General features: G+C 32.6%; 15 protein-coding genes and 1 non-coding gene across 18 annotated transcripts; 5 read left to right on the forward strand and 11 right to left on the reverse strand.

Annotated features, from left to right (window-relative positions):
* Positions 1-2,747: 2,747 nt before the first annotated feature.
* LOC147065953 (retinol-binding protein pinta-like) lies at positions 2,748-19,376 on the reverse strand. The gene is made up of 7 exons (XM_085955504.1): positions 19,147-19,376; positions 12,424-12,576; positions 11,766-11,925; positions 8,298-8,559; positions 5,948-6,058; positions 4,011-4,119; positions 2,748-3,243 (listed from the first exon to the last, which is right to left on the reverse strand). Exons 2-7 carry the CDS (start codon positions 12,560-12,562, stop codon positions 3,092-3,094), a joined length of 933 nt encoding a protein of 310 aa, XP_085811630.1. The 5' UTR covers positions 12,563-12,576; positions 19,147-19,376; the 3' UTR covers positions 2,748-3,091.
* Positions 19,377-22,940: 3,564 nt separating this feature from the next.
* Positions 22,941-35,033, reverse strand: LOC147065954 (retinol-binding protein pinta-like). The gene is made up of 7 exons (XM_085956180.1): positions 34,917-35,033; positions 31,226-31,383; positions 28,068-28,227; positions 26,984-27,245; positions 25,575-25,685; positions 24,608-24,713; positions 22,941-23,216 (listed from the first exon to the last, which is right to left on the reverse strand). The coding sequence occupies exons 2-7, from the start codon at positions 31,362-31,364 to the stop codon at positions 23,065-23,067; spliced, it is 930 nt and encodes a 309-aa protein (XP_085812306.1). The 5' UTR covers positions 31,365-31,383; positions 34,917-35,033; the 3' UTR covers positions 22,941-23,064.
* Positions 35,034-59,394: 24,361 nt separating this feature from the next.
* Positions 59,395-68,291, reverse strand: LOC147065955 (retinol-binding protein pinta-like). The gene is made up of 7 exons (XM_085955540.1): positions 68,114-68,291; positions 67,235-67,396; positions 65,837-65,996; positions 63,356-63,617; positions 61,595-61,705; positions 61,358-61,463; positions 59,395-59,609 (listed from the first exon to the last, which is right to left on the reverse strand). The coding sequence occupies exons 2-7, from the start codon at positions 67,371-67,373 to the stop codon at positions 59,458-59,460; spliced, it is 930 nt and encodes a 309-aa protein (XP_085811666.1). The 5' UTR covers positions 67,374-67,396; positions 68,114-68,291; the 3' UTR covers positions 59,395-59,457.
* A 5,632-nt stretch (positions 68,292-73,923) lies between these two features.
* Positions 73,924-274,105, reverse strand: Pka-C3 (Protein kinase, cAMP-dependent, catalytic subunit 3). The gene is made up of 7 exons (XM_085956179.1): positions 273,189-274,105; positions 126,084-126,252; positions 113,390-113,499; positions 76,354-76,599; positions 75,192-75,373; positions 74,428-74,505; positions 73,924-74,260 (listed from the first exon to the last, which is right to left on the reverse strand). Exons 1-7 carry the CDS (start codon positions 273,346-273,348, stop codon positions 74,135-74,137), a joined length of 1,071 nt encoding a protein of 356 aa, XP_085812305.1. The 5' UTR covers positions 273,349-274,105; the 3' UTR covers positions 73,924-74,134.
* An 11,546-nt stretch (positions 274,106-285,651) lies between these two features.
* On the reverse strand, positions 285,652-324,013 carry LOC147065957 (uncharacterized). The gene is made up of 19 exons (XM_085956181.1): positions 323,571-324,013; positions 321,712-322,015; positions 314,674-320,697; positions 313,471-313,592; positions 310,783-310,932; positions 309,878-310,059; positions 308,528-308,582; positions 308,196-308,378; positions 305,064-305,295; positions 303,912-303,984; positions 294,954-295,168; positions 293,996-294,179; positions 293,231-293,446; positions 292,859-292,973; positions 292,610-292,766; positions 291,232-291,432; positions 289,890-290,116; positions 287,914-288,099; positions 285,652-287,480 (listed from the first exon to the last, which is right to left on the reverse strand). Exons 2-19 carry the CDS (start codon positions 321,968-321,970, stop codon positions 287,241-287,243), a joined length of 9,021 nt encoding a protein of 3,006 aa, XP_085812307.1. The 5' UTR covers positions 321,971-322,015; positions 323,571-324,013; the 3' UTR covers positions 285,652-287,240.
* A 658-nt stretch (positions 324,014-324,671) lies between these two features.
* Positions 324,672-340,377, forward strand: NC2beta (negative cofactor 2beta). Its single transcript, XM_085956183.1, has 3 exons — positions 324,672-325,018; positions 326,956-327,119; positions 339,799-340,377. The coding sequence occupies exons 1-3, from the start codon at positions 324,778-324,780 to the stop codon at positions 339,949-339,951; spliced, it is 558 nt and encodes a 185-aa protein (XP_085812309.1). The 5' UTR covers positions 324,672-324,777; the 3' UTR covers positions 339,952-340,377.
* A 4,276-nt stretch (positions 340,378-344,653) lies between these two features.
* LOC147065959 (dolichyldiphosphatase 1-like) lies at positions 344,654-353,332 on the reverse strand. 2 transcript variants are annotated; one of them, XR_015071671.1, is made up of 6 exons: positions 353,067-353,332; positions 352,690-352,790; positions 350,517-350,695; positions 349,583-349,810; positions 348,374-349,252; positions 344,654-346,116 (listed from the first exon to the last, which is right to left on the reverse strand). XR_015071671.1 is itself a non-coding variant. In XM_085956182.1 (5 exons), the coding sequence occupies exons 1-5, from the start codon at positions 353,170-353,172 to the stop codon at positions 349,123-349,125; spliced, it is 744 nt and encodes a 247-aa protein (XP_085812308.1). In that variant the 5' UTR covers positions 353,173-353,319; the 3' UTR covers positions 347,765-349,122. The 2 variants fall into 2 exon arrangements, 1 of the variants encoding a protein (XP_085812308.1); XM_085956182.1 differs by lacking the exon at positions 344,654-346,116 and having other exon boundaries at positions 347,765-349,252; positions 353,067-353,319.
* A 249-nt stretch (positions 353,333-353,581) lies between these two features.
* LOC147065960 (coiled-coil domain-containing protein 25) lies at positions 353,582-358,978 on the forward strand. The gene is made up of 4 exons (XM_085955298.1): positions 353,582-353,775; positions 353,856-353,947; positions 354,098-354,244; positions 357,490-358,978. The coding sequence occupies exons 1-4, from the start codon at positions 353,703-353,705 to the stop codon at positions 357,802-357,804; spliced, it is 627 nt and encodes a 208-aa protein (XP_085811424.1). The 5' UTR covers positions 353,582-353,702; the 3' UTR covers positions 357,805-358,978.
* A 1,103-nt stretch (positions 358,979-360,081) lies between these two features.
* Positions 360,082-368,343, reverse strand: Tgt (tRNA-guanine transglycosylase). Its single transcript, XM_085955299.1, has 6 exons — positions 368,131-368,343; positions 367,274-367,571; positions 363,741-363,984; positions 361,897-362,065; positions 361,006-361,200; positions 360,082-360,257 (listed from the first exon to the last, which is right to left on the reverse strand). Exons 1-6 carry the CDS (start codon positions 368,260-368,262, stop codon positions 360,102-360,104), a joined length of 1,194 nt encoding a protein of 397 aa, XP_085811425.1. The 5' UTR covers positions 368,263-368,343; the 3' UTR covers positions 360,082-360,101.
* Positions 368,344-385,689: 17,346 nt separating this feature from the next.
* On the reverse strand, positions 385,690-391,914 carry nop5 (nop5 ribonucleoprotein). The gene is made up of 5 exons (XM_085955802.1): positions 391,693-391,914; positions 391,288-391,364; positions 387,895-389,043; positions 387,586-387,697; positions 385,690-386,227 (listed from the first exon to the last, which is right to left on the reverse strand). The coding sequence occupies exons 1-5, from the start codon at positions 391,735-391,737 to the stop codon at positions 386,039-386,041; spliced, it is 1,572 nt and encodes a 523-aa protein (XP_085811928.1). The 5' UTR covers positions 391,738-391,914; the 3' UTR covers positions 385,690-386,038.
* A 9,765-nt stretch (positions 391,915-401,679) lies between these two features.
* On the forward strand, positions 401,680-405,439 carry mTerf3 (mitochondrial transcription termination factor 3). The gene is made up of 3 exons (XM_085956187.1): positions 401,680-402,422; positions 403,341-403,555; positions 405,162-405,439. The coding sequence occupies exons 1-3, from the start codon at positions 401,821-401,823 to the stop codon at positions 405,437-405,439; spliced, it is 1,095 nt and encodes a 364-aa protein (XP_085812313.1). The 5' UTR covers positions 401,680-401,820.
* On the reverse strand, positions 405,127-420,673 carry LOC147065964 (endoplasmic reticulum-Golgi intermediate compartment protein 3). The gene is made up of 8 exons (XM_085956186.1): positions 420,509-420,673; positions 420,258-420,416; positions 417,906-418,051; positions 416,680-416,738; positions 416,432-416,597; positions 415,545-415,734; positions 406,524-406,725; positions 405,127-405,591 (listed from the first exon to the last, which is right to left on the reverse strand). The coding sequence occupies exons 1-8, from the start codon at positions 420,597-420,599 to the stop codon at positions 405,456-405,458; spliced, it is 1,149 nt and encodes a 382-aa protein (XP_085812312.1). The 5' UTR covers positions 420,600-420,673; the 3' UTR covers positions 405,127-405,455.
* LOC147065965 (reactive oxygen species modulator 1) lies at positions 409,212-412,950 on the forward strand. Its single transcript, XM_085956188.1, has 2 exons — positions 409,212-409,474; positions 412,577-412,950. Exons 1-2 carry the CDS (start codon positions 409,344-409,346, stop codon positions 412,683-412,685), a joined length of 240 nt encoding a protein of 79 aa, XP_085812314.1. The 5' UTR covers positions 409,212-409,343; the 3' UTR covers positions 412,686-412,950.
* A 1,504-nt stretch (positions 420,674-422,177) lies between the features above and the next one.
* Positions 422,178-433,372, reverse strand: verm (LDLa and CE4_CDA_like_1 domain-containing protein vermiform). Of its 2 annotated transcripts, none has more exons than XM_085956184.1 (5): positions 433,300-433,372; positions 428,033-428,165; positions 426,547-426,677; positions 424,627-424,776; positions 422,178-423,631 (listed from the first exon to the last, which is right to left on the reverse strand). In XM_085956184.1, the coding sequence occupies exons 1-5, from the start codon at positions 433,352-433,354 to the stop codon at positions 422,475-422,477; spliced, it is 1,626 nt and encodes a 541-aa protein (XP_085812310.1). In that variant the 5' UTR covers positions 433,355-433,372; the 3' UTR covers positions 422,178-422,474. The 2 variants fall into 2 exon arrangements, with proteins under 2 accessions (XP_085812310.1, XP_085812311.1); XM_085956185.1 differs by lacking the exon at positions 426,547-426,677 and adding an exon at positions 425,783-425,895 and having other exon boundaries at positions 422,224-423,631.
* Positions 433,373-513,984: 80,612 nt separating this feature from the next.
* On the reverse strand, positions 513,985-542,829 carry serp (chitin deacetylase-like protein serp). The gene is made up of 5 exons (XM_085956189.1): positions 542,760-542,829; positions 530,264-530,436; positions 527,496-527,745; positions 515,874-516,195; positions 513,985-515,011 (listed from the first exon to the last, which is right to left on the reverse strand). The coding sequence occupies exons 1-5, from the start codon at positions 542,809-542,811 to the stop codon at positions 514,183-514,185; spliced, it is 1,626 nt and encodes a 541-aa protein (XP_085812315.1). The 5' UTR covers positions 542,812-542,829; the 3' UTR covers positions 513,985-514,182.
* Positions 542,830-555,030: 12,201 nt separating this feature from the next.
* Positions 555,031-555,102, forward strand: TRNAG-UCC (transfer RNA glycine (anticodon UCC)). The gene has a single exon. It is a non-coding gene; the product is annotated as a tRNA-Gly (tRNA).
* The last annotated feature ends 21,614 nt before the right edge of the window (positions 555,103-576,716 follow it).

A 576,716-nucleotide genomic window follows, 5' to 3' on the forward strand; every position in this document is an offset into this window, starting at 1 on the left:
TACAATGAATTTTATTTGACCTCGAACCTTGAAAAACAACACTGTAGAGCAGTCAAGTGATTCTCATAATATGCGGCCACCAGCGCTTTAAAGAATAATATTTCAAAAATGTATTTATAAAATTATGAAATTGGTTGAATACACAATATGACTTAGGTATCTTAAATTTCTTTAAACGATCAAATGATAATTTCGCTTTTTCAGATGATGACAAATGAAAATTTCATAGGACTACAAACGAGATTAATATCATTTTCAGTATTTAATTTAATTAACTGGCCTAACTTTAAATATGCGTTATTGGAAATGAGTCATTACTAAGTACTTATAAACCATTTTAATAAAACCACGGTTAAAAAATTTTGGTCGAAGTTATACGTTTACCAAGAATCAAGTCAATTTAAAGAATTGGCAACAATTGCTTTATAAATATTGTCGATTTTTCCTCAATGTCGATCATTCAGTGTAATGCACTTCATAAAAAACAAATATCGAAGCCAGTTGACAGATGTATACTCAGAAGCAGCCATGCGGCTCGCATTGGAAAAAATGAGTACCTGAGGAATTTCCATTTGCATTATTTTTAAATAAATACGTATGAACTGAAAATATATTCAAATGTCTTTTATTCAATGGACTGGTTTATAAATAAATTGATCCATTTTTTTAGTACATAAGATTTAGCTTTAATTTTTTCAATCACAACAAATTTGGTGCGGCCACCAGACGTTTCCACAGAACTGTCATTGTCAATTATTGTGCGACCGCCTTTATAGGCCTGTGATAGGTAGGGGACCGCCCAAGATCCTGGCCTGTGGGCACTCTTCAAGATGTGGGGGCCATGCTTACCATACTATTTAAAAAAAGTAATTTTTCAATTTTGTGTAACATTTATTATTTTGCCCGTGTGCCCTTCAGATGTTTTGTCGGTGCTTGTCCATCCACGCGTGTTACGTGACCGGCCTATGATATGCGTTAGGTTTTAATAAATTTGATGATTGTAGCGTAGGTCCATGATTATAGCGAAGTCACCTGCCATATTATGACATTCTAGATCTAGCACATTGGGCTGAAGATCTTTATTAATATACTGCTCACAGAGAACAGTAGCTTTTGGGAATCATTGACAGTAAAGTTAACACGCATGTCTCAACAGGTTTGATATAATATATAGACAGATTTTGTGTAGGTATTTTTTATCAATTGGCTCTACAATCATGTATTGATCTTGACCACCTCATGAAGAGGTTTCTTAACAATTTTTGTTTTTTTACGAGAAAAATTTGTTAGTCACTTGCTCAACCTATTAGGTCCATCATACTCTGTGTCCAAACAATGGAAATTGAAAAACAAATTGAAAAACTTCAAACATTTTTTGTCAGACCTGAGACTCGAACCTGATCTTATAAGTCTGACTCGTAGCCGCTCGGCAATCGTGGGCCGTAGGTAACCATACAAAAAATATTTTGACGAAATGAAACAAATAATATTGTATAAATTATTACTTCACCAGTATATTTAATTTATTAAATTATTACAAAATAACATTAAATTGATACAAAAAAACAGGAACTTTATAAATAGTATTACATCATAGACTATAGATTAGATAGATCTAGACGCCACCCGTTGCATTGCTAAATGAAGCTACGTGTCGTGCGTTTGGTTTGTGGGCGAGCGAACGCATTTGCCTACAAATGTTGGAGACCATAGACCATTTAGCTAGTGCTCGCACTAGACGCTCAGAATGAAAATATAATTTTCTATTTTTTTACGTTATAGAGTATTTTTAAGCGGTCAAAATGCAACCAATTAGGTGAAGATATCCATAATTTAAGTTATTTTAAAGAAACACTAGGTCACTGATATTAAAATAAATAATAATATACAAATAAATTGTCACGAACATGTATCAACTTACCTATGAAACGTAATACCATCTTCTTGCTTATCAGTACGGCTACCATATTTTAATACAACATGCAGAACCACTTTTCCTATTTAATTAACTAAACATATTTACCACTGACTTTATGTTTAACACAAAAAATAGCAAATTTAGCAACACGTACTCGCAGATTATCGACGCTGCGTGAAGCGAATCAGCACGATTTGCCGGCGATACTTTTGGAAACTAACTAAAAAAATAGGTAGACCTTTTATCTTACTCTAGCACGTGTCGCAGAGATTATAAGGGTGCCGAATACTTTCTCACTCGCACTCATGCATCGTTTTTGTTCAGGCTTTGTATTACATACTATCGTATTGTATAACTCCAAACCAAACAAAAGCCTTAAAAATTTAAAATTTCGAGGATCTTTGGAAGCTTAGTCTGAATATTCTGATAAAATCTGTATACATTATGAGTTCTTTTTACTCATCCAAGAAATTAATATTGAATGTTCATATAACATATTGTATTATTTCCATAAAAGCGTATTATTTTAAACATCATCATTTTAAATTGCTAATAATGTCATACTTTGGTACATTAGAATCATTAGATGACCGTGATTATAGTACTATTTAAAATTTATTCGTTTGACAATATGTGCATAAATATTTAATTTTATTAATATTTCACATTATAATAATTATAGTAAAACATATTCGGTAACATTTACATTAGACAAGCAATTTTGGAGAACACTTTGTGTATGTACTGTATTTTATTTTATAATATTATATTATTATATTACTTCAACGTCTATCCTTATCCCTTTCTTATCAAGCCTAACCATTTTTTTCTGACGATTCAAATGAATTTAGTGCTTGTACGAAAAATGAAAGCCTCGAGTACAAGTATTTGATTTTAAAAGATATAATAAATTTTATTAATGGACCCACATTCGAGTTGTTCATAATATACATTATATTATATTCGAATTATCCATTAGGATGTTCAAAATAGCATTTATAAGATTGAGCGTATTATGCGTGTATCTACAATATAATATAATTTTTAATGTTACTTATAAGAAATGTGATACAAATATTGTGTGTACTGAAGTACACTTTTTTCAAATGTGGAAATATAATATAACGAAACGCACCCCTAAAATTTATATACAACTATATTATTTATTTTAATTTAATCAACCGTGAGCTGTCTGAACGATCCTTCTATTCCGAAAATAGTCTCTACAGTTTTTGGTTTTTCTGGTCTCTTAGTTTCGTCTGTTTTATAATTGAAGTCTTCGATGAACCAGTCTCTATAACCTTCGATTTTCTTTTTCCAATGATCTGTAATTTAAAGAATCAATAATAAATAAACTGGTTCTAATGATCATGGCCCCCACTAGGGCTGACAGGACTCTAGCTTGAGGGGGGGGGGATCGCCATGGCGGGTTGACCAGTTAAGTGAAAAAAGTCTAATCGGCGCTATTCCACGGAGAGTATTTTATTTTATAATTATTTTATTGTGTTGTCTAACTAATAAAAAATACCATTTATCCAATATGGCGAAGGGTCGCATGTTACTTGGCTGTCACAAAAGGGGGTATCAACCAGTGTTTCATAATGCAATGCCGCGTATTAACAGCTCAATAATTATTCAAGTGACTATATTTAGAAATATAAAAAATCACTAAAAATAACTTAAGTTTACCTCGCGGAACCTTGGATAACACTAATCTAGAACATTACACTACCCCTAAGTTTAACCTTAGCGATAGATTGGGGGGGGGCGCTAACGTAGCATGGGGTCCGTTTTAGGATGTGGGGGCCATGCTCATGATCATGTATTACATAATATTATGCAGACATTACCTTTTGAACTATTTACTATAAAATTTTAAAACTAGTGGTGTAGTCCTAAATAAAAAAAGTACAGGGTCGCTGTTTATTTAAAAACCAAATTACCCACTCCTTCATTTTTCTTAGCACATACTTACGTAATTTTTTATCTGCATCCGGGAATGAATGAGATTTTATATTGAGTTTTGCACCACTAACAACCACGTTTAACGCGTTCCTGTACACACAAGAATGAATAGCTTTTATTTACTTACCAATCATGTCCTGAATTGGACCTCCATCTCCACCATATTCCTGTGGTAATATCTCTTTCGGTACATGTTTATAGAGAGATTCCATATCAGAATTATTGTGAGTAAAAAGCTAGAATTAAAAATATTAATGTTCAACATTAAAGTTTTATTTTTTATTACCCTTGAAATAAACTCATGATTTCATTTTCTTTAAGTATTTGAATTAGTCTATTTTCTTGTGCCCGTATAAAAAATAATAATTTTTCAGAAACGTTTTATTTATTACTTTATGATGCTGTTCCATCCTGTTGAGACTTTGAAAGAATGTTTTTCGTTATTTTTCTAAATAAAATATAATACCTACATATTCGTATGTACTATTAAATAAATATCGTCTTAATGGAATGATAAGTACCACGTCAGCAGGCAATGTAGTAGTTACATATTTTATTTCAACAAATGATTCAGTTTATAGGTTTGAAAATCATATAGATATATTTTCATAAAATTATTATAAAAATGATTTTTCGGTCTTGCCGCCTCCTGAATCCTACCACTCGCTTTTTTCGACTGGTTTGTAGCTGTCAAAACCCACGCATCGAGAGAGACCGTGGTGACAATTGTAATTCGTGGGGTTACTGCCAAAAGTTGGTATGTCTCGAAATCATGTTATGCGCATCTATTCTACACACAAGACTGCTTTCGGCCGCTATCTAGGGTAGGTTTTTATTGAAGTATTAGCACTTATTGTAACAATTACAATAACCTTGTTGTAATTGTTACAATAAGTGCTAATACTTAGATACAGACCTACACTAGATAGTTGCCGCAGCGGCCGAAAGCAGTGTTGTATATAGAATAGATGAGATGGAGCAATTGCAATTTGAAGTTTGACATCCCCTCTAAAATCAGGTAAAATGCTAATTCCTTTGTGTGTTATGTGCATGTTCTGTATATCAGATGACCTCGATTCTTTTTCTAGCATACATATTTATATATAGATACATAATCTGTTGTTAAGACTAAATTCCTAAATTATCAACTTACCAACTTTTGGCAGCAACCCCACGAATTATGAAAATTATTGTACATAATATGCTCTCTTTCAAAGTAGCCTGTATTGACCTATAATATTAAGGCATACCTTCATATAGGTATTATAATAATATTATAATTTCGTTTGTTTTCTAACATCAATAAGCATGATATTTATGCCTTCTTAATTAAGGCTAGTTACATCAAACTGGCGCTAAAAATAGTTTAATGATTCTATTTTAGACAACAAATTATTTTTTTAACTACCAGATATTTCGGTTATCACACCTTTATAATAATAAATACCTGCTTATTTTACTGAAATTGGCGTTTTTGTATTAAGTTATTATCCGATTATATAATTTTACTCATTTTACTTATTTTTCAAGAAATGATTTTTTGTGTGAACTATTTTGCTGACAACTTTGTTATCACTTCGATTATCTTATATTATATATTTGACTCGATTCATCTGTAACAAATATGTAAATATACATGGGAGACAGGGAGAATACTCACATATTAAATAAGGCAAGGGTGAAAAAAAATCTACGAAAGCTCTAAATTTGAAATATATTGGTACACAAAAATAAAGAAATCTTCTATTTTAATCGGGTCGCGAAAGAAAACAAATGATAGGATAATATTTTGACAGATATTTACGGGGTAGTACTAGCTTATCGAGTATAATAGACAGTATTAATAGGTAGGTATTACAATTAATTTGTGACAGATCGTCGGAAAGGTAACTCAATAAAAAGGTCTAAATGTGATTTTAATTTAAATATTGTATGTTGCAGTGCTAAGCCTCATCCAATGATGCTGACAGGTGCCGCTGCCACCCGGTATTTTTTTCTTGTACATAATTATTTGAATAGATAATATTATTATATTTAATTTTTTTATGTAATGACTATCCTTACCCTAGACTTATTTTTTTCATTCATGAACATCTTGATTAAACTAAATGCTGTATCAAAGCCTGGAGGTGTGTTAATGTGGTGAACCCCCTTTTGTCTCATCGGCATACCTTCCTGTAAATAATTATTTCATAATTAAAAATAGAATTAAGTACAAAAATATTATTTTTAATATTTGAATTTTCGATTTTACCATTAAACAGAAATCAAATCCAGTTTACTGGATAAAATTCAAATAATATTTTAAATTTTATTATATACTCGAAAAAATACTTGAATGAAGAACGTGTAATATTAACATATTATTTCCACTATAATAAGGTTAATGATTTACAATGACTTAATTGTAAATGAAAGTGTTAAGTATTAAAGTATAAAGCCGCCTAGGGGAAAAATACAATTTTATATTTAAATGATATTTAACTAAATACCTAATAATTACAAGATAAAAAGAACTTTTTGTATACCACGTTTTTAAATTATCTATTGAATCATATAAACTTGAGAATTCTATGTACCTATTAATAATTTAGGACAAATAAGGCAATTGTCAACAAATAATTTTTTGCTATTTTGCAAAAACGAACAAATATAGAATACTGAAATGTCATTTTGATTTCCATAGGAACGCACGAATATATTAATAATTGCTAGGATCACCCCCTTAGCAACCAATAACAATGGATTGGATTACGGATTTCTTCCAAAATAACTTTTCATACAAAACAGAATTAACTGAAAATGAATTCAATTCTACTTAAAGATGGCTAAAAGTATTAAAAGAATGCATTGACATCGTGTTCTGATATATTCTGAAAGTTTCAAATGTCTAGCTAGTCGGGAAGTTAGTTAAAAATTTATTGCAAGATTTGTACTGGATAAACAACCACCGGACAAACAAGAATACGAGCTAAGAAAAACGTGGTAATAAAATGGCGCGTCTTTAAAACACATTTTTTTAATCATTCCGATAAGATGTACCTACTCTGTGTGGGTTATTTTTATATGCTCTTCTCGCTACCTCCAATACACCTATTTAATTGATTGTTTTCTCTTTTTCAAATCTGTAACAGCCAATGAAAGCCTTCCATAGCGATGGCTCAGTTCCATAGTGCTACAACTAGAAATTAGTAATTTTGAGTAATGGCTGATCAAAGTTTATACTTACCTATGCTGACTTATAGAAAAGCGACAATAACATCGGCCCTACGAGGATAACTAGTAATTTTTTCGAGTTGAAATGTTGTGAAACTATAGAGGAGCAATATACATAATATTACGAATACAATGGCTAACATAACTCAAAACTTGAAATTGTTGACTTATCGTACTATGGAACTGAGCCATCGACTGATGTTCTTGTTCAATATTGTGTTAATTTTTATCATATTATGCTATCATATCAATTTTTATTTCATTTAAAAAAAAAAGTTCTTACTTCTTCGTTATTATTGGGTATAGTTATATATTTCGTTATTTATTTATCTTTTGAAAAATGTTTGTGATTATCTATAAACTTGACTATAATCAAGAAATCTTTTCATAATTTTTCGATAAATATTTTATGAGATGAAAATAGTTCTTCAGTCATTAATAAATGCCAATTTCTATAATAATTATAAAAATACATGTTAAAATAAATTGAAATTAGCGTCAATAATGAATAATAATTCAAAGTACTAATGCATTAGAATTGACAATCTTCAATCTCCATCATTTAATTTATAGAGATAGTTATCATTCAAAATATTCTGCGGAATGACGAAACCATAGAATAAATTTGTTGTCGTACCAGAATGTGACAGCACGTGATGTGTCACAATGTAATTGCAGTTTTAAACTCATTGTTTCATTGTAGTCACCCAAGCATTTGATTAGATTAAGACGAGATATAGCTTGCCAGCGATTAATATTAACCAATGCCCATACAGAGCACCTTAAAGTTAAAAGGTATGAGACACTTAGTAATTGAGTGGTAATAGTTGTGCATGATTATCAAAATCAAGCAGATATATTGAGGTTTTTTAGTATAGAGTATTTAATAAATAATAAGATAGGACAAAAACGAATGTTTAATTTTTCCTTTGGGTGTTCTGTTTTGTCACCGTTCAGTTTCTTCATGTTCTGTTTTGTCCGATTACCCTTCAAAACTCAGTTGATTGAGACAGTAAAAACACAACTATATGTCGGCAATAAAATGAATATATAAATATTATATGAAATTGATAGTCTACCGACAGCAGTTTGGTTTTTATGATCGGTATCGACATTGTTTTGGGGTTAGTGTTTTAAATAATCAATAATATATATTTTTTTAAATAATCAGAACTGATGTGTTTATTATTAGACAAACCTGGTTAGATGTTACCATCTTCTTTATACTAGTTGGAGTCATCTGCACGAAATGATTCATACCAACATTTTTCAAGTCAACAATAAATATTTGTCCAGCAATTGTCGTGTTGTCATCTTCAATCATCATGATGGCTGAAAACATGTGGGCGAGTCTCATGGTGTCAAGAACTGATATTTTAATCGCGTCATGCTGCCCTGGTCTGACTATGGACACTCTCGGTGAATCTGGCGAGGCCAATTTGACAATGGGAATATAAATTCTGTAATATATAAAAAAAAATATCAGTTTTCATGTTATGGTTCCAAATCAAAGTATTTTGTTAATTCAATTTTATTTATTTATTTATTTTACATATAATGAACATGACAAATTATAAATCCAAAACGATCACGATATGACATAAAGTAAGTGTTAACAATCTTGAAATAAAAATACAGGATAATATGAGTAAATAATAAAATATTAAAAATACATGGAAGCACACAGAGTGAACTAGGTTGATAGACAATATCTTAAAAACTTATTAAACAACTTCCACCTAATTCACCTCACATAAGTGGAATATATCAATAACCGAGGCGATTTTATTAAACACTTTTATTGCCCTCTGTCAATACTAATGGTAGGTCAATTCTGCACCTTGGGAGAACAAACAACGGATGTCCCCGATTTCTAAGATAATTATCAGATATATACAAGTCAATACTACCAAGAATGGCAGAGTTTCCATTTACGCCACGTATAAGTCGGAAAAATATGTAGTTAAATAAAGGCCCTTTCTAAATTCTAAGCTACAGTATGTAAGCATACCTAAGCGAAAGTCAGTCGGATAGAGCCACGGATAATATCCATACAGCAGTAAATAAAGTAGTCTCAAAAACCTCTTCTGGAGCTTCTCCATCATAAGTTAGTACTTCAACTTATGCGGGGTCTAGACGATAGACCCACTCTCAAGTCTGCTTCTAACTAAGCAGTTATAGAGAATTTGTAATACTGTAACGTCCGAAAAAACCCGGGAAGTACGCAAGACAAAGCCTAACATTTGTAGCACCTTTTTACAAATCGTATCCATATGACCTCTAAACGCCATTTTACTGTTAAACGTTATGACAAGATCCCTTACATATGATATTTACGAGAGAACTCTGCCAAGCATCGAATGCTGGTTGATAACCGTTTCGGGCTATAAATCTGTCTTCAAAATGATAATAATATTAACTACTACTAATTTTGATAGAAAGAGACACTGCAGTATGTTAATGTATTTTTTTTCTTTCTATGTTATTCCAGGAATTCTCTATAAATTATAAAAATGTGTGATTCTCGTTTCTCGAGAATAAAAAAGGCACGTGCGAACAAATAATCACGAATCAATCTTTGCACATTTTCGGTTCGGTAACAATACTGATTCGATATAACTAATACAGAGTTCAAGTTAATATAGTTTTTTAAATACAAATAAAATACATTAAAACTATGAACCTCTCTATAATATTTGAAAGAATCTATTAAACTAGGTATATTTAATGATAAAATAAGCATAAATAGATTTACTTACTTATAAGTGAAGGTTGTTACCTATTCAGATTTTATGATGGGAGTTTTTAATTGAAAAAATATTTATTTGTCTCTCTTGTGTTCCTTTACGTTTTAAAACGCATCCCTGATGAATTGAAATCCTTTTTATTTTATTTGCTTTATTTACTTACAAGCTATACACATTTATATTTTTATAAAAATCGATGTTTTTTAAAATAAATATAAATAATATTAAAACGATGAATTAGTCAAAAATCTACACGGTGAACAATTGAAAACTTAATAATCTAAATTTTAATAATACATAAGACCATAAATATAATGTAATAATAACGTTATTCGTGACATAAATATGTAACAAATTCACATTTTTTTACAATTCTAAGTTTATCTTGGCTTAAAAAAAATATTTTTAATGTTTTCAGATATCTACATATGTATTAATTAATACAGTTGAAATTGTAAATTATCAAAAAAATGTCTCAAATTGCAAGCTTCGTATTTTTCCGCTAGGTGCCTCTGCTGGTATAAGGATCCTCTTCACTCAAAACTTTGAAATTTTGAATTGTTACCCTATAGGTATAACTAGAAGAGTATATATATGCTGATAAAAACAAAAATAATATATTGTCACTTGTACTCATATTTACTTTTTGGTTTTTTTTTTAGTGTAATGAAACAAATTCTCCTTCCCCAGTGTGCCAACGGGTAATTTTATTTTTAGCAGATACTGATCTAAGGTGTATATATTATAAGATAATACATTATTACATACATTAGACTATGAAAAGGCGTTTGATTCCATCAAAAAATTCTCAATTATAGACGCCCTTAGCAACCAAGGAATTTCCAGACGCTATATAAACATATTGAACAGTATATACAGTGATGCCACAGCATGCGTGAAACTCCACAAACGGTCGTGTAAATTCCCCATTAACAAAGGTGTCCGGCAAGGTGATACCATTTCACCTAAACTATTCACCGCTACTCTTGAGGACTTATTTAGGAAACTTGATTGGGAGGAAAAAGGTGTTCCAATTAATGAGGAGCACCTCAATCACCTGCGCTTTGCAGATGATATTGTTATACTCTCACAAGACCCGAAATACCTCCAAGGTAGAATGCAAGAACTCGCGGATGTCAGTCAAACGGTCGGTCTAAAGATAAATGTCTCAAAGACAAAAGTGATGAGGAACTGTTTTTCGGACCCTGCGATTATCTGTATTTCTGGCACCCAACTCGAGCAAGTCAGCAGCTACGTCTATCTCGGACAGCAGGTGTCCATAGACGGAAGCATGCACGATGAAATTGCTCGAAGAACAAAGCTGGGATGGAGTGCTTTCGGACGTCTGAATATTATCTTCAAGAGTGACCTACCATTATGTCTTAAGCGTAGGGTGTTCAACCAATGTGTGCTACCCGTGCTCACGTATGGCTGCGAGACGTGGACCCTCAACACGAGAGATGTCCAAAGGCTAAGAGTCACACAGCGAGGCATGGAGAGGTGCATGTTGGGCATCACGCGAAAGGACCGTAAGAGGAACGAATGGGTTAGGAAGCAGACAAGAGTACGCGATGTAATAGACGTTGCCAAACAGCTGAAATGGAGATGGGCAGGGCACATTGCTCGCCGAAAGGACGGCCGCTGGACAAATGCCGTCATCCAGTGGTACCCAAGGGGTACGAAACGGCCACAGGGTCGCCCTAAAAGCCGCTGGATTGACGAACTGGTAAAGTTCGGCGGAAATACGTGGCAGCAAACGACACAGGACCGAGAGAGTTGGAGAAAGCTTGGGGAGGCCTTCATCCAGCAGTGGATTGACCCCGGCTGATGATGATGACATTATTAGAATAGGCAATCAGAAAGGTCACATTGACATTATAATAAAAGTGTAAATTAAGATAGTAATTTGTTTGATTTACCCTAATTCCAACATTTCTTGCATTATAGGTTTCATGGGATCGATGCCTATGGTTATTTCTGGTATAGCAGACCTCATCGTGTAATATGTGTCTAGTTTTTCTTTCGTTCGCTCAAGGCTAAATTTACATCCTCGAAGAAAAGCTATCAACCATTGATCATCTAAAAAAATTAAAAAAAATCATATAACTTAGTCTATTTAAATATATTATTAGGCATTGTATGTATCATGCTGGATTTTCTATTATTAGTGAGAAATATTTAAAAGCAGATGACAATATTCCACAGGTAATAAATATAATAAAATTATATTTCAAAATATGGCTGTGAATGTATATGTTATGTAAGTATTAAACACATAGATCACTACGTCGGTGCAATATCAACACAAGTCAAAATATTGTATAGTTTTGAGAGAATCAATGTCTAACCTGATGTTCTCTATTTAAACTTTAAATAGTCGTAATAACAATTTAATAGACATCTAATTATAAAAATAAGAAGGAATGTTTTTTTTCTGTTTATGTACTTATATATAATATTATGTAGTATCATTCATCAATATTCATGTATCTCCTTCTTGAGAAACAATCAATATAATATGTATTTAATATATATAAGTACGAGTAGGTATCTAATAAAATAATCTAATTCACTCACTATTTCTCGAATTGATATGCCGTTGTTGTGATAGCCAGTCCTTTATAAATGTGATGTCTTTGTCTCTCCTCTCTGCATCTTCGCCTAAGTCAACCTTTGCTAAAGCAGCTAGTTCTGGGGAAAGCTCCCTGATAACCATGTTTACCAATTTATCTGCAAATATTACAACATATATCTAAATTCAAATAATTAATGAAAGAACGTTTCATAAGAAGACACAATAATATTTTATCTCTCCATATAAGGTATTATGAATATGCTCTACTATATAGAGATCGAAATGGACCGGAGCGCCGTTCCGGTTCATGAAATCCCCAAAATTATCACTCCGTCTCGCGAAAAAAATAATTTCACCGTGAGTTAGATGACCATATAATATAAAATATAACACACATATATTTATGAAATATACAGAAAATTAGATACCCAACTAAAGATATTTTCGGAAAATTATATGGCTCTTCGGTTCTATTTTTTTCCATTTCGAGTGCTGCCACTCTTCATAATTAATAATAGATATCATCATCTACACAATATGAAAACTTAAACGTTTTTGTTAATTTAATTAATTAATTTATACAATTTATTATCATGGAAATAGTTTAAAATAACAATAAATAATTGTCACCAGCAGATACCTACTCCTAATAATTTATTATTATGCAATCTCTATTATTACGTTATAAGAATAATTGTGGTATCATCAACAGCAACTAAACCCAGGGCTCGAAATGAACCAAAGCGCACCGGAGCGCCGTTTTGGTTCACACAATCCCCAAAATTATCGCTCCGACTCGTGGAAAAAATATTTAAGCGGCATCCTATATGCCAACAGAGAACCTAGTGGAAAAATACTAAGCTTGCAATTTGAGATTTTTTTTTTTGATAATTTACAATTTCAATTATATTAATTAAGATTTATTAAAAAGGATTTCTAGTTATACACATTTATATTTTTATATTATTATTATATAAAAAATTAAACCTACGAATTAGTCAAAAATCTAAACGGTAAAAAATTGAAAACTTAATAAACTAAATTTTAATAATAAATATAACCATAAAAATGATGTAATAATAACGTAACCTATGTACCAAATATGTGACAAATTCACATTTTTTTTACAATTGTAAGTTTATCTTTGACTTAAAAAAATATTTTTAATGTTTTCAGATATCTACATATTTATTAATAAATACAGTTGAAATTGTAAATTATCAAAAAGGATAAAATTCTCAAATTGCAAGCTTCGTATTATTTTTCTGCTAGGTTCTCAGTTGGCATATACTATATAGGATCCCCCTTAACCGTCTGAGTTAGATATGTCATATAACCAAAAATCTAACACACGTTTTTTTCATAAAACACATACTATGTTGATTTTCATTTTTTTTTCAATTATATCATTAATTTCAAGAGCGCATTTACAGCCTGAAATGGAATGCCATTTTTTTTCAACAAAAATTACTTAGCTTGGACAGAAAATACTTTCGACTGCTCTCACATGAAGTATATTACATCGTTTTCTCTCACTCGACATCGCTCTAACTACATCATATTTTCTGTTAAAACTATCGAACCTCACGCTTATTTGAGAAAATGTTTATACTTACAGTTTTAATAGGAATTACGAACTTCAATCTCAACAGTGAGAGACTGAAACACGACGAGATAATCAAAGCAGCTCGATTTCACGCCATGACCTTGTTTATTTTTTTTTTTAAATATAATTATCAATGCAAGCTATGTGACTGTCTGGTATTATTCGTTATGACATGAGTGAACTCGTGGAGTAATGAATCCATAAAATGTAAAAAAAATGCAAACAAAGCAATTAAGAGAATAGCAAATATTATTTATTGTTAGATAATATTTTATAAATTATATTTTCATGCCAATTCATCAAAAAAATGTAAAGTAAAAAATAAATAAACATGGATATTGATTGAGTTGTATACAACAATTTACATAAAAATAACAAATAACATGAATATTTAAGAAGACGACGACGAAAGTCATGTTCAACTGCTTTGCGGGCCAAAAAGAGATCCTCATCAATGGCACTCAGCTCGAAAAGGTGAAAAACTACATTTATCCGGGACAACAAGTGTCTATAGATGGATGTATATTTGATGAAATTGTTCGCAGAGTAAAGCTAGGCTGGAGTGCTTTTGGCCACCTGAATAATGTCTTCAAAAGTGACCTTCCACTGTGCCTAAAGCGCAAAGTGCTCAACCAGTGTGTGCTTCCTGTAATCACATATGCGTGTGAAATATGGACCCTAAGTAAAAGAGAGATCCAGAAACTTAGAGAAGCACGGAGAGGTGCACGCTGGGCATATCGCGAAATGACAAAAAGAGGAATGAGTGGATAAGGAAGCAAACAAGGGTTTGCGATGTGATAGAGTTCATTAAAAGCCTCAAATGGAGATGGGCTGGAACATAGCTCGAAGAAGAGACAATCGTTTAACAAATTTAGTCATCCAGTGGTATCCAAAAGATACAAAAGTCTGCAAGGTAGACTAGAGGCCGCTGGATCGAGGAAATGATAAAGTTCTGCGGAAGTACGTGGCATCGCAACGCACAGGACCGAGAGAAGTGGGAGCAGATTGAAAAGGCCTTCATCCAGCAGTGGATAGATTCAGGCAGATGATGATCATTTAAGAAGAAAAAAAACCATAAAATGCAGGTAATAACTAAGGTGCTCAAATGAATATGGCAATAATAATTAAAGTAAATTAAAATGTAGATAATTATTCTATCTGCGTCATAATACGTAAATAAGTATTGTATAGACGTCACAAAACTATTAAAAACAAGTTATTGAACATATAAAAAATCTATAAATCATATTTTTACTAAGAGAATTTTAAAGTATTGTTATACAGGTAAGTATACATATTACAATTCGCAATAATAATTACACTTTCAAGGTATATTTTTTTAAACTAATTAATTAGGTACCTTTTAAAAGTAGTGTATTCTCTGGCACATTACACATTAGACAAGCAACCTTTTCACAAGACTGTTTGCAAATCAGACCTCGCCGCTTAGCTAAAACAACCACTGTTTGAGAGTAGGTTTATAAGTTTAGGAGAGAAATTGTATTAACATATTTTTGTTTTTAAAAGAAATTGATGATAGCAACTTGCTCAATCTATTAGGTTCCAAACACACATTGAAAACAACATGAGAATTATTGCCAGACACAGGATTCAACCTCATAAATGTGGGCGATAGGAAGAAGGCGATAAGTCAAAAAATCGAAAAACGAGTTAAAGACGGCAAATAAACAATAATACACATGAGAAAAACGATAACTCTGAATTGGTTAATTCCTACCTTTACCTAATTAATACAAAATGGTCTAAATATTAATCTTGTTTTGGTTGTCCTGAAAAGTCGTTCACACACAGAAAACACAGCGTAACCGCTCGATAATTGTGTGTATTCCACATACACACATTACATTTTATAATTGTGCATAATATTTTTTTTTTTATAAAATCTTACGTAAACCAAATTTTATGACATGTGTATTTCCACAAAGTGGATATACTTTCTATCGGTGTTGGACAGATTATTAATTGATTATTGAATTAAACACACCAATAAGATTACATATGGTGGACAATTAACTATATACATAATGCTACAAATATCAATACTTGAAATAATGATCTTTTCATAAGTATATTATAATATAACATTATGTATGCTACATAAAAATTCTCATGAATAGCCATGGTTTGTGGCAAAGTTTTTGTGGTCATCCTTGTTAATGTTTTACTTATCAATTTGATCGACTTAACCTCAATGATAAAAACGATTGATAGGGCACTGATAATAAAGTCAGACATTCGAGACGGATTTAATTGCCATTTTATTATCTCCCAGTGTTAAATATATTCAAGTACTTTAATATTTATTATTTAAAGAATGATGCCTAAGAATCGTTATATTATATCAATAGAATAATACTACGTATACATATATGCAAATATGTTGAAGAAAACTTTTTTTCATGAAAATTACAATTGATTAATATGTAAAATAATGAGGCACTGGGAGAACTGGACGCCAGGATAAGTGGGCGCGGCACTGTCAAATGAAATAACATTCATTAACGAAATAAATAGACTTTCGTTATGGTTTGATACAGAATGTAGGCAAGGAAGTTTCATAAGTTTCTATCTTCTACTAATGGTAGTTTTAATTCATTTTGCTCTTAACATAATGTTTTTTATTGCGGATTGACAATTATTATGCCTGAGGTTTTATATAAAAATAAAATAACTCTCTTCTCGTTGGAACTTAAACATATATGCACAATTAAATCATTATTTACTTGTGCATATTTAAATTCTCACCAAGTATTTAATATATATTTGTAAGTACCTAGGTATAATTCACGAACGTCTATTTATTTTCGAATTTTATTCGATTGCGTAGCGCCCAATTGTCCCGGCGCCGAATCGTCCTAGACCCAATAATGATGTTTATGAAACTAGCATTCCGGATCGCAGATTTATTATATCAAAATGTGCACTTGGGGCCTCATATTTCGCCAGAATTATAATAAAACACACTGTATTAGTGTCCTACAAACCTCAAAGAAGGTTTTTATTCAATGATCCATCATTGATTAAATGAATAATCAAATAAATTTGTAATTAACAGTACATTATTGTGTGTCAATACATGCCGCTAATTATTATTTTTATTATTTACAAATAATTCTTACACACAGTTAATGTTATTAATGATATTATTGTATTTATAAAATTACCAATTCGACTACACCAATCTTCTGGAATCACTATTAAAGTGTTTCTATTTCCAAAAAATATTCGTTAAAAAATACATGCCCCATATAATATTATCTAATTATAGTAGGTAGTTTAATTTCATTTCTGTCACTACGAGTATGCTCTTGAAACTCTGCAAAAGTAACTTTATCAATTTACTTTTACCACACATTCATTTATATAAATTAAAACAGGTAAGTTTTTTTTCTTCTACAAAAAACGAACAAATATTCGACCAAGGTATTCTAGTTAAACATGCTAATATTTTATAAATAATAATTAGTACTGTAATACGTACAGTTTATTTCAAGTTAATTATAATATTAACATAATTATTTTAGAATAGTAAACATGTATACGGATAGATAATATTTATTAAGCTTTTAATTTAACTATAATCTGTATTACGATAGTATATAGGTATACTTCCAAGTAACCAGTGTCTTTTCGTCACATTTTCAAAAAAAGGCATTTGTGTTACTTATATTATTGTCAAATAAAAAATGAAACTAGATCTTACATGTCAAATCGCCATTATCGCGTTTTCTTTCGCGTTACTCTTTTATTCACATGCTTTGTCGATCATTATATATTTATTCACTTTAATAGTATAGTTAGTTTGTTTAGGTACTGTGGAACATTTTAGTTTTTATTCTTGTTTTGTTTCTACTTTTAAAATACAAAACATTGCAATATACCAATCGTTGTGTAAATCGAAATAAAACACTATGTGTATTAAATTAACTCCACTTAATTTAATAATATACACTCAGGACCAATTTCGTCCGCTTTAAAGGGATATTTTCAACTTGTACTGGCTTATTAATTTTAGATTTGTGTAGCAATCATACCACACAGCAATAAATGAGAGACATTCTTTAATATGTGTGTTCTGTTGTCAAAACAAAACAATAGAGCAATACTATTCATTGTCCCCACAAGGGAAGGGCTGATAGGGCTCTAACCTCGGTCCGGAAACTTGTACGGTACTAAGTTTTATTTTGTCCACTGATAACTACTGACAGTCATTATTTTGTGGATATATTATTTTTGTTCGTTGCAGTTTTCTGTTTTATGAACTATACACTAAAACTGTCATTCCTAGTTTTAGCAGAATTATCTAATTTTCTTTTAACGTTTTTTTCTATTTTCAAAGCATGATCCTGGACATTCCGCAAACGTTGTAGATAATCTATTTATATAATTTTGAAGCCTTATTATCCTTTATATTTATTATAAACATTTAATGACTGCATAAAGAATTCTTATTACATAAAATAGTATTCTTTTAAACCTCTTGCTCTAATGTTTTAGAATATAGTCATATTTCAGTACATAACTGTGCAGTGGTGTTAAGATTTTTTACATTTATTAATTTTCAAACGCATTTATAAAACCATTAGTATAATTTATGACGAGATAATTTTAGTAAAATATTTACGATAAAATATTACATTGATAATCTCTGTGATCCCAAATTTGACAAGAATTAGGCATTTTATTATTAAAAAAATGGGCAAAATTAACACATTTGAAGATAATTCTAAAGATATTAATTATAAACTATGTCTTTGACCATTCAAATGTGATAAACATTATATGAATAATGTTTGCTTTATAATAATTATTGACCTAAGAATAAGGTAGTGTTTTTTTGAAATACGCCATTTCTTTTGTCATTCCCCAGTGGTTAAGCTACAACATGTAGAAAAAAAAATGATAGAAAAATAATATAAACATGAAATTACGTCCGAAAAAGCTTATATTCTGTTATTAAAATATCGAAACAAGGATTAAAAATTAATTTTGAATTAAAAGTCAACTTGGCAACATCTATCACGATTATGGAATAGAATACAGTGCTATTATAAATCTCACGTGATAGAACAATAATATATTAAATGTATCCTCATACCTTATGCTTTTGTTCTCACGTTTAAGGTGTGTTCAGTTATCTTCTCTAAACGCTTATAATATTTTTACAAAACAAATAAACAATCCGGCTGCTACTATTTATCAACCGTCTTAAATGTATATTCACTTGCAAATAGTACTCTGTACACTTTATCGGTCACTTTATATTATCAAAACACAACCACACCACTCAAAAACACTGCATGAATAATATATATTAAAAATATGTACGAAATATAAAACATAATTACTACTTCCTTGCCTTACAACCGGTTTTTTACTCTTATTTAGTATAGCGTCAAGGTCACCGTCCAAATACAACATAATACACGTAGCTACTTAATTTGATTGTTAGTGCGATCATAGTTATTTTTAAATTCGCACGTGGCGAGGTAATGTTTGTAAATATTATTATACGTCATCGTCGACCTACTAAATTGACAATTATTTGATGATTATTTTTAGTAACTATCACCTTTGACTAGGGAATCCAATCTCGGGATCCCGGACAATTTTCGATACCTATGAATCCCGGGATTATTAAACATAACCCCGAAACCTTCAGTATTGATTTTTTCATTAATCACAATCAATAATTAGTATGTACTTATACAATATTATGTTAGTCACGTGTATGTACCTGCACATGTCACAGGAGGAATCGCCGCATGTTCACGGATAATAAGAGTGGTACAGAGTCGTCAGTAGAAAACTATAGGCCGGCATGCACAGCATGATTTCTCCAAAAATTGAGTCATTTATAATGAATGAACAGCATGGATTTAGAGCAGGCCGATCAACGGAAACCAACCTGATGGTATTCACTGATTATGTGTCGTCAGTACTAGATAGAGGCAGTCAGGTTTACTGTTCTTACAATGATTTCTCGAAGGCATTTGACAGAGTCGATCACGATATTCTAATGGAAAAACTCCAACTTATTGGATTGTCGGATCGATTTTTGAAGCTATTCGGGAGTTATTTTAGGAACCGTCAACAATACGTTTCGTACAGCCTTTATCAGTCACAGACCTTTTACACATTTTCTGGTGTCCCCCAGGGCTCAAACTTAGGGCCATTGCTGTTCACGATTTTTATAAATGACATAGCATTGGTAATTAAAAATGCTATGTTTTTGTTGTTTGCTGACGACTTGAAACTCTTCATGGAAGTTGTCACCTTGGACGATTGTCGTCAACTCCAACTTGATATAGATAATATATTAGATTGGGACAGACGTAACAAACTGGACTTCAATATTGATAAATGCAATGTTTTATCGTTTACTAAAGCCTCACGAGTATTGTTTTTCCAGTACTCGATGCATGGCAGAGTTCTCTCGCGAATATCATCTGTAAGAGATCTTGGAATTACGTTTGACGGTAAACTGACGTTTAGTGGTCATATAGATACCATTTGTAAAAAGGCGCTAAAGATGTTGGGCTTTGTCTTGCGTACTTCCCGGGTCTTTTCGGATGTTACGGTACTAAAAATTCTCTATAACTCCTTAGTTAGAAGCAGACTTGAGAGTGGGTAAATCGTTTGGGCTCCGCATCAGTTGAAGTACGGCCTTATGATGTAGAGAGTCCAAAAGAAATTTTTAAGACTCCTTTACTTTCGGCTGTATGGATATTATCCGTGGCTCTATCCGACTGATTTTCTCTTAGGGATGCTTACATACTGTAGCTTAAAATTTAGAAGGGACCTTTATTTAGCTACATATTTTTTCAGACTTATACGCGGCGTAAATGTGAACTCTGCCATTCTTGGTGGTGTTGGCTTGTGTGTCTCTGATAATTACCTTAGGAATCGAGGGCATCCGTTGTTTGTTCTCCCACGGTGCAGAACTAACCTGCCATTAGTAATTCCAATTGGGAGGGCAGTAACCATGTTTAATGAAATCGCTTTGGATATTGATATATTCCACTTACGTGAGGGTGAATTTAGGTGGACGTTGTTTTATAAGTTTTTAAGATAGGGTATATCAAAGTTCACTCTGTGTGCTTCCATCTACTTTTATTTTAATACTTATTTTATTTCTTATTTTATTACTTATTCTCTGTATTTTTATTTTTAAATTTATGAACACTTATTTTATATCATGTCGTGAACGCTTTGAATTTATAATTTGTTATGTTCATTATATGTAAATAAATAAATTTGATTTGATTTGAATAAATAACCATTTTTGTTGTCATACGAAGTCTCAACAACATCAGAAAAATAATAAATTCGTTCATTTAACCAGCTAGACGCCAATGATATTCTGGCACACAAACGGCGTCTAACCGCCAGTCCCACGGACGTGCAGGTAGGCTGTTTATATGCAGAGTTTTATGAATGTTATCTTTTGTAAAATAATTTTTTAAAAAATCAGTGTGTGTACTTATATACGCGCGTTAGAAGTTATACTTCTTTGGCGTTACAAACCAAAAACAAAACTTGTGTTAAGCTAGATTCTTCGACTAGCTCTTAATTATCTTGTTAAATTACACACTCAAGAAAAAGGACCGCTTATTGGAACGCCGTTGGTTGGGGAACACTCTATACACTTTAACTTTTATTACTAAATTATGTAATGGTTTCTCGTTGTTTTTATTTTTAAAGTACCAACTCTGACGTTTAATCGTTTGTTTACGTAAGGAATTGCAAATGACCGACAACAATAAATTGGCTGCCTAGGCAACGGAACAATTCTAAACTATAACATTATACTGGATAATCGTCACGATTGCAGTATCATACTGTGGCGTAAAGGTAGTGCGTCCGGCTGACAACCGAACAATCGGTGGTTCGAATCCAATCGAGTGCGTTTTTTTTTCGTGTGAAAAAATAAATTATGTGTTACATGTCACACGCCAAAAATACACTCTGATCTGATTTCCCAAACGCGCCAAAAGAAGTATAACTTCAAAAATAATATTAACTATCGAAAAATCACCAATCCCTGGACCAGTCCCGGGATTCCGGGATCGTCAAATTGTAATCCCGAAATCCCGGGATCAAAATTTTGGATCAGGATTGGATTACCTACCTTTGACAATACATAATTACGTAAATAACTGGTGAAATACAAAATGACCGAGGTTTATGTAATATGTACACGGTGTTTGGTCAGCTTCAGGTTGAGTCCGAAACAAAATGGTTTCACTAACCGCTCACTAACAAAATGATTTATTAAATGTAATACTTCTAACATTCTCATCCGCCTATTTTCGAAGGACGAGGAATAACCGGCTTTAAGTTTTTAACATTGTTTCCTCATTAGATTATCGTCGGGTCTGGTGCCTCTCCAATGCTCAAAATGACCAGAGAGCACCGAAGCGCAGTTCCAGTTCATGAAATTTTGCATAATTATCGCTTTACCTCGTGGAAAATTAGATATCCGGTTACGGATCATAAATTATTAAAAAGTAATTAAATCCATAAGTGTATTATATTTTAAAGTTTAATACCGAAGTTTTCGGTAAAAGTCGAAGTAAATAATATGTATTACGTGTTTTAAACCCAGTTTTCGCCTGCAGCGCTGACAACATTTGCATGCCACAGAGGCAGATATTCTACTTTACCGTCTGAGCTTAGTTATTGTAGGTATTTAACAAAAAAATCTTACATTTATACTTATTTTTATAGTTATAATATACATAAAATTAGATAAATATATTAATATTATCAGAAATTTATTGAGTAAAATATATAGTTATATAGTAAAATTTCCTATTTCGAGCGCTGCACCTTTATCGTATTGTAGGTGAAGAAGTTCATCGGTGTAGTTAAGATTACAAAAAAAGTGAAAACAGTGTTACAAACGACTATTTATTATTTTATAGCGACATAAAATACAATATATAAATTATAGATACATAATATATATGTAGGTACCTAAAAAACACAAAATAATATATCAAGTTTTTTTTTGTTAATCTACATTCAATTGTCTAAATGACCCATCAATCCCGAATAGGTCCTGGGCAGTCCTCGGTTTTCCTGGTCTTTTGCTTTCGTCTGATTTGTATTTGACATCCTCCGCAAACCAATCCGTATAACTCTCAACTTTTTTCTTCCAGTAATCTAATAAAAACAAATATAATTAATATATATAAAAATACCACCATAATACTCGTATTAATAGAAAAATAAGAGTAAGTAATTGATTACGCTTTCATTTTTTAGAATGAGATTTTTTAAATTATCGGTTAACGTTAGAAAAATATTGTTTCAAATATGGCAGCGTGTTTTCGAATTTAATAGCGGCTGCCAAATTATTTATATAGATATCTCTACAGAACTTAAAATAAATATTGATCAATAATAGCACTGATTACAGTAATACAAGAATGTAACTATTATCGCCTGTGCACGTGTATGGATTTACTTGCGCCTATAATATGTATTTTAATTAAACTATCACGATGATAACTGTTTACACGTAAAAGTGCTGACTATCTCTCCAATCTCATTCTTCAAACCTAAGTGAGACGCTATGTTCTCATCGTATGGTGCTATTTGACAGATTTAGAAAGGTTCGGACAGGTTAGGTCTATTGGTTAGACGTCAAAATATTCTGTGTGGTGTATGTAGTTCGTATTTCTTCCGGCAGGTTTGCCATTACCGTTCTACTGCGCATGTGTACCACCATGCAAGTACCAATTATTGCGTGGAAATTTGGAAGTTTCTTAACTTTTTTGATACACGCATGCAATCTTGTACTTGTAAATTATACTCCGTTTACACGTGCATGGATTTATTGCTGACAGTACGTCATTCGTGGCCATAATAAGAAGATGCACGTGTAAACACGTATTATCGCGTAAGTTGCAAGATTGTATGCATGGTTAAAAAAAGTTTGGAAGCTTCTGAATTTTCACGCAATAATTGGCACTTGAAATGCAAGAAACACTTTAAATATAATCCCATAAATAATAAATTTTCGCCAAAATGTCTCTTATGCCCTTTACTTAGTAAACTTGATATTTTAAAACGTTTTTCTTAGGTCGTATTCTTATTTGTCCGGTGGTTGTTTGTCCGGTACAAATCTTGCAATCGATTTTAAACTAACTTCCCGACTAGCTAGACATTTGAAACTTTTAGAATATATCAGAAGGCGATGCCAATGCATTTTTAAATACTTTTAGCCATCTTTAAGTAGAATTAAATTAATTTTAAGTTAATTCTGTTTTGTATGAAAAGTTATTTCGATACCATAATTGGTTGGCAGGGGTCCTAGCAACTAAATTATTAAATAATATATAGGTGCGTTACTATAGTAATCAATATGAAATGACATTTCATTATTCAGTGTTTCTATCAAGTACAATTTTTTTTGATCGTTTAAGCCAGTCAAATATGATTCAACAGAAAATTTTAAAACTTTGTATATAAAAAGTTATTTTTATCTTGTAATTATTTAATTATACTTATAATATTCTAATCGTGCTTATTTGTTTTATAATAATATTTACCAATAATATCTTGAGTTGAACCTCCACCTCCGTTGTATTCTGTGGGAAGAATTTCCTGTGGTACATATTGATATAATTCCTCCATATTTTCATTGTGGACGAACATCTGTAACGATCGAATAAAAATAAAAACACAAAAATCAGAAGCAGTATGATGTGCACACAGAACAGATTAATAAATAGAAATGTAAAAGCCATCGCCGTGAACCAATATTTTGAAGCAGGGTATTTTATGGCGGTCAATCCGTAAAAGCCTAATATAACAAAGCATGCCGACAGCACTCAATATTCGATGCACGTTATATTTACGTAACAAACTTTAATGCATAATATTATTATTATTATTACACAGACGTGCCAATTGAAAATAACATATTCTAACACGTGTTTAAGATTATTCAATATTTTTCCACACTCAAGATCCGTTGCTTGTTATACCACACACAATGTGTAACATTTGATGCATTTTAACTTCTGACCAATATAAATAAATCTAATAAAATAAATAAAAGACAAAATTAGTAATGATGACCAAAAGCGATTCTCATCAATGGTACTCAAATCGAGCGAGTCCGCATCTACGTCTATCTTGGATAACATAATATGGACTCCATAAAATCTTTTTTTTTTTTTTTTTTTTTTTTTTCCGACCATGTCCGATCCTGATAGGATCATATGGGCCTCCACAGAGTGGAGGTTTGTATTGACAGATTTTGTTTTTTACGAGAAATGGATGTCAGCCACTTGCTCAACCTATTAGGTCCATACCCTGACACACAAATCAAAAAAATATGAGAAGCGCCACGTGACATGGATAGGTGTAGGTATGTTAGGCATAACGCAAAAAGACTACAAAAGAAACCAATTATTGCTAAGGAAGCAGACAAGAATACGTGATGTGATAAAGGTGTTATTGGGTTATTTATGTATTGTGGTGATAAATGATATTTTTTTTATTCTTACTCACTCTGCTTTTGTTTTTTTCGTTCATGAACATTTTCATTAAATTAAAAACTGTCTCAAATCCTGTTGGGGTATGAATGTGATGACTTCCTTTCTGTCGTATGGGCATGGCATCCTAAAACATGAAAATAATATATGCCTAGTTAATATTAATTGTTTGGATAATTGGCGCTCGACTGGAAAATGGCACAACATTTTGCTTGCCTCTTCTGTTACTAAAACGTTGGCAGCTCTTGTGGTGCAGTGCGTAAGGCGCTGGCCTTCCATCCAGTAGCTCCGGGTTCGATTCCCGGTGAGGTCATAATATATTTACATACTTAATATGTAAATTTCACAAGCCTGGGAGTTTTTCCGCTGTAATAATGGGCTTCACGGTCTGTTGTGGTGTTTAACAAACAACAAAAAAAAGACGAAGTACCTAAGTAAGAAAATTATTATTAATAATATAATACTACTAGAGGAATCTAGCGACAAAACTATATAAACTAGTATGTAATAATAAGATGAAAGTGTTCAACGAACGCACGTTTGGAACAGTTTATCTTTGATTTAAAAATATATAGATATATTTTTAATGTTTTTATATAGGTACGTATTGATTATTTAAAATACGTTAAGATGTATTTTGTTTAAATTAAATGCAATTTATTCTGCACTATAATATGTAGGTAGCTTCACACTAATATGAATAACTAGTATATGACAACAACTCATAGCCAAAATCGTTAATACAGTAAAAGCTCAGACACCTGACACTGCAGTTTTCGTACGTCGACGCAAGTCTTACTTGATTCCAAACACATTCAATTAGAATCTTCATTTATTATGTATATTGTAACATAATATTATTACATAGACATGCGTCGAAGTACGCTAACTGCAGTGGTGTGTGTCTAAGCCCTTAGTAACCAAAGCAAAACGCTAAAATAGTCAATAACTTTTTTTTTTATTTACAAAGAATGCTGCCAACCCTGAGATTTTTTATCGTTTTAAAATAGATATCAAATATTATTATTGGTAAAAAGTTCATACGGTTTCTCGTAGTATAGTTCTAGTTACTATCATAGTATTATTTTTAAGTAGTATACAGTTTTGGAAGAATATAGGTACCTACCTCGAAATACAATAACACGGACGTGTCACATACGAAAATGTCATGTTCTACGGCTTGAGACCGTGTTTCACAAAATAAAGATTGCTGCGCCAAAATTTGTATTTAAATATTTTGTGGTGGACAACCAAGTTAATTTTAATTATACAACTTAACACTCAAAACGTTTTTTTTTTAAAACTATGATAAAACGTATGCAATGAATAAAAACTATAAAGAATATAATATAGCCTCGAACGGGCAATGATGGCATCGCCGATATTGCATAAATGGACATTGAATTAAGTAATTTATTCTCATACCTGGCCACCAGCCACCAATTTCTTGACATTCGCAGGTGTCATCTGTGACATATGCCCCAAAGTAACATCACTAAGGTCAATGATATATCTTTGACCAGCTATTACGGTGTTATCATCCTCCAGCATCATAATATCGGAGGACATCTGCATCATCGACATAGTGTCCATTAAGGATATCCGGCTGGGGTCGTACCGGCCTGGTCGGAATATTATCACTCTGGGACCACCGGGTGTTCCAGTTTTTTGAAGAGGGAGGTACATTCTAAAACATAACAATAAATTGTATCAATGTTGTCATAATTATTCTTCAATTATAATAATTACGTTCCTATTGAATGGGGTAGAAAACATCCAAACGGTGAACTTAAAAACCGGAGGATCGATGATTTAGTGGAATGCTGTAATGTAAATCACAGAAACGAGAAAAGTTAAATCATCTTGCAAGGTCCATTATCCATTGATAAATTGATCCAGGTTTGTGATAATGTTTTTAATGATATGCGATTCGCCGAGTACCTATAGATCAAGGTTCTCCGATTTCCCTTGATTTTTAAAGCAACACATCTAGTAGGTACCCAATAACACCACCAAAGAACGTCATCCCGTAAGAATAAAATTCCATGTAACGCTTAAGACCCCGGAGCCATTATTGGGCAAACTCATATAAATATGAGACTCATTGACTACAAGACAGCAAGCAAAAATCTTAAATTATTTAAGTTTTGTTTCGCATCCGCAATATATTAAGACGGCGCGTATATGGTACATGATCTAACTTGTTGTTGGTTGACTAAAGTGAAATTCTCTGTTCTATTTTTAGAAGATTGCATTTTTGCTCTCGACAGATAAGCCGCGTCAACGATTTAGCTTTGCGATTCACGCGGTACTATCACCACTGATTTTTTCTTTGTATATTTTATAACAATTTAACATCATAATATAACAACCACAATCTTAATCCATTAAGTAAACATCACCGTTCTCTAAGCAACCCTCCGTGGTGTTATCAATCCGAAGGAACAAACAGCAGACGTGTCATCCTACATCAAACACAGCGAGAGGGAGTACTAACAGCTCCACTTACCCACTTGATAATATTTCTTGTTGGATCGGACTCATTGGATTTTTGGCCAGTGAAACTTCAGGTAATGCAGTTTTCATACTATAAAAAGTATCGAGTTTTTCTTTTGTCCTTTCCAAACTGAATTTGCATCCTCGTAAAAATGCTATCAACCATTGGTCGTCTAAAAAACATTACACTGAATTATTCATTGCATATTTTGTCACACATTAAATAATTTGGCAAATTGGCAATAAGAAGGCGGTGATTCTAGCTACATTATCTATGTTTAAAAATCTAGTGAGCAAAATAATAGAGAATCTGGGCCAATTTCCATTTCTAAATAGGTATACCTACATACATAAATTATCATTGCACTAAGAGTTTGAAAAATATTAATGCCTATTGATATTGATGAAAAAAATATGTTATGTCACTATAGGTAGATTAGACCAGACGGGGACAAATGAGGCTCTTCGTTGGGTTAAGTGCGGCTCCCAATATCTCTTGATAAAAATATATGTATTTTTCCCCCATTATACTTGTATTTTTGCGAGTTTTCCTTTCTAAATGTTGTAAGTGACAAGATGCGCGTATATAATGCAACTGAATTTGAAATTATGTATTTAATACAACGTGAGAACGTAACTATGGTGTGGCTCTTTATAAAGTTGTCTCAAAATTCAGACAAGAAGTAATTTTGATAAAAAAAACACGGTTTTTTTTAAATATTTTTTTTTTATTGATTCGCGAATGGCCTCCACGGCTTTGCTGGCACATACGCTTATGTCGAAATTTTCCATAACCGCTTTGCATAAATGTGGCTGAATTTCGTTGATACGGATATGAATAGTAAACCCTATAGGTCAGTTATTTTGACCATAAATTTTACATAATGCCAGAAATGTAGCTCGAATAAATTCATTATTGTCGTAACAAATTTTAATAATTTGTTTACGCTGTACAAATGTGTACTTACATTTCCATGATGATTTACCAAACAATACTGAAGACAAATGTGAACTATGGTGGGAATCAGGATATAAATGGCCGCTATGACGTTTAAGAATCTATAGTACAAATGTTATCCCTTTATGTACCATAAACATTAAAACACATAAACAACTCTTCAAAAAATACATCTCTTATTTTTTTGTAAAATGTAGTAGTCTAGAGTCTAGACTAAGGAATCCAATCCCGGGATCCCGAATCCCGGGATCCCGGGATCCCGAGCTATTTTCGATACCTATGAATCCCGGGATTGATAAACATAATCCCGGGATTTCGGGATTGATTTTTTTTATCAATTTTTATGGAAAATATAACAGAAAAAATACTTTTAATACAAAATAACTACATTAGAAATAAACTGAGTTTGAATGAAGTTTGATGTGTAGGTTGCCGATTCATTTTATTTTTTCACATAGATTATTAAAAATGAGAAAGATTGGTAAAAAAACAATGCTTCGCACTTTTAACAAAGTAATTCCACCATGATATCATACGTTTTACTGCAGTTTCATATTTGGTTGACTAATTAGATTTATGAAGCGGAAAGGCCATAAGTACGCCATGATTATTTGCTTTACTATTTTAAATCTCGCTGATCTATTCATTATGTCTTTACTATCAGAAATAGCAATCTCATATTAAATTCACATTATTATTTATATTACAATATTATTTACTCCATTAAACTTGTGTATTTCCAAGATTTAACGTATACAATATTAACAATAAATGTCTTAAATAGTATAAATTTTACTAGATTTATTTTTGACCGATTTTATCAATGTTATTTGTAAATATAAAAATTTTATATTAACAATGGAAAAAAATCCCAATCCCGGGACCAGTCCCGGGATCCCGGGATTGTCAAATTGTAATCCCGAAATCCCGGGATCAGAATTTTGGCTCGGGATTGGATTCCCTAGTCTAGACTGTAGTTTTGAAAACGTTATGGAGTTATGCAACAAGTCTATACAAGTAATTATGCCAACGGCGTTATAAATGAGAAAATAAAGTTTAATCGAGGTCGATATCGAAACTAAAAGTCAACACCGCACCGCACTGGAGGCGGTTAAGGATATATTTCAAGGTTTTTTTTTTTAATAAGTATATCACACATTTTTTTGGATATTTTTTTAAATTAAATAATTATGTAAAATGAAATTTGCTGCAGGTGTTATTTTACATGTTTTACATACACTGCAAGTGGATTTTAGTATTAATATCATTACCACAATCAAAACCAGCCAACCAAACGAAAACGCACCAATGCAAAGACTTTAATCGTCCGGAGAGTGGAAGTCATTCGTTTAATTAAACCAATGGATCAATAATAATATAATATGTGCATTATTATCAAAACACGATTTTTTTTTAATTACCCTACTGTGGGAATTAAATTTAAACATAATTAATACGTTTTGTCTATTAAGTCATTGTAAAGTTCTAATTGTGATGTAGGTACTCACATGAATATTATATAATTAAATTAAATTATCAGTGACCTCCCATAATATGTGGAAATGAGAGTTTTATCCTGCTTGCTCTAAATGTCAGTAAATATGGATGATAGCATTTTGTCCGTGTAAAATAGCGAAAAAGAAAAAATAAAATAGGTACCGCAATGCAGGCAATGATTTTATACACGCATTACAACCAAACATCGAAGGGGGTGGTATTTTAATTATATATTATAAGAACGGAAGTTTGCCTGGGTCTTAATATTTAAATTTGAATAAATTGAAAATTGAAATTTATAATAACCATGTGGATAATTTGTGTATATTAATAATAATAATAATATTAATAAATAAGTGTATAATTATCTCTTGAGCAATAAATTGTATAATTTCGTGTATTAAACAGGTCTCCGCGGATCACTTTTAACCCTAAGCTTTGTGTTTTTAATATACTTTATGCTGACACATAATACGATAATAAATTCACCCATATCACTCTCTTACAAAAGCCATAAAGAACGAGTACTCCAAACAACAAAACTCTTCAGATCTCTTTCATCCACTTTCTTCAGAGTTACACTACTTAAAATTGAACAAAGTTTTTCATCTGCAATCAATAATTCATAAACTAAGTTACAGAAAATGTATCAGTGATTGAAAAATATAAAATAAATTAATTCTTACGGTACAATAAATTATTTCAACTTAGCTTACCTGTTCTGACAGTCAAATATCCTTGTTTGGAAATCCAATCTTTGATACTTTGAAGATCTGTTGGCGTTCTAGCTGGATCTTCCCCGAGTTCATTTTTAGCCACCTGTGCCAGCTCTGGAGAAAGTTCTCTAATATCCATGTTTGTTTTTGCTTAAAATCTGTAACGAAACTCATTCAAATCAAACAAAACTTTAAAGTTTACCTCAGTTCACAGTTGTATTAATTATGAAGAAATTTGTATGATAAAAACGTAGTACCTAATCGAAGGTAATTTGGTGTAAATTAAAACCTGTTCTTATCTGCATTTTTATATGTAGATATGTCGTTAATTATAGGTACAGACGAATGTGCCTACAATATTTCTTGTTATACCATGATTTAACATTTTTACTGTAATAAATTTTCAACACTGCTTTACTTCCATATTATGTTATATAGCACACTAGCGAAGTTAACCGACTCTAGACGGAGTTAACTGATAAGTCAACGAATTGAATATCAATATGTACACACTTGGAGAATGAGTAGGTACTATAATAAAATAATATACATAATGAAAAAAAACGAATTGAAATTCCGCCTGGATCAGATTAATCAAAAATATTAGTAAAAAGGAATAGTCTATTTCTATTATATTATATTAAATATTTTTGTCGTATAAATATTTCTGAATCTTTCATATATCATCAGAGTACAGCGCTAGTGTTTTTTTATAAGTACTTAATTCGAATTATCGGACCATTTATTTAAATAAATAAATCTGTCTGTTTGTAACGCATGAGAGAAAATATGTACCGATAAATGAATAGAAGAGGGCGAGACAGGGAGAAGACGTACCTATTAAAACATATTATAACGTGTGCGAAAACATACGTCACGTGAACGCAAGTTCTAAATTTGAAAAATAAACTTACACGAAAATAGAGGAATCGTTTATATTAATCGGGTCGTGAAACCAAACAAATGATTTTGAAATTGAAATTGAAGAGATTTTGAGAATTGATAAATCGATGTGAAAGTGTTAAAAAATATTGTTGACATGCAAGCTATTTTTCTACAAATTAATAAATAATTATTTTAGTATCGCAGTATACTAGACTTTATTTTCAAAGGTTACCTACAAATTCCATAATTTAAATGAAAGTAGTAGCGAATGGTGGGCTGTTAATATCCGATATAAACAGTCCACACTAAACTTTGTCAGTCAAACGTACCCACATCCTAAAGCGGGCCCCCATGCTAAGATCTATGGCGGGCCCCCCTACCTATCGCTAAGGTTAAGGGCAGTGTGATTATTTACAGCAGTGTTTCTCAAATGGTTTCCACGGAACCCTAGGGTTAAGGGTATTCCGTGTATTTTTACCGATTTTTAAATAAATCCAGTTGATTTATTGAGTTGTCGGCACTTAGCATAAATTATGAAACAATGATCGTGACCTCATTTTGTGGTAGGTACCCAAGTAACATGGAACCCTTCGCCAATATTCGCCAGAAAACACACTAAACAATTATATAACAAAATTCTACGCGTGAATTATCATTTAATTATATCACATCAAATTATATCGCACAGACACATATTTATAAATGTTAATAATCATTTAGGAAAATAGCACCGCAGGCGACTTTTTTTACTATTAGAGCAAATTTGTGGTATGTTTTTCTCATTTAACTGGTCGACTTGCCACGCCGGGCCCCCAGGCTAGAGCCCTGTCAGCCCCCCCTTGTGGGGGCCATCGGTTAGTGTGCACTATTTATGTCGAATCTTAACAGTCCACCTCCACCCCTCGCCACTGGATCGAAGAATACATCGACGCTCAGTATTTTTGGGATAAAAGTGTAATTATTAAATTATTTTAAAATAACATTAAAATAATCGTTTAAGTCTTTACAATTTACATAACAGATAATAGGATATCGATAATCTACTGAAGATAATCCTTATTTGGGATATGTACATAGTACTAAGATACTAAGTTTACACTTTTACCTGATAATTATTGCATCAATAGATAATGATTATATTCTATGTACATAATCTTTAGACTTTTCTTTTATATTTTTTATCACTACAACAGACCATGGCGCTTACTGATAGTAGTGAAGAGAAGAGGAAGAAGGGCATTGTAATAATCACAGAAACACTCAGGTTTTAATACTTGCAAAAAAATTATCTTTCTTGTGGCGTTTTTACTAGCATTTGATGCCTCCAACAGCTTTAAATGTCCTGAAAATACACTGGATATTTTAGTTATTTATTGTCATGCGCATCAAATTTCTAATACCTATACTTAATGCAGGTTAGTCGGTACCTATTTTAGTAGTGTGAGAAAACAACATAATTCAACACGTTGAAACAATATGACCATTCGTGGCCTTAGAGTGAAATGGTACATGAAACAAAACTTGAACGCCGTTGACACAATATAATATATAGGCATTTGTTATCAATTTTGAAAAATATTTCTTTTAAAATGTGCGGTTTTTACACTATAGACATTTTTGCACTATTTTCGATACGCGAAAGAAACGGTATTGACTTCGTTCTTGGTAGAACAATCTTATTTTCACAAAATCTAGCACTTTTTCCTACCAAATAGCTTGTTTTCGAATCCCGTCTGGCATGTTTTTGTCAACTACAGTTGGCAACACTGACTTAAGAGGGCCGAGTTATACTATGCATATTCCATATTATAACAAAACCATATTTATAGTTTAGTTATTGGTTGTGTGACTAGGTATTTAATACTATTGTAAATATATTTTTATTTAATATACTAATTAAGAGCTAGGTAATTAATGTCGATCAATATATCGAGATGTACAGTGTTACGATAAGCTGGCAATTTTGCAGTAGATCAAAATTAAATATTATTTTTATTGAATTCACGTAACGTATATATTATTTTACTAACACACTACCAAATAAATTTGAGATATTGACATGGAACTTTTGAGATGTTGAAAATGAAATTCAAAATTCGAAACAATTTAAAGGTCCATATTTAAACAATATTAAAAGGTTATATCGATTATAAACATATAACATGATTGTTCTCAGAGAAGTCAAAGAACGATCTACTTTTATGAAGATTGGGCTATAAATATAAAATAAATAGTACCTATAACATTTTTCAAAATTTCGAACTGTGTTATAAACATACATTTTAGAAAAAAGTCTTGTTTAGCTTAATAGACAATTGATGGCTCAATCGATTTGGGCTCGTACCCCATTCGGTCCAAAATTGTAAGATATCTTTTTATATATACACATCTAAGACTGTATATTAATAAAAAAATAAATAAAAAATATCCATCATCCATATATCATATTATTATGATAATTTATTTATATACCTATCAATAAATGTGTCGCTGAGTTTCAAAACCCAATATAACACTTTTTTGAAATAATTAAGATATATATATCGTTGGATTCGTTATTAAAATCTCTACATGAAAATTTTATCGCCTCTTTCAAAAGCCGCTACGATTAACTGTCATTTATGAATCAAAATCAATGTGTCTATCGAATCCCGCTATAACACTACTGAAACATTCAAAAACCTTTTTAGTTCAAAAAGTTTTTATTGATTTTCTCAACATAATGAAAAAGTGTTATAGGGGGTTTTGATACTCAGCGACACAAATAAACAATTTAATTAAAATACACTATGTACATGTAACTTACGTGGCTTTTCACAAGATATTAAAAAGTTGGAAAGCTTATTTTTACACACTTTGTTATTGTGTATTTTATTGCATTTGATAAAATTGTATTAACACTTGAAAGATGTTCATGGCAACTGACAAATATCGCCAATATAGAGACGACTATGTTAAACGAATGTGGGTATTATTTATTACTATGTGAATACACTATTAAACGGCCATAATGGCAAAGCACCGCATAAAATTTAATACACATGCCGGTAATATATAATTTAAATTTAATAACACAATAAAATTATAATATTATGTCAACACTAGTATTTAGAAATTAAATGTAGGTACTTACATATTTATGGACATTATATACAAGGTCACTTGCTCGAACTGGCTAGAGAAATTTTCGAATCAATCGCCCCAAAAATTGTCAATATTCCTTCATTCTCTTCAAACGTTCCAATTTAAAAATATACGATATATTTTTTTTCCGCTAATAAAAAATAAAATAACTACTTCAGCCTTTTTCCATTTCTTTTATCATCATTGCTGGATGAAGGCCTCCCCTAGCACCCTCCACTCATCTCTTTTTTTATTATTCGATGCTACGTAGGTACATCTACCGAATTTTATGAGTTCTTCTATCCAGCGGGTTTTAGGGCGTCCCTGTGGGCCTTTAGTGCCCCTTGGGTACCGCTATTTGTCCAGCAGTTGTCTATTCGCCGAACAATATGTCCAACCCATTGCCATTTCATCTACATAGCTGTCTCTATCAAGTCGGGCACGCGTGTCTGCTTTCTTATCCATTGGTTTATTTTGTGATCTTTACGCGTTATGCCCAACATACATATCTCCATGCCGCGTTGCGCTACTCGTATTTTTTTTTAATTTCTCTTACATTAAAGTCCGTATTTTACATGCATACGTCAACGTTGTTAACACACATTGGTTGAACACTTTACGCTTTAGATGCAATGGGAGGTCACTTTTAAGGACACTATTCATGCGCCTTAATGCACTTCATGCCAATTTGGTTCTGCGAGCAATGAGATATCAATGTCCTGAGCGTTTGTTGAAAAAAAAACGTAGTCCATAGACAATGATCTTCCTTTGACAAAAATATTCTGACTGGTGCTGTCAGCGAATGGTCGTTTGAGGTTGTGTTGATTTCATCTGCCTTGTTTTGTGAGCTTTATCATTATTTTAAAAGATTTTCTACCCACTAATAAAGCAAAATCTACAGAAAAACTAAGATCTGGCACTATAAAACCGTCATACGCACAGTCGTTGCATACGGGTGCGAGTCATGGACAATAAATATGAAAGCAGCTGAAATGGTGGACTGCTTTGAGAGAAAGATCCTGAGGTGGATATACGGACCCATGAATGATGGTGGGGAGTGGAGAATTAGGTACAACACGGAACTATACCGCTTATACCAAGATTCAAAACTCTCCACATTGGCAGGTCATGTCCAGCGCATGCTTGAGTCACGGATACCGAAGAAGATCCTCGAAGGAAACCCAGGGGGGAAAGACTAGTGGGAAAGCCACGCACATGATGAGGTGATAATATTACAAAAGATACCAACCAGCTGCTAAAAATTAGGAACTGAAAAAGACGTGCGGAGGACGACGGTGGAGGAGGCCAGGGCTCGACTTGAGCTGTAGCGCCATCGAAAAAGAAGAAGAATAAAGCAAAATTCTAGGATTTACAAACCTTGAAAAAATTGTGTCTCCCCATAATCTCACGTTTTATATGATAATTTGAAACAGAAGTAAATAAAATGTCACAGGACATTGATCTTTATTTTGCTTTTTTATTTGTAAATATATTTTCTTTACTTTTTTTTTCTTTTAAAAAAATAATTAAACTTTCTTGCTATTTTAACTAAACTTAACTTATTATTTAAATACAATAAACCTTTTTAACAAAAAAGATAGAAAGTTTTAATTGATTATCTCAAAACTAACATTCACTGACATTGATTTTTCTTTCCCTTACTCTTCAGATGCGATGACGTCTTTCATGAAGGGATTATTAATCCAGAGGTTACCTTTTACAGTGTTGATTTATCATAATTTAGAATATGACTCTCCAGTTGACCTCAGCGGAATCGAACATTCTTGCAAAAATGGAAACATTTGTACATCTTTCTCTTTTACATGACTATCAAAAAAGCCAGGTTTATTTTATAACATATCTCACAATAATATTATATTATGTAAATTCATATATGTATTATATACCTATCCAACGCATACTCAACGAACGGTAGATGAAATTCGCTGGTTTAGGCGACATTTCTGTTCCGTGTCGACCCACGCCGTATCAGCCGACAATAGTATGTCCAAATTGTGTAATTAATTAAGTATATTAAATACAAGCCTTGTGTAATGTGTATAGGGAAATAATTCTAGGTGAATAATAAAAAAAAAAACACGTGTCATATTCACCAATACATGATAATAAATTTTTTGGGTAGAACCAGTGATATCCCGCAGGCAGGCAGGCCTTTGAAGAGGCCTCAGAAACTTTGCGAAGACGAGATTTTCATTGCATTTATCTATTCAAGATAGCCGTAAATAAATAATAAAATATAGTAGGGAAAAAATTTACATAAACATTAAGAGTGAAACTTACTTCAGTGAAACGGCAAATAATTTTCCGCAATAGGTGGGACCTAATTTCGCAAGCGTTGCCAATCGGAGAGCGATAGTCGACCAGTGAGCACGTCAATTTGTTTTGTGATGGCGTCGGAGGAATTAATTCTTAAGTTTCTTCTTTAGTCGTATAAAGATGACTAAAAAACATTACGTTTTTACTCGAAAAACAAAACATGTCAATGAATATATTATTATTATTTAAATAACAATAATCATTCCATTAAATGGACGCATTTTTAATTTTTATGACAAATTATGTGTTGTTAGTCACACGTCGTTTGCACAATCTGCGCGTCGCGTAGTCACGGTCGTTTTAGACCATGCCTCAGCTGAAGTATAGCCTTAAGGCAATACAAGCTTAGAGGTGGATATTTGAGACTGTGTTAGGGCAGAACTTTGACTATGGTCGTCACTATATAGGTATACAATCAGATTCAGACATGACAATATAAAATAAACATATTACGTATGCAGATAACATGTTTTACTAGTATTATTGGTTGAAATGGTATGAGCATTAATTCAATGCACTGATTAAATTATTCGCTGGATTTGCCATTCATGGCATTGTTATTTTTGACAACCCTAATAGTGATATTGAAAGTCACCTCTCAATGATTGCCCGCATTCATTCCGATAATTAATTATGATTGATAGCGAACTGATAAGTCTCCAGAAGACTATTTTATAAAATATATGTAACACATTATTATAAGCACCTGTGTACTTAATAATATCAAATTGTTATCACCTATGTATTACTGATCAGTGATCACGAATAAAATACCTGTAACATAAACTTATATTATAAGTTATAATAATATTCTTTTTACCGTCACAATTTTTGACATTTCTTTAAATAATTACAGTCTATTACCAAGTACGCATTGTGCTAGGAATCTAGGAGTGATGTAACATGTAACCATGTATGTGGGCCGCTTTTTGAATTGCTCCCAATAGGTAATATGGAAACATGTATTGGGCTATTCAGAGAGAATAAACAGTGTCCAACCGTCGACGGGTATCCTCAGGGGCGGCTTTACTTTAAGGGTTCGTAGGAACCATCCCCACATCCCTATAATGTAAAAAATACACGTCCGATATTTTTATTATTAGATATAATATACCTAGTTCATGATTAAAATTTAGTTTATCCATATAAACCCGTCCCTATTTTATAGAGATATTTATTATTATTATACAAATAAATAAAGAAATGATTATAAATTATGTAATAACATAATGATTGTAAAAATTAAGAAAGCTATGGCGTCTATTTTTCGCTGGCCTTGGGTATATGACTCGGTTCCATCCCGTCGTCGCGGTACAAATCTCGTTCTACAAAGGATGAGGAAAGCTTTTGAATAAAATTAATTCAATATAACTAAAAATTGAAAAAAAAAATCTTCTTATTTTATATAAAAATAATTTTATTTTCTTTGACTTAAGATTAAATACATATTACTTAGAAGATATAAGAAATAGCGTCCTTTTTTAAATATACCATTTTCTAAAAGCTGATGCTTTATCTACTAGAAAGCTCTTTAAAAAAGTCCATAACTGAGTGTATTTTGAACACACCTCATTTTCCGGATTAATTCGCTGAACGAAGAAAAGGACACAACTAGTGTCCTTTTTACGAATATTTCCCAATAACTACGCTCTCCCAGTCAAATCTCGCCAAGATAAATGACATTGCTAATTTCACATCTGTAGCGGCGTGACTTCGAAAAGAGACCCATAGATGGAGCGGCCCATTGACCAATTAGGATTAAACTCTATATTAACTCCGGAATTGGTATCTATCACAGTCTTACAGCCAGTCAGCTTAGTCTGATTAGCTCTGACCCTTTTGATCATACAGGTCCTATATTTTGAAACTAAGCACCTTACACTATCGAGATTCGTTTCTAGTGATAAGTGTAGTTTCTAGTTGTCAAAATGTGATACCTACCTGAACTGAACTAATGCTTTAGCAAGTTCATCATGTTATTTGGTCGAGCGCGTCATCTTATCTTGTTAATCTGTTTTCGTGTACCGTTTGAAGTATTATTTGTTATTGTTGATTAATCTCTTTGAAGTCTGAATAAATACTAAAACCGGAAGTGTTTCTGTTTGATAAATAAAAAAAAATGGTGTGTGTACTTATGTACGCGTGTTAGAAGTTATACTTTTTTAGCGTAACAAAACATAAACAAAACTTGTGGTAAACCAGATTCTTTGATTAGCTCTTAATTATCTTGTTAAATTACACACTCAGGAAAAAGGTCCGCTTATTGGAACGCCGTTGGTTTATTTCTATACACTTTAACTTACATTACTAACTGATGTTTAATCGTTTGTTTACGTAAGGAATTGCAAATGGCCGACAATAATAAATTCGCTGCCTAGGCAACGTAACAATTCTAAACTATAATATTATACTGTATAATCGTCACGATTGCAGTATCATTCTGTGGCGTAAAGGTAATGCGTTCGGCTGATAACCGAACAATCGGTGGTTCGAATCCAATCGAGTGCGTTTTTTTCGTATAGAAAAATAAATTATGTGTTACATGTCACACGCCAAAAATACACTCTGATCTGATTTCCCAAACGCGCAAAAAGAAGTATAACTTCAAAAACATACTATACTTCCTTAATAATTAGTAAAGAGCATTTACCTGGAAAGTTAAATAAGTAGTTGTTTAGATGCCTTTCAAAATTATGTATTTTCGAAAAAAAAATACGTATTAAAATTAAAAATTTACTTAATGAGTAGGTATACATAGTTGTTAATTATTATTCATTTAACAAAATGTGTCGTTAACCCGATCGCCGCGGATGGGACATATGTTGTTTTTTACATAAGCTCTGATACTGGGCGGATGTCGCAACTGTTGATATCGAAAATTGAAATGTCGGTAAAGTAGGAAATACTTCACGCATAGTATTAATTTTTGTACTGAAAAATGCTCTGATTCGTGTTCGTACCGCCATATCGATAACTCTGTCAAAAATATGTTGTTTTAATTTCATAAACATCGATCTTTCGAACCCCTTCGATCTATCGAGATTCGCCGGTCCGATTGCATCAGTTCAAATCTACGCGGTATTTTTCGCGGCTGCGCAGTAGGTATACAAAATATATTTCATTCGAGTTGAGTGTGCGCCGAGTATTTACCGTGTAAAGTTGAATTCACCTCGATTTTTACATCATGTGCGGGAATACGAAAAAGACAACCAAAAAACGAAAAGAAATTTGTCGTAATATTTCTAAAAATGTACTTGAACTTGTGTTCTGGATTATGTCATTTATTACTCATGTGTCTCCCTAATTGTTTCAAAGTCATAAATCGAGCTCATTATTGAAAGTCGTAAATATTTAGTAAAGATGCGTCCACACGGAATGAAAAAATATATATTATTATATTTTAGAGGATTGCAAGTTTTATAAATAAATTACGAATTACTATGAAGGAATATATAAAACGTATAAATTTTTGCTAAAAAAACACACACGGGTAGGTATAAAATATAAATCATGGAATATTGACTTTTCAACTATATTACATATTATCTTCGCGTACAATTTAATGCTTATAAATTTTTATAACCTTACCCAAAAAAAAGTTTTTATAGCACTTGGAAAAATTTACGAAATTTAAAAAATAAATATTGTTTTTTTTACAAAACATAAAATGACAATCACTAACATAACACAATGCTCAATAAAACTGAAAAGTAATCTACAAAATCCAAGTTTCACTAAAAAAAAACAAAAAAATTATTATAATATTTTCAACCAGTGTGGACTCACCTTTACGCTTAAATTATAATGGCCCATAAAACATGTAAAATGCTGACACAATCTATGCCACGAAATAAAACTGGTGACTACCATCCAATTTTAATGGATTTGTCATCAATAAAACTTACACTAATTAACAATAATTCATAAGTCACCAATAAAAGCTATTATTTTCAATAATTTTTATGGCATTTTTAAGTGTTTTTAACACGAGTAAAATAAAATTAGTCAGTGATTAATTGTCTTCATCGGCGCACTTGTTTTGAAGTCAAGTGCTTTGTCATCGAAAATGGCTACAGAGTTTATCCGAACAAAGCAATACAGTAGTTTTGTTAAAGTAAACACAGCTAAATTCAACACTCTATTATGTGTTTTAGTGTGGCACTTGGATCCTTATGTATCTAGGCATGATAACAGTTGTAGCCACAATTTTTAACTGCCGTATTTATTATAATACAGCGAAGAATAACATTTCGAAAAACCTACCGCGGACAGCACATCTTTTGTATGGAAACTTAACGCGCCGATCGGGTTAATCTATTATTTGTTGCCAGGTCCCTGGGTAGCTTTGTTGTTTGAGTTGCTTCGTTTTAGATACAATCCCCCGCTTTGATATCCCTGCAATGTATTTGTGATCTTCCAAAAACCAATCCCTGTAACTCTCTAACTTTTGCTTCCAGTAATCTGAAACAGTAATACCTCAATAGTTTTACTGATACGCATATGTCTCAGGACTCTCAGGTACACTTCATACACACTCAAAACAGATTAAAATATAGTTGATGAATCTCAAACTGTTGAAAGGCGAAAAACTATCATCTCTATCTGGTAACAATAATAATATGTGGGTCATATTACACCTATATAAATAGTGTTATGTAGTGAACACCTCATTATAATATGAAAATCTTTTTGCATATATTTGTATAAAATCTTATTTAGGTATGGTCAGTGGCGGCTCGTCCATATGCACTGCGGAACTGCAGCACCCCCAAGAAAATTGAGAAAAATGTATCAATTTATGTATATTATATGAAAATACGAGGGTGGGTCAATAATTCCTTAGAAAAAAGCATTAAAACAGTTTTTATTTTTGTATTTTTTTTTTATTTCTCAACATAATCTCCTTGGAGCTCAATATACTTGGTTAGACGTTTCTCAATTTTTTTTAAACCGTCAGAAAAATAAGTTTTCGGAAGGTCCTCAAAATAAGCATTTGTCCGATCGATGACTTCTTCATTTGAAAAAAAACGTTGTCCACTTAGCCATTTTTTTAAGTTTGGGAAAAGGAAAAAGTCACTGGGGGCTAAATCTGGCGAATACGGTGGGTGGTCGACCAATTCGAACTTCAATTCTTCAATTTTAGCCTTTGATCGTAAACATGTGTGAACACGGGCATTGTCCTGATGAAAGAGGATTTTTTTCCTGTTTAAATGAGGCCGTTTTTCTTCAATTTTGTTTTTTAGCTGGTCCAATAAAGATGCATAATAATCCCCTGTTATTGTTTTTCCTTTTTCCAAATAGTCAACGAAAATAATTCCACGTGCATCCCAAAATACAGTAGCCATAACCTTACCAGCTGATTTTACGGTTTTCGCCTTCTTTGGACATGGTTCGCCTTTCGCAATCCACTGCTTTGACTGTTCTTTCGTCTCGGGAGTATAGTGGTGTATCCATGTTTCATCTACAGTCACAAAGCGACGAAAAAATTCATCCGGATTGCGTTGCATGAGCGACAACAGGGCTTTAGAGGCCACCACCCTATTGCGTTTATTGTCGACTGTGAGCAAACGCGGCACCCATCTTGCAGAAATTTTTTTCATGCCCAATTTGTCATGTAAAATAGAAATGACGCTATCTTTTGAGATCCCTGTAACCTCAATTATCTCACTCAACTTTAATCTTCGGTCACTTAACACCATATCGTGGATTTTATTGATCATTTCTGGTGTAGTCACCTCTACAGGACGTCCTGAGCGTGGTTCATCCTTTGTTGATGTACGACCACGCTTAAATTCATTTAACTAGTTATAAATAGTTGCAAGTGAAGGAGCAGATATGCCGTGAACTAAATCCAACTCATTTTTTATTTCCTTTGCTGTTAACCCTTTTATATTAAAATGTTTAATAACAGCTCTAAACTCAATTTTCTCCATTTTCCATTTTTCCATTTTTTAAATGTACGAGAAACACACAACAACCCGACCAATCTGATTGAAACTTCGCAGCATACTGAATCGGTAGTGCCGCTGCATGAAAACAAACCGCTTACAGTACTAGTCGCGCCACCTGTCGGCTTTTCTAAGGACATATTGACCCACCCTCGTATCAATGTTATTTAGGCATGAATTAAGCTCGCGCACCGATACATCGTACTGCAGTACCGTTTTCAAACGAATATGCTCAAATGGGCGAAGTGGTGCGGGGAGTAAAGAACGCAGCTGGAAGCTTGATCGGTACTGTCGGTCCGATAGTATTCAAAGTTTATACTTACGTTCGTGAGCACGCGCGGCAGCGGATGAAAGAAATATAGCTTTAATGATTTATTAACATTGTTAAAATTTATTTCTGCAAGCAATTTATGCAAAATTATTTATTTTAATTACTTATTAATATAATCAATAATTTATATTTAATTTTGATGTTATTAGTAAAACATAATCCAAATAAATATTTTTTTATTGTTAATCAACTGCAGCACCCCCAGATATCTTATCCATGAGCCGTCACTGGGTATGGTCCCAATATTGAAGCTTGATTTGATATATTAAATAAAAAGGAATTCAAGTTATACACATTTATATTTTTATAAAAATCGATGTTTTTTAAAATAAATATAAAAAATATTAAAACTATGAAATAGTCAAACATCTCTTCGATAAAATGTATAAAACTTAATAAACTAAATTTTAATTGACCATAAAATAATATCTAATAATAAGACGGGATCGTTTAAAAGATTCACATTTTGAAACATTTTTTTAAATTGTATGTTTATCTTTGACTTAAAATAAAAAAATACTTTTCTTTTTAATGGTTTGAGATACATGTAATAATTAATATATCTTAAATTGTAAATTATTAAAAAAATACATCTCAAAAGCAAGCAAGCTTCGTATTTTTCCTTTAGGTGCCTGGTAGGTAGATGATTAGCCTTAAGTTGATAAAATGAGACTATTGAAAACAAATATAAAAAAGTTTTTTTTTCTCTTTTATTGTGTTAACTTCCAATACATGATGAAACTGCATTGTATTATTGGTTTATTTTTTTGTACTTTCATATAAATCAATGAAGAATTGAATCATCAATCAAATGAGTGGATAAGGAAGCAGACAAGAGTTTGCGATGTAATAGAGTTTATTAAAAGCCTTAAATGGAGATAGGCTGGACACATAGCTCGAAGAAGAGACAATCTTTGGACAAATCTAGTCATCCAGTGGTATCCAAGAAGTACAAAACGTACGCAGGGTAGACCTAGAGGCCGCTGGATCGATGAAATGATAAAGTTCTGCGGAAGTACAGGGCAACGGAATGCACAGGACCGAGAGAAGTGGAAACAGCTTGAAGAGGTCTTCATCCAGCAGTGGATAGATTCAGGCTGATGATGATGATATAAATCAATAATAATTGGGAGCCTTCCAATAGCCACAAATATGTTATTTCACTTACCAATCATGTCCTGAATGCGGCCACCATCACCACCATATTCAGTTGGTAAACCTTCCCTTGGAATATACTCGTACACCTCTTCTAAATTTTTTGGGTGAACAAATATCTAAAACATTCATCAAAACATTCATTACTGAACAATTATTATTGGTCATTTTGAGTATTGTTTTCTGTATATTGGTCTGAACTGTGCCTTAGTGTTATACTGGGCGTATTAAAAAAAACATTGACTAAAGTAATATTTTTAATTCTTACCGTTCTTTTATTTTTCTCGGACAGCAGCAGCTTCAATAGATTAACCAACGTATCAAAACAAATTGGAGGATTTATATGATGACTTCCTTTTCTTCTAATCGGAGAAATATCCTGTAATTATTTTTAACGCATATTAAATACTGAATATCAATTTGTTTTATAAATAAATATTAAATCATATCTATTAGACCTAGAGATTTTTTATGTACATTAGGTGAGATTACCATAAGATTTAATTATCTCTTAAACCATACACGCAGGGGCGTCTCTACCTGAAGGATTCGTAAGGATCATCCCCACATCCATAGCATGTCAAAATATACGTAAAATATTCTTATTATCGGAAATAATATACTTACTTCATTACATGATTATATGAACTATTTATTTAAATATTTATTTTATCCATCTAAACCCGTCACTATTGATATTATTCAAATAAACAAGCCAATGATTGTAAATTATGTATTAAATAACATAATGATGATTACGCGGTATTAAAATAATTAATTTAATAAAATACGCTCTATTTCACAACACATAATATGTACAAATTAAGAAAGCTATGACGTCTATTTTTCGCTGACCAAGGTGACTCGATCCCATCCCGTCACCGCTGTACAAATCTTGTTCTACAAAGGATATGAATGCATTAGCGTTCAGCGTTAGCAGGGGAACGAATCAAATGACTCCTAGGTGAGTAAGAACGCTCGCAGTAAGTCATTGTTCAAAACTGATAATGTTAAGTCTATAATAATTATCATTAATAATTAAGCTAATATTTTTAAGCACGCTTTTTCGGTGTGATTAAGTAACGTCTCAGATAATCATAATATTTATTTTGAAAAATTACTCATTTCCTCATTAATAAAATCATATTATTATAAGTAGTTTGGTGCATAATGTATAATATGAGAAAGTGTGTCGGTATGTATATTTAGTAATTAATGGCTAAAGCCCACCACCTATAAAGTCGTCGAGCCGCCACTGTCTACCGTTCTATATATATACAGGATTTAAAACTCAATTAACCATACCTGAGCCATAGCCACCAATCTCTTCATATTGGTCGTCAATTGAATTATATGCCCCATTGTAATTTTCTCCATGTCTATGACGTCTCTTAAACCAACAATGGTGCAAGTTTCATCCTCCAGCATCAAGACGTCGAAGAACATCCTGTAAATCTTTGCCGTATCATCCACGGACACTTTGGATGCATCGTAGTAGCCAGGTCTTATTATAATAGTCCTTGTACCGTCCAACTTATTTGTTTTCAACATGGGCACATAAATCCTATTAGAGCGACATTCGATATAGGGATTATAATACCGAATAAATATATCAATACCGATATTTAGGTATTTCTTATTGAATACTGGTATTCATCATCACATATTATAGACAAAAAAAGTACCTATCAATAAATATATGTATTAAAATCTATTTAAAACACTATTTTATAGCAAACTAAAGTACCTACCTACATTTATTATTTTGATCTTAATAAATATGTATAGAATATACTCAATATTATGTATATTAAAGGGTTTGAAAAATGTGATAGGGATTGTTTGAGACTTTAACAATTATTTATTAGGTATCTAATAGATTTTTGGATTGACACAGATAATTCTTACGTCCAGGGAAGAAACGTCGATGAAAGAAGGAAGAAGAACACGCAGTGACAAACCAAAAATATATTACGGTGATAATATAGATTCTTGAGTGTGTCGAGAATATTTTGTAATTTGAATATTGTACTGTGACGTATACAATGTTCGAAAGCAATCGATTGTAGAATACTGAAATAACCTACAAAATACATAATAAGAAAACACATTAAAAGAACGTTACTTAAATAGTAAATATAAGCTTTTCTTTACGAAATGTATACATACCCTAGAGATAAAATGTATTGGGTTTTAGGGTCCATGGGATCTAAATACAAGGCATCTTTTGGCAGTGTGGTTTTCAAGGTGTACAAGTTTTCAAATCTACTTTTCACTTTTTCAATATTGTACTTGCTTCCTCGCAGAAAAGCAATTAGATATTGATCATCTGAAAATAATTATATTTTAAAATAGTTTTAGGGTTTTTTTTTACTTTTGACTCTAATCATTTTAATCAAGGGGGACTGATGAATGTTAATATTGTAAACTGATAATACCTAGGTGTAGAGTTTTAGCGTATTTATTATAAAATTAGCAATAATGGAGTTCTACCTACTCGTTGCTACCTAGCTCATTTATTATTTTATATAAACATTAATTACATAATGAATTATTATGTTGGTATTTTCATTACACAGCCATATTGTTACTAAAGTATAGCACACTGTCTATATTACGAGGATGTTTTTTTTTTAAATTGTTTTGTTGTTTCGAAAGAGAATTTTAAAAAATCGCTTCCATTACCTGGTCACTTTAAAAGACATTATTTAGATCGTCAAAAACACCCATAAAAATAATTAAATATAGTCCACCTAAGCCCAGTCGCACATTGAAAATCGTCTTGACTGGGATAATAGTCGTAAATCAAAACTGAGCGCAACATGAAACTTTCTTATGTACGTATAGACAAGGCCATGCAAGGACGGTGACGTCACACGGCAAGCCAAAGTGAATGACGAAGTACGACATTTCGGGATTGTACCTACGCTGCACGTTGGGTGAAAATAGTTGCATGTCACTCCAACTATTTTTTTTTCAAACTAAAAGGTTGCAATCATGCGGTATGCGGTGGTAGACTTTGTTACATAATATTGTGTTTTGTGAATAACGATTACGTCACATCGACGTATTCGACACGTTGCTGACGGACGATTTTAGATGTGCGAGCCGGCTAAATTTGACAATACGTTAGATAAGTAACTACTTGAATGGTTTTGAAATAAAGTTATAGTAGAGTTAACAAAAAACTTGTATAATAAAGTTCTACCACGTAAACGCCAGTAAGAAATAAAAGAAATTACTTACCAAGTCTAGCCTTTAAATGTGGTTGCTGAATAAGCCATTTTTTGATATTTTCTACACCTTTGTCTCGTTTTTCTTTATCTTCTCCAAATTCTTCTCTAGCTATTTTAGCTAATTCGGGTGAAAGTTCTCTTATATTGGTCATTTTTCTATAGAAAAATACGCGCAACTTATTTACATATTATAATATATATATCAAGGTACCGACTATTTAAACTATCCGAACTGTCAATAACTTCTCAAGATGAATTATTATCTATCTTGTTAAGTTTTCATGTTAATAGCTAGAAATTACTATTTATTTTAGTACATTATTATTATTGTAAAGGTATAAACATAAATCTGAATTTGAAATATTAAAAAAAATATATAAATAATGTAAGAGCATTCTTGTGGCAAATGGCAGTGTATCGTACGCCCAAACAGAATACTTTCAATAAAACGCTATTTCAGATTTTTGGTTTCAGAAATTTCTGATCTATACGAGTTTATAGTCGGCCTATAGGATTGTTCAAATAAAATACATAAATAAATAATAATAAAAAAATAAACAAAAACGATTGCCAATAGTAGCTTGATTTGGAAGAGCGCTGATGAGCAGGTATTAAGGGCCAATAGTTAAAATTTGTTGTAATTAGTATGTCATCTAGTAGTATAGTGGACAATGCGCACGGGGCGTAAACCCAAGAGATGCAGGTTCGATTCCTGCCGGGTGTCTTACTTTGTGTTTTTCGAAATTATGTATATTCAAAATACCAGCTTTTTGACAATCAATTGTATAACACTTCACCCGAATTTCTTTTGTATCAATAAAATACGAGTATTGATAATCTCATAACATTTAAAATGACAATGTTGCAAAATTAGTCTTAAGAAACAAACACTAAATTTTACGCAGGGTATTGCATAAGGATTTTTAAATGGTGTTGCGTAGTCTGTATTTTCAATATTACTTAATTTAACAAATATCCATTCGTATTTTTACACAATATTATTATCTAACTGTGTAAGATTTTTTGAATTAAAATACGTATAATATTATGTATACCTAATATAAAAATATATTAGGCTGAGAAGCTATAAACATTATATAATTATAATTTAATTAAAATCCGGATATTTTACAACGTTTTTCTTAGCTCGTATTCTTATTTGTCCGGTGGTTCTTTGTCCGGTACAAATCTTGCAATCGATTTTAACTAACTTCCCGACTAGCTAGACACTTTAAACTTTTAAAATATATCAGAACACGATGCCAATGCATTTTTTTATTACTTTTAGCCATCTTTAAGTAGAATTGAATTCATTTTTAGTTAATTCTGTTTTGTATGAAAAGTTATTTCGACACCATTATTGGTTGTTAGGGGTCTGGGGTCCTGGCAAATAAAATATCAATATATATGTGCGTTACTATGGAAATCAATATGACATAAGTACAAATTTTTTTGATCGCTTAAGCTAGTCAAGTCAAGTTTATATGGTTCAACAGAATTTAAAAACGTTGTATATAAAAAGGTCTTTTTATTTTGTAAATATTTTAATTTAATAATGGGGTGAAAAATTAAGTTGATATTGATTAGCATAGTAATGCAACCGAGCGACTTGGAAAGAAGGATGTTCCAATGGCATCAAAAGAAAGTTTTCTTTGGGGCGTGCGCCTTCCAAATGGTACAAACAAGCGACTTGACTAATAATGATTGAAGCAGCCAGATCAGCTCAGGATCGCTTCAGGCCGAAGAAAATTTTTGACAAAGCCTTCCATTTTCGTAATTGCCTTCCCCAGTGACGAGTCAAATTATTAGAATACTATGTATTAGTAAATAGGAAAATAAAACTCAATTAAACCAATACTTGCCTTGCCGCCCGGAATAACTACCAATGAGAGCAAATGTGGTGTGTGGTGTGAGATTTGCTATTTGATAGTTAAACATAAAATCAGTACCTATATTGGAAATAGTTTCTATCTGTTAAAAATTATTCTTAAAATAAATTAATAATGTTAAGTTTGTCCACTTTACACGCAAGAAAATCGACATAGAAAATACATTTTTAAAAAATCTGAGGGTACCCAAGTTATACCATCACATGCCTACAGGTAGGTTCAATCACTTCGATATAATTGGATATTATGCTACTGTAGTCCGTTTAAATTTCTTTGAAGCAGCTTGTTTAGCTTTCCCACTCCACATGCAATGTTGTTAGATAAGCAGTAATTATTAGATCTAAGAAATATGAAAAATAGCTGAAAATGTCCCTCTGAGGCGGACGAAACCGGTCCTAATTTATTGATTAAAAGTGGAATAAGTACTATAACAAAAAAAATGTGTTTTATTAAATTAAACATCAATAGATCTTAGACTACTAGACTAAACTCGGAAAAACTGAATGTATCGTAAGTAAACAGAGAAAATATTTTTTGAAAATTCTCAGGACACCTAAGTTGTTCTGGTAGTTTTTTTTAATTCGTAGCAATCAATAAAGAAAAATTTGTTAATTAAAAAATAACACTTTCTGATATTAGAGAATAAATTATCATTAACGTTGTTTGTATGCAAGTGAGATAAAATGGGACGTTCCTTTATTTTTTAAATCTGGTATAAAATGAGTAGATATCAGAATAACACGTTTTGAAATTAGAATGTTTACACGTCATCAACATAGTACAAGTATATCATAAAATACCCCTTATAATTTTAATATACACGATTATAATTATTAATTTTTGTATTTACTAAAATGCATTTATAGGTATGAAATAATAAACAATTATGCTCTCCTTTTGCTATGCAAGGTGACATAGCCATAATTCAATTTAATTTTTTGTGGAATTTGAAGCAGTCCAAGTATAAATATTACATGTTCTATACCTCGTTTCAAAGTCATACGATATATTGCAATTATTTTATTGATCTTACGTGGAATATCACAATTAAGGATTCCAATCTCGGAATCTCGAGCTATTTTCGATACCTATGAATCCCGGGATTGACAAACATAATCCCGAAACTTTCGGGATTGATTTTTTATCAATTTTTATGGTAAATAAAATAAAAACGAAAATATAACAGAAAAAATACTTTTAATAACAAATAACTACATTAGAAATAAACTCAGTTTGAATGAAGTTTGATTTATACCCATGTCATTGTGTAAGTTGCCGATTCATTTTATTTTTTCACATAAATTAAAAAAAAAAAAGAAAGATTGGAAAAAAGCAATGCTTCGCACTATTAACAAAGTAATTCCGCCATAATCTCATACGCTTTACGGCAGTTTCATATTTGGCTGACTAATTAGATTTATGAAGCGGAAAGGCCATAAGTACACCATGATTTGCTTTACTATTTTTAATCTCGCTAACTCATTCATTAAGTCTTTACTATCAGAGACAGCAATCTCATATTAAATTCACATTATTATTTATATTAAAATATTATTTACTCCATTAAACTTATGTATTTCCAAGATTTAACGTATACAATATGCATAATAAATGTCTTAAATAGTATAAATTATACTAGATTTATTTTTGAACGATTTATCAATGTTATTTGTAAATATAAAAAAATTATATTATCAATGGAAAAAAATGCCAATCCCGGGATTGTCAAATTGTAATCCCGAAATCCCGGGATCAGAATTTTGGCTCGGGATTGGATTCACTAATCACAATAATTTTAATTTCCTAACTTGAAAGAAAACTATTCATCAAAGTATTCTGATTTTTTGCACGAAGTATACCTACTTACTAGAACTTTTTATGTATCCCTAATTGGTGGGTTTGGACTTATTACTGTTTTATGAATATTTTTATAAAAAATTTACGCACTTTATTTTTAACACATAATTTTTATAACATACCTACGTCGTTTTTTTAATCCTAATTAATTTACACTTATTATGGAAGGTTACCTTTACGTTTCCTTCATTACATTTAATATAAGACTAGTGGCGAAGGGTGGAGGTTGACTGTTAAGATTCGCCATAAATAGTGCACACTAAACTTTGTCAGTCGTACGTTTTTTGTTTTCATTGAAATAGGACTACAATTTATAGACGGTGTTGGTTAGTTTTTAACATTCAATTAAACACTACGAAAACCAAGCTCAAAAAAAATACTCGTCTATCTTCAAAAAATCTAACATTATGCAATTAATTCATACATAACTTTAGATATTTTATAGATAGAATAATATTTTTATCTATTATAGTTTGGCTTGGGCAGAGCTTAATGAATTTAAAAAAAAAATAAACAACAACAATATATTGTGTAATATGTATTCTTAATTCAACTAAAACAAATAAGTATGAATGAAAAAGTGTGCATAATTTTGTCGTATCACCCAAAGTACACTAACTATGATAGTTTGGTTTAGGCTGGGTTTAATTGATTAAAAACAAACCAGCACCATCTGCAAATTGTATTATTAGTTCAATGAAAACAAATACGTATGATCAACAAAGTTTAATGTGAACTTTTTATGGCGGATCTTAACAGTTTACTTCCACCCTTCACCACCTACTAGGTACCTAAGTTGAAATTAATATATCATAAGTATTATGTTACTTGATTATTTCACGTGTATTATTTCGTACTTTGTTATCTTTGTGAGTCATTAATCTTTTACGATTGTGCTTCTGTAACGCCGAAAAGGACGAAAAGGATAGCACACGACGTGTGAACTACAAAATAATCTTTTAAACTTCTTTCTTTTAATCTACTTTCTTTTAAACAAAAAAAAAACACTTGTTTCACAACTAATTATGCACAGAAGTTATAAAATAAATAAACTTAGTAATAGTAAAAAAATACGGCATTTATTATAAGTAGTACCTATCTTTACGGTTATTATCAGTAATTTTGCAAAATAGTATTTAAAAAAGATATATTATGTAGTATATACGGATTACTTTTACACTGCACCTTTTTAAATAATATACTCGGCAATACTAAAAAAATCAAAATATATTACACGACAATAAATACACAGAAGAAAAAAAAACTATAGGTACGGAGTATTATAATAAGAATGTATCTTAAACGACTGCTTGATTTTGTGTGAGAGAAAGTCTACTATAAAGATCGTAAAAATTCATAGTTAATACTTCCTTATTGAGTTTGAAAAGCATGAGAAATTTGGCAATCGTTTTTAAATCTGAATACAGGGATATTAAAAAATGAACGAACCTTCGTCAATTATTTTTATCTCCTGCAAAAAATATCGAAAATATAAGAAGGAATACTAGAGAGCGGTCATATAATATACGTGATTAATTGTACGTGGAACTAGCCATATATTATAATTATCGTCAATCCATTTCTACATTTAGAATTACATCTCACCTAACCTAATCTGATACAACCAAAATCACAATATCTCCATTCCGGTTTAAACGTATAAATATATTATTTGTAGATGGTTGATGTCTGAAGATGGAATCCGATAATTACATATTGCGATATTGGTATATATACCAGGGATCGGGTTGCAATAACTAAAACGTGACAATGCTTAATGAAAAAAGTTATTTTTCTCTTATGTTTTTTTTAATATTGGTTTCAAAATAATAAAACACAGATTCAACAATAATAATTACAAGATAAAAAGAACTTTTTATATACAACGTTTTTAAATTTTCTGTTGAATCATATAAACTTGGCTTGACTAGCTTAAACGATCAAAAAAATTTGTACTTGATAGAAATAATACTGACATGTCGTATTGATTTCCATAGTAACGCGCGTATATATTAATAATTTAGTTGCTAGGACCCCAGACCCCTAGCAACCAATAATGGTGTCGAAATAACTTTTCATACAAAACAGAATTAACTGAAAATGAATTCACTTCTACTTAAATATGGCCAAAGTATTAAAAAAATGCATTGGCATCGTGTTCTGATATATTCTAAAAGTTTCAAATGTCTAGCTAGTCGGGAAGTTAGTTAAAAATCGATTGCAAGATTTGTACTGGATAAACAACCACCGGAAAAACAAGAATACGAGCTAAGAAAAACGTTGTAAAAGTGACAGGCACGATTTCTTTTTTATATATGAATTCTATTCGTTTTTCGATGAGTAATTGTTAAGAAATATTGGTATCGGTAGTAAGTACTTGAGCTGAAAGTTTAATTGGTACAGCAATCGTTATGTATGTGATAGATGTGGATTCAAATCCCATTAGGTCATAGATTTGTTCAAAGATTTTTTAGAAATATTATCATGTATCTGCCTGAGGCTGTTCCATGTTATGCATGTTTAATTAATAATGACATAATTCGGTATTAAATCCCATTCACTCGTATGGCGATAGAATGTAAACGACAGCATACACATATTCAAACAAAACCACACTCAGAAACACAAAATTACAATGTTAAGTCAACGACACTAGAAGGGCACTGGTAGATTCTTAATCTATGCCCGTGTATCTCAATCAGCTTGTGGATGGTTGAGAACCCCCATTACATACAGGACGCATGTCTCAATAATAGGCTCAGCAGTTTTGATTTATCCGCATTCACATAAATGAATGGCATATTATATTAGAATAATTTAGCTTGGAAAATTACTATTTTTTTACATTTAGATACCTACTAAATATATTGATTATTTGAATATAATATATTTTATTATTGCAACTAATAGTTACATATATTATATTTCATTGAGAATTATGTATATAGAAAAACAATAATAATAATTTAAAACTATTGATATACTATGTTTCATCAAGAATAAATACAATACCTCTTCCAGTCCTCTAGATACCAATTTCAAATACTTGAATATAAATTTGTTCTATATTGAGGTAAGACCCAAAAAATAACATTTTTTTTTTAATATTTTCTTACCATCCTATAGCTCTGTTTAAAAATTCAATACTAATTTTTACCAAACTTCGAACGTCATTAATTTATTCATGTTTTGTAACTTACATTTTTAATTAGTTTCTCCACAAAGTTGTATAATAATTCATAATAAATTGACATAGCAGTAAACCTAAACATATGACCAGCGACAAATTGGTGACATGAAACCAGCACTGCAAACTCTTAAGTTTTCATAATATACCTAAATTTCTACAGTCAAATATCAGTAATTTATTTATTCGAACCAAAATATCATTCAAAACAGATACTTCAATGTCAATAGTATTGTAAGCACTTGAATGCACACTGAAGAAATATTTTCATAAAAATCAGAAACTGAATGAATCTTGTTATTGAATATTGAACAACTTAGAATATTGTAATAATGTAACAATGGCAGTTATTCTCATTTAAACGTTTTAAAATTCTGTGGCAATATAATTTCATTAGAATCCAGTGGCGAAGACTCCATACTACGCGATTATTTGAAGCCTACCTTCTTGAGAAAAATATTTTTGAATTGCATATTGACTTATATATAATCACTTGATTATATATTCTATAAAATAATTTATTTTACCAACGAGAGATCTCTTATGTGTAGGAATGTATTACACAGATAATTTCAAAATAATCTGCAATCTTAGAGTAAATAAAGGTCGGATTATGTTTCAAATAATTCTCATTTTTTTCATATGGACTTTACGTTACGTATCCCCGCCCAATCTATCGAATTGTATGAACTAAGGGTAAGCTTCGATCGCAGAGCCTAAAACTAAATTATTAATAATTTGATAATTGAAAAAATATTTTCTATGGTGTTTAATCGAATACGAATATAATATATAGACTGTTTTTAAAATTAAAAATAACTTTTATCTAATGATTTTTGATGTGTATAAATGTTTTGAAAAAATACGTACTTAATTTAAACTGATCGCTTAATTTTATGTCGTCAGTGAGTTTTTGAAGTTTCGTTAAATTAGTGTGTCGTTGTCATTAGTGTGTACCTATTTATTAGTAGTAATATCGTATTATCTTCTCATTTTTCGTAAGCATACCTGACAAGTGTGTTATTTTTATCAGATCTCCACAGCCTACCTCTTTCCAAAAGTCACCCTTCGCCACTGTTAGAATCTATATTATATATTATTATTCGCATACATTCTTTACGTTTACGGTATCAAATAAGAATATTTTGCAAAAAATAAGTAAGTATCTCAGTCTCGTTAGTCTACCAGGATTTCTTTCGATTTCACGATCCATCCCTGCGAACTAGCTACATAGGTAATTAGGGATAGCAATAACGGTATTATAGTATTTTTAAATACCAAAATAGCGGTTTTAAAAATCAGATAATGTATTCTGCAGGCACCAAACTAGAAGACTCCAACATTCGCACTGGATTAGCCAGTTCCTCACCGGCCATGGCAACTTCGCCGCCAGACTCCACGAGTTTGGCTTCATAGTAGATGGGCCGGGTTGTACCTGCGGGCATGACCACCAAGATGTTGAACACATCCTCTGGGATTGCCCGCTTACGAAACTCGAACGAGCGGAGCTGTTTGCCAGGATCCGTCCTCACACGGGCCCAATTGGACATGGAGATCTGATAGCAACCGAGGCCAACTTTGCGACATTTGAGAAATTTGAAGCATCGTATGGGGAGCGGGATAGTCCCGACTCTTCTGTAGACTCATCCATTTCAATTCGTGATACTCAGTATGCGGATACACTCGGCGCTTAACGTCAGCGGACAGCAGAACCAGTAAAAAAGAAAAATCTTTCTTATCTTTCTTCTTTAAGCACTACGGTGCGTGGTTGCAGCATCAGTCCCGTGCGGCTCCGTCTCGGGACGGAATGAGCACTTAAAATCACTTCTTTCAGACACGTTTATAGCATCATGTAAAACGGCCGTGCATATCCACGGCTGTACATATATGACAGGTGGTGGTGGGAACTTTAATACCGGTATATTCGGTATTGAAAGTGGAAACAAAATGTACTAATTAACATAGAAGGTTTAACTCATTTAGCGCTAACACCGCGACTGGCGCGTTTGGAGTACGTAGCCATTAGATATAATTAACGTTTTATTTAAATGTGGTAATTAAAAGGTCAGCAGTGATTGTGTTAAGACTGTATTTTTTGTCGGTTTCCGTCCTCGTTTGTATAATTATTAGTAACCTCAGCTCTACTGTCGAATATTTCATGATGGGATAATAATTATACACTATAATAGACTTGCTTGTCGCTAATTTTTCTACTAATGAGTAGCTTATACAATAATGAAGAAATATAATTTTGTTGAAACAGTGAGTAACAATGTGTTTAGTTTTACTTCTTACGGGATAAAAGTTTAAAAAAATTCTATGTGTAAAAAGTGCAATAAACTAATAAAACGTGGGGTGGAATTACCAGTGGGGCACCTACACATTTAAGAACACTTCGACCATGTCCGATCATATTAGGATCATATTATGGGCCTCCACAGAGTGAAGGTTTGTATTAACAGATTTTGTTTTTTTACAAGAAATGGATGTCATCCACTTGAAGACTCCTAATATAAATTTATTGAAAGATCATTCGAAGAAGAAAGTACCAATAGTTAAACTACAAGGTGTTTGTAAACATGAGTATCTCTACCTACTGTATTTTACCATTACCTACATATTTTTAAAGGTTTACATAATATGCATAATACGTACATATTTTTGCTATAAAATATAATTTTTTAAAGAGATTTTTATATCTACTGTTATTGGTAGATACTTCTGTTTTAATTAGTTAAAATAAGACGCTCATAAGATTTTGCACGAGAAATATCTATGGTTTTGATTGTAACATATGGATTTTTTTTCGACCATGTCCGATCCTAATAGGATCATATGGGCCTCCACAGAGTAGAGGTTTGTATTAACAGATTTTTGTTTTTTACGAGAAATGGATGTCAGCCACTTGCTCAACCTATTAGGTCCATACCCTGACTCACGCAAATTGAAAAACAATATGTGTACTTGCCAGACCCAGGATTCGAACCTGGGACCCACGGCGTGATAGTCCAACGCTTAAGCCACGCGGTCACTGTGGGCGTACAACATATGAATTTAACTACTTTTAAATTTACTGTTGTTTTGAAACTTCTTCTTCTGTAGCCATGTCCGCTAATTAGCTTGAGCATAATATGGATACCACACTGGCGCTCACCAGTCTTTTTGTGTCATTCCTGGTCATGCAAACATCCCGTAGCTTTTCCGTAAAGGTACCTATACTCTGTAGATAGTATTACACGGCCTTCCAAGACGCTGAAATCCGATTGTTTTGAAGAACAGGCAAGCCAGGTTGAAGTTCTCAGGCGTCCGCAGAACTTGGCCAAACCAGATCCAGCGTCGCTCCTTCACTCTCAGCATGATGAAAGGCTGCTTGGTTCGCTATCTTATATCCTACTTACTCCTAAAGTTATACCTACCCAGTATCCTTCGCAAACAGTTTTTCTCGAAGCTCAGTATACGGTTTTTCTGAGCCTTCGTAAGCAGCATCATCAAAGTGCAAGTATCAAATAGGCGGCATCTGTTTTTAACCTACAGTCGTATCCCAGACATTCCTTACCGAGTTAAATGTTACATCCAGGGAACTCAGAAATAATGGGAACTGAAATACACAACGGGTAAGGCGAAAGCAGGTAACTGACTCGAGTAAGGATGAATCCGAGTTAAACTTACACACGTGTCTAGAATACGTTTAACGTCGAATACTAAAAACTGCTCTCGGTTTATGCATTTACGCTCATTTAATGTTGGTGTATTACACACACTATTGCACGTGCACAATGCGTGCTTCATTTTCGTAGGACACTCACACATTCAAAAGCCTGCTTCACCATGCGGCGTATTGAATATAGCCTATTGGTATTCTATTTATTATCTGTTCTGTGGTTACATCAGCCATTCACAGTCGGATAGCGACTCTCTGTAAAATACCTACGCCCATGATGTGTACTTAGGAGTCATAAAAAATACTCTATAATATTATACCAGAACTGCACTGTCATTGGTTGGTCGATTCAAACGCCATATTTTTGGATGTAGTGACTTTTTCAACATAATCTGATATTCTATAGGTGAACATAATGTAGAACTGCATAAAGTAATATTCGGAAAAATAGAAATGTTTTTATTGTCAATAACTACGAGAGCATGACAGTAATAATGATAATTAGGAAGAGTGGTGATCGCTGAATGAATAATCAATTTCAATCTTTTGTATTTTATTTTAACATGAGAAAAAAATACTTATTTATTATTTGAATAAGAATGTACTGTAAATTAATAAAAATTCTAATCTAAAGCCAGCTGTCTGAAGGATCCATCGATTCCAAACAGGTCTTCGGCAGTTTTTGGTTTTCCTGGCCTCTTGCTTTCGTCCGACTTATATTGCTTTCCCTCCACAAACCAGTCTCTGTAACTCTCCATCTTCTTCTTCCAGTGATCTATAAAATACATATACAAATGAATTCTTTTTAATCATGTAGAGCAATATTTCTCAAACTTTGTTGTTTCATTCCACCATAGAAATCAGTGAAATCACACATAGATTTTAGTCACACTTGCATTTTACGCATAAGCGAGACCTAGGGGCGGCAGGTTATATGAAAGTATGGTGAAGCAGGCAGGTTATATAAAAGTATTGTGAGGCAGGCTGGTAATCAAGTTGCGGCAAAACTTCAACGTTAACATTATTATATTATATGGGTACATCATAATGATGTTTAAAAGGTCGAAGTAAATCCTCTGTGATGCCCTGCATTTTTTTATCGCGTTGCTATTTCTCGTAAGTTGTCGGCTATTGTTGGCCTGCTTCATTCAGTTGTATGAGAAAACCGATTTCTTGCCCCTCTTTTTATTTAATACCTCTATGAGCGAGACCAAAGTGGCAAACCATCCACAATGTTTATAGTGATATCATTATGTAGATTCGGTTTTTACTGTATAGGTTCTTAATCATTGATATTATTAACTTTTAATGTTTTATTTTATAATATTTTCACAATCTGTTATATAATTTATTATTAAGTGAAACTACTTCACACAATACGTAATAATAATAATATGTTGTTATGGAACGGCGGGATAATTTTCATATAAACACCTATTATATTTAAACTGATTTTATTAGAGGGTAATTAATAATATATATATATATATATATATATATATATATATATATATATATATATATATATATATATATATGATATATAATCTGCCATATATATATATATATATATATATATGGCAGATTATAATTTTTCAGACAATAACATAGTATAGTATGGTTTCGTATAGTGAATGCAGTCGATCATTGCCGACTCAAGTAGAAAGCCGATACATTCACAACGACTGGTCCTACTTTTTCCGCCCCTCCCATTGTTGTCTATGGATGACCTATCATTGCCTGTCATTATTCTATATAATGCTCATACTGACGCGTCTGTCGTGTTCACACAGGGAATGGTTTGATTTGAATAGATGAGTTACATGATAAATAATACACTAGCATTAACACACCTTCTACAAATGTAATGCATAAATCAATGCGACATATTTTTTGGAAATCGATATTACCAACGGTTTTTGTGTGAAAGACTAATCTGACTTTAACAGCTGATGAATAACAGGAATGTATATTATTTATAAATAACACGGATAGTTAATATATTTGATTTGAGAATTTTTTATAAATCAATTTGTAATAAGAAAGGTCGAATTATTAATATGTCAAGCAATCTGGTATCTGATTTTGACAGCTGAACAGTGGACCACTCGTTGCTTATGCAAAAAGTTATGCTCAGGCTTTATTAATCTAAAGATGGCGCTGAGTCGATGCGTCTTTCTCTAATATTGAATTTAAGCTGAGTAATTGTAAAGCTATTTTATAGAACAAACATTGACAAACATTGATATTACCTACGTATGGCATTTTCAGACGACAATATCCATTAGAAAGCAGTCTGCAACAATGAGCGATAAATCAAATCTTAATCAAACGCATTCCCATACATTTACTGTATTGCTTACTAACATTTTATAAGAATAATATAAAGATAAGCTCAAATTGCGGGGCTATAACAATGTATTAAAACAAAGCGCGCCACTAATTTAATTATAATATTGAAGTAAAAATCTAAAATGTGTAAATCAATTTAATTATGGTTAATTATTCACCGTTAAATCTTACCTGCTAAATCTTGAATAGGACCAGCGTTTCCACCATATTCTTCAGGAAAAATTTCTTGTGGTACATATTTGAATAACTCCTCCATATTTTTATTGTGGACCATCGTCTAAAAAAAATATATTATTATCATAAATCAAAATTGTAAAGTATTAGTTCTTCACAAAGATATTATACCGAATTGTTTCTGTCGTATCATGTACATATTTTAATTAATAAGGGAAATTTAAATGTACTTACTCTGTTTTTATGTTTCTCACTCATAAACATTTGGAATATTTTAAAAACAGTTTCAAATCCTGGTGGTGTATTTAAATGGTGTGTTCCTTTTTGTCTGACGGGTATGGCATCCTAAAATATAAATACATAGGTACTTATATTAATAATCATAGTTAAACGAGATGCATTATTTTCTCTATTATTATTTAATTGTGAAAATACATAATTATCACCTTAGTACCATCGTCATTAGAGTTTCGGAACCTGGCCAGATTTCGTTATAACAAAATCCTGGGATCGACAATTTTTGAGAAGAAAAAAAATAGTGTACATAATATGGTCAAAACCTATCATAAAATATATAGGTACATAATCAATGTGTAATATAGGGAACTGAAATACCTAACGGGTAAGGAGAAGCAGGCAACCGATCTCGAGTAAGGAAAAATACGGAATAAATTTAAACATGTGTCAAGAATACGTCATACGTCGAATACTGACAATTACTTTTGGTTTATGCATTGACGCCCATTTAATATTGGTGTATTATACACACTATTGAACGTCTATAATGCGTGGTTAATTTTCATAGGACAGTCACACATTCAAAACTCTGCGTCAAAATTTACTGTATTGGTATATAGCCTATCGAAATTCTATTTATTTTCTGTTCTGTGGTGTAATACGACAATGTCACACGATTTCAACGCCCCAAAAGAGTTGCCTTAATAAACCGATTAATTAGAATACTACAAATAAGTGCCAATATAGCCATGTATATATTGTTATACTGCTTAGATATAATACGTATTGCATTAAATGGTTTATTGACTTATATTATATTTGCCATATTGTTCTAATTTTAAAATAAAATGGGTACACTGAAAGAAAAATAAAACTAGCTTTAATGTAAAACCTCGTTTATAGCACATATTGAAGTGTGGACTTGATAGTGCTTCACGAAAGGCATACAACATCCTCGGTAGTTTTCCACAGTTATTTTATATTATTATAAAAACGCGACACACCACAAATGTCTTGAGGTTAATTCCTCATACATTAACACTCGAAGATTAAAATACCATGTTCGAGCACATGCATAGGCCTCCACAGGATGGATTAGTTAATTTCAGACATTAGTTTTTCAAATTCAAATTGAACATCACAAATTATTACAATTCATTTAAAGCGTAGACGACAGAGCATATAAAAAATAAGTGTTGAACAATATGGGTACATGAAAACACACCGAGTGAACTAAGTAGTAGACTTAAACTCATTATCACGTAATTGCAGTATATAAATATTCAAAGGTATTTGATTGAACACAGTTTTTGCTCTCCCAATTGGCATTACCAATGGCAGGTTAGTTCTGTACCTTAGTTCCTTAGTACAACAAATAATATAACGGATCATCGGCATCACACAAGTCAATCACAACTACCAATAATGGCAGAATTTCCATTTACATCGTATATAAGTCGGAAAAACATGTGGCTAAATATAAATATCTCCTAAAGTTTAAACTACAGTATGTAAGCATTCATAAGAGGAAGTCAGTTGGATAGAGCAATGGATGATAATATATATAGTACATACAGCCTAAAGTAAAAGAGTCTCAAAAATGTCTTCTTATCCCTCTCCACCATAAGGCCGTACTTCATCTGATAGGGGCCCAGACAATAGACCCACTTAACTAGAATAGACGATAGTCATATTCTACTAACTGATTATTTATTAATCTAGTAAAATATTTTAGGTTTATAGAATATCTTAGTTTACTTGGCCACTCGCTACCATCCTTTTAACGGTAGATGGTGTCATCTGCGTAAAGTGTGCCATCCCCACATTGGTAAAGTCGAGGATAACTCTTTGGCCAGCAATTATGTTTTGGTCATCCTCCAGGATCATAAGGTCCGAGAACATTTGGCTAACTCTCATCGTGTCCAGCATTGTGTATTTCGACGGGTCATAACGACCTGGTCTGATCAGGACAGCTCTTGGAGCGTCTGGTGCGCTGGTATTCAGGAATGGAAGGAATACACTAAGAACACAAACAAATAAACATTATTTTTTAATTAGATTATTATAAAATAGATTAATTAAATTTTACTGAATCCTGCTCTATTCTTCTAGGATTTATTGTTTTCATAATAATATAAAATACAGTAATATGGAATTCACGACAGAACCGGTCAGTAGATTTGGGCGATTGACAGTCGCTAATATTTAACGAACGTCTCATGCTACAAAAAAAATATTCTGTTATCATTCCGGTTTTCCTTGTACCTTGCCTTATCCGAATATGAATATTTATTCGAAGATAAAACACCTTATATTATGTAACCTAAAATCTAGAACACATAATCAAGTGTGTCATGTATTATTATATCATATAAGTCATAATAATGTAAAACCGAATCTTGTGCAGATATTCTGGGTTTACATTAACAATGAAAGTAAATCTTTGTATTATAAAACCCAAATATCTGTCTTTTTTAATGAAAATTATGAAGTTTGCAGTTACTTCACTTTTACATTATCAAGTTCATGACTTTTGCAGTTATTTCGCATTTAAATCTCAAAATTGAAAAATTTGCACTTGTTATGGTTTTACACTCACGGTGCGGTATATTCAACTGCTCCACCTACCTAGCGGAAAAATACGAAGCTTTCAATTTGAAAAAATATATTAATAATTCTCATTTTAAAGTGTTTTAATGAATCAAGAACATTAAAAAAATATCGTATTAGATTTCGGTTGCCATCGTGTGTTCTACCTTTTTTATTAAATTTTTTGGGGTAGTCGCACAGACTCATCGCATTACACAGCGAACTCAGAAATAATGGGAACTGAAATACCTAACGAGTGCGGAGAAGCAGGCAACCGATCGCGGGTGTGGAAGAATACGGGATAAACTTAAACACGTATCAAGAATTCGTCATACGTCGAATACTGACAACTGCTCTCGGTTTATGCATTGATGCTCATTTAATATAATATTGAAGTTTGCAACACACACTATTCCACGTCCATAATGCGTCGTTTATTTTCGTAAGACTCACACATTCAAAACCCTGCATCAAAATGTAGTGTATTTGAATATAGCCTATCGGAATTCTATTTATTATTTGGTTCTGTGACTTTACAGTACACTCCAATAGATTATCTCTTGAGAATGGCCTCTGCAACGTTGAAGAACACATCGTGACAACTCAAAAATCTATTATGATACGAGTAACAAACAACAGTGAAAGTCTCAGACATGAAAGTTAAAGATAAACTTTAAAAAAGTTATAAACTGTGAATTCGTTAAGGGACCCCAAATTATTATGTTTATCATAAAAAATCAGTTTATTAAGTTTTTTCTAAATATTTTTGAGTACTTAATTACAATGTAGTCGTAAGTCGAAAGAAAAAATAATTAGTAGTTATCTAATAATCTGATGATAGACCTCAGGGAACAAAAAATGGTACTGTTCGGTTATCAGGAATACAGCGGCAAACACATTTTGAAAATAGCCGATAAACTGGATTATTTGTTAGGTTAACCTAACCAAACCTAACCTAACCCAACCTAAACTAATCCAAACTAACAAATAATCCAGTATATCGGGTAGTTTCAAAATGCGTTTTCCGCTGTATTCCTGATAACCGAATAGTACCCAAAAAAATAATGGGAACTGGCTTACCCTACCAGGTGTGGTATAACAGGCTAGAGATCTCGAGTGTGGAATAATATGGGATAAATTTAAAAACGTGTTAAAGAATATACTATTTTTGATAGTTATATCTGTATCATAATATGCATTTTAGTTTGTCACGTTAATATAACGTGCTTTCAAGCTTTGGGAACAATCGACATGGTTTTTTTACTTGGCTTCTATGGCGGTCAGGCCATAAACTACCCTGCTTCATAACTTTGGTCAATGGCGATAGCTTTTACAGTTATAATAATCTGTTCTATGATAGACCTCTATCTCATCGACAAGAGTATGCGGTGTGATAGAGGTCGCCTATGAAATGCCAATGGGCGGTACATGTCGCTCGCTGAGTGGACAACTGCTGGACAAATGCAGTAATATAAATGATATCCAGGGGATACTCATTAACCACAGAGATACCATACAACCTGCTAGATTGACAAACAACGTGACTGAAGTTATCTAGGGACCGGGATGAGAATGAGGAGCTAAGGGAAGCCTTCATCTAGTAATGGATGGATTCCGACTGTGGTGATGATGATGGAAGAATGACATTACCCCAGACTTAGTAATTCTTGTAGTATGGGGTCCATGGGGTCTAAATTGTTAGAAATTTCCGGCATGGCAGATTTCATTGTATAATAATTATCCAATTTTTCTTTAGTTCTTTCTAGACTAAATTTACATCCTCGTAAGAATGATAAAAGCCATTGATCATCTGAAAATGAAAATATATTTTTTTGTAAATTATTATTCTACTTTTATACTAAGAATTAGTCTGCACATCGGTCGAATTACACTACTGTAAACCAAACTTTATTGATCACAGAAAAAGAAATAGCGCGTACCCCCAATATAATGTAATAAAATGTAATATAGATACTTGGATTTAGTACCCGAAATCATGAGATATCACACAGGTACGTAGAATAAAATGGTAGGAGTGCATCGGTTGATTTGTTTACTAAAATAGAATACCCGGTTTTGAGCCCCATACACCAATTATTATCTCTCTCTTTGGTCGTGTACTCATGGCTGAGGATCGTGACCACATTTAAATTTCGCCATCCTTTGAGCGACCAAGACTTCAAAGGCATAAATTGCCTTTCGTTCTCTCCACGACTCGACTCCGTATAGAATTATCGAGAACACTAATGTTTGTACAAGCATAATTTTTGTGGCAATCGATCCATCCTTCTCGATCTTCCGCTTCTCTCAGGGCAGAATGGATGGTGCCCCGAGTCAGCTCTTTCACTTGGTCGCTCCATCGCGCAGACGCTCTTTCTCTGCTTTGCCTTCCCTGGAGGATACCCAAAACTACCAGTCTCTCCAGATTGTCCGGTCCGCGCCTGACAATATGTCCAAAAAACTGCAGAATTCTTCTCAGACATATTGTCGAGAGCCGTTCCTTTATCTTCAGTCTCTGGATGATTGACTGGTTCGTCCTGTGCTCCGTCCAAGAATTGCGAAGCATTCGGCGCCAACACCACATCTCAAAGGCATCAATTGCCTTCCGTTCTCTTGCCTTCAGGGTCCACGACTCGACTCCGTATAGAAATATCGAGAACACTCTTTGTTTGCACAAGCATCATTTTTGTGGCAATCGAAATTCCCCGATCCTTCCATATAGTAGTAAGGCGTGTCATCGCATTTTTTGCAATCTGTGTGCGCCTTCTTATTTTCGCTTCGCATCCGCCCTTATTCGCATTCGAAATTATTATAAAGAGGCTGTTATTAAAATTCTGCACCAAAAGAAGAAGATTTGAACACAATAGGTAATTACTAATAATTAAATGTCATCATTGATAATATTTTCGAATAATCCTTTCCAATGTGAAAAACCAAAAACTATCCAAATATATGTTTTTGGTGGTATTATATTGGAATGATCCGTTATACTGTTATGCAAAATAACACTTTCAATGTGCATCCTTTTAAATTGGAATATGTACTGACCTGTTCTTGCATTTATGTGATTCTGCTTCGAAAGCCAATCTCGAATACTTTCGAGGTCCTTTTCTGTTCTTGAAGGATCTTCATTTAGCTCTTCTTTAGCCAGTGCGGCTAACTCAGGAGAAATATCTCTTACTTTCATTTTCTATTTTTATTTGTAGGTACCTACCCAAAAAAAGAAATAGTGTATGTATGAACTACATGTAGTAATTATTATATAGTATTGTTATTTACTATTTGAGTTCTTAATTGAATCCATAACCATACATACACAAAGAAACGGTTGACAACCTCATAAAATACCTATATGAAAATGTATTATAAATTATCACATTATTTTATTGTTACCTACTGTGCTAACATCAGCTTCAGTTTATATTTAGTTATATATTATTTGCGGTGTTGTCAACTTGTGTATGTACAGTCTTTTACACTAACTTTATACAATTGATTAAAAATACCAAATAAAGATGTCACTATGTTTTATCGTAATATAAAGCAAGCTAATCAAGAATGACATTATTATTATCAAGCATACATTTTTATTTAGGATCTCAACACGCCAACTACAAAAAGATATAGATATCTACTGACTAGAAAAATAATAAAATAAGTACATAATTCGTAAAATGTTAAATACATAATGAATGTAGGTACTCGTAAATAATTCATTGTTGTCTACACAGAGAATATTAACTTTCCTAAAGTAACCAATCCAAGCATACGAAAAATGATCTGAAATAGCTTTCAAGTGGTGTATACAAAAGGTTTAAACCTTTAATCTCTTTGGTTTAAATTTTATTTTAGATATATTGCAATAAGTGTTTTTCTAATAACCACGTGTCGGTAATTAAATAAAATGATTAAAATGTCCAAGCTTACCTAGATATAGAAATAGTACGGCTTAAAATAAAACTGGTTTACTCTTTTATATTATTAATATTTGGTAGGTAGTATTAAATCTTGCACTGAGTATTTTATGGTTGTTGAAGATACAACACAATCACAACACGAATTTTAATATTTCAGGTGTAACTGAGTAAAATGACTGAATAAAGATACCTTGTTTACATTAGAAACAACTGAACAGGTGCGTTTGATTGATGTTAAGTAGGTATATGATATTAAGTATTTATTAAAATCAGGGAAGCGCTAACTAAAAGGGCCATAATCGTTTATAAAATATATTATCATCGCATTCTATATCATAAAGATGTCACAGAATAATGTTGATTGACCATGTATTAGACGGACAATGATAAGATACGGTTGAGGTGGTTGCTTGGTCACAAAATATGAAAAATACGTAATATATATAGGTATTTTTTCTTCACCTTAGACCAGGGGAGGGCAAACTTTTTGGATGGAGGGCCAAATTCAAGAATTCAAAATGAGCGGCGGGCCGCAAGTAAAATACCATTTTTAGATATACACTATTTATTATCACGAAAAATAAACATTACAAAAAAAATAATGGGAAGAATGAAACTGTTGTACATTTTTGAACATTTTTTTTAAATTCAGGTGTTAATTTTGTAGTTGATATTCTCAAAACTGCTTGTAAATGGGCATCGGAGATATTTGATCGTAAAGAATTTTTATTGATGTTCATGATCGAAAATGTTTGTTCACATATATAGGTTGATCCAAAAATAACGAACATTTTTCTTGCATAAACTTTACGTTGGTCGAATTTGTCTGAATTAAGGGCATTGTAAAATTTGGAGATTTCTTCGCGACGATGCAATTCTCTTAAATCAGTGTCACACTGCAGATCAATGATCTCAAGTTGTATTCTGTCGGCACACTATCAATATCTATTGAAATCGATGTTCAACGTAGAAAATAGTGGTTACATAGTGTGAGACGAGACGCAAGGAAGACGTACTGAGATAATACATTTACGAAACAACAAATTCTTCAAATTTTAATCTATTGTCAATATTTTTAAAAAAATTATAAAAAAGTTATTCATAATCAGAAGTACAATTAATGATGGTGGGCCGCAAAAAAATATCCGGCGGGCCGCAGTTTGCCCTCCCCTGCCTTAGACCATGTCCGATCCTCATAGGATCATATGGGCCTCCACAGATTGGAGGTTTGTATTAACAGATTTTGTTTTTACGAGAAACGGACGTCAGCTACTTGCCCAACCTATTAGGTCCATACTCCGACTCATAAACAAATTGAAAAACAATATTTGTACATGTCAGACCCAACCTTGAACCTGAGACCCACTCTGACTTATAAAACCAATAAAGCATAGGAAAATCAATTAAATTGTAAATCACGATTGCTGTGTTTTTAACACTCGAGCAGTTACCGCATCGGCTTATAATGTCGTGGGTCCAGGATCTGGCAAATACATACACATATTGTTTTTCAATGTGTGCTTGAACCCGGAGTATGGACCTAATATTTTGAGCAAATTTTCTCGTAAAAAAAATTAAAATCTGTTGATCCAAACTCCACTCTGTGTAGGTCCATACGATCGTCTTATGATCGAACATGGTATAAAAAACACATGGTGGTCTCCATACCTGACAGCACTCCGGGCATTAACGTACATAATAAATACTATTACTGTTTATAGATACGACTGAGTAAAAATTCTTATGAATCAATCACTGTGTTCATATTGAGTGATTCATGAAGGTTTAGTGTGCTGTGCTACAAAAGACCATTATTACCAAAACCAAACGTACCTACTGTTAAGTGACGCGTGGTCTCGTGGAATGTTGTTTTGATAAAAACGCGTAAACGTTTACGATGTGGGATATCCATATTTAATTTTATAGCGAAGTTTATATTTGTGGGGAAGCGTTTGTCTGTGCACATGCATTTCGGTGCAAATTTTTCAAGAATTATTGTATGATTTGTTTGACGGCAAATTTATATTGGTCTGTCATTTGTGTTAGTTTGAATATGTATTTATTTATTTTTATTGAAAAAAATTATAAGATTTTTAAACAAGTATAAATCACATAATAAATATTAATATTATTTCATTCACAAAAATAATCTTGCCATTTTTGGCAATGGCAAAAATTCCGACTACATCCTTGTTTATTTTAATTGTTTGCTTTATTAGTAATCCTGATAAAAGTATGATTAATATACCTAATAATAATAGTATTAATTATTACTGATGAGATTAGATATTAATCAATCAATTTGTATAGCTCTGTCTATAACCGTGTAATATTGTAATTGTAATATTATTGTTATCTACGATAATTTAAAAAATACTTATCTACACGACTAAAATACGTGTACATAAAATAAAACAAAATGATTTTTTATATAATTATTTACATAATAATTCTGCCAAGTGCCAACCAGTGGCGTGCGGTCTACAGATACCGTAGATGCAGAGCACCTCCAGAAATAATCTATAAAATGCATACCGTCTAGTAATATTATGTATATTTTATTGTAAGTTTTATTAAACTAGACTTGCTCTAATTGTTATAATATACTAGTATTAGAACATTAATATTTTTAGAATATCGCAGAGATAACTAATACTCCACAATAACACATATTACTAATTAATTACTATATCGCCGCCAACCAAAACTAAATTTGATAACATGTTGTAAATAGTAAATATGTACTCCGAAATTGATAAAACCATAAATCTGTAACTAAATTCTACTTTGTTGTTCATAGGGCAAGCAGTTCTCGCCACTTCCCTCGGTCCATTGCCAACTCTCACACTCCCTGCCATGCCAGGCCTACAGCGCGTAAGTGTAAGACTAAGTGTCGGCTTTTGCGTTTTAAATCAAGGAATTTTAAACCGACGCCCGGCTCTCGTGAAATATTTAGTTATAACGTCTTTGGACTTGCTAACAATTTTTAATAAACCATTCGTTGAATAAAAGAAATGAACACAGAAGGGGTTCAATAAATCAAGAAGTGGATTTATTTAAAAATACAAAAATTACTAAAAATTCGCGGAATACTTACCATTAATTTTATTTTACCTCATGGAACTAGTAGGATCCGCAGAATACCATTTAGGAAATGCAGAGCATCATAGTGCCGTAGTTGTAGAGCATCGTAGTGCCCTAAGCGTTAGCGATAGGTAGGAGGGGCCGCCAAAGATCCTTTTCAGGATGTGGGGACCATGATCATGCCCTATTCAATCTTCCTTAGTTGGACCATAGATTGCTCAGAAAACTAAAGACAGCCAGTGCATTTTCGCTTGCCATCGTTACTGTCCAGCATTCTGATCCGTCTTATTATAAATTCTTTTCAGGATTATTTATATGAAATTTATTACCAATTTCAATTAATATTTATTATTTATTTAGTATTTCAAATGATATAGGGTTTCGAATGAAATTCAAAAATACTTTTCATAAAAAATATTCATATATTTTCAAGTAATAGTATACATATTTTGCTTTCAAGAATTCTTTAGTTATTAGTAAATACCTAACATATAAATAAGTAATATTTCACATCAGTTGATCGCTCTTACAAAAAGTTCATGACTTAAAGGCACTATCACAGATACAACTGTCACCCCGTCAATGTTTTAACGCGCCGCAACGCCTCATCATTAAATCATATCCTCGCTGACTTATCAAAATAGTTAACAAAACTCCCAAAAACTCACACTGGGCTCCCAATGTAAACTATTTACAAAAATATACAATGTGGCAACACTACACTAGACATTGGGTAGATACCACCAGAAAACGTGATGGCAAGAAATTAAAATTCATTCATTGGATAGATACAATGTGGATGAAAATTAAAGCTTTTAGCCTGTTTTTAAATATACAAGACAATTTTTCTAAAAACAAACCAATATAATGAGATTTGGTTATAATAATATCTATTATATTATCTGTTAATTTATAATATTAGACTGCATAGTTTAGTAAAATACATAATATACCATCAAAATTAAAATATAATAATTAATCATTGAAACCTCTGATTATCACATTGGACTTATTACATACACTCAATGAAGATGAACTACTTACTGATCTGTTGTGATAAATCAAGTCTAACTTTATTTTTATGCTTATAAATCAGTTTTAATTTTGTCTCTGCTAAAATATATTTTATTTAATTTAATAAAATATTGACATGTATTCTGTATAGGTACCTACTTAATTAACTAAAAGCAACCAATATTATCAATTCATCTGCTGTTGGATTATTGATCTAGGATCTTGACTATAGTTGGAATAAGAACGTCAATGTAGTACCCCTGCAGTCCTGCACCAACTCGCGCCACAGTTGGCAGGCTTATCTCTAGCTGATAGCCAAGCTTATTTACTATCAACCATTTAATAAAAGATATAAATATATTATAAACATTTTAAGATAAAATGTATATTCATTAATATATTGTATGATATCATATTATTATATTGAGATACTGTCTTTTAAATTAACATTGGGAGCCCTTTAATGGTAAATACTACTAATTAAAATATGGACACATGGTGAACGGAGCAACCCTGTTCAAAATTATAAAATAATAATATTAATTAAAACACTAGAAATACTATGTTAATATTTTCTAGAAGCTATAATTATAACTTGGTGATCGACAACCATAATATTATTGATGCATACTGTCTGTTAGCCCCTCCCAGTAGGTAATAAGTATAAATATTTTTAGTGGTAGGTTTGGCATAACAGTTATGCAAGAATAAGCCCTAAAATGGATCATAAAAATCAATAATATGTATTACTTATTATTTAGACTAAAATATATTTATGGCATTTTAATAATAAAAAAAGTTTATATATTTGTAATGTTTTTTTGAAGAATTTATAAAACTATAAATTATAATGAAACTATCACAAAAATCTACTAAAATTGTTTGACTAAATTAAATTTATATATTGTATATTAAACAATTACACGATTACAATACACATAGAAGATTTTACATTTTTCTTACGAATCAATGTATATTCCATACCGTAATTATTATAAAGCTTATAAAATACATCAATATTTACATTGTATGTAGCAACTAGATCTACAATAATAATAATATGTCCAAAACACACTCTGCTATATTATAATTATTTATTAATAATTCTTATAATTAACTTAGATTATTATGATTACCTTTGGCTACAAATTACAAACATGTATTTTCAGCTATAAAAATATTATGTTTCTACTTAAATTAGTTTACAATATTATTTACAAAGAAAATTCACATAAAATAATGCAGTTCACATAGTACATTCACGGACATGAAAGAATCAATAAAAGTTTTAAATAATATTCATCACATAAATGCTTAACACAATAACAATGTATGGCTTCAAAATAATGATTAATTTAAATATTGATTTGTGAAAAAGAAAAAAAATAAGAATGCTATTAAACCTATTAAGGTAATCATTAACCTTGCATAGAGAATAACTAATTAAAAATTGTACGATAAAAAATCAATACATATAAAAATAGAATCAATCAACTTGTCCTTTTATAACTGTGCGAATGACAATATTATATTTGTTTATCCATTCACTAAAATAGTAGAAATATTACAATACAGTCACAAAAGGGGAAGTTGTATTGTTAAAAATGAATGATTTTGGTAATATGAGTTTCGACCTTATTGAAAACATTGGGTCATTTTTGAGCAAAATTTCCCAATAAATATAAAACTTTGTATTAAATTATTATGTCATATTTTTTTTTTAATTGAAACTGCATTAGTAAACATTCGACACATTTCGATTTTAATAATACCTACATATAAGTTTGTAGACTATTGTTTTATTTTTCATTTAAACCAATAGTAACCGCGTGGTAAGAATCGATACCTTTTATTAAATATTTAAATTATCAAACTTTATTATTTATTTAATTGGTAAGAAATGGTTTCACTAGGCCATATTCACTGAAACAAATCAAAAGTCTTCAAAGAGATGCATTTCTTCTTTATCTAAGGAACGAGCACCTTTCCAATCCGTTTCTGGGTATTCGTCAAAGTTACTGGTGTCTCCTTCGTACATCACTTGAGGCACGATTGGGGGCTGGAAAATAAAATACAATAATTTAATTAAATATAATTAGTTAAAGACATAATGAGGCGCAGACCATCTATGATAAAATATACAAAGTTTTGAAGAAAAACTTATATTTTAAAAATGTAGATGTCGTCAGTGTCTGGTCCAAGGGATAATAATAAAAATTTTATTACCTGCATTTTTCTTAGTTGAACATCATGCCAATCCAAATGCTTGAACCATCTGTGCCTTTTGACATCATCAGATCCACACTGAAAACAAAAACATGATAATTATGAATAATAAGTGTATTACAACATTATATTAATTGCTACAACAATATTCCGGTGTATCAAAAAAACAGTCAAAATTCATGTAAATTTGAATTATGTATACTGATTACGATGTAATATTTATTCTAATGGATTTAAGTTTTGTACTATTCCATTGACAGTACAAAACTTTAATCTATTAGAATTTAAATTCAAATTCCATCAAGTACCCTCGGTCGAATTAGAGTGATGAGGCAGAGACCGTACTGTTTCTTAACTATTAAAAAAACTCGAGAATAGGCATAATAATTATTATGAGATTATATTTCAATTTCCTGCTTTTGATTTGTGAAATCAGTTATTGGTACAGCTGTTGGCATTGTTATTAATTAAATTTATATTATAATATTTTTTTATTTTGCCACAATATATTTAATAAATAATTACTACATCTAATAATTATATTAGATTAGATTTTCGTACATTCTGATTTGTAAATTATTTTTTTCACTGGTAAATATCATGTACCTAACATTATTTTTCAATACAACATCATCTCCATACAAATTGACTTTTTTTTCGGAAAATTTGATTTATAGCGATATTTGCTAATTCGAAATCAAATTTTCAGGGTCCCTTGGCACTTCGAAATATCGAGGTTATACTGTTTAATATGTTTAAATTACCTTCATGTTTCCAAGACGTTTGGTTCTATCTGGTACTAATAGCCGCTTGATGAGGTCTTTGGCTACCAGATCTAGATGACGGGCCCACTCGACCTTTCCGCTAAGGATTTTTTCGTATATCCCAAATGGATTGTTGTCATAAAATGGAGGGTAGCCAACTAGCATTTCGTAGATTAAAACACCTAGAATAAAAAAAGAAAGTTTAGAAAAAAAAAAAAAAATTTCTTTCTCAAAGTTCCACCAATATCAATGGCCATTATTTGTACATGGTCTAAGTACCTAATTTTTCATAAAGAATATTATATCAGTGCAATGAAATCTAATTATGGCACGGTTACAATATTAATGCTCGATTTGATATAAATAGAAAGGATTTCATGTTATACGCATTTTTATTTTTTAAATCAATTTTTTTAATAAATACATAATAATATAAAAAATATTAAATCTACGAATTAATCGAAAATATTTTTTGGTAAACTTAATAAAATTAAATTTCAATAATATCAATGGCCACAAAATAATATGACATAATAATAAAATCACTTCTTGTAACGTTTGACTTTTTTCTTTTTAGATATGACGTATTTATTTAGTTGGGTTTGAAACTTTGGTAATCAGTTTATGACTTAAAGACTTGGTTAAAGATAATTCTAATAGATGGCAGTTGCATCTGAAAGTTACCTCCATTTATTTTAATTACATACTTTAGAATACAATAGTAATTATAATAAATTAAAAATCATTGCCCTTTAATAAATAAGTAGCTAATGAACCTATCTTAATGTTATTGTAATGCAAAATAAAATTTTATGACAGCAGTGTAAAAAAAAAATCGATTTGTGCTTTGACTTATTAACACTTTTCTCAATAGTTTCACATTGTATGAATTTAATATAGGTAGATGAAGTTCAATTGACTGCCGGTTTACCATTTGGAGCAGTACATAAAGACTAGTCTTCTTCTTCTTGGTCGTACACTCATGGCTGAGGATCTTGACGTCATTATTTGAATTTCGTCATCCTTTGAACGACCAAGACTTTCCATCCTTCTCGATCTTCCGCTTCTCTCAGGACAGAATGGATGGTAGTATGAGTGAGTACGATATAGATATATTCCTGCTTTGGAAAATAATATTTAGTAAGTAATTCGGTACACTCACCTAGTGCCCACCAATCGACAGCCTTATTGTGTCCCTTCGACTGAATAATTTCAGGCGCCAAGTATTCCGGAGTCCCACAAAGCGTCCAAGTCCTATCGACCAACTTCTTTGCGAACCCAAAATCAGTGATCTTCAAGTGTCCGTCTCTGTCCAACAAGAGATTCTCAGGTTTCAAATCACGGTAGACAATAGACTTGGAATGGAGGTAGTCCAGAGCGCAGACTATTTCAGCGGCATAGAAATTTCCTGGAATAGAAAACAAAAAAATATTGTAATAATGGTTTTAGATTTTAAAACGAATTAAAGCTAAATGGATCAAGGTTGCTACGTTTTACAAGAATTGTGATTGAGGTTGACTTTGATGAGATTTCATAAAAAAATATTTACTGTGCCAAAAAGTTAATATTATAATATTATAAATAGTGGAGTTGTATTAAATTATTTTTTATTATGAAGATTATAACTATATGGAGGTAACTAGCGACAAAATAATATGAAACATGCATTGATAATAATTGACATAGTAGTAATAATAAAAATAATTACAAGCTAAAAAGAACTTTTTATATACAACGTTTTTAAATTTTGTTTTTAAATTTTCTGTTGAATCATATAAACTTGACTTGACTAGCTTAAACGATCAAAAAAAATTGTACTTGATAGAAATAATACTGAAATGTCATTTTGACATGTCATATTGATTTCCATAGTAACGCACGGATATATTTTTTAATAATTTAGTTGCTAGGACCCCCTAACAACTAATAATCGTATCGAAATACTTTTCATACAAAACAGAATTAACTAAAAATGAATTCAATTCTAATTAAAGATGGCTAAAAGGATTAAAAAATGCATTATCATCGTGTTCTGATATCTTCTAAAAGTTTCAAATGTCTAGCTAGTCGGGAAGTTAGTTAAAAATCGATTGCAAGATTTGTACCGCACAAACAACCACCGGACAAATAAGAATACGACCTAAGAAAAACGTTGTAATAATAACCATAAAATACGGTATTATAAAAAATCGGATATTTTACAAATGCACATTCTATATTGGTTATCGATATTTCTTTTTGTTTTCAATGTTTTTAGATAGATACATATTCCAACTTAAGCTGTTAACTATCAGAAAAAAAGAATTAAAAATCGATTATCTGTAGATAGTTGCCTCCAGTAAAACTACACGGTCTCTATCTATCAGTGGCGAAGGGTCGAGGTAGGCTGTTAACATCCGCCATAAATAGTGCACACTAAACTTTGTCAGTCATACTTATTTGTTTTCATTGAACACTAATAATAGAATTTGCAGATGTTGGTGGTTAGTTTTTCAAATTCAATTAAACCCTGCCTAAGCCAAACCATATTAGTTTACATTGTATGCTATGGGCGATACGACAAAAGTAGTGCACACTTTTTCAGTCATAATTATTTGTTTTCATTGAATTACGAATAAGTACATATTATTACAAATGGGGTTGGTTAGGTTTTCAAAATTAATTAAGCCCTGCCTAAACCAAACCATAAACGTTAAAAATATTCTTCTATCTATAAAATATCTATAATTAGTATGTATGGATTAATGTTAATGGCATAACTTTAGTTATTTTATAGATAAACGAATATTGTTTTACTATTATCCACTATGCCTTGAATTAGGCAGGTTTTAATTGAATTTTGACAACTAACAAACACTATATACACATTGTAGTCTTAGTTCAATGAAAACATATCGATACGTTTTTTTAAAAGTTTAGTGTGCACTATTTATGTCGGATCCTAACCGCCTATCTCCACCATTTGCCACTGCTATCTATATAATGTTATTTTATTTATCTTTACATAATTTTCAACATAGATGTCTTTCTTATTTTATTTGGTACCTACCTTGTTGATATAAATTAGAATTTTAGTAGGTACCAAGTATTATTTTATAGTATCGTTTCGTATCATAATAATATGCTCTTAGAAAAACAACTGACCAAAACATATTGTAAAGATCAAACATCCATCTCAATAAAAATAGTTGTGGAAATGTAAAAATACACATTTGTTTATCATTCTCTAATCGTTGGCACACGACACATTTAATTCCCACTATGATACGTCGCTATTTTCGTAAACAACATAAATAAAAGATGTGATTGACAGCAACAGATGTCTCCAGCCTTCAATTGAATACATCGTTCCAATCATATTACTACACCTCCTTAATTATACTACTATGACCATTTATTAGGCACCTATAATTTTAGTTACATATTATATGTACAGTAACATAAATGAAGATATCATTAGTAAGACACCTAGATAGTCATATTAAAATATGTATCTAATAAGTATTTTATAAATAGTAATACCTAAGTAGGTATAATAAACAACCACGTATATAAAATACATTCCGTAATAATATATTTTTTCTGTTTTGTAAACGTCAAATCATCTAGTAAATATCTATGAAACCGCAACTTTTTATATATTATATACTTACAAGATCTTAGAATTTAGAATTCTTTTTTTATTGTAAATACATACATTTACTAGTTTAGTCAAATTAATATGCAAATTTTATTTGGTGAAAAGCTTTCATTTCCCCTCATTATGAAAAGAAGCATAGGTACATACATTGTAGTATTGTGCAGTACGTACTTGCGAGTGCCTGCCATCTATGATTTATTTAATAAAATATTATTTCATAAACTTTATAAAAAAATAATTACAAGATAAAAACAACTTTTTATATACCACGTTTTTAAATTTTCTGTTGAATCATATAAACTTAACAATTCTATGTATTAATAAATACTTTTTTTTGTACTTGATAGAAATACTGAATAAATATAGAATACTGAAATGTCATTTTGACATTTCATATTATAACGCACGTATATATTAATAATTTAGTTGCTAGGACCCCCTTAGCAACCGATAATAGTGTTTTACTTTTTACGATTTTTTTCCGAAATAACTTTCCATACAAAACAGAATTAACTGAAAATGAATTCGATTCTACTTAAAGTATTAAAAGAATGCATTGTAATCATGTTCTGATATATTCTAAAAGTTTCAAATGTATAGCTAGTCAGGAAGTTAGTTAAAAATCTTCAATCGTCCAATACAAATCTTGGACAAACAAGAAAAAATTTGTACTGGACAAACAAGCATACGAGCTAATAAAAACGTGGTAATAATAATAAATTATACAGTGGTCAAAATAGCTCTGCTCATGTGTATAAAGTCCTCGAAATTATCACTCAGTCTCGTGGAAAAATTAATTATAGTGTTCCAATTTGTGAATAATTATCAAAGAATAATTAAGTTCAATTACTTTATATACCTACATCCGTATAATTTAAAGTTAAATACGTACCTACCTAACTTGGCAGACTCATTGTAAATTTTTATGACGTGTCGTAAATCCCATTTTCGCCAGCGGCGCTGACAACTTTTGCATACTACGTGTAATACAATCATTTTATTTGACCATCTGAGAATATCTTCAGTAAAACATCGAACGCTGCAGTTCGTATTTTTTTCATTTCGAACGCTGAATATAATGTATAAGTAAGTGTATAATATAGTCAAAAAATGAGTTTAACAAACTAGAAAATATTAGAACAGTCGTTCTTGATGTATAAAAAATATGTATTATGTAGGCACCTACATACATTGTATGCTGTCCATAATAAATACATAATTAGTATTGAGAGATGTCAAAAAAGTATTATTGAAACAATACCGGTGTCGATACGTATGTCTTGGAAGAGATAAATAATTTAATAAAAGATTTCACAGACAATTTTATTCGGTATAAGTATCGGTATATGTACGTACCTATTTTCTTTCGTTATGACATCCCTAGCAGTAGGTAGGTTGTGGTACGTTAACATTCAATTTATTATTCCGATGAAATAAAAATGCAAAGGCGGTATTTCGGGTCTGTCACGCCAGACTTTAAGTCGTCTGCCAAATAAATGACAAGTTCCAAGTATTGGGAAATATATTTAGTTTTTTTTTATATGCAAGTAATACTTAGTTGTACAAATATTGCAGGGGCGGAATATTGTGTATTGTCTAGTATCTAATTATGTTTAAGAACCGTTCTGTGACGAGTGAATTCTCTCACCATTTCGGCAGAAATTCTAACGAAACGTGTAATGATTTACGAACATAATATAGGCTGCAAGATTTCTGAGAAAATGTCGGAAGAATATAATAATTAAGATTGACAGATAGCCAAATTTAAAATAAAATTATTCACAACATTGTCGCTAGATTTCAAAATCAGCCAAGTCCATAATGGATGAATTGGAGAAAAACAGCTTTTTAGTTTTCTCAAGTACACAGTCACAAGGGTGAAAGTATATATTATTTCGAGTATAGAATATTTAAAATTATTAAGTTCAACATTTCGATCATGCAGAAATGTTAGAAAGCAGTTGTTCTTCAGCAAATCACAAAAAAGTCAATAATACCTAAAGGTGGACTTGGCTGATTATGAAATCTAGCGACACAAAATAGTAGGTTAATACTAATAATAGTTGGTACTTTTCCCATTATTTTTCGTTTCACTGAATCATAGTACAACTATTCTAAATTAAGTCAATTAGCATTTCAGAATCAACTTGATAAAATAATTCACATTTTAATGCATTATCGTGGCTAGTTGATGGCATGGGTATCTCTAACAACTGTAAATGCATACCACAACTTGTCGATGGTAAAACAAAAATAAATAAAAGACTGTAATAATTATAATATGGTGGTGATATAGAATTGTAATACATATGCCATAAAGAATAATTAAAAAATTAATTCTATTTGGAAGTATTCATTTGCTAACAATTAAAAAAAGAAATTATCGGTTTACGATAACTAAAATATCATATTTGCAAATCATCGATTGCAGTTACCCATTATAAGTATTTATAATATACTGCGCCAAACACAATCCACTTCATTCGAACCGTAGCAAACAAATAATAACTGAAAGTGCGATAAGGAGACCGTCATGCACTGTTCTCACCACACCAATTCCCTCGGTTATGATGCAGTTTCACTACGATTAAGTCTGGGTACCCTATGGCGAGCGATCGGGTGCCGCATTATATTATATCCTTATTGGTCTACGAAGTCTACACTTGAACAGGAACGGACCACCAGATGACTGGAGGCTTACATAATGTGGCTGTAAGTGCACATTGAGGCGATTCTATGGCGAGCCAATAAACCAAGCAACATCGAATGCAAATAGCTTTGATTTTATTTTCCGCAATCAAAAATATGATGTAGGTAGGTAGCTACGCTAACAAATAATCCAGAGAAATGTAGAGGGCAGGCAAATGTATGAAACGTTTACTCTATTACAATATTATGTTTGTTAATCGATAGAAAATCACCAATATAAAAAAAGCTGCTCTGCGGCTTCCATATCGAGACATACACGTCACCGTGGTCGTTTCTGAAACTAAAACCATAGCAATACCGCCAGCATGCAAAAAAAGCGCGTGTCATAATAATATAATCGCATACAGCGCCGTGACCTAGGTACCTAGATGTCAATATAATATAGAAGGCGCACATGCAGACCAGACGTTATATATTATCATATTTTAAATTTCATACTTTAGGCTACATACATATTTATGAATTGTTCTTGAAGTTATATTTCTTTTGACGCATTTGGGAAAACAGATCGGAGTGTATTTTTGGCGTGTGACGAAGTTGCGGGCGCCGATATAACACATAATGTATTATTATGATTATATTCATTTCGGTCTCAGGGGTACATGCGCATGCGCATAGTGTCATTTAGTTAGTCGTCCAATACAACCAAGTAAACAGCACGTGTTGTAAACATAACCAATATTGTGTTATAATAAATATATATGTTTATAAACAAATTTCTGGAGACTAACATTCTACACTGTTAATTTATATTCATAAAACTTTATTTATATTGGAGTGTATATTTATTTTTCATTGTAAAGATTGTGTATCAAGATTTGAGGCTATATTTATGTAAGTATTATTTATGAGTAAAATTACATATCGATAAATAAATAAATTTTGTGAATGTTGAGTTGGTAAATAATTCAAAAAATATATTAAAATTTGATTTTTTATTAATTCATCATGGGCACTTCTGAATCGATTATAACCGTTGTATGTCAAAGATGAGTTTTGCTCCAATACAATAATTCAATTACAATTATCATTTGCTATATGAGACACAGATGAATTGCGTACGTTTTCGTCAACCTAATCCACTGTAATATTAATAGACTCAGGTAACGGCTTATTTTGTTTTGTTACGCCAAAGAATTATAACTTTTAACGCGCGTACGTAAATACACACACCGATTTTTGAATTGTCATTTTAGTTAAATATTCTACGTCTTTCCTTTTCCCGTCCAATGATCAAACAATAATATAAATATATTGTGTAATAAACTTTAAAATATGTATGCATAATAATATATACTTAATTGAAGTTCAGTTATTATAATATATGTGTCTATATATAATAATTATCGCGTGAAAATTATTTTAAACGTGTCTTTAACGCATTATTAATTCGAGATTCCAGTTGAATGAAATTAAATAATGCGCGACGTCTAAAATAAAATCGAAAAGAAAACAGATTTTATATTTGGCTCTCGCCTCTTATCTGTCAGGTGTAATTTTATTTCGGGAATACTTGTATAATTTGTGATTTATCGATTTTCATTGGATTATTTATAGGCGGAGCGTTTTTTCCCCGATACAACGTGCCCGATTAATAAGGTATTTATTTATTGACTTCCCGATGATCTTCGCCAATATTCAAAATAAACACTCGGCCATAATGTGTTTAATGTGATGAAAGACATCGTCTGTATTTATTATAAACACCAGTGAAAGTGCAAAATCTTATTTGGTTATACAAACAGAATATATCTGCACATACCATGTGGAAGGAGGTACATTAAAGTAGGCTACAGCAAAATATCAAAAATATCCTCGAATCGCTAGCGGGAATTGTTATATGAAAATGTCATATTATACTCTATATCTAAACACATATTGATAAACAACATATAATAAATTTAACCAAGCAGAAGAGATATGAGTACAGACTCCCCGAATCTAAAGGGCTAATCGCGTAAAGCAGGGATTTTCAAGTACTCTATCATGCGCCCACGAGCTCATGTGTATATTATTTTATTAATATTTCAACAAAGAGCATAAAAAATCGAAATAAATATCGCGACTCACTGACGCAAATCTAAACGACTATTTAAAATAATACGAATATCCACATATTATATTAATTATGAAAAATTGACGCAACGAATCCAATTCTTTTTTTTGCATATGACGTTCATATAAATTTTTATTAACAAGAAACATAATGACATATTTCTACTACAACTATCTGTTTCATTATATTTGAATAATGTTTTTACATAACATTTAAAACTTCATTAGTTCAGGGTTATTGATCGAGAATTATTAAAAAAAATAGAACTATATAATTTATTATATTTTCAAATATATAATATGTACTTGATAATCATATATAACGACCACTCTGAAGATGGGTGTATTTATAGCCGAAACAGATGTCCACGTAAATAACTCAATTAAAATAGAATTACCAAAAATAGCTTCCAAACCATTAAAATGCGTAAACGCCAGTTTAATTAATGTATATTATGTACCCTGTCTAAGTTATATAAGTTTAATTAGAAAAAAATGTGCCCGCCAGTCCATTTTTTGACTATAATAATTGTGCTCCAGATGAAAATAGGATGGATGTTTTACCCACTCTACATAGGTACGTGCCTCTAAGTTATTTTTTTCAATAATTACTTCAAACTTTTAAAAATAGAATGAACGTAGAAACGTTCATTTTTATTTTTAAAAAGGTCAAAAAACAGTGTGTAGGTAGTGAAAAAAGTTTCATCTCTTGCGGGGTTGGCTGCTTTGTCTTTATTTACAGGGGTAATTTTAAATTACCAAGGGTGTATGATAGTTCATATTACAAACGATTTTTGAGAAAAATGAGGAAGACGACTCTGCTTTCTTTTGTCTCCGGAAAAAGGTGCTATAATTTCATTTAATCTGTCTAGCTAATTAATCGCGTCGTCAAATCCGTGAAAAGTTAAGATTTAGATTCAATACTTCGTCATATCATAATTATTTAATAGCCATAAAAACAAATATGTCGGTAAGCTGTAGGTGTTAGCTGACACCTTCTGTTGACGTGAATATTACTGGATAAAATAATTATACTTACAAAAAAATAACGAAAGCCTTATAATTATAAATTAACATAATCTGATATTAATTCTATGACTTCCGCCTTTCTGTATCCTGTTATTGAAAATTAGAGGTTCGTGGATTATATAGTGTGTATTTTTTTCGATTCCGTCGATATTAATCTATAAGGTAACATTTTGATTTACTACAAGGGAAATATGGGAAAGTCAAGGCGAGAAAGCAAATGATTAATTTATGGATTTACATTCAACCTGTATTAATTTGGGTGCGTACATTTGGGTTCAATAATTCACTTGGAGACTATTTGAGCCACTCCTGCTCAATTCGAACAGGGTCGCATCGATGCCCATGTGTACGTGAACGAATTGACAAATGATTGGAGTGGCAAGTTATACTAGATAAAAAACAATGGTGGCTTAGTGAAACTATTCTCATTAGATATCTGAAACGTTGATAATGGCATCAAACTCCTCGGAAATATTTACCATCATTGGTTGAAATCAAAATGTATTAATTATTATAAAAGTTTTAATAGGACTATAATGAATGTCCCGACTCGTTTTCTTCTGGGTATGCTATCAATGCAATCCCTGTCCACCCGAAGAGTGATAGTTCTTTTAAAGCATTTCTTTTTACTTCTTCGTGGGTTCATTTACAATCCGTATATACTGGCAAATATTAATTTTCATGTTCCCACCAATATCACTCGTAACTATACGGTCTTCAAGATACCTCGTTGCAGGACAGATGTTATGTTTCATGATGCTGTATATCGTGCAATTAACTTATTTGATGGCACCATAAAGGTTAATTTATTTTTTATTAACTATTTAATGTTTGTGGACGTGTTAAATATGTTAAATTTATAATTGTATATATTATCATGTTTCTTTAATATTTACATAATATACACATGCTGTCTTTTCTACTTTCTTGTTATTATTAGTTGTTATTTGTAATTAAGATATGTTTATAATTTTGTATTTATTATGTATTATGGCGCATTGGCCAATTGCTGTAATGCTGTAATACTATTTTTCTAAATAAATAAATAAATAATTTTTGTCGAGTTCGCGATGTCTAGTTTACCTCCGTTGTCTTTGGACGTCACTCCCTTAGTGAACAGCAATGACACGTGCAGAATTTCGAATTATATTTGAATTATAGGTAGGCACATACTTACCTACTTAATTTTGTGTAAAATGTTTGCCAGTAATGTGGTGTATTTTTAAATGTATCTGAAACCGTGGACTCGCAATATTGTCTATTGAAGCAGAGATTGCATTTAAAATAAATTTAGTGGTACATATATAATATCTTGTTAGTGATGTATCCATACAACACATTTCTTAGATATTGGAGTCATGAAAGGATGATAAAAAAATACTCGTGGTGGCATTTTGGCGCTGCCTAGGGGCGGCATTTTGTCTAGGGACGTCACCGAATTTCCCCATTGGTATAATTTTCTTTATCGGCTAATATAATATATCACTTACATTGCTGCAGGTCAGGCGTGCCACCGAGGGAACGTACAATATACAATAAGTTATAACCGTCCGTTTTCCCAAAAATTCTGCGTCCGAGTAGTTTTCCGAGAAATCGGAAAATTTCAACGAGTGCGGCCCGGCGGCACTTTGCGTCGCTGAAATATGATTGTGCTTAATAAAGTCGCCCTCAATCATCGGGCAGACGCGCACGGTACGCAGAAAAACCATTTATTGCGGTACCTACGCATCTCAAAATAAGATGCCACGATTTTTAAATTATTTAAAAACTGCGTTTCGTGACCGTCAAAACGAAACATTAAGTTAGACATTAAGACAGTTTATTAATTGTGTGTTGAGTGTACAAATATTATAATAATAATTTAACAATAGTGAAAATAAGCGATTTTTTATTTAGCGGTCAACTTAATTACCACCTACCTAGTATTTAACAGAACAGTTATGCAGTTGAAATAAATTATTTATTAAAATAACACGATTATAACGAGATCTATTAAGGTTCAAATAGACTATATGACGATCGGGCACATATATGCTAAGAGCGATTTAGTGTCTATGATCATATCTATGCCATTCCGACAATTATTATACATACATATTGTATGACAGCTATGACAACGCCAACATAAGAAACGGGTTTTTCGGCATCTATATGACCGATCGTCGTAGAGTATATTTGAGCCATTACACTGAGTTACAGCACAAAACAATTACACTCATCCATTCTGCTCTTCCGGTATTCCGATTTTCTATTCCAGTTGATTACTGCAGTCTTTCTACAGGAAACTAAGCCCCCGAATTTGTTGACATCCTGCACTACATTTAACTTCTGGTGCACTAAGCGTGGAATGCTTCGTTAATAGCCGCGTACGGACTGAGCGAGCATTGAAGTTAAGCGCTCTCCACCGAAACCCGCCCCGCACCACACTCGGTCTTAATCGAGCGTATCACGGGACCCTACAATTGGTGATGTGAAGCATCTGAAACAATTGGACTGGGAGTGTCCTGGGAGAAGATACCCAAGACTTACCTTGCTACGCTCAAAGTGAGCTCTGACTGAGTTTAATGAGTTTATTTTAATGCAAAGTGCCAGGAAGAGAAAAGCACACGTAAATTACGAAAAAAATGAAGTTACATTGTGTATACAGCAAAGAAAACGAAGCTAGTCATACGGACAGCAAAAATTATGCCTCGCCATAGATTACGTAAAAGCCTCGCGAGGCAAATGCCCGGCCAGTCAGTACGCGATTCGCCGAGGCAAATGCACGCGCCGCCTCGCCCGAGCGTTGCCGCGGCCGATCCAAGCGTTGTCGGTTTGTCGATGCTCAAAAGTGCTTCGTCCTACAACCTCGCGTAACATTAATATTTAGTCCCGAGCTGCCTCGCGCAGTGATTTTCGCGAAGCAAATGCCCGAGGCAGCTTCGCGAGGCTGCTCGCTCAGCAGTACGCGGTTAATAATTGATATTCCATACGTGACATATAGCCGGTCCATGCGTTGAGTTTTATAGATCTGACGGCGTTAAGCTCATCAAAAGCTTATAGACCCGTTATTGTAGTAACGTCGCCAAATGCCATCCTGATGGGACCAAATATCTTTCGCAAGATTCTATGCTCAAATACATCATGTAACTTCTAGGAATCATAATGTTAATGTCCACGTCTCCGGTCCGTATTAGCGTATACGATTATTGGAAAATAATTCAAGATGCAATTTTGAATGAAAATTGGTGACAATTATTCAATTCAATTAAATTAATTTATTTTTTAGCATATTGTGGAAATTACAAATTATTAGTTTAAGACGTTCACAACGTGGCATGAAACATTGTTATAAAGAAGAAGAAAAAAGTAATAAAAGCGATTAAAATGAAAATATAAAAAGATAACAATATAAACATACAAAAGCAGTGAAAATACTGAAAATACAATTATACATATATAGAAGTTCAAAGAAGTACCTACACCGAGTTTATTAAGGAAGCCCTATTTTAAGAATTTATAAAATAGCGTCCATCTAAACTCACCCAAGTGGAATATATCAACACCCGAAGCAATTTGATTGAACATAGTTATCGCCCTACCAATTGGCATTACCAGTGGCAGGTTGGTTCTGCACCTTGGCAGAATAAACAACTGATGCTCACTATTTCTAGATAGTTATCAGGGACATACAGATCATAGCAGTATCAGTATAGCATTGTTCATTTATCTAATAATAAAAAACATGATTTACCATTATCTATGATATAACAAATAATAATATATAACTACATGTTTTTGTAATTATTCATTTATCAAAAAAAAGGAATTTGTAAATTCATCGCCCTAATTTTATATGGTCGGTGAGTTTTTTAAAAGTTCATAGTACTATTTAATAAAAAGAACTGTAAATCGAAAATATTGAGAGGCACCCAAGTCATAGTCAAAGCGAAATGTCTTGCCCTATTTATAAATGTGAAAATTAAAAACAGAATGTGTTGAAACACAGATTGGACAAATGTTTTATTTTAAATTTTTCTTCTGAATTAAGTACTTTTTCTCCAAAGATTACTTATTTAAAAAAAAAAAAGTATTATTATTTTCACCTGACCCACCTATTCGGTTCATGCGTGAAATCTTTATTCCAGGGTCATTTTTTTTATAAAAATTGATTTATTGAATGTGAAATTATATATTCGTTTATTATAGTTTATTGGCTTGGAAATAAGCATTTCCATCACATTCAAAGAATGTTTGAATATAATTATTATTTTACTTCTATTTTGCAGGCGTCCACTATTCGACACTTACTAGCGTCCACCGTGTCTTTCCTTTGCATGCCTTCTGCATCTTTCTTAGTCCAAAAGCTCTTCTAATATTATCCACCCATCAAGTGAGAGGTCTTCCAATACTCTCAATACGATATGTCGTCCAAGGCCTTTATCATAGTCTTCGCTAGGTAACTGTGCAATCCCTTATGGTTTATACTAAGATGGCTGGCTTAATGTTTAAAGTGGCAATTCCTGTGAGTTTCTTTTATCCGAGAGATATCTTCATTTATAATTTCATCCCTTTTCAACTATAGGCGCGACGAAATTTCGAGGTGAATACGTCAATTTGTTTCGTGATGGCGCGGGGGTATTAATTCTTAAATCGTGTAAATGAATATATTATTATTGTTACTAATAGAACAATAAACAGAACATTAAATGGACGCATGTTGGATTTATATGACAAATTATATTTCGTCATTTGCACCCGCGACCCGCAATCCGCGCATCGCCTAGCCACGATCTTTTTAGACCATGCCTCAACTGAAGTATAGCCTTAATGAAAATGTTAACATTAATCGTGCCTTTGCTCGCTGTACCACCCTTAATTTGTTGACTAGGCCAGCTATTAGAGGGCATACCCCAGACATCTCCATATATCAAGGGAACATACATTGATCGACACACCCTTGATTTTAAAGTATTACGGTAGATCAAAGGTAATGACATGTTTTAGTTGACATTAAATATTACTTATTGTTTTATTTGGCTTTTTAGATGATAGGTACTACCCTTATATAAAATAATTACACAATAAAAATGATATTAGTTTATTTGAAAATGAATGATTAAGTACATAATATAAATCATTCCTTGTAGTAAATTTTAAATAAACATTCTCTTCAAAGCACTCAAAATATATTATTTGTGTCTTTCATTCGCCGAATCTACGAATTTATATTTATTATCAATGCTTTCATGTTTACCGTAAACATATCTTAGAAGTCGTATGTTTTTATTGAAGCTTTAATATTAAAAATAAAACAAATTTCATTTTAAAAATGTAAACACGACTAATACACAGTACGGTAGCTATTTTTACTAACCTTATTAAAATATAGAACAGGACGAACATATTTTATTTTTAATGTTTCCAATTTTCGCAATAAGGCGTGGAAATTATAGTGGTTTAAAGATAATTATGGTTCAATAGCGCACACTTTATTAAAAAGAAGTATTCAAAATTTTAATTGTCTTCTTTTATAACATATTTTTATCATATTAAATACATCAAAAATCACTTGTATTTATAGTAAGAATAATATTTTTTTCTGTAGTGAAAATAATTAAATTTCAAAATGTCCAATTTCCAATTTATTCCAATAGCATAATTTGTCAGGTCAGATAGATTACAAGGTTATTCACCTTAATTAGCAGAGCTTTTAATAATATTATGTTTTGTTACTGTGAGCAGTCAAAGTTTTCGTTAATATTTGAAGAAGCTTTTCCAAAGTTCAATGTACTTTCTCAACAATTTCATTAAAAATTCTCTGGCGACATCTACGATAACTTCTTTGAGTAATTATCGTTGGCATAAATTAATTAATTAAAAATATAGAACAACCAAACTCAATTGGATAATACATAAAATCTTAAAGATTCAATGTGGCACGCATGGTTGGACATATTTTATATAAAAGATAATATAATTATTAGTCTCTTGACATTCTTCAATGGTTTTGGATTTGAATATTACGATGAATGATAATTATGATAAAAAATAAATAATACCTATTCCAGAATAGAATCAGCTTATCTGTAATCAATGGCTCGTGATTACTTGATTTTTGTCGAATCTCGAATTCAAGAAAATAACTTTCTCGACAATTCGAGATTGCTTTAATAATTTCTCGAGATTAGAGATATATATTAATACTAGCAGTATCACCCGGCGCTGCCCGGGAGTGGAATGGTTTAATATTTGAAAATAAAACTTCTAAATTTAATACGTAGAGTGCAAAGGATTGAATTTTATTTTATTGATTTTTATTTTTACCATAATATAGTATATGTTTGTACATTTATTGCATTTAAATATCTTAAGGCATTTTAGTTGAGGCATGGACGGTCTAAAAAGATCGTGGCTACGCGATGCGCGGATTGTGCAAATGACGCGTGCCAAACGAAATATAATTTGTCATAAAAATCCAATATGCGTCCATTTAATTTTATGTTTATTGTTATATTACCTATAATAACAGTATATTCATTGACATGTTTTCTTTTTTAAGTACAGACGTAAAGTTTTTTAGTCATCTTTACACGATTTAAGAATATTTTCATCCGACGCCATGACAAAACAAATCGACGTGCGGACACCTCGACGGTCAGACTTCGATTGGCGACTTATGAGAAATTTCGTCCCACCTACTGTGGAAAATTATTTGCCGTTTCATTGAAGTACGCTCTTAAGAAGTAGTACATTTCTATATAATATAAATATCCATCGATAATATAAAAATCCAATCCATCATTCCAGGGCTTTTCGATATACAATATTTGTGGCTTTTCCATTTGATGCCAAAATATATAGATTTTTACTACACCCCATTCTTGATGCCGCTACATACAATAATTGTCCGTGAGTGAAGCATTCCGATCTAATGTGGCAGCATCTAACTTTGCCATTTGACCTCCGATCGAGCTGAATAAACAACAAACATTCTAGCGACATTTTCAATAAAAAATGGGGGTTGCAGCATTAACTTCTACGTTTCGAGGCCCTGTACGCGGCGATTTTTTCCCGCAAAAACCGTAAAACTGTCCCCGGGGTGCAATGGGTTATATGAAATTTGAAACCCCGACCACGCACTCCGGCTCATCGGCCTCCTTCTGCTGTCTTTGTCGAAATCCGACCGCGCGTGTGGAATATAAAAACATCCAAATATATTTTTCAAATTATGGTATAGATTAACTATTACATGAGCAAATTTTGTGAAATATTTCCAAAAAAAAAATCGCTAGTCGAGAGTTTTTTCTAAACATATTCCCACTGGGTTTTTTCCGATCTCCTGGGAAAAACCGAATTATCTTTTTATTGGCAACGCTGCTTCTGAATCATATTTTCTTAAAAATATTTCCGTTAAGAATTTCTCGACTTCTCAAGAAATGAGAATCTCGAGATTTTTTCAAAATTTTTGAGATTCTCCGAGAATCAAGTTTTGTTATTATTTCTCGAGGCGTGAGTTCTCGATCGCAAGCTCTAATGGGTATCGATATTCGATATCGATACATTAGTATTTTACTATCACCTACCAAACTTTTGTTATTTGCCTGGTACTGCACCCTGTGAGAGTATACGTGTTGCGGTACTTGCGATTTAACAGTGAAAAATAAAATTAATGCAAGTAGTGAAAATCTAAACTTCTAATTATATAAGTAGGTATATCAATAAAATGTACCTTGTACACTCTACGACATTGCGTTATTATATTATGAATTGTTTAAAATTTATTCACTAGGGTCGCACTGTAAAAAAACTTTAAAATTTCTAACACAGATGCAACCTGTGTTAGAAATTTTAAAGTATTTTTATTCAAGTAATTACATTATCAAATCGCACATAATAGTACGTACGTAAGTCAACAGGAGGCTGCTGTTTTTATTTTATTTTTGATTAACATTTAAAAATCATGCAATTAACGCCACCGACGCAGAGAATATTATTATATGACGTATAGTTGCCAGTTTTGAAATCGCCATAAAATTTAATGCAACGATGTCATATTATTCCTTATGTGTTTATGTGTATGTAGTAATGTAGTATGTATAGTATATGTATACGCTTTGCAAATGAATATATTATCTTAGTAAGTGACCGTGACCTTCCTTACCCATAGGTATTAGTCATGGAATTGAAGATACAAGGTCACCCAAATTAATTATGCATCTTATTTTCATTGAAATTGCTACCATTTTGATTAAGAAGAATAGACAACAGAAAGTATTGCGGTTTTATGATTTTGCGAAGCAGTGACGCCCCTTGGCAAAATACCACCCTTAAACACATTTAGAATACCGCCCTTTCATTTTTAGTTTAAAATGGTCGGGAAATTTGTTAGATACCTGTTTACCTATTTTTCTTAAAAAGGCAAATATACTAAAAATCTTTAAATAAAAATACACACCTCTACTAAGAATTAGACCACATCCACGACACCTACTCTCAAAAGTGATAGTTTCAAGCATCTGTGGGGCGCTAACAAGTTTAGAGACACCCCTGTGAAAATTTTGCTTGCAACAAACCGCCATTTCAAGATATATTACAATACAATGATCATTATGTTGTCAGAATTGTTTATGCTTTGATTATTTTTAAACTTAGATGTCGATACTTTCTGACAAAGCTACCGCATTTTCCGCTTCTTTGAAAACTGCCACTCCACTCAAAAGTTTAAATATTTTTATTTGTTCCACCCTCCATAACCTTCCTACCCCACGGGACGTAATCGCTGTGAAGACATAAGCAATTTTATAGTACTTTCACTAGTCACTTTTGTCGAAATGAATGATCTATCTCTCATTCATGGTGAGAGCATCTACAAATAATACAATACTATAGGTGCTTTCATATACACCCGATCCTCTTTTTGCACGGTTTAAAAAAAGTACCGATTATTTTTTATTTACTTTTTTGCTTTCCAGTTTAAAAAAACAAAACAGAATAAATATACGTAATATGTATGTACATATTTATCAAAAAATTGCATTGCAATGGACTGCGCACCACTGCTGCATACAAATGTTGTCACCAGATGCCGCCCAGACATACATACGTACATACATGGCGCCAATAGCCAGTCACTTCGGGTTCGATACGAGAGTAGCGCCGCGTGCTTCGGCGTCAGCATCATTAAATATTTCCAGCGATGATAGTGATTTTTCGCCAGCAATAAACGGGCACGTTTATTGTCAAGTAGCGACACTAAATGAATATATTTCTCTATGCTAAATTTAATTGAAATCGAAGACTATGTATTTTTATGTACAAATAATTTTTGTATTAACAATAAATAAATTCGATTTATTTTCGAGTTCAAGAATTTCGTATTTTGAGTCGATTAAGTAATGGAACTTATTTACCATTTGTGTATGGGCACCTTATCTTTTTTTACACGGTTTTGTTTTGCACGGTAATCTTTCATATTTTTTTACGTCTAGTTATGTCAAACAATCCATGGAGGGAAAGCGACAATAATATTCGTGTTCGCGATGGACTAGGTATATTGTGGGTACTATAATAGTCTTCCGTGTATTATTTTTCGCGTGTTTATTGTGGATACATTTACGACTAATAACTATGTTGTTGATGTATTAAAAAACTTACACTAATTATATGAATCGTCATTAAAAGATTCTGTTCAACATTTACTGGCAGCATGGGACAGCATGGAACAGCTTTGTATAAAAATAGAGCATGTGCTATTGTTGTAAGATTATTTATGATACTTTTATTTCCAATTTCACAAAAACAACACATTTGCGTCAATCAAAAAAATACGACGTATTACAAAAAAAGACAAGAAATATATAAATAATTAGGTTAGAAACGTTTCATCAATGTGTAACTTCTATTTTATAAATGGTAGATATAATATTAAATTCCAGCTATTTATTTTTAAATCGTTTTGATAATGCTCTGATAGTTTTGACAGTTCGGACAGCTTTGTACAAAAATAGAGCATGTGCTATTGTTGTAAGATAATTTATGATACTTTTATTTCCAATTTCACAAAAACAACACATTTACATCAATCAAAAAAATACGACGTATTAAAAAAAACAAGAAATATATAATTAATTAGGTTAGAAACGTTTCATCAATGTGTAACTTCTATTTTATAAATGGTAGATATAATATTAAATTCTAGCTATTAATTTTTAATCGTTTTGATAATGCTCTGATAGTTTTGATAGGGGTGTGGTAGTCTTGTATGATATCGTCTTAAGGCGAATACTCCACTTACCAGAGGCACCTAGTGGAAAAATACTAATCTTGCAATTTTTTTATATTATAAAACATATTTTTTTATACTCTATTTTATACTTTTTATATCAAAGAAAACTTAATACATGATATTTTAATAATAAACATGGCAATAAAATAATATGTAATAATTAGATGGGACTCTTCAACGAATTCACATTTTGTAACGATTTTTTTTAAGTTTATGACTTTCAATAAACAATATTTTTCTTTTTAATGTTTATTTATAATATATTTATTAGTGTCAAAACTCTGTCAATTATTTAAAAATGTTTCAAACTACAAGCATCGTATTTTACTGCTAGGACGTGTCTTTGGTATGTGGAGTATTTTTACCTTTAAGAACTCATTTCCGAAATTTTATATAACATTGCCTACTTACATAATATATAATATAATAAATAAATCACCCACGTATACTGTTTTAAGCATAATATTATTGTTGTTTTTCTAAACTTATTATTAAATTAATAATTTATTATTTTCGTAATTGGTAGGTACATGTTAAATAGGCCAACGCAACGCTTAAAACGAACCTCTGTAATAATGATCGTTACGCTGCGCATGCGCTGTAATGCGCAGATTTTGTGACAAACATTTTCCGCGCCGTGTAGTCATTTGGTGCATACAAGAAACTCAACCCTTAAGGCTATTCAGTTGAGGCATGGTCTAAAAAAATCGTGGCTAGGCGATGCGCGGATTGTGCAAATGACGCGTGCCGAACGAAATATAATTTGTCATAAAAATCCAACATGTGTCCATTTAATGTTATGTTTATTGTTATATTACTAATAATAATAGTATATTCATTGACATGTTTTCTTTTTAAGTACACACGTAAAGTTTTATAATCATCTTTACACGATTTAAGAATATTTTCATCTGACGCCATGACAAAACAAATCGACGTGCGCACACCTCGACTATCAGTCGCCCATTGGCGAGTCCAGGCGACGAGTGAGAAATTTCGTCGCACCTACTGTTGAAAATTATTTGCCGTTTCACTGAAGTACGCTCTTAACGCAACCTATCGAAAATTAAGAATCAGCGTCTACTCAGTAGGTTGTCTTTTGTGTTAGTTTATTTTCAGATTTCAAATGAGTTTTTATTGTAGGTACTTTACAAATATTTTAAAATGACATCTCATATATCAGTTTGATACGTATGCAATTCAATTCAGTGGGCGTGTGCGAGATCGAGTCCGTAACGTATATTAACATGTATATATTTTACCGCTCGCCGTGACTATTAAAATAAAATTCTGTGCACAAATTTCAAATGTAACGCAGAATGTTACCAGTTACCAATTACTATTTTTTGTGCATTTTATTTTATTTTTAGCATGGGTTTTCAAGGACTGATGTTTGGCCGAAATTCAAGATCACAGATAGTGCCAAAGTAAACAAAGGTTTTTAAACAATAATTTTCTGATAGCCCACAGAAAATTCTGAACACATTTTCTGGGTTAAAGATCAAAATGTGCTGCAAACGATGCCAACATCGCAATGAAAACTCACCGCAATGCACACGGCGACGTCAGACGCTGCGGTTGGAAAATCGCCCAATGCATTTAGCATCATTTTTCCATGTCGGAAATGCGCCAGTCACCAGTTTTTATATTTGGTTTAAAATTGTTATTATAATATAATATTTGGAATAAGACGGGGCCTAATGAATTTAAAAAAAACTCAGAAACAATGTGTAATAATTATGTACTTATTCTTAATTCAACGAAACCAAATAAGTATGACTGAAAAATTGTGCACTATTTTTGTGGGATCACCCATAGCATGCCTAAATATTGTTTTGATTTAGGCAGGGTTTAATTGCAATTTAAAAACTAACCAGCATCACCTGCAAATTGTATTCTTAGTTCAATGAAAACAAATAACTGTGGCTGAAAAAGTTTAGTGTGCAGCCTACCTCCACCCCTCGCCACGATTTATTATATTATAATGAAACGTAATTTTATATTGAAAATAGGCACAGGCTATTTACGACATATAATAGAATATATTGAATATTTTTCAATTTACAACCTTTGTTTAGTCAAACAAAATAATTGATTATTCATCTAAGATTAATCCAAGTCAAATATAATATATTGTAGGGAGATTGTACTAAAGCATTAAAATCCACCATTCCTTAGACTTCAGAAACAATACCTAGTTTACCATACGTTCACATAAGAACCTACCCTAGCTTTTCATATTACATTATTATTACATCTGGTGTATTCGTGAAATTATATTCATTGTTATAATTAACAAATGCTGACTAAACTATCTAATTTATTAATTAAGAGAAGTCCAAAAACCGATAAGTTATAATTTCAATTAATATTAGTTGTAAGGATTTTGTTGTGTGTCATCATAAACTTGTTGGTTTTATATCGTATTTAATTTATAAATTAGAATAATATGTCCATATCTAATATATGATATACACTTTTTTTCAATAAAATTGGAAATAAAATCAACATTTTATTTATATTAATGTTTTTAAACATATTATAATACGAACGCCTTTTTTGTTACATTTTGGACATATGTTTAACTTATCGGCTTTTGAATAGTATAGTAAGTCACTATTATACAATTTATTTATAAAATACATAGACCATTAATCAAATATCTTTTTATGATTCAATATGGTGTTGAGTGCATAATTAGACACGATATTAATCGGGTATAAAACAAAATTAAAACAGATTATAATTTTATTTCATTAATTAATTGTATAGGTACAGTTTGATATTGAAACCTATTTCATCATATCTTTCAATAAGTATTTATAAAAGTATCCAATTCTAAATTTGGTTGATTAATATTATAGACCATGGTATTGTAAGCTTATCAAGTTATTATAACACCATCAAAGATTATAATAATTATTATAGTAATATTTTTACTAAGCCGGTTCATTTCCACGTGAAATACGTGGAATTTGCATGGGCGCAAATTAATCGAACAGGTGTTGAAAGTAGGACAAAATTGATAATATTCTAATATAATGCAGCCGTTTAAAATGCTATGATTGCACTAGATTTCATTAATACACATATTAAATGCCCTCATGGTATGAACGGCCTTAACTCACATTTATATCAAAGTAGAGTTAATATTGGGAGGTTGTTTGTGTTATACAATATTCCTTATCAAAAATATTAATATTAGACAAGTTTTCACGATTCTTCTAAGGTCTCTTGTATAAATAGCCGTTGTCGATGTTTTCCTAAGGTCTAAGTGAACGAAAGACGTTATGATCTTTCTATATATTAAATGAATAAAGAAAGTACTTACCTACTATTTATTTTTGATTTGTACTTTTCAAAGATATACTGTAATCACCATGTAGATATACTCAATCATGTAGTTAAAAAAAATTAGTTTTAAGGGAGCTTCACAGGTCATACACTAAATAAATTCGATTGACCTCTTGGTAGGTATCTTTATTTTGAAAGATAAGAAACGTAAATACCCTTTTCCGCATGGGTTCATGTTTTGATACTTAAGCGCGAATTATATTACGGTGCATGTCGCTGACTATCACGTGACGTCACAGTAAGCTGCCGCTACGAGAAAAAAGTGTGTAATATCGTTTTTCTTGGTGTTTAAAATGTTATCAGACTGATGATGCTCACATCCCGTAGCACATTTTGAATCTTTAAACTAACATTGTCCGTTGGCAAAATCCGCCGAAATCACCATAACAATAATGAGGTCACCTCACGTTGAACTGTACTGCATCGACACCTGCATGACTCAGTGAACGTTGTTAGGAGATGGTGATCGTTCAAAATATTCTGTAAAATGAAGAAACCATATCGACTGTGTTTAGGAAAAAGGGCGTAACCCTCGATTTTTCGAAAAGTGCTTTTATTAGATATTAACAATGTATACAACTAAATACACGTTCTGTAAAAGGGAAGTAAGCTGCAAATGCCGATTTATTGTCTAAATTCAGGTTTTAATTGGGCTTTAATTAAGTTTTATTTTAAGGAAAAAAGCATTTACCCGCAATTTTAAAGGTTTTCTGTAATAACTTCTTTAATTATTAGTAGATCGAAAAGATATTACACCAAATCATCAATCATCATGCATTATATTGCACATGCATATTAAACCAAAATCATTCAAAAAACGTTTTTTGCCTCTCCTGTAAAATTTGTTCTGTGTGGGTTACGCCCTTTTTCCTAAACACGGTCGATATTATACTAAATGTGTCGCCGACAGCGTGACAGTAGCGACATGCACCTCAATTTGATTCGCGCTGTAGAGTACGAAACAGATCTTCATTGTCTTTATTATAGTAGAATACCATCATATTATATTCGTTTATAATATTTGTTTATTTTATAATATTGTATCGTTAACCACAATAAAAACCACCCTCAAAAATTAGCCCAACATTTTTTTATAAACAATTAGGTGTACATAGGTTTCTTTTATGTTTCAGTTTAATTTAATCCTTGCAGTAAATATTGACATTTTAATAAATTACTCGATTATTGTTACACAAGTTTTCCTTTGATACGAGTTAGTGTTGTTTGATAAAGTTCGTTATTCATGGAAAGTTTTATTAAAAAGAGATGAAAAGATCGTTAAGACAGCTTCTTATCATTTTTCATCATAACATTTGTAGATATTTTTATAAGATAAATGATTTTGACATTGCAGCAATAAAATTGCGACGATAAACAATACAAAATATTCAAAAATTTGACCTAACAGCGTTGGACAAACGAGATACATAAATTATTCAAAAATTCCTAGCGACGCAATTCACAGGATTGGGAAAATTTGAAACAGCCTGGAACGATCCTCACCCAGTAGTGGATAGAATAATGCTAAAGATTATGATGACTAAAGCTTATATACTAAGCAGGGTCATGCCAAACGGGGGTGTTAGGGGTGCGAAATACCTGGGCGGCAGAATTAATGGGCGGTATAAGTCCGACAGAAAAATTTTGAATGATATTATTGAAAATATATATTATTCCATTAAATTAAATAAACTCTATGTTTTCAAAAAAAAGTCGCAATTTTCTTTCATATTATGACTACTGTGCTATATCGATACATGTCTATCGACTAAAGACACTTTAGTCGATTAGTTAAACTATACTTTAAAAAAAAAAAATTTTTAATGGTTAAATGACCGCGTGGCTTAAGCGTTGGCCTATAGTGTCGAGGGTCCCAGGCTCGAATCCTGGGTCTGGCGATTACACATATTGTTTTTCAATTTTTGTATGAGTCAGAGTATGGACCTAATAGGTTGAGCAAGTGGCTGACATCCATTTTTCGTAAAAACAAAAATCTGTTAATACAAACCTCCACTCTGTGGAGGCCCATATGATCATATTATCGATCGGACATGGTTTATAAAAAAATATGACAATTTTTATAACTTATATTCTTCTTCCTGGTCGTGCACTCATGGCTGAGGATCGTGACCACATTTAAATTTCGCCATCATTTGAGCGACCATCTCTCAGGGCAGAATGGATGGTGCCCCCAGTCAGCTCTTTTACTTGGTCGCTCCATCGCGCAGACGCCCTTACTCTGCTTTGCTTTCCCTGGAAGCTACCCAAAACTACCAGTCTCTCCAGGTTGTCCGGTCCGCGCCGTTCCTTTATCTTCAGTCTCTGGATGATTGATTGGTTTGTCCTGTGCTCCGTCCAAGAAATGCGAAGCATTCGGCGCCAACACCACATCTCAAAGGCATCAATTGCCTTCCATTCTCTTGCCTTCAGGGTCCACGACTCGACTCCGTATAGAAATATCGAGAACACTCTAATGTTTGCACAAGCATCATTTTAACAACTTATATATTATGATGAAAATAAAAGAATTGTTTCAACTTTTCTTTTAATTCCGTCATATTCCACTATTTTATTATGAGGGGTGTCAATTTTGGGCTGGCACCCGGACGACAGCTACCCTTGGCGCGTCCCTGTACGTAATTATTCAACAGTTTATTTCGCGAATCCACACAATGTGTCTGCTAAATATTTTTCTCATTTTATTCACGTAACAGCAAGTGGGATTGGAGTTCACGGGCGGGTGAAAAAAAAAATAAACACCAATTAATAAAGGCACAGAATCAAAATAGAAAATAAGCAATCATTATTATTAATGAACTATTGACTGCAATTCGCATAGGAGTTTCATTGAAGAAGTCACCTAATCGACAAAGCAATCCTTTAGAATGGAGCGTAATAAAAACATGCATCTTTTCATTGATTTATGAACGTAATAATCATAAAATGATTGTACAATGTATCTGTGACATCATTGTATTCATTATAGGTAAGCTGATAGGCGGACATCTTTTATAGCACCCATTCAATTCATAAAGTAGCTACATAATACGTTAAACGATTCATTACTTTTAATGTAGGTATCATACAATATCGAATAAAACAAAACAAATATAATATAATATAGTAATATTCCAAAAACAATAATAAAAATAATATCTATTCGCTTATAATAACATTGTTATGATTTAATATTTTGAAACGGCGACTATACTGTATTAATTATTTTATCCACAGTAAAGTTGTAGTATTTTTGATAAATTCAGATTAAAATATTAATAAATGCCACATATTATTTAGTCAATAATGATGCAATTTGCAAAAAACGCACTCATCTTTGACAAATACTTATTAACGATGCGCTTATTATTATAGTTTTACATTGAAGGTGTGTCTTAATTTGGATATCACAGTTGCAGTTGGCAAATACATCAGTAAGCTTAGAAACTTTTAACTTTCTGACTACTTAGTTCTACGCCGTTTTATTTTTATATGTTTAAATGTGGTATATTATATGATAAGTTTTCCATGCATTGCTCTTGTTATATGCGAGTGTAGTGTCTAGATGAGTGTTTTCCAACCATTTTATACTTGCGGGCCGGTGAAATTTATTTGGTGTATTATTAGTTTTTAAATCATATAATATAACATAACTAGAATTATTTTGATTGTGAATATAAAAAAGAATATAAGACGAAATTATATTGTTAATAAGACGATCAGTAAATAAATTGTTAATAATCAATCTACTAGAATTTTAATATATTTTCTGGAGTCAATATTTTTTTTAAATAGTGCAAAAACTGCTCCCACATATATTTTCTAGAATCAGAGACGCGTTTCTCTAACGCAACATGACGCAACCGATTCGTGAGAAAATTTAAAAGGGGGTCCTCCAAGTTAAAACCAGAGACAACTTTAGATTCCGTAGTTTTTAGTAGTAATCGTAGAGATTTTATCGCCTGCGGCGTTAATGTCACGTCATATGAAATGAATGATAGTATATATTCAGAAAGCTTGGATTAAGTCATCACATACTTCCGTTCTATTCGATTGTACCTAAATATAAATCCATGAAAACTATTTTTCAAATACTAAATTGGTAGGTATTCTGCTGTAAGTATGTACCTACGTATTATGATTTGTAAGAAAGGAGAGTGTTTCAATTAAACCATGTTTGCATAATATATACAAAATAAAAATTATTTGAATGCATGGATTTATTTGAAAATTAAAATTAGTTTGTTCATTTTTATCATAGGGGCCTCAAAATCAGTCAGTGCGTCGGACCTACGTCACTAAACGCGCCACTTGCTAGAATGATTAATAAACGTGGCTTCTCTGTTGTTTCAGAGAGACAAAACGCTGCATTGACATGCATTCGGTTGCAATGTTTCGTTTTTATTACTGACATAGCCGAAAAAAATTAACACGCTATGAAAAGTTAGTTAAAAATCCGGATGATAATTAAACGAATTTGTAGTTTGGAGATTTTTCGTATTTTGAAAATGAGAAACAACTATTTTTGAACCGGCAGAAAATATCTGCGGACCGGCGTTTGAGAAAACTGGCGTATAAACTTAACCACATATTGACCAGGGATTTGATAGGTCATGTTCAAAGTGGTGATAATGCTGCAGATGCCCGCATGAACTTTTATAACTTTCTTTATATATATATCATCATCAGCCTGAATCTATCCACTGCTTGATGAAGGCCTCTTCAAGTTGCTTCCACTTCTCTCGGTCCTGTGCATTGCGTTGCCACGTACTTCCGCAGAACTTTATCATTTAATCGATCCAGCGGCCTCTAGGTCTACCTTGTGGACGTTTTGTACTTCTTGGATACCACTGGATGACTAGATTTGTCCAACGATTGTCTCTTCTTCGAGCTATGTGTCCAGCCCATCTCCATTTAAGGCTTTTAATAAACTCTATTACATCGCAAACCCTTGTCTGCTTCCTTATCCACTCATTCCTCTTTTTGTCCTGTTATGTCCAAAACCTTTATATGAAAACAAAAACTTCTTATATATATGTATATAATAACAATTTCCATATTACGAGCTTTTCTAATAGGTAATGTTAGCTTTTGCTACAATATTGACACTTCCTGCATCTAAAAATAAACACACACGCAGTAAACACGTACGACATGTAATGCCATATTAATTATTATTAAAATAATGATCAACCTTCGCATCCTTGTTTCGTGTTAATCAAGATAAGCTTCAAAATATCATTTTGGCACACATCTCTCGGCGCGGCACGTTGACGTGACGTCACGTCTGGAAATTAGGGATTGATTATAATTCGCCGGATGCACGTGTTTTAACACACCGGATATATGCAAAATGTACACAGTATAACAACCGGATCAGGAATAAACTATAGTAAAAGAAATAACAATTTTTCAGAAACCATAGATTATAATGAAAATAAAATACCGTTTCTGATTTTTTGATAGATTATTTTACTTACTTATTTCGGACACACGGTGAGCTTAATTTGTCAATTAAAATTAATTAAAATACTTCCTACCAGATAAACTGTGAATATCATGGAAAATGGTAAAAGATAATTTATATTCTAAGGACAGATACCAATGGCGAAGACTCCATATTAGGCGATTAATTAAAGCCTACCTTCTTAAAAATAAAATGCATATTGAAGTATTTATATAATCACTTGATTATTATATTATATTCTATAAAAATAATTTAATTTGTCAACAACATCCGCCGTATATGTGTAGGAATGTATTATACAGATTACAGAACAATATGAAAAGGTTTAAAAATATGCCATAGCACGCCATCTGTCAATGCAGGATTATTTGTCAAGGAATGGTGATGTTTTTTCGTATGGACTTTACGTTATATGATTTCAGTCAGTCTATATATCGCATTGTATGAAATATGGTAGGCTCCTATCGCACAGCCTGAAACCTTTGCGCATAATATTGTTTTCATGAGTGCACTTTGTCCAAAATAATTAATAATTAAATAATAATAAAAATAATTTCTATTGCATTTAATATTTAATATTATATAAATAAATTTAAACGGTTTTTAAAAATTTATCTAATGATTTTCGATGTGTATAAGAAAATACGTAATTTAAATACATCGGTCAATTTTATGTTGTCAGTGAGTTTTTGAAATGTCATCTCATTAGTGTAATGCTGTCATTAGTGTTTACCTAATCATTAGCACTAATATCGTATTATCTTCTTATTTCCCGTAAGTATTTCTGACAAGTGTGCTCTTTTCCTCAGATTTCCACAGCCTACCTCTTTCTGAAAGTCATCCTTCGCCATTGATAGATAAATATTATATATTCAAGTATTTCTATCAACTTATCGCAGTCCACTTACGTATTAGAAAAATTCACAGTTCATCATTTTACCGTCAGAACTAGCAATAAATTTAATTAACTTTGGCAACTAAGAGACATTTTTAATTACTCTGAGAAGTACCATAATATAATATCAATTTCGTGTCACATAAAATCTATTTTAGAACTGCAATGTGATATATTATTTAGCCAGCCAAGAAATCCTGCAAAATTACATATTAATTCATCATTTTCCCGACATAACTATATTTTCAAATGTAACATTTTAAAAAATGGTGTTCTTAAATTTTATGCTAACAATTTAACCAGGTTAAATTTTCTATTATTATAATCATTATAAACAGGTCTACAAATGATTGCCAACAGCAACAAAGATTTTGTAAAATGTTGTGATTGTTCCTCTTCAAAGAGTGCCGGAGATGGTGAAGTATCACTAACTATCTATTTGTAATCACACATTAGCTATTTTCTGTACAGCAATAAACAATGATAGATATACAATAGCATATTAATTTTATATTTTTCCCATGCGGAAGGAATTAAAATTCACCATATACGTACAAAAAAATATTTTCGTTTGTAAAAAAATATCTAATATCAATCCTTGATATTTTTGCACTTTTCAAAATGTCAACCTTGTTAAATTTTCAAGTGTCTCACGATATTTTGTAAATAAATTATACTCCCAATATGTCTTGCAAAGGCTCGGTAGCTCGTTTTTGACTATTAATAGAAATGAAACGTAACCGGAAGTCTATTGATTTAATTTTCCCGCTCAACAACATTATGTAAATGCCCCGAAATGTTACATACTTTTTTAGATAATCAAAATTGCAATGCAGATGTTCTGTTTTATTTTTCTATCAGATGCAATTTAGTAGGCAAATACGTAAGCGAATAAATTATGTAACGGATTTTATCGGGTTTCGGCATTATCTACTTCAGTGCAGTAAACTGTCAAAATGACAAGCTTTGGCTTACATAAATTATTCTACGGATATTTCAGGAAAATGTATGAATGTCGCATTATCATAATCATTCTCAACATCTTTAAAAGCTCGGCAATATATGGTGAGTCCTGGCTCTCTCGAATAACTCTCAATAGTTTCGTCTTATCCAGAATCGTGTCCGAACATACTATACGTACACAGGTGCTATTAAAAACCACCGGAATACATCGGAAAAACAAAAGAAAATCGAAAGTATATATTATATTAGAAATACAATCATATTATCGTAATATAAATTCATAAGTAGATTAACAAGTAAGTGCTCGTAGACATCAAATCATACATATCAATTATATTTGATACCAATCAATATCAAAATATTATTCTTGTTGAACCTAATAATATTGTAACATTACTGTCTGCAGTGCTCCACAAACAACGCGTATTTCTTTGGGCCCAATGCTATAAGGCCATATCTGTACGGTGCGGCAGCTGACGGTGAACTGTGATACAGCAAAATAAAATACGTAACTATCCTGAATTGCTGTTCTTTAATTTAGTGTCGCGCCAACCACACCGTCCAATCCTGCCAGAATTCTATCTCACCCTGGGCGAATACCATAGCGTTATCCATGACAAGGTATCTGAACGTCCCAAGTAACAACACACTGTAGGTGAATCGCGTATTTTAGAACAGAGCTTCCCAACACGTGTGCCGTGAGAGATAGATGAGAGGGCTGCCGTACCTTATTGCATAATACCTTATTCATACTGTAAAATTCAACCGCCCACTCAAGGTCCTTTAATTTGGCGCGATGACGCCGGCATTAAAATGATTTATTTAGCATTTTATGGGCTAACACATGCATAGCTAATGTTCTGTCCACAATACTCACTGGCGCGCCAGTAGAAATCAGATGCATAATGTAAACACTTACAGTCGTGCCAATTTTAATTGGATTGTAGGTATGCATATATTACACAAAATTAATCGCCGTCAAACCTTTTACTATTGCTAAAGCTCAATTTTGCAGATAGATACCATATTATGAACGTAATATGGACTTGTAAAAGTTTCATTAATATACATATTAGTGACACCGGGAAACTTATGAGGTGTATAATTCAAAAAGAACATCTTTGCATTTTTTTGAATAAGCATTGAGAGTAGTTCTTTCAAGCATCGACCCGGACATAAGAAAGTTGTGTACATAGAATCTGTGCCCAACTATGTATTATTTTAATTTATTATTATTTTAAATGACGATTCAATGAACACGTCTTCCCAGTTTAAATTTTGTTTTCTCGTTTTACTGTTAATATGTGTAATAATCAGTGTATATTTTTTATAAATTACAATTAACAATTATTGTAAATCGATAAAGAATTTTCATACGTTACACTATAATATTTACAATATAATATAATGTAGATACATATTATATATTATGCTATATAATAAATTAGTGATAGTCCGTGACTTCTTCCGTGTGAAATACGGAAATAAACATCAGATTGACAAAATGAAGAAATATACCAATAATTGACCTAGACGCGGGCACCTCTACCTTCACTCACCTCACCTCATCACTCCGCCGCTGCTATCGGATTACTTTACATACTCGTGATGAATTATTGCACTACGTACTTCTAAATAGGTAGCAACAATATATCATATTATCTGGTCTCTAGTTTAGAAGCCCACGATGGATGATTGGCTTACGCGTCGACTTATAAAGTCGTTCCAGATCCTGGGTCTGGCGAATACACGTATTGTTTTTTTTTTAATTTGTGTTTGGAATCAGAGTATGGATCGAATAGGTTGAGCATGTAGCTAAAAGTAGTAAAAACAAAAATATGTTAATACACACTTCCACTGTGTGGAGGCCCATGTGATCTTATTAGGATCGGACATGGTCAAAAAAAACATGTAGAAGTTTCATATAAATATAGAGACAAACAAAGATATATTTAATCCTTTCTATGCCGCAATTAGTTAATTGATGGTAATTAACATAAGAATTGGTGTAATTAGGGCGTGCAAAGACGCTTTGGGCACTTAACTGGTTAAAAAAGAATCTTGAGTCAAAGCGCACAGAAAAACACTTCAATATTGTATTATTAGTTATCATCATCGTCAGCCTGAATCTATCCACTGCTGGATGAAGGCCTCTCCATGCTTATTCCATTTCTCTCGGTCCTGTGCGTTGCGTTGCCACGTACTTCCGCATAATTTTATCATTTCATCGATCCAGCGGCCTCTAGATCTTCCTTGTGGACGTTTTGTACCTCTTGGATACCACTGGATGACTAAATTTGTCCAACGATTGTCTCTTATTCGAGCTTTATGTCCAGCCCATCTCTATATGAGGCTTTTAATGAACTCTGTCACATCGCAAACCCTTGACTGCTTCCTTATCAATTCATTCCTCTTTTTTTCCTTTCGCGTTATGCCCAGCATGCACCTCTCCATAGCACGTTGTGCTTCTCTAAGTTTCTGGATCTCTCTTTTACTTAGGGTCCATGTTTCACACGCATATTTATTATGTGATTACGGGGAGCACACATTGTAGGGAAGCAGATCGCCCTGGTAGTTGCCGACCTCCATTAAGGGATGACACAGTATGAAACAGAAGATAACTTCCGTCAGGCATTTTTGCTTCCACAAACCATGTGAGATGAGCGGTGTTGATAAAGTGATTATTTTTTTATAACAATACATATGCATACTTTATGAAATTCTCTGTATCAGTTTCGCGGAATATTCGCCGGTTATATACGACCCAATATACTTTTTATCGCTACGCGTATTCTTATTAAGCCCGGCGCACACACGGCGAATCTTTAAAATACACAATATAACACTTCCATTACCCTGTGTACACGCCATAATTCACTGAAAATTTTCAGAATATGAGATTACCGCCGCTCTGTGACGTAACATTATCCACAAACTTTGACATTAAGCCAAGCTACGCTAGTAATACGGAAAAATAGCTATGACATCGCGGTTCGTTTTCACGTAAATATTCACAAACACAGGGATCTCTAATATTTTCTCATTAGCCGGGAAATTATTTCCAGTGTTGTAATCGTTAAAAAAATGACATTGTTGCCCTTGGCACAATTTTTGTAACCGACTAATTATCTACAGTATTATAATCTCTTTAAAAGAGTCATATAGCAGAAGGGACTATCTGCAATTTTTTCTGTTTTTAAGTTTTGCTCTACAAATGCTTTGAAATGAATTAATCTTCAATGTGGCAAAAGGACACATCTGTAAGTGCACTTACAAACACTAAAAATTCCGAAAGAGCCATCTGAAAATGTGAAAAAATAACGTACTAGATGCCAGTTGGTACTTTTAACACAGAAAATTTTATTATACATATTTATTACACAGATTTATAATATATGCCACGTTATACATCACATGCGGACCATCAAATATGCACCTTATGAACAATATTTAGTATAGCTTGGAATTGAAAACAGTGTGTCCTCTGGTGGACTTCTGCAGCTACTGTGGCCGCATATGAGAACCATCGAACATATATTTGACAACCTAAAAAACACAATCTCACAATAATGGAAAAATTTAATTTTTTACTACCAATCTGAACAAGACAAAATCAGACATCTGACAAAATTGCAATAACATTTCCATGGCAAAAGAGGCCATTTGCATTATATTGTCAAATATCTAGGTTAAACCGAATATGCTTAGATTATAGAAAAATATAGATAGAGCTATTGCAAGTGTCTGTCCTTCAAAATATGACGAACTTTTTCACGCACTTGCCTCGCCCCATTCACGCTTCATCCGCGACCCTTTCCTGGGTTATTCGAAAATATGTGTGACAGTGTGCGTGTCGTAGTGTTGCCAGATATCGAATATTTATTCCAATGTTATAATTTTACAAGCGATGTTTTTATAAATTATATTATGGCAACACTGGCGTGTTGGCTATGCACTTGGTAAAACATTACTCACTAAAATCGGCTCATGCGGAGGGCTTGCGAATATGATTATTTTTTTCCTTAAACTAAACAAATAACACCCCAACAGGTTGAATAATACTAAAATTTTATGTATACCAGTCAATTATTTTGTTTACTAGAGTAAATTGAAATCTTATTTTTGTTCTCCTAAACATTCTCGAAAATGACAGATGGTCCCTTTTGCTATATGACTACCGCTATATTATGTCGCTATCAAGGAGCACACAATTGCCTACCGCGTGTGGTATTTATAACAGGATACGGATCTTGAGTGTGGAAAAATATGAGATACACTAAAAACACGTATTCATGAATGTGTGATTTTCAATAGTTACATCTAGGGAATCCAATCCCGAGCCAAAATTCTGATCCCGGGATTTCGGGATTAGAATTTGAGAATCCCGGGATCCCGGGACTAGTCCCGGGATTGGCATTTTTTCCATTGTTAATATAAAGTTTTTATATTTACAAATAACATTGATAAAATTGGTAAAAAATAAATCTGGTATAATTTAAGACATTTATTGTTAATAATGTATACGTTCAATCTTGGAAATACATAAGTTTAATGGAGTAAATAATATTGTAATATAAATAATAATGTGAATTTAATATGAGATTGCTGTTTCTGATAGTAAAGACTTAATGAATGGGTTAGCGAGATTTGAAATAGTAAAGCAAATCATGGTGTACTTATGGCCTTTCCGCTTCATAAATCAAATTAGTCAGCCGAATATGAAACTGCCGTAAAACGTATGAGATCATGGAGGAATTACTCTGTTGATAGTGCGAAGCATTGTTTTTTTCCAATCTTTCTCTTTTTTATTAATTTATGTGAAAAAATAAAATAAATCGGCAACTTACACATTGGTATAAATCAAACTTCATTCAAACTCAGTGTATTTCTAATGTAGTTATTTGTTATTAAAAATATTTTTTCTGTTATATTTTCGTTTTTATTTTATTTTCCATAAAAATTGATAAAAAAATGAATCCCGAAAGTTTCGGGATTATGTTTATCAATCCCGGGATTCATAGGTATCGAAAATAGCTCGGGATCCCGGGATCCCGGAATTCGGTCTAAAGTATAATTAATAACAAAGTAAAGTTTGTCACGTAAACATAACACGTAACATTTGATGACAGTCGGTGCACTTTGTGTCCATTGGTTTTATAGTCTAAACTCTAAAGTAATAAAGCAAACCCTGCTTCAAAACTGCTGCCACATCCGGTGGGGTAAGCCAGTTTTCAATAATTTTATGTTCGCTAGTCGATATTAATATTGATAGTAAAGCTCGTTTAGTGAATAAATAATATTAGGTTTAATATTTATTGCGGATATGTTACACAATGAAACACATTAATACTCAATAATTATTGAACTACGAACATAGTTTATATAGCTAATAACAATGCAAAAGTAACTAATTTTTGGGCTCACGAAAATATCTATAAATTTAGTATTTGATAATGCATATAAATTAATGAGCGACTAGCGAGTATACGACCAAACCTGGAGCTCTACAACCGCTTCTAAGAAGAATGTATAAACTTAGTAAACTCCGATGAGTGGGTCATGTAACAAGAATATACAGTGCTTAAACCCAAACTTTTGTAGTTGGACGATGTCGACAAAGATGCTAGAGCACATGGTACTGGGAGACACGAGAGATTGAGGAAATTTTTGGAGGAGGTTAGGACCCCAGAGTAATAATATAGAGTGGCTATTATTCGGCAAAATGAAGCCGTGTTTCTTGCGTAGGTATAACGCATTATCATGTTGCTTCTCGGTATGGCTACCAAATATGAAAATAACATGGTTAACCATGTTTTCTACTAAATTAACTAAAAATGATTCCTACCACTAACTGTAACACAAAAACAATCAATTTCAGCAACACGTGCCGGCGACGCTTACAAAAAATATTTACCTAATTCAGCCGTTGAAATTATATCTTACTCTAACGCATAGTGCGGAGATATAGGCGTGCTGAATATGCTTACTTACTCGCACTTATGGTTCGTTTTTGTTCAGGCCTTGGGTAAACCTAAGCTTTTGTAGTTGGACGATGTCAACAAAGATGCTAGAGCAGATGCTGCTGGGAGACACGAGAGATTGATGAAGTTTTTGAAAGAGGTGCCCTGCCCTGGGTTGGAAATTATAAAGAATTCAATTTATTAACTACACTAGTAGTATTAATAGGAATACGTTCAGTGACATCCATTTGTTGCTTTTAATCAGTATTGAAATGATGACCTCTTCGTTGTTTGTCTCAAATTGTAGCATGAACTGCCTACATAAAATCACGATCAATGAAACGTATTTTATTATTTCTTCTCGGCTAACTTAAATAATTAACAAATCATCACATAGTATTTGCATATCATCTTCAAAAACATCTTCCACGAAACGTACTCACAAAATTTATATTATTTATACAGTCCTTAATCAGTGCATAACCTGTTAACCTACTTGATACCACTGTATAGGTACTACACTAAAGTATCATTTTTTATTACCTCAATATTGGTCTTCCTATTTCAATGAATGGTCAATAATTATTGGTTTATTCCATTTTTTCCGTCATTAAACAACATTTAAATATTTTGATCCAGTCACAGGTTTCCAACCCGCGACTTACTGATTTAGAAGCGGACACTCTCCATTCCGGGTGTAGGTCTGTCATTAAATCTGACATTTGTCACAATAATTCTGTTTATTAGTCCGTAGTATTTTTTAACTTTTGAAGTGGATTATGATGATTTTTTGCGAAAACAACTCACTTAAAAACACATTTTCTTCATTAGCAAATAGCAAAAGTATTTTTAGGTTTATTCCTGAAATCTATTTTACTTTTTCGATCGCCATAAAATAAAAATAAAATACAACACCGTTTGCATGTTTTTTTGTTGTACATAATTTCCTCCTACAAACTATTGTATGTACCTTATAATATTATATATATATATTTTTAGTAGGTACATTATAAATATGTGATATTTTTCAATCAAAAAGTAATAAAGATACATATTGTATGTATAAAAGTATTAAATCATTTTCATAAAATATTAGATACAATTTGTATACAAATATCGTCGGTGTTTTGTAAAAAGGGCGAATCAACCATTTTGGTGAAATCGATATTTTAATGAAAATACAAAATGTACCCCACTGGCTTTGTTGTGTAAAATAGGCGAATTTTTATCTCCACAGGAAATTACTTAAAAACGATAATCTCGACTAAAATTAAATTAATTAAAATTACGAATAAAAAGCGAATGTGAGATATTAGGCTTTTAAAATGTTATATAATAATGCCCATTATAATGACAGTATTCTTTCTAAGCTTTATTATAAACTTGTTAGATATTTATAATCATCCACAGGTAATAAACAAATAAATGTCAAAAGTTTAAAAATCCTCCTCCTGTACAATAGCATTTTGGTTAATTTGCCCTTTTCACAAAACACCGGCGATATGATGTTAGTGAGATATAAAACAGAATATATTATTACGATCTCGGTAATTAAGTTATTTTTTTGTGTAGATACAATGTTCACCATGGTAAATAGACAAAAATATCTAGTAAACTATATAAAATTATACACTCACCAATTTAACTTTCAAACGTATCGAACAATTTCATTTATCGTATCAAAATAATTAATTCCATGTCATTCTAAATTACCATAATAGTTCCACAAGTAACATTTAAACTGTTTGGAATTAATTATGACTATTTAAAATTGGTTCGAAATTCAATTATAGTAGTCGGCACGAATAATATGTCAAATTTCAGTCAAGATGCCTCTCATAAAATTAATTTTGGGTACTCACCAGTTGCGCTACTGAATCGTCCAGCGTTTCTCAAATATGAGAACAGCTCTCCCCCACAGACGTAGTCGAACAACATGTATATGCACGTGTCATCACGTGTATACCATCGCCTGCAAATAAAAAATATTATGAATAAATATACTGATTTAATAAAAAAAAATACTGTCTCTTATGATTGTTGGTAGTTTTGAAGACTATAATCCAGTGACGTCCCTAGCCAAAATGCCGCCCATAGGCAGCGCCAAAATGCCACCCCATTTTTTATACAGTATTTTTTATCATACTTCAACGACTCCAATGTCTAAGAAATAATGTGTTGTATGGATACATTACTAACAAAATATATACCACTAAATCTAATTTAAATACCATCTCTACTTCAATAGACAATATTGCGAGTCCACGGTTTTCAGATACATTTAAATATACACTTTTCAAAACTCGCGAGTGACTGGCAAAATATTTGGATAAATTAATTAGGTAAGTATGTACCTACCGATAATTCAAATATAATTCTCAAATCTGCACGTGTCATTACTGGTCATCAAGGATGTGACGTCCAAGGACAACGGAAGTAAGCTAGACATCGCAAACCCGACAAAGAAACACTCCGGTTGAACATTCTACGTTAATTTACATTTTGTTTCCAACCAGTGAGCTAATTTTTTTATTGGAGAGATATTTCCGCGATTACTAAGTTTAGGTACCTATTTATATAATATACCTAATGATTCTTCGCGATTTGCCGCCCTTCGAGTAAGTGCCGCTCCCAAGCGACGCTCAATCTGCCTACCCCCACGGGACGTCACTGCTATAATCAAACGATCAGAAGCGTACCACTGTTATCGTCGTAATAATACATTGGTAAGACATGTCAACCAATATATTAATGTAATCGTGAATAATTATTGACCAAAGCAGAGCTAGTTAGATTTTAACATAGCCTCTTCGAATTCATATACCTGTGATGGGATGATAGATCAGTGAGTTGTCCTTCGCCATTGCTAACACGAACATGATTGTTCAAAAATGTAACTTTCTCAGGCTTCTGGCCAAGAAGGCATGCCGTAATCTCGGAAATAATTTTAAAATATATTACGTAATCGTTTATGTAACCGACCGTAAATGAAGTACATATTATCAATTACCTATTCCTCGAATCGAAATTATATTATAGTTCCTGTTCCTGCCATCCCCCGTAAAGTACCATACGCCCTACTGTCACAGTACCTATATCCACATGACACGCTTAACTATTTACGTTTTCAATCATTTTTTGGTACTGTTCGGTTATACGGAATACAGCGGAAAACGCTTGAAAATAGCCGATAAACTGGATTATTTGTTAGGTTAACCTAACCAAACCTAGCCTAACCTAACGTAACCCAACCTAAGCTAACCCAAGCTAACCCAAACTAACAAATAATCCAGTTTATCGGCTATTTTCAAAATGCGTTTTCCGCTGTATTCCGTATAACCGAACAGTACCCATTTTTTTATAACTTCGTTTACACTAAGTATTATTTGTCAGTATTCGAGTAATGTATACAGCACACTTAATAGGTATATTTAACCAGGGCTCGAAATGGACCGGAACGCACCGGAGCGCCGTTCCTGTTCGTGAAATCGGTAAAATTATCGCTCCGTCTCGTGGAATAAATAATTTGACCGTCTGAGCTGGATAGGCCATAATATAATAGAAAATCTAACATACTTAATTTTATGAAAAAAAACACATAAACTTTGATAACTTTACTATGTAAAAATCTTCAGAAAACTGTCGAGCGCTCCGGTTCGTAAATTTTTCCATTTCGAGCGCTGTATTTAACTATGTATGCCTTTGAAATTATGATTATTTTCAAGTTGTCTTCCACTAGCGAAAAGATCAATAATCATATTTATCGGTTCAGCAAGCTTCTCGCCATAATATGATGTACCTATCAAATAAATATTTGGATATACTAAATCAAAACCGATCGTATTTTATCATTTCTGTTTTCGTGCTGGTACACATATTAATTTTATTGGAATACCACATTTAAGGAGTACAAAAGTCACTGTCCGGTTTCTGCATACAAATTATTAAAAATACAAATTTAAAATATTAACGTTAACGTTGAATCAGTCGTAGTGATAGTGATACGTATTTAGAAGGAAGATATTATGATTGGTTACATGTAAGTTGTACGTATGCAGTTCATCGTGGGAAACTTATTCGTGCGCCGCAGTACGTGAAACATGAGTTCGTACAACATTTTATCAAATGACGAGTTCTTCGTTGAACATTTCACCGTGGAATACATTTGTACGTACGTTACAAAATGCGGTGATAGTTTTTAAATAGTACTGTTCCAATTAGATTAACCCTTGCCTAACCTAATCTAACCTAACCTAGTAAAGACAGGCGGCTCTCGTGGTGCAGTGGGCTAGGCGCTGGCCTTCCACCCGAGAGTTCTGGGTTCGATTCCCGGTCATGACAAAAACATTTATGTGTTTTTCTCAAAGCCTGGGTGTTTGCGATTGTTCAAAATTACTAACAACCACCTTGTACGAAAAAGCAAGGACATGGTTATTAATAATTCAAAAAAAAAAAAACCTAGTAAAAACATCTCATAAAATTTGCCACATGTTGTAGCATACGTACAAATATACTCCACGGTGAAATGTTCAATGAAGAACTCGTCATTTGATTAAATGTTACACGAACTCATGTTTCACGTACTATGGCGCACGAATAAGTGTCCTGCGGTGAACTGTTTACGTACAAATTTCCGGATACAATTATGATTAGGTGGGTGGGGGATACAATATCTCAATTCAAAAATGAGGACATGGCCTCTTTACCTGACATAAATATCAACAAAATAATTTTACGTTTTTGTTTCGTGCATTTTAATCACCAAAATTTATTTAAACCTATCTTCCAATAAACTTTCATAAACTTCTGTTCCATGTAGCGTGTCGCATAGCTTATCTATTTTGAATGCTATCTTTATGGTTAACGAGGCAAATTAATTTGTCTATTCTAAAAGTCATCCTTGTATTGGATGCTAAAGAGTATTATGGCAATAAATACAGTTTAACAGATTAAAATATCGAGAATTTCCGTAACTTAATACGCGAATATATCAAGCGATCGGTAGATACCGTCAGAACAACAATATATTATTGAGCATACTTTATAAATCCCACGCAAGCAGGTCTGCTAATATGTTGGGCGCCAGTGGACTCAAGTCTAGATTTAAATTTAAGCCAAAGAATAACAATATTATAAATTCAATGCCAAAGAAAATTATTATGGTTACATTTTAATTATTTATAATATACCTATTATCATTATAAAGTTTCAGTGTCATATTATTATTTCATTTTGATTTCTTTGTGAAACACGTGCCATATTTTAAATACTTTTCGATTTTATTGAAGATGGGTTTATTTATAACACGAAATATCTGTCAACATAAATAATCCAATTATCGTAGAATTAACATCTTTTTTAAACCATAACAATAGAGTACCATTACGTCAATGCTAATTCAATTAAGGGTCATATTTAGTGACATATTTACGATAAAAATTTATATTTTATAATCTTTGTGATCCCAAATTTGACAAAAATTGGGCATTTTATTATTCAAAAAATGGGCACGACTAACACATTTGAAGATAATTCTAAAGATACTGATTATAAGCTATATCTTTGACCATTCAAATATGATAAACATACTACGAATAATGATTGCTTTATAATAATTATTGACCTAAGAATAAGGTAGTATTTTTTGAAATACGTCATTTCTATTGGCATTTCCCAGTGGTTAAGCTACAACATACGGCCGTAGCCATAAATTGACAAACGATAAATGAAGAAGGGAGTAAGATCATGGTAACGCGCGTGTTTGAACATGTACCGTTTAAAAAAAATCGGTTAGGTTAGTCAATACTTATTATAAGCAAACATTATTCGTAGGATGTTTATCATATTTGAATGGTCAAAGATATAGGTTATAATCAGTATCTTTAGAATTATTATCTTCAAATGTGTTAATTGTGCCATTTTTTTTAATAATAAAATGCCTAATTCTTGTAAAATTTGGGATCAAAAAGATTATAAAATATATTTTTTTATCGTAAATATGTCACTAAATAATGTTAACATTAATTTTATTAATGGTTTTGTAAATGCGTTTAAAAATTAATAAACCTAAATAATCTTAATACCACTGCACTGTACTGAAATATGACTATATTCTAAAACATTAGAGTGATAGGTTTAAAAGAATACTATTTTATGTAATAAAAATACTTTATGCAGTCATCAAATGTTTAAAATAAATATAAAGGATATAAATAGATTATCTACAACGTTTAAGGAATGTCCAGGGTTATGATCTGAAAATACCATAAAAGCTCCATTTTGACCTACGCTGAGCATGTGGGCCATTAATAGGTATTATTTTGTTTCCACTTTTACACGAGTCCACAAATTATTTTATCCCTCATAATTTTTGCAAGATTCGACGTAATGAAGCTGTGACGCAATATTAAAAAAATTTGCGTTTCCATTACGTTTTAATGTTAATTTTAATGTAGTCGTATATTAAATTGTACAAACCTAATCTGAAGATGATTATTGAATTGACTAGAAACAAATACCTGGTGGTAGTGCCACCTGACAGCATTATTATAGGTGGCTCGAACTCTTTCATTTGTCAAGCGGCGACGTTTAGAGGTGAATTTAGTAACAATACATAATACAATAATAGAATTTGCTTTATATTGCTACCCATTGGCCGATATAAATAGTCAGTATTATCAGTTATTTTAATTAAATTTTATTGTATATAATCTTTTAGTTTTAAACTATTATTTTTGAGCACAAAAAGCTACACAAAACCGTCTTATAAATTTGTACTGAGTCTACCTGATGGTTCTTCCTCGTCCATAATGTTTCTATTTTTTGATTGACTGTGTATTCGATAACACACAATGTTTTATGTAAACGCCACTTTGTTGATTTTTTAACACTTTCACTTTGATTTATTCACTCCCGAAATTTATTTAATTTGAATCGAGCGTATACATAGAGAAATTGGCAGTTTCAAAAATATATAGTTTTGAAAATCGTTTATACCTATACCTTTCCGTTTATCTGTCACAAATTTGATTATATGTAATTTAATACTTTTTATATACTCGATATGCTAATTATTACCTACTTCACTTTTAACGTGTGTCAATGAGAGTATCCTATCATTTTTGTCTTATTTCACGGACCAATTAAAATGAATGATTCCCTTATTTGCGTGTCAGTTTATTATTCAAATTTAGAACTACGTGTACGTTTTCTCTCACATTACGCCTTTTAGTGCGTCTTTTCCCTGTCTTGCATATCGCCTATACATTTATATATGTTTTCTCTAATGCATTACAGATAGACATAGACATATAGATAAATCAAGACAAGTATATAATGTATTTCAAAACGCAGTAGGTACCTATAGCATGTAATCTAGTATTAAACACACCTGCAGTATCTCGTGTCATCTTCAGACAAGGTTGATCCACTGATGGATGAATGCTACCCTAACTTCTTCCACTCTTCTCGATTCAAAGTTTTTCACTGCCATGTATTTCCTTGATGAGTTCGTTGATTGATCAGATTTTAAAAGCGATACTGTGGTATTTTAATACTTTTTGGATACAACTGTATGACTATTTGTCTAATGCAATAAAAATAATAATGTAAATATAAATATTTAAAGTAAAGACACAATTGAGAAAAAAACTTATCGTTTTTACATACTCAAGATCAAAATGCAAATAATTTGCAAGGTCTCAATAGTTTTGTATCTTCGTGAAGTCTCCTTCGAAGAATGGCATTGAGAAAAATACATGTAAGTAGATCATATTACAAATGATTTTGCAAAGTCACTCACTGTGGACCAGCTCGATTGATTTCCTGATCGATGCAATGTTGTGGTGAATATAATTAGAGGTCGATGGAGCATCTAAAAAAACGAGTAGGAAGAAAATAGTGAGACTAATCGTGGTATTTTACATTTTAATTGATTTCTTTTGCCTCCATTACGTGCGGTTTTATTTGTAAATGTCAATTTCAGTGTAGCCTTACGAGAAAATATCTTTAATATAATTACTTACATATAATTTGAGGAAATAGTAGAGATTTGTTTATAAAACAAAGATTATCTATTTTTTTATCAAAATAGTACCAGTGGGATACACAAATAATTATTCCAGACAGTTTCAATAAGTACCTTTTGAATTATAAATTTGAAACTCGATTGTTATAAAATGTATTAAACTATGCAAACATTGTTGTCGCAAAAGTTTCGACTATTCTCTAAAGTGTAGCCTGTAGAGCAGTGATTCCAAACGTGGAGCGTACGTCCCACCGGGGGGCAATTTGAATGTTTTGGGGGGCAAAACGGTCAACAAAATCATTTGAAGACGAAGTATATCACAAAGATCGCACTAATTTTCTTCCGAGTTGTACATGTAATGTACCTAATATACCTACATATTATATTATACTAACGAAAGTCAAATTAAAAATATTATTGCCTATGTGCATTTTTTATTTGAAGCCATTCATTTTTTTCAGAATTAGTTATACATATAAGATTTTGATAAACCGGGGAGCATGAAGATTTTTGAAGCGTTGAAGTGGGGCTTAGCAGAAATAAGGTTGGGAAACACTGCTGCAGAGACTTAATTTGGTACACAATTTAGAGTAAAACGCATATTTATTTTTCACAAAAATACAAAATTTTATAAAATACGAATTGTTTAATTTGTTATTCTAAAACGTTGAAAGAATTTATAAAACTATATTATTTTATCGATAAAAATATACAATATCCTAACTAAAACTTAAGACGCAATAGTTGTTTTTAACTCTAAGTTATTATTTTTCGGTGTTTTTTTGGATTGCATGTTTTATTACCTACTAGATATCCCTAGAAATGGCAATAGATTGGAAATGTCGCTCGGCGACTGGAAAACCGCTGGCCAAATACCGTCATACAGTCGTACTCAAGTGGCACTAAACGACCACAGGGACGCCCGAAACCCCGGGTTCGGTGGATGTATGTGGCACCGAAGAACTATGGACCAATAAGAGTGGAGGGGGGTAGGGAAGGCACTCATCCAGCAGTGGATCGATCCCAGCTGATGATGATGAGATGTTACCTGTAGCGTTATACTACACCAAAGTAATAACACTGTATTACCCTAGCACTTCTCCTTAATTACTCTACACATAATAGTAAATCTGAAAACGTGTACCTACCCACTTGAGATTTATTTGATAAACATCGTAAGATTTTCCACGCGTTTCCACTTATATAATCGCTTTTACTGAAATTAACTATTGCATAATAATTAATAAATATCGACAAAGGTCATGAAAAAATAGGTAGAAAAATTATTATTACTATCCTCTTATACTTGAGGGTAGGCTGAAAAATTCCCAGCCTAAAGAAAAATACACACATCAAAATATTCAACAAAAATATTTCAAATCATTTTTAATTGTTTAATATAATCTACTGCACTTTTACAAACGATCCTTGGAAGTCGATATCCCAATTATATAATATCTGTATTCGTTAAATTACGATGACAGAATTTTTTGAATAAATTTATATCTAGACGTGATATGTTTTACAAAATTAAACATAGTTTTACAGCAGTTCATGACATTTCAGAGTAAAAGATATCTTCAACACCTTGCCGTCCACCTTTAAACATGGTTGCTAACTATAGGAACGGAATAGATTCCTATAATGTATCAGACATATCTTCAAAAATTTATTCGGTTTACAAACAATTCATAAAAAAAGCTATCAAACAACTGAACATAGTGAAGTATTATTCATTTTCACAGAAACACACTAAATTTAAGGCGATACATCAGTGAAACGGGAAATAATTTTCAACTATAGGCGCGATGAAATTTTGGACTCGCTCGCATTCTGAGAGAGAACGTCGAGCTGGAAACACGTCACTTTGTTTCGTAAAGGCGACGGGCGTATTAATTTTTAAATCGTGTAAAGATGACTAAAAACGTTACCCATTTACATTAAAAAGAAAACATGTCAATGAATATATTATTATTGTTACTAATAGAACAATAAACAGAACATAAAATAGTACGTATGTTGGATTTATATGACAAATTATATTTCGTTTAGTATTAGTCATTTGTACCCGCGACCCGCAATCCGCGCATCGCCTAGCCATGATCTTTTTAGACCGTGCCTCAACTGAGGTACAATCTGAAAGAAAGTTCAGAAAATACCTGCTCGAGGCTGCGAATATTTCAGCCTGCCAGTATACTCACTTGATATTGCCCGGTATAAAAATAATTGCGTGATAGGTAGCTAATTATATTAATACTCCATTAATTTTATCGACTGTTAGTAAATAAACGTTAATTTGTTATTATTCGTGGGGAATAAATCGTGAAAGCTTATTGATTGAATAATAATATTAATATTAGGTACGTCAGTCGGAAGCTGCAGTAATAAAGTTATACCTACCATCTCAACCATAATTAAAGCAAACAAAATGGTTTTATATTACACCAGCTTCTTACGTCAAACGATAACTTACTTTATATAAAAACAAAAGCTCACGAAATATTTGCAGCTATATCTTTTTTAAAAGCTCATTTATAAATAACATGTAAAAGAAAATATAAATAAATAATATTACTAATTATGTTGTAGTCTCACTCCAACAATTATGCAATTTCTGCATTCAGCATTGAATACTTATAGAATATCTTAATATTTAAGTTATCGAGGGGTGTTGTATGAGGTGATCTTACCCCCGATGTTACGTATATTGTTCTAATGGTTGCGTCGTGTGTGACATAATATGTTCGGGCAGTGATGGATAGAAACACGAGTTGGTATTTTCTTGGTTTTATATTATGGCAATAAAGTTCGGTAACACGGCACTATGAAATACATTATATGAATTCTACTTTGAGTCTAAAGGTTTAAATTATACTTTAGAATTTAGATATTAAAAGAGACGCGGACGAGTGGCGCGTGTCGACTACATTTTAGGCAAGCTCAAGGACGACTGGGTTTTTGTTGCGTCATTGTCTATGGTCTATAAATGACCATATTATACAACAACATGACAGTTGTAGGGTTATACAACCTCTGTAAGTAAACACGTTGGTAGAATAAGTCAAATATATGAATGAAAAAAAAATGAAATAAAAGTATGATTGATTTATCTATCAACCACACACAATGTAGAATATATACATAATAGGTATACATTTGCAATTAATGAGTGTACATATTGCCTAATATTAATATCGAAAAATGGATCCCAAAAACACTTAAATAGAATAGTATAAAACTTAAATCAATTATAATTTAAAAATATATAAAATAAATAAACGTTTTAATAATATTGACATATTATATATTGTATATAACAACTGATATATTATATCAGTTGATAACTTCCATATAACTCTAACTATGTCATTCCAGCGCATCTATTCTGTACATAAGACTGCCATAATAGGCCGCTATCGGCAGCTATCGAGGGTAGTTTTTCATTTTTTGTATCTAAGTATTAGCATTTATTGTAACAATTTCAATAAGTTAGTAGTAATTGTTACAATAAGTGCTGTGTTTTAACAGCACCTCTTGGCTATGTTAAGGCTATACCTCAGTTGAGGCATGGTCTAAAATGATCGTGGCTAGGCGATGCGCGGTTTGCGAGTCGCTGGTGCAAATGACGCATGCCGACCGAAATATAATTTGTCATATAAATCCAACATGCGTCCATTTAATGTTCTGTTTATTGTTCTATTAGTAACAATAAAAATATATTCATTGACATGTTTTCTTTTTAAAGTAAATGGGTAACGTTTCTAGTCATCTTTACACGATTTAAGAATTAATACCCCCGTCGCCATCACGAAACAAATTAACGTATTTACACCTCGACGTTCGCTCTCAGACTGCCAGCGAGTCCAAAATTTTGTCGCGCTTATAGCTGAAAATTATTTGCCGTTTCACTGAAGTATCGCTCTAAATTTTAGAGTGAGATTGACAGTTTTGACTATTTAAACGGCTAACTTATTGTAATTGTTACAATAAGTGCTAATACTTCGATACAAAAAATTAAAAACTACCCTCGATAGCAGCCTATAGCAGACTTGTGTATAGAATAGATGCGCAGGTGGACTAAACCGATCATGATAATTTAATTAATATAATATACCTACAGGTGTCCGCCATAATTAATTGTTAATCGATAATATTACCCAAAGTGATTATTTTATATTTCGATCATTCTTAGTTATTCTAAATATACTTATTCGGTGGGTCAATTAATACGAAAATTCTCTTGAATAATATAATTGAATGAATGAATGAAAGGAGAAACAATAATAGTTTGAAACAATGCAACCAACACGTGCCAAAGAGTAAGTTGGTAATCGATAATAAACAAAATAATTTGGATGAACATCGGCATTCGGATGTTACAGCTTATTAGATCAAATGGATAAACATTCTAAATTCGAAATTACTAATTTGATTTATGAGCTACAAACTTACAATAATGTATAATTTTCGAAATTACGCACGCGCTGATCTGTCCGGTGTATTCTCTCGTGGGACAAAATAATTCAATACAATTACCTGACAACTATCGGAACGAATGCCAAGAGATACGAGTAGTTGTATTTGTAGGTCTCCATTTACAATAAATATTTTGTTCATTGCTATATAGAGCCTATATGTTATCTCAAAGTAAAAAAAGACTTACATGACTTGAAAATACCTAGTAGGTGTGAAAATACCGTGTAGGTACTTAGTGACGTTAGTGGTTATCGTTATTTCATTTATTCACCTTCCTGTATATGCAACCTACACTGTTTCTGGATTAACAATAATACTAAAACTAATGGTCATATGCATAGATATAGTAAAGAAACCAATCTGGGTGATTCTATATAAAAATGCTACTAAATAAAATAATTTAAGCCAATGAGGATCCTAAAAATCGATAATTTTGAACACATTGCACTACCCGCTATTTTTATTGTTTCAAACGGGACGAACCGTTCTACGACCATGCCGATGGCATAGTACACTTATTGCATTTTCAATCAATTCCTGATTCGGTCTTGGTTTTATTGAAGAACTCAGAACAACTTTTGGTGGGTTATAAGAAAAAAAATTAAAACCTGAATAAAAAAAAATTTACCACTAATATCGCCTGGCAACATCGACATTATATATCTTTGTGACCCCTAGAACCTATTCCAATTGTCAGAATGCGTTCCGCATATTATGTATACGAAAATTCTATGGGATCCTGCACTATTGATGGCGTGATGTATCTAAACTACATCAACAAATTAATCAAAGGACATCATAATACATGCATGTAGATGCCGAAAACCGAAACCCGGGGTCACTAAAAACGATTCAAATGAAACAGTACAAAAGTTATATTAATTAAAATTCAAATTTATTTTATTATTCGATTGTAATTCCAATATCATAAAGATGGTGAATTCATTATTTTTTAACACTGTCATTACGCGCGGAATATCGGGTCAAATTATAAAATTCCAAACAGCATTTTCCGTACAGTATGCCGATCAGAATGTAATTGCTTTGGATAGTGCGGCGCTGTTTTCAAATAATACAAAGCACGGAATTCGTGGGACGAATTCTAATCGATTGATCCTTCGCTATCCAACTGCCAGTGAACGCTTGGAATGTCATTTTGAATTGAACGGCCTTGCGAATCGGCTAAATTAATTTAATTTCATGATTTTTCTCAATAGGATTTCATTAAATATAGGTACCCAATTCAAATCAAATAATTACAATTTACTAATATATAACACAAGTAATGGGGTTAATGACTTACAAAAAAACTTTGACTTTTGACCATCAATGAAATAATACTGTTATATATAATATTCAAATTATATTTATTATCATAAATGACTATGTTTATGGGACCTTGTGAATATGTATATATTCGCTCCCAAGGAAACCACTTAAATTATAGTTTATTTTCAATACTTTATTTAACTATTCTATACAAGATCATTGACTTGGCAAAAGCTTCCTTGTCTAATAAAATGTCTGACAAAACCGATTCTATCGATTTCAAAAAAATACATATTTAAAAAACCAAAATTTTGCATGGTAGATTTCCATTCTACATACAGTATGTAGCATTAAAGAAAGATGTTATGTATGTTAAACTATCTAAAGGGTTTTTTTTCTAATGTGTTTTCGAACCCAACCAGGAATAGTAATATTGAACGGTGTCATATCATACAAACTATAAATATATATATATTTTTTTATTAACTATATAATGTTTGTGGACGTATTAAATAGGTTAAATTTATAATTGTATATATTATCATGTTTCTTTAATAAACACATGCTGTCTTTTCTACTTTCTTGTTATATTAGTTGTTATTTGTAATTCAGATATTTTTATAATTTTATATTTATTAATGTATTATGGCGTATTGGCCAATCGCTGTAATGCCGTAACACTCTTTTTCTAAATAAATAAATAAACAATAATAGACTTATACAGTTTCTTCGTGGAATCTGTCAAATTATAAAATAATAGATAATAATAAAACATTCCAACTTACAGATTGACGATGAAGGGATGTCTGATCTCTGCGAGGATACTTTTCTCGTTCTTGACGTGCTCCACCTGCTTCAGCCTGATGACGTCAGCCATCGCCAATATCTTCATCGCCAGGTAGCAGTCGGCTGCTTTGTCTCTGCAGAGGCATACTCTTCCGAAAGTCCCTGTGCCTGTCAATTAATAGAAAATGCCTATTAGAAATGTATGTATATAATATTATCATTAATGTGTCTAATAAACTAACGTTGATATAAAAAAAACCATATTGCCATTGAAAACTTGGTTATCTCCGTTTCTAAGACATTGCTTACAGTACGTAAGCGTTCTGCTCAATACATAAAATATTAGAAAAATGACTACGTACCAATTTAAAAAGGGTGTATAAAAAAATAATTAAGTACACACAGAAATAAAGCCACCAACAACCAAATAATTTGGACTATAAATATAAAGAATCTGTTATGACATTTGAAATTATTTGACATGCGCGTGAAGCATGGTTAGGTTGATATGATTGTTACCACAGATATGAACATCGCTCAGTTGCCATTCCGATTCTCTTATTCACACTATATAGCGGACATGCTTATGAACATTGTGCTTATTTACTCGAGTGTAGTTATAAACGGTTTAACACAAATTGTATAGGATTTTCAACTAAATAATAATGCCGAAGTGTGGTACTGCTGTCTGCTTATCTACTCATTGTAACAGATTGCTTTTTTTATACAAATAGATGTCATAGCAGTAGTGTGAAGTTCCCTGCAATGCGAAGTCACCTGTAGCTAACTTCATATCTGGACCAGATGTCTTTTTTTGCTTATGTTTCATACATTTAGGCTACATCTATATAGAAGAAGGTTTTTAACATATTTGCCAACAACTCAAAAACACATTGCCAAAAATAATTCTTATTAATTGAGTTAGCATTTACTTGGTAGAATTCCATTTTACAAGGAATGAAAATATAATTAATATTAAATTCTACAGGTTTTTAAAAAAGGTTTGTCGATAGCTATTTCGGTTGTAACACCATTATCAAGACTATTCAGATACGCCGCTTGCCCTTGCTTAAATACTACACGTGTATAGATAGAGACAGAATACATTCTCTTACTATAAGTATTTGAATATACGCACGTTATAAATTTTACTTTTCTAAATTCGATGTAAAAACAATAAATCTCTCATTATTACGTAACCCATTACTCACGTAATTTTTAAAATAATAAATCAAATAATGTTCGTAATTCAAAATCAACACGGCGTTCCAAATTTGAATTTCGCCGAATGACAAACGATCTCATTTTCACCTTCCCTTCGTATATGCACCCACGTTTGCACGTTGCAGTGCAAAAACAAGAAAACATAATCGTTTCCAACCTCACTAATTTGTATAATTGTCTGTTTAAGTTTGCCTACTTATGTTTTTTTCGAGGTTATGTTTAATAAGTGACGCCAAATTATTTCGCTGCATTTGTGTTCAAGTTCATTAATCAATCATATTCAATTTATTTTTTATGCAGAGTTTAACGGAATTTATTTGGGTCAAGTTTGAGTACTTAACAAGCTATTATGGATCGTTTAGTGATTCTCAATAAGCATTTATCATCCTAAAAAAAATACAATGAATTTATAATAATACTATTTTGAATTCATTTAAATTTCCACGTAAAATAAATAGTTTTAAAATCAATACATCAAAAAAAACAAATACTTATATTTTTATACTGTATCCATTATTACAGCACTCTCAATACTGATATGAAAACTAATATATTAAATAATTTTGACTTGAAAAACAGATCTGTATAAATTCTGTCACAATAAAAATAGTATCTATGATTAATTAAGTTTTCAATGTTTATTTAAATTCATATAATTCTCCACAATTTTAGCGAAAGATTATAATTTTTTAAAGTTGAGAACTGAAATATAAGTAAGTAGTTATATAATAATATATCAAATGTCGGAAATATCATAGCAATTGAATCGTATAATAATTATGTACAAAAGCTTTATTATAACAATTGAATTGGTAAAAGTTATTTATGCATATTAGTAATTTGTTTTTAATTGATAGTTATTTTGGGTGACATAATATAATTATAACACTAATCTTGCTTGGACTTGCTATTTGCTTTAAATTTCTGTATGCGTACAAAGCAAAGGCGTATTCTTGAAATTGCGTTAAATATTTCGCTAATATTTGTATCATCTACACGCGCATCGCGCATGATTTTGTCATAGTCAAAATTAATAATAATTCGTCTATTCAACTATTTCATGCAATCGATTGTTGACAAACTAATACGATAAATCATAATTTAATATACTTACCATAAGTTATTTTAATGTTACTAAATCTGTCCATATGGTAGCAACAGTTTCATTTTTGTATTGTTTTGTTCCGAGATTTAGTGAGCGACTCGAGCCGTGTTGCCGATTTTATCATGATGCCAACACTGGCTAACTGTCTACTTTACTACGATAACAAAGAGTGTAGAAATCATAGAGGATTCCGGAACTGAAAGATTCAGAAACTTTTGGGCGAAATGATTGCGAACTTTTTTCAAGTCCGCAACCGATATTAGATCTCGCCGCCCACAGCGAGATTTGCCATTGTCATACGCCTACTGCGAGCCGCCCATCGACCATGCTTTAAAGATATTCTGCAGATAATTCATGTTAACTCGATGTCTGCAACTCTCGAAGTACCTACAGATTCTGTTGACACGGTATTGTATGTAATTCCAAAACGGTTCTCAAATTTTCTAGAATAAATAAAACTCGATCAGTTATGGGTGGTAGCAGTACCTACATCGATAATTTTATAATTATTTTATTACAAATCGAAAATGCTAATACAAAGGTTAGTGTCAACTTTGAAATTAACAGGAAGGCAGTTTGAAATAGGAATTTGATTGGTTTCATGTTATACTTTCCACTGTTATTTGCAAATGTATTGAAGATTACATTCTAAACAATCTAACCTCATATTAAACAACCCATACGTTCTACTTATAATATATGACCAGTAGATATTGTGATATGAGAGATGAAGAATGCCTATATCATATTTTCAATATGTGTATGGACGTACGTTATATGAAAGTATGGTGAAGCAGGCAGGTTATATGAAAGTATGGTGAAGCAGGCAGGTTATATAAAAGTATGGTGAGTTAGACTGGTAATCAAGTTGCGGCAAAACTTCCACGTTAACATTATTATATTATATGGGTACGTTATATTGACGGTCAAAAGGCCAAAGTAATTGCTCCGTGACGTCCTGCATTTTTTTTTATCGCGTCGCTATTTCTCGTAAGTTGTCGGCTATTGTTGGCCTGCTTCATTCAGTTGTATGAGAGAGCCGATTGCTTGCCCCTCTTTTTATTTAATACCTCTATGGTATGGACCCAGAAAATTTACTTGATAACTTAAGCAATCTACATTTCTAATAAAAAAATCTGTTTTAAACCTCTTGTGAGGCACCGAAAATCAAAATGCAGTTAATTTAGTTATCAATGCGTACTATTGGAAAATTGATTATATTTCACACAGTCAACAGAATTCGGGGTTCATGAATCAACGTTCTCCATTTTTATCTACCCTTTGCAAGGTTTGTGGCGGATGCTATGAATTTTACAGTGTTCCTTCATCTAATGACTCCATCTCATCGATAGTAACCTATTGTTAGCCTATTTACCAGTTGGCACACTACTGAAAACAATTAACCTTTCAGGGCTTTCTGGGTTTCGGCAATTGTATGTCCAAATACGATACATTTACATATTAATATAATATGTTAACTCTACAGTGGATAACAAGTTAATTAGGTACTTCATTTATGTATGAATTATGTTTTTGAATACTGAAATAATTTGTATTAATTAAATTTATTATAAGTTTAAAGTTTGAGGATCACATAGTATATTCTAAGTACAGTTTGAGTACTTTAACAGATGATAAACCTTCGTTAATGAATTTTGTGGGAGTGAGTTGTTACGACAGATTGTTGAGGTAATCTCTCCTCTGTTAGAAATATATTTCTCGGTATTTTTGGGACAACCGTTATATTATTAATTACAAATATATTGAATGTAATAAAAAAACACCATTAATATGTTAAGGACCCAGGTGACCTACAATGGTTTAAAATTTTTAAAAAAATGTAGTACCTTCTGGAATCTGAAGTCTGAAAAATCTTTATATTAGGAATATAAGTATATGGCATTATAATTTTTTTCATCATATAAGTCAATATTTCACGATCACATAAAATATATTAATACTATAAAAAATAATTTATTGTAAACGTCGTCATATTAAAAAAAACATGTTTGTTAAATCAGATGTCCATGGTTATATAAATTTTCAAATTATTATTATGTCAACACGTACATTATAATGAGTGGTAATATTAATTAATAATAATATCAAGTAAAATATGTTCGGTAAAGTTTCCATTGAAGTCTGTAATTGACTAGTAATTTTGGAGAAATTGAGATCTTTTTATATTTTCCGGGATTTTTGAGTCTTTATAATTATATAATATATTGCAAAATAATATGCTGTTTTCACAATGGAGAAGTGGTAAATTTATCGTAATAACTCTTTTAGATTTAGTGTTAAAATATACGGTACCTATCTGTGTTTGTATTTTCAGACAAATTGGATGATTCGGAGATTCTAGAATTTTCCGGATGCAACAGCCAACGTAATAATCTTTTCTCTTTCTAATGCAGCAGTCATATTATTTACGTATCTGCCTGACGCATACTATCTATTTCGTCATGAAAAGTTTAATTTTTCGGTGATCTTATTTCATCACCCACGCAATGACGAAAAATATTGATCATTCCATCTAACGGTAGGTACAGTCATTTGAAACCTTTTATTAATATTACCATTAATCCATAAACACCTACGTAGTAAAATTTATCAATTAGCGATTTTGTCAGTCAATATAATTCTAATAATCTATAACGTCCTTAATTTTCGTCACACAATAATATAATATGTACATCAGAACCAGTGTGTCTTAATTCAATTTTTTTTCCATAAAATTGGTACAAATGTCGTTTCTAAATTATCATATCATCAAGACACGATTCACATTTTGAGTATATTTATAATATATTTTATACTTAAAATGCCTAAAAATCAAATAGACTTAGTAAGTCCATAAATGTCAAGCAGCTAAAAATTGATAAACTGCATTATCCTGAAAGTTTTCATTTTCGACTAAAGGCGATGTCAATAAATAAATAGTATTTCAAGTTATACACAATTATATTTTTATAAAAATCGACGTTTTTTAAAACAAGTATAAAAAATATTAAAACTATAAATTAGTCAAAAATAGAAATATAAAACTTAATAAACTAAAATTTAATAATAAATATGAACATAAAATATATGTAATAATAAGATGGGGTCCTTTGACATATTCACATAAAAGTTTATCTTCGATTTAAATAAAAAATATTTTTCAGATACACAATAGTTATAGTTGAAATTGTAATTTATCAAAAAAATGTCTCAAATTGCAAGCTTCGTATTTTTCCGCTATGTGCCCCTGGTAGGTAAAGACATCGCCTTAATATACACTGGCTCTTAGGTACGGGGTCAGATATGGGACAAGGTACGGGGTAAACCAACATTTTCAGTTCAAGATGAAGCACATGGCCCCCTACACAGTGTGCCTTTATTATGTGAAGTACACACCTTGAGATCATCAAAGTTTCAACCCAGTCACAGCACTGCAACTTGAGACTATTAAAATGGGAATTTAAAAAAACTGATAAATTATAAGCTGACCCTTCTAACGTAAGTTACATCTGTTACACGGTATGCGGAATGATAATGTGACACATTGTTCTGTTATATTACTTAGGTATTTTAATTCGATCAAATCTTTCAAATCTGATATATCTTTTCCAAACCACTACTTTAAAAGACACCATCTAATGGTTTCGAACTAAATCGAATTGCTGCTTGCCAAAAATATATTTTATTTTATGCGATAAAAAACATATACGTAAAGTAAGTTGTCTTCCCCTGGTTCAGATGAGTTAGTGTTGTTTTTATAGACTGATTCACACCAGAAAGTGGTCGAATTTATGAGGAGTCATCAACTTAAATCATATTGCAAACTCAGATTTCCTTGATCCGTATTTTTTATTCGTAAATTCTTAAGACATCGGTGGAAACATTCAAGTTACACAAATCAGCAGCGGAAAGTTTTATGATGTTATTTTAGATTTTTTTTAAATATAACATTGTATCAATTCCATCGCTACGTAATCGTTAATTCAAATTATTTTTCTATTGTTTTTTGTTCATATGTGTTTAAACTATTAAACATGAATTGAAAACACTAATCATTACGAAGGTACTTACTTACTTAGCGTGTTGCTGAGCTCTCCCGAATATCTGTGAGAGGTATAATCTGACCAAGATTTAAGGTCCATTTTTTTTTTAAATCATTGTCTCCACTGAATATTGGCCTGTCAATTACCTACGTGGTCGCAGTCATGATTTATTCTGGATTGGAACCGTTTCCTCGTGTCAAGCCTATCAGGCACCATTAGCTCGGGGTGCAAGACTAGTAAATGCGCTCCCTAAAGACATAGACATTTTCAATGATGTACTTTGCATTTTATTTTTGAAACTGTATTTTTCTGTATAAAATTGTATTTTTTTCGTTCTCAAAAATTATATTTTTCTGTATTAAATTGTACTTAAGTATGTTTTGATTTTTTTTTTTTGTTATTATTATTGTTATTATATATATATTTCTTTTTCTATATTCCCTTCTCTCTTGTGAGGGTAATGTTTGACTTATAATGTAAATCTCATGTTGTGTACGTCTTGAATTTAGATTTGTTATGTCCACAATGTTTTGTATTCTTAAATAAATAAATAAATAAATAAATGACCGTAACATAAACAGTTGAGTTCGTAAGCAGACGCGACTGTTCTTAGTGACGAATGTGATCACGAAGAGGCACCTTGCTTTTTCTCTATTATCTTATTATGATAAAGCGTAACAAAATAGTATGTAACTGAGCACTGAATCAAAATTTCTATATATGTACCCATATAATAATAATATATATTATGTAAGTTTTCTATAGTAGTGATAATATGTGCTTACTATTTTAAAAGCAACAAAATAGATCCTATCTTTGTCAAGTTAATTATTGTTTGTCGAACGAAACCTAAATCTTACCTACATTATATTCATAATATAATGCATGTAGGTCTATTCTATACTTATCGACCGCTAAAGTGATAGAGTGATAAATACGACAGCTAACTAGGGTAGGTTTGTATCAAAGTATTAGCACTTATTGTAACAATTACAACAATAAGTTGGCTGTAATTGTTGCAATAAGTGCTATATCTTAACAGCACCTCTCTTGGCTGTGATAAAATTTAGAGCGAGATAGACAATTTTGACTGTTCAGATGGCTAACTTATTGTAACAATTAATTATAATACCTCAATACAAATATGTAATAAATACTATCACTTCATCACTTTAGCGGTCGATAGTCGCCTTGTGTATAGAATAGACCTGCTGGTCACAATATCTACCGTAATCAAATATTTATATACACAGTCCTACATTCACTAATTTAATAAAAAAAAAACTTCTTAAAATTATATAGACCAATTTACGAATAATAAATGAAATACTTAGACATATGTAAATGAGCATTATAAACGGTTGAATATTAAAGTAGCATTTTTAGCAAATAGTTGTGAATTTATTTCCTTTCCCTAAGTGAGACGGGGTGACGCCGGCGCGTCTGAGGCGTCGCTCGTGGCGTCGGCCACAGTGACCTACTAAATGAGATAGCATTCATGTATGCATACAGTGCCCGTGAACTCTCACTTAATAATATGTACATTCTTAATAAAGGCATATTGTGATCTCGGAATACAGATGGAAATTTTATTTGTTATTTTTATACTTCACCGAATACATGCATATATTATTTATTATTCATTATTCTGTATATTGTTATTTAAACACCGCTTTTTTATCAATGATTGGCTGTAATTCATTAATGATTATATTTCAAATGGATATAAATAAGTGTAAGCTACAGTTAGTAGAATAGTTATAAAGTAGGTTCCAGTTTCTAAAGCCGTGGGTGAGAATTCGAATAATCTGAATATACTCTACTCGCAAAGAAGTCTGTTAGTACAAACACCAACCTGCAATGGCCCACATACTACGCTTATGAGCTAAAAGGTAACTTACGTGATTGAGAAACTAAATCAATACCTATTAGGAAAAAATAATCTATCTTGATTTCAATTCAATTCAATTCAATTCAATTTATTTATTTTTAACATATTGTGGACATTACAAATTATAAGTTTAAGACGTTCACAATATGACATTTAGAAACAAAGAAATATAAAACAGTATTACATAAAAAAGAGATAGATGGTATGTTATTAAACAGTAGAAATATGTAAGTACATACAAAAATATTAATTAGATAGGTACATGGAAGTACACTGGATGAGTTAAGCAGACCCTATTTAAAAAAAATATTAAATAACGTCCATCTATACTCATCCTCACGTGGGTGGAATATATCAACACCCGAAGCAATTTCGTTGAACATAGTTATCGCCCTCCCAATTGGCATTACCAGTGGCAGGTTGGTTCTGCACCTTGGGAGAATAAACAACCGATGTTCTCTATGTCTAAGATAGTTATCAGGGACACACAGGTCAACACTGTCCAGAATGGCAGAGTTCTCATTTATACCTCGTATATAAATATACCTCAATTAATTTTTATGTCATTCTGAAGTCTCTCTAGGAAACCAGTTAAATACCGTAAATACATAGCTTGGAAAAGCCTCCGTAACATATATATTAGGACTATCTTCAAACATTTTTTTTAAATATAATATTAACTATTTTTTCTCGCGACACCCGTTTTGCAGTGCGTAAGGCGCTAGCCTTCCACCTTAGAGTTCTAGGTTCGATTCCCGGTGAAAACACAATATTTATTTGTTTTTCTCAAAGCCTGGGTGTTTATGATTGTTCAAAATTACTAACAACCACCTTGTACGAAAAAACAAGGACATGGTTATTAATAATTCAATAAAAAAACTATTTTCTTTTTTTTTTGTGCAAAACATTATAGTACAACCATTAAAACTAACTGCTCACAAAATATCACCTTCTGATAACTCCATATTAATTACTTTCTATGAAATTTGTTCTTTTTTTCCTCTTTTAAAATTCCAGGCACCCCAGACACAGCCGCTCTTATCAGAAAAATTACTAATGTCCTCAACTCAGGAGTAACATGGATGGACATGATCAATGCCAAGATTTCAAGCCCTACGCAAACCGTTAAAAAAATTCAATCACCACTATTCCCAACAGGGTTCCCGACAAGGCCGCCGCGCAGACAGACCGCACCTCCTCACTGACCAGAAGACAAACCCGCAGCATCCATTACCAATTATTACCTGTATGATAAGCGACTAAAAATAATGAAGTGTAAAGCTATGCCTTCTTTCGTTTCTTCTCAAATAAAGTACTAAACAATCGCCAGATAGCTACTTAACTGTAAGACTTATAAAGTGTAATATAATAATACTTAATACAATTATTGTATGGAAATAATTAATAATCCCATAAAAATACTATTATGAGCATAATATACCATTAATATATTTTCGTTCCACAAGTGTAAAGATATCCTATCTTTTGTCCAAATACAAAAGTTTTCTTTAACAATTTTATAATCTTAATATATTCAAAAAATATATTATATATTATAAAAAAAATACGCTTTTTCAAATTACTCTTATTCACGCAAAACTGTTTTTTAGATTACTTATATTCCCTAGTCGCAATTTAAATTATGAAAATATAACACAATTTCGTTTTCCAACCGGTTAATGTTTATTTTTGCATAAGTTAACTGGCTATTGCAAGCTCCTCGCTGTATTACTCAGGTCAGGATAATAATATAGATGTTAGCTTTTCATCGCCTTATTGAGGTACTTACTGTGTACGTTTACGGCCAGAATAGTATGATAAACAAAAGCTCCCTAAAGATTTGCATAGATACTTGCGGAAAGCTGATTTTATGTATTTTAAGGAATATAATGACACTTCATCTTATTTATTTCATTAGTTATATATTTTCTAAATTATGTAAGTTTCATAATAGTGTTTATTATCATCATTGAAAAATTATAATTTTTAACAGGCCCAGAAACATAAATTACTATTCTATATAAGAAAAATCTTTGACTGAATGGTTTTTGAGCAGACATACATACTATTCGAAGTAGGAGCTTTCCAAATTATGCATCAGTGAAGACTCTTTAATTCTTAAAAATGAACAGTAATTTAATTAAAGCTATGATTAATATTATGATAACGTTAAAATAAAATTGTCCATAACAACATCCTTAACTCTAAGTTATGTATGTAATATATCCACTGTCCCAGTTTATTCCTCCTTGTACAATGGACTAGTTAAAGCGACCCTTTTAATATAACCTCAATTCTTTGAAAGACCAAATGCTCCGTTTACCTTACTAAAAAATAATTTGAATCATGTATATATTAATTATTCGTTTGATAAACTTAAAATAATCATAATTTCAATCATTTCTACGACTAAATAGTATAACAATTAACAGGCTGAGCACACATCTAGGCTTTGCGAGATTACAACCCTCTGTTGCCAAGCGTCAGTACTGGATATGAATTGTACATCCTTTAAATGCCTTGGTTATATTACTTAACTCGGAACTCCTCTCCATTCCCTACGCATAGACCTTTCAATTATTAATTCATTACAGTTTTATATTTTATGATAGTATAGATACATAGATAACTAAGGTACTACAAACCGAACTGGAATATGGTGATTAGGGTCTAGGACGATTTGGCGCCGGAACAACTGGACGCCACGCAATTCGAAATTAAATAGACGTTAGGTATTTTTAAAAAATATTTAATATTATTATTTACATTTAAATTATTATATTATGATTTAATAATTTAATAATTTTAATAATAATAATTTTAAATGATTTAATCGGGCATATATTTAAGTTCCAACGAAAAAAAGAGTTTTTTATTTTATATAAAGCCTTAGGCATGGTAATTCTCAATTCGCAATAAAAAAAAACATTACGTTAAAAGTAAAATGAATTAAAACTACTAAGTAGTAGATAGAAACTGATTAAAATTCCTCGTCTACGTTCTTTATACGTGTCTACGACAGTGCGGCGTCCAATTGTCCTGGCATCCGGTTGTCCCATTCCCGATAATTACATATTATATTGATTAAATGTCACACAAATATTTATTGCAAGAAAAGTTTATTTTAATCAAAAGAATCTATCTTATAAATTAATAATTGTCAATCTGTAACGTTCTTTACGTGGGCACAATAGACTAATGTTCATATTATTTTACATACTAAGTCATTATCTTACTTATGAAATACAAGCACTTAATAAATTTCTGCGGTGGCAATTATGATAGAAAGCGGAAACCAACTAAAACAACATAAGTGTGATAAATCACCAAAAATACAAACGAAACACGCCCAAGGCCTTCTTAACTCAAACAATGGCGTGTTCCGATGAGATAGTCGCGTGAACGATTATTAATTTATATGGTCCCACGTGCTTCTTTACATCAAATGTAATAAATGTTCGGTTATTTTGGATTAAGTAACCACCAGAACTTAAGCTTAGAGAGCGATTGAATCCTTTTTCATTTCAATATATTTAAGACGGTACTTCAGTGAAACGGCAAGTAATTTTCAACTATAGGTGCGACGAAATTTCGGACTGGCTGGCAATCGGAGAGCGAAAGTTGAGCTGTGAACACGTCAATTTGTTTTGTGATGGCGACGGGGCAATTAATTCTTAAATCGTGTAAAGATGACTGAAAAACCTTACCCATTTACTTGAAAAAGAAAACATGTCAATGAATATATTATCATTATTAGTAATAGAACAATAAACTTAACATTAAATGAACGCATGTTGACTTTTTATGACAAATTATGTTTTGTTCTGCACGCGTCATTTGCACAATCTTTGCGTCGCGTAGTCACGATCGTTTTAGACCGTGCCTCAGCTGAAGTATAGCCTTAAAATACAAAGATATTAGCCATTTATTGGAGGTATTGGAAAAATACAAGTAGGTATTATTTATTAGGATCTGCAATGCATAACCGTTATTTTAAGAAATGAAAATGAAAGCTCATGTAAAAAAGAAAATTGAAACTAAAAATAATGTAAGTGTTTTCATACAAAGTACATATACCTAAAAGGATGGTATTTGAGTTCGGAGTAGCTCGGTGGTCAGAGTCCTCACTACAAGCGTAACACGTATGTTCGAATCCCACTCGGTTCAACATTTATTCTAGGATATAATGTATGTTTGGGATGAAGTGTGTACTGTGTAGAGATGAGTGATGCGAAGGGTGAAGTATGAAGACTTAAAGTTTCTTCTGGAGATATCCATTAAATCGTGATTGCCTATTTATTAAACTCCTCACGATTGAATAATGCTGACACTAAGTATCCCATGACTTCGGTGAGAAATGAATTTTAACATAATACATATTAATAAATATTACTGAGGTAAAGGTTTTTATTTGTAATTCGTAATTAGATTTGTGTGAAATTTGTATGCTAAAAATATATGTTCAAAACAATCTTATTTTCGCCGTTAGCATTACTCACTGAGTAAACACAAACCTATACCGCTGACGGCCTGTGAAAAATGTAAGTATATAATAATATTTCGCGATCGATTCGTAAGTCACGGATTTTGCTGACAATGCTTGTTCTCACTGGACTCGTTGATCGCTACATATGTTTCTGAAACTTTTCCCAGTAATGGAGGTTTAACTAATGAAGTTACATTTTTAAATTGTGTGTCTTCATAATAGATAATTAAATGACAACATTATCGTTAATATGAATAAAAATCTTATCATCTCAAACGGAACGTTTTCAAGAGATTTCAATTAGTGGTAATTCATGATAATTAATAAAATGTATTTGTAATATAATATTCATTCTCAACAAATAAAAAAATATTTTACGTCATAAAGTCATGTAAATTCTCGTACTCATACTTCATAAAGCTCGCCATGTGAGCGAAACACGTGTCATAAAAGAAATTTTAAGGGGGGACGTGCGCCGCGTAGGTCAAAATGGAGATTTTTTGCTATTTTCAAAGTATGATCCTGGACATTCCTTAAACGTTATAGATAATCTATTTATATAATTTTGAAGATTATTATCATATATATTTATTTTAAACATTTGATGACTGCATAAAGTATTTTTATTACATAAAATAGTATTCTTCTAAACCTCTCGCTCTAATGTTTTAGAATATATTCATATTTCGGTACATCCATGTGCAGTGGTGTTAATATTTTTTAGATTTATTAATTTTTAAACGCATTTACAAAACCATTAGTAAAATTAATGTTAACATTATAACACCACTGCACATGGATGTACCGAAATACGACTATATTCTAAAACATTAGAGTGAGAGGTTTAAAAGAATACTATTTTATGTAATACAAATACTTTATGCAGTCATCAAATAAATGTTTAAAATAAATATAAAGGATAACAAAGCTTCAAAATTATATAAATAGATTATCTACAACGTTTAAGGAATGTCCAGGATCATGCTTTGAAAATAGCATAAAAGCTCCATTTTGACCTACGCTGAGCATGTGGGCCGTTAAGTATAGGGAATAAACTATAATATTATAAAACACCAATATTTTTTATATAAAGAAGCATTAAAATCTGCTACTGAAATTGGAATTATTTAAACTAAGCACTTAAAAGTGAATACGTCGGTAAGTCAAGATTTTGCCCAAATGTTTTGTAATTCTTATTCAAAAATTAACATAAGTGGGCTCTGAATATGGTTAAATATGCATAATGCAAGTATTTACTGCCTCAATATTTTACGATAAACACTGACGTAAGTCTAGAAGACGTGATATTATTACATGACTTTACTGTTTTGTCTCATGACAATTTATTAGTGTTTATAACAAAATGTTGCCATGATAATGTTTATTAAATATTTTATTTTGATGCTACTTTGACAGTAATATATCGTACTGTGGAATGGGCGTCTACTTGAAAATAATTTTCTTATTGACGTCAATAAACTAAGCGTCTGTAAGAAATACAACATGTAAAACAGACGTTAAAAAGTAGTTCTCAGTAGTTGTAAGTGGATTTATATACGCCGCAATCATATATTTTGCGGGAAAAAGTGACTCGCGTAAATATATGATTTATTTTTTTGCAGACCTACACACGCACTTTGTCAAAAGCTTGCAATATTGAAGAAATATTCAAAAACATATTATGTAAGTAAATAAAATATGTAATCTTTTTATTTATCTATTCAATGAGTTTACATAATTGAGAACATCTTCAGAAACATAATATCTGTTACAAAATATAAATTTCAGAAATAAAATTCTATCGCATATGACATGAATCCATATCCGACGGTGAGCTTTATCGATAAAGCTTTAGATACAAGTGCTAATTGTGCAGAAGTTTCCTAACGTATGTTATACCAATCTCATTCGTCATAATTTTCTAATATATTTTAAACAAATTGTGCCAATAAGAAAGAAGAACAAAATATATTATACAGATACTGCACACTTATTATATTAATACTATCGACCGAGGGTATTTAATAGAATTTAAATTTAAATTCTAATGGATTTAAATTTTGTACTGTTTCATTTGAGTCGTTTTTGCGACCCGGGTTTCGCCTTTAGGCATCTTCAGGCACTATGCGCACTCACCAAAAGGCAAATACACACTTAACTTTTGCATTGATGTGTATAGTGCCCGAAGATGCTGAAAGGCGAAACCCGGGTCTCAAAAAACGACTCAAATGCAATAGTACAAAACTTAAATGCATTAGAATTTATAATTGATTTTACATAGTAATCATCTTATATTAATTAGAATATACTGGCAAGTAGATAAAATATTTTTGAAAACGTTATTTGTATTCAGGATTTTTTTTATCATCGACATCACCATCCCCTAGTGTCTTTCACTCCTCTCGTACCATATTAATCCTTCACACATCTACTTCTGCCAAAGTTTTTAGTCCATCATCAGATTGCGTTTGTCGAGCACGTGTACTGTATCTACTTGCATTTCATATTTATTTTTTATATACTTAATGTCTTTTAAAACGTTATAAGAAGCAATACTAAAACGTATCTATATAAACTTAGTATAATCAATAAGATGGTTTCATACGATTTATCTGTTTTGTCATTATCACCAGATGGCATACGAAATCTCGAAACTATTCTTTGAAAGCTACCAAGCCACTTCTAATGTCTCCGTTTTCATTTTTTAAATCGCGGAAGTCGTGAAAAACAAAACCTTGTGTGCCAAAATCGTAAGCCGCGAAATAATATATCATTATATTATATATTTTTTTTGATGATAACATCTGAAATATACTTCAAAAAACCACCGAACTAATAGAACATTTAGATACATTCGGAAAACGCCTTGGAAATAATATTAATAAAATAACAGTATTACCCACAGTCGTTTCTGGCACTGCGCCCTTGGTACGAAAAAAATGAGAAAGTTTAACATATTTGTTGTATCTGGGCATTTTGTTTTGACAGGGCGTAAGTAATAGCAATAAAAAGAAATTTATTTTATTTACCAACTTTATACTTATATACCGCGTCGCTATAAATTGAAAAAATAGACATATTATTTTATTTTATATCCTCTCCAGTCACATTGTATCTAGCTGTAATAAGCTACAGTGGAAAATATTTTGAACCTTTGCTTACTTATATCACGTTTACACGTGTATGTATTATCGCGGCCTTAACAAGAAAATGCACGTATTATCGTGCAAGTTGCAAGATTCTCTGCATGGATCAAAAAAGTTCAAAAGCATCTGAATTTTCACACCACAGTTGGAATTTGTGAGATATCTCTGCCTTCGCAGTAATTGCAGTAGAACAATAGTGGCGAACCAGCTGAAAAAACGAACTATTAATTTCCAATGTGTTAGGGATCTGAAAACGACTGTCCCATAACAAGGAGTTATAATGCAATTAGATCGCCAATTTTAGATCGAAGACGGCACGAAACGGAGTAGATTCCGTATTTCTCATTTTAAATGTTAAAAAAGCTCTGTCACCAATTTTAAATACATTTCTTTGTTTTACAAAAATAGTGATATCAAAAAATCTAATGCTACTTTGAATTTGTTGTTTGTTGTGTTCGTCACGTTTGATATGATATTAGTGAATTATTACAAATACGGTGGTGTATTTTACAACGTTTTTATTAGGTCATATTCTTATTTGTCCGGTGGTTGTTTATCCAGTACAAAGCTTGCAAAAGATTTTTAACTAACTTCCCGACTAGCTAGACATTTGAAACTTTTAGAATATATCAGAAAACGATGCCAATACATTTTTTTAATACTTTTAGCCATCTTTAAGTAGAATTGAATTCATTTTCAGTTAATTCTGTTTTGTATGAAAAGTTATTTCGGAAGAAATCCGTAATCCAATCCACTATTATTGGTTGCTAGGGGTCTGGGGTCCTAGCAAGTAAATTATTAATATATACGTGCGTTACTATGGAAATCAAATGACATTTCAGTATTATTTTTATCAAGTACAATTTTTTTGGTCGTTTAAGCTAGTCAAGTCAAGTTTATATGATTCAACAGAAAATTTAAAAACGTTGTACATAAAAAGTTCTTTTTTATCTTGTAATTATTTTCTTTTTAACATTCAGTAGTAAATTTAGTACCTATGTCTGTTGAGTTTAATTAAATTAAACGGAAAGAGAGAGAGGGTGAGAAAAATCTCCACGACTTAGATTTAAATAAAAAATAATACAGTGTTTTGATTAGTTTACTGCAGTATACATTAATAATTAAATAAACTTAATATCAGTGCGATAATATACGTATTTATATTTATTTAATATAATATAATAATTGACTGACGCAAGTAGGTATCTACAATAATTTGTCTTTGTCGCAATGAAGTGAATATTATATTTTATAAATAAGACGTAATGAAAGGATTTACATGTTTATACTGTTTTTGTATGGATTTTATCATTCAGCCTTACTGATAGAGATTCCTAAATATGTCCAAGGTCCGCTGGATTGATGAACATAATTAATCTTCATGGCATTGATCTACGATGGACCCAGATACATGAAAGCAATAAAATATTAAAAGAACTGGTGCTAAAGCCAGCATCAATTCGTTTTATCTTGTAATATTTTCAGGCGAAGGTCTTGAATAATATGCAACATGTTATAGACATTTTATTTGATTTTGATTTGTGTTATCGCAAAAAGACCGTGAAGTGAAAGTAATTCATCCTTGAAACTGCACTAACTACTGTAGATAGGTACTACTAAAATTGAATAACATTCAGAATAGAATGACGTGATAACAACTTAGTAGTTAGTTTGTCTATTCATATTTTATTTAATATTTTTCCCGCCTTAAAAATGTTTTCCAAAGTGACTTCCGATTTATCGAATTATGTACTGTGGGCACACCGTTATTAGATGTGCATACAAAAAATCGACCCCCAGTAAAAGAGTGATTCGGAAATTTGAGTAAAATCAATCTTGAGAATTCTTTTCTGGAAATCCCAAATCAAAATTTCACCATTTCGGGAAATCTCGAATCTCGAGATTGAGATTTTCTTGGGAAATACCCAACTCTAATTGTAAGTCAATAACTTTAATACAGAATTCACTACTAAAATGTATTTCGTAAAATACATTTCCCTTCCGTAAACATACCAATGTTATAATATAGAATGACATAAAATAAAATAAAAAACACATGTGTTAATATTTATACTTTTTATTCAAATAGCATCCAATAAAGTCAATTAATTCGGCAGTAATGAAAAACAGAGCCAGTCTTTCGATTTTTCTCAACTTCATAACGGCGAAAACAAAAATATTTTCAATATACTGAAAACACCACTTGCTACACATTATTTGACGGTTTATTGAACTAGCTAAGTCTTCTCCGCGCGTAATGTGACAGCATTTCGTATTTTACGTCATAATAAATAGATTCTGTTTCTCGCTTCAATGACACAAATTTTAGGACTTTCTGCTTTTGGGCAAGAAGATACGTTGTCATTTGCACGTACGCCGGATTAATATACAAGAGTACCCAAGTAGATATTAATTAAAGTAGATACTTAACATGACAAACAAAATAAAATTACTATTAATTGTATATTTATCCTATTACGATAATGATATAAGGGTTTCATATAGGGATTGCAATACCGGTATTCAATTATTTATCGATACCGAAATACCGGTTTCAAAAATCCGAAATACCGGTATTTTCAGTATTAAGAAACCATATACGTTTATGTTTTCGAAAATGAATTAATGTTATTTTTTCATTATTCACTACTATATTGTATAAATTTATGCTGCCAAAACGCAAATATATTGACTGAAACCAACAAAAGTTGCATAATATTAAAACAAAATCCCTTCATAAACCTTAAATCTTATAGAATTGTCGCGATGAATTAAGATAGATTGTAAAAAAATATTATTTCAAATATATGTTAATAGTTATATTTATTGATAGGTACTTACTTTTTTGTTCTATAATAAGTTTTGATGAATACCGGTATTCAATAAGAAATACCAAAATACCGGTATTGATATATTCATTCGGTATTGCAATCCCTAGTTTCATCCAAGTCGTTGTTAAAAAACTGAAAGCTCGATTAAGGGACGTTAACCCCTAATTTATATTACCTATCATCAAAATTAATCCATTAAGGATACTAATAATCCGATTTATTTATGTGGTCTATGAGGAGTGACTATTTTAGATTATAGATACGTGGAGAACCACGACAAGTAACAAATAGGCGTCGAAAATGAGAGATATCCTAGACACAGTCAAGATCCACACCAGATCGCAGAGCCAATAACCAACGTAAAAAGCAACCATAATATTTATATAATAACATAATATTATAAACTGATTACGAGCATCTAGTCGGTGAAGGGCCGATTTTCGATATAGCTATGTAGTACAAATGGAGAAGAAATGCACATTAAGAAAAAAAACTGGTAAAACAGTCGGTACTTTTGTACAATAAATTATTATGATATTATTGTTAATATTGTATTGTATTGAAAATTCGTTAAGATTCTGCCAATTAAATTATATTGTATACCGAATTTGGCAAATTAACATATATTTTTATTCACAATAATCAACAAATCATAATCCTTGAATTTGATATATTGGACTAGACGTTGTATGTACACAATTATTAAATTTAATAACTCTTCAAATGAAAAAGTTCTACGTGAATTATATTATTCCATTATTATAAATAACATATCCCTGAAAGTTATTTTCACAAAAATGTCACCGTAATAGGTACTTAGGTAATACTTACATGTTTCAGCATTCTAATAGTATTTTTTTGAAGAGATCATTTGCTAAGCTTGAAAATGAATATATACTTGTAGGACATTTACAAATGAAGAATAATTTTAATTTCAACGTATTTATTTATTTTCAACACAGTATAATTTGTTCGTTCAGTATATTCACAGTATTATAATATTTAGTTAAATTAGTGAAAGATTCAACGAGTTATAAACCAAATATCACAGTAGAAAGAACACACATACATTAACGTCTAATATAATAAATAAATAAAAACTATTGTGGAATTTTGGTTTTATTTGTGATCGGTAAAAATACAATAATGTGTTTTTTTTTAATTATTACTACTTTTAAGTACAAGGTCATCATTCTCACAATAGTTTCATTTTATGTTTGAATAATTTCTGAGCGATCGTAAATTCTTAAAACAAAGAAAATTGGCAACCCATACTGACTACGTTCATTACGACTGATTTTCCAGGAAAACTTGTGTTTTTTTAAAGCGAATGAAACACTTAACAGCGGATGTAAAATGTTAATAAACTAGACGAGACAACAATATGTAAAACTGAAATAAGATTATTATTGAACGCTTCAAGCACTTACTTGTGTAAAAATATAGTAAGTAGGTATATCTAACACCGCTTTATTTTATTTTAAATTTACCATACCAATCCTCTATTCATAAAATGAATAGTTCCTTTTATCAAATGAAGTTGATGTTAGGTAGTTATGTTTTCCCTGAAGTTTTATAATACTGCCTTTTTAAAAACCGATTTGTATAAGTATCCCTATTGGCAATGTTCATCTAAGAAAATAATAATTATATAACACATACATATAATAATTAAGGTAAAGTAGGGTAACTGTGAACGCTTTTTAGGCTAGTTGTATTTTTATAAAGCATAAAATTAAATTGGGTGAGTTTTTTTCCAAATCGTTTTTTTTAAAGCAAGAATTTATATATTAAATGATTCAAAAGCTATGAATTCTAATTATTAGTTAATAAAACAAGCATAATAAAGCTATTTTTTTGAGGTTATATTGTTAATTGCAGAAGATAAAAACTTTTTTAAGTAAATAAAGTACAGTCAATTTTAGCCTACTTTCGTATAAATGTCATATTGTAATAATGAACAATACAGTTCTTTAATGGTAACAATATTAAATCCTATTATTATGAATCTTGTACTCGAATAAGTTTTGAAGGATCGAAGATAGACTGCTTTTAATATGGTCTTGGTACATTTGTGACATATAATGTTATTGTTAAAAATATTTTTGCGACCCATACAATATTATCAACCCATTCATGTTACCAACCACTGATCTATGCGCATAAAACCGGTTCCAACCAAAATTCAATTATACTATATAAATACATATAATGTATTGTGTTTTATATTAATTATTAAAACTTTAAATAATATCTTATTCCCTCACTTTATTAATGTGTAGGGAGATTATTTATTTTAAGAGAACAACATAATTAGCAATCAAATATGCCCATTTTATATCAGTAAGTTTATTAAATTTAAGCTTAGTGTTGTTATTATAATTACTTACGAATGTTAATTTAATACTTATATTAGTTAGATTGTTACTGTCTTCAAAATAAGTTATTAAAATGCCATTAATACATTCAAATATGCATACAATTATAGGTATACTTCAGACTGGTATATTATATAATAGATTGTATATTTATATTATTGATATCACATTGTTATAGAAAGTTACATAAGTTCCTTCTCAATGAATACAAAAAATGTGAACTATCTAAAAGTCAAATATTTTTAATGGGTAGTAAAATTGTATTATTGACATTAAAAAAGAAATTTAATATCAATAAAATAAATGTACATAAAAACGAACATTATAAATAAATAGGTAAGCAAAATCGATGACGATCTTTAAACAAAATGAATAGATACAATCAGTGCAGTTTTATTAACGGTCAATAACATAGAGCAGTGGTTCTCACAGTGTGTAATAGTAAAATTAAATGAAATACATGAATTTGGCACTTATTCATGTAATACTTATTGGTTTCGCTATATGCGGCACATGTATGTATAAAGTTTCATTACGAGGCAATGTATTATGACATAATAAACTATTTATTTAAAGAATAATTCACAAGACTTAGGAATGTATCATTCTTTATTGAACATATCTAATTTGGACACACATCAGAAACATACCTAATAGAAAAACACTTAAAAAAATATTGCGCCAGACAGAGCTTGAACCTGCATTTATTGGATCCCGGCGACGATATTTTCTTTTTTTATTGGCAGGGCCAAAAATAAAATGGCGGCTCGCGTTTTGGTTTGAAGTCAGCTACTTTGTTTACTTAACCTATGTAGGTACGCATTTCTCGGTTTTTACGAAATAATTCATTTTAAAAATAATCATTAATGTACGTTCGGCTTCTTTCATAAAATTAACAAGGAAGTCACTCTCCACATATATATCTTATTTTTCTTTAACCATATCCACCCCTCAGTAGGAGCCAAAGAGGTTATAATTAATGTTGGAGCATATATCTGCAGATGGAATCGTGTACGCAATTAAATAATTGGGTGAACCTAAAATTATAGTTTAACGTGATGGTTGAAGTTATCTTTAAATGAACCAGCAATGTAAAGTCACTTGTAGCTAACTTAATCAGGAAACTAAAGGTCCTTTTTTGCTTCAATTTCATACATTTAAGTTCCATCTATATTAAAAGAAAGCTTTTTTTCAACATCCTTCAAGTATCCATTTATTTTTATTTTCACACAATATTACTATTAAAAAATATACATATTGTATTCATATTCCCCGCTGATTGAGAATCAATAGAATAAACGCGATGTCTACTTCGCAGCCTCATTGGTTCAGCAAAAGCCAAAACCAGTTCTGCGGCTGATAATATGAAATGATCAACAAAGAATCGCTATCTTAAAACACCTCCTTTCACTTTCCGTTTTGCCATTATTTTTTTTCTTCTTTCAATGACATTGTGAAAGTCTATTTATGGTCAGAGTGCTCTATTTATTGCCATTTAAAATAATAATATATTGAAAGATTCTTTTTAATATTCAATATACGAACTAATATAGGTAATATTATTTTTCAATAGACAAAAACAAAAAAATCTGACGAGTTGATTCAGAATAATATCATTCTAAACTTCGGGTAAAATCAAATCACAAGTATACCATATGGTATATTATCTTTACAGTATTATGCCCGTTTCAGACGGGACACCGTTGTCGTGCTCGATATAATATAGGAAGCCTTTGTATTTTGTTTATGAATGCCCCAGAGCTAAGGAGTCGACGCGTGTCCGGTACCGTCGGCCGCTACATTCTCAAGCCGCCGATACACTTGTTTTTATTACCGCAGCCAGTGTTATGTTCTAATTTATAACGCGAAATTATGCGTTGACTCATTAGCTCTGGGACGTTCATAAACATAATACAAAGGCCCCTTTATTCGAATACAAAGGCCTCCTATATTATATCGAGCGCGACACCGGTGTTCCGTCTGAAACGGGCCTTACAGTGCACAATGATGTAAGTTATGTGATAAAGTATTAGTTCTATAAAATGTGATGAAATTCTAAAATTAAAATAAACAGTGAGTTTATTAGTGATTGTTATTTCACTCAACCATAGTAGCATGTCTTCTTACCACGAAATAACAGTAAAAAATAATAATATGTTGCAGATAAATCGTACTTAATGAATATGGGAGTAACCTATAATATTTCTTTCAGTTATGTATATTATCTTTTTAATGTGGCTCCTTCTCACTACCTAACCTAACTTAACACTGGAATAATATAATATGTATTTGTATCAATCAATCAAATAGGTAGGTAGTTGAAAATTCAATATATATATTGTTGTATTAATTACTAACACGTATCGTTTGTTTTCATATATATCATCAGTTAAAATTAAATAAATAATGGTAGGTACACATGCAAAAACATATTTATAATTAATTACTAACAAAGCCCCAAAAGTATAATATTAAAAAAATAAAGCTTATTGGCAAAATTTTTGATTTCAAATATCTCAAAATAATGTTTGAATGGAATAATACATAAAAAAAATATTATTTTTAAAATCAAAGCTCACGTCTTATGATACCTTATATTATGATATCTCATACAGATTCAATAACAACTTTCATTTATTACGTTTTAAAAGATTTTCAGTTATATAAGTTTTACGGATGTTAACGATTCTACCTAGATATTTTCTAAAAATATATTGTGCACACCAATATTATAATATATCCGATTACTATGAACTTTTCAGATCCATCTGTCCTCATGCCAGCATCGCTGATAACAGGTGGGAAATATCTACACAAATGAGAGCCAATCAAGACAGACAGGTGCAGAAACACCTGTTGCCTGCAAACCATGCTGATATCCTAACCAGAAGCAAGGCAAAACATCAGTAGCTTAGCAATAATCTATAGGTATATACTTACTCAATTATTATCCACTACAGTGGATCTTTTACGTTTGGTAAATTATAATAAGGTACTTATAAGTATGTTTATAAGTTTTTTAGTAGGTAGCATTTTTGGAATTGCCAGTTGCTAATTTTGAGCAATGCAGATATATTCTTAAGAATTAACAATAAATGCTAATTTTGCCAAAATCTTGTTAATATGAATTCGAAATCTTATATTGCTACATGGTTAATAACCTAGTATGCTAATTCATCTAACTGTCTTTTAATGCAAGTGGAAAGATTTCTATCTTATCTAACTAAGTAAAAAACACAAATATAACATTGTCAATCTTGTCATGTAAAAATAAAATATTATTCTGATGATTAATTTTAGTTTTCCATTACTATAAAAACTTCCCTCTTCCCAAATAGGACTAATATACTAGAGATTTTTTTAATATTGTGCAACAACTTATTCATTATATTGATTCATTTCACTTTATCAGAGTTTTCAATTAACCGACATTGCAGTAACTACTATAACAGTGGTGATTTCCTTAGACCACATTAGGGCCTCTATTCATCAAAATGAGTAGTTTTTACAGACTAATGCTATTCAGTGTTAAGACGCGAAGGTGGCTTATCATAGATGAAAAATTTCGCAAGAAGCCCCCGAACTCTAAAAAACAAACAATAAAATACATGTAAAGTATGCATTCGAGCATCTATCTGTTAACGTAAATTAACAAAATTCAATACAACTTACTGTGTACGTTTTATACAATAGTTGATTTGTTTAATTTCTACCGTAGGGGACCTTTATATCAATCCGCGCATTCGACCTCCACATACTTTAAAAACTGCCAATGCAATAATTATTATCTTAGTTCCACAAAAAACTCACATGTTACAATATTATAATATCTGTGTTTATAGGGGCGATTATACTTAAAATCGTTATAAAGTATTTTCAAATCATCAGCATCATCAGCCGGAGTCACTGGACTGCTACCATTATTCCCACCACTCTTCTTGGTCCATAGTTTTTCGCTGCCACGTACAACATACAACGAAGTTTATGAGTTTGTCAATCGATCGGGTTTAAAAGCGTCCCTGTGGACGTTTAATGACCACTATATGATGGCATTTGTTCAGCGGTTGTCTAGTCGCCGATATCAATCCATTCATTGATTTCTTTTCTGTTCTTCCCTATTTTCAAATATACTTATATATTATGTTTGTATGTAACCATTTTTGTCACACTAGTTATTCCAATTTTAAATACATCTAACAGAAAAGTTTCAGTGTGGTATTTGCTGGCAAGTAGTAGAGCTAAATAAAATTGTAATAACTTTTTTACATAATATTAGTTAGGATAATTATATTCCACTTTTATTTCATTTTAAATTCACGACCAAATATTACCACAACACCATGGGAAGCAGTGCCGGGCAGTTAATATTGTGATTAAAACAGCCAATAACAATAAAGATTAAATGAATTGAAATCTGCTGTTAATTGACAATATCCATTATAGGGGGAATTCTTGGCAATGTGTAGATATTTTTTGTACACTTAAGCCAACTTCACAGTGGTAGATCACTTATTGAGGTCGCCAAGAGTCGTTAGCGGTTACTTTATCTTTAATTACGGAGGAAAATGCGAAATTGTCAGATTTTTTTTGCGAACGCGCAAACTTCTGGGCAATTGATGATTCGTAATTTCGAAACGGCCTACTGGCAAAGTTATTTGCATTTCAATTTACTTCTCGGGAGTTAAAAAGATTTACAGGTCTGTAAACTGAACTAGGCTTGTCTCAATCTCGAACGAAGCACACACTTCAAGACGCTTATCGCAATGTGAAATTATTTCACAAATACTAAAATGACAGTAATAAAATAATTTATATAGAAATGTCAAAGTAGACAATTATAATATTATTAAAAATCACATTGTAATATTATTTTTGTGAGTTGGAAACTACGAGTACAATACATGTTAAGAATAATGCCATTATTACTAATAATTACAGTCGTACCCATTCAGTATTTCCATATTTTTAAACATACTTAAAAGTGTGTAAAACATAATTATAGTACACGTTATCTGCAGTATATTGATTTTTTCATCGATATAAAAGGTCCTTTTATAAATCATCTCAATTAAACAATCGAAACTTTTACCTTCAGAAACACACGTGATAGTTTACTTAGATATTTTGAGTTGCCAATTTTCCACGTGTTACCCAAATCATTAATCAATTAATTATAGTACACATACTGCTAATTGCATAATTGCTTGCAGAAATAAATTTTAACAATGTTAATAAATAATTAAAGCTATATTTCTTTCCTTCGCTGTCACGCGCGTGCTCACGTACGAACGCAGAAATGGCAAAAAACTGTCGGGCCGGCAGTACCGATTAAGCTCCCAGCTGCGTGCTCCGCTCCCCGTACCCCTCTTTCGCCCATTCGAGCATATTCGTTTGAAAATGGTACTGCGGTACCGCGGTGTATGATAATTATTGGATGTATCGATGCGCGGGCGAGCTTAATTCACGCTTAAATAATATTGATATTTTCATATAATATACATAAATTTATTTATATTATAATATTACATTTTTCTCAATTTGCTTGGGGGTGCTGCAATTCCGCAGTGCATATGGACGAGCCGCCACTATATAGGATGCGCATAGTTATATAATATTATAAAAAAAAGAAAAGGAAACTTATTATAGTTATACAATTATAGCATAATTAAATAATAAAAGATTACATATTCATGTATGGTGTGCACACGATTTCACGAAACACTAAATATGTATATAAAAGCTTTGAACTCTGAACTAAAAAAACGCAATATCTTCGTTTTAACAATTTTCTATTTTTTTTTAAAAAAATCGATAAGATACTAATTAATAAAACACTAATGTACGAGTACTTTCAAAAATGAATATCGTAAAGATATCAATGATGATAATATGTAAATATGACCTTTTAGTTTAGGTACCTAATGGCCAATAGGTACATCTACGAATCTGATTACGTTTTTTGTCAGTGTACAATTAACACATCGGGGTGAACGAGTATGGTAATATATTGTGTATTTTGTGAAGATTTTAAATGTAATAAATATGAAAATCGTCAACATGTCATGGCCATTATTACTTTTCAGAGGTAATAATGAATAACTAACATAGTTATTTTACTAACTGTATAATCTATAAATTAATTAAAACAGATATATACTGACGTTACTGATGGTAATGTATATATTTTAAACAAGGACAGACTATATTATCAATTTTCATTTAGACTTCTAACCTTTCTGGTTAATTTAATAATGATTTGAAGCTTTTGAACAAGCGGTAATACACATCTACAATATGACAGGTAATAAAAGCATTTTCACAATAAATACGAACAAAAAAATATAGCATGTAATATTATTTTATCATGCGACGTTTTTGTAAAACCTAAATAGGTAAGTATGTAATTAGTTTTGAAGTTTTCTCATTTCTTAAATACATATATTTTATCCATGTCTGAGCTTTTCAATATTCAGCAATGGGATATATTCACTGTCATATTATCTAATAACTATTTGTTTGGGAAAACGTATTTCAAAACCTATATATAATTCAATTGTAGGTCAATTGGCTAGATTTTCTAGATATTTTTCGGGGATCTCAAGCAATTAATTTGCCGCTGATAGCAGCTTTATCCATACTCAAGGAAAAATAATTCGTCTATCATTAATTTAACATAATATATTTAATTTTATGCTTATATTCATTTCGGTCTCAAGGGTACATGCGCATGCGCATAGTGTCATTTAGTTAGTCGTTCAACACAACCAAATAAACAGCACGTGTTGTAAACATAACCAATATTTCTACACTGTTAATTTATATTCATAAACTTTATTTATATTGGATTGTATACTTATTTTTCGTTGTAAAGATTGTGTATCAATATTTGAGGCTATATTTATGTAAGTATTATTTATGAGTAAAATTATATATCAATAAATAAATAAATTTTGTGAATGTTAAGTTGGTAAATAATTCAAAAAATATATTAAAATTAGATTTTTTATTAATTCGTCATGTGCACTTCTGAATCGATTATAACCGCTGTATGGCAAAGATGAGTTTTGGTCCAATACAATAATTAAATTACAATTATCATGTGCTATATGAGACACAGATGAATCGCGTACGTTTTCATCAACCTAATCCACTGTAATATTAATAGACTCGCGTAACGTCTTATTTTGTTTTGTTACGCCAAAGAAGTATAACTACTAACGCGCGTACATAAGTACGCACACCGATTTTTTTTTTATCTACCACTTTTATGCTAATATTGTAACATGTGATTAATTATTATTATGCTTTCATATTTTAGTACATCATTGTATCTTTTCTGATCTGTCGACATTCGCACTCTCGTGTCGCTAATAAATTTCTAATAACGTCACCTCAGGAAGTTTGAACCGCGGCCAAATGATTTCTATGAAGTGTCAAGTGGCGAGAGGCAACGTCTGCTAAAGCCACGTGACAGGCCGATGCGAATGTAGCAAAACAATTAAACATACACTGATAAATAGAGACAAATTGCTGATCGGTACAATTTTAGACTATTGTAGTTGTGCACTGAACTTTTTAACGTGTGTGTGCTTGAGTGTTGTTTGTTTTCTTTCTGTCTCTTTTCCTCTTAAACTTTTATGAGTTTATTTACATCTGACATAGATTATTAGCTTGCCAAACCGATTAAATATTTTACATTTAGATTGATAATCAACCATCTATCCGCATTGTATATTAAGCAGTATTGCTATAAATACACCAATTCATAATTTTACAGCGGTTAGTGTTCGCATCTTTTAGTTAGGTACTACAAAGGTGTTAAATTATAGTATTTCTGAAAAAAAAACTATAGTATACTGGACCAGTATTTTTGGTATATTTGACCTAGTATAACTTATTCGCTCACGGTGGCCGCGCGGCTTAAGCGTTGGACTATCACGCCGTGGGTCCCAGGGTCGAATCCTGGGTCTGGCAAGTACACATATTGTTTTTCAATTTGTGTGTGAGTCAGGGTATGGACCTAATAGGTTGAGCAAGTGGCTGACATCCTCGTAAAAAAACAAAATCTGTTAATACAAACCTCTACTCTGTGGAGGCCCATATGATCCTACTAGGATCGGACATGGTCGAAGAGAGAGAGAGAGATAACTTATTATTGTACATTTTTTCTGAATCAAAATTATAATATTGCACTATAAGTATAATAAGGTCAACAAATCCGATATGGTATACCTACAAATATTAAAAGCTTTCTAACAACAACTAAGTTTTTGTTAATACCTCAAACTTAAAAATACATAAAACAGCGTGATATTATCCTTGTCATAATGTAATTAATGCCTAAAAACTGTAGCGTTAAATGGTAATATTAATACTTATTTTAAGTACAACTAAATACGGTACAAGTATGACGTATACGTAGGTACATTTATGTTAGGAAAAAGTGCAAAATTTCTAATATAAAATTTATATTAGTAATTGATACTCAGGTGAACAATCTCCAATAATTCTCCTGTGCACCTAATTAGCTACTAACCTCAAGGACGGAAGTTGTAAATATGATATTAATATTTTAAAAGCTCCGCTGCCAAGTAAAATCTATTAGAGTGCAAATTTAACATGACGCAACTTTTTTGTGTAACTACGAAAGCTCCGCGTGTATTCAGTTAAAAATAAGCACTTAATTGTCACAGTTTGCCAAGATCATAATATTTTGGCAAACGACGTCAGGCGATATACGATCTTCCAACACGCCTGTCATAAACGCGGAAAATTACTATTACATATTGTTATAATATATAATAGCATCTATACGCGAATCTATTTCATGACGTAAAACAACAAACTAGGTACGAGTATCATCCTAGGACCTAGACCAGTGATTCTTACGTGAAATTTAACTGTGGCTACACAATTGACATTGACAATTCTATCGAAACGTCTGGTGGCCGCACCAAAGCTAAATTTTATTTCCTAAAAAATCGATCAATTTAAGAACATTTAATAAAAGACATTTGAACAATTTAGTACATATCTATTTATTTAAAAAATAATGCAAATGGAAATTCTTCAATACCCCTTTTTTCCAATGCGAGCCGCACGGCTTACATCCAAGTTTACAATCTGTCAACTGGCTTCGATATTTTTTTTTATGAAATGCATTACACATAATGATCGTTCACAGTATACAGCAGTAAGAAAAATTGACAATATTAAATAATAAAGCAATTGTTGCCAATTCTTTGAATTGACCTGATTCTTGGTCAACGTATAACTTTTTTTCAACCGTGGTATTATTAAAATAGGTTTTAAATACTTGGTCATGACTCATTTCCAATAATGCATATTTAACGTTAGCCCAGTTAATTAAATTTAATACTGAAAATTATGTCTGTGGCCGCACATGAGAACCACTGACCTAGACTATTAAAATTGGTCGTTTCATGATCATCGTCATAATTCAAAGGCGTAACAGCCACGAGGGGGACTAAGACCTCCTCAATATGTGGATTATATTGTTCGTTTATCGCATAACATTGGGTTTCCAGCGGCTCCTTGGGTAAATTTGGAGCTGTAACTTTTTTATTTTAAGCCCGCTTATAGAATATCATCTCGGCTGACTAGGATATGGTCATAAATCAAAACGGGGTGCAATATTACAACTTTCTTCCACGCACACAGGTGAGATCATGCTGAGACAATGAGGTTACACGGCTAGCCACAACGAATGAAAAACCAGCTTCTGCCAAGTGCGACAAGCAGATGTTTTTTCCCTTCAAAAATTGTCGCACTGACTCTATGTGCAGCAGTACATTTAATTACATGTGTTTTGTGAATGACAACAAAATCACATCGACAAATTCGACGTGTTGCAGTCGAGACGAGTTTCTATGTGCGACCGGGCTGATAATTATTTTACACTGTCGCACTGAGGAGAAAAATCTTATATTTGTATGAAAAGCATAACACAATATGAATTTATACAATGAACAATCATTACATATTTAGACTATTTAAATAAATAAACACGTCAAGCGGCATGCAGAGATGCTGAGTGTGACCGACTGAAGGCTCAGAATAGAGATTCCTGGAGATAGTTATGCAGTCGGCCATGGACCTAATCATAAATAGTATTAGCGACATCTATACCTATATTAAAATAAAACGTTAAAAATATGTTCCTATTCTGCCAAGGCGTTGTGTATATTCATTTTTCTTTTGGTACCTACCAATTTAACAACAATTTTGGAATCACCATCAGAATGGGAAAAGGAGATAGTCTTCGCTAAATACCGATATATTTTAGGTAAGGTCAATTAAATACGCAGTCGGTAAGTAAACTTTCTGTTTTACCATCAAGATTCAAAATTATTAGAACATAACTCAAACATGGAGGCGTTTAGCGGTGATATTATACGATGTATTTATATATACATGAAGTTCTTTGTACTGTCGTGTATGGAAACTCATAAATCTCGGCCGCAGTGAGATTTCATTTCGAGTACCAACATTTCTCTAGCACCGCTGGACTAACTAAGCGACCTATTTCTCCCGCGAACCGGTTTTTCCAACCTCTTATAAACGGACGGACCACTTGAAGATGTGTTTAGCTGACTTCACTAGTCGCTACCTATTTCTATACATATCATATCCGTCCCAGGATGGAATAAATAGCCACGGTTATATGTCGTTATATAAATGGTATTTTAAGAAAGTCACTAGCTACTTTTTCGTCAGCGTCCGTGTCTCCGTTTCATACGTCATTACGGAAAGCACATAAAGAATTGGAGACCCTAATTTTAAGACATTTAGTTTAGTACTGAAAGCAATCCAACTGAGTCGAAAACAACGATCTACTTCCTTAACTAATAATTGTCTTCTTATTTAAAAACTTGCCCTTGATATTGTATATCTGTAGTAAGATGGCAAAACAAGATATCCGTTTTTCTAAATTGTTCAGGAGAGCAATTTTAAATTTTGAAAGAAGTATAAACAATGGACATATATTATCACATTTTGACACAGCTTATTTCTCCCAACCTATAAGACCTACACATACCATATTTTGATATCTTGTAACGAGTCTGAAGGTAAAGATAACCAAAAAACGGACATACTTATCATGTTTTTCCATCTTACTACAGATATTATCATCGTAAGTATTAGATTTATAGAATATCATTGCGTGTTTTTTCTCCTTCTTTCCTCAATATTTAGCATTCGTTGCAGAGGCCATATATTAAGAATCGCCTCTGCCGTAACGAGCCTGAAATGTCAAATAAAGAAGAGAAAATAACAAAATAAATGGTAAAGAATAATTGAAAAATCTAATACCGTAACCAAAAACTGTAAAAATTTGAAATATGTAAAGCAATATTTAATACTTTTTCAAAATAATTCAATAGTGGTCAGGCCCGATTTTGTCCGATGCAGTGGAACAATCTCAAATGATTAGGAACATAATATTATAATCAAACAGCAATTATTATATATATATATTGTTAGCTGTCAATTATTGGTGGAAAAAATTGTCTTAATCAAAATAAAACACAATAATGTAGTTAATTACACTTAGTCTATTAATAAACAGGAGCGGTTTCATCCGGTTCAAAGGGATATTATCACGCAATGTAGAAAACACAATACAGATACTTCCTAACACTAACAAAGTTTAAAAGATTTTTTACGATAATTGAACATAAAATTATTCTCTGTTCATAAATAAAGCAATTAAATTATCATAGGTTTTCAGAAAACATTATAATCGTAATTAGATACTGAAGTAAATACTAATATTTTTGTATACTAAAAGATTAAAACTAAAGTTTTTTCATTGAAGATACGAACATCATTCGAAGAACTTCTAACATAATTCAATTAAATTTACGTGTATTTTAAAAAAATACTATATTAAAGTTAAGTAGATAATACAAGTCCCATTGACGCAGGAGAAACTGGTCATGATAATTATTAATTTAATGTGAAATACCTAAGTGTCGACTGCATAATATTGTGTTTTATTTTAACCCAATGTTTACGGGCCGCACAAAATTGTGTTTTTGCTAATTACTTTTAAAATTCAAATTAACACGTTAATTACAAAATTAATTAAAAGGGCCCGTTACTGAATATCTTCACCAAGGACAGGTTCACAGTGGTATATTGTTTTACTTTCTTAAAAATTGTATTTTACAGGATAATCGGTATTGATGTTGTGGTTATGTGGTTGAGCATGGTCTATTATTATTATCAATGTGGAAAATTAATTCCTATAATTCTAATAACTTCCATAAAATTATCACCAAACAACTACATCTGTCGGTCGCTTTAAGCATCGGTAAGATATTATAATAAATGCATTTAAATAGGTGATTGAATATTAATGGAGATATTTTTCCGAATGATAAAAGTCATTATAATATGGATCGGTTTGAAAAAAATGTTTGCAGTAATTACTACAAATGACAGCCTCATATGAGCAACGCTTAAATGAGTCTATAAAAAACAGATTATCTCCAAACCAGTTTGTTAGTGAAACTAAGGTGAATTTTATATCGGTCCAGAGGTTGGATCAAGTAACTTCACGTAAGTCTTCAGTTGGTCGAGCCTATCATAGACAGCCTATTAATTGTGAGCGCAAGTTATACGATTAGTACAAAGTATATATTATTGCTTACATATAAGTAATTTGTTTTACCCATACTATGTAGGGATGGGACAAGGGAAAAGGAGAAAATAAAATCGAAAAAATATCCATGTCCTTGATCTAATGTCCAAATGCACAACAACACCCCATATGCGACATGTTGTGAATAAGATTAATTAGTTTTAAGTTAATTGAAGATTGAATATCTATGCGGTGGTATTATAATATAAATACATTATAATTATTATTATAATATAATTACATTAATAAATATAAACACATTATATTATAATGTAGTGGAGTACAATTCCGGGAAGTATATACTGATAAAATGTGTCACTGCTATTGCAATTCTAACAAATTCTAAGACGGGGGACAGTTGATTAAAAAGACAACATTCAGGATTCTTAGATATATATAGTACGTTACGGAAAGTCATAATATATGCCTTGGGTTTAATTTAAATTAGGTATGTAAATAATTAAAGTCTAAGTTAATTAAGTCCGTGTGTGGATTTTTCTCATATTTATTATACTTCAAAATTAATTTTTTTCATTCACATTCTGCAGATGACTCTCACATTAAGGCTATACCTCAGTTGAGGCATGGTCTAAAAAGATCGTGGCTAGGCGATGCGCGGATTGCTGGTCGCGGCTGCAAATGACGCATGCCGAACGAAATATAATTTGTCATATCAATCCAACATGCGTCCATTTAATATTCTGTTTATTGTTCCATTAGTAACAATAATAATATATTCATTGACTTTGTTTTCTTTTTAAAGTAAATGGGTAAAGTTTTTAGTCATTTTTACACGATTTAAGAATGAATACCCCCGTCGCCATCACTAAACAAATTGACGTATTCACAGCTCGACGTTCGCTCTCAGAATGCCAGCGAGTCCAAAATTTCGTCGCGCCTATAATTGAAAATTATTTGCCGTTTCACTGAAGTATCGCCTTAAGTGATATAATATAATACGATAGTTGAATAACTTATGATAAACTTATAACTATTTTTATCTATCAAAATAGAATAATGTTGTTTTTCATATAATTAATGTTGACGTGGTGGACCTCTATTATAATGGTTTCAAAATAAAGTTTTTTGCTAATTCACAATATATGAGTAAATTATGTTGACAGCAATTTCGTACTACATAATTATAATATAAGCGATAAGAAAATTTATCATAACTCAAATATCGTAGAGTAAACAAAATACTTTGTTTTAAAACCATCGTTTGATGAAAGTCATCGTCCAATTTTTAATAGCACCTAAGAGATGAAAATAACTTTAAAGTTTTCTCAAATTTACATAATTAGTATCCATTTAACTGAACTTGCGTCAAGTAAATTGACAAACCACACTTCTCTTAAGTGCCGATTGCTAGAAGCGAGACAGTTTCCATTTGCAACTTAGCCTCTTAATTACACAAGTCTGCTGACCGATAAACGAGGAAGCGGTATGAAATCTGGACCAGAAACTTGAGCCCCAAAGCCATGCCAAGTGGCAGACGGAACGCGTCTCATGATAATCATAATAATTACTACCTACTAAAGTAATTTTCTAAATTTCACTTAATTTCGTTAATCTTAGCTGTCATCGCATCATATTAATATTCTTTTATCTATCCGGTCCAATTCACACGATATTAGAGATCAAAGGTATACTCACTAAATTAATTGAATTAACAGTGAGAAACATAACATTTAACAATATTCATATTATGATTTTAATATTTAAAAAGAAAACCTATACGTTATTACGCATTATATAGTTCAGAAGTATGTACCATAGTGGCATATTAAATAAAAATAATATTTTCATTAAATATCAGTCGCGAAGGGTGGAAGTAGGCTATTAAGATCCACTATACATAGTGCACTATAAATGCGTATTTGTTTTTTATTGAACTAAGACTACAATTTACAGATAGTGTTGGTTAGTTTTAAAAATCAATTAAACCCTGTCTAAGCCATACCATAATAGTTTTAGTATATTTTGGGCGATACAAAAAAAATGTGCACACTTTTTCATTCATACTTTTTTAGTTAGAATAAGAGTAGGTACATAATATTACACATATTGTTGGTACATTTTTTAATTCATTACATTCATTAAACCTAAATTAAATTTAGTAGATACAAAATATTATTCTATCTATAAAATATCCAAAGTTATGAATGATTTAATCGGATAATTTTAGATATTTTATAGATAGAGTAATTTTTACTAGTATCTTGGTTTTCGCACGGCTTAATTGAATTTTAAAAACGAACCAACACCATATATAAATTGTAGTCTTATTTCAATGAAAACAAATACGCATGACTGACAAAGTTTGGTGTGAACTATTTATGGTGGATCTTAACAGCCTACCTCTACCCTCAACCACTGGTAATTATATAATAAATTTAAATACACAGCCAATAATAAAATAATGATAAAAAATATATTTACAGAGATAAATAAAAATAAAGTGGAAATTGCTTATAATATAATTTACACTAGGTCGTAGGATGTATAAATTAAAAAATAATAAGCTGGCATTTATAAATCATGAAAAATATTGCCAATGATCTCCCAATAAAGTTGGTACCGCTGTACAAAGGATTCTCATGGTTCAAACGTTTCGAAGCCCAATGTATAATAATATAATAACATATTGTCATAATATGCCTTTCCTCCATGGTACAATCGTAATACCATCAGGTATTTTACTATCGTATTTATTCAATTTTAATTGCGAGATCCTATATAGCTTTTCTTGTTGTTTGCCCTGGAAACCTACACCAGGTGAGTCAAATATTCAATAGGTAGTCATGTCTATGTAACATTAATTTTAAATGCATATTATTGCTGAAACGTTTAAATAAAATACACTTAGGTAATTTTGTTATGAATAGTAGACAACTGAAATATAAACAAACTGATATGATTATCTTATATACGAGTACTTAAGGGAATTATTTACCTTATGACCGTCTGATCTTCCAAGATAATGTATATCATTATTCGCAGCTTTTCATAAAATTGTTTATCATAAGTTTAAGTACAATACATATTATAATGTTTTCTGGACGTGGGCGAACAAAGGAGATGCTGAGCAACCCACGAGGATTCCTTACACTCTTATTGAAGATATTGGGAATGTGTTTTTTATACAAGTGGGAGCAATTTTTTTATACTACCTGAATAAAATACTGCATTATTTAGGATATACATACATATAGATTGATAAAAAATATATCATCTTGAAAATAAGAAAAAAACCGCAGAAAACATATTGGATCGAGTGAGACACAAACTCACATCTCTCATTTTACGGGTGAGTGGAGTGCTCTAGCGTTTAATAAGAGTTCTTCCAGCTGACGTGATTTGACTCGCGCGCAAAACGCGAGCGCTCGCCAGACTCTCAAGTACAAGAGTGTTGCTCCTTCAGAGAGCCTGTGATGTTTGCCGCCTTTATTATTTATTATTCCCATTCAAAAAATACTTACATCACCTAGATTGTATACTGCCAAGAATATATCGAGGGTATACTTGCAGAACGCATTAAGTGAGTTTTTGCTGTTTTTCTGTTTTAAATGCCAAAATTCTTAGAATTTTACGCTCTACGTTCTGGTAAAACGCACTTAGTCATAGGATATACTGGTAAGAAAATAGAAACTGCATTAAGTCATATTGTTATTTTTTTATACTGACAGAAAGCATTATATGACCTATAATGCGTTCTGTGTGTACAAAATACAGGATTTGTAACATGGCATATGCATTAAGTATGACATAATGCATTCTGTCAGTACAAATTTTGTCAATTGATTTCACTATAGGGCATAGCCCATACCTTTGCAATTTTAATTCATCTGTCTTTAGTGATTAGTGAAACAATACATTGAACCATTTGAAGAATTTATTAGAATGGCTTCGTCTCAAAGAGCAAAACATAATATATTAAAGATGTGTTGGAGTTGTTCTTATGATCGCAAAAAAGATTACATTCTAAAAAATGTTGAGATTAAAATTCCCGTTGATAGAAAACCAAGGAATGAAAAAAGGAAATCCAGACAAAACTAAAGAGTTATTTCTTTTTCAAGAGTGGACAAAAAGTCAGAGTGTGAAAATTTTTTTTAGAGTACTTTACACATTTTAAATAGATCAGTAATTCACGCATTTAAAGGACAAGAAGACGTGGGAGTACAGTTTACGTTACACGATCGTAGAGGTAAACATCCCCCTATTCACAAAACAAGCAATGAGAATTTAATCCATATAAAGTCTCACATAGAATCCTTCCCGTTTATGGAGAGTCACTACACGAGAAAGGACATATATATATATATATATATATAAGGTAATATTTAGACAGTAAATTAACAATTTGCAAAATGTATAGCCTGTGTAAAGACTATTGCACAGAAAAAGGCGTATTACCAGTGACACAGATAACCTATCGTAGAGTGTTCGTTTTTCAAACCAAAAAAGGACCAGTGCACATTTTGTAATAAATACAAAGTAAGTTGGCCCGAAGACAACATCATAATGGAAGAGGATTTTCAGAGTCATTTGAATAGGAAAAATGAATGTCATTCTGAAATAGAAAAGGATAAGGATATGTCCAATAATGATTCCTTATTCATGACTGTAACATACGATCTTCAGAGTGTGTTACATATACCATCCACAGAGGTTTCACTGCTCTATTATAAAAGAAAATTAAATATGTTTAACTTAACTATTTACGAAGGTCCAATGCCGAATAAAGGATTTTGTTTGGCTTGGACCGAAATAAATGGAAAGCAAGGGAGTTGCAAAATAGGAAGTTGTCTCATGTGGTATCTCAAGCAGCTTCCATCGAGTGTAACTGAAATATCTTTCTTCTCCGATACATGCGGAGGCCATAATAGAAATTTGCAAGTATCTGCTCTTTTCTTGAATCTATGGAATGCGATTCTATGCATAGTGCCATAGAAAACAGGCAAAAGTTTGCGTCGATTTATTGTGCCAATGACTGGTTAAATGATGTTTGAATGTCTCGTTTCATTTCGAAAAAGAAACCATACAAAGCAAGCGAGCTAAAATATACTGACTTTTATAACCTCAAATTTTTATCGAATCAGTTAGGTAATAAAAAATAAAAACTTGGCGTAAATTGGCTAAAAATGAAATGTCTTAAATATAAAAAGGAAAAACCATTTACCATTCAATATAAATATAATTTTAGTGATGTGTACGAAACAATAAACGTTTTAAAAATTAGAAATGCTTCGCGTATCAACCAAATTTGTTTTGTAGAAATCGAAAACATTCCACAATTATAATATAAAAATCCATTAAAAATAAGTTGTGCCAAAAAAAAGGATTTGTGTGAAAAAAGTGTAATACCGGACATTTTTCATTGGTGGTTTCAATAGTTATCTGCCGAGAATAACAGCCATCCAGACTTACTTCCGGAGCCCGATATAAATGATTCCAATGCCGAAAACGATGCATAATAATCAACATTTTTTTTAAAAATATTAATACTGATACTAATCTAATTGTTTTCATGTATGGGTGTAAAGTGCAAGGAAATGCAAATAATGTCAATCAGAATTAAGACTAGTCGTAATATGTGACATACTATCTAATCTGCATACCCTTCAGAGAAATGTTATTGTAGTTTACGGTGAATAATTTAATTTCAAAAAAATCTGTTTAAAAATTATTGTGATTTATTATTATTTTCATTGTATTTTTTCTATATTTTTCTAATTTTAAATAAACAATGTTTAACATAAATGATATTATTTTCATTCAAAGTATTATTTTAATTTATATTATACCAATCTAATCATTGCATTGTTATCATTTATCTAATAATACGTCGAAGTTAGCGAATAGTTACTGACAGAATGCATTATGTCAGCGGTCACATTACAATTACATTTTTAAAAAAATATCCATACAACTTATCAACATCAAATCTTAATCAAATCTTAATTAAGATGTTAATATCGTAAGCTATTTTTTTTTTCATATTACTAATCAATACAGCTAACGTGGTGAACGCCAAGATGATTTTCCAATTAAAAACTTAACACGGATTGTAGCAGCGTAGGATTGGGATAAAACAAAGCCTCTATTATACAGTGAACTAAATGCGGGAGCAATAATGATAAATGCATACTAAACACAGTAGTTTATTATTCAAATTTCTACTTAATCCCATAATAAATAATATGTTTTTTTTTGTATTTAAAAAAGAACAACTACAGGGGTTTTTCAGCATGTGTGGTGAGTAACCAATTACACAACCTTTAATTTCAATCAAACCACAGGAATCCTTTGGTGACTCAAATAAGGATACTGAATCCGTGAGTCATATTGAAAGGCATTTGGTTGTTGAACCCGTTCAGTTGAGGATGACAGTCGCGTGGGTCGGTCCCCGTCTGCGTCTGGAGCCGAGTTGTCTGAACCTGATCGCTTATTTCGTGGCTCATCTTTTAATACGTAGCTATATTTTTTTTGAGATGATGATTCGACTTGATTGAATAATCATAATGTTTATGTTATGCAAACAGTATCAAAATAGATCTACGCGCACTATATGTTTAGCACATGCGACATAGATAACAATATAAGTATAAGAAATAAATATTGACTGTAAATCTCAGAAAAAGGTTTGGATAAGCTTTCTAAAATGAATGACGATGTTTAAAGCATTCACTTAAGACACCTCAGCTGGGGCACGGTCTAAAACGATCGTGACTACGCGACGCGAAGATTGTGCAAATTACGCGTGCAGAACAAAACATAATTTGTCATAAAAAGTCAACATGCGTCCATTTAATGTTATGTTTATTGTTCTATTACTAATAATAATAATATATTCATTGGCATGTTTTCTTTTTCAAGTAAATGGGTAACGTTTTTTAGTCACGTTTACACGATTTAATAATTAATTCCCCCGTCGCCATCACAAAAAAAATGACGTGTCCACAGCTCGACTGAAATACCTAACGGGTAAGGAGTAGCAGGCGACCGATTTCAAATACGGAATAATACGGGATAAACTTAACAACGTGTCAAGAATACGTCATACGTTGAATACTGACAACTGCTCTCGGTTTATGCATTGACGCTCATTTAATATTGGTGTATTACAGACACCATTGCACGTCCATAATGCGTGGTTCATTTTCGTAGGATACTCACACATTCAACAATCAGCGTCAAAATATAGTAAATAGTATTGAATATCATGGCCCATCGGAATTATATTTGTTAATCTGTTCTGTGGTTGTGCTTTAGTAAAACAAATAACTTATAAATAAACTTACATCAATTTCAATTTGATTTGAGACAATACCGAACACAATATTCTGACATATCACTTATATTTGTATGCCACATACCCTCTATTTTGTCATAAACTTAAATGAGTTTACTCTTCAAATTATTATTCCGCGAAAGAAAATACCTACCTATCATGGAAGTAATTATTTTTATGTGTATTGCACAATATTCTCACCTGATTTTGGGTGCTTTATTCCATTAAGGTTTCGTTGGTCAATCGATTCTACAAATCTTCTCCCCTTTTTCTATATATTATATGGGAATTGGAACGGTTTGTGTGGAAAACATCTGCACGTGTGCGTACACTATCTATACGACGACAATTTTATTATTGGCATTGCAATTCAATTTTTAAATTTATTTATTTTACATATTGTGGACATTACAAATTATAAGTTTAAGACGTTCACAACATGACATGAAACAGTATAAAAAATAAAAGTAATAAGAGGGATAAAAATGAAAATATAAAAAGAGAACATAATATAAACATACAAACGCAGTGAAAATACAATTATACATCTATAGTAGTTCAAAGAAGTTACACCGAGTTAGCTAAGGAGATCCTATTTTAGGAATTTATAAAATAACGTCCACCTAATCAATATATCAACACCTGAAGCAATTTGGTTGAACATAGTTATCGCCCTCCCAATTGGCATTACCAGTGGCAAGTTGGTTCTGCACCTTGGGAGAATAAACAACTGATGCTCACTATATCTAAGATAGTTATCAGGAAGACACAGTTCAACACTGCCCAGAATGGCAGAGTTCTCATTTATACCTCGCAATCAATCGTATTATATTTTAATGCAAAAATGCTTTGAGATAATATTTCATAAAGTTACCTACGTTCAAAATTTACAGTTGATTCTGTTGACATTTTAATGTAGGTAGCTTTTTTACACGTTCGATATCAATAATCTGGATCACATTTGCGGTTTTTTTTTTTTTTAGAATTATTAATAACCATATCCTAACCATATCCTTGCTTTTTCGTACAAGGTGGTTGTTAGTAATTTTGAACAATCACAAACACCCAGGCTTTGAGAAAAACACATAAATGTTTTTGTCATGACCGGGAATCGAACCCAGGAACTCTCGGGTGGAAGGCGAGCGCCTTACCAACTGCACCACGAGAGCCGCCTCACATTTGCGGTTATAAAATGGTATGGTTTAATGAACGCAGCATACAAAGCGCATTATAAGAGATTAAATTCTGATATATTTTGTTCAAGTATATGAATATTATTTACCTCGGGTTAATATATTATAATATTGTATTTTGTATTAAATATTCTGCAGTGCTTTTATTGTTATACAAACAGGCAGAACACCACCTATTGGAAACTATATTACTACTTTACTTTGCATGTAGCTGCCATGTCGATAGATTTAATACCGAGATTTTGTATAATACCATTCTAAATACGTCTTCCGATGTATTTATTACATGAGTTTATTTTAGAAATATAAACAGGACTAAAATACGTTTTACGAATGTTATGTTATTATAATGATCTGTTATCTTCGTCATGCCACGCAACTCATTTCTTTCAATATGCCGCTTGACTTTAAATATTTTCATTAGAAAAGGTGTTCATTCTTTATCCCTATATAGTTTCCTTATATTATAAGTACATGACGAGGAAAACACTTAATTGTAAAAAAGGTGTCGTAATGGTCTAAAATACTTATCCAGTATTTATTATCATTAATTGAGTTAGCATTTACTTGGTAGAATTCCATCTTACAAGAAATGAAAATATAATTAATATAATTAAACTAAATTAATTATATAATAAACCTGTAGAATTTAATATTAATTATATTTTCATTTCTTGTATTTATTATCAAATGATGAAACTCTCGACGATATGCCTGAGAAGAATTCTGCAGTTTTTTGGACATATTGTCAGGCGCGGACCGGACAACCTGGAGAGACTGGTAGTTTTGGGTAGCCTCCAGGGAAGGCGAAGCAGAGGAAGAGCGTCTGCGCGATGGAGCGACCAAGTGAAAAAGCTGACTGGGTGCACCAACCATTCTGCCCTGAGGGAAGCGGAATATCGAGAAGGATGGAAAGTCTTGGTCGCTCAAAGGATGGCGAAATTTAAATGTGGTCACGATCCTCAGCCATGAGTGCACGACCAAGAAGAGAGAAGATTATCAAATACTACCTTCATTATCAAAAAAATACCATTGATTATGATTTGTAGATAAATAATTATGTCAAATATAAAGGGTGGTAATAGAATATAATAGGCGACGTTAAACCTGGATTGGCCACATGCTGCGGATGCCTCAAGAAAATTTCAATCTGGCATGCTTGCTTATTATATAAGCCAACCAGATTCTGGCGTCCTGAAAAGCCGTTAAATATTACCATCAGACGACAGACTGTATACGGCGAAGTTGTGAGATGCTGGTGTGACCTGGGAATATGCAAGAAAACTGACGAGCTACAGCGATTCTTGGTGTCCGTAAGCTTCAACTAACAGGCGGATATACTCGATGAAGAATAAGCATATATGTAATAAGTAAATAATGAATAATAGTAACCGTCGCTAATGGATGGGTATAAATAAATTAAATTAAAAAAAAATATCCAGGAACAAAAAGAAATGACTACAAAATTGTCACGAGTTCGACAGGGCTGTGGCATGGACCTTATGTTCAACTGATTGTTATAAAATTATAACTCATGGTGTTTGAGAACAGAATATTCTGAAAGATTCATGGTTCAATCTGTGAAAATACTAATAGAGCATGGAGTCGGTTTAATTACAAACTGTACAGCGTCTGCGATGAACTGAATACCATGAAATTTATAAAAAAATCCGCTGGGCATTATGGTGATAATCGACCACAAATCGTCATTAATTTAACCTTTCATAGTCTACAAAGTCTAAGCTCTAGTAATAAAACGGAATAGAAGGGGACCCCAGACCAACTATCAATTCAGAATTGATGTTGGTGATAATTTATAACTCGTCGACAAATTTCTACCATAAATCAATGTACGATTTATTAGTTTTGATGAGTTGATGCCCGAATCAAAATATATGTGTAATATTAGTAACTACATACATTATAATTATATAATTATAATTCCAGATAGTAAAAGTTTTTTACACTTCATCAAAATGTAACCTTTTGTAGATAAACTAATAGGTACTACACCCATTGTGATAACTAGGGAATCCCGAGCCAAAATTCTGATCCCGGTATTTCGGGATTACAATTTGACAATCCCGGGATTGGCATTTTTTCCTATTGTTCATATAAAAATGTTATATTTACAAATAACATTGATAAATCGGTCAAAATTAAATCTAGTATAATTTTTACTATTTAATACATTTATTGTTAATATTGTATACGTTCAATCTTGGAAATACATAAGTTTAATGGAGTTAATAATATTGTTATATAAATAAAAATGTGAATTTAATATGAGATTGCTGTTTCTGATAGTGAAGACTTAATGAATGGGTTAGCGAGATTTAAAATAGTAAAGCAAATCATGGTGTACTTATAGCCTTTCCGCTTCATAAATATAATTAGTCAGCCAAATACGAAACTGCCGTAAAGCGTATGAGAGCATGGTGGAATTACTTTGTTAATAGTGCGAAGCATTGTTTTTTTCCAATCTTTCTCATTTTTATTAATTTATGTGAAAAAATAAAATGAATCGGCAACTTACACATGGGTATAAATCAAAATTCATTCAAACTCAGTTTATTTCTAATGTAGCTATTTGTTATTAAAAGTATTTTTTCTGTTATATTTTCGTTTTTATTTTATTTTCCATAAAAAATGATAATAAAACCAATTCCGAAAGTTTCGGGATTATGTTTATCAATCCCGGGATTCATAGGTATCGAAAATAGCTCGGGATCCCGGGATCCCGAATCCCGGTTGGATCCCTAGTGATAACTAATACGAATTTGTGAAAATCAATGGGAAAAATAATTTACTGCCTATAATACAAAATACCAGTGTTTTTTTATTAGTTTTACTTATCTTACAGAGAATTAGGTAATTTAAAGTAATATTTTTTCTGTTTACACATTACGAATATTTGAATAAATAAGAATGTTAATTCCGCTTGCAGACTTTTGAATTCTTGATAAGGAATCCAACCCCAAATATACAATTATCATTATAATGTTTAGATAGCTTGTAAATTATGTTATTATACATACATACAAAAGGGCACACTTTTAAGAGTTTGTTGTATTGTTAAAACAGAAATTATTTTAATCATCACAAAAAAACATCGTTTGTTTTTCATTCAAATGAACAATAACACAATTCTGGCATCGAAAAGATAAAAAACAACTTGTCGAATATAATAATGCAAAGTCAAGGTGATCTGTCTACCAGTCAGGCATCGAAAAGAGAATCAACTTTGTTTCTGACGAGCATAAACTTTCCCATACTATGCAATGACAGCTGATATGTGTGTCAGTTTGTATTGGCTATGTTTATCGCTAGAAAATTAATAGAAAACTATCGGAAACATATGGTACCATAATACATATAAGAAAAATATATTCTGACAATGAATTCAGACTTATAGTAAAAATAATTAAATTTCGCTCCAACGATGGACGAATGGTAACATGGCCGCTTATATGACATCGTGGGCCTCAGATTGAAATCCCGGGTCTGGCTAATTCACATTTATTATGTTTTAATGTGTGTTTGGACCGATAGCATGGAAAAGTGGCTAACATCGTTATATCGTAAATGGATCTGTTAAAAACCTTTAAGGTTATACTTCAGTTGAGGCATGGTCTAAAATTATTATGCATATGACGCGAGTCGAACGAAATATAATTTGTCATAAAAATTCAACATGCGTCCATTTAATGTTATGCTATTGTTATATTAGTAATAATAATAGTATATTCATTGACATGTTTTCTTTTTCAATTAAATGGGTAACGTTTTTTAGTCATCTTTACAGGATTTAAGAATATATTCCTCCGACGCCATCACAAAACAAATTGACGTACTTATACCTCGACCGTCGATCTCCGATTGGCGACGAGTGAAAAATTTCGTCCCACCTACTATTGAAAAGCATTTGCCGTTTCACTTATGTACCTATGCTCTTAAAATTTAAACCATATCGGACTGTAAAGCCAAATGGTATTATAGAAGAAGTATTATATTATAATTCGAGGCTTAGAACTAAGAACCATAATGACGTATTAATAAATGTTTACATAAGTAAAAATCGTGTCTTTATTATTTTTTCTTGGATTCATAAAAACTATTCAAGTAGGTTTACTAAGTATTAATTATCTACGGATAAAATGAAGAGCCATGATATATTATTGAAGATTTATTTGTTATAATACAATTTACAGACAACGTTTTCCTTATATGTCATTCTGATCATGATCATTGATCCAATTCAAATAGATATGAATAAAATCAGATGTCATAACCTAGTTTTCATATTTTGGCTATATTAACTAATATAGTTCGCCAGACTACTAAATTTTAATATATAGTGTTAATTCAAGTATTTTCTATTTTTAATTGACGATTATCGCTTTTTTATCTCAACTTCCATACTAATACTCTCATGAGTCATCATAATAGTGGTGATTTTTTTTGTATTAATAAACACTTCGGTTTTGTATCAGACTTTCGATTAAACTCTTTTGTATTAATCAAACCATACTTTCTAAGAAGTGGCACAATGACTAACATAAGTGCTACGATTTTATATCGTATTTAGTAGCTGTTTATAATTTCCGTCCATATTAAATCGTACAAATTAAAAAAAGTAATTTCGACAGAGATTGTTTGACTGACAGTTCGGGTTTTAAATTTGGAACAAACAAGGATCGTAAAGATGTTTTCCCGATGCATTGTATACGAATGGAGCGTATTATTTGATTATTTTAGCCAGAATAAACAATCAGCTTCTCAGAAGATCGTGCCTGTTCCCTATTAAAATTTTCCCTGTTTAATACTTTTTCCTGCAACCGCATAATAAGTTTTAAACGCTTAAAGAAACAAACAACATTACCAATAAGGTTTATATTGTTTTATTATCCATGAACAACTTTTAATACAATTTATTCTAATAGTAAAAAGTTTAATGTTATGGTTTCGAAATATTTGCCTTTTGATCAGCATTCTGACTACCTCAATCTTTTTAATTTGCTTATAAATTTACATATTTTAAATTTTGTCTCTCTGTTTGTTCCATTATAACTCAAAAACTACTGAATAAAATTTATAAAACTTACCGCATCCATCGGAATACGGTCAATATGTTTTACCAATTATTCGAGTTCGAGTCCCGCCCGGCACCAATATTTTTTTCTAATAATGATGTATCTATGGGTATGTACCTACTATATATGATAAACGGTCGATATTTAATTATGTTAGTATTTTTTAATAACTATTCCCTTATTTCATACACCCTGAAAACCGGTTTTGTCTTACGAATTATCTAAGTTAGGTACATAATAAAAAAAATAAAAAACATATGTCAATCTCTTATATTATGTACCTATTTAAATATTCAGTATGTATGCAGAGAGTGAAGGAATGTATATACATACTGCTACTTTAGTTGATTTTGGCAAACTTGTAAAACCACGATAAAAGTTCTAAGACAATTGAGTGTTTTCAAACCTTTTTACACCTACGAACCGGTAAAACTAGGAGAAATAGTTCGCGTTCCGCTATCTCAGATATAAATATTAATTATATAGTATTATTTCGTGAATTAGCTTTTAAAATGTACTTTATAATAAGTAAACACAACATGCATATGTATGCACAACAGCCCGAACAATTCGAATTCAAAAATACATGTAAGAACCCGATAAGTAAATAAAAGAACTTCTGGATATTTGAGAAACCAATGTATAGTTTTATAAAAAATACTGTGAAATCTATAGGTGCATATTTAGCTAGAATAGTTGATAACCGTGGCTTCAGTATTGTATCCAAGAGACGAAGTGCTGCATTGATATCCATTTAGTTTCTTTGTTTAGTTTTTATTAGACTAGACAAAAAATGAATATGTATTTAATTCTTTTGACTGAAGATTTACTCGGAATTTTTGGCAAAGGCATTTTAAAGTGGAAGTCAATTATTTGCGGAACGGTAGACGATTTCTACGGACCAGTACCTGTCTGCGGACCGACGTTTGGGAAACACTGATTAGCGTATACAGGTATAAGGTATTTTAATCAATACTGAACAATTTCATAGAGCACAGGGTTCAAATACTTTTTCGAAGTTCATCGACACATCGTTATAGAAAAAAAAGATAAAAGGAAGGTCATTAAACTTTCCATTATTGGTGGTAACCAATGACATTGGTAACATCAAACGGTAAGAATATTGTCATTTCAATATCAAATGTTCGAATGCCATTTTATTTTCTCCGCTCGGGGCGTTTTCACACTGTTCATCTGTAATTTATTTGATGATATTCGAATACAATCTTCGAAAGAGAGTTTCTGTCGATAATTCAATTTACAAATTGATTTCGTACGCCTCGCCAATATTGTGAGCGAAAACGAAAAGCAAAAATGCCCGCTTCCATATTATTACCGAAAATGTAATCTTATTCACTTTTTACGCCTCGTAGACATCTGTTATTAGGTAGGTAGGTACGCAGATAGAGCTGTACGTTATGTAACTATTTCAAGTAATAATAAAATGGCTTTGAATTTCAAATATCATTGACTGAAACATTTTTTTTAAATCAATGATATTCGAAAAACTGTAGATTTTGTTCTTTAACTAAATTCACGCTTAGCTAGAATAATTAAAACTCGTTAAGTGCAATAATTTAACATTACACTTAATAAGTTTTACCTCTGATATGACGTTTGATACTTTTTATATAATCTTGTAAGTCATAGTAAATCACAATCTAAAAGGATCATAATATATCTATCAAGTATGACAGCACCATACAGATTGATTTTTTTATAACTTTATAACGTTTTGAATAAGTTAAATTTATAATTCTTTTTATTATTTTAATATTTACAAAAACAAAACTAACTGCCTATAATTCTTTCGTGTTATATATTATTTGTTATTATTAATTAAGTCTTTTTTATTTTATTATTTCATACTGTTTATCATTTTATATTATATTTTATTGGCAAACAACTGTAATATCATAATACTCTTTTTTATAATACTTAAATAAATGCTACCTCCACAGAATTACGGTTGTATTAACAGATTTTTATTTTTAAGAGATATTGCTGCTAACCACTTGCTCAACCTATTAGGTCCATTAATGGCGCCATCAAACCATGACTGCCCAACACCATGCCTTAATATCTTAATAGAAGAATCAGATTTTTTATGACTGGGAATGTTTCAGAATCAGTTACTCAAATCTGACGTCGCCTTGCACTCAATGCCTTGACTGCATTTACACGACACGAAGTTAAATGTGTCTATGGGAGAAAGATATGCTCCTCTAGAGGGAATAAATCTGGATAATTATACGTAAATCATTATACAGTATCACCTTCGGTTTGCAAATATTTTGTGCATTGTTTACCATAATATAATGCCTATTTCATTGCTATCAAACAATACCACTACAGCTGTAAATCACTTTTGACGTACTCACGTTGAATGATTTATTTATTCACTAAACTTACGAATATATTAAGTATTCCTTTAATATATTAGGTAGGTATTAGCTATCAAAATAAATCATGATCCATCCCACGCCATCAATTAAACAAAAAGGGCAATAAAATCTATCATCTGTCATTAACCTCAATGTTTTGGCAAAAACAATTCGAACAAGTAGACAACGACCGCCGGAGCAATAAAACTACCCGCATTCATAAAAAAACAAATGATGCACCTGGATATATCACATATGTATATTTACATATTCGACATATAATATAGTTGTATGATATATTATAATATATGAGGTGAATCCATCGTCATTGTGGTCTCTAAAAGAGGAAAGTTGACGATGCAGGTCACGCGCTAGACATCCGAAGGTACTTGAACAAGTTGTAAGTTCAATATCACGCGCATTGGTTTGGTTTGTTTTATATTGAATCTTTATATCGCGTAGCTTTTTTAATGGTAGACGGAACGCCGGCAGTTTTGTATACATTCGTAATTTAATAAAGTATGTCATGAAATGTATAAAAATAATTTCTTCTTTGTGTATGTATGATTATGTATTTTTACTTTGATTCATCAAAAATGTAAAACGGCTATTAAATACATTTTTTTCATTTTATACTCACCTTGGAGAATGCATACCCAATTCAATTTTATATAAATCAATGAATAAACTGAAATTTACAACTGTCATTATTCACCTTCACCATTCATTGTCACCTATTCTCGATTACTATTATAACTATGAGTTAATTTGCAACCATTCAGTATTATAATATAATTAAAAGGTGTTTTTTATTATTTTCGTTCATTATTCTTACATAATTTAATCCGTGCATATTCGAACTATACAATCTGAATCTACCAATGCTAAACGACCTAGATAACCAAAATTCTAAACAAGAATCCACCTATACAATGTCTTAAGGCTATACTTCGATTGGGGCACGGTCTAAAACGATCGTGACTACGCGACGCGAAGATTGTGCAAACAACGCGTGCAGAACAAAATATAATTTTTCATAAAAATTCAACATGCGTCCATTTAATGTTATGTTTATTGTTCTATTAGTAATAATAATAATATATTCATTGACATGTTTTCTTTTTCAAGTAAATGGGTAACGTTTTTTAGTTATCTTTACACATTTATGAATTAATTCCCTCGACGCCATCACAAAACAAATTGACGTGTTCACAGCTCGACTTTCGCTCTCCGATTGGCAGCGACTCCGAAATTTCATCGCACTTATAGTTAAAAATTATTTGCCGCTTCACTGAAGTATGCTCTTAAGTAAATTATTATCAAATGCTCTTAAGGAAAGTAAAAGTCGACTGTTAAAAGGAAAAAGGACTTAACCCACACAAATCAAATTTTACGACCATGTCCGATCCTAATAAGATCATATGGACCACCACAGAGTGGAGTATTATATTGACAGATTTTGTGTTTACGAGAAATGGATCTCAGCCACTTGCTCAACCTATTAGGTCTATACTCTGACTCATACACAAATTGAAAAATGTGTACTTGCCAGACCCAGGATTCGAACCTGGGACCTACGACGCAACAGGCCGCGCGGCATATGCATGGCAAGTGCATGAAGATGATTATGTTGGCGTTTAATGTTCCCAACCTGATATTAATTATTGGTATAATCAAAGAAACCCCGATAAAAATGATAGTTAAATCTTTTTTCCCGCTTCACTTCCTTCTTTTAAAAATAATTTATATACTAAATTTAGATAATAATTCGACATTTGCAGCTAAAATTCTTTGGACACCGTGTCTATTTAGCCATGCTCAATGTTATTATCGAATTATCGAATAAAACCTATTTTGAAAAAAAATGATAGATGATGGTTAACCCTTTTTTCTTTCCACACTCGATATTATTCTGAGGTCACAAAGTGCAGGTGCTAATAAACTTTTTTTTTTACATGAAATGGTTTATTAAGACATTTTTTTAAACCCATTGCGTATTTGCTCTGGATCCATATAGAGTATAATAAATGAGTATAATCTTATTCACGTGTAAGTATAGTAAATGCATATTATAATGCTGTGGCTACAACTTTTATTGATTCAGCACAATTAAAAAGAGATTATAAAACGAACACCGGGCCAAATTGTAGGTAGGTATACCCACGCGGCTGTGATAAGAAGTGTTACGAAATCGTTAAGTTTAACTTGAAATCAGAGAGTGAAAACTGCGTCGAAAGTGGATCCACATTTGACTAAGTGATCATCGAGTGTGGCGGCCCATCCAAAGAAAGCAACAGTGAAGTGAGAGAGTTCGGCCGGTTGCATCTTGACCCAGTTTCCCCGCGCTGCCTCAAATAAGCCCAAAGAGACGACTTACGCGGGGTGGAAGAGGGGGCGAGGAATGAGGCTGCTCCTCTTATTATACCGGTATTCCGATAGAGGAGAAGGGGACAGAAGGTGACCGGGGGACTCTTACTTTCTAAATGATATTGAATTATTTACACAGATGATCGATTGGAATTGTAAAATGCATCGAAAATAATTCAAGATGCGATTTTTGCATATCTCATCAGATTAAGCTGTGAATAAACTGATAAACTTTTCTAAATTTCATTTCGTGAGTAATTTATTACGACAAAACGAGATTTCTTTGCTATAAAATCGTTCTTGTCATAATATTTTTTAATCTTAAATGCAAATGCAATAATTCATCAATGACCCGTTACTTTTCACTTGTTGTACATTTATTTTATTTCAAACAGAATTATGTGTACTGAGAATATAATATACAAAAATAATGTAAGTAACTGAATTACACACCCTCGAGTATGCAGTGTTGAAAGAAAATTTACATAACGTGAAGGAACCATTCAATAATCCATTGAGCAATAAATAGAATATAAGTATGTGATGTGATAGACGTCGTCAATAGTGACGTCCTGTAGGGGTAGGCAAATTGAGCGTCGCTTGGGGGCGGCAGTTACTCTAAGGGCGGCAAATCAAGGAGAATCATTTGATATATATATAGAAATAGCTACCTAAACTTAATACCTAATAACGAAAATATCTTTCCATTAAAAAAAATCAGCTCATTAGTTGGAAACAAAATGTATTAATTTATATAAAATGGATTGTAATTTTTTGTCGGGTTCGCGATGTCTAGTTTACTTCCGTTAGGTACCCTTCAACGTCCATGGTGACCAGAAACGACACGTGCACGGTAAATTGCGATAAAAAATACTGTATAAAATGGGGCGTTACTTTGGCGTTGACCATGGGCGGCATTTTGTCTAGGGACGTCACTGGTCGCCAAACTATTTAAATAGCAGTAAGCTGTAAAATAATATATACCTTCATACAGTGACACAACATACTTCTCCTGTTCTGCTAACTTATCAGGACGTGTCAACGTAAATATTGTCACATGGATAGAATAAACGAATTGAAAAGCTATTCTACATAATAAGATTGAAAATTCGTTCGCATTCACGTCTTTGGCCTAGTATGCTAACTAGTATATTTTAATATTAAGCTGTAATTGTATGTTGAGTCGTAGTATAACTATATGCACAAACGCCACTAAGGAGTATTAATTGGATCGACAATTTGGTTAAGTTTTGGCGGAAATATGTGATAGAAAACTCTGGGATTGGAGAGACCTTAATTTGGCATTAGCTCGACAATAAGCTACATAATAAAGGTAGCAATGGGTATAATAAATTCATTCAGCCTCAATTCAAACCACTATGTTATAAATTATTATTTTTTATAGATAATCCAGATGTATTTTGAGCTCGAAAAGTCGCCTTGGTGTAAGATAGAGCTATTTCACAAACATTTTAAAGACGATTTTATTTGGCCACACTACACTTCAAATACCTACAAAATTTTATGTTGGTAAAAAGAATTAAGTGATATTTTGAGAGAAATATTACTTTATTGAAATTTCTAAAGGGTCTCTACTGTGCAATAATATGTGTATTTAAAAAGACTTCAAACTTTTAAATGCACGTACCTCGATGTAGAATAGGTCTATTCACTATGATGATAATATTAAGAATAGGTAGTACTTTACAATGCAATCGAGTCCGAGCGATATTACATAAGTAATAATAAATCTAGACGAAATGTAAGCGCAATCACGTCATGTTCCATTATAATTGCTCTCAAATGGCCGGTAGATGCAAAGCATAATGCACAATCTGCAAGTAGGGATTGCAATACCGGTATTTCACTATTTATCAATACCGAAATACCGGTTTTTTAAATCCAAAATACCAGAATTTTCGGTATTAAGAAAGCACACTCGTTATGTGCTGCTAAAATTCAAATATATTGACTGAATCCTAAAGAGGTGAAATAATAATAAAACAAAATTCATATATAACTGTCGCGATAAATTATCATAACATTATTTCGAAATAGAAAATATTCGTGACAAATGTTCAATTATTCTATAATTATTGATGACTGTACAAGCGTTGAATTTAAGACGCTTTTCCTGTAGCCGGACTTATTTGCTCTTAATAAACTAGACGTCTTTTTGCGGGCTTTAGTTAAAATTATCAATATATTCTAATCTAATATATAAAAATTAATATTTGTGTGTTTGTTTGTTCGTATTTAATGCGCAGCCATACCGTTCATCCGATTGCGATAAAACTTTGTAAACTTATTGCTTGCACTTGCGGGAAGAGTATAGGCTATACTAATATATAAAAATGAATGTCTGTCTGTCTGTATGTCTGTCTGTCTGTGTGTCTGTCCCGTATGCTTTCCTATACCATTCATCCGATTGCAATGAAATTTTGGTAAGTGGTTGTATGCATACCCATAAAGGTTTCTGAATTAGAAAAATCATCATCTTCTTCTTCTTCTTCATTATATTTTCTTTTATTCGTATGGTTCCTATACCATTCATCCGATTGCAATGAAATTTTGGTAAGTGGTTGTATGCACACCCATAAAGGTTTCTGAATTAGAAAAATCATCATCTTCTTCTTCTTCTTCATTCTATCTTCTTTTATTCGTATGGTTCCTATACCATTCATCCGATTGCAATGAAATTTTGGCAAGTGGTTGTATGCACACCCATGAAGGTTTCTAAATTAGAAAAATCATCATCTTCTTCTTCTTCTTCATTCTATCTTCTTTTATTCGTATGGTCCCTATACCATTCATCCGATTGCGATGAAACCTTCATCAGTTGTTGTGGTATCACCCGCAATGGTTTTTGAATTAGTACAACCATCTTCTTCTTCTTCTTCTATTCGTATGCGTTCCTATTCCATTCATCCGATTGCAATAAAATTTTCGTCAGTAATTGTGCCAACACCCGCAAAGGTTTCTGAATTAGTACAACTATCTTCTTCTTCTTCTTCTTCTTCTTCATTCTATCTTCTTTTATTCGTATGGTCACTATACCATTCATCCGATTGCGATGAAACCTTCATCAGTTGTTGTGGTAACACCCGCAATGGTTTTTTAATTAGTACAACCATCTTCTTCTTCTTCTTCTTCTATTCTATATTCTTCTATTCGTATGCGTTCCTATTCCATTCATCCGATTGCAATAAAATTTTCGTTAGTAATTGTGCCTACACCCGCGAAGGTTACTGAATTAGTACAACCATCTTCTTCTTCTTCTTCATTCTATCTTCCTTTATTCGTATGGTCCCTATACCATTTATCCGATTGCGATGAAACCTTCGTCAGTTGTTGTGGTAACACCCGCAATGGGTTTGAATTAGTATAACTATCTTCTTCTTCTTCTATTCTATATTATTCTATTCGTATGCGTTTATATTCCATTCATCCGATTGCAACAAATTTTTCGTCAGTAATTGTGCCAACACCCGCGAAGGTTTCTGAATTGGTACAACCATCTTCTTCTTCTATTCTATCTTCTATTCGTATGCGTTCCTATACCATTCATCCGATTGCAATGAAATTTTGATCAACTGTTGTGCTCACGCCGCAAAGGTCTCTGAATTGTTACAACTATTTTCTTTTTCTTCTATTCTATCTTCTTCTATTTGTATGCGTTCTTATACCATTCATCCGATTGCGATGAAATTTTGACCAGTTGTTGTGAGCACGCCCGCAAAGAGTTCTGAATTAGTACAACCATCTTCTTCTTCTTCTATTCGTATGCGTTCCTATACCATTCATCCGATTGCAATGAAACTTTGGTGAGTTGTTGTGCCCTTGCCCGCAAAGGTTTCTGAATTACTACAATCATCTTTTTCTTCTTCTATTTGTATGCGTGGATTTACTGCTGATAGTGCGTATTATCGCGGCCATTACAAGAAAATGCACGTGTAAACACGTATTGTCACGCAAGTTGCAAGATTCCATGCATGAATCAAAAAGTGGTCGGAAGCTTCTGAATTTTCATGTGACAGTTGACAGTAGACAGATAAACGCAAAAAACGAACCACACCGCGTAGAGACTCATTTTGAGGTTAACCGATTTTTACAACCTGTCAAATAGTACCATAAAAAATGACAACATCGCATCGTGCCTACTGTTGAAAAATGAGATTGGACAGACAGTCAGCACTTTTACGTGTAAACAATTATTGTCACGATAATTTAAAATACTCACTCAAATAAGTCCATGCACTTGCACAGGCGTACAGGCGCTATTATGTCAATATAATTTATATTCTGCTGTTGAAAAACCCGATGTGACAATTTTGTCAAAATGTTATTTAGATAAAATATTGAGTTATTCAAAGTCCACCTTCGTTTGTGTGGTTATAAATCAGTGTTTAGTTCTTCGCGTATGTTCTACTTAGCAACACAAATTTTAATTATGGTAATAGCAGTTGACAGCAATACTCTTGGTTTTAGGAAAGGGTGAATTATGTTGGCCCACTTCTTATTTATGCAACATATAAAGTACCCCCTGATGTTGTTACTTTTACTCAACCCTTTACTGCATGATTTTTTTTTTTTTGAAAAATTTTATTTTTTCTTGGTGTCAAAATGCCTTGTGAATGAAGAAAAAATAATGAAAAAAATATTTTTCTAAAATTTCATTAAATTTTGTATGTTACTGTGGGGCGTCGCAGATTTACGACATTTGGAAATCTTACATTTTAGTATGACAAAATACAAAACCAAATGAACACAATTATAAAAAACTAATATACACACCTTATTTAATGTGTAGATATTTTTATTCAACCAATTTCAATCGTTTGTATATTTTTTTTTGTTTATTTACAAATGCGGATTTTTGCGTACATACGAATTCGTCAACTGTCAAAGCAGAAATGCATAGACTATAATGCAGAAATGCTTTATTTCTTGAAATGTCCAAACAAAATCGGTAAAGTAGGATGTTTATGGTAAAATAGTTTTCTAGGCATCGAAAAAGGATATTATTTGATAATTTACACAGATGGCATTGGCTATATCGAAATAGTTTGAAATGTCGCAAATTTGCGACACTATGCAGTAAAGGGTTAATTTACTGAAAGTGTAACAATTCAATAATTAAAATAATATAATAATATAATAATTAATAATTCAAACTCGAATCATTCCGAGATAGAACGTTTACCTCCATGTCGCCCATGTCGCCATAGTCACTAACTGGTAAGTATCAACTGAAGCAGTCTCATATTTCCTTTTCTGTAAGGTTATGCATCTCATCTGTCCAAATTAAAAACCGAACACTGGACATATTTGAGAAATGTTTTTTTTTTATTATATTTTCGAACACATTATATTCAAACACATTTTCATATGGGTATATATACATATTTATTATATTGCTTCATTTTCGATATATGGCAACATTAAAAAAAGGCTATTATATATCAGAAGTTAATAGATAAATGTCCATTAAGCGTGTAGGTAAGTCTAACATCCTTCCACCGGAAGATTCTATTATGTAAACAAATAACATGGTGCAATAGAAGTTAAATTTAATTTATTCACTGTATCTTATATTTATTTGATACAATAATTCAATATCCTTGTCATTGCCAAATAGCTTTTATGTGTCCTTTGTCAAACAATTAATTTAAACTTTGTTCACGTTTCTGGTCGTGTTGGTTTTCGGAATGTAATTTATTAAATAGATTTATTTGACGCATGAATAAAAGCGCGGGAAAATAGATTGCCTCTATGCCAAATTTTCCGCGCCAATACAATTTATTACGTAGGATACAATGGCAAATGAAAATTTAATAGTTATTTATTAACACAAACAGATGGAATCTGTACTTATGGACCGTCAATTTCAACCATGTGTTAATGTTGTAACAAGGCTTCTGAACCCCTAGTAAAGACTACATACATTTATCTGCCCGCGGCTCGACCGAGTGGCGGCCGCACCAGGCTGCTTTTCGAATGTATAATCCCCAAATCCCGGAAATTATTTCTGTCATTGCAATTATTTAATTTAGTAATACCTCATAACGTTATAGTATGAAAATTATGGAAATGGAATAATTTAATTAACCTGCTTCATCTTTCTTTGGCATCATCAAAGGTATCTCCACATTTAAGATCGCTGATTGGAACTACCATTTGCATAGGGCCGTCATATCGAAAGAAAAATTATCGATACCTGGTATCGGTATCGGTCAAAAAGTACTGATTCTCGCAAGTAGCGGTGTCAAATAATGCTTGTCCGCGAGGGATTTATTACTACTAAAAATCACAAAATCAGTATGCCATCGAAAGAAAATATCGAGCACACATCACCATCCTGAGAGGATCGTATGGGTTTCCAGAGAGTGGAGGTTGTATTGACAGTTTTTTTTTTAACGATAAAAGGATATTAGCCACTTACCATACTGTGGGTCCAAACACAGATTGAAAAACAACATGTGAATATACCAGACCGAGATTATAAACTTAGACTTTACTGCTCGGCCACCACCAAGCATCATTAAAAAATAGCTCATTGGCATCACAGGAGACGCACTATAAAACAATATTGTTAGGCGAAAAATATACTTAACAATTATTATATTATGTGTATACACAGGGCGGCTATCGGCGGCTATAGACGGTAGTTTATCATATGTATATATTGAAGCGGTTAATTGTTACAATAAATTAACAGTGTAAACTGTCAAAAAGTGCTATGTTTTAACAGCCCCTCTTTTGGCTATGTTAACTTTTAGAGCGAGATATACAGATTTGACAGTTTAGACGGGTTACTTATTGTAACAAGTATAATACCTCGCGTATAGAATAGACTCATAGGGCCCGTATACGCATACGGAGTTCTTACTCGTAATTCAAAATTTTAAAGCATAAAGAGTTCATAAAGAAGAAAATCAAGAAGAGAAAATCATAAGTTTTAGATACTTAATATAATATATTAAATTTCAGTTGAAAGCGCGTTGAAACTTTGACCGGTTTGAAAGATTAGTTATTTGACATTATACTTGTATTGTTCTAATCATCGTAGTGTATAGCTATTTATAGCACATAAACTAAATTTAAAAAGATATAGATCAGCATAAATAATGTAAGCGATATCTTACAATGATAAATTGCTTGAGTAACAACAAGTGGGAGAACTTGAAATTTACTCGCGATGACAATAATATTACAATAATAATTTTATCCGGTCATGCTACTTTGTGTGGAAGCTTGTTTCTCGCAGATATTATGCGGTCATATTTTTATCACCTGCATATTTCAAATATTATTTCAACCTACTTATACAACTTAGATAATAATTATTACAAGATAAAAAGAAGTTTTTATATACCACGTTTTTAAATTTTCTGTTGAAACATATAAACTTGACAGTTCTATGTATTAATAAACACTTTTTATTGTACTTGATAGAAATACTAAATAAATATAGAATACTGAAATGTCATTTTGGCATTTCATATTGATTTCCATAGTAACGCACGTATATATTAATAATTTAGTTGCTAGGACCCCCTTAGCAACCAACAATGATAACTTTCCATACAAAACAAAATTAACTGAAAATTAATTCAATTCTGCTTAAAAATGGCATTATTAAAGTATTAAAAGAATGCATTGCCGTCGTGTTCTGATAATATATTCTAAAAGTTTCAAATGTCTAGCTAGTCGGGAAGTTAGATAAAAATCTTCAATCGTCCAATACAAATCTTGGACAAACAAGAATACGAGCTAATAAAATCGTGGAAAAATATCAGTAAAATTATCATAATATAGAAAGAAAATTAGCCAAAATTTGATATCGTAACGTCTTAAAAGAAAGTATCAGTTCCGGTATATAGAGCCGTCATATCGAAAGAAAAGTATCGATACTTCTTTGACGAAACTATCGGTACCTACCTATCGTATTGGAAGAGTTGAACTGCGACAGCATTTTGAACATCTTCAATACAACTTACCATATGGAATGTAAAAAAATGAGTGAGAAGTACCGAAAGCAAGTACAAAAAATACAAAAGTATTGAGTATCGGAATAAAAGCTTTCATTCTTTATTTGAATCCTTATATACACAAGTAAGTATGTATACCAAACTTTTCCGGATGACGTATCGTGTTAACCATTATTCAATTGTTAATAATTTAACGTTTATTAATTTCAAGATATTCAGCATATGAGGGTAAATTATGAATTTTTGAGTATTGAATTCACTACCTACTTAGTAATTAAAAAATATATAATATGATACGTTTATAGTAGGTACCTAAGCAAGGATGAGCCGAGGGTAATTGCCGGCCGGGTGCCAGTTCAAAATTGCCGCCCCTCTAAGTAAAAAAAAAATTTTTTTTCATGGAAATATGACAGAAGTCAAAAAAGTTGAAACAATTATTGTATTGTCATTAAAATATACAACAAAATTACTGATATATTTTAATGATGTAATGTCAAGTATCTTAAATCGATAGACATATTGTATCGATGGAGCACGATTGCATACATTATAAAAGGCATGAGGGATAAATGCGCATTTTCTTCATAATAAAATTCATTTTATTTTACTAAATAACATATCATTAAAAATTTTTTTTCAAACTTTTGCCACCCTTTGAATCCTACCGCCCGGATGTTTCACACGTCCTTACACCCCCGCTTGGCTCGCCCTGTACCTAAGTATTATCGAGAACAAAAATTATGTCGTATTAAAATATAATATTTATGATGTTCTTGGAAGCAATCTGCACTCTAGATTTTGTTTGACATAGCAGGAGACAATAATATTAAAGTACAAATTCATATAGGTACCGACATCGCCTTTTACGCATTTTCAGCCAAGATAGTAAAGCCGATTCGACAAATATATTGGGTTTGCATCCCGGATGCATGAAATGCACACCCCCATTTAAACAGTATTTTTCAGATTCAGTATCAGTCTTCAAGACGACAATTTTTTTAATTGATACTCCTATGTATAATAAGATATATAATACATTGCCTCTATGCGCAACGTCGCGAACTTCAAATTGTCCTTTTTTTTAATTTCTACAGTGTCAATAGATCAGTTTTACAAAAACAGTATTAGTCCTGACTACAAAATTGTCCCTCCACAAAAACATTCCACCTATTCTCCTCATGATTCCACACCGTATGTGTCCGGAGCCACGAGGGCGGTTTATTAGTACATATTCAAAAATAACATAAAATTTCCATCGTGAAAAAATCTTTATACTATGTCTTATAATTTATTGTAAAATGTAGGTACTTACCTATATATTACATAATCTCTTTTCTGCAAGTACCAAATTCTAAACGATATTTCATAATACATATCTTTACCTAACTATAAAGACCTCGTAAGTCCGATATTATGGAAAAATGATTTTAATTCGACAAAATTTAAAGAAGAAAACATTTTAAATCATATCAAAACCTCGGTTCTCTAGATTAGTATACTGTTCATCTATTGACAATTTTTAAAAACTCGTAAGTCTCGTGGTTTTAAACATGAAATTAAAACCTCGTATTTCACAATCAGTGTTGGCAGATTCATCGATTAGAGAGGTGTTTAAAATATTGTTTTTAATACGTTTTTTCTTCCCCTCAACAATCTTCTCAAACAGACTTACGAGGTTTTAATAGTAAGGTGACGATATGTATTCAACATTAATAAATATTAGAGGCGAATATTTTGAACATAATTTTATTACATAATATTATGCATTATTCAAAATTTCCATATCAAATATTATATGGATCGCAATAAGTTTGAGAGGTCTTGTTGATATTACGTAATGCCTATTAATATCAATGTCCCGGTGGCCAAATCGTGAGACAGTTAAGTGATTTATTCGATCGACTTACGTTAGCACAGGAATGTATCATTTAATTAGGTATTACAAAAACAGATTTAAAATACTATTTTGGTAGTAAATATACCTACATCAGAATACTACCTACTATCAAATAAAAATTTAATCACGTACTGAATATAATACGCCCACAGGAATAAACAGCGCTTATACTATTATTAACTGTAATAATATCATCTATATGTAGCTTGTCCGATTCAGATGACAGCTTCATGACTCTGACAGAGTATTTCGAGTCGCATGGACCAGCTCTTAAACTGAAATATACTGTCCTGTGTCATGCTGCATTGCCAGGATAACATAGGTATACGTAAATCTATAAAACTATCAATAATTTTGTCGCTAGATTTCAAAATCAGCCAAGTCCATAATAGATGAATAAGCGTGAAAGTTTATATTATTTCGAGTATAGAATATTTAAAATTTATAAATTCCACATTTTGATAATGCAGTAATGTTAGAAAGCAGTAGTTCTTCAGCAATTCACAAAAAAGTCAAAAATACATAAAGGTGGATGGACTTGGCTGATTTTGAAATGTAGCGACACAATTGTTCACAATTCACATTCTGAAACTTATCCTATTTCAAAGTCGACTTGCGGTAAAACCGCCAACGCGAAGACCATAAAAATACAGTAGTAATCGACCTGTAATCAACTTGAAGCTAAAGGCAGGTTCTCACTGTGCGATTATAGTTGTATAATTTTTGTTGATCAACTAATATTGAATCTAATTGACGTTTTATTCACACGTTTCAGCGAATAATCCCATGGTTAAAAGTAAAGTAAGAGTATTAAATCTATGTCGTTAGTTATTAAACTAAAAAATAAGGAAAAATATCAGAATGGACCAAAAAACACGTAAGACGTACATTTTGGGTGATGAATATGATTTCAAAGATACGTAAATTAGGCGCTGTGGGGACCGTTCTGAGAAAACTTGCTATGGATGATAAAATTGTTAACAACTTCTTTCTAAAATTAGGCCCAATTTTATACCCTAGGTCTTTTACAAAATACCTAAAGCACACATTTAACCGAGAATCTAGATCTTTATAAGAGTCTAATTTATGATTCCACAAATCATCATATTTTCATAGATAAACAAATGTAAAAGAACACTCTACGACCATTTGTAAAACATTATATTTAAATATACTATGTATAATGATTAACTACGTCGTCCTATGGTGATACAAATCAACTGAGAACATTTCACACATGGCGAAATCACGTTTCAAATCAACAATAAATAGCGATCACTCGTAACTTGAATGATAAAGTTGGATTTGGTCAAAATTTTGTTTATCAATATTTTTTTAATATAGTTACGTTCACAAGTCATTTTTGTTAAATTTTAGTTGATCAACAAAAATCTAATCGTGAGAACCCGTCTTAAGTTACAGTTAATTTGCAGACGATTTCCAACTATGACACCGTCGCGTCGCGAAGTCAAGTCACATATATTGACGATTATATATTTTTATTAAATAATGGATATTTTAATTAGTTTATAATAGTAAATAAACGTTAAAGTTGTATACTTAGAATAATATAGAATATATTTCATATATGCCTAAATATAATATAGACAGGAATGTTTAGTTACCTACCATAAATGTAATAGGAAACAACGAAAACGTCTATTTATCTACTTCCATAGTGCATTCATTGTATCATTTAGCACTCTCCGTCACATATATCATCATAATAATTATATATCCATATATACAATATCCCATAGAGAATGTCATAGAGAGTGCTGAGAAATGTCCAGCGGCTCTAGTCCAAGGGGTCATTCGCATCATGACAATGCCTCGCCCCTATAATTGGTCACGAATCACGACTACGCCACAATTCTATACTTTTGTCCGCAATTCTATACAGAATATCTCCAATCACAGCGTCAATATCAATATTTACATATATAAGACTATTATAATGAAAGTATAGTAGCATCCGAATACATCAATAATAAAGCAGACTTATACACTGCCCTCATAGAAAAGTTTTGAGTCACATTTCTCTCAAAACGGAGTTAAACTTAGGTCATTTTTTTGTTTTCTATAGTTTGCTACATTGCTTACAGCAATATTAATAAATTATTTTATAAACTCTTATTATTTTGTACAAGTAACTGGTGGCGATGTCATTTTAAACGGATGAAACCGATGTTGACAATTAGTATTAAGTTATTTAAATTACGTATATAGTGTAATTATATATTATACCTAATGCTATAAATTTATTATGTAATGAATTTACGGAAATATAAGGATATCATCATTGTTGTGGAATGCAAATAAATTTTGTTTGGTTATTTTTGAACTTATTTACACATTGAATCTTTTCTACCAAATACTTATCATCAAAAATACTACAATAACATTGCTTTGAGATATTTATAGATTCAAATGTTTATTAAACTTATGAAATTCCTAACAGAAGAAGTACACGAGAAGAGAAGTCTAAAGTTGGTACCTATTCATTTATATAACATGTTTTTGATTGTCTCTTCTAGTGTAAATTTTGGCTCCCTTTACAAGTTTAGTTTGCGAAAACTAGTTGTTAAACTATTGTCATGAGAGTGAAAAGATTAATGTTCCTCATACATGGAAGCGAAAGCCAATTATTGTTGCCTTTGAAATGTGGTATTGACGCCGAATGCTTCGTATTTCTTGTACTGAGCACAGGACAAACCAGTCAATTATCCAGAGAATCCAGATAACGGCTCTCGACAACAATATATTATGAGATATAATCTGCAGTACTTTTTTAGATATTATTCAACGCGGACCGATTAACCTGGGGAGACTGGTGGTTTTGAGTAGCCTCCAAGGAAGGTAAAGCAAAAGAAGAGCGTCGGCACGCTGAACCGATCAAGTAAATGGGCTTACTGGGGGCAGCCTTCACAGTGCCCTGAGAGAAACAGATTACCGAGAGGGGTGGAGAGTCTTGGTAGTTCAGAAAATGACCGAATTTCAAGGTGGTCACGGTTCTCACCCATGAGGAAATAACCAATAAGAATAAAAGAAGAAGTTGTTAGTACAACTTACTCGTATTAGGTCCATAGAAAATTTAAAATTGATAAAATAATATTTTTTTCATTAAAAGCCTCAAATGGAGACGGGCTGGACACATAGCTCGAAGAAAAGACAATCGTTGGACAAATTTAGTCATCTAGTGGTATCCAAGAGGTACAAAACATCCCCAATGTAGACCCAGAGGCCGCTGGATCGATGAAATGATAAATTTCTGCGGAAGTACATGGCAACGCAACGCATAGGATCGAGAGAAGTGGAACCAGCTTGAAGAAGCCTTCATCCAGCAGTGGATAGATTCAGGCTGATGATGAAATCAACTTTGCAATTTTTCAAGAATTTGCATTCGTACTAGTGACTGATGGATTTATAGGCGACACTCTGTCAACAAGGGCCCCTTTAAATAAATATATTACACATTATCTGTAGTTTAAAATTATAAAAAAATCCATAAAAGTTTTCGACTTCCATAAAACTTTACCTTAATTTATTGTGGCTCAATTTTAAGCTTGGTTGAATTTTGAAACCATAACTTTGGTATTAAGAATTTAGATAAAATATAGTCGTGGTTACAGGTAAGTATCAATTTCACGTTCTGATAGCAAAATAGACTATATGTTTTACGTTTATAATATCATAAAAAACCGAAATAAACGGTTTTTAAACGTCGGCAAATAATGTAACCCAGCTATCAAACAATGCATAATATATTTTCCAGGTCAAACCGCAACAAAAACTTCATTTTTTTGCTACCTATCTAAACTGTTTCTGTTTTCGTCGACGACATTATTTTCTTTAGCATTTTACGTGATCAAATCTTACAAAACGTTTGCTGGATACTTACCGGCATTATGTGATTAGCCATTAAATAACAGGTATCACAAGCGACTAAAATTAGTATGATATTATGTTGCCATTAGATAATAATATAAAAAATAATATATAATTATTGTCACTTTCGCGTAAAATATATTATGAAATATTTTTAATTGATTTATATGAATTGCATATAAATAACGACCCCTCTACAAATATAATAATGATTCCTACTCTATATTACACAGTTGTTCTTCCAATTTTTTAACGGCTAGGACTATCAATTACTGAAACAATATTGACATTGTTGACGATTTTCTAATAATCATAAAAAATATTCATCAGTATTATTATTATTAAACGCATTTTTATGTATTTTCAATCATGGTATCCCAATCTAGTAATTATTAATCCTTAGATTTCGGGATAAGTTTATATGAGTTAGCACATAATTAGCGTATTTTATAATATTATATTTAAGTGAATAACCTATTCAGTATTCTAGTTATTATATATCAGTAGCTAAGGGAGGAGGTATGCTGTTAACATCCACCATAAATAGTGCACATTAAACTTTGCTAGTCGTACGTATTTGTTTTTATTGAACTAAGACTACAATTTATAGATGGTATTGGTTAGTTTTTAAAAATCAAATAAACCCTGCCTAACCAAACCATAATAGTTTTGGGCGATATGACAAACTTGTGCACACTTTTTCATTCATACTTATTTGTTTTCGTTGGATTAAGAATACATATTACACATAAACCAAACTACAATAGATAAATACAATATTCTATTTATAAAATATCCAAAGCTGTGTATGATTTAATTGCATAATTTTAGATATTTAATAGATAGACGAGTATTTTTTTACTATTATCTATTATCGCTTGTTTTCCGCAGGGTTAACTTGAATTTTAAAAACTAACCAACACCATCTTTAAATTATAGTCTCATTTAAATGAAAACAAATACGTATGACTGACAAAGTTTAGTGTGCACTATTTATGGCGGATCTTAACAGCTTACCTCCACCCTTCGCCACTGTTATAATAATATATCCTTATTTATTGAAAAATCTTCGTTTTATCTAAATCTATGGTTTTATCATATTGTAAAATTTATGAGTTAGTGAAATCAGGTCTTGACACCCCGCCCGCTTTCCATAAATTATCATTATGGCCCTAGAATCAAAAAGTTTTGAAGACCCCTGACCTAATACATAGTTTTTTTATGTGTATGTAAATATTGGCAGATAGTAATTGAATATTCCAAAAAAATATTAGATAATTGTTATTAAGTACATCAAGGTTGTTTTAAAATTTTCAAAAAATGTTGATTGGAGATTGGCAACATTTTTCACACCATTTTAAAACGTCAAAAATTGACTCTGAAATTCATTCTCATGTGTGTGTGTATTTGTAAACATTGTTATAATTAAGTACACCATATTCATAAATCCCATTATAATCCCTGCTCTCAGTGAACGGTAGAAAGTACAGGATAGAAAATAAATTGGAATGTAATAGTGACATGCACCACATTGTGAACACTTCTTATCTTGAAGTCTCCTAACTATAATAGTCTCCTTGATATAAATGTCTTCATGACTGCCATTTTTGTATCATTATTAAATATCTAATAACGTAATAAAATGTTGAAAATATTAAGAAAGTCCTCCCGCAATCCTGTAATTTAAATATACCTTTCAATTTGTATATGGAGTTGTATTCGTAAATTTAAATAATGCACGTGATAATAACAACAAAGTACTTATCTGATTCTGTTTATGTATAGGAGCGTTTTAAATTGTAAAGATACAACCATACAGTACCGTTACACGAGTTGCATGCAAACAGGACAGTCCTTTTGATGAGCTGAGAGATGACCCCAACGAAACAACTACGAATAAAAATCATGTGACTCCAAACTAAACTTAACCGTGATCTTCGTGTTGCATTGGCAGCATTGTGTACAATATGTATGAAACATTGCAGAAAAGATTCGTACGTTATTTACCTGCCTCCAAAAGGCAGTTTTCGCTACTAAGAATCACCACTGATAATAATTTAACTCTGACATCGATATATTGGTATTACAATATTGTAACTGTGAAAAATAATACACTATAAGTTAGAATAAAATACTCATTGTTTTAAACAATAGTATTAAAGACATTGAATAACATTTTCTATTAAACACTAGGTAATAAAAACGTATTAATATCAATAAAACAAAAGAATTTCTCTAATGCGATGTAACAATGTGTTCGTTTATTTCACAAATTGGAAGAAAACTTATATTTTTAAATTATATTAATAATCACTGTTAGTTTATAAAACAACTGTGATCCATTGCCGTGCATTTATCGTGTGCGGACGCCGCTTTAGGCGTGTCGGAAAAAAGTTTGTTTAGCTGGGTGCAAACGTTAAAGTAAAAAGGGGGGAGGATCTGATATAACATTTTTACTACATTAAAAATCTCTTGTAAAACGGCATCAATATACGAAAGTCTCGAACAATTTAATATCATATTAATTATAAAGTTAAAGTAGTAAAAATACATGTTAAAACTACCATGTATAAGTATAATGTAAGTATGTTTGAAAGATATACGGTTTTGTCAAGAAAGTAAATAATATACATGAAGAAAAAGATGTTGTATTAACATAGAAATATTTTTTTCTATCAATATTGTATTTTTGAACAATGCGGAATTTAGTTCGATAGTATTAAAACACCTAATGAAATTTTACCATATAAATGTTAACTCAATTAACATTATATTATACTTGTCTTCTTTAGTTTACATGTCAGGCTACGTACCTAATCATATTCCATTTCGTATGGACGTATCACTAAGCTAGTCAAGAGTTTGTGTGCTTGGCATTTAAAAGAGAAATGCCTTGAGAGCGTGATGTTCCATAATAGCTGTGGTCCAGTTTACTTGTGATTGTTCTCACAGATGTGACATTTCCGATCACTCATAATAAGATTTCAAAGCTTTGATATATAGTCAGAAAATCTCGTTAAGTTATACTATGTAGACTATAAAAATATGCAAAAGTAATTAACTACAGCAAGTATCACGCCTATTCAGAAACTGTTTGTCGTGTCAGTTTTGCCATTTTATCAGTACCTATTATAAAACTAAAGATAGAAATACCAGTAGCTGGGTCAAATGGTAGTAATACCTAGTTGTTAATTTTGATTTCACGACCATGCATAACGTTTCACTGCAAGTAGAATTTAGGTACGTTAATTTCGGCCGTTAATCGGCCAGTAATTTTATCATCTTATACTGGTGGCTGAGTATGCAAGCTGGGCATGGCAGGTATCGAGTGGCAATAGTATCATGTCTTTCTTTTGGCAGACTATAATATCACAATCAATAATCAATGAATCAGACACCCTGTTAGAGCCGTTTCAGACGGGACACCGGTGTCGCGCTCGTATATAAGTAATATAGAAAGCCTTTGTATTCGAATAAAGGGGCCTTTGTATTATGTTTAAGAACCCTCCAGAGCTAATGAGTTAACGCATAATCTTGCGTTATAAATTAGAACATAAAACTGGCTGAGGTAATAAAAACAAGTGTATCTGCGGCTTGAGAATGTAGCGGCCGACGGAAAAGTGTACCGGACACGCGTTGACTCATTAGCTCTGGGGCGTTCATAAACATAATACAAAGGCCCTTTTATTCGAATACAAAAGCTTCCTTATTTATACGAGCGCGACACCGGCGTCCCGTCTGAAACGGCCCTTAGATTGGAGACTTTGGCAAATATCAAATAGCATTACCATTTTCGAGGACGATTTACATGAAATCTGATAATGGTATTTCGTGGCAGTGTCAAACAATAAATGAACCAAAAATTATTAATCATCAATATAACATTTGTCCCCGCGGCTGGTATTGGCTCTCAATACTGCAGAGTGCAAGACATACTAGCGGAAGATTGACGAGGAAGTCTCAATCAGCGGATGTCTTAACCGTCGGTAACGACGTTCAACAATTCCAAAGAAGAGTGCATACATGCACCTGTAATCCGGATGCAATTGCATATGTGGTACTTTCATTGAACCCGGGATATTCTACACGATAACCGATAAGTACATCCTCAAAGAATTATATGACATTGAACTGACTTAATTGATTTTACTCTACACATAAATTAGGTTTTTCGACTTGTCATGCTGCTAAAACTTGCTAACTAAAACGATTGGTCATTAGTTGTAAGGATTCTGAACCTATTTTAAAAACTCGGTTTTATTTCATTGTATTAAAAAGACTCCTTGTTTCCTCTTGTTTATATTATTATATTTTCTTACGATGTCATTCAAGCAATAATAATAATTATTAGTAAAGTATCTATTTTTATTGCAGAATCACCATTGCTTCGCTGTTCGTGATTGTGAAAGTATCGGTTGGTAAATAATAAATTTCAGAAGCTGTCGAAAACAATATAATAACATAATTTAGTTTTGTTTTTTTAAATTACATAACGTTTATAAGAAACAATGATTGCGAGATAATCAGCTGTTTAGTGCTGGGACGTTCACCAAAATAATCGATTGTATCGATTTCATTATTAATTATTTACTTACCATGATGATGGTTAACCTTACGATTGTCGGTATGAACCCGGATGAATTGTATTAGTCTATCCACCTCCAAACTTTCTAAATTATGCTCAGAAATTTTAAATATAATTTATTGATACTTTATCTTTCATAGATAGTATCTTCACATCAAGGAATAGTTTTTTTAAAAAAAGTTTGGCCCATTTCTATATCGAAAAGTCAGTATACAGTGACACCATAGGCAACCCACGGATGTATTGCAATTGTTTACTATAATGCCTGTTTCTATGCTAACAAAAAATACCACTATAACTGCAAGATGCTTTTATCATGCCCATGGTGTCACTGCATACTAATTTACTTATATCTCTACATGGGGGCAGAGGTGTAGTAGTAGTGTGGCCGAAACGCGCTAGGTCAGCAACCCCGAACTTTTTCCAAGCTAGAGTACGGTCCGGCCTTCTTAAAATAGTTCTAATAAATCCAAGTTATTATTAATATTATTAATCTCGTGAATACATAAAATATGTCGTTATTATTATTAACTAGAAAAATAACTGTGTATACCTATTCGTAATCAATAAACTTGGCGTAAAAAAGGGAATAGTTTTGCGAATAGTTAGAATTTACGCGTAAAAATGTGTTTATGCAAAAATATTATATCGACGTATCTAACCAATGACATTGTCATTTGACATGCCATTGTATCTAACAATCGAAAAATTGTGCCTTTGGGACATAGGAAGAGGAAAACCCGCAGTCCTACATGACAGTTATTGCGGCCCACGGTCACAATGTATACTTAGAAGAAGTTTCCCAACAAATCCTTATACCTTATTTTGGTTAATTAATTGTGATACAACAGAAATCATTGATATTCAATTATATTATACTCACTACAGATTAGTGCATGGTGCATATAACGATGAATGTGCACTAAATTGGGAGTTAAGGAAACGACGAGTCATAAAACCCTCCCTGGAAAATTATTCTACTCTGAATACTTACTAAGTCAATATACATAATTTTATTTTCCCATAATATTTACCTACTGACATAAAAAGATGGTAACAAAAACCCCAATTCACAAAATAATGGAATGTTCAGATCGGACTGGGATTATTTTTCAGAACCGGTTTTGAAACTCAAAGACTCATTTAATAAACATTATGTTTCTAATAAAATTTGCTGTATGCTACTCGGCAGATAATAAATCATAATTCGCGACACTTGTCCCCTATGCGGCAGGCTATTACTGATAAAAAAAGGCTGTGCATCACTGGCTTTGAAGGACATTATTAGAAAAAATAATATATTTTCAGAATGTTATTAAGTACATAATATGATATTATCAATACAATACATTAATTTTAAATTATTGTTCGTAGAAGTAAACTATGTAGTCATTCGTTCGGTATAATAACAAATCTTTGTCATGATCTAATACATGTCCAATTATTATGCAGCTATCGATTGATTTTATGACACTAGACCTTGTACTTTGATGGCGGTTCAATTACATTTTCAGTTACAAAATTTCCATTGTACCAATATGTACGTGCAACCTTCAGGGCGGCTATTGATTTAACAATTAAAATGTGTAATAATAAAATTACCATACTGTCATGCACCGCAATTGCCTCGTGTATTGGCTCAACTGCTGCCTCTGTGAACTACGAGTATTATTGCCACTAGTTGCCATGACTTACCTGCAAAAAAACAACAAAAAAAATTAGTCAATTGAGTGCAATAAATAACAACTTTTCTCGCAACTTACAACGTTTTAAAAGTAAGTTAAGTATATTGTGTAATATCGTCAGATAAAAGACCTTACCAAATTTAAGCAGCATTGTTTTTAGGTTATTAATAGCAATCAAATATTTCGATATGTACGTACTGTGACTTTTTATACTTATAGCCTTAATTTATTTAAAATAGAAAATGCTGTCTTATATATATTTTTTGTCACTATAGTATATGCTTATACGCACAAAGAAAAAGCTATCAGCCTAATATAATATGTCATGATTAATTTATAGATTATTATAATGGAATTCGTTGAACTAAGGCACGTTTCAGACAGGACAGCGGTGTCGCGCTAGTATATAATAAGGAGGCCTTTGTATTCGAATGAAGTGTCCGTTGTATTATGTTTATGAACGCCCCAGAGCTAATGAGTGAACGCGTGTCCGGTATACTTTTCCGTCGGCTGCTACATTCTCAAGCCGCCGATACACCTGTTTTTATTACCGCAGCCAGTTTTATGTTCCAATTTATAACGCGAAATTATGCGTTTACTCATTAACTCTGGAGCATTCATAAACATAATACAAAGACCCGTTTATTATAATACAATGGCCTCCTATATTATATCGAGCGCGACACCGGTGTCCCGTCTGAAACGGGCCTAAGTTTGCGACTTTTCAGTTGTCGATTCTGTTTACGTGGCGAAAATAATTAGCAACTGTTAAATTTGTATTGCTTTTTCCCGAAATTGAATGTGTGAATCTAGCCATGTTGCAAATAATATGAAGTTGTCACGCCACTACATAGAAATTTTAAAAATAATCGGTATTAAAGACAAGTGATGTGCCTACGCTATCAGTACTTGTCCGGAATAATTGTACGTATGAAGTTGGCCGTACCCGCCGGATATTGTGTCGGAAACCGATGTCTATTTAGCACTGAGATCAAATAATTAATTTCCAAATAAATCAACTTCAAAATACGTAAAAAGAAACTATCTGAATACAAGGGAAACACAGAAGAAAATAATATATAGTTAATACCTATATTAGAAATGCAATCGTATCTATATATTTATATAAAATTCTGAATGAGTCAAAAGTAGGTTATCGAGTAAGTGCTCGTAAGTATCAAGTCATACATTTCAAATAATATCTGATTATAAAATACAGCATTTTTTTAGGTATTTGACACCAATCAATATCAAATTGATGTTCTTATTGAATCGAATAAAATTGGAATAAAACTATCTGCAATGCTCCATAAATAACGCGTATTTTTTTTTAAATCTCAATACTATACGGTCAACTCTTTCTTGCATAACAGCGGTGAACTGTGATACGGCAAAATGTAACACATAAATTTACATGTAACCGTACCTACATAGGCAAACACTATGCTGATAGATATGCTAACTATTATCGCAGTCGTATTATTGTTCTGATATAATAACAACGTAAATTACGTGCTGCCATTTTCTCTAATTGAATTAAGCATACCAACATTACAAGCTGACGTCGGCATTTAAATCTTTAAGTTGGCAATTGGATTACTGACATAACTCTGAGCCTGTGCATGAAAGTACCTATGTATTGATTGTTTGCCAACGTAGATGCGTTGTGTATACTATATCTCAGACAAATATCATTAGAAAGCTTTGTTTACTTGCGGCTAACAACCTTAGTGGTCATACTATTATGTTTGAACTCGCGGTTTTTTGGTTGGGCTCTAACTTTGTCTATGCACAAGGCAACTTTAGTATTGTAAACACACTAAAACTATTTACGCGTTGTAATTAATAAAATCACTCGGTTTATTGTTTTAAATTCTTAAAATATAATATCGTCACTGTTCTGGCTGAAGACACTAATTCGAAAAAATGACATATTGAGTTAGTTATACCAAAATTGTTCCTTATTTCAAATTTTACCGTCTAGAAACCTTCTTCATAAATAAACAGTCTTTATTTTAAAGTCATCCTTCTTACAATTACTTAATAAACTCACATGATAGACCATTTCAAACATTTTAACAACTTCAAAGTCAAATTACTCAAAACTAGTATTCTCCAGTTAGTGTGTTCTGCCAGAACAGAGACGATATTTAAACCATATATTTTACGGGTTCATTTACAATCCTTCTATAATCTATAACCACAAATAAATGTTAATTTTTAATTATCTATCGGTTGATTCGAGGAGAGGCGCTGTTGGAAAAAGACGAAAAATATCCCACGTGATATTGCATGATTGCAGTGTTAAATTGGTAAAATATCTAATTAATTATTTGACATGCTAAATATTTCATTGTATTATATACATTAAATTTTAATGTATTATTGTACAGCATATGTAGCACTGTTCAACAACAGTATTATTAGGGATTGTAAATTCAGTATTTCGAAAACCGGGAACCCGGTATTTATCAATACCAAATACCGGTTTCCAAATGAGAATTTGAAAAATCATACAAGTATCTAAATCAACTTAATCAATTACTAAAACACAATAAAAAAGCTCTTTCTCGATATCGTCATTTTGTTCATTTTTATACAGAAAAGCTGACGCTCAGTCTCGGCTTTAAATTAGAGCACAGTGAAAATTGTGAAAACAGTGAAAGTGTTATTAACGAATACCGGTATTAAATATAATATAATACCGAAATACCGGTATAAATGTTTTCATTCGGTACCTATTGCATTCCTTGAGTATTTTTACAATATTTATAATAGAATCATTTTTTATTAATAATAATTAAATTTCTAGTGTAGATTCTAATGCACGTTAAATTTCTACAGTTATTGACAATTAATTCACAAAATATACCTACTCCTTTATCGTTTTAAATTTCGCTTACTTAAACGAATACGTACCTATTGCTTGATCGTGTGGTTTTCGATGTATAGTATTCTAAAGACGAAACTCCTTCAAATCGAAACGACAATACGCGAACGAAGTACCTAGGTAGATACTGAAAATCTGCGATTGTTGTAAAATAAATACGTACATAGTAATTGTATACTTTAATTCATTTTGAATTTTCCGGTTGAATAATAAACCGTCAGTCGTATAAGTGTAGATTTTTTTAAGACATTAAGTTGATTATTGCAGATCATTAAAAAACATGTCACAAACTAAACTAAAAACTGCATTTGAGATGTATCTCATTCTGAAGGTGGATGCAAGTGATGTTATAGCCCCGCAATCTGAGCTTATCTTTATATTATTCTTATCAAATGTTAATTAGCAGTACAATGAATGTCTCGCGATGCGTTTTATAACGATTTGATTCATTGCTTATTATTTCAAACCTCTTTCCAACGAATAGTGTTGTCTGATAATTCCATACATAATATCAATGTTTGTTTTATAATATACTTAATCAAAATAGCTTTACAATTCTTTATTCGGTTTAAATTCAACCATAGAGAAAAACACGTCGACTGCATTCACTCTATCAAACCATACTGTAAAAAGTTGTCATATAGTATATTAATTAGCTTCAAATAAAATTAGTTTAAATATAAAATGTGTTTATATGAAAATGATCCCGCCGTTCCATAACAGTGATCAATAATGAAATCACAAAAATTGTAGAATTGACAACAACAAAAAAATGTTTAAAAACAATTACATTTACTTTCATATCAGTACCTACCTACATGCTGTGCATTAAATGATAAAATCAACGTGGCATGCCCGGAAGAAAAACAAACCGCACAAGTCAAATTACACACTGAACGAAACACAACAAAAATAAACGAAAATATAATAAAACTAAATCAAGGTCGATCTATAACACATTATTCACTAGCCGCCTAGCAAAACCGAAATAGCTTGAGACGCCTACCAGTCACTATTGTAGAATTGCATAATGAACTTGGATTTAAAAAAACGCGATCCGGAACACAGCCTATTGCATCATTAACACACACGCAGAATCTATATCGTCGACATGCTGCGAGAAGTCACCAACTTATAAAACCGAACAAAGGATAATGACATTGAAAAATGTTGGTAAACTAAGTCGTGTTCGAGATTATAGTGCTGGCGGAGGATGGACTGCATTCTATTGACAGTGATCTGACCAAATGTTGGTAAGCTGGAAGAGCTTGGCATCAAATAACGTCTCTCGTCCTCCTGTAATCCTGGAGAGGATGGTGATCACTAGAGGTGTCGAAGAAATGTGGTCGCAAGGGCGTGTAATTTCCAGATATAGTGACATCGTCAATAAAGCTACTGTATTAACAATATCTGAATTGAACATATCAGCGCAGGATCGCTCAAGATAAAAGAAGATTGTTGGCAACGTCTGTTAATTCAATGGTTACCAAAAATTTCGAAGAGATTCGATACTAAAAATACACACTGTTCATTTAAGAATATGATAGTTGAAACGAAAGCTGTATGTTTAAGTTTAATGCACGAAGATTTTGACCGACAAAGTGGCTAACAACCACTTATTTTAAAAAAGTTAAGATTACCTCTACAACAATTTTACCGAGTCCTATATTAAGGACAAATGGTAATTTTCCATGCGTACAATTCAACGCGATTCTCCAGACTGGAGCAATACAACTACTTAATTTAAAAGTAAGGATAATTAACAAACGAAACATAATATATAGATACGCTGTTAGATGCGATGGATCTAGTACTCTCCATTCGGTTTATGAAGGAATGCCAAGCAGGCATTGGGCATTTGAGCCCCTCTCAGATGAAACGTGTGGAGAACGTTAATAGCGGTGCAAAGAGGTTGAGTGTGACCGACTGGAAAGAAAAAAAACTCAGGGTAGAATTTTCTGGGGAACAGTGCAGTTAGTTGGCCATGGACCTGAATGATATATATAGTACTAAGTAAGTAATAAATTTAATATTATTTAAATTTACTTTTGTATGAGATAAATGACTTACCTACATACAATACACACGTTTCATTAGCTAACAGACAAAAATTAACTATACAATGAGAAAAATATAATATTTTCCTTTATATCAGAACAAAACAATTTAATGTTCGACTAACGTCTATATTGACGTTAAAATCATTTTTATAACAATAGCATTTTTTAGACATTCATTAAGATTTAATGGATTTCAGATATTTATAAGAATTTGATGGATTGATTGACACGAAAGTGACCTTGTGAAATGACTTTCATAATAAAAATATTAAATATTTAAATTTAGAATAAACAAATAATAATTATTCATATAGGTAAATACATACATAGTATGCATTACAACACTGTAATACAACACGATATTATAATTTATTATTAAATATGATTAAATTCAGACGTCTCGGATGTTTAGGACATACAGGACGAGTGATCACAGAAAAACAATTGACATTTCAGTAACAGATGAAGTATTGACCGACCACGTGGAATATGGGTAAATAAGGTTACGCACGACATCATGAACTGAGAATAAAAAAACTTAAGAGCATACTTCAGTGAAACGACAAATAATTTTCAGCAATAGGTGGGTCGTAACTTCGTTTGCGTTGCCAGTCGGAGAGCGATAGTCGACCTGTGAGCACGTCAATTTGTTTTGTGATGGCATCGGAAGAATTAATTCTTAAATCGTGTAAAGTTGACGAAAAAAAGTTACGTATTTACTCGAAAAACAAAACATGGCAATGAATATATTATTATTATTACTTACATAACAATAAACACAACATTAAATGGACGCAAGTTGAATTTTTATGACAAATTATGTTTTGTTCGTCACGCGTTGTTTGCACAATCTGCGCGTCGCGTAGTCACGATCGTTTTAGACCAGGGGCCTTATGTTGTAACTTGCGAGTTGAAGTCGCCCGGTCGACACGACGTCATATGACATCATTGTCACGTACTACCGGAGTGATAATAGCATTCGAGAAATTAACGCTACTCAAATACTTTCGTTATTCATTGTCCCCATACACAAATAGGTGTTTCAGCATAATAATATCTATGGTGAGCCGTGTGCTTGGGCGGCTCGCCTCGATGCGTGTATTGAGGTTACGTCATGTCGTCGGGTGACTTCATGTCACAAGTTATAACATAAGGCCCCATGCCTCAGCTGAAGTATAGCCTTAATGGAACCTGTTCAGCACAGGGACTCTTGGTTGCAAATTATGTAGGATTCCATGACCAAGAAGAAGAAGGACGAGCAAATAACTCACAATAGACTGTACTTAATGCAATCCTGTATAATTTTATATTTTCGAAAAGATTACTTAATTTGTAGACTAGTGGCATAATATTTATTTAATTCTAATCTGACAATTATTTTTATTGCAATAAAATATGAAATAATATGAATGAGTAATTTGGTTGACTACTAAAAAAAAAATACTTACAATATATTATTATGTACACAACTAACAAGCCTCGGGATTAAAAACGTGACAAAGCTCTAAAGGAAATGAATGAATGATACGTGAATCGGTCGACATTTATTTTCTTGAGTTTTAATAATTACTAGTATAATTAAATGAGCCATGAATATTCATAAAGCGTCTACATACATGTTTAATATTAACTTCTTTCATGTTGTTAATTAAAAAACTCCATATGTAAATGATTGATAATTAATACACTTATAGAAACATGCTATGTATTTTAAGATGAAATAATTTATCATAATGTTCGGGTTCGCAAATAATGAACAGCCATAAATATTATACAAAATAAATAAGGTAAATGATAATAATTTTTATACTACGACGTGACATAATAATATAAACCTACAAATAGAGCATCACTACGATGGTATCTCGTGGTCGGTGGGTATATTCTATGAGGATATACATATTTCCTTTGTTTCAATTGCTAGAGGCTAGGCGTCATAATATATTATATATTTTAATATTACTCACTATTTCACTGAAGATAGCGCTTAATTTTCTTTCAAATTCAAAGCCATTAAAATGTATCCTTACAATTCTGTCATCGCTATACGTTTTAAATTCTATGCGAGGAATGGAAAAAGATGCATTTCTTAAACATTGAAAAACGAGCAGTTTGCCAATATGCCAAATTAACCATAAACAAAATAATTACAAAATAAAAAGAACTTTTTATATACTTACGACGTTTTTAAATTTTCGGTTGAATCATATAAACTTGACTTGACTAGCTTAAACGATCAAAAAATTTGTATTTGATAGAAATAATACTGAAATGTCATTTTGACATTTCATATTGATTTCCATAGTAACGCACGTATATATTAATAATTCAGTTGCTAGGACGCCAGACCCCTAGCAACCAATAATATTGGATTGGATTACGGATTTCTTCCGAAATAACTTTTCATACAAAAAAGAATTAACTGAAAATGAATTCAATTCTACTTAAAGATGACTAAAAGTATTAAAAGAATGCATTGGCATTGTGTTCTGATATATTCTAAAAGTTTCTAGCTAGTCGGGAAGTTAGTTAAAAATCGATTGCAAGATTTATACTGGATAAACAACACCGGACAAATAAGAATACGACCTAATAAAATCGTTGTAAAATTCCTAAAAAAAGACGATTCGATCAACTTTGAAATAGTAAATTTCGCACAAAACCAACAAACAGGTGACCAACTCAATAATTGTATTGTGGCCACGCCTACGTAGTGATTTTGACTTAGATATTATATCACATTATTTCCTTCACGCAAAGAATTATTTTTAATACAACAAAAAGTTCACGGAAAGACAAATCGATTCACTGATCTGTCAAATTAACATTCAATAAATTCAACAATTCATTAAATTATCATCGAAAGTTTTAAGTTATCCGTGGCTTTATCCGACTGATTTTCTCTTAGGTATGCTTACATACTGTAGCTTAAAATTTAGAAGGGATCTTTATTTAACTACAAAAATTTTCCGACTTATACGCGGCGTAAATAGAAACTGCCATTCTTGATGGTGTTGGCTTATGTGTGTCTGATAATTAATTTAGGAATCGAGGGCATTCGTTGTTTGCTCTCCCAAGGTGCAGAACTAACCTGCCATTAGTGATGCCAATTGGGAGGGCAATAACCATGTTTAATGAAATCGCTTCCGATATTGATATATTCCACTTACGTGAGAATGAATTTAGGTGGACGTTGTTTTATATATTTTTTTTAAATATAGTCTATCAATAGTTCACTCTGTGTGCTTCCATCTACTTTTATTTATGTTATTTTATTTCTTTTTCTTATTTTATTACTTATTGTATTATTAACTCACATTGCTCTGTATTTATATTTCAAAAATTGTTAACACTTATTTTATGTCATGTCGTGAATGCTTTAAATTTATAATTATTTGTTATGTTCATTATATGTAAAATAAATACATTTTAACTTGAATTATATTTTAATTCCATCATTTTCCAAGTATTTAAAAAAGCTAAATGAACTACAGCTACAGAAAATTAAAAAATCTGCAGTATATCAATTAGTATAATAGTAGATATATTCCAGTTCACCTGTATATATATAGAAAAAATATTAATGTTTTTTTTTTAAGGAATAACTTATCTGACCAATCATGATAACAAAAATCCGATTTAATAAAAGTCACTGCACACGTCATTACTTCAGTAAATTGTCGTAAATTATTTTCCTTTCGCAATTTCACGCTTGCTTTGTCTTTATAATAACACTGCATTTTTCAAATCACTTCAAACCACATCTCGCCAATTAAGTACTTGTACATTGTATCATTGTGATACCTGCTGAACGTGAGCTTTTGTCATGTTATTTTATTATATTAAATTTGATATCATTCCCATAGTATTTTATTTGTTTATATTTTATAACTTTGTATTGATTATATCAGGTAAAGTACTAACATATTCATGATAATATAATATTTATTTCAATGCATGTTGGACTGTTTTCGTCTTGTATTTACTGACAAAAAAATGTAATAATTAACATTTATTTTGACAAAATATAATTTACAAAGATATTAGGGAATACCTTATTCTATAGAGATGGGCCATAAGTAGGCTTACCATAGGTCCCAGTTTGACCGGGATTGTCCCGGTTTCACACATTGGTCCCGGCGTGCCGGCCGGTTTGGCATTTTGTCCCGGCTGTTCCGCGTATGAATGATCGTCAATAATAAATTGCTATGATTGATTGTAGTAGCGTATATTATGTGATGAAACAGCGGGGAAGGGTGCGAAAAATGTTCATTCCAGCAAGAAGTGCGGATTGGTACAATAAATAAATAAAATACTTCTGGTGCAGAAGATCTGCATTTTTCTTTTGTACATAGGTACTTTAAAATAATTGTTGGTGGTTAAATTTGTTTCACCCACGGTGGCCGCGCGGATTAAGCGTTGGACTATAACGCCGTCAGTCCCAGGTTCGAATCCTGGGTCTGGCAAATACACATATTGTTTTTCAATTAGTGTGTGAGTCAGGGTATGGACCCAATAGGTTGAGCAAGTGGCTGACATCCATTTCTCGTAAAAAAACAAAATCTCTTAATACAAATCTCTAACTCTGTGGAGGCCCATATGATCCTATTAGGATTGGACATGGTCGAGAGAATAGAAAGAATTTTTTTTCTTAGCCATATATCCCGTTCTTGTTCCGGTTTAGAGTTTCATAATTATGGTAAGCCTTGCCATAAGCATACGAAAATGAGACAGCCAATCGACTTCTGGTACGTATATTTACTACAAACTCTGAAATGAGAGATTACTCCCATAAAAAGATGGCACTAGCATCAAAATAAAAATTGCTTCAATAATGTTTATATGGAAACCAAAGAAACCTTCGTATAATATATAATATTTTTTTTAATTAACATCTCCATTTCAACAAAGAACAGAACATATAGACTGTCCAATTTGGATGTATTCTATGACATTTTTACGAAGGTTGTTAATTTTTTACTGAAACCATTTGTGTCATACGTTGGATTGAATCTAAACAATACTGATTGAAAAAACATATGAACGCTTGATACAGCCGCTGGATTTCAGTCCGTTGCTCATTCCAACCACTGTTCCAATATGGGTGCTATTTCAGTACATCTGATAACAATTAACATTTTATTGATGTCACATACGTTTAAATTTATTAACTTAAATGATTTAAATGCGGCGTTTGTATTTACGACAGAGTATAATTCCGAGTCATATACTTATTTGACATGTTGGCTTTTAATTGTAGCGTGCGTACAGGTGTCGCTCGAGAAATTAATGAACGCAACACCATTTTCTCAACTCGTAGGATCTCGACGAAATCACATTTTAGTATATTATATGCATAGGAAAAACATGAGCTGATTAATGAAAATTTAATATTACCTACCAACTACATAGAAACCAAAGAACATAATTCAAAAAAATAAATCGCTTGGGATAAAGTCACATAGGCAGGTGCCTTGTTTGGTGGCTACGTGCTAGGTGACATGTCCTAGCGAACGGACGCACACTATACAATCGCAATGGCCACACTGCACGCTTCACGCGTCGCTACGTGATTATTAGTCACCTAGTGAGTCTCCCGGCGAACAAACGTGTTGGTTATTTTTATTGTGTCACCTACTTAGTGATTTTGCAAGATGGCGGATGTTTCTTCACTATGACAAACGTCAAACACCGTATATTTTTAGGTTATGAATAATGACGGATGGGATGAAATGATATTATACACCCAACAAGTTTAAATTTGAGACTTTCGAAATTTTAAACTTAAATTCTCTGTGAGAAGTAGCTTTCTGGTTAGTTTTGAGAGTGACGTATCGTTGTTGACTTCAGCGCTCCCAAATGTCAATTGAATTTGTACCTTAGCACGTAGCGTGCAATGTGGCAGAAGTGTTTTTAGTAGACAAGCATAGCACCTAGCTCAACACTAGCGAATCACCTATCTATGTGGCCGAAGCCTTACGGAAAGTTAAAAAGTGGGTGATTATGTACCAAAATATCGATTTATATATATATCTATATATTGTTATATATACGAGTAACGACGAGATAATTTTCTTATGTTTAGTTGTACGGATAAAATAACACTAAGTTTATTTTGAATAATTATCAATAATACATACGAGAAATAAAAAAAACATTTTTTTCATATATTTTTTTAATGTAGATATTATGTATGCATCGCGTGTTTGCAACAAATAAAATAACGTATAATGTAGACTAGGTATGTAATTCATTTCACATTAGCACTCGGCCTGTACCTATGACATATCGCCAGCCTAGTCATATCTTGCTGTATGTAAGAACTTACTTGTTTAGTTTCAGATATTATTCAAAATATATGCGATGTTGGTATACACGACAGATCGGCGGCAGCTTTAGGGATATGGAGGGCCATATCCCTAAAGCTGCCACCTGATTTTGAGCCCCCCTTCCCCATATGTCATGGGAAATATAAAAAAATCATGTATTTAAAAATAATTAATATTTATAATAATATACCTAACACAAAATAATATTAGTGATTTATTTTGCTGTATCTGGTCGAGTGGTTATATTAGAAACACGAATATTTTTAAGTCTTTGTTAGACCTTTTTAATTCTACGTCCTATTTGAATGGTTTCGAGGCCCCCTTTTAAATCTTCCGACGGATGCCTTGCAACATCTGTGTCAAATAAAATCACCCTTGCGACAAACTACGAATCCGTGTAATTGATAAAATATTCGCAATTCAAAAAAAGTCAGTTTTCTCTTTTGAAAAGTTAGAATCCGCGCGTCAATATTGACACGCGCTTAGCTGTCAAGTGCCACAGTACATACTACAACATTATCATTCATTTTTATTTCCTTTTACAGGAAATGACAAAACCTTAATAGGTTATCGATGAAACCGAATTGAAAGTTTATTTCCTGCTAATCTTAGCTTAACTTCTTTTCAATATGCAATAAGATAATACGAGTACCATATTACATCATAACTCACAAAGCTCAATCTATGTTTTTATAATGACATTGAGAATGGAAAAAGCATATCACCATTATTCAAACATACAAAAAATCTAGAATGTAGTGTGTAATTGTAATACGTTTTTATATCACTTTTTTTTTAATAAATATTATTAAAAATCTATTGATAATAATATGTACACGAAAACGGTGTAGTTAAATATTAACAAAAAAAATGCAGCGAGTTTTAACCTTTGAACTAACAACTGTGATCACAATAGGTAGTATTATTATTATTACCTTTTTTAATATGCAAAATATATTAATAATCATTGTAATTTATTATGTATATTTTTAACTTCATAAAAATCGAATTATGATTATAGTTTTTATGGCACGTTAAACCACTGACTGTAAAATTAAAACCGCATTATTTAATAACATATTATTTCATCTGCATGGCGCCAAGATACTATTAATATTTACGGAAATTATTAAATTTATTCAATATTATGCTCTAGTGTTAATATAATTTTTCCTCCCACTGCTTGATATATCGACTCATACAATCGTATAAAACTTTTTGTTAAATTTCATTTAAGGAAATTGATAATATCAATAAATGCATCATAGCATTTCAAATGTTCCTGTTAATGGCATATAAACAGATAAATATCTACATAATATTTAAATGAAAAAAACATTAATTTTTCCATAAATAAAATCGGAATACATTAAGAGTATTTTCACATCAGTTATATTATTGGATCAATACAATTATAGGAAACTGTATGTCATTTATATATTTAAAAATGCATACTAAGTACGCCAATAAAATGTATTAATTGGCGATGAAGAAATATGAAGATATTGTCAACATAAACACTGATAATTAATTTAATTATTATTATTGAAATAAAAAATCACTAAAATTGCAAATATTTGTATGTTATACTTAAAAACAGGCTACCATTTTCAATCAGAAATAAATACATACCAGGGCTATTCTAACTAGTCAATACGGTTACACGTTTCCGTTATTTTTCTCTATCTAAAATAACACAGTAATCACTAGGGGCAAATCCGTAGATAGGGCGGTTATCTACAATAATTATTGGTAATACAGTCTAAATTGGATATTCTAATCGGACGCATTTGAAATCATGTAAGGTGGAATGTAGCACACCCTCGCTAGTGTCGCAATGTTAGTATTAATTTTCAAAATCGCTGCATCTCAATTCTCTATGTGTAATTGTCGTGCTCAATCTCGTTCTAAAACAGTTAACACGGTCACGAACGATCGTGTTACAAAACATCGCATGGGACAGTTCACATCACGGAATAATTAACTACCTGAATACGATGCAGCATGCAATATTTATCACTTTTTTTTATTGATTTTGGAGTTAATTGATATGTCAGAATAGCCTTGCATACTAATAGTTCTTAGTAGCTACAAACTGATTACAATATACTCTCATCATCAAAAAGTCACAACTAACATGAACTCAATGACCATAAACATACCTAATGGCTTGAAAAAACGATGAAAAATACGATAGTTATTATTATGTCCGGCACGAGTGATATAATATAATCGACATCGTTGATACTCACCCCCAATGGTATTCTTGTCACGTCTATCGATGAAGTGAAAAGAAATTTAGAATTCCAGAACAAAAATGCGGAACATAATTTTCCGAAGGTACGGAAAAGAATTTTATGCCGTGGAATTCCGACTCGATTTACGTATAAATCATTTTTACTAACTTTATAAAATATAATAATTATACGTATTTGAGATGCAGTGCTGACGACAGCTTCTGAGGGTGTCTTTGATATACCACAGAACTTAGGCTTTGAAGCGAAAGTCTCTCGTCTGTGTGCCTGCATTGTATTTAGCGAGTTTTCGAAGACACTGTTCGCCAAACCACTTCAGTCATAAAAGTGAATTGTTTTGAATATTGTACCAGGTAAAAGGTGCAGAGGGCAAACGCCAATAAGTTGGGGTGACCTTGTGAAGGTTTCATTATAACACATATAGTATTTACCATAAGGCATACTGAGGATATTGAACATATTGTAGAGAAAACTAACTATTCCAGAGTGATCGCGATCTTCAGACATATGGGTGACAATGAGGAAGAGGATATGACGTAATGAATTTCTTTTCCGTCAAATGTTTCACCTAGTCTCGTTTATTCAGAGACTTGAAATTTGTAATTTTGGCAATTATTACCCTCTAGACAAAAATCTCCCCAAACAATAATTCCTCGTGTGAAAAATCCGCCAGATATTATTAACCCCCCCCCCCCTCACTTATAAAAATAAAAAAAAACTCCTTAAATACAATTTCCTTTACATAAATAATGGATACATTTTTTGACAAAATAAAATGTTTTAAAAGAGCCTGTGGGTCTATTCTATACTTATCGTCCGCTAAAGTGATAAAGTGATAAATACAAATAACTTATTGTAATTATTACAATAAGTGCTAATACTTTGATACAAACCTACCCTAAGTTTGATAATATTTATCACTTTAGCGGTCGATAAGTATAGAATAGACCCACTGGTACGATAAAAAAATATATAACACAACAAAATATGCATACAACAATATTATACACCTTAATTTGCTAAATATTGAAGTTGGTCTCCTTATTAATTCGTACTTATAATACTTTTGTTTTATTTGATACCTACTTAGGTATATAAAATTAAACTTAAATCAAATATACGCATTTAAGAATAAACAGCTGATATAAAAAAAATCATTGAAATCTATTCAGTTTTTTTTAAATACTTAATTACCTATGTATTTTGTTAAATATTTTTTTGTATCCATATTTGTAGTGTTAAGCAATATTTTATTTAAAGAGTTTCTATTTATATACGTGGGATTAATTTCCCAGGAGGGGTTTTTAACAAGGATTTATTGTCCGGGGATATATGTCCAGTTACTGCAATGACAATGCCTCATAATTCGGTATAGAATAAAAATGCCATAACCTCGTATTATACATATTCAGTCGATACTGATGCAATCCATAAAATCACCATCAAAATAATTTAAGTATGGTGATGCCGATGAAGTTCTTTCTATTCGTCGAGAATCACAGAAAAGATGCAAGAAATTATTTTCTATTTAGTAGAACCATTATTGAGCTTATCGTCAGTCTCGCCCATAAGTAAAATTGTGATAACCTGTTAGACGTTTCGACATATTATATTATTTTTCCAGATTCATCGCTAAACAGGAAATTGGGTCGCGAGATGCTCCGAAGTAGGGCGATTAATTTTAAAACTGAAGCTTCGTCTCTTGAGCAATTTCTATCAAAATGGATGCGGCATAAAGCGGGTGTGACGATAACATAAGCGATTACACACATTTATACACATTTTCCACTGCCTTGGCATAGAAACGGCGTTTGATACAAATATAGACCTACGCTGAGGTAAATTGCTACAATACTGATAATAATATAATATACAGAAATATGTTTGCCGCCGTGTTTTGAATCGTGTCCGGAAACTTGTACGTATGCAGTTCACCGTATCACACTTCACCGTGAAATGTTGTATCGGAAATGTCATATGGCCGTATATTAAAGACCGTCCACCCTCTTTGGGTCGTATAGTACTGACATAAAATTCATATCTAAATAAAATACGGTTCTTGTCGGTTTACACTTTACAGGAAGCCAGCAGCAAACAAATTTTGAAAATAGCCGAGATACTGGTTTATTTGTTAGGTTAGGTTAGGTTTTCATTTTTGAATTCATGAATTTTGCCAAAATCAGCTATGAAAATTGAATTAACGTTCATATTGAATCTAATAAAATTGGAGACCGTATGGTATACGGCCATCTCTTTCCAATAAGAAGGCTCTGTGCCACGGTTAAATGTTTTACGTACAATATTTTATTTACATGTAACCGTTTTGAATATAGCTTTCGCAATACGTTTAATCTATATGTCTACATTTCTGTTTTATAAACTAGATTTATCGACCGATTGTTTCTTCTTCGAGCTATGTATCCTTTCGATTTAAGCTGTTTAGTAAACTGCATTATATCGCAAACCCTTATCTGTTTCTATATCTAATTATTCCATATTTTTTGTCCTTATTAAATTAACTACGTAATGCTACTCCAACTTGCTGGACCTGTCTTTTACTGATGGTCCACATTTCACACGTACATGTGAAGACATTATTCATTCACCCAAAAACACTCCACCCAGCTTTGTTATGCGAACAATTTTCATTAAACATAATATATCCAAACTTGACCCAGATTAATGTCACTGTTTACCCGTTCGAGCAGAATGCCATTGATGGGAATCTATTTTCAACAGTTAAACATGGCGTTCGCCTTTATAACGTTTAAAAACTAATAGCGATAATTTAAAAAATGTATAGAATAATCAACTGTGGTATAAATTTCAAATTTCTAATCAATCACACCATTAATATTTTTTTACACATGTTTTATTCTTATGCTAATTCTGCGCCAATCTGAAGATTAATATTTGAGATAAAGATAGAACGGATGCGGCTAATTCAAAGGTACGCCGCTCATTTTTTGAAGCCAATGGTAAGCTATTCCCGTGTGACCTATTTCGTTTGATCGATTGCACATTTCATTTTACAAGGGTCTTTATAAAACTAGATTCATTTTTCCTGATTTAAGACAAAAATAACTTCTCCAAACTTTTTGTATTTAACTTTGTGTTACATTTGAATATAGAACGTTCACTCACATTTTTTTATCGGGCGGCTCTATTTGTTGTAATAATCAAACAAAAGATGGCGCCGAAGTTACTTGTCAAATTACTCATTAAACAATACCCATAAAAAAGCAAAAAAAATAATTACAATTGGATCGCGTAGATTCAGCGAGATACAGAAAAAAATAATTATGAATGACAAAAGGGCAGAACAGTGGCAAAACATTGAATTTAAATACTTAATACAAATTTAGCCAAATATACATAAAAATCTTTATAGATCCATGTTAGTGGTTTCACCAATTGCATTCGCATGAAATGACAAAACTTTAGAGCCAATTATCTCAGTTTTGATGAAGTGTCACATGAGCTATAATAATTTTATTGCATAACGAAGTCCAATTATTTCAAAATATTTTCAGAAAAATATTCATATCTCTCAAATTTTGGATGCGGTCCAGAATTCTCTTACTTTATTTAATAGAGATAATTGTGATTGAATGATTAATGCATTTCAATTGTCCTGACTATTTATGTTATAAAATAATTTTTGTTATCTCTACATAAATCAATTTATCACACTAGGTACCAGTGGTGAAAGGTGGAGGTGGTCTGTTAAGATCCTCCATAAATGGTGCAGACTAAACTTTGTCAAATATACGTATTGGTTTTCATTGAAACAGGACTACAATTTACAGATGGTGTTGGTTAAGTTTTAAAAATCAATTCAACCCTGCGAAAACCAACCCATAAAAAATAATAGTCAAAAATTACTCGTCTATCCATAAAATATCTAAAATTATGCAATTAAATTATACATAACTTTGAATATTTTATCGACTAATATTTTGTATCTATTATAGTTTAGTTGGGCAGGGCTTAATGAATGAAAAAGTGTCCACAATTTTGTCGTGTCGCCCAAAATATACCAAAACTATTATAGTTTTGTTTAGGCAGGGTTTAATTGATTCTTTTTAAATTAACCAATACCATCTGTAAATTGTAGTCTTAGTTCAATAAAAACAAATACGTATGACTAACAAAGTGTAATGTACACTATTTATGGCGTATCTTAACAACCTACCTCCAACCTTCGCTACTACTACTGACAATAGTATGAACTTAATAATATTTCTTTGTAACATTTTCTCAATGTGCTTCTAGTTTTTACTAAAACGATCCAATCGTGGTGTGATCTAGATTTGTTTACGTGTTTCCGACATTTTTCAAAATTATCTATTTTTTATTATCGTTCAATTTACTTATGGGATATTACCGTATTTTTTACAACGTTTTTATTAGCTCGTATTCTTGTTTGTCCAGTACAAATCTTGCAATCAATTTTTAACTAACTTTCCGACTAGCTAGACATTTGAAACTTTTAGAATATATCACAACACGATGCCAATGCATTCTTTTAATACTTTTAGCCGTCTTTAAGCAGAATTTAATTCATTTTCAGTTAATTATGTTTTGTATGGAAAGTTATTTCAGAAAAATCCGTAAAAAGTAAAAAAAACTATTATTGGTTGCTAAGGGGGTGGTCCTAGCAACTAAATTATTAATATATTCGTGCGTTACTATGGAAATCAAAATGAAATGTCAAAATGACATTTCAGTATTATATATTTGTTTGTTTTTTATTTACTTCATATCAAGTACAAGTTTGAGCATAATAATTCAACAGAAAATTTAAAAACGTTGTCTATAAAAAGTTCTTTTTATCTTGTAATTATTTACAATAATCGATCTACCTAAAATATTATACTGTATGAGTAAAATATTCAGTACCAAGGAGCTGATTAAACTTTAGGAGTGAGTCTAGCTGTTTCGCTATGATTACTCATTTTATTTTAAATAATGAGTCAGTGCGAATTTTCATTTAATCGACTCATTCGATTCAGCAAGTCAAACTGTGTGAGAAACTCATAATACAATTTACGTTTCATAATAAACCATTCACCACGTGTATACAGACCGGAAACCATTTGATTGTTTACTAACAGTTGGAAATCTTGGTATCGTTAGTGTTAAATCGAGATCTAAAACATCATTGCTAATTTGTTTTCGGTTTTGAGTGTTAACTACTTAAGCACCTAGTTAGACAACATACTCGTGTCGTACAATTAAAAAAATAGACTATTTATAATATTTTGAATCCAAAAGTATGTTTACATATATATAAAATACATCATTCCGTAATCTACCAGAGTCAATGTACGAGTGGGAATTTATTAAGTCCATAATTATTAGTACATAGGAGTCGTTGTCATTTTATGACAACGATACTTTCCAATGTTTAAGCCTTCACTTTTAATTATGTATATTTTTAATAAACCCATACTGTGATCGTCCAGTTCATTAGTCAGACAACTCCAAAAAATTAAATTTAAGTCAAATATGCAGTTTTGTGTAAAATTTTACACTCTACCTGGTTCAGTACTCAGATATCTCCAAAATGCCACCAAAAAAATGCTAATGCTGATAAACTTCTAAAGAATTAAACGAAAAGTTGATATTGTCTGGTTCATTAAAAGAATATTTATGAATGTCCTCTAAAAGTACCTAATCTTTAAACACCTGTTGATACAATACATAAAATTTAGACATAAATCAATATTTGACTTTTTGGTGACCATTAGAATATTGCTTTTGCTAGTATCTCAAAACTAGTTATTTGGAGTTGTCTGACTAATAAACTGGGCGATCGAGAAAGACTCGACTGAAGAAGTAGAGCGGAAAACTGGCCCGAAAGAAGGTGTCTCCTTGAGGCGACCATGGTCCACCCTTAGCTGTAGTGCCAGGGAAGAGGGTAGATATTAAAACGATGTAGGATACTTTTTTTATCGAGTATGTAATACATAGATCATAAATGATGTAATAACATTTACTGTTGTAACCTAATGACTTCAGGTCACGTTGATAAAAATGGCAGACGATTGAACGAGATTTTTAGAGAGAGCTTGGAGTAATCAAAAACAAAATTTACCACGTGGTCGTAATTTCTTTTTTTATTACTAAAACAAAGTAATTCACATTACGTATCAAACAATATGAATACAATCTTAGACGCGGTTATGCGTCGATAAAATTGAGCTTCAAGCCAACGAATTTACAATCTGCTTATAAACTCGCCCAGTGTCATCATCGACCTAGCTAACCAGCAGATTGTAAACAATCTACCGAGAAAAGTTGAAAGCCGGGCTACTTTACACGCTACACGCTGGCGTGTGGGCACATCTCCGTCTGCGCAGTAGAGCGATAGTGGCGACCTCCCGGTAAAAAAAACGAACTAAGTACTCAATACTTCCTATCAAAATAGAAGGTACGAAAAATTACGGTTTCAACTCGCTAGCTTGTTGGCTTCTGAGCGAGTGGAAAGTTTTGTGTGTCATCATCACAATCGCACTAGCTGACTCGCCCGCTTTTAAACTCGCCGACAGCTTGTAAAATAGCTCAATGTCATCGAGCCTTTACGTACATCACTATAAAATAGGCGGCGGGAACAAGACGAAGATAACTCCGTCACCTAATAGCATATTATATTGGTTAATTATCCCATAGCTTACGGGCTGCACAAAATTGTGTTTTTGCTAATTACTTTTCAAATGCAAATTAACACGTTAATTACAAAATTAATTAAAAGGGCCCGTAAGCATTGTGTTAAAAATTAATTAACGTTATGGGAAAATTACATAACATTACTTGTTCTTCTCAAAAAAGGTTCTCTTCCAGGTAGACAGTCTCGTGACCGGTCCCCTCGCCCGGGCGTCTGATAACACATGTTAGTATTTTCGTTGTCCCGAAAACGCGAAAATTGTGTAAGAAATAAAATTAAACAAGGTAAAACAATTATTTTGACCGTAACAATGTATCAGAATATAGTTGTAACTTGTAACACTATTTTATGTTGAAAATTTCCTGCTTTCCCTTATAAGCAAGTATGTATATTAAGTGTTGCGCAAACTACAAAGAACGGAGAGTGTTGAATATTTTTTTTTCAGTTTTAGGGCCTCATACCAAAAATAATAAATGGTGGCATGTAATGATGATTCATGACTTTTTAGATCCAGTGACTGCAATCATATAAGATAGGATAAGTATACGCTTAGAATATCAGTCATATGCGACATTTCTTTTACCACGGGAAAAAAACTCGACTACAAATCGCAGTCCTCAGTTCCCAATGAATACGACAAAATATTCATCAGAATCACCTCCGCCTTGCGCTACTAAGAATTTTCCAGGGTTTTTGCAAGGCGGTTTCATAGGCCCTGGCCGAATTCAAATTAGCAATACCCGATGCGGGTAGAAGAATAGTTTTCAATAAGGCATATTCTCTCAGCTGGCACAATTTTCATTTGACTAGCATCAAGTAGAGTAGTTTGCGTGCCAAAGTCCTTAAGAAACCTCGATAGTAAATGCGAGGTATTCATAAAGGCATCTAGAAAAAAAAACCACGAAGAATTTTGAGAAACATTGGTGTAATCATGATTTTTCTTTTCACTTCTACGTGACGTAACTATTATGAATAATAAATTCAGTGTTAATTTTCCAACACACGGAATTACTAAGAATCCTTCAATTAAGCACTTAATACTCATAATGTTTCTAATTCGTAGCTTTCGTGACCTAGTTTTCTCTTTGTAAAGGTATAATGATTTATTTTGAATTATTACCGTTTCAATAACAATTTCGCAACGATAACTGGCAACAATAATTGAGTTACCCTTTCAAAAATGTCAATACATTTTAAACAACAAACAACCGGGTACTAAAAACTTTCGATAACTTGGTTAGTGTAAAAGTTGATGGCGGCTAAAATAATTAATTCACTTCATAAACTGATTGATTGGAAAACTCCGGGGAAGCCCCTAATGGAAAATAATTACTTTTCCGATAACCGCCATTAGCGGCCGATGCGTTAACCGCTGCCGCATGACCCGGGAAATATATGAGCCGCTAAACGTTTCACACTGGAGGTCACGATCAGACGTTAAATCAATTATTATAAGTAGATAATGACATCATGTACCCGCAGTTTCGATGAACTCTCTGTATGCTGACATTACCAACAGTTCCATTCAGCGTTGCCAACTTCAGAGTTTTTTGCCAGATCTACCATTTTTTAAAACATAATTATATTAGCTTGCAAATAAACACATCTGACGGGTAGCGTTAAATGTAGCATTTTTGACAGAGCAAAAATCATGCAATTTTAACGTATAAATTATACACTATTCACTTGAAAGTAAGCATACCTATTAGTTTTTAATTCAGACATCAATTTATAATTATTATTGTATGACTTATTAAACTTGGCCATTTCAGTGAGTTCAACGAATGAGCAATTGGTATTCAATACAATATGTTGAATACATACATTATTTATTTATATTTTGTTTACTTACTTAACTTTATCAAACATGTTATACTACCCTCCACGTAACCTTACAATTTGGAATATTTTTTTTTAATTATTTGATGAAATCAGGCAATCAGACGCCTGGAATTTACTAATACACTAATACTCAGTGCATATTACACACAAATCTTGTCACTGTTACAATTGCAAAGTTACGTGGAGGATAGTCTACAGTCGTCTACGTATCTACCTATCAGACGTACTTGATATTGACTATACAAAACATTCTTCTCATGGCGACATGTTTACAATATAGTTTTTTTTTAATGACAGTTTCAAAACATTTCTTAAATTTTGAAAAAAAAAATCTGGCATTTATTCTGCTAAGCGGTTTCGTTTCTAATCTCGTCTGCTATATCATTATGATTCTCAACAAGAGTTGGCAACACTGGTTGTAGATGTGTAAACAGGGAAATTTTAATATACGGTAGGTATGACTCGTGTAGGCACGTAATAGTCATCTAATTGAATATATCCATATATTATATTATCATATAATATGTTTATTATTCATTGTCTTCGGTATATTATTGAAAAGTTTGTTGTACAGACAAAAAGTCAGAATACCTACCTACAAATCTCTCTTTTAAATCAAAATAAGTTGTATATAATATAATTGTTAAATATTTCAATATTTTGATCGGCGATCGATCCACTACTAGATGTAGGCCTCCTCATAGCTCTTCTACATCTCTAGTTATTCAGCGCTACATACCTCCACCGAACTTGATGAGTAGAGTCGTTGCGGATTTTCGGGGTTTGCTTTGTGGTCATAACATCTACTGCCTGACTGTATGACTGCGTTTTTCCAATAGTGTTATCTAATCACCGAGTAACGCATCCGTGTAAATTGCATTATGTTCATTTTAGGTAACTTCAATAATAATCAATGAAGAAATTTAACAATCACTACCTATCTATGTTCTTTTGCACCATAGTGCATTATTCAAAATTATTTATTAAAAAAATATATTTTTTTAAATGGTACATGTTCAAACACGCGCGTTAACATCATTTTACTCCCTACTTCAATTATAGTTTGTCAATTTATGGCTACGGCCGTATGTTGTAGCTTAACCACCGGGGAATGCCAAAAGAAATGGCGTATTTCAAAAAAACACCACCTTATTCTTAGGTCAATCATTATTCGTAGGATGTTTATCATACTTGAATGGTCAAAGACATAGTTTATAATTAGTATCTTTAGAATTATCGTCAAATGTGTTAATCTTGCGCATTTTTTGAATAATAAAATGCCTAATTCTTGTCAAATTTGGGATCACAGAGATTATCAATATAATTTTTTATCGTAAATATTTCACTATAATAATGTCGATATAAATTATACTGATAGTTTTATAAATGCGTTTAAAAATTAATAAATGTAAAAAATCTTAACACCACTGCACATTTATGTACTGAAATATGACTATATTCTAAAACATTTGAGCGAGAGGTTTAAAAGAATACTATTTTATGTAATAAAAATACTTTATACAGTCATAAAATGTTTAAAATAAATATAAAGGATAATAAGGCTTCAAAATTATATAAATAGATTATCTACAACGTTTAAGAAATGTCCAGGATCATTCTTTGAAAATAGAACAAAAGCTTCATTTTGACCTACGCTGAGCATGTCCCCCTTTAATATAGGGATAGATAGTTCTATCAATTATTATAGAGTTAAGGAATTTATATGAAAAACGATAATAATTATTATTAAGAGCAATTAATATATTACTCTCGTAGCTCCGCAGTACAAAGTGGCCATTTCACAAATGCACCCCGATTTCCCGGAACCCATTTCGCAGTTGACCTAGTCCTCCGGCCCTACACCTGTCCTGACCTATTTCCCGGCATTCGCGTAACCCAGTCTCGGCGGGTGCCCCTGGTACCGGCTACCAAAGTTCACCTACATTTCGAGGGTAGGGCGGCAACGTGAACAGAAACAAACCGCCCCGCGTTCACTTTGAAGAGTTGATGTTGCTTATATTCGACGTAATTATTAGGTTTCGCGTGCTTTTCTTTTAAAAGCTTCAAGTTTTTATTAGGTAGGTACTTTACATACAAATTTACCTAAGTATAAAAGCAACATAATATATTACAATATTTACTTTCACAGTATACGAGGCACAAACGATATTTCAAATTATATTATGCAAGTATTTAGTAGTAACATTAAGGTGGATTGACTGCCTAATATATATTGTATTGCATGATATGAGTTAAACATTTATTTTTGTTGTTTCTATTCAAGGAACGAGCTTTCACCTCAGATCGGTGGCAATAGTTTGTAATTTCTTAAAAATGTCAATTGCAAACTCCAATAGTAATATTTTTTACTATATAATGCCAATTAAACATTAAATTAAATATATATGCACATGTTAGCAAAAGAATAATATGAAAAAGAGCTAGGTATCATCACGGATATCTTATGAAACGAAATATGGCTTTATTCTCAATTTTAGAATGACGACGGTTAAAATAATACTCTTTAACGGCCCACATGCGCCACGTAGGTCAAAATGGAGATTTTATGGTATTTCCAGAGCATAAGCCTGGATATTCCTTAAACGTTGTAGATAATCTATGTATATAATTTTGAAGCTTTATTAACCTTTATATTTATTTTAAACATTATTTGATGACTGCATAAAGTATTTTTATTACATAAAATAGTATTCTTTTAAACCTCTCGATCTAATTTTTTAGACTATGGTCATATTTCAGTATATCATGCGCAGTGGTGTTAAGATTTTTTAAATTTATTAATTTTTAAACGCATTTATAAAACCATTAGTAAAGTCGTTGTTAACATTATATAGTGAAATATTTATGATAAAAAATTATATTTATAATCTCTGTGATCCCAAATTTGACAAGAATTAGGCATTTTATTATTCAAAAAATGGGCACAATTAACACATTTAAAGATAATTCTAAAGATACCGATTATAAGTTATGTCTTTGACTATTGAAATGTGTTAAACACCCTACGAATAATGATTGTTTTATAATAATTATTGACCTAAGAAGAAGGTAGTATTTTTTTGAAATACGTCATTTCTTTCGCTAGAATGAAATATATATATAAATATTAAGATCAGGAGTAAACTTCATAAATAAACAATGAAAGCATTACATTTTATTTAATAATAACTGTCACGGTTTCCGTAACATGTAGATCACACAAGTTTTTTTGGACTTTTAAGATTTCTATACTTAATCTGTGTAATAAAAGTATGGTACTATAATATCTGGGAATGTATTGTATAGCAAGCAAGATTTTACTATCAAATAATCCAGAATTTACCAAATTATTTACAGTTCATACGGATCTCATCGAATTATCGTTTCACAAAGGATAGCAGCTTATAAGTAACGATAATTGTTCTGGCCGCTTTTTGGGTGAACAGCAAAAATAAATATCGCGTAGATCAAAAATCCCCAGAATGCCCTTATTTTAATAAGTATCTTTTTTATATTATATCCGTCTGTAGCAGGTTTTTATATAATTTATATATATATATATATATTGTTGAATAATAAGTCGATTCTTTAGTATAATGATGTGTTATATAACATAAAGTTTTCTTTTCTGAAACAGCCTTTCTTTCCTATTCGGTAAAATACTAAAATAAATCTTTTCAAAGCAAGACTTTCTTTCGTCTGGGATAAACAGCCCTCTAATTGGAGCACCTTTCACTCGAGCATCAAGCTGTAGGGCTAGACGCTAAAGTAGGGCATTGCACGTGACCTAAAACGAAAAGGAATTCAAGGACCTTGGCAGCATTATTAATAGGTCGATTGAATTACTCCACCTGAACAGCTGATCGTACGTTTTGCAAGTGCCATCGTCGTTCTAAAAGCTTTAAATGGTCCTTGAGGACATTGTCTTTTTTTCGATGAATTGAGCAGCTTTAAAAATATAAGTATTTTAATTTTTTAAACTTTATTTGGATTAGGTATATTTTACTATTAACATCAAAATTAAATATAAATAATTAATTATATTAATAATTAAAATAAAGAACTTTGCATACATTGCTTGCAGATTTTTTTAACAATGTTAATAAATCATTATAGCTATATTTCTTTCTTCGCTGTGGCGCACGTGCTTATGTGCGACGCAGAAACGGAGAAATACTGAAATCTGACTGTCTGTCCTGCAGTTCCGATTAGGCTTCTACCTGCGATCACCGCTGCCCGCGCCCCTCCTTTGCCCACCCGATAATATTCTATTGAAACCGGTACTGTGCAAAATCAAGTACCTACCGCGGTGTATGATAATATTATTGGACATTGGATGTATTGCTGCGCGGGTTAGCTTATTACACGCTTAACAATATTGATATTTTCATATAATATACATAATATAACATTTTTCTCAATTTGCTTGGGGGTGCTGCAGTTCCGCAGTGCATATGGACAAGCCGCCACTGCGTATATATATATACATATATTTATTTTTTTTACTCATAGTAAAGTGTATGTTTCTTTAAATATTGTAAACGCTTTAAATTTGTAATTCGTCATGTGCATTATAAATAAAATAAATAAATTTAAATTTGAAGACTAAATAAAACAAATTGACTTTTCCACACTTTTCATTAATGTTGATTCTTCACATTTTCCGCGAGAGATCTGGCTTCGACGACATGATTTGCGAAATAAATCAATGCAGAAAATACATTAAGCACTTTACGATAATGTAAAACACTTTTTAACGATGAGAATATTGACGCTTTTTAGGTGGGTGGATAATATTATGTTTTCACATAAATTTTATCTCAAATTTATGATCTCCTTTAATGTTGTCATGAGTTTGACAGATATCTGTCATGGCTGCCGCTGGCTATCTACCCGCGCCGTTCAAATAATCCGCTTATGAATTTGAACACAACTAATAATCATTTTGTGAGCTCCGGTCCTTAGTGATTAACGCATTACCAGGTGGCTTATGTCATTCGCGAATGGAAATAATTATTTCTGATGAGCAGGACTGAATTAAGAGAATTCGGGCCCCGGGCATTACCATAAATCTAGATCCCACGAAAATTTACAACATATATTATACTTATGTTTATGGTGGTCGGTGACCATATTGTAGTAGTAGAAGTAGTTGATTTTTCCTCTACTAAGAATTATAAGTCCACAATAAATTTAAATGTTCAGAACAACCATTTGAATGTTTTCATTGGGAGGGAGCAGTTTCGAGACATATTTCCGGGTTAGAAATCGTTATGTTTCTCCCTAGATTCAGATGTGAGAGTTTTTTAGAATGGATTGTACTCGGGGAACACGAAATTAATGCCGTGCTAATAACTGCCCTACCGTACCGCGTGTGGATACGTATCTGCACAATAGAAAAATATGGGATAAACTTAAACATATTATGTTATTTTCAATAGTTAAGACTGTCCCGCAATATGCATTAAAGTTTATCACGTAAACATAACGCGCATTCAATATTTGAAAGCAGTCAGTTTGTGTCTCTTGGTTTTATGACATAATTTTAGTAATAACAAAAGAAATAAAGCGAACCCTGCTTCAAGACTGCTATCACCTCGGTGAAGTAAGCGATTTTCCATTGTTTTTGTGTTCCCTGGTTGTACGTTTTTCAAAAGTGCAGTAAAAACTTCCGACAACAATGTAAGACATAACAGACACGGCCTAATCTAATGCGTGATTTGTAGTCTTAAAAACTATCCAATCATATTTATTATTTCTCAACCGTACAAAATCCGGACCCTATGCCTTAATCCGACCCCGCTGATATCTTAGCTTTAGGTTTACGTAAATGTTGAAAGAAAATCATCAACTTTGTATGTTTATGTGAAAAATCTAAGCTAATAGATTAAACTATTATTGTTTGGGTATAAATGTTGTTTATAGTACGTATTGATACATCCATAAAAAGCTTGCATAATAATTTTTTTAATATAATAAACTATTGTTCGATATTGTTAAAAAATAATTAATAACAAATATAAATCATTTATAGTTAGTAGGTAACTATATTCTTATTTCTTAAACAGACGAATTAAACCTCAAATAAGAAGAAATCAAGCAACATTTAAATGAGTCAATCATAATTATTCTCTAGTGCTATTGCATGTATCATAAATTTGTAGTTAATATCATTTTAAATGTCTGTAAGATACATATTAATGAATAAGACAATTATGGTTAAAATATGTGGAAATATTTATGGATACTGGCATAATTACTGAATATTCTTTTCCGTATAGGAATTAAAATTCGGCAAAATTTTGTTATGCTTATGAGATTCGAAACGTGGGTATAATCAAGTTATCATCGTGATGTGATTAAATTATTTATTTATTAGGTGTTACGTTACATGTGATGCAATTTGAATTATGTTTATTGCGAAAAATCTAAATGTTAGAATCCAATTTTCTGTAATAAATTAAATATTGGCATACCTTACTACCGCATTCAGTTAAGTAATGAATCGTTATTCGATATTTCAATACTCAGAGGTGAGCCAAAATGGGTAATTTGCTTATTCGTTTGGCAAAACGTTTTAGGTGTGTTTATTATTTTCTGGCAATTATTTTAAAAGAAAACAAAATCAGACAATAAACTTAGATTCATGCTACTCATGACATTGAGTTTTAACTACTGGTAGCTGCCTAATATATTAATACAATAGATTATATTGAGTGCGATTAAGCACTTAAAATATAGCATCTGAATTTTTCCAAACGCGGGAATGAATCCCGTGACCCTATCATTGAATTTTTTAAATATTATATATTTACATAATACCGTTAATATTCTATTCCGATTATTTCAAACAGTAAAAATATTAACTCACTTATTCCAATTCCGTTTCCGCTCAACTACTAGGGTTAAACAGCGTTGCCTGCAGATGATTAAGATTGGGCGGATGAGACTGTCGTATATGAATTTATAAAATATTTTACTTACTATACAACGTATCGGTCTCTCTGGAGAAGGCTAGCAGCTTAATTGGCTTAAGCGCGAACCAAATTGAGGTGTACGTCGCGGACTATCACGTGACGTCACAGTAAGCTGCCGCTACGGGAAAAAGTGTGTAATGTCGTTTTTCTTGGTGTTTAAATATTATCAGACTGATATTCCCATCCCGTAGAACATTTTGAACCTTTAAACGAACATTGTCAGTAGGAAAAATCTGCGTAAATCATTAAAATAACAATGAGGTCACCTCACGTTGAACTGCACTGCATCGACATCTGCATGACGTTTTGAACGTTTTTATCATATTCCACATGCCTACACTTTTCGAATGTCATATCAAAATCACGTTTTTTGTTTTTAGCGGTTGGCACTATGTATTTTCTATAAGAATATTGTCTATTATCTATGGTCTGCAGGTTGGGTTCTATTCAAAATATTATCTATGGATATCATGCCGCAAGTATTTTAACGTACGCACACCTATAACTGTTAAAATAATTGAATTTAGCAAGAATACTTAATAATAATTAAAATTACTAATCCATTATAGTAGGCACTATTCATCAGTGTCATTCTTCAGTGAATTTATAGAGATGGTGACGGTTCAAAATATTCTGCAAAATGACGAAACCATAAGCTAAATTTGTCGCTACGACGGCGTGACAGTAGGCGACATGCACCATGACATGCATCTCAATTTGGTTCGCGCTTTAGCATCAGTTATTCAAAGGTATATCCAATAATAATATCCTATCGAAACACTTAACAAGAGGAGTATATTTTTTGTGAAGCGATAATTAAAAAAAAAGTCCCATGTCGGTATATATTATGTAATATGTATAGAAACTATTTATTTTTTATAAAATTTTTGTTGTTTCACGACAAGTCTTAGTGATTCGCTCATATGACAAGTTTTTTCGGTACTGTTCTGTTATCAGGAATACAGCGGAAAACACATTTTGAAAATACCCGATATACTGGATTATTTGTTAGTTTGGGTTAGTTTAGGTTAGGTTAGGTTGGTTTAGGTTAGGTTTAGTTAGGTTTGGTTAGGTTAATCTAGCAAATAATCCAGTTTATCGCCTATTTTCAAAATGTGTTTTCCGCTGTATTCCTGATAACCGAACAGTACCGTTTTTTTTTTCAAGTATAATGCCTTGAAACGACTACTAATATTATTTGATCAATAAACCAAAATTGTATAAAGATAGATATGGAGAAACTATTACATCCCTAAAATATATCATTATGTGACGATATACTAGTAGCATAGGCATGAAATTCAAAAAAAGAATTTCATATCTTATAGAACATCGCCATCAAGAAGTCAAGTATAACCATTATGATAACAACATAACATCTTTACTATGTAAATTTCTGATATTATGCCGTAATACTCAGATGTAACGACACATTTAATATCAGGCCATCTCTATTGAGGATTAAACCGACATTAACATTGAACCAAGAACTTGGCTATCGCAAAAAGTTGCCATAAGCTAAGAGAACCACTTTCCCTAGATGGGCATCGCTGGACGCGGAACTTGCTCTTTCGTTATTATTTATATTAAATCTTTATGTTCACCATTATACAACATTATTATTTTTTGCCGATGAGAAAATTATCACGCGGCAAAATAGGATGACTAACGAATATAATACGTTCGTAGAAGGATTTAAGGATAATAATTAATAATCATTCTGTCAACGTCGGCTATCTTTTGTACTAAAAACAATAAAGTATCTATCGTTATCTAAATCAAACGTGATACTTGTTTACTTTTCCAAAACAACAATGATTCCTCACACAAAGGCATCTAAGTCGTGAATAATTATTACAATTACAATTAGGTATTCATTAATAAACGAATATTAATATAATTGCATTACCCTTTAATTGAAAAAATAGTTGAAAAAAAAAAAAAAAGTAATCAAATATCCCTTTATGTGTTTAGGTTAGAAAGAATGGCTAAAAGCTCGCTATATCTACTAGATTTTATATTTTATATTTTTTAAACAGGGACAAAATAAAATATAATGTCAAACCTTTTTAATATGCTCAGGTGAGTGAGACCATTTTTAAGTTTTCTTTGCGAACCATTTTTCATCAAAAAAAACATCCAGATTCAAAGTCGAGAGCTTTTTTTCTAGCTACCCTCCGAAAATAAGTTTTCCGTCCAAATTCCAAGCTGGAAAACCTTTTATGAAACAAAAAATTTCTCAGGGTGGAAAACATCCTTTCGGTATTAAAATATTTTGATCCTTTAAATTTTTGAAGAGTCGGTTGAGATGACAAATTTCAAACCTGCTGCCAACATAAAAATCTTTAAAAAATTGAATTAACAACACATTTTTTTACGATATGGTAATGGTCCATTGTGGGCGGACCATATGGAAAACGAAATGGTTATAATATTTTCCCCAGATATATTTAAAACAGTGTTTGTTATAACTATAATATGATATTCTATAATCTATACTTTTAATCAAGTGTCAATTTACTGTTGAGCATCAGTAAGCTTCAATATAAATGTAATTATTATTACAATAATATTATAAATTAATATGTTTAAATTTTATGAATATTATCTTACTCTAAAAGTTGCAGTCGCTTTAGTTAGGTGAACTTCAAAAAATAGCTTGCACTCTTCGGCTTCTATATGTTGACATCTACGTCATGGCGCTGTATGCGATGACAGTATTTTACGCCACGCGCTTTTTACATGCTGGCGGTATTGCAACGACTTTAGTTCCGTGAACTGCCGCAGTGACGTGTACGTCTCGATATAGAGTCGAAGTCTACCCGCCAAAATTGAGTGTGCAGTAATTTAACGAAAACTCATGAAACTGTTAACAGTAGAACCTTGCTAATAAATCAATGAACCGTAGGTAAACAAATGAATTTATCACGGTCAATAAATTATTTAAAAATAAAACCAATGTGACAATTAGCGCCAGTAAATTAATTGAAACATTAATAGCCTTAGGAATCAAAATTTTCCGGTTTTAATGTAAAAATGTCGCGTTATATTTTATTGAAATCCCGTCGAGGTAATTTATTTTTTCACATTTTAGCATTGGGCGATTTTTTATTAAATTTATTAGGTGACAAAGTATATTTTTAAAACGTGATCTATTGTATATTGAGCAAATACTGTTTGGAAACCGTGATTTAAAACAGTTTTTTCTGTTTTTTCCATTGCAACCTTAGTGTAAAAATTCGTTTCCCGACTATTTTTTATTGATTTACAAACATAGGTGTTGTCTATGGGTAGCTATTTTTTTATTCAACGAATAATTCACAAGATCGCCAAATCAATTTGGGAAGCGCTTCAGTGAGTATTAAAAGGCCAATAGTTAAGGTTTTTCGTAATTAAGTATGAGTCCTTTAGCATAGTGGAATATGTGCGTCTTTTGGGGCGTGTGGTAGAGAGTGAAATTGAGAGTTACGAAAGTGCGCTACATTACGAAGTTAGCTGCGAATCAATCAGCTGTATACAAACGCAAGTTTGATAGTAAAATTGTTCCATTGCCTAGGCAACGAATTTATTATTGTCGGCCATTTGCAATTCCTTACGTAAACAAACGATTAAACATCAGAGTGACAGTTGGTACTTTAAAAATAAAAACAACGAGAAACCATTATAAAATTTAGTAATATAAGTGTATAGAAATAAACCAACGGAGCTCCAATAAGCTCAAGAAAAATCTTGAATGTGTAATTTAAAAAGATAATTAAGACCCAGTCAAAGAATTTAGGTTATCATAAGTTTTGTTTTTGTTTTGTTACACCAAAGAAGTATAACTTCTAACGCGCGTACACAAGTACACACACCGATTTTTTTCTATTTGTTATAATATTTTCTCAGAATTTTCTCACCAACTATTTTTTGTAGTGCTTATTTCTATGGAAAAGTAAAACATCGTACAACTATCAATCTATCACAGGTACGCGCATCATAGCATGGGAAACCACTGCCGATGGCTATAATCACGAATATCAATCTAACCGTGATAAATTTTGGTTTAAAAAAAATCTTGTTTATGGTATGTGGCACGCAGTACAATACATACGTCATAGGGCACAGGAAAGCGCGCTCATTTCGTATAATAGGAATCTATTTTAGAGTTTGGCAACATTGAAAACCCAATTCGTGTTCTGTTTTTGAATCTGTCGCGGAGAAGCAACGCATTGTTTTCTTATTCTCGTTTCCGCGAGCTGGCGTCAATTTTATTGGCTGCAAGAAAAACATGGCTACGCTTACGCTTCATGTCGCAGTGTTTTCCCGCCGGACAGTGGCGGTAATTGACAGGGACGGCGTGCGCTCAACAATAAATTGACGTCAGTTTCCTTAAATCATTCATTTATAAACGTAAAACAGTAAAACAGAGTGTCAAATACGTACATAACTCATACACGCCCCCTAAGTAGAAGGGTGTAACACCGTAGCGACGATTAATAGCTGTTTACTCTTGGATTTACCAATATGTATGGTGACACTGTTTAAAAATAAAAATGCGCATTTCTTCCGAAAGATATTTTTAATAAAAATGCTTTATTGGTACTTTTGCGTTTAAACAGTAGACAATAATACGATGCATTTCTTGTCACATTTTCGTTTTGTTTTTGAAAATCTTAATGTAATCATCTCTTGTATGTATTAAACTAATATTTAATAATATTAACACAATCACTGCTGACCTTTCAATTACCTTTTAATAACCACATTTAAATAACACGTTAATTATATCTAATGGCCGAGTACTCCAAACGCGCCAGTCGCGGTGTTAGCACTAAATGATTACTATCGACCAAAGGTGTTTGATGTGATTGGAATTTAAATTGTAATGGATTTAAGTTTTGTCCTATTCCATTTTGACTCAAATGGCATAGTAAAAAACTGAAATCCATTAGAATTTTAATAAATGTATCGAAGATAATTTTCTGTAAGACCCAATACATTCTCTACATTCTAATCTCTCCTATAATAAAATCTCTCCATCAAATGATTGTGAATCACTATCCGGGAAGGATGCATTACTGGACAAAAGCTTACCCTATTTGTACCCCTCTACTTTCTCATCTCTTCACTGTCACGCAATGCCACCAGACTTTCAAAAATCAAAAATCTAGCAGGCCTTCTAGCTAGTTTGTGGATAATACATTAATTTGTCCAGTGGTTATCTACTTGCCGGGAAACATGTCTACCCCGTCGCCATTTTCATTGTATACCTACTCTTGACTGATTTATTATCCTTAATCGTAATAATAATGTGTTTTTAAGTTAACATTAACATACAAATTATAATAACAACATTATACCTATTGTAATAATGTATAAATAATAATACATGGCTTCACTCGACTGCACTGGTAAAAGGAGTTGTAATTAAGTAAAGCGATTTATTTGCTATCTGGAAACGTTGGGTTCACAACGTGGCGGCGACATGGTCGCAAACCTTATCTATAATATGCTTGCAAGATAATTGACTGCAAACACTTCCACGTTCTGGAAAAACAGAAAATATAAACCTGAAACCATTGCAGCTATTTTCGTAACTACATAAATATCCAGAACTTTATGTTTTACATTTTGTTTTAGCACTATTTCAGTCTACTGGTATTCTATTATAAGAAATAAACTTATACAATTTACAAGGAATCGATCAATTTGTCTCAAATTATCAATACATACCTGCATGATTATTGATTCTAAGACAATTACCACCTGGAAAATACCCCGTGTATAAAACCACCCCAGCATTAACCCCATATTGTATAAAAATAATAACTCTTCAAATAAAATTTCAATAACACAACAAATGATAAACAAAGCATTTAATACAGAAAATAACACAATTTAAATTATGCCCATTTTAGAGAGAAGGAGGAAAAGTTCTAATTTTATCAATGCACTTATTTATTTTCTACAATACTGTTCATGTAGATTTATAATTCGCACACACAATAGAAAAATTAGAGTGAGTTTGTCAAATCTTCGACATCTTTATTTTAATGTACATAATTATTTTCCTTTTGACAGCTTCTCAAACGAGTATTTTCTGACTTATATACTATATTTCATTCTCTTGAAGCTCGTAGGCCACTTTTACTCTTAAAGCATTTTCCCTGCTCTCACGTGGTATAGTTTCCAATCCGGATATTTTGGTAAATTTGAATTTTTATGCACCCGTCAACTACATGCGTGGTTGCAGCCAGGACCTATTTTGGGTGAAAGCTGTTTCCTCATGCCAGGCTCACCAGGCACCAATAGCGAGGGCTGTGCGGCTGGTCAATGCACTCCCTAGAGATGTAGACATTTTTAACGATGCATTATGTATTCTGTTCTTAAATTTCTATTTGATTGTTTAATTTGTTTTTTTTTTAATTGTCTCTTTTATTTATTTCTTTTCTATAAAATTATTTTTTGGCTTTGTTTCTTTTTCTCTACCTTGTTTTTTCTTTAGTTGACTTTTTATTCTAAATGTCATGTTAAGAACGTCTTGAATTAATAATTTGTTGTGGTCAACGTGTCTTTTTTTTAAATAAATAAATAGTGGTACTCGTACCTATATGACTTTTGTCCGCAGTTATCCGTCGGATATCCATTCTTCGAGAGAGCCATCGGATCTATTGCCATTTCATCAGTTTGAAGACCTCTATCACATCGCGTACTCTCGTAGGCGTCCGGCACAGCAAGGATTGTTGTAATAGTCAATTTAAATTATTTATTTGTGTTGCTATTGCTTGTATAGTAATTAATCTCATTTCATATTTTTATGTATGACATTCAATTTCAAAAATAGGATCCTCGCCACAAAAGTGACTATGTGAAAAACAAATTTATCAAGAGGCATCGCAATTAAAGTGAGATTTTTTTAAATATCAGCTAAGTACGTAGATCTTTTTGCGCCAACTTGAAACAAATGACCTCGGCGTGGAGCAGCGATGTGAAAAATCGTGCTTAATTTTAATAGTGATTAGTAAACCAGAGTGCGTAAATACGGACCGAACCAAAGACATTGACAAGTTGTCTTACATTAAAGGAAAAACAAAGTCAAAGTTTTCCAGTATTTTTTTTAACAGTGGCATTATTATTCCGAGACACCGACAAGAAAACACCACAGTCCTCTAGACGTCTTCAAAGACAATTGATGCGTCATTTCGAACTAATCAAAATATATTAAAATCTCTTCGTATTGCATATTTGAATACATTTACTATTTTTAGTCACATTTTAGCCAGTTTCTTAGAAACTATGCCCTTGTAAAACCTTCAGAGAAACCGTTAATTTGTATTAAAGTTTAATGTCCTGCATTCTTTTCCCATTTTGAAAATTTACTGCTAGTCGGACGAAACCGGTTCAGATCTTCAATAAATAATGTGTAATACACGTTTTATTTATTCCAATACTTAATACAATGTCTTTCCAATAAGAAATTACACAATTTAAATTTGTAAAATATATAATATATAAATGACGTATATTATGTATTGAACAATAAGTAACCTACCCATAACAACCTAACTACCCGTAACATACGTCCACGATGGCCGAGCGGTTACTACGTCGGCTTATAACGTCGTGGGTCCTGGGTTCGAATCCCGTGTCCGGAAAATTTACATGTTTTTTTCAATGTCTGTTTGGACCGGAATATGGACCTTAATAGGTTGAGAAAGTGGCTGACATCAATTCCACGTAAAAACAAAAATTTGTTAATATAACATCCACTCTGTTGTAGAAGCCCATATTAAGATCTTCTTAGGATTGGACATGGTAAAAAACCAACCCTACGTGCATATCGATATAATTTCTAAAATATCATGATTAAAAAATATTACAACCTGATAGTTATCATGGCTGTAATAATGAATTAAGTATGTATATAATATTATTTGTTACAGATTCAATGCAATTCGCCTACATATTATATATAATTTTCCTAAAAAAATACTGGAATGTCGTGATAATTCTTTCACTATAATTCAAATTTTATGAAGATATATTATTAGGTAGCTATATACATAATATTATATTAAACTACAAAGAAAAATAGATTACACAAACGTTTTTAAAAACTTAAAAAACATTTAAAGTTTATTTCCTTGATGCCATTTACAATAATGGTTTTATTATTTATTGTAAGAGCCTCGTTACTAAAGAACTACATAAGTAGTTTATTTTTCCACAAACTTCGTGGCACTGTTGGTCACATTTTTTTTTTACCCCTGAAGCGGTATGATATCAGAAACAGTTTCAGAGATATCTGTATCAGATTATGTATAATGTACAGCTAACAACAATTAAGAATATCTGACAAAATGCAAATATTTTCCGTGGGATGAATTCTTAGCGACGTTGGTTCATTCACACCGTGACAGAGGTAGTAAACTGAGAAATGGAAAAGCCACAAGAGATTTTTAATTTTATGACGCTTGTTTAAGTCATTATGATTTTTTTACTACAAATAGCCCTGCGTGTAGATACGTATAATAGTTGTAATATTAAACTAGGCAACATGTCAAAAACATTTCTTAGATTCGCTATAATATATTATTAGATTTTCAAATAAATAAATACTTTTCTAAAAACATAATATCTGGGAGTTGTTTTTTTTTGTTGATTGCTATAGATTTATGTGAATGTATTTTATCACACATCACTATTAATTTTAATGGTTTTAAGTTTAGTACTATTATTAGTCAAATGGAATTAGTACAAAACTTCAATCCATAAGAATTTAAATTCAAATTCCATCAAGTACCTTCGGTCGATAGTATTAATATCACCATTAATGCTTCAGAGTTAGAACTAATAAAAAGGCACAAATATATTTTCGGTGCATATTGAATGATAATTGGCACCATAGACAAAAATATAAATTGTATGGATCCAGAACGGTATTCATTATGTGCATGTGATATTCATTAAATTCAGCAAAGATGTGAATTTAGATTTCCATATGCGTATATTACGGTGTTAAATTTTCTCAAACCTATATTTATATATAAATATAATGTAATCAAGTATGGTATGGAAACATATGCACAAGTAATCATGGAAAAAGTTTCAGTCTATTGTCTTTTGGATGCATACCTAGATGTGTGTTTAAAATATCGCGAAAAGACTAAATAAGAAACGGCACGGTGTAATAGATACGATTTTACATGATTATTTAGTATATAAAAAGTCTCCAATGGCAATTCTTTACTTACCTACAGATAACGCGCTACTTCGATATTTTAGTAGTTATGTAAATTTAATATAATAATATAGTATCTAGTATATAATATAAGTATCTATTCTATATCAGTTGTATATTAACCATAGAAAAATTTGCACTGTGCATGAAATTAACAAAAGCAAAATACGGTTCGCTAAAAATGATTCAACTGTAATATTACAACACTTAAATGTATTAATTGAGTCAGTATTTACTTGATAGAATTCTATTTTACAAAATCATACAGTTATTTCGGATGTAGTTTTGACAATGCTGTTATGTAATAAAATAAATAGCTATCGACTTAAAAACATACTATAGAATTTATATTATAATTTAAAATCATTGACTAAATATTTAATATAATAATTATATTAATTAATAATTAATATTTAAGGTAAATTTTTAATTTTCTTGTCGTAATATCTTGATTTTTCAACACAATAATTATTATTGATCTTCTGTGGTAGATTTTTCAAATATTACTATCATGTCTTTTATTGTGTTAACTGTCAATTCATGATGTAAATGTATTGTATTATTAATTTAAATAAAACGAAAATTGTATCGGACTGATTCCATTTTTATTAAATGTGAATTTGTGAATTTGTTTGTCATAAATGTCTGTTTTATTGTATTGTTGAAAATGTCACTCTGATGCGAACGAAACCGGTTCAATTATTTAATAAAAGTGGAATCAGTACAATAAAATTTGCATTTATTTAAATTAATAAGTAGTATCATCATCAAAATCAACTAAACTGAGTTTTACTCCTCTGGCATCAGAAATAAATTGTATCAAACGCCTTCCCTACCTTATCTCACTCACTTTAGGCTCCCACGGTCTTTATAAACTATTCATAGTGGCAAGTTTATAAATCGTTCTCTTCCAAATAACAACACTATGAAATCGAAAATACAAAATACAGAATAAGGCCACTTATTTCCATACATATTATATGGTATTCGAATAGTAAAACAATCATGAGAATGATTTTCCGTTAGTGCTATTTGTATAGATAAATTAGGTGCAAACAAAACCAGACTACAAAATAATATATTATGTAAAATACGTACTTTATCACTTTTAGTAAGTAACTAAAATCTTTTCGTACGTATTTAGTCCGTACAAGAAATATTAATTGAATGTAAAAATCTCTAATATTTTAACATGTAGGTGTACCGTATGAAATCGTATGAAATTTGGTAGAATATTGGATATTTGTTTCATAAACAATATGTTTTAGAGTGTTATTTTACAGCGTTTTTATTATGTCGTATTCTTATTTGTCCGGTGGTTATTTATCCAGTACAAATCTTGCAATCGATTTTAACTAAATTCTCGACTAGCTAGACATATGAAACTTTTAGAAAATATCAGAATACGATGCCAATGCATTCTGTAATACTTTTAGCCATCTTTAAGTAGAATTGAATTATGTTTTGTATGAAAAGTTATTTCGGAAGAAATCCGTAATCCACTCCACTATTATTGGTTGCTAGCGGTATGGGGTCCTAGCAACTAAATTATTAATATATACGTGCGTTATTATGGAAATCAATATGAAATGTCAAAATGACATTTCAGTACTATTTCTATCAAGTAAATTTTTTTTATCGTTTAAGCTAGTCAAGTCAAGTTATGATTTAACAAAAAATTTAAAAACGTATATAAAAAGTTCTTTTTATCTTGTAATTATTTAATTTTAACAAAAAATGTAGGAATTGTTGTCCATTAGATAGTTCGAAATATACTATAATAACAACACAGTAGAATATATTATGAAAATAGTAGAGTGTATGGTTGTAAAACCATTTATACGATTGAGTAGGTATTGTGTTCTTATATTTATATGAAAAAACTGTATCATATTAAATGTTAGGCGTGTAATAATATGATAACCTTCATTTTTCTCACAAGAAATAAACGAATAATTTACAAGATTTGAGATTGTAACATTCTTATGTTGAACATACATAATTTGAAAACACCTAAAATATATTCTTACTAGAAAAAAACTTTTTGAGAACAACACGACGCCCAGCGGGACTGGAATCCGCATCCACTGGATTCGCGCTGATGTGCTTTACCAACTTTTGAAGCGCTTCAAGATGTAAAAACTACTAGTTATTATCGTCGTAAATAGATAGGACGCACATGTCTCATTGTGAAGAAATTCTTGAGACTCCTTTACTTGAGGTTATATTGATAATATCCGTGGCTTTATCCAACTGACTTTCTTTTAGGTATGCTTATAATATTATGCAGTCTGCAATTTAGAAGAGATCTTTATTTAGCTACGTATTTTTTTCGACTTATACGAGGTATAAATGAGAACTCTGCCATTCTGGACAGTGTCGACCTGTGTGTCCCTGATAACTATCTTAGAAAAAGAGAGCATCAGTTGTTTATTGTCCCAAGGTGTAGAACCAACCTGCCACTGGTAATGCCAATTTGGAGGGCGATACCTATGTTCAACCAAATTGCTTCGGGTGCTGAAATATTCCACTTGCGGGAACATGAGTTTAGGTGGACGCTATTTTATAAATTCTTAAAATAAGTCTCATTAGCAAACTCGGTGTACTTCTTTGAACTTCTATAAATGTATAATTGTATTTTCACTGCTTTCGTATGTTTATATTATCTTCTCTTTTTATATTTTCATTTTTGTCGTTTTTATTACTTTTTTTCTTTATAATAATGTTTCGTGTCATGTTGTGAACTTTTAAACTTATACTTTGTAATATCCACAATATGTTAAAACATAAATTGAATTGAATTGTGAATTATTCGTTTAATAAAAAATAATTAATATTTCTTATGAGAAAAATTAAGATACTTAATCAAAAAAATATATAATATACAGTTTTTTTCTATACTTAAACATAATAATATATGGTATTTTCAAATTTTGTATAATAAATTTAATATAAACGTTTCTTGTTATTCACGTACACGAAGATAGTTGCTCTTTCTTCTTTGTGAACATCTACAATATGGAGACAGGAGACGTTTTTTACGAGGAATGACTACTGACTACCTGAATTATTATTACTTTCAGTATATAGATATCTAAGTAAGTACATGAAACGTCAAAAATAACGACATCCAGTTTAACACTTAGAATTAATTGGTTGTCATCATTATTGTCAATGCAATGTAGTCAGTGACGACCCGTGGGGGTAGGCAGATTGAGCATCGCTTGGGGGCGGCAGTTACTCGAAGAGCGGCAAATCGAGGAGAATTATTTGGAATATATATAAATAGCAACCTAAACTTTGTAATAACGAAAATATCTTTCCATTAAAAAAATCAGCTCACTGGTTTTATCGGGTTTGCGATATCTAGTTTACTTCCGTTTCCCTTTGACGTACTTGGTGACCAGAAACGATACGTGCAGATTTGCGAATAATTAGTTTGATATTTTAGTAGTAATGTATCCATACAAAACAATTCTTAGATTTGGACTCATGAAAGGATGATAAAAATACTGTATAAAAAATGAGGCGGCTTTTTGGTGCTGCCTACGGGCGGCATTTTATCTTGGGACATCACTGAATGTAGTAGTGGACTAAATGTCGAAACGTCTGAATTCAATTCACATATAATATATATTATCTTGACACACTATGTTTAGCAAAATGACCAACAAGTATTGCATGCAAAAAAACTCTGTTAAAATAACTCCTACAATGTAGAGGTCAACTATTACTTACAGCGGAAATGCTACATTATCTTTTTTCATATAACAGATTATTTATTAAAAGAAAATTTATAATTAAAATTTTAGATACACATTTACATGTAAGTATATTATAATATTTGTAGCACCATGACCTCATGCATGCAACGTTATGTTGGCAAAATGTGCATTAGGTAATTTACAATGCAGTAACAATTCGCCCACAATTTGGCAAAATGGCGGTATTACGAAATAAATAAACGCAATTTAATGAGCATATAGACAACTTTATTTAACATATGATTTATATATGCAATCATAGTGATATTGAAAAGCGTAATATGACATCATTATCGATTGATTTTCGTTCATAGTTTGACAACCTTAATATAATATTATACACGGTGAGTTGCCAGTCACTTGAAGATGAAAAAGCGATTTCTGTATATTTTTGACATTATGAATAATTAAGCTATTAGTTTATCTTTATATGAACAAATGGTTTTTATAATTTTTTGACAGATAATAAATATTTACATCGGACACTTTTCATCTGACATCAAACCCGTGTTCAGATTTGTTGTGTTTATAAATTGCCTTTCAATCAATCTATAAAATCTCTTCTCTTGGTACCGTTTTCTGTTAAAGGTTGCAATACATATCCCTATCTCTGGACTGTCTTGTCAAATCACCAACGCCTTTTATATTGAGCTACTTAAGAAGGTTGCGTAGCCTCTAAATGTCTTTCTGCTTACACCCCCACCCTTCCCTGCATTATAAATTTCATTTCTTAACCGAAGTATGGCGTTTTTCTACTTTAATAATAACTATAAAACGTACGTGGATTAGTATATAAGTCGTTCAACCTATTGGGTACACCAGTAGCGGCTTGTCCATATGCACTGCGGAACTGCAGCACACCCAATCAAATTGAGAAAAAATAATATAATATACATAAATTTATGTATATTATATGAAAATATTAATATTATTAAGCATGTAATAAGCTCGCCCGCGCATCGATACATCCAATGTCGAATATTATTATCATAAACCGCGGTAGGTACTTGATTTTGCACAGTACCGATTCAAACAGAATATTTTCGAGTGGGCGAAGAAGGGGCGCGGGCAACGGTGCTCGCAGCTGGAAGCCTAATCGGTGCTGCCGGTCAGACAGTCTGATTTCACTATTTCTCCGTTTCTACGTCGCCCGTGAGCACGCGCGCCACAGCGAGGAGAGAAATATAGCTATATTGATTTATTAGCATTGTTAAAATTTATTTCTCCAACCAATTTATGCAATGTGTTATGTGTGCAATGACTCACGGCGGGGTCGACGGAATCTTTTCATGAAGCCTTCCTTGACCATATCTGATTAAATCAGAATAAAAATTACGCACACTCTATTGCAAATTAAAGTTTTGGTAAGTTGCTATTGCATTCAAATGTACACTTTCGGTGTACATTTGAATGACGCCACACGCTCCTTACCAACATAACGGGAGTGAAGCTAAAATCAAAATGTACAAATGCATCAAGCTAACGCGGCGTTCATTTATTATTATTAAGTTGCACTAGACGTTTAATTTATTTTATATAATATTATATTATAAATTATAACATAATATATATAGATAGTTATATTTTAATACCAGGAATATCCGGTACAATGATTGATTATGTCGTCTCTCAATGTTACTATGAAAATATCGCGATTATGTTCTCATCAGATTGTATGGGAACGGTTTTCGTAGACGCCCCCGATCTCTTAATATGCCGCATGACTAATATTATTGAATTCATTAACCATTCATTACCTATACGCCATAGTGACATAGCCTGGCGGATATTTAGCCAAAATATTGGAAAGAAAAGTTTTAATTACTTAGAGAATACCTGTAGGTGTAAAAAATGTCAATAAAACTTAAAAATTCTGTGGTTCGATGCAAATCTCCGCTGAGGAATCCTGATTTCGGGTAAGGCGCTGATCGGAATTCATATAAAATTATCAGCAGTAAAGTTGTGTAATGGCGATTAATTTTAAGTTAATTATAACACCGATCGACATACTTGTGCCTACAGTAATCATTCCAACATGGTGCGCTGACCATGACCCCACATCCTGAAACGGGCCTCCAGGCTAGGATGTTTGGCGCCCCCCCTACCTATCGCTAAGGGTAAAGGCAGTGTGACGCGCTACAGTAGCGTTTTCCAAATGGTGTACGCGATAAAATTAAGGTGTATGTTTATGTATATGTACATCCATTTCAATTATGGAGTTCTCAAGTATCGGCAAACATTTAAAATTAGCATCGTACAACCAAATATTCTTAATTAATAATATCAAAGGAAAATGCGGGTGAGTTTTTTTTTACCATTATAGCAAATTTGTGATCTGTGTTTGTCTCACTTATCTGCTTGACTCGTCACGTCTGGCCCTCCCTGAACCAGGGCCCCCAGGCTAGAGCCCTGTCATTCCCTCCTTGTGTGCCGATAGTGGAATAATATTATAATTTAATATAGACCACTGTTTCACAAATAAATTGCAGCCTTGTAGATCGGTCTACATGGCACTGTAACTGTGAATCATAAATCCAATGAGAACATCCTGAAATACGTACTGTGTGTGTGCTATTCAACCTGGTCGCCAAAAGGCCAATTTTATTTCATCCAAAAAGAAAATGCAGCATCACACGGCGAACGAGAGAATGCCATCTTTCAGTTGATTTTACCATTATTCTTTCCGTTCTTTTCTTTAATCTTCTTTTTCTACTTTTACTCTCAAAAGGTAATGTTGTTTCTCACAAGATATCTAACTCAGAAAATAGTCTGATCAACAGTATACGTTCTTTCAATGCCGAAGATTTTTTTAAATATTTATTTCTTTAAAATTGCACGGAATTGGCTAAAGAAAGCACTGCAATTAAGTTCAAGAACCCGTTAAAATAATTTATTGTATAATGAACTACAACACAATATTATATTAGGTTGGCAACGTTTTCCTCTATGCATACATGGCTTAAAAGAATGCGCAGTTAACGAATTGCTCAATCGTTTCAACGCTTCACTTAATTTCAGGGCGTATCCGTAAATTTGTACGTTCACCGCAGGACACTTATTCGTGCGCTGCAGTACGTGAAACATGAGTTCGTGTAACATTTAATCAAATGACGAGTTCTTCGTCGAACAAGTCACCGTGGAGTATATGTATACGTATACTACAGCATGTGGAGATGTCTTTACTAGGTTAGGTTAGGTTAGGGTTAATCTAATTGGAACAGTACTATTTGCAAACTATCACCGCATTTTGTAAGATACGTACAAATGTATTCCACGGTGAAATGTTCAACGAAAAACTCGTCATTTGATAAAATGTTATACGAACTCATGTTTCACGTACTGCGGCGCACGCATAAATGTCCCACGATGATCTGCATACGTACAACTTACATGTAACCTTTCAGGAGAGTTCTTTCAGAAAATCTTTGTGACTAAAGCATTTTAGCGTATCGCGAATAGTACACATACACATAGTGCGAACATCAAAAGGTGTTCCGATCCGAACGGCCGGCCAGATGCGGAGCCGTCAATGTCAGGATGAAAAATCACGTTGATTTTGACAGTCATCGACCACGTGGGTGAACTACTTTATAATATTATTACTTGCCTACCAATAAACTTCACATTTGGATATCGTTAAACATTGAACACTAATTTTGATTATCATTTTATTAGCATCTTAAAAATAGCACATAGCGGTTTGCATATTCGACTTTTTTATCATCACATTAAGTATCCAGAAATATTACGTTTGCCTTGAGATGGTCGATTTATTTTTATTTAGATTGTAATACTTTCTTTCTCTTGAAATCGCGTGTCATAAGAGGTATTTTAAATATTTTATTATTTTATAAAATATTATACTTATGTCATGTAGGAATATCATAGTTCTCCAAAAATAATTTATTTCAAATATAGATCATCTAAGTTTTTTAACAGTGGTAGTTAGCGTTATTAAACTTGAAGCACTACATAAAATTATTTAAATGTCTGATAATGGGGCGTAGTGCTAGTGTGTCTCTGAAACCATCAACGCGAGTTCGAATACAACGTCAAGCAAAAATCACATATTGTTTTTGACCCAGAGCAATGACCCAATGAACTGGGCAACTTTTTTAATAATTATTCCTCATAAAACAGTCAGTTAATGACATATTTTCCACTCCGTGGAGGATCATAATGTACAGCATTTAATATAGAAAATGCTAATTTACCCATGTAAAAAAACGGTCCTCTGACCGGAATCGTTACCCTTGATAATCCGTTTCCATTCCTTCATACACCCCGCTTCTCTGAGGATCATTAGTAGAAACACATCCGTGGCATCCTTCACCTGGCCACTCCGGTTACTAGCGATCATTCCACGTCTCCATCGTCCATCTACTTGCGATCGACTACCATCCTCTACAAATTGTCAAGGCTCCTATGGGCAAAATATAGCCTATCCTAGATGGGTAACTAATTCAGGATATATAGACTTGACAAAATAACATCTACATAATGAGACAAATATTTTTCCTATAAAGTTTACCATTTATTCAGGCTTCAAAATCCCCAACATATTATTAGTTATTTTAGAATAGAATAGAAGAATAGAACGGCTCTCGACAGTATGTCTAAGACGCATTCTGCAGTTTTTTTGGACATATTATACGGCGCGGACCAGACAACCTGGAGAGACTAGTTGTTTTGGTTGGCCTCCTGGGAAGGCGAAGCAGAGGAAGGTCACTGGAGAAACCAAGTGAAAGAGCTGACTGGAGGCACCATTCATTCTACCCTAAGAGAAGCGGAAGATCGAGAAGGATGGAAAGTTTTGGTCGCTCAAAGGATAGCAAAATTAAAAGTAGTCACGATCCTCAGTCATGAGTGTACGACCAAGAAGAAGAAAATTTTTAAATCAATATACGGTATTAGATTCAGAAATTGTAGTTAATATTAAAAAAGATTATATTACGTAAGTGTTTACTTGTATCTATAAAATCAAAAGTAGGTAGGTATTTTACAACGTTTTTCTTAGCTCGTATTCTTATTTGTCCGGTGGTTTTTTGTCCGGTACAAATCTTGCAATCGATTTTTAACTAACTTCCCGACTAGCTAGACATTTGAAACTTTTAGAATATATCAGAACACGATGCCAATGCATTTTTTTAATACTTTTAGCCATATTTAAGTAGAATTGAATTCATTTTCAGTTAATTCAGTTTTGTATGAAAAGTTATTTCGACACCATTATTGGTTGCTATTGGGTCTGGGGTCCTAGCAACTAAATTATTAATAATATGCATTACGTGCGTTACTATGGAAATCAATATGGCATGTCAGTACAAATTTTTATGATCGTTTAAGCTAGTCAAGTCAAGTTTATATGGTTCAACAGAATTTAAAAACGTTGTACATAAAAAGTTCTGTTTATCTTGTAATTATGTATTCTAAATATGCTCACTTCAATTATTAATTAAGCAAAGTACTAATACAAATTTTCACTGGAGATCCTACGAATGAAATTGACTTTCTCTTGACAAACTATTGTAATAAGTTTGTAATCTCGAAATATTTAAAATGTATTCTTGTAACAGTGTAGGTATTTAGGTACTAATTATTGATTGGTCAGCAACATGATTCTAATGATTGTTCCATCTATGTTAACGTTAATTTAGATCAAATAAATTGCAAATCGGCACTGCCAAAAACTAACAAAAACCAGTCGTGTGGGTCTTTTATTTATTGTTTTGACAGATCCGTTTGACTGAAAAAGAATTAATTTACGAGGTTGTCATCGATGATTTCAACAACGTACAATAATGATGATTGTTTTCATGATTGATAACGACAATTTTTATTGATAGATATTTGAAACATTAAATTCTATAGCCAATCATATCATAAAAATAAATAGGCTACATAATTTTATATAGGTAGGTACATATTATTATGCATAATAAATGTATATAGTATATTATATACATATAAAAACATAAAACTAAATTATTTTAACTATACTACAATTGAAAATAAATAGTCGTTGTTTCCCTCCTCGGTCCGCTGGGTCTCCACACTCTTTTAGTAATATTATATAGTGTAAGTAAACAACAAGAGGAGCTCTTCAAAGTTATCCTGATAGCGTCCCTGGTAAAACTTCCAAATATCCTAGTTATGAATGGCGTGAACTATACTGTGCTGAATTTCAAATTTGACTTATACTATTGCAGCTTCGATATGAAAAAAAAACTTCTCTTTCACACTAAGGCGTTGCAAATTTAATAGAAATTAAATAGTTTAGTAAAAACCGCGTTGAAGATTGGACAGAATCTCTTACATTTTCCCTTTCAACCAACATATGAGGTACTCCAGAGAATTTAACTCGCATACTACGATTCGCCACATAGGTACATATAAGCTTATGTGGATAAACAATTCAATCCGGATCAGCATATTGATCGGCTTACTGCAATTATAATTTCCGCAATATCCTTTTTTCCATATAGTCAGCCATATCCAATGACGTAAACTCTATAGGTATAGTATAGAGTAGCTGACATAATTATAATAATAATTATTTCCTAAATATTATTTTCAAGATATTATTTTGATTGTAAGTAGGTACTTACGTAAATAAATAGCGGATCATAATTAATTTTGTATGTCACTCGAATATAAGTTCCCGGTCTGTTATTAAGTATCTCAGTCTCTGTATCGCTCCGCACAACATCTCATTCTACCGAGACTCGGACCTCGGAACAGTATCATAAGTATTGTAACATTTAACATACTCTTGTACCGACTGTTTACGCTCCAAATAAAACTCACTCCTCCATCCATCGGAGCAACCACCAAATCACGACTTCTTCATCCATCACACTATGGCCCCCCACGGTGGTGAACCCGACATTCCACGCAACCTTCTGACCAAGCAGTTCCGACATCCCGGCATTGGCATCCTTACCAGGACGACATAGTGGGCGCAGTCATCGCAGCAAGAGCAGTTATTAGGCCAAGTTGACACACTATTGTAACGAAATCACCATGATTGGTTAAAACTGAAAGGTCAAATGATTCAATAATCAATGACAAAAATCAAAAAAGTATGTAAGTAGTTACTCGATAAAAATATATTGTTTCTGTGAAAGCACATAGTCACAGTAAAGCTCCATGCGAATAAAAGCTCAGCGTAAAAAAATAGTGCGTCAATTCACAGCATACAAAAAAGTTCAAATTATTTTATACGCATTGAAAACTCTTTATAAGAGTTATAGAAGTATAACAACGGTTTTAGTCTTAACAACGTCCAATACATAAAATAATATTGTACATTTTGCGACAAACATGTGATGTAGTGAACCATGAGAAGTATGTCATCTGCAGATAATAGTTTAGTGAATTTATTTTATTTCATAACCTTAAAATCTCCGTAAGCTATCAGAGCGAGTATTCAGCAACTGTAACATTGCACCCTTGGCCTGAATCCAATTGACCCTCCCCCAAAACCTCATTATCATTTGTTCTGTTTTGTACGAATTTCCACAAATAATGTCCTTCGCAGTAAAATAAACATACGAAACGAAAAACCAGAATGAAGTACACACACTAAACTTGAATATGAGCCAAATAGCCTTACGGTATGTATTGGCACTCGCTATCTTTTACGTACAAGGACACTTTTTAGGAGATGATCTAAACCACCCCCATAGAGATCGACGAACACATATTTTTAGAAGGAAAATCCGTGTTAGCAAAAAGTTTTCTTTTTCATGTAAAATTTATTAGGAAAGACCGCCGAGAAAGGCAATATCCGGTCCCATGAAAATATTAAGATAGTCTCCTATATAATATTTATGTTTGTCTTATATATTTACAACCAACCATCACATAAAAAAATCAATTCGAAGAGTCATAGATTCAAAATATTTTATTCTTAATTCTCTATATGAAAATGCCAGGCATGTAAGTACTAAGTACATACATAATGGTTGGTTTATATTTCTCGTTTTTACCACTTGTGAGACAAATAATAACTGTTACCATTGAGAATAGTATCTACTAATCTTAACAAACTAACTAAAAAGTTAGACGTCAAAACTCAGCAATCGTTTCGTAAAAAAACTGTCAAAATAAGCTACAATATTAAGAGCTGTACCTAAGTATGTAAGTACTACTTTAATACATTAATTATAATACCCAATATATTTAATATGACAGTGTTGTTTTAATTATACCTATTACAATTTTATATCATTCAGTATTATATCTAACAGTGGCGAAGGGTGGAATTAGGCTGTTCAGATCCGCCATAAATGGTGCACACTAAACTTTGTCAATCATACGTATTTTCATCATTGAAATAAGACTATAATTTACAGATGGTGTTGGTTAGTTTTTAAAATTCAATTAAACCCTGCGAAACCAAGCCATAATAAATGATAGTCAAAAATACTCGTGTATGTAAAATTATGCAATTAAATCATACATTACTTTATTGAATACTGTATAGATAGAATAATATTTTGTGTCTATTATAGTTTGGTTTAGGCATGGTTCAATGAATTTACAAAAAATAACCAAGAATATGTGTAATATTATGTATTCTTAATCGAATGAAAACAAATAAGTAATAAGTATGAATGAAAAAATGTGCACAATTTTGTGGTATCGCAGAAAATATACCAAAACTATTACAGTTTGATTTAGGCAGGGTTTAATTAATTTTTACAAACTAACCAATACCGTCTGTAAATTGTAGTGTTAGTTTTATAAAAATAAATACGTATGACTAACAAAGTTTAATCTGCACTATTTTATGGCGGATCTTAATAGCCTACATCCACCCCCGCTACTGATATGTAAACAGTAATTTAAAATTTCGTACATTCCCTAATTAATAGTTCTTATAATTTAATATATTATTTCCGCGTCAATGTGGCACATTCTCTGAGAAAACAAGTAAATAAAATTGACAATAATGAATCTACCGCATCCATATCGTCTATAAAGCATATCGTCTTTAAATTGTATTCAAAATAATACAATATAAACCGGTGAAGTTTATTATTTATTTGTTTCTGTTATTACCATTATCGTATCTTGTTACTCGCGCACACACAACTCTGTTACATTTTCCTTTCAATCTGTATTTATAATACTTTGCTAATGTACTCCAAGGCCTCTGTCGTTACGAAATAATAAGCCAGACTTTTCAAAGGTAACGTATTGAGTTCTCAAAGGGATTGTATCTATTTAGTATTACGATGAACATAGTAGTATTGGAACATTTGTTCCAGCTTAGGCGTATCTTGTTTATGTGGAATATGGAACAAGGTTGTTAGTTCAGATGGATAAAGCTAATATTGGTTACAATCGCTTTTTTTAATCTCCCAGTTTCGACAGAATATAATAATATTACGTAACATTCCGTCGCTATAGGATTGGTTTGTCGAATGTCCGTTTTTGTCGAAATCGACCTTTTAGTGCAAAAGGATTTTTTGTATCTAAATGGACCAAAACTATCCTTTTCTTTAAATTACATTGTAATGAATACAGCATTCATATGCTGTAAAAACAACAATTTAAATACCTCCATGTATTTAAATATAGGATAATGAAATTTGTTTTTTTGTCTCCTGAACATTTGACATTTGGTATATTCGACCAATGACATTAATATGGACGAATCATCTGGGGAAAAAATGACACTCACTTTATAGTCGGGTCTGCCGAATAGCATAATCTGTTCTAACGCCATTACAATAAAGGTGATATTGCTATAAATTTCTGATGCTTTTTGTGGGGTCTGCCGAATGGTTCGGCTCGAACGGGTTCGCTCAAATGAACATTGACATTAGAAACACTGCTCTAACGCCATTACAATAAAGGTCAAATTGCTATAAATTCCCGATGCGTGATATCGCATAATGGAAATTGCATGACGTCTACCTATACATACGAATGCGCGAATTTACTTGCTAGCTACTGTATTGAGTGCGTCGTCCATTAATAATGTCATTGTATTCGAAAAACCAATCCTACAGCGACAATTCGTCAAAACGACATTAAAAAGACACAAAACATGAATTTCAACTGGGGGGTTTGTATACAAATGCTTCCATGTAAACATATTCCCACGGTGGCCGCGCGGCTTAAGCGTTGGACTATCACGCCGTAGTTGCCGGCTCGAATCCTGGGTCTGGCAAGTACACATATTGTTTTTCAATTTGTGTGTGAGTCAGGGTATGGACCTAATAGGTTGAGCAAGTGGCTGACATATATTTCTCGTAAAAAACAAAATCTGTTAATACAAACCTCTACACTGTGGAGGCCCATATGATCTTATTAGGATCGGACATGGCCTTAATAATAATAATAATAATAATAATAAACATTTTACTAATTTAAAAATCATACAATTTCACAGATACATTTACTAAAAACTGAAACGGAGAACAAGTCACACAATTCTACGTCCCCGAAAAAAATGACAGGATTAATAATTATAATTACATTTCATAAGAGAAAGATAAGAATGTTTGTTCGCATATATATTCGTATGAAAAGATTGTGAAAATACCAAAAGCTAGTTTTTTTAACGCGTCATAATATGTTTCAGGCAAACTATTTCATGTAAGTATAAAATAATATTGTTTCTATTTTAGGCAGTTGTTTTATAGCTGTCCACTTGTGTTGAGAAATCAAATTGGATTTCTCTCTTTTGAGTTCTCCCAAGCGGCTGGTCAGATCTGTGAATTTGTTACTCCACGGTTCCTTGCGTTTTAAATCTATTAACTGCATCTGGAGTGGACCAGCATCTGTGTCGATCGGTGTCAAGTTAAGTGTATTGACATTTATTTTGAGAAAACGTGCGATAAAAGCTTGTGTAGTCTTATTTGCTCTAAACTGGTGAAAACGTTCACCTAAACTGTTCTTCATTTTTCTTAATACGCTGCTGAAATAAATTGCATCGAAACAGGTGCTTTTTCGTCACGATTCTGTTTTAAATTCTTAAAGTGAAGTAATTCACCTCTCTCTATATCTCCGTTTCAAAGCACTCTGCTTCTTCCAATAATGTATATGCGATGTTTCCTTTCCCTTGCAACATTATTCAAAGCATTAAGATGTGAAGTAATGTCGACCATAAAATATAGTTTTTGTTGACATAATTCCTGATGTTTGATATTTTTCGCGTGATATGAGTAGAGTAAAGAGTGGTAGAGAGTATGCTGTACGAGTCTAAGTTTGTCCGGCGACTCTATCTCATAAACTCATACGTTATAAGGCTGCTTGAGATGAGGTGAAATTGGAGTTCATGTCTGGAGAGCCACAAACGTCTATGCAATGAACTGCATGCGGCTCGCAACCCGCTTCTGCTGACCCCTGCTCTAGGGGATGGTAGGATGATAATAAGAATAAGCACTCATGTGAATATCTTCGAGTTATGATCATTATTATTATGAATATACTGTGATCAAACCAGCAAAATTGGTTGCTAAGACCGTTTGATACAAGATTATGAAATTACTCAAATAGGCCCAGTTATGCCACTGTTATTTTTCACACTTATCTAACGTAATTTACCGAGACTGGCGTAGACTTGGCGTCACCGCAAAAGATATAACTTATAATAAACCGTGGTTTCGATCATTTTTTTTTCACGCGCTATTTATATAAACAGCCGTGAGTGGCCGATGGGGGCTATTTATGAAATGCAATAATCGGACACTACGGAGACCTTCCATGCTGTTAAAATTAGCTCCGATCATCGTCTCGCTTCGCTTACCTTCGGTACGTGGTTCGATTCCGCGCTGGTCGACCGCGACATACGCAATAATAGCACATTTAATAATATCATGTCCTGCCAACGCAACAAAAAAAACTATTTATTTTTTCTATTGTGACAGCATTTAGCGGTGGCAAAGATGTCTGTCACTCAGCCACCTGCACTCTACAACGCTCAGCTAATATCTCGCACTCTCTTTCTACTGATTATCTAAGTGTCATAAGTATAATATTTTAATATAACCTTCAGGTGTTCAGTTCCATGGACCGTAATAAGTTTTAGTGACGGCAAGCTTAAATTAAAACTGGTACGATCAACTACGTATGATCCATTTTATTTCATGGTAGGTACCGAAATAGACAGACGATAACTATCATAACATACCTATAAACATTGGCTTAAACTTTATTATAGATCACAATATCAAGCCATTTGTTAAAAATATCAGAGCGGTTTTATTGAAGTTGTACTTCTTTTGGCGCGTTTGGGAAATCAGATCAGAGTGTATTTTTGGCGTGTGACATGTAACACATATTTTTTTTTTTTTTACAAAAAACGCACTCGATTGAATTCGAACCACCGATTGTTTGGTTATCAGCCGAACGCACTACCTTTACGCTACGGTATAGTACTGCAATCGTGACGATTATACAGTATAATATTATAATTTAGAATTGTTCCGTTGCCTAGGCAGCGAATTTATTATTGTCGGCCATTTGCAATTCCTTACGTAAACAAACAATTAAACGTCAGAGTGACAGTTGGTACTTTAAAAATAAAAACAACGAGAAACCATTATAAAATTTAGTAATATATGTTAAAGTGTATAGAAATAAACCAGCGGCGTTCCAATAAGCGGTCCTTTTTCTTGAGTGTGTAATTTCACAAGATAATTAAGAGCTAGTCAAAGAATCTAGTTTATCACAAGTTTTGTTTTTGTTACGCCAAAAAAGTTTAATTTCTAACGTGCATACATAAGTACACACACCGATTTTTTTTAATTTTCAAAAAGAGAATTCAACTAACTCAACTCGATACTCGATGACGATATATCATAATAATGTGTTATACATTGGAACCTTAGAACCTCTCTGCTCCGCCCCAAAAGACAGTTGCATTTCCTCCCTGAAGAACGTTGATGATTGGAAAGTATTTTAATAAAACGAGGACTAGTTCTAGGTACCACATGATGTGGTATATTCTTGATGAATTGGAGAACCTGAAAAGACACTTCATATTATAACACCATTTGCTTAATCATATGCATATCACTCATTTCTAAGATTGACATTTTTCTTTTATATGACGCCGATGGCCTGACTTAGATTTATACAATTATTGACAAATTTAAAAAAAAATATATAAAACCAATTTAAATTGAGGTTCTTCTAAGTAACCTCAAATAATAAATACTAAATTAGGGTATACAACAACCTTACATAATTTCTTCGCAATAGTCTTTCATCTGAAACCTTATCGACGCAATGATTACGATGATAAACTGCAAGTAATTTATTTATATTACCTTTGAAAGCCTTAAAAATAGATACATATTATTATAGAGTTCATTATAGTTATATATTTTTTAATATTAATACAAGCCGTAATCGTTTGTCGTGTCCACGCGAAAGCTTTTCCGGTAGATATCTACATAGATACCTTGCCCACTGTTATAGCCGCATTAAACATGCCGCCGATGGTACAACTGGATGCTCGAGTAGCAAGCGGACAGACCATCACGTGCTCTGCGAATTCCTCAGCGTTACATTCGCAATTCGTGGGATCATCCAAGTATCCACACTTCGTCATAATTGGTTATAGTTACGCCTCTCCATATGCAGTTTATCGTCTCCCAAAAAGCAAATATCTGCATATATGCAGATAATAGCTTTCACGTCTGATATGATTGGGAAGGCTGTAACGACTAAACGTAGGTATATCTAGCAATATGATAATATTATGAGAAGTCATAATAAAATAGAAATCCGTACAATTTCTCCAGCAAATTTGATATTGTAGCGTATTTATCTACACATAAAATCTCACGTTCATGTTAAAATTTCAATTTGGCTTATCTATGCACAGCACTTCCTCTGACAGTTCTTCACACAATGACTCTATTATCATTTTTATTTGAGAATCAATCGTTAATATGGCTTTATTAAAATATGCTCGCCACTTTTTCCCACACTCTCTCCCGGCGTTTATAGTATTATTAGACACAAAAATTGCCCAAATAATTTGCCCAGCGGATGCGCAACGCGGATTAAAATTAAAATTTCATAGAATGTTTAATTTTCCCAACATCGCGCCGTGACTTTGATTGTTTAGTCTAAAAAATATCACAAAAATAATAATTATCCTACAAAAAAAAAACCTTGTCAACGGGCGCTACCGTCTTTCCAATTACGAAAAAAATATTTTAACGTCATTTCATTTTTCTGCAGCGCTAGGATGGTATTTGGAAAATAATAATTATGTTATAAAGTCGAAAAATATTTCGGAAAGTGTTTTAACGATGCCAATTAAAAGTGGTAAATGCGCTTATTGCGTAAACACACTATTTTATAACCGTTGAATTGACTGTTCGTCTAATAATTCATACATAGACAAGTTTCATCTAAAATGATGATTTACATAATCCAATTAATTATTTATTGCATTACTTATCTATATTAATTTAGCATTGCAATTAACATAATGAAATTCATTTACGATTCAAAGTTACGCAACTTGACATGAAAATGCACATGTTCTGCATAACTCGGAACGCCCATAAGATAAACAAATAGGTGATGGGGCCATGGCCCCCACAAGGGGGGGGGGGCTGGCAGGGCTCTAGCCTAGGGGCCCGGGCAGAGGGGGGCCCGGCGTGGCGGTCGACCAGATAAATGAGATAAACACACATCTTAAATTTGCTCTAACAAGTAGTAGAAAAGTCGGCTGCGGCGCTATTTTACTTCAGGTTTATTCCCATTTTAAAATATATGGTTGTGTGACGCAATTTTTGGTTGTTGTGTGTTACAAAATCTGCACTGAATTTTATTTGACCTAGAAAACTATTTGGAAAAGGCCAACGTAGAGCATCAGACTGCCTTTAACCTTAGCGATAGGTAGGGGGGCCGCTTCAGGATGTGGGGGTCATGGATGGGACAGACAAGTGTACACAATGTGACAGATGTTGCGGAACCGGTGAAATAGCCTAATACAGTCATACAGTTATATCAAAAGTACCCCATTTCACAGGTTGCCGTATCAGTGAATTATTCATGGTCGGGGAAAGTACGTGGCAAAAGTTATTGGGAGGCTATCGTCTAGCTCTGGGATTAGATCAAAGCAGCACTATAAGCAGACAACATATTCCAAAACTTGATTGAGGAGATAACCACAAGAAAAGCTCTATAGCATATATAAAGTACAGTAAAGATCGTGAATTAATTACTACATATTATAGAAGAATGGGTGAATACTTGAAAAAATCATATTACAATATGCGTTTCATCATCATAAGTGATCCAATAACCCAGAGCAGGTCTCAGTCTCCTCCAAGAACTTCCTCCATCTCCTATCCTAGGACAGTGTCCTCCAGATAACTGGAGTTTAGGCCTGCCAGTCGATCTCCAACTGCCCAATTGATCACTTAATCACATTATTTAAATACATAATTTCAGTGGAAATTTATATTTAGATATTAGGTATGTATGTTCAACCCTGTGATGTAAGTCTACTTATGTGAAAAGAGTTCTTTTTTCTTAGAATAAAAACAGAAAATAATCTCATTTAAAACGAATGCACTGGTATTTTCAATATAAGTAGGTTTATATACCTACCAACATAATTTTGCCCTACCTACACATTTTTCTCCATTTGATATTGACGAGCACTTTTTAAATACAATTTTATTGGTGGATTTAATAAGCAAATAGTTATGGAGCTCAAAATTTGTAAGTCTTGCACCAAAATTGAGGATTTGGAGTGAGAAAAATGCAATTTAATTTCACAACACAAGTGGGGCGCTCTAAAAGATCTAAGTACATAAAGTAGACACTACGATGTTTAATACATATTATTATGTTATAGCTTTTCGAACTCATATTCGAGTCTACATAATAATATGTATGTGAACAATCATTTTCAAATATGAACAATATAAATAGCATTTAGAGAAGCCAAATAACTGATGAGAATTTTTTGGAGTCGCGCCTGAAATTAAAAACAACAAGTTACATACCAAACATACACACTCTCCAAAGAAATGCAAGGAAGGTCATTGTTCACATAAGTTTTAAGGAATTCGTAAAAATTGTATGTAATTCATAAAAAATATATTTATAATGTGAACAATAAAAACTACGTTAGTTTTATTCGGGAAATCTTCTTCACTTAATAAATAAACAATTATAAAATGTAATTAATTCATTTAAATAAATCATATTTATAAAAATATACGTATGGCTCTCGAAATTTTTTTTAACCGCTGTGCCACTCATATTTGGCTCTTTTGGTTCAAGAGTTTGCCGACCCCTGGTATATACCATAAACGCCGTTTTTTAATTAAAACATTTTAGCTTTCGGGCCAGGATATAATATCAACTAAGTAGGTACGTATCTATAACTGCAACCACAATATTACGATAGTTTTAGTGCATAATATCATATAACTAATATTTGACAGAATTATTTGTATTGCAAATATTAGTCTCACAGTTTCAATATAATCTATCGTGTGCTGGCCAATTGGATCGATATTAATTTATTGTAAATGGTGATATTTTTAGCACTGCGTATCATTCATTTTATTGACATTAATATGGAGACAATAAACATTGTAGCATCATGCAAACTGCCGTTCGTCATGAGAACCAACAATCAAACAAATTTATTGAAGTACTTTTAATATATGTTACAATCCGTCACATATTATTTCAATAAAATTATTTATACTATGGACTATGGTAATATTGGACGCTATATTTATCTGAAATACTAAAATTAATTATTATCATCATTATGTGTTTATGAAGGTAGTAGCAAAATGATCCGTAAAATTTAAATAATGGTTATTGTTATATTCTGGTTATGACAACGGCTATTGATTGTAAAGATTTATTTTTCATATGATTTCAAGCATATATTTCAGGAATGTTTTTGAAATTTACGACCTATAAAGTTTTCGATCAAACACTACACGTGCAGCCACTTCGACTGACTTGCTCCAACTGTGCAATGACACAGAAAAATATTGCCATATTTCAACTCATTTAGTGCTAACACCGCGACTGGCGCGTTTGGAGTCGTTGGCCATTAGATATAATTAACGTGTTATTTAAATGTGGTAGTTAAAAGGTAAATAAAATGTTAGCAGTGATTGTGTTAATTAATATATTGGGTAAAGCCGCGTTGACACGATCCGAGAACGATCTGAGTTAACTCGGACCGGACGCACTCGTACGAGTCAGCTTCATACTAATTACTCCTATGAATAAGAACTAGCTCGGATGAGTAGGACGCGGTCCAAGTAGCTCGGATAGGAGTAATTAGCATGAAGATGTCTCGTACGAGTGCGCTCGGTCCGAGTCTACTCGGATCGTGTCAACGCGGCTAAGCGTTTTAATTTATAAATGTATCAAAAAAACAAAATAAATAGTTAAATATAATGACGATAAAGTAAGTATAACAAAACACATGCGTTTACCGTTTTTATTTCTTCAATATTTCGACGAAAAAATTTGATTATTTCGTTAGACGTGGCTCAAAAAAAATCCCTAAACATTTTGATAACTAAACTACAAACCGAAAAAATATTTGATTTCTTTTCTCAGAAATATCTTTCAAAAGATTCATAAATAAATAATCGTCTCAAATATTGGATCCCTTATTTTTAAATAGTGACAATAATAAAACGAATTGTAAAAATACTTTGAAAATTATCATTTTCTGTAATCTGGAGTTATGCGAAAACACTATTAAACTTTTAAAAAAATACGAACAGATTACATCAGTACGTTTTTCACAAAGTGTGAACAACATTATTTCCAAGAAGAAAAACAGCTGTGCTGAATTTCAGGGGTGCCAACCATTTTCTTATCGAAAAATAAATTTCTTTTGATTAATATGACAGCAATGATAGAAAAAAATATCTGTTGTTCGTATTGTTGAATTCTTTCCAGAATCGGCTCACTGGTGGACATTTCATCTGAATAAATGGCTCTTTTAAAAGGCCTTAATCATAGATATAATATGCGTCTACTCACACAATCTTCTCTCTTTCGTAAACAAATGAATGCGGTTGTAAAATTAACTTGCAATATGAAGGGTGCATATTGATTGCACAGTGCGCTAATACCCTTATATTATCATGGTTGTTTTATTCTGCAACGTCTCCATAATTATATTAAGTTTTTGTAAATAAGTATGTCATCTGCATAAATTAATGATAGGCCGACACCATGCTATAGAAAATATGTATCATTTTCATATATTTACTCAATTCGTTTTATTACTCAATTTAGTCAATATGAGCACACACACAACCATTTGTGTAAAAGAGAAATATTTATTAAATATGTGGATTAACACTATGAACTACATATAAATTTTATCAATGTCTAGGCATATATTTTATAACGCAATATTTATGTTTATAATTCAGATTTTCTTTGAAACGCGAGGTTATAATATGTGAAATGATAAAGATAGATATAGTGATGAAATAAGAATTCTCTGACAACCCTGCAATTGCAGCGAAATGCAAAACATGGAAAACCTGTTTTAATACAAAGCATGCCAACTAAAGTCAACGATATCATATAAACTAAGAATTATAGTATAGCATTTGAGACATCACGTAGTTATTGAAGACCCGACAGGATAAAGAAGGAGAAAATAAATATAGATGTGAATTTACTATTTATATTTTGTTTTATTTTTATTAATAATAGGTATAATACATATAGCTAATCAATATTTATATTTCCGATCGGTTATGAATAGTCATAATTATTCCGACTTATTAATTAATCATTGTAATGAATGACTTATTTTGACAACTCGCCGACAACCCTGCATATTAAAAATGAGCAGCACGACAGTCAGATAGGATGAGTTAACCCGTTCTACAGTTTAACAAAAGCAAATTTCGCAAAATCGCTCTCTCCCTAATGGTGGACCATTAATCAAATTTGACGGAACAAATACCCATTACCTATGATGTATTGAGAAAAACCATGAGGACGTTCAGCTTCGAGGTGTATTAAATTTATCGTCTGGAAAATTAGACAGTTACATACTATCACGTTTATATTATACTGTATTCCATCACGAGGAAGAAGAGATTTAAAAACTAAATTTAGTGTGGTCACAATACTATTTTATAGTGTTTTTTGTACATCTGTTTTCATACATAATACGCGTCACATCCCTTAAATTATTTCTATATTCGGTGTTTCATTTTATTATTTCATGTTTATTTCAATGTAATTGGCACCTATTATAGAATATCAGTCAGTTATACCAAAGATAGAACGTACGTCAGTGAAACACAAAGCAATGCTCCACTACTAGGGTCGTTTATCTTGTCCTGAGACTGATTAAGGGATTTGGTAGATGACACAAATATAATAAAACAATGTCATAAAGCAGCGACAAACCTACCTTACTTTTATTTGTGTAAACTAGTATAAATGATGCAAGATAACAAAATATAATTTCAATAAGTATCCATAGATATTAAACACATAGTGATTAGACTATACATACCCCATTTAAATAAATATTTATATTTAAATACAGTTATATCTTGTTTATAGTATTATCCCAACGGCTAACAAATCAACCTTTGTAAACCGTCTCATAAAGTACAATAATATTATTAAACCCAATTTCCAAATCTCGTAAATGTATAGAATATATATTTATTCCTACTGAATTTTTATCTACCGAAAATGTTTTTCATAATAAAATTCCGGTACTCTGACTTGAAACACCCTTTTTGCAAATTAACAACCGAAACGATCGATCGGGCATTTACTGCCACAATTTACAAACATAGTTGATCGACCTCCACTGCCGCAGTAGTCAATTCCGATATTACTGCATAATTTTATGTCATCAAGGGACTAATGTAAGGTGTGTCACATAATTACCCGTGGCGCGATTTTTCCAATTACTTCATGGAAAACTAATGAATCCGTTTTCGCTTTATGATTGATTAATTTTTTCCACAACTACTTATAATTATAACATAGATTAAGATAGAAGTCTATAAAAGGAAAACTTTAACAATGCGTATTATATATACATCAAATTATAGAATAAGAGTAATAAAATTATTATACAATCTATTGTTGACAGTGATATCATTCAACCGGTTCAATACGGTTCGCGTAAGCTGGTTGGTGAAATTGTGATAGTACCTACAAAACACTATACATATTACCTTAATATGTATTGCCACTTTGATAATATTAACACATAGTAAATTCTCTTTTTTTATAAATATGTTAAAATATTAGAAGTACCTACCTGATTAGTTCTTATGTCTTCAATACACAACTTTAAAATTATTTTATTGCAGTATATTATAATGTATGTATATTTTTTTTCCATCATTTGAGAATATCCTGTTAAGCGGACGAAACCGTTTCTAATCACTATAAAGTTATGTGAAATTCATATAATATACTGTGGTTTATTGTAATACAATGTTTTTCTAACAAATTAACGTCATTAAAGAAAAAGACTTAATCGATGATTCAACTGTATTATGCAAGAATAGTAAAATTGACAGTTAACGCCATCAAATTAAACATATTAATATTAACCTCGAACACATTCTAATACTTATTGACAATATATAAAAAAAACATATTTTGCCAATGGGCAATTGGTCAAATATTATATCAATAAAGACTGGTGAGTGATGTCTACTTTGCGACTAATTTCCTATTTTAACCTAATTTTAGCAGCGTAATTACCAGGATTTTTCATAAACAGGGCATGATATAAAAATACTGTAAGAGAAAAATGTTAAACAACCCGTCTAGCTTGTTGTGTGAACGTTTTAGTTAATCGAGTTGGAAGATATAATCCAAATATATGCAATGTTAAAACCAACAAAGTAATTTTTTTCTTACAAGTTAAAATACTTAACTAACTCTACAAATAAAACCAATGCTATTTAATTGCCTTTGGTCACTGTGCCACGGAGCCGATTGGCATTCATTGTTCATTAATTTAACTCGTCAAATGAGTTCATAAAGTACGCGCAATATATCGAACAGTATTCAAAGTCATTTAATAGAAAAAATAAAGCGTAGGCAAGTCAATGCTAAAACACAGCATTAACTTGAACTCGTTAATTGAAACAATTCAAGTTTACTGTGTCTATTCAAATTTATACATAAATTTACACAAATAATATCAGCGTACTAATTCTGTAATTACCTCTACATGTGTGAAAACTCACTGGAAAATGTTTCCAAGTTCGTTGAACTCGATATTAATATTTTCCACTCTAGTAAAAAAATAACGCGAAGTTGTAAGTTATAAATTGCTTTAATGTTCAAATTGAAAAGCTTTTATTAATTTTCGCGCAGTGAAAATATTGTTATACTACTCGTATATTGTATGTGCCTTCATTTTGTCAAATTATGGGGTTGAAAAACTCAAATAATATTGTATCATGCTTTGTTTATAAACTGGTGGATAATAATGACAATGTACACGTGTGTACGGGCATCCGCCATTTTCTAGTTCGAATTCTGCGCCTGGAAAATGAACATGCTATTTTTTTTGAAAGTGTGTTTGGTTCCAGAGTTTTGGCCAAATAAGACAAAAGTTTGATCAAATAGCTAACCACGGGAATGGGACAACTGGACGCCTGGACAATTGGACGCCGCACTGTCGTAGACACGTATACAGAACGTAGACGAGGAATTTTAATCGGTTTCTATCTACTAATTAGTAGTTTTAATTCATTTTAATCTTAACATAACACTTTTTTATTGCGGGTTGAGAATAACCATGCCTTAGAAGGCTTTATATAAAATAAAAAACTCTTTTTTCGTTGGAACTTAAACATAATATGCATGATTAAATCATTATTTAGGTCTGCATATTTAAATTCTCACCAACTATTACATCATAATATAATCATTTAAATATAAATAATAATATTAAGTATTTTTTTAAAGTACCTAACGTCTATTTATTTTCGAATTGCGTGGAGTCCAGTTGTCTCGGCGCCAAATCGTCCTAGACTCCTAACCACCACTTGAATCTTTTGTCCAATAATTTTATTGAGAAACCTCTTCGACAGGCTGCGAATATTCACATCTTGAAATTTATATTTTAAATCTTTTGAAATTTGAAGAATGAAGTAAAAAATAAAGTAAATAATTAAAGCAGAATGTCTATGTTTTATTATATTTATATAATAACACAGAGTGCTCAGATCTATGTCTCTATTGCAGAAGAGATGGATTACTTATTAAAAAGTGCATCTTGCCATTTCAATTCTGATCTTGATCACATGTCTTGAGTTCCAGTCTTCATGTTGACGTCAATTGAGATATTTCAGACGATCTACCCTCCAATGTATATATAGAAATTCCGATATTTTGTTTATTGACCACCATATAAACTTTTTTGTTGCAACATCATACTAACCACTTCCGTGTGTCACAGTGTTTACTTCTATTCCAGTAAATATTGAAGCTCTTCGGCATTATCTGTCAGTAGCACCAAATCGTCTGCATAATGAAGGCCGTTTATCTGTACACCTTTTTGTGTGTCGTTAAACGACTCTTTACAAATAAACTCAGTTCAGATTTAATTGTAACAGACATCCTTAAAATTTCTAAATAATATACCAGTGTGTTATGTATATATTATGTTGAATTTTAGTTGCAGTTTAGATTAGCTTGTATGTGATATACCTATCTATGTTATCTACATATTATTATATTATAGTGTTGCAATATTCCATGGCATGTCAATACTTTTGATTTAAAAGTTGATCGATCCAAAGCTGCCAGTGACAACACGATATGTAGGTACACCGACCCACATAATAATATTGTAATGAGACATAAAAATAATAAATAATCATACATTACATTACAGATACCAGACAATGTCAGTAACAAATTTCTCTTATGATAATAGAGAAATAGGTTACAATTTACAATCTTATATTATAGAAAAATGTTACAATATTTTGAATAATTTACAAAATAATTTACACGTTTGGATAATTTTACATGTTGTGCCATCTACACCTACATGCATATGAGTTGGTTAATTTACATACGAACTACATAAATTATATTATATTTTGTGATATTTAAAAAAAATGAATGAGTTAAGTAAATACTGTCCAGTTATCACTATTATTTTCAAATAATAGGTTGAAATATAAGTTGCCTTAGGGCGGGGGACAACATACGTAAAAATATGATAAAAATGATATTTCAGTACAAAGGACATTTAATAACTAATAAAGTATGTACGTATTATTATTTGAATCAACAATGATTGTGAACTAAAAAAATAATCCAACGATAGAATATACACCGTTTAGGGGCGCAGAAATGGAGTTTCGTCGAACGTGCAAAAATTGAAATTGACAGTTTGAAGTCAAAAACTAATTTTAACTAAATTTAATATACCTAAGTTAAGAATCTCCGATCAACGTAACGTTTTCAAAACAATGTTAGTACATTATTATTGTATGCACACTTTCCAAAATATTTAAGAAAAGTCAATGATGATAACAAAAGTGTCGATGCATGCATTATAGCGCCTGTACACGTGCATGGATTTATTGGCAGCTATAGTGAGTATTTTAAACTATCGTGACAATAAACTTGTGATCAAATTGAGATGCATGTCACATCACTGTCACGCTAGTCCGCGACATGCACCATAATAATATATTTCGCGCATAACTGTTTACACGTAAAAGTGCTGACTGTCTCTCCAATTCATTCTTTAAGAGTGAGCGAGACGCGATGTTGTCATGGTATAGTATCTACTATTTCGTACTAGTTAACGTCAGCGGACAGCAGAGCCAGTCCAAAAAAACAAAAAAAATCTTTCTTAACTTTCTTCTTTAAGCACTACGGTGCATGGTTGCAGCATCAGTCCCGTGCGGCTCCGTCTCGGGACGGAATGAGCACTTAAAATCACTTCTTTCAGACATGTTTAAAGCGGCCGTGCATATATGACGGGTGGTGGTGGGAACTTTAACGTAGGTAGTGAAAATCGGTCAACCTGAAAATTCGTTCGTAGTTTGTTTTTTTGCCGGCAAATTCGCCACTATCGTTCTACTGCGCAGGCGAAAAGATCTTACTGTCGCATGAAAATTCAGAAGCTTCCAAACTTTTCTGATTCATGCATGCAATCTTGCCAACTGCAGGATAATACATGTTTACCCATATATTTTCTTATTATGGCCGCGATAATACTTACTGTCAACAGTAAATACATCCACGTGTAAACGGGGTATAAGGCCAATACTTCTCAAACTTCTTCTTCTTCTTCTTCTTCTTTGCCCATATCCGCCCCTTAACTGGAGCATATGGACACCACGCGGCGCCTCCAAGAATCCCTGTCGCTCGCCAGTCTTCTTGCTTCGTTCCAGGTCAAACCAGCATCCCGTAGCTCCGCCGTATACACTCTGTAGATTGTATTTAGCGGTCTTCCAGGACGCCGGAATCCGGTCGGCTTGAAGAACAGGCAAGCCAGGTTAAAGTTCTCTTCTGGCATCCGCAGCACGTGGCCGAGCCAGGTCCAACGTCGCCTCTTCACTTTCAGCGTGAAACTAGAGAGCGCATATTATTAAGTGTTCGTAAGGAGTTTTTATTAAGCCGCGAAATATGTTAGAAAAATTTACCAATATTTTAAATAATTGCTAATATTATTTTTTTCAGATTTCTTAATAACACAGTTGTAGTTAGTAAAAAATAAATACTTAATTAAAATCTTTGTGCTTGGTAAAATCGATTTAAAGGAGTTTAATACAAGCACGCAGTTAAAAATGGTGTACCACCCTCCATACAAACAAAAAATCGGGTATCCTTGAATTTTGTTATCAGTATATCAGGTATATTTATAAAAAAAAACTTATATTTTAAGTTATTCAATATGTATAATTTAAATTTTGTTAATGGTACCGAACGCAGGAGAACTTAATGTTTACGGATAGTATAGGTAGAAGAGAAGTTGGATGATATTGATATTTAATTAAATTATAATAATTAATTGTATTAATAATTTCTGATACCACCGTACTCCTTTGCTGCACCTTGTGTAATACTAAACGACAGATTTACATATATATAAATACTTATGAGACTTTCTTCGTAAAGTCGAAAACATATTTTACATAATTTCATATTTCGAAGCGACACCTTTATCTTGTCAGATTTACTGATTTTTTTTCAATTTTTAAAAATTATTCCTGTCACTTAAGGTTTTCGTTTTAATCCCGCACCAGCTGTCGCCGGAGATGACAGTGTTAACGATAATATTTTCTAGTTTCTTATAATAGAAGATCTCTTAACACTTTACCTTACGGACACAGTGCAAAACATCGTGATTGATCGGGCCAAAACTTTTACATCCGAAGCGCTGGCAGAGATTCAAAGTTTTTTTCTTCTGCGTTCGCGACTTTATGAACTATTAATACGAATTAGTTATTTTTATTTAAGTTTCCAACTGTTGGAGAAAACTGAAAACTCGTACTACGGTCTTCTGCCAAAAGAATTATAATTTTATTGTGCTCGGAAATTTCAAAACACTTTACGTGATTCCGATGTTTGTTTAATTTAAATCACAGAAATAGATACTCCAGCTTTTATAAATAGCCGCTTATATCACAAATATATTTTTTTAAATTCTATTTATATCGAGTAAGATGGTACGCGCCGAAGCCATTGACTCACTAATGGACGCAGAATTAAACAAGAACCTTCGCAAACGTCCCTGCCCATGAAGCCCCAAGCAACTATTATTCTTTTATAAACTGATAAGTACAACAGATGTATGTAAATCAACAATGAACTCGACTTACTCATTTTAATATCAATATTTTAGCTATTAATAATAATTAAGAATAATAAGAATATATAAAGAAATAATTGTTTATAAATTTCTTTTGGAAGGAGCATATTTAGCGTATTTAAAGGTGATACATCAGTGAAACGGCAAATAATTTTCAACTATAGGCGCGACGAAATTTTGGACTCGCTGCCATTCGGAGAGAGAACGATGACACATGTTGGATTAATATGACAAATTATATTTCGTTTGACATGCGTCATTTGCACCCGCGACCCGCAATTCGCGCATCGCCTAGCCACGATCTTTTTAGACCGTGCCTCAACTGAGGTATAACCAAATTATGAATGTTTATTGCCAACCTACAAGATGTTTATTCTGTGTTGTTTTAGACACGTATAACAATATTTCTTTATAATAAAATGAGCTTGTTTTCATTTATATTGCAATACCAATAATAATATAAAATCTATATTTTAAGGTTATTTGAGGCATGGTCTAAAAATATCGTGGCTAGGCGATGCGCGGATTGTGCAAATGACGTGTGCCGAACGAAATATAATTGTCATAAAAATCCAACATGCGTCCATTTAATGATATTTTTATTGTTATATTACTAATAACAATAGTATATTCATTGTCATGTTTTCTTTTTTAAGTACATACGTAAAGTTTTTCAGTCATGTTTACACGATTTAAGAATATTTTCATCCGACGCCATGACAAAACAAATCGACGTGCGGACTCGCGTGCTCGACTGTCGGTCTCAGATTGGCGACTGGTGAGAAATTTCGTCGCACCTACTGTTGAAAATTATTTGCCGTTTCACTGTAGTACGCTCTTAACGAATCAATAATTTACTTTCACTTAATCAAACTCATTAATCAATATATTATTATTTTGTCCTCAACGGCAAAATACAAATCGATTCTGTGGAGACCCGTGAAGATACATTTCAAATATTTAAAAAAAATATTAAGTAATGCATCATATTTAATATAATATAATATCTTAAATATAATACCTTTATATTATAAAGATTTGCTTATTTTCTAATTATTGTATCAATGTCGACTTAACTTAACACAAAGTAATGGAGTGCATAAAAATATCACACTATTTTATTATTATGCTGTTATATTTAAACTGATTAACATTTAAATTGTTTTTATTAAAATTATAATCAACGAAGAAAAACTACTCATGCTCACTGTGTAGATAAACTGGGAAAGTAACAAGAGAACGCACCGGTTATACATAATTACATGCACGCCGAAAATCATTGTTATTGTAACAAATTTGCTTTAAAAACGACGCAGCGACGAGTGATCTCTTTGAAAAATTCTAAACATAACCTCGATTAACTTTGACGGCCACTTAAAAAGGTTTTCCGAGGGTTGTATATCTCTTAGCGGGTCTGACAGTTTGCTTAATGGTCGCCGGAAAAATCTCGACTCGTAGTATTTCCCGAGCCAACTTTTGTTACCATCTTTCTCGACGCTGGCTAACCAGAAGAAAATTTTGAGCTTACTTTTTAGCTCTAGGGTTCCCCAATCAGTCGAATGCGAAGCAAAATTTTAATCAATCCCAATTACGATTGTAAATTTTGAAAACACTTTTAAACATTAATAATTTTGAAAACACTTCTGAGAAAATATATTATAACCAATAAAAAAAATCTTTTAGGAAGTAAGACACTCCACAGTAAACGAACATGAATCTCTCGGGTATCGCGCCCACGCACATATACCACTATGCTAAAGGAGTCATACTTAATTGCGACAAATTTTAACTAATGGCTTTTAAATACTCACTGAAGCGCTTTCCAAATTGAGCTACTATTGGCGATTGTATTTTAAATCAAAGTAGATATTACTTTAATTACTAATCGACGTCACGGATCACTCCAAGATTTTTTGTTGTAACTTTTCTAGTGGTTATTATAATATATTTTCTCAGAAGTGTTTTCAAAATTATGTTATGTTCAATTATTATAATGTTACATTCTTAAATCGTGTGAATTATTCGTTGAATAAAAAAAATGGTTAATTAAACAAAACACTATATTAAAAATATGTTATCATCATAATAGAAGAAATATTGGATTATTTAACAAGAGGATTACTGATTTTAATGAGTTTAATAAAATTTGCAGTTTCTTTTGAATGAAAATAATGTCCAAAGTCGAACACAAACCATCGCAGTGATTTTTTCAATGGTTGTGGGGAATTTCGAATCAAAATTGACTGGATTGCAAAATGATGTTACGTTGACACAATTGACATCTTCTGATATATGGAAAGTACTGAATCCAGAAAAATACTCATATTTAAAGAACGCCTTTCTTAAAATTTTATCATGTTTTGGAAGTACATATTTATGAGAATCCTCATTTTCTCACATGAAATTTATATAATCGAAAACATTTGACGGATGTTGATGACTGTTTGCGTAGCTCCCAACCTCAAAAAGTTTGAGTACCCTTGCAGCTCATGAAAAAAATACTGGAATGTTGGTAACAGTCAACTCTTAGTGGATAGCCATTACTATCATGATCGACTCCATCCAATAATTCCTTAAGCTTAGTTGGTATTATGTTGTTTTATTTTTCTACTAAGAGAGAACCTACGTCAATGAAGTGGTTCATTACTGGAATAATAAAGTATTACCATTTGTGGTTCTGATGCATTAGCAAAAAATGACAGGTTATAAATAATGTTCTTTGAAGAAAAAATATCAATATAATTACTATTTTACAGAGTGACATTTAAACGTCGAAAATAAAATACTAGACCACACGAAGATATGATAATTTATTTTTATTTTCATTTTACGTGTCGCAAATGTCCTTTTCAAATTCAATAATATTGTCAGAAATAAATGACGTTGATTGGAGGGGTTGACCCTTAGTTGGACGCGAATCGTCACACGTCCTTTATCCTCTACGTTTTAATTTTTTTCATAGATAAACATGCTCGCCAAAATACTATTTATACAACTTGCAAGAATTTTTCTATAGCATGTTAATGTAATATTAGCAAATTCTTTTATGAATATACTTCGATTTTTAAATCATTGTCAAGGTGAGAATTATTGTATCAAATGGTCAAAAATGACTAAGAGTTTAATTACATGAACGAATCAATTAATATGGATTCTTATTATATTTTTGTTACGGTTCAAGTTATTCAATTCAGTCATCCGTCATGCATTGCTGTGGTCCATCCGCAAGGTGACGATTCCTCGCCGCATCCGTCAGGGTTCGCATCCTTTCGTGACTACAGAACGACAATTAAGTTGCACTTTTAATAAATGGCGTCTAACGTTACGAGATTAATTTATTATTCAATTGTTCTCCTACATTAAGAACAATGGCGATGTAATGACATCACCCTGAGAAACCGGGCCTTGCTCATTGTCAACTGAATTGAATATGCATATCAAGATCAAAAGAAAAGACGTAAGTACGGCCGCCCGCGACTCCGGCGAGTTAAACTGAATGCACTTTAGAGTGCACAATATTGGATATTCTTGACAAAATTGTGACGAGCACATTGCGTACGTAAATTCTTCAAATTGATGACAGCCAACGATGAAAAATGTGCAAGTTATTTTGGTGTTGGCGGGAAATTACTTGTCAATAGTAAAGAATTTTCCTGCTGTCATTCATTTTAAAAACGGAATACATTTCAAATTTAGGTATACCTACATCAATATGAATAAAATTAAGCGTGCAATATTATAAAATCGATACAACATGAATTCAAAAAGGGTGCTTCCATAATTATTATTCATTTGAGATACGTTTTATAATTTAAAACAATATGCTATTATTATCAATACAAAACGACTGTCTTAAATAATATTTTTTATTCAATTGTAGCTAACTAATAAACTCCCCACTATGTATATAAAAGAACTGATAGAGCTCTGTAGTACCAAAGATATTTTGTAAAGTGCACATAGAACTCGGTAGTATTGAGGTTTAATCGACCTCATATTGATATAGTATGTAGATAACGTGACTTGGAAGACTGCCTCATTATTACTTTAGTTTGGCCAAAAATCGACACTTAGAACCTAGTAGTTCTCGGGTCGCAAACTGTTTACCATTTTAAGTAGGAAAGAAATCGCGAGCCTAATACTACAAGGTTCTAAGTATTCGTCCTTGAAAAAACAAACCCAACAATGAAGTAGTATTCTAAGCTGCCTCATTGTTACTTTTGTTTCTTCAAGGACAAACACTTAGAACCTTGTAGTTCTCCAATCGCGAAATGTTGATAATGTTAACAACTCAAAGTGCGTAAGTAATCTCATTTAATTAATGTCGTATTAATGAAAATCTAATGAGACACTAAATTTAATAATACAGCTTTTTTCATTAAAACATTTAATTAACTTTGAGAGAAAAACATTTTTATTTTAATCCGTATTTTCAAAAAAAACAAAGAAACAGTACCTACCCAAGTCAATAAGTGAGCAGTGTGTATATCTATTATAAATGCATCCGAGACGTTTATTCTGTTAAATCTAATAATTAATGTATTCACCACTGGAACGAATTATATTAATAATATTAATACTACTAACTCAAATGGAATAGAACAAAACTTAAATCCATATTAGAATTTGAAACTATATTACTTTATCACGTTTATCATCGACGAAAAACCTAGACCGTCATAATATTGATTAAACTAGTTTAGCTTGCAGTTTAGTTGTAATGGATAATGTTACTATTTTATCTTTTTCTTATATTTCCGTACAAAAGAGAATTTTGTGGTCAAGTAAGTGCTTCTCGTAACAGTTCCGGTCTGTTCTAACAGAAGAATTATGTAATCAGCATTTCTGTTAGATTATCGGTTGAGTTGCTGACGTTTTCACCAAATTTTATAATATATAGGTATAACGCGGTTTGAAATGGTATGCAGTAACTATTGTATAAGCAAATTGTCGGAAGAATTATAATACTACAACACAAATTTTATTGTGAATATTTTTTATCTGTAGGTATTTCTTAATTTCACGGACACCTTCATTAGAAGATTTCAATCCTGAATTTGCATACGCAATAATACTATTATGACTTCACCGTCCAACAAAGAATAAAATTAGATCTTTATAATAATTATTTTGTTGAGACATTTTTTTCAAACAGCCGTGGGATTGTGGAAATGAAAACACACAGTATGCAAAATAATTCATACCTTCACTAAAAAAAACATATCATATTATAATTGTAATGTTATACTCATTTCGCATTGTAAGTATACAAACTGACAGAAACATTTAAATTAGGGATAATTTTCAGTAGATTTAAACGATTATTATTAACATCGAAAAACCTTATTTATTAAATTGCATTCATATTTTTTTTCGCGTAGAACATAAGTAGAACAACCCTTGAAATTGCGTAGATTGCGATTTCTTCTAAAGCCGCGGTGACACGGTCCATATACGATCCAAGTAGACTTGGATAGGAATAATTAGTATGAAGATGTCTCATCCAAGTGACAGCTTCATACTATTTATTCCTATCCAAGTGACAACTTCATACTATTTATTCCTATCCAAGTGACAGCTCCATACTATTTATTCCTATCTAAGTTAACTTGGATGAGTAGGACGCGGTCCAAGTAGCTTGGATAGGAATAATTAGTATGCAGATGTCACATTCGAGTGCAATTGGATATGAATAAATAGTATGAAGCTGTCACTTGGATGAGACTTCTTCATACTAATTATTCCTATCCAAGTCTACTTGGATCGTACTTGGACCGTGTCAACGCGGCTTTATGTGCACGAATTACATAGGGTAAATCAAATTATTGTTACCATTATTATTCCCGCTCGGCGTCGCTCTAATACGTCATATTTCTGTAAACACTACCAAACTTCACGATTATGTGGTAGGTAGGTACGTTTATATATGACAGTTTATCTGAATACCAAAAGAACCAATGATAACATACAATAACTATTGTGAAATCTTTTAAATAATCTATTAATCACATCTACATAATATTATGGTGAAGAGGGAGAAATGTGTGAAACGCCCATGGTGAAACTTCGGCCAGCATTTACCGTAGGGCTAAACCTACTATCGCCCCTAATTTGTTGACGTGAGGCCGAGGGTCTGAAAAAATAAATTAACTGATGAGGGTGGAATTTTTCCGATACTGTTATGAACTAAAAATCACGTACGACAGTGGTATTCAAAATGTGCGCTATGGTGCCCTCAGACGTAATATAATAATACATAATACTACAGAGAATCTTCATTAAATGTGCTGATTCATGCTCATAATGATTCGTATGCTTTGGTGGCAATTTTCTTCGGATGATGAAAAAAATGTAAACTGCTCTTTCTTTATCGTTATGGTGACCATTCTTATTTTATTTTAAGAAATATTTTTTTATTTTTGTCATATTGCCTTTACATTAGGTAATTATTCTTTAAAAAATCCATGTAATATTTCCCTTTTGTTTAGACATATTAAACAAAAACAAAAATGCGGAAAAGTAATAGGTAGGTACTCAAAAAAATCGCATCAATTTATTGGCGTACCTAGAGCAATCGGTAGCTCAAAAAAAATTAAAAGTGGTCTCTAATGTGATTCTGAAGGGAACATTTCCAATTGTATCCAACATATATTTTTAGGGCGGCGTGAAATGAAAAAGTGTGAAAACGATTGAATTGTGTGACACTGATTAACATTGCTAAGTTGACTTTAACTAATGAATCTAATGTTTGACGTTTAAAATATTTAATGTAGGTATGTGATTTTGATTAGAAAAAAGCACGAAGAATATTTAAAAATGTGTGTAGTACCTATTTCGTATGTTTTAAATATAAAGTAAAGGTACTTATATTTTAAAGGATTTTACGGGTAAATCGGGTCTTAGGAATACCTTTATCCTTCGGTGGATAAATATATTAAAATAAATGTATACGTTTAGTTCAATTTTTAATTACGAATCAAGACCTGTGGGTACGATATTAAATTGATGAAATGTTTCATAATTATTAAGTAAATAAATTTCTTTTTTTAATAATTGAAAATAAAACACTATAGCATAATTATAAAAGGTAAGTAGTTCAATTAAAATAATACACTTACCGATGGTTTTGAGAATTTGAAAGTCATCCAGCTCATACTCCTTATCTTCTTCGGAATATTCCGTATCACTACTCAACTCCACCGAGGAAGCGCTCTGAAGAGATTTCACGTCGGCGAACTCCGCGCTGCATTCACGCACCAATTTCGAGCTGGCCATCATCTTGAGAGCTGTTTATTTAAACCGATTCACGAAGAGAAAAATCCAAGCCTCGACTACTGTCACGATCAGCCAAGAACAACCCACAAACTAAACACTATCTCGAGTTTTATCTCGTAAATCACTTCTGTCAAAATTCAATACAAAAAAACTGCTACCAGTCAATAATAATTATCTCGTTTATTTCTTTCACCAGAATTTCGCTGATCCACAAGCAATATTTTGTTTTTCAACAAAGAGCAAACTAATAAATATGTTCGAGTTTATATTATAGTTTATTGTTTTATGGAAATTCGAAAAAATGAATACCTGTTTACGAATACAACAAAAACCTCACACTGGAATTTTAAATAGTAAAATACCTACACTATTTTTAATCCTATTTTAACAGAAATTTCCCGGTCAAAATACTGTCAGATTATCTTAAAATTTATTACAACCTCTCAATGCACGTGTCGTAACTCTTCAGAAGTAATATTTCAATAACAAACAAACAATACTGTTTAGATCTGGAAAATATAGTTTTAAAACAACCGAACGTGGAGAAGTTTTTTTTTGTCTTCACAGTTTCAATACTTCAAAAATACACGAAACAGCCAGTCCAATTTATTATCAGTATTTTACGATGATTTTGAATTACCGATTGTTAGCAGGACAAGTTTTCGAAACTTTTTCTCGGCTTCGATAGCGCGCGAAATGATCACAAAAGGAGAATGTACACCGACAGACGTGCGCACAGCTTGGCGGTCCAAGCCGAAGTAACCGAGAGTGAAAATTGTTTATTCTCGGAGGCAACTAACAAACAACTACCCCTCTGGCCAACATTTACGTGAATATTTCGACGTTTATGAAAAATCGCGTAAATATTACACGACTTGAAGCAATTTTTATCTATGGTGTGTATGAGAATAGAATAGACAATATTAAAATAACCTGTCAGAATCTGGATATTATATTCTAATTAGAATTTGTTAGACAAGACTTAGATTTTAATATTATCATTTACCAGAACTAAAAAAATGTGGAAAGTAGGTACCGATTATTAGATTATTCTAGTTCAAATTCTCGAGACTCAAGTCTTCTAGTCATCATCATTGGCTCTACAATAATTGTATTATTGGTGAGTATTGGCCTCATCCTGAAACATTTTCCATCTCTGACCAAATTTTGAGAAACCCAACACCGGTTATCAGTGAAATTGAGTGAAAAATGTAACGTGGAAACACCAATGCAGTGAAACACCACACAATCACTGCTGAACTTTTAATTACCACATTTAAATAGCATGTTAATTATATCTAATGGGCAACTACTCCAAACGCGCCAGGCGCGGTGTTAGCACTAAATGAGATAATTACTAACAAGGAAGCATACGAGAAAGATTATGCAATAATAAATGTCGTCAAACCATCAATCTCTGCGTCAAACCAATTTTGTTAAATATTAACGTTTATTGAATTTTCCAAACAGGCTTAAGCTTTCCTGTTCAGATTAAAACATGTTAGTGCAAAAGTACCTAGATGACATATTTTTCTCACAAAAATTATGCAATTCTTTGAATTTTCAAAAAAGGAAAACAATAATTTGGAATGGCTCCATCATCTTGGGAAATATCGAGAGTGAGCGAAAGGAGGTTACCTACGCGATTTTCCGATCAAGCAACGGACGATACGAGTTTCTCAATATATATCTTCTTCCAGCTGTGCGAACGGCGGAATGCAAGGATCATATTCAACATTTATTTTATTGGTAAGAAAAACCCAGCGTGATAATTTTGAAGAAAATCTGGAGTCTACCATTTTTATGAAAAGTTTTAAGCTGTTTGTGGTCTCGAAATTCGCTGTCAAATGAGAATTTTGTGTGCAATGGGTTGGGCAAATAGCTAACAACCGTTCAGGTAAATTTAACGTCCACCCTAAAGAGCAGTACTTCTCAAACTGGGGGGGCGCGACCCCCTAGTGGGGTCCTGGAGCTCCTGCGAGGGAGCCGCAAAATATTTCAGTATTTGAAAAAAAATCATAAAAACGTAATCACTGGACGATACCTGATACAAATCAAAAAGTATTAATCAAGGATGCACAGACATGTTTTCATGCTTGAATGAGTTTCCTACCACCAATGAAATACCACTCTCGACTTCAATTAAAAGTGTTATACTTGATCACATTACTGTATCACGATTTTTCAAAAAATATTTCTCGAACTTAAATGAAGACCATAAATACAATTGGATAAGAACACCATTTGCTAATTCCTTAAAATATGATCATATTACGTGAGCAGCTCAAGAAGAATTTTTGATTAACAATATTAGATCAGATACTTCCATTATTTTTAACAAAAATATACCTATACTAATAATCGTAATAATTAATGGTAAATAAAGTACTGTTGGTCACTAAAGACTAAAATTATTGGGATGGGGAGCCTTGGATTTTTTTTCTGATTTCGGAGGCCGTAAAATGAAATAGTTTGAGAAGCACTGCTACAGACTATAGAGGACCGCTACGCTTACTAGCAATAATGGTACCTAATTCACTTTATATTTTAATCGTTCCGAGGTTGGGTTAATTGTCTGAATCAGCTGTCAACATAAATAATATCTTACCACGTAAACGTATTTGAGTGAATATCAGAAAAAAGTGACCATACATTAATTAACCCAGCGAGGAATGCTATGATTAATAAGTACTGTTAATAAAAAAAATATAGTATTATTTTTAAACACCCTACCTTTGTTATTGAAAGCGTGCGGGAGATTAATAACAACAGCTCACCTGAAAATGTGCCAATTGTAGGCAGAAGAATCTAAATTCCCTGTTCATACACATGCCGTTGTTTACAATAATTTATCATACTTACACCTTTTTTTCTTTGCTCGACATCAAAAGTTTACAACATGGTTTCTTATGGTTTTGTCAGCGGATCCAAATAAAATTGAAAATAAATTTTCGGGAGTAAAATTAAAGTTATATTGATTAGATAATTGAGGCGTCTAATTACAAAAAGCGACAAGTCCACAATTCAATATTTTCGGGAAACAACGTTTTGATGTTTCAAGCTTCAATTATTTGTTTTAACGTGAGATTATTTTTTCCGTTGTATTCTATGTCGAAATTAGAGCCAAATGGCAATTTGTTTCAGCCGATAAACTCTTAAATGTAATAAATATAGGCAAAATAAAATTGGACGTGGCGCTAATTGTTCCTCACTTTTTAATTTACTCCGCATAAGGCACATATTTCCGTGGTGGCACTGTCATGAGTTTACCAGATGGTACAGCATGGAAGACGCCCTTTTCAATATTGAACGTTCCCTTATTGGTTGACTTAAACACGCGCAAAATCAACCAAGCTTTAAATAATATGAAACACGGACTTGGCGCTTTTTGTAATAAATCAAGACTTAAAAAAAAATTTTCGTAGGGTTATATCGCGTTTTGGAATTCATAGATCAATAGATATTGTGTAAAATTATACAAAGAATACGTGCGTATTTTTTTCTCGATTTTGACCAAATGTGGACTTATCGCTTTTTGGAATTAGACGCCAATAAAAACCGGTTTGATAATAATTGTGCAGTACAAAGTTCCCAAAATACTTAATATAACAATATAATATATCATTGTTTAGCATTCAAAGGGTTTTTTTTTCGACCATGTCCAATCCTAATAAGATCATATGGGCCTCCACAAAGTAGAGGTTTGTATTAACAGATTTTTGTTTTTTACGAGAAATGGATGTCAGCCACTTGCTCAACCTATAAGGTCCATACCCTGACTCGCACACAAATTGAAAAACAATATGTGTACTTGCCAGACCCAGGATTCGAACCTGAGACCCACAGCGTGATAGTCCAATGCTTAAGCCACGCGGCCACCGAGGGTGTTCAAAGGGTTACGGACTGTTAATAATCTGGTGTTGAATCAATTCAAAAAATCAATGATTTTTTCAAACGTTCATGTGATCTATTTAATTTTAGAAAAGAAAAAAATATATGTGCTTGAATGACCTAAATATTTTTTTTATAGAGAATTGTGGAATCCTTGAAAAATCCATTTCTCTATCATCAGATAGTTATACTATAAAGTTGAAAAATCTTTTCCATTATAGAAAATATTCGCAAAATCTCTTCATAAACATCTTTTTCACAGGAAATGAAAGTAAATAAAAAATATCAGTAGTATTCAAGAGTTTTCTTTAATTTCCAAGTCTTTGGTACTTACAGCTTTTATACAAAATATGCCAATAATTTATTCAAATAATAATACAATGTTACAAAATAGATTAACATTAATTATGTATGTAACTACTGTTAACATACATCAAAACTATTTTTAAAATACAACTCAAATTAAATAATTTATTCATTATTATAAAAATCAATAAATCGACTACGATAGTGGGATGCAATAATATTAATTTGATCGAATTGAGAGTGTTGAGAATCGGTGAGGTTCAGATAGTATTTAATATGTATTCAAAATACACATACCTACTCAACGCATCGAGCTGTAATGCCGGGTCCACACTGGCAACATGTCGCGCAACAACCTCGTTAAATTTTACGATAATTATCATAATAATTGCTTAAGAAATTTTACGAAAATTATCATACTTATCATAAAATTTAACGAGGTTGTCGCGCGACATGTTGCCAGTGTGGACCCGGCATAAGACTAAATACTATTGACAGGGTTACTTCATAAAAATTGAATTTAGGCTACTTCAATAGTATTTAGAAACGTCTAGTGATGGAATTATGAAACATACAATGAAATACAATTTACTGAAAGTTTATCTTTAAAAATGGTTAAATTAATCAATACGTATCTAGATATATAAAAAAAATATGTTGGAAGTTTATTTGTGAATTAGATTTAAATAAAAATAAAACACGTTTGTATTTCAAACACTTCATTTAATTGGGTTTGCAAATTACATCACTAGTAGCATCACTCTCTTTAAAAAAACACGTGTAAAAAAATGTGTAACTTTGTAATAAGAAGCTTTACAAAATCGATATACATTTGAGGGCTCTAGAAACAAAAACGTGGCAAGTCAATAAAAAATGAATTATTCCTTTTTTATAGGTACAATTTCTAAAAAAAGAAATTATACATATAAAAAAGAAATAATACATTTTTAACGACATACCAATATTTTACAAAAATGGAAACTGTTGTTTTTGTTACAAAGCCCCTCATTTAAAAATTAATTGTAGGTTACTACAATTATAGTTTTAATTAGATCGCATTATGCATTCTACAAAAAAATAATTGAGAATGACAGATGCTTGTTTCAATTTAAAAATTGTAATTAATCCATCTACCAGATGCGAAGAAAAGAAATGTCTAATAAAACTGGGGAATATGGTCCACTAATAAAATTGTTAATATAAAAAAAATGCATCATGACACGTATAAAATTTTGGAATGCCGACAGAGAGATTTGAAAGCGACTCCCTAATAATTATTATGTTGTATAACTGCATCTTAGGCCATATTTAAAAATAATAAAAGGAGGTAATCATTGTCAGTCTGTGTTATTTATTGTAATAGATTAATAGAAGCTATCAAAATCTTATTCGATACATTAACAGAAATACTTCATTAACTTTCCGGATTTTCATTGCACACCAAATGTAAAAATAAATATTAAATAATATGTAATATGTAATATTAAAAAGTATATTATGGTATATTATTATCTATGTTTATTCAACTTTCTTTTTGAAATATTTATGTAGTCATTTATTTAATACATAATAAATATATAGATATTAAAATGAGTCGATGTGTAATTTGAATTACTTCAACAATTGAATATTTGGTGCATTAACGATTGCTCAATAATTATAAATGATGAAGACAGAATATACTATGTCATCGGGGTTGCCTGCATTTAAAAAGAAGTTATATATAACAAGTATAGATGTCACCGGGTATAATTTTATGTACTATTGGTATTATTATATTCACTCAATAAATAATGCATGGCGAGATAATTTTAAACAAATAATTAAATACATACAGTGCCCCAAAATATTTCAAAAAACCTGAATAGAAAGTACCTAAATATATATATCTTGAAACAGCCTCAGAACCCACCATATAAGAAAAATTCTAGGAAAGATCTAGGGCTGAGTGAGATTTAAACACAACTTCTTGAAGGCATCTATGAATCAAATTTAGAAATTTTATTATCTTGTTAAAATTTGTAAACATCCTTAGATAAGTAGGTATTAGACATTATCCACAAAGATACCTCTGTAGTTTAGGTACAAGATATTTTATGTATGTAACTGAGGCTGTTTCAAATAAGATATCTTCGATAAAAGAATGTTACATACTTAAATATTGTGTATATTCAGCAGTGAATATAAGTAGGTATATAATGTATTAAATTTTCAAAAGCTACGAACAGCAGAATAAACTTATGTTCAAAAATACTGCATAATAGTACCTAGGTATATTAATTACATATTATATTTATGTTTGAGCTTAACAATATTGTATAAATTAGGTACTTATTCTAAATTTAATATCAATAAATTGGCAAATCATCGATTATGACATATCTATATTGTATTCTAGAACCATCATATCGTGGCTGCAATTTTATGGCGCTGTAAGCAGCGGAAAAGACTTTAGCAGGGTTTGAAGTCGTGTATCTGAAAATATAGGGGGTTACATAATTTAGCAGAACGCCGTTAGGATGTACGCAGCCATGGTAATATCATGGCTGCCAACAATGGTAAGGCTATAATGTATTTGTGTTTTTTTATAAGAATGTTATAAATAATATGTTATAGATATTTATATTATTATGAAGTAGGTACATATCATAATTTTAGAACAATTACCTTCTTCGATTTCATATTAAAATGTTAGTGTTAAATAGTATTAAATTTTTTATATTACATCATTATAATAGAAAATAAAATGAAAAATATAATATACACATAAATTATTGGTGTTATATGGTGTACACTGTGTATACACTGGGAGACTGATTCACAGCTTATGGATCATGACACAACCCAACTCTACACTTATTCAATGAGATTTTTATATTTGTTTTATTTCTGTTTGCACAATAATGTAAAAAGCTAAATTATTGCAGGATATTATCAAGGCACTTTATTCTTTATTGGATCTAAATTATCTAGCATGTTATAGCAAAGACAAATAGCAAAATATCCGCTTCTGAAGCTGTCGATTGCGGTTTTGATTCCCATATCTGGCAATGTATTGTCAGTGCTCATTTGGGTCCAGAGCATGAACTAATAGATTAGGCAAATGGCTAACAACCACTTCTCAACGTTCCAAAAGCTACGTGACTGGGGATGTGAGGCCAATCAATCTAAGATACATAACGTTTGATAACAACGACTCGGCCGATGGCAGGACTAGAATTTTTTGCTTGCAAGCTGCCGTCATCAAAAATACTTTCAATGGCAATGTACTTTATATGGGTGTAATTATGTGTAACAGTGGCGAAGGGTGGAGGTAGGCTGTTAAGATCTACCATAGATAGTGCAGACTAAACTTTTGCCAGTCATACGTATTTGTTTTCATTGAACTAAGAATACAATTAACAGGTGGTGTTGGTTAGTTTTTAAAATTCAATTAAACCCTGTGAAACCAAGCCATAATAGATATTAGTTAAAAAAAACACTCATCTATCTATAAAATATTTAAAATTATGCCATTGAATCATACATAATTTTGGATATTTAATAGATAGAATCAAAAATTTTAACTACTATTGTTTGGCTTAGGCATGGTTTAATGAATTATAAAAAACTAACCAACAACATGTGTAATAATATGTATTCTTAATTCAACGAAAACAAATAAGTATGAATGAAAAAGTGTGCATAATTTTGTCGAATCGCCCATAACATGCAAAAACTATTATGTTTTGTTTAGACAAGGTTTAATTGATTTTTAAAAAATAATTACAGTAAATTGTAGTTTACTTCAATAAAAAAAATACGAATCACTGACAAAGTTTAATGTGCACTATTTATGTCAGATCTTAACAGCCTACCTCCACCCTTCACCACTGAGTGTAATTATATTCATATTTTGATGGTATATTATTTATATTATACCATGACATCACTGGAATTTCACCGAACGACTTTCTAGGTTAGTACATAATAATATATATTAAACAAAATTATGAAGGATACATGAAATAAAATTACACCACTTTGCGCAATCATTTTTTAGGTTAGTTAAACGTTAGTGGCATGCCCATGTTATAACCGAAGAGTTTTGCATGGCGATTATTACTTTGCAAATTAAATATAACACGAGCACAATGAATAGGTAACATTAAATTGTTATCTAGGACGCCGAAAAATAACATCTCGTTGTAATTGTGTTATCTAAATTGGAATAAGGCACCAGATCTTACGGTTTTCTGACTTTGAATTGTATTGGAGTAAGGCACGAATTTACTGAGAAGGGAAGATTCTAATTATCTATTCATTCACTTGTACGGCGATAGTGACAAAGAAGAAAGAAGAAAACTGTAAGTTTAATTACTAATAATTATATAAGCTACATTATAATAACCAATTAAAAATGAATACAAAAGAAGTACAATAAAATTTGTAAAATTGGTTTCGGATAAAATAATATTTAAACTGATGTTAATTCTACAATTAAAACATTGTACAAATATATCAAAAGACAATTATTGAAATATGATATGCACACAATAAAATTACATTCAGCGGCAAGTATTACGAATAAGGCAATATTTTTATTTACATTTATTAATTAATTCAGTAATGTTAAGACTTAGAATAAATAAATAACATTAAAATTACATACTAAAATAGAATTTTTAATATTTAACAGTCTTTTTTAGGGAGTAACAACAATAAAAACGATTTTTTTTGCAGTTTATATTAAATTTAGGGCTCGTCCATGAAATAATATCACACAAATAGGGTTTTAGTTTAATTTAGGTACATTTGATCCCTCCCCCATTGTAATATTACGTTTCGTCATATTTTTTTACCCCCTGTCTAAATTACGTCACATCCTACTAGTTGAAGCCCTCGTTCCCTTTCACCGTAAATCGTAACATTATTTCAGACCCCCTCGCCCGTAAGGGTGCGATGTCATATATGGACGATCCTTTGTTCGACTACAGTACAGCTGGTTTTATCAATATTCTTTATTTATACAAACATAACATCTACAACTACAATAAACCCTAAATATTATGTTATTAATACAATACATATTTGTCTTTATAATAAATATTCCAAATTAAAACTTTAATAATGACATACTTACTAGTCAAGTTCTCGTAATCACTAGATTACTTATGTTGTGAAATAAGCGACATCTAGTAATGGAATTGCAAGACATACAACTAAATACAATTCACTGAAAATTACCTTTGACACAATACAAATCGCTTAATAAAATATTTTTCAATCAAATCTTTGTCATAGTCGGCAGATGTGGTGATTTTCATCAGATGATCCAGACAATTTTTAGGATCAGTTACACATTTTATGACTGTTTTAATTGGAAGTATATTGTATTAATTAATGAATACTTCAAAATATAATTATTAATAAATTTTATCAAATTGCAAGCTTGGTATTTTACCACTAGGTGCCTCTCTCTAATATGTAGACCAGTGGTTCTTAACCTTTTCGAAGTCACGGTGCACTTTCGATCATAAGAAAAAATTGCGGTGCACCAAAATCAAACAGTCAGAAAACAAAGAAAAATATGCGGACATAACTTTTATTACAAATTAAACAGATAATATAACAATCAAAGAAAAGGATTATTAAAGAAACGATATTTACATAATTATATGGAAAAACTGTAACTAAAATTACCGTTACCAAAATGGAATTTATTTGATGTGAAAAATCAATTAATGTGATACCTGAGCTTGTCACATTTTGCAGATTTCAGAAATATTAGGTCGAATAATTTGATATAGCTACCCCCAGTACTTCGTCTAAATTCGTACCTAAGTCTTTCTCGTTTTATAGTTTTTATATTAGCTAATGTTGAGAAACCGAGCTCACACAATTATGATGTTGAAAACTGTAACAAGATTTTCAGTGCCCTCATGTAGAGAGCTGGATATTCGTCTTGGACAGAAATCAAAAATTCCTCCATAGTTATTTCAGAAGTACGATCCGTTGACAAGGTGACCAATTCTTCTTCTTCATGGTACGAAAATTGACAACTCGATCGTAGCAAATGGATTTCGTAACCAGTCATATTTTTTTATATGTAAGGAAGAAGAGTAATATGCAATCTTTTCGTCCAATAAATTCCAATTCGGGAAAATCGAAATCACATCAGATCTTTCGTCGGCATTCATAATTTCGCGAAGGACTTTTTTGGTTTTCACTATTTCGCGGATTTTTCTGCTTTTATCATTTTGTTTTCAACAAGTTGGCGGTGCACCGGTTAAGAACCACTGATGTAGACTGTAAGAGTATTAACCTAAGAAGTTTCTAATTTCTCAGTAATTTATATTTAAATTCATGAGCCCACATGCGCCACGTAGGTCGAAATGGAGATTTTATGGTACATTTGTATGGACATTATTTATATCAAATCGAATTTTAATATTGGGACCATACCTAAAATAAATTTTGATATAAATAAAAAGGATTTCATGTTATACACATTTATATTTTTATAAAAATCGATGTTTTTTGTTAATAATTTTTTATCATAAATATTTCACTATACATAATATTATGTACATTATTATAATGGTTTTATAAATGCGTTTAAAAATTAGAAAATCTAAAAAATCTTAACACCACTGCACATGGATGTACTGAAATATGACTATATTCTAAAACATTAGATCGAGAGGTTTAAAAGAATACTATTTTATGTAATAAAAATACTTTATGCAGTCATCAAATGTTTAAAATAAATATAAAGGATAATAAGGCTTCAAAATGATATAAATAGATTATCTACAACGTTTAAAGAATGTCCAGGCTTATGCTCTGAAAATACCATAAAATCTCCATTTTGACCACGTGGCGCATGTGGGCCGTTAAGAATAAAGATATTTACAGAATGATTTAGCATCATAAATTATACTTTTATGCTAAGCTAACAGCAGCTAAATGCACTAATATTTATCTCATAATATTGTGTCTCATATACTTTGTTCAATCGCTTCGCTTGTCTTTTGTTCGTGGAAGTGAAATATCAAATTTGTAAATTATGTCAAACATATAATAAATGGATGAGATTAATTATAAATGCATTAAATGTGGATTAAAATGCATTTTTCACTAAAAAACATGTAAATAAATAATATTATATAAATAGGTACGTATTTATCCCTAATTGATAGAAAAACATGAATATCTTTTATGTCTAGCTATTATCAAAATTAAGTTATTATATTATACAAAACGCCTGTCAGCATCATACATTTATGCTGTAAAATTATTGTAGGTTCAAATACGCTATTTCAATAGATAATGTCTCATTCAAATACATAATAATTATGTCCATTTCACATTCGATGTCCAATCGATTCGAACTTTGCAAATTCAATTTTCTCAACTTACAAAACTGAACACACAACATCTATTCTGTACACTAACCCGTCAAAACTCGTTCCTTTTATTATTGCATACCCAAACATTAGCATATATTATATTATTGAAATCGACTTGATACTTGAAAATAAAATAATGAAAATGCAATTATTTAAACATGATTCATTAGGGAGTTTAGTAATGCCATTGCTAGAATAATATAGTCTTACAAACCTATTAATTTCTCAAACCCAAAAAATTCTATCAATCAAGGTACTAGGTATAGATGTAGTACTGTAGAACTAATTTATAGGGTTACCACAATGACATTAATATGGACGAATCATCTGGAAAAGAAAATGACACTCACTTTATTGTCGGGTCTGCCGAATGGCATAATCTGTTCTAACGCCATTACAATAAAGGTGATATTGCTATAAATTCCTGATGCTTTTTGTTGGGTCTGCCGAATGGTCCGGTTCGAACGGGTTCGCTCAAATGAATATTGACATTAGAAACACTGCTCTAACGCCATTACAATAAAGGTCATATTGCTATAAATTCCCGATGCGTGATATCGCATAATGGAAATTGCGTGACGTCTACCTATACATGCGAATTTACTTTCTAGCTACTGTATTGAGTGCGTCGTTCATTAATAATGTCATTGGGTTACCATATCTAATTGTCAGATCAGCAAACCATCAATATTAATTGTTTAAATGTGGACAGAATATCACGAGGTTAATCCATCTAATCGTTAACATAAAAACCACGTCTTGAAATGTAATTCAGTAGTTGAAGTACATATTGTGAACATAGCAATTGTAAAAGTAACAACAGATAAAACTATGACCCAGAGGTAAAGTTTCATTTCTGACAAATTCGGGTTCTATGTATTTTGGCACCAGGATTTATAGTTCTATCAAATGGTATTATAAAAATTACAACATTTATTAATAATAAGTAAGCCAGCTGAGGAATACTGTCATTTTTACAAACCAAACCTGTTTTAGAAGCTAAATGACGTATCTACCTATATATTATATGATAATGATTATTGCTCTTCAGGCACACGCACACACTTTCCAATGACAGATTGGATCACCTTCTACAATAGTTTCAGTAATTATTTATATTTAATTACAGTAATAGAGACAATTTTCAGGCCACGATTTTGATGCCCTACTGTTACAAGCAGCCAATATGAAATTTAACAAAATCCATATGTTTGCGTTCAATTTTTTTAAATATTCGCTAGATAGGAAAGGATTGTACCTATTGACAAACATAAATAATAAAAAAAAATATCTTATACAACACTTGCCATTCTAATTATGAGAAATATATCGACTAGAGACCGAAAAGTTTAACGTGAGGCTTGGCGGCCGCGCTCGTATTATTTTCGATTTCAAAGTATTGTGAGAGTATTGCCAGGATTGGAAGATATTATTTCCCACTTCCTTAAATAAAATATATATATATATATTTTCGCAAATTTAAAATACAATGATATACATTTTTTCCCAATAACTTAGATGGCAACATTAAAATTTCAAGTGTGTTTTGTATGTGTATGTGTCATCGCAGCAACTCTTTCGATAACATTGTTGAAGGGCCGAATGAGCTTATTTTGCCATTTTTCTTCTTCACAGTAGAAGATAAGATGACTTATATTCTTCCTGCTGTCACTTTTCAAAACTTTAGCTTTTATTAACACGTCTAAATGACTGATACCGCGCACTCATAAGAAAGGTCAAATGCTTTCAAGGTGAGGTGAATGAATACTGAAACGCGAGAGGAGGGAATTCTAGTTCTTCAAGCCACCGCACATCAACTTAAACTTTTCACACTCTAGGTATTTTTGCTAAAGAGCCGTAGTTGTCCTCCAAGATTAAACCGCAATTTTGAAACAACATTTCGAGGTAAAATAAAAATGAATATTTTACATCAAGGATACAGTTCTTCAAAGAAATGCAAACACTTACAAATATATAATTGATTAGTGAGTATATGTATATAATACCGGAGAGAAAAAATCTAAAATATTTATTTACAAACAAGCGATAATAACATAAAACAATGGAAGGTTTTAGTTTTATGCCTCTAAAAATAGTAATATATACCTACAAGTAGGGCGCTTTTCCTATGGGATCCAAATATTACAAAATATGTATATCAAAATAAAACTTCAAGAAACAACTTTACACATGCTCTCCTTTCACACTCTTGCGGGTGATTGCTGTGGAGTGACGAATAGTCGTGTTGGGAGCATCGTGGGAAGAACTTCTCACGAGTATGCTATCCATGTTGTATTATCAGGCAAATTAGAATCCTTCAAAATAAACAGTCGTGTTTACAAGTCTCCCTTCCTTGCCGATTTTGGGATTAGCAAGATGCTTAACACACATAATCCTCACAAAGCCAGATCGCCCTCCTTGAGCATGGAACCAATGGGCTGAGAAAGAGGGATGAGTCCTCACACACGACACTGACTGCAATGCGAATCTATCAACGGTGATGTCATCGTCCTGTGGACCGGACGGTTGCAGGGGTTTTCCATCACTCTAAGATAAAAAAAAAAAACAGATAAAACAGATGTCTCAAATATCACCACAGTTCTAGCTTGCTGTAAATGTGATTAATTGGTTTCGAGTCGAAGTTTGAAGATTGAATACACATGATGGTACATACGGCAGAATAGAATTCTACATAGCAAAGAACGACGACAATAAAATATGACAATTACCACTGAAGAGAGACCAAAACTAGACATATCTCTGATAATTGATAACAGCTTACAGCAAGATAAAAACCGGGTGACAAAAATCTATTTTTGAATCCACTAAAATATTTTACTATGATTTTTTTTTACATTTCAAGTGTGCAAAGTCAAAGTGACAATTTGAAACTTTACAAAAGAGCAATTTGAAATCAGAATCATATTAGTTTCCTTATATTGATGAATGGTTATATACCTATTTAACAAAAAAAGCTTACCCATGGCACATCAACAAACAGCAGGCCGTATTGATCCTTGGTTTCCGCATAGTTGGAAGGTTCAGGAACAAAGCCATCTTCATTTTTCGCCACAACGATCTGCTTGTCCATTTTCCGTGTGAAAAGTTTCTTTCTTGGCACTGATGGTTTCCCACTTAGATTCACCATCAAGGGGTAAGTGAGCAGCTGTATTTGGAAAAAATAATAGTTTTTAAAGGGCTAAAAACTTGAATTACTTTTACTTAAAGGCTTGTTTACACTAGCTTAGTACTAATCATTAGTACATGCTAGTCGCATTAGTCACTAAGCTACTTAAAGTGCTAAACAGAGTTTACACGAGTTGATGAGTAAAAGTGCATTAGTAGCATCAGAGCAAAGACAAAAAAAAAATATGAATACTCCGGCTCATATTCTTATTTATCACTGAACACTAGTTGGGTAAGCATTGAGCGATTTACACGTTGCGACAAGTTACGAGTACGAATGGGGATACATACTAACGATTAGTAAATATAATAGGTTTCTATTCACTCACACTAGCATTTTTACTAACGCTTGTATTCGGCCTATTTACACGTGTCAGTATTAGTACGACTAGCGAATACTAATGATTAGTACTAAGCCTGTGTAAACAAGCCCTAATATTTAGTAGAATAATAAATTACTAAGTTTGCTCATAAGCTGAGCATAATATACGCCTCCGTCGAGTGGAAGTTATAATAAAATATTTTATACAAGGAATGGTTGTTACCTATTTGCCCAACCCATTGGGCCCTTGCACTGGATCAAACAGGTATAATTCATATAAGTATTACTCAATTTTTGACAGAGTTACGTTTCAACACTTTGGTCATAACATAAGGTTCATAGAGGACATTAAAATTGACACAGTGGTAGGCCGTAATGTAAAAACTAGGGATTGCAATACCGAATGAATATATCAATACCGGTATTTCGGTATTTCGGTATTTCTTATAGAATACCGGTATTAATACCGGTATTCTTATTATAGAAAAAAGAATACCTATCAATAAATATAACTATTAAAATCTATTTGTAATACTATTTTTTTGCAATCTACCTACATTTATTATGTTGACCTTTGTAAATATGTATAGATGATAATATTTTAGAACTGTTAATTTTTACAAAATACTAGTCCAGGTACAGGAAAATCTCTCTGAAATACAACGTTTGTTTGATGTACTATCAACGTTGGATCAATAGTTATAGAATAATTGGAGACATTTGCCAGGAATGTCTTCTTTTTCGAAATATGTTAATTCATCGCAACAATTCTATAAGTATATTTGAGGGATTTTGTTTTAATATCATGTAACTTTTGTTGGTTTTAGTTAATATATTTGCGTTTCGGCAGAATAAAATTTATACACTATAATATATTTATACAATATAGTAGTAAATAATGAAAAAAATAACATTAAATCATTTTCGAAATCATAAATGTGTATGCTTTCTTAATACCGAAAATACCGGTATTTCGAATTTTTTAAACCGGTATTTCGGTATCGATAAATAATTGAATACCGGTATCGCAATCTTTAGTAAAAACAATCAATTACAATTTAGTAAAAAAAAATTACAGTAATTACAAAGATGGCAAGCGAGGAAGAACCAAACACTTTATACAATAATCCCCTCATGATTTGAAAGATGACAGTGGGATGCATCCATTGGGCAGGCCACGTCGCAAGAATGGAAGTCACCCAACCACCCCAAATGCTCCTCTTCACCAGTAAGGATAAGAACGGTCAGAGGACCTAGATTGCGGTTATCAGATTATTTAAAACGAGGGGTGGAAGGAGCTTGCTGCAGACATAGGGGAAAGGAAACATTCCCTAGAGGCAGCTGAGGCCCACATTGCCGATGATAATGATGATGACTTTCTTCATTCTTCAGTGTTTATTCAATTTTGAATAAAAAGTAATTTAATCAGTGGAAGAAAGGATACTCACCGCCATTTTCTTCCTCTTTCTGAAGGTGCGAGAGCGATGTGTGCTGATAATGTGTGACTGGAGAGGTTGGACATAGACATCGCCAGCTGTCCCTGCCGCGACGAAGCATCCATTCCACCAGCTGGCTGACATAGTGGTGCCCCCGGTGACAGAGCAACCAACTAGGTATGGCAGGTCCGCCGTATGAGCACTTCGCAGTGCAACAGAAGTCACTGATGTTGGTATTGCTGTGAAATTTGATGATTATCAAAAGTGATACCACTAGATCTGCTACGAAATATACATTTTTTTTCATTGGCTCTAAAATCCAGTGTGAATCTTGGCCCCCTCAAGAAGATGTTGTAACAATTTTTTTTACGGGAAATGCCACTTGCTCAACCCATTAGATCCATGTTCTGGGTGCAAACACTCATCAAAAAACAACATGTGAATTTTGTTAGATCTCAGATTCGAACCCGACTCTCAAATTACCAAGCGGACATGTTACCACACTGCCATAGCAAGCTCCCAAATCATCTGACCATGTCCGATCCTAATAGGATCATATGCCTCAACAGATTTTTGTTTTTACAAGAAATGGATGTTAGCCCACTTGCTCAACCTACTATGAGTCCAAACACAAATTGAAAAATAATGTGTATTTAAGCCGACGAGTAAGCCGCTCGGCCAACGAGCCCCTCGTGGGCGTCCAAATAGTTTAACTAATAAAAGAGGTACCTGTCAAAGTTTTTCTAGAACAACACTTGATTGCGATTCCAGAATGTTTTTCTTGGATTTATAGCGAAAGTAAATTTTTAGTATTGAAGCATGTGTTCACATTTCTGTACCATTTTTAGTGATGTTGATATGGTAGCTACAAAAAAATATTATTTTGCAAGTTGATGCATTGAAACATGGCAGCGTTGTTCAGAGCCACCATCTTTGGTAGTTGAGCACAAGTGCGTAGTCTACTACAATAAACCTATAAAACAAAATGACATGCAACAAATTTGAAGACCCATCCTCAAAACACCCATAACCATTATTATCATAATAATAATAGTATCAGTTGTCTAAATTCATCTTATTTTAAAAAACCATGGAAACTATTTTGTTCACTAAAAGCATAACAAGAGATAATTCATAATAGCAATGTTAATGATGGGCATGATGTCATAATTCATCATCATTCACTATAAGCATATCGAATTACACATATAATTATATATAAATTATTCCCTGTTGTAAAATACACATTTGTAAACATTAGCAAAAGAGTATTTCCTGGTTAAGAGGTTAAGAAATAAAAAATTGTTTTGAACTTCATTCCATTTTTCTTCAAACCAAAGAATATCCAACTTACCACATGATGAGCCCCTAATACCAACGGAGTCGCTGGAGGCAAAGAAATTGGGCCAGTGAGGAGTCAGGCCGGCGTTAGTGTACCGACCCTTTCGGCTAACCAAGAGAGAAGTACCGGACCACGCACTGCATCCAGCTATTGAAGACACGGCGATCACTGTATCGCCACTGTCTCGGATGGCCCGAGGAATTATTGCCAAGCCTATAATCGACAGTAAGATCATTGTAACACACAGACATGACAGATATAGCCTGCATTATTCTTCATTGAAGAAATTATGGATAGAGTCATAAGCCAAACCATTGGTCGAAATGCATGCAAATGTGTGGCGGATGACTGAAAGAAAAAAATGCTTCATTAAAACTGTCTTGTTTACAATGCATTGTTTATTACAAAAATGACAGCCATATGCATTTAGAGCAGTGTTTCTTAACAGGGTATTCTTAACGGCCCGCAGGAGTTTTAAAAATCTGGAGGGACATTTCTAAATTTTTAATATTTGAGGGGCACTGCTGAAATCCGAGTGGGCGATTGCATCATTGCATATTGTGAATGATGCAATCAATCATCTCTGTCAACCCTTCTGAGATTTCTTTGCGTAGGTGTATCCTAGTTCTGAATTAAAATTAGTGTAATACAATCACTGCTGACCAGATAATTTCCTAATTAATTTATCATGCTAATTATACATAATGGCCAACTAATGCAAAGGCGCCAAATACAAATTGGTTCTAGATGTCGTGAAAACAGTGTTGTCAATATTTTATAGAATATTTTAAATTTAGTTTTGTTCCTTCTTCTACAAAAACATTTGAAAAGCGTAATAATTGTACTGTCACTGATGTTTTTAAGAAAATTTCAAGTCAAAACGATGAAGGACTAATCGTATCTTATGACATAAAAAAATGACCAAAAATGATGGCAAAATGTGGTACATAACATTTATTTGGAGTAAAATTAATATTACCACCTATAGATGTATTTATTAGTAAAATTCAGTTCCATTGCGCAATGACACAGTTTTAAAAAGAATTTATGAGATGACAAATGATGATTCAACCATGTGATGTATTGCAGAGCAACAAAGAGCAACAAATTTTCATTACTACCACTGAAATATCTAATTACAAAATACAAAATGTAAGGCAAAAAAGCAGTAAAATAACTGTTGCAATTATTATTGTTTCTGTTTTCGATATAATTTCTTACAGTTTAATATCAGTGCTGACTATTATGATTCATTCATCAAATTACCGAAAATCGTTACAAATAGATCGAGGGAATATTTCGATTTACAGCCAAATTCTAATTAATCAGAGTTTTACTGTACTGTATTTTGTAAAAACATTATCTGATACACTGACTTTTTTTAACTTACCATTGATTGTGGACGTATATGGTTGGAAGAAATAATATGGTGAAAACACTATCATATTTCCGCGCTTACTTTTCAATATCGGAGAATTGGAAGTAATATCGAACAAAGCAACAATTCCCGATGAATATCCTACCACGATTTTGCTGTGTCCTTTTTCCTGCAAAAAATATTTGAAAATTAGAAAAGAATTTTATGTAAAAAATATATACTTAAGTAAGAAATATCTTGAATAAATTTCAATATACATACCAGGTTCCACATTAACTTAGTGGCTTGAGATTGATTACACTTTGGACTATCTGATTCATCATCAAACAATTGGAGCACGGCAGCAGGCTCCGTGTGGTATATATTACTTCCAGTGCTACAAAAACATAAATAAAACCATCATAAAATAACCGCACATTCAAAATGTCATAAAAATTTATAAAAATGATATCTAATCTGTCAATACAAAAATTATAATTTGTATTTTTTTTCTCGAGTGGATGTCAGCAGGCACTAAACAAAATGGTAAGAATCCTGTTATAGATAAATAGTAGAAGCGGTTTATAACCTTGATGTCCCACAAAAATATTTTTTACTAGAGAAATGAGTGAATCAATAAATTTAATTGTATACCTGGCTGGCAAGCTGGTCGGGTCGCAAACAGAATATATGTAAGCATTTCCGTTCGAACAAGCGACTGCCACCAGTCCCATTCTCCGTAATCCAGGCCGCTCTTGGCTCTCCTCAAATGCTTCGCTGCAGGACGATGGACACCAATCCAAATCCCAAACGTTCCCATATTCGTGGGCTATTCCGAATAACATTTTTGCTGGCTCCACACATTTCGCTCTACAATATGAAAAAAAATAGCTACATACTTTATTTAATACCTCTATGCTACATACCAAAGAGACTCAGAAATCTTTATACAGTGCTAGAGATAAATAAAATTATCACATAGTGTAAGTAGGAAATATAATTTGTCATAAAAATTCAACATGCGTCCATTTAATGTCATGTTTATTGTTATATTACTAATAATAATAGTATATTCATTGACATGTTTTCTTTTTTAAGTTCATACGTAAAGTTTTTTAGTCATCTTTACACGATTTAAGAATATTTTCATCCGACGCCATGACAACACAAATCGACGTGCCGACACCTCGACGGTCAGTCTCCGATTGGTGAATACTGCGAAATTTCGTTCCACATACTGTTCAAAATTATTTGCCATTTCAATTCACGCTCTTAACAAACAATTAAAATTATCAGGATATACTTTTTTCACATGGCTTCCTCTATGTGATATAGATTCTTTTAAATTTTCCAGATTCCCCCTACTATACCTGATTGAATTTAAAAAAATCATAATGATTAAACAATAAAAGAACTTACATATTATTGCACAGGACACCTACATCCCAAATCTGAATGATACTTTTGTACGAGTAGGTGTTATTTTCATACATTTGATAATCCATAATTGGATTGACTGACACGGCCAAATACCTTGAATATTTATTGCCAGGAACCCAACCCAGGGCAAAGACTGGACCTCCGCACCACATTGTTATTGCATCTAAGAGAAAAAAGAAAAACTTCATATGAACAACATAACCCTTGCAAACTTCCCAAAAGACAGGATGATGAGAAAAAATCATGCAACCATACGGTGGACCCAAACCTTTATTCATTGTATGTCAACAGCATTTTTTATAATATAATTGAGGAGCCGAGTATAGGTGCTAAACCATAATTTATGGCACTGCACCCTTAACCCTCGTTTCACATGAAGCAAATTTTATCATCATGGTATTAATTTGTGTACACCCACGATGGCCGCGTGGCTTAAGAGTCGGCCTATAGCGCCGTGGGTCCCAGGTTCGAATCCTGGGTCTGACAAATACACATATTGTTTTTCAATTTGTGTTTGAGTCCAGGGTATGGACCCAATAGGTTGAGCATGTGGCTGACATCCATTTCTCGTAAAAACAAAATCTGTGGATACAAATTTCCACTCTGTGGAGGCCCATATTAGATCTTATTAGGATCGAACATGGTCGGAAAAAATTAAAAAAAAATTGTATAATGTTCCTCCGTCACACAGTTGTAGTGGAACATGGCAGAGTAAAAAGCCGCTTCAGTATAATATGATAACTACTATACTTTTATACACCGCTGCATCGCTTGGCGGAAAATAATTGCGCGAATTTATATGACTGCGATAAAAATCGCTGCATGTGAAATGACTTCCACCGTTTCATTCGCAATCTATCAAGCTCAGTCATTAATAATCTAAATTAGGCACATATTTTCTATCATTCACAACAATGTCAATAAACAAATCACTCACCATTAAAAATATCTGACTCGAACAAATTATATGTGCGCCATTGTGCTTCTGTTCGTGTTTGAGATTTTTTTTTTTCAACGTAAAGTTGATGAGCAATTTTGCACGATTCGCGCTCTTTGGGGAGAAAGCCGTCTGCCTGATTGATATCAAGCGCAACATAATTACCGCATAACATGTCACCGAATAGGAAGTCGTTGTCATAATTTTTTTTCTCACTGAAAATTAACAGTTATTTAATTTTTTCTGAAAAGTTGCATACATTACAATAATATAATCATAGACATTCGAGGTGGTGTGTAGGTAGTAGAAACAACTATATAGTGACTGAATTACAACACAATTCATACAATTAAATCAAACACAATTGAAAAAATATATTTAAAAGTATTTTAATTAAACAATGAAAAAAAGTTTATAAGCAATGAGACAAATGAAAATTATATTTTAAAACAAAGATAAATTTACAATGAAATAAAGACTTATAAAATAAGCATTCGTTTAACCAAACCGAACCAAATAATATGTCAAAGAAAGCTTCTGTAGGGAATGAAGCAAAAAAAAGGATTGTGGATATAGGAGGGTGTTATTGATCTCAGGTACATTAAGAACAAGTGGGCAATAAGAAATATATATATATTATACAAACAGACAAATTGATATCACAACTTCTCATTAATTATTATTTTTAGTTTTACCGATTTGATTACTTATACCTAATAGTGAGCACTCTAGTGTGTTTATGAACAATTTCGTCATTACTTCATTTTAATATATTATATGTTACACCGAATGTGCGAAATTGACTATTACATGAAATGGGCAAAATTTTGGCTAATTCATGTAATAGTCAAGCCTGTTGCCTTATTTATGAATTAGGTAATTTTTCTGCTGAGTACATGAATTCGCCACGGTATGGAATTCTTGAACTGTCAACATGACAGAAGAAAAAGTAAATTTAATACGGATGGTTTTATTAGTTATAATTGGACATAATCTCCTATATATTATTATCCTAAGAGATTTTGGAAAATGCACCAACAGCTCATTTAAGGCCATTGGACCCGTTTTTTCCTGTCTTCTCAGAATCGTGGAAATGGCAAGGACGTTTAACACGAATTGACACATAATAAACACTTTATTTATTTAAAATCTAATAAATAATATTCAAATAACACTTTTTGTGTCATTAAAATTTTCTGATTCGCTTTACTTTTTAAAATAAATGACAAATAGTCGGTCCTGTTTTCGAAATTGGCCAAAACGACTGTCACGCCACAGTGAATTTTTGAACTTAATAATAGTTTTGCAGGTATATATTGTATGAAAGAAATGGGTAAAACAATACATTTCATTGATTAACTCACGTACTTTTTTTAATTTCAGAAAAATAAAGATTTTAAAGCCATTTTAGTTTGAGTATACATCAGCCAATTTTGAATGATTTTTTCTCACAAAATAATATATACTGCACAATAAAAATATTTTTTTATTATAATATAACATTTCCGTAATACTATAAATAATAATTAACAATGAAAAAATAAATAAAACCCTATAAATTCGGTACAATTAGTGACGCTATATTACCAAAACACGTCGTACGTTTTCATGTATTTATCCTATTTTCAGACAATTTAGATATATAATTATTTTGCAAAATTAACAAAAAGAGACCATTTGATCGATTAATCCATATAGTTTTTCTAATTTCTCATTTCTAACCTTAGTAGGCTTCTAAATTTCAACGGGGGAGGACGTCTTTTTTTTCCAAATTTTTATCCGTCGCGAACAGTATTTTAACTCATAGAAAAATGACCTTTACTCGCATTGCAGTAACAATCAAATTGGCAAGACCACATGACGTAGACCAGGTGTTATAATTTGTGTTGACAAATCAAACATCATAAAATACCAGTGAATGTCAAACTGAGAAAAATGTAGTTATATTATATTATTTATTATCTTGTAATACAAATGGTTGCAGCATGTGAGATATTGTAAGATAATTGAATCTTATAACCACGATGGCTACAAAGAAGTCCTAAAGGTATTCGTTCGGTGCAACATTTATAAAAAAAAATATTTTGGACTTGAGCAGTTTAGATAAAATATAGGTGGACTTTAATTATTTTGATAAATACCTACTTGGTTGGGCTTTAAACGATTTGAAAAACTTTGCATGTACTTAATACAGTTTTTATGTACCTGGGTCGCCATGTTTTGTTATTTTCAAAGGGACGTATCCAGGAGTATGTTTATTGGCATTATCAATAGAAACAAAATAATATTATTTTTCAAGGTCTATTTATTATCGATCTTAAGTGGTTTATGTCACAAATAGTAAATTTGTAGAAAATTTAAAGTAAAATACGTTTTCGAATGCTGTCATAGTAATGGCCACTGAAACATGTGTCATAATTTTCCTAATCGTCAAAATAATAATAAAATAAGTGTTTTGGGGCAGAAAATCACGTATATGTTTTATGATGTATGTATTTTTCAGATGGTTTGTGGTAAAATCTTTTTTTTTCATACTGCCACAATTCAACTATTCATAATTAATTGTTTGTTAAATTTTTCATTGTGCACTTTGACTTAATAGGTAGGTGATAAAGTTTTTACCTTACTTTATTGTATTAATTTATTGTTAAGTGAGAATTAGCTGCTTTCGTTGTCAGTGTGTATTTGATGAGTGCGCATAGTGCCTGACGATGTCGAAAGGCGAAACCAGGATCGCATAAAACGACTCAAATGAAATAGTACAAAACTTAAATCCATTAGAATTTAATATATTTAATGCCGAGTTGAATTGAATGGAATCACCTTAGGCATTTATTAGTAATTATTTAACACAAGTAAAAAATATATTGAGGTAAGAACCTAGTTCATTGAATAATAAAAACAATATTACTCTTTACATCACAACTGACAAGATTTATATGAATTGTATATTGCCTGAACTCATTGATCCTAGACTAACACGGTCGATGGATATAAGAAACCCTCAATATCATAATTATATTAGATGCTATCAATAGAAAAGAAAAAAAATAAAAAATAATAAAAAATAATAATTTATAATAGTTATTCTAATACATTACATACCGTTAAGCCTGTACACTAATTAAAGAACCAATTATTAATTTTCTATACACACTAATGTTCCGAAATCCTCCGCGGCGACCAAAACGTACTGCCCTCAAATACACGTTATTATAATAATGGTTTCTTAAATCTTGATTGTTGCGTAATAAATTTTAAAAAAATTGTACCTCGACAAATATTCATTGAATTGCTTTCTTTTATGAGTCATGTTTTTATAATTCAATAAAAACGCAATAATAACAGAAATCTTTTATGCATCTTGTGAATGTTTTAAACTTATAATTTGTAATGTGAGCTCATGAAAAAATGAATAACTTTTGTATTCATATACACCGATATATATAAATAATATACCAATTTGAAACACCTCAGAAACATACATAAGTATTAGATTTTTTTTTGAAAAATATTTGAATTTGAACCCACAATATGATAGATTCAAGAAAAGGTGTCACTTCACAAATTCAGCATATCAATAATATGAGGTTCTTATTTGGAGGTCTACTATTTTTATTCTTATAATTTATTCTACCTACCACAAAAATGTTTATAAAATTTGTTAGGAAAAAAAATATTATTAATTCAACACTTTTAAAACCTCTGATTTCGTATCTACTCCCAGAGACGCCGAGCGAAGCGTTTTTGTTTTTTTATGCGCGCTCCGCATATTGCTATTTTGTTGTGGCGCTTACGTCAAATTTGATTCTTACGAATGAACCCATAGGCCTTAAGCGACATTTTATTGTTATTTTTACATCTTCACTTCGAAATGTGCGCTACCGATTCATCTACCGATTGAATTGAACACATTTCAGAAATTTTCCATGATTTTACATGTACGTGACGTTTATATCCGATATTTTATTACACACCGTATACAATCGCCATATTTACTGTTTACACCTCACAGAATGACGTCTTCGTCGCTTAAGACCTTCTAATCCTTTATTTGACAAACGGATTCGATTATTTTTATTCAAATATCGTAATGTAGGCATTGGCGCACTTTTTTCGGTGAAAAAGCCATAATCTTGGTACAATTTACCACGTATAATATCTTTTGACAGCGGGGTACGCCACTGACGGCCATTTCATAGATAACCTGATATTCCAGATTTGATTTTTTAAATACTTCTTTGTGGCTGTTCACACACTATTTTTTTTAATTGAATAATTACCTAGGCTACTAATTTCCATAGATCAAACAATGAAAGAAATTAATACGAATTGTTATAGTTATCAAAATGTGTGATATTGTATAACATCTACCTATTTTTAAATCTTGACCTATCCACTGCTGGATGAAGGCCTCCTCAGCCTTATTCTACTCCTTACTTACACATGAATTGTTATATTTATCAAAATCAGTGATATTATATTATTATCTACCTATCTATATATAATGCCATTATTATCACGAGCCTCAATAAATCCACTGCTGGATGAAGGCCTCTCTACGTTGATTGTATTCTTGACAGTATTGAATTTCTAATGTTATTTATCTACATATTCATATCGTCATCATAATCATCATCATCATCAACCAGGATCAATCCACTGCTAGATGACGAGTTCCGCAACCTGATTCTACTACTATTGGTTTAACGAATTTGTGATATTATACATATTTCTATCCATCTTATAATCATCAACTAGGATTAATCCACTGCTTAATAAAGACCTCCCTAGCCTGATTCTACTCCTTTGTCATATGAATTTCTGTATTTATCAAAATCTGTGATAATATATTTATCTACATATTCATATTGTCATCATCATCATCATCAACCAGAATCAATCCTCTGCTTAATAAAGACCTCCATAGACTGATTCTACTCCTTTTTGTCATATTAATTTCTGTATTTATCAAAATCGGTGATATTATATTTATTTACATATTCATATCGTCATCATCATCATCATCATCACATCGACCTGAACCAATACACTGCTTAATAAAGACCTCCCTAGCCTGATTATACTCCGTTCTGTCATATGAATCCCTGTATTTATAAAAATCGGTGATATTATATTTATCTGCATATTCATATCATCATCATCATCAACCAGGATTAATCCACTGCTTTCCGTTCTGTCATATGAATCCCTGTATTTATAAAAATCGGTGATATTATATTTATCTGCATATTCATATCATCATCATCATCAACCAGGATTAATCCACTGCTTAATAAAGACCTCCCTAGCCTGATTCTACTCCTTTCTGTCATATGAATTTCTGTATTTATCAAAATCGGTGATATTATATTTATTTACATATTCATATCGTCATCATCATCATCATCATCGACCTGAACCAATCCACTGTTTAATAAAGACCTCCTTAGCCTGATTCTACTCCTTTCTGTAATATGAATTTCTGTATTCATCAAAATCGGTGATATTACATTTATCTACATATTCATATCGTCATCATCATCAACCAGGATCAATCCACTGCTGGATGAAGGTTTTCGCAACCTGATTCTACTACTATATTATACCTATTTCTATCTTCCTTATCATCATTGACCTGAACCCATCTACTGCTGGATAAAGGCCTCCCATGCCTGATTCTACTCCTTTCTGTCATTTGAATTGCTGTATTTATCAAAATCGGTGATATTATATTATATCTATTTATATTTCCATTATCATGATGAGCCTGAATCAATCCACCGGTGGATGAAGGCCTCCCTAAGTTGTTTGAATTTCTGTCGGTCATATGAATTGCCATATTTATCAAAATTGTTGATATTATATTTACCCATTCATAATATCGTAATTATCATCATCAACCAAGATTAATCCACTTCTGGATGAAGGTTATCCCAATTTAATTCTACTCTTCTTGGTCATATAAACTGCAATATTTTTTTAAATTTGTGATTTTATATACCTACCCATTTATATCGCCATTATCGTCATCAACCTGTATCAATTCACTGCTGGATGAAGGCCTCTTTAAGCTGATTCCACATTTTTAGGTCTTATAAATTCCTATTCTTATCATATATAATATGTATTGCTTCATTATTTATCAACATTTGTCTCGATATGAATGTCCCGCACCGGGAAACTATATTGTTTAAGGTTAATTTTTAAATCAAAATAAGATTTTTAAAATATTATTCTATGGCTCCAAGCATTTATTTTTTATAGACAATGAAACAAAATAATGTTTAAATTAATTTTTTATGCTGCTAACCTTTTTCTATTATGTAAATGGGACCCGAAAGAGATTAATATTCGTGTTATATTGGATCGCTATTTATGATAATCACGATTGAGATGTATAATTATTTATCATATTTAAATGCACATACATAACTACACATTTATTGTATTAAAATTAAAATGACAGTGGTAGCAATCGGCGATTGCCAGCTGTTCTGCTAGGCCTAACAGCCTGAAATGGTGTCAGACGATATTGAGAAGGCCAGACTCCAGAATAGATTACGCAAATGACTCCAAATTTGTATTGGCATTGACGACATGCAGATCGTAAAACTGACAAATCAGCTAAATTTTCAACTGTCTGACGTGAATGAAAATCCATCCCGAAGGGAAAACTATGGCGCCATCTATACACGCTTTACAATTATTATATTAAAATCCAACACCAAGTCACTACGACGAAAAGCTGTCTGCAAGACCTAGCGAGACAGACTGGCGAGAGCCAGCTGGCTCAGCTAGTATAATATTATTATTATTAGGTTAGGTTAGGTTAGGTTTTGTAATTCTGAATTAAATTATTCAACTGAATGTCCATTTTGAGGTTAGCTATCAAGTGTGAACAAACTATCACAAACATTCAATCGACCATTGCACAATTGATACCCAAGCACGAATCAAATCGCGAAAATACTTTTCAATAAAATTCTTCCGTTATCATATTATAGTTCTAGAATTTTTTTTGCGCATAGTAAATGGATATGAACGTCATTCAAATCAATGACATTTGACACATTTGTTTAGTTGCAAAAAACACCACGGAGCGCGATCATCTATTTTGACCATAGATAATATAAATGTACATTTTGACCAATCCATGAGCATTTGATACATTTAGTTTAGTTGCAAAAAATACCACCGTAGCGCTACTATCTAATTTGTCCAAGACATGAAGTAGGCAGAAAAATTACTGCCGATTTCACGCACTCTCCAGATATTTTGTCTAATTCATGAATAAGGCAACGGGCTTGCATTTTTCATGATTTAGGCAAAATTTTGCCCATTTCATGTAATATTCAATTTCGCACATTCGGCGTAACATATACATACACAGTTTTATAATCTCAATAATTTAGTCGCTTTATTTCCAAACTGGCTTACTAAAATTCAAAAATTACACAGACAGCAATAAGACTATTTTTTAAATATGTGAACACTTTATTTTCCGCTCCCGCCTCGTAGGCAACGGTTACAAACATCGATGTATCTTATACCTCGACGAAATTGAGCTACTTTACAAGTTGCTTGACACACAATACTTTCCACTCGCTCGGAAGCCACAAGCTAGCGACTATTTTGATAGAACGTAGTTCGTTTTTTTACCGGGAGGTCGCCACTATTACTCTATTGCGCAAACGCAGACCGGCCCACACGCTAGCGAGTAGCGTGTAAAAGTAGCCCGGCTTTCAACTTTTCTCGGTAGATTGTTTACAATCTGCTTGTTAGCTTGTTCGATGATGACACTGGGCAAGTTTACAAGCAGATTGTAAATTTGCCAACAAGCATCTTGTAAAGTAGTATGACATCGAGCCTTTAGATACTTTCTGAAAAATTGATTGAAATACATCCGTGTTCTATAAAGTAATTTATAATATCTCCTAATACAGTACAGTTATACCCCATCCACCTATTATTTTCGAATGCGATTTTACACCAGATGGCGTGCGAAACGTATAATTGCGTTGCGTCCATGGAGATTTTGTATATCAGCATCTCGCCGAATCCGAGTACAGAATGCCCCTCTACCATAAGTTTAGCGAACCGATTGCTAAATTTGGCGAGTCCATGTTTGACAGATTGCAACTGACAGCCCGCGTTTGTTGATAATTGTCATAGGTACTTGTTTTCATCCGTATTTCTTTATGATTCAGTGAATTATTTTGATTATTGTATTATCATAATGGTATTATCTATTTTACAATCGATCCTATAATTGGTACTTCATTTTATTCAATCATGACTGCTTTATTTATACTAAACTTTGCTTTCGTAGATGAAGCTAATCTATGCATAATTTATATATAATATTATATATAATTTATGCATAATAATTATATGGTAGGTAGGTATACTATCACGATAACCATTTACTTTTATTTGTTTACCCTCCACGTTAAGAGATTTCCTATAAATAAATATTGTAATGATTATATTTATTCAATAATGTTTATTCGGCATTCGGATTATCCGGCCATAATGTAGTATTAAATCGAAACAGTTAAGCGCCCATAGACATCAAAAAGTGACCATAGAGAAAAATATTTTTGTTTTTATATAAGGAATACTTGTTTCAAATAGACGAGCATGTACAAACACCGTTATTTGAATGGAGCATTATGGAACACGAAGCGATTTCTGTATACAGTTTCGCACGCAGCTCCATGAACACTTGACTAGTTAGTAAATGGTTGTAAACGGAAACAGCGTAAGTTTGGAGGGTAATAAACGATTCGGTTTGGCTTATTTCAATGGATACCTTATTATGCTGTGCCAGAGGTGATTTTTCGGTAAATTATAATTCATTGCATCTCCGATAATACCGTCACTAGATGTCTCTCCAAACACCTATTTTGCTGCCCCATGAATATTAATTTATGAAAAATAGTACACACTACTTACAATTCTTTCGTCCACTTTTTGTATGTTTCTTTCGGATCATGAATATTTTCTATAAATGCATAGAATTTTTTTACTGAAAATAGAAATAAAAAAAAATTATGAATTACTATCATAACATATTCGCGGACATGACATCTTTAAACGTTGTATTTTTTGAGATGTGATATGACAGGACGTTCATTAACGTCTTGTCCTGTGAAACAGAATTCGACACGACGTTTATAGTCATATTTTGGGTTAAAACAATATGTTCCCTGCTACTTGTGTCACGGTGCGAACATATTTCCATTAGATAGTGTCGTATCTTAAGACTTAATTCATTTCTATACAGTCGAACTCGGTTATTACGATCACGGAAATAGCGAGATCTCGGATATAATGAGGAAACATTCGTTGACATTTTAGTTTATGATTTTCTCCATACATTTAATCACTTTTATAATAAGCCACTTACAGGGTATACCGGGCAAAAATATCGTCAAAAATTTTCTTAAAACTGTTAATGTGTCGATCGTTAAAAACATTTTCGGCCCTCAGCAATAAAATCTGCCCAGGCAGGATGCCGCCGGGATCGGTTTACGTTTATGACACTAGTTAAGTGTCTAAGTACCTAATTGGTATTTTCGCCGACAACATTGAAAAAGTATCCACGCATATGGTTGAAATTGCATGTAAAAAATCCAAGCTTTGTCAAGTCAGTAAGTACCTACCAGCGTTCATTAAAATAAACAACTTCTTTTGTAGTCTATGAATGCCATGCATGTTTCGGGGATTTTTACGATGGTTTTCAGATTTTTTGTTCTATGCTTAAATAGAACGTGGCGCGATTAAATATAACGATATAACGAGTAATGTTTATAAAACGCAAATTCAGTCGGTCCCATCTTCCTCGTAATAACCAAGTTCAACTGTATATCTAAATCGAAAAATTAAAAAATTAAAATTTTAATGTGTCATATAACTGACATGTGTCCGAGAAGAAATGTCATTATTTACTAACAAATAGTGGAATCTTTAGTAAATAAAGAGGTAATTAAATAATTAAAATAGCTCTTTGTCAGCTGTTTTTAAGTTTTGGTATTATACTAGATAAATACGATTTTGTCAGAATCCTCAGCACCTCTTTAAACGAAACAAATGAATGAGTCTTACCACCATTTGAAGAATGTTTAAATATTGAAGATTCATTCTTATGTTGGGATGGACGTATTTTACGATTGGGTACAACCTCTTCCTCATCCCCATCCTCATCGGTTTCTTCTCCTGATTCTTCTACTTCTTCCTCTTCATCTTTCCCTTTCCATTCACGGTGCTCTTTGGCAGCATGCTCACGCATCGCTTCTTCGTCATCAATTTTGAATGAGCAACATTTACAACTGAATAACTAAAAAAAAATGACCATTATTTTTATTATATTCGTCATTGATGTGTTTGTTATTTTATATTTGTGTGCGAGATGAAAAGGAAGATAAGTCTGAACGATCCAAAAAGTAAGTAATAAAAATTTCAAATTAACCATAGTGCATAAAATACATATTATTAATATGCATGAAAGAGAAAAGAGTTAAGTCGAATCAATGCTGATGAGCTAGTAAATTTGAGTGAGCAAGACGGTAAATTCAAGGAAGCGACTCTATGGTGCTTAACTTAAGGCTATATTTCAGCTGAGGCACGGTTTAAAATGATCGTGACTACGCGACGCGAAGATTGTGCAAACGACGCGTGCAGAACAAAACATAATTTGTCATAAAAATTCAACATGCGTCCATTGAATGTTATGTTTATTGTTCTATTAGTAATAATAATAATATATTCATTGACATGTTTTCTTTTTCAAGTAAATGGGTAACGTTTTTTAGTCATCTTTACACGACTTAAGAATTAATTCCCCTGATGCCATCACAAAACAAATTGACGTGTTCACAGCTTGACTTTCTCTCCGATTGGCAGCCAGTCCGAAATTTCATCGCACCTATAGTTGAAAATTATTTGCCGTTTCACAGAAGTATGCTCTTAACTGTTTTACAATAATAGTCATCCATAAGTTATTTGTTTAGCACCATACACTTATTAATATCATGTTCACTAGTATGGACACCAACTGTGAAAGCAGCTGAACTCATTGACACTTTTCAGAGGAAGATTCGGTGACGAATATGTGGAGTTATGTAGATAATCATGACATGTGTTGAATCATGACATGTGTTGTACCGCATTTACCAGGAATTGAAATTCTCAACATTCACAAGACTGAACTGGGCAGGAGGGTAACTTTTGAATTATCTAAGCTATTCAAGCAGCCTCCTTCGATTTTTACAGCCACATCTAAAAGTCGCGGAGGCTTTTGAGTTCCACATGCTTCCCCGGTTTAGGCGCTAGTTGTTGTTTAATTTTGACAGATCGAAAACAGACTGAATGACGTAACATAACGTTGATACTTCCACGTTTATACGTGAATGGAGGACCACTTAAGGGTAAAGTACGAGCAAAGTTATGGATGCCACATTCATGTTTCTTGTAGTCTGCCAAGCCAAAGTCCTTCTATCGCCACTCTATGAATAGGATAATTTGTATTAATTACCTATAAATGTTCAAATTACCAGATGGGGCGAGATAAAGGTTGGTCGCGCGAGACAATTTTAGTTTTTAAATCGTATTAGTAAGATACCTAATGTTGTTCCTTTTGAGCCCAATCTCCCGAATTCAGTAATACGGCTACCTGACGGGAAAAAAACCCATGGCAGGTAAAGGCCGAAGGTACCCGCCGCGGGCGAGAATGATAGAGAGGGGTGAATGTTTAGGGGTAGATTGAGAGGGACAGCGATAGGGACGGCACGCGGTAGGTGTCCAGGCTGGCGAGGCAGTTAGCCGGAGTCTCCAAAACACGACGGACTGTGTGTCCCGTTGAACCTTAGATTTTAATTGACAGCCTACGGCGCCCATCTTTAATAAATTTAGGGCTGTTCAAAATTTATAAACCGTGTTAAACTTCATAATTGTGTTAATGTGAATTGATATTGTGTGGTGTATGTTTTTTTTTTTTTGTTGTGAACCTAACTGTTAAATATAAAACTCTGTGCTATGAACCACGTGTGTTTCATTGGGAAGATCCAACATAATCAACTGTCAATCCTGCATCTTTACCTAACCTAACCTAACCTTACACTGAACGTGCTCTACCGAAACACCGAAACACCGAAACCCAGCTTCATTTGACCGCCCTAAACAATTTCAACCACTGAGCTAGTCGAAGGGTTGAAGCTGGTCGTGTGACTCACACGAATCGACCGACAGCACGCTAATCAGGGCTTCATTAACGCCCGGTTGACCGGAGAGTTGAGCGCGGAGGTCGGATCGGGCTGTGCGGCCCCGACTCCCCTCCCTACTTGGACTTCCGGGGTGTCAACGTTATAGGGCTCTGTTATTTGGCTTTTAAATATTATCGTTGTAAGTGTTATTTTGAATTTAGATTCTTATTAAAGTATTTATTGTTTTTTTGTAATATAGGCACATACATATTTTTAAACGTTAGGTTCGTAAAATACATCAAGAGTTCTGTTTACGTTCTCGTATTTTTTTGTAGTTTTTTTATTGTTTACATGTTAACTTGAGTTGTCATTGGCTGTCATGGAGTCCATAGACTAAAATATAATGTAAACTCTTACGTGATCATAAATGTACATCCAATATCTCCATTGTTTTTTCGGACACCGGTCGAACCACCATGCTTACTTTTCAAGCTACTTCGCGTTTTCAGTATGAGTAAGTTTTCATATTCTATGATACTTCCTGTTTGATTCAAAAATTGCCGTCTAGGTCATAATCAGTGCATGCTGCTAGACACAAACTACTAAAAATGGCCATTGTTGGGAAACTAGGAGGGAGAAGGTGAAGAGAAACGCAAGAGCTTTTCTCCAAAGACTATGACTGGAAACTGAAAGGAGAGCCGCAGAGGATTCCACCTGCTGGGAGGAAAGCGCTGGAGGAGGCCAAAGCTCGAGTTCAGCTATAGCCCAATCAAAAGTAGTAGAGTTAGATATTAAATTTGGCACACAAAAAAGTTTGCAAAGGTGCTCAAAACCCAATCTTCTTTTGGATTTCCTAACAAGTACGTGTAATCTTCAAGTTACATTCTCATAAATTGGTTATTTATTAACATTATTTTTTTTCGGTCGCAAGTGTGAAATTTAATGTCCTAATAGTCGAGAAATTCCCGTGGTAGACTTATCTTCTTTTTCATTTCACACACATACATACATATAATTATGATGTCATACTAAATACCTTTAATGCAGAATATTCACATTCATCGAGGTAGTGTTTACACATAATCTTCTCAGAAGGATCTGAGAAAGAACATTGAGACCTTGTACATATCATAGGTTTGCCCAGGGCCAAATTCTGCCTCCAAACTTTTTTCGCCTTCGCAATTGATATCTGATGCCATGGACGGGTATAAAATTCATGCTAAAAAATTGACAAGAGTACAGATTGAGATAAAATTTAATAAGCTGTAATGTAAAAATTCAGATAATTGGAAAAAAGTAAATTGAATGAACATAATACATGACTTTTTAAGGCAATAAAAATAATAAACAATCAATATTATAACTCACCAGGTCTCTGGTGTCCTCAACGTTGATTTTGAGTTTCTTTATTGTTATATTTGCTCTAAAAAAATTAAATAAACATTAGCATTTAATAATAAGTAATTTAACCCTTTTACTCCCATTCGGCCGATATTTCGGCCCACCATACCTATGCGAAAACTCCATCTGGGCCGATCCATCGGCCGAAAGTTTGGAACCAAATTTACGATTTATTCCAAATTTTTTCCCGTCATATTTCGTCTCGTGTAGACAAAGCATTATATTCACTGTGTGTTGGGTGTGAGTAACATTTATTTTAGTGTCAGCTTTATTTATAATTATGTCATACCCTATTAACTCACAAGTCATAATTGCTCTGCTGTCGAACTTGAGACCAAAGAGGGTCATAAAAATAATAAAACATTATTTTTATGACACATTTTAAATTCTGATATTTGTTTTAGTTGTTTTATGATTCATATATCACATTACAAAATTAATTTTGTAATTTTTGAACTAACAATGGATGCCACTGTACTTTTGGTAAGATGGTGAAAAAATACATGAATATAAATATTATTATAAATGATTTAGTGCTTTGAAACTTATTTTTAGAAATTACTTCATTCCCATATCAGTTAGTCCTCAATACTGTATCGAATTCTCTTGCGATTTCGTGAATTGAATAATATTCTTGAATACATTGACACTATATGATTTTTTTTTGATTACTTTATAAAAATTCTATTTCATAGAGAAATAATAATATGTTTATTTTTTTTCTGTTACTACATAAAGATAGATTATATTATAAAATTTGATAAACCAATTATAAATAAAAAAATGTTGTCACACTTGTTTTGTAGTTCAAACATAGTTTTATCCATTCATTTCTAAATAAATATTGATACATTATTTTTTTCTTTTGTTTTATTGATGTAAACTATCAATATTATTACTTTATACACCATTGAGAACACACAAAAAAAATTTCAAATTTTTAAAACATGTGTAGAATTAGTTATTTAAAAAAAACTAAATCGACGATTTTTTGTCAAAAAAAGTTGTCGCATATGCTAGGCTAAATCAGCTGGGAGTAAAAGAGTTAATAAGAAAATATATTTCCAAAAACAGAAATCATAAAAATAGTATGGCATACACTCATACAGTTTAATACTTTGGACGCGGAAGACGCACCCAGCGCGTAATGGCCAGGCGGCCGATCGATGTAATTAACGTGCATTTTAAAGGTGCTAATTAAAAAATCATTATCTACGCAGCAGCGAATGAGTTATAAAACCAAATGCGTTTTTATTATGCTGATGGCCTAAAAGTATCAACAATTTAAGTTCTAACACAAAGCTTGGCATTGCTTACTTTTCCGCGGCTCTTCGCTTTCTTCTACTACCGTCCTCGAGGACCATTTCTTCTTCCTTTATCTTTTCGACTTTCGGTTTCTCCAGTACTACTTTGGAATGTGTCGGAATGTGAACTTTGAGACTCTGCGGAAGCATGTAACGTCCACAAATAGGACAGGGTTTTTTAAGTGCTTGAATTTCCTGAAAGTAATGAAAGTGTGGTTGAATTTGTACTCATAGAGAAATTTTATACTCTGCACAGTATCACATTGAAAGATGTGCGGCTATAAATTAACGCTGTCTTTACCGATCTGTTTGTTATAATCAATGAATGTTAAATAATGATGGCTCCTTTTATAGAAAACTTGTTTTCTGCTTGTAACACTAATGACATTTTTATCTCAGGACAGCCCTGGAACATGGGGATTTATAATGGTTCACCATCCATTCATAATAAATGTTCAGTGATTATCTTGGCAATATCTGCTCATTTAATAATTAATGAAAGTGACTGATTGAATGAATCTAAGTGTGATAAAATATACAACTATTACCTTTAATAAATCCTTTTCACAGCTGATGTTGTACCCCCATTAGTTGGCCATTCGATATAATTAGCATGTTATTTAAAAGTGGTAATTAAATAGTAATTAAATGATCTGCTCTGCGGTGAAAAGGTTAAATTTTCATTTGAAAACTATTCCAATATACAAATCAAAGGGTAGGGTAATAAACGATACCTTCATGAATTTTGATAAATGGAATATATGTTGCTTACACATTCACTGCTACCAGTTAATTACTAATTTAATCATCATGCTAATAGTATCTAATGGCCATCTAACGCCACGCACCTAGCGCGTCTTTAGCGGTGAAAGACTTAAAATGTTCAGGATCTCACGGATGAAATTCTGGGTTTCTTACCGTATCTGATTTTTGACAGAGTGAAATATGGCTCAGGTATCCAACTGCAGAAGTTCGCTTGGTTTTACATGTATAACAAACCAGCTTGCGTTTTGATTGGTCTAAGGCTCTAGATAGTAAGCTCAGGACCAACGTCTCATCGTCCGGATTCTGTAAATACATACAGTCATTATTAATTAGTGACAGCCGATGTCCATTCCAAATGTTTTATTCATTAGTACATATTATTACTTATGCATTGTATAATTGCTGAAAATAATTTCTAAATTTACAGTCATGATCGTATCATATCATATTATAAAAGTGAGTTTTATTTAAATTGCAGTAAACCCATCTGAGGGTATTATGTACAATAAACTTATAATACTATGTAGCAAATCCAGAATTGTTTTGAATTTTAGATCCAGTTTAACAGAAAATGGCAATTCTGCTTAATTGGCCCATTGCTTAATTGCGGCATATGCATATTTGGGCCAAATCTCAAGGAAGGGAAACCAAACCAACGAATTAGAATTAATTTACATCGCTTGGGTCAACATTCCGCTTAATTAGAACAGTAAATTTAAGATCACAATACATATTATTTTACACATAACAATTCATAGTACCCACAACCAGTGGCGGCCGGTCATTTTTTGGATTGTAATTTTTGAGGGTGCGGTGGAAACCTATCTTATTGAAAAATTATATCAATTCGGCATTGTTATTGATTCGACAAAACGTTATTGACATTTGGGAAATTACCTGAATATTTTATATTTTTAATAAAACATGTTGCGAGTTACTTAAATCTTTATCGGTTTTGTTTTAAGAAAAGATTGTATCTCTTATAGTAGATAAATACCTCCTACTTTTAACGGAAGCCATCTTAATCTATAGAAGTACATTATCTTTAGGAATTTGTACACTATACAACTATATGAATAATGATCACAATTAATTATTATGAAACTGCACTTTGTGAAATAGTATTAAGATTATTAGCTTATCACTAGAATTCATGAATTAATAATTTTCTAATAAACGAAATCATTTCGCGATTAGTCAACACACAGGATAATGAAATATTAATTTTCCAGAAATGGGGTAGGTAGCAAAATTATTTTTATTTTCAGTGATTTAAAATGGAGTACACATAAATCAAAATATCTTACCGGGCATTGTATTATATTCCTTACTTGATAAATGAAGTAGGGAGTAAGATCATGTTAATGCCCGTGTTTGAACATGTACCGTTTTTAAAAAAATACATTTTTTTTCGGTTAGGTACATTTTCAAACATGCGCATTAACATGATCTTACTCCCTACTTCATTTATCGTTTGTCAATTTATGGCTACGGCCGTATGTTGTAGCTTAACCACTGGGAAATGCCAATAGAAATGGCATATTTGAAAAAAATACTACCTCATTCTTAGGTCAATAATTATTATAAAGTAATCATTATTCGTAGGATGTTTATCACATTTGAATTGTCAAAGACATCGCTTATAATCAGTATCTTTAGAATTATCTTCAAATGTGTTTGGGATTTTTGGGAAAATTTGGGATCACAAAGATTATAAAATATGATTTTTTATCGTAAATATGTCACTATATGATAATGTTAACATTAATTTTACTAATGGTTTTGTAAATGCGTTTAAAAATTAATAAACCTAAAAAATCTTAACACCACTGCACATGGATGTACTGAAATATCACTATATTCTAAAACATTAGAACAAGAGGTTTAAAAGAATACTATTTTATGTAATAAAAATACTTAATGCAGTCATCAAATGTTTAAAATAAATATAAAGGATAATAAGGCTTCAAAATTATATAAATAGATTATCTACAACGTCCAGGGTTATGCTCTGAAAATACCATAAAAACTCCATTTTGACCTACGCTGAGCATGTGGGCCCTTAAGCCTCCTGGATGCCTACCGGAGAGATGCCAAGCCTACCGGATGGCTGCCAATGACATCTTAAGACGTAACTTTTCCGTGAACGGAACGCCGCTCATACAAAAATGACGTCTTTGGATGTCCCGCTTTAAACGGGAAACGTGGAGTAAATCAATTATTTTAAACATACAAATATGTTGAACATATAACTACATAATATTGGGAATGTCGTCACATACTCAGAATTGAAACAGAATTTGTTTTTACCACTTGAAACGTAAATTGATTTAATTTTTTTATTTTTGCAATAAAATTCGCAGCGTAAAAAGGTGAAGAATGCTGTTTTATTTGACACATCGATGTTTTTAAAATACCTCCTGAAAATTTGATTGAAATAATATATCAGTAGGTTCAAAAGTTACATAATTTTTAATTTAGCGATCGAAATTAGCGGATCTTTGTCAAATAGTACTGGTATATATTTAGATGGCCGAGCGGCCTATAGCGTATTGGGTTCCAGGTTCGAATCCTGGGTCTGGCAAATACACATATTATTTTATTATTTTTCAATTAGTGTTTGAGTCAGAGTATGGACCCTATGTAGTAGGTTGGGCAAGTGGCTAGCATCCATTTCTCATAAAAAACCAAAAATCTGTTAATATAAACCTCTACTCTGTGGAGGCCCATATGATCTTATCAGGATCGGACATGGTCAAAAAAAAAAAAATTGTGTAATTTTGCATAATATGTAGTAGGTAATAATTCATTGCGAGTAATAAATACAGTGAATAGTCATACAATTGGTGTGTCTCCTTCTTTCCAGCCGAGATATTTATGAACCTCCAAGTTGTGCTTCACCCAGGTGGTCGATTTCATTTCCATTGCACAAGCACCACATTTCACCCAGACGGCCACTGTATCTGTAAACATAAATGTGTCTTACGTTCGACCAAAATGAGACACCGAACCAACAACTATTTTGTATTCCACTTTTCTATGTACATAAAAATGAATGTTTGTTTGTCTGTCTATCTGTCTGTGTCCCGTATGCAGTCCTATACCATTCATCCGATTGTGATGAAACTTTGGTGAGTTATTGTGAGCATACCCGCGAAGGTTTTTGAATTACTACAACCATTTTACGATACATGGCGCGCGTATCGTTTCAATTGTATTTCATATAGCTTAGCAGGACTTTTTTTGTTTTCTGTATCAGTATCAGTTTGAATGTGTCATAACAAATGGTGCTGATTGTTAACTTCTAATTGTCGGTCGACATTAGATAATAAATATCACACGCATTTTCTTTTCTTTTTCCAAGTGAATTTATATTTGAATTGATATTTTTGTTTTTTATGAAGTGCATTACACTGAATGATCTTTCACAACACAATAGTTGTTACCAATTCTTTGAATTGACTTTATTCTCAGAAACGAACTATTTCACACATGAGAATTCTTAATTTTATTAATTATTTTTGAAATATTATTCTGTAAAGCGCTGGTGGCCATACATGAGAACCACTGATCTAAACTATCTACTTAGGTACCTAAATCAGTTATATTTCAATGAAATAAAAAAAAAAAACTAAAATTATAAATGGAAAAGCCTTAAAATATGCATTTATTTATGAAATATGCACTAATGTCTCATTGACTTGATTCTTGGTCAACGTATATCTTCGACCAAAATTTTTCAACTGTGGTATTATTAAATTGGTTTTTAAGTACTTGGTCATGACTCATTTCCAATAACGCATATTTAACGTTAGCCCAGTTAATTAAATTAAATACTGAAAATGATGTTGGTGGCCACAGCAAAATCCTCTGGTGGCTGTACATGAGAACCACTGCTCTAGATATTGACTGATTTGTATCAGGCATCGTCCAGTGATCACGTTGTATTTTTTTTCAAATACTGAAATATTTCGCGGCTCCCTAGCAGGAGCTCCAGGGTCCAGGGCCAGGGCTAACAATATAATATCAAAGTAATATACTCACTTGACGATTGGGGAGTGTCCATCAATCCTTTATTATTCTTTTTCTGTAGGTATTGTCGCTTCGGCGTTGGATTCACTCTAGAATTATCGCACAAATCTATTGATGTGTCAACAGATTCTAGTGATGTCTCATTATTTTCCTCTTGATTTTCTTTGCTGGATTGGTTAACCGAATCACCGGCACCAGGCGTAGCATCCAAAGTATTCAATATTCCTTTCCTTCTTGTATACTTTCGTTTCGTTTGAACAGGCGGATCCGCATTAGTTACGTGCGGTTCTACAATTGTATCAATAATATTTGATGCGGCAGAATCCGTATCATTGCGAATGTTTATGTCTGTTTTCTGCAATTTCTTTTTGCCTCTGCCATCATCTTTCGAAATCTTTAGGTTTTTTAAAGAACATTTTCGTCTTTCTCGGGTCCGATCTGCCACACCGTGTGATATTAGTGTACCAATCTTTTGTATGGACAATTCGATATCACTAGATATTGTATCATCTAAGTTTGTATTTTTTCTTTTAGCAGATTTCTTTCCTTTTTCAATTTTACTGACATCTTCAGATTTACATTCAATATGCAAATTTTCACCGTTCTTATCTAAAAGCTCTACCGGTACATTTTCCATGGTTAACAGTTCGTCTTCACTAACTGTTTTAGATAATCTTCCCTTTCTAGTGTATTTTTTATGTTTGGTCTTTAGCTGGTCTTGTTTTTCCAGACTCTTATTCCCCTCCGAGTCATTATTTCTTTTCTCTTTTTTATTAGTATCAGAAAAAATGCGCTCGTTTACATCCAGGGCTAAATCAATTTCATTGACAAGAGATATTTTATTTCTATTCTCATTCTGCAAAATATCATCAGTATTTACAGTGGAAATTGTTGCTACATCAAATTCGCTTTTAGATTCCGTATCACTTCCCTCAATTTTTACATTATCGGAACAATCAATTTCATCGTCACTTTCAACAGTCATTTCACTATCTTCAGTCGGTCCTTTCTTACTATTACTCCGTTCCGATCTTTTCTCGGTGTCATGAATAACTTGTTTTTGAAAAATTTTCTTAGGCTTTCTGTTTTTTTTAATTTTTGAGAAATAGTCTTCTTCTGCAGACGCCTCATCAGAATCTATTCGATTCACCGTGGAAGTAAGCTCGTCACTCAAAACAGGCTGCAAAACATTACCTTGAAGAATATCTTCATTGATACATGGTTCAACTGTAGTTTCCTTATTTACATCAAGATGTAATATATTTTCAACAGCAATATTAACTGCTTCACTGTCATCGTGATGCACTATCTCTTTTAAAAGTAATTTATCTTCAATAACACACTCCTCTGAAGGATGACTACCCGGTTCAATTAATTTTTCTTCTTCAGGTAGTTCAGCAGTCTCTTCTTTTAGCAATGGCTGTATAATTGAATCTTGTCTTTTTGCTAGAGAAACTTCTATAGAAGATGTGGCATCACAGTTTACTTCTTGCAATGACTCGTCAATGCTCAAATTATCAATTTCTATCACATTTTGCTCAATTGATTCCAAAATGATGGATGAATTTTCAACAGAATTATGATTGTTATCACTAATGATAGATAATTCTTCATTTACTCCGATATTAACGCATTCTTTATTTTTATCTATTGCAATACTTGGAGCGCTACATTCAATGTGTTTATCACCTGGCGAGTGTGAATTATTGTCACAATTGTCGAGATAATCTCCATTCTCTTGATATTCTTCGTATTCATCATCGTCATCAATTATTGGAACTAATACCTCATACATTACTTGGTCAGAATCATCTAAATTGGGTGAGACTGCATTCATTTCGTCACATGAAATGACTTTATCAACATCGCAGTCAGTTATGTCTGATGAGGATATGCATTCCTTTTCGTTTATTGGCACATTTTCCTCCATTGAAACCACAGCATGTTTCAAAGCTCCTTGGGGGAGTGAATTATTTTCGAATGGCACGGAAATTTTAATCGGTATATCATCAATTGGCGATGCACTTTCTTCTGGTATTGATTTACTGTCATATGCTGATTTTAAAGTATTTGTAACTAACAAATTATCCTCAATCCCTAAACCAGCTACCACATTGTCCTTAAGTGATAATTTTTCTTTAAATGGCAAAGCATCCTTAGATAGTGAACTCTTTACAGATGCTGAAATATTTTCAAGTGGTAAAATATCTGTATTAAGTGAAACACTTTGTCCTGGTAAATATTCCATCGGTAGCAAATTGTTTCCCAATTTTAACACATTCTGAGTTGGTAAGTCATTCTCAGGCAAAGTATTCTTTTCCTGTAAATACTTGGCACTAAGTGACATGTCTTTCTTTTGATTTCCTTTATGTGATACCGCTACTCTCGGAACGATATTAGGTGAAATTGGCATTCGTAACACACGATCCGCAGACTTACGTAACTTTACAACGTTTGATAAAATTTTCTTGGAGAAATCGTTACTATTTTTGGCGGCCACAATTATTCCCGATGTGCTTGGAATATCGGGATGAATACTTTTATCTTTTTCTCCCTTTATCAAACTCGGTCGAGAATATGTCCGTAAGTTTTTTGTATTGATTTCAAGATTCTTTTGCATGCCTGGCGATGATACGATTTGCCTCGAAAGATCAAATTCATTCATATCTCTCTGACTCTTCCTACAACTGAGAGGAAGATCTATAGTATTATCAAACGAGTCAATAACGGATGCGTCAATTTCAGTGAAGTCTTCATTTTCACGGTGCATCGCAATAAAGTCCACTTCTAACATGGGTACCGCAGTAGAATTTTCTTCATCGTTAATTCCTATGTCAAAATCATCAGCGAACATACTAAATTTATATTGCTTCTGTTCTACTGGAACTGGATTGTCTTCTGTAACTACTGGAACGTCTTTAGGTTTCTTTTTAGCTTTATAAACTCTCATGGCAGGAGATTTTTCATTTAGGTATGTGATGGAAGATGAATTCCATATAGTGTCCGAAGCCAGTTTTCCACCAGGTTTTTCAACACCATGCATATTTGAATTTCCTTTGTTTTTTTGGCGGTACAAATTGGCACTTTTATTTCTTGGAATTGGCATATTCTCCGCAGTAGGGTTTGTGACATTTGCCTTTTTATTTATACATTCTCTATTAATGACTAAACTTTCCACCTTGCTTAGAGCATTACTCTTATCCAAGAGGGTTTGTTTATTCTTGTTATAACTTACAATCTTTTTAATGACAGGCTTTCTTTGAAGAGTACCACTGATATTTTGTACAATGTCATTATTAGTTTCCTTTTTAGAAACTTTTGTGACTTTACCAATTTCTGTTTTGTCAATATTATGTTCTCCAGATTTTTTAATTAAAAGTTTAAAATTTGTATGTTTGTCCACAGGTGTATCACTTTTACTTTCAACCATTTCAGATTTATCTCTTTCAGTCAAAGTATTTAAAGATTGTTTTTTCCTATTTAAATTTACTATGTTACTTGGCTTTATTGACTCTGTTTCATTACTCTCCGAAGGAATATTTTGATCACATTTTTCATTAGGTGACAATACAGAAGCTATTGTATTTACTATATCTAAATTATGGACATTGCCCGTAACAAGTGGCTGTAAAGTTTCAGTATTCATTGATTTAGAAAGATTCTCTTTGCATACTGAATGTTCAGATTCAATCGAATTATTTTCCTTGTAAACTTGGTCCATTACATCGACAGGAAGAATCTCAAAATCTCCCACCGAAACGTCAGATTCGTAATCCATTTCTGAATTACAATCGCCATCAGAGAGTTCATCATTGTCTGGCACATTTACAGGCTGCCGGTGTAACGTATCGGAACCAACCATTTCTATTATATTATTCGGTGTAGATTTCTCATCACTCTTTGTTATTGAACACTCTTCAGATTTTTTTATTGGCTGAAATATTCGACTACTCATCATTGTCGTTTCTAGGTCACTTTTGGCAATAGCCACAGGCAATCTTATAAGGTTAGAATCAGTTTTAGTCCGTGCATTGACGGTATATGATGTTTCTACATTATTTTGGCTGTAGAAAAAGTCTTTTATCGTCGATTTCACGGCCATGCACGAAGCTTTCGAAACAACTGATTCAAATGGCGGAAGTTCATGTGAAGCAGGAATGTTAGATAAAACTGCTTCACCGTTACAATTCTCACTTCCAGATAATACTAAGTTTTCTCTCATGAACTTTGAAGTCTCGTTATTTCTAGTTTTTTCATGTTGATCATAATAGTTACTTGATACATCAACATTTCCTGCTATTTGAATAATTGGTTCAGAGCTAGCCAGAGATGAGTCATTCATGACACTTCTTTCTAGTTCGGTTGAATTATCTAAATTTTCATCAGTATCCATTGCGCTTATATCATGCTTGGTATAAGTGTCAATAGATATATCTGACGTAGAACTACCTTCAGCGCTGATCTCATTAGGCGAGTCTTCTTTTTCTAGAGGACACAGATTATAATTTACACCTGCGCTTAAATCCAGTGTTTTTCTTAAAACTTCCAAGTCACTCGCTGAAAAATTTACATTTGTCGTGAACAAGCCTTTTTCAACGGCTATTATTTTGATATTACTTCCAAAATCATTAACGCTTTTTTCAAAACATTTTATCTCACTGCAAATTTCTGGATTCCGGAAAGTGCTATCTTCAGAACAATGGATCACATTAACGGAATTTGAAAACTGTTTCGACGTGTCCTTATCCGACTGCAGTGTATCACCTGATAAATAAAATGAATCATTCAACTCCCGGTCACTCTGTTGTAACTCGACAATATTCGGTGAATGAAGCACAATATTTGAATCAGTATTAAATGTCACCATATCTTGGACACTTTGCGCTTCAATAATGGCATTTGCATCATTATTTGAATCATTAAACATTGTCACAGTATTATCTTCAATACCAGAATAACCTTCTAATTCCATCGTTTCAATTTTTTGCAGAACATTTTGATTAGACACAGCCAAATCATTACTATCTTTGATTTGACTTGAATTGTATTGAATTACTGAATAATTCTCCACCACGACATTTGAACAAAAGACATCATCTGTATTCTGGTTTACGGATACGCCGGTTGTATTCTTTACAATAGTATTATATTTCAAATCATTATCAGGAATAATAGCATCGGGCATATCCGATACATTATATAACTCCTCTTTTTTAGAGGTATGCTTAGACTGAGAGTTTAATTCCAATGTCTGATTCTGCAAATCATTTTCAATAATGAAACTATTATCCAACGTAAGTTGTGCGGGGCATATTTCAATTTCATTTAATGGATGAAAAACACCGCCTTCAATGCCGACGACTTCATCACGACTGTGATGCGGTATGGTTCTTATATCCGATTCAATTGCAGTTTTCATTTCCTCATATTGTGATTTGACATATTCGCCTATTGGAATATTTTTGTAGCCTGAAATATAGTTGACGTTTTCTTCTCCGGGACTTAAAGTTAGATACGATTTCACAAAAGATGCAGTTTCCATGTTGGAAGATGCTTTCGCTTTTGGTGTGACCGGAGATTTGGGTACACGGAATTCTGAGAATGGCACCAATTCATCGGGAGTTTTACACTGTACTGCATCCTTAATCTCTGAATCATTTTGACTGTATCCAAATTCCTTGACACAAGTTTGTAGCGGCTTTAATGTATGTTGTGAAATTATTTTTACTCCTTTATCCTTATGTATCTCGTGGGCCCCTGCTGCGACTAATGGTTCATTAGATTTGGCATCCATTGAAACACCAGCTTGAGATATTCTATCACTCTTATCGGCCTTGGCTTGCAATTTTTTATGAGATGCTTTGTTTGATTTGACATCCGTTGGAATATTTGCCTGCGATGATGACATTTGGTCTCCCTTATTGGCGGCTCTGGCCCGTAATTTTTTATTCAATGTCTTTTTAATATTCGCGGAGTGATCAATTTCTTCTGTCTTTTCTGAATCATCTGGTATAATTATTGACCGCGTCAGATTTTCTGAAATTATAAAAAAAAAATTTAACTTTACAACACTAGTGACATCTAGTGACAAAATGACAAGACGTGTAATTAAATACAATTTACTGAATTAAGTAGGTACCATTAAGACTGTTTTAATTATCAATTAAAAAAATAAATATTCTTTAAAGACAAAAACAAAATTACAATTTTAAAATCAAATAAGTTAATCTCGAGTATTATAATAATAAGTATTAGTAATTTTTAAATGATTAATGAAATATAGTTAAAAATGTTGACTCTATCATACCAAAGATTTTGTTGATAAATTATAATATTAATGTATAACTTTCACTTAAAAAACATTAATTGTTACAGAAAATGAAAATGAGGTTAACTTGATATCCTTTTTGTTTATATCTAATTGAGCTTCAGTATTGAAACAATAAATGCTAAATCAATGTTCACATGCTTATGTATATTAAATAAACTGACACATAATTACACGATCATTTGTTTAGAAATATTTGGGTACCCGAGGATGGGCGATAAGCTTGCAATGTGCTACATACACATTGTCTGAATACTTTAAAATTTTTAATATATCATGTGCTGCCCGAGAGAATTCCTCTTCACTCAGTTTGATTCAGTAAAACCAAAAGGTTAGACACCTATTAACACTTTTTTAATACATCATGCTGGTCTTTCACCCTCGATATTATGTTGATGCTTGAAATTAATAAATTATGTAATTACAAATCATGGTAAAAAATTTAGTACACAGTGAGTCAAGCCCACGATGGCCGAGCGGTTATGCTACAGGCTTATAATGTCGTGGGTCCCGGGATCAAATCACAGATTTGGCAAAATCACATGTAATTTTTTCAATGTGTGTTTGGACTCAGAGTATGGACCTAATAGATCAAGTAAGTCGCTAACATCCATTTCTCGTAAAAACAAAAATCTGTTTATACAACCTCCACTCTGTAGAGGGCCATAATGATCTTAGGGTCGGACATGGTCTTGTCACTGCTAAATACATCTCCAGCTTACCTTGAGCGGAAGCGTCATCCTGTAAAGCATTTATATTAATGCCCAACTCTTTGAGGGTATCAGGTGAAAGCACAAAGACTTGCGTCTTCCCACTGATGGAAGAAGCGACTTCATTTTGTTTCGTCTCATCGATCTGCTTGTTTTTCTTGATGTAGGATTCGGCCGATTTGTGATTCGTCCCCAGCAAATTTTTATTCAATGCCACGACATTCGGGATTCTGCGCCGACTGGTCCCTGTTTGATGATCCTTTTTATCCATTGTCCGTTTTAATTTTTAACACCCGACAGAATTTTATTATCATTCCTGAAAAGTGAAAGAAAAGTCTGGAAAAATTATGTAAGTATAGTACCTATACACTGTTTAAATTTCTATGGAAAGAAAAAGATTGAAGAATACTTTCTTATAAAAAACTATCAGGGAATCATAACACATTGAGTTCAAAATTATGTGAATGCTTGGCACACAAAAATACCTGGAAAAATAAATCCTGATGATCTGTGATACTCATCAAATGAAATAAAAACAAAAGCAGCGGACGGAATTGATCCATAGAATAACTGATTGTGCTATTCCAGGCATTGGGGGAGTGAAAAGGTTTTATCTCTATATAGAATAAAACCATCATTTCAGAATGAATTAGTCAAAAGACATGCTATTGACTATATTTGGTACATACATATTATAATCTATGAATGGAGACCAAAATAAGTGAATTAGGTTAAGAAATGAGACTTATTTTACAAGCGGACGGTAAGTATTGCTTTCGATTCGCTATCACAATTCATAAAATTTTTGATTCAGTATCTACTTCACGTGATACGTCTGTCTATGTTATAATAGAAGTGAAATGAAAGAAAAGCGGAACAAAAACCGGGACAGCACTAGTGACACGTTTTACTTACTTACATTTTGTGAAAGTAAAACGTGTCCTTCTAATCAAAAATCCTTTTAATTTAAATAGAATCGAGCTTCTGTATGAAAGTTGATTTGATGTAAATCAGTGGTAAATGTGCCACAGGTGCCGTCATGAGATTTCAGAACTTTCTTTTTTGACCAAACCAAACCAAACCTAACCTACCCCAACCTAATATTACCTAATATAATCTTAGTTTGTGACAATGATTTACAAAATGTATGAAAATTTCAAATTTTAAATTAACAAATTATTGGATCGAAAAGCCTATGCGCTGAGAGAAAAAGGTATTTATTATAATTGTCTATATGGTATAAACTGTTTTAATAAAAAAAAATCATAAAAGCTCATGACAGCATAATATGCTGCACAATTACCAAATCAGTAAGTGCCAGATATACAATAACGACCAGTACACTTTATACAGGAGCCCGCACATTGTATCGCACAGTCCAGAATGGGCCACATTAGATGACCGGGCCATGCACACAGGATGAACGGTCACAAATGACAAATAAACCGACATCCGGGTAGCCGGAAGGCAAAAAAAAACACGATCGACCCCGTACAAGATGGAGAGATAGTGTTGAATTGGGGGTCTTAAGCTGAAGGGCTTTTGACAGACCTGGATGGAGACAGATGACGTAGCTGACTAAGACCCGCATAGGGTTGTAGCACCAGGATGAAGAAGAAATAAGAAACAATTGCATAATTTGTTTGCGAGAAGTTGTATGTAGATTGGTAAGTACTAGACAAATAATTAAGATACATCCACACACCTAATTGTCATTCAGTGTCACATAAGAAGTATAAAAGATCTTATAATGTTTGTAATAAAACATATTTTAAAATGTGTACAAAATCGTAATAAAATTGAAAAAACAGTAAAATTGTAATTGTTTCAAAGAAAAAATTGCAAAACGTGCAGGTGAGATTTGAACTTACATCAACAGACTGCTGGGTTTAAAAACCCTCCACTTTACCACTACACCACTATGGGAACGAAGCGAAATGAATACAAATTCGAATTAATTTAATTTCAAATAGTTATCCAAATGCAATATGCAATGAGGTGGAATTGATTGAAAGAAAAATAACAATATGAAATGCACGGAATGATAAAATATGACGAAAGTAAGCAAACGTCACAAAACGTGGTTTAAATAACACAGTACACAAGATATGTCGTAGAAAACAATAATATTAGTGAAATTCTACGTAATCGCGAGATAAAAAAATCACACCCTTTTGGGATTCGAACCCACGATTTTTTAATTTACAACTCAATTTGACGGAACGTGTTCCATTTTCCAGAATGTGTAGTCAATTTAGAGCGATTTGTTTTTTTATTTTAAGGTGTACCACCACTACAATATACAAAATTAAATGGCGTTCTAAAAAATATCTGTGCTATTATTAATTGTTTATTGAATTTTGACGTTATCAAAAAATTCTTCTTAGATAGTATAACTTTTTTATAATATAATCCTAAATAATTTATCGTATAATAGATAATAATATTTAACATTACATAAAATTATATGTAACATTAAATAATCTCTAATCAAAATATCTGATCGTCCTTTTCTTTATAAGCTCTTCCATTAAACGTTCCAACGTAATTTTGAACAGCATTGTACAAGAAGGCTTCATAAATATTTTTCAATGAAATGATAAAAATTACATGTTATTTATATTTCACATAGTGAAACTTCTAATTTTTAGAGCTTTTTATAACATTAATGGTATTATTTATTAAAACATGAAGATGAGTTATTTACAGTTCTATGGTAGTATTTTATGTCGCTGTACAACGGTTAAGTTTTATTGAGTTACTGCACAATTTAATTTAATATTATAAACATGCATTTAAATTATGAATCTCAAAAATAACCTTAAATTGTAATTTAAATGTACTTATAATTATTATATTTTTTAAATGCTCATGATCAATCGAAATTTAATCCATATTTTATAAAGAAATAATCAACGATAAAAATTCATTTTACTGTCTATGAAACTTATCTGTCAATAAGTGTCAATTTCACATTTCTATTGTTTATTTGACATCGCGGCAAGTGGAATAGAAATTACTTCATTTTATCAATTGTGAAAACTCATTTTATTTCTATTTTATACATTTTAAACTAACATGGGCAGTCCAGAGCGCGAATTATGCCCCCCACCGACAGAAGAAGACGAATTGACATTACCTCGAGCTAGCATTAATAAAATGATAAAAGAAATCGTACCGTCGATTCGGGTAGCAAACGAATCGCGTGAATTAATTTTAAATTGTTGCACGGAGTTTATACATTTGCTCAGCTCTGAAGCTAATCTAGTCTGTAATCAAAACAACAAAAAGACTATAAATGCTGAACATATTCTAATAGGTAATCCTGACTTCTTGCACAATATTGTTTATTTTATTTATTTGTGACATTCTTTCTAAAATAAATTCTATAGCACTCAAACTCTAGTTATGCACACATTGTAGACAGTATCACTTTGAGGGATAGTATTCCTATTTGATTTTTTTTTCATCATTTTCTTTAGCTGCACTACCACATCCTTAGTATGGATCATGATCCCAAGTAATAGACTCTAAACGCCTTCTGCTCTTAAGTACCTCGTGGTGTACATTGCAATGGCTCTAAAACCATTAACTCATCTTCGCCGTTTGGGGTTTTCACTAAATATATACTTGCAAGGCTCTCAGTTACCTGTGTACTGCACTGCCTACCAAATACAAAACTAGTATGGAATATATCTCTCAAAGTGATACTATGTACACCAGTGGCGAAGGGTGGAGGTAGGCTGTTAAGATTCGCTATAAATAGTGCACACTAAACTTTGTTAGTCATATGTATTTGTTTTTATTGAACTAAGACTACAATTTACAGATGGTGTTAGTTAGTTTTTAAAAATCAATTAAACCCTGCCTAAACGAAACCATAATAGTTTTGGCCTAATTTGGGCGATACGACAAAATTGTGCACACTTTTTCATTCATAGTTATTTGTTTTCGTTGGATTAAAGATACATATTATACATATTGTTGGTTCATTTTTTTAATTCATTAAGCCCTGCCTGAACCAAACTATAATAAATAAAAAATATTATTCTATCTATAAAATATTCAAAGTTATGTATGATTTAATTGCATAATTTTAAATATTTTATAGATAGACATGTATTTTTTGACTATTATCTATTATGGCTTGGTTTCTCAGGGTTTAATTGAATTTTAAAAACTAACCAACACTTTCTGTAAATTGTAGTCTTATTTCAATGAAAATATATACGTATGTCTGAAAAAGTTTAATGTGCACTATTTATGGCGGATCTTAACAGCCTACCTCCACCCTTCGCCACTGATGTACACACAGAGTTGCTATCAAGGTCTGAACAAAATCTCATCATAAGTGCGAGTGAAAAAGCATTTTGTACGTATTTAATCTCTTCAACATGCGTAAGCCGGCTGTTAAACCTAAACTCGTCTCGTGTCGAATACGTCGATGTGACGTCATCGTTATTCACAAAACACACGTTATCTTATGGACCTTCGTACACTACTGGAATAAAACATTTTAGTTTGAAAAAAACATCTGGAGTCACATGCAACTATTTTCACCCGACATGCATCGCAGGTATAATCCCGGAATGTCGTACTTCGTCATTCATTTTGTCTTGCCAAGTGACGTCACTGTCCTCACACGGCCTTGCTATACACACATAAGAAAGTTGCATGTTGCGCTCAGTTTTGATTTATGACTATTATCCCAGTCGAGACGATTTTCAATATGCGTTTGGGCTTAGAATAGGATAGAATGAATTTGAATATTTAAGATAGACATGTAGTCGTAAAGTCACTAAACCTATTTTTGCCTTATTTGTAATAAAGCAAATAGTGCAGTGTGTTGTTTTTAAGTTGACTAACAATGATATTATATTGAGAGTTCATATTATAAACTTTAAATAATTTTATGGTTCCTTATCAGTGGTTTATTTGAATAAATGCACGCATCATAGACAGTGTCTCTAGTATTTGGACAACAATAACACTAGATCAATTATTGCTGACATGTCATGCCTACAAAAAAACTAATTCCGATCGTTGTGAAAGACTCTTTAATATTGATTTTAAGCTATTTGACCAGGACCGGTATCATTTTCTTAGAGATACATTATCAACTGATAATGATTGTTGTTTGCATAATATAAAATTGAATGAAAACCAATTTAATTAAATTGCTGACTATTTTCCATGATGCATTTAACAATCTACTTATAGTAAGCCGGATTATTAAAAAAACTCACTTTATTTTAGCGCTTGATAGATTAGGCTTCAGCGACTACACAGTGGAAGCAGAAGCGGTAGTTCGAGACTGCAAAGCTGTTGCAGCCAAACGGAGGCGACAGAGCACCCGTTTAGAAAACCTTGGCATACCAGAAGAAGAATTATTGCGTCAGCAACAAGAGCTTTTTGCTAAGGTAATTTTTTCTGGGTGCATTATTGAAATTTAAATAGAAAATATTGGTATAGAGCAGGGATGGTGAACTTTTTTAGTTAACTTTACAAATGTGTCAAATTAAATGCAAAAATCTTGAAAAACATAAGTCGCATGTTATGTAAATAAAATTAAAAAAATCAGAATACAGTCGAACTTGGTTATTACGAAGAAGATGGGACCGACTGAATTTGCTCGTTATAAGCGTTACTTGTTATATCATAGAATATGTATTATGAAATGAGCGGTCACATAACACAAAAAGTCGCAATTCGAAGAAAAATACACAATTAGAATTTTTTCCCAAAACAAGCATGGCATTCATAAACTACAAAAGAAGTTGTTTATTGTAATGAACGCTGGTAGGTAATTACTGACTTCACAAACCTTGGATTTTTTCCATGCAATTTCAACCATGTGCAGAAACTTTTTCAATATTGTCGGCGAAAACACCAATTAGGCAGGTACTTAGACACTTCCGATACCGGCGGCTTCCTGTCCGGTCGGATTTTATTGCTTAGGGTTGAAATGTTTTTAAACGATTGACACATTAACAGTATTTTAGCTCGGTATATCCGATAAGTTGCACGTTATAACAGTGAATAAATTAAATGTAAGGCAAAAATCATAAACCAAATGTCAATGAATGTTTCCTCATTACATCCGAGATCGTAATAACCGAGTTCGACTGTAATTATTTTCGTAAAAATTTAATACTCCCTGCCGCGCTAGGAACTCGCGTCCGAATCCCTTGTTGATTCCATTTTTTTCATATATTGTTAATTTGCTTTAAAATATTTTTTATCTGAGTTACAATAAATATAAAGGCCAAATAAAAGTTATGGTAATAAATTTATAGTGTGTCAAAATTATTACCTACTAACACCAACATAAAATACCGTTTAAATATCTATGATAATATAATATATATTTGATGGCCCAAACATTGTCACCTAATCTTTACCCCGGCGGCTTTATAAAACTCGTAATTAAAATCCCTTGGAAAATCGTCAAACTATCTTTCTATTTCAGTTTAAGTCTTCGCTCTGTGTATGCACTGGTGTACACTAGGCGGGAAGAAATTGAAACAAGTATGCGAGGTGACGAATGTAGTCAATAGATTAAGAAAATATTTAAATTGTTTAATTATGTTTTCCAATAATATGGTATGTACCTAGCACGTAAGTTTTAAATAAAGAAATATCTTAATAATAAATATGTATACTGGTATGTGAGGAAGATGTAAAATTGTTATACTATAAAGGAGATGAATGCCGGAGTAAATGAGAATTGAGATAAATAAATGTAAGCGAGGATTAAAATATAGTAACATGTATAGCATAATTACCGCAGAGAGTTACTATTAAACTCAGTAGTTTTGTTTTGTATAATTAAATTCAGTAGCTTCATTTTATAATTTAAAATAATACACGTACTGCACTGCCTTATCCTATAAATCACTGTATACTGCATATTATGCGTGAGTCGGAAGATTATTTTGATAGTATGTGTGTACTGTTATACCGATACGATTTGAACGAATCGGCTGGGAATTCCCTATCCATTTTTTTCTTCGCAATGTTTTTATAATTTGTAAATTGAAATAACTTCTTAAATACTTAACTTCCTGCGTAGCTTTTTTCCGTAATTATGTTTTAAATAATTTTACCTAGTTGTTTATAGATTAGAATAAGAGTTTATAACAAATTAAATGTTAAGGAATAATACGCGCGATCGCACTGCTAATTAGGTGGTGCCTCTGAAGGGGGACAGGCTTTAAAAAAATAAGGCCTCTCCCGAGATCGAGTGCGTCAGTTCAAAAGTATATTAGTCTAAGATCAGTTCGATTTCGCTCTTCTAACAAGATAGTTGAGTTCGATTCGGCTCCTCTAGGAATATAGTATAAAACCCACGCTCCTTTATGGCGTGCCAGTTAATAACTAAATAAGTAAAAATTATCAATTGAATATTAAAAAATAAGTTCCTAAATAAATAATCCTTTTTATATAAAGTTAAAAATTAGATGTATAAACCCTGAAATGTTTTAAATGATAAAAACCGTGTTATAACAAAATAAATAAATAAACAGATTTTAATATTTTCTTTAAGACTTTAATTCACATTGTATACATTTCCAAAAAAAACTATAAACATTTAATAACCACCCTATGGTACGTGCACTAACAAGTGAGCTAGCCAGATTTGTGTCGTGCTATTGAGGGTGTGTTATTTTGGCGCCCATAACGTGCAGGCTGAGGAAGTGCATGGCTTCTTCCGGAACCATGACCTGATAAAACACAAATATTAAAAAAATCATTTTTTTTTAAATATATAATAATAATAAATGTGTATAAATGCTAACGCGCTCCAAGACTCGCACCATGGCTAAAAATAATTCGGAGGACCCTAATCTTTCGGAGGAGGAGGTGCCGACTCCTATTTCAAAATTAGAAACTGCTCCGCTGTCACTGGATATCAGACCACGAGTGGAAATGACACTGCCGACAGTGACATCACTGACAACACCGAAGTCAATGCCAGAGATTACGTCGGTAGCGCCGCACTCATACCAAGCTCCGTGGGCCTTGAAGCCTGAATTAGAAGTATTTTACACCGGAAATCCTAAATATCGAGTGGCCGGTTTTATAAAAGGATGTGAGGAGTTTTTTGCATTGGCCAAAAGCTCGCCCGAAAGCTGGACGGGACTAGCACTGAATCGTCTTCGGGAGGAAGCGAAGATATGGGGAAAGACTATCTCTTCACACGATTCCTGGGAGTCGTTTATATATCGACTGGAGTTACACTTCGAATCACCCATGAGACGTCGTGAACAACAAGACAACCTCAAACGAGTGGAGCAGCGAGCTGATGAAGATGCTTTCAGCTTTCTGCTCAACAAAAAAGATTTGGCGACGGTTCTTTTACCTAAAGAATCGAGCGAAGAGCTGGCCGAACTCTTCTTCGAGCTCCTAAATGAGAGGGACCAGTTGCGAGTGGGCCAATCAGGCTGGTCCAATCTCGAAGGACTCATGGAGATCACCAAGCGACTGAAGCCAACGAAAATAAAAACACAAATAGTAGTGGCAGGGCAACGACCAAAAGAAAAGGAATGCGGATGCCCATGCAACTGCAGCGGAAACCAGGAGCGGACCAATACGCGCGCTTCAGTAGGACGACAAGCCCCTAAAATTGATATACGCCATGAACCACCTCCGCCATTCGAAAGGCCTATAAATAACGGCCCAAGAGATATACCGGAAGGAGGTTATGTTCGAGGATCCGCAACACGAGGAAGGGGATTTTTAAATGGTAGACCTCGAATGCCTCACGAGTATGGAACCCGGCCGTGCCAAATCTGCAGGAACGGGTACCACGAGAACTATACATGTCCGGATTATCCAGCCTGGAGAAGGAACCAGGAAGCATCAAGGCGAGAAGATCAGTCACAACAATGAGGAGGCGACGCAGGTCCTGGTCACCGCCTCCGACTCAAGGTTAGGAGCCCGGACGCTGCTGATGTCTCCCCACATGACGGCGATACGTTTGAGAACTTTCTTCCAAAGTCTACTAGTGTAAAGTGTCATAGTAACTTTCTTAAAAAGCCTGTGAAGTTAAGTGGTATATTAGAAAATAGAAACAATACTTCGACGGACAATGCCAATACCTATTTTAAAAATAATAATGTAAATTCAAAAGAAAGAGATGTAAAATCACAGGCATTGCTCGCCGACGTTTGTTTAAATAATAAGTTACTTAAAGATAAAAATATTAATAAGTGTGAAAGGTTGAATGAATGTAGAATGTCGGGAAAAAATGGTGTACGTGACTCCCACGATGCGGCCGTTGGAGAGAATTCCCACAGAAAAACAGTAAGTTATTGTTTAAATACCGAGACTGAGCTAATAAAATTAGAAAAACCATCTCATATTATGGCGCGTAAAAATTTTGAAACGCCTTACGAAACTGTAAACAAATATTCTCTTTGTCCTACACAGAATATAAAAATGTCTTATGCAAAGTTGAATAAATACTTTAAGTATAATCCTTTGAAAACCTTTCAGGTAATAAATTCTAATAAAATAGATGTATATAAAAATTGTTATGTCCATAATAAATGTGGAAATATTCAAGATAACAAGACTACAAACAAAACATCGAAAATGACATCGTTCGATAAATCAACGCATAAAAATGTTACGCATCTAGATATTAGTGACAGTTCATCTTGTGAAATGCGTGATTTACGAAATATTACAAGTCGAGAACAATTAAATTCGTTTTTGTATATGACGCCACATCTAAATAAAGCGATTATGTTACCATCGGCTGGTTTCAATGAAAGGAATGATAACATAACGTGCTCGACATTTGAAAAAAATAATAATGAAAGAAATAGTGTGAAGTGTTTAGATATAATTAAGAATAACGCATCGATATCTGATTTAAACAAGAACAGTGGTGAATATATTGAGGAAATCGACAGTGGCGTACATATAAGTAATATAGAAAATAAAAGTGTGAAATATTTAGATGTAATTAATAATGATGCACTGACATTTGAATTAGATAATAAAAGTGTCAAATATATGGAAAAAATCGACAGTGGCGTACATGTAAATAATGTAGGAAATAAAAGTGCGAAATATAAGAATGAAAATAATAATAGTTTATCTGCAATGCATATAGTAAGTAGTAAAATAAAATACGATGACGTACCCCCTAAGGATACTGTAACAATAATACATGATAAATATGCGTCCAACGGAGAAATTCTAAAACAAATAAATTGCAGAATTAATAGCATTGGTACACACCAAGACGCTAACATAAAGGAACAGCCCTATATTGGAGTGTACTTGCCCAATAAGGGGGACACAAAGGGAGTGAATGGCGAGCATCTGCTTCGACTACCACTGAAGATAAATGGAATAAAAGGATGCTACGAAGCTGTTTTGGATACGGGAGCCACCAGGACCCTGATACGTAGTGATTTGGCACAATCACTTTCCAGAATAGAGGGTAACCCCGTGACGTTGATGACTGCGGGCGGTGAGTCTCTACAGACGCAAGGCGAAGTTTTAATCCAAGGCTACTTACGAGATAGTCCTGTACACATTCAGGCACTGGTATTAGATGGATTACATATTGACGTTCTACTCGGCCTGGATTGGATGGAAGACCAAGAAACAGTGATTGACTTAAAGCGCCGATGTGTGCATTTTGGAAAAGCAAAAAGACAGACATTACATTGTATAACAAATAGGTTACCTCTACCAAATGGACCAATTACATTGGCCGAACTAAGTCCTGATATTCCCAAGGAAGCCCGCATCGCTCTAACACAAGTCATGGAAGATTTCCGAGACCAATTCGCGGAAACAGGCCCTTGCAGTCGAACATCAGAATTTAGAATCCATTTGAAAGACAAAACACCATTTCGTATAAATGCTTATAAACAATCGGAAAGTAAACGGAAGCAGATCCAGGAGGATGTGGAGCAGATGTTAGCTGATAACATCATCGAGCCAAGTACGTCCGCGTATGCGTCTCCCATTGTTCTAGTACCTAAACGCGATGGGACTTCACGTTTTTGTGTGGATTACAGAAGACTCAACGCTGTAACCATCGATGAATCCGTAACACTTCCGCTCATCCTGGACACACTTAAAGACCTTGGCACAGCCACTATATTTAGTAGTTTGGACCTCAAAAGTGGTTACTGGCAAATTCCAGTCCACAAAGATACGAGGCCTTTGACAGCCTTTACTACAGCTGACGGGGGCTGCTACCAATTCAGACGACTTCCTTTTGGAAGTAAAAATGCACCGGGACACTTCCAGCGGCTAATGAGTCAAGAGGTGCTGGTAGGCTTGGTGAATAACATTTGTCTGGTCTACTTAGACGATATAATCGTTTATAGTAAGACATGGGAGGAGCACGCCCATCATTTGCGACTTGTGTTCGAAAGGTTGCAATGCCACGAGCTACGCGTCGCACCAGCGAAGTGCCATATTGGTTTATCGGAGGTAAATTATCTAGGGCATCGTATTACCTCAACCGGGAATGAGCCGCAGGCGCATCATCTCGAAGAAATAGAAGCGTTACCGGAGCCAAAAACTCGTAAAGACGTGCGATCTTTTCTCGGTTTGGTTAATTGGCTTAGGGAATACATCCCTAAGTTTGCCGAGATGGCGACCCCGTTAACACAGCTACTTCGAACCACCGTGCGATTCCGGTGGACATCAGAAGCAACAGAAGCCTTCCGCCGAATAAAGCAAGTCTTACGACAGCCTTTGAGGTTGGCAAGGCCTGATTTTGAGAGACCCTTCTGCATTCAAACAGACGCATCCGGTTGCGGCATAGCCGCTGTGCTTTTTCAAAAGAAAGAGAACGGCGAACGTAACGTAATCGCTTACGCAAGCAAGCGCATAAACGACACTGAGAGGTGGTACCACAGTAACGAGCTGGAGGCTATGGCCGCTGTATGGGGCATCACCCGATACAGGGGTTATTTAGAAGATAGACCGTTTACTCTGATTACCGACAATCAGGCGCTTACGTGGCTCAATACTGCTAAAAACAGTAAGGGAAAGTTGGCAAGATGGGCAATCCTCCTCTCAGAGTTTAGTTTTACCACTGAACACTGTCCGGGAAAGGAGAACCATCTCGCTGATCATCTTTCAAGGTACCCACAAGAACCCGCTGGCGTCACTCTAAGTCCGGAGGAAGAGAGTGCACGTATGGCAGCGCCTACACGAAGACCGGAGTCTGCCGCAGTAATGCTGCTGACAACAGTGAATATAAGACAAAAAGTAATTGAATGCCAGAGGAACGACCCAGTCACACGGAGTCGGATGATAAAATTAAACTCAAATGAAGGTGTCCGTAGGAGACTGGCAGGATTCGAAATAAAAAACGGATTGTTGGTGAGAAAAAGTAATAACCAAGGTCCTACCCTTGTAGTACCACCACCCCTTCAAAGGGATGTCATACAATTATTTCATGACGAAGGAGGACACGCGGGCGCGCAAGAAACCGATTATGCTATTCGAAGTGAATTCTTTTGGCACAAACGAAGACAGCAAGTGGAAGCGTATGTACGCGCTTGTGTCATCTGCGCTACTCGAAAGCGTGGTGCATTGCAACCACGAGCACCTCAAACCTCGCATACGGAGGCAAAAAGACCATGGGAAATCCTGGCCCTTGACTTAATGGGCCCATACCCTGTTACACGCCGTAAAAACAAATTTCTTTTAGTAATTACTGATCTGTTCTCACGGTGGGTAGAGGCTTTCCCAATGCGATCGTCGACGGCCATGAATATTATCCCTTTGGTCCGCGATAATATCATATTGCGATTTGGAAGCCCACGAGCCATATTAACAGACAATGGAGTTCAGTTTTCTCATCCGGCATGGTTGGCCGCATTACAAGAATGGGACGCTGTTCAATGGAACACCGGAGTCTACCAACCACGCGCAAATCCTACCGAAAGACGAAACCAGGAAATAAAGAAAGGACTACGGATCCGATTGATAGGCCGAGAGCAAAATACGTGGGATGATCTCATCCCCGATATATTGGGCGATTTACGAGGTCGTCGAAACGCAGCTACTGGATTCTCACCTGCGGAAATACTTTGGGGTCGAAAAATGTGCAAACCCGGGTATTGGTCCAATCCACTGCGTACCAATGAAGAAAACAACGTGAAGAGGAGTAGCGAGGAAATAGATAGCGCCGTATTAATAAATGAGGAAGAATATTTTAGACGCCGGCGAGCACAAAACGAACCCGAAACGCCGACGTACCAAGTTGGTGATTCTGTATACGTAAAAGAATTTCCAAAGACGAGGCCAGGGGCGAATTCGGGCCTTGACCCTCGTTGGTCGGGGCCTCATAAAATTATATGGAAGGTAGGTCGGGTATCGTACTACGTATTGCGTCGGGGCAGACCTTTTAAGTTCCACGTGGACCACTTACGCAAGTATTACCCGCCGATTGTACCAGAACTGGAGCATAGTAATACCGATGAAGAAGAAGAGGAAGATAACACGGAGGCACCGAACACATCCCTTCAGGAAGTACCTGATACTCAGGACATCGTTACAAGACGAGACACGACCACTGGACACGACATAGCGCAGGGAACTGTACACTCCCCGCCTGCGTCGCCGTATCGTGACGAGTCTACAAATGATTTGTCCCTGGGACATGATGATGCAACTGGAAGGACATGTGAAGCGTCGACGTCAAAAAGTGACAAAGTAGTGAGAAATTGGAAAAGAATCAGGACTCCAGAAACGTCCTCGGAATCTTGTGGGGAAGAGGGGCAGGTAACCGGGTTCGAAACCGGGACAACTAACCATAATCTCTCCTTGACAAAGGTACCTGACGTAGAAGGATTGACTGACGATGATATACCGCTTAGTGAGGTGAAAATTGCCTTAGACGCCTCTCGCCAGAGGACAACCACTGTACCGACGGGTACAGTCCCTCATGACACAACACTTATTCACCCAGTGAAAAGAAGAGCTCGACGTGGACAAAAGACGCGACCGACGCTCAAAAAGAAATAAAATAAAATAAAAAGAAAACCAAAAACGATTGATATTCTAGACATCAATACGAAAAACATATACCCAGCAAAACTCAATGATCTCGCACAACGACGTCTTGAGTGGATGACTGGAAAATAAAATAAATATACCTAGCACACTCAATAATCCCGCACAACGGCGTTTTGAGGAGATGACTAGAAGTAAACAATTAACTAAATAAAATAAATAACGAAAGTAAGTTCTAACGCTTTTGACAACGTAACCAATTATGTCCTATCTAACAAAAAGTAACACAACAATATAAAGATGAAATGGTAATAAGGTGAACGAAAAAAAAAATATTATGTAAATCGATGTAGATAAAGAAAATTGTTGGACGAAAATTTTAATAAATAAGATTATAAACATGTAAGTATTAAAATATACACTGAACGAATTATTGAGGAATCGGGAATATGGCCGAGAAATCAGGGTGAACGTACAAATCGCTGAAAGGGGGAAATTTTGTTTTGCCGATCCCTACACCCGCTCTTTAACTGGTAAAATAAACGGCTTAACAAAAACATATAACCAGATTCCCCAATAACCTATCAGGATTGTAGGCTAATACAAGTCTTTTAAGACTTTAAAGTTTGAATCGTATAACTAAATAAAATGTAAATGTATGTACCATAACATGTATTGACGATCGTCCAAAGGACAAAGTACGTGGCCGTGAGATTGGGATCGACGTTTGTGCATCAAAAATTAGGGGCGAATTAACACCAACATAAAATACCGTTTAAATATCTATGATAATATAATATATATTTGATGGCCCAAACATTGTCACCTAATCTTTACCCCGGCGGCTTTATAAAACTCGTAATTAAAATCCCTTGGAAAATCGTCAAACTATCTTTCTATTTCAGTTTAAGTCTTCGCTCTGTGTATGCACTGGTGTACACTAGGCGGGAAGAAATTGAAACAAGTATGCGAGGTGACGAATGGAGTCAATAGATTAAGAAAATATTTAAATTGTTTAATTATGTTTTCCAATAATATGGTATGTACCTAGCACGTAAGTTTTAAATAAAGAAATATCTTAATAATAAATATGTATACTGGTATGTGAGGAAGATGTAAAATTGTTATACTATAAAGGAGATGAATGCCGGAGTAAATGAGAATTGAGATAAATAAATGTAAGCGAGGATTAAAATATAGTAACATGTATAGCATAATTACCGCAGAGAGTTACTATTAAACTCAGTAGTTTTGTTTTGTATAATTAAATTCAGTAGCTTCATTTTATAATTTAAAATAATACACGTACTGCACTGCCTTATCCTATAAATCACTGTATACTGCATATTATGCGTGAGTCGGAAGATTATTTTGATAGTATGTGTGTACTGTTATACCGATACGATTTGAACGAATCGGCTGGGAATTCCCTATCCATTTTTTTCTTCGCAATGTTTTTATAATTTGTAAATTGAAATAACTTCTTAAATACTTAACTTCCTGCGTAGCTTTCTTCCGTAATTATGTTTTAAATAATTTTACCTAGTTGTTTATAGATTAGAATAAGAGTTTATAACAAATTAAATGTTAAGGAATAATACGCGCGATCGCACTGCTAATTAGGTGGTGCCTCTGAAGGGGGACAGGCTTTAAAAAAATAAGGCCTCTCCCGAGATCGAGTGCGTCAGTTCAAAAGTATATTAGTCTAAGATCAGTTCGATTTCGCTCTTCTAACAAGATAGTTGAGTTCGATTCGGCTCCTCTAGGAATATAGTATAAAACCCACGCTCCTTTATGGCGTGCCAGTTAATAACTAAATAAGTAAAAATTATCAATTGAATATTAAAAAATAAGTTCCTAAATAAATAATCCTTTTTATATAAAGTTAAAAATTAGATGTATAAACCCTGAAATGTTTTAAATGATAAAAACCGTGTTATAACAAAATAAATAAATAAACAGATTTTAATATTTTCTTTAAGACTTTAATTCACATTGTATACATTTCCAAAAAAAACTATAAACATTTAATAACCACCCTATGGTACGTGCACTAACAAGTGAGCTAGCCAGATTTGTGTCGTGCTATTGAGGGTGTGTTACTACCTTATTTTACTAGTATTGTGAAATTTATTAGAAAATATGTCTATTTTAGTGATTAAGTTTGATTTGTTTTGTTATTGTGACACACGTTGAATATAATATATCTGACTATCAAAAAATTCAAATAAACTTCATAAAACAAAATTTTTTTTTATGGTAACATGTAACTTTAGCTTTACAAATTCTATTCTGTTACCACTCAGTTCCATTCCAAAAATGTCCCAAAAAAAGCTGAACGTTAACTATTTTTCATTTGATTATTAAATAACGAAACTTAAGTATTTTTCCAATAAAATTTAGTAAAATTGATTAGTCTTAAAAAAAAATAGCAGAACGAACACTGATTGCTATTTTCAAATACTAAAGGAAAAATGCTCTGCCATTATAGACAAAGGGTAACGGAATGGAATGAAATGTGCCCAAGAATTAAAATTCAATAATAATTTTTGACTATTTTGTATTTTTATTTTTAAGTGTATGGTTTTTTTAATCTAATAGAGCTCCTTGAAGTGATAAAAAGTGTCTCATTCATGTTTAATAAGCTTTGTTTCGTGGTCATGGAATGGAAAATTATTATGCCCAATTTCATAATAAAAATGATATAAATATTGTATTAATCAATATTTGCTGAAAAATTGCTGTCACTAATTCAGCAATAGAACAAGGAATCTGCTAGCTATATAAAAATGGTTAATTTGAGTGAAAAAATAATATTACCCAAATTTCAAACATGTATAAACTTTGGCGAAAATGCCATATGAAAACGCAATATTTCATGATCACCATCCACTGCTGGATGAAGGCCTCTCCAAGCCGATTCCACTTCTCTCGGTCCTGTGCGTTGCGTTGCCATATACTCCGCAGACCTTAATCATTTTATCGATCCAGTGGCCTATACGTCTACCTTGCAGATGTTTTGTACCTCTTGGGTACCACTAGATGACTAGATTTGTCCAGCGATTGTCCCTTCTTCGAGCCATGTGTACAGCCCACTTCCATTTGAGGCTCTTAGCGAAATCTATTACATCGCAAACCCTTGTCTGTTTCCTTATCCACTCATTTTTTTACAATTCAGTGAGTCAATAATAATTCAGGGTTTTGAAATAACTTATGGCCGCGTCCAGACACGTGTAATGTAACGCGAATTTCTCGTCCATATGTAGCCACAATCCTTACATGTAATGCTCGTAGCGATGTTCGCGCTGATCCATCGGCTGTCGGTTTTAAACAAAAACACAAAGGCGCTCGCAGTGCTCCAGAACTTGAACAACAATAGGATTCGCGTGGATATCGTGTGCCGTCCATACAAGCTTGCGTTACATTACACGCGTCTGGACCCGGCATAAAATATTCCGAAGATAATATAAGACACTATTATAAGAGAAACCCACATATTGTATGTGAAACTATTACATACTAAGGTCATATTTTACTTTCAGTTTCAAATAATTATCAATGAAAATAGTTTTTCTCAGTTATAAATGTTTACCCTAAATTATTCAAGAGTTTCGTTATATTAAAGGTACACAATGCAATAAATATTTTTGTATTCAAAGACATTGATAACAGCATAACGATAAAAAGTATTAGGTATTCAAATTATCATATAATCTGTAAAACGAGCCAGTGTTGGTAGTGAAGTAAATTTGAAAAAGTCGTAAAATTTAAAATAAATTATTTATAAAAAAAACTATGTACTAAACTTTTATATATATGTACAAAATTCTAATTTCGCCTGTGTCCGACAAAAATGGTGCATGTGTCATTTATTGGTCGTAGGTTTGCCATCCCTGGTATAGTGTAAGGACCCAATCAATTGGGCTAGTGATTATTTCTCAGAAAAAACAGTCCTGTTAATATAACCTTCTTTCACTGGAGGCTCATGTATACTCACTCCTCCGAGGAACAAAATTTGATAATTTAATTTTTGCTAGGTAAACCACTATTTTCTTTATACTTTGAATCAGAGGTTAGATTAATTCTCTTATTTTTAAGGCTCGAGAGGAGCAGGCTTTAGCAGAGCAACAGGAGTGGCAACAACTGCAAGGAATGGGAATGGCCGGCGCTTCGACACTTGTCACCTCTACCCTACCCACGGCTACTCCTGCCCCCGCCTCCTCACAAGATACTGACGACGATTATTCATAACTTCTAGCATCTACTCATCCAGTCTTTGTGTGAAAACATCGTCTAGCTTGTCTATTGACTCGCGATAATTTTTTTTTGCCATCAATTAATTTTGGAAAAATCAATTTTTTATTTTTCTATGGTTTCTACGAGATGAATACAGTTTTTTAAGGATTTTGTTGTGAATATTATGTACCTACCTCTTAATAGCTCGGTTTAACGTCACATTTTAGATTATAATTTATTTTTATATTATGTGTAAATTTATTGTTTCTAGTTGAATATGCTCACTCTTAGTAATATTATGTGTATTACTGCATTTTTCAGTTTGGTAAATAAAACAGAAGAATTCCATAATATAATATCACTTTTTATTGAAAATGTTAATGTAGCTACCAAAAAGTATTATGACATGATATATACATAAAATAGGATTATAAAATATCCAAAAAATATTAAAAAATAACTAACTTATTACATTGATACTTACTCAATAATAGCATCATCGTTACATAATATTAAAAATAATATCCAATAAAAGGTACCGATTTCATACTAGCTGTACCAATAAAGAAATTTAATGAGAACATGTTCAGTAATGGTACTCTTTATAAAGAAGCATGTATATATGTGTCGCTGAGTTTCAAAACCCGCTATAACACTTTTTTGAAATAATTAAGATATATATATCGTTGAATTCGTTATTAAAATCTCTACATGAAAATTTTATCGCCTCTTTCAAAAGCCGCTACGATTAACTGTCATTTATGAAACAAAATCAATGTGTCTATCAAACCCCATTATAACACTACTGAAACATTCAAAAACCTTTTTAGTTCAAAAAGTTTTTGTTGATTTTCTCAACATAACGAAAAAGTGTTATAGCGGGTTTTGAAACTCAGCGACACATATACTCGATCAGTTCACAAATCTTCTGACGTACTAAAGATATTCAAAACTTATGTTTGTTTAATGCCATTCATTATCAGTTAACAACTACATACTCAAATATCAAACAGCTGGAAAACATTTTTTTAATACACCAATCAAAAGACACCGGATTACTCTTTGAAAAAGATAATATATACATACAACCATGGTTCCGTTGGAAGTAAGTACAGTGTGGGAAATCATACACATTATGGAAACACATTTACTTACTAGTAATAATAATAAATTGTTGAAATTAAAAAGTATAAATAAATATTTAATTATATAAAAATGTTATTATATTTCTGCAAGAGATATATTATAAACATCTCAAGCATCAAACAAGGCGGAGGCGTGCTTTTATACATTTCAAAATAATATACCATAAAACCTCACTAATTCAACACCCATAATTCAAATTAATTCGAATTTATTCATAAATCGAATAAATTCTTAATTTGAAATTTACATTCATTCCAATATTTCACAAATTGTCAATGTCGAATTAACAAGGCTATTCCTGTATGTGCAGAATTTACAAGCAGAAATGCGAGTACATAACATAGTTAACATACAAAGCATGGTACCTGCAAAGACCTGGATTACTCAGTAGATAAAATGAGACTTGTATTTAGTCAGTTTACAGTAAGTTATAAAATATGATGTATTTCTTTCTACAACACGCCTAATTCATGTTATTAATTATTTTTTGACAACTAAGTATAGGTACCTAGACTAGATTTGCTATGTTTATGATCAGTTAGTAAGGGTTCAGAGAAAATTATAGTTTTACATAATGGAAAATAGACAACTGAGCAGAAAGCAAATCAGAAATTAAAATTTGATGAGGAAACAGATTCGAAATAAGAAATAACAATTTATTTAATAAACATAATATTATTATCTTTTAAAATATCATAATAATATTCCACATTCTGCAGAGCACCACCTGTTATCATAATATGAACTAAAAATGTGCCGCTAGTTGCATTACAAGCTGTGGATTTTCTACGAAGGAAAGTAAATTAACTTTGTAATCGATTTAAAATTATACACAATAACACGATCGAAAAATTTTAACACAAACAATACATTATGTAGTCGAATAATAAATTGAAGTCTTTCAGGTAACTTGAATGTGAACATTAAGACATTCTCACTGGAAACCGGCCGACCTTCGATTAATAATGTCAACTGTTGAAGCCGAAATACATTACTAGGTATTGCAAATTAAATTATATTCAGAGGATCAACACCATAATTAACTAATGAAGTGGAATTCTATCTAGTAAATGCAAACTCAATTAGATATATTTACTAAATGCAATTATTTTATAAATTTTATGTTCCAACAGTATTTATACGTTTTTTTTTTTATAAATATAAAATGTACTCTAATAATTCAATTTATTCGATAGAATATGTACACCAATATTTATATTATATATTTAGCATTTAACAATCAACAATAGATATTTATATATTCCAAATAATAAAAAAGATATTCGAAACTTATGTTTATACAATATAATAAATAGTACGAAATATCAATATGACTTATTTATGTATATTAAATGGAGTAATAAAGATTTAGTATGTACTCAAGTTTATTGTGAGATGAAATTAGGTTAAATATGTATCACTGTAATGAGATGAATGATAGCATATATGAACCCTGGAAAAATCACTACAAAGTGTCGGTAAAGCCCCACCTTCCGGAGGCAAGTTCGTGGAAGATGTAAAATTTTTGCATCCACATTAAGTTTAATGGCCTAAAATGTATTTTAATACGAAACTCTGGTATTATAAACAAAAGAGCAATAAACACCAATGCACTTTGATAACTTCCTACGTCCTCGTAATCGATCGTCCACCCGTAGCAGTTTACATAGCAGAAAAGGTACAACAACAACAACAAACCATATCCGATCATACGGATTTCCACAGAGTGGAGGTTTGTATTGACAGATTATTTTGTCTTTCGATAAATGGATGTTGGCCACTTGCTCAACTTATCAGATCCATACTCTGACTCCCAAACACAAATTGAAAAACAATATGTGCATTTACCAGACCCACCACATTATAAGACGACGCATAAGCCGCTCGGCCATCGTGGGGCCGAAAAGGTACAACCTATTTTATTTATAGGTTCTGTGAGCGGCCAGGTTATAGACTTAATTATATTATGGACAGTGGCGGCTTGTGGATATTATATCTGGGGGTGCTGCGGTTGATTAAAAATAAAAAAAATGTTTATTTGAATTATATTTTACTATTAACATCAAAATTGTTAAAATTAAACATGTGTTTTTATTTCATAATACAATTGATTCTTGTCTTTTTTCCTCGAAAGAAGGTCTATCACCTTTTAGTTGCTCTCGACAGCTGTCGCGCCACGCGTCGCGACTAGCTCAGAACCGCTGTACCCGACAACGTTCTCAACACGAAAATACTGCCAGAGCGGCAATACCTGACTAAGCTCCTAGCCGCGAGAGCCCCGCTCCTCTCCTTCGCCCATTCGAGCATATTCCATCGAAAATGGTACTGCATAAAATCATGCGATGCATCACTTTCTGATATTAGTATCGCGGTGAATGATAATTATTATTGAATGTATTGGTGCGCGGGTGAGCTTTACACGCTTAAATAATATTGATATTTTCATATAATATACATAAATTTATGTATATTATAATATTACATTTTTCTCAATTTGCTTGGGGGTGTTGCAGTTCCGCAGTGCATATGGACGAGCCGCCACTGATTATGGATCAATTTACTTTCCAGGGGCTTTTCTTACTGAGATTAAATATTGAGGGCTACATCATTTATAATGGAAATAGCGTGACAAAATAAACTATGACGAAATCCTGATGAAAAATAATGTTTACATTTTGATGAAATTATGTTGAATTTAAATGTTTCATAGACATTTTAGATTACAACAGACATACATAATACAATATGTGCATGACTACCATATAATTCACTAATAATTTTACAATAGATTTACTTAACAACCAGGAATATACACAAAATATACAATTTCACATGGCCTTTAAATATTTATAGTCATAATATACATTAATAATATAATTTTTATAATCAATTGACAGACCAATAAAAATATTCATTGATTGTTGACAGCGGCCTCAAGAAATGATAACTTACTTCAGCGGTTTTAATATTAGTGACAAGTGAAAGATATTTATGTTATATATATTTACAAAAAATTATAATGAAATTTAAAAGTTGAAAACATTAGTAAATGGCGGTGCGGAAAAAAATATGTTTCAATTTAGATAGAAATAATATCTGAAAATGACAAAACCCTTGCACAGGAATTCGAGGCGACTCCACCTTAAACTGAACTCAAGCCAAAAACACTGCTCTTCCGATCGTTTATACAGAGATGACTTATTCCATAGAGTCGAAACGTCAAACACAACCTTCCAACATTGAAAACAGCATTGAATAAAAAAATGTCATCAGATGAAGATGATTTTGTATTATAGCATAAGATATAGTTTATGAAGTAACCCCTGTAGGCACTAGCCCCCGGAGAGAGAGAGCTCAGAATAGATTCACGGAGGATGGTTGTAGAGTCAGCCAAGAGCCCGAATGGTCGGTAGCGCCAGCTTAAGTGGCACGTTTGATGGGTTCAAGTCTCAATTACAGATATATGCAGTGTTTCAATTGCTGGAGAAATATTTCTCAATCTTTCGTGGAAAAGATGTATTTACTCTTTATACTGTTCTTTTCTAATAATGCTTCTATTTCTTTGTTTTTTCAAATTGTATCTTGAATTTGTAATTTATAAAATTGTTTTTGTCAATATATATATATTACATTTGCGTGCTTTACGATTTTATTATGGCGGTAAATATAGGAACTGTAGCTGAACAATACACATATGCACTGTCACCACTTGGTATATTATGTCAAGCCAACGGCAGCAACTATAGAAACAATAGTAAAACCTCGGATTGCGGCCATAATTCGTTCATATATGTGTTTACAATTCAAAGAACTCATATCAAATTAAAGCAAATTTCCCCATAAGAAATAATGGAAGCTCAGCCTTACTCAGATGGCGCTTATCTGCAAAATTTTATTCGTATTGCAAGACCTCGCTCGTCTATCAAGATAAAATTTATTAAAAAAATTTGCTCGTCTTACAAATTACTCAAAGACCATGTTACTTGCAATCCAAGGTTATATACTAGCCGAAGTGACAATTCATTCCGATTCAACCACAAGCTCCAAAAGTTTTTTTACAACCAATAATGTTTAATAAACTCTGGGTGCACGAGTACATTAAGATACATGTATTGGCAATGTTAACTAAACCGAATAGATAAAGTTGGCAAGTTGCAGTCGCCTCCGGGTTGTATGCGCTAGGGGGCTAAGTAGTCTCTTTGAAACAATTGCGTTGACAATAATTAATGAACATGTAAGAATTTAGACAATTGTTGCAAATAAAAAAATGAGTAATACAGCCATTCTATTGCTATTGTGGCATTGAGAGTATTAAGTTTTAGTAAAAACACAATAATTTTTACAGTTATGATTTAATGTGAACTTTCACTGCGATTCATTTAGCTGCACATCATAATGATTATACAGTGAAATCCCAATTTTACACTTTGGAAGGGACTTGAAATGACAATGTTTTTTTTTTTGAACAAAAACAAAACACTTGTACAATCGTGTTTTGTAACCACTGCATTGCAGACATGTCGATAAATGAGTCGCCAATCATCTTGTCCAGTTTAGACCAAAAATGAATTCAACATGCAATTTTATTCCTTATTCAAAGTGGCATACACAATAATATGTTCTATAAACATTTCCAAAACTAGTCTTTAGCAGTCAGTATAACGGTTGAAAAATATCATCCAATTTCAAAATGCGTCTTGTCCGACCGGTGGCAATTTTCAAATATCATCTTTTCCATTGTTAAGTGAGTATTTTGAAACTTTCGGTCAATACGGGAAAGTACATCATATTCCGCAAAACTTTCAAGTGTTTGATAGGAAAAACTATGTAGGTAAAATTTTAAAAGCACCCGCCCAAGAAAAAAATTGTTATTTTTTCTATGTAGAGGTTCCATACTTTGTTTTTTGTGAATATCTCAAAACAAAACAAAATGGACAAGGTGAATTTTGGAAATACGCGACTCAAATAGAAATGCTCTGGAATTTATTTCAATGATGGTCGTGCATTTCATTTAATGTTTTCAAAATTGAGCTTCTTTACGAACGATTTATTGGCGAATTTACAATCTGGCTGTAAAGTCGCCCAGTGTAATCATCGAATAAGCTAATAAGCAGGTTGTAAACACTCTACCGAGAAAAGTTGAAAGCCGGTCAACTTTACACGCTACACGCCGGCGTGTAGGCCTACTGCGTCTGCGCAGTAGCAACCTCCCGGTAAAAATACGAACTACGTTCTGTCAAAATAGTTGCTGGTTTGTGGCTTCTCAGCGAATGGAAAGTTTTGTGTGTAATCATCAAATCGCAGTAGCTTAATCGCCCGCTTTTAAATTCGCCAATAAACAGCTCGTAAAGAAGCTCAATGTAACTGAGGCTTTAATAAAAACCTAAAACCGGGAATGAAATGTACTAAAATGAAACGGGACTACAGAAACTATACGCAGATAGTGGGACAATGTGAATTCCGGACATGTAAAATCGGGGTTCCACTGTACTTGTTAAAATTTTCACTTGTAATATTTATTAAGCTGTACAGTATTATACCATGTAATATGAATACATATAATAACTAGATACATACTATGATAGAAGCCTTAAATTTGCTGGCTTCAGACAATGCATTGACTCGTACGAATTGGAATAAGAAAAGAGACTCGGATGAATATAATGCAAGTACCGTATGCATATTGTTACAGAACACTCTGTTTATCAGTGTAGCAATGAATAAAAATTTGTTAAAATTTTTGCAAATAAACACATGCATTTGAAGCCAGACTTAGAAACCAAATTGAAATCTGAAGCATATACAATAATGAATTTTAATTGAAATCAATTACAAAATTAAACGTATTAGTATATCATGCGGTAGATTAATGTAGTTATAAAAGCTGTGGGTGCGGGTTCGAATCGATTCGAATTATCCAGAGCAGGGACCCAATGTTGGAAGAATGGCTAAAAATCATTCCTTGTAAAAAGTCTGATATATTAACATTAACATATATGCTTTGCGTAGGATCAAAATTGTTTAATTACTGTTAATTAGTACTTTCTCTCAATATGCATGAATTCTGTGCAGGACGTACACAATATGTCTTGAAACAACATTGATTGGAATGAGAATTAAAATACATTCAACATGAAAATTTAGCTCACATAATTAATCTATATTTATACTGCCTTCTTAAAAAGAATACCCATATAACTCACTTTTTTGGCAAAAGTTTTTCATTATTTTACTTTAGCTGCATACCAAAAATATGAATATTATGTATTAGGCACATTTTAATGATTTAAATAATTATTCACAATATTCTACGAAACCGGTCCAGCACATGTATTCTATACACAAGACTGCTTTCGGCCGCTACAATAGCTATCTAGGGTAGGTTTGTATCGAAGTATTAGAACTTATTGTAACAATTACAATGAGTTAGTTGTAATTGTTACAATAAGTGCTATATTTTAACATCACCTCTCTTGGCTGTCTTAAATTTTAAAGCGAGATAGACAGTTTAGACGGTTAACTTATTGTAATTGTTACAATAATTGCTAATACTTCGATACAAAATATGAAAAACTACCCTCGATAGGTGCCTATAGCAGTCTTGCGTATAGAATAGATGCGCTGATCATTATTAAATACTTATATTAAGTACTATAAAATTGTTTTATTTTTATATTTTATTATATAATATTCACATTGCATTAATATGAGTATTTTAATGTCAAAGACTTTAAGAGCTACTTATCTACTACTAATATGGAGTAAAAGCTATTCATTTTAAGCGGGCAGTATTTGTACTTGCGAGCTACAACGGTTCTCTTAGTATGGTTGCCATGTAGTCAACTTAGCAAGTGAATAGGTTCAAAGTAATTAAGTTGCCGACTTGCTTAGAATTAAATTATGTTCTTAATTTTAAGTATTGAGTACTACTTATTGATTTGCGATAGCCAATATTTGATTTGAATTACGATTGAAGTAGAATATAAACATTTTACAAAGTAAATAAAACAGTCACTCAAATAAAGGTTACTCATTCAAGACGTTCATACTTTAGATAATTACAATCATATTTACTGGTTATTTAGTGGTTAAGTCTAAGGCCGGAATAATGGGTTTTTATTCAAATTCATGAGCCAAGTGTATTCAGAGTGAATATTTTTTTCTATCTTAATGCTGTTTAGCTAGAGCTAAAGACAACAACATCTCTCCGAAGTATATAAGATATCTAAAGGGCCTAAACAAACTGCGCATGTTTCAAGCTGCAATATTTTAGGTTAACTAGTATTATCGCTCTTTATTTTTATATTATTCTGCAAAAAATTTGGTGTTATCAGACAAATATGATAAAGTATACCTACGTGTTATATTTGACTAGAACAACAGAGTTGCAACAATTATTTTCGGTTTGTCTATGAAAAATAATGATCTTATATTACATCTAGTTATAAACATGATTTTAATATTTATTGCAATGAGTTCCTTGAATAAATGGTATGGTAAATAACAGAAAACATTCAGTTATAACAGGGTGTTTCGTTAATTACTTTAAACAGTAATAATTGTATGAAAATACAAATGAAATAGTCAGACATCGGCTGCTAATCTTAAGATCATTTTATAGCAAAGTAAAACATTATAATTGGACATAACTGTGGACTAATTCAGTTTGTGTTACGCAAAACAATGAGGAAAATATCCATATTTTCAATGAAATGACGGCAGAACGACTGCTCCTATTCTGAGAGTATTATATTATGAATGTAATCGAACAATAGATAGATGAATGCGAAATTCAAATCATGAATATTATTGCAATCGGAAATATTTCAATGATCGAATAGATCACGGTGACTGATACTTAATATGCCAGTCACGCTGACATGTGTGATGGGAGAGTTAGGCGAAGGCCCGATGATACAGGATGTAGAAAGGTAGGGCGAGCAGCATCCAGCAGAGGGCGCGAGGGCAACCGCGCGCCATTCGCCGCCATCATTTGGCGGAGAGTGGCCATCTGGGGCGACAGCGAGTCGCCCCCGCGGGTCATTGAGCTTTCAAGGGCACCAGCTTGCGAGAGCGGGCGCGTGCTTCCTGCCGACTGCTCGTGTACTCGAACCACAGCACATTCGGAATAAGGGTTGTGTCTCGCAGCAGAAGTAGCTCTGATATCCTCCTATTGTAATAACCAAAATTTCACATGTCAATATCGTGATGCACAAACCGCGGCCCAAAATAACAAGTAGTACTTCCTCATCAATATGTAACTATTAAATTTAAAATAATAAAAGGTATGTCTCGTTTATATAACCATTATCATTATTTTTCAACACTTTTACTCACTGCGACTTGTGACAAATTAGAAAATGGATAAATTAGCCTTTTTTTCGAATAGGTTGTGCACCATTGTATACCAACGTTTACTAAAGTTCATCTTTGCAATGAAAGCTCATTTAACCAAGAAATCAAAACATTATTAGATTAAAATGAAAAAACACAAACTCACCAGCAAACAATATGAGGAAAAAGTGGTGTGAGGATACAGTGCGTGAGGGCAAACCAGAGGGTGGCGACGATAACGCCAACAGCGGCACCTACCGCCACCTGCCTCGCGCTGTGGTACAGCAGGTACACACGCGCAACAGACACGGCTGCAGCCCCCCCTATCACTCCCGCTACAACTCCGGCCACCCACACGCGGGATAATATCGACTTATTGTTTATGTGTTGAAGCCTGGAAAACAAATGTACTCGGTAATCAATTGATTAAGAAACTAGATTAATCTAACTCCCCGATGCAAGCATGCAATGCGAATTGTCATCCCTGATAACTGACAGACGCAAAATACAATTTAAGAATTATTGTTAGTTATGTATTTTGTTTGATTTGCCAAAACGAGTGGCTAACGTAATTCATACTTTTAAATAACCATCAGAAGACTCAATATATGTAGAAAAAAAATGCATATAACTAAGTACTGATTCCAGTAAATTGCACACATATTATTATATATTGTGACGACATGACGCCTATAGCAAAATAATTCAGAGCCACATGAATTTGTTCAGAAGATGAATTGCTTCATCTACTAAAGAGACAGGTTTTAAAAGAGTAATATTATATTTTTACACAATTACTATAGAGTTCTACCATATTATTATTTTTGATGCAATACTAATTTGGAGCAATTCTGAAACATTTCCAAATCAAAGTAAGTAAGGTTATTTATTACATTTATTTAAATTGAAAAACACCTTAGATATTATAGTTTTTAGAAATGATCACTTGAGTATGTACCGTAATTGGTTAAAGCGCCCGCTCGGGAAGTGAAAAAAAGATATCTTACACATAGCCTCTAAATGGGCTAAAATAATATATTCAAACATACAACACAGATATTTTTTTAATTTCCATAAAAATAAGTAATTAATTAACTTACCTAATAAATACAAAATAAATAATATATGTGGTAAAAAACCACATAAACTGTGAATGAGAAGATGGCATGCCATATTCTCCATATAAACTGTCTCTGAAGATGGGTCGAGCCTCTCGGATGGTGTGTTTCAGCACCACATTTACCACTTCATTCACCAATGTCCCAATGAAAAATGTTATCTATAAAAAGACAGTGAGATGAAATATGCTCAATAATTAACAATAAGTATGTATATTATTTTTCTGTAGAAAAAAACAGTTACATTTAACAGAATTCTGTATTTTATATTACTCAAATTTTTAACGAAAACATGATGCAGACAGGCAATTTTACCATCAATAATAGTAATAAAAGTGTTCTGATATAACATATTGGGGATACTGACTTGTTCACCCCCGGCGGTTACGTATCCTACGCATCACTAACTTGTATACAATATTAAGAAGGATTCACGATCTTCACGTCAATACGGTTTGCTGTAATTGAAGTATGAACATTTTCACAGAACTTTCAGCATGGAAAGTGTACAACATTTTGAAACAATTAAAGCGGCAAGGATTATTGCAATGGCATGCATTACACATACCATAGACGGAAAGCACTTTTATATTATTATTTCAGAATTATTTTGAAAACTCAACAGACTTCATGAAAAGACTAAAGTTAATTTACGAAGGTATCACCCGAGTTATTGTAGCTTGTCCAGTGTACACCTTATTATTATTGAGGACATATTTAGATACGCCTGCAAAAGGTTGTAATCTGAGATGTTTCATCGAAACCGTTTTGTGGGGCCTGATTTGTCTTTGACTCATAACTAGAATTTTATAAAGTTAATAATATTATTTTCTACTTGTTCATAATTTTCACCCCTTTAATGTGTACGTATTACCATTCGAATTGTCATCTATCACAATTAAAAAACTTTCAATCATCCATTATTTCGGCTGCATATTAATGGGGTCTATTAACTTGGGGATCCAACAATCAACATTGGATTGTCAACTTTATCTGATGGCATACGTCTGTGCATCTCCTGTTGACAACAATTTTATTTAAAGTTCTTCATGTTGACGGACGTATATTGATTTATTAACCGGTTAAGTGCCCAAAGCGTCTTTGGACGCTCTAATTACACCAATTCTTATGTTAATTACTATCAATTAACTAATTGCGGCATATAAAGGATTAATATTATAATCAATCCGTCTAACTTGGAAGTCTAGCTTACCGTCGACTTGTATTCATTTGTATACGATTCTTTGTTATTCACCAGACTACAGAAGAGAATTTGAAATGTACATGTTAGGAAATAATTTAATCTTTTAAAATGATTAATAACCATTGTCTAAATTGCTGAAATGCTACAATTATTGAGATCAAATCTTATTAACATGAAGGCATCTTATGTTGTATAGAAGTTAGTAATGCGTATGTCATGTAACCGCCAGGGAGGAACAAGTCAGTAGCACCAATAAATTCGTTATTTCTTAACAATCAATTTTTTTGAGCGATTACAATATTAAGTATGTGCAACTTTTCCATCCATAATATAAATTTTGACGAAAATGCCAAACAATACCAGAGAACACAAAAATAACTGGAACTGCATTACTTTCTGGGTGTGGTTGTAAAAAAGTTCGATTCTTGAGTATGGAGAAATATTGAAACATGTGTTAAAGTATATTTTATTTTCAATATTTACACCTGTATCATAATATGCACTAAAGTTTGTCACATAAGCAGTTATATTTGAGGACATTCAGCAGGTTCTGTATTTTTTGCGTTTAATGGCTTGCCCCTCATTAATACTTTGGACGCGGAAGACGCACACGGTGCGTAATGACCAGGCGGCCGATCGATGTAATTAACGTGCATTTTAAAGGGGGCAATTAAAATCTCATTATCTATTCAGCAGCGAAAGCGTTAAGTATTGGTCTATGGCAACTGGCTTTCGCATTTTTCTATTTTATTGATCTGTTCTGTGGATAAGATTTAATGTCAGAATACCCACGTCATATGCTTTAAGTCCATATCAACTAGGTATGTAGCTGTATGAAGATGGACAAGTAAAATTGAACAATGCGACCATGTCATTCCCTGATGTACGTACCTAATTTTTACTTTCATTGCCACAAGAATATAGTTGCATATATTTTTAAATTATACTCACTGTGTGTAGGTCTCTTCTAAATAATATAAGTGCTATAAAGCCAGCTCCAATTCCAAATGGTGCCAAGCTGATGAATGCAAATAACTTTCCAAGCAAATCACCTAAAAGACGAAAAAAAATAATATTAGACATCCACAGATTCTTCGGTGTTATTTTGTAATTAATTGCTTTTCAAAACCTTTTCAATTTAACGTTTCAAAATAAACAATTCAATTTTAAAATCATTGCTGACAATCATTTTTTCAGACACCAATCATCTATTTACTATTCTAACTGCGTTGTTTAGGTCAGAACGTCTTGCGCATTATAATTTGATAAGTATTTTGTCTATATAACATTCGGTAAATAGACGATGTAAGTAATGTTAGTATTCTAACCTTTTGGATATTCCACCAACGTCAAAGATAAAGGTGCCCATTCTATCTGTCTGCCGTCGTGGAAATTGAGGTCAAACATATCTTGCCCTTCTTTAGAGACCATCATTGAGTTGGTGAGGAACGTTCGGTATCAAATTATGTGACATTTGTAATACATCTTAGTTATAAAATGTTTTAACGTGATAAATAATCAGCAATACAGCGAATACAATTTTGCTGCTTTGCTGTCAGCCTGTCACCGAATTCTCGCTATATTTTGTTTATGGTTTCACTCATATATATAGCTATAAAGTGCACAATAGACGTGTTATGAAAATAATAATTACGTTGAGTTATTGATATTAAAATATTAAGCATCTATTTTGCTATTCTAACATGTATTTTTATATACGATTTTTTAACTTAAAATAAATAATATATTTCGGTTAAAAAATTTAATTACTGCCATTGTTATCGTATGAAGTGTATCCTTTTATGGAACAGAATATATTATCTATGAACAGAATTTAACTGTCAAAAATGTCATGTGTATTCGGATGATTCCGACATTCCTTGAGGCCGACTAACAATTTTCATATTATAAAGTCGTATTAACTGTCCACTTGTGAGGTGCATATTTACGGAACCTAAATAAAGATGGTATTTTATTTTACCAGTGACGTAGTCACTCCTGCCGTAACACTCTTCATGGGGCTAGATAAATATGAAAGTAAGTGTGATAACAACCGCGACCAAATTTAATTAGTAACTTCCATGTCATTCATAATAATTTGACGATTATTCTTACAGATGAAGATCTTATCAAATGGGGATGGCCAGAAGACGTTTGGTTCCATGTCGACAAAGTCTCATCAGCTCACGTTTATCTGAGACTAAATCCGGTAATAATCAGCCTTCTATCCCGTCAAGGGTGGCTTCATACATGTTTTGATTTCTTTAACCCCAGAGTTTATTAAATGGCTAATAATATACCTGAACTTTAAGATGTTTCAAAATTCCTCTGTTACATTATTTTGTGTATTCTCTTACAGGGTCAAACAATTGATGATATTCCGAGTTCGGTGCTAGACGACGCGTGTCAATTAGTAAAGGCAAATTCAATAAATGGAAATAAAATGAACGATATTGATATTGTGTATACAATGTGGGAGAACTTGAAAAAGACACCTGCAATGGAAGTAAGTGTAATTATTGCACATAGTGACTTCGGCTTCTATTCCTAGCTGGGCCAATGGGTCAAGTTATTAGGCCTGACAGTGTAAATAATTAAAATAGGGATATTCGCACCGTGAGTGTAAAACCAAGGCATCTGCAAATTTTTCAATTTCGAAATTAAATGCAAAACAACTGCGAAAGTCGTGAACTTGATAATGTAAAAGTGAAGTAACTGAAAGAACATGGTATATAATGTGGATATAAACGAAATATTATGGTTTTTTTTTTTGAACCTCTATTTCTCCTAACAAAATGAAGACTTCAAACCCTAATATGAGTCGTATAGTTCCTATATACGATAAGTCCACTTTGATAAAATGTTGGCAAACTAAATATTTTCATTTAAAAACCTATGATTGAATTTATATTATGGTGGTGTGTTGTTTTTATACAAATATTCACAATAAAATTAATCATTTCCGTAGCAGTAAAGGAGAAATTGACAAAACAGTGATGGATTTATCGGCATTTGGAACTAACTGTCAAATTTATCGTATTTAGGAACCCAGTAGGTGTGACTTATCGGTCTTTGTTTCTCAACGCTAACGATAAGTGGTTGACAAGTATAGGGTAAATAAAAAACAATTATTATTTCAATAAATACAAAAATAATTTGTTAGAATGATTTCATTCATTGGTGATCTGAGAATTTTCGTCAGTAAAATAAAAATCGTATTTTTTTTTTAAATTTATTTATTATCATAAAACCTAATACATTAGAACGAATCGAACATAAGTTTTGTCTTCTCTTCATCTAATAGACAAATAATTAGTAAAATAAAATCAAAAAAAATATAACATGGTTAGGTAACTTAAAAAGATTTTTTAGGTAAGTGACAGTCGAAAAAGATACACAAATGTAATTACCGTCTTCGCTCCTAAGCAGAGCATATGAACCTCCACAGAGTGAAGGTTATATTAAGAGACCCTTTTTTTTCGAGGAATGGTTGTTAGCCATTCGCCCAACCCATTAGGCCCTTGCACTGGATCAAGCATACATTGAAAAAACAACATGCACTTTTACACAATGTACCTATTATGTATAATTTTGACACTTTTTTACTATCAAGAATGTAATCACAATATTTTTTTTTTAAATAAACATATTCCGAGTAATTTTTAACAGAAAAAAATGTTATAAAAAAATGTTATTAAAAAACCATTATTTGAAACGAGGGAAGTTTACATTCAGACAGATTTTATTTTGTGCAAGTAGAACAATTACAAAAAAGTACGGAAATAACTAAAATAAAAACAATTGTTTAATTCGAGAGAAATTCTCAATCACCCAGTATTTGCCAACATTTAATGCAAAACAGTCTTATTTTAAATACCTTTCCCGATGATCCACGTTCTTTTTCCATAATTCCTAATTGATGAATCGCTTCCTTGATGTATTTCCTTCCACTTTAGCAACATTCTGGGTAAGATCAAACATTATTTCGTTGTATTTCTACTAAAAACTTGAGACACTTTTGATAACGTGAACTGCTACAACGGCCATGTTGATTTTAGCAAATGCTCGATGCTAATTGGCTGTCTACAAGGTCGCATGGATTTATCGGCCTTAGGAACCAACCGCACCGTGGATTTATCGCCGATAGGAATTCATCGTGATTTTGAAACTCTCTTTTCATATGAATTTATAGCTTTTAGGAAAGAATCAAGTGAACCAAATTGTGGAGCACTGGCGGTAGAAAAAAATATCTCAATTTTGACCAAAAGTGCACTTATCGTATATAGGAACTATACGACTCATATATCCAAAATATGTCTTTTGCAGATGCCTTGGTTTTACACTCACGGTGCGATTATATCGTCGTTGTTTTGTAAAAATGGCGAATTAACCAAAATGCTATTTTACAGGAGGAGGATTTTTAACTTTTGACATTTATTTGTTTATTACCTGTGGATGATTATAAATATCTAAAAAGTTTATAATAAAGCTTAGAAAGAATACTGTCATTAGAATAGGCATTATTATATAATATTTTAAAAGCCCATACATGTCACATTCGCTTTTTATTCGTAATTTTAATTAATTTAATTTTAGTCGATTATCGTTTTTAAGTACTTTCCTGTGGGATACAAATTCGCCGTTTTTACACAACAAAGCTAATGGGGTACATATTTTATTTTCATTAAAATCTCAATTTTGCCAATTTGTGCTTGCAGACGGTCACGTCATTTTCATTTGTTATTGCGATATATCTTCAGAGTATAAAATCTGAATCTATTTTGTTCAAAAAAGGCGTGTCATTAATGAAACTAAACATTATGTCAAAAAGGAACAGTAGTCAAAGTTATGAAATTTTTAACGGAAAGATTATCAAAAAAATATAGTAAGGTAAAATCCAACAGGATGCAATGAAAATGGAAGACATTTTGTTTTGTTTGCCTTTTGTGTAGTATTGGGAATGTATCCCAATAAATGTTGAAAATGGACCTCCTGATGAAGACATCACTTCAAGCGACTCACTTGAAAACTTAGGGTAAAGGATGTTACCATCAAAATCAGAGTTTTATGATTATTTTATGTTCTACGAAAAAACAGCGTTAAATTTGTTACCAAATAAACTGCTATTACTCTGAACACCCTTTTCAGGATAACGCTGCTTTTGCATATGGGCTAAATTATTGTGAACACACTCATAATATTAAATAGTGGATTCTTGATCTGTCATTTTCCAGCATGTTCATTGCAAAATTGGTCCTACACAATTACCAAAAAATAATCACATTGATCGTTCCTCTATTGATGATTTTCCTGCGCTGATCATTTAAAATCTCATCTAATTTGCCATATTTTTCTAGATTGATCTGACTGGTTTTTGTGTAGAATAAATATATATATAATGGGATTACAAAAGCTTTTGTTTACTTTAAATGAAATTTTTCTCTACTTCTAAAACTAATATTAAATTGTATTCGATTATGTTAATGCTAACTCGATTAATAAATTACTGTTAACCATATAAATTCATTGATAATTTGAAGAAGCCATATTGATGCACAGATAAATGCAGTGTCGTTTTCTGCTTAACTGAGTAATTCTACAAAAATGTCAAACCGCATCATACCTTTATGCTGTAAAAATATTCCATGTTCAAAATAAGGTATCTGTCGAATCTTCCAAATTCGATTTTAACTGGACATACCATCTTGTGTAGCATTTACAATAATAAATTAATATTCTTTATTTCACTAGGCTGGACAAGTTCACTTCTTCAAAGACAAGGAAGTGAAGAAAATTAGAGTCGCCAAAAGAAACAACGAGATAGTTAATAGATTAAACAAAACAAAGCGCGAAGAAGCTACAGACTTCCGAGCTGAAAGAGAGAAGCGAGATAGATTAGAAAGAGAGGATAAGAAACAGGTTTTGAGGCAACAAAAAGAAAAGGAAAAAGATGAGGAAAGACGGAAGAAAGAAGAAGCTGAAGTTCGAAGCTATTCGACCCTCATGAAAACGGAAAACATGACTACCAACTACGATGACGGAAATGATTCTGATGACTTTATGTGACATGGTATTCTCTATGCTCCTATACTCTGAAGTGATTTAGGTATAATTTATATATTTCATTTACAACATCCATCAAATTTTCTCTATGATTTTTTACGAACTATACTTTTTTTATTTTACAATTCAAATTTCCGCATAGGAAATGTAGTACATAGTGGAAAAGGGTTCTTTACATATTTTGGATTATCCAGGCTTACAATGCATTTTTTTAAATCACTTTCTCCATATAACAATGTGTTTCATTTACTGATGTTAAATGAAGACAATTTCATATCTAGCGAATACCAAATGATTTAAAAATACTGTCGAGCTTGGTTATTATGATCTACTTATCGGATATACCGAGCTAAAATATCGTCAAAAATTTTCTTAAAACTGTTGATGTATCGATCATTTAAAAACATTTCGACCCTAAGCAATAAAATCCGCCCGGACAGGATGCCGCCTGGATTGGATTACGTTTATGACACTGGTGTTTTCGCCGACAATATTGAAAGAATTTCCACGCATATGGTTGAAATTGCATGTAAAAAATCCAAGGTTTGTGAAGTCAGTAGGTACCTACCAGCGTTTATTACAATAAACAACTCCTTTTGTAGTTTATGAATGCCATGCTTGTTTCGGGGAAAAACTCTAATTGTGTATTTTTGTTTGAATTGCGACTTTTTGTGTTATGTGACCGCTCATTTCAAAATGCCTATTCTCTGATATAACGAGTAACGCTTATAATGAGTAAATTCAGTCGGTCCCATCTTCCTTGTAATAGCCAAGTTCGACTGTATATACATATTGGCTTATTTGAAATTGCGCAGATTAAATTATTTCGTTATCATCAAAAGTTGTTATTAAGGTGTAAATATTATTTTTAACCATAAAAATGTGATTACAACAAATTAAATATAATTATTTACATTATGGAACACTTCTAGTCACAGATTTATAAAACAATATTATATTTTGAGGCTATTGTTTTATTATTATACGTTCACCAAGAGTACTGGATGGGAGAGAGAGAGACTATGTTACGTAAAAGTCGATTGTGCGTTGATACTAGCTAACTCAAAATCATTATTTGTTCTCTGCCACCATTATGTAATTGTAGACCAAATTTGTACTACTATTATGTACAAGTGGTCATTGTGATTTTCTATTAAATATAACATGTTATTTCTAATTATTTGTCTTTTATTTTATCTATGATGAAATGCTGTTATATAAATTGTATTTCCGGGCCCCCCATTATGTATTAACCCATAATGCACACAATATGGTTCCAGCATTCAGAAATGGACAAAAAAAATCCACTGGTCTACATAACTCAATGGCGCTAAACCAGTGTCTGCTGTCTTAGCTTCTAAGTATGCTGTGATAGAAAGAATCTGTGAATTCTTTCCAGTCGTAAACGCTTAAGCAAGTAAATTTAAATTTTGTCAGAAGTGCATAAAACGATAAAAAAACATTTCTGCATAATTTTCTAAGTATTTTCAATCACCTGATTATCAAATGTACGAATGCGTCTCCCGTCTCACCATACTTCGTGGAAGAAAATTTTATACACTTGAAAAACAATCCTATGCACAAAACCTCATTTTCTGAGCTAGGGTTGTCAGCGTTTTAGACATTGGACATAGTCATTAAATTTTTGTTGCCGTATGGAACGTCGTATCTTTGTTAATATGGTTGTCAGCGCTCATGGGCATGATAATATCACAACAATAATAAAACAGAAACGATAGTATTGATATACTTTTTTTTAAAAATCAATTGCATCCATCTATCTCACTAATAAAATTATTATTTATATTACTTCTTTGTGTAATATATGTTGCTAAAACAATTCATTCATATTAACAAAGTATTTTTATTTGGTGTGCCAAGAATCAAAATTGCCACCCCCAGTGTGCTGTCAGGTAAAAATGTTGAAGAAGAAACTCCAATCTTTATTATCATACATTATTTGTATTGAAACCCATTGGTCACAATTATTGTTTTGTAATACATATGTAGTAATTATCTAATGTGGTGAATATATAATTATTCTTCAATATAGCAGTGAGTAGGTGTGTAATAGTTTACAGTTTTAGTTAGTGGAAAAACTATAGTACAGTTTTCATATTGAATCCACTAACATTTTATGTAGCATATTATAACTTACTATTTTACATTTTCATCAGAATTAAAATAATATTATTGTACATATTATAATTATAGTACAATTGGCAACACTGCTGTGTTGAATCGACAAATTTTTTTTTTTTTTTGAATAAAACATCCAATCATTATCTTAAATAATTTTATTAATGTTTAACAAAATCAATATTAACAGCATGAAGTGAGTTAGTAATCCAATCGGGAATATTCTTGTCAGGGTATAAGTCGAGTATAAACTTCTTGACGAAACTGGGAAATGTATTATTTTGAATGTGCTTCCTCATCGTCTTCATAAGTTTTAGCTGGAAATAAAGTAAAGCAAATTTCTATAATGATTCATAAATAAATATCATTTATTTTGGTAAATTTACAGATCAAAGTCATACAACAGAAGGTGCCATACAGTGTTGCCATCTTTTTCTATACTGATTATAGTACAAAGGCGTAAAAGTTATAGTATTTCTGAAAAATATATAGTGCAGGAACATTTTTTGTCTTGAATCCTTTAAAATTACAGTATTTTGGTATATTTGGCATAAAATTATAGTATTTTACATTTCTCGGGTAATTAAAATTATAGTACGGTTGGCATCACTGGTGCCATACAAAAAATACAATACATGAAATACAAGGGAAAGACAGTAGAAAATAGGTATGTAATTAAATTAGAAATACAGAACGCATAATTTATTCATCTCGGTGCTATAGAGATGACCGTAGAGTATACGGTATATAAAACGGTGAAATGTAATATGTACAATTTGTATGTATTGTGTGTAATTTGTAACCATTAAATGCAGCCTTTGAAATAATCTGCGAGTACATAATATATTAGTATTATCTTGTATCGCCCACATCAAAATATTTAAATGAAAATAATCAATGGTTCAGTGCAAAACAAAAAAGTCCCGGATTGCAGATTAATTGTAGTATTCTCTGTATTTACCTCTCCCCCAAATCACAGAGCGCCAACCCCAAGTGTTCAATTAACAATAATAATACAATGTCAAATGTGGCTCATGAAAAAGGTCCATAATATTATTTACGTACCTGGAATGCGATATTATGCACAGACAACAGATGACATGAAACAGTTTCAACGGTTGCAATAGTATGAAGATAAGCCCGGGTATATCGCTTACAAGTGGAGCATTCGCATTCATCATCAATTGGGTTGATATCATCAAGGTATTTGCTCTGTTTCAAATTCAGCTGTCCTGTATTTATCAATGCACATCCAAACCTCTGCAAACATTAAAAATAACATATCCTCATATGTATTAAAAGAAATTAATCAATACTATTGACAGGAGGTAAAATAAGTTACATGTAATATTTTGAATCAATATCGTCATTTTTAACTGACAGAAGTTTCAATGTTCACACCCTTGATACAGATGGTTACAGTTACAAAAAATTGTAATATTTTAGCATGGAACATGCTTTTGTCTTGACCACCCGGGCGGATTCGTTACGAAAACATCGCACAGGCACAGCGGTAACAAAAACGAAGATAAAGTCACGAAAGTAGCACGGGCCGCGAGTGGCTTTAGAGTTCAGTCGGCCGCAAACGGCGCTTCGGCAATGACATCAATTCCTTCGACAAAATTGATTAAAAAAATTACATAACTTATTTCAGCTATCATAAACCCATGTCCATTACTTCTAACGATTATAATCAAAAATAAAATAAAACCATTTTACGTTTTCGAATTTGAACAATAATTAATAAATAATTTTAACTGTCAGGGTGTAAGTAACCATTATCTGAGGGGCCCAGGGGGGCAGAGCCCCCCCCGCGAGTTTTTACATGAAAATGTGACTTTCAAAACAAATAATTGAAAATATACATACATAACTGATTAATTAAAACAACAAAATGTGTTAAAAAAGGGAAACCAAGAATCTGCTTATATTAATCATAATTCAATGAAAAATTACCGCAGTTCTAGTTGGAAATACACAGTCGAACATATCAACACCAAGTGCCACACACACTACAAGATCCACTGCGACACCTACACCCATCAAATATCGGGGTTTGTCTTTTGGCAAAAAATCAGTACTCAAATGAACCATCGGCCAGAAATCATTTTTAGCTTCTCCACCACTGCAAATAAAAATTAATGATTGTTAATAATACTAAATTCACTCGGTTCTGTGCCATGTAAATAAAAATCCCAATCAATATCATGGATTTTTTAACGTTTCAAAAATAAGTAAATGTATCGTATATTAATTCTCTGTCATAAAATGTCTAGTTGAATTTAAATTCCAGGTAGAGTGCTTTTGATCTACACCACAACTCAGCCAATTGTAAAATAAATTAAATATTATCATAATATTAATTTTACCTACAAAGAATTTTTAATATTTAGCCATTCCAATGTTGTGATACAGTAATACGCGAACTCGGAGTTATGCGGTTCTTTATCCGACACTTTAGATAAGTTCCACTAAAAAAGCACATGATAATTGCAAGCTTGACATAAAGGCCCAGTTCAATTGAAAAGGGCTTTAAAATCTTAGAAAACATGGAATCCATTGAAGATCGCGTTATACCTATAAAGCAAGGAATAAAATAATTACTAGCTTGCTACGAAGAAATTCTGCGTGAAAAAAAGAATGCATTGTGTCATCAGAGTGTATTTTTGGCGTGTGACATGTAATACATAATTTATTTTTCCACACGAAAAAAAACACACTTGGTTGGATTCGAACCACTGATTGTTCGGTTATCAGCCGAACGCACCACCTTTACGCCATACTATGACACTGCAATCGTAACGATTATACAGTATAATATTATAGTTTACAATTGTTCCGTTGCCTAGGCAGCGAATTTATTATTGTCGGCCATTTACAATTCCTTACGTAAACAAACGATTCAACGTCAGATACAGTTGGTACTTTAAAAATAGAAACAACGAGAAACCATTATATAATTTAGTAATATAAGTTAAAGTGTATAGAAATAAACCAACGGCGTTCCAATAAGCGGTCTTTTTTCTTGAGTGTAATTTAACAAGATAATTAAGAGTTAGTCAAAGAATCTAGTTTATCACAAGTTTTGTTTTGTTATGCCAAAGAAGTATACCTTCTAACGCGCGTACATGAGTACACACCGACTTTTTAAAAATATTTTGTACATATTAATATGTACAAAGAACTGCAATTTTATTTAATATTTTTCTTCCAAACTGGTGTTTTTGTTAGTCCTTGGTCCCAATTAAATAAAATTTATATGCAAAGTTGTACCCCGACTTATGCGAATTCGACTTAAGCGATTTTCGTCGGAACCACCTTCATATTATATTACTGTACGCATATCGTGTTAACTGTTAAAAGGCAAATTTAACAGTAAAAACAATGAATTCATAATGCAATTTGAATTTGAAATCACTTGATGTGTTTGTTGATTAAGAGGTGAAAAAATTCATAGAATGAGACTTCTTTCTGCGTACTTTATCAAACCGCAAGACCATGATAAGTCATTTGTATGGTTTTGCCTTTGTAATATTATATTTTTTTTTTTTTTTTTTTTTTTTTTCGACCATGTCCGATCCTGATAGGATCATATGGGCCTCCACAGCGTGGAGGTTTGTATTGACAGAGTTTTTGTTTTTTTTTTTTTTACGAGAAATGGATGTCAGCCACTTGCTCAACCTATTAGGTCCATACCCTGACACACACAAATTGAAAAACAATATGTGTATTTGCCAGACCGCGCGGCCACCGTGGGTGTATAATATTATTACTATGATAAAATTAATATAAAAGCATACCTCAAGCCGCCAATTGCAAACCCATTAACATCTCTAGACATATGACTCAATACACTTTGCTTTCTTAAAACAGGATCAAGTAATCCTTGAACTATTGGGAAAATGCTCTGCTGATCTGGTTTCGTATGAGCACCTAAGCAGCGATCAAGCCATCGGGTGGTGCGTTCTGTGGCTTCTTTAACTCGTTCCGGTCCAATGTGCGTAGTCTGTACAACGTCATCTAACTGCATTATTATATCAGCACCTAAAAATATGGTTAACAATCAATCGAAACACTTGTTTCTTTTAGATGGATTCGACATTTCTATGAGCTAATTTATGATCAATTATTAATATTTTTAAATCACAACATCTCATCAGTCTATCTTGTAAAACTAGTAAATCCATTTAGGGTAAAAATGGGATTTATATTGAGTATGAGCCAATTATTGTTGAATATAAAACTCCCACCCAACATTACCGACCATATACCTTCGCAAATCATTTATGTCTCCCAGTTACGTCATACCAATTATTGAGTTACAATTCGATCAATAACAAGCTAACACGTATATCACCGTAACTCAATCACAAAGTCATGAAACAATTATTAGCAGAAACAAGTATAGGGTGACACGTCGCGAGAGTGATATAAATAACAATAATCAAAACCAAATGTGTGAGTGAGTGACCCGGGACCAGCTGTTGCACTCCCGACATCCAGCAATTTGACCACTAAAAGGTTAGTGCCTTGACTACATCCCTGCGTCAACTATTCTCCATGAAATTCCTACTTCCTCAAATAGTCAAAATTAGGCTCTATGTTACGACCGTACTCCCTGGATAAACGTCAGATTTCTATATTCAATACTTGAAAGCATCTAAGCGAGATTTTTTGAGCATAGACAATCATCGGAATAATTGCTATTATATGGCTTAAACGCTATTATAAGCGTAGACAATAAGAACAAATATAAAAATCTTTTACAACGAATAAAATTCAAACATTTTCAGTTACCTAATAAAATTCGCCGTTTTCAAAAATCAGTATAGCATATTAGAGTTCGCCAATGCATTTCATAAAATTTAAATAATTATAAAGTAACCTTTGACACAAAGACACTCGTGCAAACCTTCGTCTAAAAACGCTCTGAAAAGGTAGGTAAGTATGCGAAAATAAGGAACATTTTTCAAAATAACGTTATAGATAACAATATTTTTTGTATAGAAATTTGCCGTGTTACATAACTAAACGATATTGTTATTATTTCAGATAATTTCGACTCAAATTTAATCAATAAAATAAGAAATACGAGTGAAAATGGCTTGAATTGTTCTTATTTACTCTTTGATTAGTGATTGTTTTTATAAGATAATAATATTTATCCATAGTCAGTATTCCGTATTTAATTTGTATTCATTTAATTAAATGTATAATAAATAAAACAGGCTCCAGTTTATGATATTTAACATTTCGCTTCCACAAACAAATGACCCGGTCAAATAGCCTCGATAAAACGGCTCACACTGATTGAAATTAAACGTCACTGGTTTTCATTAAAATGCCACTTTTCCTACTTAAAACTTACCTTTCGGCATAATATACATATCATAAATATGCATGAAGCGTGTTATCTTTCATATTAAATATTATACCAAACTAACCTCGTATTTTTTTTAAATCTTAATTTTCTCGGTTATGCATTAATGCTTCAAATAAACTCTATGACGATTGGTCATATATATGTCGAAAAACCCGTTTCTTATGTTGGCGTCCTGTGTCATAGGGTGTCACAGAGTGTAAATACGATGTCATAGCTGTCATACAATATGTATGTATAAATGTTGGAATGGCATAGATTTGATCATAGACACTAAAACGCTCTTAGCATATATGTGCCCGATCGTCATATAGTCTATTTGAACCTTAATACGGAATACTGACTATGGATATAAATATTACAATCTTATAAGAACAATCACTAATCAAAGAGTAAATAAAAGCCATTAAAGAAATTATAACGATGTCGTTTAGTTAACACGGCTCAATTTTATATATAAAATATTGTTATCTATAACGTTATTTTGAAAAATGTTCCTTATTTTCGCATACCTACTTATCTATTTAGAGCGTTTTTATGTGAAGGTTAAGGCTCGCACAAACCAACGCGAATATTCACCAAGTACCCCGTCAAAATATCCCGAAAAAAGCACCCGCCATTGGTACGGAAGGTCCGGTCAAAAGAGTCTCAAAAAAAGCCAATGCCGCTGTAATGCTCCCTACTTACCTGTTGTTAATGAACAAACGTAACATTTATTCACGCAGGGGATCAAAAGGTACAATGAAAGCCATCAATTTGTCATATATTTGGCTATTTTTGAGACTCTTTTGACCGGACCTTCCATATCGATGCGGGTGCTTTTTTTGGGTTATTTTGACGTGGTAAATGCCAATGGATGGCAGTGTCGGAGCAAATAATTGTATCAATGATAATATAAAATTATTGATATATTATTTGAATGCTCGATACCGAAACGTCAAACAATCGCAGCGCTCCATATTGAACTTTGTAAGATAATAACTTAATTTCCTTCCGAAATCTGAACGTCGCGTGCTCTTTCCCGTAAGCTAAGTTGATTGGCGAATATTCGCTGCGAATAATTCACTTTGGTGTGTGCACAAATGTTTTAGGTTACTTTATAATTATTTAAATTTTATGAAATGCATTGGCGAACTCTATTATGCTATACTGATTTTTGAAAACGACGAATTTTGTTAATTTAAAATGTTTGAATTTTATACTTACATTGTAAATGATTTTCATATTTTTACTTATTGTCTACGCTTATAATAGTGTTTTCGCCATATAATAGCGGTTTTTTCGATGATTGTCTATGCTCAAAAAATCTCGCTTAGATGCTTTCAAGTATTGAATATAAAAATCTGACGTTTATCCAGGGAGTACGGTCGTAACATAGAGCCCAAAATTATTGCCATGAGGTACATATAATTATCTGCGAGCGTGCCTTCTCTGACATGAAATACATAAAATCAAAATATAGAAACAGTTTGAAGGACTCAACACTTGAAAATATAATTAGACATAAAAGAAATTTTTGCTCAACAACTAAGGCCACAATGCTCCCATTAAATAACTTTTAAATACGTATAAGTATAATCTTTGTTTTGTAATTAATTTATGATGATTAAAAAAATTTACAAAACAAATTAAATAACTTAATAATATTATTGTTTTTATTATTTCTAGTTGTGTTATTTTTGATTTTTTTTGTATAAAAAATAACTTTTGAATTGACATTAACAGAATCACTGCGAACCTTTTAATTACCACAATTAAATAACATGCTAATTGGATCGATCGGCCGCTTAATGGGGACACGGCAGCCGTGTCATTCGCGTCGAATGAGTTAACTGTCTTTTCATTTAGCTATCCTCTTTGGCCCCGAAATGTTTGCTAAAGAAAAAATGGCCCTCGGCCTAAAAGAAGTTGGACAGCGCTGCTGTATCCTATAAAATAGTGTAAACAACATACCTATGCAGTTTTGAATTTCTATTGAGTGTTCTGGTGTCAACATAATCTCACTTTCATCGAAAGGCGATTGAAACTTGACTCCTTCTTCAGTGATTGTTGCCAGTTTCAATAATGAGACCATTTGAAAGCCTCCAGAGTCTGTCAAAAGACCTCTCTTCCAACCCATAAACTCATGCAGTCCTCCTGCTTTTGATATAACTTCTGTACCGGGCCTGTTGCCTAGATGATAGGTATTTGCTAGTATGATTTGACAGTCCAAATTTTCTAATTGGTCAGGCAGAATACCCTTCATTGTGCCCTAAAAGTTAGTATAAATCTGGCATTACACACATATTCAATATACAGAGAAGACAGAGCATATATATATATTTTTCGACCATGTCCGATCCTAATAAGATCATATGATTTAACAGATTTTGTTTTTACGAGGATGTCAACCACTTAGTGAATTTATTAGGTCCATACTCTGACTGGTACACACATTGAAAAACATTATGTGAACTTGCCAGACCCAGGATTCAATCTCGGGACTCACGACGTCGACCCACCATATCGTGGGGCATAAATTTATGACTCCAAGGTGATATACCTACTGTATTTTTTTATGAATCACTTGTTTACGGTACAACTACAGCCATTGTACTGACTGTTAATTTTTTTAACAGTTCCTGAAGATTTATAACTAGCCCACAACGCCTGCGATAGATGGTTAGTAAAAACTGAAAAATTACATGAATTTGCCAGACGCGGGCCTCTGCCAATACTCTACCGCGGGCACTATAATAATGTTCTTATTTACACAGTTTACAGTTGTATGTTCTTAATTAATACTGAATGCTAAGTATTTCAAGACACACCTGTGTTCCCACCGGCATAAAAACCGGTGTATCGACGTCATAATGAGGCAGACTCATTATACTTGCCCGAGCCTTTGTTGTTGTACATTCGGCCAATACTTTAAATACCAGCGCAGGCTTAGAAACAGACATCTTATGCACAATAAAGCTCAAAATTAGTTTTAACCTCACTTATAATTTGACATAAAACCTGACGTCTACTAACAGAACAGTGCTGCCAGAATATTGGAATATAGTATCATAGACAATTATAGTACATCAGTGCTGCCATCTTTTTGTCACCAAATTATAGTACGGGCTATTATATTGTTATAACGTTTTTCTTTCAAAAATAACGGAAAATTTTAGAAAGTCCACGGCTCTTTTTTATTGAGGTTTTTCGACCAAAAATGCTTCCGGGAATTCAAAAATTCCATTATCAAAGGATACCTATTTTCTTCGGCTCGTCAAATTTTCTTCTATTATGAAATTATAGTACTTTTGCCTTTGTATTTTGTCGAACTTAAATCATAAGATACATACAATACAATACATTAATCAGATATTCAAAATTATCGTACAAAATACTACAATGAAAGAAGTTTTACCTACCATTAAAATTCTTATTATTCTTGTTGACTCTGAAGTCCCTTGAGATGTTAATCGTATGTTTTGCCTTGTGCTCTTCTGTGCTGGCCATTTTTACCCGCTTTTCTTCTCGATTATTTATCTCTCTGGTTGCTCATCTTGTTTAGCAGGCTGGCAGGACTGATGTTTCAGTTGGTGGCGTCCTTTTTTGTCTCTGCTATTCATTTTGATATTATGTCTCAAGGAAACCAGGTACCTAGGTGTTCTCTGGACTTCAGAGTCAACAAGAATAAGAAGAGAAGGTAAAACTCCTTTCATTATTCGCTATTGACTCCTTGAGATATCTGTTTGTTATCACCTGATAAAGCAAGATAGATCCTACAAGATAGGATGGATGAAACCTAACATGGGAATTAGGTATAATATATTTCTTGCTTTTAGACTCAGTGTACCGGGCTGAACAGAGAGGTTAATATATTTCGTTCCCCCGCTGTAGAAGACTGTGTGTCTATCGGTCTCTGGTAAAATGTTTTAAAGGTAGCCTCCTGGCGCCAATTACCTCTCTGCAGGATGTCATCTATGGGGTAATCCTCTAACCAATTTAGGGAGGCGACTGCTGATCGAGTACTGCCTGGTGATTCCTGTACCCCTGCATCAGCAAGTATTGACTTCACCCAATTTCCGATGACTGCTCGAGTCGCAGGCTTTAGAGGGCCTCTTGACGAGATAAATAATGTCGGAATGTTACCACCTTCTTCTCTTCTCTCACTGGAAACGCAGATAAGTTTTCGTAGCCAAAATACTGGCGACTGGAAGCGTTTAATTTCCATCCAGATTGGCGGTGCCTTGATGTCTCCGTCTTGGAACCAAACACTGGCCATAGAATAATATGGTCGCCATTATCGACAAGGCCATTATCCGCTACACTGAGTAGGGTAAGGTCATGAACCTGTCGTTCCGATGCGAGTAATAATAATATAGCTGTTCTGCGTGAAACTTCATAATAATATGGGTTGTATAATACTAGTGGTGTTGTTTTCTTGAGGTAGTCTAAGACTATTCTTGGATCCCAAATCGGTGGTTTTGTAGGTTTAGTCTTGCGGGTGGATATGGCTTTTAACATATGACGCACTACTATGTTACTGCTGATGTCTTTACTGACCATAGGTTTGCAAAAGGTAGCTATGGCTGACTTATGTACAAGAATAGTGTTATATGAAAGGCCTTCATTATTGTATAAGTGACCCAGGTATCTAACCACTTCAATCTGTTCGGGGGTATTATAGCTTATCGAGTTGGCCAGGCACCATATCTTCCATTTGTCCCATGCAGGTGTATAGGTCTTCAAAGTGGATGGTCGCCAGCCGGAAGTGAGAGTTGATCTGTCCTCTACCGACCAGCTAGAAACTAACTCTGCCCACCCGAAATTATCCATAACTGGAGTGATAGGTCCCGGACTTGTGGAGGTGGATGGTTTTTCACCGTGTCCACTAGAAATGACTATGCCGGCTCGCATATCACAACTCACCTCGTGTGCCTGACCGCCATAAATCAAAACTTCCAAGAACGGGCGGCAAGTGTTGCATGACACAATCTCGCACATCTCTCTAGCGACAGTCGCGTAGCCTTCGAAACGTATGGATATTTCAATGCGGTGATCGGTGAGCCGGTATAGGAATGACCAATTCGTAGGTGTTTCTTTGTGACTTCAACCCTCCGACTCGGAGTCTGAGAAGGATGCAACATGTCGAATGCAACAGCCAGATGTTTTTTTCAGACGAAACAGTTGCATTCGATCAATCTACGACGCTCCATTTGGCAACACGTCGTGTTATGTTGTTTCGTTAAATAACGATGACGTCACATCGACGTATTCGACACGTTTTTAGGCGAGACGAGCTCCAATATACGAGCCAACTAAGTGCGGGATCGGGTAGGGTGGTTCCAGTGATTTCTGCTGTACGTTTGCGCTCCAAAAACACCTCTTCTACCATGGGGCCACTAGTAAATATTTCCCCCTTGCCGTGTTCAGGTGTGCCAGTACCTGTGGAATTAGATTCGGTGGCGGGAATATCCAGGTTAGTTTGAAGTCCCACTGTCGACTGAAGGCATCGTTCGGATTTCGTGAGACATACGTTGTGACAACGGGCTGTGTTGGACGCGAACAGGTCTACGTCTGGGAGTCCCCATCTTTTAAATATGGGAGTTGTAGCTGCCATAACTAGGTGCCATTCTGGAATAATTTTGCTGCGTGAGAGATGGTCTGCCACGCAGTTGTATTTGCCTGGAAGGTACTGTGCAGTCAATGATATACTGGCCTCGTTGGTGATTTCCAGAATCTGTCGGCAAAGACTTGGTAGTGTTGCGGACTTTGTGCCCCCTTCGTTGTTGATGTAGGCCACCACTGTATTTCGGTTTGTATGAGTAATTCTGATCCCCTGAGCGTTTGCTCCCAGGTTTGCCACGTGGATTGGCCTTGTGTCCATGTACCTGATAAGTGGTACTCGTCTAACTGCGCTCCCCAGCCTGAATCGGCTGCGTCTGTGGTGAGGAAGTGATTGTAGGTTGCCCTGTGAATATTTCCTGAGGAGCCCACCGCTCGAATCCACCACATGATATTGTCCTCTCGAGCTTGTGGTGAAATCGATGTTGTTCGGTGAGGGTGGCTCCTTGATAATTGAGCGCTCGCAAGTTGTAGACGTCGTCAATGCAATCACCCCTGTGGAGTGACGAAGGTTGCAAAGTTGAGTCGCCCGACGAGGCGTTGGGCCTGCCTGAGCGACCAACTGCCTTTTTTGATCTGCAATTGTAGGTGGTGACGAAGTGATGTGCACTTCTCTGTTGATAGATATTTCCGATTGTTGTAAGTATCCCATGTGATACCCAATAACTCCCGTTGTTGGCTCGGGTTAGATAAGAATTTTTCTTGTTGATTATCCAGCCTAGTGCCTGCATGAAATCTATCATATAAGTCAGTTGCGACAGAAGAATATCTCTGGACTGATTTGCCACCAGAAAGTCGTCTTAGTAAGTGACGATTCTCATACCTTTTCCTCGGAGGTGTTCGGCCACCTAGTTTCTTAATGAGGTAAACAGTCTTGGTGCTGCCGACAGTCCGAACGGCAGGCATGTGAATTGCAGGAGTTCTCCTTGGTAAACTAGCCGAAGGAATCGGCAATGTTGTATAGATATAGGTACATGTAGGTACGCTCGGCTTAGGTATATTTTTACTAACCAGTCTTCCCTTTGCAGGAATGTTGGGACCTTGAAATGGTGGAACAGCTTGAACGGCCTTTTTTTTCTAGATGCCTTTATGGATACCTCGCATTTACTATAGAGGTTTCTTAAGGACTTTGCCACGCAAACTACTCTACTTGATGCTAGTCAAATGAAAATTGTGCCGGCTCAGAGAATATGCCTCATTGAAAACTATTCTTCTACCCGCATCGGGTATTGCTAATTTGAATTCAGCCAGGACCTATGAAACCGCCTTGCAAAAACCCTGGAAAATTCTTTGTAGCGCAAGGCAGTGGTGATTCTGATGAATATTTTGTCGTATTCATTGGGAACTGAGGACTGCGATTTGTAGTCGAGTTTTTTCCCGTGGTAAAAGAAATGTCGCATATGACTGATATTCAGAGCATATACTTATCCTATCTTATATGATTGCAGTCACTGGGTCTGAAAGGCATGAATCATCATTACATGTCACCATTTATTATTTTTATTATTTTTATTACATCAATACAAAAATTAAAAAGTGCATCTCTTCCCGTCTCGTTTGCCATGGTCCCCGGAAGGTCTCGAATGTCCGCATCTGCCATCTGTAATAAAAAGTTCAGGTTGTGCCGCTCCTTGCTAAAGATTTGACAATCTAGAAGTAAATGTACGACGTCCTGGTCGTTTCCGTTGTCGCATGGACACTTTCCATCAGATGTTATTTTAAACCGGTGCAGGTATGCTCGCATGACTCCGTGATCTGTAAGAATCTGAGTCATCTCAAAACACAGCCCCTTATGCACCCTGACGTCTCGTGCTGCTGAAATCGAAGGTAAAAACTTTCGGGTCAACTCCCCTGTCGACGAGTTTATGTATCGTGAGTTCCATTCGTTTTTCACCATATCTGAAATTGTAATTTTTGCGTAGCTCAGAGGAAATTTGTCATAAGCTATCGCGATCTTGGGTTCAGAGGCACCATGACGAGCCAATTTGTTGGCTTTCACCGTGTCTCCTTCTTCCTTCTTTACTCGACGTTTTGGGCTCGTTGCAGAGGCCATTATCAAGAGATATGTTTTACGGTGAAAACCCAAGAATATACTACGATAAAAAACAACCGTGAAAGCCTCAAACATTATATAATTTGTCGGCTCTTTCATTTTCTTCTATCCCGGTGTGTCCCCTTATCCACTTGAAGTGCACCTCGAGGTGGCGCCGTCTCAGTATTGCGGACTCGCTGTGGATAGAAAAGACAATCGGATTAGTAGACAAGGGATCTCCAATTGCTTGGATTGAGCTTTTGGAGTCGTAATAAATACAAATACTTGCTTTTCCTTCCACCACCCGCCACGTCTCCACACCTGTTATGCAGGCGTATACCGTGGAATAACGAACAATAGCGGCTGTTCAAATTTGTGCCGAAAGTGTCCCAGGAGCAACTTCCCAAGACCTTGGTTGGCGTGCACTAGACTGTGCGTGATCCTTAATTCCATACAATGTATTACGGTCTATTCTCGATGAGAAAAGACCTTCTCGCTCGCCGTATAATGCCGCAAACTTTTTAAAAGCTGAGAAATTTTCCCTCGTAGATACCAAGTCGCAATGGCCGACAGGTCCAACTGCGGGTCGGACCGACTTGAGAAGCTCTTCCCTTTCAACCGACATATGGGGACACTCCCAGAGGATGTGATCGGCATCCTGCAATTCGCCACATAAACAAGTCGGAGATTCTATTAGGCCAAGCTGACAGAGCTTGGAGGCAAAACCACCGTGTCCAGTTAAGAACTGAGAAGTCCAATGGTCTGGAGTCAATCTGGTTATCTCCATGCGCCACTTTATATCAGGAAAAAACAAATGCGTTTGTCTGCCCTTGGAAGAAGTGGTCCATCGCCCCTGCCACACACGCAGCGCCGTGTCATACGCCAGGTCGCGTACAATAACTTTTCGAGCGCGCCGGCTCATGGATCCAAGACCTAAAGGCGGCGATATAAATATACCGCCAACCTCCGCTCCCAGACTTCCGAGCAAGGCGGTCGTGGCACCACGGACTTGAATGTGCAGGTCTAACAGAAGCACTCCAGCAAGGACAGGCAACGCGTCGGTAGAAGTCGTCTTATAAGCCTTATAACGGGGCAAGTAATGCTGAGCGTTGACCGCTAAGAAGAGTTTTCCGGATGGACAATAACTTACATCTATGATACCACGTGCTGGCGGCATATCCAGCGATACTCATAAAGATTGCATCATAAGCTATTTTAAGAGATCTGAACTTAAGACCCCAATTACTTCCAGTAAGCCAGGAGACCCGATGGTAAGCTGCTTTGGCTTTAGCCACCGAAGTTTCGGCGTGGTGCAAAAATGATAATTTGTCATCCAATAAAATGCCTAGATATATAACCTTATCTTTGACTTTAACTAAAGTACTACCCATACGGATGGTGGGCGACCTTGAAGTGAGGTTGGCTGCTCCCTTGAAGAGGATGGATTCTGTTTTATGCGGAGCAAAAGTGAGTTTCTTAGTAAAACCCCAGGTCAAAATGGTTTCCAAAGCCTCGTTAACAGCTAGCTCAAGACCATTGCGGCTGTTCGCACTCACAAGGGAAGCGCGTCATCCGCATAGGCAATAATACTACAGTCGTTTGGAAGCGTGATCGACAGGATGTCATCAAAAAGGATATTCCATAGAAGGGGTCCAAGAACTGATCCCTGGGGACACTCCATTGTGGATTTCCTAGATATTATTGTATTGCCAGTATCATATAATATAGATCTGTCACTGAAATAATTTTAGATTAGTGCATATATGTTTCCCGGAACACGTTTTAATCGAAGTTTACACAATATTAATGGCCAGGAGGCACTATATATATTGAAGTTAAAGTCCCTCCACCAAACCCGCCCCGTACCACCCTCGGTCTTAATCGAGAGTATCACGGGACCCGTCAATTGGTGATGTGAAGCATCTAAGAATTGGCCTGGGAGTGTCCTGGGAGAAGATGCCCAAGACTTAGGTTGCTACGCTCAAAGTGAGCTCTGACTGAGTTTACTGAGTTTACTCTAATGAAAAGTGCCAGGGAGAGAAAAAGCACATGGAATTTACTTTAAAGAAAAAGAAGCTACTATTTTAATATAACAAAGAACGAAGCTAATCATACAGGCAGCAAAATTTATGTGAAGAGATCTTCACGCCCGTAGTAAGACGCCGCAAATTTTTTGAATGCAAGATAGTTGGCCTTAGTAGCAACCAGGTCGGACGGGCCGATGGGTCCAACAGCTGGTTGGACCGACCTGAGCATTTCCTCCCGTTCGGAGCACATACTCAGACACTCCCATAGGATGTGATTGGCATCCTGTACCTCCCATCCGCATGGACATGTCGGATGGCTTACAAGTCCAAACCATTTGTGACTGGTCATGGTGGTTTCGCTGGCAGGCCAGGAGGCACTGTCGAAGGCACCCGCTATATCTAAAAGAATGCCTAGTATGTATTTACTTGTTGCCGTTTCAGTGTAGTTGATAACTTTTCGAATCGCATCCTCAGTGGATTTACCCGGCCTGAAGCCAAATTGGTTCGGTGAGAGTGGTGCAGTCTCTGCGAGGTGAGTCTCAAGTCGTGTGCACATAAGACGCTCCAGCACCTTGCTGAATGTAGGCAAGAGTGTCAGAGGGCGGTAGGCCTTAGGGTCAGAGGGAGAACGGCTGCTGGCTTTATTTTGCTTTTATTTGCTTTACTCATATAGTTGAAATACATTGAGATTGCTATAACTGTACTCCCTCCAGGGGCGGTGATTTCAGCACACGCAATATATTCATTTGAAAGGTGAGAGAGGTGGAGTACCCCTAACTGAGGGTCAGCAACAAAGATACAGGCTTTGGATGAAGGGGAGGCACTGACGACACGGCCGGAACCAAACTCCATTTTAGAGCACTAGCGATATGGCTCTTGCACAAGCGCTACATCCAGGCCCTTCTTGAGCATTAAGGTCTCCAACTCCAGTGTACTGACCTTTCCCTTGCCCACATTTAGTTGAGCAAAGCAAATCAATCTAATTCATAGTCTGTCATTGCCCGTTCTCGTTCCTCCGCATACAGACGAGCTGGGAAAGAAGTATTGTGAGTCAGATGATCATTTTGAGGTTTATGGCAGTGGCAGGTAACACATTTTGGAGCAATCTCTTTTCCGGGACAGTCTTAGCGATCGTGACCTACCTCAGTACAGTGAGCACACGTTGGAACCTTAGCGGAACACAATTTTGCCATATGTCCGTACAAGTGGCAATTAGAACATTTTATAACCCCCAGTAAGTCTTGGACTGGGTAAGATTCCCATCCCACGAAGAGACGATCATCAGCAATCAAGGCATGCCTTACAATGGGTGGGACAAATGCAATAAAATGTCACTTTTCCGTGCCATTTGGACCTGCCTTATGGCTGAGGCTGATTTCCTTAACGCAGTCTGCTTCAGAAAGGCCCGATTTGTCTTTTGTGGACTTGAATATTGCTTCCTGGAGCTCTGTTTTGGTTGTTGTCGCCGGCAAGTTAAATATAATTACTCGGGGTTTCTTGCGTCCGGTGATTTCAGCGCGCAGGCCAGCCTCGGCAATACCAGGGGCAGTGAGTAGGAGTTTTACCTCATCTTCTGTCCGGGGATGGACAATAATTCCACCATTCCTAATTTTGCGGATTCCTGTGATCTGAACGCCTAGAGCTAAGGGGCAACAGTAGATTTTAAAATAGTCTTAGTCGATATTGAGGTTTTGTTGCCCTCCGTCGTAGGGAAGAATAAAACACCCGGACGAGCCTGGTTTTGGCTAGGTGGTGGTGGAGCTAAAGGAGGCACTGAACGTCGGCTGACTACCGTTGACCAGATCGGGATGGTTAATTGAGGCGTCAACTGGTGCTTTGTGTGAATATTTGAAGTCTTGAGAACTCCGCACACGAGGCTGTAATTGTTTTGGTTTTTTCTGAGAGCAAATCCTGCATTAATGCCATCCGAAGGCTCAGGTTTTCTAATTCTATTCCTCGGGAGGCTGCTAAGTGTTCTGGTTTTAAAAGGCTCGCGTTTATGTCTCCGAGAGCCAGTGCCAAGGCTAGTGTTGCTTGGTACACTTGCTCGTACATTAATTTAGGAGCAGCCTTTGAATTGAGCGCCTCTTGAATGGCCTTCAAATGTTATTGTTATTGTTGTATTATTTTCGCCTGTCTGACCTGGTGGGGGAGTGATGCAATCTAGCAGAGCTGGCTGTATAGTCGTTGATGGGACTAGGCCATCAGAGTCTGCTGGGTAATCCCGATATATTTTGGATGAGTCTTCATCAGTCCCAGGTTTCCTGGAACGTAGAATCTTCTTTTTGGGAAGTTCCGAAGGTACGCTCTCCATACTCCCAACCACCTTTCGGGCCGAACTGGTGCTTGGCCCAGGATCAGGTGGTGTCCGTTGCATCGCTGAGCGAAATTATTTATACTTAAGAAACAATAACTGCACAAACAACATATATTAAAATAAGAAATATTAATAATTATTGTTATAATGTCAAATAACACACACAAATATTTAAATAAACAAGTAATTATTCTATTATACTGTAATGATAACTTAATTAAAGAAACTGGTTTAATTAATGGCTAATTAGACTAAGTGGTTATTAACTTTTAAGCGATAACAGATACAAACAACCGTTCACGCCGAAGTATGAATCGTAACTAAAAAAATACAAATACTATGGTTTTCGGTGAGCTTTCATTGGATTGGATCTGAGCCTGCCCACTCCAGAGCGCATTGGATAGCATAGAGTTCGGCCTGCATTACCGTACAATAGCTGGCAAGGCGGTTCTTACTAGCAGCTATCAGCTCACCGCCATTAATGTATGCCACAAACCCTGCACCAGTACCGCCATCAATTTTGCTTCCATCCGTGAAAATCGGCATGTTATTGCATTCGTTGCTTTCCAACGTTGCAGGATAAGAAACCACTTCAGAAAATAGTCTAGCCGGATGTGGCACCCTTCTATAGTCCACCGGTTTTTCGTAAAGCCTATGAACGGCCTTGGTTGTAGGAAACCGTTTACGCGTTTTAAGTTAAAGACGGGTCGTTGACTGCCGTCTTGCTTCCTTACTAGGAACAGGGTTGAGAGGAAGCTCAGAGATGGCTCTGCCGATTCCAATACTCCCGATTACTTCAGTTCCGCGATTTGTGAAGTGATCTCCAGTGATTGTCGCGTTTGGAAATCCTTCTGGAATTGTACGGAAGGCATTATTAGAGGGGGTTCTTTATAAACAGAATACGGGTTCCCGTTAATATTTTTAATAATGGTGGTGGTGCACCCTTGGCCTGCCAGATTTCGTGGAAATGCTGGCGGCGTTCCCCTGTGAACGTGGTGAGTGAGACCTGGTCACCTGCGTCTAGGGAAAGTGCCCCTAGCACCACCTCGGTTACCTCTGGGAAAATCTCGGTTGGATGGGCGTGGGCCTCTCGGCAAGCCACCCCTAACCTGGTCTGACATCCTCCTCGTGTATCCCTGCCTCCAAAAAGTGTCCTTGTGTCCACCTGACGAAGTGCTAGGTTGACTCTCCACCCTGCCCTGGTCAACCACTTTGGGGGTCTGATCGAAGATCTTCTTGCGACCCCCACCTCTCTCTAGGAAAACCGCGAGTTGATCTTGTTGAAGATGTGCTCGGCGCTAGGTGGGATCTTGGTAAGAGCCTCTCGCGTAAAGGTGTCTTTTATTACCGAGAGGATTTTCTGCCGCCTCGTCTGTATCAACTCTGCCCGTTTTCCACAAAGGATCCGGGTGATGTCCTCAGACACTTTGTTGAGTGCTGACGAGTTCCCGAACTCCTTTACGAACATCTCAAAAAGAGCCGTAGGTACCAATGATGTGGTCGCTGACAGAATCGACCACTCGCTGTAACGAGTCCGAATGCACTCCTTTTGTGTGATCATCGTATTTTGGAGGCCGGCAACCGTACGCTCCATTAGATGAATGGTTTGCGATGAACGATCGTAGGGGCGTAACTCATCATTGAGTCCCAACTCAACGAAGGACGGAGCCGCCAAATACTGTTTTTGGGTTTCGGCATAGCGAACCCCCGCCCAATTATCTGTGTCAAAAAGCTGGAGCCTGGTAAGTTCCGCTACCCGACCTTTGTCTCGTGTCGGCAAAGCAGGCCTCCTGTACTATGACACTAAATACAGGCCACGGAATCCTGTTGCGTTTTTCTGCTGGTTCGGGCCTTGCGGGCGGCCGTAAAAAACTTACCGGAGAGTCGATGTTTACCGTCGGCTTCTGCGGAGCAGGTACCACTGCAGGTAGACCCTGTTGGGTCAACATTGAAAAGATTTGCGATAGCTTATTGTCCAGTGACATTACTGACGCCCTCAGTTCACTGACACTCACGGGGTCCTCCATCAGTTATTCCGACTCATTCGAGTCGGTTTCCATCGCCAGTTCTCCCGTGACGTTGCTGTCTTCATTGCAGTTCATTTTAATGCACACATTCAAACTTTTACTGTACTTTCGCAAGACTCAATTTTTTCGCTTGCGAAGAAAGAAAAAAATTAATCAACTATGAATAGCAGTAGAGACAAAAAAGGACGCCACCAACGGAAGCATCAGTCCTGCTAAACAAGATGAGCAACCAGAGAGATAAATAATCGAGAAGAAAAGAGGGTAAAAGGGCCAGCACAGAAGAACACAAGGCAAAAAATACGATAAACATCTCAAGGGACTTCAGAGTCAATAGCGAATAATAATTATTATAGTACGGTTGGCAAGTGTATAATTGAGGTTTTCAAACGACAAAAGGCCCAACCCACATTTTTCGCTTTTTGAATTCTCCAATAACCATTTCATAAGTGGAAAAATAGCCCAAGCCATCTTTCCACTTACATCACGAGATGTCAGTGTAATATTGTTTATGCATTTACTATAACCACGAGGTACACTGGCCCTTTGGGCTATTTGTCCATTGTTTAATGCAGGGTTTCCCAAACTTTTTCTGCAATGGAACACTTCGCAAACCCGGAAATTTTAACGGAACACTTTAGATTGATTCCTACTAGTTAAAATTAAAAAAAAATGTTATTAAAACGCATTATTTATTAAGTAATTACATCATATTTTTAAATATACAACTACTTATAATATGATATAAACATAAAAATATGAATAAATAAAGCACTTAGGTAATGACTTTGATAATTTTGAGTCCTTGAATTGCATCTTCTTGATATCAGGCACAATATTGGTAAGTTGCATTCTAATATCTGGTGTGGCGTCGAGTCTGTTCCTGCACTTTGACTTCGTTGCAGCATAAATAGAAAATCCCGCTTCGTATAAATAGGTAGTCGAAAACAGAAATAAAAATAATCATGGCCCCCACAACCTGAAGCGGGCCCCCTACCTACCTCTAATGTCAAAGGCAGTGTGATACGTTATATTAACATTTTTCAAATTTTGTTACAGCTCAAATTAAGGGCCCTTATTCAGTGTATTATTAACTATTTTTTTTTATTTTTAATACATCTACTTTCATCATAGAGTTGTCGAGTATTAATACGCAATAATCAAAAATTACATCGTTCAATTATATAATTTAAAATTAACAAATTTTAATAGTCATGATGTATTTTAAACTATTAAAGCAAATGTGTGATGTGTGTTTATCTTACTTATCTGATCAACCCGCCACGCCGGGTCCACCCAGACCCCGTGCCCCCAGACTAAAGCTCTGGGGGCCCTGAAAACAATAACAGCTTGTTTTGAAAAATTGGGTACTCTTCTGACAAACTCGCCCAGAAATCATAAAGGCTGATCTTCAAATCAGAGTCACTAATTAAATCAATAAGATTTTCATAGTCACTTGAGCTTAAGCCTACTTGTTTAGCTGTCACGGAAAATGGATTCCAAGCCCAGGAATCGTCCTTACTAGTTTTCAGAAAATATTGCAAAAGTGTATAAAACCTTTCCAAATTGTCGCGGAACACCTATTCAGGTTCGACGGAACATAGTTTGGGAAACCCTGGTTTAATGAATGTCATTCGTGGCTTAGACCATTTCTGTATGATTGTCAGGCTTGATAGATGTCTCAAAAACTTGCGATTTGGAAGAGTGAATAGTAAAAATCTTCAATACATAATATAGTATGTTATGTGTTGTTCACTAGGTATTATATTATATAACCGGTAAGTCTATTTTTAATATTTTAGGGACATAATATTGTCTCTTATTTTGAATATTACTTAAAGGAGCATTTTGATCTGTATCTTTTATTAATTTTTGTCTTTTAAATTGAATACCACTAATATTAAGTTTTAATAAACATAGTTTTCGTGTTCTATATTAATTATATGTCAATATATTTTTTATGTTTATGTTAAACAAATGGCCCAACCCACATTAACACAATATTTTCTGATTTCAAAAGTAAAATGGCCTAACCCGCATTAAATATTGTTTAAAAATAAGAATTTTTTAATATACTATTCTAACACTGTCAAATATAACATTAATAATCAATACATAGTTTTTTGTTTGTAGATGTATTTTGTTTTATTGCAGTTAGAAAAACATGCCTTTACTAAAATTGAATTTACTCAGAACTCTGCTTTTCGGCTTGGGCCTTTTGTCTTTTGAGCCCCTCAATTAATTTAATGTATATTAACATTTTAATGTATAATGGAGCAACATTCAACTCGATACAGAGTGTCTGGGACTCATGATTGTGCTTGTTCTATTCCAGCGATACTCAACCTGCGGCCCGCGGGCCACATGCGGCCCTTTAAGCTTTTATGTGCGGCCCGAAACACATTTATTATCAGGAATTACGTATACCTTGAGATTCGTTTCGACTTTGACGCACAGATAGTGACACCCGAAGAGGATTGTCATTATGGTCCATATCAGATCTGGTATAAGAGTGTTGCTATTGCACACGATTAATTAAAAAAAAAACACGCATAATTTTTAAAATCTTAAAAATGTTTTGTAAAAAAGGGGGGATTTCATGATTTTTTTCGTCACACCAGTAGTGATGCGGCCCGCGTTACTTTACAAATATATGTATTTGGCCCGAAAAAAAAAAAGGTTGAGTATCATTGGTCTATTCGATGCTTGCATTCTGACGGTGCTGCTTTATGGTAGCGAATTATAGCACCTTACGAAGGTTATGAGCAACCGTATACTGATCATCAAAAACAGATGTTTGCAACGGATACTGGGTGTGCGGTGGTACGACTTTAGGAGTAACGAGGAGATAAGAGAACGCACCAAGCAGCTTCTCATAATGCTGACAGTGAAGAGGCGATGTTGGACCTGACTCGGCCACTTGCTGCCAAACGAGAACTTCAAGCTGGCTTACCCGTTCTTCAAGCCGACCGGATTACGGCGTCCTGGAAGGCCGCTAAATACTATCTACAGAGTGTATACGGCGGAGCTACGGGATGCTGATTTGACCTGGAATAAAGCAGGACTGGCGAGCGACAAAGATTCTTGGAGGTGCCGTGTGGTGTCCATATGCTCCAACTAAAGGGCGGATATGACCGAAGAAGAATATTAGTCTACTAATGACTGCTATAAATGGGTATTGTCAGAACACGACAAATGTTTTTATATTAATTTTGTGGAAAAAATGGTAGTTGTCATTTCATGGAATTAGACACCAATTTATATAAAGTACTCGCTACTTGCACTTATAACGCCACCTGTAAACAACCGAATTAGTAATAAGCATTGGGTAGTAAAAATGCGTGACTCGATAGAAACCCATCCCATTTACTAATCGAATGAAAATGTAACGAATTGTAAGTAATGTTCAATAGTTCAGGAGCGTAACAAGAAGTGGGAAGGGGGCCAAGCGACCGTAATGAGAGAAGCGATAAAAATACTGTCGACTATTTAGTGAACATATTACGTAATACACAAATGAGATTGTAAACATACGGGAAAAAATAGTATCTGCATACTTAATAACTTAGATCAGTGATGCCAACCGTACTATAATTATAGTACAATACTATAATTTTAATTCTGCGAAAAATGTAAAATACTATAATTTTACACCAAATATACCAAAATACTATAATTTTAAAGGATTCAAGACGAAAAATGTTCCTGTACGATATATTTTAAGCCTTTGTACTATAATCAGCATAGAAAAAGATGGCAACACTGACTTAGATACCACTGTAATAATTGGTTTATGGAAAGGTGCCTCGCAGGTCGGTTGTAGCAACATCTATGATATATATTTTGGTAACTTTCAAAGTGTGCGAATATTTTTAAAGTGAAAATAATATCAAAACAAGTTACTAAAAATAAGTAAGTAGTTAATTTGGTATGAAACATAATTAAAATTTATAAGACACAAAGTTTTATGATTAGAGTTTAGATACAAATGGGCGAATTAGTGCAAATTTATTAAAGACTAGATGGAAAGCTCATCCAAAAATTTATACTACGAGGGTGGGTCAATAAGTCCTTAGAAAAGCCGACAGGTGGCGCGACTAGTACTGTAAGCGGTTTGTTTTTATGCAGCAGCACTACCGATTCAGTATGCTGTGAAGTTTCAATCAGATTGGTCGGGTTGTTGTGTGTTTCTCGTACATTTAAAAAAAATATTTGCTTGTGGAAAATGGAAAATGGAGAAAATTGAGTTTAGAGCTGTTATTAAACATTTTAATATAAAAGGGTTAACAGCAAAGGAAATAAAAAATGAGTTGGATTTAGTTCACGGCATATCTGCTCCTTCACTTGCAACTATTTATAACTGGTTAAATGAATTTAAACGTGGTCGTACATCAACAAAGGATGAACCACGCTCAGGACGTCCTGTAGAGGTGACTACACCAGAAATGATCAATAAAATCCACGATATGGTGTTAAGTGACCGAAGATTAAAGTTGAGTGAGATAATTGAGGTTACAGGGATCTCAAAAGGTAGCGTCATTTCTATTTTACATGACAAATTGGGCATGAAAAAAAATTCTGCAAGATGGGTGCCGCGTTTGCTCACAGTCGACAATAAACGCAATAGGGTGGTGGCCTCTAAAGCCCTGTTGTCGCTCATGCAACGCAATCCGGATAAATTTTTTCGTCGCTTTGTGACTGTAGATGAAACATGGATACACCACTATACTCCCGAGACGAAAGAACAGTCAAAGCAGTGGATTGCGAAAGGCGAACCATGTCCAAAGAAGGCGAAAACCGTAAAATCAGCTGGTAAGGTTATGGCTACTGTATTTTGGGATGCACGTGGAATTATTTTCGTTGACTATTTGGAAAAAGGAAGAACAATAACAGGGGATTATTATGCATCTTTATTGGACCAGCTAAAAAACAAAATTGAAGAAAAACGGCCTCATTTAAACAGGAAAAAAATCCTCTTTCATCAGGACAATGCCCGTATTCACACATGTTTACGATCAATGGCTAAAATTGAAGAATTGAAGTTCGAATTGGTCGACCACCCACCGTATTCGCCAGATTTAGCCCCCAGTGGCTTTTTCCTTTTCCCAAACTTAAAAAAATGGCTAAGTGGACAACATTTTTTTCAAATGAAGAAGTCATCGATCGGACAAATGCTTATTTTGAGGACCTTCCGAAAACTTATTTTTCTGACGGTTTAAAAAAAATTGAGAAACGTCTAACCAAGTGTATTGAGCTCCAAGGAGATTATGTTGAGAAATAAAAAAAAAATACAAAAATAAAAACTGTTTTAATGCTTTTTTCTAAGGAATTATTGACCCACCCTCGTATGTAACAACAAAATAGAAGAACTAAAACGTTCTGAAAAAGGTCGGAATGAAAAAATTTACAAACATGCTGAATAACGTTCTGAAAACTTTATTTTTTGTTTTGTTTCATCACAACAATTAGTGGAATAACAGTCTGTAAACTTCTGATATGCATACCGAAGATTAGGGCAGTGTGAAAAAAATCATTCCTACAAATTATTCCATCAAAAATTGTATTATTCTTTCCATCCTTGATCTGCCACCCATAAGCAGTGCCTACTCCCATGGGACGTCAATATTCAATACTTTATTTTATTTACAATCGTTTAATTAGTAAATTTTTAGTAGTGACATACAGTATATGAAAATAATACAAAACTTCATTATTACCTACTTGTAAAAATAAGGGTTTACCACGATCTCATATTACTTTTTATCATCCCTCTGACAGAGCCAGACATTAATTTTTTCACATGACAAAGCGACAGTCAAGGATTTAACGAACCGGAGCAGGGTTCCAGCCGCTTTTGTCCATTTCAAGCCCTGGTAAAGTTTCTAAACATTGTCGGTACCAATTTAGTCTTGGTACACTTATATCTCAATACCTATTTCAAGACGCCTCTCAAAAATAGCACATGACGTGAGGCACGGGTAAAGAATTAACAATATGTATAAGTTTATTTCTTCGTTGCCCGTTTCTTTTTTGTAAAAAAATTGTAGGCGATCACTAGTAACTAGGTAATTATTATGGGTATTTTATGGATAGAATTGTAAAGGGTATTTTACATATTATATAAACACTATAAAATACATGCCTAAACTGAAAATAAACCAAATCAGAGAATTATAAAAAATTGTAATTTTGGCTGCTAGCGGACTTTGGCGTGCAAACTACTCTACTTGATGCCAATTCAAAAGAAAAATTTGCTGGCTAAGAAAAATACCCTATTGAAAATAATTTGTATCGCTGATTTGAATAATTCAGCCAGGGCCTACGCGTTGTGGGAATTACATAATATAACTATTAATTAGAACACCGAATACTGTATAATCAATATCTTTATTTGTACAGTGAACTGCAAAAAAAATATTTTCAATCTTAAATCTAATACTTAACATAATATTTAACAAATTTGTTAAAGAATAGATTCACACCATACAGGTTGTATACAACATAAACTAAATCATATTATAAAATGATCCATATATAAAAAGTCTCCGGGTTTAAAAAACATTCAGAATACAGAATGCAAATGAAAAAAATAACATAAACCTCCATAAAACAAAATTTTGCCTGTACGTATTTTAAATGTATTCTCAATCATTTGCACATCGTCAAGTCATTCTTTCGTAATAAACCTTAATGCTCTGTCTAATCTAATTAATTATACTATTCATCTTCTTCCTTGGGTTTTTTATTCTTCTTTGACTTTTTCTTTTTGACAGGGGTTTCTTCTTCTTCGGGTTGGTCCTCCTGCATTGGTTCTGCTTTAACTTCGGAAGTGCTCGCATCAAGACCTTTGGACTTCTTCTTTTTAGACTTTTTCGATTCACCTTCAGATTTTACAGGTACATCCACCTGTGATCAAACAAGGAACACAATTAGAATTAATATAACGGTTCAAAATACGTACACATCAGTGGCATAGGGTAGAGGTAGGTTGGATCCGCCATGAATAGTACATACTGAACTTTGTCAATTATACGCATTTGTTTTCATTGAAATACTACAATTTACATATGGTATTGGTTAGTATTTAAAATTGAATTAAAACTTGCAAAACCAAGCCGTAATAGATAATAGTCAAAAAATACTAATTTATCAGTGAAATATCTAAAATTATGCGATTCAATCATACATAACTTTGAATATTTTATGGATGGAATAATATTTTTCATTAGTTTGGTTTAGGCAGGGCTTACTGAATGAAAAATGAACCTACAATAATATGTGCAATATGTATTCTTAATCAGAAGAAAACAAATAAGTATGAATGAAATAGTGTGCACAATTTTGTCGTGTCGCCCAAAATATAACAAACTATTATGAGTAGGTATAGGCAGAGTTTAATTGATTTTTAAAAACTAACCAACACCATCTGTAAATTGTAATCTTAGTTCAATAAAAACAAATACGTATGACTACCAATGTTTAATGTGCACTATTTATGGCAGATCTTAACAGCCTACCTCCACCCTTCGCTACTGGTACACATAGGAGACAAACTGCAAAGTAGATTTTTTTTAAAAGATTCCAAACTGATAACTGAGATCAGTTGGGCTTAAGATAATGGTAACCAAAATCACCAAAACACACAATCTTTCATACCCATCCTCCACCAAAATGTTTACTGAATAATAATTTAACTGTCACCACATCAATATTCTGATAGTGCCGCACGCTCCAACGCTAGACATATATGGTGATTCGCAAGGAGCCGCACAAAGGGACTGTTCCTAAGTTAAATACTGCCGGCCAAGAGAGTCATATACGTTAGGCATTGATAAGATTTGATGATAATAATAAAATAAATTATGCATGATATTAATTTTAAGATTAGTTCCACAGGTATGATATCTATAATATATTTGCCATACTAATTTAATTTCCCAATTTCCCCTTAACAGTTTAACTGCTGAAAACGTGTTTACGCGGCCGTGATTACACTAACTCTTACGTTAATTACACCAATTAACTAATTGGCAGCCTAGAAAGAGTCAAATTGTATACAAAATAAAATAATATAACAGCTATCTTCAATGGCAGATGTCACACATAATATTGATAATCCTAGGTGGGAGTAGGACAGACATATTAGTTAGAAAGTTCGATTGAAGACCATGAACTGACACATTAAGAATACAGACATAGAACAAAGCCTAGCAGTGGAAAATAAGAGAACACTAAAAAGAAAGACAAAATGTCTACAAACGAACCTCCATTTCTTCAACTTCTTCGACCTTAATATTGGAGTCAGATTTGTCATGCTTCCTTTTGCCTGAGCCAGAAGCTGTTGAATCACCTGCTGCTTGATATTGTTTGACTTCACTAAAAATGAAAAGATAAAATATACGTTAAAAACAATTTCAGAAGTGAAAATGTTTTATGACAATAAAAATGAGTCCACTGAGCACATTAAAATGGCACTGATTGGACGATGAAGAGGTTAGCGAAAATTGATTATGACAAGAAAAATTATGAGAACAGAGAACAGAACAAAAAAAAAAAGAAATAGTGGTAATTACCTTACGCTGTGGTATTTATCAAACTTGGCCTTTGCTTTTCCACTTCCGCTGATTGCCCTCATGTTGCCTTCTTCCAGTAACCGTAATCTGGCTTCTAATTTGACTTTATGTTCAACCCCAAGATCGAAAGTTCCATCTTCACCAAAGGCATCTACCCTAGTGGCAAGAGCGGCCTTTGCAGCCAGCATACGGGACATCTTACCCTTATTTTTAGTGCTGGCTTGTCCGATAAGTTGCGCATGGTAGATGAGACCATACTTAGGAGTCTGTTTTTTAGTTTTCAAAGCTCTGAACAAAGCTTTCTCAGCGCCTAAAATTTGAACTGTCGAAGCGGGGTGCTTGGCTAAATTCATCAGCGAGCCAGCTCGTGAAATAAGCCTTGCGCCAATATGCTCGCCAACCAGAACTGACAAATTTGGTGCCATCGCCATCATTCTCGCTTTGAGGTAATCTGAAAGATGTGCTCTATATTCGCTTATGGATATTATTTCATCGCACAGATTTTGGATGTTCATTATATCATCGTCGGATATTTCAGTTCCCATTGAAACTTCTGCAGCTTCTTTCACTCTCTCTTCGTCTTCCTCGGGGAGTATATCAGATAAATCTGTTTTGATAGCATTGTCTCTTGTGCCGACGAGCTTAACAGTTTTAACATATGAGGTATTATCGGTAATAAGTTTTCCCAATTCGGGGAAATGCCATCCGTACCATTCTCGACAGCGCATAATGTAATTATTCAATTCCTTATCTAAATCATCGAGTAGACATTGAGCCTGTACAATCATTGTGTCGATTTTGTCTGGGGAGAACTTCAGTTTGTACCGTGAAAGCGAATGCGCCAATCCCAATGCCATGGCGGTCATTTCCTTTTTAGGTAAACCAACTAACAAACTATCCAGTTGGGATCGCATACATCTCATCAATTCTTGGACACCGGTGTTTGAAATACATTGAAGATTCAATTTGTCTTTAATTGCGTTTCCTAATTTAGCGTCGGCAACCAGCAACTGATTTTGCACATCGTCATTTTTGTAGTTTTTAAGCAATTTCTTGAGAGTTTTTGACAATTTTCCTTCGATAGCAGCTGTTGTCGCAGACAACGCTTCTGTAGTATCTGCAAACTTTTCAAAATGCTTCAGCTTCACCCTGTAAAAATTATAATGCATTAGTCGGTAATAAGACAACACCCAATCAAAATTACCACAAAAATATATATTAGTACTTCAAGTGAAAAGTTTGTTACACTATTTATCTTGTTGAATTTATTTATTTTACATAATATAATGAACATGATAAATTCAAAGCGTTCATGATATGACATAAATTGTTAACAATGTTAACAAATAACAGTACACGGAAGCACAGAGTGAACTAGGTTGATAGATCATATGGAGTTAAAATTCCCATTTTTCAATTTTCTCACACAATCACTGCTGACCTGTTAATTAATATTAATTACCACATTTAAATATCATGTTAATTATATCTAATAGCCAGGTAATGCAAATGCGCCAGTTGCGTTGTTGGCATTAAATGAGTTAATTGAGTTATTTAACATTAAGTGATTCAAAATGTATCGATCTATAAAAAAAATAGTTAGATAATAAAAATCGCTTTTAATCCTTTCTATGCCGCAATTAGTTAATTGATAGTAATTAATAACATAAGAATTGGTGTAATTAGGGCGTCCAAAGACGCTTTGGGCACTTAACCTGTTAATTAGCTACCGTAAAACCCCCTAACTTCGCCAAGTGTCCCTAACTTCACCTAAATCAATTAAACACTAAAAACTCATGTTTTTACTATTGCACCACTTTAAGTCACTGAGGCGATTTTAAAGATATTATTCGTCCTGTCACCACACAATTTTCAAACCGCCATTATTTTCGCCGTGTTTGTGTTAGTACCGTTTTTTCGAGTCCGGTTTGAAGAGATTTTTTCGGAATACCTCTGAACTTTTGCTGATTTCTACGAATCTTGTAGAGGTAGGTTCTTCATATTTTTAATATAATATAGTGATATAGTCTGCTTGCCAAATGTAACGTGCGATTTCCGATATTTATAATAAAACATCAATTATTTGAGTATGCAATGTCAGGCTATGTTTTTTGAACTACTTGTTCCTACACTTCCCCTTGCTTTAGGGTTGTCACAAAAAAACGATTTTCTTGAAATAAATGTGTTTTTTTTATTGTTATTGTTTTTAGACTAAAAACTATTCATCACTTTGAATCACCAGTTAACAATTTTTCTCATATTTCCTTTATTAAAAATTTACTATGTAAATCAACACATAAAAATGATACTATAATGCTTTGGGTTTTGGCAGCCCTAGCGTAAATTGGTAGGTTGTATGAAACAGTCATTGAAGTGATTCCTATCTTCGCCAACGTAGATATTTCTTTAAAATATGTCAAATTGTCTCTAGCATAAGACCTGAATTTGCTTAAGGCTATTTTTGGATAGATTTCGTGAGTATCCATAGACAATATTTTTTTATTGTACCTACTAAAACACATTAGGCGAAGTTGGGGAATCGTGCCGTAACTTCGTCTATATAAAAAATAGTGATTTATTGTATTATTTAGTATGAAAAGGGTATTACTTCAATATAAATAAAATTAAACACTATCATTGTGCATTTCATAAGATCTATAAGACTTCATATTGGTGGATATTTTGGTGGCAAAACGACTTTCTGTTAAAAAACCGGGCGAAGTTAGGGGGTTTTACGGTATGTAAAAATTTTTTTTCCAAAAAACACTCCAGGTTAAATTATATTCTGGTCCTAAGGTCTTTGTAAACAACCAGGAATCTGTATTTTTTCACACACACATTAGCGAGCCGTATTACTGTGACCTTTGTAGATACTGTAACTAGTATGGACACCAAATAATTAATAATAATAAATAATTATTTCGCATCTAGGGTTGGTTACAGGATCTGCAACAGGTACAGTTACGGCCCGCTAATGAGTACCCGGCTATAAGGAGACATAAACTATGTTTTAATTTGTATTTCTTACACAAGACAGTAAATTTTGCCGTACTGGCTTCTTAAATTTCTTATTATTTTATATTTCTTATTATTTATTTAAGTGGAATAAGTAAGTACAACAAAAAAAAAAAAAAATCAAACAATACAATGCAATTCCACCGTGAATTGACAGTTAAGAAAATAAAAGAAATTAAGGAGACATATTGAGATAGATACATAAATATTTATAAAAAAAAAAAAAATTAAATCGACAATGTCACTTATTAATGTTCAAGATATTTCATTAATAATTGGAGATTTATTCAAAACTTGATTTTTTGAGAATGTGAGTTATGACTCTAGGTGACACTTGTTTCTTTAAATGAATACATAATATTATATGGATTAACTTACACTTTGCTAGCCTTTTCCGGTGTTTCGAAATCCTGATAAAGATTATCGACTTCTGCTAACTTGAGCTCGTCCAGCAACTGTAAGTCAGATATTCCAAGTTGAAAAAATCATACTAAATTTAAATTATCACACCAATTAATTACTATTGGAGCTGGTAATATAATGTATGACAACGTTGATAATAAGGGAAAATAGGTAATATAGAAATTTAAATTATAAGCCATTTATTAATTCAGAAGAAATTCAAGCGGCATATTGAAAGATAAAAAGGTTAAGGATACTACAAATAGTTGTAGACATAAGGGATCAACAAACATTCGGAAGGGTAATAGAGAAAAGCAATACATAATCGTCAATAAAAATAATCGAACATCGAACACGTGTTGTCAATTTTAAAGTACTCACTTTGAAAATGGCATAACCTGCCGGTGTTTCAAAGAGAACCAACATCTTAGATGATTTCGTTTTAACTGTAAACTAATACTTATTTTAGAACCATACACATAAACTTTATTTATCGCAAATAACGACTGCGATAACCGCTGTCACCACATGCCGCGAAGCGGAATTTATATTTTGAGGTTAACAGAAGACGCTGTTGGCAAAGCTACCAACTGCAGCCAACTCATAAATAATAATTTGTCTATGATATTGTTAAAAGCAAAGAGATCAGCTTCAATCTCTTTCCTTGAATGGAACATTTACCACCCGTGCCGACTGTTCCCAACTACCTTATCAAAATATTTCAGAGCCAATTTTAGTTTGCAACATAGCGGAACGAACCAATACATTTTTGTATATAAAGAAACGAATCCTGGTAGGAAAAAGTTAAATGAATTAAGTACTATTGTAAAAGTTTGGTTTTTTTCAGATAATGATAAAGTTTCGGAGAGAACCGACAAAATAATAGTGAGGTGCCAACCTATTTTAACATCTCGTCGCTATAGGATTTGTTTCCCGAATATCCATTTTTGTCGAAATCGACATTTTAATGCAGTTCAATTTCTTTTATCGAACTCTACCGAAATCATTTATAAAAACAATATATTTTTATCTAGGAACAGAGATATTTTTTTAAAAAACCCGAATACGCCATGTTAAGTTACAATTACTCCGTGGTGTTCTCCCGAATGTCCAACTATTCGTACCTGAATATCCAAGTTAATTTCGGTCGAAATATATCTCTGGCTGAGTGTTTATTTCCCGAATATGTTGCCAATCAAACCGCGCTCACGCCGTGCATCTCGTTCCCACATTCACGCTGTCTAGCTCTAAAACAATGACGCCCACTTTCATATTTTTCGGCTGTCTGGAGACTTCTTTCAAATTTCGTCTTATTGATATTGTTTTTAACGTTACTATTGTTTTAATAGTGAAGTCATCAAATTTGAAGAGATCATTCATAGCTGATACATCACCAGTTCGCCCTGAACTTACAGTAGAGTTGTGGAACTGAGTATTTTAACCTAAATAAATGCATTTTGTTTTGATAAATGACACAAAATCCCAACGGTTATATGAATTCTACAGTATGACCCGGCAACTACTATGACGTAAAAAATAATTATTATTTCAAATTATTATTAATTAAACATTGTTTGTCTTTATTTTACTTTTAATCTAGGTATTTCTATAAAAATAAAGGCGATGCTATTATTTATTTTTGAATGCGCTGATAGTTAATTTAATTTAATATGTATGTTAGTAACTATTTATTTGGTGGATATTATATACTTAGGATATTGGTACCTACCTAATATTAGCAGCCAATGGTAATTAATTTATACATGCTATTATTTTGTGTTGTTATTCCTCACAATAGTAAATATATAATACTTATTTGGTGGTTTGTAATAAGTTTAATTGTCAATTATATAAATATATAGATATAATTATATACAGATATATATAAATAGATTTTTTTTTCTTGAAAAAGTATTAATAAAAAATTGTTACCAAGTACGAGTAAGTACCTACCATCATAAAATATTGGAGAAATCACCGTGACGGCGGTTAGTAATTGAAGTAGTATGAAGATATATATAAATAGATTTTTTTTTTTTGGAAAAAGTATTAATATAAAATTGTTAGCAAGTACGAGTAAGTACCTACCATCATAAAATATTGGAGAAATGACCGTGACGGCGGTTAGTAATTGAAGTAGTACCGTATGATATATTTTCTCAGAAGTGATTTTAAAAAAATATGTAAGTATGTTCAATTATTAGAATGGTACATTCTTAAATCTTGTGAATTATTCGTTCAATAAAAAAATAGTTAATTACTTAAAAACTATTTTATTACTTAATCCGAAAAAAACCGAAAAAGCGATTGCCGCATGTTATTATTAAGGTTCAAATAGACTATATGACGATCGGGCACATATATGCTAAGAGCGATTTAGTGTCTATGATCAAATCTATGCCATTTCGACATTTATACATACATATTGTATGACAGCTATGCCATCGTATTTACACTCTGTGACACCCTATGACGCAGGACGCCAACATAAGAAACGGGTTTTTCGACATATATATGACGAATCGTCATAGAGTGTATTTGAAGCATTACATACAAACTTGGGTAATTACGATCATTAAGTATTTAAATAGTAGAGGTAATTATTAAAAATTATCATGTAAATAAATATAACATTTGAGGCGCGTACTTTTTGACCACTCAGTAATCTGTGGGCCGTGCAGCAATACGCTACGGTCTTAAATCCCGAACGTCCATGTTTTGTCCCGAATATCCATTATTCTGAGAGAGCGCTAAAAATTTCCCGAATATCCACAGTGAGTACTTGTAAATAAAACGTATTTTCTGTGCATATAATGATTTATACCAGTATATTATTCTTGGAATCTATTCTTAGATAATGTTGCAATCTTACAGTATAGAAAGAATGATTGATACATCTACTGATATTAAAATATACGACAATGAAATTTGTTTTTCGTCTCCTGTAAAATTGACATTTGGTCTATTCGGGAAACAAATCCTATAGCGACGACTGCCATAACAATAGGTAGTTATTTCAGAAATATTATAATTTTTACATTTTTGTACTAGGTATAACCAGTACAATAAAACGATGGCAGCATGATGGCAGCAATATTGTGTGGCGTAGCGTGCAGACCTACAACTTATCCAGAAGAAGAATGGCCAAAAATGGAACTACGAACTACCATAGGACGCCATATTGTAAAACGTCATCCGAATGTCAGATTTTGCCAGTTACAAGTCGTGATTAAGTAGTTTTCGATAGTGGCTCCCCCATCTCATTCTCCAGATAAGTTTGTGGGTCACTGTTCCAAATTTTTGTCGTTAGCCTACTAGGTAAAACAATAAAAATAGTATGGTCCGTGTACTATGTAGGTAGGTTCGATATACGCCTAAACATACTTTAATTTTGAATATCGGATAAAAGAAGGATAAACGTATTTTTTTATTCAAGATTTAATTGCTGCACTAAAAAATATGCCAAAAATACAATAATGAAAGGAGTTTTACCTACCATTAAAACTCTTATAATTCTTGTTGCCTCTGAAGTCCCTTGAGATGTTGATCGTATTTTTTGCCTTGTGTTCTTTTGTGCTGGCCCCTTTTTACCCCCTTTTCTTCTCGATTATTTATCTCTCTGGTTGTTTATCTTGTTTTGCAGGCTGGCAGGACCGACGCTTCTATCGTAGCGTCCTTTGTCTTTGGTTATTCAATTTTATATGTCTCAAGGAAACTAGGTAGGTGTTCTCTGGACTTTAGAATCAACAAGAATAATAAGAGTTTTAATGGTAGGTAAAACTCCTTTCATTATTCGCTATTGACTCTAAAGTCCCTTGAGATATCTGTTTGTTATCACCTGGTAAAGCAAGATAGATCCTGCAAGATAGGGTGGATGAACCTAACATGAGAATTAGGCATAACATCTCCTTGCTTTTAGGCTCAGTGCACCGGGCTGAACAGAGAGGTCAACATATTTTGTTCCCCCGCTGTAGAAGTCTGTGTGTCTATCGGTCTCTGGTAAAATGTTTTAAAAGTAGCTTCTTGGCGCCAATTACCTCTCTGCAGGATGTCATCTACGGGGTAATTCTCTAACCATTTTAGAGAGGCGACTGCTGATCGAGTACTGCCTGGTGATTCCTGTACCCCTGCATCAGCGAGTACTGACTTCACCCAATTTCCGATGACTGCTCGAGTCGCAGGTTTTGGGGGGCCTCTTGACGAGATAAATAATGTCGGAATATTACCACCCTCTTCTCTTCTCTCATTGGAAACGCAGATAAGTTTTCGTAGCCAAAATACTGGATCGATGTTTTGGCAACTGGAAGCGCTTAATTTCCATCCAGATTGGCAGTGCTTTGATGTGTCAGTCTTGGAACCAAACACTGGCCATAGAATTATATGGTCGCCATTATCTACTAGGTCATTATCCGCTACACTGAGTAGGGTAAGGTCATGAACCCGTCGTCCCGATGCGAGTAATAATAATATAGCTGTTCTGCGTGAAACTTCATATAGGTTGTATACTAGTGGTGTTGTTTTCTTGAGGTAGTCCACGATTATTCTTGGATCCCAAATCGGTGGTTTTGTAGGTCTAGTCTTGCGGGTGGATATGGCTTTTAACATATGACGCACTACTATGTTACTGCTGATGTCTTTACTGGTCATAGGTTTGCAAAAGGTAGCTATGACTGACTATTATGTACAAGAATAGTGTTATATGAAAGACCTTCCTTATTCAATTGTATAAGTGAGCCAGGTATCTAGCCACTTCAATCGGCTCGGAGGTATTATAGCTTATCGTGTTGGCCATGCACCATGTCTTCCATTTGTTCCATGCAGGTCTATAAGTCTTCAAAGTGGATGGTCGCCAGCCGGAAGTTAGAAGTGATCTGTCCTCTACCGACCAGCTAGAAACTAACTCCACCATGGAGTCACTAGTAAATATTTTCCCCTTGCCATGTTCAGGTGTGCCAATACTTGTGGAATTAGATTCGGCGGCGGGAATATCCAGGCTAGTTTGAAGTCCCACTGTCGACTGAAGGCATCGTGAAACAGTGCAAGGGCATCGTTCGGATTTCGTGAGACATACGTTGCGACAACATGGGCTGTGTTGGACGCGAACAGGTTTACGTTTGGGAGTCCCCATCTTTGAAATATGGGAGTTGTAGCTGCCATAACTAGATATCATTCTGGAATAATTTTGCTGCGTGAGAGATGGTCTGCCACGCAGTTGTATTTGCCTGGAAGGTACTGTGCAGTCAATGATATACTGGCCTCGTTGGTGACTTCCAGAATCTGTCGGCAAAGACTTAGTAGGGTTGCGGACTTTGTGCCCCTTTCGTTGTTGATGTAGGCCACCACTGTTTTGTTGTCGGTTTGTAGGAGTAATTATGATCCCCTGAGCGTTTGCTCCCGGAGTTGTATAGCTGAGAGTACTGCATACAGCTCTTTTCGGTTGGAGTGCCACGTGGATTGGCGTTTTGTCCATGTACCTGATAAGTGGTACTCGTCTAACTGCGCTCCCCAGCCTGAATCGGATGCGTCTGTGGTGAGGAAGTGATTGTAGGTTGCGGACTGCATTGACAATCTACTTGTCAAACGCACATGGGCCATCGCCGCGCCAGAGATTACAGCCCTCTTCAGTGACTGCATCAGAAGCGGCACGTTCCCCGACTGCTGGAAGAGGGGCTTACTTAAGGTAATCGGTAATCCCCAAAGCTGGCAGCCGAGAACCGTCTAGCCCCAAAGCCTACCGCCCTCTAACACTCTTGCCCGCTCTGGGTAAAGTGCTGGAGAAGCTACTGTGCCACAGGATTGAAGCCCGCTTTCCGATAAGCAATTTGGATTCAGAAGAGGCAAATCAACAGTCGACGCCATAAGGAACGTGATTGCCATTGCCGAAAATTCTCGCCGTAAATACGTCCTAGGAGTTTTCCTGGACATTGCAGGTGCGTTTGATAGTGCGTCCTGGCCTCTTATACTTCAAAAGCTCCGGCTGAAGAGACTACCAGGAAATTTGTTCGCGTCAATTCAAAGTTACTTCACCAATAGATCGATCGAGTTTCGAGTTGGATCAACCATAATAGAGAGGAACACCAGCATGGGATGTCCCCAGGGCTCAGTCTTCGGGTCCCTTCTCTGGAACGTACTCTTCGACGATCTCCTTAGAATTCCACTTCCAACCGACTGTACTGTCATTGCCTACGCAGACGATGCGCTGCTGCTGGTCGAGGCCGACAGCAGGGTGAAGATTGAGAGCACCGTTGGCGAAGCCTTAGCATCAATTGAGGCTTGGGGTAGATTAACTAGACTATCATTCGCACCTTCCAAGACAGAAGCCATTGTCCTCAAAGGACCGAGACGACTTAGCTGTTCGAGACTACCCACAGTCCGATTCGGTGACACGAGAGTGAAAGTGTCGAAGATCGTAACCTATCTAGGCGTCAAAATGGACACAATGTTAAATTTCCTACACCATGCCGAAACCCAAGTCCACAAGGCTGGGGTGGCCTTTCAGAGGATCGGCCGCATGGCTGGTGAAGGATGGGGCTTAAAAGTAAGGGCGCTCAAGATCGCCTACGGCGCCATTTTTATGGGAATCGCGGCTTATGCCGCCAGTGCTTGGTGCCCGCGGATTCCCAAAAGTGTCAAACTTAGAATCTCTCTTTTAAGAGGACAGCGCATCGCGCTTCTGTCCATTACCAAGGCCTACCGTACTACCTCAACTGACGCGCTCCCGGTCCTGGCCGGCATTCTCCCACTTGACCTGCATATTCAGGTCAGCGGCGCTTCAATATTGCTCCTCAGGGGCGAGGAGGCCGACGTTGGTGATTTTCACCTCGTCCCCCCCCCTCGGCTAGCTGGCGAAGGAGTAGCATTATTGAGGCGCAGAATTAGACTCATGTCGCTCAATGCGGCCATTAAGACCTGGCAGCGAAAGTGGGACGAATCGACCAAGGGCCGGCACACATATACGTTTTTTCCAGACATACAGTGGCGAATGGAGATAACCAAATATCTGACTCCAGACCATTACACCAGTCAATTTGTGACTGGTCATGGTGGATTCGCTGGCAAGCTCTTCGAGCTTGGACTTGCAAGCCGTCCGACATGTCCATGCGGAGGGGAAATACAAGATGCCAACCACATCTTATGGGAGTGTCTGAGTATGTGCTCCGAACGGGAGGAAATGCTCAGGTCGGTCCAACCAGCTGTTGGACCCATCGGCCCATCCGACCTGGTTGCTACTAAGGCCAATTATCTTGCTTTCAAAAAATTTGCGGCGTCTTACTACGGGCGTGAAGATCTCTTCACAAAAATTTTGCTGCCTGTATGATTAGCTTCGTTCTTTAATTTAAAAAAACAAGTAGGTTCATTTTCTTTTTAGTAATTTCCATGTGCTTTTTCTCTCCCTGGCACTTTGCATTAGAGTAAGCTCAGTAAACTCAGTCAGAGCTCACTTTGAGCGTAGCAATCTAAGTCTTGGGCATCTTCTCCCAGGACACTCCCAGGCCAATTCTTAGATGCTTCACATCACCAATTGACGGGTCCCGTGATACTCTCGATTAAGACCGAGGGTGGTACGGGGCGGGTTTGGTGGAGGGACTTTAACTTCAATGTAGGTTGCCCTGTGAATATTTCCTGAGGAGCCCACCGCTCGAATCCACCACATGATGTCCTCTCGAGTATGTGGTGAAATCGATGTTGTTCGGTGAGGGTGGCTCCTTGATAATTGAGCGCTCGTACGTTGTAGACGTCGGCAATGCAACCTCCCCTGTGGAGTGACGAAGGTTGCAAAGTTGAGTCACCCGAGGAGGCGTCGGGCCTGCCTGAGCGACCAACTGCCTTTTTGGATTTGCAATTGCAGGTGGTGACGAAGTGATGTGCACTTCTCTGTTGATAGATATTTCCGATTGTTGTGAGTATCCCACGTGATACCCAAGAACTCCCGCTGTTGGCTTGGAATCAGACAAGATTTTTTCTTGTTGATTATCCAGCCTAGTGCCTGCATGAAATCTATCATATAAGTCAGTTGCGACAGAAGAATCTCTCTGGACTGATTTGCCATGAGAAAGTCGTCTAAGTGATGATTCTCATACCTTTTCCCCGGAGGTGTTCAGCCACCCAGTTTGTTAATGAGGCAAACAGTCTTGGTGCTGCCGACAGTCCGAACGGAAGGCACGTAAATTGAAGGAGTTCTCATGGTAAACTAGCCGAAGAAATCGGCGATGTTGTATAGCTATAGGTACATGTAGGTAAGCTTGGCTTAGGTCTATTTTTACTAACTAGTCTTCCCTTTGCAGGAATGTTGGGACCTTGAAATGGTGGAACAGTTTGAACGGCCTTGGTTGTAGGAAACCGTTTGGGCGTTTTAGGTTGAAGACGGGTCGTTGACTGCAGTCTTGCTTCCTTACTAAGAACAGGGTTGAAAGGAAGCTCGGAGATGGTTCTGCCGATTCCAATACTCCCGATTTCTTCAGTTCTGCGATTTGTGAAGTGATCTCCGGTGATTGGCGCGTTTGGAAATGATTCTGGAATTGTACGGAAGGCATTATTAGAGGGGGTTTCTTTATAAACGGAATACGGGTTCCCGTTATTATTTTTAATAATGGAGGTGTTGGCCAGTGTTGACCCTTGGCCTGCCAGATGTCCTGGAAATGCTGGAGGCGTCCCCCTTTGAACGTGGTGAGGGAGACCCGGTCACCTGCGTCTAGGGTAAGTGCCCCTCGCACCACCTCGGTTATCTCTGGGAAAACCTCGGTTGGATGGGCGTGGGCCTCTCGGCAAGCCACCCCCATCATGGTCTGGTACCCTCCTCGTGTATCCCTGCCTCCGAAAGGTGTCCTTGTGTCCACCTGACGAAGTGCTAGGTTGACTCTTCCTGCCCTGGTCAACCACTTTGGTGGTCTGATCGAAGACCTTCTCACGACCCCCACCTCTTTCTAGGAACACCGCCAGTTTATCTTTATTGAAGATATGTTCGGCGCTAGGTGGGATCTTGTTAAGAGCCTCTCGCGTGAAGGTGTCTTTTATAACGGAGAGGATTTTCTTCCGCCTCGTCTGAACGAACTCTGCCCGTTTTCCACAAAGGATTCGGGTGACGTCCTCAGACACTTTGTTGAGTGCTGCAGAAGTCCCGAACTCCTTTACGACCGTCTCAAAAAGAGCCGTACCGATGGTGTGGTCGCTGATAGAGTCGACCACTCGCTGTAACGCGTCCCGAATACACTCCTTTTGAGCGAGCATCGCATTTTGGAGGCCGGCGAACGTACGCTCCATTAGATGTATCGTTTGCGATGAACGATCGCAGGGGCGTAACTCATCGTTGAGTCCCAACTCAACGAAAGACGGGGCTGCCAAATATTGTTTTTGGGTTTCAGCGTAGCGAACCCCCGCCCAATTATCTGTGTCGAAAAATTAGAGTCTGGTAAGTTCCGCTACCCGAGCTTTGTCTGGCGTCGGAAAAGCAGGCTCCTGAACTACGACACTAAATACAGGCAACGGAATCCTGTTGGGTTTTTCCGCTGTTTCAGGCCTTGCGGGTGGCGGTAAAAAACTTACCGGAGAGTCGATGTTTACCGTCGGCCTCTGCGGAGTAAGCACCACTGCAGGCAGACCCTGTTCGGTCAAGATTGAAAAAATCTGAGATACCTTGTTATCCAGTGACATTACTGATGCCCTCAGTTCACCTACTGGATCGTCCAACAGTAATTCCGACTCATTCGAGTCGGTCTCCATAGCTAGCGACGTTGCTGGCTTCATTACGCTCCATGTTAATGGACAAATTTCACAATTTAACTGTACTTTAACGTTTGACAAAATTTTTTCGCTTCTGACAAAGGAAAAAAATAATCAACTATGAATAACCAAAGACAAGGGACGCTAGGATAGAAGCGTCGGTCCTGCCAGACTGCTAAACAAGATAAGCAACCAGAGAGGTAAATAATCGAGAAGAAAAAAAGGTAAAAAAGGGCCAGCACAGAAGAACACAAGGCAAAAAATACGATCAACATCTCAAGGGACTTCAGAGTCAATAGCGAATAATTATTATTTCGGTGTTTCCCTAAAATAAATTTGTTGTGAAATTGGCGAGCCGAGAAAAATAAAGTAAAAAAGCGCGGTCGACCTACCTATTTGCAACAGAATTTTTCAAACTCGTTGAGTGTTTTGACTGGAAAATAAAAAAAAATTCGGTAGGTATTCCTAACTAATTTTCTGGTAGGTATATATATAATAATATATTTGTTTTCAACCGACGATCATGCGTACTACATTTTTTGCTCAAATACTATTTTAATTTATACCTAGGTATGTTTTTATCTGGTTTTTATTGAATTATGTAAAATTTCTTGATATAAATCATGTAAAAATTTTATCTATGGTGGCAGTACTCGGTTGGGCTGTCAAACTTTGACTTTATTTACTTTTTCATGAAAGCGTTTTTTAAAGTAAAGTTTATAGCGATAATCGTAGCTTTTCCTTTGTTTGCGTCCGTGTATTTCGGTACAATCTATTATATTTGAAAGTATGTTAAAAAATATTTATCATAATAGAATGACCACAATGTCATTTACTATGTTTAAATATATTATGAAAACTAGAAATTTGCAATCACATAACCTTAAACACGTCGTCGGATATTGTAGCCTGTTACAAAAGCCTGACCCTCAAGAAATTGCATTAATACAATTAGAAGGCGATAATGACATCAACTGGGATGATACCATTATTAATGATCATAAAAGTGTTCTTGATGAGACCAGCGAAGACTTATCCTACCTAGGCAAAGGTGTTGGACCAACATTTAACTTCGCTCCGTTTGTGAATAAATCTGAGGCTCTCCAAAACTTGGTGAAGCTTGGAGTCGATCTGCATAAGATAGAGAAAAAGGGAAAAGTTGAGGAGATATTAAAATTGGATTTCGAAAAAGATATGAAACCACACCTGACATTTTTGAGCAATTATATGGATGCTGATAAATTTGGATTCTTCTTGACGAAAAATCCACTGATATTTACACAAAGTATTGAAGATTTGGAAACAAGAATAAACTATTTACAATCGAAGCGCTTTACTATCCCTATGATAAAAAGTATTGTGTCAAGAAACCCTTATTGGTTAATGTATACGTAAGTGATTGGGTATTTTCAAATAGTATTACTAAAGATTTACTTGTGGTTGCGCGTTTTGCAGTGCCGTGTACTTTGAGGATACTTCTAGATTACTGATCTAGGGGGGGGGGGGGGGGGGGGGTTTAAACAGAATGCTAGGCTCTGACCTTTTATGTTGAGAGGGCTGGCGCACGCTGGAGCTGGTTCGGTAATCACGCACTGGTAAACAGACTGTTCAGAATGTCACTTACAGTTTCACTTTTGTTTTGGGATAAATGATGATGACAAGTTCAGGATGGATGATAGAAGTGACGTTCGCTCAAACCGTATCAGGTTTAGCGCTACGAAGGTTGAACAAATGTGTTTTGTGTAAGTCACTCTGTGGTTAACGACGGCTTAGCTTTAATAAGCCTAGGCGCGTCCGCTGTCTTGATGTAACTAACTTAACTTACATCACCTCTGACTGGTTTTTGCCGGGTCTTGTGACAATACTGGGGGATTTGAGGTTGGTGGTAAGAAATGAATGCGACCATAATTGACCTAATCAATTGTATCTATCTTAATTTAATTAAACCCAGATCTAGTGTTATGCTACAGAAGAACCCTGATTATCCGGATAGGATTTAACTATCAAATATTCTCAAGAAAAATAGATTAATCTTATAACCGCGCAAAGTGTTTTCTCTTAGTTGCACGCGCACATTACAAATTGATTGTTTGACATAACTTTTAAACATTTTTTTTCAGTATATAGCCCTATTTGTAAAATGATCAGTATGAATTGTAAAGCACTTCCATGCCAATTCAATTCAGGCTTTTTCATGTATGTATTTTGATAATAATTACTGCGCAAGAACTTTAGTGTAGGTCCGTTACAGAATATTGCCAGTGTGTGAAATTGCTAGGCCCATAATTCCATCTTTAATTTAATTTCAGTTCTCTTCGCATAGATAAACGCCTCGGTTTTTTTCAAAAAGAATTCAATTTGATGGGAAATCAAATTCGTTTCTTGAGTGCAAAACAGCCAAGGCTGATCACATACAATTTAGAACATGTAAAGGTAAACACATTCGCTCTAAAAGAAGAAATGGGCTTCAGTCCTGACGAAATACGCAAACTCTTGACGTCTACCCCAAGGCTCTGGATGATAAGTATGTTAATCAAGATTATACATATCATCGTTGCGCCTACAAAATTGGCTATGTGTATAAATTTCATAAAATAGGTATTTTGCACAAAAAAAAATTATAATAATTCCTTCTATACCAACGAAAAAATATAATGATTATGATAAAAGGAATTCTGGAATTGCTTTAAAAAATATTTCAATGTTGTAAGCGACAGGTATTGTAATTCGCATGGTTTTTAGCCTGTCCTGTAAAGTTTTGAAAAATACACATACCGATTTTGAAGGCGTAACGACCATATTATATGCTGAAATATTACACCCCCTCTTTTCCAAAAAATACGTAGATGGTATTTTATGTACAATTTCACGCAAAAATATGTGTTGATCTATAACTTCTAAAACTCCAAAAAAGCATACAATTGGAATGTTTAAAAACTCAACTACTTACAGAAACCAATTATTTAAAAGTGATATAAAGAAATGTCGAGGTGTTCAATTTTATTTTGTTAATATTTATTACAATAAAGGGTTTCAATTCTAATTGATTTAAGATTTGTACTATTCCATAGAGTCATTTATTGCAACTCGGGTTTCACCTTTTGGCACTATGCGCACTCACCAATGGCAAATACACACTAACAAAGAATACAATCAATTCCTGTTTATATAGTGATTTAATACAATAAAATAAGGTAAAAACCTTATTACCTACTAAGTAAAGGATCAAGTATAAAAACAAATTATGAATATAATTAACTATTTCTTTTATTCAACCAATAATTCAAAAGATTTAAGAATGTAACATTCTTTCTTTGTATTCTTCAATCTTGTGAATTATCTGTTGAATAAAAGAAATAGTTAATTATAAATTATTAGCAAGTTCAAGTGAGTTACATCATAAAAATATTGGAGAAATCCGCGACATCGGTTAGTAATTAAAGTAATAGGTATCTACTTTGATTTAATAAACAAAAACCGATTGCCAAAGTAGCTTGATTTAGAAGAGCGCTGATGAGTACGTATTAAAAAGGCCAATAGTTAAAATTTGTCGCAATTAGTATGTCATCTTGTAGCATAAAGGTAATGCACGGACGGGGCGTAAACCCAGGAGATGCAGGGTTCAATTCCCTGCTTTCTTGTCTTACTTTTTTCAAAATAAAAGATTTTTTCTATTGGTTATAATATATTTTCTCAGAAGTGTTTTTCAAAAATTATGTATGTTAAATTATGAATATTTGAAGTATTTTTAAAAACCCATAGTAAATACCGATAGCTCAGTTCCATAGTATGGATAAGTAAAAAATTTCAAGTTTTGAATTATGTTAGCCATTATATTCGTATATCGCTCCTCTTAAGTTCCACAAAATTATAACACAAAAAAATTACCAGATGTCCTTGTAGGGCTGTTATTTTTGTCATTTTTCTAATAGTCAGTTTAGGTGAGTCAAAACTTTGATCAGCCATTACTCAAAACTACTAATTCCCAGTTGCAGCACTATGGAGCTGAACCATCGTTCAGTAGGTAAGGGTTTATCGGCATATTGCTCTAATTTAAGGATAGTGAACGGATAAATAAAGAAAAAAACAATGCTGTGTTGTATCGTCAATCTTATTGTTTATTTTTTCAGACCAGCTATCAATATTACGACGATTCAGATATGCTCACGAAACTATGAAAATATCACATGAAATGTTTTGTGAAATGCCTCATATTTTATTATGCAGAGAATTCAAAATAAAACAGAGACACACATTTCTAGAAAAACTTGGTAGAGCACAATACAATAGGACCAAGCCAAATTATGTTTCAATCGAGAAGTTGGTCGAAGGCAGCGATTCTGATTTTTGTTTCAATGTTGCAAAGTGTCCAGTTGGCGATTTCAACTTATTTTTAAAATCTATGTAAAACACATAATAAATATTTAATTTACTTTCCCTATTTGTAGTTTTCCTTCAATAGCCCTAACTGAATGATAAAGTAATGTATCTAAAATTCCTGCCGCTGTGAACACTCCTCCAATTATTGCGCATACACTTGTCGCAAAGTGGCCAAATGATCTGTAACATAGAAATTAACATGAATAATTAAAGATATGCAAAATAACATTTTTAGCGAAATTAACAAAAGTGTTGACTTATTATGTAATGATGTTAAGATTGTAAATTTTTGGTGACAATATCTGTAATATTCCGCATCATTTTATAATAATCAGGATCAGTTTCATACATTTTGCAAAACATCCTTAATTGATATGAAAAATACATCCATGCAGATAGCCCGTAATTGTAATTTAAAGATTAACAAATGTCTATTGAAGACATGATCACAAATTAACCAAGCGTTTCTTTTTAAATTTTTAAGCTGTCATGTATTCCTGCTTTAATCAACTGTGGACGCCAGTCTTGAGAGGTCTCTTGCAAATTTCTAATAAAGAAAGAGAAATTGATGGTCCCAGTCCAAAAACAAAATACACTATCAAATACCCATTGAAAGTTTAAACTCTAAAGCAATATATAGTTAACTCTCGATTATCCAGTTTGGCGATTATTCATGCATTGAATAAACAAGGTTTCAATATTTTTCTAAAAAAATATCACAGTCCAAGAATCTATGTGTGGTGTGATGTCAACAGAGTAACCCAACTCGGTCAAAAGTAAAGCAAATAACATTTGTTCGATCGTGCAATCAAAGTGAAGTGGTTGAACTGATGGCAATTAATGTATATGACTTTGAAAATATCTATAGGAAAATGTGAGGAGTGATGCAGATATTGTTTCCTACCCAGTCAACCAGAAGAGGATGAGAATGCAAGTGATGAAGTGGAAATTGTTAATCACATTATCACAACACAGAGTTGACTTCTGTTGATACTTTATTAGAGTATTATCCAGTTAATCTAATCAGTATTCTACTGTAAGTAACAAGTAACATTCTTAGCTGACCTCTGTAAAGAAAATGCAATAAATAATTTGATAAAATAAATAATTACCTTTCGCGCTCGGTATATTTAACCATCAACGGTGATAATTCATAACTGAAGAAAGCCCCGGGCATTCCAGATTCGCCACTGAAAGCTGTTACCGATTTATGATGGCGGGTTACAGAGAATTGATTTGTATATAGTACTGAACCATTCAGATTAACATACATGGTGGGAACTATTTTGATATAATATTGAAACATCATTGCACCTGAAAACGTAAACACAACTTCAAATTTATTTTACATAATAATTGAACATGACAAATTATAAATTCAAAGAGTTCACGACATGACATAAAGTAAGTGTTGACAATTTTCAAATAGAAATATAGAGCGATTTGAGTAAATAATACAATAATAAAATGAGAAAAATGAAAGTTTATGAGGCACAGAGTGAATATAGACCCTATCTTAAAAACCTATAAAACAACGTCCACTTAAATTAATCCTCACATACGTGGCATATATCAATATCTGAAGCGGTTTGATTAAACATAAGTATTGCCATTCCAATTGGCATTACTAATGGCAGGTTAGTTCTGCAACTTGGGTGAACAAACAACGGATGCCTCCGATTTCTAAGATGATTATCAAAGACACAAGTCAATACCACCAAGAAAGGCAGAGTTACCATTTAAGTTGGGAAAAAATATTTAGCTACATAAAGATCCCTTCTAAAGTTTAAGCTACATGTTAGCATACCTAAGAGAAAGTCAGTCGGATAGAGCCACAGATAATATCCATACCGCTGAAAGTAAAGGAGTCTCAAAAATTTCTTCTGGACCCTCTCCACCATAAGGCCCTACATCCCCCGAAAAGACCCGGGAAGTACGCAAGACAAAACCCAACATTTTTAGCGCATTTTTACAAATGGTATCCATAACACCACTAAACATCAGTTTACTGTCAAACGTAATGCCAAGATCCCTTACAGATGATATTTGCGAGAGTACTCTACAATGCACGGAGTAATGGAAAAACAATCCTATTCCTCCTCCCTATCCTAAAGTTTGAGCCCTGAGGCACACCAGAAAATGTTTCAAATGTTTGTAACTAATAGAGGCCGTACAATAAGTATTGTTGACGATTCCTAAAATAATTCCAGAATAACCTGAGAAATCAATCAGACAATCCAATTCGTTGGATTTTTTCCATCAGAATATCGCGATCGATTCTGTCAAATGCTTTCGAAAATCATTGTAAGAACAGTCAACCTGACTGCTTCTATCTAGTGCTGACGACACATAATCAATAATTAATACCATCAGTTGGGAAATAATATCATTAATTTAATTGGTGTCAACGAGATTTAGTTTTTAAAATGGTGACCCCAACACATTTTGGTAAAATAGTCGAATTTGAAGTGCAAAATATATTTTTAGAGAGTGACTTCTGCGGGGGCGGGTTTAGCGGTAAGCGGACTAAGCGGCCGCGTAGGGCCTCGAGATCTTGGAATATCTTTAAAGAATTGTCTTACAGACGGATTTTGATAATTTCTGTGATTGGGTGCAGTTCATCTTTTACTTTATTATGGTCTCGCTACATAAGTCTTAGTTTCCGAACAATAAAAAAAATGCACCGAATTTAATCATTTTTCCTGACGTTGTGTGAATGTTGTTTCACCAATAATCGAAAGGAAGTATAGGTCGACCGGCATTAGAGATGAAGCGGGGTGAGAGGAAATACTTGCGAAAGGTTGGGGTAGTGGTGGGTCCACTTATGTCCAGTGACACATTTCACTCTGTAAACACATTTTTCTTTCCTCTCGCCCTGATTCATCTCGTAGGTCTTCTAACGGCGGTAGGGCTCTAGTCATACGTTAAAAAAATATGGTAGTGTATCGGATATTGGCTTCGGGAGCTGTTTGTTTACATTATCACGGCAATCGTATTATTTATTTTTATTGTGTTGTTCTGCATTGGTGGTTCTTGCAAGGATTGAGATAGTATGTACATACAATCTCTTCCGCAAAGAAAGGGTTAAATTGCTATATTTTCTGTTTTAACCGAATGCAGAAGTATTATTGATTTTTTTTTTAACAATCCCCTTATCTAATGCGTCAGGTGAAAGATCATTTTCTATTTTAAAGCGTGTACAAAATTATTTGAGAAGTACTATGGGAGAAGAAAGATTAAATAATAGTATGGCCATTTTGTATATAGAACAAGAAATTTTAAACCGAATTGACACTGCCAAAATAATTTACGAATTTGCAAGAAATAAAGCAAGACGAAAAATTATTTAAAAAATATATATTTTTTTAAATTTAATTTCTATTACCTTTGTTATATTTTATGTTTGTAAATTAATGAGTTTCTATGTATAAAATATTTCTTTCTAACTTGAATTTGGGGACTCCGAAATTTTTACCGCTCAGGGCCTCCACTTGACTTGATTCGCTACTGGTATTCTGAAACTAAAATAGGACCTAATGATCCATCACTAAAAAAACCTTAATTAATTTTCATCACAAAAAAATGATTCAGCAAGTAAAAGTTATTTATATCATTTCGAAACTATCATACTAAGTTCGATAGTACCTAGAGTTTTATAGACGTACCTAGACATTTATAAAAATATATTTTATAATTACCTAGGTACCTACTCAAAGTATACGGAAATTAGAGGCAGGCCAATAGTTGGTACACATATCCAAATAAAATATTTTTTCGTATGGTTTTTACGCAATGGCAACACTTTTACAAAAATTTGACGTAACGAAGTACGTGCCGATTTACGGATTTATAAAATAAAATAACAAAGGCTGCAAGTTAATATTCGGACCTCGGTACCATTGCTACTTTGATTTATAAATCAGAAAGATAAAATGCCAGTCCCGGGAGGTATGTACCAAACCCAAGGCCCCAGTTGTTTTGACAAAATGAAAATGGGATTCATGATCGGGTTTTGCGTCGGAATGGCAAGTGGTGCACTTTTCGGTGGATTTTCGGCTCTAAGGTAAGTAAAACAGATCTGAAGACTGCAGCACGTGTTCAAATCACTAATACTTATAATTCAGTTAAAAGAATACTATCAATAAAGGGGTTGGTGAGGTTATGTTTTATAATATACTCTTCGAATAAGTTTGGTAACGATATGGGCAACATTCGACAGTATCAAAGGATTGTTACCGAATGAGAATTTTGAAAAACTGTGAGTAAATTTGATTTTGTTTGGTTTATGGATACGATTTGAAAATTGACTTCATATTGTGCAATGTTATTAAGATACCTAGTCAAAATAAACATTGTCTTATTGAGTTGTTAAAATCTTAGTTCTGACAAATTGAAATTTTACAAGACAAAACCTGCTTTATAAGGCTGTCCGCCCATGATGACCAAGCATGACAGTAACTTTCCCCTCTCACCGCGCAACATACACTCCATCGTATTGCTCCTACAGTCGCTACGGCGGTGGAAAGGTGGACAGGCATGCAGGGGGTCAAACGCAACGATTACTCAAGTTTTATTGTAAGACAGTTAAATAACAGGTAGTGGGGGGGGAGGCATCGTCATCATCATCGTCCAGTTTTTGCAATAACTAATGTGGGGTCTTTTTACTGGTTCTCCGCCACCGGCCGCTGTCATCTGTCAGTGAGCGCAGTGTTGCCAACCGAACTAAAATTATAGTACATTTTGATTCGCGTACTATTCGAAAAGTTACATTTTCGTCCGCGTACTATTACAAAAGTATAGTACGTCAAAAATACCACAATTAAAAAAAATGCTGTCGGCACTTTATGAAAATAGTCTATTTAATTGTGCGAATATTCCTCATTGCTTATTTCATTGCTTTTAAAAGTTATCTAGGTAATATTGCGATGTTTAAAGTTCCGTAAAATGTTCGTACTTCAATCACAGTAAATCGTAATAACGTTAAGCGAGGGACGTTGTATAATATAAATAATATAAGATCTCAGTGTGCGATATTAGTCAATGGACGTGGTTTTGCGTTGTATACCTACTCTAAAAAACTAACGTGACAGTTAATGACGGCGGCCGGTGTTAGCATTTTTCGGTCGTAAGAGGTATTATAATTAAGCAGGGCATCGGAATTTCATCGAATTCTCCGTTATGTTTATGTGACAAACAAAAAACTTTCATTTTCTACACGTCCTATAATTTTTGCCGAAATACTATAATGGCTTGGACCGCGTACTATAATTCGATGACAAAAAGATAGCTAAAATTCAAAATGGCGACTGACAGATTACGATGACGGAGAACCAGTAAAAAGCACCCTAATGTGATTTATGACTATGTGCATTTTGAATTATTGTAGTAACTATAATTATATTTTAATTTGGTGGTATATCGGACATTACTAAACCATGTTGTCTAGTGACACCCTGATTTTACATTTTTGAAGGGACTGACAAAAATAAATGTAAATAGAAGTAAAAGACAAACTAGAGGGGGTATTGAAAAATTAAATTTGTTTTTTATTTAAAAAAAATATACAAATTGGTTTGGTGCATAATATGTCAATAAGTCCTTTCTCCTTTTTTGAAAATATTCCTTTCGTCTTAACCGGCTATGACAAAGCGAACATGTTTGCGGATATGGCTGGGCGTAGAGTGCCGGCCATACAAAAAACGCGAACTTATTCGCCTGTCTTAGAAAACAGAATGCCAGTCTCTGGCGTTTGTTTTGAATAATTTAAAATTCGGAAGAATACTGGTCCAATAATGAGACATTTAGCATATTATGATTGAAACTTGCAATATATTTAAAAAAAAAAATAACAAGGCTTATTTTTGCTAAAAAATACGCATCCTCACTTGCCGCCATACAAAACCTCCCGGCACGGATCAGGTTAACCTGTTCATTTTTTTCATTCCTGAGATTGCGTAAAAAAAAACAAGACCAAACAAGAAAAAACTTAACAAACAAAATGTATAAATTATGTAAATAATAAAAAACTAACCAACATATTGTGTAATATTATACTTATTGTTTAGGTTTACGTTTGGTTTAGGGGGGGATTAATTGATTTTTAAAAACTAATTAACATGTTACCACCACAGTCTTAGTTCAATAGAAACAAATACTTATAACTGACCAAGTTTAATGTGCACTATTTATGGTGGTTATTAACAGCCTACCTTCACCCTTTGCTACTGGAATAAACCAATGGCAAAGAGTGGAGATTGGCTATGGAAATCTGACATTAATAGTACTCTAAAGTTTGTCAGTTATTTTTATTTGTTTTCACTAAACTAAGAATACAGATTGCAGATTGTGTTGGTTAGTTTTTAAAAATCGATTTAACCCTGACTAGTATGACTGACTGAGTTCACAATTTATGTCGAATCTCCACAGCCTACCTCCACCCTTCGTCATTGCTATAAACGTACATGAAATACCTAGGGGTGGCAGGTTATATGAAAGTATGGTGAAGAAGGCAGGTTATATAAAAAAGTATGGTGAGGCAGGCTGGTAATCAATTTGCAGCAAAATTAACGATAAAATTATTAATTATTTGGGTACGTTATAATGACCAAAGTAAGTCCTCCGTGATGCCTTGCGTTTTTTTATCGCATCGCTATTTCTCGTAAATTGTCGGCTATTATTGGCCTGCTTCATTCAGTTATATGAAAAAGCCGATTCCCTGCACCTCTTTTTATTTAAAACGCAATCACTGCTGACCTTTTAATTACCACATTTAAATAACACGTTAATTATATATAATGGCCAAGTACTGCAAACGCGCCAGTCGCGGTGTTAGCACGAAATACAAAAAAATCACATTGACAAAATTCAGCTGAATGGCAAGCAAACAATATGCGGCGAGACTTTAATTATTATTTTGTTGAGAAAATATGCTATATTCTGATTTATTCATTATATCACTTACAGTAACTTGAGTTAGTAGAGATTATGTCGGGTCATGGGATTATGTGGATGGGCAAATAGAAATGTTAATTTTTTCAGTGGATGAATGGCTAACAACCATTTCGTAAAGGACTATTCATTTAACCACCACTGTGGAGGCACATGTTTCGCTTAGGAGTGAACATGGTAAATTTTTAAGTGGTTTAATAGAGTTGTTTCTTTTCAGATATGGAGCCAGAGGGCGGGAACTAGTCCATACGGTTGGCAAAACGATGATTCAGGGTGGTGGCACATTTGGAACGTTTATGGCGATCGGTACAGGCGTGCGGTGCTGATATGTTATGGCAGCCAATTAATTATGTTAGAATTTTTATTTCAGTGTATATACCGTTTAATTTTCTTTTGTAAGATGTTCTCATGTTATGATATTTGATATTCCAATTGAAGTCATTGCATTTACGTTAATTTATTATTAATTATCGAATAGAATATAAATTTTAAAGATTCATCGAACAATGTAATTTTTATTCTTCCATTACAAAATGATATACTGTTCAGTCAGCAGAGTGAATAAATGAAAATATTATAATGATGAGACAATTTGACGTATTTCACTTCTGTTCTACCTGTTAATTCCTTCCAAATGATTTATCGATCGGGCGATATACAAATGACAAGTACTAGTGGAACTTAATGATTAAATTTAAACAGTTCAAAAACATTACAGAAAACCTTCTCTACTAGAAAGACCTTAAATGCATGAAAGTGGAGCTGAAAAAGAAGACTTGTGGATTAAAATTGTTTTTTTTTCTACTATGTTCAATCCTAAGAAGATCATAGGGATGTTAGCCACTTCCTTGACCTATTAGGTCCATACTCGGACTCCAAACACATTGTAAAACAATATGTTTATTTGTCAGACCCAGGTTTAGAACTTGAGCATCTATTCTATACAAAAGACTGCTATCAGGGGTAGTTTTTCATATTTTTGTATTGTAAAAATTACAATAAGTAAGTTGTAATTGTTACATTAGGTGCTATGTTTTAACATCACCTCTCTTGGCTGTGCTAAATTTTAGAGCGAGATAGACAGTTTTGACTGTTTAGACGGCCAATTTATTTTAACAAATATAATACTTCAATACAAACATAATATGAAATATACCCTCGATAGCTGCCGATAGCAGTCTTGTGTATAGAATAGATGCGCAGGTTTGAAACCTGGGTCTGACAAACCCACAACATTATGAGTCGACAAGTAAGCTGTACATTGTAGGTGTAAGTCATTCCGCACTGTGAATTTATTTGTAGCAAATCTTACACTATTTTTACTTTACACAACTGTCAATAACCTCAAAAATTAAAAAAAAAACACGTTTAAGATTCACTCAAACAGTCCATTCCATATATCATCATTATGCCCAATACATGAAGTTGCCGAATCCACATAGTTTTTTTTATTAATATAATTATTCAAGTAGTTTTAAATTCATTTATATTTGATAATTTTGGAAAATTAGTATGTTATATTGTATTATATTTTGTATAAATAAAATTTATATTTATTTATGAAGGTGCTCAACAACAATCATGCGATTCTATCTAACAAAGTGAAACTTCCAAAATGTTCAATCGTTTTATTAATAGACCACGTTAAAATGGGTAGAACCTCAATATTATATACATATTTTTACTCAATTACATATAAACAAGGTGGTAAGATTTTGTAAACTCTCGTGGAACTCCGAACACGGTCTCGCGGAACCTGGGTTGGGAGTCAGTGGATAGGTAAATTACCATATTTGGTTCAAAGTGCTTTTTTTTGAGAATTGGTTGCTAGTTATTCACTCAACCCATTGGATAGCTTGGGATAAACTACCCATTTAAATATGACATATGATTTTGATCCTGCGATCTCTGTCTCACTCTGCCACTACAGTTTTGTTTTAGCGCTTGGCCACAGTGACGGTCGGGCAGCGGGGTGTACAACTCAAACATATAACCGTGTGTGATATGCCCAAAAAAAGACACTGTCTACGAACATTTCTCACATGGTTAGAGTTGGGTATTTCCCGAGAAAATATCAATCTCGAGATTCCGGATTTCCCGAAATGATGAAATTTTGAATTTTCGAAATTCGGGATTTCCAGAAAAGAATTCTCGAGATATCGGGAAATTTTAAAAAAAACCTGTAAAAGTCCTAAAATCAGTGTAAAAACAGACAAATTCCAAAAAAATATGTTTTTTTTTTATTTATGTAAGACAAACAAAATAGAAGTAGGAAAACAAAAATAATTCAAAACATTACCTATTAAAATAGGATTTTAAAAAACACAGACTGTCAATCGCTGCGTCTGACAATTTCGTACGCTGTTGAGACACAAAATCCCCTGATGTTGCAAAAATTGCGTTCATATTAAGTCGACATTGGCTTATATTTGTTAAATGCCCCGATCAGTCTTTGAGCGTTTTGTGTTTTCTGTCCACTTTCTTTATATAGAAAATCGTTTTTTCAATGATAATAAAGAAATCCCGAATCCCGAGAAAAGATTCTCGAGATCTGGGATTTCCCGACTTGTTAAAAATTTAAATTCTCGAGATTCGGGATGGAAAATCGCAAAAATTTCTCGAGAATTCCCAACTCTACACATGGTTATACGTTTGAGTTGCCCACGCCGCTGCCCACTATGTTCTTGCACTTAGCCTACTCTTTTATATTTCTTTTTGTTTTATCTTACATTTATGTCAAAGCACACTTGTCTTAGGGGAATACTCCCGAGATATTGCCAGGCCTAAAAAGTGTAGACGTCCAGCGATATGCGTTGGAATGTGGCTCCTACTAGATTGCGACTAGTCCACTGTAGTTGGTAATATTTAAGTACTATATTAATTATGCATGAATATTCTTAGACAGTCTTGATAATGGTGTTACAACCGAAATAGTTTTCAAAAAACCTATAGAATTTAATATTATTTAAATTTTCATTTTTTGTAGTATTCTTATATATTACGTCTATTAATTATTAAGTATTAATTATTATTAACAAAGTATACCATCCCGCAGGCAGGTAAAAGTCTGTTGATATAACCTTCATGTTGTAGAGGTGCATATTATGATCAACTAATAAGTGAACATGGTAAATTACTTAACTTTTCTGGCAAGTACTTATAACAGGTTAGTTAGTGATTTTTACCTTCTGTTGCCAATCCCGTCGTGTCATCCAAAGGGCTGTTGCTTCCGCTGAGTATTCGCGATCCAAAAGAGAGATGTCTGATGGTGTGCGTGGTGTTGAAGGATGATGACGAGTACGGCTGAACATCGTGGACATGAACATGGTTGATTGAAAAACTTTGTCCCGGTGCTACATGGAAACTTCCTCCGACCTTTATGAAACAAATATTCTTATATATAATTTGGATTACCTCAGAAATATAATATGTATAATAGAAACATTTTTACCAGGCGGTATTTACATCGTATTATGGCCTATATCCTTTACCAATTAAGCAACCGGTAAAAATCATGTATGTATGAACATCAAATAGTGAATGCTACATTATTAACCCAATGCTTATGGGCCGCACAAAATTGTGTTTTTGCTAATTGATTTTCAAATGCAAATTAACACGTTAATTAAAAAATTAATTAAAAGGGCCCGTAAGCATTGGGTTAAATGTTGTATATTGTTTATCAAAATATAGTTTAATTGAAGTTCTTATCTTTTAAATAATAGGGTGATATGATTAATTTAAAGATCTTGATATTGTTAAAACAAGGTGTGAATATATTTTCTTCCATAATATAGCTGAACGACAGTTATCTCTGTCATGGAAATGATTTTTTCTAATGCCATTTTCATAGTTGATAATAAATTTTATGGACCTTCTATCATTCTGTACGATTTATAAAAATTAACATTTATTTACTGTATTTTTTCACCATATTTAATTTTGAAAACAGTTTCATAAAATTCTTCATACGTATTTTACAATATTCACTTGATGTTTTATCATTGAATAGTGAGAGATACCTGAATTTTTATTAATTTCTTATTCATATTTAAATACAATATTTCATTACCCTATTGACTTCCATGGAGCCATATATCTGGCATCCTTCGAGAAATGCCGTTTTCGATTTTTCAGCAGAATGCTCATCTTTGCATTGAATAAAGTTTTCTAGTCCGGGTAGACTCCATCTTTTTATTCGGTATGCTTCCTTCACGTCTTCACATGTATTGCAACACCTATAATAGTTTTACACAATCTTATTAAAGTTACATTTTAAAAAAATGTGTCAGAAAGATAGATTCATGAAAGTCAAGTTACCGGTCAGCAGCTCCATAACAACTACCGCATTTTACTTCAGTGGTTTCATTTTCGGCTGCCTGGAAAAATAAATTTATCACTTGAATTCACAAATCAATATGAATGATTGATATTGACTACACAAACAAGCTATTTGACAGAAAAACACTGCTTGTTAACAAATCACATGTATTTTGGACATGATTTGTGTTACCCCACTCCACCCGCCATGTATATGCAGCCATGGTTTATACACGGCCGTCTTCCATGACGCTATGAACGTGTCAGAATGAAAAGATTTTAGTGCCACACTTCCTTGTCCTTAAACAATGCTGCGCAGGACTGATGTAGTAACCATGCACCTTAGTGCTTAAAGAATTTTAGAAAATAAAAAGAATCTTGACTTGCTCTGCCATCATATACCTTTAATGACATGAAGTGTCCTCTGTACCCGTGTACTGAAACTCTGCTGAGAGGAGTCAGGACTTGAAAGTGATGAATCTAAGTAGGGATCGGAATTATTCCGTCCTCCATATGACACAGCAAATTTTTCAAATGCCCAAAGTTGGTCTTGGTTGATATCAAGTCGGCGTAGTCGTAGTCGGATCCCATCAGCGGGCAGTCCCAGAGGATGTATTCAGCTTGTTCAATGTTATAATTTGAAAAGTTTAAAAACAAAGACTCTAGTGTCAGCTAAGTATAATAATTATTATAGAGTTATCGACATAAACAGCTGTTTCAGGATGATCCAATGAAAATTTAAAGATATATAAAACAGCAATGTTTGGTCTCGATTGAAATGCCATGACAGAGGGTATTTTCGGAAACGGATTTGTTATTAAGATATTGAAATATATAAAAAAATAATGAATATAGTTAAACTAAGGAAAAGTCTTCAAATAAACTAAACTGAATTCAAATGGTCATATTTAACATGGTAATAAGAACGGAAGAATATTGAAATTTGGTTATAAAAATAAAAAATTAGTCAGTGAGATATTGGTTCTGATAAACATGTTTCATTAAGATATGTCCAGTTTCCTGTTTGATCAATTAATAATTTCTTTACCAGACATCTAGGGATGTTTATTATATCTATCTTTCTGGTTATGGAAATTAAATATTGCTTATTTTATAAATAGTTCTCTCTGTACAACCTGTTGTTCATCGGTTGATCCATGGGTATGTAAATCGAATGGGAAAGATAATATGTAAAAAGGGGATAATTATGGAATGTATCTTCGCACCTTTGGTTTTGCAGTAACTGTGACAATTTCTTCCTTTTTTGGTTCTTCTATTGGTTGTCCATCAAGACTCAGTCTACGTTTATAAATATTGTGATCAATATGTAAATGTTGCTCCCCAGAACTGTCCATTGCATCTAAAACTAAATCTGCAAACAGAATAAATTATAAGCACGGTGAAATAATTAAAACAGCAGGGTTTCTTAACTTATGGGTCGCTTGGCATTTTGAGTTAGTCGTCGAAAATTTTCAACGATAACAAAAATTTTGATATGAAATAATAGAATGCGATACATTTTCAAAATATTTTAATCTTTTGGAAGGAAGAGATAGAAAACAAGTCTCAACTTGAATTGCTAATGAAGTTTTCAATTTAGGATGAAAATTTAATAATATCAAGGATTTTTTTGGTACATATCTGTTTACTGGAAGTCAGGCGGGAACAGCTGCAATTTTTATAGTTGATTTCGGCAAAATTAATGTATTCAAGAAAAATAACCTAACCTAACAAATAATCCAGTATATCGGCTATTTTCAAAATTTGTTTGCTGCTGGCTTCTACTGAACAGACAAGAACCATTTTTTTTCTTGGGTCGCGAAACCCAAATTATTACCTACCTATTCTGGGTCGTGGCTCGAAAAAGTTAAGAAGCACTGCAGTATAGGTATGAATAATATAATTAGGATTGTTTGTAAATTGACTCAAGTCAATAAAATTATTCATTAACAAAAAAAATATATATTCACTTCAATGGTGTTGATGTCAATTCATGATGATACCTTGTGTTAGTTAGAATGAAACAATTATTTAGAAACAATCATGGCCAATTTCATCCATTTCAATAGGAAAATTGAAATCAACATTTACACAAGTATAATCCAGTACAGGCGGACCTCGACTTACGAACGTTCGACTTTCGCACAATTCGCTATTTCGCACATTTCAAAAAAAATCGTTTTTTTAAAACGTCGCGCTGGCCGTGGGGTTAAGATATCCCCTTCTCGCTCGCTCACAAGCAAGTGCATTTCTTGCGTCACTTGCATCCTGCTCGCACCCGTCACTTTGCTTGTGAGTTAGCTAGAATAGGTGGCTTGCGCAGAAGCGCGTGCGGGTGTGTCATGTTGTGCGTTTTGCTAATTTTCTTCATTTGAAATATTTCACCCTAAAAATTTATAAACATGAGTGAGAAACGGAAAAACTGCAGTGTTGATACAAACAAAAAGAAATCAAGGACTTATAAACTTCACATGACGTTCTGATTGCGGTGAATCTTTTGCTTCAATCGGACGTTCGTATGATACAAACAGGTCTACTACGATATGTTCAATTTTGAAAAATAAAAATAAAATTAAGGAATACGTTCAAAATTGTGGAAATATATTATCTTTAAAGGTTGTTTCTAAAGGACACGGCATAGTTATGGATGAAATGGAAAAATATTTGTCATCATGGATCGACGACCAACATCAAAAAGATGTCCCTCTGAATATTTCATTTATTCAAGCGAAGGCTCTTAGTTTGTGCAAAGATTGGAAGGCTGGAAAAAGAAGATTCTAACACGATTTTTCAAGCAAGTAACAGTTGGTTTATATTAAATTCACTGGAAAATCGGCTGATGCGGATAAAGATGCTGCAAAATAATTTATTTCCTCACTATCCAAAATTATTGAAAATGGAGAATATTCCTCTAGCCAAATATTTAATGTAGATGACACAGGTTTATTTTGGAAAAAAATGCCTAGTCGTACATTCTTATCTAAGGAAGAATCAGTTGCCCCGGGGCATAAACCTTCTAAAAACCGATTGACAGTGCTTCTTGGTGGAAACTTGGCTGGTGATTTAAAATTGATGCCACTGTTAATTTATCAACCAGAAAATCCCAGAGCATTGAAAGGGAAGGATAAAGAATTGCTTACAGTAATCAAATAAAAAGCCTGGGTTTACTGCGTTAATATTAAAAGATTGGTTCACTTTACATTTCGTGCCAGCAGTTAAGCAATATTGTAAAGTTAATGATTTACCATTTAAAATATTTTATTTAAAATAAGAAAAAGAAGAGTGGCAAAGAGTCAACTCTTGATAACTTTTTAAGGGAAACACCCGCAAACCCCACTTAAACATGTCTTTTAAACATCTTATATTTACTTGATAAATAAATATTTCAAAATACACACAATTTAATTTTTTTAACTTCCCTCTACTTTCGAACATTCAACATTCGCACACCTTTTCAGGAACCAATTATGTGCGAAAGTCGAGGTCCTCCTGTAGTTGAGAATGTTCTATATAAGCGGACGAAACCAGTCCTGATGAAGTCACAGCTAAGCCAATTGCTAATTAAAAAGTATACTCACAGTCACAAGATATGGAGGGAACTACAATGTCTAAATTAATCTTTAATTTCGGACCTCGAGATGTATCAACAAATAGTTCTTCCAGTACATTTGGTGACATAAATGTATATAGTTCCGAAATAAATAACAGTACAATTATGATTGCACTTGCTACCGTAACTGAAACACAACAGAGATTAAGCGATAATGATTCATTAGATTGATTACAAAATATCTGGAAAATACGATAGATCTAGTAAATTCGCACTCACTGGCAGCTCCCGAAAACGTCTTTATTCGGTAATCATCAGCCGTTTTAGGATAGGCATCGAAATGCTTTAGTGTGTCCATTAACTTGCTCATTTTTATAGAAATTCAATTTTACAATGAAGTACTTTGAATAATCTGTTGACGTTAAATATTTTGACGTAGACGTCAACGGCTTGCCGGCCAAATATTTTAACGTTGGCGACCGTGCTTTATGCAATAGCAATATACAATAGACATATACTTAATATTGTCTATGGGCAGACCCAGTGTTGCCATATTTTGAAAGTGGAATTATAGTACAGAGCCTCCAAAATTATAGTATTTGGGGATAAAATATAGTATGCGTTGTCATCTGTTGAAAATGTATAGGTTTTTTGTTTCTCAGAAAAAAAATAACGGACAATTTAGTAGAATGTGTAGCGCCGCGGGCCGCAGGTTCCCAATTTTTCATAGTCGGCTCGTTTTTTTTAGGAAAATATTTCACCGCGGGCCGCATGTTCCCTATTTTTCATGATCGGCTCGTTTTTTTAGTAGAAAAAATTTCAGATTCCCAAATTTTCAAAGACGGCTCGTTTTTAGAGAATGAAGTTTTACGGAATTTTGTAGAATGAAGAAATATCAGTAGATTCCAGAAAATATCAGTAGATTCAGTATATTGCTAAAATTATCAAAAAATATCAGTAGACATGGCAATTGCGAAAATATAGTACTTTTTATATATTTTTTCCGAAATTCAAAATTATAGTATTTTGGGCGTACTATACATATTTTATATCGTAAATAGTACGCGGACCAAAATTATAGTACAAATACTATAATTATAGTACGGTTGACAACACTGGGCAGACCACAAACTATAGTACATCAACAAAATAGCTCTAAAAGAGTTCTCTTATTGTGTAATAAAAATAAGGTTCGAATCCTGGGTCTGGCAAATACCTACACATATTGTTTTTCCAAATTGTGTTTGGCGTCAGAGTATGGACTTAATAGGTTGAGCAAGTGGCTAACATCCATTTCTCGTAAAAAAATCTGTTATTAAAATAATTACAACCTTCACTCTGTGGAGGCCCATATGATCCACTTAGGATCGAATATGAAGAACTAGGTAGTAGTAGTAGTAATAAATAAATTTATTTATTTATGTTATAAATGATATTTCGCTAAATTAGTTTCTGGATTTTATAAAATAATTTGCTTTCTGATTTTAACGTGAAATTTAATACATCTGTACACTTAACACACCCACGAAAAATAAAACATTGTGCGTGTTTTGTCTTTTTTGGATACTATACCTACCTATGTACTAAAAAAGTCCTCCATGATTTTTACTGGGTGAATTCTAGCGATACCTACCTGATCAATAAAGTTATAATGATTAAGTTATAACGATAAAGTTATAATGTACCTTTTGTATAATGATGATTTTTGATTAGGTGGTTACCTATTTACATAATATAGATCATTAAATTTTATTATTGATTCCTCATTTTGATCTCACAAGTCGTCGCACATGGCAGTGATTTGATTCTAGTATAATGAAATTTAATATAGTGAAAGGTAGGTAGCGTTATATTTAGATGTTAATACCTATTATAATATGTAGGTAGGTACTCAATTAGTTAGTTACATAAATGGGAATTTGGTAAATAGGTGTGTAAAGTAGTGAAATTCTTTTGTATTGTTTGTGTATTTTTTTATTATTTTATTTTATTTTGATTCCTTAACAACGGTATATTTAGGAAATATCATAAGAGACACGATTGTTGTTACATGAGCGATGAAAAGGCAAGGAAATTAGGTATGGGAGCTACGGTTTTTCTTTATTTATAAGACTAGACGCGTAACTCGTCCTTGGAGAGCTGCACCCGAGCGGATACGAAGAGACAAATCAATAATTTTAACAAATATTTACAAAAATCCTTTTTTTACAGTCTTTCAATATTTTATAAATTATAATTTAGTTAATTACTTTCTAACATTAAATCCTTCGCCTGTGGGGTCCAGGATCCAGGGATAATTGTTTGGGCACTCCATGCAGGTGAAAAGACGAAGAGTTTCTCCTGGCAGCTCCCGAGTTTGCAATGGACACGCGTTGGGAAGAGAGCAGTAAGCCTGACCCTTGACGTCACACTTTTCTTTCCATTCCTGGAAATCTCTCAAGGCGGTCAATTCTGTGGGGTTCTGCATCCATTGGATTACTTGAAGCATGGTGGTGAAGTAGACATCGTTTCTGTCCAACATCTCTTCGATGAACTTGATAAGTTCTTCCTTGTATTCTTTCTTGGATTTCAACCAAGAAGCGTGGAAGTGGAGTCCCAGAGGGGCCCTGTTTGTGCTGAAGTGACGATTGAAGTTATGACGTAGGAGACGGCCGAATTGTTCACCGCTCTGGACGTTGGAGCAAGAGTCAACCATATGGCAACCGGGGAGGGATTCGTCGAAGGTTGGATCGTCTCTACGATCAAGCTCGTTCATGACCATTTCCCAGACAGGGTGAGAACGGGATGGGCAGTTGTGTGCGTTACCGTTGCATTTGTGTGGCATGCGGAAGTACAGGGTGTATGGCCAGATTGGTACGCGATTGAGGGATGCGGTGATCGAAGCATCGTACACAAAGAATTGATCAGCCATCATTTCGAATTGCTTGTTTCCACCGACGCGGAGGTAAGGAGCCCTCATTCCGATGATTGAGCCGTCGCTGATGTTGGCGAAACGTTCGACGATGAGACGCGCGCCAGCCATCTCAGCCAGCCAGTCATCGTATGATCCAGCGGACCAGTATTGAGGATCATCTTTGTGGGTAAGGGAGAATACTGAGATTTCATGTCCCTTTCTGTGCAAGTCTTGGATAGCTGAGTAGTTGCTGTATTTGTGGGAGACGAAGAAGGTTCCTCGGATCTGGCAACCGTTGGGGTTTTGTCTGTTTCCATTGAACAACTCCTCGTAGAGGTCAATGTTGTCAACGTTGACGGCTCCGTTGAAGGTGATGGTGATCATCTGTGGGACCTGGTTTGGCTCGATGGATCCGGGAATACGTGTTCCGTCAGCAGAGCAGAAGCAGTCTGGCAGTGTGCACTGGTTGGGATCGCAGTCTGGTGCACGGTTGGGGTCAGTCTCCACAGCTAAAATCAAGATTTAATCAATACGTTTGTTGACAATGGGTTAGCATGTTATCGAACCTCCTTTTTGGATCAAATTCATGTTGTTATATTAAATCAATGTACCTATTTATTCAGATCGAAGAAACGGGCATAAGCGTTAAAAGATAAGTTAACAAAGATTCTCAGAATGGTTCCTTAATTTATTAAGTAGTTCATCAGATACTTAGAAATTTACTAAAGTTTATATAAATAATAATATTATGATACAATTTCAATTTTGTTTCACAGATTTTTTTGCAAAGATAGGTACACAAATTGATCGTGTAGGTAAAAATAGAAAGTGAATTGAAATAGAAAGTTGAAGATGATTGCAAATTTAATTAACGCATTTAAATTATGAGTGAATATTTCAAGCCACAAGGTACTAACCAAATAAATTAAAGTCAATGTATCGCATGTACCCATGTACATAATATTATTTAGTGAATAATATGAAACGTTTGTCTATTAAAAAAAACAGTTTTTGATACAAATAATAATATACTGTAATTATTATAGAATTTTTTCATTATTATTGTATTAATAGTTGACTTATAGATATCAGAATGGTTGGAAATACGTCATATTCTGAATATATAAAAGTTTTAAAAATGTTGTATTCTTATTACAAAAAATACATAATTTTGAAAAAATGGCGGAATTTGAAACAATCATAAGATATCTAATAATTCGCATGAGTCATAAACGGATCGATAGCTTAATAGATACAAGCACTTCGAGAGAGTAATGGTACATTTTAGATGTTTTTCAAAGTTATGCATTTGCAATAATACTAACTTCAACAATCTTAAATCTGAATGAGTGAATATTTAATGTATGCAACGTCATAATAAAATTTTCGTTAACTCTTGAATAACGCCATCTATAATTATTATTAGTAATATCAATTCATTTAATTAAATGTGTTTATTACAATGCCAGATATTACAAATGTATAAATAAATCGTTATACTTACTACAAGCATTTTCATCAGACTCGTCTTTGCAATCTGGTTTACCATTGCAGAACAAATCTTTCTCAATGCACTCGCCATTTCCGCATGAAAGTTTTCCCTCTGGGCAGATGGGCTCATCTGTCTTGAGGATGGGCAGAACTTTGCGAGGCTCTGAAATCATTGAAAATATTTTGTTAACTTCGAAAATATCAATACATACACAATTTATTTAGGGGCCTGTCTGTCGGTACTAGGTTTGGTTCCAGCAATACAATTTGATAGAAGATTGTTAAATAAAAAAATAGGAATGATGTCAAGAAAAATTATTAACATTAAAACGAATACAGATATTTAAATGTTAGCATACAAGGAAGACACACGAAATATTACAGGATAGCGAAAGGTAAACGTACATATATATTATTTTTATGTTTTTATTACGTTTCCAGAATACTATGATATTCGACACAGTGCAAGTCAAATGATTGTTTTTTTTTTATTATAATGAGAAATGATCGTCTATTATGATTTTGTCAAAAACAGAAGCAGGGGTTTATGAGAAAAGAAAACATTGACATAGATAAAAAGTTACACAAATAAAATAAAATGTAAACCATACCACCCAGCCATGCGATTGAGGATTTATTAAAAGCAGTTTTGGAAGAATTAAAAAAATGATACCTGGAAGAAATTGATTAAGTACAAGAATTGCAGTATGTAATACCTAAACTGATTAGTTTAACGTTTCCTGTTTATTCTTTAGAGCTGTAGGTAGCTGTTATCTACATTTTGAATGGTAAAAAATGAGCTGTTAGTGAAGTCATTTTAGTAGTTTGTGAAATGTGAAATATTTTGCATTTGAAGTCTCGTTAGTGTTTTGAGTAGTCGTGAAAAAATAAGAAAATAACTATGCAGTAATACAGCCTTAAGAAGAGACCATTGTAAGAGAAAAGCCAAGCGGGTTATCAGTGCAGATATTAGGAAAACGAAAGATTGGCCGCGTAAAGGTTTTTACACGGGTGCTGGTTTTTGCTAAACCAAACTTGTGATTGTTGTTTCTTATATATACTAAATTGTGTCCCTAATTAAAAAAAAAAGGTCATGCATTCAAAATTCTACTGCCGCTAGAGGCGATCTACATCCACGTTCACCACTACTTGATGAGGGGGCCACTTACTCTCCAGCTTGTCACAGTTGGTCACTTTACCCTTCCAGTCGCAAGTTTGCTTATCGACATCAAACGCCAATCCGGAGGGGCAAGTGATTTGTTTAAGACCTGACCTAGTACACCTGGTCAAAAAGAAAATCACACGTAAGTAAAGTTTGCAACAGAATACGAACGGTTCCGGCAGACATTTTGCTAAGGGCTCCGTAATTAGTAAACCCAATTGACGATTTTATTCAAAATATTATAAAACACAATCAAAAATGGTTAATGTGTGTGCCACCATTAAGATATATTAAATAAAACACACCTTCTACTTTCTCATAAATGACAGTAAATGACGGTAATAAAGAATATTTAATACGTCTCATATAAAAAAGAATACCAAAGGTGGAGAAAGGGTGTGTTATTTCAATTAAAATAAAACAGTATGTAGTACTTATTCCACAGAATTAATAATGATCAGAAGTGGTTTTATCCACTTTTGCGAATGTCCTATTAAAACAGATGAAACCGATCTTAGTTGTTATTAAATTCTGCTACTACATTTATTATATCATATTTTAATTATTACAAGACTTTCCATCAAACATTGATAGTTAATAACAATAAAGTGATGTGTTATTTATTACAAACAAAGTATGGATTTCACATTAACTTTGATTGGTTGAACTGTTACTCTAGTAAAAACGATAGCTAAATAATTGAAATGAATACAATACGGGCCTTTCGCAAATATCCGCCGAATCCGTTGCTCGGATTTATATTAGACTTACTTTCGATTTGGTCGCAATTCTTAACATTAGTTTTCCAGTCACAGGTTTGGCGATCAATATCGAAGGCCAGTCCCCCGGGACAGCGGACGGAAGCCAGGCGCGTTACGCCATTCTCCGCTCCTTTGTCGCACCTACACAAAACACCACATCGCACATCCTTCTTTAGATATGCTTTGCAAAACAACTACACTACTGACATGCATCATGTTCTTGAATGCTTAAGTATTGAAAGGATACTAAGTATCTATTCAAAAAGGGCAAATATTTAAAATGATTTATGATAATCGGAATTGATAATACTGACATGTAAATATTTTTTTAAAGCAATATAAAGAATCTTTAAAAAACAGTGAAATACTGAAAATTGTAATGTTTAGCTTCTTCATAAAACAAATTTATTTGGATCGATCAAACAGTACAAAATTAATAAAAAACAATGCTTATTATAGTTTTATATAATATTTCATCGCAATAGTTTTGATTTGATAGTTAATTATACAAAAATAAAAATGAATATTAAAACTTACAATGACAGGTTTATACAACAGCAGGATTTTTCTCTCAGGGGTGTTTTATGAGAATATCATTATTGTTTGATATAACATTTCAAAACACATTTAATTGATATTAAATACGTGGTATATGAAATTAAAATTAATCTAAATAACATTTTCTTCACTATAGTAATATAACATAAATACTTTTAGCTTCTATACAAATAACAATTTTATTATAAATGAAGGAGCATCTTTTATTTAAACATTTGAAGCAATGGGGATAATAATATTAATTTTAATTAATAATTTACTTTGCTTGAAACTACAGAAGCTTTCTCAAAATAAGATACAAATCTGTCGTTAAAAAAATTTAAACGTTTATTTCGTTCACACTAATTATTATAATAGATACAAAGGAAAATTGGTCATCATAATCACGATAGCCAAACTAGCATTCAAACCAAAATTATGGTGCATCATTCAACTCGTTGGCGATGCGATTATTTATACGAATAAAAAAAAGTAATATTATGTATTTGAAAACCTTAATATTCCATTAGATAAGATTAGATAATTTTACATGAATTGTAAATGATTATTTGTTAATAATAATTACGGTGTTAAAACGACATTTTAGTATCTTTGATAATGCATGTAGGAAAAAAATCATTAAAATACATAATATTATATTATAACATATCATAAATGCCAGCATTTCTTAATTTTCTTCTAATTTTTTGAGTCTGCAAAATGCTAATCGAAGAAAATTTCATTAGCTTTGACTGATTTTCTGCCATTTGTGAATTGGCGTTTTCGTTTAAATTATTGAGCCCAGTTTATTTTGATCACATTACTAATTGAATTATATTACTTATTCATTTATGTTGATTCCTATTTAGAAGAAAAAGGTTTCATACAATAATTGATAGAGTGAACGACTAGAAAAAATGAATATGGAATCCATCATTTCACGCCTGTTGTTTTGTTACCTGACAACATCGCGACAGTCGCCCTGTGTTGAGAGTCTGAAGTATTCGTCAGCTGGACGATCTAGACATAACTCTTCGGGGCTCTGGTCAGGTCCTTCGTCATCATCTTGTCTCTTCACACGAGATGCTGACGCTGCAAAAAGATGAAAATAATATTAATTAATAATTTATACATAGTATATTATATTATGTACAACTGAAAATTAAAGTAAAAACTATCAAAGCTCATCTAAATAATACGTAGTATGTTTTTTATCATATTTTCTACTCTTTTTACTAAAATGCATGTTCGTATACGTTTATCATTCTTGGATACAATTTTTGGTAATACTTAAGTTGAGATTCTCAAAATATTTGATAAAATATTGAAATACGAATAAATACACAAAAAACTACACACATTTGTGTTAACTAGTGGAAATTTAAAAGGTAAATTTTCCTGTATAACACATTAGAAAATGGCTGACGAATATCTCATTACATAGATAAATTAATAAGAAAATCTTGTTGAAAATGTTGTGAAACTTAAATTAATATACTTTTAATGCACATCTACTAATTCAGAGATATTACATAATCAACAAATTGAATATCATATACTTCGTTGTATAATAATCGCATCTAATTCTTTCAATCGGTAGATACATAACAAAATAAACATTGGGTGAGTAGTAAAAGTGATTGTTGAATAAAAACTATTGATATTCTACGGTTTTTGTTATTATAATAATATATTTCAATAATTTACCTATTGCGTTATACGCATGTGTACAAAGCGGTCCTCCTTAGTTAGTAGTATGCTTATTTTCATGTATGTATGCGTATTACGCGCACATGAGATTATAAAACGCATGCGTTAAGCGCAATAGTGAAACCGAGACTTTAAACCGCTTTTATTACAACTAAATTACAATTATATTTCCAAATACCGATATACCTACCTTCAATTTTCTACATTATTTATTGTAAAATAACGTTTTAATCGAGTTTAAATGGTGGTTTTTATTTATTCCACCGTACTGTATTTTAAAATATATCCAGTTTTATTAGATGAATAAACATATCAGCATTCAATTGTATTTTTTTTTAAATTTTGAGTTTCTGTAAGTCAATTATTTATTTAAATATTTTTTTCGTATGGTATTTGCAGGTTTTAGAATTTATAATTTATTACATCATGTGTAAAATTCTATATGTAATATGTTGTATGCAACTACGTATTGTTTGCTAAATTCTAACCATATGTGGACATATCGGTTTTTGAAAATGGTCAAACCCAGTGACGTCCTTACGCAAAATGCCGCCCCTAAGTAGACTTAAAATGCCGCCCCTTTCATTTTCAGTTAAATTTATTATGCACCGACTTACCTATTTTATTATGTATTTTCTGCTGCCTTAAGCAAATACAGAAACATCCTTAAAATTACTTAGACACCATCAACTAAAAATCAGAGCATTTCCACGAATACTACTCTCTAACAGTGGTGGTTTTTAGGTACCTGGAGGCCTGTGACGCTGACAGGCCTGTAGGCACCCGTGTGAAAAAATGTCTGTGCGATTAACCGCCATTACAACATTTATTACAACATAATACTACGTAGCCTATGTTGTCAGTATTATTAATGTTATGATTATTTTTTAAACTAAGATGTCGATAGGTACTTTACATTACAATGAAGCATCATCTGCTTCGTGGAAAACTCCCACTGCTTTCAAAAGTTGTTATATTTGTATTTATTCCTTCATTCGCCGACCTTTACAATGTGCCACTTCTATGTAATGCACGACCTGCCCATCCCCACGGGACGTCACTGGTCAGACACATTATATTATGGATTCATAATAAATCAAGCGTTTTAACATGAATATTTCAATTCGGCATACATAATATTATATTGTGGTGAGTTCTATGCACTGAGTGAACGCGGAAATATCATTTTCATTATTATGTGCCAATAATAAAATTTATGAAACGTTGCCGCAAGCTGGTTTTGCTGTAGCTCGGATTGCATAGTCCTGATATACGAGGGGCAGTACGATGTAACGGCATATGAGGTGAGCTTCACTTTCCATAGCTTTACCGTGATGTAAGGTCAAATTTCGCTTTCCTCGACCAGCTGAAACAGGTTTTGAACGGCGGTACCGATTGCCTGGTACCGAACGTTCCGACAGGGCCGTTTTGTAGGCTGTCTTTCAAAAATTAATAGTAAGTGTACCTATTCATTGAGTAACTAGTAAAGTACATAGAGATAGACGTATTGCGACTGTCAATATATACACAACAATACATCGGAAATATACCGACGTACTAATGATTACATAGTCTATTCTTGTCTATTACTTAATGTACGATTGAATTTTATAACAAATGAAAAAAGAAGAAATCTATGGATATTTAATGTAATATTTTGGTGGTCTTGTAAAGAGAAATAATACTAGCATAAAAAGACAGGTTAGGAAATATTTTTCTGTGAATTTAGCACGTGTTTTATACATGTTTAATATAATACGTGTCAAATTTGTAGACATGATGATAATATTATTATTATTGTATTGTTTTTGAATTTTAAACTAATATTTTTATGTACAATTTTAAATCAACCGTTAAAATTGCGTTTTTTTTGCGAACAGGTGAGTAAAAAATATTCAGATAAATTCTCTGACGTAAAAAGTTTCTATTACTATAGGTATATTCTAACCAAAGCACTCAGTAATCGGCGTTTGGCGGAAAAACAGTTTTATCAACAAACTCCAATCATTAAAAATAATGCCCCGGAATAGCGTTTTATGTCAGAAAACGGTGTTTTTTCATAAGCCGACACTGTGTGAGCAAAGAAAGAGAAATGCCAATCAATATGTATAAATATAAAAAAATAAATAAATGTTGCCTGGCTGTGGTTGTCCGAATAAATGAACGTATGAAGAAATCGAGGTCGACCGCTGCGTGCGACAGTCAACATGCCCGATTCACTTTTTTCTCGAATTTTCAAATTTTATAATAAAAATTCAAATTGTCCAACCGTGAAATGATAAAATGAACCTTTTCGACATTTTCGTGGACAAGAAAAACCACTTTCCCGCACGCCCGCGCCGCCGAACGTTTCAGTCGACAATTTGGAAACATTAAAAATATTAAAAAATATGCACGATCTATAAAAATAAATAATAGTATTAAACAATAAACATTCCAAACTCATAGAGAAAATACTAAGTAACTAAACGACATTTTTCGCAAAGTAGAAAGTTAACGACATTCAACGGAAGGTGTACAAAATATATTACCTATTTTATAACTGTAAAGTATTGCATTTGTATCGACTTCAGGCTGTCTTACATATTAAACTAACTATCCGATCAAAGTCATGTTTAAATTGCATTCAGTATAACCTTAATCAATGTAAATAGAGTCCGAGACTGAACGGTTTTTTAAACCATCTTATCAATATGAAAATCTACATTCTATTTGAAACAAAACAAAAGAAAAAAATAGCAAGTAATACGCAATCAACCAACCAATAAAATGCAAAACACCAAAAACAAAGATAGTTGTTTTTTTGTATCCTTCCGTTTCGATAGCTTATTTTCGTTCCAGACTATTGCACTGATATCCTGCTATACATGCATTATAATACTGCGTTGTTTTTTGTTTTTGTAAACAAAACAGCAGTCGAAAAAATTAGAGTAGACTTTTAAAACGATTCATCATTGATCTTTTATAATTTAAACAGTGTTTAGATTAATTTAAAATAAAGAATATACGTAACGTGTACCTAATTATATTATCAAACGTAAGCTATCAATAATAAAGTTTAGGTATATGTATGGAAATTAATACAGATAATGTTGTTTGACACGATGTAATGGAGGGGATATTTTTATGTACCTTATATTTCAGGCACTTACTCATTATTTTAATGCTTACCTACTTTAAATAATAGTTTATTAATATATCGGAAAGAAACTCATATGCCACGTATGCAACTTTGTCATCTAAATACCAGTTACTATTGAAATAAAATTGATATAGGTATACTTCATCATATTAAAAAGGGTAAGTAATCGATGTGCTCGTTTATTATATATACATCTATTATTTAATTCTATTCAGGGGTTGTCAAATATTTTGTTTCTAATCAGTACCTATGTTTTAAAGTTCTAGAAATCGCATCGAATCATTTAAATGTCAAAGTTTGGCCCCGGGCGAAGTGAAATCAGGCATGTATTGAAATATAGTCTGTTCACTTGAGCAAATTGTTTGCGATCTAATAATGAGGTTACGTACAGAATGATATTAATACGTCTAACGTCGTGGCGCTGTTAGCTTTAGAAGCCTGCCAGGCGCTTTGCATAAACCTTTCGACAAAAAAAGACTTCAACGCGCGATATTCGCGAAACCCGTTTAACACTTTGTAACTCATTTACAAACAATTAAATACATGAATATATTATTATCTACCACTAATTAATTGGTTTTTGAACATTCACTTTTAAGATTTTTTCTACGTTCACATGCAAATACCATGCCACTGGTATGCGGAAATTAAAGTTTGCGATTATATTTCAAACTAAAATAAATAAATAAAAACACGATTAAAAATGTGGTAGAAGTAAATTCAACACAACAATAATAGATTTAAAAAATAATTACTGTATGAAATACAAAAAAAAGCACTGTATTTTAGAAGGTAGGTACATAGTATATTAGAAAAGCTCAGTTTTGTGGAGTTTAAGTATCTAGAACTTTTTTCAGTAATTAAATACACAATAATGTTGCATTTTAGTATATTAAAGTGAAATCTGAGATAAATTAAAAATAAAACTTACTTACATAATCATGCATGCATTTAATAAAAGCTTAGCATACAATAACAGTAAAGACTAATGAATTATGAAAAAAGAAAACTTCACTCAATATAGCAACTGATAGATGAATTTTCTAGGCTTATTTAGGAATATAAGGCATGTTAAATTTAATATGGTATAATAATATTTTATGTATTTATGTTGCAGATTATTTTTCTTTGGAAATTTTAATTAAGTAAATTAAGGTATTACTGATTTTAATTACTATTTATTTCTCAATATGGAAAAAATGATTGTAATGGAATATTAGACCGGCATTTGAAAATCGAACACGAGTTTCCATAGAGGGTAAATTAAAAGCTAAAATTCATATTAGGCGGTTTGAGTTTGGAAAACTGAACGCGCGAAAAGCGACGTATGGGCTTTGGTTTTACGAATAGAGAGGGGTGGAAAATCAGACTCACCGAGGGTCGCACACAGTAGGAGCGAAAGACAGACGTAGAGAGCGGTGCGCGCCATGGCTGCAACAGACAGACTGAGGTTTCGTCGTTTCGCTGGCGTTAGTTCCCTCTTGGCGCGGTTAAGTGCGCATGCGTTGGAGACGTCCACCAATCGCAGGCGGGCCAGGAGGACGTTCGATGGCGACGCTCACTTTCACGGCGGAGTCCCCTCCATCTAAGTTTCTTGTAGCAAATGGCTTCCTCACTTGCCACGGTTTCACCCTTAGGCTTCAAACAGCGGCGTACCTATATTATAGAAGAATCAACACTTCATTATGACATATCTAAACATACAATATTGCAAATCTATTAAGATACATTCGGTCTTTATAAGTTACCACCGGGCAAGGGCACAACAGTAATATCGAAAAACATTGCTTTTCAGAAACTAATTAAAGAAATAAATACTTAAGGAGCTTGGTAGAAAGGAATATGCAATAAACTATAGTTTTAAGAAAGACGTGTTTAAATATTTTGTTGATATTTTTATTCTATAATGTTTATATTTTTGTTGATATACTTAATAATCACACTATCATAACAAATCAGTGAGGTCCCGTGGGGGTAGGCAGATTGAGCGTCGCTTGGGGGCGGCCGTTACTTGAAGGGCGGCAAATCGAAGAGAATCATTTCGAATATATAGAAATAGGTACCTAAACTTAGTAATAATAAACATATCTTTTCATTAAAAAATTCAACTTTCTGGTTGGAAACAAAATGTATGAATTAACATAAAAGGTTTAACAGGACTATATTTTTTGTCGGTTCGCGATGTCTAATTTACTCAGTTGTCCTTGGACGTCACGTCCTTGATGACCAGCAATGACACATGCAGATTTGCGAATTATATTTGAATTATAGGTAGGTACTTACATACTTACTTAATAAATTTATCCAAATATTTTTGCCGGTTATTCCCGAGTTTTGAAAGTTGTCAGGTGTATTTTTAAGTAAATCTGAAACCGTGGACTCGCAATATTGTCTATTGAAGTATAGATGGCATTTTAATAAGATTTAGAGGTATATATTTGGTAGTAATGTATCTATACAACACATTACTTAGATATTGGAGTCATGAAAGGATGATAAAAAATACTGTAAGAAAGATGGGCCGGCATTTTGATGTTGCCTAGGGGCGGAATTTTGTCTAGGGACATCACTATAACAAATGACTAAAATTTTACTGGGTAGCATCCCAATTAGTATAATATGTACTTAGTAAATAATTTTAATTCTAGTAAACTATCGTGCAAACCTTTGACAGATCTCTTGTGTATTTTTAAGAAAGTAGTTATTTTTCACTACTTGTGCATAGTGGATTAGCAGAAGAACGTCGATTTCCAAAGTCATGGATCACAGGTTAAAATTCCTAATCGGTTCGACGAATAGACAACAACCATTCATCGTTACAAGTCTGCTAATCACACCTTCACTTGAGCTGATGTATGCTGAACATCACCGTAATCATAATCGGCTTGTTTATCCGTATTTGCCTACCTATATAATGCATAATTAACTTTGAATTACCTGCTGAACGAATACTACTTAGAAGGTGATAAAACTTAATAATATTCATTACAACGGTCGATTATGGTGTATCATTGAAATTAAATTTATATTAAATACTTTCTTTATTTCTAAATTTGTAAATGTCAAAATGCAAAATGTTTCAACATAATGTCAAAATTGCTGAATTAATTACGTGGGTTACTTAATTTTGAATAACAGATCTTATTCAGAAGAAAATAAATATGGGTACATTATAAAATTATATTACAGTTTTAATCTGTCAATACGCCAAGTAAAATGTATTATTGAAACAATTTAAAAAAAGATTCTAATAATTACAGGTAAAATAAAACACACATATTTGACTTTTGACTATTTTCAATCATTTCCAGTATTTAAGACTATTTTCATTTTAAATTGTATTTATATTCTGTTAGGGTACGAATGAAAATAAACAATCACAGGTATATTAATAATGACCCACAGGCATCCCTAGAAAAGGGTAAATAAAGTAAGTCTATTCTATCATCCCTACGTTTGGTGCCCTGGCTTGTTAAGTCTCTGTTGAAGAGAAATGAGCTTAGGCGGATACTTAGGTTAAAAACAGGACACGGAAAAAGAGTTGATGTCCTTATAGGAAGAAGCGATTTGCAGCGCTGCGATGAATGTGATGTTTTGGAGGACATTGTACCTACATATCGCAGTACAATGCACTAAATATGAACGACACAGATATCTTTGAGAATGTGAATAAGACAGAAGAGCTTGGCAAAATTGTAAAGTTCTTTGATATAATTGGAGTGAGGACGTGGTCGGCGGATTCTCTCCTAGATGAGAAGAGGCAACATGACAGCGAGTCGCAGTCAAAGCCTCGGTAAAATCATACAATTAATTCATAGGTATTACTACTGTATTAATTATTATGATACTAGGACAGTAATCCAATGAAATTTATTAAGCAAGGTAGGTATATAAACTAGCTGAAGAATCCAATTGAACGTTTATCATAGAAACGTTTCAGAAAAACAGGCGCTTCTTATAGAACATTAGAAGGCTACCAAAGAAGCCTATTTTAAGGAAATGTGCTGGATCCTGTCATATATAATATTTAAGCAACTGATCAACACCAAAGAATACTAGACAGTTCATTTACGTGGATGATATTTTTATGGTAGCAGCAAGTCACGGCAAGACTTTTGAAGATATCAAAGAAAGATATCTAATACTTATATCTATTGATTTAAGTTATTTTGAGATCATGACCGGTACCATAATATTATCGAATTGATCTATTGATCCAATAAGAAAATGAATTGAACATACATAATTTTGAAAACACTTCTGAGAAAATATATTATAACCAATAGAAAAAAATCTTTTTTTGAAAAAGTAAGACACCACAGGAATCGAACCTGCATCTCTCGGGTTTCGCGCCCATGCACATATACCACTATGCTAAAGGCGCCATACTTAATAGCGACAAATTTCAACTAATGGCTCTTAATGCTCTGCACCGCTTTCCACATTGAGCTACTATTGGCGATCGGCTTTTGTATTTTAAATAAAAGTAGGTATTACATTAATTACCAACCGACCTCACGAGAGATGCATGTTCGATTCTTGCTGGGTTTTTTTCCATGAGTTATAATATATTTTCTCAGAAGTGTTTTCAAAGTTATGTATGTTCGATAATTATAATGTTACATTGTTAAATTTTGTGAGTTATTCGTTGAATAAAAAAAAGTTAATTAAAAAGAAAACAAATGTTTGTATTAGCTTTTAGCAATCAAAATTTTTTAGCTATCATTATTGATGATAAGTATAATAAAAAAAATCTAATACTTTTAAATAGTTAAATAAAATTTCAAAAAAAAATAACCAATAATAATTAAAAAGATAATAGTAGATAGATAATAGATTTTTTAAAAATATTTAATTGGATTTTTTATTAAAAAAGTTTTTAATATATTTTACACGCCTCTGCTCAAATAAATACCCATCAAGGAAGTGATTTTAAATACATTCGTTTTTAACATTGAACGGTGTAGTCAAAGACATGTGCATGAACGTTTTATACGTTTGTTATATACGTAATAATGCAACGTGGTTTTCACGTTTTCACATCACAATGGTCATTGTTTGGCCGTCTCAATGACTTATTTTAAACTGTCTTTGTAGGTGCCAGACAAATTGGCCGGAAAAAGTGTACACAATGACAATTGCAAGAGACTTGAAATGATAATCGATGTAGGTGATCTTATCTTGTTTTGGTGCCATCTTCTATCGAAGGTTGGCAACCAAATTGCAGAGCGTCTCCTTATCTTGAGATGTTTAGATTTTTATCAGATTATCATCACATTGTTCATTGAGCTACTTATGGAGGTTGTGAAATACATAATATAATATCTTTCTGTCTCGGTAATACATCGATGAGTGACATATGAGTTGTTGAAAATCAAAAATGGATCTATCCGTATAATCAAAATTAAAAGGCGTATTCCTTTATTTATACGATTCTTTATTTGAATTTTTGAATGAAAGGTTGATCTAATTTTGATTCTGCACAAATCATAATTTGTTAGTTATTTTAAAATAAGAGTTTCATATTATTATTTGAGACAAAATTGGATGAAAGTCATTCGATTTTTCCTTTTTCGATATATTAAATATTTTCAATTAGACAGATTTAGCATATTATTCAATGTGTAACAGTTGAAATCTCAGCAAAGCCCACTATAATCAAACCGTGACACAAAATAATTGTAAATTTCATTTGTAGTGATAGTTATTGCTTATACCTTGAGTGTAATATGATAAACTGTTTGTAAAAAATGATGATTGTTTCATATTATTGAAATACACGATAATACGTTAATTGATTTGAACGAAATATGCAATCAGTCGAAAACATTCACTTACAACGAACAAATTACCTCATTGTATTACAAAAAATCAATAACTAGCATTATCATCGTAACTAGTAATTCAGTGCATTGTATGTTAGTTGGTATTTAATCGTGAACTACATACACATGAGATGTAGAGTATACGTTTTATAACTTTAAACTTATTTCCACTTTTTGTCGGATTACCTTGTATAAAATTAGGTTAAATGATATTCACTTGTATTAATATATGTAGTAATACATAAATAAACAGATAATATCCGTAAAAAAATAGTTTTAGAATATATTACACCATTTCCATCCTAGAGCCGGAGTGAAAAGTTATGAAACATAATATTTTCTACATTTGCTCATGTTGTAGAAATTTAGGATTCTATGCTGTTATTCTATGTTAATTCGGATGTGACAATATAGTATTTAACAGGATTTAGAAAAGAAAAGATACCAGATCTTATGGACCTTGTAAGTAAGAAATCTGAGGAAAATGTTAATAAGGATGTAACAAAGATCATTCTGACAACATCGAGTTGTCTGAAGGCCGCTTGTGCAGTGTACTATATACCTGGAAGGTTTAAATATAATCCCAAATGAATATATTTTAAGTTACATTGATACAATTTTAGTAGTCACAAATAATCGAGACCGTGAAGAGTCATCATGAGGGCAATAACTCTGTTCAACCAAATCACTTCGGATATTAACATATTCCACCTGCGTGAGGGTGAGTATAGATGAGCATTGTTTTATAAATTTTTAAAATAGGGTCTGCTTAGCGAATTCGGTGTACTTCCTTGTATCTAAATTATATTTTTTTTTGTATTTAAACTTTTCTACTGTTTAATGCTGATTTATTTCTTTTTTTTTTAAATATATAATACGGTTTTATTAATATTTCGTTTATTCTAAATGTAATCTTGTGAACGTCTTAAATTAATAATTTGTAATGTGCACTATATGAAGCCGCTCTTAAGTGGTCGTAGTATGTACTATGTAAGTATTCCGAATGTGGTCGAGAGTGCAATACTCCGCGCCCTTATCGTACAGGTACATAGGTTCAGTACTCGCATTATCTCTTATACACATACTACTGTGGATTGATACCGCAACAAGATGGGACATGATGTTAGATCGAGAGATACGTCGATGAATAAAATTTCGCTTGCTGCATGAACCAATACTGGAGCATTTCAGGTGGCATATAATATTTAAAGTTCTACTACTGTATAATACTATACTACTATGTTCTATACTTGTATAATTTCTTAATTTTATAATACCTACCTCTGTCACAATCATTGAAGAAATAGTAAAAGTATTGAAGATTGCACCGATATAGCGTCTGGTCTCTTAGAAAGCCGAATGCTGCAATGGTGGAAGACATAATTTGATTGAAAATGCTAAAATGTCACAAGAAACTATTGAAATGATGTCATTTTATAAAACTTGATCGGTTTTGTAATAATTACATAATATTTTATTTGATAATACATTGCCTATGTGGGTAAATTAATGAAAACGTTGTTCATTATTTAACATAATATCAATGTTTTAAAGAAAATAATAAACGGGGACACTATAAAGAGAGTGTATGAAAAACTAAAAAAGAAGAGTTAAATAATATATAGTACCTACTTATTACTAGTTTTGTGATTATTTTAAATAGTTTTTTTTAATCATTTATAACTTTGGAGTTCTTTTTAAATAAATGTGTCATATATTTATATAAAGAAGTTAATTATTTTATCTACGAATACAGAGTTGTTAATAATATAAATTAAAACCTGCTCCACTTTGGAGCGAATACTGCAGCTTATTTGTACTTTGTAAATAGAGAACAGCTTTTTTATTATTGTAAACCATTACTTATCAATTTAAAACTATTTTTTTATTATTATTGTAACATTATCTAGCTAATATAATAATATAATAAAGAAATATCTGGATCCAAAAACAATTGAAAAACAGCATGTGAATTTTCCAGACTAGGGGATATTATAAGACTACCATGTAATATAATTTTACTATAGATAACACCATAAAAGACCATGTCACTGCATTGGAGTATTTTTAAGTAAATACAGTAAATTATTATCTAGTAAAGTAAAGGCTTCCAGAGAGGGTCTAGGACGATTTGGCACCGGGACAACTGGACGCCACGGAATTCGAAAATAAATAGACGTTAGGTAAATAGGTACCTTAAAAAATATTTAATATTATTATTTATATTTAAATGGTTATTTTATATTTTAATAGTTGGTGAGAATGTAAATATGCAGACGTAAATAATGATTTAATCGTGCATATGTTTAAGTTCCAACGAAAAAAGAGTTTTTTATTTTATATAAAGCCTTAGGCATGGTAATTCTCAATCAGCAATAAAGAATACATTATGTTAAGGGTAAAATGAATTAATACTACTAAGTAGTAGATAGAAACTGATTAAAATATCTCGTATACGTTCTGTATACGTGTCTACGAGAGTGCGGCGTCCAATTGTCCAGAGTCCAGTCGTCCCATTCCCTTCCAGAGAGTGGGGGTTGTATAAATAGATTTTTTACAGAAGTGTAAATGTGGCCACGTCTTTAGTAACGTTATAGATGACAATATTGTGTGTTATGTCATAAGGTGAATCCATTATAATATAGCAAACAAATTATTCTTAACAGCGTTTTTATTAACATAGTCCAATATAACAATGTATCATCATACAAATGACTTGATTATTTATTATATTCAAGAGATTGGGAAAATTACCAATATTAATTAACGAAAAAACGAGATGAACTTAAAAATGTATGATAAATGATGGTAGGTTATTGAGTTTGTAGGATTTTTTTATTCATACTGTTTTGGCATTGAAAACTACTTTTTTTAGTATGTAATAATAATGTGTTATGTATATACCCCCTGCTGAAATAATTGTATGCGATTCGATAAGAAATAATTGATATGGAATATATAAAAATAACGCAAAACTTAAAATGCAACCAAAATAAATCAAGTAGGAAGACATTACAGATTATGAGAAATAAAGTAATTTTAAACCGTTTTAATGCGAATGACGTATTGAAAAATATTAAAATTTAATTAACTGTACTGAACACACAAATTTTAAATATAATTGAGATTGGGTAGTTATAATACAGTTATTGCCATTTTACAACGTTTTTCTTAGCTAGTAATCTTATTTGTTCGGTGGTTTTTTGTCCGGTACAAATCTTGCAATCGATTTTCAACTAACTTCCCGACTAGCTGGACATTTGAAATTTTTAGAAATATATCAGAACACGATGCTAATGCGTTTAAAAAAAATACTTTTAGCCATCTTTAAGGAGAATTGAATTCATTTTCAGTTAATTCTGTTTTGTATAAAAAGTTATTTCGACACCATTATTGGTTGCTAGGGGCCTAGCAACTAAATTATTAATATATCCGTGCGTTACTATGGAAATCAATATGACATGTCAAAATGACATTTCAGTATTATTTCTATCAAATAGAAATTTTTTTGATCGTTTAAGCTAGTTAAGTCAAGTTTATATGACTCAACAGAAATTTTAAAAACGTTGTATATAAAAAGTTCTCTTTATATTGTAATTATTTATATATATTTTTTACATCTTATAATACATTGCTTAATATTTATACCACACAATAAACTATTTATTTTATTCAACGAATAAGACATCACTTTTGAGAATGTAACATTCTATATATTGAACATACATAATTTGAAAAAAGCTCATACATATACCCACCAGAAAAAATCTTTTTAGAATAAACAAAGACGACACCCTACAGTACTTAAACCTGTAACTAATAGATTTGCGCCAGTGTGCGTTTCCAATTAAGCTACGGGAATCCTACTTAATTACGACGACTTTAACTAGTAGATAATACAATATAGTATATGGGATGCTTATAAAAATGCGTTATAATATTAGCTATATATTAAAATAAGGTATGTATTAATTAATTCTTTAATAATTACAGTTTTCATAACGTACCTACTCAGACTTGCTAATAATTTAGTAAACATTTTTTTATTTATGTACCTACTTGCATCCATATGTAAAAAAATATACCAAAGGTTTTTTTTCTATTTTCAATTTATTACATGGGTTGCAATAATAGTATAAGGAATTTATATCGATATTAGTAAACTCGGAATCGAGTAAAATTATCGAGTGGTGCCTTGTGCTGCATTTACAACAGGTTATTTATTGGTTTTTCATTTAATTTCATTCAGTGCATTTACCTTTATCCATTATTGTAATTGTTCCATCTTTATTAATGAACAAAATATAGGTATCTCTTTAAATTTATTTTTTAAATTATACTATATATTATATACGCTGCCAGGAGACGCTTCTATAAAAGTAATGAATTGGTTTAAGTTAATTTGTATTATTATACGATTTTCTTTTTGAATATTTGAATTAAAATTTGCGATTGGGAAAATTGCATTATCTCTATCGGGTTTTGTTCTTACCCATGCGTTAAATGCCATCGACCGGTTTGTTAACACGCTTGTATTATAATATCTACGGATTAAATGAATGATTTATTTTTTTATATTGAAAACTCTACGATTCCCCATCTTCGTGAATCGGGAATATAGGATATGTATAATTTAATTGTTGTTTTTATTAAATAAAACGCTGTGCTGCTGTTATGTACCTATTGTTATATTATTTCTATCGCTTTGAATTTTGTTTGATAAATATTGTTTTAAAAAAAATGTATTCAGTTGAAAATGTCCCACTGAGGCGGACGAAACCGGTACTAATATATTAATTAAAAGTGGAATAAGTACTATAAAAAAATTGCGTTTTATTAAATAAAACAACAATACAATGCAGTTCCACCATGAATTGACAGTTAACAAAATAAAAGTATAATTTAATATTAATTTATCCTTTTTTTTAGCGATATGGTCCAGGGTCGGCGATAATCGTAATCGGTACTGGATCGTCTAGAGTGGACAAAGTTTTGACGTAGAGCTATCTATGTATTAGTTAATAATAATTCATCTTTAGTGATCAATACAGGGTCACTATTAGTGTTAACAATATATTTTCATTACTGTATATAATGGAATTAATTTCAGTCAGTCATGTCTTAATAGGTATTCAGTAATATTATGAAATAGTTTTCTGTTCTGAAGTAATACTTCAACATTTTCACACAAGAGAAAAGCAAGCGCTTCACGTTGCCCTGACATTTAATGCGTTTTGATAATATAGAATTTCAATGGTAAATATGCTGCCTCGCGATGTAAATGTCACTTGTGAATCTACAAGCTTTGAGACGAAGTTTTATTGGCAATTTTAATATGCCAAATAAGTTTCGTAACGGCGCGGTACATCAATTAATTATATATGATTTGAATATCATCCACGACGAGGCTTGTCATCTTGATGGTATAGTTCATGGACTCTAAATTACCGTATTATGTCAAGGAAATGTGTTTATCTATTATATTAACCGATAAAACAATGTGTAATAAAGATTTTATGACCTAAAGTATCAGAAACGATAAATCAACTCTCAAAACACCTACGTAACTATACAGATTTTTAAGCATTTAAGTAAATAAGTATTATGCATGATGCATATAAAAATAAAAATGCCTCCATAAACAAACTTGATCATAGATATCTAGGTATTTTAATAAAAAAAAACACATTTTCTTAAACAATATAAATAAGATTTAAATCACTGAAACCGATTGTCAAAACTTAACGAAATTTATTTTATATCTATTAAGTAATTTACATCTTTGAATATTAGGTCGTTTCGTCGTAATTAGGTAGGATGCAGGTGCTTTAATAGTAAAGCACATTGGAGCTTATCTGACGGATGCGGTTCGATTCTCGCCTGACGTATTCTTTCAAAGTTTTTTTAAATGGGTATATTATATCTGAAGTGTTTTCAAATCATATATATTCAATATAAATGTGTTTAATGAACCCTACACACACCGAGATAAAAATACATATTGAAATTTAGATTATTGTATTTGATCTGGTCTGCTATCATGCCCACTTTAATATGGATAAGTTTTAAGTACTAGACAAAGATTGTGTAAATTTTTATTACGGAATTGATCGAAATAGTAACAAGAAAATTAAATACAGGAATCAATGTGAAGCAAAATTTCATAATATCTAAATATTTTGATTAGTTATATAATTTTATATATTTAATTTAAAAAACTGAAATATAAATACAATAGATATATGTGTAAAAACTTTGATTCGTCAACTCATTATCGAAGGCGATCAACAGGATAAGACAATTTTTTTGTGAATATAATATTTTCATGTGATTGATATTAGTAAATATTTTTACTTTACTAACGTTAAAATTAAGGACATATGCAGAGTATGTAAATATTTCTTTAATGCCTCTTCAAAAATATTATAGTACTTCATTGTACCTTCAAAACCTTTGTGTTTTTATTAATTAATTCAGAACTATTTAGCATCGTACATTACTGGAAAAATATAGAATATTAAGTGAGTGTGAAGCTACTTACATAGTTGTTTATTTGAAGATGTCATCAGTATGGTTTACTTCCTTGCCTTATTAAAAACGCGTAAGTCTGACCCAGAATAGTTTCACTTGCACGATTCTTCTTATATTTTGTCATGATGTTGACATGAAAAATTTCTGTGAGTGCATAATTAGAGTTATATAAATATATGGTTGTGAATTACACATTCATACACAGAAACAGTTAGTAGAATAGTTGGAAAATGCCCTGCTGATACTGTAAGTAGGTACTAGTATTAATTATTATTATTAAGGAAATATAACTTATTTTGATTAGAAAATCTCAATGTCAGATGACACAATGATGTTCGGTTTTCTATTTTAAGTACATTCACCCTGTGGCTATAATTAATAATAGTTAATGATATTTAAATCAATTATAATTAATAACGTATAAATAAATAAATAATAAACATATTAAATGTCATTCTAAATCACTTTGATTCAAGAAAATATTTCAATCATTTGAACAATATTTCAATAATTAATTTTGTTCGAGAAAAAAGTTAACAATAAATCATTTTGTCGACGTATTTCTCTTCCGTCGATTTTTGAAGGAAAACTGCTTTACATTTAAAAATTGTAGAAAGTATTTATATATCTCGTATCATCCACTTTTTTGAGATTATCCACCATCAAGACGATCATAACTCTATCGACTATCGCCAGAAACTGTGTGATAGAGCTGCACTTGTACTAAGGATAAATAATAATTCTAAACAAGCCACGTAATGACAGTTCTTACTTTGCTACTGCTCAATAATAATATAAAGAAGAATGCTGTACAACAATGTAAGTTTTCTAATTGTAATACTTCGAACCTCAGTTATTTTTCGATACTTTTATACTCGTTTTAGGCAGTAAATATAAGCCATCTTGTCAGTCTAAGATATGATGGGCATACTTTCATAAAGCCCCTATATATATACACACCAAAGGCGCTAACTGTTCAGCCTTGCTGGTGAAAAACTATTCATGAGGAAGCGAACTATTCATCTAATGACGCTGGATGCGGCGTTAAAGAGCTGGCAGAAAAATAGGATTCCTCCACTAAAGGCAGGCACACATATATGTTTTTTTCCAAATATCAATTAGCGAATGGAGATAACCGCTTTGACTCCAGATCATTACACCAGTAAAATATTGACTGGACATGGTGGCTTCACTGGCAGGCTCTTTGAGTATGTTACCCGTTCAACATGTCCATGTCGCGGAGAAATACAGGATGCAAACCACATCCTCTGGGAATGTCCTAATATGTGTACAGAAAGGGAAGAGTTGCTCAAGTCGGTTCAACCAGCAGTTGGGCCCATCGGACCGTCTGACCTGGTCGCCACAAAGGTCAATTTTATTGCATTTATAAAATTTGCGGCGTCATACTGCCAACGTGAATATCTCTTCACTTAGAATGTTCCGAAGTTTTGTATTAGCTTTAATTTGTTATTTACTACAATTTTTGATATTGCCTCTACGTACTCATCTCTCCCATGGGTGCCTTAATTTAAAGTCATGTAAATTAAGTCAAAGCACATTTGAGTGTATGGCTACCTTAGTCCTTGGTAACCGCTGCTGAGATATTTCTAGTCATAAACAAATGATGATTCACATTCAAACGTAGGGTCCCGTGATACGCCCGATTAAGACCGGGTATGTTGCGGGGCGGGTGTGGTTTGGTGGGGCCATTAACTTCAATGTTCATTGTTCCTAAGCAGTGCGTAATTTTATAACAAACTAAAATCAGGTATAAAAAAATGATTTTAAATGAGAGCTGATATTATTTTTTTTACTTTAAAAAAATACTTCAGAAAGAAAAAAGTAATAATTCAATATAACTTATAATTAACCTACACAGAATACTAATAAAAATATTGATTATTTTAAAATTAATTGAATTTTGGCATCTTATAGAACAGACAATTTAATATTCTGAAAAAAATATTTGAATTATTTATTAAAATATAGAATATGCCTACACGCAAATGAGAATACACAAAATTTTTAATTTACTGTATTAATTATGATTATTTCCATATTTATTTACCTGTGTGGTTAGAACAGAAGTTAAACAGTTCAATGCATATTTAACACATGCATGACATTTACTAAATAAATTATGATCATGTAAATAAATTTATTTAATATTTTTATTATACAATAATCCGCTAATATCCAATTTTTTATGTTACCTCAACGCAAAATTCACATTATACGTTTAATCAAAATTTCAATTAGTATTAATGCGTATGATAAATATATTATAACGAATGAATTAATGCATTTTATCTACATTAAATATACATAATATTATTGCAGAATGTAGAAGATTCAAATAAGATGACGTGGCACTGTTATCAATCTCAATGATCTGAATGATATTTAGTTTTCAAATATCGAACGTCTGGACAGTGTTGCGAACTGTCAAAAATATATTATAATATTATACAGTCGAACTTGGTTGTTACGAAGAAGATGGGACCGACTGAATTCGCTCGTTATAAGCGGTACTCGTTGTATCAGAAAATATGTAAATAACATATTATGGTCGCAATCAGCTTGGAGAGGCCTTCATCCAGCAGTGAATAGATTCAGGTTGATGATGATGATATTGAGACCGGTCACGGTTGTGACTGTTGATTCTTTAAATTAATGAGAAAAAAGTTAACAAACAAAAAATATATTTCAGAAACAACTGTTTATAACAATAGTGATAACTTGCGTATTGTGGTCACCCCATTTTTATCTTGTCTGAAGAAAAATTGACATTTTCGAAAATTGTAATCGGATGAAATATGTTTGTACTTTTGATCTTTCTGCAATATGTTGTATTTTAACCACGTATTTATTAGCTCGTATTCTTGTTTGTCCAGTACAATTTTTTTCTTGTTTGTCCAAGATCTGTATTGGACGATTGCAGATTTTCAACTAACTTCCCGACTAGCTAGACATTTGAAACTTTTAGAATATATCAGAACACGACGACAATGCATTCTTTCAATACTTTTGGCCATCTTTAGGCAGAATTGAATTCATTTTCAGTTAATTCTGTTTTGTATGAAAAGTTATTTCGGAAAAAATTCGTAAAAGTAAAACACTATTATTGGTTGCTAAGGGGGTCCTAGCAACTAAATTATTAATATATACGTGCGTTACTATGGAAATCAATATGAAATGTCAAAATGACATTTCAGTATTCTATATTTATTCAGTATTTCTATCAAGTATAAAAAAGTATTTATTAATACATAGAATTGTCAAGTTTATATGATTCAACAGACAATTTAAAAACGTGGTATATAAAAAGTTCTTTATATCTTGTAATTATTATGAATGATAATCCATATACTAGGACCGAAAAGTCATATCATCTTACCATTCTCGTTCATATTCCCAAGCTTAGATTATCTTGTAATTATTAGGTATTTGATTCATGGAATTTTATTTACGAATCTGAATCGTGATTCACTCAAAAATTGATAAATCGCACCTTAAAATAAGACAAAGCTGTAGTGTTATTAAATGTGTTTTTCGTTATTGTCTTAAGGTCAGTCTAGGCGTTTTTTTTGCAAAATACGCAAAACTTTCACGTGTATATTTTGTATTATTAAAAAACGTATGCTTAGACAGTAATAGTAATTGCAAAAACGCCTTGACATTTTGGAAGTCTCCTGTGACTTTCCAACCCAATAAAGTTCAAACAGAGCCTGCGAGTGTCTACCGAGCCTCTTGCATTTGTATCTGCGCCGATCGATAGCTGCTTCGATCAGTGAAAGGAAGTCAGCTCATCTTTTGAACAGTAACGTTATAAAATATGATTGTTTCATAATCGAATCCTAACAGTGTTACGTATGATCGGGCCATAGTCATAAATCAACGGGCGTATTTTTGATACACTCTGTGCGATTATCAATTATATCGGCAGACGGTGAAAGAATTTGTTTTTGATATAACCACGTAGTAATTGCTTACTATAACTAATTATTTTACTTTAACCATGTTGGATCTCGATCTGAATGTGGCGAAAAATAAAGATACTTTAAACATTGATTGAGACGCTCTTTAGTGAATTTATTGACTGCCTGTCGAGCTCGTGGTTAGATTTGAATACATATTATACTTTTTAATTATTATAATATACATAATTCTACGAGGACCGACTGTATGCTTATTTATGTATGTGAGCAGGGGCGGTTTACCTTTAGGGTTCGTAGGAACCATCCCAAGATCGTTATCATGTCAACAATACACGTCCGATATTTTTTATCATTGTCATAATATACCTACTTAATTACATGATGAAATGAACTATTTAATTTATTTTATTGATTTAAACCAGTCGCGATTTTAGAGAGATATTTATTATTATTATACAAATAAATAAAGCAATGATTGTAAATTATGTAATATAATGATCATTACGCGGTATTAAATTAATTTATTTAATTAAATACCGCCTATTTCATGGTTACATCTATGTATAAAAATTAATAAAGCTATGTCATCTATTTTTCGCTGACCGTAGTCACTCAGTCTCATCCCGTCGCCGCGGTACAAATCTCATTCTACAAAGGATGTGGATGCATTAACGTTAGTATACGTATACTAGGGAGCGAATCAAATGACCCCTTGGTGAGTAAAAATACTCGCTGTATGTTGCTGTTCAAAACTGATAATGGTAAGTCTATATTAATAATTATTATTAATTAAGTTAATATTTTGAAGCACGCTTTTTAAATGTGATTAAGTAACGACTCAGATAATCATATTATTATAAGTAGCTTGGTAGATAATGTATAATATGAGAAAATAGGTAGGTAATTATGTATATTTATTAATTAATAGCTAAATGTGACACCCCCGTATGGTCCCCATTTGGGGATGTCTTTGTGTATCTGAAGAGGCCCGAATCGGTATCGAAGCCAGCAAATAATAAAGCGCTGATTACGAAAATAAATAATGTTGAATATCTGCTGGCAACAATGCCATAATTTTAACCGTTGATGATTTGCAACGTCGCCTTCTTTCGCCAACGGCTCTCGTTGGAAAAAATCACAAGATGGCGCGGAGATCGCGACAAGCAGCAAAATCGCGAACGCGTACATTTCGCCCTCCGTAGAATTAAATTATTAAAAAATGTAACCATATAGTATAATAAACTTAAATAAACTCGCCGCTTCCATCACAATTCCGGTGCCTTAATTATCCACCTTCATCCCAAATACAGACGATAAAAAAAGAAACCAAAACACAAAGTGACAGTTGAGAAAATTTCACATACCAAAATGGAGGGAAGTGATATAAACCTCACCACCCAGAAAGTCGTCAAGCCGTCACTGCCTGTGAGATATGTAATGTGACCAAGTCTTGACTTTTCAGTTTTAACAAGCCGTCTCCGTCCAATTTTAGGAGTACGCTTATATGCTAGTGACACAAACACTCAATATCATGAACTAACACTTATGATAGTTATTGTAAACAAGAGGTAGGTACTTGAAAAATGTACTCTTTGGTCTTGTATCATGGCTAGACGAATTCCTTGATCGTGGTTGATTTACCTCTCACCCTTCAGTGATGGCGCAAGAGCGCTTCGGGTCCGACATGACAATGCTTGTGCGACCTGGCACCAGATTAAGAAAAATTGTGCAACCAATTTACACTTGGCCTATGCTCCATTAATGTGACGTAATAGAGTTGAGAAGTATATAAAGACTTAATTAAAAACTGTCGTTCATACATATTACTTAGTTATTTTACATTATCATGTTCCGTACTAGAAGACAAGCGCAATAACAATATCTCATAATCTCCCTCAGTTTAGCGACAGGGACTGAACCCTTGTCCATACTGATTACTACTAATGCAGAGTGAATTTCACCAAGTTGGGCCTTAAACGCGTGGTAAAAATTAGAAGTCTCCATACAAGTAAAATAAACGATTAATACCTAATTTCATAACAAAAACTGCAGTATTCTAATCTTTACCGACATAATAATATAAAAAAAATATGGCTTTGGAGACAAGTCTATTATTTAAATAGAAACTGCTGATTTTACTTAAACGAGCGTAGATAATTACATTTATATTGTAATTAATTTATATTAAAATATTAACTACATATATATTGTAAATTGGTATCTAGCGGAGTTTTTTTATGTATATTTAAACTGTATTCAACGTAATACAATAAAAGGAGATTTTGAACAATAGTAGAAAATTTAAAAATGCATAAAGAAAAAAATATTCCCATTGTAAAACACAATCTAGTGTCGAAGGTCAGCGCAGTGATTCGATAATAATAATTATAATACGATGCAGACATTTTATTTGATTTTGTCTATGGTTTATGTAAATGTTTCTGTAAAAAAAAAAATGTCTAATTGTTTTTCATATAGCCAGTCCATCGATGCTATAACAGGTATTTATGTAATAAACGAGTTCTTGGAAAATCTTCACTGGATAATGTTAAATGAAATTTGCCAAATATTTACACGAGCATTTTTCACATTCCTATTTAAATAAAAAAAAAATTAAATTTATTTTACATAAACATACAAATTAGTTTTCAATTAAATTATTTTTTATGCAATGATTTTTTTTATTTTTTTTTCATTGAACAATATTTAAGAAGATAACATTCGTAACACCTACTTACTTACATAATATTTCAGAAATACGGTCATTGGAAAAAAATGAATTGAGCGGCAGTCAAAGTTATATTTATGTCAGATTCCAGCCAATGTGCTTTACCAATTAATATGCAAGCTGTAAGATACTAAACACGCCAAAATTTACCAATACATGGTGATTATATTTTGTTATTTTGAATCAACATTATCAATAGGTACATACTTACTTTGGTTCTTAGACGTCATGTAGAAAATCTTTCATCGAGTGGGTTTCGAATACACACCATTCACTTCAATCTCTTAAGGCTATACTTCAGTTGAGGCATGGTTTAAAAAGATCGTGGCTAGGCGATGCGCGGATTGTACAAAGACACGTGCCGAACGAAATATAATTTGTCATACAAATCCAACATGCGTCCATTTAATGTTATGTTTACTGTTATATTACTAATGATAATAGTATATTCATTGATATGTTTTCTACATACTTACGTAAAGTTTTTTAGTCATCTTTACACGATTTAAGAATATTTTCATCCGACGCCATGACAAAACAAATCGACGTGCAGACACCTCGACTGTCGGTCTCCGATTGGCGATTAGTGAGAAATTTCGTCGCACCTACTGCAGAAAATTATTTGCCGTTTCACTGAAGTACGCTCTTAACAAATTAAGTTACCGACTCAAGTGTTCAAGGTATTTAAAAATCCGTCAGTTAATGGCTACCTTACACAATTGAAATAATTTATATTCAAGGAATACTTTTTGATATCATGAAAAGTTGCAAATTTCTGTAAATAAATATTTTATTGTAGAACACGTCATCAGATTTACAGTCCTTGTAATAGTCTTAAAAAAATGTGTCTTGTTAATTCTACGATAATTTAATTATTTATGTTGACATTTGATTCCATCCATCTTCAGAACGACACTAAGCTAACCAATATCCTAAACTTAAAAGTAAATGATTATAACTAACAAGATAGAAAGATACCATCGCATCTATTCTATACACAAGTATTAGCACTTATTGTTCCAATTTTTCTACTTCCCTCCGAAATTGTTGTCAATATATTATATTATGGACACTATATTTCCTCCATTTTGGCGACGTGATCCATCGATTATACGCAATTAGGCACATATAAAAAACTTAATTTCGGTCGGTATACATTATTATTTTCAGGTTACAAGATAAACGAGCAGACCAGCGCGTCTATTCTATACAGAAGACTGCTTTTGCGGCCTCTACGGCAGTAGATTTGTATCTAAATATTAGTACTTATTGTAACAATTACAATAAATTAGTTGTAATTGTTACAATAAGTGCTATATTTTAACAGCATCTCTTTTGGCTGTGTTAACTTTAGAGCGAGATAGACAGTTTTGACTGTTTAGACGGCTAACTTATTGTAACAATTATAATACCTCAATAGATACAAATGATAAAGTGATAATATTTATCACTTTAGTGGTCGATAAGTATAGAATAAACCCACAGATCTTGATTGGACCCAATCGGGCCGCGAACCCTAAGTGACTTTAGACGTCACAGGAAAAATTAACGAAAAGCATAATAAAACGTTGGTTTTTAATTACTATAAAATATTTTAATAAACAATTAAAACGCGATACCGGTGCGAAGTAGAATCATAGAATTCTCGAGAAAATTTGAGAAGGAGATTTTTCTAATAAACAATATTTATGAAGTAAGTACATACTTAAATTAAAATTGAAAAAATGTTTTCAAAAACACATTTAAAATTATCTCATCAGCATTATAGAAGATGCAGTACAAAACAATACTGTTGAACGAACAAAATCTGCCAGTATGTTTTTAGATTTTTCTGTTACTGACAACACAGAGTTTAAGAGGGCTCGCACATCAGAACTCGCCGCATGCGTCTTACGACGAATTCGTCGATGTGACGTCATCGTAAACCAAGAAACAAACGTTATCAAATGGAGCTTCGCAGATTGGCCGATGCAACTGCGACGTTGCGATGCTCCTGCATGCGACAAATTGCGTTTGCTAGAGCCTGCATGTCGGTATCGAAAAATTTCGACTCCGCGCATGCGCACAGCCGTACAATCAGCCATTTCTGTTTTTGTCTACACTGTCATTGCTCGCTCATCGCTGGTCACCGCGTTTGACGTTTGTTCATACAATCAACACAATAAAAATGGCAGACGAGAGACTTCTCCTTAAATGTCTCCGGTACCAATACATAATAATCGCTGTTTCCGCGTCTGATGACATATTTGTGCAATGGCGTCGTCTAGCTAGAGTATATTTTGACGTTTCGGGAGATTACGCGCGAATGTCTATGTCGCTAGGCAGATGTGCGAGGTTGTAACATGCAACATTCGCCGGCGGTCTCTGAAGTTTTGATTTATGGCCGTCAGGCACACAAGGCGAGTTGTGATGTGCAAGCCGGCTAAAATTTGAATAATTTTGATTAATTTGTCGACAAATAAGAAAAGAAAAATATCACCTTGATTAGGTGAGTAATTGGTTATAGGTATTATCAAAATGTCTTATAAATTTTTATGTAATCGGTAATCATTATGTTGATGAAGATTTAAGAATAGGGGTTTTAAGTGTAAACTATTCACATTGATAGTAACCTGTGATGGGAGCAGAGAGACTCTAACCAATTATTGGAGTGGAAAATAATAATCGTTGCCCATACTTAGGGGCCTCGCACTTTGTAGAACCGGCCCTGTTAACCAGGTAGTAAACTTTTATATACTCTAATTGTAGAACAAATAAGCCAAATGTGCATACTATGCACAATGATTCATCAACTATTGGGTATAGTATACCCAGTATTACGCAGAACGTTTACGTTGTAATTTATTCAGGAACGCGCTAAGTTGGTGCGCTTTAGGCCGGGTGGAACATTCCAGGCCGATTGACTTCTTGTGCAATGGCCGATGTGTGTTTTAACATTGTTCATAGCTCTGGTCGTATGTTGTAATAGCCACCGACAGCGTTAGCTAATGAAGCAAATTATTTCTAGTCTTAGATAACGCAGTGTGCTGTAATACAGATTTTTTGCAATCTATGAATTCCGCAAGCCTATCACCGAAAACATCACATTTTGGTATTATCTTAATACTTAAAAGTTTTAATATCAGTGAATTAACACGTCATAGATAATATAATATTATGCATATATCCTCAAGTCTTCCGCATTGAATGCATCGATCATTAAGGTGAATAGGTGCAGAGTATTTATTTTAGACCAATTCATAGATTTAATACTTTTATATGTAGGTATTTTAAAAAAAACATCGATTTAAAAAAAAATGTATAACTTATTTTTTTATGTACCTATGTCAAATCTGGTTAATTTCAGTTAAAAATACATTAAAACCATGAATTAGTCAAAAATATTTACTGTAAAATAAAGGAAATCAGGCGGCTCTCATAGTGCAGTGCGTAATGCGCTGGACTTTCATCCGGGAGCTCAGGAAACACAATATATTTATGTGATTTTTTTCAAAGCCTGGGTGTTTGTAATTGTTCAAAATTACTAACAACCACCTTGTACGAAAAAGAAAGGATATGGTTATTAATAATTAATAACAAATAAAGAAAATTTAATTGTAATAATAAACATGACCGTAAAATAATTTCAATTTATTTCAATTTCAATTTATTTATTTTTAGCATATTGTGGACATTACAAATTACACGTTCAAGACGTTCACAACATGACACGAAACATTATTATTATATTTACAAAATATAATAAGATGGGATCGTTTACCGACTTTCACATGTTGTAACTTTTTTAAAATTGTTGGTTAATTTAAAATCTCACTTTAAATAAAACACATTTTTCGTTAAAACACTTTAAAACAAAAAAATATTTTATTCATAACAGTAATAAGGTAGGTAAGTATATAAAAATAAGGCTAAAAACGAACACTAACAACTTTGATTACTCAAATAGGGAAGAACTTAGATATTCTTTTGCATACAGAAATAGCATTTGCATAAAATTGCAACTAACTTCGTAATTTAATAAGGACACCACAGAAAGGTTAATCTTGAAGAACATTCGACTTCTTTGAATATAACGCATACGTAGGTATGTAATTTATACGACTATACAATAGTATTAATACATATTAATAACCTTAATATTTTAATATACAAAAATCGATTGCCGTTAGATAAGAACTACTAATTAAAATCCAGTGATTACAGGTTGAAGTCCCGTCGGGTGTCGTATTTTTTATTTCTAAACATGGAGATTTTTTAGTGGGTATATGCATGAGATGTCTTCAAATTATGTATGTTAAGTATATAAAATGTTGAATAAAATAAATAGTTTATCAAAATATTAGCAAGTCTAAGTACGTTATAAAAACATATTGATCAGTTTATATTATTGGAGGCGCCTGTTTTACAAATTTAAATAATATAAAAAATAGTAAAAAAAACATAATATATTACATTCACAGGTGTATCTACTTATGTATTGACAGATAAAATAAAACAAATGAAAATAATTCGAGATGTTCAAGGCCAGTTAGCTTAGTTTTTATAAGTTGTTATATTATCTTGACAGCTGATTAATCCTTTATTTAGTAGAAATATGCTGTCATATTAAATTATTATTATAATTTGACATCTATAAATAATAATCCTAGCAGGTAGCTTGGTGTTTGTTGCTGTTTCATTATAATCGATGCCACAGAGACCGTGATTCGATACTTGACGATTATTAAACGTTTACTTTGGGTTGTTAAGAAACAATTGGAGTACATCCATATCTTTACTACAGTATGCAATAATTAATGCCATAGATATTGCTAATTGATATATTTCTCTGCACTTTAGGCACATCGTGAGCAAACTGGTGCTTGAAAACACTATATCTATTTATAATCACAATGTAGTTTATTAATAAAATCTTATTATAAGATCATCATCATCAGCCTGAATCTATCCACTGCTGGATGAAGGCCTCTTCAAGCTGCTTCCACTTCTCTCAGTCCTGTGCATTGCGTTGCCACGTACTTCCGCAGAACTTTATCATTTAATCGATCCAGCGGCCTCTAGGTCTACCTTGCGGACGTTTTGTACTTCTTGGATACCACTGGATGACTAGATTTGTCCTACGATTGCCTCTTCTTCGAGCTATGTGTCCAGCCCATCTCCATTTAAAGCTTTTAATAAACTCTATTACATCGCAAACCCTTGTTTGTCTCCTTATCCACTCATTTATCATTTTGTCCTTTCGCGTTATGCCCAGCATGCACTTCTCCATACTACGTTGTGGTACTATACGTTTCTGGATTTCTCTTTTACTTACGGTCCATGTTTCACACGCATATGTGATCACGGGAAGCATACACTGGTTGAACACTTTGCGCTTTAGACACAGTGGAAGGTCAATTTTGAAGACATTATTCAGGTGGCCAAAAGCACTCCAGCCTAGCTTTATTCTGTGAACAATTTCACCAAATTATTATTATTATTATAACATATTACGTTATAACTGTCTTATAAATATAATATATATAAATATTCGGATTATTTAATGTGAGAAATTGACTTTTCATTTATTTACTGTGATCCTTAAAACTGATGCAAACTAGTATATTTTTAATGTCTTGTTAGGTAGAATGTTGTCAACGATAAACTATGATCGCCATATTTACGCCATCGAGACGGTTATCAGATTTTATGTCATGATGTCATTATTTATCCAGAAAGTTTGTTTGATTTATATCCAACATGAGCTTTCTTAACAGTTTGCAGTTATACTATGAGATTATCCTATAATTCTATTGTTGCATACACTTCCCAACCTGGAATATTTATATCTATCATATCACTTGCATACATATTCTCACGAATCTATTTTAAATACTCAATACACAACAAGAACTTCATCGTGTACTTTAAATTCAATAGTCGCCATTGATGGAAATTGTGTTAACTCATGTCCAATATTAATTCTGAAAAGATTGAGATTTCTTAAGCGAGAATGGCTTCTTTATACGATATAAGATTGTAATTTTTTCCCTAAAAGTGTTTATTTACTAAATTAAGTTTGTCGAACAAGTAAAGAACGTTTAGAAGTCCCAATAAGTAGACAAGGTAGCTATAGAATATACATCATAATTTGACTTAAGCGCGAAATATATTAGGGTGCATGTCGCGGACTATCACGTGGCGTCATAGTAAGCTGCCGCTACGGGAAAAAGTGTGTAATGTACTTAGTTTTTCTTGGTGTTTAAAATGTTATCAGACTGATGATCTCATCCCGTAACACATTTTTAACCTTTAAACGAACATTGTCAGTTGGAAAATCTGCCGAAATCACCAAAACAACAATGAAGTCATCTCACGTTGTACCGCACTGTATCGACACATGCATGACGTATAGAACGTTTTTATCATTTTCTAGATTTCTACACTTTTTAGAATCATGTCAAAATCACGTTTTTTGTTTTTAGTGGTTGGCACTATGTATTTGACATAAGAATATTGTCTATTATCTATGGTCTGCAGCTTGGGTTTTGTTCTGAACGTACACACACGTAGAAACTGTTAAAATTAGCATGAATAATTAATTATAATTCAAAATACTAATATATTAGAGTTGGCACTCTCTATAATTGAATTTAGAGAGGTGGTGATCGTTCAAAATATTCTGCAAAATGACGAAACTATAGACTAAATTTATCACCGTGACAGCGTGATAGTGAAGTGACATGCATCTCAATTTGATCACAACTTTAATAGTAGATAACAGAAACCGGGGTATACGTCATCTTGTTAATGGATGAACTTTTTGGTTGTTGGACCCGTAAGGAAAATATTCGGAAGAGTATTTTTTAAAATTGTATTAATTTGAAAGACTTGTTTGAAAAGCGAAGGTACATAATATTAATTCAACAGTTCGATACTTCGATAGATTGCACGTAGGAAGGAGCATTAAGGCCCAACCGCATAGAGGTACATGTCACGGTGCTTGTCGCCTGCTGTCACGGGCTGCCGCTACGGGAAAAAAGTGTGTAATATCGTTGTTCTTGGTGTTTAAAATCTTACCAGACTGATGCTCCCATCCCGTAGCATATTTTGAACCTTTAAACGAATATTGTCAGTTGGAAAATTATGCCGTAATCATTAAAATAAGAATGAGTGCACTTCACGTTGAACTTCACTGCATCGGCACCTGCATGATTCAATGAACGAAAATTGAACGACAATTGAACGTTTTTATCATATTCCATATGCCAACACTTTTCGTCTGTCACGTCAAACTGTCAAATGACGTCCTTTTTTGTTTTTAGCAGTTGGCACTATGTATTTTCTATGAGAATGTTGTCTATTATCTATGGTCTGCAAGCTGTGTTCTATTATCTATAAATATTATGCCGCATGTATTTTAACGTACGCACACGCAGAAACTGCTAAAATTAATTGAAATTATCATGAGTAGTTAATAATAATTCAAATTACTAATACATTATAGTAGGCACTTTTCATCAGTGTCATTCTTCAGTGAATTTACCAGATGTTGTACTTTCAAAATATTCTGCAAAATGACGAAACCATAGACATTTTTATCGCAATGAGTTCACGTGATAGTCCGCGACATGTACCTCAATGTGGGTGGGCCTTTAATGTACTTAAAAGATGTAGCCTTAGAAATATAATTTATTAGCCAAGAAACCGAGGTCTGCTTCTCAGACCTCACAAGGTTTCAGTTAAAAGGAAAGGTGGAAAAAACAGACTGATCTGATATTGACAAAAAAGTATCAATAGGTACTGGTATAGTATTGGAAGATAAGTATCAATACATTTTGACGGCTCTAATAATGATGTGTTTCAAACGGAAAACACGCAAAAAAATCTATTAAATGTTCTTCTAAAATAACTACCGTTAATCATTTGGCCATATTTAATCAAAGTTATGTGCTAGTGCTATAATAATTCTATACATAGTCAAATGATGCAATGCTTAATAATATATTACCAAAAGAAACATCAAGCAATATTTATAAAATGTAATTAATTACGACGATTGTATTAGCAAAAAGGACCGCCATTAATTTTACTACCTACTTCGAATGTTTTCATTTTGACAGCTCGATAAACAACATGGCGTGTCGACGTTCTTTTTTTTCTTTCTTTTTTCAAACGGATCCCAATTCTAAATTTAATAATGGCGGCCGGCGAGCGCGTCCCTTGCAGTCCGGCGGAGGCTAATGACCTGCGGACATTATAATAATAATATCATTTCAGCAGTGCTTTGACTGTCAAATGTAAACAAATCGCGTCCGCTATGTCAATGTCAGAGTCACGTTTTAATTGGTCGTTCCCAAAAAGGGAACAGGCGAAAACGGCCGTCGGATGCGGACGCGGAAAACGGTACTTTCTATTTTTTTACGTTACAATATTCGACTTGTAGGCGACGTTTTACTCGAACATAATTTAACTCTAGCTGGATCATAATGTAGATACTTTCATAGATTACATACATAATTTAAGCGCCGATTAATTTAAATTTAGAACCTAATTTTTTCTACACCCAAGTACACTATGACAAAAGCAGAGGGACTGGGACAACTAGACGCCAGGACAAGTGGGCGCCGTACTGTCGAATGAAATACATAGACGTTCGTTACGATTTTATTCAGAAAGTAAGTTTCTATCTAATACTTGGTAGTTTTAATTGATTTTGCTCTTAATAATAATGTTTTTTTTATTGCGGATTGATAATTATTATGCCTAACGCTTCATGTAAAAATAAAAGAAATCTCTTCTCGTTAGAACTTGAACATATTATGTACAATTAAATCATTATTTATGTTACATGTGCATATTTGAATTCTCACCAAGTATTAAATAATGTCTTAATATTATATAAGTATTATATATATATTTTACATATATACATATTTAGTACATAGCTATAATTTACGAAAATCTATTTATTTTCGAATTTAATTCGCTTGCGTAGAGCCCAGTTGTCTCGGCGCCGAATCGTCCTAGACCCAAAGCAGAGATATAATTGTTCCTTTTTATATTATATTGGTGTTGCAGCTATCAATCTATATGTCTATATAACATGTCTTGTTCTTTCTCGCTTGAAAATTCCAGGATCCTGCCCCAAAAGTATTAAATGCATTGGATATCTCGCAAAATTCCCCCAGTTGACTGACATTTAAATTTTGATACAATCCTCTTATATACAACTAATTCACCTTTCTTAGTACTCGTAGCTTCCACTAGAGTACCCACTTGGCTAGTGTCCCTGTTGTTTGGCATTATTTAAATATGCTTGCCGACTGCAGTTTTTGCAGACTTATATTATTCATTCCACCCAAAATGCTTCAGGTAAACAGGGTTGCTATAAGAATGTGGATTTAGCTAACAGGCCATACATTATATAACTTGCCTATATATATCAGTGGTGAGGGGTGAAGGTAGGCTGTTAAGTTTCAACATAAATAGTGCACACTAAACTTTGTCAGTCATACTCATTTGTTTTCATTGAACTAAGAAGACAATTTTCCTTTGGTGCTGGTTAGTTTTTAAAATTCAATATTAAACCCTGCCTAAAACAAACCATAATAGTAGTATAGGTATGCTATGGGCGATCTGACAAAAATAGTGCTAACTAACATACACTAACTACACATTGTAATCTTAGTTCAAACAAAAACAAATATGTTTGATGATGAATATTATTAGGTATAAGATTTTCTTTTTGAATATTATTTGTAAGTACTTTCTTTAAAATTACGATTGGGTCGTTTTGTGTTAAATTGCATTACCCTATCGGGTTTTGTTCTTACCTACGCGTTAAATGCTATCGACAGGTTTGTTAAGGGGGAACATGCTCAGCGTAGGTCAAAATGGAACTTTTATTGCATTTTCAAAGCATACTCCTGGACATTCCTTAAGCGTTGTAGATAATCTATTTATATAATTTTGAAGCCTTATTATCCTTTATATTTATTTTAAACATTTGGTGACTGCATAAAGTATTTTTATTATGTAAAATAGTATTCTTTTAAACCAATCGCTCTAATGTTTTAGAATATAGTCATATTTCAGTACATAAATGTGCAGTGGTTTTAAGATTTTTTACATTTATTAATTTTTAAACGCATTTATAAAACCATCGGTATAATTTATGTCGATATTATTATAGTGAAATATTTACGATAAAAAATTATATTGATAACCTCTGTGATCCCAAATTTGACAAGAATTAGGCATTTTATTATTAAAAAAATGGGCAAGATCAACACATTTCAAGATAATTCTAAAGATACTCATTATAAGCTATGTCTTTGACCATTCAAGTATGATAAACATCCTATGAATAATGATTGCTTTATAATAATTATTGACCTAAGAATAAGGTAGTGTTTTTTTGAAATACGCCATTTCTTTTGTCAATTTATGGCTACGGCCGTAGGTTGTAGCTTAACCACTGGGGAATGCAAAAATCATCAAATGTTAAAAATAAATATAAAGGATAATAAGGCTTCAAAATTATATAAATAGATTATCTACAACGTTTAAGGAATGTCCAGGATCATGCTTTGAAAATAGAATAAAAGCTTCATTTTGACCCACGCTGAGCACGTCCGCCTTTAACACGCTTGTATCTACGGATTAAATGTACTAAATCGTAACAGATAAAACATATTATTCTATATATAAAATTATGTATGATTTACAACCGCCTCTTTCGTATATTATGCAAAATGTGCATTGCAAGAGGCTGGTCGAATTTAGAGGGTGGCCAAAATCTGTAAGTAGTTTTTTCATGTTTTATTAAATAATTATTAAAATCGTAAATGGTTAATAAGACGTGCACACTAAGCTTTGTCAGTCAAACGTATTTGTTTTCATTGAACTAAGACAACAGTATGTAGATAGTGTTTCTAGGTTTTTACTAATCCATTCCGTAGATAAGTAAATAATATTCTTTTATTTATAAAATATTAAAACTTTGCCAATAAATCATCCGTAATTTTAGATATTTTATAGATAGAATAATATTTTTTATCGAGTATGGTTTGGCTTAGGCAGGGCTTACTGAATTTTAAGAAACTAACGAACTCCGCCTGTAATATGTATTCTTAATTCATCGAAAACAATACTAAGTATGACAGAAAAAGTGTAAAACATTTTGTCGAATCGCCCATAGTATACCTAAACTATTATGGTTTGGTTTAGACAGGGCTTAATTTAATTTTAAAAACTAACCAGCATCATCTGCAAATTGTAGTCGTAGTTCAATGAAAACAAATAAATATAAGTTAAAATAAGTTTAGTGTGCACTATCTATGTCGAATTTTAACAGCCTACCTCTATCCTTTGCCACTGGTACGTAGAGTATCTAGTAGGTATTTTAATCACATAAATCTACAGCTTAAAAATGAGCTTTTTAACTATAACATAGTGATTGTATCACTCACTTATAATTCCAATTTATTTCACGCTACTTACCGACAAGTTACCAAAGATAGATATTCAGTTTGTATTTTGTTTACTAATAATTCTGTGTAGATGTTTCTCCATTCCGAGTCTTCGCGTGGTCCCATCATTTGAGGTCGTAGCTGTTCAAATGAGTGAGTGGGTAAATTGTTATTGCGCAAAACGAACCATACAAATTGTAAACCCACAGGATTAAAAAAACAATTATTTCGTAAAAATCAAGGATGTATATAGCGTAAAAGTATATCAGTATAATATTTTCAAGCAATTGGTTATAATTAATAAAGTGTAATTGAGTAATTGATAGGTATATATTTTTTGCAGTTAACATAGGTACTATAACTAACTTTCGAATGATTTTTCACATGGTACCTACATCTAACATCGTAAATAATATTTTCAATATGTTAACCATTAATGGAGCATTAATTCCCAATACGATTTTACACCTCTTGAGTGTAATATTTTTATTGTTTATAATTACTAATGATCTATTATTAGGTTTTCACGATTTATGATATACGCTTATTGAGTGTATTATTATTGATAAGGTATGGGTTTTTTTTACAAATACTTCAACTATTCATAATTTGTTAGTTATATATTTTTTTTAATGGTGATACTTGACTTAGTGATAAAGTTTTTACATACTTTATTGTATTGCTTTGTTATATAAGGAAGAGTTGACTGTATTCGTTGTAAGTGTATATTTGCCCTTTAGTGAGTGTACATAATGCCTGAAGATGCCGAAAGGCGAAACCCGGGTCGCAAAAAACGACTCAAATAGAATAGTACAAAATTTAAATCATTAGAATTTAATATGCATTTTTGTATTTTTCAGACTTATTTACTTACATTGGGTTATCAGTGGGAATTTCGCTGATTTGAAAACTTTTGCTTTGTCTAATTTCAAATACATTTATAACACCGTAGCTGTCAGTAAAGAATATATTAATATATGCATAATATGTAAAGAATAATAATAAAAATATCTCTTGGTCAAATTAGTGGCAACACTAAACAGTTTTCTCTCATATGTTGTTGCTTATATTATGTTAATGTAAACGATTACATTTAGACAAGTAAATACATAGTTGCAAATTTGTGTTGTCATGTCAAACGCAAGACAGAATACGCCACGTGCGGCCATTCTTGGAAGTTCAAGGCTAATTATGATATTTTAGTACGTTATCGGTAATCTACGGCACGATTGTTGGGTAGATCATACTCAAAAATAGGAATTGTAGCAATTCGGGCACGACTCCAGTGAACGACTCAAAAGTGACTTTTCACGATCGGGGGCGATCGTGGCAATCGGTCAGGCCAGACAGTCGGTCTGAGAATCTGCCAATGTAATGTGATCATTATAAAAATGGGAAGGATGCAATGTATGCCAACGATTGTAAATACATCTAATGAAAATGAAGCCTACCGAGAAGGCATGCATGCACTAGGAAAATTGTGTGAATATTAGTGGCAAAGAGTCCCTACTAGTTGATTATTTATTTTACGACCATGTCCAATTCTAATAAGATCATTATGGGCCTATAGTGGAGGTTTGTTTTAACAGATTTTTTTTACGAGAAATGGATGTCAGCCACTTCCTCAACCTATTAGGTCCATACATATTATGGTGGGTATGCCGATTCGATGAGTTGGAAAGAGGTGACTGGACATGGAGTGGCAGAAGCATTTGCTGGTCACTTCAGGTCTGTCTACGCAAGTAGTATTCCTTATTTGGATGTTGCCTCCACGTCGAGACAGCCATCATGCGGTGCCCAGTCGATTGATATTTTTCCAGTTGATGAGACTGATGTGTTAAACTTTATTAAAAAACTAAAAAATACTCGATCTTTGAGACCTGATAACGTCCCTACATTTTTTAAAAAGGGGTGTGTTGATTTTTTCAAAGGCCCACTTGCATATATATATATATATATATATATATATAATCTTACAATGGAGACAGGTATCTTTCCAGAAACGTGGAAGATGTCGAAGGTTACTCCAATCCATGAGAGTGGTACAGAGTCAAGTAAAAGTAGTCAAGTCCCCGCAAGTCTGCGCCTGCGCAGTAGAACGATAATGGCAAACCTGCCGGTAAAAAAACGAACTACCAAATAGTACCAAAAATTACAACATCGCGCCTCGCTTACTCTTGAAGAATGAGATTGGAGAGACAGTCAGGACTTTTACGTGTAAACAGTTATTGTCACGATAGTTTAAAATAAGCATTATTGCCGACAGTAAATCTATTTCTTTTAATATAATTTCTATTATAAAAGGTAAACTATAATATTTTTTGTTCAGTAAAATACTAAAGATGAACATAATTCAAATATGCCTGTCCTAGAACATTGGTGAATAGTGATGTAAGACTTCTACTAACTGTAATAGCTGGAACGGGTACACAGATTATTGGACCGGATTTAATACCATGTGATTAAATTATTTTGTTACTAATGTTATTTGTAACTTTTTCATTGAACTACCGAAAGCTGAAAAAAAACCATACACGTTAGGTACACGTTGAAAACAATGCAAGGATACAACAAAGAATTATTCGGTACTTTAAACTTTAAATTCATACGAAATCGTAGGTAGATAGTATAATTACAAATTTCAAACACGCATTTAGCTAGTAAATGTCTACGTCAGGACAAGTATTTGAATTTTAAGTCGCTGTTTGTTAGCTGCTGTGCATCTTAATGCGGGCCGGAATCTGAGAATCTATTGGCTGAATCAGCAATACAATGTGGCATTGACCATAGCTAAACTCTTCTGAAAAAAATCGCTTAGTGATTTTAATTTATTTAGCAACTAATATAATACGCAGTTTGTGTTCTGCAACATGTCAATAAATATTTTATTAAGGTATTGCTCAATTTATATTATTATAAACTAGCAATAACCTGTGACGTCATCCAGGTAAAACTCAGAAATAAAATGTAACAGATATTCAGAATGAAGAAGTATACTAATTCTTCTTCTTTCTTCTCTCACCCTGTCACGACCCAACATTGGGGTATAGGTCAAGCATAAGTTCGCTTCACTTCCATCGATCCATCGCCAACTCTTCCGCCTCCCGCCATCCCAGACATGCAGCGGGTAGATCGCTTTTGTAGCACCGCTGCAGGGTGAGGGAGGGCCTTTGAGGCTGTGCCTCAAGGGTACGAAGTGTCGCACTCTTTGGCGGCATCAGGAACACATGTCCCTCAATCACCGAAGGTGTCTACTCACGAACTCGAATGTTTGTAACGCGGTCGTACTAATGTACCCCTAAGATTCGGCGGAGAATTGATTTTCAACTAATTAGATCGATATTTTATGGTAAATGAACGCCCCTCAGTCCAGTTCTTTCATTTATGTATATCATCATCATCATCAGTCTGGATGGACTGCTGGATGAAGTTTATGAAGATTATGTAAGTAAGTATATTAAACCAATGATACCTTGATGACGATTATATGTACCATTAATGTCCTGTATGGATACTCACGTTTGGGGCATAGAGAGTAGCGAGGCAGAAATGAAATGACAGTTGTTTAGAGACCTTGATTTTGTGTAGAGGTTAGAAGGACGCTTAGTCCTTCACTGAATTATCAAGTTAACAGTCATGTTAAACCTTAGCGATATAATATAACACCAACAGTGTATAAATGTACAGCTGAATAAGCCTCAGCCGGGACGTCATGGCATAACAATTAAAAATGTATATGTTTGAACTTTCTTAACTGTATATTGCGTGTTATTCACGTGAAGTTGTTAAAAGTGAATTACAATTGTGATATTTTCAACGTTTTCTTAAATGAGATAAATCATGTTGGCTTGTGAGGTATCGTCTCTTATATATTATTATATATTATATAGGTACATTAGCTGTTCTCCGAAAGAAGGACAGGTTTATTATTAAATAGTGAGGGAAAATATGGTAAAGTGGTGGGGTGGCGTACTTGGTTATGAATATGGTATTAGACAAAATAATTATACATTCACGTGTATTTATGGTATTAGTGTTGTTAATCTCTCTTTCATAGTTTTGTAGAATTTTTATTGATTATTAAAATGGTCTTTTTTGTTGAAAATAATTAAGAAAATAACTATCGTAAAGGATACAGGCAGTGTGACGCTCTACAGTAGCGTTTTCCAAATGGTGTATGCGGTAAAATTAAAGTGTATATTTAGTGTTTTTTTGTATATATATGTACATCCATTTGAATTATGAAGTTGTCGAGTACACACAATACACAATTAAAAATTGTATTTTTAATAATAATATTATTGGAAAGAAAATAGCGCCGCAGGTGACTTTTTACTATTAAAGCAAATTGGTGATGTGTGGTTACCTCAGTTATCTGGTCGACTCGCCTCGCTGGGCTCCTCCTGAGCCCGGGCCTTCAGGCTAGAGCCCTGTCAGCCCCCCCCCCCCTTTGTGGGGGCCATGCAGTACCTACTCTTTAAACCCCTGACTAGAATAATTAATATAACTATAAACATTTGTGAAAATCGTTACAATTCGTTTAAATGATGGCAGTTGATTGATTAACACACTGAAAGTATATTATAATTATATTGCCAGTGTAATTTCAATACCGCTTCGAGATATTTAGATATAATATTCAATACACACTGATGTCTAGTACAATCGAAATTCATCTCCATGTGGTATTGACATGAACAAAAGAAAATCCCTGGATGCATTTGAGATATTGTGTTGGAAGAAGATTGACAGGTACCTACTGTTAATTTCATGGACAGCGAAGTGTAGAATTTATTCTTAAAGAGTTATCCATCCAAGCGATATGCGTAAGATGCTTACTTGGTGTTTTGTCCATATTGTCGACAATTTGAAGAGATTCGCAGTCAAAAAAGAATGAAGGTGACTTGGAAGGAGTAACCAGGCAATTGACGCCACAAGCATGTCTATATCAATAGTCATAGCGAAGGAAACAGGAAAGAATATCAAAAGAGCGTCCGAGAGTAACTAATATGTTCCAGACAGTGAAGGTTGCAACCTTCTGTATCGAGGATTACTGACCATACATAATACAATATTATTGCACTCTATAATAAATATTATCATTATCATTAGTGGTACTACAGCCTATACTGGGCCTGACCGCCACTAACATCATTTTCCACATTTTTTTCGAAATACCTAGATTTTCAGTTGGATACTTTGAGAGTTTGGATATCCTTTTTTACTCCGTTTAACAATCTAGATCGTGGTCTTTGGTCACTTTGATTACCACTTAACGTAATTCGTTTTACCGTTTATTTAAAGAGACATAGTCTGTTTAAAATTTTGTAAATTATTATATACATCTCATGCCTAATTCTCTCTAACGGAGCAGTGTTGCCATCTTTTTCTATGCTGATTTTAGTACAAAAATATATAGTACAGGAAAATTTTTCATCTTGAATCCTTTACAATTATAGTATTTTGGTATATTTGGCGTAAAATTATAGTATTTTACATTTTTCGCGGAATCAAAATTATAGTACTGTACTATAATTATAGTACGGTTGGCATCACTGCTACGGAGGGTTATTTCTTCCTTTCTTGTCAGTCCTGACGATAATGTCCATCGGTATTAATTATCCAAACTTTAGTGAGGTTACTCAGGTTTTCAAGGTTTATTTCGATCAGGCAGAGATGGAAAATGAGCAGGGAAGCTAGTGCGACGCTATTAGGATACAACATCATGCGAAGCTCTTTGGTTTACCTTGAACCCATTTGAATAAACACATTTTATAATGAATATAATTACAATATTATTATTTATTATTAAACTGGCGCTAGGGGCCGTTCAGGTCCATGGCCGACTGCACAACGTTTTTCCAGGCATCTCTGTCCAGCGCTCTCTCTTCCCAGTTGACTATCCCCAGCCTTTCCGCATCCCTTTGAATGTTGTCCGCCCATCTCCGTCGAGGGCGGCCAAGAGGTCGAGTGCCAGCTGGTGTGCCTTTGTAAATCCTATAGAGAGTTCTAGATCGTTCAGATCGTACAACGTGGCCCGCCCATCTGAGCCTTCTTGACCTCAGAATATTAGTGATTCTAGGTTGGTATCGGTCGAAGAGCTCAGCGTTTGTGCGGATGCGCCACCGGTGGTTCTCATTGACGGGTCCAAGTATTCTCCGGAGGATTCTGTTTTCAAACACTTGGAGCGCCTTTTCTTGTTTTTCTGTTAAACCCCACGTTTCACATCCATACATGACGATTGGCTTGATGACCACGTTATACACCCGGAATTTCGTTTTGATGGACAGCATTTTGGACCTGAACAGACGACTCAGCGCGAAGTACGCTGCATTTCCACTTCTCAGTCGGTCAGAGAGCTCTAGGGACATTTCATTTTTAGAGGTAATGTTGGAGCCCAAGTACTTGAAGAGAGAGGTTCTCTCGAACGGGGAGTTTCTTATTCCAATGTTTCCAGAGGGTTCAATGCCTCTTGTCATTTTCAAATACTTGGTCTTTCCCACATTTACTCGTAGATTCAACCTTTTCGCTGTGTCCTCCAGAGAAGTGAAAATATCTCTGACTTCTTCTTCAGATTCTCCGAGCACCACCAAATCATCTGCGTAGCCCAATATTTTATGGGACCCATTCAGGGTAATTCCACCTTCTGCTTTCAGAGCTTCTCTAACGGCTTTCTCTAAAGCTAAGTTGAACAGCATTGGTGATAAGGAGTCGCCTTGTTTTAGTCCTGCTGTCACCTTAAAAGATTCTGATATACTACCTTGCATATGAATTCTACTTCTGGATCCGTCCATGCATACTTTTATTATATTTATAAGTTTTGACGGTATTTCAAATTCTTTCAATATATTCCAGAGAGCTTCTCTATCAATAGAGTCATATGCGGTTTTAAAATCTACAAAGAGACAGTGTACATCTTGGGCGTATTCCCATTTCTTTTCAAAGATTTGGCGCAGTGTAAAGATTTGATCGGTAGTACTGCGGTTTCGTCTAAAGCCGCATTGGTAGTCACCAAGAATGTTTTCGGCATATGGTAGAATTCTTTCGAGAATAATGTTCGACAGAACTTTGTATGCAGTAGGAAGAAGAGAGATGCCACGGTAGTTTGCACAGTTGAGTTTGTCCCCTTTCTTGAAGATAGGACAGACCAGTGATTCTTTCCATGCTTCAGGGATCTTTTCTTCCTCCCATATTTGTTGCAGTAGCTCAAGCATGGCACTAAGAAAGGTTTCTCCTCCATGCTTGAGAAGCTCCGATGGAATATTATCGTTTCCTGCCGATTTGTTATTCTTTAAATAACTCAGTGCTCCCATCAACTCTGCCTTATTTGGTGGCGGAATTACAATATTAACATTAAAAAATGTAATATTATTACAAACATTTTCCTTTTTCTCCTCGAAGGTGACTGTCCTCTGCTAAAAACATTCGAAAATATAGCTTCACAGAATGTGTGTTATTTTCACTTTTTTGTTGATGTCATTTATGCAAATGGTGTGTGTATTGACTGCAAAATAACAAGTGGCCTCTCTCAAATCCACACATTTTCTTCGTTTTATTAGGGAGTCAAATTTACTCTGAATGCTGATAAACTGACTTGAAATAATTGAAACACTAATACTATGATTATAAAACCGTTTCTAATACTTTACTGGGAGAAAGCAGAAAGCGCCGGGTCACGGTGCAACATAAAAATCATGACCTACCTATTATGTTATTTAACCTTATCATGCTCCAGCATCAGATAATATGATAAGCACAAGGTCGCGCAATTTCCTTCGATCCATCACCACATCCTGCGCCTCATTTCAATTAAAATAAAAAAAATAGATCCTTATATATACCTACATGAATATATTTTACTTTACACTAAAATAGATTACGGGGCCCAATGAGAGTATTGTAGTGGAACAGTAGCGTAGTAGTAGAAGTGAAAGAGTAAAAAAAAACACCCGGGGTTTGAGAAAATCCTATACATGTATTGTGACCTTATCGAGAATGGCACCCGAAGTCTAGAGATGAAATGCCTAACGCATTCGACGGCGAGGGCTATCTATAAAGAGCAGTGACTATCAGCCTTTTTTGCATGGTGGAACCCTTGCGATATAGAACAATTATAAAATATACATGTATTGCAGTAGGCACTGAGTCAAAGTGACACCTAACAGTCTTTTAAAAGGATATAATCGCCATTATTTACTATTTACAATGTTTTTTTATCCCAAAGTAAACAGGGTATTAGTACCGCAGGCGATGATTCTAATGAAATTGTTTATTTAACATACCTTTTGTTCAAGGAATGGGACAACTGGGCACCAGGAAATTTGGGCGCCACACTGTCGAATGAAATAAATTGACGTTCTTTACGAGTTTATACAGAAAGAAGACGGGGAATTTTAATCAGTTTCTATCTACTACTGAAGTGGTAGTTTTGATTTATTTTGCTCTACAGGCTATACCTCAGTGGAGGCATGGTCTAAAAAGATCGTGGCTAGGCGATGCGCGGATTGCGGGTCGCGGGTACAAATGACGCATGCCGAACGAAATATAATTTGTCATATAAATCCAACATGCGTCCATTTAATGTTCTGTTTAAAGCGTCATGAAAAACGGCCGTGCATATCGACGGCTGTGCATATATGACGGGTGGTGGTGGGAACTTTAACGTATGTTCTATTAGTAACAATAATAATATATTCATTGACATGTTTTCTTTTTCAAGTAAATGGGTAACGTTTGTAGTCATCTTTACACGATTTAAGAATTAATAACCCCGTCACCATCACGAAACAAATTGACGTATTCACACCTCGACGTTCGCTCTCCGATTGCCAGCGAGTCCAAAATTTTGTCGCGCCTATAGTTGAAAATTATTTGCCGTTTCACTGAAGTATCCGTCTTAATATAATGTTTTTTTGAGAACTATTATGATTGAGGCTAAAAATATAAAAAAATAAATAACTCTCTTCTCGCTAGAACTTAAATATATGCACAATTAAATCATTATTTATGTGTGCATATTTAAATTCTCATCAAGTATTCAATAATACATATTTTAAAAGTACTTATAATTGACGAACGTTTATTTATTTAAAAAATTTAATTAGATTGCGTGGCACCCAGTTGTTCCGGCTATGTGTGGGTCTGATGAATGGAATCCTCAATTTTTACTTAAAACTTAAAAATAAATAATTGTTTATAAATAGGTTACGTAGAACCTTTTCTATTCAATTATTATTTTTTTCAAGTTGTAGTTTTTGCTATTGATCGCAGGGTCCCGGTTGGGAATCACTGATGTAGAGATTTCAGTGGTTACCTAAGTACTTTGTTATGACCATGACCGTACTTATAATCGACTGGTAGTAATAACATTTAAATTAGTATTTATATTACAAATTCAAAATATATTACCGCGTAATTTAACTTTCCATTTCACAGAAATATAGAATAATCTACATATTTTAATTTTGTAGTATTTAATTATAAAAAAATATGTGTCTGTGGTGTATAACTGTCTCCATGTGATTTTAACAAAAAAATAAATAAAAACTTGATTTTTTGAGAAGTAAATAAATATTTATATATGGGCGAAAAAAAACCCAAGGACACTCTTCTTTTCGAACAATAATTTACAAATTATCTTATTAACAAAGATTGCTTGAGAAACCGCTTCGGGCTTGACAAAGTGTGAATACAACATATTAAGATCTCTTAATCGTTATATATGTCGCATTGATGGTAATCATGTATATAATAAATGATAATCGACCAAAAATATACGGCTAATTTGCATAACTTAGGTATTTAAATTTGGTAAAATAAACGTACCTTGTTTTGTTTCTATGTGAATCTGGTTAAAGAATCTTGTATAATTGATTCATTGGCTTTTGCAGTAAAAACAATTCTATACCGAATTTAGAAGTGTGAAATTTATAAAACAATAAATACATGTTTTTTTAAAACAGGTTTTAAGTGATAAACTGAGTTTCCTAAATCACACCAATGCCAAGGCGATAAAGTCGATTAACACACTTACAATATACATAAATTATCACGGCAGATAACCGAAATTTCAAATAGTAACCAGTTAACCATATTTTGATATCGTTTGCATTGAAAAATTTCCATAAGGTAACGTGTCAATACTGTTACAATAAAAGAAATTTATTAATAGAAATGAAAAATATTGAAATATACTATTAAGATTTATTGAAATCACTTAATGGTTTGAAAAAATTTTGTAATATGCATTCGAAATTTATCAGACTTAAATAATTGCTTTCTAAAATTTCCGAAAGTAATTTAAACAAATGCATTTGTAACACAATCCATTTTCATAATACACAAAATTGTCTATTCTCGTAATCTATTTTAATCTAGTAATATTATAATGTGTTGGTTAACTTGTGTTAGAAATAAAAGAAAACTTTAATATGTGATGTCAAGTATAATAATTATTAATTCACTTTTAATGCACACAATCTTTAAGGTGTGTTTGATAATTTGATATACCTATCTATAATCGAATATGCAAGTAATGCAGTGCTCATTGTAGCCAGTCAAAAAGGTTTTCCAGAAATACGTCCTAAACCTGTAGAGTTCAAGTCCCTTAAATATGTCAGAACTTGATTGCACTCAATGATAATCGGCACCACATCGTTGAACTAAAATGAGCCGATAACGCTGTGGCAACTTTTACACGATTGATCTAAACTAAGGAATATGAACGAGAATGGTAAGATGATATGACTTTTCGGTCCTAGTATATGGATTATCATTCATAATAATTACAAGATAAAAATAACTTTTTATATGCCACGTTTTTTAATTGTCTGTGGAATCATATAAACTTGACGATTATATGTATTAATAAAAACTTTTTATTGTAATTGATAGAAATACTGAATAAATATAGAATACTGAAATGTCATTTTGACATTTCATATTGATATCCATAGTAACGCACGTATACATAATTTAGTTGGTAGGACCCTTTACCAACCAATAATAGTGTATTTTTTCTGAAATAACTTTCCATACAAAATAAAATTAACTGAAAATGAATTCAATTCTGCTTAAAGATGGCTAAAAGTATTAAAATAATACATTGTCGTCGTGTTCTGATATATTCTAAATGTTTCAAACGTCTAGCTAGTCGAGAAGTTAATTAAAAATCTTCAATCGTCGAATACAAATTTTGGACAAACAAGAATACGAGCTAATAAAAACGTAGAAAAATATGGCTGTACCTACTCAAACTCCGTATCAGGAGACTAGTGTGAGCATAGTCTCTCCATCTCTGTACAAAGCAGCGTGAGAAAAGAAAAGGTTACCAAAATCATAACACAGTCAACGTCCGATAACAGATATCGTGCAGAAAGATGAAGACATAATGTTGGAGTGCAATCGATCAGTTATCTTATTATTGGACAATTGGCATATTTACTTAATAAAAATTGCAACAGCCAAAAGAGTTTGAGGGAGTTTTTAGTGAAGTACCACTTTACCGATGTATCTATCTACAGGTATGATATCTGCTATGCCAATAATAGTGATTGCCAAGTTTTACGAATTAATAAATCAACTTCTACACTGTTATAATGAATGATAAGTTTACAACTTAGGAGCAATGTATTTCGAAAGAGCTATGAAAACAAAAATGCTATATAATGATTCATATTCAAGACGTTAAAACTGCCTTCGTAGTCCAGTGCGAAAGGCGCCGACCATTCATACATAGGTCCGAGTTCGGTTCCCGTTGAGGTCGCAATTATTTTTTGAAATTTCTCAAAGCCTGGCTGTTTGTGATTGTTTCATCTATATTACTACATTACTGTTTCACTACACTACTATCATTGGGTCTCATGTATAACCTGTTGTATTACAAAAAATCATATAATAATATACAATAATTATAAGACACTGGAGAATACGACAAAATATTATATGTGTGATTGTAGTTCTAAAAGACATGGAAGGCTTCTTCAACTGGAGCAGGGATTCCAATCCCGGGATCCCGAGCTATTTTTGATACCTATGAATCCCGGGATTGATAAACATAATCCCGGAATTTCGGCATTGATTTTTTTATCAATTTTTATGGAACATAAAATAAAAGCAAAAATATAACCGTAAAAATACTTATAATAAAAAATAACTACATTAAAAATAAACTGAGTTTGAATGAAGTTTGATTTATACCCATATGATATATATATATATGTGTAAATTGCCGATTTATTTTATTTTTTCACATGAATTATTAAAAATGAGAGAGATTGGAAAAAACAACGCTTCGCACTTTTAACAAAGTAATTCCACCATGATCTCATACGTTTTAGGGCAGTTTCATTTGGCTGACTAATTAGATTTATGAAGCGGAGGGGCCATAAGTACGCCATGATTATTTGCTTTACTATTTTAAATCTCGCTAATCCATTTATTAAGTCTCTACTATCAGAAACAGCAATCTCATATTAAATTCACATTATTATTTATATTACAATATTATTTACTCCATTAAGCTTATGTATTTCCAAGATTGAACGTAGATATACAATATTAACAATAAATGTCTTAAATAGTATAAATTATACTAGATTTATTTTTGACCGATTTTATCAATGTTATTTGTGAATATAAAAAATTAATATTAACAATGGAAAAAATGCCAATCCCGGGACCAGTCCCGGGATCCCGGGATTGTCTAATAGTAATCCCGAAATCCCGGGATCAGAATTTTGGCTCGGGATTGGATTCCCTAAACTGGAGTGACTAGGTGAATGAATTGATGGGGTTGTTTCAACTGATTACCGTCAAAGCTACGAGTAGATTGTCGAGAATAATTGAGCTGTTTCGGTCAGTGGAAGTCACAACCCTCAGCAGTAAGAATAACAACTACAAAAATGCATGTTTAAAATAATAATAATAATAATGCAAAATTATGAAGCCAATTAGTACAACAATGTAAAACATTCCATCTCTATATTCCGTTGTCTAAAATGTGCAGAAATACTTTTGAGCGCCTTGTTGTAAACATGCAATGTATTATAATTAATAATAATTTATATTGTAATATAAAAAACCATCGTAGGCCTTGCTACATATTCAAATTACTTTAATAAGGAAACTGTACTGTAAAATTCAAAGCAGTCACCCTTCGAGCGACTTGGTAGCTTTCAATGACGAAAATAAAACCTACTTTCATGGAAACCAAGTCACCCATACATTACCTATTGATTACGCACTGGACCGATGCAAGTTTCGTTGCTTATTTCTTATGATATTACGAATGAAGGTTTCCGGGTATTTAACAAGGCTAGATTGCATTCAGAATGACGGAGAATTAGTCAAATTCTTGGATCACGTACGCAATTCGAATAATTATTATAAACATGGATAGTTGTTTATGACATTTTACAAATATATCTATAGTCAATGATGAAATTTATAAAACAAATGATTAATATTATGTCGTTTTAAATAAAGAACAATCTACAATAATTGCTGCATTCCAAATGACAGTTCAGTAGTCAATTGATAGAATCGTGTATGCAATGAAAATAGTTATAATCATGCCTTATAGTCTGACATACCGCAGCATATCGATGGTCTAACGTCAATACCCCGTATCTGACATTTATGACGAAAATGACCATTATTTGATGTACTAAAAACAACAAAAATACTGCTCATCGACTACGAAATTCCCATATCTGTAGTTATTTTAATAAAAATGATACAGCCATTTTAGTATTTTTTCGTATCTGAAAATTGCATGAATAAACCTGTTATAGCCCATATCTTGCCTCTAAGCTGTCAAGCGTGTTGCATGATGTGTGTTGAATTCAACTTCAAAATGTCACTTTCGAATTATTTAAAAGGTGAAACAGTAAGTAATACAACAAATTTGGATGTTTGTCTTTATATAAAATGTCATATTTTATTGAATGTTATATATATAATTATTGCTTTACCACTTTTTACGTTACGGGTTATTGGCATGCTATGTAGTTACAACATATTGTGTGGACTATTAATAGTCAGATACGGGATATTAAATATTTTGTTTTTTAGCTTCGTAGGAAGCAATATTAGTATTGTGTAGACAATATGTAAAAAGTCGCTTACGGGATATTAACATTAGGCCATCGACATGTCAAATCTACAAAATATAGATTACTGATTACAGAAAATAATGATATTCATAAATTCATATTTTTTAGTTTGTCCGATCCGATGAAGATAATAATCTAATGTGACTCTACAGGATGGTGGTTATATTAACAGTTTATTTTATTTTTTACGAGAAATGGTTGTTAGTTTCTCACTCAATCTATTAGGTCTAAACGCATATTGAAAAACAATATGTCAATTTTCCAGACCTAGGATTCAAACCAGGGACCCACGCTATTACAAGCCGATGCGGTCGTTGGCGTTAATATATACATTATAATTCTATACGATCTACATTAAAGCTATATTATTATGTTTACTTAAAAAAAAACAGTAAGTATGCAATTGTATTCAGAACATTCTAAAATAAATTAAAATTATGAACACAATTAAATCACTCAACTAAGTATGTAGTCTGTAAAGTAAACTATTTTGATTTTCATTTGCAGGTACGAGTACACGTTACAAAATCGAGATGAAATAAAATATTACCAAAATAAAAATGGTAGGTATATTTAGACCTGAATTTATTCTCAGATATTGCCTTATTACAGAGGGTCATGGTATACATGAACAGTTTCTATTGTTCTCACGATTCCTCTTCGGTTGTCTCTGGTCTTAGCTAATTGGATTATCAACACCAATGAAGCTCATTTCGCGTTCTTGATTCAATCGATCCAGCATGTGGATGTTCTATTTACTCTGTCCATAATAACCAGATTCCCCTCTTTCGAGTTAGATGGCTAAATAACTAAAAAGTCCATCCCGGACAGATGGATGAGAGCTTTTATTTTATACTTATGATGACATATTTCCTGGTATGTCTGGTAGTCCCTTATACCAACAGAGAACCTAGCGGAAAAATACGAAGCGTGCAATTTGAGATTATTTTTTGATCATTTACAATTTCAACTGTATTAATTAATAAATATGTATCTGAAAACATTAAAAAGATTTTTTTTTAAGTTAAAGATAAACTTACAATAAAATTGTAAACAAATGTAATAAAATGTGAATTTTTTGCAGGGTCCCATCATTATATTTTATGGTAATATTTATTATATTAATACTTTCGACCGAAGGTACTTGATGGAATTTGAATTTAAATTCTAATGGATTCAAGCTCTGTACTATTCCACTTAAGTCGTTTCTCGTGACCCGGGTTTCGCCTTTCAGCATCTTCAATCGTCGTGTACACTCGCCAAAGGCAAACACACACTGACAACGAAGAGTGTGTTTGCCTTTGGTGAGTGTACACGACGCTTGAAGATGCCGAAAGACGAAACCCGGGTCGCGAGAAACGACTTAAATGGAATAGTACAGAGCTTGAATCCATTAGAATGTGATATTTATTATTACAATTTAGTTTATTTAGTTTTAATTTTTTTAACAGTTAGATTATTGACTAATTCATCGTTTTAAATTTTTTATATTTATTTTAAAAAACATCGATTTTTATAAAAATATAAATGTGTATAACTTGAAATCCTCTTTATTTATATTAAATCAAGCTTCAATATTGGGACCATACCTAAAATAAAATTTGTAAAATAAAATTAATACAGTAGTGTAAACTGTAGTTATATTAATGAAACAATCACATACCTACCTAAGTAAATATATTATTGATTTAATTTAATAAAACGCAATTTTATTTTAGTACTTCCATTTATAATAAATAAATCTGTACCGGTTTTGTCCGCCTCAGAGGTACATTTTCAACTGGATAATGAGAGTTCCTTCAAAAATTATAAAAAATGATTACTTATTTTACTTTTAATATTTATCATCATAATAAGCTGCAGTCGATCCACTGCCAAATGAAGACATCCCCTAGCTCCTTCCACTCTTCCGGATCCTAGTACTACCTAGTACCTAAACTTAATGACTTCGTCTTTTTAGCGGGATTAAATGCATCTCTGTGATCGTTTAGTGCCCGTTCGGTACCACTGTATGACGGTATTTATCCAGCCGTTGTCGATTGCTTCTATCACATAGCGTATTCTTGTCTGCTTCCTTATCCATTGGTTTATTTTGTGGTCTTTCCGCGGCCTAATATGCACCTTTATATGCTAAGTTGCGCTATTAGTAATTTTTGGATTTCTCTGCCATTAAAGGTCTATGTTTCATGTCCATACGTCGTGACTACTGATATCATACATTTTGTTGAAAACTTTACGCTTAAAACACAATGTGAAGTCACATTTGAAGATACTATTTTTAGTAGCTAGGTACGTAAATATAAACCTTTAAAGACAGTGACGTCCCTAGATAAAATGCCGCCCCTAGGCAACGCCAAAATGCCGCCTCATTTTTTATACATTTTTTTTATCATCCTTTCATGAGTCCAATATCTAAGAAATGTATTGTATGGATACATTACCAACATAATATCAGACTAATTATTAGCAAATTTGCACGTGTAGTTTCTGATCACCAAAGACGTCGAAGGGCAACGGAAGTAAACTAGACATCGCATAAACAAAAAATAAAGTCCTGTTTAACCTTTTATGTTAATTAATACATTATGTTTCCGACCAGTAAGCTGAATGTTTAATGGAAATATTTTCGTTATTACTAAGTTTGGGTGGCTATTTCTCCTCGATTTGCCGCCCTTCAAGTAACTGCCGCCCCCAAGCGACGCTCAATCTGCCTACCCCCACGGGACGTTAATGTTTAAAGAAAAAGGAAAGATCTGTAGAACTGTATTGTGACTGTCAGATCTTATTTATAATCCCGCTGATTGATTTAAATTGTATTATGGATCTAAAATGTTATACACCTTGTTGAAATCTTTGACGCAGGCATTCGTCATAGTAATATAATATATCTCTTCCGCGAAGCAAGTATGGGTGCATTGTAGCAACTAGTTATTCTACATAATTAACATTCGAAAACCTCTTCCTGTTTTTTTCTCCGACCTTGTTTGCTGGTTTCATTTCCTATATTTACAAGAGTTAATTGAGGGTCTAATTACAGATGTATTATACATATCTCCCAAATGTACGTATGTAGACGATTTGCATATATTATTAACTCGAATTGAAACAACGATGCATGTTTATGATATCAAGATGTTAATGACCGATGTATAACATGATAATATCATTGCATTCGATTTATTACACATGTAAAATAATTACTAGACATGCAAGTACTACATTTATATATAAGTATATATTGTACCTACCTATAATAAAATCAGAGCTAGAATCTAACATTTTTTTAAAATGGAAAATAATATATAATCAATTTTGTTAGGTATTTATTATAGTATACTATTTAATTTATTTACTGTACAGTAAAAAGTGGTTAAATTATAGTAATGTAGTACCAGCAGTGAAGCAATTACAGAAACGTTCATTACAAAGATGTATTTTGACCTCACCGGAAATACGCGTAGCTTCCTATTTGAAAAACCTTACGCATTGGACTACGATGGTCGACGTTGTCTATGCTTGCTCTTATGGTGTTGCGAATGAGTTCCAAAAATTTTTGAAATTTACCAGAATTTTTGCATTTTCACCAATAAAATAAAAAAATAAAAATACAAGATGCAAGCATGATCTGGTGAAAATGAAAAAATTCTGGTAAATTTCAAGAATTTTTGGAACTCATTCTCAACACCATAAGAGCAAGTATAGACAACGCCGTTGTATTTTTACCGTATATTACTATGTGGGTGGTATTAAGTCGTCTATTAAATGCAGTAAGCTAAGTAAGCTAAGTAAGTAGCTTAAAAAAGACAGGCTAGGTTAATACTTTCTTCGGGCATCTTTAGCACATGGCTGAGTCAGACTGAACGTCGATTTTTCACCCCAAGGCTAATACACAACGATGCACGTTGTTACGTTTGTTCGTCGTTAACTCGGATACTAGGTCGGTTAGGTTTTGCAAAATGTTCATTCCGTTGTTTTTGCAAATACCGTCCTAGTATTTGCGCCAACACGCCGTTTTATCTCCTTTTTAACGAAGGCATAAGACATTTCTAATCAACGTTGAAAATATATGTTTATAAAGCTCAGCATATGATTCCTCTGAATCTTCGCAAGGTATATACTAGGGATTGAAATACCGAATGTAAATGTCAATACCGGTTTTTCGGTATTTCTTATTGAATACCGGTATTTCTTAAACATTAATAAAACAGAAGTAGGTGCTTATCATAAAAATATAGCTATTAAAATCTCTTTAATATATTATTTAATAGCAAAAACCTACATAGGTAGGTACCTACATTTATTATGTTGATATTTAAAAATATGTATTTATCATAATTATTGTACAACTAGTGATTTTTTTCAAATAATTTGAATATATTGATAATTTTAACAAAGGCCCTCAAAAGTTCGTCGAGTGCAAATACGTCCGGCTGCAGGAAAAGTTTCTTAAATTCAACGCCTGTACAGTCATCAATAATTATCGAATAGTTGAAAATTTTTGTCACGGATGTTTTCTATTTCGAAATAATATTATGATAATTCATCGCTACAATTACTTATATAAATATATTTGATGAAATTTGTTTTATTATTTTTTCACTTCTGTTGGATTCACTCAATATATTAACATTTTAGCAGCACATAACTTATAATTTATATTCAAAAACGTAAACAAGTGTGCTTTCTTAATACCGAAAATTTCGGTATTTTCGATTTTTAAAACCGGTATTTCGGTATTGATAAATAATGGAATACCGGTATTGCAATCACTAGTATGTACAGAAAGATTTATTCGGGGGAGATAAAACCTTCTTGCATTAATGTTAAAAAACTAAAAAAATCTTTCTTCATTAAACTATCATTATTTTGATGAAAGATTACATACAATATCATTTATGGCAGTTGATACGTAAGCAACCAAAGTAAAAAAATTATTAGCTCTTACGTTTTTAAATTTACTATGTTATTTTAAATATTACCGCCTTAATATTTTATTTACACGTTCTAAATACTTATACAGCAAGAAATTGACGAAATTAGTACCTATAGATACATATCAAAGAGATAAGAATTCAAATGAGAATTTGATGTCTACTTATTTGTGATTTCTTTTTATGAAAATGAACGCTGAAGAAGCAAGCGTGCACTGTGCGTATATTGTTAATTAAATTGAATGAAAACGTGGCCAAAATATGTTGAATTATGTATTCTACGTAAGTATAAGCAAGTTATTTTATTTTACATACTTGTTGGTTTTAGTGGTAATTTACGCTGTTAAATAGCTATGCAGGTGTGAATGTCAAGCGAAATTTTTATTGGACCATACAAATTAGAAGATAGAAATGTTCATAAACGGTCGGATTTTTCATACCGAAATAAGGTATTTTAAAAAATAAGACCTCGCGTAGGCTGGTACTTGCACTACTGTAAACCAACGATTCTCGTTAGGAAACATATTGTCGTGTTCATATTTTTTGTCGTTCGTCAATAAATTTTCGAACATATTATTTAATATCAAACAAAGCTTAATGCCTACACGCAACTAAAATATAATAAAAGAAAATTGTCATTCACAAGCAGAGCACATTGAGATAACAACATGTACATTTTTCCAGACACGACATTTTAATCCATAACCGATGATTTCAATGGCCGATATCTAAGAAATATGTATATTTTCGTACGGCCTTTATCAGTCACAGACCTTTTACACATTTTCTGGTGTCCTCCAGGGCTCAAACTTAGGGCCATTGCTGTTCACGATTTTCATAAATGACATAGCATTGGTAATTAAAAATGCTATGTTTTTGTTGTTTGCTGACGACTTGAAACTCTTCATGGAAGTTGTCACCTTGGACGATTGTCGTCAACTCCAACTTGATATAGATAATATATTAGATTGGGGCAGGCGTAACAAACTGGACTTCAATATTGATAAATGCAATGTTTTATCGTTTACTAAAGCCTCATGAGTATTGTTTTTCCAGTACTCGATGCATGGCAGAGTTCTCTCGCGAATATCATCTGTAAGAGATCTTGGAATTACGTTTGACGGTAAACTGACGTTTAGTGGTCATATAGATACCATTTGTAAAAAGGCGCTAAAGATGTTGGGCTTTGTCTTGCGTACTTCCCGGGTCTTTTCGGATGTTACGGTACTAAAAATTCTCTATAACTCCTTAGTTAGAAGCAGACTTGAGAGTGGGTCTGTCATTTGGGTCCCGCATCAGTTGAAGTACGGCCTTATGGTGGAGAGAGTCCAAAAGAAATTTTTAAGACTCCTTTACTTTCGGCTGTATGGATATTATCCGTGGCTCTATCCGAATGATTTTCTCTTAGGGATGCTTACATACTGTAGCTTAAAATTTAGAAGGGATCTTTATTTAGCTACATATTTTTTAAGGCTAATACGCGGCGTAAATGTGAACTCTGCCATTCTTGGTGGTGTTGGCTTGTGTGTCTCTGATAATTACCTTAGGAATCGAGGGCATCCGTTGTTTGTTCTCCCACGGTGCAGAACTAACCTGCCATTAGTAATGCCAATTGGGAGGGCAATAACCATGATTAATGAAATCGCTTCGGATATTGATATATTCCACTTACGTGAGGGTGAATTTAGGTGGACGTTGTTTTTTAAATTCTTAAAATAGGCTCTGCTTAACTCATCCGGTGTACTTCCTTGTACCTATATACTTAATATTTTTTGTATTTACATATTTATACTGTAGAATAACTTAGTAGATACTGATCTATCTCTTGTGTTATGTACATAAAACTGTTTTAATAATATTTCTTTGTTTCTAAATGTCATGTTGTGAACGTCTTAAACTTATAATTTGTAATGTCCACAATATGTAAAATAAATTGAAATAGAAATTGAAATTGAAAGTTTGAATATACAGATTAAGAGATTAAAATTTTACATTAAAAACACATAATTTCGAAAATCGTCATAAATAAAATCTCAGATAGAGTTTTTATTAGCAATAAGAAAGTAGTAAGAGGACAGTTGGATTGGTAACTTAATTGGTTGTTAGATTATGTTGTTTGGTTATGGTGTTAATATCCGACATAAATAGTGCACATTAAACTTTGTCTGGTACCTATACGTGTTTGTTTTCATTAAACTAAGACAACGGCATTGCAGATAGTGACGGTTAGTTTTTAAAAATAAATTAAACCCTACGTAAGCCAAGCCATAATAGATAGTGGTCAAAAAATATTCGTATATCTATAAAACATCTAAAATTATGATATTTATTAATCATAGATCATTTAAATATTTTATAGATAAAAGAATGTTTTTTCTATTACATTATTATATAGTTTAGTTTAGGCAACGGTATCATGATTTTTTAAAAACTATGCAATACCATCTGGAATTTGTAGTTTTAGTTCAATGAAAACAATTACCTAAATATGACTGACAAAGTTTAGTTTGCACTATCTCTGTCAAATCTTAATAGCCTACATCCACCCTTCTTCCTTGCTCTCAACCAAATAAGTTACTAATCCAACTGCCCTCTCCTCATTTTTGTCGGATCTCTATAGCCTACCTCCACTATGAATGTTTGTTTTAGGTGGAGTTCAATTTTAACCTAACCTAACCATAACCTAACCAGCACCATCTGTGATTTGTATTCTTAATTCAATTAAAACAAATATTAATAAAGATTAAGAAAGATATAAATAAAGATTTAGTTTGCACTATTTATGCACGATACCTTCTCCCTTCACTACTGGTTGAGTGCACTCACCATGAAAACGAAAGATAATTTATGATCATAATTTGTTTTTCAATCGTGTGTACATCTTGACATTTTTTATATGAAGTATTTAGCTTCTCTATTAAACACACGTGGCTTTGCAAGATAAGGGATTCGAATCCCCTACTTACGGATCACGCTATAAAAAACATTATTACACCGTTGTGTGTTAATAATAATTATTGAATATTAGTTATATTGTGTTATTACAGTTTGTTTGGTTGGGACTAGAACCGTAGAAATAGCCATGCGTTCAATGAAATTTGGTAGTGTGTGATTAATTGCCTATTGGGCTGATTTACATCGGCCCGAGGTCTTCTGCAAAGAGTGTGGTGGGAGAATATGACGAGACAGAAGAGAAGAACTTGTGCACCTTGATTTATTTGTCTTGTTAAAACAACTATCCCCGCTAAGGTGCAGTCCGCATCTTAATGCGTCAATTCACGACGAAATTGTTAATAATTTAGCAATATACTCTCCACTGTCATCTTATTATTTATGTTTTATAAATTGACAATTAACCATCGTGAATAAATTCACAATATGCTTATTGAAAAAGGACAATTCACTTTGACTGTCATATTGAAGAAATTAATAATCAGGTGGTCCAATATCAGAAAACGTAAAATGTATATTGATGACTTTATTTTGCTACAAATAATATTTTATAATACGGATTGGAGCATCTTCTTTACGGTTCAACCCAATGAAACAAGAAATTATTTTGTCCTAAATTACATAACGAGAAATCCTCGAATAAATCAAGTTTGATTATCATTTATTTGGTCAACATCAATATTAAGTAGGTAGGTATAATGTTAAATTAAGTGGCTGCGATCGGTCGTCCCTTAAATGATGAAACAGGTGAGTGCCGTTCAACTGAGTACCTGAGACAGCAAATAAGCATAAATATACAAAGAGGTAATGCAGTCGCTGTTTTAAGTACTTTTGAGGAATCGAATGGATTAGAAGAGGTATTTCATACACTTGGGGAAACCTAGTATGTATATCAATAGTTTTACCGAGGGGCTTAAGCGTCGGCCTATAACATTATGGGTCCCAGGTTCGAATCCTGGGTCTGTAAAATACACATTTTGTTATTCAATGTGTATTTGGAGTCAGAGTATGGACCTAATAGATTGAGCAAGTGCCAAACATCCATTTCTAGTAAATATAAAAAAAAAATGTTAATACAAACCTCCACCTTGTGGATCGGATATGGTAATATATATATTATGTACTTATATCGTTTAATTTTACACCTTTTGGCACTTATTTTGTTTTACTATTTTATAATTATTATTAGAGAAATAATCTTATATTTTTTTAATTCTCAATGTAACTGTTTATTGTCAATAATAAAATGTATAATATATTATTTGGTTGCCATTCATTGACGAAATTTTAAACGCCTTGATTAATTGAATTTGTATGACCCATAGTCGGTTCGGTAGCTTAAATTATAAAAGCACTCTCCCGGACAGTGAAAAACGTGAGCTATAATCCGACTAACTCTTCATGGTCTCGGTTCTTTTTTGTATGATTTTTCTAATATATATATATATATATATTGGAGGTAATTCTAAATTATGTATCGTCATTAATTGTAAAAATCAAACATTCTCAAATCAATTTATTTAATAATTAAAGAACATTTAAAAAAAATTGAAACTGTAGCATATTTTTGTACCAAAACAGACAATTACATTTAATTAGGAATTAAAAACTTCTTTATTAAATATTTCAAAAATTTCAAAGCATTTATTTGGTAGCTCTTAGTTTTGTTTAAATTAAAATTTATTAAATGTGTATTATCATTGATTGAACCAAGTATTAAAAAATATGACACCTGTTTTGATTAAATGGTGATCATAATGTACATATTATGAACTCGGCAAAACTCTCCATGTTATCGAATCGGGTATTATGTTTTTATTTAATATGTGACTCCATATTCTCTATAATACACAGAAATTATGACGTTCTGCTTGATGATATTAAATTATTATTGGATAAAAATACCACTCCTTTAAGGTCTATTACCTGATAATATTATTTATTAAGTAACTTTGTAATAATTCTGTTGGTTATGATGAAATTGTGTATTAACATAATTGATCAAAATGGCCAATTTTTTTGTCAGACAATTTGATAAATCTCACGCATATTTTGACACATAAAGAATAATTACTATAATTATAATCTTTCAACGCATGTGATATATTATTAACAAGAAAAATAGTTGAATTAAACCGGCACGTTTTGTAAATTAATAATTCATAAGGTCCAATAAAATTACCTCGCTCTTTTTTGTATTTAATAGCTATGTAAATGATTTGATTAGGTACACTAAAATAGCTGCATAGAATCAAACGGAATTTTCGCTTTGACAACTTTTTTTGTACATTTTATTTAAAAAAAATATATTGCCGACAGTAGAACAAGCTCAAATGAAAAAAAGTCTTTGTTCGAGGTTATTAATTCATTCTTACTTCCATTTAAAATAAAATTATTCATACAAATAAAATACATTTTATTTTAAAATATTCAGGTTAAATTTTCATACACTACGTAATTGCCCCGTACCCAGTGGGCGTTTTTAATAATTATTAAACTTCTTTGCAAATTGCATTCATTATCATTTTTATGATTAAATAGTTCTTTTTTAATAAAATATATCGCACACTGAGATCTATAGGGTCGTAACTGCAAATAGCATGATCTTGAGTCATTTGAGTTTGAATGTTAAATGATTAACTACAATTTAATTAATTGCAGTAGACTGCTAAAAATTTTACCATGTTAGAATAATTTTGTGTACTTTATCTTATTGTAGTTAAATATATAAATATATATAATATACATATAGGTATTTTAATAAATTATATTGTGAATTTTTGCAGTTGCGGCCGTATAGTTTGAAGATTAACGCACAAACTTGCAGATGCGGCTTCATAGTTTTAATAGAAAAAACAAAATGCACCTTTTTCATATTATACAATTTTATTAAAATTAGTGTTTTATATAAAAATTGTTTTATTATAGAAATAAAAAAATCAATAAAAATAATATAAAACATAAAGTAATAAAAAAAACAATAAAAATAACTTAATCATCAGTAGGATACGAAATATAATTTATTTCAATGTCGGATAATTAAAAAAAATATATGTGCGTATGTATTTACTTGATGAAATATTTTTTAGGCAAAAGGGCCTCATATAAGATAATGCCGTATAGCTCTAAATTAAAATTTTAAACATAAAATAACCATATAGACACAATTGTGTAGGAGACCACTGCTTCCAAGTAGCAGTTAATGCCATATAGCATTAAAAATTTGAATATAACAAAATATTATCTGAATTATTAACAACTGATTTTTTTGCTATCTAATAATAACCAGGACCAGTTTTGTCCGTTTCTATGGTGCATTGTCAACTGAGTCTAGTTGCCGGTATATAGTTAGTTCAGTTGAAAATGTCTCATTGAAGTGGACGAAACCGGTACTGATTAATAAAAAAGGGATGCATAAACGGTTTATCAAGAAAAAATAAATTATTAAAAATACAGTAATAAAATTATAATAATAAATAAACTATTTAATTGTTCCACAAAACTTAAATTTTGAATGTGGTTGAATAAACCTCCCTTTTCCGCTATAAATAAACTGTAATTAAATACATGCAAGTAATTATTAGATAATTTAATTTTCCAAAACAGTTAAGTTTTCTCCACAATTTCCAACTGGCGATTGAAATGCAGACAGGGCGTGGCAAATGCATTACGACAAGGTCTCGTCACTGTTAATAAATTGTCATATTAAGTCCAAGAATGGATTGTTTTTAAAGATCAGGGTTAAACAGCCAGCACTCCTTATTACCTCTGAAGGCCGGTAGCCACTAGTATTTTTTTTACCCCATTCATGAATAAAATATTAAATCTATTCAAAGCATTTTGCACCGAGGTAAAATTGTGTTACTTTTCTTACACCTTCGGCTGTCGGTCTATTGCAATGTGTGTAATAAATCAAAAATGGTTTCCTGTTATACATTATTCTTGTTTTGTATCTGTGGCGAGTATGTACCGGTATAATACTAATCGCATGAACTTTACTGTCTGTGCAGTGATCTACCGCTAAGTATCACAAACAATGCTGCATTGTGCATAATAAAGTGCATAGTGTGTGGCATCACAAGGCAAGCGAGAGGATTTCATCTCTCAGTTGGGTCTACTGTTTTCTTCTTCTTTTTTTCGTTCCATCGTGAAGTTATACTTCTTTTGGCGCATTTGGGAAATCAGATCAGAGCAGGACCCGAAATGGACCGGAACGCACCGGAGCGCCGTTCCGGTTCATACAATACACAAAATAATCGCTCCGACTCGTGTTAATATTAATTTGACTCTCTGAGCGAGATATGTCATATTATAAAAAAAAAATCCAACACAATCGTTTTTTTAAATACATATATGTATAGAATTAGATAAGTAAGTGTTAAAATTTTCGTAAAATTATCAAGCGTTCCGGTTCGTAAAATTTTCCATTTCGAGCACTGGATCCGAGTGTATTTTTGGCGTGTGACATGTAACACATAATTTATTTTTTCACACGAAAAAAAACGCACTCGATTGGATTCGAACCACCGATTGTTCGGTTATCACCCGAACGCACTACCTTTACGCCATGGTATGGTACTGCAATCGTGACGATTATACAGTATATTATTATAGTTTAGAATTGTTCCGTTGCCTAGGCAGCGAATTCATCATTGTCGGCCTTTTGCAATTCCTTACGTAAACAAACGATTAAACGTCAGAGTGACAGTTGGTACTTTAACAATAAAAACAACCATTATATAATTTAGTAATATAAGTTAAAGTGTATAGAAATAAACCATCGGCGTTCTAATAAGCGGTCCTTTTTCTTGAGTGTGTAATTTAACAACATAATTAAGAGCTAGTCAAAGAATCTAGTTTATCACAAGTCTTGTTTTTGTTTTGTTAAACCAAAGAAGTATAACTTCTAACGCGCGTACATAAGTACACACATCGATTTTTTAAAAATAATATGATGTTCCTCTATGAACCGTTTTTAAAAAAAGTTGTAGAGGGCATTTAAGTATGTGGCAAGTTGCCACGGCAACCTACGGTTTTAAATCTACAGGGAGCGGCATGGCGAGGTGTAAAATTTAAAAAAAAACGAGTTATTGCTTAGCGTTTAGCTCTCGTACTGACCATATTACTAGCAAAATATGTACCTAGTGAAATGAGTTTTTTACCATCTCAGAATGTAAATGATGAAGAATTGATTAGATTTTTTTTAGAATTGATAGAACCAATAAAAAAACAAATTAGGCTTGTGTGGCATCACCAATTAACCAACTCTTCAGCAGCATAAACTCAATAACCCCTAGGCACACTAATTGCACCTTAGGTCACATTGTATTTTAGTTGAGTTATTGTGATTCTTTAAGAATTGTTGCACACGCTATTCCCGCGCCGCTTATTGTAGGTATCAATACGCATTATTATTACGACCTAATTTATAGTAAAAACACAAGCTTAGGGCCAAATGCACAGTCATATTTGAACTGTCAAGATTGGTGACGCAATAGACACGAAAAAACAAGCAATGTTTTTATTAATATAATGTCTTAGGGAAAGGTAACGTAACGTCGACATGCCTGAATTATTGGTTTTAAGTATGTAGTGATTATTTCTGATACATTTTCAGACCAAAAAGCGTATAAGCCTCACTTAAACTTGTATATGTTGTAGGTATATTTGTGTATGTGTGAGAGTGTATTTCACTGGACACATGCAATATCCCATACAAAATAATGCTGCGTTTTATGGATGCATAAACAACATGTCATATTTAAAAACGACAGTGAATCTTAATTAAATTACCACATAGAAAAAAACTGATTTTAGTCCATTAAAAAATATACCTACCAACGCATTTGATTGACCATTTATACCGCGAAATATTCAAATACATTTGAAATAGTATTTTTAATATTTTTCTAATCATCACCGAAAAAAAATATTTTGTTTTGTTAAAAAAATGACAAGTGAATTTCGCAAACCGGCTTAACGGTTTTCTAAGAACTGGTTGGCTTTAGAACCTTCAACAATTTTCTACAAAAATATTCAAAATTCTATTGTTTAGATGCAAGATAATACTCACTGGATTGTTTCATAAGTATGATTGACTGCCTAAATTTATTTAGAAAGAGATTCGACATAATGCTATATTAAAAATCATGAATATTATTTCTCTGACAATTTACCTTTGACCTGCTATTAGAGAATATAAAATAATTATGGATATATTAATGAAAATTTTATGTACAATAAAATTCAAATGGAGATAACGAAAGCTATTTTTTATTTTGTACTAATCATATTTTGATTATAACTGTATTAAGAAAAATAGTTTAAATATATCAATGTAAAAATTGTGCATACATCATTTAAATATATAACGAATAGAATTTATTTTTTTGGAGAAAATACGACACCCAGCAGGAATCGAACCTGTGTCTCTCGGGATTCGCGCCCACGCGCATTGGCCATTATGCATAGGCATCTTATCTACTTGCGAACTTAATTTAGAAAGTGATTCAGAGAGTATTGTAAGAACCCTTAGTTAAAATTCTTCGCTAGTAGATAAAATACCTATAGCATTATAGCCAATGCGCGTGGGCGCGAATTCCGAGAACCGCGGGTTCTATCCTGCTGGGTGTCGTTTTTTATTTTATTTTTTTATTGACTTTATATTGTATTGACTAGATATTGAGAATTAAATACAGTAAGGAGCTTTAGTATATACTTTACCTCTAAACCGTAATGGATGAGATACATGAACAAAATTAAAGCAGAGAGGCTGAGTGTGACAGACTGTAGACAGACAAAGGGATAAGGATAGAGATCCTGGAGGGTGGTTATGCAATGACCAATCGGACGTGAATGGTCTGTAGCGCCAGAAAAAGTAAGTGTAAATAACAAAGAGAATTAACATACGTATAAATAGCTGTATTTTGTAATGAGTCGTTTTATATGTTGACAAAATGTCGCCTCTTATTAATCGATGCGTTTCTGTATTTGAATTTTCTCTACGTGGCAATTTTCTTGATTCCTGATAGAAATCTTGAAAAGGCTATCACTCGAGAATAACAATTTACCAGAATTAGTAAAAGGTAATCTATCAAGGCCGCTAAATGATTCAATAAATTGGTATGCAGTGTGCACTTCTTGGGTAAGAAATTAATAGCCACACTTTGCATTCAAAGAATTACACAGATCTTTAGCATTTTTACTGAAGCTATTATTAGTCTAAGACTATATTATACCCGCTTAGCAATCATATTGAGTGTGTTTATTAATAGTAATAGGTAAGTGGTGAATAAAAAATAGAATCATGTTACTACTTATAAGTATCTAAAGTTGGCCCCACTATGGCTGCGTGGCTTAAGCATCGGCCTATAATTTCGTGGGTCCCAGGTTCGAATCCTGGGTTTGGCAAGTATACATATTGTTTTTGAATTTGTGTATGAGTAAGACTATGGACCTAATAGGTTGAGCAAGTGGCTGCCATCCATTTCTCGCAAAAACAAAATCTTTTCATACAAACTTCCACTCTGTGGAGGCCCATGTGATCCTATTAGGATCAGACATGTTTGAAAGAAAAGAAAAAGAAAGATACCTATATTATTGGTTATATATAGATTCGATACATGGCAATATATACGCTCTATCTTGGAAACCTTAAAATTCCAAAAAAATCTTTTTCAAGAGACTCAGAGTGAAGGAATAAATTGATTCAATTCGGGTTTTATCAAACTTACAAGGCACATGCTCCTCTGTGCAAACCTCACCTCACCAATCCACTGATTCTATCTGATTACTTTTCATAGTCGTATATCAATTATTGTATTATTAGCTACGACTAAGCTCTTACGATTAATAAAGCGTGTACCTTCCTGCTAACACCTCACCACTCCACCGCTACTATATAATCACATTTCTTACGGGTGATAAATTATAGCAAGTGAGTTAATTTTGTTCCAGATATTGAGATGAAGATTTATTAAATTGCGACTAACAATATTATAGTATTTAAGCTGTGTAAGTTTCATCAATATTGGTCTAGTCGTTTCGAGTTATTACGAAAAATACAGACAACCTAAAAATGTGTGTTCTAAATCAAAGACAGACATTCTTATTTCATTAGTATAACAGTTATATATATAATATATGTATAACATACATACTTTTGAGAACACTTCTGAGAAAATATATTATAATATAACCAATTGAAAAAATCTTTATTGAAAAAAAGTAAGACATCCCCGCAGAAATCGAACCTGCATCTCTCGGGTATCGCGCCCATGCACATAGAAGATGCTAAAGGAGTCATACTTAATTGTGACAAATTTTAACTGATGGCTTTTAATACCCAATCATTGAAGTGCTTTTCAAATTGAGCTACTTTATTGAGAGGAGCGATCGGATATTATATTTTAAATCAATATATATATAATATCCTTACGATTCCCTTTAAGAAGATTCTAAGATAGTCGTTAATAATTCATTTTTTAATATATCGATCATGTGGTGATAGATTCTGGAAAATTGTTAACAGGATTATGAAGAGTTCTCGGAATTCTTTTGTTTATTTATATTAAAATATTATCGTGGGCAATAAAACACGTTTGTTATTCCAACGAAACGATTATATTCGTATGGTACCTACAACTGAGAATTTCGAAGGCCGAGAGATAAATAAAACGATAATTACAATGAAATTACGTCTAAAAATGTTGAATTTTTAAAAGGCAATGCACCTCGTTTGTTTTTACGAGATCTCAATCAGAAAAAAAAAATTAAAAGAATTTATCATATCGAATTGAAATTTTAGATGTCTAGCTAAATAAATTAAAAACAATCTTATTTTAAAACCTCTAAAGAGAACTCTGCCATTCTGGGCAGTGTTGACCTGTCTGTCCCTGATAACTATCTTAGACATAGAGAGCATCAGTTGTTTATTCTCTCAAGGTGCAGAACCAACTTGCCAGAGGTAATGCCAATAAAATTAGAAGGGCGATAACTATGTTCAACCAAATTTCTTCGGGTGTTGATATATTCCATTTACGTGAGGTGAGTTTAGGTGGACGCTATTTTATAAATTCTTAAAATAGGGTCTCTTTAGCAAACTCGATGTACTTCTTTAAACTTCTATTATATGTATAATTGTATTTTCACTGCTTTTGTATGTGTATATTATTATGTTTTTTTTTTTATATTTTCATTTTTATTGCTTTTATTACTTTCTTCCCCCTTTATAATAATGTTTGATGACATGTTGTGAACGTCTTAAAATCATAATTTGTAATGTCCACAATATGTTAAAAATAAATTAAATTATAAATTTAAATTAAATTGAAAATTAAAAAAATTAAGCCTCCTTTAATTATTTTATCCAATGGTTAACATAACCGCGAGGTTATGTCACTACGAGCGTTGGTTATCAATACTATCCTGTTCAGAGAAGAGAGAGGTGGTAACATAACTATAATTACCATCAATTTAATTATAACAAGCTCAATTCATTGAAGATCGAAAATGTTTTTTCAAATCATTGATCAACATTTTTAACAATCTTGTTAAATGTCTAATTATAGGACTCCATTAAAGAACGTTTCTTCTACGTCCATGTGATGATGTCTATAAGGTTTGTTCATCGATGGATACTTTTATTTCTGATTTTATATATCAATATATTTTTTTGAATTGATTGTTTAATGGTTCAGTGTGCTACTTATAATTTGTGTACAAGGCTGGTTGTTCTCCTGTTAGATTGATAAATGATATCAGAAGAGTCAATGAACTGAGTTGGATACAGAATATACAGTACGAGACAATACAGGCATATGCAACAGACTGGTGACTATCTTCATGGTGAAGAAAAAGAGAGAATCAAAATAAGTATAGTCAATGTCAAAATCAGGCAAACTCTAAAACACTTCATCAATCAAAGCCTTCATTAAAATATAGTGTTCTTCATTGTATGTCCCCTAATATTTTTGAAGCTTAATTCACGATCGTTTAACCATATAAAATGCCAAAATCTTGATTGCAATACATCGAATTATAAAAAAATCTTCTTCTTCTTTGGCCATATCCGCCTCTTAATTGCCGCATATGGACACCACGCAGCGCCTCCAAGAATCCCTGTCGCTCGCCAGTCTTCTTGCTTCATTCCAGGTCAAACCAGCATCCCACTCTACACTCTGTAGATTGTATTTAGCGGCCTTCCAGGACGCCGGAATCCGGTCGGCTTTAAGAACAGGCAAGCCAGGTTGAGGTTCTCTTTTGGCGTTCGCAGCACGTGACCAGGCCAGGTCCAATGTCGCCTCTTCACTTTCAGCGTAATGAGAGGTTGCTTGGTGCGTTCTCTTATCTCTTCCTTGCTCCTATAGTCATACCACCGCACACCCAGTATTCGTCGCAAACATCTGTTTTCGAAGCTCAGTGTACGGTTGCTCTAAGCCTTCGTAAGGTGCCATGATTCGCTACCGTAAAGAAGCACCATCAGAATGCAAGCGTCGAATAGGCGGCATTTGGTTTTGACTGAGTACAATAGTGAGTCCAAAAAGTAACGGTATTGAAAATACACATTAATTATTACGTGGTAAGTGAAATAAACTTCATACTGCGATTATTATGTTAATGTAATTAAGTACAGTTTTTTTTTTTTTTTTTGTTTAATAATTTCAGTTTTATTCCATGAATGGATTCAATATGTGAATTGGGCCTGTTATAAATAATAATTTAGGTACTGAAAAAATTTACTAATTTTTAGTAAAATTAGACTTAAGGCTTTCTGGCTCTGAGATACAGAATTATTTTATTCCTTACACTACTATGTATAGTATTCAACAGTGGCGAAAGGTGGAGGTAGGCTGTTAAGATCCGCAATAAATAGTGCACACTAAACTTTATCAGTCATGCGTATTTGTTTTCATTGAAATAAGACAACAGTTTACAGATGGTGTTGGTTAGATTTTAATATTCAACGAAACCTTGCTAAAACCAAGCCATAATAGATAATTGTAAAAAAATACTCGTATATCTATAAAATATCTAGAATTATGCAAATAAATCATACATAACTTCGGATATTTTATAGATAGAAGAATATTTTTTATCGATTACGGTTTGGTATAGGCATGGCTTAATGAATTTTTAAAAAAATAAACCGACAATACGTGTAATAAGTATTTTTAATCCAACGAAAACAAATATGTATGACTAAAAAAGTGTGCACAATTTTGTCGTATCGCCAAAAGTATACCAAAACTATTGTGGTTTGGTTTAGGCAGGGCTTAATTTATTTTTAAAAACTAACTAACACCGTCTATAAATTGTAGTCTTAGTTCAATAAAAACAAATACGTATGACTAACAAAGTTTAATGTGCACTATTTATGGCGGATCTTAACAGCCTACCTCCACCCTTCGCCACTGGTATTCAATTATTTTAAATATGGAGGTTAATACAATGACTTGAAAAAATTGACTGTCAATCGAAAAACATGATGTATCATCACTAATTAATTCGATTGAATAAATTATTTTTACAAATCATGTTTATCATCTATTAAAATTTATTAATTTTTTATTGATTTTCTCAGGGACACCTGAGCGATGAGGGTAAACAACATAATATGCAAATCGATTGAGTTCGATCCCCAATAAGGAAATACGTCTATTATAAATACATAGGTGCATTAAATTTATTCAATACCAATTTGTGCGGCCAAAATCACGAACTGAATTTGGTTCGATAATCTCTTCAAACAATCCTTCAAAGATTCATGGGAAACTACTTTATTCTTAAGTACTTATGAATAATGGGTTATGCATTTTTGATTGAATATATTTAAAAAAATATATGAATTATTGCAAGTAATAGTAAACCATTGAATAATAATAGTTGTCAGTTTTTAATTGTCGGTAAAAGAGTTTAAAGATTAAGAGAGTGTTATCGTACTAATTTGATTACTTATTATTATGTCAAGGACAATGAAAAAATATGAAGGGATGTATATTACCTATATCAGGATTGCCATACTGTCGAAGTTTGATTTGACATAAATAAAAGGGATTAACTCATTTCTATTTTCAACGCAAAAAGATTGTTTTATAATTTTCTATTTTAATAAAAAATACGCCAATAATATGAACTTACTGAAAAATATCTTCTACACATTTGAGAAAACTTGTCAAGAATTTTGACAATATGCATAATAAAATATATATAATTGTAAGATAAAAAAATCACCTCAATTAAAAAGTTATTTTTAAAATTATCATTAAAAATACAGTGTATTTAAATTGTATTTAGCATAACTCACAAGACCTCAGAAATATAACTTTTAGAAAAATATATTTGTCCCACTAGGTAGGTATACTTAAGTATATTTTTTAGGTATTCCAAATTATGTATAAATATTGAACATACATAATTTGAAAACATCTCATGCGTAAACCAACTATAAAAAAATTTTTTTTTTTAGATGAATACGAAATCCGACGGGACTTGAACTTGTAACCGCCGGATTCGCGCCAGTGTGCTTTACAAATTAATTTACCTTCATTTTACTTAATTATGACAATTTTAACTAGTGGTTCTTACATGAAATGATTATCGAATTACGTTATAATGTTTTTGTGTTCAATAGCGAATGCTATATTCTTAAATCTCGTGTATTATAAAAGTATTTTAATAAAAAATTATCATCTGTATTGTATTTTAACATTATATAACGTTTTAAGCTATCGGTTTTGCGGAAAAATCCAAATTAAATATATCGGGCTTAAAGAACATAATATAGGAATAAAGTTTTTTCACCAACCTTGCAGATGGGGATAAAAAATATTTAATTCTATATAGAAGTAACACTAGAGTGTAGAGTCAGGATATTACATGAGATATTTTACTGTATTAACATTAAAAAATGAAAAACAAATTATTATTTATAATATTGATATTAATTTATTACCTACTTAATAATGTTTGATGTTAATATTACAATCATTTAATTAAATACCCTAATTCAAATCATATTCTAAAAATTTAGCAACTAATAGTTTAAATACTGTTAGTAAGGTTTTATTCTTTATCCATAGTTGCTTATCTTTCTGGTTCTAGTTTTAATCAGGGCCACCACAAGCGGCAGACAGAGCCGCCAACTTGCGGAAACCAAAAAGCAGGCCAAAATAATTATAAATTAATATGTGTTTAAATAATAATAATTAATTGGCATAAACTTGAAGAAGTGCATTTATTAGCCTTAGTTAATCTCATACTGCAAACTAACTTCTATAAGTATATTATTCAAGGCACGAAGTGAAATGTAAACTCTTTGGAATAGAGTACCGAATATAAAAAAAATATAACGCATGAAGATTTGATCGAATGAATAATACCTATTAATCTAATATTTTTGCAATTGTTTTGTATTCTATGAATGTCTTTTCAAAATCTATTTTGATTACCTATAATAAAATAAATACATGCCATGATAACTTGATTTAAATTTTCATTGATTTTAGGTTTGTACTATTCCAATTGAATATCGATTTGCGACCCGGGTTTCGCCTTTCAGCATCTTCAGGCATTATGGGCACTCTCGATGACTAATTTCATTATATTTTCAATACGTTACCTAGTTAAATTATCTACGAGTAATGATATTTTAATGTGCTTACCTACTGAATGTATTAATAGTAGGTATATACTATAAGTACACTTTAAATGTTCATTATATTAAAAATATGTTTTTATACCTGATCCTTTATTTAGGTGATCAGATTTTTACCTTATTTTATTATAAAACATTGCTACATAAAAACTAATTAATTGTATCCGGTGTAGGTATTTGCCATTGGTGGGTGAGCATAGTGCATGAAGATCCTTAAACACGAAACCCAGGTCGCAAAAAGTTACTCAAATGGAATAGTAAAAACTCCAAATCAATTAGAATTTAAATTCAAATTCTATAAAGTACCCTTGGTCGATAGTGTTAAATAACTTTACTTTAAATGACATACGTACATTTATGCCTATAGCGTCGTGGCTCCCAGGTTCGCAACCTGGGTCTGGCAAGTACACATATTGTTTTTCAATTTGTGTATGGATCAGAGTATGAACCCAATAGGTTGAGCTAGTGGTTGACATCCATTTCTCGTAAAAAAATCTGTTCAAACCTTCTCTCTGTGGTTGCCTATATGATGTTATTAGGATTGGACATGGTCGGGAAAGTCTCACATAAAGTTGATACCAAACTTTATACTTCATAATCGTTTTTACCATTGCCAAGAAAAAAGACTTCCGTAAAAGTATTATTTTCACAATCAATATTTAATTTATTTACCCAAATAGCGCCCCATAATAGCTTCTAAAATCTGCCAATAAATACTATGTAAAAGGATCATTATTTTAAGGAATAAGCACAAAATAGAATGCGAACCTATTCTTAATAACTATTTTTTAGTAAGTAATGCGAATGGCAACGATTATCTTTTTATTTGGTTAGTAGATCTGTTATTGACTTCAAAATATTGTTTTTAAAATTGGAACTCCGCAATCGATCCGTGTGTAATTCAAGCCCCGTTTTTGGATAATGTTAAATTATATTACTTTTATAAAACGATGAATTATTGATGAATAAACAATAGATTAAATGCGGCCGCCTCTTGATTTGGTCGCCCGCTCGCGTTGAGCACTGGATATCACATAGGAACATAGCGCCCCTGTTTCGAGTGACATATTCATGAGTCAGTCAAGTGTCAATTTTCTAATGTGACATATTGATTGATTTTTTTCGCCGAATGTTATTGCGATCAAGGTTAACGTATACTAACATCGCAGAACACTTGTCGAATATAATTATTTTTCTCTTTAAAAATTTCAAGGTAAATTCAACTATGACAAAAAAATAAATATATTATCTATTAATTATTTTATTAAAGACATAGCAACAAGCATCCACACTATACAAATGATATTTGAATACTAGACTCAATTAAAATGGTTGATACAACTAAGACGTAGTAAATGTTACAAAAAGAAAATAAAACCATAAATTGTTTACTATCAAGTATAATTAGGTAGGTAGGTAAATGGTATTTTAAACAAAAAATTACATCATAATACCTGCCTACTCAATATCCATGGTAAAAACGCAATTAATTATAAATGCAGTAATAAAAATGTGCGTATTTTGTGCAATAAATAAAACAATTATAAAGCGTGTCGAAACTCTAAAGAGGTACAACATTATATGGCTTTTTATAACCCAGTAGGTGGACAATCCATCCAATGATGTACAACATATTTAAATTCTTAAATAAACTATTTTGGACTGTAACACTGTTTATATTGAATCAAATCTTGTGAATTATTCGTTGATAAATAAAAGAAATAGTAAAGTTAATTAAATTATTAGCAAGTACAAGTACGTTATAACTAAAATTTGGAGTGATCCCAGTGTCGGTTAGTAATTAGGGCACTTAATTGGTATCTTAATTAAAAAACATAAAAACTGATAACCAATATTAACGCAATTTCATATAAAACTACAAATTAGTTTCGTCGTAATTAAGTAGGATGCCAGTAGCTTAATTGGTAAAGCACATTGCCGCGAATCCAATGGTCACAGGTTCAAAACACCTCGGGTGTCGTCTTTTTTCGAAAGGATTTTTTCTAGTAGGTTCAATTTAAATTCTAGTTAATTATAATAAGCTTTATGAGAATGTTTATAATATTATTTAAGAACGTGTATGTAAAATATCGGAAAAAGCTACCTGAAGCCCCTCTAAAGTTGGTACCTGTATAATACCATCAAAGTTTTTAACCACTGCAAAGGAAAATATCTTATATTGTGTATGTATGTAAAAGTATTATTTCCATAATTAATGGTTTATGAAGTCATCCAAATTGCCAGAATATCTTCATACTTTTCAAAATGTTCCCCATTGTTTTAAGGAACCATCGCAACATATAGTTTGCACGTATAATTTAATTAATCACTATTTTTCAGTGAGTAAAATGAAAATGACAGCCATTTTGATTTTTTTTTGGTCTTCTGTCATTGACTTCAAAATAATGTTTTTTTTAAATGGAACTACGCAGAAGACAGGACGAAAAGAATGATAAAACGAGTTTTCAATTGTTAAAAAATAATAAAATTATTAGCTTCAGGATATTTGAAAAATATACTGTAATATTTATTGATTAGTTTGGAATGGTAATGTCGCTATTTATTGTTTTTCAGTAGCATTGTTTCTATAGATAGAATAAAGATAAATGCTTTTTTTTGAAAGAATAGAATAATCATTCAATATACTAATATATCGGACATAATATTTGAGATATGTCTGGTCCCTTAGATTTATGCAGACCATAACAATTCGAAAACGCAAATATCACGTAATAAGTAAGTATTCGAAATAACATTGGCGCATTGATGTCCATTGAAAGGTGCCTCATGCTGAAGTATGAAGGGGGCTGGTGAAAGCCGAGAAAGTAGCTCCAGCTATTGTATGCAAGTTTTGCTGTGAGCTCACTGCACTTGCCAAAGGCGTGGAGGTAGTCATTATCACAATGTAGGTAACGAAGACCTATACCAATCGATATAAATATAATAATTATTATCCATGTTCAATCGATTATTCGGCGTACGTATACTTCCGCTTTCAATTTTTTTACTGTAAGTATACATCAATATTATAACAGTAGTTACAATAACGGCAAGTAATTACTAATTTAAAGTCGTATGTTTATTTTTATACGTGTACTATAATTTGTATTCTGTAATGGAAAATAAATATTTAAAAAAAGATATTTATTCTAAACATACATAATATTACAAAAAATATGTAAGTATTTAAAAAATGTGTACGGGTAGAAACTAAGACATGTATCGATAGAATATTGGTTAATATGGTTGACCAAATTATTATAATAGGTATATTTCTTCGGTGTTATAAAAATACGTACCTACTTACATTCAATTGCATTTGAATAACAAAATCTACTATAATTAAAAATTGTTAACATGTTGTTTTCTTCAATTAATAATATTGAATCCAGTGCATTGACCTAGTGCAGGGGTTGCTAAACATTTTCTGCTTACGGCGCCCTCAGCCGCTCATTGATAGTAAACATTGATACACGAGTGAATTTTTCAGCATTGCGACAGACAAAAAAGTGAATATACATTATAAAAATTTTTCCTGCTGATTATAACAAAACAATATCACTTATTTGTGAAAATATAAGCCAACGCAAAAATGTTGTACAAAATGATCCCTAGAGATAAAATTGATTGATCCCTATTGATTTCGTGATACCTAATAGTAACTCCTATAGTAATCAAAATCTTTGACGTTTCATTGTTTCATTCGACTTTACACCTGCTAATTATGATATGAATGAACCTCTGAGATTTGATTATAAATACTTTTTAATACACTGGTATGTGCTAAGAAAATACTCGTTTTATTGATTCTGTAAATAGTGTAAATACAGAATAAATATTTATCACGCAGTATGTATTTAAACAAATATAAACATATATTTATATATTATACATTATAATAAAGACGAAACGACGTCATGTAACCGTTTGATTTATACAACATATATAATTTTGTACACAGTTTTATACAAAAATAATCCTTTTATAGAGCTTTCGTAAATGTAATAATATATTACATTAAATATCCCCGTTCCTAGGGGTGGAAAAAGCTTGTCATATTATAAAAAAGTAAAAAGATGTTTTTTAATATGATAAGAAACCAACGAACCCTGTCTATATAACTGAAGTGAGGTGACGATATGTTTGGTTGATTTGCTAAGTGTTTTAGTTTTCGGTGCTCTACTTTTCGAAGCGCCACATTACAAAAATCAATCATCAACAACGGGGTCAGAGAAAGTATTAATGCCAAAATAAATATTGAAAAAATCTCGCATTAGATTGTGGACCGAGCGCCGCATGCCTCTGAATCAATTCATTAGATAAACCAGTAGCACATTCTACGTTTCCAATAAAAAAGTAGATAGTTTTTATTGTTAGCAGTTCTACGTATTTCACTGTACCGCGTACGTGCATTTAGAATATTAAAGCGCTAATCAAATTGAGGTGCATGTCGCATAGTATATGGTTTCGTCATTTTGCAGAATATTTTGAACGATCACCATCTCCGTAAATTCACTGAAGAATGACACTGATGATGAATGCTAACCATAATGTATTAGTAATTTGAATTAATATTAATTATTCAAGCTAATTTCAATTAATTTTAACAGTTTCTACATATGCGTGCGTTAAAATTACTTGCGACATGACATCCATACATAATATTTTGAACAGAACTCAACCTGCAGACCGTAGATAATAGACAATATTCTTATAGAAAATACGGTTCTATACGTTTATCCTGAATACAGTGGCAAACACATTTTGAAAATAGCCGATATACTGGATTATTTGTTGGTTTCGGTTAGTAAAGGTTGGGTAAAGTAAGGTTAGGTTAGGTTTTTCTAACACATAATCAATTATATCGACTATTTTCAAAATGTCATTGCCGCTGTATCCAGGATAACCGACTAGTACCGAAAATACGTAGCGCCAATTAGATAAAAACAAAAAAACGTGATTTTGACATGACAGTCGAAAAGTGTAGGCATGTAGAAGATGATAAAAATGTTAATTGAGTCATGCAGGTGTTGATGCAGTGCAGTTCAACGTGACGTGACCTCATTGTTGTTCTGGTGATTTCGGCAGATTTCGCAAACTGACAATGTTAGTTTAAAGATTCAAAATGTACTACGGGATGGGAGCATCAGTCTGATAACATTTAAAAAACCAAGAAAAACGACATTACACACTTTTTTCCCGTAGCGGCAGCTTACTGTGACGTCACGTGATAGTCAGCGACCTGCATCATAATATAATTCGCGCTTAAGTGTTAATTATAGATAGGTATTCATTAAGTAATTAAAATATTTTTAGCAAAATAAATAATACACATGATTTAATGCCAAGATGCATAGTTAAATCGAGGTAACGTCAAAATGCAATGCAATTATCGAAACAGAATGACAGCTGCAAACATCCTAATTAGTGAGGCCACGCCACGTTCCGCAATGGTATTTATTGACATTTTTTAAATTTAATTGCACTATAGTTATTAAAATATAGTTTTTAATTGACATTCAATGATAATCGTATGAAAATTGCACAATATACATTGAAAAATAACAAATCAAATATAAACTTTAATGTTTGCTTTGTCCGTGCTGAATTCAATTAATTGACGCGTTCGTAGATACAGTATACTTGAGTGTAATTTGTATATTTTTATTGACATCTCAAGGATGTCGTAGGATATCGTTTCATGTTCCGAGAGAAGTAGACAACTACGAGGGTTGGTGAGTCTTGGTCTCTTAAAAATGACTGCGGTTCAGATTTAATTAATTAATTAATATGCATTCAATTTCATTGCGCCATGAATATTCAATGTGATTGTCATGTGAAATTGAACCTTTTTTTAAATTTCCTGTCCAACATAGAGTAATTGGGGGAGTATATTAATATCTTTGCAACAGAGCTGGATGGAATATGTGTACCCATGGCCCCCACACCTTGAAGCGGGCCCCCAGGCTAGAATCTTTCGCGGGCCCCCCTACCTACCGCTAAAGTTAAAGACAGTGTGACGATCAACAGTCGTGTATTCCAAATAGTGTTTGAGGTAAAATTTAGGGTATTTAGCAATTTTTTGTATTTTTTAATGCACCCACTTGAATTATGGAGTTAACAAATATTGACAAATAATAATCAAAAATTGCATCGCACAACCACACTTTTGATTGTTATTATGATCTATAAAATAGGGCCGGAGGCAACATTTTTTTGAACTATTAGTGCAATTTTGTGATGTGTGGTTATCTCACTTGGCTGGTCGATCCGCCAGGCCGGGCCCCCAGGCTAGAGTGCTATCAGCCCCCCCTTTGTGGGGGCCATGTGTATACCAATATATATTTTTTTGCGAAACAATACTATTTTTTTGGGATGTTGCAAGTTGCAATTATTGTTGGATAATAAATAAATAAATTTAATGACGTTGTTGCATTGGTTCGAAAAATTGGTCCTTTCTTCCAATAGACGTCTTTTCACTTAGGTCAGATACTATAGTGGCTCTTTCGGTGCTCCAAAGGTAATCCGAGGAGAATCTAAAAATATTATCATGATATAATAATTCATATTATATCACTATTTTTCTTTGAATCTGGTCATATTATGGCAGTATTATTTGAGCTATCACCGTTTAATACTCTCCGAAGACGAATGCTCAATGCAGGTACAGTTTCGACATGGGGATACACGCGATATGGCATACAGTATCAGAAGCCGATCAGTCAGAAAAGGTATAGCGGAGAGTAGGTATGCTAATTTTACAACCTCTACACCTCAAGGGGCTATGGGATAATGTTTATGCGAAGCTCAAAAGCCCAACATACTGAAACGAAATTAAAAAAAATATTATCTTCTTGAGTTTTTGGATGCGAAATCACTTATCAATTCATCAAAATCTATTATTTTAGGGTCTGCGGCTTTAAACACTTCGGGACCCCCTGGGCTATAGACCCTTTAGGCCTATCGTAAATCCGATCCGTGATACAACCTTTCTTGTCAGTGATCAGTAAATATACTGAAATAAGCCTTCTTGTATATATATGGAGTCTAAAAGTATTAAAGTAGGTTCTAGGGCAAAAACCTTCCGGACATTAACCCCCATATAAATATAAAAAACTCTCTAAATAAAATTTCTTCGCCACAGTGGGCAGTGTGTATACAGTGGACTTACAAATTTATTTGACAAAATAAAAATTATAAGAAAAAATATTCGTTATAATAAAATATGGATTCAAATTTATAATATTATACTAACTAAAAATATAATTCATTTAAAATTTTGACAACTATTAAGAATTATTTTGTCAAATTTATGTAAAAATAATATTTATCTTTTCAAGTAATTAGTAAAATGAAAAAAATGTAAATAATAAAAGCTATTACAAAACCGCTTGACAATCTAAGTAAAGATATGTTCATGTTGATAGTATGACGTCGCAAATTTTCTAAATGCAACAAAATTGACCTTTATGACGACCAGGTCGGACGGTCCAATTTTCCCAACAGCTGATTGAACCGTCTTGAGTAGCTCTTCCCTTTCCGTACGAATTTTAGGACATTCCCAGAGGATGTGATTTACATCCTGTATTTCTTTGCCACATAGACATGTAGAACGGTTAATAAGACCAAGCTCCTAGAGCTTGCCAGCGATGCCATCATGTCCAGTCAAAAATTCGCTGGTGTAATGGTCTGGTTTAGAAGTCTGGTGTAGAGGTGAGTTGGAAATACTGTCACCAGTTTGTGTACTCAAGTATCGGATGAAACTACCCATACTCAGTATGTATGACCCAATAAACCTGTTCCGAAAAACTTGTGATGATGTTATCGCGGAGTCGCTCGCCAGTTGGTAGACTTTCAACACTATTGACATTAAATGCGCGCGAGCGAAATAGCACTTAAAAATAGGTATATTTTAATTTATTAGTCTATTGCATTCGAATGTATGTACCGCTTAAAACATGTTTAAAATAATAAAAAATCACTGTTATTTATTTTTGTTAACAAGAATATTATAACTTAATGGAAAAACAACTCATAAATTTAAAGTGTGTTTAAAATTTTATAATAAATGAGACATTTCGAAAAGCGGTGCTCAGTGTATTTTAGCGATTCTATTGAAGCCGATATTTTAAATACTAATATGGATGAAATTGGTTTTAGTTCCAGTTAAGAATGAGACTAAAATGTCGCATACGCACGCCAACTGCTCTACATAGTACAAATACTAGTAAGTATTTTGGAATAAGTTTCGATACTAAGTATTTTTTATACTGGTAGTAAGTATACTTAGTCTTCAAAATCGACCAGTGTTCCCACCTCTAGTCTGGTGGATTGAGAATTATCATGCCTGAGGCTTTGTATAACAAATAAAAGAACTTTCTTACAATTAAATCATTAATTAAGTACGCATATTTAAATTCTCTTCAAGTATTAAAAAATAGTTTAAAAATAATTAATAATTTTAAATATATATTTAATTAGTACCTATGTATAATTCAAACGTCTATTTATTTTCGAATTTCATTTCCGTTGTTTTTCCGGCGCCAAATCGTCCTAGACCCTATTTCATTAGGTTTGAAATGCAATATTACTATTATGGATTGATTTTACAAAAACTCATGTCGTTATTTTTGTGGATAAAATGTGGAAATTGTGTTGTGTAGAATGTTGAGTATTAAGGGGGGACATGCTCAGCGTACGTCAAAATGGAGCTTTTATGCTATTTTCAAAGCATGATCTTGGACATTCTTTAAACGTTGTAGATAATCTATTTACATAACTTTGAAGCCTTATTATCCTTTATATTTATTTTAAACATTTGATGACTGCATAAAGTATTTTTATTACATAAAACAGTATTCTTTTAAACGTCTCGCTCTAATGTTTTAGAATATAGTCATATTTCAGTACGTCCATGTGAAGTGGTGTTGAGATTTTTTATATTTATTAATTTTTGAAAGCATTTATAAAACCATTAGTAAAATTTATGTCGACATTATTATAGTGAAATATTTATTATTAACATTATAAATATTATTAACACGCGCGTTAATTAATTCTTGTCAAATTTGGGAACACAGAGATTATCAATATAATTTTTTATTGTAAATATTAAAAGAAAAAAAGGGGGCAATTAAAATCTCATTATCTCTTCAGCAGCGAAAGCGTTAAGAACGTAAATTTCTTCAGTGTTACGGGAAAAATATCGTTAAGTCCAAAAAATTGGGAAGCAATGATTTTGAGAGTATTTAAACTATTCAGAGTGTAACCATTACAATAACATTTCAGTTATTGCTAGTTTGAATTGAAAATGTTTGTAAAATTTTCCGAGCCGTAACGGTTTGTAAGCAACATTTGAATGTAATAAAACCATTACACCAATTAAGTAATAGCAAGTGTATTGTTTCGTGTACACGCAGCATAACAATAAAATAAGTTGAGTTTAGTTAGACATGATATCAGGTACATAGACAATTATAATTCATGAAGCAATATTAAAACATATAAACGGGCAACCATTTGCTATTAATGATAGTTGTTGACTGGGAGATTTATAACACGATATGTATTTGATTTATTTAGCAATTTACATTTAATGTTAACAGAAAAGTTTAAGTAATTATTTATATCTTATTGAATAATGAGACATCGAGTTTCATGCAGAATACATTGTATTATATTGCCAGGAGCAATAAACTTGGTTTGTAGAGAAAATCGTCACTGTTCTGGCAGAAGACACTAATTCGAAAATATGACATATAGAGTTAGTTATGCCAAAATGTTCCTTATTTCAAACTTTACCGTCTGGAAACCTTCTTAATAAATAAACAGTCTTTATTTTAAAGTCATCTTTTTTCCGATTACTTAATAAACTCACATGATAGACCATTTCAAACATGTTAAACCTTTCAAAGTCAAATCACTCAAAACTAGTATTCTCCAGTTAGTGTGTTCTGCCAGAACAGAGACGAAATATAACAATAAGATCCTTACATAGTAGCGTTTATACGCGTCAATGCGCTAATGAGTGGCTTGTTCTTATCTTGATATGACACATAATTCACACGCTATAAAGAAGCGCTAGAGATCCAGAAACTTAGAGTAGCACGACGTGGTATGGAGAGGTGCATGCTGGGCATAACGCAAAAAAAACAAACAGAATAATGAATGGATAACAAAACAGACAAGGGTTTGCGATGTAATAGAGTTCGCCAAAAACTTCAAATATAAATGGGCTGGACACATAGCACGAAGAAGGGACAATCGTAAGACAAATCTAGTCATCCAGTGGTACCCAAGAAATGATAAAGTTCTGCGGAAGTACGTGGCAAAGCAACGCACAGGACATAGATTGGTGAAATCAGCTTGGAGATGCCTTCATCCAGCAGTGGATAGATTCAGGCTGATGCTAATGATGATGAAAGAAGCGCTACAGTGGCAGACTCACTAATAATATGACAAAATATAATTTAATTAATAATTCATACTGAGATTAATAACCCGTTTACACGTGCATGGATTTATTGTTGACAGTAAGTACTATCGCGACCATAACAAGAAAATGTATGGGTAAACAAGTATTATCCTGCAATTGCAAGCATGCATGCATGAATCGAAAAAGTTTGGAAGCTTCTGAATTTTCGTGCGACAGTAGGATTTTTTCGATCTGCGCCTGCGCAGTAGAACGATAGTGGCGAACCTGCCGGCAAAAAAACGAACTACGACCGAATTTACAGGTTGACTGATTTTCACTGCCGGTCAAATAGTATCATAAAATAATGTCATCACCGCGTCTCGCTCACTCTTAAAGAATGAATTGGAAAGACAGTCGGCACTTTTACGTGTAAACAGTTATTGTCACGATATATTAAAATACTTACTATTGCTGCCATTAAGTCCATGCACGTGTACAGGCCCTACAATAATGATGCAGAATAATGCATCGAATATCACATCAGTGGTAATAACGACTTATTGCTTGTTTTTATAATTAAGTATATCAAAAATTATTTAGCACTGGGCGAAAAGCCCATCCAAGGAATGTACGAATAAAATATCTAAATTTAGTTATTAGAAACTTTATGTTGGCATCTATAATATTTTAGGAATGTGCGACGTTAGAACGTTAATCCCTCTTTAATGTTGGTAGGTATCAACTTACATATTTTTTACATGTCTTAAGTATGTAAAAGTATTATTATCACAACTAATAATCAAATGTCATCTAAAACCTTCCAATAAATCTTTTTCATGCTTTGCAAAATGATTCCCTATTATTTTAAGGAACTGCCACAATATTAATATATTATGCACCTACCAACAGCTTGACAGAAATAAAGCTATACATAATAATAACAAGATAAAAAGAACTTTTTATATACCACGTTTTTAAATTTTCTGTTGAATCATATAAACTTGACAATTCTATGTTTTAATAAATACTTTTTATTGTACTTGATAGAAATACTGAATAAATATAGAATACTGAAATGTCATTTTGACATTTCATATTGAATTACATAGTAACGCACGTATATATTAATAATTTTGTTGCTAGGACCCCCTTAGCAACCAACAATAATAACTTTACATACAAAACAGAATTAACTGAAAATGAATTCAATTCTACTTAAAAATGGCTAAAAGTATTAAAAGAATGCATTGTCGTCGTGTTTTGATATATTCTAAAAGTGTCAAATGTCTAGCTAGTCGGGAAGTTAGTTAAAAATCTTCAATCACTCAATACAAATCTTGGACAAACAAGAAAAAAGTTGTATAGGACACACAAGAAAAAATGTGTACTGGACAAACAAGAATACGAGCTAATAAAAACGTGGTAATAAAAAGTATATTTATCGACACATATTATTATGACAGGTGACTGGGAAACGCCATTTTGTGACATTTGAAAAAAAAATGAGCATTTTAATGGAATTCGCATTTTGAAATCGGTGTTAATTGACATTAAAAGTTATATGATGTCGTTGCATCATTCAATTATCGAACACGGTCGCATAAGATGTCTGAGGTTTTTGTGTGCGTTGCAAAAAAAAAACTGTTACATAAAGATTTATGCAAAAATAGTGATGCTGTTACGAACTGAGGTTATGAAATTGGGACATACGGCTGCACATCAGCTTTGCCAGTCATCAGGGTCTTTCGGGGTCACCTGCCTATCCTGCCAACGCACTGGCTATATTATATTTAGCTCTACTAAAAAGAAGTACATTACAATATCAGTATTTTTTCTAATTATGTGTAATGAAAAAAAGTAATTAGTACCTACATATAATAAATTATTTATAACTTGGAAAATTCTAAACATACATTAACTATTTGACATTTCGGTAGTTAAAGTTCCCACCACCACCCGTCATATATGCACAGCCGTGGATACGCACGGCCGTGGATACGCACGGCCGCTTTAAACGTGTCTGAAAGAAGTGATTTTAAGTGCTCATTCCGTCCCGAGACGGAGCCGCATGGGACTGATGCTGCAACCATGCACCGTAGTGCTTAAAGAATAAAGTTAAGAAAGTTTTTTTTTTTTGTTTTTTTTTTTTTTGAACTGGCTCTGCTATCCGCTGACGTTAAGCGCTTTGTATACCCGCATACTGAGTGTCACGAATTGAAATGGATGAGTCTACAGAAGAGTCGGGACTATCCCGCTCCCCATACGACGCTGCAAATTTCTCGAATGCCGCAAAGTTGGCCTCGGTCGCTATCAGATCTCCATGACCAATTGGGCCCGTGTGAGGATGGACCCTGGCAAACAGCTCCGCTCGTTCGAGTTCCATAAGCGGGCAATCCCAGAGGATGTGTTCAGAGCTTTGAAGCGGAGCTCGGAACACGAGCACGGAGCAGTGGAGCAATGGGGGTTTACCCGGAGCAGGAGCGGAGCGGAGCCGGAGCACCGAAAATTTGTAGTACTCCACTGCTCCGGATGTTTTTTTGTATTAAATTTTCGTCCTAAAATACAATGAAAATATTATATTTCACACTTTGCAATACTGGAATTATTTGAAATACGGCAACACTGCCGAGTGATAGAATAATCTCACTTTTTTTGACAGAAGAGGCAGATAATGAAAGACGATTTGCTGTCGGTAATTTCCTTAAATCATGTGAACGGACGAATAATAAACCTTATTTCAAAACTACTTATTTTTTTATTTTTTAACATTTGTATATTTATATAATACCTATTGATTTTTTTACCCAGAGCGTAGCAGACGCTGGTGCGGAACTGGAGCAAATTTTAGATCCCGGAGCGGAGCAACTCAAAAAAAGGTCCGCTCCAACCCTCTGATAATAACATTATTGGTCATGATTTTTCTTCCCAAAAAATTTGGAGTGAAAATAAAACTTAATTTAAAAAAAAATAGTGATACTTATGGACATAGCTTTATCGATAATTTTAAATTAAGCATTCGATGAAGATGTGTTAGATCAAGCGTGTAATTCTAGAGAACTGACAGCTGTCAATGGGTTCAGCAAAGCTTTATCCTTATTTTATTTACCTGGGCTCGAATAGTGGGCACTTAAACCGGTGTCAAGTTCAGCTCATGAAAGCCATATTTAAGTTATTTTACTTATTAAGATAAAAATGAGCTGTGTATTTAAAATTTTATGAATAGATCCTACCATTTTTTGACGCAGTACGACGCAGTACAAATTTTCCAATTATATTTCAACTTACACGATACCAGATTTTAAATCAATATCAATATTAAAATAATTAAAAATTAATAAGGTATTTGACAGTTTCACGACAATATAAAGACATTTTTTTCCATGTTTGATCCTAAAAATATCATAATATGTCTCCCCACAAAATGTAGGTTGTCTTTACAGAGAACTTCACTTGCTAAATTTGTCAGATGCAAATACACATTGAAAAATAAAATGTGAACCCTCGATATTATAAGCCGACCCACGTGATAGCCATCGTGAGTGTATTCTAGTATACATAAATTATAAAATGTCCAAAAATAAATCTTCATAATTATTATCTGTTTGTGTATAGATATTGGAACGCCACTGCTTTGATAGCAATTTGGTAGAATAAAGTGCAAAAACTGATACACGTATTTATTATATTATTTTAAGCTAAATAAATTGATAGACATTATTTAAAGTCGATAAATACCCACTAGTTAATATTTAAATTATACTCTAAAGGTATTAAGTACCGCAGAATTATTTGAAATATTTTAAGGCAATCAACAATCTCAATATTATAATGAAATGCAGTCGATTTCAGTAATAACAGTTTAATTTGCAAATAATTTGATACATGTGTACCCAGGGAGAAAAAAAACTGACCCTGATTTTTGAGCTCAAGGACGATTGCTTTATATTTCGATTTAAGTATGTATGCAACTTCACTATAGATGCTGCTTTATTAAAAAAAAAACTTCAATGCCACCGGACAGATAGTCATTGTTTTGAATTAAGAATACCTACTTACCTATCTACGATAATAATTAGATGTAGATACATACCGCCGTAACATAAATTAAATGTGTTTTTTTCTGTTTAATTTTATAATTATTTTTTATGTTTTTCCAGAGCTCGGATTTCATATGGGTCAACCGGTTTGGCGTACCGGTTGAAATTGACATTTTTTTATTCATAAATGAGCATGTCACATAATGAGATTTTCCTTTTCTTGGAATATCTTTAACGAAGTATGTATATTATGAATATTTAATTTAGTTACGTCGTATAGTATCATGACAATGTCAATAGTTCTTCCATAATTGTAGCTTGACAGATTCAAAAGTTAGGTTATTCACTTTGACGGAGTATTTCCTGGAAGTTCTGTTTATTGCTAGATGTGTAGAACTGTCTTACTAATTTCAGTTCAGTATTCAATGTCAACACTAAAATAGTTCAGATAAGAGTTTTTCAATTATATTGCATACTATTTTCAAATCTTGTAATGATTATATTCATTTAATAAAAATGTAAGTGTTGTGTGATTTTTATTTTTTGTAATCTTGACAAGCTATTTTTTAATGAAATTAAAATGAATGTCAAAAAGATTTACACATATCAAAGTTTGCACATGTCAGAATAATTCTGATTGATAGCACCGAAGATAATAGCTTCTGAATACTTACTGCACCACGCATAGATACTCGTAACAGGTTGATCTATAGTAAAACGGAAGTTGTCGTGATTGTGGACGGTTCTTGATAGATATTACCAATTGAAACACACATTATTTTATGTATCTAAACTTGACCGTGTCGAGCAACGGATAGTGTGGCGCCAAAATTCAGATTCAAATCAAGATAAAGAAAAACGCAATTGGCGAAGTGGACAAGGTAGAAATAAAGCAATAGAATAATAATTAAGCATACTAGAAGGCGATTTCTAAAAGTTTCAATTTTTTAAAAATAAGAATAAAATGAGGTGATCTTTTGGAATCGTACTCATTAGTTCTGGATTGTTCTGATAATTATGGATCAGTTAAAGGAAAAACTAGGTTCAATGCGTTTTAAATGTGTAATTGAATAGGAAAGCTTAATGTATTGTTCAACGGAAAAATGAACGAAATCGTTCATATAAAAGCAGGTGTCGATTGAAAAACAACTCACAATCATCTGCCTTAGACAAAATAATGCTGTCCAGTTTTAAAGCATATTGCCAGAAGGCATGAGAAAAGAGAATTAACAAGTTTGTCTGACCAAAGTAAGGTGATCAAGAACATAAAATTATGCATTGATTCTGGTTTCAAGAGAATCGCACATTTCAGGAAAGTAAAGATCGTGACGAAATATGTCTTGTCGAATTTGGTACACCTTACCTATATTTTCTTAATTACTTTTAATCTGCATCTTGCCGGCTCTATTCTGTTATGCCACTGGACCATGTCATGCTGAAAATGATTGTGACATATTCGTTCAAAGAAATAAAAAAAGGCGATTCAATTTTAAATATTTTTTTGTTGTTTATTTGAACAGAATTTTAAAAATCACATAATATTGAATAGGCCTACTAAATATGCACGTGCTTCTATATAACATAGGTACTTAAACTATATACGGGATTGTGACCCGTTACATGATATAAATACGCAGGAAGCGAAAAAAAATCGCCCCCTCCCCTCCCCAGGAACTAAAATTAGAAGTGACCATCTCCCGTAGGATCGCTCAACCAGGGGTAATTATTGGGACAGCGTACGCACGTCTGAAGATTGATGGTTTCCCCAGGAACCTCCTTGGAGGTGAGCTTGCAAGTGTGTGGTACCCAACAGGCAGGAATTCCTTCGACGGCGCACTTTTCCCTCCATGGCTCGAAGGTCTTTGATTCTGCTATTGTTCTTGGGTTCTGGATCCACTGGATCACTTGGGTCATTGTCACAAAGTAGACATCATTGTGATTTGCGAGGATCTCGTCAATCCAGTAAAGGAAGGCATCGAGATATTCGGGGTTGTTTTTCAGCCAAGCTGCGTGGAAGTAAAGACCGAGTGGGGCACGATTCTGTTCGTAATGTCTATCAAAATTGTGATTCAAGAAGTTGTAGAACTGATCTCCGCTGAGGATGTTGGAGCAGGAGTCAACCATGGCACAACCTGGAAGATATTCGTCGTTGTTGGGATCTTCACGGCGATCCAACTCATTCATGACCATTTCCCACACGGCGTGACTACGTGTTGGGCAGCTTTGGAGGTTGCCGTGGCAACGGTGAGGCATACGGAAGTACATAGTATACGGCCATAGAGGAGGGTTGGAGAGGGGAGCTGTGATGGTGGAATCGTACAAGAAAGCTTGTTCTTCCATCATGGTGAACTGGTTGTTGCCACCCACTCGGAGATAAGGAGCTCGAACTCCGACAACGCTGTTGTCGGTCAAGTTGGCGTACTTCTCGGTGATTATCCTCATACCAGCCATTTCCTTTGCCCAGTCATCAACGGTAGCGTTGCTCCAGAATCGCTCATCATCGTTGTGCCTGGAAAAAAACAAATATTAATATATATTTTCCTGGGAATTTGTTAACTGATTGAAAATTAATCCAAAGTTTTATATGTGGAAGATTCTTCATCCACATATACAACTTTGTATAGCAAGTATAGGAAGCAAAAGTAAAGCAAGATATAAGAATTATTTTTTGTCCTCCTATAATATGCCACTTTCTTCTTCAAGTGCCGTCTCTCCTACGAAGGTTGGCAATCATTAAAGCTATCTCCACCATTGAGACCGCTGACCGGAATATTGTGGTTATGCTCTCATGATGCCATCTTAAATTCTTCAGTTATGATATTTGCTTTCTACCCGGACCACCTTTTTCTGGAGTTTTCCCTGTATGCTAAGTTCTAGGAAGTGGTTTTTTCACCCTGTATCATGTATCCAAAATACTCCAGTTTTCTGCGCTCTATGGTGTGTAATAAATAGCTAAAGCCATTTTTCCATTCTCTGTAATACCGTGTCATTTCTTATCTTGTCTTTACACGATATTTTAACCCGGCGCATGTGAGGTGGTAAATCCAAATGCGGCATGTGTAGTTGGGTCTGATAAACCCGATAGTTCAAATATCATATTTACCCCTTTCTGCAAATGAAAAAGTTTTTTTTCCAAATATTATCATAAAAGGATTTTAAAGAAAATGTATATTTATAAAGTATATTTCATTAACATAAAAAAAGTAAGATTACATGAAATGGACATGCGCCGGGTTAATTAGGCATACGTTAATACACTCAGAACATAAAAATGAGTTGTTTAGCATGATGCCTCGTTGAATCTAATATTATGCCAATAATCAATTTCAATTATCCGAAATGATTTCAATTGAAAAAAGAAAATATCTTACGTGATGGAGTGAACTGCAATCTCGTGTCCTTTCCTGTGAGTTTCCTGCACTGCGGAGTAGTTGGTGTACTTGTGGGAGACGAAGAAAGTTGCCTTGATGTCACAGCCGTTGGGGTTCTTCCGCTTTCCATTGAACATCTCCTTGTAGAGCTCGATATTGTTGTTGTTGATGGCATCATCGAAGGTGATGGTGATCATCTGTGGAACATCCTTAGCTGGGAGATCTCCAGGCGCTGTTGTACCATCCTCGGAGCAGAAACAATCGGGAAGGACACATACAGCGGGATCGCAAGGAGGAGCGCGATTTGGATCGTTGTCAATATCTGTTAGAGAAAAAAACATTTGATTGAAAACATATGATTCGTTTGAATAAAGTGCGAAAAGTATATTATACTCTAATAAAAAAATAATAATACTATACATTAGATCAAACACGAGGAAGAAATTGTACTTTATCGTAATTAATACTTTGGACGCTGAAGACGCACATGCGCGTAATGGCCAGGCGGCCGATCGATGTAATTAACGTGCATTTTAAATGTGCTAATTAAAAAGTCATTATCTACTCAGCAGCGAATGCGTTAAAGAATTCGAAAGCAACTCTAGAACGGTTTTAGTATTTTTGAACAATTGGTAATACAATACTGGTATACTTTAACCCAAAAGTAAATAAATCGGTTTTCGATGACTCTTACAAAATGCAAGTGAACACTTGTCGTATTTTTTTATTTGTGTTGAATAAAAAATAATAGATTCAATTTATAAATCAATAATGAATTTTTGTATTGATTGACAATGTTTATTTGAGTGGTCGAAACTGGTCCTAATCTTATGTGGTTTAGATACTATATTATATACTCTTTTATTCCAATAAATGCCATGAAATTGCATTATGACTATCAAGATTAATTAAAATAAAATTAATTTCATTGTAATTTCCTCAAATTGTTATTGTCAATTCGAAGATTATTCAGTATGTCGAGACGGGCAGAAAAAGTGTGAAGTTTCACTCGGTGAATGTGAATCAAAAGGTTACTAGAAATCCTGTTATTTTGGTATTTGAAAAGCGTGCTCTTCATTTGCATAAATGAATATTGAACACTATCAAATTCGCTCCGAGCGTTCGAGGAATACAGGCCTGGCTAATGTACCGGTAAGCCTTGAGACGAACTACAGTACCGCTGGCTCGGCAACCGGAATGTCCTACGTCAATACGGTCAAATAAAACCAGATTACAACGGATAATTATCTTTTCAAGTGTAAGATACTTAATATATTAATTGAATTAATTTAAGAGCACGCATAGATTTATATGCATAATGATTGATACTTACTTAAACGCAATTTATTACAATGTGTGGATATTGTAATATTTGATGTTAGGCATACACGAAATTTTGTATTTTTTACAAATAGTTACGATATAACTATTTATAGAAGATAAAAATATCAATACGATTATCAGTAAAATAGAGGTTCACAAAATTGCGTGGCATACAGATATGCATGCCGGGTATAATGTGTAGAAATACACAACGAAATAATTATACAAAGAAATAAACACAATGCTGTTATAAGGTTTAATAGAAAAAATACTGAATCCTTAGAACTATAAACAGGAACATAGAACGAAACGGAAAAGACAATTTCTGGATAAATCTAATCATCCAATGGCACCCAAGGGTTAGAAAAGAGAAGATTTAATATTGAATGCGAATATTGTATTTAAAAACCGTGCTTTTATAGTGTTTAATTGTTGTTTTATGATTAGATAATTTTTCTTTCGTTTACGTTAAATATTTAGTATTTATACTGTAATGAATATTTAGTATATACAGAATTTTAAGTTATAATATTATGTAGGTATATTATGGAAACTGATGACATATGCCAGTCAATATAGTTAACGTAACAAAATATAGTATTGTCGTAATTTTAAAGTTTACAACTCATAAATGTAATGAAAATACATACCATCGTTATACGTTATACATACTATCGTATTTTTTATATTTTCAGTATTCCACAATGTTTACATTATCATTAGGGATAAAACCACATACCGTGGGATGACAAAAATGTGGAAACAGTAGTTACTAAAAGTATCTTTAATCTATAACGTTGTACAGTATGCTTCGAGTTATTACGCCAATGGAAGGTTAAAGTATTTTCCTGTTCAGTTTATTATTGCATCGTAAGTATTTATTTATTAATATGTAGTTAAAAACGTACTGCCCATTACTTAAGAGTTTCTTTTGGTTACGGTTTCAGGCGGGGAAGGTAGTTGATACTGTGACAGTCGCAGCCTCCTTTCGAAGTATTACGCGAGCTTGGGCGAGTCGTCATGTAGCATTCCAAAGATTATAATGCAGTGGTTATAAACTCAACATAAATAAAACTCAGATCACACATACTGCCTATCAAAAGGCATACACAATCACTCTGATTGAATATGCTTTCAAATAGACGTATTGATACTTAAAAGAGATCAAGGAATATCGGATATACTCGTCCCATATCTAAAAAATTGCACGCGCATACCTTTTCATAAGTATATTAAAAACATACTTATTTTGATATTAATTTAAATTTTAATTGAATCTGTGATTTTTCTTTTAGTATCTTAATGAGCTATGCACTCTTCAATGAAAAACGGAATACTGTCACAGAATGTAGTAACTTGGCAGGAGTATTAAAGTAACTATATTATGTGTCAGTTGTACGTGTACCATTAGTGATTGTGCATGTCTGATAATTATAATATGGATTTGGGTGTCTTTATTACATAAAAACGTAATTAAATCTCGGAAAAATCATTAAAAATAAAGCTCTTGTAATTTTTTCCGTTATGTGGACGATGTTGGTAGAAAAATGCCAACTTAGCCATCCAATTTTAAAGTCATTTATGGTATTTAGGGATTATGGTATTGGATGATGATGATGATGAATAATAAAGACTGGTTGTAGTTTGAGTTGATGATCAGAAATTTGCAACTTTATTGATTGGTTAGAGAAATCCAGTTGGTAGAAGGACAAGAGTGACCATTATACAATGCAAGGTAAAATATGGATGAGATACTCAGTTCGAGGCGCGTTGATATGGAGTGACATGTCCCATCAATTCTGATTGGCTATTTATTGCAGTCTCCCAATTGAATAATGTTGAAAATGGATATCCATAAATTGCGGTCAGCTATTTTATTGAGTGATTTTATTTTATTTAGATAATAAATATTATAATTGAGGTAAGCAGTGACTGGATACATGCTGACTGTATGTGAAATGGTTTCCACAGTACAATAATAAGTATGAGAAATTTTTTAAAGATGATATTTTTTTATGCAAAAGTAGACCTCATAAAATGTGTCCTTTTAATTATCTAAGAGTAGACAAAAATACATTACAAGGTTTGACTGTTTAACGTTTTGGTCCAGATACTGTTGCATGTTGAAATTCACTGTGGTAGAGGAATGAATAATAATAATTGATTGTAAACAGCGAAGTGTCAGTGAGAGTGTTGTCAGCGACCACTTTCGCTTGTCGGACGCCGGTGGCCGTGAGTGAGCCGGTCCGGCCTTACCGACCGGTCGGCCAAATAAATGAGCCTCGCGAGACGCCACTGGTTAAATAAATACGAATTAACGCGCTGGATCCGTTAGGTATACTGCTCAGATCCGCATTGTATAATTTTTATTCTATACCAATGAATATATAGAAAAAAATATCGATATGGAATTACTTGATGGAAATTGAATTGATATTCTAATTTATAAGAACTTCTGTATTATTCCATAGTTTCGCTTTCTAAAATCTTTATGGTCTACGCTTACCTACTAAAGGTATGCATACATCTGATAAAGATTGAAGAGTAATTTAAATGAAATTCGGGCCCGATCACTAAATAGTTATAGTACATACTCCTCATTAATTAGAATATTTGTATTTTAATTAAAGTTTTTATTATTCTTTTAATAGTAATACTGAGAATTTCATCATGATACTAATTTACTTGCTGTGAATAATTGGTAAAATAAATAAAATGTATTGATTAAACTGGGGTTTATTTGGTTTAAAATACTTTTTTTATTCAACGAATAATTCGTAAGATTTATGAATGTATCATTCTTTATTGAACATATATAATTTGAAAACACCTCTGAGAATTGTAAAAACTCCATAGCCTTAGCGGTCAGAGCACATGGGCGTGCGGGTTCGAATCCTATAAGTAGTTATATATTTATATTCTACAGTTTATATCGGTATTGATAGTTAGTTAGTAAAATTTAAACAACAGAATTGCAGCAAAAATGTTTTCTTATAAATAATAAGAATATAATAGGATATATTTTATATTCATAGTAAAATCGATTTAAATTTTAAAAAATTGAGTTGTGAAACTGACTCACGACTTGGATTAGCATTACCATTTAAAATTTGAGACTAATGCATTTGTGTGAAAAGACATATTTGGAGATTTTTCATTAAAATTAATCATGACCCCTAACCTAACCTATGCAAAGAATTGTCGTAAACATTCCACAGTTTTCTCAAAATAATGATGTCTTTTAAGGTTACATTGACAAGAAACTACGTTGCTTTATTCAATATTTTTGTGATAGAGCATGGCTAAAATATTTCTGAATCGCTTCTGTGTACCATCTGTTCAAAATGGAAATCAATGACACTACTAACACTTCATTATTAAATAATTAATCTCTGACAGAGAGATTTTATTTAGTAATTTGCATATTAGGGCCTTGTTGAAGACATCCGGAAAGAAATTCGGAGAAAAAAATGACAATATTTATTCTCACAACTCATAACGATTAAACAGTTATAATATAATATATGATATTAAAATATAATGCAACAATTAGTACATAATATCACGTACTAAGCAAATATTACTTCTATATTAAATTTGTTGGTAAGCCGCCCATCTGTGAAGGTTGTGGAATTACAAGAATTATACGTTATTTTTGTTATGTGTTTTACGTTAAGACCCAATAAAGTTTGATTGACTAACAATAATTCCTTATAAAATCTCTTATAATCTCAATCTCCTCACATGTTTTGCAAATGAGAAAAAATGGTAATGTCATTTTTTATTGTCATTATATGTAAATATTGTATCTTCGAGTACAGACTCGCATGGAAATGGTGAACCAAAATATATATTATAATATTGCAGAAAATTGGATGCAAATATTTAAAAATAAAGTAAATTTATTGGATGAAATACAAAGAAAAAGTCTTTGCCAAACTTCAAATATCTACACTTTATAATATATTGTATTATTAATATACAAATTTTATTATTTTGAACTAGATATTAATAAAAGCGAATTAAATTACAACATTTAAGAATTTATCCACGTAAGTATGATGTAATTTTAATATGATACCGTTGGAAAATTTTTATTGATTCTATTTTCAATTTAATAATTATCCGCAGGTTTTTTTAATATAACCAATGTGACAATGTGTGTTTTTTTTACTGCGAAATAAGTACGATTGTTTTGAAAGTTAATATGGAATTTTAGAATGCATTGTTAGATTTGTAAGCAGTAAAGAATTTCTAATTGAAAAAAAAGCTTTAAAGCCTAATCAGTCAGAACATAATAAATTATGGAATTAGACCGAATCCGCCATATAAAGGAAAATAAATTTACATCTGGAAAGAGTAAACGGAGTATGTCATAGAATTCATTGTCTCTGAGAATTTAGTAGAACAGTTCATTGTGAGAAAATGTTCAAACCGCCTTTCTATAAATATATACGAGATAATTTCTTGTTATTTGTAAGCAGATAAAATGTCAGCAAGAAACTTACGTCAATAATTATTAATAATATTACGTATTTTATGATTCAGTCATTATAGAACGATTCACGAGAGGTAAGTTTACTGAAAGCTTTGGATAATTTGTTTAGTATATTATTACATTAGTTTAATTAGCCCGATATAATTATGAGTAATGGTTATTCATTAACTCCTTCAAGGGAATACATTAGAAAATATCTTCACCTGATATTAGATCAACATCGGCTAATGATAGTTTGATTGAAGTTAATAGTAATAATTAGTTTTCGGAATTAAAACAGATTACTGTTAAAAAAAGTGTAAAAAAACAACTTGGATTGTAAAAACTGAAGAAATATATGGTTATATGGGTTACATGTAAGTTGTACGTATGCAGTTCATCGTGGGACACTTATTCGTGCGGCGCAGTACGTGAAACATAAGTTCGTATAAAATTTATCAAATGACGAGTTCTTCGTTGAACATTTCACCGTTGAATACATTTGTACGTATCTTACAAAATGCAGCGATAGTTTGCAAATAGTACTTTTCCAATTAGATTAACCCTAACCTAACCTAGTAAAGACATCTCATGTTGTAGCATACGTACAAATATACTCCACGGTGAAATGTTCAACGAAGAACTCGTCATTTGATTAAATGTTACACGAACTCATGTTTCACGTACTGCGGCGCACGAATAAGTGTCCTGCGGTGAACGGTTAACGTACAAATTTCCGTATACGTTTTAAATGTGGTATAGGAGGAAAATCTTAAGAGCTTAATGGACAGTCAGTAGAAGAAACGAGTAGATCATCAATGACTTAGATATTTGAAATGTGACATCCTCAGTTTGTATGACCTAATAATATTATATTTTCTTAATACGTAATATATCGCAGAATGTGCGATACACCTACACTTTTAATGGAGCACCACACGTGAGAAATTAATTGCTGCAAATAACTCATTCGTATTAAAAAATCTAAATAAAATTGAGTAGTTGAAAAATAAATTGTTTACAACATATTAATCCAATCCCCAGTAAAAATTACGAGTAGTGCAACTTGACATGGAAAGGTGTATGTTAGGCGTAACACAAAATAAATTAATGGGTAAGAAATCAGACAGAAGTAGGCGATGTGATAGAGGTTGTCAAGCGGATTAATTGGCATTTCGCATATGAAGTGAACAAATACAGTCATACAGTAGTACCCAAAACTATAAATCCATCTAAGTTCGGTGAATGTACGTGACTGCAAATGACGTGTGATCGAGAGGAGTGGAAGAAGTTAAGAAAGGCCTTCATTCGGCAGTAGATAAACCCCGGGTGATAATGAAAGCTGTATTTCTAAGAATACAGGTATAAATAACCTCTACTGGTAAGTATTCTTGTAACATCTATATAACATCTAGCCTATTCTGAGTTTCTTCGTGTACATTTTAAAATAAGAAGTTTTAAGAGTGAACATCCAGAATTATTTTTGCACACACATTAATTCATGGTATATGATATGTCATATCGAAAAAAATATCAATACCAAAGTTTGTAAATATCAATACTTTGACATTAATTAAGAGCAATATAGCTCTATCTATAAGGCTATATTGCTCCCGTAAAGATTAAAATAAAGTTTTTTACAGCTATGCTCAATAAGATAGCCGCTCTGTTATTGCAGACTATCACAATTTAGTCGTAAATATCTGCATTCTATTGCGACGTAGCCAAATTCCATAGACAATAAAACGACTAAAATGTGTCTGCATAATTTATATAACTACCGATTATATGACACGACACATAAATAAGAATAAACAAAATTAGTATTACGCAGAACATTCGTTCCTTTCTGCATGACAATAATAATAATAATAAATTATCAGCCAGCTCGGTTGACTTTCTAAAGATTGGAAACATTCAGGTATTTGCATTTGTTCATGAAAACGATTATTCTCTTGTTGATTATGAGAAGTTATGTAATACACCTTCAAGCCTATAATATTAAATGAACTTTAAATACTTAATTAAAGAATACGTCAAAGCCTCCAATTTTACTAGGTATTATATTATATCAGAAAGGTCGGTAAACTCATTGCCACAAAGATCACCACAAATATCTCCGACGACGAATTGAAGGTGAACTAATTAAAAAAAGAACAGTTTCAATGTGTTTTATGAAAGTTGATGAATTTAATATTAAACACGATGAATATGTAGTATTTTACAGTTAATATATTACTATATATTGCTGTGATTTTCGAGGTTTCTTGTCGTTATCGATATTTTGGTAGAGCAATAATTATTAGAATATTGTGTTGTTTCAATATTAACTGTGTAAGTAGATATATAAAAAAGCATGTTATTTTTTCAACATGTTAATTCAGTGCAATGAAGCAATGGGTTGTCTAAATTGCTAATAACATTACCTCGAAAAAATCTGCCCATATGGTTCGATTAGAATCTAACATGATAATTTACCTTTTAGTAAATCTAATATTAGTCAAACTATTGACAACTACAAAAATAACGATACGGAAAAATACAGTAATGTAAGATACTAAGCGAAGAAGTAACAGTTTTTGTTGATAATTTTATCGTATTTTTCCATATAAAACAAAAAATATCTCTCTCAAACGTCTCATTACAAACTTCTGTTTAGGTATTATATTAATAAAATAATTATACACATATTCAGAAGGTAACGAAAGAAGAACTTATATAATGAGATCAGTAGTATTTTTTTAAAAGTCAAATGAATTTATTTTAGTCGATCGTTAATCCATGTTTAGTATGGCAAGTAAAATGTTCGTTTCAAAACAATCTGTAGAATTTAATATAACTTATAATATTATGGAAAATAAGTAATATTTTGGCATAATAATATTCTTTAAATCACTGAATTTGTATGAACATATTTTCTTTCTAAAATACTCATGATAGTGTGCAAGTATTTAATTTTAACTGATATTTAACCATTATCAGTTTAGATTATTTGATCATTTTTCCTATCGAAACGCGTCATTAAGTGTAATTAATATAACTTAATCTTAGAAGAGTATAGTTAAATAATTAACCTAGAAATACGTAAATCATTGAATTCGTTAAATATATTATATATCACTAAAGCCTTACAATAAATTAAAAGGTTAAACAAAGATGAATACACTCTGAGAGACTTTGAAACGGAGTACTATATTAATACGCCGTATGAATACATAAAATATAAGAAAGCAGAACGTAGAATCGATCAGATTATTTCTACGAAAACATTATTCGATCTATAAATTCATATCATTGTTATTCAATCTATATCTATAGTAGATTAATTAAATTCATGCATAGACATTTAATTAAAATATTATATAAAATATATTCTATGGATCCATTGAATATGACTTGCATTTAAGATTGAGTCAGCGGATAGTGAATATACGAGATGACATTTTTTTTACAAGGTTGCATATATGCATAACATGTTAAAGATTGAATGTATATATTATAAGATTTAAAAATGCAACATTGCTAAATGAGAACAAAAAGCCTCATATTATTTAACAAAGTAATGTACCATTTCTCAATAACTGTGTGTTTTTAAATTCTGTCAATTAATAGCTATCAACCATTTTGCATTGTTTATCCTTATATTATGTAGTATTGTGCTGTTGCAAATTATTTATTTTAAAAGACGAATGCTGCATTAGTAAAGTAGTGATTTTACAAATGCGATCATTGGAAATTGATTGTGTATATTCAAATGACAGTGATTTTACTTGTGCGATAATCGCAAAAATATCGATTTCAATTTTTATGTATGTTTATCAAAATCGAGTCAATATCATCAAATTTCAAAGATTTTATTTGTGAAAATCATTGCACGTGATTTTCGCTTTTATTCAACCTTCAATAAGCTATGTGGATATATTAACATATTGTCATATCGTCTGTTTTATATCCACTAACAATCAAATTTTCTTGAAAAAAACAAAATACATAATATGAGGCATGTATTTTCAAACTTCCACTTCAACAAATCTTTAGCAAAAGCCAAAAAACTGTTTACGGTGTTGATGTTACATATGTTTTTGGTATTGGAATAAGTTACTTTTGTAACTAACACCGATTTTGGAGTTGATTTTTTTAATGGATTGAATGCTGTAAGGTTCTTCTATACAAAAATACTTGTTCAAAATTTTATCCTTTAAATTCTAGCATTCATAACTCATTTTCGTCAATTATTGGAATAAGTTCACTTTGAAAATACACCCCTCATAATACATATAATATAAGTCATATAGTAATATTCAATGTATCCAATTATAATATGTACTTATAAATTGATTACTGGTACTACTTATATAGAATTTTTTTTCGTAATTATGTTTAGTCAAGAATAACAAATATTCAAAGAAAAAAAGTTATTGTTGTTAATTGGCTATAATGTATTATTATATAAGTATTAAAAGAAAGTTAATGATATTATATTGACTCATATTCAATAGACATAATATATTAAATAAATAAAATTGCAATAAATTGATGACTGTAAATTTAAACTGTACTTTTTGTTTAATCGATTATTATTCAGAGAGTATCATTAAATAAATAAAATTTATATGAGACAATTATTATGTTTTATGTGTTATCATTATCAAATTTACGATGCACAAAATACTTCCTAGTATGAAACTTGTTCATAATAATTCTCTAAAGTGTTGCGAATATAACAAAGTCGAGTGTGAAAGTAATAAAATGCCTCCGGCCTTTGCACTTAATATGTGATGTTTATTGAAAGTCGATATAATCTGAATGGTCAGTATTTACCTATTGATAGTTGAATATTATTTAACATAATGGGATTTATATTACCTAAATCATTAGAAATTATAATGACGATTATATGAGAGGTTCTATCAATTTAATAACATGAATTGCAGTTTTATTAATAGTGCTTTTATAAATGCTATATTATTATTATAACCAAATATTTTGGGTTATACCTGCTAGAAGTCATATTAGCTTTTCGTAATAGATTTTTAATTATTAACCATAACTGCTCGTTTCGTTAATATTATTACGTTATTGTATAAAATGTGACGACACAAAACAAACAAAATATACTAAATAATTTTTCAACGAATAAGGTTTGTGTTTAAAAACTTCGCGTAATTAAGGAAGAGGGTGAAATACAATACTATTTTAATAAACTGTTTTTTTATAAGACGAATTAAAATTAAATTAAAAAAACTGTTAGTTAAATTTGTCGTTAATTTATGTAGAATTAATTAGGTAGGACACGTATAGCATAGTGGTTAGTGCACATGGTGCGAATCGCGTGTCGTTTTTTTTCCAAAAGATTTCTTCTAATGGTTAAGTATATTATATTTATTTCTTACTACTGTAATAATTCCTGGTAATCGGTAGGGAAAATAATTCCATAGCCATTTTCCATCAGGTCAAACCTGTTGTGTGGAATGCTTCCATGGATGAAACCGCGCGACTAGCCATGGAAGTGTGGAAATAAACTATTCGCGGCACGTATAGGAAGCGAACCCGTTATATGCGTGACTCTAGACCAGCATGACTGAGATTGTACAGTTAAGATTGTGATTTTAACACACAATATAAAAATCTGTTTTATCTAACCATTGAAATTATGAAAATTGGACTTGATCAATAATTATTGTGAACCATCCATATAAAAAGTAACATTATAATCGCTATCATGGGATTTATAAACTAAGGTTCTCCACATTCATATCTACGGAAATATTTCAATAGGGATATTGATAAACAAAACAGTATTTTATGAAAAATAAACTCACCACAGGAGTTCTCATCAGAACCATCGGTGCAATCCTTCTCTCCGTTACAGAAGAGACCTCGCTCGACGCAACTGCTGTCTCCGCAAGCCAAATAGCCATCCTGGCAAAGAGGCTCGTCGGTGAAGAGCAGAGGCTTTACTTTCCTCTCCTTGTTCTTCAACTTACAGTTCTTGACAGCGTCTTTCCAGTCGCAGGTCTGCTTCTCAATATCGAAGAAGAGACCGGCGGGACAACGGATGGCTTGGAGACCCTGATGAAAAAAATATATAATATATAACAAACAGTTCGTTACGATTTTGATTAAATGCATTTAACTTACTTATAACATTGCTGATGACTGACAAAATTGACAATTTGTTAGAAAGACAATCGTCAGATTATATCAAATAAAGTACTTTGAGGCACAGAGCTATTAAAGTTTATAATTTTTGAGGTCAAATAGTTAAAAAATAGATCGGTCAATATTAATGTCAAATCGTAAGAACTGTTCCTTATAATTCCATGTATAATCCATACTTAGGTCCGCAGTCGATTAATTATTATAAAAGATTCGTGATTTTCATTTTGTTAATTTGGAAAAACCTTTGAAACATGTTGTAAAATCATGGTGAACCTCGATCCTATCTGGCTGATATACAATTAAGAGATATAAAATTACTAAATATACGTGACAAGCAGTAGGAAGTGTTTTACTTAAGCAAAATGTTGTCATTAAGCAAACTAAATTTGATAAACGCATTCACAAACATTGATAACCGTAAGTTCAGTGCTAAAAGAATGTGCTATTTGTATGGAATCTACTCTCAAAAGTAGTAAATATTAATAGTGTCTATACATCAGAATAGTTTATAGGCTCTGACAGAACCAATTGAACGGTGACTGAATTCATCTATGTTTCTTCATTTATTCCTTGTTACTACAAAAAATCTCCACACAAGCAAAACTATCGCTATTTCAAAATACTTTATTGTCTAAAAATAGGTCACGATAAACATTTTTTTACTATTATATTACCATAAAGGTTTTGAATTGTATTTTTGAAAGCTTTGGGAATTATTATTGTACCCCAAGAACAGCTTGCGCAACCTCAGGGTGACGTGAAAATCTGGTTGGGAATTTTTACGATAGATAGACAAGTGAATGGCATTATACTAAATAAATGATGCTCATGCCTAAATGTTAAATGCACACCCGTTCTTCGTCATCCGAAAACATCGTTGTTATGTAAGTTTAATGACTTCTTTAAAAAATAAACCCGACGGAGCATTTCCTCATCAGTCGAAGAGATTGCGTCCTTTACATAAGAATGAAGCATTAAAAAACTGTGAAAAAAGCGTGACGTATGATTTAAATAAATGCATACAAATAGTCATTAATCATACTCTTGTGTTATGCTAAATGAATTTGAAACAAAATAATAGCCGTGAAATGTAATTATCATTTTGTACTGTTTTAGGATTGCGCAACGTAATATACATAAGTATATCAATCACTTCTTTTTGTACATGCAAAAATAAATATTTACTTACAAAATATGAATAATTTATAATATAATCTTTCATTGTAATCTGCTAAAAATACCAATTTATATAGTATATTTTACTGGCCCCGTTAAATGAATGGCTCATATTTTTGTCAATATGGATTTAGGGTTGAGATGTTGTTTGTTTTCTATAGTTTTACAATATTACTAATAAATAATTACAATATAAAAAGAACTTTTTATATACCACGCTTTTAAATTTTCCGATTGAATCATATAAACTTGACAATTCTATGTATTAATTAATACTTTTTTTTTGTACTTTATAGAAATACTGAATAAATATTATAGAATACTGAAATGTCATTTTGACATTTCATATTGATTTCCATAGTAACGCACGTATATATTAATAATTTAGTTGCTAGGACCCCCTTAGCAACCAATAATAGTGAGTAGTGAATATTACTTTTGAAGAACTTTTTCCGAAACGTACAAAACAGAATTAACTGAAAATGAATTCGATTCTGCTTAAAGATGGGCAAAAGAATTGAAAGAATGCATTGTCGTCGTGTTCTGATATATTCTAAAAATTTCAAATCGCCGGGAAAATCATCGAACAGTTAGTTATACTTTTAAATTACAGATTTTTATTATAAGGTCATAATTCAAATACTGTTTGTGTAAAACACAAAATATACAAAATGCGTAACACACATGAAGATATATTTAACTTGTCAAGCAGGAAAAATAACTAGTTCAGTAGAAGCTGTATGAGCTGTATCATAGGAAGTGAAATCTAAACACTTGTTTTATGATTGTAGATATTGTAGGAAGTCGATTCACGATTTATAATTCTTATTAGTCATAATAAATTAACAATTATATACCACGGCTGAATTATGTTAGTAGGTACGGTACAAATATAAATTAAAATATTATGCCTAATACATATAACTATTTTAGGTCACACTTAAAATAATTTTATGTATTAGGCACAGAATCACTGAAAATTGTTATCTTTTAAATATTTACCGACAAAGTTAGAGAAATATATAAATGTAAGGTAACCTAACATGTCACAGAGTAGTGGATGTTTGACATAACGTGAAAAATAAACAAAACAGAAGTGGTTGGGCTAAGTTAATTAAAAAATACATGTTTTTTTTTAAATTACAATAGTGAAAACTTAACGACCTAACCTGTAATTTTTATAAACTTATAAAACCTCACTACCAGGATATGCTTTAAGTGTATTATAATTGTTTATAATTAAATCACTTACAGATGACGTGCACTGGATGACGTCACGGCAGTTGTCTCCCTCACCAGCGACAAGTCTGAACCATTCTCCGGCGTCCTTGTCCTTGCAAAGCTCAGCCTCGAAACTCTCTTCCTTCTTGGTAGTGCTTTCATCGGCCTGCCGCCTCCATCTGCTGGGGATCTGAGATCCGTCACCTGTAGAAAAAGAGAATATACGTTAGTAAATAATATTATAAATAGGTACATAAATTTAAGATATACTTAAAGTATTTTTAGGACAACTTCCATATGTTTTAAGTTTGTATATTATTAAAAATACGCGGAAATTGAAAATGATCAATTAATGGATGATATTTTAATTAATTCATTTATTTATGAACAATGTAAAATATATTCTATTTCATATTATAATCTTTTCACTGTGGTTTGTTGGTTAATGTATGTAAAGAGTTGTTGAGTAGTTAAAAGTATCTAATTCGACTAGGTGGCTGCCACAAATAAGACAATAGTATGGAGGTTAAATTTTATTTGACTACAGTGACTCTACAACATTTTTCTGCATTTTTACGTTCAACACAACTGTATGCATTGCATGATTTTCGTGTATAAGTAATGTGTAAATGCACAACGTTTCAGGATGACGTTGAAGTACAAGACAAATAAGAAATTCAAAACAAAATTAACTGTATATTATAAGATAAATAATTGATACATACATATAATATTATAGTTATTTTATATCAATAATTAAAGGCTGTGTACATAAATATTACTAGATAAGAAGAAACATTCATAAAAATATTCATCTTCCAAGTATTTTATTTATATTATTCGTACGTAGTTAATATACAACCATACAGTTTATTATTAATATTTTTATATTTCAATTTCTAAAGTAATATCTGTTTTACAATTAAATCTATAAATATAATAAAACAAAGTTTTCTTTGAAATTTTCATCACATTTTACGTGAAATAAAATCATACATATTTGTTTATAATTATAGTAATAAACCTAATTGCAGTGTGAGTATATAAATGATTATTTCGTAATACGAATTTGTACTAACTGACGACATTTGGCATTTTAAAAAGAGCTTTGTGGTATGCAGATATATATGTTGGGAAAAACGCACAAGTATACAAATTAAACTAAAAGGGAAGCAAGCAAATAAAAGATGGACAAGCTATATAGTCTGAAGGATCGATCATAACTGGACAAATGACATCATCAAATGAGTGAATCGATGAAAAAATTAAGCTTGGCATAAGTACGTTGTAACGTAATACAAATAACCGAAAGCGAAGAGTGGATAAAGCATGGACAAAGAGTGACTGATATTATGATGATTATGACTTGTAGATCAACGCTTGACTTTGATTTCGGTGCAACCGTATCAATGATGTCAAATCTTACATTGAAAGTGATTATATAATTTTAATATAAAGGGGTTATTAAGAAGGTAGTTCGCCTTCACACTCTGTCAGATTTAAAATGCATGTAATAATAAATATGAAAACAGTATTAAGTCTTCCATAAATTAAATAAATATCACAGATTACACATCTGACATGGCATACGAATCTGTATAATGTGTTACACGATGGTGCTAGTAACATAAATAATTTATTGCATAATTCATAAATATCTTGACACTTAACACTTATGCAACTTTAATAATAAAATACGTTTTGGTTTGGTTATATATTGGTCACATTTGGTCAGATTTCAAAGAAATTTAAAACACCAATTCATTAAGATGTATTTTTCAAGTTTTGTGATATAAAAAAAGGGTAGTTTTAACTTGTTTTAAAGAAATTATATTACAGCAAGTCATGTAAAAATGGCTTTAAATAAAGGGTATTGTTTAATTTATTTGTTTATTGACAATTTAATTAATCGTATCCAATGTTATAAGAAATAAATCTAAGTAAGAATGCACTACAATGAAACAATTTGATATTTAGGCGCCTTGGAAAATTATCAAATACTAATAATATATTATTATTAGTATTTGTAATATAAGTAGTATAATATAAACTTATTGTTTGATAGTGTGGTGTAATATTAATTTTATAATGCATGAATGCATAAATGAAAAAAAGGATGTTTCGAATCAACGCATCTGAATTAGTAAATAACAAGGAGAAATATAAAATTTCAAATACAAAAATAGGTACCTACTCAACCATCGTTTGGGTTTCTATAAATATCGTGATTTTAGACTTAATATTATGTATCTTTTCCTTTCACGCATAAATTTATACGGTGTCAAGAAAAAGCTTCAATAAAAGTAAATGAAATTTAGATAAATAAGTAAGTTCACTAACTTAATTAAAAATGAAACATATTATGTTAATAAAAATAATTACAAGATAAAAAGAACTTTTTAAATTTTCTGTTGAATTATTATGCTCAAACTTGTACTTGATATGAAGTAAATAAAAAACAAACACTCAAATAAATATAGAATACTGAAATGTCATTTTGATTTCAATAGTAACGCACGTATATATTAACAATTTAGTTGCTAGGACCATCCATTTAGCAACCGATAATAGTGGATTAGATTACGGATTTCTTCCGAAATAACTTTTCATACAAAACAGAATTAACTGAAAATGAATTCAATTCTACTTAAAGATAGCTGAAAGTATTAAAAGAATGCATTGGCATTGTGTTCTGATATATTATAAAAGTTTCAAATGTCTAGCTAGTCGGAAAGTTAGTTAAAAATCGATTGCAAGATTTGTACCGGACAAAAAACCACCGGATATTAGTAAGACTTTTCTCCTTTATATATGCCAGGAACCTTTTTTAAAATGTTTAGGTATACTAATTTCATGATTATTCATTATTTTATATTATTTCATCATATTTTACTCGTCTCGCATTTTATTAAAGTTAAATATATCTTGTACACAATAACTGAATAATAGAATTAATAAAATAAACCCATGAGTGTCAAGGTTTTACCTATCACCACTTCAGTATACATCCTTAAGAAATACACTGTCAATTATTATTATTGTTATTATAATAAAGTTAAGGGCATATATTTTGTTATACTTTGACATCTGTATATTGTTCTCGTCAAATTATGTACGCGTCCTATTAAAACCGACTTAGCAGTCAATTACATGAGTTTTCTCTGTACAAATAGCGTAATTACATCCTTAGAACAAAGACTGTTTTAATGTAAAAGCTAATTGCAGCATTGGAATAACGTCACTCAGGCATTCTCTTTGTTGTTTTATTTACACGTACTATAGAATATATTTTTGATGGAGGCAATTTTGTCATTGCGCAAATTGAATTGAGCAAAAGGTTACTTCACTGTGGAGGTGTATTGGTAAAATGAATCATTTCTTGGTAGACACAGAAGCTGCCATATTACCGGCAACGCTAAGAATTCGCATTAAATTGAACGTAAGGCAATAATTATGTTAGAAATTGTATCATTATTAGATATAAAGGAAATTTATCAAAGAATTATATCATATAACAATAAAGGGATGAGAGCATAACGTAAAAAATTTACGTTAAAAATAGATTAAAGTACAGCTGTTCCTAAATCATAATCAAATACGTCAAAGTAATATTTTAAAAATCTTTTATTATACTATTGTAATATCGAAAATAAAATATAATACCAATGCCCGAAAGTTTCTCATAATAAAATCATTTATATTTGATCTTACGCACTACCTATAGGTTATACCTTTTATAACTAACTGCACTGTATAAAACTCCTAGTTAACTCCTACGTAAATTACTATAATATTTGCTTCTAATAACTGCTTCCAGAATCGATCAAATAATATATTTGAAAATATGTATTTTTGACTAAACAATAAATTAATTAAAAAAGAGCATACATACACTGAGTTCCTTTGTGTTTAATTCTTTGTCTATTATAATTTGGTTAAAATCTAACTACATACTAATAAAATACACATAGTTTCTTATTAAAACTAATGTTTACTTTACTAGAGTCTCAGTATATCTAACATATTGGTCTATTAATACGAGATAATGAAAGAAATTCGGTATTAAAGTCTAATTCTTGATCTAATATATCGTCACTGTTCTGGCAGAAAACACTAATTCAAAAAAATGACATATTGAGTTAGTACCAAAATGTTCCTTATTTCAAACATTACCGTCTGGAAACCTTCTTAATAAATAAACAGTCTTTATTTTAAAGTCAACCTTTTTACGATTACTTAATAAACTCACGTGATAGACCATTATTTCAAAAATTTTAACAACTGTAAAGTCAAATTACTCCAAACTAGTATTCTCCAGTTAGTGTTTTCTGCCAGAACAGAGACGATATTATATATATAATAGAAATATTAGTAACTTCATTATCTTAAATATTGTTTTAAGTATAATGCTTTACTGTTTTTTAGGAATGTGTTGTATACTATAATAATTCTTTTAATTTTTTATTCTATTTCTACATTTCCATGTATTATAAAATTTAAGATTTTATATGATAATATAATAATGTAGTATAGGCCAAAAATTGTACGTCTGCATTATTAATAAATCAACAAATACATAAATATGGCACGACTTTCATAATATATGATTAATGTGTAATTAAAGTAATGAGTAAAGGAATGTTCAACTGTAAGATATATATTATGGAAATAACAATAAATTATATTACAAAACTTCATAAAGCTATATCTCTATTATACACATACAATATTATTCAGCCTATGTATTTCACAATGATTAAACTGTGCAGTCTAAGTGAAAATTTCACAGGATTGTTGACTTATCACGAATAATTTGAAAGGGTACGCGTCGCACCCTTTAATCTCAAAAGTTCACGTGCATAAAACTAATTTAACTTTTCAACAATACAAACCGGAGTAAATAATTGAAATTATACGTGAGCTGTGGAATGCACTGATGGGTGCATCATACACAATAATAACATGTCGTAACATTAAAATCAAGGATTTTGTAATCGAAGTAGAAATATTCAGCTAATCCAAACTTATTAAAATATCATAATATCACCATAAATTAGTTAAACACCAGATATACAATTACCAGAAATTCTTATACATACTAAAAGTTTTTTTTGTGGCGAGTGTAGATTTTGAAATAAATACATATTAATAAGTTTATATTTGAAAACAGAAAAACTAACGGATCATTTTCGCATATCGATATCCAATCATATAGTGGATGTTATTATAACAGGATAATTTACGAGACGCGATTGCTCAAATCATTAGGTATTTGCTCTAGATGAAACATTTTGCAATGACGTTTAAGATATTCTTTAATCTTTGTAGATTGTATTAATTTAAATTATTTTGTATTCAGTCCACATTATTCAGTAAGCATCTGGTTCAGTTTCGTTTTCAATTGAATTTGTTGATGAGATCCTATTAAAATAGACGAAACCGGTTCTGATGATTATTAAAAAATGTCAAATAAGTATCGGGTATATATTGGGTTTTATTTTGATTAATATAATGTCATCCTACCAAGAGTAATTAATGGTTGACGACAGTTGCCTTTTGGTTTATTCAGACTTGATATAGACGGTATGCAAGCGAGATCTACATAATACAGTTTAGAAAATATACCTAAAATATGTTATTATGTATATATTATTGTGTTTAAAAAATTGTAATACATAGACAATTAATATTAGTTGCACTCATAAATGTAGAACGAAGTTGAAACTTATAACTCAGATCACTAAATGCAGAACTATTCTAACTCACTTTTGAAATATTTTAGAATGAAGTTCTTTGAAATAACCTACGTAAGTTAATAATTATGTTTACAGATAAATGTATACACCATATTTTAGTAGGACTATTGATGAAAATAATGATGAGAATGTTTCAATGAACGCTTGCATTCAGTTTACGTAATGTTACAATGAAAAATATACGAATTTAAATTTACTATTCTTATTCGCATGAGAGGTGCAAAAATCAATTAACACGTTTGTACAAGGCTTCGGATATGTCTTGGTAAATAATAATGTGTTTACGATGATGATACTCGCATATATCGAAATCAGCTGTGCAACGTTGTTTTAAAAATTGCAGTGACACTGCATCATTGGTCAATGTTTTTTGTTGTGGCCATCGAAGCGAGAAAACAATTGGGCATTGGACGGTCATGCAATAATCGGTGTGATCGTCTACAGCTAGCAGGTCCCAGGTATTCTACTATATTTCATATCATTCACACAGATTCTTGGTGAGAAAATATATAATAATATTAACGAAATATAATACATATTGTTAGTTTCCCTCGCTCATGCATCAGCTGTCACGATAGGCGCTATGTTGTCACAATGCGGTGGCCTGTTGAGAATGCGGAAAATATCCAAATGCTGCTGTACGTTGCCAGATTTATTATTAATAATAAAAAAAAACTAAACGTGTTTTGGCGTAATTATATTCTATCAATGACACTCGAAAGTTTTTGATTCCATGAAAAACTGTTAATAAAAAAGCGTGTTAAAATTCCAATGAGCAGGTATTGTTATTTTAATTGAACGACGTAGTATTTATATCACTAATCTATCAATTTGTAATATTATTATATTATTAATATTAATACTATCGACCGATTTAATTTGAATTTAAATTCTAATGGATTTAAGTTTTGTACTATTACATTTGAGTCGTTTTTTTTTTGGACCTGGGTTTCACCTTTCGGCATCTTCAGGCACTGTATAAAACTTAAATTCATTAGAATTTATTAATTTGTTTTCTAATGTATATAATTACTGTTAAAACACAATAATGGAAATTGGTATATACGAAAATATTACGACCACGAAATTCAACGATTTAATATGTGTTTATTTTATTAAATTAATGATATTATTTGTGTTTAATTATTTTTATACACGCAACTGCTCTCAGGGTTGGATTTTATAGGTTGAGACGGGTCAAGATTAATATTATTCTAGTCAATGAGTACGTACAACATTAAATTATAAATATATATCGTCATTCTATTTTTGAAATTTCATATAACGAAAACAACCTATTTTCAGGTGACAGTAGAATCGTTTGAATTTTGTTTTGAATATTTGTTCGAAAAAAGAATAACATATATAAATGTTTTGTAAATTATTCTGTTATATAGATACGACTAAGGTGGTTTTATGAATTGATTTTTCAAATTATTCAACCAGTTGTCCTCGAAGAATGAAAAAGGACCAAAACATTCTGCGTATGATCAAAACCGGAATACTGCAGTACTTCGACCATATTATAAGGAGACAGAACAACATTTCCCAACTCGATTTTTTCTGGCTTAAGAACCTCCGTGATTAATGTATACAAGTGTAGTTCCACTGAACTATTTCGGGAAGCAAATGATAGAGCAATGACCGTTCTGATGGTGGTTGATCTTCGATAGAGGATGGTACGAGAGAAACAAAACTACATGTACAGTTTTTTTTACACAGAGGTAGATCTTTGAATACAAATCTTCGACCGTCGATACTTGATATTATATTAGTTTGTAAAATGTAATGATAATATGAAAGAGAAGAAATTTTATTGTCGAATATTGAACAGCTCAGATAATAAAAATGTAATAAAAACAACTTGAATAGTAATGATGTTTCCCTACCTGTTTCACATTTATATGATATCGAATGTGTTTAGGCAAAATGAATTAAGCCACACAGAACAAATTTTACAGGAGGCACAAAAAATATGTTTTTGAATGATTTTGGTTTAATACTAAAATGTAACATATGCACAAACATTGAGTGTATGGTGATTAATGAATTGGAGTTTTATTTTTTCGGTCTGACAATAATTCTAAAAATTATCAACGAAAAACTTTTAAAATTGATGGTTGATTACTTTTTCCGTGCCGAATATTTCCAACGTTAATGGAATTAACAGCATACAATGGCATTAACCCACAGTAAACAGTGCAAATAAAATAATTTTAGTAGTAGGTACCCTGCAACTAAAATTTCATATCTAATAGATAATTTTATGTAAGTTATAAATTTTTCTTTATAACACATTGCCCAATGGGAAGGTTTCTCATATTACATCATCCATAGAAAAGAAAAAAGTAGAATAATATATTATTTATTGATATTTATCGGCTTATTGTGAAATAGTTATTTATATGAATGTACTATTCATATTAACGCCTTTTGCCTAAATAGGGTCAATATCATATTATTTGGTATTATCGTTATCACATGTGTCATATTATTGCAATAAAAATATTTAGCAACAAATTGCATTATTAGGAATCGTCCTGCCCCTGACTGATATACAATATTATATCTACATTAGCACATGTAAAAAGCGCAATAGCGTATCACACTGACATTGAAGGCCAGGATTAAAATTTTGTTAGCTTGGTAAAAGCAGAATGTGTCTTTCTTGAAAAATTTCAGTTCAAATATCAGTATAAATTTCTTTCCCCATTATTATTATACATCGTTATTCATCATTAATATATCGTTAAATCATGTAGGTCTATATGTACCATATTATATCATAATTAGTGGTAAAAATGACTAAAACATGACCAAACATATTGTATGTACAAACAAATATGAAACTTGTCCGTCGCTTTTCATAATAATGAATGACATGCACTAAATACTAAAAGCATTTTTAGTATGTATGCACACGCTGAATGTGTTGCGCATTTTTAAAAAGCTTTTGTGATTGCATTGCTGGTTTGATTATTTCAAAACACATAAACTGTAAGAATATAATATACTAATGAAAGAAATTCATATGAAGATGATGTTGTATAAGTTAATGTTTTGAAACGTATTATTCAAATATCGATACATCATTGACACTGCGGATAATATTATTCTGCGGTGCCTGTTGCCATGTAATTCAGTAAAATGATAATGCATTAAATTACTTAGCAATTTAAGCCTTTAGTTATGGTTTGTTTAAAAAAATATTTTTATCTATTATTAAATTAAAGATTGAAAAAAATTTAAATGGTATGACATACAATACAATTTATATATACAATTAATATAATATATTCATTGTTAATTTCGGGTCTAGGACGATTCGGCGCCGGGACAACTGGGCGCCACACAATCGAATGTAATTAAAAAAATAAATAGGCAGTCATGAATTACATGTAGATTTAATATTATTAGGTATATTATTTAATAATTAGTAATAATTTAAATAGGCACAAGTAAATAATGATTTAATTGTTCATTATTTTTAAGTTCCAACGAGAAGAAATTTCTTTTATTTCTATATAAAGCCTCAGACATGATAATTATCAATCCGCAATAAAAACATTGTGTTAAGATTAAAATGAATTAAAATTATTAAGCAGTAGATATAAACTGATTAAAATTTCTCGTCTACCTTCTGTATAAAATCGTAACGAACATCTATCTATTTATTTCATTCGATAGTGCGGCGCCCAATTGTCCTGACGACCAGTTGTTCCATTCCCTCGATTTTAATATTTATAAATGTTTGAAGGAAGACAAGTCAAAAGCAAATTTTAAACGGTTGTTATGAAAACTTATATAACCAAACAAACAAGATTTTCTGAGGAGCTTACAAAGCGCCCAAAAGACAAGAGCAAAAAGTTGCTGCATCGACAAGATGGTTACGTTCTGTGAAGGTGCATAACAACGCAATAAAAAGGATCGAGATATATGAAATCAGCTTGGGATGCCTTCATCCAAGAGTAGATTGATCCAGGATGATATTGATGATGCATACGAACATACAAAAACATGTGTTAAAATGCTATGCTTCATTATCAAACTATTGTAGCTACATATTATTTGAGTTGGGTAGTTTAAATAGATTAGAGCCGTTAAAGAAGCTTTAAAGTTAATATATGAATAATTCAGGCACTGTATTATTAATGTTCATCATTTCGCGTAAGAGACGTCCGTATGCGCTAGTGAGGGAAGAGATAGAGTATATAGAAAACAGGTAGCAGATTTACATACAAATTCTTACACGTCTAATGCATACATTCACACTATGTAAAAAAACTTACGTGACTTTCTACTGTAAAGTGGTTCTACATTTAACCTTTAGAAACGATTTCAATAATGATTTTATTTAGTAGACTGATACGGTTGCGCTAATGTTAGTTTTGGCTAATGAAATATACAAATTTTAAATGTTGCAATAAGAGTGTATCGATTGAATAATATATTATATATTTGATAAGGATAACATTTTATGTAATAATTGTCAAATATATATAAAAAAATCTTCTTTATAATATACAGGTGGTGCTTTTACATATTACAAAAGTGAAGATGAAGTAAAGATGACAATAATAAAAGTCATTTAAAATTGCATGTTAATTAATTGCTCCTCTGAAATATATTAGCAAGGATGTCTCTGAGATAATGACATTACTTAATTGAGTAACCAAAGGAAAATATTAACACATATATGAAATGCTGCCAATTACATTACATAAGATATATTTATAAACTTAATCATACTAAAAATGTTTTCAAATGATATCAAATATTATAATGCAATGATTTCAATACGTTGTAATATTATTTTCGAAAAATTTATTGATTATAAACTAAGTTTTAATGCTTCCTCTGCAAAATCAGTACGATTTATTTGGATACGATCCAATAATATGGGTTGCATGGAATATGATACACAACTATCATAATTGAATTGCGTGCTATAAAGATAAATTAATATTAAATTAGTCCACGTCAATATTAAATAAAATTAAAAGCATCTATTCCATCTTATCAATATTATATAAGTATATTTTTAATTGGGTATCTCAATGCAGGAACTATCCAATATTTGCTATTTTAATTGATTTTGACATTGACAATCAAGGTCTGTATCTTCAGGGGAATTATATTATTACATGTGTAAAATCCGTAACGCATAATTTCAATTATACATTATAATATGTAAGTATAAATATTTTTTTGGGAAGTAGTAAGAATTGTGATTTTGGATTAAAAAAAAATATAGGTACTATTTGAATATACAGTCGTGTGTATTTAATTTATCTCTTGATTTCGGGACTCGATTTCTTGTTAAAGATGGCGGATTTTTTCTAATAATATCTACATTATATAAATTTAGATAATATAGATATGATTTGTTTCTTATAATCGACTATGCTTATTTATACTTTAGATATGATGGGTAAAAATGTTGTGTATCAAAATTTAAACTGTAATTTAAGTACCAAATCGTAAACCTGCGTTTAGTTAACACAATGCATGTTGTTTTTAATGTGTATTAAGATAGGATAACCTTCACCCTGCGCTTAAGATAAAGCAAAGTAATTGAGCTTTTTTAAAATATACATACAAAAAATAATCATAAATATTTGAGTGTTTTAACTTTAAGATGATTAAAATGATGAGATACTGCACTCTTGTCGAATCTTATTGCATATAATCTGACGGTGCATTAATCGATAATTAAATATAATAAGCATGCAATCTTATAACATGAATATTAAATAAGTAAAAAAAGTTACTTTGATTGCCCGTTTATATTATTGCAATTATTGCGTGATAAAATATAAATAGAATAAATTAATGTATTGCTCAGTAATCAGCAACTCTAGAGCTATTAACCCCAAAACGTTTTGACTAAATTATTATTATGAATAGTCAAAGTGTTTTTACTGAATGTGAAAGTTATTCACGCGTATCCCTACCATAAATTGTCAAGATACCATTTTATTATGTCCAATACTGAACGAACTAATACTAAAAATCAACTCTCACGTCAGCTCGAGAACAAATTTGAACTTAATTAATTGTAGGTATTAGTACCAACTTATCGTCTCATTTTTATGATAAAAATATACTATAAATATGCATACTATCTTGATTGAAAATAAAAGTTTTCCTTGAAGTATGCAAAGTTATATTATTTTTAATATTGGAGTCTTGTCTGTTGGTTTCATAACCGCCCATAGCAGATATATCGGGTTTCGTTCACTTTCGCGCGTTGATGTCACCTCATAGCAACGTGGAAGATAACCTCATGCGTCCGTAATGTTATTTGCAATACCAGAAATTGCTAAGCATATTGAAACCACAAGACGTTAAATAATGTACTGGGATTTTATTTATTCGCGTAAATTTTCTCATAAATATTACCAAATGGTTAATTCATGTCAAGATATAGTTACACTATTTATTTGAAGTTAATAAATGTTTTGACAATTTAAAAAATTAACACTGCACGTTACGAAAAACTAAACACTTTTTTTTCATAATTATTGTGATATTTAAAATTAATCCGCTCTTTCGTATAACACTAAATCATTATTATAATGATTATTATCACTTAGTCACTTTTAGGTATATTTTGATTAAAATCGGAGTAAAATTTCAATATAATAATCAGGTAAGGTCAAATGTGATTGAGTGGGGTGTCAGGGGTATGCGTGATGGGGGTGGGGAAAACAGGGTTGCCAATTCAAGATGGCAGCATGCATAAAATATTGAAAATGGAGGAAAACTTACCGGCGGCAAACAGACACAGCGCAAGCGCCGCGATACACACGTTCCACGCCATGTTGGTCACTAAACAGTCCCTCCTGGGGCGCCCGCCGTGCTTTTATAGCGGCCCCGGACCCTGCCCCACTCCGCGAATTCAACACTGCCGACCAATAGAAAGTCTCCGCAGAGGGTTGCAGGTCGCGGAACCGTCGCATCGCGGTACCTCGAGTGCTTCATACTAATAACCTGACAGCTAATTGTCAAATTCGAATTTTCCGTATGTCAATATTTTCAATCATATGACATGTGGTGAAAAAATACGAAGTTGTATTGATAAATTATTAGAAAACTTTTTTTTATAAGTGTATTGATATGTTATAATGAGCATACGATTAATACATTATTTATATTACTTATTTAATTTTTTTAACATACGTAGTTATTAAAAATAATCAAATAATATATCCATGAAAAAGGAAAATATGTAAATTTTATTTTTAGAGACATGCGTCATATATATAAATTGTAATGCAAAAACAGTGTAGAAAGACATGCAGTAGGTATCTATAGGATCAAAATACTAGAGGGGAGACCTTGGGGAATAAATCAATATCAAGTTAGAATCGTAGCATCTTCTTGATTAGGTCAAGAATCAGGGAAGGTTTATAATATTATATTAATTAAAATGCGTTTTCTTTTTTCAAAAATATAAGTGAATATTTGAATACTGACAGAATGCATCAAATAAAATATAAATAATATATATTATTTTATAATGAAAACATTGGGTTAGTAAGAAAACGATAAAAATAATGTTAATGAAGATAATATTTTTTTTTTATAAATATATTAGAAGTTTTGTTTTGTGTAAATTAGTGAAGAATGCTTTGTTTTTCATGATTTTCCTACACAAAAATAACCCTCCCGTGCTGTGAAAATCTTTACTCGCGTATATATGTATATTATTTATACTACGTCGTATTATAAAGAAAATCGTGTGGTCAGGAGAGAGATCAAAATGAAACTGAACGGGTTATAGAATAGTCCGGCAGGTGTCGCTTCAAGTGGGAGGAAAGTAGCTCCTTTACTTGAATTACAATATTGTTTAACGGAACAGTTATCGTCTCCATTATATTGGATGTTATTATGGTCAGTGTAAGCGTCCTTGAGGAAAAGTAAATATAGGTTATAATGGATTGCGTTATACGCAATGAGTAAGTACATGTAGGTATGCCGAGAACAAAACATTTCATGAAACAAACTACCTTTTTTTTATTGAACATTTATTTTTATTTTCTATATTGACATAATTTTACAACACAGTGTTGCAATAAAATAAACGTTTTTCGCAGTTTAAAGAAATTCATTGACATATTTTAAATACGAAAATTTTTTCATACACTTCATCTGTATTATATTCTGTATTATTATATTTAATATCAATAAGTTTTTTAGTGTTGAATTCTCTTTGTTCATTTGCATACATATTCTTATCAAATACAATTATGATTCGCTGGATACTAGATTTAGTAACTGTAAAAAAGACTTAGTTTGAAGATTACACATTCAAATCCCTACAGCTAGACCAAAATTATAACCTGTTTATCAAAACAATCTACATCGAGATTCGTCAGTGCTAACTAATCTGGACATTATTATATTATACTTAGAAAACAAATTCTATCGACTAAGGGTAGATACTCGTACATAATTTAATTTAATTTAATAACAAATTCTGATTGATATGAGCTTTGCGCAATTCATTGTAAATTATTTTCAGCGACACGAGTTTTGTCTGTATGTATCTTTATGCAATATACATACTTATGTGTAATATCGTAAATAATAATAATATATACATAACTGATAATGAAAATATAGTACTGTCTTGTATTTTTATATAGAATATAATATATTATATATATATATATATATATATATATATATATATAAGAATATATTAAAAGGCCATGAAAAATATGTTTTTCAAGAAGAAAATAATTGGCCAGACGTTCAAAGTTGTTTGCTATAGTAATTAATATATTTTGGGTCGTCATCGCATGTTCTTCCTCATTTAAAACTCTTCTTGGAAGTTGTTACCTTGACCGATTGTCATAAGCTTCATATAGATATAGATAATATATATTTTAATTTTATTGTAAACCATAATATCCTTGCTTTTTGCTAAAGGTGGATAGATAATAAATATTATATTGGGTTAGATATAACAAATCAGACCTTATCAATTAGGAATGCCATCTGCAACGTTCCCGAAAAATATAAGGCATTGGAAAATCTTAACTGTTGACGTTTTTTAAATTCAGTTATTTACTATTTATATAGAATAAATAAATAATGTATTTTTTTAATGTTTTAACATGTTAATTTAGTATAAAATCGGCTTGTAACGACAGGCAGCTGAATATTTACTATATATGATACCTACATGATGAGATGCCCATAGGTAAATCTCATTAATTAGAATTTAAATTTTATACGTCCATTAAACACCTTCAGGCAATAATATTGACATTAATGTCCGTTTAATTATATTTCGTACCACATTTTATAATTAATTATTGTAAAAGAAAATGTATTTTTGAATTATAATTTTGGCCTTTCTTTTGTAGGTATTACCATGTTCTATCAAACAGTTTAAGTATTTAACACCCAACATTTTAATCGAAAATCGCACACGTATATTATTGAATTCAATCTTTAATCTTAATTCTTAACCAAAAGCTAATAAAAAACTTTTAACATGTTAAAACTGTGGTGACGTTTTTCACATTATTGTCTATGTATAAATCTTAATGTAATTTTTCACACTTAGCATTAATTGCTTAAATTTTGTATTGAATTTAATTAAATTATTATTTTGTTGTAGCTATATAAATAGCCTTTGAATAATATTTATTGATAAAAATATTTTATTTTTGTTTGTAACATTACAAAAAATAATTATATTCAACACCTTTGTAAAATACATAATGTTTAGTTGTTTCTGAAGGTTAATAAACTTGAGTTTGTGTGGGTATATTATAATAATGAGATGCACGATGCATCCCTCGTTTATTTCTATTTGCGGTTTCAATATAAAGGTGTGTTTCATTTATTACATTCGGATAACGTAGGTATACATAATTTATACAATAATCTACTCTTATAAAATAACAAATAAGGTTTTTCTATCACGTTTTCCTGGCCAGCTCAAAACCTTTTTGGGCTATTTCCCATAATGGTAGAGACGTGAAATTTGGTAGATAGGTGCCAATATATTAAAAGCGTACATAAATGAAACGGAAAATAATTTTCAACTATAGGTGCGACGAAATTTTGGACTCGCTGGCAATCGGAGAGTGAACGTCGAGCTGTGAATACGTCAATTTGTTTCGTGATGGCGATGGGGGTATTAATTCTTAAATGGTGTAAAGATGACTAAAAAACGTTACCCATTTACTTGAAAAAGAAAACACGTCAATGAATATATTATTATTGTTACTAATAGAACAATAAACAGAACATTAAATGGGCGCATGTTGAATTTTTATGACAAATTATGTTTTGTTCTGCAGGAGTCGTTTGCATAATCTTCGCGTCGCGTAGTCACGATCGTTTTAGCCCGTGACCCAGCTGATGTATAGCCTTAAACTAAAGCAGTTTAGTAATTCAAATATTGGGTTTGGTTGTATTAATAACGCTATCGGTCTAAAAATTTTAAACTTAATTTAAAAGAGGCAAGAGAATAAAAAAATTCCACTCAATCACTGTGATGATTCATAGATCAGCAGAGTCGAGTCAACGGACAGTAATAGTAACCTAGATTGGTTTTATTTTATGTTTGAATATTGTGTAGATGTGAAAAAATGTGAGGATGCATATTGGCTCAGGGAATTATATTAAACCATAATATGGAATATGTACTACCTACATTATTATAGTGTTTTTATTTTAATTAATTAAAATATGATGTCAGTATATTATATTTTATCATCAAATGATATCGACTGTGTTTAGGAAATAGGGCGTAACCCACGAATTTTCGAAAAGTGGTTTTATTAGATATTAACAATGTATACAACTAAATACACGTTATATAAAAAGGGAGTAAGCTAGAATGCCGAATTATTATCTAAATTCAGGTTTTAATTGAGATTAATTAAGTTTTAATTTAAGAAGCATTTACCTTCAATTTTAATGATTTTTCTGTAATAACTTCTTGAATTATTATTAGATCGAAAATATATTACACCAAATCACCAATCATCATGCACTCAAGATCTGTGCCTATTTAAAAAAAAATATTAAACTAAAATCATTAAAAAAACGTTTTTTTCCCCTACTGTAAAATTTGTTCTGTGAGGGTTACGCCTTTTTTCCTAAACACGGTCGATATCAATACAAATCGTAATGTTCTTGATACAGTAAAATTGTAAGTTGTACCACAACAGATAAATAAGCTTTTTATTGACATACTGAAGGATAAAAGTTATGAATATTTGCAATAACTTCTAAAAGTATGGTTATTAGCAATGTGAAGTGTTGTATTTTAATATGTCAATTGTGGTGATGCATTATTTTCTAAAGTATTTATCAATATTAGCTTTAAATTTTGCAACAGTTCAATATTACTGTCATCGAATAGTATGTAATCACTTTTTTATATAATTAGATATTTAATTAACACAAATATTTTACTTTATTCCGTAAAAGTATCATGGCATTTAGGGATTGCAATACCGGTATTTGAAAACCGGAATTCAATTAATAATCGATATATAAATACCAGTTTTAAAAATACCCTTATTTTCGGTATTAAGAAAGCATAATTACACGTTTATATTTTTGGAAAATGAATTTTATGTTAGTTTTTCATTACTCACTAATATATTGTATATTCAATTTAGTTTTATGGTGCCAAAATACAAATATATTGACTCAAACCTACAAAAGTTTAATAATATTAAAACGAAATCCCTCAAATATACTCATATAATTGTCGCGATGAATTAACATATTTTGAAAAAGAAAACATTCGTGGAAAATATTTACAATAATTCTAGAACTATTGGTCTGACGTTTATAGTACATACACCAAAGTTGAATTTGAGAGAGATTTTCCTGTATCCGGACTTATAGTATTTGTAAAAATTGGCAGTTTTAAAATATTATGATCTATACAATATATTTATAAAGGTCAACATAATAAATATACGTAGGTACTCTAGGTTGCTATAAAATAGTGTTTTGAATATATTTTAATAGCTTTATTTATTGACAGGTACTTCTTTTTTTCTATAATATGTTTTGAGGAATACCGATATTAATATCGGTATTCAATAAAAAATACCGAAATACCGGTATTGATATATTCATTCGGTATTGCAATCCCTAATGTTATTACAGTTATTTAATAAACGCGTCATAATAATATATAGTATAATATATAAATGCAAATAATGGGTAAACTGTAACAGTAATAATATAATACATAATGTATGTATTCATGAATAGACAACACAAAAAAGATATTTAACGATAGATTAAATATTTTTTTAATATTTATAACAAGAAAATTATAAACATAACCGATTTAATACTATCATAAAAATGAATCGCAAAAATATCTGCGTATTAATGGTAAGGGTATTAAAATATTATGTGATATTGAGAAAGGATTGTAAATGAAGCCAAGAATTCTCCTCCTCCTTCTAAATTTTAAACTACAGTATGTAAGCATACCTAAGAGAAAGTTAGTCGGATAGAGCCACGGATAATATCCATACAACCGAAAGTAAAGGAGTCTCAAAAATTTCTTTTGGACTCTCCGCCATAAAGCCGTACTTCAACTGATGTGGGGCCCAAACGATAGACCCACTTTCAAGTCTGCTTCTAACTAAGGAGTTATAGAGAATTTTCGAAGGTTTATTTTAATATAATTAAAACCATGGATTTGGGGAGATTAAATATTAAGTGTATATGACTTTTCACACGAGATATAAGACATAGATATTATTTGAAGTAACAAAACTTTGACGCGGGAAAAAGGAGGCATGTTAGATAAGGCAGTTTTAAGTACTAGTTCCCGACTAGTTAGTACCTGCCCTCTATCCTACGAACCATGTAGAGCAGGGGTAGTCAACCTTGTTATACCTACAGCCCACTTTTCTATCTCTGTTAGAAGTAAAAATTTTTAACCGCCCACCGGTTTCACAGTAATGGATTTATAAAGTAGGGAAGTATCTTTTAAAGTAGTTTTAAGTAGTTTTTAAAACCTCTACCGCCCACCATAAATGCTGGAACGCCAACTAGTAGGCGGTAGGGACCAGGTTGACTACCTCTGAGTAGAGGATACACAACAGTACTTTTTGGGTGTACAACAGTGCATCCCGGTCTAGCATTCCTCTAAAGTTTAAAGTTACAATAAATATTATTATGTAAAAGCTCCTTTCTTACTAATTATGTCGATTACAGGATTATTGATGGGGAATTTAGACATTTATAGCGTTATTTAGTATCACTAGGTAATGCATGTATCTTCCTAAAAAATAGTAGTAAAACTATTACTTAAGGAATGGAATGTTTATTCAAATATATATGTTACGTATCGATTATAAACATGCATAATGCATTTTCGATAAATGCATTTAAATGATGCATGCATTCTGTGAGACACAATTACCTTGAATCGTTACATTCAAGTATACCACAAAGAAAAAAAGCAGTTGCCATGTGAGCTAAATATTGTTTTTTTATAGCGTCATTATACCGTGGGAAGTGTTTAGTTACATACCATTATTGCTAAATTATCCAACTATAATAATAACGCGACACAATTTTTTTTCTATAAAAACGATTTTGTGGAAAGTTTTCATTGTACCTACCTCGCCTCTCATATATGTAAACGGGAAAGTTAACACTATTAAACTGTATGTTATTATTATTAGTAAGAATATATTATCAACGTATAAGTAAGTCAAAGTAAAATGAATTTAAAGGACACTGTGGTCAAACAAAGGACCGATTGTCATCGCGTGGTGGAAGTAGGCTGTGGAGATCTGACATTAATAGTGTACACTAAACTTTGTCACTTGTATGTGTACTTTACACCCACGGTAAACGCGCGGCTTAAGCGTTGGACTATCACGCCGTGGGTCCCAGGTTAGATTCCTGGGTCTCGCAAGTACACATATTGTTTTTCAATTTGTGTCTGTCATGGTATGGACCCAGTGGCGGCTCTAGCATATTTTAGTAAGTGGGGTCAGGTGGCGTGAAATATCTAATAAATATATACCTAATCAATACCAATCAAAACGTATACCTACCTATTATAATTTTATTAAATTTTGAATTATAACATTACTTGTATGTAAGTCATTTATTTTGTATAGTGGCTTTAGGGATTCTATACATAATTCAAAGAAAACATACCTTTTGTAGCTATTACTTCATTTTCATATGCCTCCTGTGTCCGAAAGAGTCTTATAGGTAACTACTTAAATAATTCTACTCTTCTGTTTTCATTCATTCTGCACTCATTTTATTTCTGGTGTCAGGGCACTAGCCGATTTATCCAATAGTTTAGAACACTGCACAAATCGTTCAATAACAGTACTTAGTTTAATAATATACCTTAATATTATAACCAACTGTGCTTTACAAGAAACATCGGCTGTTGTTTCATCCGCTTGGATTGAAACAAAATTCGTGGTAGATAATATCTCCTCTTTGAAGAATTCTCTATATATCGTAAATCGTACATGGAATCGAAAAGCTCATTTTGAATTGTTATTGAAGTCCCTTTAAATGACGGCGAATTTTCGTAATAGTACGTACATCATCTACAATAATCTACATAGTAACTGGAACACTGAGCGATTCGGAAGTCTAATCACGGCCACGTACAGTTCGGTTATGAGGAATACAGCGGAAAACACATTTGAAAATACCCGATATACTGGATTATTTGTTAGTTTGGGTTAGTTTAGGTTAGATTAGGTTATCTTAACAAATAACAAATATCGGCTATTTTAAAAATGTGTTTGCCCCTGTATTCCTCATAATCGAACTGTACCTACCGGTGAGGTCCTAATCGTTTCACTTGTAGTTTGTCTTCAAATATCAATTGTACTAAACTTATATTTCAATAAATAATCCACCCATTCATCATAGTAGGTACCTACTTAATATTTTTTATCAAAATTATTTTACTAGCGTGAGATGAAAATTATCTACAAATAGTACTTTACAATATAAATAAAGAGTACCTATGTATTAACAAATATAAGTTAAAACTTATTTTAGATAGATGACCGTTAATCACGACGTCTGACTGGCAAACTAAAACGGCGTGTGACAGGATATGCTCCGACCGACAAATATAATAATAATACGTCAACTCTACTTAGGTACTCACATTTATGCAGGACAGGGTATTTTGAATCGCATCCCCGAGCTAGCACTAATACATGCACGGCTAAACGTGCATATGACGCAGTTAATGTTCCACACAGTTACGTGATTCAGAATTTTGAAAATCATAACCGACAATCGCATATAGCATCTCATAATAAAATAAACATTGCTTTCATTCGAACGGGTCCATCTCCCAAGACCCTGCCTCAAGGAACTCATAAATCTGTTCTTAGAAGTTCTGTGCCCCGCCAGCATCGTGGAACGTACCTGCTATGTAGGTAGACTGAGTGTGATAGCATTAACAGGGTTGCACCAAGAAACAAGAATCAAGGATGGGCAAACAAACGGTACAAATAAAATATATATTTAATTTATACTTAACAAAATCAATGTATTGTGGCAGGCACGTGTAATATGAATATGTAATTGAAGATTGATTATAGAATCATGGGGGGGACCGTCCCCTCGGTCCCGTAAGGTAGAGCCGCCCCTGTATGGACCTAATAGGTTGAGCACGTGACTGACATCCTCCAAAATCTCAATCCAAGCAATTGGAGATCCCTTATCTACTAATCCGATTGTCTTTTCCATTCACTGTACTGCATCCGCAATACTGAAACAGCGCCACCCCGAGGTGCACTTCAAGTGGATAAGGGGACACACCGGGATAGAAGGAAATAAAAGAGCCGACAAATTGGCTTGGTATGGTGACTCTGAACTCAAGACCGCGATAGCTTATCACAAATTTCCTCTGAGCTACGCGAAAATTACAATTTCAGATATGGTGAAAAACGAATGGAACTCACGATACATAAATTCATCGACAGGGGAGTTGACCCGAAAATTTTTACCTTCGATTTCAGCAGCACGAGACGCCAGGGTGCATAGGGGCTGTGTTTTGAGATGACTCAGATTCTTACAGGTCACGGAGTCATGTGAGCATACCGGCACCGGTTTAAAATAACATCTGATGAAAAGTGTCCATGCGAAGATGGAAGCGACCAGGACGCCCTACATTTACTCCTAGATTGTCAAATCTTTAGCAAGGAGCGGCACAACCTGAACTTTTTATTACAGATGGCAGATGCGGACATTCGAGACCTTCCGGGGACCATGGCAAACGAGGCCGGAAGAGATGCACTTTTTAATTTCTGTATTGATGTAATAAAAAGAATAAAAATAATAAATTGTGACATGTAATGATGATTCATGCCTTTCAGATCTAGTGACTGCAATCATATAAGATAGGATAAGTATATACTCAGAATATCAGTAATATGCGACATTTCTTTTACCACGGGAAAAAAACTCGACTACAAATCGCAGTCCTCAGTTCCCAATGAATACGACAAAATATTCATCAGAATCACCACTGCCTTGCGCTACAAAGAATTTTCCAGGGTTTTTGCAAGGCGGTTTCATAGGCCCTGGCCGAAATCAAATTAGCAATACCCGATGGGGGTAGAAGAATAGTTTTCAATAAGGCATATTCTCTCAGCCGGCACAATTTTCATTTGACTAGCATAAAGTTGAGTAGTTTGCGTGCCAAAGTCCTTAAGAAACCTCGATAGTAAATGCGAGGTATCCATAAAAGCATCTAGGAAAAAAAAAGTGGCTGACATCTATTTCTCGTAAAAAACAAAATCTGTTATTACAAACCTCTACTCTGTAAAGGCCCATATGATCCTATTAAGATCGGACATGGCCGAAAGAAAAGAAACTTTGTCAGTCATACTTATTTGTTTTGATTAAACTAAAAAAACTAATTGAACACGGAGTTGGTTAGTTTTTTAAATTCAATTAAAATGGAATTAAATAAAATGGAGGCAATAGAATCCTTGAGGTTGTGCCCCAAGGGTACGGTGCGTCACACTTTCTGGCGGCATCCGGAATACACGTCCCAGCTACATGAAGCGTCTCGTCGTGATTATTTTAATCACCGAAAGCTGTCGTATACGTTCACGAACTCAAGTGTTTGTAACGCGGTCGTACCAATTGTACCCCTAAGATTCGGCGGAGACATCGATTCTCAAAGAAGCCGAGACCTTTGAAGCTTAGTAAGATACCACGTCTCACAGCCATACAAGAGTACAGGTAGCACGCACACGTTGAGTCCTCACAGAATACAACCTTGACCTCCATGCGACTCCAAGTTGGCTGAATGCAGACCTAACCAAACACACTTGTGTGTTTGGTTTTGCCAGGTTTAGTTGAATTTTATAAACTAACGAACACCATCTGTTTAATTTGTATTCTCAGTCCAATGAAAAAAAATAGGTAGGTATGTCTGAAAAAATTTAGTGTGCACTATATAATATGTTGGATCTCTACAACCTACCTCCACCTTCGTCAATACAGTGTGATAGTTATTAAATTTCATGACTAGGCTAGGAGACAGTTTTAATTTATCTCAGAAGAATGTACAAAGTAATGAAATTACCTTTGATTTGAGAATGTTAAATTATATTTTGAACGAGAGAGTATCTAATGTGAGTATTTATAAAATTTAATTTTGTAATTATGAAATTTTGCTTATTTACTTCAAGTTACGAATATTCATTCATATATTTATAACCCATTACTCTGCTTATGAAAGTGTAAACAAAACAAGACATTTTTAATTGATAATACCATTAAAATATTAGTGTATCATAATAGTATTATAGTCAGAATAGAAATGTAGCAATTAATGAAGTAATTATGATTATAGTACAGTTTTTATGGAATTTAAAATTTATAGTATCTACCTACCTAAATATAATTTTAAAAAGTTTCGAAAATCTTTAAGCATATAATTTTATGTAAATGTAGTAAATAACAATTATGAACGAACGAAAACTCTGCAGATTGTCATAGAGCAAAGAGCTGTAGGTAAAATTAAAATTTTACAAGAGAAGCAATATATACCTTGTAACCACTTTTTAAAAAGTTTCTGAATGACTTGAATTATTTAAATAACATGTAAGTAGTAAGGAACTAGTCATCAACGAGTGCTTGCATTGATGTGTATATTATTATTGGAGGTATTACAGTCTTATTAAAAAAATGAGACACGATACATAAAAGGTATAATGAATTATATGAAAAATTTTGTGGTATGCTATGTGCCCTAAATAAACAAACTGAAAGCATTTAAAAAAGTCTGATTGGAAATTTTAACAGCTCAAAAGAAAACAGATTATGCAGCCTCACGTTATTAAAATTATTGTCACTAAGGAAAAGGGTTCCCAGATTTATAAAAAAAAATGTACGAGTTCCATTAAACAAAAAGGATTATGATCACTGATCTAGAAAGACGTAAGATATCTACTCATAATATGTTAAACATAACCAGAAGACACGATATATTAAAAATAATGTAAAGAAATGAAAAAAAAAACAATTCATGGCAAATATTATATACTTTTCATAACATTTTTCGGTACAAGTCGGTTTACCGGAAGCTAGACGGTAACTGCGCCAATTTTCATAGCTGATTTCGGAAAAAATCATGAATTAAAAAATGAAAATTTAACCTAAACTAATCCCAACTAATCTAACCTGAATTAACCTAACAAATAATTCAGTATCTATATCGGCTATTTTCAAAATTTTTTTGCCGCTAGCTTCCCATTTTTCTATACAATATGTCAGGAATTCCAATTTATATTTTATTTCCATCAATTTGTATAGGTACCGTACCTATTATAATATGTAGCCAATATTAATTATACTGATCAAATTAAATATATTATTACATTTTAGATAATGTTAAAATATAGCAATCATGATAATAATACAAATACGTGAAAGTACTAATGACCGTGTACATATTGAAATATAGACAATTTAGAGACCTCGTAATGTTATTTCTAATAAAATATTGACACCTTTCTCATCAGCGATGGTGGTGTAATGGTCAGCATAGTTGCCTTCCAAGCAGTTGATCCGGGTTCGATTCCCGGCCGTCGCACACCTTTTTGATTTATTTTTATAAGGTTTTAATTATTATTTTATGTAACAAGCATCCATGTTTGGAAAATGTCCTAAAATTTTTTCTTTACAATGTCGAGAAATACTTAATACACTTACCTTATCAAATTTGAGAAAACTAAGATATGCGAAGAAAAACAATACGAAATGAAAATAAGTATTTAATGCCTTGTTGTGTTGCCTGCGTTCACTGTATTTGTATCCTAACATATATTTGTTTTTGTTTTCTTCCTTTCAGATGTAGGTATATCGTGAAAAAAAACTAGAAATATGTCTTTCAAAGTCATTGAAAAAATGAACTAACACTATAGTGAAGTAATGCATGCCCGTACTTATAAATATATTTTTTAAATTGATTCGACTGGTATTAATTGATGTATGATACAAACATCCAGTATTTAAAAATATAATGACAATAATTTAACCGTAATACATATACATAAAATTTTAAACAGTTCAAATAATTGTTTCAAACTCTGTAATTCTCGTCTATTTTTAGACCCAAAAATATCAGAATTGAAAATTCTAAAAACCAGAGACTGGCTTTTATATGATTTTTGTCTAAAAGAAAATAAGCAGTTTATCACTAAATTATTGTTTATATTTTTTTTATAATTATTTATGCAAACATTTCCAGATTTTACAACATTGAATTTTCCTTATTGAAAAGGCCGATAGCACCATTTATTTTTATTTATCAAATAACGATGGTTTAGTGCAAATATATTGCATGTCCAATTTTGTATGTTTTGAGAAAATCGAATTTTAAGAATTGAGATGCATGAGAAATGGACATATTATTATTGTGTAAACTATTTCTTTTATTCAACTAATTAGTCACAAGATTTGAGAATGTAACATAATATATATTGAACATACATATTTTCAAAACATTTCATGCAGATTTCACCAGAAATCGTATATTTATCTGCTGGATTCAAGGTTCAAGTCCCGTCGGGTGTCGTATTTTTTTTCTCTACAAAATGATTTTTTCTAATGTGATGTTTTCAAATTTCGTACCTATGTTCAATATTATTATGTATTTGAAAGATATAATATATTATCTTTTCAAATATCTTATTTGGACATACAATATTTTTACAGCATAAATATACGATCCAGACGAATGATTTGTGTATGTTAATTCAATTTCGATAAAAACTGGACATACAACATTTTTACACTAAGCCATCGATAATATGAATAATAATGACTTTGAAAAGTTCATTTATAGCACAATACAGATAGTAAGTACTCGTAAAGCATAAACTGTTAACGTGGTTTATTATAGGTATCAACAAATATAACTTGAGGTGCGGCGGTTTTGAGAACCAATAGTTCGCAATACTCACATCGGGATACTAGAGTGCTTATATCGCGTCATAGTAAAGTTGTCGGTCAATAGTAAAACATATAAATTTAATGAATGTGAAAATATTTGTATTATTATTTTTCACTACCAAAGTATCATTTAGATATATTATGGTATATATTTTTTAGAAACATTTTAAAATACTTGAAATAATTCTCGGATATCGTGATTGGGGAGTATAATAAATTCCGGTATTGATTAAAATATTGAAATTAAGTCCGAGCTTGCGAAACTATTTACAAAATTTTCATCATTCTTCAGTTTGTGATGTGTCATTTTAATTTAGAATCAAACTACACACCTACATGATATATTTTCTATATTCTTTCATATTGTACATAAGTACATAATTTTGAAACAATTCTGAGAAAATATATTATAACCAATAGAAAAAATCTTTTTGTAAAAAGTAAGACACCCCGCAGGAATCGAACCTGCACCCATGGCCCACACAAGAGGGAGGGAGGCACGAGCTCTGGGTGGGCCCGGCGTGGCGTAATAAGTATAATATAATAATATAAGTAAGATAAACACACATCACACATTTGCTTTAATAGTTAAAAAAAGTCGCCTACGGCGCTATTATGCTTCATAACTATTAACATTTGTTAATTTTAAATTATATAATTAGACGATGTAATTTTTAATTATTGCGTATTGATGAAACAATAACTCCATGATGAAAGTAGATGTATTAAAAATATAAAAAAAATAGTTAATAATACACTGAATAAGGGACCTTAATTTGAGCTGTAACAAAATTGTTAATGTGATGTGTCACACTGCCTTTAACATTAGAGATAGGTTGGGGGCCCGCCAAAGATCCTAGCCTGAGGGCCCGCTTCAGGATGTGGGGGCCATGCCTGCACCTCACGGGTACCTCGTCCGTGCACATATACCACTATGTTAAAGGCGTCATACTTAATTGCGACAAATTTTAATTTAATTTTAATGGCTTTGCTTGAAGTGTTTTCTAAATTGAGCTACTATTGGCGATCGGCTTTTCTATTTTAAATCAAAGTAGGTATTACTTTAATTACTAACAGACGTCAGTTACATTCTTAAATCTTGTGAATTATTCGTTGAATAAAAAAAAATAGTTAATTCTTTCATATTGTTTTTCAATTTGTGTATGGGTCAGAGTATGGACGTCGTTGGTTGAGCAAGTGGCTGACATCCGTTTCTCGTAAAAACAAAATCTGTTAATACAAAGCTCCACTTTTTAGAGGCCCATAATATGATCTTATTAGGACCGGACATGGTCGAGGAGGAGGAAGTTGTTGTAATGTTAATCAATCAACAAGTTCAGTTACAAAAAGGTGAATTATGTAGGAAATGTAATTTGATACGTTATAATATAAAATTACTTCGCAGCAAATCACGTCCCGATATAGCACGTGCTCGATCGTCTGATAACAACCGGAACGCGAACTTTCGCTTTCATCTCATGTTTATCTCAATTTATTACTGCCAGGTACGCCCCCGAGTTTAATATTTAACTTATTATCGGTTATAAAATGGCAATAATGTTCTTAATCGTTAATATTTGTTCAAGTTATAAATCAAATTATTTATTAATTTAAAAAAGACACGTTGAGCACATAACAAATTATTAATTCAAGATGTCCGGAACATGAGATTTAGAATAAAAAGTACAAGTAAATATTTTTCTTCTTATTCCACCCTGTCACGTCCCAACATTGGGGCATAGGGCAAGCACAAGTTGTTCCCTCGGTCCATCGCCAACTCCTGCGCCTCCCGCCATGTCAGACCTGCAGCACGTAGGTCGCTTTTGTAGCATCGCTGCAGGCTGAGGGAGGGCCGGCCACGGCGACGGAACCCTTGAGGCTGTGCCACAAGGGTACGAAGTGCCGCATTCTTTGACGGCATCCGGAATACGTGTACCAGCCACGTAAATCGTCTCTTCGTGATAACTTCAATCACCGAAGGCTGTTGTGTCTGCTCACGAACTCCGGTGTTTGTAACGCGGTCGTACCAATGTACCCCTAAGATTCGGCGGAGACATCGATTCTCAAAGCTCAAAAGCCGAGACTCTTGAAGCTTAGTAAGATGCCATGTTTCACAGTCATACAGGAGCACAGGTAGCACGCACGCGTTAAAAAGACGACATTTGGTCCTCACAGAATACAGCCTTGATCTCCATGCGACTCCGATCTGGTTGAACACAGAGCCCGCCACACCCATGCGGATTCCAAGCTCACTAGAAATACCACCATCATCGACAACCGTGGCACCCAAGTAAATATACTAGAGAAAAAACAAGGTATAGAAAAAAATACAAATTAAACAATAAAATAGAATTTTAAAAACAATACATAATGCATCGCCAAAAATGTATATATCTCTAGGAAGTGCATTGACCAGCCGCATATCCCTCGCTATTGGTGACTGGTGAGGTTAACACGAGGAAACAGCTTTCACACAAAATAGGTCATAGCTGCGACCACGCATGTAATTGACGGGTGCATTTCAAAATTTCTAGAATATCGGAATTGGAAACTATACCAAATAAGAGCAGAAAAAATGATTTAGAGCAGAAGTGACCTACGAGCTTCAAGGGAATGAAAGGCGAGCATGCCTTGAAGAAAGTTAGTCATGAATTAACGTATTATGGATTTTTCAACGTGTCAACTGTAAGGCATATTTGAATGGTAGTTTTAGCAATCTAAGATTTGCAATGTGCAGACTGCAGGGCGTAATGGTTTAAGAAAGTTGACGATTTCACATACTATGACCTATCCGAAAGCAACAGACAAAAATATTAGTTTCGAATTAATATACTTAATTAAAAGTGAGTTATCTCAGATATTCCACTATTGCTTTTAAGCTATGGGAAATTTTCAATAAAACGCAACAATGGCATTTTTCTCTTAAATATTCATTATGAAGGACATGCAGGTATAGCTGTTAGTAATCGATTGGCAAACTTATATAAAAATCGTCTTTTTTCTTTTTATCTCATTGTTGCTTTCGGGTTGCGATATTTGCGATCATAAGTACCTACCTATAAAAAACTAGAAGATTGTTTTGTATTTATTATTATTTCAACAATTTAAAGAAATATTTTATGTACGATATAGGAAACAATTAGTATGACTGATAAAACGGAAACTGAATGATTATTGACTAAAACAAAAATTTCTTCTTCTACTTCAGCGATATCCGCCCCTTACTTAGTTGGAGCATATGTACACCACGCGGCGCCTCCAAGAATCCCTGCCGCTTTGTATCGTTCCAGATCGTAGGTTCACCGTATACACTATATAGATAGTATTTAGCGGACACCGGAATCCGGTTTGCTTGACGAACAGGCAAGTCAGATTGAGGCTCTTTTCAGGCATCTATAGCACGTGGCTAAGCCATGTCAAACGTTTCTTATTCACTCTCAGCATGATGGGAGGTTGCTTGGTGCGTTCTATTACGTCCTCTTTAGTCATACAGTACCACCGCACAACTAGTATCCGTCTCAAACATACGGTCTCAAAGCTCACTATACGGTTGCTCTGAGTCTTAAGGTGTCATGATTCGCTACAGTAAAGCAGCAACGTCAAAAAAAAAAAAATAATGGATTAAAACTAAATACTAGTTTATGCATCACTGTCTGTCTTCCTGTTAAATGTTACTTTTGTGGCTGTTTTCCGTTATCCGAATAATTATCCATCGAAAACCTGCGGCGAAAATTTTAAATGAAACGTGCAGATGTTCATAAGTCAGTAGAGATTTTTTTCTTTTTAAAGTATTTCTCCAAAATGTTTGTTCGTAAATGTTTTATGTTTGTAATTTAAAAAAAATATAGTTGTATAAGTATAGTTTGCTACGTTATTAATGCATATGAGACATTTGGTTTAGTTGCAAAAAACACCACCGGAGCGCCACTATCTAATTTGACCAATGCATGAACTAGGCAGAAAAATTACTGCCGAATTCACGCACTCGGCAGATATTTTGCCTAATTCATGAATAAGGCAACGGGCTTGCATTTTTCATGAACTAGGCAAAATTTTGCCGATTCCATGTAATACGCAATTTCACACATTCGGCAACACATATATTGGCAAAAAATTGAAACACTCGTAATTCGCTGCTTTATTAAGAACAAAAAATGTAGATTGTCTTCAATTATGTTAGTCGTATTTATTGAAACAATTCAAAGTGCGGGCCACACAATATGTTAGAATGGTCATTTATATGTCGCAAAAATGCACGCGGGTAACCGGTTGCCGACCACTGTGTATATAGATATATTGGGCTAAAGTTGAACTGATTTTCAAAGTAACCAGATTAAATTTGATCAATTGATGATAGATACTTTTTTTGCATATTATAATGATTATGTACGTTTAAAAATGTTGCCATGCAAGCACATATTTGCATAAAAGCAGCACGATCGGTCAGAGCGATGAGCCAAATCGGCCAGCTGCGTGCAGTTTGGGCAGACAAGTTGATGGCATTTCGCGGACGGAATGTGGAGTGGTCTCAAGGTAACCCAGCATCTTTGGCGTCATCCTCTCGCTTGCCTAAGTTACCCGGTTGAGCCATCGTAGGTCTCTTGCACTGGATCGTATGATGTATTCGGTTACGCTACTGTGTTCATCTAAACTTGAGCGACAAGTCAGACTAAACAGTTTGTTGACGTTTATTATCATACCATATAATAATAATATTATAATACACATATTATATTATAATATATAATATCGATTACTCCGAGCCAAAAAGGCGTAAGTAATATTTTGCTGATTTTGGGTTAAATATGAGGCTAGGTTTAAAAAAAAATATCAACAGACTGGCAAAAGGTAATTATTCATAGATGATTACAAACAGAGTTATAATTTTCCGATTTGGGCGTAAGTGATAACCCTACGGAAAGCCAATAAGAATTAATGCAGCTACCACTAACGTAACGTACCAAAATATAAATGATTGTAATAAACAAATAAAACATAACATAAATACAAACAAAAACATGAATAAAATAATGGAATAAATTTTTTTTTCTTTATGAACTTTATTTTTTCTTGACAGCCAAAAGCAATTATTAAGTGATTTAAAAATTCTAATTGCAAACAAATAAATAAATTAACACTAGGTACATACTCCAAAACAATATTATTCTATCATAAATGAAACGAAAAAAAACTCCAATACTAAGAAGAAGTTATAAAGAAACGAAGTTGTTCTCAAAGGGGGGGACATGCTCAGCGTACGTAAAAATGGAGTCAATTTATGACTACGGCCGTATGTTGTAGCTTAGCCACTGGAAAATGCCAATAGAAATAAAAATAGTAAAAATACCCAATAAAAATAGCGAAGGATAATAAGGCTTCAAAATTATGTAAAAAGATTATCTAAAACGTTTAAGGAATGTCCAGGATCATGCTTTGAAAAAAGCATAAAAGCTCTATTTTGACGTACGCTGAGCATGTGGGCCGTTAACATGAAATTTTTTCACTCTTTTTGCTCTCCTGGATAGTAGGGATTTGTCACTCACGCCCTTTTGGCTTGGAAAAGTTGATATAATAATTATATTATATTACATTAAAATGTAATATTATAATTTTTAATACTTACAACATTTTTTGACACATCAATATTCCAATTTTGAAATAGATACACTATTTACAACGAATACTCGATTCCAAATCTTCAAAACAAATGAATGTAGAAGTTATAGCTGTCATTTGCATTAGGCACTGGAAACAGTTAATACGTATTGTTTAACGAAGAAATTAAAAAATAACCGCCTAATTTGATGTTTTGTTTAAGATATTTCTTTACACACTGTTGTAAATTGCTAGTTTACGTGATTATTTATCTAACTATAGCGCCACAGTAATAAAAATACCTATGGACACGGAAAAGCATCAGGTACACTGTTATTTTGGACTGGAATGTAGGTATAGTTATAGATAATGTTTGTTTCTTTATTTGTTTTATTTTTATTACCTTTTTCAGGAAAACAGATAGTTACAGACCTCCAAACTTATTTGTAGAATGGCCATTTTGAAAATTTCATACGAATGTCAAATTTTGTCCAGTAACAAGTCTTGATTGTGTAGTTTTTCACAGTGGCTCCCCCATCCATTCTTCAGATAATTTTGTAGGTCTGTACATAATTATGAACAAATTATAAAAAAATAGACAAAAGCAAGTGTTGTAATCAGTAAAGTTTCCAGAGATAATAGATACTATAATAATAATATAGTCTAACATGACATTTTGTGATAATGACATAATATATTATATTGTACATAAAAGTTATTCATAATTAGGGATTGCAATACCGGTATTTCAAAACCGGTATTCAGTTATTAATCCATACCGAAATACCGGTTTCAAAAATAAAGAATACCGGTATTTTCGGTATTAAGAAAGCATACGCGTTTATGTTTTTTCCAAAATATTTGAATGTTATTCTTTCATTACTTACTACTATATTGCTGCCAAAAGACAAATATATTGACTGAAACCAATAAATGTTAAATAACATTAAAACAAAATCCCCCAAATTTTCACGATAAATTAACATATTTCGAAGAAGAAAGTATTCGTGGCGAATATTTCCAAGTATTCTATAACTATTGATCCAACATTTATAGTATATCCAACTAACGTTGAATTTGAGAGAGATTTCCCTGGACCCGGACTTATAGTATTTGTAAAAATTAGCAGTTCTAAAATATTATGATCTATACATATTGATAAAAATCAACAATATAAAATATGTAGGTAGATATTTTAGGTTGCTATAAAATAGTGTTTTAAAAAACTAAATGGTTACAATTAATAGGTACTTCTTTTTTCTATAATATCTATGTTTTGACGAATACCGGTATTCAATAAGAAATACCGGTATTGATATATTCATTCGGTATTGCAATCCCTATTCATAATAATGTTAAAACTACAATACCCTATTTCTTGCTATTAATGTTCAGATATTGGTGTCGTTATTATTATGTTTAATTATAAGTCATCTTATCATTTGTAGCACAATAACCCGGATTGGCCCTGGTCTCCTCAAGTCGTTTCGACAGTCCACCGCAATCCTATTCCAATTCGGAATTTCAATCGCTCGTGCGTGTATCCTGGGTCACGGTATCTAACCACCGCAATTGGACTGAGATCCATTCGTTGAATTTGACCATCCAATTTCAGTCGAGAAATTTTGATGATTTGGTTTAACATGTTGGATTCTCCAAACTTCTCATAGACTTTGCGAGTATGTATAGTATGTGCAACCCTCTATCTCAATTATTTGCTCCAAAAATCTCACTCAGAATCATTTGTTAAAAAAAAATCAACATTCCGACCAATATACGAGGACTGCCCTTAGTAATATTTGTATATCTAGAAATTTACCTTTTAATTTTAATGAGAACAAATTATAACACAATAATAATATGAAGTCAGACAAAGAAAAAAAACTCTGTCCAAGTATTTGAAAATAATATTGTGTAAAGGACTTTTAGACCGGTTAACCAATCAACCGACGCAATAAAGTTATTATAATCTTGAGGTCGCAAAGACCTTAGATGGGTCGGTCTGGTCACATTGTTGAAACGACGAATTTTAAGTTCTTAATACAATTTATGAGATAATCGGATATTGCCAATAGGGATGTTAGAGAGCTTGAATATGACTGACTGGAGAGAAAAAAATTGGGGTGATTGTGCAGTAATTCATGAACGTGAATGAAGCATCATAGCGCGTGTTGTACACGAGCATAGATTTACTTGCAGCAATAGTGTGTATTTAAACTATCGCGATAATAACTGTTTACATGTCAAAGTGCTGACTGTCTTGCCAATCTCATTCTTCAAGAGTATGCGAGACGCGATGTTGTCATTTTGTGGTACTATTTAACAGGTTGTCAAAATCGATTAACCTCAAAATGAGTCTGCGCGGTGTAGTTTGTTTTTTTTACCGGCAGAAAATACAGAAGCTTCCGAACTTTTTTGATTCATGCATGAAATCTTGGAAATTGCATGACAGTACATGTTTAAACGTGCATTTTCTTGTTATGGAAGCGATAATAGGTATGTATTGTAAGCAATAAATCCACTGACGTGTAAACGGGTATCAGGTTAAGTAAGTAAGAAATAAATATATGTATATATATTATATAGGAATTAAGAATTTTCAACGTTTCCTGATAGACCATTTTATTTTTAGCTGATACATAATATATGTTTTAAAAAAATAAAGTTAACAGTATTGGCATAATCAAAAAATACTGTATTTTAATATAAAATATATATAACAGTGTAGCTCGTCGCATACTGCGGAGGTCAGTGGACTATAAATTTACGAAACAAAACTTTGATAAATTCAAGAATTATTGACATTCTAATGACAGAATCCGAACTGTAAAGTGTATCGTTAAAATAACAATCAGGCCAAAAAACAGTTGTCGATAGATTTTTGTTTTGCACAAAATATGTTATCGATGGCCGAGTAGAATACTTTTCAGAAAAAATGCCATAAAAAAGATCATGACGTCACAATGACTTGATAATATAAATAAATTCTACTGGGTATAATAGAAAAACTGGTACTAGACGTAGTAATAGAGAACCATTGCAATGAGATTGCATTGGCTACGTTCTTGTTATAAAATTGGTTATTTTCAATGATCTCATGAGTTGTATATAATGGAATGTAGAAGTAACTATGATTATGAAGATGAATCGTTTATTTTTAGTTACCAATCATCAATATATTTTTTCACTGTAAATAATTATTGTATTAAAAACTAACAAATACTCAATTAACTTGGTTATGATAATTATTGTATTTATTTCTGATTTTACATATACATATGTAGCAGTGGCGAAGGATGGAGGTAGGCTGTTAAGGGGGAGAGGCACGCTAGCAGAGAACCTAGCGGAAAAATTCGAAGCTTGCAATTTGAAATTTTTTTTTGATAATTTACAATTTCAACTGTATTAATTAATTCATATGTATCTGGAAACATTAAAAAGAAAAATATTTTTTATTTTAAGTCAAAGATAAACTTACAATTGTAAAAAAATGTAATAAAATTTGAATTAGTTGCAGGGTCACATCTTATTATTACACTATATTGTATGGTCATATTTATTATTAAAATTTAATTTATTAAGATTTCAATTTTTCGTCGTTTAGATTTTTGACTAATTCGTCGTTTTAATATTTTTTATATTTATTTTAAAAAAACATCGATTTTTATAAAAATATAAATGTGTATAACTTGGAATCATTTTTAAATATATCAAATTGAGCTTCAATATTGGGACCATACCTAAAATAAAATTTGATATGAATAAAAAGGATTTCAAGTTGTACACATTTATATTTTTATAAAAATCGATGTTTTTTAAAATAAATATAAAAAATATTAAAACGATGAATTAGTCAAAAATCTAAACGAAAAAAATTTGAATACTTAATAAGCTAAATTTTAATAATAAACATGACCATAAAATATAATGTAATAATAAGAATTCTGATGTGACCCTGCAACGAATTCACATTTTATAAATTTTTTTTACAATTATAAGTTTATCTTTAAATTTAAAATACAATTAAAAATCTTTTTAATGTTTTCAGATATATATTTATTAATTAATACAGTTGAAATTGTAAATTATCAAAAACAAACCTCAAATTGCAAGCTTCGTATTTTTCCGCTAGGTTATTTGCTGGCATGCCTCTCCCCCTTAAGAACCGCCATAAATAGTGCACATTAAACTTTGTCAGTAATACGTATTTGTTTTCATTGAAATAAGACTACAATTTACAAATGGTGTTAGTTGGTTTTTAAAATTCAATTAGACCCTGCGAACCAAACCATGATAGATAATAGTCAAAAAATAATCGTCTATAAAATATTTAAAACTATGCAATTAAATCATACATAACTTTGGATATTACAACGTTTCTCTTAGGTCGTATTCTTATTTGTCCGGTGGTTGTTTGTCCGGTACAAATCTTGCAATCGATGTTTAACTAACTTTCTGACTAGCTAGACACTTGAAACTTTTATAATATATCAGAACACGATGCCAATGCATTCTTTTAATACTTTTAGCCATTTTTAAGTAGAATTAAATTCATTTTCAGTTAATTCTGTTTTGTATGAAAAATTATTTCGGAAGAAATCCGTAATCCAATCCACTATTATTGGTTGCTAGGGTCCTAACAACTAAATTATGAATATATAAGTGCGTTACTATGGAAATCAATATGAGTGTCAAAATGACATTTCAGTATTATTTCTATCAAATACATTTTTTTTGATCGTTTAAGCTAGTAAAGTCAAGTTTATATGATTTAACAGAAAATTTAAAAACGTTGTATATAAAAAGCTCTTTTTACCTTGTAATTATTCTATATAATATAATAATATTTTTTATCTATTATAGTTTGATTTAGGCACGGCTTAATGAATAAAAAATGAAGAAACAATATAATATGGAATATTTATTCTCTAACGAAAACAAATAAGTATGAATGAAAAAGTGTGTATTATTTTGTCGTATCGCCCAAAGTATACCATAAATATTATGGTTTGGCGTGAACAGGGTTTAATTGATTTTTAAAAACTAACCAATACCATCTGTAAATGTATTGTAGTATTAGTTCAATAAAAACAAATGCGTATGACTAACAAAGTTTAATATGCACTATTTATGGCGGATCTTAACAGCATGCCTTCAACCCTTCGCCACCGATATGTAGGTACATATAGGTAATTATTAAATTTAAATAATAATGGTTTAGATGAAAGATACTTTACGTTTTTAATAGATAGCACCAGAATATATTAAATTATTATTAGTTACTACATATTATTTTCTTTTATAAAATTCTTAGTCAGGGTCGATTCGTTCTTCTTGGTTACTAGTTATTAGCTGTACTTATATGTACCTATATTATTTATAACTAACTTCAAAAAAAGAAATACAAATAAAAGATGGAAAAGTTTTAAAAATATGTTAATGTACTTTTTAGAATACTGGTAGATCAAGAATGCATGTAATATAATTAAAATAATTAAACACACATACTCGTATTACAATAATAATGTTTTCAGTAAGTCATAAGAAGGCATTCTGATTTTTAATGTTTAAAAATGAAATGGAAAACTAGTTAAATGTCAATTGTTAAAATTGAGTCTGAGTTAATTGGCTTCAAAGTTTTGCTTTTTAAAATATATTATAATATATTAGTTACTAGTATTATGAAATCAGTTATTGGTGCTTAATTGAAAACTCTCTCAAAGGAACAGTAGAATATATTTTGGGCTTGATGTATTTTTTTTTTTATTATACTTACATACTTAGATATAATTCTTTTCTTTAGTCTGTTGACTCCACTACTGGACAAAGCCTCTCCTACTTACGTTTGTTATTTTTCTTACTCGTCTGTCACAGCTTCTACGAAATATTTTGGAAGATGACAGTGAGTGTTGTTCGACGATACATATATTAATTTCTGATTTCATCCTTATAGCGCCTGTACACGTGCATGTATTAAAGAATCTCGATAATAACTATTAACACCTAAAAGTGCTGATTGTTTCTCCAAACTCATTCTTCAAACGTAAGCGAGACGCGATGTTGTCATTGTATGGTGCTATTTGTCAGGTTCAAACAGGTTCGTAGATAATCGGTAAACTTAAAAATCTTCTGTGCTGTGTAGTTCGTGTGTCCTCCGGCAGGTTTGCCACTATCGTTCTACTGCGCAAGCGCGCCGCTATGCAAGTTTTAATTATTGCGTGAAAATTCAGAAGCCCCTGAAATTTTTCATCCATGCATGCAATATTCCAACTTGCACGATAATACGTGTTTACACGTGCATTTTATTGTTAGGTAGCGATAATACGTACTGTCAGCAGTAAACCCATGCATGTGCAAATGGGGTAATATTGTGTTTTTGCTAATTGATTTTTCAAATGCAAATAACACGTTAATTACAAAATTAATTAAAGGGGCCCGTAAGCATTGAATTAATAACAATTTTAACAATGATCATTCCATCGTATGTCATCATAGGGAGCACACACTGCTTAAATACTATAGCATTGAGACAATGTGGTAGATCAGACTATATAATATTATGTAGTGTCGCTATTCACAAGCCTAGAAAAATCTAATGAAATATTCGACCGTATAACATCCAAACAATTGTATTGGGAAATAGTTTACACTAAGAGCTAGAACATAATATGTATATTTCGGGCAACCTTTTAATTTTGTAATACAAGTATTAGCCAAAGAAATATACCACCTTTCCGCTAAGTTCAACTGCTTTCAGTATATTCAAAGATGCTACAAATGTTACACAATATGTAATTTAGTGATTGTATTTACAGTTTTAAAATAATATGTTAAACAATATAATAGTTTACAAGAGTTTGAAAATATATAGCTCACTACAATCGTATTTTATTTTAAATAAATAAATTATGATTAATATGTTATACCCAAACTTAATTGACGAATAAATTTTATACCTTTTAGTATTTTAATTAGGGTAAATTGAATTTGTAAATAATTAAATGGTAAAATATAATATAAATACTACATTTAAAACTAAAATAAATTTCCCGAAACAAATTTAATTTAATTAATTCGTCACGCATTCAGAATTTACTAAACGCACAACTGTGAAAAAGTTGATTTTGATTGACTTTTTATGCAAAATCCATCACTAAAAACCACAATAATATTATTCTAAGCTAAAATGAATATTTGAAAACATTAATATTCAATTAAAAGTAATATATCGGGTATTGATATCAGTAAGTTAAAAGTCGTACAATAAATTAGTTGGATTACTCTCGTTAGGCCGTTTTCCCACAGTCCAATCCGAAGTCCGAATTAGTGATCCGAGATGACGGTCCGATGTGTCAGCCTTCACAGTTATTTTCTGTTTTCTCGGAATGTCCATCTCGAATGACGGACGCTGTGCACAAAAGCGGGATTTGGTATTGATAAGAAGCAATATTGACAATAAAACATATATTGCGCTAATACTGAAGTGTAAATAAATTATTGCACTTTCAAATTGTTTAATTAAAAAAAAAGTGGAGATTAATGAATGTATTTTGATTAAAAAAACGGTTTAATCCATACGTTTATATATTATTATCAATAAAATATTATTCATAACATATTTTAGCCTTTCTTGGTATTTTCAGATATAGAGACATAAGAATGCCAACTGCTTGAAAAAAATCTTCAATTCATTCAGAGAAAGTTTAAATCGGCAAACATATTCATGGATGTTAGGTTTGTTTGGTTTTTTAATTTAGTGGCATTGGTTATCACGATCTCGATTGGGTATTGATCACGTGGCATATGAAAATACAGAGACTGCGCTGTATCAGCCACGTGCATAGAGTGCCGTAGGATACTTGACTGATCCTAGATTTTCTGAGCCTTTCGCTCTTATCCCCTTCTTCTGTAGTTAGTGATCTGTAGTGGAGGTTTGAATGAGTTTACTGTGTGTTATTTTAAACCAGCTCTTAAGGAGGGCCGGGGGAAGGTTTTCCTCTGAAGTTAGAAGTGGTGTTGTTGCAATAAGTTGACTTCAGATTAAAATTTATAAGCATTTATTTCTTCATTGTTCAGATTCGAGTCGCCCCTTTCGATAGACCCTCACCTACGCACGCTCCCGCCATTTCCATACCCGGTCATCATTTGGCCATCGACTGTTTCGCGGTTGGTCCTAGACCCGGTGTCATCATCCACAGGCATGGCGAAGAGGAGGCGGAAGGAGGCGAAGTTCAGAATTTGGGCGTCAACCACACCAGCTCCAAGTGAATGAAGAACGAATAAGAAGCAAGAAAAATCAACACCTATCATTGTTAGCTCGTCAAAATTTGAGCCGCGGTGGGTGACAAGACACAATATTACTGCGGCTAAAGCAGTAGAGGTGAGTTGCTCCACACAGGGGTATGCGTTTCTTGGTGGCTGCACATTCTTCTTGATCGTACATTCATGTCTGAGGATCGTGACCACATTTTAATTTCGTCATCCTTTGAGCGACCAAGACTTTCCATCCTTCTCGATCTTCCATTTTTCTCAGGGCAGAATGGATGGTGCCTCCAGTCAGCTCTTTCACTTGGTCACCCCAGTGCGCAGACGCTTTTCCTCTGCTTCGCCTTTCCTGGAGGCCACCCAAAACCACCAGTCTCTCAACAACCTACAAATTCATAATGAAGAGCGATTAATCAATGTACCTATGTATAATTATGATGGTAACTGAAAAAAAATAATCACTGGTAAATATATATGTTTTGTGAGAATCGTTATGACATATCAGTGATTGTATAACAATAATTTATTATACGTATCTTAATTTCTAGGAATGTCCGTACTCAAGGTTATCAACTTTTTATTACAAGTAAAGGGTTTAGATCAAATAATAATTATTTATGTATGATGTTAGTATTAAATTGACATTTAAATTATCAACCACAGAGAAATCACACATACTCAGGGATTGCAATACCGGTATTTCAAAACCGGTATTTCAGTATTTATCAATACCGAAATACCGGTTTTAAATATCCAAAATACCGAAATTTACGGTATTAAGAAAGCACACTCGTTTACGTTTTTTAAAATGAATTATAAGTTATGTGCTGATAAAATGCAAATATATTGAATGAATCCAACAGAGGTGAAAAAATAATAAAACAAATTTCATCAAATATATTTAAGTAAATAAGTAACTGTCGCGATGAATTATCATAATATTATTTCGAAATAGAAATCATCTGTGACAAAAATGTTCAATTATTCTATAATCATTGATGACTGAACAAGCATTGAATTTAAGAAGCTTTTCCTGCAGCCGGACTTGTTTGCACTTGACGAACTTTTGAGGACTTTAGTTAAAATTATCAATATATTTAAATTATTTGTAAAAAAATCACTACTTCTACAACTATGATCAATACATATTTTTAAATGTCAACATAATAAATGTAGGTATCTCTGTGTTTGCCATAAAATAATATTTTAAAAAGATTTTAATACTTAGTTATATTTATTGATAAGCACCTATTTCTGTTTTTTTAATGTTTAAGAAATACCGGTATTCAATAAGAAATAACAAAAAACCGGTATTGACATTTTCATTCGGAATTGCAATCCCTACACAAACGTCACATTGTATACGACTATATCACATTACTCATAATCATCTATATACGGACAGAAAAAAGACCGCATTTGGGTTATAAAGTATACGAAATAATTCTATACCATGTTTAAAGTATTACTGTTTTTGCTATTTCGTAAATATCGCAACAAAAACAAACTTCAGTACCTATTCATACCAAATTCTCAGTTTTGACAGTTCTATCATATCTATTTATATATCCTTTTGATTATAGTTATGCGGCTATTTATAGGTACCGTATAATGGTGAAAATGAAGAATATGAGTTATGTTAGAGATCTAAACCTGAACAATCTACACACGTTGTAGAAAAAATATATATTACATTATGATGCCCTGTATTTTTTCATTATAGGAATCAACATTTTTAATGATCACATACACTACAGGTGAGTATTATTCTGTATGAGTTTACTCTTAATATATCTTATTTGGTAAATCTCTTGGCTCAAAAAGCTTGAAGCATTGTTTTGTGACCCGACACTTCAATTAATCATTTTAGTCAGTTCATAATGTTAGGTAGATTAAAAAAGAAAATTGTCAACTATTACTTTTTAACAGTTATATTTTTAGATAATAATATGGTCCATAATTACAAACAAAACCAGGCTGGTTTTCTACCTTCGGTGTATTTTTTCACATAAGTTTGAGCTGTACACTGTATAGCTCATTGGCCTACTGCTTTACTACGAGAAGGCTTTCAAAAATTGGCACCGCCCATCACTTACCAAATCTCTCAAAATATCGTGGCCATAATTAAACCCCTGCATGAGAATAGCGAATGCATAATTGGGGACACTATCATAAAATGACTCGGTGTGATGACCGGAGTTAGACAGGGTTGCATCTTTACTTGCTTTCCGTATCAGCCTCTTCAACTGCATACTTCTAAAGTCCTAAATCTAAAATACCAGCTGATTGACGCATAGCTGTACAATCTGGAGGACACTGATGAAACTATACTGTACTATAGCAGAGGATAAGAAAGTAAACCATGCGGCCTAGCATTAGGATTGAGAGTGAAGAAACGACGTTGGGCATGGCCCAGCCAAGTACTACATGATACTTACAGAGAGTTTTTAGATAGCCTGCCTGTTCTTCAAGCAAACCAGATTCCAGCATCCTGGAAAGCCGCTACATGGATGGATAGTTCACATAAAATAATTTAATGTACCTACCTTCATTGTTTATTAAAGAATCAGTGAAATTCATGCAGTCACCTATTTCATGCAGGGCTACATATTATTTAACAATAACATTTCTACAAAACTTAATATGTAACTCATTGTTGTTATGTTTTCACAGGCTATAAAACAAACAATTCTATTCAACAGTTTAATTACTACATGCAATTTCCGCCAAAATCAAAAGAACATAGTAAAAAAGATAATAAAAAAATGCGCTTCCTCAAAATTTAATGCTAACCTTAATAACAGTTATGCAACTACGTACGGTGACATGACAATAGATCATTCATTGATTATTTTTGAATTAATATTTCTTGACAATGATAACAAATATATTTTATGAAAAGGTAAAATATTGCTGCGTACACATTGTAATACATTTCACCATTGTTAATTCGCTTATGAATAACTGCAGAATCGTGAGACTTAATCAGAATCTCTCCACAATACTTGTGATATTTTCTTGTGGCATATTTAACTGAGAAAACATAATTGAAGTTATTGAGAGTGGGTAGGCGTTTGACGCGAAAGTTATATTTAATAAGAAAACAGATAAGTAGTTCATATTCAATAGAAACTAATGGAATACTACAGAATTTCTTTATTGAATACATATTATTGTACTGTATGAATCAGGTATATATTTCACATCACTTACACAATGCTCACTTGATCTAATGATATTTTAAGTAAGTAGGCACTCAAAAATTACTTAGATACCCACTTTATTAAACTTTGTGATATTGAAAGTTAAACTATTTGAATTGAAATTAAGCCACTATGGATTTTGACAAATCATTATGATATACGTAACATAATATATTATTATTTTATACATACATACTCGTACTTTACGTCTTTTGGGCTAAAACCTCAAAAATGTATATACTTATTAGAAAAATGAATAAAACTAGCAAAGCAGTGCAAGGACGCAAATATAATCAGGTTATAATATAATTCAATAACAAAGTTTAAATTTATAAAGCAAAATGTAAGAAAATTTAGAGTAGTTATTAGAATTAATTCGCATAAATAATAGACGAATAGACGGTAGCTTAAGGGATAAAAGCACTCACGCGGCTATTCAGGTGAGTGCGTAAGTAAGTAAGTAGTAAGTTCAAGTTGTAATAGGCCGAACTATTCTTTTGGGATTTTTTCGAAGGTTTTTAAAAAAGTATAGGACAGTATTGAATAAATAAAACATACTACAAAGATTTACTTAATTTTTAGTAAGAAAGTTTTGCTGAGACGGTAAATACTTTAATTTGATTTACTTAATTGATTAAATTAATTTCACCTGGTAAATTGCTAGAGGCTTAATAATCTAAATTATAATATTTTTCTATAGTAAGGAATCAAACATTATATTGTATATTCAAAAATTGAAAAAAAATACAAAAACGTCAATGGCTAGCGTCGGACTTCGGTTATCATTAAGTTGGTAATATTAATTACATTAATTGAGCACAAAGCTGATTGCGTCTTGATTGGAAGAATTTGAAATACCTACGTTAAAAACGTAGTTATAAGAAATAACTCACACGAATAGTGAATGAAGGCGAAAGCACCCACCCGTAAGTAAAAGATGTTAATTATTTACGTCTACAAAAGCAATACTAAATATACCTGACGGTTTTTATGCAATTATTATAAAATGGCGGTATATGGAGGAGAGACTTTAAATACTTGCATTGAATTAACCATGTCCGATCGCTAAGAAGATCATATTATGGTCCTTCACAGAGAGGAGGTTTGTATTAACAGATTTTTGTTTTTACTCATTTATACTCCAAAAAACAATATGTGTATTTTCCAGACCCAGAATTCGAACTTAAGACCCACAACATTATAAACTGCTCAGCCATCGTGCAGTTAATTACTAATGGCCTGAAATCAAAAATTGTGTTGAATTAATGTTAGTTTTTTAGAGCTAGTTAGTTTTGGCATCAGCCTCTGATAGCAAAGCAAAGTTTCCTTTAAATGATTTTGAAATGCAAAATCAATTGCAGCCTATTTATTATTTAATCATAAGTCTTGGTAGTTTTTTAGATTTGTTTTCATATATTTACGCTGCGTTTATACAGAGAAAATCTTATTTAACGACATTGAGAACAAACATATTTTTATGAATTTGTTGTTTGAAATTCTTGTTAAAACTCTTTAGGTTAATGTAGCACTTTATAAAAGAAAACACTGTATTTATATTAAGGTGTATCTTGTTATACTAAGCGGTGAACAAGTTTTTATAGTAATAATAAAGTTGTTGTGAATTTATTATATACCTACACACTAGTATGTAGTAAATACCTGAATATATTTCCGCCTGGCGCTGTTAGTTTTTTTTTCAATTTGACTGATTCAAAATCATTAAAATGAATATTCCGATGAGCAATAATAATGTATTGAGCATTAATTATTAATTTACAAGAAAACCTTTCTCCTCTGCATCAGCAGGTCTTTGTAGATTTCTCTAAGAGGTCAAGGTGGCCAGTAATACTGTTATTACCGACTGCACATTTTTGGCAGGCCCTCCTCCTTCCTACCTGGTCTGGCATGGCCAACCCAAGGCGGCTTTCAGAAGCCAAACTATTTTTACAACTCGCTCATGAAAGTTGTTTTTACGAGATTTGTCGTGGTCATATAATAATATATTATATTTAGATGTTTCTTTAACATACTCAATGGTCATAAAAAACTGTTTAATTATTGCACTACGTAAAATAGTTTTATGACGAATAACCAATCTATGCAAGAAAAACAAAATTAATCAAATTGTTGTTATACTATGACAGCCATATTTAAATAAGATTTAATTGAGTTGCTGATAATTGAACTAATAAAAATAAACCGGTGGCCAAGTTGAGTAAATCGTTTACTAAGACAAATATATGATTGTAAATTCTACATAACTGTTTTTATACTTTTGTAAATTAGTTATTACTTTTAAATGACCTATTACGATTGCATAGAAACGTTTCTGTATGCATATTAATGTTTTTAGTCTTTAAAGGATGATAAGTCAAACCAAAACATTAAATTGTATATAACCTTGTCCATTTGACATACTATATTGTTAGGAATAAAATGGTTATATGTTTGCATTTAAGACAATTCCCTACTCGTCGTTTGAATTCTATTTTGACTATAAAGAGATATATCTTGACGTTAATCTGATCTTAATCAATTTTAAAAGTTTTATTTAATATTCAAATTATCACGTAATCTATTCTGGCGCCAATAAAACAAGCCAATGTTGCCAAATGAAGAAAACTTTAAATCAGTAGTCGTTAGATAAGTCCATATTTAATTCATCTATAAAACCTATTGAATTTTTGCATACGAAATTCGAAAATTGCTTGTATTTCAAAAATTCGCCATTCCTGCCCTATTTAATGAAATAATTATACTTATAGTTTAAAATTCATACATTTTTTGTGTACGTTGATTTATTTTACGCATTATGTTTCCATTAAAAATCATCCTATTATCGGCCATTTATTTTATTTACAACCGTTTCTTATAAAAAAATTGACATAAGCAGTTGCTCATAATATCGCTCACTTTCGTAACGAATTAAGTAATTCTTATTTTTATTAGAAATTCGTAAATAATTTGGTGTTTTTACTAAAAATTGTAAAACGTATTTGTTTGTTATGATATTTTAAGCCAGATAAAAAATTGAGCAGTTATTTACAATGTCATTTTACATTAAAGATCACTAGTCTGATACATTGTAACGAGCATTCAAACGAACATTTAATCGCTCTGTTATGTCCTTCCGATGAGTGATTTAAGGAAACAGGTGATTTAAGCTGGCAGGTATCTTGTATGGTTTGAT

The sequence above is a fragment of the Rhyacophila brunnea genome, unplaced genomic scaffold, assembly GCF_057557595.1.
Source record: "Rhyacophila brunnea isolate RB1 unplaced genomic scaffold, BYU_Rbru_1.0 scaffold_5, whole genome shotgun sequence".
Classification (NCBI taxonomy): domain Eukaryota; kingdom Metazoa; phylum Arthropoda; class Insecta; order Trichoptera; family Rhyacophilidae; genus Rhyacophila; species Rhyacophila brunnea.

What these genes read in the sequence shown, in the direction of transcription:
- Tgt (XM_085955299.1), bottom strand. Translation starts at nt 368,262, where the DNA reads ATGTCTGTTTCTAAGCCTGCGCTGGTATTTAAAGTATTGGCCGAATGT. An exon ending in AGAAATTCAAAACTGCATAG is followed by an intron (nt 363,985 to 367,273) that starts GTATGTTGTTTA and finishes CCATATTTTTAG; the next exon opens with GTGCTGATATAATAATGCAG. An exon ending in TTTGCAATTGGCGGCTTGAG is followed by an intron (nt 362,066 to 363,740) that starts GTATGCTTTTAT and finishes TTTTATTTGCAG; the next exon opens with TGGTGGAGAAGCTAAAAATG.
- nop5 (XM_085955802.1), bottom strand. Translation starts at nt 391,737, where the DNA reads ATGTTGGTTCTCTTTGAAACACCGGCAGGTTATGCCATTTTCAAA. An exon ending in CCGGAAAAGGCTAGCAAAGT is followed by an intron (nt 389,044 to 391,287) that starts GTAAGTTAATCC and finishes TAATTTTTACAG; the next exon opens with GGTGAAGCTGAAGCATTTTG. An exon ending in AAGAAGTTGAAGAAATGGAG is followed by an intron (nt 386,228 to 387,585) that starts GTTCGTTTGTAG and finishes GTTTGATCACAG; the next exon opens with GTGGATGTACCTGTAAAATC.
- LOC147065964 (XM_085956186.1), bottom strand. Translation starts at nt 420,599, where the DNA reads ATGAGCAAGTTAATGGACACACTAAAGCATTTCGATGCCTATCCTAAA. An exon ending in GCTCCATGGAAGTCAATAGG is followed by an intron (nt 415,735 to 416,431) that starts GTAATGAAATAT and finishes TGTTTCATAAAG; the next exon opens with GTCGGAGGAAGTTTCCATGT. An exon ending in AAATATACCGAGCGCGAAAG is followed by an intron (nt 405,592 to 406,523) that starts GTAATTATTTAT and finishes TCTATGTTACAG; the next exon opens with ATCATTTGGCCACTTTGCGA.
- LOC147065960 (XM_085955298.1), top strand. Translation starts at nt 353,703, where the DNA reads ATGGTATTTTATTTTACCAGTGACGTAGTCACTCCTGCCGTAACACTC. An exon ending in TTTATCTGAGACTAAATCCG is followed by an intron (nt 353,948 to 354,097) that starts GTAATAATCAGC and finishes ATTCTCTTACAG; the next exon opens with GGTCAAACAATTGATGATAT. An exon ending in AAAAGACACCTGCAATGGAA is followed by an intron (nt 354,245 to 357,489) that starts GTAAGTGTAATT and finishes TTATTTCACTAG; the next exon opens with GCTGGACAAGTTCACTTCTT.
- mTerf3 (XM_085956187.1), top strand. Translation starts at nt 401,821, where the DNA reads ATGTTAAAAAATATTTATCATAATAGAATGACCACAATGTCATTTACT. An exon ending in CCTTATTGGTTAATGTATAC is followed by an intron (nt 402,423 to 403,340) that starts GTAAGTGATTGG and finishes ATTTAATTTCAG; the next exon opens with TTCTCTTCGCATAGATAAAC. An exon ending in CCCAAGGCTCTGGATGATAA is followed by an intron (nt 403,556 to 405,161) that starts GTATGTTAATCA and finishes TTATTTTTTCAG; the next exon opens with ACCAGCTATCAATATTACGA.
- LOC147065954 (XM_085956180.1), bottom strand. Translation starts at nt 31,364, where the DNA reads ATGGATATTAGAGAACTTTCTCCAGAGCTGGCACAGGTGGCTAAAAAT. An exon ending in AATTGGTGGCTGGTGGCCAG is followed by an intron (nt 25,686 to 26,983) that starts GTATGAGAATAA and finishes TTCATGTTTTAG; the next exon opens with GATGCCATGCCCATACGACA. An exon ending in TTCAACTCAAGATATTATTG is followed by an intron (nt 23,217 to 24,607) that starts GTAAATATTATT and finishes TGTTTTTATTAG; the next exon opens with ATTACTGGAAGAAAAAAGTT.
- LOC147065959 (XM_085956182.1), bottom strand. Translation starts at nt 353,172, where the DNA reads ATGATGGTCTCTAAAGAAGGGCAAGATATGTTTGACCTCAATTTCCAC. An exon ending in GTTGGTGGAATATCCAAAAG is followed by an intron (nt 352,791 to 353,066) that starts GTTAGAATACTA and finishes TTCGTCTTTTAG; the next exon opens with GTGATTTGCTTGGAAAGTTA. An exon ending in TTTCCTCATATTGTTTGCTG is followed by an intron (nt 349,253 to 349,582) that starts GTGAGTTTGTGT and finishes TTATTACAATAG; the next exon opens with GAGGATATCAGAGCTACTTC.
- LOC147065955 (XM_085955540.1), bottom strand. Translation starts at nt 67,373, where the DNA reads ATGAAAGTAAGAGATATTTCTCCTGAGTTAGCCGCACTGGCTAAAGAA. An exon ending in GTGAGAAACATAAAAACAGA is followed by an intron (nt 61,464 to 61,594) that starts GTAAGTACATTT and finishes TATTTTTTTTAG; the next exon opens with ACGATGGTCCACAATAAAAA. An exon ending in TCCTATTCAAGATTTAGCAG is followed by an intron (nt 59,610 to 61,357) that starts GTAAGATTTAAC and finishes TGTATTTTATAG; the next exon opens with ATCACTGGAAGAAGAAGATG.
- serp (XM_085956189.1), bottom strand. Translation starts at nt 542,811, where the DNA reads ATGGCGTGGAACGTGTGTATCGCGGCGCTTGCGCTGTGTCTGTTTGCC. An exon ending in GCTGTGTCTGTTTGCCGCCG is followed by an intron (nt 530,437 to 542,759) that starts GTAAGTTTTCCT and finishes CTTTTTCTACAG; the next exon opens with GTGACGGATCTCAGATCCCC. An exon ending in TTCTGATGAGAACTCCTGTG is followed by an intron (nt 516,196 to 527,495) that starts GTGAGTTTATTT and finishes TTTCTCTAACAG; the next exon opens with ATATTGACAACGATCCAAAT.
- LOC147065953 (XM_085955504.1), bottom strand. Translation starts at nt 12,562, where the DNA reads ATGGTTATCAGGGAGCTTTCCCCAGAACTAGCTGCTTTAGCAAAGGTT. An exon ending in GCATATCAATTCGAGAAATA is followed by an intron (nt 11,926 to 12,423) that starts GTGAGTGAATTA and finishes TAATTTTTTTAG; the next exon opens with ATGATCAATGGTTGATAGCT. An exon ending in AGATGGTAACATCTAACCAG is followed by an intron (nt 6,059 to 8,297) that starts GTTTGTCTAATA and finishes AATTATTTACAG; the next exon opens with GAAGGTATGCCGATGAGACA.
- verm (XM_085956184.1), bottom strand. Translation starts at nt 433,354, where the DNA reads ATGGCGCGCACCGCTCTCTACGTCTGTCTTTCGCTCCTACTGTGTGCG. An exon ending in CCTACTGTGTGCGACCCTCG is followed by an intron (nt 428,166 to 433,299) that starts GTGAGTCTGATT and finishes ATCTTTTTGCAG; the next exon opens with CGTCAGCATCTCGTGTGAAG. An exon ending in GTCTGATGAAAATGCTTGTA is followed by an intron (nt 423,632 to 424,626) that starts GTAAGTATAACG and finishes TCTTGATTTTAG; the next exon opens with CTGTGGAGACTGACCCCAAC.
- LOC147065965 (XM_085956188.1), top strand. Translation starts at nt 409,344, where the DNA reads ATGCCAGTCCCGGGAGGTATGTACCAAACCCAAGGCCCCAGTTGTTTT. An exon ending in GGTGGATTTTCGGCTCTAAG is followed by an intron (nt 409,475 to 412,576) that starts GTAAGTAAAACA and finishes GTTTCTTTTCAG; the next exon opens with ATATGGAGCCAGAGGGCGGG.
- NC2beta (XM_085956183.1), top strand. Translation starts at nt 324,778, where the DNA reads ATGGGCAGTCCAGAGCGCGAATTATGCCCCCCACCGACAGAAGAAGAC. An exon ending in TGCTGAACATATTCTAATAG is followed by an intron (nt 325,019 to 326,955) that starts GTAATCCTGACT and finishes ACTTTATTTTAG; the next exon opens with CGCTTGATAGATTAGGCTTC. An exon ending in AACAAGAGCTTTTTGCTAAG is followed by an intron (nt 327,120 to 339,798) that starts GTAATTTTTTCT and finishes CTTATTTTTAAG; the next exon opens with GCTCGAGAGGAGCAGGCTTT.
- Pka-C3 (XM_085956179.1), bottom strand. Translation starts at nt 273,348, where the DNA reads ATGATGGCCAGCTCGAAATTGGTGCGTGAATGCAGCGCGGAGTTCGCC. An exon ending in TCAAATTCTCAAAACCATCG is followed by an intron (nt 126,253 to 273,188) that starts GTAAGTGTATTA and finishes ATTAATTGACAG; the next exon opens with GCACAGGGACTTTCGGAAGA. An exon ending in AACGTCTTGGAAACATGAAG is followed by an intron (nt 74,506 to 75,191) that starts GTAATTTAAACA and finishes TTTTGTTTTCAG; the next exon opens with TGTGGATCTGATGATGTCAA.
- LOC147065957 (XM_085956181.1), bottom strand. Translation starts at nt 321,970, where the DNA reads ATGGATAAAAAGGATCATCAAACAGGGACCAGTCGGCGCAGAATCCCG. An exon ending in TCTGTCAAAAATCAGATACG is followed by an intron (nt 310,060 to 310,782) that starts GTAAGAAACCCA and finishes CATTACTTTCAG; the next exon opens with GAAATTCAAGCACTTAAAAA. An exon ending in ATATACGTCCACAATCAATG is followed by an intron (nt 291,433 to 292,609) that starts GTAAGTTAAAAA and finishes TGTCGATTATAG; the next exon opens with GCTTGGCAATAATTCCTCGG.